General features: G+C 40.3%; 5 protein-coding genes across 10 annotated transcripts; 2 read left to right on the top strand and 3 right to left on the bottom strand.

Moving 5' to 3' along the window:
• Positions 1-36,575: 36,575 nt before the first annotated feature.
• Positions 36,576-111,900, top strand: LOC126284136 (iron-sulfur clusters transporter ABCB7, mitochondrial-like). Of its 5 annotated transcripts, none has more exons than XM_049982848.1 (14): positions 36,576-36,819; positions 39,158-39,340; positions 61,414-61,609; positions 70,187-70,353; positions 76,779-76,880; positions 78,798-78,974; positions 81,127-81,301; positions 90,881-91,038; positions 97,711-97,874; positions 97,982-98,111; positions 98,585-98,728; positions 98,814-98,945; positions 110,617-110,822; positions 111,566-111,900. In XM_049982848.1, the coding sequence occupies exons 1-14, from the start codon at positions 36,637-36,639 to the stop codon at positions 111,600-111,602; spliced, it is 2,154 nt and encodes a 717-aa protein (XP_049838805.1). In that variant the 5' UTR covers positions 36,576-36,636; the 3' UTR covers positions 111,603-111,900. The 5 variants fall into 5 exon arrangements, with proteins under 5 accessions (XP_049838805.1, XP_049838806.1, XP_049838809.1 ...); XM_049982849.1 differs by having other exon boundaries at positions 36,622-38,373; positions 39,168-39,340; XM_049982852.1 differs by lacking the exon at positions 61,414-61,609 and having other exon boundaries at positions 36,729-36,819; positions 39,168-39,340.
• Positions 111,901-124,438: 12,538 nt separating this feature from the next.
• Positions 124,439-274,574, bottom strand: LOC126284133 (vacuolar protein sorting-associated protein 53 homolog). Its single transcript, XM_049982844.1, has 16 exons — positions 274,400-274,574; positions 274,061-274,246; positions 273,749-273,963; positions 258,178-258,298; positions 233,039-233,184; positions 223,758-223,973; positions 205,778-205,943; positions 197,410-197,591; positions 183,431-183,673; positions 178,939-179,100; positions 178,677-178,802; positions 170,570-170,648; positions 152,600-152,748; positions 149,762-149,917; positions 149,498-149,654; positions 124,439-132,568 (listed from the first exon to the last, which is right to left on the bottom strand). The coding sequence occupies exons 1-16, from the start codon at positions 274,490-274,492 to the stop codon at positions 132,377-132,379; spliced, it is 2,589 nt and encodes an 862-aa protein (XP_049838801.1). The 5' UTR covers positions 274,493-274,574; the 3' UTR covers positions 124,439-132,376.
• Positions 274,575-274,657: 83 nt separating this feature from the next.
• Positions 274,658-410,321, top strand: LOC126284134 (conserved oligomeric Golgi complex subunit 5). The gene is made up of 16 exons (XM_049982845.1): positions 274,658-274,859; positions 282,955-283,056; positions 283,186-283,310; positions 328,817-329,024; positions 331,132-331,274; positions 334,034-334,208; positions 345,193-345,305; positions 364,307-364,466; positions 373,005-373,182; positions 380,853-380,993; positions 383,764-383,897; positions 388,966-389,212; positions 392,037-392,168; positions 403,589-403,697; positions 405,767-405,970; positions 409,979-410,321. The coding sequence occupies exons 1-16, from the start codon at positions 274,820-274,822 to the stop codon at positions 410,180-410,182; spliced, it is 2,415 nt and encodes an 804-aa protein (XP_049838802.1). The 5' UTR covers positions 274,658-274,819; the 3' UTR covers positions 410,183-410,321.
• Positions 410,322-410,813: 492 nt separating this feature from the next.
• LOC126284135 (uncharacterized) lies at positions 410,814-459,489 on the bottom strand. Of its 2 annotated transcripts, XM_049982846.1 has the most exons (9): positions 459,283-459,489; positions 459,013-459,164; positions 445,371-445,491; positions 432,255-432,389; positions 422,490-422,615; positions 420,689-420,821; positions 415,727-415,849; positions 411,002-411,230; positions 410,814-410,902 (listed from the first exon to the last, which is right to left on the bottom strand). In XM_049982846.1, the coding sequence occupies exons 1-9, from the start codon at positions 459,423-459,425 to the stop codon at positions 410,835-410,837; spliced, it is 1,230 nt and encodes a 409-aa protein (XP_049838803.1). In that variant the 5' UTR covers positions 459,426-459,489; the 3' UTR covers positions 410,814-410,834. The 2 variants fall into 2 exon arrangements, with proteins under 2 accessions (XP_049838803.1, XP_049838804.1); XM_049982847.1 differs by lacking the exon at positions 415,727-415,849.
• Positions 459,490-467,734: 8,245 nt separating this feature from the next.
• On the bottom strand, positions 467,735-518,928 carry LOC126284132 (periodic tryptophan protein 1 homolog). Its single transcript, XM_049982843.1, has 12 exons — positions 518,889-518,928; positions 517,762-518,114; positions 517,628-517,686; positions 503,147-503,277; positions 502,865-503,047; positions 502,678-502,785; positions 489,708-489,882; positions 485,135-485,293; positions 482,979-483,087; positions 481,379-481,469; positions 478,222-478,455; positions 467,735-468,176 (listed from the first exon to the last, which is right to left on the bottom strand). The coding sequence occupies exons 2-12, from the start codon at positions 517,843-517,845 to the stop codon at positions 467,848-467,850; spliced, it is 1,662 nt and encodes a 553-aa protein (XP_049838800.1). The 5' UTR covers positions 517,846-518,114; positions 518,889-518,928; the 3' UTR covers positions 467,735-467,847.
• Positions 518,929-576,716: the final 57,788 nt, after the last annotated feature.

Genomic DNA, 576,716 nt, shown 5'->3' with positions numbered 1-576,716 from the left:
GGAATGAAATGGTTATAATTAGGACAACACAACACCCAGTCCCTGAGCGGAGAACATCTCCGACCCAGCCGGTAATCGAACCTGGGCCCTTAGGATTGACATTCTGTCGCGCTGATCACTCAGCTACCGGGAACGGCCAATTTCAGAAAAAAGCCATTAAAAGCAAAAATGGGTATGCAAAACAAAGAAAGATATGAACAGTCTCATTGTACGCTATAAAGCACGGCTAGTGATAAAAGGTTTTGCTCAGAAGCAAGGCCTGGACTATGACGAAACGTATGCACCAGTCATAAGATATAACACATTAACGTATTTTTTTGTGTGGCTGCTAAATATGATCTTGACATTGATCACTTAGATGTTGTCACAGCTTTCTTACAAGGCGACTTACAAGAAGAGATTTATGTGAAAGTTCCAGAAGAAGATCCAGTGACAAGGAGAGTGAAATGTACTAGTGAAAACAGAGTGGAAAATGCAGTATATGGTCTGAAGCAAGGTGGTCGCTGCTGGAACTTGAAATTAGATGGTACACTATTGAATCTCAACTTCAAAGGGTCAACAGCAGATCCTTGCGTCTATTAAAAAAAAATCAAGGTTCAGACATTTTAATAGTTGCTGTTTATGTGGATGATTGCTATAGAAGAATGCTGAAGCTTAGATGGATAGATCACATAACTAATGAGGAGGTATTGAATAGAATTGGGGAGAAGAGGAGTTTGGGGCACAACCTGAAGAGAAGAAGGGACCGGTTGGTAGGACATATTCTGAGGCATCAAAGGATCACAAATTTAGCATTGGAGGGCAGCGTGGAGGGTAAAAATCGTAGAGGGAGACCAAGAGATGAATACACTAAGCAGATTCAGAAGGATGTAGGTTGCAGTAGGTACTGGGAGATGAAGAAACTTGCACAGGATAGGGTAGCATGGAGAGCTGCATCAAACCAGTCTCAGGACTGAGGACCACAACAACAACAACATGTGGATGATATGCTCACTTTCAGTAACAATTCACAAGACAGAGATGCTTTTAAAAACAAACTTAGAGAAAACTAAGTTGAAACATCTTGGTGAAGTTACATATTGTTTAGGCATGCGAATTACTAGGAACCGCGTTAGAAGGTTATTTGTGGATGGATCAGACACACTATGTGGAACAAATTCTCAGCAGATTTAATATGAAAGAGTGTAACCCAGTATGTACACTAATGACAGTAATCAGATGATTACGCATGATATGTGTCCGAAAACCGAACAAGAGAAAGAAGTTATGAAAAACATACCCTATCGTGAAGCAATAGATAGTTTAATGTATGTTTAAAAAATTGAAATGATCGTATGGCATTGTTGGGCGAGAGGCCCAATTCGGAGGCGTTCGGCCGCCGTATTGACGCCACATCGGCGACTTAGAAGTGAATGATGATGTAGGACACACAGCACCCAGTCCCCTGCCGGGAATCGAAACCGGGCCCCCTTGGGTGGTAGGCAGTAACGCTACCGCTGCGCTACGTAGGAGGACAACAAATTGTTAGCCGTTTTTGTAATAATCCAAGCTTACCGCACTGGCAAGCACTCAAAATAATCTTCAGATGTCTAAAAGGTGCTAAGGATATGAAACTTTTGTTTTCTAAATCAGAGGACTGCCACATAGCATGTTGCTGTGATGCAGACTGGGCCGGAGATTCTGAAGACAGGAAGTCAACAACTGGATATCTCTTTAAATCTCAAGGAGCAGTGATATCTTGGCAGAGTAAGAAAAAGCCAACAGCGGCCTTATCTACAACTGAGGCAGAATATATGGCTCTGACCTTAGCATGTCAGGAGGCTCTATGGCTTCAAAGGCTACGCAATGAAATATCACCAAGCTCCAAAAAAAGACCCTATCAAACTATTATGTGCCGGCGGGGATGGCCAAGCGGTTCTAGACGCTACAGTCTGGAACCGCGCGACCGCTGTCTCGGGCATGGATGTGTGTGTTGTCGTTAGGTTTAAGTAGTTCTAAGTTCTAGGGGACTCTAGTCCCATAGTGCTCAGAGCCAAACTATTATGTGACAACAAGGCAGGAATTGACCTGTCTAAGACTAGCGGCTATAAGAATGAAACCAAACATATAGATATAAGACACCACTTCATAAGGAAAAAAAATGGAGTCAGTTTAAATTACTGTGGGGCACATACCTTCAGACAAAACTGCAGGTAGATGATAAAATCTCTGACGAAGGCGCGCCATAATCTGCTGCTGCAAGATTTTGGACTGACAAAGTAGTTTTTTGCAGGCATAATTCTAGTGGGTGTGTGGGATTTCAGAATCTATGCCTCCCTGGTGCGTGAATATCTTTTGTGTTGCTATGGGCAACTATGGACTCTGTGATTTGTTTTATTCCGTGTATTGAGCTCTTTATGTGTGTAATTCATGTAGCTTGTTTAATGTATTAATGAATTGTTCCAAACATAAACCGCCTGTAAATTACTCTGCTAAAAAAACGAACAGTCATAAGCAGTATTTCAACTGTTCTTTTTTTCCACTGCAATAATCAGAGTTATAAAACAGCACAGAATACATGAACACTCCTTGTTCTTTCACTACTGCTTACATTGCGCGACTGGCAAACACTTGTCGGTGCCGTTCGACCGTTACGTTTACGGTCTCCTTAGTACACATTTCGGACCTGCACACACAGACAGGCGACTCGAAGTAGACAGGCTGTCTCACGGTTATATTTAGAATATCATGTGTTCGAGACTGTAGAAGGCCGAGTGATTCTAGAATTTACGCGGAAATTTTCGAAGCACTACAGTAAATTTTATGTTTTCAAGTGAAAGATACTGCACCACATGTTATTCATTAACAACAGTTACACAAAATCTCTCAACATACAGCAGCAACAGTCCAAGGGCGTACCCAGGATCTGAATTAGGGGGGAGGGGGGGGGGGGGTGCAGGTCATACTAGTCTCAGGAAACGAGGACTCGTGACAGCATACAGCACTACTTATTAAATAAGACAGTAAACCAGCGAAAGACTGCTTTTAATAAACATTTTAAATACAAGAATGCACTTGTACATTTCGAGAAAACATGCAGCATTTCTTATTAAATAAAACAGTAAACTAGCGAGAAACTGCGAATAAATTCTTGTCGGGGGGGGGGGGGGGATGAGGAGGGGGGAGGGCAGCTAGCCCCCCCCCCTCCTGCCCCTTGCTGGGTACGCCCATGCAACAGTCCCCTCTTCGGTACAGCCAAATGATTCAAATGGCTCTGAACACTATGGGACTTAACTTCTGAGGATACCAGTACCCTAGAACTTAGAACTATTTAAACGTAACTAACCTAAGGACATCACACACATCCATGCCAGAGGCAGGATTCGAACCTGCGACGGTAGCGGTAGCGTGGTTCCAGACTGTAACGCCTAGAACCGTTCGGCCACTCCGGCCGGCAATGAATTTATAACAAGGTGAATTTCTAACCATGCTGTAATCAAACATTTTATGCGAATTTTGTGACTGATAAAAGAACAAAATTGAATAATTGATATAGATGAAATTTCGAGGAGTTTCTTTTTAAAAGATGATGTACCAGTCTATAACTGTGTCACTATACTGTGTACCATGGACAAATATGGTTGTATGGCACATTATGCAGCAAGTTAATGTACACAATCTTGCTAGCTAAATTACTGAATATCCATCCACATGTACATAAAACATGCTGATACAAAACCTGAAACTAGCACTAGGAAACAATGGAACATCATAGAAGATTTTAATATATTGACAGCTCAGGTGATGTGCGCTGAAACTCAGCAGTACCTGCCCTTCAACACACTTGTAAGATTTTCAGATGGTTTTTGATCATCCTGTAGATATAATTATATACAGGTTTATCGAAAAAGATCTTAAAATCTGCAAGAGAGTTGAAGGGTAAGTACTGCTGAGAAATAATTCGATACATTTTGCCATTTATGAGTCAACTACTATTGAATTTAGCCAATGAGTTCACTGTGTGTGCAAATTGAAGTGGCCCACCAGATACAATTAGTGTCACTTGTTTTCATAATATAGGTAGTATCGCACGAGTCTGCTCAGCCTTTGGTCTGACTTGATCATTACTGCCATCCCATGTCCAATTCTTGTATTGCTCTCTATCTGACTTTAGGAAACCAAATAAAGAACAAAACTGGTGACACCATCTCTAGTGAGTCACTTCAGTTTGCGTGCACTGCAGCCTGATAGGCTAATTTCAGCTATAATTAGCTCAAAAACAGAGCAACATTTTGAATTTTCTCTCAACAATTAATTCGTTGCACAGCCTGCACTGCAACAACCTTACAAACTTTCCAAGCTGTTATCAGCATGAGCAAGCACTGTAGAAGAATGTACATTTTTAATAAATGTGGGAACTTCATAGTGGCTCTCCTTCAAATAGTGTTTTCCTGGAGTTGAGATCAAGCAGGCAGTTTGGTCATTTAACAGTAAATGTTGCACTGGACATTTGCGGCTTGGATGCCACGTGCAGCTATTAGGGAAAGGAACATATTGAAGCAGTTACCGGGAACAGAATATTGGTCCCAAAAGTTTCTCACAGTGGTGTACGGACACTGCGTTCGCTCGAAGATGGGGAAAAGCTCGCTAGCTAGACCTATATGTTAGGCATCTTTAGCCACAGCAGGGGCAGGGCCGCAAGAGAAATCTAGGTGGCCTAGCCAATGTGTTTCGACAGCGTCGTAAATGCTCATTGTGAACAGGGATGGCGGCCATAAAAATTCGCGAGTGTCCATGCTCACCATGGACTGAACGCTATTGAGGGAGCTGTCAGGGGGTGTCATCACACTGCCTGCAGAGTTTTTTGTAAGCCACAGGCTTTTAAAACAATTTTAGAAGGAACACAATGTTTATGGAGGCTCTGAAATGGTCTAAGTTTGGACACAAAAGCACTTCTCTTGATCAGACACATTGTAAAGTTCAGGCTGTCTAGATAATGATCTCTGTCATAAATTTTATACTTAATCGATTTGTTAACTATAACAAATACATACAACATACACACAACAAATACATACAACATACACACAACAAATACATAAAAGTATGTAAGTCATATACTGTTGTAGAGCAAATAGGGTCTAAATGTTCATTAGAAGAAGCAAGGCAATTAATGGAAGAGGGCTTACTCACACAATTTAATACAATTGAAATCCCACCCACCTCTCCTTCTGAAATTAGGAAGATAATACACTCTCCCAAGAAAAAAAGCTCACATGGAATTGATGGCATTTCCAGCAGGATAATAAAAGCTTGTTCTCAAGAGATAAGTGGGATTCTTAGCCAGATATGTAATAGCTCTCTGAAGCAGGGTATTTTCCCAGATAGACTGAAGTATGCCATTGTTAAACCGCTGCACAAAAAAGGGGATACATCTTATGTCAACAACTACCGCCCAATCTCTCTTCTGACTGCCTTATCCAAAATTCTTGAAAAAGTAATGTATTGGAGAGTAGCAACACAGCTTTCTAAAAATAAAGTTTTAACAAAATGTCAGTGTGCTTTCAAGAAAGGTTTATCAATGGAAAATGCTATATATACTTTCACTAATGAAATATAACGTGCTCTGAGTAACCGGAAGCCACCCATTGGGATTTTTTGTGTTCTCTCAAAGGCTTTTGATTGTGTAAATCATGGAATACTTCTAGATAAGCTCAAGTAGTGTGGTATGAATGGGACAGAGCTCAAATGGTTTAAATCATACCTAACTGGAAGAGAGAAGAAAGTTGAAATAAGCAGTTCACATACTATGCAACAAACTGGTGATTTCTCAAATTGGAGAACAATCAAGAATAGGGTGCCACAAGATTTGGTCTTGGGTCTTCTGCTGTTCTTAATATATATTAATGACTTGCCACTCTATATTCATGAAGATGCAAAGCTGGTACTTTTTGCCAATGATACAAGTATAGCTATCACACACAACAGACAAGAATTAACGGGTGAAATTGTAAAAGATGTTTTTCAGAAAATCATTAAGTGGTTCTCTGCAAATGGGCTCTCATTAAGCTTTGACAAAACACAGTACATACAGTTCAACACAGTAAATTGAATGACACCATTAATAAATATAGGCTTTGATCAGAAATCGGTAGCTAAGGTAGAATATTCAGTATTTCTAGGTGTATGCATTGATAAGGGGTTGAACTGGAAAAAAACACACTGAAGATCTAATTAAACGTTTGAGTTCAGGCACTTATGCTATTAGTGTCATTGCAGTAAATTAGCCTACCAAGCCTATTTTCATTCTCTGCTTTCGTATGGCATCATATTCAGGGGAAACTCATCTTTGAGTAAAAGAGTGTTCATTGCACAAAAGCGTATAATTAGAATAATTGCTGGAGCTCATCCAAGATCATCCTGCCGACACTTATTTAAAGAGCTAGAGATCTTCACTGTAGCCACACAATATATACACTCCTGGAAATGGAAAAAAGAACACATTGACACCGGTGTGTCAGACCCACCATACTTGCTCCGGACACTGCGGGAGGGCTGTACAAGCTATGATCACACGCACGGCACAGCGGACACACCAGGAACCGCGGTGTTGGCCGTCGAATGGCGCTAGCTGCGCAGCATTTGTGCACCGCCGCCGTCAGTGTCAGCCAGTTTGCCGTGGCATACGGAGCTCCATCGCAGTCTTTAACACTGGTAGCATGCCGCGACAGCGTGGACGTGAACCGTATGTGCAGTTGACGGACTTTGAGCGAGGGCGTATAGTGGGCATGCGGGAGGCCGGGTGGACGTACCGCCGAATTGCTCAACACTTGGGGCGTGAGGTCTCCACAGTACATCGATGTTGTCGCCAGTGGTCGGTGGAAGGTGCACGTGCCCATCGACCTGGGACCGGACCGCAACGACGCACGGATGCACGCCAAGACCGTAGGATCCTACACAGTGCCGTAGGGGACTGCACCGGCACTTCCCAGCAAATTAGGGACACTGTTGCTCCTGGGGTATCGGCGAGGACCATTCGCAACCGTCTCCATGAAGCTGGGCTACGGTCCCGCACACCGTTAGGCCGTCTTCCGCTCACGCCCCAACATCGTGCAGCCCGCCTCCAGTGGTGTCGCGACAGGCGTGAATGGAGGGACGAATGGAGACGTGTCGTCTTCAGCGATGAGAGTCACTTCTGCCTTGGTGCCAATGATGGTCGTATGCGTGTTTGGCGCTGTGCAGGTGAGCGCCACAATCAGGACTGCATACGACCGAGGCACACAGGGCCAACACCCGGCATCATGGTGTGGGCAGTGATCTCCTACACAGGCCGTACATCTCTGGTGATCGTCGAGGGGACACTGAATAGTGTACTGTACATCCAAACCGTCATCGAACCCATCGTTCTACCATTCCTAGACCGGCAAGGGAACTTGCTGTTCCAACAGGACAATGCACGTCCGCATGTATCCCGTGCCACCCAACGTGCTCTAGAAGGTGTACGTCAACTACCCTGGCCAGCAAGATCTCTGGATCTGTCCCCCATTGAGCATGTTTGGAACTGGATGAAGCGTCATCTCATGCGGTCTGCAAGTCCAGCACGAACGCTGGTCCGACTGAGGCGCCAGGTGGAAATGGCATGGCAAGCCATTCCACAGGACTACATCCAGCATCTCTACGATCGTCTCCATGGGAGAATAGCAGCCTGCATTGCTGCGAAAGGTGGATATACACTGTACTAGTACCGATATTGTGCATGCTCTGTAACCTGTGTCTATGTGCCTGTGGTTCTGTCAGTGTGATCATGTGATGTATCTGACCCCAGGAATGTGTCAATAAAGTTTCCCCTTCCTGGGACAATGAATTCACGGTGTTCTTATTTGAATTTCCAGGAGTGTATATATATTCACTTATGAAATTTGTTATTAACAATACAAACAAATTCAAAAGTAATAGCAGTGTACACGGCTACAACACTAGGAGAAAAGATGATCTTCACTACTCAAGGTTAAATCTAACTTTGCCTCAGAAAGGGATAAATTATGCTGCCACAAAAGCCTTTGGTCACTTACCTAATAGCATCAAGGAAATGAAAGGAATTTCTTAATGGCAACTCCTTCTACTCATTAGATGAATTTTTGGATATAGTAAGTGAGTAATTTCCACAACCCCCACAAAAAATTAAAAATATTAAGTGTCATGTAATATTTTATGTAATGTAAAATCTTGTATAGACACCTTTTAATAACCTGACACATTCCACATCATTACGAAATGTCATATTTATGATCTATAGAACAAGTAATAATCTAATCTAATCTCTCAATGTCAGTTTAGTACACAACATCAAGTCGACAAAATGTAAAGTTGTTGGGATACAGAATGCTATTCGATAGAAATTACAATATCAAACATTAAATCTAATAATATCTAACACCTAATATGTTTATAGCTATTACTGAAAGTCTTGAACGATTCAGAATGTCAAGTTTTATAACAGATATTAGAAGGCGATACCCAAGCAGTATAGATTACACCACTGTTCAACATTCACTCATATCAAACGAACAATTGTGAACTGTTTGAACAAACTGATAAAAACTAGAATGTGGACGAGCTTTAATCTTCATAGATCATAGAAATGGATGAATTTTCTTCTAGATATGATTGGACAGTAAACAATAAACATGAAATCAGTTGGTGTTTACAATAATGAACTACTAATTAAGTTAAAAATCATATTAAAATGGTGGATCCACACAAACAGAAGTTTAATGTAGACCACCACATATCTGTCTGCCTGCTCAACTGGGACTCTTAAGTAGGTGATTTAGTATGCATTTCAAAATAAAAAAAACAATTTGAGAAATCATACCTACCAAAAACAGCTGAAAGTTTTTACACTGAAGTATTACAAAAAAAGAATAGACCAGACTTGTTTCTCATAAAGCATGTCATAAGATATACATTGGTGTAGTACAATGTATTGCAGCATTTGCAGTTGGTAAAGCAATGCATGCCAAACTTAAATTGTGTGATAACACAAAATTTCAGATAAGTTATGATCACCACTTATCACCCTCTTAAGAAGAAGAACACTCAAAGATTGTATCAAATCATCAGTGTAAGCAGCTAAAAGTGCTCTGAAGCAGAAAAAAATAAGAAGATGAAGACTGACTAAAGCATCTCAGGATTTACAGTTAGCTAAGACATCACACAGAATTATTCTATTCCTAATTCCTGTGCTGGTAGGACATTCGGCTATTGGATCCTTAGGTAGAGGGGCAGCACCCATCGTCAAACAGTGAAAACCCTCAAGAACGGGTTGATGAAGTGAAAAGACACAATGGGATGATGAAAGCCGTCGTTAACGAAAGAGCTCCTAGCTCTCCTACTTAACAGACCGTTTACAGATACCGACAGCCTTAAATTCGCCAAAAAATTCCTTATTCCAAGATTTCATGAAGTGTTTATACGGGATACGACACTTGAGACCATGTGGAAATCTAAACAATGCGGGACTGCAAAATTCAGATGTTGCAGGAAGACCTGGTATTTGTTGGGTGGAATATGCGTTTAAAAAAAAAGGGAATAACATCTACTATTTTGACATCTTGATATGTCGGGTGTTCTGTCAGATATGTGTCTTCCAAACAATATATTTCGACAACATGAATCATTGAGACTGCTAGTCCAGTGAAAAGGGTGCAGTATTTATACCTATTGCCAACCTCCTCCATGGTTGGTTCTAAGTGTTCTGCCAGCACTCTGTTCCCACAGAAGCGTCCTTAGACATTGCGTCTTCGGTCTGGCGCACCTGGCCACGAGCTGGCGTCTCGTTTTCGGTCCAGTGCACGTCCTTGGTTTGTTCTAACCGTTCCGTCAGTGTCCTGTTCCCAGTAGAACATTCCTGAGATGTTCTATCTTCTGGTGGATGAACCTGGCGCTCCGGTTTCAGTCACAAGCGGCTGACAGCGCTCTAGGGTTCTGTTCTCATACGATACTTCAGGTTCTCTGTCTGGGTTAGTTCCCCATGTCCACTATCTCAGTTCTTCTTTTTCATGAGTTCTGCTGCTGCCACTGTTGCTTTTTTAGTAACTCCAGTGCTGGATCTCAGCCTTTCCTTAGTTGGTACCGATTGTAATGACTCATGAGGTTTCCCACTTCTTTTATTTCTATTGCCTATCTTATAATACTATCCCAGTAGCTTGAGGTCTGTGCCAGAACCCTCATTTCTTCATAGTTCATTTCATGATAGAGTTCAAAACAGTGCTTGGCAGTGGCTAATTTCCTGTCTCATTCGAGTGTACCTCTGATGTTCATTGCATCTGATGTCTGCTATTCTACACTCCTGGAAATTGAAATAAGAACACCGTGAATTCATTGTCCCAGGAAGGGGAAACTTTATTGACACATTCCTGGGGTCAGATACATCACATGATCACACTGACAGAACCACAGGCACATAGACACAGGCAACAGAGCATGCACAATGTCGGCACTAGTACAGTGTATATCCACCTTTCGCAGCAATGCAGGCTGCTATTCTCCCATGGACACGATCGTAGAGATGCTGGATGTAGTCCTGTGGAACGGCTTGCCATGCCATTTCCACCTGGCGCCTCAGTTGGACCAGCGTTCGTTCTGGACGTGCAGACCGCGTGAGACGACGCTTCATCCAGTCCCAAACATGCTCAATGGGGGACAGATCCGGAGATCTTGCTGGCCAGGGTAGTTGACTTACACCTTCTAGAGCACGTTGGGTGGCACGGGATACATGCAGACGTGCATTGTCCTGTTGGAACAGCGAGTTCCCTTGCCGGTCTAGGAATGGTAGAACGATGGGTTCGATGACGGTTTGGATGTACCGTGCACTATTCAGTGTCCGCTCGACGATCACCAGAGGTGTACGGCCAGTGTAGGAAATCGCTTCCCACACCATGATGCCGGGTGTTGGCCCTGTGTGCCTTGGTCATATGCAGTCCTGATTGTGGCTCTCACCTGCACGGCGCCAAACACGCATACGACCATCATTGGCACCAAGGCAGAAGCGACTCTCATCGCTGAAGACGACACGTCTTCATTCGTCCCTTCATTCACGCCTGTCGCGACACCACTGGAGGTGGGCTGCACGATGATGGGGCGTGAGCGGAAGATAGCCTAACGGTGTGCGGGACCGTAGCCCAGCTTCATGGAGACGGTTGCGAATGGTCCTCGCCGATACCCCAGGAGCAACAGTGTCCCTAATTTGCTGGGAAGTGGCGGTGTGGTCCCCTACGGCACTGCGTAGGATCCTACGGTCTTGGCGTGCATCCATGCGTCGCTGCGGTCCGATCCCAGGTCGACGGGCACGTGCACCTTCTGCCGACCACTGGCGACAACATCGATGTACTGTGGAGACCTCACGCCCCACGTGTTGAGCAATTCGGCGGTACGTCCACCCGGCCTCCTGCATGCCCACTATACGCCCTCGCTCAAAGTCCGTCAACTGCACATACGGTTCACGTCCACGCTGTCGCGGCATGCTACCAGTGTTAAAGACTGCGATGGAGCTCCGTATGCCACGGCAAACTGGCTGACACTGACGGCGGCGGTGCACAAATGCTGCGCAGCTAGCGCCATTCGACGGCCAACACCGCGGTTCCTGGTGTGTCCGCTGTGCCGTGCGTGTGATCATAGCTTGTACAGCCCTCCCGCAGTGTCCGGAGCAAGTATGGTGGGTCTGACACACCGGTGTCAATGTGTTCTTTTTTCCATTTCCAGAAGTGTAGTTGCAGAATTAAATTTTCATTCTGCAGCAGAATGTGCGCTGATATAAATCTTCCTGGCATATCAAAACTTGGAGACTGAACTGCCCAAACATGATTCACAACCCGTCTCCACAGGTTGCATGTTTGTACAAGATCTTCTGTGAAATTTGAAGGAAGGAGATGAGGTACTGGCGGAAGTAAAGCTGTGAGGATGTGTCGTAAGTTGTGCTTAGATAGCAGTTGGTAGTGCACTTGCCCATGAAAGGCAAAGGTTCCATGTTCGAGTCTCAGTCCAGAACACAGTTTTAGTGCGCATGATTTCACTGTTATAGTCGTTTGTCCAATGTATAAAATGCCACATTGGCATGCTTTGTTGTACATTCCTGGTTTGAGTAGACCAAGGTCATCTTTCATAGTTCCCAGTAGTCCCCCTATTTTGGTAGGTGGACAGAACACACATTTGATGTTATGTTTCTTGGGAATCCTGCTGATCTTGGCAGAAATGGGTACCACATAGGATAGGTTAGCAATAACCTTGCCTACATCTTGCTCTTCTTCTATACTGTATTGCCGAGTGGCTGGTTGGTAGGTCTACTGAATCTATTTGACAGTGTATCCATTTTTGCAGAAGACAGATCATAGATGCTCTATTTCTGGTTTCCAACTATCTTGCTTTGACAATGTGAATGCTCTGTGCTCATAAGAACTTGATTCTTCTACGCTTGATAATGGGAGCTGGAGCCTACATATATAAATCACTATATGTATGTTTGTGATACTCAAACCATCTGCTCCCCTTTTGACAGGTACATCCAGAAATAGCTGCTGATCATGCTTCTCAAGTTTCATGGTGAACTTAACATTTGGGTGGCGTGAGCTGAAATGTCACAGGAACTCATTAAGTCTCTCCCAAACAGGAGGCCAGATCACAAATGTATCGTCCACATGCCTGAAGAAGCATTTGGGTATGCATCTAGCTGTCTCCAACGCTTCTTCATCAGATTTCCCCATGAAAATACTGGCAACCACTGGAGACAGGCAGTTGCCTGCAATCACTCCTGTGTCTGCTCGTAATAATGTCTCCACTCAGAAAATATGTTTAAGTCAGTCTATGACAGAACAACTACAGAAAGGCATCGTCAGATATCTCGGAAATTAGTTTCAGTGAGTCTTTCATGGTACCTTGGTAAACATGGAGACCACATTAGGTAAATCTGATCAGTATTTCAGATTCCATGGTATGCAGTTACTTGAGACATTGCAAGAAGTCCTCTGAGTCGTAGATGTGTTGAAAATACTTTCCAATGTATGGACACATTAGTTCCTTCAAACATTTAGCTGCTGTACACACTGATGCACCAATATCACTGATAACTGAACATAGTGGCACACCTTCTTTGTGTACTTTCGGCATTCTGTAGAGTCTGGGTGGATCTGGAGCTCTAAATTGGAATCGTTTGATGTTCTTGTCAGACACGCCTCTTGTCATCAAGAGCGCTCTGGTCTTCTTGTCCACTTTGTCCATGGGCCCACATTCCGAAAGTGTTTATGCTGGGTTCATCAGAAGTTGACAAACTCTTTCATCATAACCAGTCTGCTGCATAAATATGAGCAGTTTCCTTTGTCTGCTGGCAAAACCATGACACTGCTGTCTTCCTGGAGCTTTTTGAGTGTTGCTCTCTCGTAACTGTACATCTTCGTTTTGGGTGGTCTCTTCTTGTTGACCACCCTGCAGGTCTCCCAGCTAAGCCAGATGAGGTGGCTGGGCAGTTCTAGGCGCTACAGTCTGGGACCGCGCGACCGCTATGGCCGTAGGTTCGAATCCTGCCTCGGGCATGGATGAGTGTGTAGAATGAAGGCTTTCACGACCGGGTGACATGGCTGTTGATATACTTTCCGGGATGTGAAATCGTGGTCCAAGAACTTTTCTGCTCCTGACGTTTCGTCCAGGACTGCGCTGCACTTCCTCAGAACCGCTGCTCCGTTGAGTCTTGCCGACTCAGAGGTGCTGCTCCGTTGAGTCTTGCCGACTCGGCAAGACTCAACGGAGCAGCGCCTCTGAGGAAGTCCAGCGCAGTCCTGGACGAAACGTCAGGAGCAGAAAAGTTCTTGGACCACGACCTCACATCCCGGAAAGTATATCGACAGTCATGGATGTGTGTGATGTCCTTAGGTTAGTTAGGTTTAAGTCGCTCTAAGTTCTAAGGGATTGATGACCTCAGAAGTTAAGTCCCATAGTGCCATTTGAACCATTTTTTCTCCCAGCTGATGTCACCTGATATCATCTCCCACATGGAAGTGTGTTAGTAGCTTGCTCCGCTGCACTGCCAAAATTTGAACTGAATATATTCCTATGAGTAGTTGCGAAGTTAGGGCCTCTGATGAGTAAATTCAAAGTGATGTCCTCTGCATCATCAGGCGCCGACAGCAATACACAAAACTTATTTAGAGTGCAGGTTGTAGCAACCAGAGCCCCTGCAGTGCAGACAACATGGAACTTCGCAACCCTGGAACTCCATGGCCAGATCGGCAGATGGCATTAACAGCACTCTGACAAAGTCAACAGGTAGTGTACACAGCGACGGTAGAGGTCGTTGGCAAACTACACCTCTTCATGGATCCGTCGTGTCACATGCCAAAAACAGACCAGCACATATCCGTCTGCCTCCTCAACTGGGTCTCTTAAGTGATATACGACGTGCTCATTGAGCCTTAGTATAATTGAACTTGTTGCGTTATTTTGCCCCAATATTTTAAAAAAGTGACAGAACTTGTAAAAATCAAGGTAGCAAATCAGTATTGTTTCTTTTTCATTGAGTAATGGAACAACAGTCGATGTTGATTGAGGTGAGCATTCTTCCTAATGTATCTCATATGCATCTACAAAGAATGCAATGATCTCAAAATAAAATTGGCTCCTGAAATTTTTACCATTTACGAGCAATAGTGATTTTATACCACTAGTCCTTCTGTGGGGCCTGTGTCTGACAGAAACGAGAGCAGCAGATTAACAGATTGGAGACAACGGGCAGATCATATGTAATTTTTGTTTGCTCAAAGTGATCGCAAGTCACTGTTAAATGATCCACAAACTATCTCAGGGACGCAATTTGCACATATCAAAATGAAATCAGTTGCTGAACTCGGATTGCGTCGCATTGCGTCTCTTTACCATGAGCTGCTGAGCTCTCAGTTCCAGCTCTCTTACCTGAAACAGACATTACAAAAATCATAATCATGTACTAGTTAATAATTCTGGGTAGTACATTTCCTTCTGAATGAAGCATAAATATAACCCATTTTTGACATATATGGCAGAGGGAGACTTACATAAAATGCGTCTGCTCAGTTCGATGGAGACAAGAGAAAAGAGTAGAATTTGCTCAGAGTAGCCTCGCTCTGCGCTCTCATTTTGATATAAATATTTGAACATACACTTCCGTAAATGTCTTTCATACACAGTCTGATTTCTCAGACACAGTGGATCTGAATTCACAGTTCATACATGTTTTAATATATTTAATAAAGAACGTGAAACATTTCCTTTTGAAAAGAGCGCACATTAATGAAAAAAAATCACTTTGAATTTTTTTATGTTTAAAAAAACATGACTTTTTCAAGGAATGCTTCATACTGTTGTTCTTCTAGCCGACGTGAAGGAGGTTTCTATCTTTTTCCGACTTATATGCTTCATTACCGTTGGCTCTCAATAATTCTTCAGCGACCTGCGCCATAAGAATTGTAAAGTTTATATTCTTCTTGACTAAAGCTTGGATTTGGATCTTGATTTTAAACCTGAATTGAGATACTTATTTTCCCTTTTTAATCTAAAATTATTGGGGCTTGAAGCCTCAGCTCGTTAAAGAGCACGTGACTAAAAAAAAATCACTGTTTTTAATGTGAAGCTCTGAAGACTTCAAGATTGTGTTCACTAAAGAGTGTGTAACTCTTTCAAGTATCACAGAACTTATTTATTTACTTTGTGATTCTGGAAGTCTAAGTGGCTCCATAATGTATGAACCATCAGTTATTTTGTTCCACTTACTGAAGGACTATCATCCATTTTGTTTCACCTATTGAACATACATCCTATCTTTTGTTTAATTGTGGAGAACATTTTTGTGAAAATTGTGCTACATAAACCTTTACTTCTTCCCTGTACCTGGAATGCTTACAGATAATTTTAAAACTAGGGCACCCACAGCTAAAGTAATTATACATAATTGATTGGCCACTCATACAGTATAACACAGGTGTTTACACACATGTGTTAAAACTTTTAAAACAGAATGAAAAGTCCAATATTCTGCAATAGTTGTAGTTACTGAAGTCGGCTTGTGAATCACACAACAGCTTTTGCAAATTTTAAGTGGCATCTTCTGGTATATATATAGCACTGTGTCATGTGGTATAGACAACTATTACAGAATGTCAAAGAGTATGAGTTGGCGTGACTAGGCAAAGTTCTCAGCCTTCTTCAGTTGGAAAACCCATCATCAATTATGAAAGTCCAGTCTGTGTTAGGATCAAGATGAACTGTCTGTCATTTGGCCGATTAAAATATGTTACTGTGGGCCTATGCCAAGCAATAGACGATGCCCCTTGTAAATGCTACCTAGGAAAACGTTGGGTCCATTGGTCGACATTCTTATGTATGTTTGTCACCAGCATAATACATATATCAAAAAAAGTTTTATATGACCCCAGTTCAGAGAACTTCTGAAGATAGATGTTGACTGTGAATATTTATGACAGACACAGTCCCTTTGACTGTTCGGAGATATCACTATACCCACCCAAGGATGTAAACAACCATGCATGAGCAGCTCCTATTTGATGGAGGGTGTCCGACAGCCAATTAGTTCCAGTCATTCCACCAGGATGGAGGTACACGGCTCGTGTTGTCTGTAGTTCAACCATGCCTAGACAGACGGTCAATACCGCGGTTCGATCGCGTCCGCATTTTTACTTTGTGCCAGGAAGGGATCTCAAGAAGGAAAGTGTCCACACGTCTCGGAGTGAACCAAAGCAATGTTGTTCGGACATGATACAGAGAGACAGGAACTGTCGATGACATGCCTCTCTCAGGCCGGCCACGGGCTACTACTGCAGTGGGTGACCGCTACCTACGGATTATGGATCGGAGGAACCCTGACAGCAACGCCACCATGTTGAATAATGCTTTTCGTGCAGCCACAGGACGTGGTCTTACGACTCAAACTGTGCGCAGTTGGCTGCATGACGCGAAACTTCACTCCTGACGTCCATGGCGAGGTCTATCTTTGCAACCACAACATCATACAGATGGGCCCAACAACATACGGAATGGACCGCTCAGGATTAGCATCACGTTTTCTTCACTGATGAGTGTTGCATATGCCTTCAACCAAATAATTGTTGGAGACCTGTTTGGAGGCAACCTGGTCAGGATGAAAGCCTTAGACACCCAGTCCAGTGAGTGCAGCAAGGTAGAGGTTACCTGCTGTTTTGAGGTGGCATTATGTGGGGTCGACTACGGCGCTGGTGGTCATGGAAGGCGCCATAACGGCTGTACGGTACGTGAATGCCATCCTCCAGCAATCATATCGGCAGCGTATTGGCGAGGCATTCGTCTTCATGGACGACAATTCGCGCCCCCATCGTGGACATCTTGTGAATGACTTCCTTCGGGATAACAACATCGCTCGACTATGATGACCAACATGTTCTCCAGACATGAACCCTATCGAACATGCCTGGGATAGATTGAAAAGGGCTGTTTATGGACGACATGACCCACTAACCACTCTGAGGGATCTACGCCGAATCGACATTGAGGTGTGGGACAATCTGGACCAACAGTGGCTTGATGAAGTTTTGGATAGTATGCTACCAAGAATACAGGCATGCATCAATGCAAGAGGACGTGTTACTGGGTATTGGATGTACCAGTGTGTCCAGCACTCTGGACCACCACCTCTGAAGATCTCGCCGTATGGTGGTACAACATGCAATGTGTGGTTTTCATGAGCAATAAATGGGCGCAAATGATATTTATGTTGATATCTATTCCAATTTTCTGTGCAGATTCCGGAACTATCGGAACGGAGGTGACGCAGAACTTATGTTTATGTGTGCAGTAATCGCAACCAGTGTCAAGTGTGTGCTGTGGCTGCCATCTGTGTATTGAGGCTCTTTAATTGTGACCATCAGAGGGGGTTTTCATCATCAAACTTCTTGCTAGGTATGTTAAACACAGCATGAGAATCCTCCAGCTACTGAGCATTCTTATTCATATGGTCAAACTTTCCGGAATGACACACTGTGGCATTCCTTTGTTGATCTCTGATAGAGAGCAAGAGGCACTGTCTACCCAGACTTATCTTTACCTACAAGGAGGAGGTATGGTTTGAGAGAGAGGGATGACTCACGCCGAAGCGTGCAGAGGAACACAGGCAAGTGTGTCATTGGCTTTATTACATCGAAGGTATACAGCAGGCCTTGCACTAAACTTGGTGATGGAACCATGCAGCATGCGTGGGTCAGCGCCAACGTAAACGTCGGAATCCGCAGTGTCGGCGTCCGGTTGTCCGTCCTTGTGGCTGTAGCGATTCTACTCACACCACGGCCTCCTTGGTGCAGAGCAGTCTGTGGGCACTGAACAAGCTGATGGGTGGACGGCTGGAGCTGCTAAAGCCCACTACAACGACGGCCATTGTCTGCTTCTCTTCGGCGCTCTACATGGGGTCCACGCGTTGTGCTTGAAGTAGAAGTCAGGTGTTTCCCGAACCAAGGGCACAGTTAACGTACACTGTGGCACATAGCTGTCCAATACCCAGTAACACGTCCTCATGCATGCCTGTATTCTTGGTGGCGTACTATCCAAAACTTCATCAAGCCACTGTTGGTCCAGATTATCCCACACCTCAATGGCGATTCGGCGTAGATCCCTCAGAGTGGTTAGTGGGTCATATCGTCCATAAACAGCCCTTTTCAATCTATCCCAGGCATGTTCGATAGGGTTCATGTCTGGAGAACATGTTGGTCATTCTAGTCGAGCGGTGTTGCTACCCTGAAGGAAGTCATTCACGATGGGACGACGGGGGCGCGAATTGTCGTCCATGAGGATGAATTCCTCGCCAATATGGTTGCACTATCGGTCGGAGGATGGCATTCACGTATCGAACAGGCGTTTTTTAACGGCGCCTTCCATCACGAGCAATTGGGTACGTCCCCCCACATCCACATATCCACATAATGCAACCCCAAAACAGCAGAGAACCTCCACCTTATATACAGCGTGTTACAAAAAGGTACGGCCAAACTTTCAGGAAACATTCCTCACACACAAAGAAAGGAAATATGTTATGTGGACATGTGTCCAGAAATGCTTACTGTCCATGTTATAGCTCATTTTATGACTTCTCTTCAAATTACATTAATCATGGAATGGAAATACACAGCAACAGAACGTACCAGCGTGACTTCAAACACTTTGTTACAGGAAGTGTTCAAAACGTCCTCCGTTAGTGAGGATACATACATCCACCCTCTGTCGCATGAAATCCCTGCTGCGCTGATGCAGACCTGAAGAATGGCGTATTGTATCACAGACGTCCACAATAGGAGCACGAAGAGTCTCTACATTTGGTACTGGGGTTGCGTAGACAAGAGCTTTCAAATGCCCCCATATATGAAAGTCAAGAGGGTTGAGGTCAGGAGAGCGTGGAGGCCATGGAATTGGTCCGCCTCTACCAATCCATCAGTCACCGAATCTGTTGTTGAGAAGCGTATGAACACTTTGACTGAAATGTGCAGGAGCTCCATCGTGCATGAACCACATGTGTCGTTCTTGTAAAGGCACATGTTCTAGCGGCACATGTAGAGTATCCCGTTCGGTGACCGATGGATTGGTAGAGGCGGACCAATTCCATGGCCTCCACGCTCTCCTGACTTCAACCCTTTTGACTTTCATTTAAGGGGGCATTTGAAACCTCTTGTCTACGCAACCCCGGTACCAAATGTAGAGACTCTTCGAGCTCGTATTGTGGACGCCTGTGATACAATACGCCATTCTCCAGGGCTGCATCAGCGCATCAGGGATTCCATGCAACGGAGGGTGGATGCATGTGTCCTCGCTAACGGACGACATTTTGAACATTTCCTGTAACAAAGTGTTTGAAGCCACGCTGGTATGTTCTGTTGCTGTGTGTTTCCATTCCATGATTAATGTGATTTGAAGAGATGTAATAAAATGTGCTCTAACATGGAAAGTAAGCGTTTCCGGACACATGTCCACATAACATATTTTCTTTCTTTGTGTGTGAGGAATGTTTCCTGAAATTTTGGCCGTACCTTTTTGTAACACCCTGTATATATATGGGTGAATAATGACTTCCCAACTTAACACCTGTATAGTGTTTTTTGTCAGTTCATCGTAATGCAGACAGGCATTATCATGGAGTAGCATCACTTCACGCAGCCTTCCTGGTCATTGTTCTTGTATCACATCTGCAAGATGTCTCAGTTATGATATATATCAGAACCAATAGCTACACATTGGAGAAGCAATTCACAGTGTTCCACACCATTGCTGTTCCACCAGTTGTATAACATTATCTTTTGTGAACGCATGGTGACACTTGTATAGGGAGTTGCTGCTTTGTTTTGGCTCAACCATTTCTTTGTTTCCTTATGTTAACGTAAAGACACAATTTCTCATCACCAGTAACGGCAGATGACGGATATGGTCAGTGCTTTCCACGAGCCAGTTGACGATGAGCAAGCAGAGATGCACATATATCCACCCACTAACTTCTGTCATTTTGGTTTAGCACAGGCGGTACCATTACACTCGATTTTTAAGCCTTTCCCACTACATGCAAACGTTGCATGTCGGTGGTAAGATGACAGTTCATCACATTTGTCAGTTCTTGAGTACACTGATATGGATCATTGTGGATTAATGTGTCTAAACGAACTTCATCAAACCTCAAAGATATTTGGTGGGTCACTAATGCCAAAAAGATTCTCCTTAAAATGAGAAAACCCTTGCCATGCTCAATCCAATGACAGTATCCCCATATGCAACACAAATATTCTTGCTCCCTCCGCTTCTGCTGTGCCTCTATTGAATTGAAACAGAAGAATACGTTTGAACTGTTCCAATTTCTCCACTTGGCATTGCATTCCTAGCGTCCACAGCTCTGTTCATTATCTCCAAATTAAAAAATTACTATATGTACTCTCAAATGGCAACAATGAACTACAAATAATAAATGATAATCGATAAATAAATCCATAGCAATCGAAATACTAAAACGCAAAGCAAAAACACTACGAACTTATTCTCTCTCTCCCTCTCTCTACATCTACATCGACATCTACATCCGTACTCCGCAAGCCACCTGACGGTGTGTGGCGGAGGGTACCCTGAGTACCTCTATCGGTTCTCCCTTCTATTCCAGTCTCGTATTGTACGTGGAAAGAAGGATTGTCGGTATGCTTCTGTGTGGGCTCTAATCTCTCTGATTTTATCCTCATGGTCTCTTCGCGAGATATACGTAGGAGGGAGCAATATACTACTTGACTCTTCGGTGAAGGTATGTTCTCGAAACTTGAACAAAAGCCCGTACCGAGCTACTGAGCGTCTCTCCTGCAGAGTCTTCCACTGGAGTTTATCTATCATCTCCGTAACGCTTTCGCAATTACTAAATGATCCTGTAACGAAGCGCGCTGCTCTCCGTTGGATCTTCTCTATCTCTTCTATCAACCCTACCTGGTGCGGATCCCACACTGCTGAGCAGTATTCAAGCATTGGGCGAACAAGCGTACTGTAACCTACTTCCTTTGTTTTCGGATTGCATTTCCTTAGGATTCTTCCAATGAATCTCAGTCTGGCATCTGCATTACCGACGATCAACTTTATATGATCATTCCATTTTAAATCACTCCTAATGCGTACTCCCAGATAATTTATGGAATTAACTGCTTCCAGTTGCTGACCTGCTATTTTGTAGCTAAATGATAAGGGACCTATCTTTCTATGTATTCGCATCACATTACTCTTCGCTACATTGAGATTCAATTGCCATTCCGTGCACCATGCGTCAATTCGCTGCAGATCCTCCTGCATTTCAGTACAATTTTCCATTGTTGCAACCTCTTGATACACCACAGCATCATCTGCAAAAAGCCTCAGTGAACTTCCGATGTCATCCACCAGGTCATTTATGTATATTGTGAATAGCAACGGTCCTATGACACTCCCCTGCGGCACACCTGAAATCACTCTTACTTCGGAAGACTTCTCTCCATTGAGAATGACATGCTGCGTTCTGTTATCTAGGAACTCCTCAATCCAATCACACAATTGATCTGATAGTCAGTATGCTCTTACTTTGTTCATTAAACGACTATGGGGAACTGTGTCGAACGCCATGCGGAAGTCAAGAAACACGGCATCTACCTGTGAACCCGTGTCTAAGGCCCTCTGAGTCTCGTGGACGAATAGCGCGAGCTGGGTTTCACACGACCGTCTTTTTCGAAACCCATGTTGATTCTTACAGAGTAGATTTCTAGTCTCCAGAAAAGACATTATACTCGAACATAATACGTGTTCCAAAATTCTACAACTGATCGACGTTAGAGATATAGGTCTATAGTTCTGCACATCTGTTCGACGTCCCTTCTTGAAAACGGGGATGACCTGTGCCCTTTTCCAATCCTTTGGAACGCTTCGCTCTTGTAGAGACCTATGGTACACCGCTGCAAGAAGGGGGGCAAGTTCCTTCGCGTACTCTGTGTAAAATCGAACTGGTATCCCATCAGGACCACCGGCCTTTCCTCTTTTGAGCGATTTTAATTGTTTCTCTATCCCTCTGTCGTCTACTTCGTTATCTACCATTTTGTCAACTGTGCGACAATCTAGAGAAGGAAGCACAGTGCAGTCTTCCTCTGTGAAACAGCTTTGGAAGAAGACATTTAGTATTTCGGCCTTTAGTCTGTCATCCTCTGTTTCAGTACCATTTTGGTCACAGAGTGTCTGGACATTTTGTTTTGATCCACCTATCGCTTTGACATAGGACCAAAATTTCTTAGGATTTTCTGCCAAGTCAGTACATAGAACTTTACTTTCGAATTCATTGAAAGCCTCTCGCATAGCCCTCCTCACACTACATTTCGCTTCGCGTAATTTTTGTTTGTCTGCAAGGCTTTGGCTATGTTTATGTTTGCTGTGAAGTTCCCTTTGCTTCCGCAGCAGTTTTCTAACTCTTACGATCTTGCTTGGCACATACTCATCTAACGCATATTGTACCATGGTTTTGAACTTTGTCCACTGATCCTCAACACTATCTGCACTTGAGACAAAACTTGTGTGTTGAGCCGTCAGGTACTCTGTAATCTGCTTTTTGTCACGTTTGCTAAACAGAAAAATCTTCCTACCTTTTTTAATATTTCTATTTACGGCTGAAATCATCGATGCAGTAACCGCTTTATGATCGCTGATTCCCTGTTCTGCATTAACTGATTCAAATAGTTCGGGTCTGTTTGTCACCAGAAGGTCTAATATGTTATCGCCACGAGTCGGTTTTCTGTTTAACTGCTCAAGGTAGTTTTCAGATAAAGCACTTAAAAATATTTCGCTGGATTCTTTGTCCCTGCCACCCGTTATGAACGTTTGAGTCTCCCAGCCTATATCCGGCAAATTAAAATCTCCACCCAGAACTATAACATGGTGGGGAAATCTACTCGAAATATTTTCCAAATTATTCTTCAGGTGCTGAGCCACAACAGCTGCTGAGCCCGCGGGCCTATAGAGACATCCAATTACCATGTCTGAGCCTGCTTTAACCGTGACCTTCACCCAAATCATTTCACAATTCGAATCTTCGTCAATTTCCTTCGATACTATTGTACTTCTTATCGCTATAAACACGCCTCCCCCATCACTGCCCAGCCTATCTCTGCGGTATACATTCCAATCAGAGTTTAGGATTTCATTACTGTTTACGTCTGGTTTCAGCCAACTTTCTGTTCCTAGTACTATATGGGCGTTGTGACCGTTTATTAATGAGAGCAGTTCTGGGACCTTTCTATAGACGCTCCTGCAGTTTACTATTAGCACATTAATATTGTTATTCCTTGTTGCATTTTGCCTACTCCTGCCCTGCCGCGTCTCAGGAGGCGTCTTGTCGGGCCTAGGGAGGGAATTCTCTAACCTAAAAAAATCCCATGTGCACTCCACACGTATTCCGCTACCCTCGTAGCCGCTTCCGGCGTGTAGTGCACGCCTGACCTATTCAGGGGGACCCTACATTTCTCCACCCGATAGCGGAGGTCGAGAAATTTGCACCCCAGCTCTCCGCAGAATCGTCTGAGCCTCTGGTTTAAGCCTTCCACTCGGCTCCAAACCAGAGGACCGCGATCGGTTCTGGGAACGATACTACAAATAGTTAGCTCTGATTCCACCCCGCGAGCGAGGCTTTCCGCCTTCACCAACTCCGCCAACCGCCTGTACGAACTGAGGATGACCTCTGAACCCAGACGGCAGGAGTCATTGGTGCCGACATGAGCAACAATTTGCAGTCGGGTGCACCCAGTGCTCTCTATCGCCGCCGGTAGGGCCTCCTCCACATCTCGGATGAGACCCCCCGGCAAGCAGACAGAGTGAACACTGGCCTTCTTCCCCGACCTTTCCGCTATTTCCCTAAGGGGCTCCATCACCCGCCTAACGTTGGAGCTCCCAATAACTAATAAACCCCTCCCCCCGTGTGCCTGCTCGGACCTTGCTGAAGGAGCGGCCACATGTCCACTCACAGGCAGAGCGGGCGATGCCACACGGCCAGCCTCCACATTGACCCTCCGCCTCGTGCGCCGCGAACGCCGCTGAACCCGCCACTCCCCTTGGGGAGAGGGTGGCCCAACCGCGCCCGGTACCCGCGATGATGTCTCGACAGCAGGGACAGTGGGTGAAGCATCTAACACCTGGGGTGCACCATGCGACGCACCAGACTCCCCACTGCCGCTACACTCCGAGGCAGCAGCCTGAAGACGGCTGATCGCTGCCATCAACACGCTCAGCTGTTCGCGAAGAGTGGCCAGCTCCTCCTGCGTCCGTACACAGCAGCCACACATCCTATCCATCCTAAGAAATCAATTTACTATAGAGTGTTAATCAACTTTTAACTAGACTGCTAATTCACTAAAGGAGGTTGATTTTTGACTAAACTGTGATTGCTAACCACTTCTTGTAGAAAACAAGGAAAATAGCACTACCTGTCTCTGGACTGTATTCAAAACAAACACTAGCACTACTAGCACTATGGCTGACTAAAGGGACTCTCTGACTGTATTCAAAACAAACACAGAACAGGTCTGCATCCTCCTTGTCTCTGGCGGAACAGTGGATCACATTGTACATTATCAGGTGTGACAGCCCATCGTCTTTTATTACAGCATAGGTTACATGCACATCATGCACTTCTCCACCTACCTGCGCAGAAACGTGCGAGACGGCAATGGTGTATGTCACTGGGGACAGGAACGGCATCAGACAGTGCTTTTGGACGAATCCTTGTTCTATTTGTTTGAAAATGATGGCCACATTTTGGTTCACTGCAGACAGCGGGAGTGGCATCACAGTGACTGCATTCACACAAGGCATACAGTGCCAACTCACGTCCTTATGGTGTGGAGTGCTATTAGGTACACCCACAAATCACACTTGATGCATTTCAAGGACACCATGGCCAATATGAACTACATGAATGACATCCTGCGATCCTTAGCCATATCCTTTCTGCACAACAGCCCAGGTGGCATTTTTCAGCAAGACAATAGGTGACCACTTAATGATGCATGAACACATGCCTTCTTGATGTCACAGGATGTCAGCCTTTTGCCCTGACCCACCATATCACCAGATTTGTCCCCAATCGAAAATGTTTGGGATATGATGAGGCGGCAGGTGCAATGCTGTGACCCAATACCAACCAACACAAATGAACTTTGGAACGAGGTGAATGAAGCATGGATGGCTATACACAGGACGCCATTCGCCTTATATGCATCAATGCCATCATGCATGGAACAAGATATCATGGTCCATGGTGGACTCTGTGCCTACTAGGCAATAGGTCACATGCTGAAACAAGGTGACTGATACGCTAAACATCAGACCACAAACCCTGTGAACTGATTCATCGCCCATCCCATATAGCATTCCTGAGAAGCAAAAAAAATTCACATAAGCATTATATGCCTCTGGAGGCACCATCTGTCCTACTAAGAAGGGCTGCATAACATCGTCCATAAGTGGGGATAGTTGTATATATATATGTCATAGTCATGTGTAACATAAATCGTTAAATCATGCATACATCTACATCTACATACATACTCCGCAATCTACCATACGGTGCGTGGCGGAGGGTACCTCATACCACAACTAGCATCTTCTCTCCCTGTTCCACTACCAAACAGAACGAGGGAAAAACGACCCCCTATATGCTTCTGTACGAGCCCTAATCTCTCTTATCTTTGTGGTCTTTCCGCGAAATGTAAGTTGGCGGCAGTAAAATTGTACTGCAGCCAGCCTCAAATGCCGGTTCTCTAAATTTCCTCAGTAGCGATTCATGAAAAGAACGCCTCCTTTCCTCTAGAGACTCCCACCCGAGTTCCTGAAGCATTTCCATAACACTGGTGTGATGATCAAACCTACCAGTAGCAAATCTAGCAGCCTGCCTCTGAATTGCATTTATGTCCTCCCTCAATCCGACCTGATAGGGATCCCAAACGCTCGAGCAGTACTCAAGAATAGGTCGTATTAGTGTTTTATAAGCGGTCTCCTTTACAGATCAACCGCATCTTCCCAAAATTCTACCAATGAACCGAGGACGACTATCTCCTTACCCACAACTGCCATTACATGCGTGCCCCACTTCATATCGCTCTGCAATGTTACGCCCAAATATTTAATCGATGTGACTGTGTCAAGCGCTACACTACTAATGGAGTATTCAAACATTACAGGATTCTAGAATGAGATTTTCACTCTGCAGCGGAGTGTGCGCTGATATGAAACTTCCTGGCAGATTAAAACTGTGTGCCCGACCGAGACTCGAACTCAGGGCCTTCGCCTTTCGCAGGCAAGTGCTCTACCATCTGAGCTACCGAAGCACGACTCACGCCCGGTACTCACAGCTTTACTTCTGCCAGTATCTCGTCTCCTACCTTCCAAACTTTACAGAAGCTCTCCTGCCAACCATATATCAGCGCACACTCCGCTGCACAGTGAAAATCTCATTCTGGAAACATCCCCCAGGCTGTGGCTAAGCCATGTCTCCGCAGTATCCTTTCTTTCAGGAGTGCTATTCCTGCATGGTTCGCAGGAGAGCTTCTGAAAAGTTTGGAAGGCAGAAGACGAGATGCTGGCAGAAGTAAAGCTGTGAGTACCGGGCGTGAGTTGTGCTCCGGTTGCTCAGATGGTGGAGCACTTGCCCGAGAAAGGCAAAGGTTCCGAGTTCGATTCTCGGTCGGACACATACATATACACACACACACACACACACACACACACACACACACACACACACACACACACATATATATATATATATATATATATATATATATATATATATATATATATGTGCGTAAAGCACACACAGAATTTTCGCTACTTACTTGAAATGTCAGCAGCAGCATTGAGATGAGGGTGTCTACGTCTCCTACAATTTTATCCTCTCCAGAGATTTCACTACTACGAGAACGCTTCACCTTAAAAGTCCAGTGAGCAGTGATGGGGATCCACTTGCGAATCACAGTGTTATATAGTCATCAAGGATGGTGTGGAAGGTGGAGGTCCAGTGCCAACATGCATTCAACGTCAGCAACTGTGCAAATAGGAGCTTGGTCATCAATTAATTCTTACATGTCTGCAATCAGTCAGGACAGTCTTACAGACTTAACTTGGCAGGGTCGTTGAGGGAAGTAATGAATGTTGCTGCCTCCTGTCATGAGTGTGTGCTTAAAGTTCTCAGCTGCAATCACTTTGATTGGGCTCACAACTTGACAGTGCCATTAAGAGAATATAACGAATGCCGCCGCCACTTGGTGTGTGTGTCTGCCTAAAATTCTCAGATACAATGGTGATCTGTAGGCAATCAAATTAGTTTCATAGTTAGCCTAAAATTCTCTGGTACAGTCAGCATGGATGGCCTGACAGATTTAACCTGACAGGGACACTTAGGGCATAAGTAAGGTCATAGTGAGGGCTCAGGAAGAATTGCCAGTGTGCAAGATAGCCGCAGGAGCGTGGTACGAAGGGCTGACAGTGCAGCTAACGGGTGACATGAAAAGGAAAGGGGCGATCATGAACCAGTTTCGGAGGCACGAGTACATGCACAGTGAACGATGTCCTGTGAGCCCACTCACACGAGACACAACCGCTAGCAGCATGCAGGACACAGCGTTTCAATACAGCTATAAATATTTATGATAGAAACAATGTAATTATTTACAAATAACGCCCCTTTCCTTCCTATTACTCCTGGAGGGGCCTCTGTGGTGAAGCTCCACCACATGAAGTTGCTATTCTTTACAATATAATGCTCCTATGACTGTGTCTATAATTGTTAATGAATAAGAACTATTCTGGGTTACAGTTAATTTCACTGGCAAGCACGTATTTAAATACACAAACTGTAACTACACTAAATCTAAAATAATGTTACCAAGAACCACGCCTGGTTGATCAGTAGTAAGGTAATAGAAGAAGTAGTCGGCCTGGAAACCTATTGAAATCTTCTATTTAAGAAACTATTGATCACGCTGGACATCACACGGGATCTTAAAACATGGACCAAATGCGATCCACCATCTCCTGAAACAGAGGGCAGGTCAGCTGGTAAGTTGGCTGCGGCCTTCACAGCTTGGTGTTGTTGTTGTGGTCTTCAGTCCTGAGACTGGTTTGATGCAGCTCTCCATGCTACTCTATCCTGTGCAAGCTTCTTCGTCTCCCAGTCATCTCCCAGTACCTACTGCAACCTACATCCTTCTGAATCTGCTTAGTGTAGTCATCTCTTGGTCTCCCTCTACGATTTTTACCCTCCACTCTGCCCTCCAATACTAAATTGGTGATCCCTTGATGCCTCAGAACATGTCCTACCGACCGATTCCTTCTTCTAGCCAAGTTGTGCCACAAACTTCTCTTCTCCACAATCCTATTCAGCACCTCCTCATTAGTTATGTGATCTACCCATCTAATCTTCAGCATTCTTCTGTAGCACCACATTTTGAAAACTTCTATTCTCTTCTTGTCTAAACTATTTACCGTCCATATTTCACTTCTATACATGGCTACACTCCATACAAATACTTTCAGAAACAACTTCCTGACACTTAAATCTATACTCGATGTTAACAAAATTTCTCTTCTTCAGAAACGCTATCCTTGCCATTGCCAGTCTACATTTTATATCCTCTCTACTTCGATCATCATCAATTATTTTGCTCCCCAAATAGCAAGACTCCTTTACAACTTTAATTGTCTCATTTCCTAATCTAATTCCCTCAGCATCACCCAACTTAATTCGACTACATTCCATAATCCTCGTTTTGCTTTTGTTGATGTTCATCTTATGTCCCTCTTTCAAGACACTGTCCATTCCGTTCAACTGCTCTTCCAAGTCCTTTGCCGTCTCTGACAGAATTACAATGTCATCGGCGAACCTCAAAGTTTTTACTTCGTCTCCATGAATTTTAATACCTACTCCAAATTTTTCTTTTGTTTCCTTTACTGCTTGCTCAATATAGAGATTGAATAACATCGGGGAGAGGCTACAACCCTGTCTCACTCCGTTCCCAACCACTGCTTCCGTTTCATGCCCCTCAAATCTTATAACTGCCATTTGGTTTCTATACAAATTGTAAATAGCCTTTCACTCCCTATATTTTACCCCTGCCACCTTCAGAATTTGAAAGAGAATATTCCAGTCAACATTGTCAAAAGCTTTCTCTAAGTCTACAAATGCTAGAAAAGTAGGTTTGCCTTTCCTTAATCTAGCTTCTAAGATAAGCCGTAGGGTCAGTATTGCCTCACGTATTCCAATATTTCTATGGACTCCAAACTCATCTTCCCCAAGGTCGGCTTGTACTAGTTTTTCCATTTGTCTGTAAAGAATTCGCTTTAGTATTTTGCAGAAAAAGGATTTATTTGATTATTTCTTTTAGATGTATTTTACAAGATCTCCACCTTCCCAAACAACACAGAATGATTTGAATTTCCTGTCGTGATGAGATCCTTCTTCTCCAGCGCAGACTGAGTCATTTCTCGCCAATTTCTAGGTGGGGGAAGGGTGGCTGTGGGATTTACCAGAGGGTGAGGGGCTGGTATCCAAGAGGCCACACTATGGCCACTCGGGTCCTGCGACCACTGTTGGCCACCACACCACCAGCCATTCACGGTATTACCATGCACACATTTGGGAAAGAGGAGCCCTGACCAGAAGTGCTGATCATTGAACAAACTATCAGGTGACAGGAACCATTAGCCAACAGGTAAGGGATTGCAGGAAGCACTAGCTTTCCCCTACTACAAACATCACACATGATGTCCTGCTCTGATTGCAGTGCTACAGATTGATGGTGGGAATAACATATCGCAAAAAGAACCAGCCTAACATGTATGCTGCAAATAGACTCTACAAAACACACATCCACTAACAGGTCTGAGTAAATGCATGGTGCTACAAAAAAATAACTCCCTTACTGCACTTTTCTGGAATCACACAGTGTCCAGAAGCCATGTGCCCAGGCCCGTAGACACTTACATAGCGATCCCACTGTACCCAAGCGATATCGTTGGGAACTACTGACTATGATCACATCATCGCTTTATATTGAGGATCTTGTATGCAGAGACATTTGAGAACACAAGCACGTTCCTCCACATGCTGCCTGTAGCCCATGTGGTCACGAAGGTGGCCAAACACATACTGAACAGTAGTTCATTAGTCACTAACCCAAGGAGCACCTTGATCATCATTACCTGCACAGTCTAGCGATCCCAGAGCAGAAGTCGGTGTTCTTTTGATATATGTCACCTAGAAAACTATCTCTGCTCTCTCTCAAGTGGTTACATAACCATCTCCATACTCTTTCAAGTGGTTACATCCTATTTGTACATGCATGAACCAACCTGTCCAAACCTGTCGACCTAGGTATAACTGAATACTGCAGTCTGATTGATTCCTGCCAAATTAATGGACAGAGGTTGAGTCTATATAAATCCTTCTCCTCCACCCCAGCCTCGTCTTGCTATCGCTTGCCAGTGCCTCATGCTTGTGTGAGTGCACCATCAAGTAGCAGCTGCAATGCCATTGGTGGCAAGCACCGGAGGCAATGGGCATTGCCTGCTAAATTAATATTCAAATCAGGAACTATAACTTTTTCTTCCACAAAGAATCTTGTAGTATTAAATACCTCTATTCTTACTGTTTCGGCATACATCCGCCAAATTGTGGATGAAATGAATGTTGTGATGCATCGGCAGCAGCAGCAGCAACAGCATCATAAGTAGTACATGTATTTTCCTTCATTTACATAATATTCTGGTGTTATTTAGTGGTTAGCCAGTGAGATGTTGCTGTTGTACAATAACTGTTCATTTCGCACTACGAATTTCGTAGTATTAAACACATGTCGTCTTATTGTTTCAGTATATGGCCAACATAAAATTGGTGAACCAGTTGCTGAAAACCAGTAACAGCAGCAGCATCAGCAATGTAAGTGATATATATTCGTGGTACTGTGTGTATGTAGTATGTTGCTGTTTGACAATAACTTCATATTGTATGTAGTATGGTGTATATTCCTTGTTGATGCACAAGATTCCCAGGGAGAAGAAGTGGAACAGGGAGGGTCATGTGTTGGGGATAAGCAGCAGCCACCGCAGTTCTCCTGTAAGTGCATATTCTAAAACAGAAAAATATTTTTTTTCTCATACTTTTTCGCCTGTGTCTATATTTTTATTATTAAAAATTCAATATGTGGTTTTAGATTGTATCAGTGAGATGGGCAGATGGCTATTCCCCAATTCAGGTGATGACGAAATGGCACCATGGGTGGAGGAGATTGAGAGAAACCTTCGTTGTCATGACGAGATGTAGGATGACCTGAGGGAGATGCCAAGGAGTCAGAGTGAAGTAGGTACTACATATTCACTCTGCTTTCTTTGTAGCAACTGGTGATGTCTGGAACTTTGCACTGATTGTATTTGTTATTCTTTCTCTACAGCACCACCATCCATACTATACACCATGGCTCGGGTGCTCGGAGTGGCAAACCTGCTTTGCCTCACTGGCAAGGGCATCACTTGTCAGCATGCGAGAAGCCACCGCTGCGGCCGCTGCCGTGGCCGCCGCCCCCACCACCTTCCACACCAGCTTCACTCTGGCATCCATGGGCCACCCTCTCTCCAGCAAGCGAGTTGGGACAGCAGCAGCAGCCAAGCTGGTCGCACTCGGCTGATACCGCAACATCTCTTGCGCCTCCTCCTCCTCCACCTTCTTCTCCTTGCCGATCTCATGAGGCATGGCACATACATCTCAACATCTCTCCGCAAGCAGCTTCATCATCTAGTTGTAGTAGTATCAGTAATAACGATGATTCTGAGGCTACCAATAGTTCCCTCTCCCATCCTTTTAGCGAAGAACGTCAGATCAGTGATCCCATACTGCAGTTAGACTATTCGGTGATTGAAGACACTTCTGAGGAGCGAATCTCGTTCAGTAGAACCGAGAATCCGGCAGGAGGGTGTTGTTCAGTTTCTAAGAGCATGCCTTCCTGTTATAGAAATGGAGCTCCTGAAGGTTGTTAGTGATCTGTGGTACCCCAACATTAAATCCGATATGATGCTGTGCATTGAACAGTTGCACCCCTCTCCCCCAAAAGTCGCCTCTTGCATTGCAGAGAAGTCTTCATTATCTTTGGGGGGTACAATGGTGTGAGAACATGGATCATATCAATCACTTAGTGATGTCGTGAATCCTTCTTGAGAGCAGCCACTGGCGTAATTTGCCAAGATGGAAGTTAGCTGAATGCTACGCCTGGACATCCATACACATGTCTATGATCTGGTAAATGGAGGGACTAGGTATACAGAGATACCTAAAGATATAGCTAATAAGAAGACATGCGCCAATGTCTAAAATAAATTCGATCAGGCTTGTATTGGTTCATGCTTATCGCTTTCTCAAAATTTGTTGGTGAGCGTAAGATGCGTGTAAACATGCTCTTATTCTCCCATGAGGAAGATAAGGAGAAACACAATAATCATATATTTGGATCAACTGTCAATATATTGTCATATAAAGCAATCTGCTTCAGGTGCCTGAATTATTTTTCCTCGCACAAGTTATTGGTAAGGTATCTAAGAGATTGTGCTTCCAAGGACCTGGTATATGTCATTTTGGAAAACGAACTAATAAAGTGTAAAAATGCTCATCATGGGGAGTGATGCCCTCTTATGGTGTAAGCTGACTTTGAATGCCTCCTCGCTGCTGTTACTCACTGTGAAGGTGACCCTACAGCCTTACATGCTACCTTTACAGAAAAACACACACCATATGCAGTGGTGTAACAAATTTTACCGTCCTATGATTCAAGTCTTAACCGCTAAAAATCTTATGTCGGGAATAATCCTGCAGTCTGACTGCTCACTGAGCTCGAAAAAGTTTCATGGGAGGTTGATAAGCTTCACAGCGACAAAATTCCATACCCAAATCAGAGGAGAATGAAGATTTGTACAATAATGAGATTGACTGTAATTTTTGTGGGCTAACATTAGATAGAAAAGCGGAAACGCCACGTAGGGACCATTATCATCTTATGTGGAAGTTCAGTGTCGCAGCTCACAATACATTGAATTTGAAATACCAATTTCCTTCCATAACTTAACAGGGTATGGTGCTCACTTTGTTCATTGATTTCTCCAAATTCGTTGACGACCATATGGTCCAAGAAATAAATTTGGAATAAATTTTTAAAATTACAATAATAATTCAGTTTCCCACTGGAAATTTTTCTCATATCAATTAGTTCTTAATTGAGACAACTTCAAGTCAGAAATGTTACATACACTTAACAGCTTGCCAGAATTAGGAAAAGCTAAACAGTAAGCGTTAGTGTGAGATATACTGACAATCTTAAATGGTCCATTGTAAATGAATTTTCTATTTTAAAATCTCATTATCAATCTCACTTGATTTGTCGTTCACTTTAACGAGAACGAGGTCGCCAATTGCAAATTTAGCAAACCGCGTTTACGTGTCATAACGCCGTATTCGCGCCTCAGCTTTCTTTTTCATAAGTTCGTGTAAACGTTCTTTCTTCACCTCAATGTTAATACTTACTCGTAGAGGGAAATCAGTTATCTTTTCCATCAAACTCTTAGCCTTGTGGTCTAACAGGATTTACTTCGGGATGAAATCTGTAGTTTCATAATCTTTTGAAATTCGTTTATGTATTTGTCCCATGCCCTGTCATCTGGTGACAATACGTTTAACAAATTGGCCCCAGATCATATATGTATCATTCCTCTGGATTTCCCGTGGGGCAGTAGGTCGATATGTGTGTATGCATCACTTCAACACTATTGTTTTTCATACCTTCATTCCCTAATTTGGAAGTAAACTATGTCCTGTTATCGGACAAAAATGATTTTGGTTTGCCGATATGCACAAAGTAATCGTTTGCATGTTTGTTACAAACCACTTTATCTGTTACGCTTCTTATCGGATATAACTGAATGAACTTCGAAAAGCTACCAGCACTACTAATATGTAGGCGAAATTACCTGAGGTCTTTGACAGGGGGCCATATAGACACTAACTCTAGTACATCGTCAGGTCTTATACTCTGCAATCTCCTTGTCGACTGCCATTTCATCTTCAAATATTGTTATTGTGAGTGTGTTACTCGGTCTAATACTGGCCTGTGCCATTTCTATCATTGTTTGCACTATAACTTATTGTTGTAGTGGTGTGAGTTATTATTATTATGCTGGTGATTACCATTCTTGCCATGGTTATTATTGTTATGATTGTTGCCGTTGGGGTAATTGTTTGCTATTAGCACAGCTTTTAAAATTTTCGCAGCTATTCCGCCAATTATCTTCATCTTCTACCTTTCCCAAGAATGTAGTAATTGTTCTGTAACTACTGCCTGTGTACCTCTTGGAATCATCTGGATTGTAATGAGGAACACTATATTGTTAATTATATAATGAGAATCATCAGTTTGTAAATGTGTTAAAAACTGTTTGTATCTAACTAAAAAATACATGCACACGTATAAATGCATGGTAAACATGCTGAAAGTCCGATAAACAAATATCTAAAAAGGATGCTCTAAGCAAAATTTATTACTTAATATATCATTGAATGTATGCAATTTCCTGATGAATGTGACAACTTCACTTTTCTCTAATTCTGCTCTTCAGAAGAGAGATGCGAACCCTAGACCTGGAACATTTAAAGCATCTCTACAAGATTATATTCAAATGTCTGTGTATGCATTAACTCGGATCAAATTTCGTTCGTCCTCGCCGCATTGTTTCGATCTGCTGTTATCCCGCTGATCAATCGACCTAGAAAAATTTCAGTTCAAGACCCAAATTTACTACCAAGTCTGTGTCGTTCGCCAGATATGGCTGGATGACTGCGTCAAAACTTACAAAATTGATATGTAAAAAATGGTTCAAATGGCTCTGAGCACTATGGGACTTAGTCATCAGTTTCCGAAAACTTAGAACTACTTAAACTTAACTAACCTAAGGACATCACACGCATCAATTCCCGACGCAGGATTCGAACCTGCGACCGTAGCGGTCGCGTGGTTCCAGACTGTAGCGCTTAGAACCGCTCGGTCACCCCTGCCTGCTAATATGTACAAATAATACGTAAGAGAAGAAGTTCTTCTCCCGCCTGTGTGCACAAGATATCTTGCAAAAATAATTGCTAATAAAGTGTCAGACGGAAATAACAGTCTGAGTTGTCAAGACAGTTGCTCCTCAAGCGACGGTAGTTTTATAATATTACTAATTTACTTTACAAGTAACAGGGCGAAAACAATGAGTGTCGAAATTATTTGCGAAAGTATACAGAGATGTGTAAACATTTGTGATGTGCTAATTACTCACATAATGCGACGGGCCACATGTTTGAGAAGAACACTTTCACCACATGAGCGGTTGACATCAACATTGTAATGCCATGAAGATTCTGAACTGTTGACTGTAATGTTGAAACAAGCATTAAGCGGAATAATACGTAACATATGCGAAGCTGTATACGCTGTTATATAGCAATATTCCATGAAGTACAATGCCTTAGTTCTATAATTTATCAGTTGCTACAAATTACGTGTTCTTTTTTTTTAGTCGATTTTGGAACTTCATATACTCTAATCAGTTATAGAAATGGGAAATGAGCTAGGTCCTGCTGTATCCTTTACTTTGGATCTGAGTATCTGGGAATTTCCAGTTCTCTTTATGAAGTCTACCAGCAACTTCTTATACAATTATGTAGTACTGCATTTCTATCACTGTCTGTATTTCTTTCTACAAACTTGAGTATTGGTGCTCATCAGCCATATGTATTTCAGTGTGCGTGCAGAGATGAGAAACAGTAGACTGAACCAAAAGCTGGCTCAGAATTTTTCACGGCCCAAATTTGTGACGATGTTTAGACCGCACGTTACGGCGTGTGTGCGCAAAAACAATACACATGTCTTTTGCGCATACTTTTCGTTGCATATGGGCTGACGTGCTCGTAAACAGCTCGAAAAGTCAAAGAGAACAGGTGGAGTGCGGGAAACTAAGACTTGCATAGTGATCTGTCTTCCTAATTCTAAGAGTTCCTTGGGTATGGCGGCGGCTGTGCTGTTGAGGGTTTATGGTGTTTCTGGGTTCGGATGCTTGAAATTGACGTATCGTCGTCCCCGTGGTGTATGCTGTCGAAATATTTCACATGCCAATCTTTACAAGAAGCCGAAAACTTTGGTGTTTAATGGAACATCATTGCTATATAACCCTCTTACGTCAGCACGAGTAAGTTACTAAGTTAAAGAAGTTGTATATCAATTTTTACGCGTTTCAAACGATGTGCCCGTATAACGTTTTGCTTAATGACAGACTGAAACGACCATTATCCGATTTTGGACTGTCTTGAGGTGTGTCAGTGTGTTTTGAAGTTGTAAGATGGGCCGGACACGCAGAAGCAGACGAAGAAGAAAGATTGCCGGTAGATGCTCAAGAATAGACTATCAGCAAGAGTTGAGGACCCTTGGCAAGTGGCTTAGAAGCCAGGGATGGAACCCAAATTGTAAATTAAGAGTGGCTGATTTCGACATTACAGGAAGAGGACTTATGGCTCTGGCTGATATAAAGAGTGGCGACAAAATTATGAGCATTCCGTGTGACATACTGTTGACAACAAACACAGTGAATTTGTCTGATGTGGGTTGTTTATTTCATGAAACTGATAACATGTTTTACGCGCAAGAGGTCTTAGCGACCTTCGTTCTTTGGGAACGTCATTTGGGGTATCATTCTAAATGGTTCCCATATCTAGATACTTTACCACCAAGTTTTTCAACTCCAGTTTTTTGTGCAGATGATGAAATAAAACTGTTACACAATCACCTATTGGATGCAGTAGTCTCACAAAAACAAGAAGTCAAGGATTCATTTCATAGAATTAGTGATTTAATTTCTATGAGAAAGACATGCACATATTGTGGGAGTAATAAATTTTTTGACAGAATGGAAACCTTTTTTACTATAGAAGCATTTATGTGGGCCTGGTATGTCGTCAACACACGCAGTATATTTTACCCGGTCCCTTTGGCGACATCTCGACCTTCAATTAAAATTAAAGATAAAAATTGTATGGCATTGGCACCATTTTTGGACCTATTTAATCATTCATATGATGCAGTTGTTGATATTGACATGAGCCAGAACAGTTATGATATTATTAGTAGATCATGCTATTCAAAATATTCTCAGGTTTTCATTAATTATGGTCCCCATTCAAACATGAAATTGTTTTTAGAGTATGGTTTTATAATTCCTTGCAATCCACATGACTCTGTTGATTTGACATTAGAAGACCTTGTGGATGCTGTAAAGACAACTAAAGGCATAGAATGCAGTTGCTCTGGAGCAAAATATGATTACCTACTTTCTCACAAATTATTGGAAAACATATTTTTATGCTCTGAAGGATTATCATTTAATGCTAGAGCTGCCATATACATTTTGATTTCACCCGAAGCCAGTAGATTGGGATATAAAAGTGTGTACTCTTCTGAATTCTCAAAAGAGGAAATGTATATGTTGTGCATGACTGGCAAAAAGTTGGTGTCAATGAAACGTGTGGAATACCAAACTATATTTGGCAGGATGATTAGAAAAGAAACCAACCAGTGTACTTCAAGTTTTCAGGTTGCAAAAGACTTAGTTACAGAATACTTGACTGTTTTGGACAAGTGTGAAGTTTCCTTAAGTGAAATGTGCCAAGATTGATATGTGAAATGATTGTTCTAAGACAGCCTTGTTTGCTGCTTTCACACAAATCTGAAATGGAAACACGTGGTTTATGTAAGTAAATGTGCAATGTTGTGGTATTATTTTGGTGAAGGACAGAATATTAAAATTAGGAAATGCTTCCAGTTTCTTAACCGAAGCTCTGTAACAGTGTAATTCCTTGTTTTAATTAATCTGATATTTTAGTTTGTAGTCAAATGCACATTTATTTTGATAGTGATAAAAAGAAGTGAAGAGAGGTTGCAAAGGTGTAAATAATCTTTTGGAGTTATACAGCAGTTAATATAAATAACTATTAGTGAATATGACCATTTCGTATATGTCAAAATTGTTACTTTGTTTAGTAAGCTAATCAGTATGAAAATTTATAACTCTGTTAACAAATCTTCGGTGACTGTTATGTAGTGCAATCCCTTCCTCTTGCATTTTTCATAGTCTATGGGTGAAATATCTACATGCACAAAAATATTCCTGGGATATTTGATTGTCATACAATCTTTCTGAATTTACTTAATAGATTTAGATTCATAACAAAGTGCATTAAAGATGGTGCAAAAGTAGACGTCATCCCATGCTACAGATCAGTTGGTTATATTAACAAGGTTTTCACTACAGCCATGAATGTGGGGGCTGCAGAGTGATGGCTCAATAAGTCTGAGTTCTTTGTATAGTAAAATTTTGTAGGGTGTGTATAAGCAGAATGATGTAATGGAAAGCAAAAGAATAGATTTAAGAAAAAAAAATATTTTAAAGGATAGATTTTGTGCTCTCATCACCTACTTGTGTAATGTTAGGATGTATTTTGCAATTTGTGTATACAGTGGTCGAAGTATTTCAGTGCGTTTCAGCACGGCCGCCAACAACGGGTAAACCATCTCCTGCAGACAAACCACCAGTTCGACAATGTTTCCACCCTGGTACTGCGTCTCTTGCAAGGGAGGGGGAGCAGTTGGTCAAAGGTGGCCGGAAGATCACTGCTGTAGAAATGCTGAGTGCTATGGGAGCGTACATCTGGCCAAAGGTGAGCGTGAGCCATTGTAAATTTAATTAGGTTAATCTGTGTCTATTATTACAGTAGTGGTATCATTTTTCAACATTACAGTAATGTGGTACCTGTTTCATTATATCATTTACATATTTGTATAAAATGTGATGAATTAACAAAATTGTTTATGAAATGTAGATCTGCTCAGTTAGCAGCCTACAAGTTGATATAGTCTGCTGTCTTATAATTCAATTGGCCTATTCCTGTATGATCTTTCATTTCACCCAAGGGGACTGTACATAGTGAACAGAAGCAGTGTAGTATACCACTTTTAATTAATCAGATGGACACATTAGATTCCACTTCACCAGCTTACAACCAGTCGCCTTTCAACCTAAGCTAGACCTTGGGCTATGCTAAAAGTCAGACATAAACCAGAGCATTTGACTAAAGGAAAATTGGTGTTTAAAGTTCCATCGACAGAGATATCGTTGGGGATCGGGCACAAGCTCTGATCTAGGAGAGACGGGAAAGGAACTCTGACATGCACTTTCAAAGGATCTATCCAAACATTTGCCTTAAGTGATTTACGGAAATCTGGAAAACCCTACATATGGATGACTGGATGGGGATTTGAACCACCTTTATCCAGAATGTGATTACAGTGCGCGGCAGGGTCGGGGATTTTCTCTGCCTCGTGATGACTGGGTGTTGTGTGTCTATCATCATCATTTCATCATAATTGACTCGCAAGTCGCCGAAAGGGCGTCAACTAAAAAGGACTTGCAATATGGTGGCCAAAAATAACATATAATCTTTTCATTTCATCTGGCTCAGTCACTGTGTTTGAAGGAACACTCAGCTTCAACTATTGATGTCACATCAAGCTTTGAGATGCTACACAAGCATGATATCAAAATGGCAACCAATAACATTACATGTTTTCATGGCATGAAAATATAATAATCAAATACAGAATCATACAAAATCTTAATAATAAATATCTAAGTTTACAGGACAACCATGGATCAGGATACGCTAAAATCTAAACTGAGAATTGAAAAATCGTGATGATAGTAAAATAAAGCTACCAAAGATACACAATACGTTGGCTCCAAAATGCAAAAGACTTGACATCAGCCGTAAGCCGTAACTGATATTGAAAACATCACTTGTCCTATAAACTGTAAAGGCTGGTACCAATGCAGAGAACCAAAATGTGTAAAAGTAATTACACTTGATATCATTTTAGTGTCAATATAACATACTAGGTAAGCAACTCAGATGTACTAAAATATTGAAAGAAATAACCAACACTAATACCTCGGAGCAGAAAACTTTTATTTAGCTTAGATACTTCAACAAAACAGAAACACAATTTACCACACACAGTTTGCCATCAAAGAAACACTGAAACTATGAAATGAAACCAAATGATAAAGAAAAGCTGTCAAAAATATAAAAATAGCACAATTTAAGAAACCAGAAGAATAAAAAACTAAATAAAAATCACCAGTGCCATACACAAAACCCCCCTTATAATTTCCCAATTAAATTCAGGAAGCCCTGAAGAATACAGAAATCCTGAGAAACATTGTTCCGTCAGCAATACTCATAAATCCAAGTCTGCAGGACAGGATAGCACCTTTTTCTGTTCCCTACAACAGAGTTCACAGCCACAACCATCCCCTAGTAGTGTTCATACATGCCCCAGTTTCATACTCTTTTATTCCAGGTCATGATTCACATGAAGAGGGTTGTAATTCTTCTGTCCAATCCTTTATAAAGAAGCAAATCCATCTAACATTACCGTAGGACCTTGTGCAACATGTTCTCATATAAGAGAAACTAGAACCTACTTAGTGCAATTTTCATCCACAGGACATGCACACCCAAAATAACAGCCCCACCTAGACAAAAAGACCCATATTAACTATCTTTCTCCTGCCCTTTTTCTTATCATAAGGTGATTCATAACTTTCCTCTGTCAACCCATGGGCCTTCCACTCCTCTCTACCTCTACCCCCCCCCCCCCCTTCCTACTATTCGGCCCTCTATATTTAATAAATTTACAACATAACTCCCTAAGAAAATATTTAGCCACAAAAATCAGTTTTGTGCATGTCGTATCTTACAGAGGACTTACAGTAAAAGTAGTTGACATCCCTATAAGAGAGAGAATGAGTCTTGATCTCAACCAGGTACTATGCCAGATTGACTGCCCCAAGCACTCTTTACAACACCTTTGCCTGTAGCAGTTGGATGACCAATGAGACAAAACCTTAATCAAACACATACTAACATAAGAAAAATATATTAAAAACAAAGATTCCAAGACTTACCAAGCGGGAAAACGCCGGCAGACAGGCACAATGAACAAAACACACACACACACACACACACACACACACACACACACACACACACACACACACACACGATTACTAGCTTTCGCAACCGATGGTTGCTTCTTCAGGAAGGAGAGGGAAAGACGAAAGGATGTGGGTTTTAAGGGAGAGGGTAAGGAGTCATTCGAATCCTGGGATTGGAATGACTCCTTACCCTCTCCCTTAAAACCCACATCCTTTCGTCTTTCCCTCTCCTTCCTGAAGAAGCAACCATCGGTTGCGAAAGCTAGTAATTGTGTGTGTGTGTGTGTGTGTGTGTGTGTGTGTGTGTGTGTGTTTGTGTGTGTGTTTTGTGTTTGTGTGTTTTGTTCATTGTGCCTGTCTGCCGGCGCTTTCCCGCTTGGTAAGTCTTGGAATCTTTGTTTATAATATATTTTTCCCATGTGGAAGTTTCTTTCTATTTTATTTACATACTAACATGACATATACGTCTTCTGCATTGTTCTCCAATTACGTGTAACTTTTGTAAAAATTTAATAGTTGACTCCTGATCTTCCATAACGACATACAGCTGTTAAATATTAATGAAGAATGGATTTTGCAAAACTTACATTGCAAGATCAGACACTAGTAAAACAAAATAATGAAACAAGAAATAAAACAAAGCAGCGTGTTATGTATCAATAATACACAAAATGAGACTTGATGCCTTGAAGAATTTAGATACACTGGATAAAAATTTTATTTTTGAAAGGAAAATGTTTGTATATGTATCCTAAAGCTCGTATAAATTGTAATCAGTGTTTTTGCTTGTTACTAAGACAATTGGACACCCTGTTTAATCTCTGACTGCTTAGAAGATGAGACATTCGTTAATGAATGACTTCTATAATGCCACAACTCAAAGCCAACTGATGGTTTTGAATGCCAAGTTGTTTACAGTTACTATACAGAAATTTTTGCTGTCTTTACTCTTTGACATCTTCATATGAGTGTTACTTTTTTCCCTTTGTTGTCTGTTAGAAATGACGAACAGGTGTTTCTGTCACATTATGTTCACTCAATTCAGTGGCATAAAGTGTTTGAATGAGTAATTTCAAACTCTAATTTCCTCATGGTATTGTGTCCCTGAGATCCTTAATCCGTCAAGATGAAATTCTACCATTTAATATTTCCTTTCTTTTGTTATTCCATCATTTTGATCTACAAATAACTTTTGCAGCTTAGCTGTGTGTGCACTAATATCGTCTGCTTCATTGTACTTGACCCGAAAAAGGTTTCAATCATGTTTAAACATTGCATACTGCTATGTACAAATCATACATGTAGTTTTTCACACAGTTCCTCAATTTTTGTATATCATCAAAAATTGAGGAACTCGTTCCCTTTGTGCACTTGTTATGTATTACTGCTTGCTTTTGTACCATCCCCTTGCCAGTCTACATACATTATTTTTTATTAACTTGTCAGTTCCTATGGCCACTCCACATGTTGGCACATACCATTAATAATGTTTTAGAATTCATATGAATGAAGATCCCTAGAGATGTGCCACTTCCATTTTGTTAAGTCATCTGTACCTTCAAGCTTATCAATATCCACTTTATAGTCACTTTTAGTAGCAATGTTCTTATGGAAGGGTCCCATTATTGTAAGACATGTTTCAACAAAAATTTCATCCATCACTGACTGGATTGAGTCCATCTTCTTTTTAAAACTTTTCTTTTTGTGCCATGCACTCATAATAGTTCAGCCAGCAAACAATAAAGAAGGTTGATTAGGGAAAAGAAATGTGTAGTCACAATTTTTTTTTCAGTGGTAGGCAGGAGTGCCAGGAACAACACACTAAAAATCCTGACAAGTGGTGTGTGACCATGTGAGTGAGTGAGTGGGAGGATGACACATACAGTGAACTTTGTTTTTCTTAAAGAATTTGAAAACTGTGATGTTTTTCAAAAAATTTTCCCACTGTGGAACTAAACATTATATATACATTTTAGCTCTGGGACCAATAATTTCTGCAGTGCAGGAGATGGAAAAATTGCAGATTATAAAAAAATGATATTTTAATGGCATAAAATGAATGTATGTTGTTAAATAAAGTGAGATACGAACCAAAGCTGTGTAACTGTGTTGTACTCACTTCGTGCTCAAATAATAAATGGTCATAGTGTTACTGTATTTGTCTCACTATTAATTGTATCAATGGTAGACTGTGCAAATCTCTACCATTAAGACATTGCTAGCACTTGTAAAAGTGGGCTGCACTCAGTGGAACCTGTTACCACACCTCCAACATCTTGCAAGGTGGGTGTGAATATGTCTGATCAAATGGGACTGATTGTGTTCAAGTCTAGAACAATAATTGGCTGCAATACTTTGCTTTGAGGTATGTTGAAGCTTCATAACATCTAGGTGAACTACTTCTATTGCAGAGGGAACAAATTTAATCCTGTGGGCCTCTTCAGAGCTTGAGAGAGCTGAGACAGGAGTGATGCATTTTTAGATTACATTACATTAGTTTTTTGTTCCATAGATCCTCGTGGATGTGGAATGTGTCATTTTTTTCTAAGCTGAAATAACAATACTAATAGTATGAATATATACAATACATGACTTGTTTCTATTAAAAAATTCGTCAATGGAGTAGGAGTTGGCCACTAGTAAGTCTTTCAGGCTCCTTTTAAACTGATCTTTATTAGTAACTAAATTTTGTATGTTTGCTGGCAAATTATCGAAGATGAGTGTTCCTGAGTAGTGAACCCCTTGTTGAACTAGAGTAAGTGCTTTTAAGTCCTTGTGCAGCTCATTTTTGTTACTGGTATTGCATGTATGAACTGAGCTGTTTGTTGGAAAAGAGATATATTACTTTGGACTAATTTCATTAAGGAGTAAATATACGGAGAGGCAGTAGTTAGTATACCCAGGTATTTGAAGAGGTTTTTATAGGACGTCCATGAATTTACTCCACAAATAATACGTATTACACACTTTTGGACTCTTGAAAACTTTTGTTTGACTTGAAGAGTTACCCCAAAATATTATACCATATGACATTATGGAATGAAAGTAGGTAAAGTATGAAAGCTTTTTCATTTTTATGTCGCCTATGTCTGTTAACACTCGAGTTGCAAATACAGATTTGTTAAGGTGTTTCTGCAGTTCTGTGGTGTGCACCTCCCAACTGAATTTATTATCAAGTTGTAATCCCAGGAACTTAAGACTGTCAACGTCTTCTATCTGCTCTTCTTCATACTTTATGCATATGCTGGGTGGAAACCTCTTACAGGTTCGGAATTGCATATAGTGAGTCTTTCTGAAGTTTAATGTCAGTGAGTTGGCTTTAAACCATTTATTAATATCCATGAAAATATCATTAGCAGAGCTTTCTAGAACTACACTCGACATATTATTTATTGCAATACTTGTCATCTGCAAACAAAACAAACTCTGCTTCTGGCAGTGTAACTGATGAGAGATCATTAATGTACACAAGCAATGCCCCTAAGATGGGTCCTTGTGGGACACCACATGTAATTTGTTCCCATTCTGATGACTGATGACTTAATTCACTAGTCCTTTGCAGTGAAACCCTTTGTTTCCTCTTAGCAAGGGATGACTAACCATTTTGCAGCACTGACCATGACACTATAGAATTCTAATTTATTTAAAAGGATGTTGTGGTTCACACAATCAAATGCCTTTGACAAATCACAGAAAATACCTGCTGCTTGTAACTTGTTATTTAATGAATTAACTACATTTTCACTGTAGGTGTAAACGGACTTCTCGATATCAGAACCCTTCAGAAATCCAAACTGTGTTCCTGATAATATGTTGTTTGTGGTTAGATGGTTGAGAAGCTGCCTGTACATTACTTTTTCTAAAATTTTTGAGAATGCTGGCAAAAGTGAAAGAGGTCTGTAGTTTGATGGTATCTCTTTATCGCCTTTCTTGAATAGAGGCTTAACATCTGCATATTTTAGCTAGTCAGGAAATGTCCCAGTTATAATTGACTGGTTACACAACTAACTTAGAATTGTACTTAACTCACAAGAACATGCCTTAATTAACTTTGTTGATATTTCATTGTAACCACTAGAATGCTTTGTTTTTAAAGATTTTGTTACGGAAGTTATTTCTTTAGGTGAAGTGAGTGACATATTCATGTACCTGAAGCTATTTGTAAAGGCTAGTTTGATATTCAAGGGCATTATTTATTGATCCTGACAATTCCACTCTCATCAGTAATGGATATAAAGTACTTATTAAGTAGATTTGCCACACTATGCCCATCGGTTACTAATGTCATCTACCCTTAGTACTATTTGCTCCTGTTCCTTTCTCGTTCTACCAGTCTCCTCTTTCACTATATCCCATATTGTTTTTATTTTGTTCCCTGACATTGCTGTCTTCTTCTCATGGTGCATTTGTTTAGATGTCTGAATTACTTTTTTTAATATTTTACAGTATTCCTTGTATTCAGCTAAATCATCAGTGTTGGAGCTATTCTTGGTCAACAGATACATTTTCCTTTTTGTCTTACAGGAAATCTTTATTCCTTGTGTAATCCATGGTTTTATTATAGACTTCTGTTTAATTTGAGTAACTTTTAAAGGAAAACAGTTTTCAAACATGGTACTGACATTGTTCATGAATGTGTTATATTTTTCATTCGTGTCATGAGCAACTATAAACATCTTTCCAGTTCATATCTTTGAGCAGTTTTCTAAACACTAAATTATTGATTGATTGACTTCTCTCCTATACTCAGATTTAGCAGTCTTGATAATCTGCTTAGAATTTACATCTAAAACAAGGAGCTGTATGTCATGATCTGATAGTCCATTTATTACAGGTTTTATGATATGATTTTGTTGCTTTGATTTGTCTATAAAATGTTATCAATGGCTGTCCTTGAGGATTTAGTGATCCTAGTTGGAAAGTTTACAGTGTGAGTTAGATAGAAAAACAACATTCTCTCTCTTCGTTTAGTTGCTTCCGACTCTTCGTGGCCCCATGAACCAAATCACTCCACTTTTTCCTGTCTTGCACTTTCTCCCGTAGACCTTCAATGTTGGAACACATTGCTTCTGTGATGCCATCGATCCATCTCATCCTCTGATGTCCTCTTCTTCTAGTTCCTTCGATCTTCCCCAGTATTAATGTTTTTTCCAGTGAGGCATGCCTTCGCATTGTGTGTCCAAAGTAGGTCAGCTTTTGTTTTAACATTAGACCTTCCAGGGAGAAATCTGGTTTTATTTGCTCCAATATTGATCTGTTAGTTCTCTTTGCAGTCCATGGAACTCGAAGAAGTTTTCTCCAACACCACAATTCGAAGGAGTCAATTCTTCGCCGTTCAGCCTTTCTAATGGTCCAGGTCTCGCATCCATACATCACAATTGGAAAAACCATAGCCCTCACAATACAGATCATTGTTGCTAGTTTTATATCTCTGGACTTTATAAGCTTGTCAAGGTTTGACATCCCCTGTCTACTGAGCAACAGGCGTCTCTGGATTTCATGGCTGCAGTCGCCATCAGCAGAGATTTGGGAACCGAGATAACTGAATGTGGTCACTATCTCCATGGATTCTCCTGCTATATCCCACGAATTGATAGGTGTAGTTGCCATAATTTTCATTTTCTTCACATTCAGCCTAAGACTAGCCTTTTCACTTGAGTCTTTCACCTTCAGCAAGTGTGTTCTCAATTCTTCTTCACTTTCTGCCTACAGGATCGTATCATCTGCGTACCTGAGGTTGTTTACATTTGTTCCAGCTATTTTAATTCCTGTTTCTCCTTCATCTAGCCTCACATTCCTCATAACATATTCTGCATACAGATTGAATAAGTATGGTGACAGTATTCATCCTTGTCGGACCCCTTTCTGAATCTGTATCCATTTCGTTGTTCCATACATAGTTCTCACCGTGGCTTCTTGGTCAAGGTATAAACTCCGTATCAGATGAGTGAGGTGATCTGGTACACCCATGTTTTTCAGTACGTTCCATAATTTGTTCTGATTGACGCAGTCAAAGGCTTTGGCGTAGTCAATAAAGCAGAGGTACACAACTCTCTGGAATTCTCTTGCTTTTTCCATAATCCACTGAATGTTAGCAATTTGATCTCTAGTTCCTTTTCCTTTCCTAAATCCAGCTTGTTCTTCTGGTAGCTCTCGATCTAGATATTGGCAAAGTCTATTTTGTAAGATTTTCAACATGACCTTGCTAGCATGTGCGATAAGTGCGATTGTTCGGTAGTCTGAGCATTCTTTAGAACTTCTCTTCTTTGGAATGGGGATGAATACTGATCTTTTCCAGTCCTCTGGCCACTGGTGTATGATCCATATTTTTTGACATATTGAGTGCAGCACTTTCACTGCATCGTTTCCAGTGACTTTAAACAATTCTACTGGTATTTCATGATGTCCCCTAGTTTTGTTATCAGCCATATTTTCAAGGGCCCACTGGATTTCGCTCTCCAAAATATCGGGCTCTAGTTCTAAATTAACATTAACATCAGCAGTAGGAGCCCTGTCATTATGCAGTTCTTTCTTGTATAGGTCTTCTACATATTCTGCCCATCTTTCCTTAACATCCTCTGCTTCACTCAGATCTTTCCTGTTTCTATATTTTATCATTTCAATTTTTGCCTGGAATTTTTCTTTAATTTCTCTAATTTTCTTATAAAGATCTCGTCTTCCCCATTCCGTTACTATATTCAACTTCCTTGCACTGTTCATTAAAGAATATATTTTTATCTCTTCTAGCTAATTTCTGAAAATCTTTATTTAATTCGAACATAGCTGATCTATCTCCCTTGATTTTTGCTTTTCCTTGTTCTTCTGCAACTTGCAGTGCCTCAACTGATAGCCATGTAGCCTTCTTGCTGTTCCTTTTCTTGGGAATGTGTTTCTCTGCTGCCTCCTTGACAGTATTAGCTACTGCTGTCCACATCTCGTCCTCCAGCTCTAATACATTAAATCTGTTTTGCACCTCTACAGTGTAGTCGGAGGGTCTAGAGTTAAGGTCGAATCTGCAAGTTGGGATACTTTTTGCTACATTCTTAAGTTTCAGCCGAAATTTTGCAATCAGGAGCTCATGATCTGATCCACAGTCAGTGCCAGGTCTTGTTGTAGCTGACTGAACCGCTCTCTTCCACTTCTGATTACAAATTATGTAATCAATTTGGTTCCGATGTTGTCCATCTGGCGAAGTCCAGGTATATAGGCGATGTTTTGGTAGTTTAACGGTGTATTAGTAATTATGAATGAATTTTCTAGGCAGAATTCTAGGCGTCTCCGCCCTGCTTCATTTGTTGTACCAAGACCATATTTTCCTGTTATACCTTCTACAGCTTAATTTCCCACTTTTGCATCCCCCCCCCCCCCCCCCAACCCCCCTCCCCCCACCCCCGTTCCGGATATCCGATCGGGGAACTTGAAACTCCAGAACATTTTGAGCTGAGCAAAGCCATAGGGTTTTCTTGGGATAGTTCAGTGGTGGTTTCCCGTTGCCTTCCACTGTCCTCCAACTTCTATCTGCTCACCTACTCAGTTTCCCCGCTGGGGTTGGTTACTCAACAACCTTCCACTGAGTTGCTCGGCTTAACAGGGGCACCATGTGTAGGTAGGAAGATTGAGAATTGAGGTGACAGAGGCTGTGAGAACTCTCTTGCTGAGTTCTTGTAATCGCGTATCACCCCCATTTTATGCCAGTCTCGTCGTGTCTGCAGAGAATACCCCCCCCCCCCCTCCCATGTCATTTCCTGGGCCCAAAGACAACATTACTAACTGCAGTAAATGTTTACTGGAAGATTGCATTAGAAAATCTGTATTAAAGTCAGCAGCTATCAAAATTTCTTTGTTTCTTACTGTTAAATAACCCAAAAGAGCTTCTAGATGATTTATGAATAGATTATAATTTTCTGCAGGTGCTCAGTAAATAGTTACTATTATATAGGATCTGTTATGGAACTCTACTTCTGTTGCATATGCTGCTCTAAACAGAATTTATTAATGTCAATGTTCTTGAATTTATGGCAGTTTTTAATAAATGTGGCATCTCCTCCTCCATCCATATCTACTCTGCAGAAGTAGGAAGCTAGCTTAAATCCTGAAATGTCTAACATATCCATTCCAGTGGTCACTTGATGTTCAGAGAGGCAGATTATGTCAATTTGGTTAGAGGAATTCATTTCATTGATACAAATGAATAGTTCATCAACTTTATTTCTGAGTCCTGGAATGTTCTGGTGTAATAAAGATAACTGATACTGCATACTAATGGGATTATAACTACTTTGGCGAAGATGAACTGGCAGTTTCTGATTACTTTCTGTTAAACATTGTTTAAATGGAAGCTGTATGCTAAAATCTGACTCCTGTTCATCTGTTATCTTAAACTGAGTGTGTCTGCCAATCTCTCTTAAAACTCGTTTTCTTTCCACCTTCCCTATCCTGAAAAAGGCATCACTCTGACAGCTGTGACCACTGGTATTTTACCACTTGTGAGAGTGTCCCCCCTAAAGATTTCTGCAATCAACCCGGACAGTTTTCCCTTCCCTTTCCTATTGAGGTGAAGGCCGTGCCGTGCCTAGTGTAGTCCCACAGGAATCAAACCAATATGAGACCCTATATCCGTCCTAAGCAGCCAATCCAACTCCCAAGTTCACCCTCCCTACAGGAGAGTTCAAATGAGGTCGATCGTGGAGTCTCAACACAGACACAAATCCCACACTCGTATGCTTCGTTGCTGATGCTCTCTTCACCGGGTCACTCTCTATGGATATTCAGTCTCTCTGTCACTGCTATTTCCCAGACCACCCACTATAACCACGGCATACTCCTTTGTGAAATCCTTGCATAAAGAACCTACATCCTCTGTTACTTGACCCAGATCTGCACTAGGCTTGAAAAAGTTTGTGACCTGTTACTCTGGACCTATATTTTCTTGCAGTACTTGGCCAACACCTCTACCATTGGAACTACCTAACGACAGAACTTTCTTTCTCTTTACAAATTTCCCTACCTTTTTCAAGTCCATGAAAGCTTGTTGTGCCCTTTCTACAGCTTCAGCTACATGAGGCTCATCAGATTCTGACTGAGGCAACAGGTCAAATCTAGTTTCAAGATTTATGACAAAGCTGCCTGATGCTCTCCTTTGCCTGTTCCCCCTATTACCTGTTGCCACTTCCCACTTTTGTTCACCCTTCTCCCTCTTTAACCTATCCAGAGCCTCCCTTGCCTTATCTAGGTCAGCTTGAAGAGCTGCAATTTTCCCTTCCTGTTACAGTATTTTCTTATCTCTACTGCAGATCCTACAATACCACTGGTGAGCCTCATTTATGTCCCCATTTCCCACACCACTACATTCACCCCAATGAAAGAAACTACAGCACCCATCACCCCATACCCCAAAACTAACAATTCTATGGCATGTCACACACTTCTCACTCATGATATAAACGGAAATCGTATAACTGATTAAAGTACTGACGAAAATGTAAACAGTGATTTAAGTACTGACTAAAACATAAACAAAGGACCCTAGAAACTCTTCAGGCAGATATAAATTTCATACCCCACATGTTGTGAAAAGTACTTGGCTCCTTGTCAGTGGAGACAATGATACTGACATTGTTGAATAAATATTGTTTGCGTGTTTCACTTTGGGCAGGCTCTTCATTGTGGTAGACAGCTGATAGCTTCAGTTGTTGAGCTTTTTGAAATAATAGCCCACATAACAACTGCAAATAAGTGCTCACATAATAAACTGAAAGTAACTCCATTGTATAAACCCAAGCTCAGTGAATTTATTTTGTCTACTCACTCATGGTAGGTAAAATTGCCTTTCTTGGATGAACACTAAAACTATCTTACAGGATAACTAGGGAACAGTTTCACCTCTAGCAGTGTAGAACAGTGTGCAAAGATTTAAGTAGAATTTGTCCATATTTGCATTATTATTGTTAGTAGCTCATTTCTGTATTCCATGATGTAAGTGTTAACACACTTTGTGAAAAATACACCCCGTAAATTTATCTGTGCACTGTTTTCTGACTCGCTTGCTAGCTCTTCAGTTTGCACACCTGTGAAGGAAGGAAGTAGAATGTGCAATAACCTCCCTCCACTGGCTAAAGTCTAGATCAGGGTTGCGGCAGTGTGGCAGTGCTTATCTGCTTCTCATAAGTTGGTAAGGTGCCAATTTCACATAGCCAGTAGCATGATTCTTTGACGTAACCAAAGAAAGGTGAGAACAGAAGCAATATATTTCTAGCTCTGAAATTGAAACCATTGTCTTGTTTGTTGTTTTTTGATGTATGAGTGTGCATCGAGAGCAATATTTTGTGATTATGGCAGCATATACTATAAAGTGGACTGATTTAAGTGATTTAGTTCTGCACAGCAACATCGACGGTTAGGGCACGTCTTGTGGATTAATTGCAGAGAGACGAAAATGTATCAAATTTGGTGGTGAAATGACTCTTAGTCAACAGTTTGTATGGAAGGAATCATCTGGAAGGGCAGCAAAAGCTGCCACTTTAATTGGATCAATGTTTTTAATTCAGTGTTTTTAATAAGAGTTGCATGTTCAGTATATTAATGAACATTGATCTACATACCTTCTCTAAAGATTTAACAAAAAAACTTGATCCATTTACCCAGTGTGCTTGCACACATCGACAACAACACAGAACAGAGAAAGTTCACTGCTTTTTCGAATATGTCATGGGTTGTGACACTGTCCATGGTTTGGAGAGACTGACACAGTTCAAATAACTGTGACTCAAACAAGGAGCAATTCATTTATAGTCCTTGTTTATGGCAGTGTTTCACACTTTCTTACGTATGTATTCCTTCAAAACTCTCATTTGCCTGCTGCTCTCTCATTGGCTGTGTAATGTAAACAGTGGACACGTCTTCTTTTTTTCCCTTACAACAAGAGCTGACAACTTCCATGCATGAAATGCATAAGAATCCCATTGGCCCTGTTGTTGACTTTTACCCCTCCAGCCTGCCACACCAGCAGGATGTAATTTATACCTTAATAGGATTCTGTTGTACTTACATGTTGTACACACATTTAATATTTGTTCTTAGGCCACTTTATTCAACAATAAACATTAATTTTTTTAATTATTACAACACCACGTTTAACAATTTGCCATTTTTCCACCCTTACCAATGGGAAAACTATTAATTCTAGAGAAAAAATGAATATGACCATTTTTGTAAGAAATTTAGTATACTCTAATTTTGTAGAAGGAAACATTTTTGCTAGAAGCCTTAGTTTAAGAATTATATAAGAAAAATATGAAAAAGCTATCTTAAAAGAATCATCCCCTGCCCTTCCACCCACCTACCCCACACTCACACTCAACTAGTCAATATTGTTTGTATGTTTTTCTTGGCACTCAGCAGCCAGAGACTGTGGTCAAGTGTGGGAAAGTTGTGTTTACGTATGTTGTCTATTTGTGAGGAAGCCCACTTCCTGACAGTCTTTTTGTTGTTCCTATCTGCTATATGGTCTGTAGCAACTATCCTAATCATAATATTGTTACATTCCATCCTGGATTTTACAATGTTTGATTTCTCAAGGATTTTCCTTTTATTTCAACACAAAGCTGAGAGAATTATATTTTATTCATAGCAATATCTCATTAAATCGTACCAAGCATTTTGGACTTCAGTACCTCTATCTTAGATACTTTGCAACTTTTCAATTGTTTACCTTGTTCTGTACTGCTTGTGCCTATAGAAAAAAGATATTTTGAAATTCTATCAATAAATTTTGTAAATTCTTTAATATTAATTAGTTTTTGCCCAGTAATTTATAAAAGTTGCCTTTTTATTTTTTCAAGTTTGTCAGAATATATATGCCTGTGCTTGTGTAACAGTAGTAGTTAGCACTATTCCATGCAGTATGCATACTTATTTAGAGCCGTTTTAGGTTTCAGAAGATTCTGCTTTTTGTCTATATTTGTGAACAGATATGTTACAAAAAAAGGGTCAGTGAAGAACAAGCTGTGTTGTTTTTGTAGAAGGTTCTATTTTAAGCCTGCAGTATTTTCGTACATTATTTTATCTCATTTGCTCTAGGTAACTCCTGTGAACTCTGTGAACAACTGACTGAAGTGCCTATATTACAAGTACTCAGTCTAAAATGGAGACACAACCTCAGGCAGTACGTCTTTTAACCCTCTACTGCATGGTGTTCCTATTTGCGAACAAACTGTAAATTTATGTACAATATTAAGAAAACCACTTATATATACATGGTGTTGCTATGTGGTAACGCACAGTGTGTAACTGTATGGACCTAGACTGCAGTTACATCTATCTAGATCCAACCTCTGCGTACCATCGTGAAGTGCAATGCAGTAGGTATGTCCCACTGTACCAGTTATTAGGACCGTTTCCTGTTTCATTCATATATGGGCCACAGGAAAAATGATTGTGTAATGCCTTATCCTTATGATGCCTATGGGAGCAATATGCAAGGGGCTGTAGTATATTCCTAGACGTCATCAATTAAAGTCAATTCTTGAAACATTGTTAGTAGACTTTCTTGGGATAAAACCATCTGTCTAAGTCTGCCAGTTCAGTCCCTCCAGCATCTCAGTGACTCTCTCAGGGGTCAAACAAACTTGTGACCATTAGTGTTGCCACCCTCTGTCTGTCAAATATCCCATGCTAGTATCTCACGTGATTTGTAAGCAATCACTTTTGTAGATTTGTGGAATTTTCCTAAATTCTACCTATAAAAAAGTCTTACCACCTGCTTTACCCACGACTGAACCTATGTGATCATTCAATTTCATGATATACACGTGCTGTGCTGTGGGGCAATCAGTATGGTCAAAAATGAACACACTTCATATGTCGTGATCGCAGTATTGCTGCAGGATGGCCGGTTTCAACAGTCTTATGCTGCCATTCTGATGTAATCGGAAAACAAAAATAATAAGGGGGGCTGGAGGGAGACTAAAATTCATATGATGGATATATGAGGGTTGTCCACAAAGTGAGTTCTGTTTCTAATTCTGTCCGCGGCAGCACTATGATCGCAGTTCTGAGCATGTGCGGCAGTTAATTTGACTCAAGGAGAAGACATATATGCCATTTTCAGATTGCTGCTGTTGACGTGTGCATTGTAGTGCTTCTTTATAATGTCAGCCATAATTGAAAATGCCACCATGTGTGAAATCATATCTATGATTCGTTTTCTAAATGCAAAGAAAGTTAAACCAAAGGAAATTCATCCACAAATCTGTGAGGTTTACAGACAAAATGCTATGAGTGATTCAATGGTTAGAAGATAGGTCAGACTGTTCAGTGAAGGACGTGATAAAGTGCAGATGAAGAATGAAGTGGATGCCCGTCTGTGGTTACTGATGAACTGGTTCACACAAAGAGAAGATTAAGCACAACCATAAGCTTATACTTAGTGTCCTTGCTTTGGTAGTTCCACAAATCTCTTGATCAGCAATTCATGAGATTCATACTGAAAAACTGAAATTTCAAAAACTTTGCTAACATTGGGTACTCAAAATTCTTACTGAACAACACAAAAAACAAACAGGCAGTGCACTTCAGTTTTTGACACGGTACAATGAAGAAGGTGATGGTTTTCTTTCTCAGATAGTCATGGGGGATGAAACTTGGGTATTGTATGACACCCCTGAAACAAAACAGCAATCAGTGGAATGGAGGCACACTTCATCCCCAACAAAGGTTAAGCCTAAACAAATCTTGACACCTCGAAAAGTCATGTGCACCATTTTTTGGGACAGAAAAGGCATTTTGATGATTGGCCTCGTGGTAAGAAATCAAACAATCAATGCACATAGTTACTGCGAGACCCTTAAGAAATTGTGCCATGCTATACAGAACAAGCGCCGAGCATTACTGCCGTAGCAGACACGATAATGGCCTGCTTCACACGGTGAATGTAACCAAACAACTCTTACGGCAATTTCACTGCTACGCGTTTGATCATCCTCAGTCATATAGCCTGGACCTCGCTACTGCTGGACCTCCCTACTAGTGACTTTCATCTCTTCTTACACCTAAAATCTGTCTTTGGTGGTCAACACTTCAACGGTGATGATGAGCTGAAAGAACGTGTTACCATATGATTGAATACGCAGGTGGCAACCTGCTGTGAAGAAGGCATACAAAAACTTGTGCCACACACTGACAAGTGCCTACAAAATTTTGGAAGCTATGTAGGAAAGTAGGTTAACAGTTGTAGATTTCTGTACAATAAATATTTTTTCTGTGTCTGTACACATTTGTTTTATATAACCAAACAGAACTTACTTTGTGGACATAAAGTATGCAGTATTCCGTGTACTTTCTGGAACTTACTATAAAACTGTCATGTCTCATTACATGAAGTCAAAGCATAAAAGGCACTTCCCACATGTACGTGTCTTGATTAAAATCCAATCAGTAAAATGCACACAAGTGGTAAAATCCACACAAATGATAAAACACACACACAGTTAAAATCGTCGTTTTGTCCATGCAAGCTGGTGCTGAACACCATTCTCACAAGTTTGTCACACACTGTCAGTGGAGTGTTAACATGGAGGTGGCAGACCCCCTACAAAGTTATCTATCTCGCTCTCGGATGATCACATTCAGTGGTTACAAGCAATGAATAGCGGTATTTTATTGCAATGTCCTATTTGACTTGAACACAATTGTATTTGCCACTGCTGTCTGCTTTGATGTGGATAATAAAAGTGTAATCTCTAACTTCCTTTTTCAGTTTAGATTTTTTAAATTTCTTCTATTCCGTAAAATTTGAAGTGACTTTTCTGTTTGCTACACTGTGTGTTTTTATTCAGCTTTATTCTTTTGCTGTCATGCAAACTTGGGGATTGGACATGTTATTTAATAAAAATGTCGTGTCACACTCAGAACCGTAGACAAGTGGCAGAGTTTACATTAAAATTTATTCTGTATCTCGTACTGTTATTGTGGGGGATCACAGTACAGCTGAAAGGGTTTTTATTGTCTGTAACAAAATCCACTAAGGAGTAAATTTGGTGAGAAGTGAATGTAAAATTCCAGGGAACTTAACAGTCTTCTATAATATGTACCATTATCCATTTTACTCTGTTGCTCACTTCTACTAAATGAAAACTTTGTTTACTTTAAGTGCTTTGCCGTAGCAGACAAATGCATAAGACAACAAGGACTGAAGATATGCAAAATGAACCAACACATGTGTCTTTAGGTCAACACATAAGAGATGCGTGCTGGTTTTCTCGATTAGTGTGCAAGTTGATTCCATTTTAACTTCTCCAACTAGAGCACAAGAAATTTCTCGCAGTGTTTCATCTAATAAATGAACATTGTTTACTTTTGGTGCAAGCTGGCCAGTTTAACTTAGTAGAAATAGCATTCCATGAGTCTTTGTGAAATTAAAATTACACTATTAGCTGTGAACCTCTTGTAGGTGTGTTCAGTCCTCATCTGAACTTTCTTCTAGGACTGAGTTGGTCCCTTGAACAATAGGCATTGCAGTTTTTGATCAGCTCTTTAGTCATTGAAAGACCATTTATGTTAGTAACAAGAGTGGATCCATTACTGATCATTGGGGCACTTCTCATACCATGTCCCCTCCCCCCCCCTCACACACACACACACACACACACACACACACACACACACACACACACACACACACTGTGGTTAATTTCATGTTTGGGACACAGCATGGTAATGAGACCCGGTGCTTTCTGTTATGAAGGTAAGAGTCCATCCTTGAAGAGGGTTGCCATTAGTGCTATAACATTTTAGTCTGCCATCTAGGATTTTGTGATCTGTACAGTTAAAGCTTTGACAAAATCACACAATATGCAAGTGGATATTTTTTCTTGATATTCACCTCTCCTCTTATCTGGAACATAATGTCATCTTGACACAATATTTTGGCAGTCCCCTTTTTCCGCCATCACACTAACTCACTGGACTTGAAATCAAACCACAGCAGCAGCTCCGTCATACGTCGCCTGTATGTTCACCGCACATGAACAAATGTAACTGTCCTCTAGTGCAAAGATGACAGCACACCAGTGCTGAAAACTCAGAAACGATAAATTGATATCAAACACTGTTGACACCTTTTTATAAACAAAATAGACTTTTTTAATGTCAAACAAAACAGGGTTCCAACTCTTACTTAAAGGATGTCCATTATGTCTGTTTATATATCATTAGATAGCCAGATTTAAAAAGCTTCTTTCACTACACAGTTCCAATAACATGATGCAGGGGAAACCACTTGTGTCTCATCATACAACATTTTATGTTCTTCAGTAAGACAATGTTCCACAACTGCAGATTTTTTCTGGCTGAAATAAATGCGTGTGGTGCTGGTGCTCCAGGTATCGATCATGGACCATACAAATTGTTTGTCCAATATAGGCTTTCCCACAATGGTAGGGGATTTTGTGCTACCAGGCTTCTTCAAACCCAAATCATTCTCCACTGTACCAAACAGCGCTCTGGTCTTAGCTGACAGATAGAATACACTTTTGGTATCAAATCTTTCTAAAATTCTTACTATTTTTGAAGATACAGTTCTCACGAAAGGCAGGAACGCCACCGATTTGCTTGTGTCTTCTGTTGGTTCCTGTGAGGGTCCAGTCTGTAGAGCACGGCAGATCTGACTGTCGTTATAACTATTCTGCTTGAACACTGTTTGTAGATGATCCAGTTCTTGTGTCAAAAACTATCTGCATCTGAGATGGCATAAGCTCTTTTTACAAATATACATAGGACATCTTTGTTTGTACAGTGGATAACAACTTGATGCATAAAGGTATTGGTCTGTATGTGTGGACTTAACGATAAACTGTGTCCTAATGTCCCATCATTCTTCCAGTAGAGAAAGTCTTCCATCCTTTTCAACTTCCATTGAGAACTTAATATTGAGAGGCAGACAATTAAAATGATCTAGGTATTGATCCAGAACATTCCACCTATGCGGCCATACCATTAAGGCATTGTTGACGTATCTCCAAAAACATGTTGGTTTTAAGAACACTGTCTTCAGTGCCGTGTCCTCAAAATCTTCCATAAACAAATTGGCAACTATGGGCAATAATGGACTCCTCGTAGCCACTCAGCCAGTTTGTTGTTAGATAAAAAATAAATTGATGTCCATGCTTGGCAACAAAGCTTAGTTCTTACTTCACCCAATTTTTCGCCAATGAACTGCAGAGTATCTTTGAAGAGGAACTCTGGTAAAAAGTGACACATCAAAACTAATGATCAAATCCTTGGGTCTGAGACACAGATATCAAACAGTGAGTAAAAACCAGAGAACTAGAAGTGCGATGTTCACATATTCTGACATGGGGACTGAGAATGGATGCTAAATATTTGGTCAAGTTGTAAGTAGGAGCACCCAAATTGCGAACAATAGGCTGAAGAGGAACCCCTCGCTTGTGTACCTTAGGCAAGCTGTATAGTCTCAGTGGGACTGCAGCACCAGGTCAAAGCTTTTCAAGGACATTGTCAGACAATGAACTTTTCTTCAAAAAACAATGGTCTTTGTTTCGGTCATCAAAAGGTGTCAACAGTGTGTGATATCGATTTATCGTTCACGATTTTTCACCACTGGTGTGCTATCAGGCTTTTTGTTAGATCTAGGGTAGCTACGTTCGTGAATGCACAGTGGATCTGCAGGCAGTGCATATAGCAGCCCCTGCTGCAGTTTGATTTCAGTTTGCATGAGTTAGTGCAGCTTACTCACCTGAAGATGAAATTTTGTGTCCGGATGATAACATGTTCTGGCTGGAGACCCGAAATGAATATCATCAATTACTATGCCAAGGAAGTTTACAGAGCCATGATATTTTTTCTTGTTTAGCACTGCCAGCATTTTATTTGTGATGTATTGTATCGTATTGTGTTCTCAGAGGAGAATCCTGTAATGGTATCAAGCTGACTGGCAGTTAATAAGTTTTACTTAGTTAAATGAGTCAGTATTTTATTGTAAGCTAGCTCTACAAAGTGTAAGCCAGCCCAAGGGAAGATTAGTGTGGCCTCCATAGAATTATAGGAACATGTGAGACAATACTGGTCCTACAGCTTATCTTAGATTGAAAATAGGCTAACCTGCATTTACAACATTTGTAGATTTAGAGGAAGCTTTTGAGTGTGTTGGCTGGAATACACACTGAAATTATGAGGGTAGCAGGGATAAAATATAGAAAGAAAGAAAGACGTTATTAATTATCTAAACTTGTACAGAAACCAGACAGCATTTATACAAGTCACGTGAAATGAGAAAGTAGTAGTATTTAAGAAGGTATTGAGAGGTAAACTACCCCTCATGTTACTCAAACTATATACACAAGAAGCAATTACAAAACCAAGTAGCCAAAGAAATAAAAACTCTTTTTGTTGAAAACCTTGTAATTCAGTCGGAAATGGCAAAGAATTGGGAAGCTCTGTTGGTCAGAATAAACAGTGTCTTGTAAAATGATTAAGTCAAGTAAAATTACAATAAAAATAAGGATAATATACTGAAGTCACATTACGTTAAATGATGTTCAGGGACTTACTTAGAAAATGAGGTACAAAAAGTTATAATGGTTTTTTGTATATGGGCTTAAAGTAACATTGATTATGAGTTGTTACTTTCTTTGAAATATTTGTTTGGAGAACATGTTTATCTGCAAGTGAAACATGGATTATAGACAGTACAAACCAGGAGGTAATAGAAGGTCTTGAAACATGGTGTTACAGAGAAAGTGGTAGATTTATATATTTATTATCATGTCAGAAGTTCAAAGTATATAATGAACAAAAGGAAACCGATCATTAACATTAGTTCATACATCGGTGGCCCAGAAATTGGCCACATGTAGTGCATTCGGTGTTACCCTCATTGGGTGTCTGGTGGTGCATGTGACTGGAAAGGGACAACACTGTAGTAGATGGTTGTCTGCACAGCACCATATTTCCAAAACTGACTCCCCAGGAAGACACCAATTCTGATGGTTGGTCTTGCATCTAATAGTAACACATTGTAATCTGTCGAGAGGCTGCTGTGTTGTCCACTTCTGAGGGAGCTCTTCCTTCGGAACCATCCATTTCTCCAAATATTGGCATTTCTCCTCCTGCTTTGATGTCTTTGCTTGCTGTGTGTTCCTATAATAGCTTCAGTAGTTGCCAAGGTTAGATGAGTAGATCTGAATACTAATGGGGAGGTACTTACACAAGTTGTGGATAATACAACTTTATGGCCAGACTTGAGTAAAAAAAGGGATAGGTTTTTATAGGACACATCATGTGGCATCAACTTATAGATAATTTGATAATGGAGAGAAGTGTAGGGTGTAAAAATTGTAGAGGGAGTTGGAGACATGAATACAGTAAACTTTTAAGTGGATGTGGGATGTAGTAGCTATTCAGAAATGAAGACAATAACTATGATAGATTAGTGTAGAGAGATGCAGCAAAGATGATGCCAATTGAAGCCTTAAATGGCGATATGTAAGAAGTGTGAAACAATGTGTGACATTGTGTAAGTAGTTTACAGATGTGTGATCAAATGTGTATTCAAGGTTATGAAATTAGTGTTTATTAACTTTTCAAAGGAAGCATTAGATAATTATTTTTCTTACTTTTTATTGTATGTATTCCTAGTTTTAAATTATGTGGTTTATTTTTCTTGTGTACTGTTCCAATAAAAAGTATGTTAGTCTAAATGTAGGTGTCTTCTACCTGTAGGAGGATGCCGCTATTCGCAAGCGAGTGCTTGTAGCATTGGGCCTACTAGCTGGAGCCAAGCTGCTCAATGTATTTGTTCCCTTCACATTCAAGTGGGCTGTGGATGAACTGAATGCCACAGCTGCTGAGCCTGCGCTGAGTCTTGCATCGGCAGAGAGTACCGTCCTCACATATGTCACTGCTCTCCTCATTGGATGTGAGTATCCAAAAGTGGAATCATATTTAATTTTCAAATGTCTTCAATGTGGTTCATTATCGTCCATAATCATCAGCCGAACCAGTCATTTGATATGGCGTATGGGTCGGCACGCAGTGTAGCATCCCAGCGTGTTCTTTCATTTTTGCAAATTCAGTTTCCCATTGTCATTTGTACACAGCCGTCTTTTGTAAGTCTGTCCCATCTGTCCAGTGGTCTTCCTGTCTTATTTTTTTTGCTAAATCAAGCTCCAGTGTAGTGTTTGTTTTGACCATCTGCCATCCTTTCTTAAAGTGGTGTGACCAGCCTGCTACCATTTCCAGCGGCTTACTCTTTCCATCATGTCGCTGACATATTTCTTACATGTCGTGTATCTACTGCTTTCTTTTTACGTTTCTTTGTGTAAACCAAAATTGAGCCTTCTGTTTCTCTTTGAGCTACTATGAGTTTCCGGACAATGAACTTGCTTAATGTCCCTCTCTTACAGGCACATGTTATGACTGCTAGTATACATTGGTCAGAAACTAATGTCTTCATCTCAGCTGACATCTTGGACTTGAAAACTGAAGAGTGTCTTCTGTAAGCCTGCCAGCCAACTTAATATATCAAAATATTTGTGGTTTTAAGTCTCTCTTCATATTTAGAAGTTGACCCAGGCAGATATGTCCTGCGGCCCATTGTAATTTTGTACTTCCAATGCGTATATTTTCTCCGATGTCCATTTATTCATGACGATCTTTGTTCTGTCAAGACATCATTTTTAGATCGACTTCAGAGCAAACCAGCTTATGTTTGCTAATTAATATTTGGAGTTCTTCTGTATTATTCTCAAATAGAACAGTATCAGCAGCAGATCATAGGATGTTTAATCTTTCCCAGAACTTGAATTCACTTCATTTTCCAATGCAGTATAGACATTGTATTTTGTAGGACTACTGGAAATAGTTTTGAAGATGTAGTATCATCTTATTGTACACCCTTTTCTATGTGATATTCATCGGTTCCTTCAGTGACATTCACAAACATTATGGAGGTTTTGTATAGGTTATATAAAATTTTAGTACAACCCTGTTAGACTTCTTTTTCTGTTATAGCCTCAAATATAGGTAGGTCACTTATGTAGTCAAATGCCTTTTCAAAATCTATAAAGGCAAGGCAAAGAGGTAATGGTATTCATTTTTTCTACTAATTTCTTGTTAGATAAGGATGTGGTCAACTACTAAATCCGGTATGAAACCCAGCTTTCTCAGTGAGTTAAGCCCAACCAAGCATAGTGCTCATTCTGATAGTTGTTTACCAGTGCAAAGTTAACACTTAACCATCTTTCTGATTCTGCAGCTCTTGTTTCTTTCTGGACAAGGATTTCACCTTGTGTGCTGTTCAATTTTGCCTTACCCAAAGCACTTTTTGTGCTATCAGTGGGGTTTCATTTATTATTCCACCTGAAAATTACTACAGGATGATAACATCTTATGGATCTTAAATGAATTTCATCATTTGGCCATTAAATTTTATGTTGGGTTATGTATGTATCCCAGCCAAATTTTCAACACTGCATAAACATATATTATGTCATAGGTCGATAATGCAAACAAACTGTGACATGATTCAGGCTGTGCTTTGCATGAGACATGATAGATTATTCTGTTCATATGATCACTTCATGAAAATGATCTTGATCGCATGGCATTATAGAGAATAAACACCACATCTTGTTAACCAAGATATTCAGAGGAAGGAAAATAATAGTCTTTATAATACAGTGTCGACTGAAATTTTATCAAGGTTTGAATCCTAGTCCTTGTCATATGTTTAAGGCATTGTAGCAGTGTATAGTATATTGTTCCAAGTTTCGTCAATGTACAACTGAAATAAGAGGTAGAGAAGCTATCATTGTCACATTTTATTTAGTATTCAGTTGAAGCAGATGAAGTGAATCGGTTTTGTAGGAAGACGGCGGACTCTTTATTTTGGAGGAGCAGAGGTCAAACTTTCATATGCTCATTTTGATTAAGGTATTCTGTCGTTCCCTCAAATGCTTCAGTTAATTTCTGACATTGTTTCTTCAACAAGGCCTCATCTTATTTTCTTCTTCATACTTGTCCAACTGAGTTAATGTTACATTTGTAATGATCTAAATGACAATGAGAATTAAACTCCAACCTTCCTGTCTTCCTTCGAGTTGCTCAGGAAATATATGTGCATTTAATTTTTATAGTTGAAAGTAGATTTGGCTAAGAAGCAGCCCCTTGAATGACGGCATTTGTGGATTCTTCTGTACCTAAAGACTGACCCTTGCCCTAAGAGATAGCTGCTCTAAATGAAAATGTTTGACAATAACTGAATTTTCCTTTGATATTTGGCAGAACATGATATTAAAAAAGGAAAAAGTTCCTATGTCCTGCAAAATTATTCATTTGCCCATTAATCAGCTTTTGACTTCACAGGCCATCTTCAGGTGGCAAATGACTGTCACAAACAAAGATAAACATGTGTGAATTACACAGATATTATTTGTAAAGAAGATACAAAAAGACAGTGTTTTCCTATGTAAACATTACAGTTTTTTTCACATAGAAGTAATCACATTAACTAAAACAGGGTAAACAAAGTTTCTATTCAGAGATACAGTTAACAATGATGTGAAATAAGATGAATTTACAGTTTGAATCTAGTAGTTGTAATGAAAACTTGTTTAAAAAAAATGGTAGATGGAAGTTGAGTCTGGTCATTTAATATTAGGCTGACATTCTGTGTCATGTGTGTGTTGATTTCCAGTAGGGTTATCTTTCTGCTTTTCTTGGCAGTATGTAAACCTTCACTTTCTATATCATATGAATGTTTTTTAGCAGACAGGATATTGTTCCATTGTTGGTAACTGGAAAACCATTTTGTCAAAAGGATGAAATGACCAGGAATGTCACAGCATTGTAAAAGTTTAAATTTTTCAGTGTTTTCCAAAAAGAAAAACACAGGCCAGTCTAGCTAATTCATGGGTCATTCCATGTCATCTCACCTGGGCCTCCCTGCTGCTTGGCCATCACAAATTTCTTTGAAATTCTGTGTGAAAATTTGCACAGATCCTCAATGAACAATAAAGGTTTAACATTTGTTGAAGCAATACTGATAGAAATATAGTCACTTGTTTGACTCATTGTGCGACTTTGCACAGAGCAAGCATGAGTTTTTGATGACTTTGAGCTGTTATAACTTGGGCAATATTTTGTTGAAAATATGAAATTTGGCCATCTTGTACAACGCCATTTGTTCTCTTCAGAATAATAATGAAAAGAATTTTGCAAACCATATTCAGCCTAAAAATTTTGTACAAAATCACCAGAAAAAATTGATGCATGAAAAATTACAGACTTTGGAGTCTTATATTTCAGAGAATAAAGGTATGAAAAATGTGAAACTAGGCATGTAGTAATCTAACCACACAAGGTTCTCAAATATAAAGTTACATTTGTATAACACTTTCCAAAACTGATTGAATGAAGTGAAACTTTGCTGATTTTGTTAAAGGATGAAAAATGCAGTATTTTTAATCTGATTTTGCAACAAACCACAGTGCTATATGAAACTTTCCAAACTGGGCTCATTAGAGTGATCATGATTTTAACTGCCAAAAAATTGTGTATGATTGTCCATAACAGGCTAACAATGCTAGATAATTTGAATCACAATTGGGTGTGAAAATTGCGCCACAAAAAGATGTAAATTTCAGATTCTTATATCTCTGAGAGCAAATGCACACTGAATGTGAAACTTGATACACAACTTGTTGGTAGCACAAGGAATTGAAATACAAACTTTCATGCACCTAATATTTTCCAATTGTCTACAAATTTGTCGAAAATGTGTCGATTTTTGGAAAAAGGTGAAAATAGGGTAAATTTGACACTTCTTTCACAAATACAGTTTCCTGTAAAAGCTTTGAAACTGTTCTAATTCAAATCAGTGTGGTTTTAAGACCCTCTCTGCCGCTCCCCCACTGTCCTGAGCAGAGGGTTTAATTTCCAATGTGGGCTAACAATGCTATGTAGTTGAATCAAACTAGCTGGAAAAATTGGGCTGCAAATAAAGTTTTAACTTTGGATTCTTATATCTCCTTGACCTAACACGTGGTAAACATGAAACTTGGGATACATCAAATTAGTAATGTAAGGTTTTTCTATGTAAAATATCATTCACATCCCACTTCCAAAATTCGGCAAAATCAATTCAAACTTTTTTTTAATTACAAAATAGATAATTCAATTTGCTTTTAAAAAAACTGTTTTCCATAACTGATTTCAAACTAATGGCAAGAGAATGTTTTGAAGCATTCTGAAAATCGTGTTCTATTTTTCAGTGTATGCTGACAGTACCTGAAAGTGATGGACAAATTGGGAGAAATGCACTTGTACCTGTTGCTCCTGTTTTGTTGCAAGTGATTTTTATTTTTAAATTGACAAGAATATCTCACTGTATTGCATTGGTCCTTTGTGACATTGTCACTACCAGTTTGAGAACACGAGTCGGCAGCTCCGTTGCCATAGAGCCATGTCCAGTAGCTGTAAAATACCAGCCATGGGTGTATATCTTCACTCAGATTCTCAAGCCTATAATTTTGTTTCTTAGTTTAGGTACCAAAACATTGTTGTGATACCTGTCTGCTTACAAAGCAGTTTGCTAAGTACATTATCTCTGATTCTCATATCTGTCAGAATATCTTGCATAGGTGGCAAGCAAAAAGTAATATCAAATTTTATTTTAAATTTGTTAACATAGCAACATTCACATATCAGTGGCACAAAATGAGGCACTGTTAAAATTTGTGTCATCAAGGTGAGGCTCCTCTGTCCTCAGGGGGCTCACGGTTCTTTCATGAGTTTGTACGTGACCCACACGGGCACCAAACTATTGCAGCTCATTTTTCCTTCCCAGGCTGCTTTTCCTTCACCATGCCCCTCCCTCCCCATCCTTGCTCCTTCCTGCTGCCTCCTCCTTCCCCTCTCTGTGTTGTGATTTATGATGACCTGGGTTCCCTGTATTCCCTGTGATTCTGTTCCTTTTGCCTGTTATCTCTCCTCCTTTTTGGCATTTTTGTCCCCCATAGGATTTCACCTCCACTTCTAAATTTTCCGTCCTTAGTGTGAGCCATTTGGGGAAGAATTCCCTCCCTAACATCTATGGCGTGGATTCCTCCCCCCCCCCCCTTTTCCTTCCCTGCTGTATTCCCCCTCTTCCCTGCTAGGTCACCAGTAAATGTAGCCAGTCCTTGTGGTGGGTCTGTGATGTACCCATCTGATTGAACCCCATGACAACACAGGGATTACACTACTGATCCATGAGCTGTTGCCTCCCCATGTATGCACATGGCCATTGCTGTGGTTGGGTGGCACTCATGGGGAGAGCTGCTGATTGGTATGTATGATAGGGTGGATGCTCTATGCATGAAGCATGCCATGCTGGAAAAATCTGGCTGTTCTCAAATGGCCATCTCTTTGAATGGTAAAGGATCATCGAATGTTGCTTTGTATGACCTGGCAGCCTTCCCTTCCCTGGCTACACCCTGGGAGGAGGGCTAGGCTTGCCATCTTGAGAAGAAAATGCTTTCCGTGCTACTTCGTCTGTACTAGAATGGACGGGGACACATTCACCACCACAAAGCCATTGTTTTCTGTGTAGAATGTTGAGGACAAGTTTGGTGAAATAGTTTCTCAGTGAGGTGCAGTTGGGCACCCTCTTGATCAAAACAGCTTCAGCTACCCAGTCTGTAGCTCTTCATGCTTTTGATCATCTTGGCAATGGCTCAGTGTTTATTACACCTCACAAGCCTCTGAATGTGGTCTGGGTAGCACTGATTTTTCATAGGGACCTCATCCTGCAAACTGATGAGGAACTCCAGGCTATTCAGGAGTGACATGACATTCATTTTTTTCGACGTATGCCAAAGGACCATAAAGACAACCACACAGATACTGGCAGCACTTCCATTCTGGCTTTTGATGGAGATACCCTCCCAGTGAAGGTGAAGGTTATGCGCTACAGATGTGATGTGAATCCGCATGTCCCACCACCCATGAGGCACTTTTTGTGTTTGCATTTTGGGTATATGCCTTCCCGCTGTATGGTGGACCCTCTGCTGTTTGCTTACTGTGGATACCCACTCCATGAGGGAAGCATCTGTGTTCTGCCACCTGTGGGTGCAAATTGTCATGACCGCCATTCTCCTCACTTATCTGATTGCCCAGCTTACAAGAGAGAAAAGAAGATCCAAGAGAACAAGTCCCTGGATTGCCTATCTTATGCTGAGGCTCACCAGAAATAGATTGACTCCATCCAGTCTCACTTTTTTCAACTTTTACCTCTGATACATTCTCCCCCCCCCCCCCTACCTTGCCCTTACCCCAGCCCCATCTCTTAGGACTGACCTGTTAAGAGTCCTAAGGTCTGTGTTTCCTCTATGGTCTTCCAGCATCTTGTACATTCCATCCTTGGAGAGTTCCAGGGTGCCATGCTGGAAAAATCTGGCTGTTCTCAAATGGCCATCTCTTTGAATGGTAAAGGATCATCGAATGTTGCTTTGTATGACCTGGCAGCCTTCTGATGGTTCTAAGATAATAAATAAGTGGGATGTGCTTTTCACATCTCCTACTGCCTTAGAACACCGTTTATTACTAAGATCATGTCGCAGAGCTGCTGGCCATTAACAGGGTCCTCCATATTGTTACTCAGGCTTCCCTCCAAAGTGTTTTAATATGTACGGACTCGATTAGTAGCCTGCAGGCTATAGACTGATGCTACTGTTGTCACGCTTTGGTCTCCGCTATCCATGACCACCTCTCTGCTCTTAGCCGTGCTGCCTGCTCAGTTGTCTTTCTCTGGGCCTCAAGTCATGTGGGCATCCCAGGGAATGAACTAGCTGATTGTTTGGCTAGAGAAGCAGGTACAGACCCTCCATTCCCTTTCATGGTTCCAGCTCTGCAGATATGCAGATCTACATCAAATTTCTCTTTGCCCAAAAGTTGAATGACATCTGGTGCGCTACTGTCGTCAGTAGTAAACTGTGCACAATCAAGGAGACTACTGCAGTTTGGTACTCTTCCTTCCGCTCCTATCGGAAGGAGTCCATTGTCTTAAGCTGTCTACACATTGATCATACCAGGCTCACCCATTGTTTTCTCTTGCGTCATGAGCCACATCCTTAATGTAGCTGTGGAGCCAGACTGATGGGTCCCATTTATTGGTGGAATGTCACCTTCTTTTGGCCCTTTGTACTAAGTATGGTCTTCCAGATTCCTCGGCTTTAACATTGGCAGACAACTCACAGGTAGTTGAACTGGTCCTCAGTTTCCTCCATGAAAGTGATTTTTATTTTCAGATACGAGGTTTCGCTTTACTCCTGTAGTAGGGACAAGGCGGTTGTGGCCCCAACCGAGAAAACAAAGAGGCCCCAACCACATGACCACTCCCTCCTGCAAAGACTGCTCTTTTATCCCTCTCTTCTTCCAGTTTTTAGATTTATTCTACCCTTGCATGTCTTCTGTTGTGTGTGTTTAAACTTCCAAACTTCCTTGTTTTATACTTTGACCTCTGAGTGGATCCATCCACTTTTAGCATACCCTCTCTCTTCCCCTGTAACATTGGAATTGCAGGACTGATGACTTTGCCTTTTAGTTCCATCACGATGTCGTTTCGAGTCCCTATCTATCCATATTTAGGTTGCCTACGGTCTCCTTGAATTGCTTAAGGAAAATACCAGAATAGTTCCCTTGAAAATGACTCAGCTGATTTCCATTCTCACCCTTCCTTAATTAAAGCTTGTGCATAGTCTCCAATGACTGTTGTTGACTGGATGCTAAATACTAATATTTGTGTAAAACCTAAACCTATGCACTATGATAGAGATTTGAACCCAACATAGAAGTCCAGTGTCTGAAGATTTATGCCAGCCCATTTAATGCAAACACAAATCAATAACGATCAAAGATGCACTGGACCTAGAGGACTTAAAATAGTTCTCAAATACAGCATTGTCCTTCCAGGCCCACTGTTCATTTGGTTAGAGTATATAATGCAATGCGAGTGAGTAAACTTTATACATGTGGTTGCAGTTAATATATGATAATTGAGTGCTGCCTTTCTTGAGCTGTTACTTCTGTTATCCTTCAACTCTACTTTGATTCCCTATGCTTACATTAATTCAGTTTTTATGGAGTTTCAGTCATTAAGAGAAGTAGTTTTTTCCTTTTTGGGAACGGTTTTGATATTTGTATTTTGTTTTCATCACAGGTGGTGTTTGTTGTACCTTTTTCTTCTGTGAGGACTTTTGTATTAGTGTTTTGTTTTCTGCAAGTGAATATTTAATTTTCTTTCACTCTTTAATTTGCTATCGGGAAGTCACTTCAAAACTTAAGTATCATATTTTTTGTTTAATTTCATGGAACTGATTGGAAATTTCAGTATTTGTTATTATGTGTATTAAGCACTTTAGCGTTTTCAGTTTTGTGATTGAACAGTGTCTTTACACTTTTTAAGTGTCAATATAATGTGTAGAAGTAGATTTTGCATATGCAACAATTGTTTCAGATGGTATTGCAAGGGCAGGAGCAGCTGGATTCAGTGAATTGCGTAATGCTGTCTTTGCAAAAGTGGCCCAGCATTCAATACGCAAATTGGCACGCAATGTATTCCTGCATCTACATCGTCTTGACCTTTCATTCCACCTTAGCCGCCAGACAGGTGCATTGTCAAAGGTTAGTGTACATTTTGTGAGCAATATTTTATAAGTTTGCAAGACAAAATGAAGTAAATTAACAGTTGGGTTTCATTTATGCATGGAAAGTGTTTAACAGTTTGTAATTAATATTTCTTGACATTTATTATAATAATCAAATATAATCTTCATGTGTTGGTAGTAGAATTGGTTATACATATTAATTAGTGTCAGTGGATGAAATCTTTTCAGCCACTGTCAAATTCTAATACTGGCACATTGCTTCAGGGGACACACACATCTTGAACACACTGATGCATTGTGGTACCAGTGTGCCTGTTGCCTTGTCCCTTAATTAACTTGTTCTTGTGGCTTTGTTCAAGTCTCGGAGGAGGAATAAATCAAAAGCTACTCATTTTTGTATCCTTAGCTCACAGTTTTTGCAACACTGAAGCAGGCATAAATGATCCAAAAAGGAGAAATAAATTTTTAGAATTATGTACGTGCTGTGAAGTTTCCAACGATGTCTTAATACACATGTAATGCGCATGCATGTGTTCTAATGCATAACTAGTGTGTGAGGAGTAAACAGAAAGCTCTTACACATATAAAGTTTAAATAAGCTGTCCATTTACTTCACCACACAAACCACTTCAACACATTATGCCAAAACTAGATACAAAATGGATATGCGGCAACTATCTGGTAATCCAACCAGGTACTGAATAGTAGGTCAATATCCAGAGGATACTGGATTTTCAGAGAATTACATCAATTTAAAAAAAATCTAGTTTATTAATTCACATGTAAGATACTCTAGACACAAAGATAACCACAATATCATCAAATCAAAACATTGTTTATTATTCATTTTAACAAAAATTAAATTAGTATTCGTACTGAACTGGGGCACATTGCGGTGGATGAACACAGATTTTTTAGCATTAAGAGGTAATAGGTGATTTATGCTTCTCTTCATGAACAACGCCAGCTTCAGAGAAATGCTTTTAGCTATATAAACTGCTGCAAGGTGCTGAAAGACAAATTCTGGCAAACTTTGTTAAATTCAGGTACTGTCACATAAGCTGACTACCGTATGAAGGTGGTTATTGTGATCGATTTGAACAGTCTTCAAATAATTTTTTTTCATTTACCACTTCATTTAAGCAATCCCAAAATGTATTGCGAACTTAGCAAGTCTCAGTTGAGTCAGTCTCGTCTCATCTACTGCTTTTAACAGGTATTGGGATAAAGTACTGCTGGTGGAAGATTCTTGAAAAATTCCAGTAGGATCTTCTGACAAGTTCTTTCAGCTTCAGTGACAACCAAATAGCTTGGATCTAGAAAGTTTGGAATCAAGTAATTTGGATTTGCCTTTAAGACACTGGAACGACTTTACAGCTTTCAATGAGGCTCTTGTGTGTGGTAAATCAGGGATTCTCTATACTACCTCATTGTTATGTAAATATGCCACATGTATACAGGAAAGACTGAAACTTATATTTCTTCAAAGGGCTTCAATAATTTAATGCACTGCTCCATCAGACGCCACTGATAAGACATGTTAGTGACTATACAGTGACATAGCCTGTTTTTGTTCCAACAAGTGCTTTACCGTATAAAAGGTGGAATTCCATCTTGCACTGATACCTTGCACCAACTGCTTTTGTAAATTTAGTTCTTTTGAATTGCCAACATTTTTTTTCTAATCTTGATTGATTGAAGTGGGTTAAGAAATGTCTAAAAGTAGTAACTGTTACTACTAGTGTAGGCTGGACCTTCAGTGACTCAGTTACAACCCTCTGAAGCAAACAAGTGATACATGCAGAAGAATCATACTCAGCCACATAAACACAGTCTACCATGTTCAAGCCACAGTCATCAATGAATAAATGTATGTTGCTTTGGTCCATATCCTAGTGATCTGCAATAGTAATAAAGCCCTATTGCCATATTTTCTCCAGTGCGAGAACCTAGACAACTGTTCATAGCAAGAACTCTGTGTACCAGCCAGAAATCAGGAGACGACCAATGAGCTGTGAAAATCATGATTACATTGTTATGGGAACAAGTCCCTATATCAGAAGCTACAAAACCTACAATAACACCTGAAAAGATTCTTTTAATTTTTTCATAACTTCTGCGGTAGATGTCAGGAACAGTGTTTTGGAAAATGTTGTATGGCTTGGCATTTTATAACGGAATAAAGCCCATTCCAGGAATCTTGTAAATCTGTTCTTTTCTATGATAGATAATGGCTCATCATGTAGTGCAATCATTCCTGGTATTGGGTTATGATCTCTCTTGGTTTTTGTGTTGTGTGCATCCCAAACTAGTTTCTTTCCTTTCAGATGACTGTGAGATAGTTGCTTTCCTGTTGACATTGAAGACGAAACTTGTACTGGGGGTGTCTAAAAGACAGTGCAGGCACACCAGCAGCTGTAGCTTTATCAGTTGCTTGGAATTCATCTAGATGTGTATTTTGAACAATTTTTCATAGCTGAAGTACCTGTCAGACAAATGTTTCATTGGATTTAAGAAAGGTTAGATATTTTCTATTACTTTAAATGGTTTTTTTATATTTCACAAAAATATCTGTGCATCCCAGACAAGTTTATTTAAACCAAGTTTTCAATAAAAAGGAACCTACTAATGATATTTGCCATTTTATCTATAGACGTCGTTAATCAGTGTAATAAACCAGTTCAAAACAAAAGAAAAAGACAAGCTAAGGCTAGGGTTGCCATAATCCAAGGATGAAAATCAAGGTCAAAATACGGTGATCATAAGGATGTGGTTAAAACACCGTTGGTTTGCATTTCAGTTGAATCTTGACCATTACTTTACAGTGGCAATTATTAAGATGTGGTTGAAACCTGGAATCACACAATGTCCTTTCACCTTTCTGCACGTCAGCCAAATCTTCATAATTACCATTATTCAGACAGGAGTTCTGTCAACAAAGAAGTTGTAATTAACAAGGAAAATTAATCCAAGCATTAATGGTGTCTATAAAGGAGTGGTCAATGATGAAGAAAGTTAATTGCTATTGACATTAAATAACTTTTTAATTAAAGCACTGAACGCAAATTATTAACATGTACACAATCATGCTGCTACAATTGATACATACCTTTCGCTTTATGCTTTAAACCAGTCATATTTCCACACTTAATACTTGGAAATGCGTCAATATATTCTTTTCGAAAATGTACTTTTCATTTCAACATTTTAAATTTCAAATTCTGTGCAAATAACACCACCAGAAGTACACTTCGCACTGCTGAATGTTAACTTTACACGACCAAAGAATATTACAGCAGAAACATTGTAAACCAACAGTGGAAAACTGAAACAATCGCAAAGAATAGATTATTGCACTGCTTCCACAGTCTGTTTTGAAAATAGCAGAGTGATTCTGAAGTGACACGGAATGTCAGCACAGGTTTCAACAGCTATTGTTAAGTTTGCAGGAGTTATGAAACACTTGACCAGTCGCCAGTGGCAAAACTTGTGTTAAAAAAAGTTTTTTTACTTCCTAGCCACTTTTTTCGCGCACAGTTTCCTCTTTGTCCAGGACACCCATCTTCGAGCATAAAATCACGGACTGTCGGCAAAATCCGCAACGTATGGCAACCCTAGCTAAGGCTTTGGTGTGTATCTGCTGATTTTTCTTCTCTGCCACAAGAAATTTGAACTTGACACAACAAGCAAATTGCAGGTTTCTTATTTTTATATCTGATAGTGTTTTAGATTCCCAGTTTAACACTGATGTGACAATGTCAGAGGTAATATGGCTGCAAATAGTGGCAGTGGGCCGTTGTCATAAGGGAGCCACTACCAAGATATGCACGTCATGTACTGCCACCCATTGGAGACTATTTTCCACTGAGCCTGTGGTCAAGGCTCATGGCGTGGCAAATTACTTGATGTACTTTGTAGCTGTTTGCGTCACATCATTGTGTTTGTTTCCCAGTCTTGAGTGCTTACATATTTGGAACTCTTGTATTTCTCTGCTGAGTTTGCTCTGTCCCGAACTTGTTAGTGCTACTTTCACTTCATGAACTAAGTCTATTACAGATTTATGGGAATTTGTGTTCGTTTCCCTACATAGTATGATGCACCCACCAGAGAAAGTGGCAATGAACAGTCTACCCATGCCACACAAGTTAGAAAAATTTTCACTGTTTATACAAAAATATTCCTAAGCAGGAATTTTCTTCTTCACAGATGACATTTTTTTTAAATTAATATAGAAATTAAAAATTATTTTCAGTAGTAACCCTAAATGATGATTTGAAATGAACAGTGATCACAATTCGAAAAAAATCAGATAGTAAAGTCAATCAATCAGTGTCATTTACTCACTTTACTTGTAAACAATGGTGCCCAAATTTACCTGAATCTGCCTAGTCATCCATGGGCTCACTCAGACCTAAACATTACATGCATCATGGCAATATTCAGCCAAATATCTAGCTAAAAGGATGGCTGGACAAACAGTACCTGGCCAAACAACTATCCATTTCATCTATAAACAAAGCCCTCAGATCTGTCATAGGAAATACATTTCTTACCTAAAAGTAAATTTTATGGTTAACTACATGTTCCACATGTTGGATTTTTGAGTATGAATTATGACAGATTGCATAGCATGCATCAAAATTACCAATGGTATTTCTGCACACTCCACCTGAATCTCATCCCAAAGTGTGTCCAGATGCTGTTTGCAGTGGTAAACTTCCTCTTTTACATTGCTCATAAGGGAAAAAAAGAGAGATGAGGTCTGGAGAGCATGCAAGAAATTTGATTGGACCCTGCTTTCCATACACCGACGTGTTATTCAAAGATTCACTTAAGAGACAAACCAAACCATACTTACACACTAGGCAGTGTCAGTCTTTTCGGGGACGGGGGGGGGGGGGTCTTTTCGGGGACGGGGGGGGGGGGGGGGTCTTTTCGGGGGGGGGGGGTCTTTTCGGGGACAGGGGGGGGGGGGGGTCTTTTCGGGGAGTCTAGTGCACACAATTGTGCCGACTGACCGTTCCATTGAGTTTGAATTGCACTTCATCTGACCAAACATTGCTGCCCATATATCCTGGTTCATGTGTAATCATTCCCTGACCTTATTCACTGAATTGTAGCTTGGGTCATTGTCACTTAACTGTTTCATCAGCCTTGGAATAAAATAATGCTACCTGCTTCTTTTTGGAATGTATCATAGACTACTAACTTCTACACCTCTTTCATGTGCCTGGAATACTTTTGTGGTGAACACAGAAACAATTCCAGCAGCACATTTGAGGTTTCATCACTTCTGGCCATGCAAAATCACACTGATTGGCCTTTCTGCACATGACACATTGGTCTGTGAACATCCAGTTTTTCTGGGAAATGTGCAAATGTTAACCTTGTAGATGAATCAATTGCATATTAGTGCCTCCACAGTTTCTAAGCTGCAGCAACACTTGCAAACTCTGACAACAATTGGAATCTCTGTGAGGTTTTGTGCAGGTGGTGCTATTGCCTATAGGAAGTTTGCAGGGACTGTTAGTTGATCCTGAATGTTAATAACTGTGCGAAAATAGTGAAATAGAGGAAAGACCATGTAAAACCATTTGTAGGAAAATTCGATTCCAGGCTGAGATTCATTGGAAAAACCTTCAGTAATTATTATTGATCCACAAAAGAAGTGGCTTAAGAGCGGTGCATTTTGTTGGACATTTGGTAAGTGCTAGAGTGCAGCGGAAGTGTTAAACAAAGTCTGGTGGCAGTTTCTACAAGAGAGGCCTTGTGCATAACTAAGTGGTGTAGCATAACTAAGTGGTGTACTGTTGAAATTCTGAGTGCTTATGTTCCAAGAAGTCAGGCAACATATTATGTCTTCTACATGTGTCTTATGTTTTGAGCATGAACAAAAAATCACAGAAACTATAGCTCATATGCAGGCTTAACAACAGTTGTTCTTCCCTCACAGCATTCATGAGTGGAACAGAGAAGGTGGCAGATTATGGTATGAGAAATACCTTCGAACCACTATGACATAGTATGTGAAATGTATTTGTAGACGTAATCTACTTCTGCTCGTATGTGCTGTAACATGTCATCCATCTTAACATTAATCTGCTGCCACTGATTACGGTTGTGAGCTAGATTGATGATCCTGTTGCCATCTGTTGAGGAAACGAAATTGCTGGTATCCAGAAATTTAATCATTTAATTGGGAAAGTCTAAACTAATATTGTATTTGATAACTGATGAATCTATAGAGGACTCTTGAAGGTTTACACCTTTGAAGGTTTACACCTTCTTGTAGAATCATTATAATGAATGCCAAATTCTGATGTGAGGAGTATACAAAGAACTGAGGAGAGCATGTTCTCGTTCCATGTATGCTTATAAATTTAAGACAGGCTTTGCAAGTTGATCTGTGTACTAAAATAATACTTTTAATTTCTGTTACAGACAATAGACAGAGGTAGCCGTGGCATCAATTTTGTTCTCTCTGCCATGGTGTTCAACGTGGTTCCCACAGTATTTGAGCTGGCCCTTGTGAGCACTATACTGGTTAGTACATGCATATATCATTAATTTTATAATTGTTACATATTAGTGAAAATAGAGTTATTTTTAATTTAAATCAGTCATCTGTAATAACTGGCAGTTTCTTGGTTGCATCTAACATTTTTGAATTTATTTGATTCAGTTACCTATCCCTTAATTTGCAGTTGTTGGTACTTTTATTTTAAACAGAACACACACACTGGTATCTGTTTTGTTAGTAGTTAAATGATGCAGTATCAAGGCTATCAGAGAAAATGCCACCATGTATGGAAGATGTAGCAATTGTTAAATTTGAGATGTGGGCTGTGTTGGATACATTTAATGTATCCCTTGTGCATGTGCTTTTTTTAATTTCATGCATGTGATGGACTGATGAATTTTGTATGTAAACTTACACTCTTAAACACAGTTCACTCGGATCCTTTGTGCTATAGGCATCTGGCGAGTGTCTTTACTCCTACTACATGTAGCTTTTCTATCTAGTAGTAGAAGCTGTCATTCCTCATTTATTCGTTTTAGTGCAATCAGTATCTACCCAGCCTTGTTTTAAAAACAACCAGCATGTTTCCACTAGAACAGAGTCTTTTTAGTTAGTAATTCCCATATCTACAGGCCAAAGCAAGTACATTAACATTGTGTACATTAACTTACCACGCAGATCTACCACAGTGTATACAGTTTTGAATCCTTAACAATTTGACTAAATTCTTACGTGTTGTTGGCTTTCTTTCCAGTCTTACACTTTCATTACTATCAGTTGTTGTCATCTTCAGTGTGATGTTGCCTGTGCATAACTACTGCAACCTAAACACGTTGAACTTGCGTATTATATTTTAACTGTGCCCCCCCCCCACACACACACCTCTCTTTTTTCCTCTGTAACCGCATTTACTATTCCTTGTTATCTTAGGACATTTCTGATCGTCTATCTTTTCTTTCAGTCAAGTTGTGCTATAATGCTCCTTACATTCAGTATCCTTTCATCAGTTATCCGATTTACCCATCTAATCCGTATCATTCTTCTGTACATTTTAAGTTCTCTATTTTCTTTGAGTCTATGCTGTCTATTGTCCATGTTTCCCACTCACTCCGAACAAATGCTTTCATAATAGACTTCCCAAAACCTACATTTATATTAGATGTTGACAAATTCGTCTCTCAGAAATACTTTCCTTGTTATTGCCAATGTACATTTTATAACTCTTCTGCTACCATAAATTTTGTACCCAAATAGCACTATTTTTAGCACCTCATTTCCAAATTCAGTTCATCAGTGTCACCAGATTTATCCATCTACACTCCTTAACACTTGTTTATTCTTCTTGGTGTTCATCTTGTAACCTCTTTTGAGGGCATGGTCAATTGTGTTTTCTCCAAGACTTTAAATTTCTCTAACACAATGACAGTGTAGTAGGCAGACTGTGTTTTTATTTTTTCTTCCCATTCCAGATTTTAGTTTAGTATTGTTTATAGCTTTTCCAATGTACAGATTGAATAACATTGAAGATTGACTGCAACTCTGCCACTCCATCTTCTCAACTACTGCTTTCCTTTCATGTATTCATTCTTGCACAGAAACCAGACTACAATTTAATGGTGTAGATAACATTTCACTTCCAGTGTTCTATTACTTCTGAATGGAAGATAATGTATTTCACTCAACATTACCAAAATCTTTTTTTTTCTAAATCTACAAATACTAGAAGTGTATGTTGTCTTTCTTCAACCAGTTTGCTAATATAAGTTGCAGTGTGGTCTGTAATGCCTTGTATGATCTTACATATCTCTGGGACTCGAACTAATCTTTCCGCAGGTCAGCTAACCAGTTCTTCCATTCTACTGTAGCTGATTTGTGTGTAGTGCCAACTATCAGCTTATTACCTTTGGTCAGCAGATAAAAAAATATATTTCTGTTTTCAGGGATCTCGGTATGGTTCCGAATTTGCTGCTGTTTCCTTGGGCTGTGTTGCTACATATGCTGCTTTCACACTTGCAATCACACAGTGGCGTACAAAGTTCCGTGTTCAGATGAACAGGGCAGAAAATGAAGCAGGAAACAAGGCTATTGATTCATTAATTAACTATGAAACTGTTAAGGTAAAGCAATGTGGACTACAACCAAGCTGTTGTTTAACATGAATATAAGCTGCAGTGAAGATCTCTTGAAAGGCCATTTGCTGAAACCAGTGAAACAGTGATCTGATCAGTGGCAGTGGACAGAAATTCACTAAAATAAGACTGTTGGCTCTCATGACCTTTCCTCAAGATGAAAATGGACAAGGAAGTATAATTGCCAGTGGGAAGAATATAAATTGGGAGATCCAAGGTAGGTTGTCGTTCTGTTAAATTCAGATGGGAATAAAACAAACATTGACAATAGCTATGGATAAAAAGCAATGGGAAGGGAGGATACACTTGTCTATCTCGATAGAGAAATGAAGCTGGAGAGGGAGAGAGACAGACAGTGAAAATAAATGGAAATGTAAATGCAATTTTCACATGTGTCGTTGTATGCACCAAGCATACCATATGTGAATGGAATGGGGGAAAAACTAATAACTGGTACAATGGGACGTACCTTCTGCCATGCATCTCAAAGCGATTTACAGTGTGTAGGTAGCTATAGATATAGATAAATTTTAGTGGTTCATTTCTAGTTTTGCTTTTCGGGAATCCAGACAATGCAAAAAAGTGACATTTTACATTACAAGGTGGTGTTACATGGCCCTGTGGACAAAAATAGCACCAATTTCTGCTGCATCTGGGAACTTGTGAGTGAAATAGATGCATAAATCATTTCAAAAAGCTGTTGACCTCATGACCTTCAGCAAATGTCTCTTTATGATTTTTTTTCCTCTAAATATGGAGATGCTTTTTTTGGTTTATTTCACGTATTGTTTTGTCACCATCTTTTGGCCATTAAAAGGCTATTACTATATCTAATGTATGTTGCCTTCCTTCGGTGACTTACCTGAGAAAAAGAAACAGGACCCTAGTTGTGTTTTTAAGGGATTGTTAATAGAATGTACTGCATAATTTACCTAAAAACAATGGGAAATGTACAGTGAAATGATTCGACTAGGTCTTAAGTCTAAAATTACCTAATACCCAGTGAGCATTTTATCACAGAAAAATCTGTTTCTCATTGTTTGTGGGTGCTGCTGCTGCTGCAGATCAGATCACTGTTAAACTTGTCAGAGTACAGCATTCTTATCTCTGCACAGGTGTATTGCTCAAAATATTTATCAGAAGCTTTATGTACTACATTTGTAAGTTGTTTATTTGTGTGAAATTGTTTTAAAGAATTCCAATTTCAAATACTCCTGTGTTAGTGTGCAATTTTCTGGGAATATAAACACAACTATAGTGTTTCTTTGATGATGAAAAGTAATATAAAAATATATGAACAATTGTGTTTGTTATTTATTGTAATTATACCAGTCAAAATGAATGTTCTCATTCGAACACTTTCACAGCAAAATAGACATTTAAATGACTAGTGCTTGTCAGTTTTCCTTTTGATGAACAACTACTGCAAGAATTTATCTTATTCTGTAGAAATTCATAAAATGAAAAAGTAACTATATAGCAGTTGGCTGGTGAAAGCTGGAGGTCATGGTAAATGGAGCAAATGAACAGAATTGACAGAAATAATAATTGGAATTCCACATACTATATTCAGTTGCTACTGTGTGCTGTTGAATTTTAGCTTTAAGAGGGTATTCCATAATTTTTCTTGTCTGTACTTTATCTCTCTATTTTGTTAAATGTTTATAACAGCAAATGAACCCACAATTTGTGTATTATTTGTGTAAGCCCTTCTCCAATAGTTTGTAAGCAGATTTTGTTTTTATTTAATCTTGGTTGCATTCTTGCACTTGTTGCACAACAGGCAAGGTGAATATGTTTTCTGAAACTGTGTCATTATTCCTAAAATTGTGTGTGTGTGTGTGTGTGTGTGTGTGTGTGTGTGTGTGTGTGTGTGTCCACAATCTGGATATTCTACAGCAGTTATACAGAGAACATTCTCGCTCTCTCACTCAGTAACACTAACATAGCATTATTTATGGATACTTTATTTGGATTTACTTCATGTTGCTCAAGTCAGGTAGCAACAAATGAAACAGACTTGTGCCTGATGTTCAGAGTTGTTGTTTAAAGTCTTTTTCATATTGATGCAGTTCACTAGTTTCAACATTTGTGTATGTGACTTTGGACATTACAGTTTGTTGATTTTTACCTCTCGCAGTATTTCAACAATGAGCAGTATGAGGCAGACAGATATGATCGGGTACTGAAAGACTATGAGCAGGCCTCACTGAAGACAAGTACCAGTCTTGCTTTGCTTAATTTTGGCCAAAATGCTATTTTTAGTGGTGCTTTAAGTCTTATAATGGTGATGGCTGCCAAGCAAATTGCTGCAGGTGAGTTTAGTATTGCATGTTGTGGTAATTCTTTAATTATGCCCACTGTCACTTAGAAATGTTGGTTTGTGTACTGAAAGAAATGTTTAAATATTCCCCAGTAACAAAACACATTTAAATGGCTCTAATCAAGTATCTTGTTAGATAATAATTTAGTTTTGTAAAGGAGGTAGGAAATAGCCCTTATTTTAAAGTTTACTGGACAAAATATCACCACTTTTGTAAATAATGGCAGTTAACTGGTACATATGCATGGGTAAGTTGCATAGATCAGTAAGAGTAAGTCAGGTCGACATAGATAGAATCCCGTTTGGACATACCCGTGATCGCATTGTGAATAAAATTGCCCTATTTGTTGGTGTATCAACACTTACCAACAAGCATGTTACAAGGAATGATGATCCTCTGTCATGTAACTTAGTGTAAGGAAAGTGGTTATAAAAACTTCCTAACTACAGGAATCTGAGACAGTTGTCATACCTTGTCTTGACTATAGGTTCCGAACCTGACCGAAATTTCTACCGTCACTAACTGCAGGTCCACTTCACTTAATTTCTGAATGAAATTTTGAACAGAACTGTTTGCAGTGGTAATTTGAGAGTTGGGTACCTCACAAAAGGCCATTGCTTATAAACATTCTTACTGAGCAAGTTTGCTTTTATTCTCCTCCTTCGTGATGAGAATGCTGTGGACATTCCCATCTTCCAAGCTGGCAACAGCTCTGCTCGCAGGGCTGCAAATGTGTGTTCCTGCTTTGAAGCACACTCGGGCACCCTTTAACAGCTTGACTGACACACTAGACCAGAAAGGAGCTATCATGTTTGGAGGTGCACATGATCTTAGTGTGACCTTAGCCCCATAGAAAATGTCTGGGACTATTTGGAGCAGCAAATGAAATGCAGATGTCAACATCACCATAATTTGGTAGCTCTGCAGGATGTGACGGTCAGCGAGTGCCTTTAGATGAAATAGTCTACCTGAAGAACCTGACATATGCTCTTCCTCACTGAACGGAGGCCATTATCAAGGCTAGAGTTGGCAGTAACAGCTTCACTGTGAGTACTGAGGAAGAATAATTTTTTGTCTCATGTATTTGACAGACAGGAGCCTATTTTGTCAATGGCATTGTATATGAAACTCACATAATTTCATTCTTTGTGGTATGGAGAGTGTGAATGTGCCCAAAAATCATATAGACACAAGTAGAACTGCATGTACGAGGAAGTGATGAATATATAATAGAGGGAAACATTCCACATGGGAAAAATATATCTAAAAATAAAGTTGATGTGACTTATAAACAAAAACACTGGCAGGTCTATAGATACACACAAACAAACACAATCATACACAACCAACGGTTGCTTCTTCAGAAAAGAGGGAAGGAGAGGGAAAGACAAAAGGATGTGGGTTTTAAGGGTGAGGGTAAGAAGTCATTTCAATCCCGGGAGCGGAAAGACTTACCTTAAAGGGAAAAAAGAACAGGTATACACGCGCGCACGCGGTAAGTCTTTCCGCTCCCAGGATTGGAATGACTCCTTACCCTCTCCCTTAAAACCCACATCCTTTCATCTTTCCCTCTCCTTCCCTCTTTCCTGACGAAGCAACCGCCGGTTGCAAAAGCTCGAATTTTGTGTGTATGTTTGTGCGTCTATCGACCTGCCAGCACTTTTGTTTGGTAAGTCACATCATCTTTGTTTTTAGATATATTTTTCACACCTGGAATGTTTCCCTTTAATATATATACTGTGCAATGTACTTCATTTTTCAGAATAGAACTTAGTGCTCAATCCAGAATTGTTCATTCATATAAAAATCAGTGAAGGAAAATATGGATGATGCAGGGGACATTCAAACTTCAGATCTGAGGTTATCACAACAGCTTCGTGAGCTACGCATTGTCATACTTCAACATACTGACAGCAATCAATTTTGACCAATTTAAGAGCTTTTTCCCCCTAAGGTAAGTCTTTCCGTTCCCGGGATTGGAATGACTCCTTACCCTCTCCCTTAAAACCCACATCCTTTCGTCTTTCCCTCTCCTTCCATCTTTCCTGAAGAAGCAACCGTTGGTTGCGAAAGCTTGAATTTTTTATTTGTGTATCTATCAACCTGCCTGCGCTTTTGTTTGGTAAGTCACATCAACTTTGTTTTTAGAAGTGATGAATATGTTAGAGCAGGAATTTTACTTCTGACAGACGACCTGAATAGTTTTTAAAGTTCAAATTTTTTTTTATAAAAGGATACAAAAAATATCATTAGAATAATATTGTGTAATGAAATATGAGTAGTAATATGTAGTTTATTATATTATGACTTAATCTGTAGGGCGGGAACAGAATCACTGGTGAAATTCTGTAGTGACTGAGAATAATAATAATAGTGAATGGAGAATAATTCCTGTACTTCATGCACCAAATGGCTGCAATAAATTTATTATTATTATATTATGATTGTGGTGCTGAAAATTCGGTATGAATTTTGTGCAGCCAGTTGTCAGACAGTATCTAAAACTCAGGATTAGGAGGAATTTAAATTACGTCGAAAGTGTCGTCATGCAAGCTACTTAACTAAATAGTTAAATGCTGCTACTGGGTTATAAGTATAATGTATTTTCAGACAGTTCCTTCCTGCCCTTAGTAGAATTGACACTCATGCACTAAACTAAACTGACTGTGTAAAATTACTTCGGATTCAGCTAACTTATAAGGTGATCATAATGAAGTACTATTGGTAATACTCAGATGCCAGAGTGCAGCAATTGAGTCATAAATATGAAAATTCTAGATACAAGGTGATTCTGTGTTGATGTTACAATCATCAAATAATCAAGCAGCAAAGTTCAATATAATCTCTCATTGTGTTGACCCAAGCACACAATTTTTGTCTTATTTTACACATTTCACCACCTGCTATTGCACCTGAAGTAAATAAAGCAGAAGTGAACAGCAAGAATATAGTATAAAGTAAATAACCATTCATCTTGCAGAAATCTTTTTCTAACTTCCTAATACACTTGTTCTTAAATAGTCTTTGTTGCTGATGGTTCCAGCTGAACTTCGATTTACAAACTCACAACACAACACAAGACACAAAAAGAACTTGTGTAGACATTCTCTCTCATGAGAAGATATTCAACCAGCTCATGTCTAACATAAAGTGAGAAATTGATAATCTCAAGTGATTTGAAAGAAAAAAAAAGTACCTTATTAGCTTTTGCTTGCACAAATTAACTGGATATGTAGATTCAAGGATTGAAAAATTCTGTTTGCTACATGGAAGGTAACAGCGTTCACTGTAAAGCTGCGTAACAGGTAGTAATGTACTGTAAATAAGACACAATATTTGCAGATGTAGGCAAACATTTTCTTTCAAAATTATCATTGTAATAAAGTAAATATTAAGCTACCAACGGCAGGTGAACAGCAGCTATATAGTATGGTTGACAAACACCTGCTTTCATAATGAGTTTTCTTCCTAATTTATGTGATTAAATTTAGCTGGCTATTTGCACAAATAGCATTAAATGGTGTACTGATAGTTTATTGTTAATTCACTAAACAGATTAACAAAAAACAAAGAATGTTGAATTCTTAATGTATATCTTGCTTGGTACCAAAACCCTGCAATTTCTCCTTCATGAGGTCTGCAAAAAGTGAATGAATAAACGAATTACTTGGGAATAGATGTAAGGGCCTAGAATTATGATTCCTAAAAATAATGTTAGGCTGCAGAAAAAGTTAATTTTTTATGCAAATATTTGTTCAGCAGTATTTGCTTAGCATGTGGATGTCATCCAGTATTAAGACTGGTGGAAGTATTCTCTAGGTCACATTTGCCAAAACCATTTACCGCGGAAGCCTTAAATTATGATATTCAGTTCACTTCATTAGTTGTCTAATTTACATAACAGCTACAAAGCAGATTTTCTGCGAACATAATGAAGTACTGTTGGTAATACTCAGATGTCAGGGTGCAGCCAGTCAGTCATAAATATGTAACAAAAATTCAAGATACAGGGTGATGGTGGTGGTGATGATGATGATACAAACTCTCAGGAATGATGTAGAAGGGTAAATGCAACCATTAGAGATAAGAAATATTGGTTCATAAATCAGAATTGAAAGCTAAAAGCGAAAATTGTTCTTATACCTCTTGACAGTGGAATAACGTACCGGTACTGTTACTGCTAAAATCTGGACCAAAATAAGAAAAAAAAGTTTAGTCAGATGGGCTCTAAAATGCATGCCTTAAGAGGTACGAGCATTTCATCTTTGCTACTGTGCATCTTATTAGCAAGTGCCCATTACTCATAAGGTGTGCATTATAGAGCCCATAGTTACTACACACATTTTTTCTTTTATGGGTCCATACTACTGCCTTTGAAAGTTGCTCAGCCTACAATTTAAGCAGCAACAGTACCAGTACATATTTTCTTCTGTTAGAAGTAATGAATTTCGTTTCCGGACTAGGATGCCTTACCTCAAATAGATACATGTACCCTTATACATTTATCCTTCTCCATCATCCCAGAAAGTTTTTTAATTGGATGGATAAAAAAAACCTACTTACCAAGTGGCGGCAGAACACACACATAAGTTGGCTGTAATTGGTAAGCTTTCGGATCCAGTGGCTCCTCCTTTGGGCAGGAGGGATGAAGGAAAAGGGGCAGATTATGTGAAAGTCACCCAGAACCATGGGTCAGGGGGGACTTACTGAATGGGATGACAAAGAAAAACTCTAGGAAAGAGAATTTCCTTCTCATCTCATACGGTAAGTCTCCCCCGACGTGCTATTCTGGGTGACTTTCCTGAAACCTATCCCTTTCCCTAGACCTCTCCAGTCCTTTTCCTTCACCCCTCCTCCCCGAAGGAGGAGTCACTGGCTCTGAAAGTTTGCCAATTACAACCATCTTTTATGTGTGTGTTCTGCCGCCTCTTGGTGAGTAGATTAAATAATTTCGTCAGTAACTGATTGTTTTTGTTGTTATATTATCCCTCAGTTTGTATCATCATCAGAATCTCGCTGTACTGTGCCATTAGAGGATAAGTGGAGAGCACTTTTTAAACCATGTGATAAGAGATGTACAGATGCACAGTCATTAATGCAAAAACACAAAAAGTAAAAACAGGCTGCTCTATTAGAAACTTTAAATGAGCATGGCTTCCTGTAACTTACCTGTGTGGCTAGAGGAAGGAACCAATTGTAATTATATACTTATATGGATATGGTATCTGTTCTTTCGGACATGTCTGAAAGAACAGACATCATATCCATATAAGTATATAGGTCTGGCAATACTGGCCATGATCTCCTTCTGTGCGGATGCACACATTCCACGAACTCTTGTAAGACTTGGTAAGAATGTTTTCCATGAGTAATGAGTGTGTTGGGGTGGGACACTACGAATCTAGTCTGTGTGGACGTACAAAGTGAGAATGTGGGTCTTGCGGGAGGTTTGCACGAGATAGTCCCTGCAGTCGCACTATCCTCTGTGCCCTCGGTGGCTCAGAATGATAGTGTGTCTGCCATATATGCAGGAGATCCCGGGTTTAAGTCCTAGTCAGGACACACATTTTGTCCAATTGTAATTCGTCACAGAATAAAAGTCAATTATAGTGATGCATGTTTGTCAGAGCAAGTGTGTAAATGATGCCAGAAGTTAGAAAAAAATGTCAGTAGCTAATGCTCCTGTATGTTTCAGGTGCAATCTCTTATGATTCCTGATGACTGGGTGTTGTGTGCTGTCCTTAGGTTAGTTAGGTTTAAGTAGTTCTAAGTTCTAGGAGACTGATGACCATAGATGTTAAGTCCCATAGTGCTCAGAGCCATCTTATGACTCCATAGAACATTGGTGTCATTGTGACCATTGTGATGTGAGATGGTGTCACAGTAAATGGGATAATGGGAACATCCTCACACTAGCACCTGTTTTATCCTCTAGTTTCACAAAGTTTTCAGCATTGCCCAGAAGTGATAGTGAGACACGGCCCATTCTTTATCACCCATATAGGGCAGTTTCAGATGTATCATCAGGGAAGATTGTACAAACTGTTTTTGAGGATGGAAAAGATGGTGTTGAAGCACAACACGAAGACTACTGCTACCAGTACTTCATATTCAAACTTTATTACACTCTTTGCTCTTAAATTGGTCAAAATTGATTGCTGTCAGTATGTTGAAGTATGACAATGCGTAGCTCACGAAGCTGTTGTGATAATCTCAGATCTGAAGTTTGAATGTCCCCTGCATCATCCATATTTTCCTTCACTGATTTTTATATGAATGAACAATTCTGGATTGAACACTGTTCTATTCTGAAAAATGAAGTACATTGCACAGTGCTAGAGTTGTTGTTGTGTGTGTATATATATAAATTAAAGGGAAACATTCCACAAAGATGATGTAACTTACCAAACAAAAGTGCTACACGCACACACACAGGCGCGCGCGCACGCGAGCGCGCGCGCGCGCGCGCGCGCGCGCGCACACACACACACACACACACACACACACACACACACACACACACACACACACACACAAGCAGACATTTGTAAGGGCAAAGAGTTTGGGCAGAGATGTCAGTCGAGGCGGAACTACAGAGGCCTAGTTGTCGTTGAAAGACAGGTGAGGTATGAGCGGCGGCAACTTGAAATTAGTGGAGGTTGAGGCCAGGCGGATATCGAGAAGAGAGGACATACTGAAGGGCAAGTTCCCATCTCCGGAGTTCTGACAGGCTGGTGTTAGTGGGAAGTATCCAGATAACTCGGACGGTGTAACACTGTGCCAAGATGTGCTGGCCGTGCACCAAAGCATGTTTAGCCACAGGGTGATCCTCATTACCAACAAACACTGTCTGCCTGTGTCCATTCATGCGAATGGACAGTTTGTTGCTGGTCAATCCCACATAGAAAGCTTCACAGTGTAGTCAGGTCAGTTGGTAAATCACGTGGGTGCTTTCACATGTGGCTCTGCCTTTGATCGTGTACACCTTCCGGATTACAGGACTGGAGTAGGTGGTGGTGGGAGGGTGCATGGGGCAGGCTTTACACTGGGGGCAGTTAAAAGGGTAGGAGCCAGAGGGTAGGGAAGGTGGTTTGGGAATTTCATGGGGTGAACTCAGAGGTTACGAAGGTTAGGTGGACGGTGGAAAGACACTCTTGGTGGAGTGGGGAGGATTTCATGAAGGGTGGATCTCATTTCGGGGCAGGATTTTAGGTAGTCGTATCCCTGCTGGAGAGCCACATTCAGTTTGATCCAGTCCCGGTTAGTATCCTGTCAAATGTGGGGTACTTCTGAGGTAGGTTCTGGGTTTGAGGGGATGAGGAAGTGGCTCTGGTTATTTGCTTCTGTACCAAGTCGGGAGGGTAGTTGCGGGATGTGAAAACTGTTGTCAAGTTGTTGGTGTAATGGTTCAGGGATTCAGGACTGGAGCAGATTCGTTTGTCATGAAGGCCTAGGCTGTAGGGAAGGGACCGTTTGATATGGAATGGGTGGCAGCTGTCATAATGGAGGTACTGTTGTTTGTTGGTGGGTTTGATGTGGACGGATGTGTGCAGCTGGCCATTGGACAGATGGAGGTCAACGTCAAGGAAAGTGGCATGGGATTTGGAGTAGGACCAGGTGAATCTGATGGAACCAAAGTAGATGAGGTTGGAGAGGAAATTCTGGAGTTGTTCTTCACTGTGAGTCCAGATCATGAAGATGTCATCAATAAATCTGTACCAAACTTTGGGTTGGCAGGCCTGGGTAACTAAGAAGGCTTCCTCTAAGCGACACATGAATAGGTTGGCATATGAGGAGGCCATCCTGGTACCCATGGCTGTTCCCTTTAATTGTTGGTATGTCTGGCCTTCAAAAGTGAAGAAGTTGTGGGTCAGGATGAAGCTGGCTAAGGTAATGAGGAAAGAGGTTTTAGGTAGGGTGGCAGGTGATCGGCATGAAAGGAAGTGCTCCATTGCAGTGAGGCCCCGGACGTGCAGAATATTTGTGTGTAAGGAAGTGGCATCAATGGTTACAAGGATGGTTTCTGGGGGTAACAGATTGGGTAAGGATTCCAGGCATTCGAGAAAGTGGTTGGTGTCTTTGATGAACGATGGGAGATTGCATGTAATGGGTTGAAGGTGTTGATCTACGTAGGCAGAGATGTTCTGTGGGGGCTTGGTAACCAGCTACAATAGGGTGGCCGGGATGATTGTGTTTGTGAATTTTAGGTAGAAGGTAGGGGTGTGGGGTGTCGGTGGGGTCAGGTGAAAGGTTTTGTAGGGGGCCTAAGGTTCTGAGGATTCCTTGAAGCTCCACCTGGACATCAGGAATGGGATTACAATATCGTCCCCACTCCACCAAGAGTGTCTTTCCACCGTCCACCTAACCTTTGTAACCTCTTAGTTCATCCTTATGAAATTCCCAAACCACCTTCCCTACCCTCTGGCTCCTACCCTTGTAACCGCCCCTGGTGTAAAACCTGTCCCATGCACCCTCCCACCACCACCTACTCCAGTCCTGTAACCTGGAAGGTGTACATGATCAAAGGCAGAGCCACGTGTGAAAGCACCCACGTGAGTTACCAACTGACCTGCCTACACTGTGAAGCTTTCTATGTGGGAATGACCAGCAACAAACTGTCCATTCGCATGAATGGACACAGGCAGACGGTGTTTGTTGGTAATGAGGATCACCCTGTGGCTAAACATGCTTTGGTGCACAGCCAGCACATCTTGGCACAGTGTTACACAGTCCGAGTTATCTGGATACTTCCCACTAACACCAACCTGTCAGAACTCCGGAGATGGGAACTTGCCCTTCAGTATGTCCTCTCTTCTCGATATCCGCCCGGCCTCAACCTCCGCCAATTTCAAGTTGCCGCCACTCATACCTCACCTGTCTTTCAACAACATCTTTGCATCTGTACTTCTGCACTTCCGCCTCGACTGACATCTCTGCCCAAACTCTTTGCCATTACAAATGTCTGTGTGTGTGTGTGTGTGTGGGGGGGGGGGGGGGGGAGGAGGAGGAGGAGGAGGAGGAGGAGGAGGAGGAGGAGAGAGTGTATGTGTCCTTTTTTTCCCCTAAAGTAAGTCTTTCGGCTCCCGGGATTGGAATGACTCCTTACCGTCACCCTTAAAACCTACATCCTTTCGTCTTTCCCTCTCCTTCCCTCTTTCCTGACGAAGCAACCGTTGGTTGCGAAAGCTTGAATTTTGTGTGTATGTTTGTGTGTCTATCGACCTGCCAGCACTTTAGTTTGGTAAGTCACACCATCAGAGGGAAACATTCCACGTGGGAAAAATATATCTAAAAACAAAGATGATGATACTTACCAAACGAAAGCGCTGGCAGGTTGATAGATACACAAACATATACAAACACACTATATATATATTGTCTATGGGAATTTGACATTTTATAGTAGATAGTACCTGTGAATTGAGCATGGGGAGATGTTCAACAAGTGATACTGCTTTGCACACGTTTTGATTTAACTTTCCTACACACCATACTGAACCCCAACTTTTGATCTGCATTGATAAATATTTTCACTTATGTTTATTGCTGCTGTAATTTCTGTTTGTACAGGGCAAATGACTGTTGGTGACCTTGTAGTAGTGAATGGTCTACTCTTTCAGTTGTCTGTGCCATTGGGCTTCTTGGGATCTGTATACCGTGAAGTGCGCCAAGCTCTCATAGACATGCAGACAATGTTCACTCTTATGACAGTTGATTCCAGTATCAAGGTAGGTTGCGTTAATAACTTGTGTACCTCATACAGTAGTGAAAATCAGTATACAGGCAGGGTTCCTACAAAAGTAATTTACAATTCTGAAGCAGGCATGCATTGAATTTATTACGATAGTAGTAGATACATATGAGACGTAAAGAATCATGACAGAATTTCGTAGTTTCCTTCATAACATAACAAAATAAGGCATTTACATTTCCTAGATGGCAATTGGTAGAACACCACTCACTTTCATGTTGTATTATTGCACTATTAGTACTTTGCCCAACCTCTGTTTTTCCTAATTACCTCAAAAATTCTCTCTGGCATTGATTTTGTTAGGGTTTGTAATTCTTGCAGTGAAATTGTCACCATCTTTTCTTGCACTGCACCTTTCGGCTCACTTATGGCCTCAAATTGCCTTCCATTTCAATAAACATGCCTAGCAAGTACTCCTCAAAAGATTTTCCACATGGTTGAAATCCAGTCTACATGGAGGCCAGGACAAGCCATCAATATCCCTATCATCAAACCACTTTTTTGTCCTGCAGAAACTTGCAGATACATTCAAATCCATTCTGTCTCTGACATCTCAGTTTACATATACAGAGTTCATTCTAGTGTTCACCCGAGCAATGGGTGATTTACCTTTATTGAAGAATGTTGCCTAAACCACAACACTTCCACCACCAAAATTTCTGCTCATTTTTACCTGCGGCTCTGTTCTCAGATCATGCTAGTCGTATTGAAATCCATCGGGACCATCCAAATTAAACTTCATCTCAACATTAAAGATCACATTATTCCATTTTCAAGTCCATCTCACATGTTTTTCAGCAAATTCCAATCTAGCTTTTTTGTATGTGCATTAGAGCAGGTTTCTGCAGTCGTTTTTTGAATGCAAGGTGCTTTCATTGGACAACATTTGTTGTACATGTCTGGCAGTTACTGGCAATTGTAAATCAGCAACCAATTGAGAAGAGTAACAGTTTGTAACCATTGCTTTTTTGCTAAAGTAACCCTTTCTGTGCCTCAGAACAGAAAATATGGGCAAAGCAGAAAATTATCTGTCTATATCATGCCCACAATCTAATGAAATTATCAGTGACTGTACTTGAACAAATGCACTGGTTGTCAATTTGATGCTTAGTGTGTCTCATTTCATTGTTTCACCATGATAACTGTTTTCTGCGTGTCATTATCACAAGTAAATAAAACAGAAAGAAACTTCCACATGGGAAAAATATATTAAAAATAAAGATTCCAAGACTTACCAAGCGGGAAAGCGCCGGCAGACAGGCACATGAACAAAACACACAAACACACACACAGAATTACAAGCTTTCGCAACTGGCAGTTGCTTCGTCAGGAAGGAAGGAAGGAGAGGGAAAAATGAAAGGGTGTGGGTTTTAAGGGAGAGGGTAAGGAGTCATTCCAATCCCGGGAGCGGAAAGACTTCCCTTAGGGGAAAAAAAGGACAGGTGTACACTCGCACACACACACACACACACATATCCATCCGCACATACATGTGCGGATGGATATGTGTGTGTGTGTGTGTGTGCGAGTGTACACCTGTCCTTTTTTTCCCCTAAGGGAAGTCTTTCCGCTCCCGGGATTGGAATGACTCCTTACCCTCTCCCTTAAAACCCACACCCTTTCATTTTTCCCTCTCCTTCCTTCCTTCCTGACGAAGCAACTGCCAGTTGCGAAAGCTTGTAATTCTGTGTGTGTGTTTGTGTGTTTTGTTCATGTGCCTGTCTGCCGGCGCTTTCCCGCTTGGTAAGTCTTGGAATCTTTATTTTTAATATATCATTATCACAAGTGTTTTATGTGCACAACACGCACTGTCACTAATGGTGTCTGTTTGCTATATGCAGGAAAGGCACATACTAACACTGCAGAGTGTCAACTGTCTTTATATTGAGTTCCACCATCCACCCCTTGAATCTTACATACGCTGTGTGTAACTATTTCAACCAATAATGTTAATTTTTGTACAAATGTCTATGCCTTTAATCTGATTTCCACTATTGTAGGCTTTTGTTGTTATTGGCATAAGGAGTTGTTTTAATCACCCTAACAAAAAAATTGTTACATAATTAATTTTCAGTTCTATTCATAGTGACTATTGTTTTGTGGGCATTAGGCTCTTGTACAGTGCATATTTCTCTGACTGGTGCGTAGTCCCCAGTGCTGGAGACGTCATCAGAGGCTATAACAACTCAGAAAGCAGTTACAATCACAAGTAAGGTCAACTTGAGGTTGTATTTGTTTTCTGAGTTGTTACAGCCTCTGATGGGGTATCCGTCATTGGAGATGAAACACCATGCAGGGAAAAATGCTGTGTGCTGTCCTGGTACACAATGAAATCCTCGTGCTACAGTACTATAGTACACCACTAGAGTAGCCAAAGCAGAATGGTGCAGCCCACTGAGATAGTGGAGTATTCTGCAGTAATTCATTTTCTGAATTGATAGGCAAACAGGCAGAGCAACTTTTGCTGATCTGGTGGAGTATATCATCATACGGCACAGAGGCCTGCTGGCACACATGCTTCCGGAGAGGTCAGCTAAGTCTGAATGCTAAACAGTAAAGTTACAAACCTTCTTGCTGTGAAGAAATGGAAATTTCAAAAGAAGAGGGGGGGGGGGGGGGGGGGGGAGTGTTTGGAGACCAGCATATAACAAATGAATCGATAGAGGACAAAGTGAAAAATCTGTTATGGATGAGTTTTCACACCACCTTGACATTTCGGTCATGACAAAGCCCACTGCCTGTCACATTCCACAACTGTTTAACAAGCCTGTGGAACTGAGGAAGCAGCAGAAATATTGTAGCTGTATCAGGCCAATCCAGATTACTACTTTAGCCATGTAATCACTGTAGATATCTGAAACCAAGACTAAGAAGTGAAGCAAGAGTGGAAACACGTGGATTCTGCCCCACTGAAAAACATGAAAATAGATCCAGCAGTGTGGATGGTGGTCCTGAGTTTTTGGAACATCTATCATGTGGTGTTAACAGATTGTTCTCATAGGGGCAAATCATCACAGGAGCATACTACCAAAGCCTCTTGATGGAGTTATGGAGGGCTGTTAAAGCATCACGTGAAGGTGTCCAGTGGGATTATTTTGCTCAAAGACAGTTCCCCAACTCACTCTGCATAGGAAATAGTCATACATACTTATCCAATTTTGTCTCCCAGTGACTGCTTCCTCTTCACTTTGATGACTGCTTTCTGCACTCAGATGAAGAAACCATTGGGTGGCCGGCCTTCCACAGGATCTGTGAGGTGATACTCTAGGTGATACAGTTCCTGTTTTATCAAAATGCAGACTTTTACACAAGGTCTCCCTCAAGTTATCTACTGTTACACTGTCACCAAATTTCATGGCAACAGCTTTTTTTTCCATAATTAAAATTTTATTACTAACCTTATACCTCATTAGAGATTTATTTCTCCCTTATTAGCTAATATATGTTGTACTTGATTTTACATCACTGTCAATGAATGGTAAGGAAATTGAATTTTATTTCACATTTGGTTAAGGGGTAAAAAGGTTCAGATTCAGACCAGTGAAGTCCTTTACTGCTAAAAAGTTAGTACTTGACAGAATAACAAGCCACAAGAATAGCTTTGTCATTTGTAGTAGTAATGGATGTGTTTTTTGGGAGTTGCTTGTCACAGCACTTGAATCATTGGAGCAGAGTGCTATAGGTCATCAACAGGACATTTGCCAAATTAGTATAGCTCTTATAAGTTCATTCATCATGATCTTTTCAAGAGGAAGGCTATGGACAAGTTTTGACATGGGGAGTAGGAGAGAGGGAGGGTAGAGGACGACGGCTGATGTGTGTGCAAAGGATAGAAATAGGACTTGGACACTGGCACCAAATGAGTTCATGCTGCACACGATGATGGTGTGGAGGAATGGATTGAGAGGTCATACCAAAACAGAGGAGAGAGAGACTGTGAGGAAGAATCAGTGTGAAGTTCGGCTCCTGGGGCAGGATGGAGATGGTGTACGGGGCTAGTGGAGATTGACTGGGAGGATTATGGGAATAAAGAATGTGTTGCAAGGACAACACCTGCCTGTGAAGTTCAGAGAAGCTGGTACTGGGAGGAAAGAATTAGATGGTGCAGGTTGTGAAGGAGCCATCGAAATTGAGCACATTGCACTCATCAGTTTTCTGCTGGTAAACTTTGTTCTTGTCACAGTTTGGCAGTGGCCATTCATTCAGTCCTTCCTTACTCCCACAAGCTATTGACATGTAATAAATTTTTATTACAATTTACAATCACTGCATCTTGAAAACTTGCTTTCCTTCTAGTTTAATTCTGCTACTGGACTATAGCAAAACCACTTTTTCTCTAAAAACGTGTGGCTTTGCAGTTATGGAATAAAATTTGCACTTAGTTGTCACTCTTGTTGTTTATTTATATATGTGTTCAAATAAATGCTCCATACCTCTCATCCGTTTACAGCAAACAATGTAAGCTATCTTACTCAGACATTTTACCTCAAGCTATGCAAGGTTAAGGTTTTCCAATGAGGAAGATTAGTGATGTTTATTTGCCCTCTACATCATTCCTGGTATTTAGTCATGCTTCGTTAACACATTCCTGTTAGTTTCCATTGTTTTAGTCTTTCTCCATGGGTAGAGCATAATTATCTCAAAACATTGCTAAAATAAATTATTGTAGTATCTCCTCTTAGGAATGTGCATATGATCTATTTCATGGCACTTTTACAGTAAAAACCCTGGTATGCTTCATTTCTGGTCACCTCTTTATATGATGGGTTTTCAGATACCTTATTGTTAAATCTCCCCTGCAGTGAATACATTGCAAATAATTAATTGTGAATTGTACTGATAATGACAGGATACAGACAAAACATGCAAAATACATGAAAAGCTGGATCACTGAAGACAGAAAGTAGTATTAGTAAATACTATATCACATAGTGAGTTACGTATCATCTTCAAAATGCACGAACAAATCTGTTCAAATTGAATTGTGTAAAAAGGTTCAGCTTCAGCAAAATTACAATGTATATTCAGTACACAGTGTGTGATAGCAAATTACTATTTGAGTGTCTCCTTTTCCCTTTGTATTGTATTGTGGGCCTTTTTATTTAAGTGTGTACTAGATATGCAATGGAAGGTTTCTGAAATGCTGTAATGTAGTGGCATCAGCTGTTTAGCGTAGACAATAGAAACACAGTGTAAAGTAGTTTTATAAACCCATTAATAATTTTGTACTGTATCTCCTTGGAGCACAAGATTCTATTTTATCCAAGGTATTTTGAATGAAAGCTTATTGAAACTGTGAAACAGGAGTTTTATACAGAGGTGGAAGTAACCTCTACAAGAAAGTGTAGTTTTGTAACAGCCATCACGAGATGCTGGCCACACATAGCCATAATGAGTGAGGTGAGGTGGAGCATTGGTAACACAGGGGACTGATATATGGGAGGACTGCATCTTGCTGTCTGGCCATCCAGATTTAGAGTTTCTGCGATTTCTCAGAGTTTCATAAGGTTAATGCTGGGACGGTTTATTTGGAAAGGACACAGCTGATTTTCATCCCCAAGCAGAGTATGTGCTCAGTCCTTTAAAACCTTATTGTCAAGAAAATGTTAGACATTAATCCACTGTTTTTGTTATTAATTCACTTTTTATTCTTCAAGTAACCTAGGTGAAATGTTATCCAAGCCAATGGATAGTTTTGTTTTAAGCTTTGAAATAATTTTCAGGACATGTTCTGTAACACCCCACAGGCAAAAGGAAGTCCTCAGTTTAGATGAGTTTACTGCTAAATTTTCCCCTGCTTGACTTACTAAATAGTGAACTGGAAAGGTGAAAGGGTATAAGTCTAATTTCTGCAGTTTTGACTTGAAACTGTGTTCGAAGTACCTGACAGTACTTCGTTTGTGGAAGAAAGAGGGCAGTCCTGCTCCAGACAGTGCTTGATATAGCTAGTGTTAAATGAACATGCACCCTCGTGTTTTTAGCACTGCATAAATCACCTATGGGCAGGTGAAGAACTGGAAAGATTCTTCCACAAATGAAGCAGTCCGTGAGTATTATGAATATTGTTTAAAGCCAAAGCTGCAGAAATTGGCTTATGCTCCTTTACCCTTCAGGAATCATATTTTTCTATAAAAGTCTCACATATTGTATTTGGTTCATATGGCAACATTTCCTTTCCCCTTAGTGCTGTGCTATATTACTGCAGGCTGGCATTCCTTGTATTAATTTACTACAGTTCAGGCTATTTTACTAACATTACTTGATTCACTTATCTAATCAGCATAGTAATGTGCTTTGAGGTTCTTTTAGAGACACACTGTTTCCTACAGTTTTGGTATTTCATTAGGAAGTACTGAATTTTGTTTTGTTTGAATGGAACATCATATCATCCTTTAATTTGATAATTTTTGAGTGTGTTTGATTCTTCTAATTATCTGATTCTCATAGTATTTTTACTACTTGACTTGCGTGATTAGAACTGTGGTTAAATATTTCATAGAAAAGACCCAACTTTTCCTAAGTTTTGTGAGTTTTTTCAGTGAAGAGCAGCATATGTAATTTTGACTGAACATCTATTCACAAGGGAGATATATGATGAGATTACACAGCCAGTTCTGAATTGTATCAGAGTGGTTTCTGTTTTCTACAGACAAAACCTGGGGCTCCAGTGTTGTCACTTACCCCATCAACGGCAACTATTGATTTCAGAGATGTACATTTTTCATATGGACCTGGCAAAAGTGTTCTCAATGGACTCTCATTCTCCATTCCTGCTGGTAGCAAAGTTGCTATTGTTGGTGGTTCTGGTACTGGGTATGTATCCTGTTAGCTCTAATTTACATATATAGTTGAGATCACCTGAATTGTAAAATTTTCTTGGTAGGTATTAAATATTTAATTATTCTTTCTTTTTTTTGCAGAAAGTCCTCTATTGTAAGGTTGCTCTACAGATTCTTTGAGCCACAAAATGGGCAGATTTTGGTGGGAGGACAGGACATCCGTGATGTTGATCTGGACAGTCTGCGAAAGTCCATTGCTATTGTACCACAGGTATACTTCTTACTAATTAATCCCATCAACCAACCCCCCCCCCCCCTCTCCCTCTCCCTCCTGGAATATGGCGTGTGAAACAATCACAAGAGAATGAGTAAAAATAATGGATGTATTTTTAGTGGGAGGCATTAAGTGGCAGATCTGGTCACAAATAAGAATTAGAACATGGTTATTCTTCTTCAGAGTACAGTCCAGCTACAGTGCCAGGACAATCTAGCAGTGTACATGTGTTTGTCTGATTAGTCCATTACCTGAACTACAAAGTTTCATTTTTTCTTTGTGCCTGCCCAACACTTAGTGCCTCTACTACAAGCTCAGTGGCTACCATTGCTAAGTCTGTTATTTAAATTCATAGAGAATCGACACATGTTTTATGCTTAATAGGATTTTGGATCAATATTTGACATAACATATATTAGAATTATAGATGCCACAGAAAAAGAAGTTAATGTGTAAACTATGTTTCATAGGACTCTGTGTTGTTTCATGATACAATCATGTACAATGTTCATTACGGAAACCTCAACAAATCAGATGAAGATGTTTACGCAGCAACAAGATTAGCAGACTTGCACGATTCCATCCAGCAGTGGCCACAGGGCTATTGCACACAGGTACATTTTTCTGTTTTGGCTAGTACTATAACGAGTACCTGGAAGAAATATTTTAATTTGAACTTTTTGTAATTGTTCTCAAAAGGTTGGTGAGAGAGGACTGAAACTGTCAGGTGGTGAAAAACAGCGCGTAGCCATAGCGAGAGCTGTGCTGAAAGGTGCCCCAATACTCGTTTTTGATGAAGCCACATCATCACTTGACTCAATCACTGAACATGTAAGTACACAATAATTTATCTCCACTTTCAATGTCTGGGGAGCAAATAAAATTAGAAGTGCTAAATAAGATGATGCTCTACCACATATCTTTCAATAAAGTTTTGTTGTTATGGCTTATAAAATTTTTATGTAAACCTTGAACAATCTCAGTTCGAAATTTATATCATTCTTTGGAAAAGAACTGTTGAAAGAAAATTACTCTTGCGGTAAAATTTTCAGTAAGCCACAGTGGCTCACAATACTGAAGTTGAGCAACTGCACCTTAGTCAGTTTGTTTATACACTGTGACTGAGAAAAAGAAATGTAGTTGTGTTTATGTGATCAGGATGTAGATGCTGTCATGTTGAAATATGTGAGATGTTTTCATGACTGTAAACTTCTTAATTGTGAGGATTTTGCAAACCTACCTATAGAGAGGTGGCTGTGAATGAGTTAAATCAGAGCTTTTTCTGGTCGAGGGGGAAGGGTTCTTCATATTTTTGTAGGCCGTGAAGAGATGCCGATGCCTTTTTGCAATTGTAGTTATGTGCTCAGCTCAGTTTAGATTCTCATTTATTACTGCTCCTAGACTCATTCCAGATGGAGAGAAATTTGTTTGTTCCATTAAACACAGGAGAGATTCCCAAAGTTTCAGGCTAATGACGAATGAGGACCGATAGTTTTGGATGGGTTTAAAAGAGTATAATTAAACCTAATACCGAATCCTGGGGGATGTGTAGTACTACCTGTTGCACTCCAACTGTGTGTAGCCAGACATGGAGGTGACTCATTGTTGGTGATGTCAGGTACTACTGTACCATTGTACTGAACTTGGAGGAAATTTTAGGTTACTCAGTGTGGTGAGTAAGGTATCAGTAAACAGTGTCAGAGGCTTTGCTAAAATCTAAAAAGGATAGTATGGGTACCTAGCGAAAGGCTATTTACAATTTGTACAGAAACCAGATGGCAGTCATATAAGTCGAGGGGCATGAAAGGGAAGGAGTAGTTGGGAAAGGAGTGAAACAGGGTTGTAGCCTCTCCCCGATGTTATTCAATCTGTATATTGAGCAAGCAGTAAAGGAAACAAAAGATAAATTTGGAGTAGGTATTAAAATTCATGGAGACGAAGTAAAAACTTTGAGGTTCGCCGATGACATTGTAATTCTGTCAGAGACGGCAAAGGACTTGAGCAGTTGAATGGAATGGACAGTGTCTTGAAAGGAGGATATAAGATGAACATCAACAAAAGCAAAACGAGGATAATGGAATGTAGTCAAATTAAATCGGGTGATGCTGAGGGAATTAGATTAGGAAATGAGACACTTCAAGTAGTAAAGGAGTTTCGCTATTTAGGAAGTAAAATAACTGATGATGGTCGAAGTAGAGAGGATATAAAATGTAGACTGGCAATGGCAAGGAAAGCGTTTCTGAAGAAGAGAAATTTGTTAACATCGAATATAGATATATGTATCAGGAAGTCGTTTCTGAAAGTATTTGTTTGGAGTGTAGCCATGTATGGAAGTGAAATATGGACAATAAATAGTTTGGACAAGAAGAGAATAGAAGCTTTCGAAATGTGGTGCAACAGAAGAATACTGAAGACAAGGTGGATAGATCACGTAACTAATGAGGAGGTATTGAATAGGATTGGGGAGAAGAGAAGTTTGTGGCACAACTTGACTAGAAGAAGGGATCGGTTGGTAGGACATGTTTTGAGGCATCAAGGGATCACAAATTTAGCGTTGGAGGGCAGTGTGGAGGGTAAAAATCGTAGAGGGAGACCGAGAGATGAGTACACTAAGCAGATTCAAAAGGATGTAGGTTGCAGTAGGTACTGGGAGATGAAGCAGCTTGCACAGGATAGAGTAGCATGGAGAGCTGCATCAAACCAGTCTCAGGACTGAAGACAACAACAACAACAACAACAACAACAGGTACCTCTTCTTTGTACAGGGCATAGGTTACTTTTATTAAAGATGATGATGTGGTGCAGTGCTTATGGCAGCCTTGTTGTTGTTTATGTACTAGGCATTTATGTAGTTGGTAAGCTGGTTGTGGACTAAATATTCTAAGGTAATGGACAATGCCAGAAGAATAGAAATGGGGTGATAGTTGTAGGATTTTGTGGTAGCATCTGTCTTGCGAAGTGTTTTGACAACTACCAGTTTCCAGACCACAGGGAAAATCTTTGCAGCCAGAGAGTGGTGGAGTATATGTTATGGGCAGCAACAATGTATCTGTAATAAGCCCAGTCATTTAGACTATAATGCCATTGAATCCAGTAAATGGTGTTCATATACCCATGATGAAATCTTCCATATGGTATTGGCAGCAACATGAATAATATTGTAATGTGCATAAGATGTCGGTTTACTTTTTTGCTGGGACAATGGGATCAGTTGCAGCCTTCAACTTGGTGTCGCACAAATTTATTTAAAGAGTACTTGATTGTGTCTGTCATTTAATGCCTGAGGTTAGTGTCTCTCACAGATTAATTGCCTCTTTTCCACTTCTAATTGTAAGCAGTCTGATTTTCAGGGATGGGTTGTCATGTATGTATGCCAGATATTTAGTGTCTGGGATTCATGAGCTGCCTAAGCTCATCTTTTAGCCAATGTGCCTGTTTCCTTCTCATTTTTCTAGTCTTTGAGAGAGCATATTTGTCAAATAAACAAGTATGTCAGTAAATACATAATGTTTGTCATTTATGCCTAGATATGGAATGTAAGTTGTCTCCAAATCTGTCTTTTTCACCCTGAGTACAAGTACATGTACACTGATGCATTTAAAATCTATGTACAGGCTGTTACAAAAAAGTACGGCCAAACTTTCAGGAAACATTCCTCACACACAAATAAAGAAAAGATGTTATATGGACATGTGTCCGGAAACACTTAATTTCCATGTTAGAGCTCATTTTAGTTTAGTCAGTATGTACTGTACTTCCTCGATTCACCACCAGTTGGCCCAATTGAAGGAAGGTAATGTTGACTTTGGTGCTTGTGTTGACATGTGATTCATTCCTCTACAGTACTAGCATCAAGTGGTTTTGCAGTCAGTGCAATGTTTACAAATGCGGAATTGGCAGATGCCCGTTTGATGTATGGATTAGCACGGGGCAATAGCCGTGGTGCGGTACGTTTGTATCTAGACAGATTTCCAGAACGAAGGTGTACCGACAGGAAGACATTCGAAGCAATTGATCGGCGTCTTATGGACCACTGAACATTCCAGCCTATGACTCGCGACTGGGGAAGACCTAGAATGACGAGGACACCTGCAATGGACGAAATTCTTCGTGCAGTTGACGATAACCCTAATGTCAGCGTCAGAAGTTGCTGCTGTACAAGGTAACATTGACCACGTCGCTGTATGGGGGAGAGCTACGGGAGAACCAGTTGTTTCCGTACCATGTACAGCATGTGCAGGCACTGTCAGCAGCTGATTGGCCTCCACGGGTACACTTCTGCGAATGGTTCATCCAACGATGTGTCAATCTTCATTTCAGTGCAAATGTTCGCTTTAAGGATGAGGCTTCATTCCAACGTGATCAAATTGTAAATTTTCACAATCAACATGTGTGATGTGTGGGCTGACGAGAGCACGTTATCATGATTTTATACGGGATACTCCACATGTGGTTCATGCACGATGGAGCTCCTGCACATTTCAGTCAAAGTGTTCATATGCTTCTCAACAACAGATTCGGTGACCGATGGATTGGTAGAGGCGGACCAATTCCATGGCCTCCACGCTCTCCTGACCTCAACCCTCTTATGATTAATTCTTGAAATAAGACTAATGGCAGCTCAGGAAATAGAAATTGCCTTTGTTTACTTTAAAAAAATCACATTTGATGCGGGAGACAGGTGACAACTTTTTGAGATGGGCAGAGAGAGAGAGAGAGAGAGAGAGAGAGAGAAAGAGAGAGAGATACGTAAAATGTAAGGACAAGAGAGTAGTGCTGAGACTGTATACAGAGGTGGTGACTTCGATAAAATGTAGAGAAAATCAAGAAGTTACTATGAGCTAAAAAGTGTTTCTGTTAGAGCACAAAAAAAGGCAAATATGGTCCTCTTTAAGAGACTCTGACAGAAAAATGGGGAACTAGCTGCCTCAGTCCTCTTTCCGCCTTCCTCACCAAAAACACATTCACACTATTTTTAGCTCGGAACATTGCAAATTTTGTTACCCAGTCTTCCTTTGCAGCAAAGCCTTCATAGTCAACATCTCCCTCTCACTGCCTTTGTCTGTGTGTCTTTCTCTCCCACTGTCTCCTGTCTGTCTCTCCTAGTATCAGTGTCCTCATCCCTCTCTCTTGCTCTTGTGTACCACAGTCTCTTCCTCTGACTCTTTCTCTCTCTGCCCCACTGTTTCAGTTCCATTGCCGCTGTCTTTCACTTCAGTCTCCATTGTCTCCTCTCCACATGTCTTTGGGGATGGTTTGCTCAGGGTTTTGACATCTATACCCGGAAACTTTAACTTGTGGTTATAGGGGGTGAGAATAAGTGGCATATTTTTTTTGTGCTGAAGTTCACTGCTTCGAGGGGGGGTAGGGGCTCCAAAGACCCTCTTCCCCCAAGCTCTTGTATAGTCCACACTCTACTCCTCTCTCTCTCTCTCATAACTATCTCCACTTTATTTGCTCTCATTACCATTATCTTCATCCATATCTCTCTATCTCTATCCCTCCCCCTCCCTCCCTCTCCTCCCCCCCACCCCCCTCCAAGAGGCACTGCCTCTGTCTTCACCGTCACTGTCTCCCTTTCAGCAAAAAAGAAGTGTGAATATGTTGAGGACATGTGGCATCAGGATAAAGTTGCATTATACCAATTACACTATAAAGTACAGGAATCATACCACACAATATCCACCAGTACATCAACGCAATACAGCTACTGAAATCTGTAACTATTGATACACGTTCAATTACCCGAAAGTTCCTAAATGCAATGTAACATATACCGTACAGTTAAAAGGAAGTCACACTTGATCAAGGTCCGCATCACTTTCCATTTTTAACCAGGAAATTATTATTATTATTATTATTATTATTATTATTATTATTATTATTATTATTATTATTATTATTATTATTATTAATGTTACTGGCAATAATTTACATGCTTGTATGTGTGCTTGCCTCCTCAGTGAACAAAGGAAATAGGAAATGCCACTAGATCCTATTCCAAGGAAGTGATACTCCGGATTTACACCTCATCACGGCAAGAATGAGACAAATAAGTAGAGACGTACAAGAAGACAGCCAAAGCAAACATAGAAAAAATGTACTGAAGAAATAAATCACTGCTGTTTCGATGTAGAGCTCTTAACAACGTATTTAAACATAAAAGTAATATTCTGTTTGAACCTGGAAAAAAATAAACAAAAAAGATAGGTGGAAAGAATACATTGAACTACATGCTTGAAATGCTAGAGAGGATTCAGATTACATAAGCCCAATGGAAAAAGTGGAAAATATTAATAGGACCGCCAGTTATGAGGTTAGAATTCAACAGTGCTTTAAACAGCTTGGACAATTAAAGTGATGGGAACATGTAACATTCCCGCTGATGGAGATTTGATGAGAGAACAGCTGTAAAAATGTGTGTGTGTGTGTTTGTTTTATTAGCATGGAATACCTCAGAAAGCAAGTGCCAGTGATAGTTTAAATTATAGAATCTTGGCATTACGAAGCCATGCTTCAAAAATTGTACTCAGCATAAGGAAAATTGTAATGCTGAAGCTAACCAACATGTAGAAGAAACCAATTCAGATTTTAAAAAGGGAAAAGGAAACAGCAAACCTATAATAGCACTAAAAATGATATTAGCTTAGCAAGCTACCAAGATGAACAGGAAAATGCATGCCAGGTTCATTGAGCTAGAGAGCTTTGATAAAGAGGACTTGAAAATACTGTTTAGAAAACAGTAAAACTGGAATTAAATGGAGAGATAAAGAGATTGATTCTCAATATATTTAAGAACCAAACTACAGAAATAGATGTTTATGGCACTACGAAAGAGCCTAGGATGAGAAGAGACATCTGACGAGGGGATCTCTCTCTCTCCCTCTCTCTCTCCCCCTCCCCTTCCCCCCCCCTTATCCTTTATTTATACAAACAATGAAAAGCAGCACCTAAGAGGTCAGAATTAATGGCAAACAAATAAATTTACTGGTGATATAATGGTCGACATGGACTGAAAGTTAAAATACCTTGCATACCACAAACTAAAAATAAAGACAAACAAAACTAAAATACTGGTGACAGATAAATCAAACAAGTGAGGGCAAACATTAAGATAGGAAATACACCCCTGTGCAGTGTTGGGGATTAGGATAGACCAGTAGTTATTCCTCGCCTGTCGTAAGAGGTGACTAAAACGAATTTTATACCTTGTGAAGCTTTTTAAGTTGATGACTCACCTACTATTAGGACACCCACCAGTTTTAGCTCATTTCACAGCCTTTCCCTCATTTGCTTTACTTATGGTTCTCTTTTAGTGTTTGACCTCACTTTCCTTAATTTCTCATAAGAGTGGGCCATTTGGGGAAGGATACCTTACATGGTATACAATCCATTCACCTTTAAGACCTTCTGCACCTGCTGTTGGAGTGGACATTTGTTCACACCAAAAATCCAGGGTGATAGCCATTTCATTACCTGGGGAATCATAATGTACCCTCATAGACGTAGCCGCCTGACAATGTGGGGAATGCAGTGCTGATGTCTGAGCTATAACACCCCTGCGTATATGTGGGAGTAGGTGTCTGTCCAATGTGGGGTACCTTGACTCATAATGGTTACTATGGCCAGGTAGACATTTCCATGGCGGGGTGGTCTTTATGGGAAGAGCCTCTAATGTGGTTGAGTAGCACCAGGGCAGTTCACCTGTACTGGTCCTGGCATGGCCATCTCAGCAGACAGAAAGTAAGATTTTAATGCAGAGGCTTAGAGCTCCATGGCATTTCCATTTTGGTCAAGAGAGGGATGAGAGTTGACGTAAGAGAGCTGGAGATGAACAGTTCGTGGTGTTCTTCAGAACTGACCAAGAATCTTCCGCAGCAACAATGAAGCCACTGTTTTTCATTGAAAAGACAGGATAGGTCTGTAAATGTGCTGCAATAGAGAAAATGAGAAATGGATCTTAGTTAAGCATTCAAAGTTTTGATCAACAAACCACAGGGACTTCAGGACTGTGACAAACTTGAAGATGTACCAGTTAGCTTCTCTCCTCATAACAAGTTCAACAGGATTCAAGGCGTCATCTTCCATTAGGACCTAAAACTGCAAAGAGGTGCGGAACTGCATGCTAACCTAGAGTGGTGTGGAGTACATTTTGTTCATTGCATTCAGAGAGAATCTAAGGATAGTAGGGTGGACACTCAAGCTTTCATCCTATCCTTCAATGGAAATGTTTTACCTGAGAAATTGTAGGTAGTGCTGTATAGGTAAGATGACAGACTTTATTTTCATAGTCTTATGAGATAATTATACATCAGAGGTTTGGACATGTCATTCCGTTGTGCTGAAGATGCCACTTGTTGGGTGTCTGTAAGGACAATCCATGAGTGCAGTCCTGCCCAGAATTTCGCCCCCTCTTATTCACTGATGTGTACTGTTTTTAAAAGGGAGAAGAAAATCCAGGAATATACATCATGACTTCCTGTTTTATGCTAAAAAAAGTTTAATCTACTTTCTCCAATTGATATGACACCAAACTTAGACTTTTCAAAATTTGTTAAAATCCTCACTTAGTGCGATTAACATGATCTCAAACAGCAACTTCTGGCCTTAACTGCATGTCAGTGCTTCTTTTTCAGGGATATCGGTTCCTTTGACACCCAAATCCAACAGCACCTGTGTTAACCAACCCATCAATGCCGCCTCCTCCAACATCATCAGAGAAGAGGACATTTGGCAAGATGTCACTCTGACATTTTCAATGAGCAAGTGTCACTAACCTATTACCTAATTACCCCTAGACATATTTCAGTACCCCCAGACAGGTCGAAACCATGGTCACAAGCTGGTGGAACTAGTGGAACAGTTGCCTCCACTCTTCCTCCTACTGGGGGATTTCAGTGCACACAGTTCACTGTGGGGCAATGAAGCCACATTTGGCAGGAGTCAAATAATAGAACAGTTAATTTCCACACTGGGCATCTGCCTACTTAACATTAGAGTTGAAATGCATTTTAGTACAGCCCATGGATCATACTCAGCAGTAGATCTCATGATCTGCAGCTCAAGCATCTCACCCTCGATCTGGCGATATGTCCATGTTGACCTCTGTGATAGCGACTACTTTCTTATTACTCTCTCAAACCACCAAGCAATGAAATGTGCATCATGTTGGTCACTTTGGAAAGGTAGTGTTGGTAACAGTTTGTATCATCTATGAGAGGCCATACCCTGTCGGCTCAAGCTTTGACTGAACTCTGCTACCCACTGTCTACAGTAGTGTAGTTACTGGCATCCCCCTCAACGGTGAGATCTATAAGGATCCCGCAGTCACTACTGAATGTTTTGCCAAAGTGTTTGCATGCAGTAACTACTGACCAGGAAATGCCTTGCAGAGTTGGAACTACTTGTCCTGTGTACAAGGCCTTGAATCATACAATATTGTTTAGTGAATGGGAGTTTGGCAGCACCTTAGTGAAATGTGCCAACACAGTCCCAGGACCCAAAAAAAAAAAATAAAATAAAAAATAAATCCATACTCAGACTCTTAAACACCTTAGCAGCAATAGCATAAAACATGTCCTCAAGTTTGCGGGGAAGGAGAGTTTCTCTTCGAATGGTGTATGGTATTATTATTCCTATTCTGAAACCAGGAAAAGACACTCAAAATTTGTCTAATCATTGACCACTGTCTCTAATGAACATGGTGTAAATTGAAACTTCCTGGCAGATTAAAACTGTGTGCCCGACCGAGACTCGAACTCGGGACCTTTGCCTTTCGCGGGCAAGTGCTCTACCAACTGAGCTACCGAAGCACGACTCACGTCCGGTACTCACAGCTTTACTTCTGCCAGTATCCGTCTCCTACCTTCCAAACTTAAATTATTTGAAAGAATGGTCAGCAGACTACTGTGTTGGTGCCTGGGAGCTAGTGGACATTATCAGTCTCAAAGTGGCTTTCAGGTACTCATGTCCACTACAGACCAACCGATTCATCTGAAATTCTGCAGTATGCAATGCTTATGTGCAACGCCAACACTTGATAACATTGTTTTTTGATCTGCAAAATGTCTATGACATCACCTGGTGTCTTCATGTTGTCTGCTCTGCATGAGTAGGGCTTCTGGGGTTGCTTACCTTTTTTTATCCAAAATTTCCTTTCCTTCAGACTCAGTTCTGTATAGGTTGTACTACCCTCAACAGCCAATACATACAGGAAACTGGGATCATTCAGGACAAGTTTTGAGCGTAATCCTAGTCACCATCACCATCACCATCAGTGGTATTGTGACTGCAGTGGAATCCATTGTCTTACTGTCACTGTATGTGGACAATCTTTGCCTGTATTACAGCTCTACATCGTTGCACACCACAGATCATGTGCAGGAGGCCGTACAGGAAGTACATAACTGGGCCTTGAATTATGGATATGTTTCCTCTCATGAAACCTCATGCCTTGCACTTCTGTAGACTCAGGACTGTGCACCCACATCCAGAACTTAAAACTTGGCAACCAGTTACTAGAAGTTCTGAAACTATCAGATTTTTAGGCCTTATTTGAAAATAAGTTAAAGTACTTACCACGTATATGCCAGTTTAAGATAAATTGTACGAGGAAACTTAACATCGTCAGATGTCTTAGCAGCTCTCCTGGGGTGCAGACAGCACGGTTTTTATGCGACTCTATATAACTCAGTAGTGAGCTTGGAAGACACTGTCCACAACAGTGTTGTGCATTTGGCAACTGGAGCTTTCAGTACAAGCCCTCTAGTGGGTATCCCACCACTGAGGGTCAGATGACAGCAACACTTGGCAAACTAGATGGTGACAATCTGTCAGATGCCTACCCATTGTGTTATTTGACCCTGTTTCATAACCAACCATTCACACTGTTTACAAATCAGACAAACATGGGTGGACCAGCTGGAGAACAATTGGAAGGTCTTTCTGGGACCTCCAGTTGCCTCAACTTGTCTATGTTCCAAGAGTTCTGTCTCAGCACCACCCTGGGACGTGTACACAGTCCAGTGATTCAGATGGATTAGTTTTGTGGCACTAAGAAAAATGCTGATGTCTGTTTCTTTCGGTTTTCTGTGACTGCCCAAATTCGATAGGTCTCTAAAAGGACAGATAGTCAGTAACAGGGTTGGTTATAGTTTCATCAATGTAAGGGGCATGAGAAGTATTCTCTGCTGAGTATGGTGTTGGGTCACCATGTAATGGGCTTTGCAGTAGATGAAAACTCTTTTCACAAAGATCTTCTTGGTTTGTAGAGTGTCCATGAGCTGCTTACGGGGCAAATCACTGTGGTACCCCACAAATGTTTTGGTTGCTGACATCAAAGACTTATTAGTTAACCTTCACAGCACAGGAATATCACAGTAACATCCATCTGGACACTAACCACCTGGTATTCCAGGAAATGAACTCACCGCCAAATTAGCAGCTGCAGGAGATAAATTTGGACTCGGAGTACTGGGAACAGACCCGATTGCAACTGTTACATCAGAGACCAATCACGAGGGACTATCAGGTGTGACATACTTTTCTCCGCACCTCTCAGAAAAATGCCATCAAAGTAAGTCGATTGCTTATCAGCCACTCCAGATTAATCCACAAGTTTCATTTGGATCAAGAGGACTCCCCTCAATGTAACTGTGGTAGTCTGCTCATGGTAGCCCATCTCCTCGCAGTGTGTGCCCTACTGAATGACCTGAGAAGAGTTTCAACCTGTCACCTCGCTATCACAGATACTTGCAGACAGTGGGATAGCATCTCACAAAGAGTCGTGCGCTTCCTGAAGGAAAGTGGAATAAAATGTAATGTATTTCAACATTCAGTGGAGAGGACAAATGTGGGGGAGCAACTCTCACTGACCTCAAATTGCTCGACCCCCCCCCCCCCCCCCCCTCCTCCGCCTACATTGTCGTGAATTTAAAAATTTTTCTGTACATTTTTATTTATCTAACTGTTTGAAGATTACAGAGCTAATTAGCTTATTTTCCCCACCCTGTTTTGATCTTTCTTGGGGTATCCTCTGATGACCAGTATCACTTTTAGCTGCCTAGATTTCATATTTCTTCTAACCATGTGACTTAAATTTACTGTTATGTGTAGGTTTTCAACCACGACAACATGTACGCAAACCAAAGAGCTTTTAGTTCTCCTTTTCTCGTTGCATACAACTTTAATGAAATTCCAGTGTAGTGAGGGACTGATAACCAAGATGTTTAATCCTTTTAAACCATTGTATTTGTTGTCTAATCCCACTCCCTCCCAAACCAGCCAGAAAGGAAACAAGACTTTGAATATAAATTCTGTGGTTACATGTACCATGGCAATAAAGTAAGGTGGTACAAAGTTTGTGTAAAAAGAGAGGGAAATTGAGGCCTGTTGTAGATATTGTGTAAATATATTATTTTTATATTTCATATGACCCATGATTTCTCCAGTAACATTGATAACATGTCTGTAACACAATAATGTAATTGCCAATATGTTTCAGAACATCCTCGATGCCTTAAAACGTGCTACCAGTGGTCGCACATCAATCTGCATTGCACACAGACTCTCTACAGTCATGGACGCAGATGAAATCCTAGTTTTAAGTGGAGGCCGTGTTGTGGAACGTGGCACACACGCCCAGCTTCTGTCGAGGGCAGATTCACATTATGCTCGCATGTGGGCTGTGCAACAAGACAATGGACTGGGGTACGCAATCCAAAACAATACTTATCCTGTCAGGTTTCCACTACAGTGCTACCTGAAAGCTTTTGCAGATAGTAATCTTAGATTTCAGATCCTACAAATCTAAGTCAGCATATTTACAACATAACACTACAGGACAGAAAACCAGCCAGTTATGAATTACTTTTCTTTTCCTACAATCTTGTGACTGGTCTGATGTGAACTGCTACAAAGTCCTCTTCTGTGCCAATCTCATCATCTCAAATTAGCACTTGCATGTAATGTTCTCAAGTATTTGTTGGATATGTTCCAATATCTGTCTTGCCTTACAATTTTCACCCTCTACATTGCCCTCAAGTACCATCGAAGTTAATCCTTGATATCTTAACACACGTCCTCATTCTGTCCCTTTTCCTTGCCAGTGTTTTTTCTTATTGGTCCATCCAATTTTCAATGGTGTTATGTAGAACCACATTTAAAACACTTTGATCCTCTTCTCTTCCAAAAACCCACAGTCCATAATTCACTTTCATACAATGCTGTGTTCCCAAGTATACATTCTTTGAAAGTTCTTCCTCAAATTGGGGCCGATGTTTGATATTAGTAGACTTTGTCCTCTGTGGCTGTGCTAGTAGGCTTTTGATGTCTTCTTTGCTTTGTCTATAATATGTTGTTTTGCTTCCAAGGTAGCACTTTTCCTTCACTTAGTTTACTTCGTTATCCTCAGTTTGAAAGAGAAATATAATGAACATTCTTTTCTTTTGCAGGACGGAGTTGCGGGCAAAAATAGCATCCAAAAACTAGAAGTGAAGTTTTGAAACTAATGTGCCAACCCAACCCAATGCAATTTACAGGTGTGTGTGTGTGTGTGTGTGTGTGTGTGTGTGTGTGTGTGTGTGTGTGTGTGAGAATCAAGTCTGTATGAAATGAGTATAATTTTCGATCAATTAAGATTTAGTGACACAGTGGTGGTCTGCGGAGATACCTTCTAGCTGTATCTGAGCAATGTTCTATTTTGTAACTATTTCTTGTATAAATTATTGTGTTGTCAGATATGGTTAATTTAGAGGTGTGAATGACAGAAATATACAGGTACATGAAATTTTTCAAGTATTAGTCATTAACCAGTCTTCAGCAGAGGAAAATGTGAAGAGTGCAGTGAAAGTGGAGATACCTTCTAGCTGTAGCTGAGCAATGTTCTATACATGAGAAACTGGGAATTAGAAATTTAAGTCCAAAAGCTTGAGACTTAGTGTTTCAAATGGTCATGAATTGATTTCTGTCTTGTCAGTCAGTAACTGCTTATGTATGATACTTTCATACCAAAGTTCATTATTGTTTGTAGTCATTATTAACACTCACTACACCATCCTGTGTGTATGATAAGTCTTCTGCCTGGAGTAATATGAAAAGAACTCGCAACATTATTTACAGAATGTCTGTGGAAGAATTATACCGAACTGAAACCACAAGAAAGGCAAGATAAAATAATAGATAGGTCTATCAGCTTATTTCCGTAATGTACAGGATCATCAATAAAGTCAACTCCAACTGCATAGAAAAACACTGGATTTTAACCAACCAAAGGAGCACAGTACACTTATCACAATGGAAAGTTATGAAGAAAATTATAGAATGGAGCAGTGAGTATGAATTTATAGATTTTGAGAAGGCAATTCACTCCATTTCATCAGAAACTGTGCTAATAACATTCTATTACACATAAGTTTGTAGACTTAATAATATATACATCAATGCAGCAAGTTCCATATTGCCAAGACTTTTCTCAGCAGTTTTCAGAACTTCAAAGGAATACATGTTTATAAAACATTTCTGAACCACTTACATATTGCCAATAGCATTTACCTTTAGTCCAGATAAACTTAAATAATGAATGGAATAATATAATGGAGCACATTTCAGAGTAGGGATGAAAATAAGTATCAGTACTGCTAAAACATGAAGGGGCAGGCTTTTAAGATTTTAAAAGTTATGGTGAGTCAGAAACTGGCGCACACACATTGGTTTACGGTAAGTGTTTAAAGAAACAGTGTTATGAAAAAATTGAAAAGTCTTGCCAAGGTTTATGTTGGATGAATTTTAGGGTTTCGGAAAAGGCCTATCTTAGCAGCAATGCCTTGAATCACATTAACTTTTGGCAATCTGTCATCTTCAGAAAACCCTGTACATTTGGTTTACAAAATTTTGTCATGGTTGTGCTTCTGTCAGTATCAAATTTCACAAAGATTGACAAAGGAGGGGGCTGGTGAGATGATGCTGTAGGTAATACAACTGAAGAGCTTCAGCACACGAAATGCCACAATGACAGTAGTACATTCGATTTTTCATGAACTGTTTTTCATTGTGACATGGCCAGCGGTCATCCAGCACATCAATTTATTATTTGTCTGCTTAACACTGAATTTATTTTATCATTGCTCATAATTATCTGATGTATTGTGTCTCCTTTTATTTCACATAAAAACTGCATGGACAACAATATTATTCACACCAGAATCTGCTGAATACTTCCAATACAATATTGTCAAAACTGGTTCAGAATCTGGCAAAATTAAAATTATGTGTATTTTAAAGACAAATATTTTGAGAAACAAAATGATGTGAGTAAACAACTTTTTTTTTTGAAATCTTCAAAGTCAGCCCTTGTGATGTATAATTAACACAGCAAAAGGAAAACAGCATGCATTAATGATGAAATCAAAAACCGAGTTGAAGTTACGCATTTAGCTTAGCTGAAGATGTGGCCAGATGGACAGGAGAGTAAAAATGGTCTGTAGTGCTTTTGGTATATTGAATAGTTCTCAAAAAGTCTCTGAAATTATGCAATCAGTGTGTGGTACCATTTTTGAGACTTGGGTGCAAAGAGAGAGAGAGAGAGAGAGAGAGAGAGAGAGAGAGAGAGAGAGAGAGAGAGAGAACTTTTCAATGTGAGAACTATTCATACAGAGTGAGTGAGAGATGCATATTGAGAATTAATAGGGGAGAGAGATTAAAAAGACATAATTATGCCGAATGAGAGACAAATGGATATGGCAGAATGTAAATACTTGACACATAAAGGAGGCTACATGCCAAATAGCAGACATGTTTTCAACAACAGGTGGACCAAAAGAGAAAGAAAGCTCGCTAGACTGCTCATGAATAGAGAGCGCTCAGCTGGGCTACGGTAGTGTGGATGGAGGAGAACAGTGAGTATGAAGAGGGGTTGAGGGTGGGTAGCAATTTGCTGGCTACAGGCGGGGCGGTATATTCGAGGGAGGGAGGTCGGAATGGATTTCCCAGTTGAAAATACACTTTTCTGGATGAAAACTCAGTTCTTTCTGTGTTAAGTGACAAGAACTTCCCAGCACTTTCGGAAATGAAACCCAGGCAAAAGGCAATAAGTTCCATAAAGATATTTGGTGAGCGGCAACATCTACACTGCATATTTTCGAATTACAAAAGTATAGACACAAATTTCATCAAGTACAGCATGGTAGTTTCAGAAGCACTGGAATCTAGTTTGTGACGTGCTTTTGTCAGTCAATTATAGCTCATGTCACGTGATCTCACCAGCCAATGACAGCAGATACTCGGAGCATAGGACACGTAATGTAGTGAGCCTATAGCATCATTGTTAAGGAGTGTGAAAACACAAATAAGAAAAGATAATGGTTTAAATTAATGTGTGCATCTAGCTACGAGGAAAGTTGAGCTTTCATATATAAAACTGATCATCAAAATGTTTTTGCTGTTTTCTGCCCAAAAGTGTGTTAGGCAGGATCCTAAGAGCATAACTTACATTGCAGCAGCTGAATAGTTCTGATGACCACGATTATGAATTTCATTGTTGTGCAATGAACATTTTGTTAAGTTACCTGGCTGAGTACTTGTTCCGTCAAGCACTTAATTTTCCACATAAAAGCCAATTACTTGTCAAATTTCTCAAAAACTCACTTTGCACTTTCTTTTGGAAGATAATTATACTTTTTGCCATCATTATTGCATACATTGTAATCTATGAAACAACTAAAATAAATGACAAACTAACCTTGGTCTTTATTAGTGTGTGTTATCCTTTAAGACATATTAAACACAAATGTGCCTGAAAACATTTAAGTAATGGCATAAATGAGTGGTCTTTTGGGCCTGAAGTTTTTCTAAGTGCCTGGTCGTCCGTGTTAAGTTTTGAAAGAGAGTCTAACGCTCCATCATTTGAGAGATTCGTCACACATAACATAATTCATCTTACGTAAAAGGAAATTTACTTTGAAAGTAATGCACACACCATTGATTATTTTCAAAATATCAATACGTGTCTACCTCTCACCAATAAAACTTCAAACATTGAAGATCGTCCATACTCTCAACAAAACCCTGCCAGAACCTCTTCAAGAAGTCTGAATTTTAATAAAGCTTGCAAATCTCACACATAAGTAATATTTATGATGCATCTCGTAACAACAGAGTCAACTGACTGTTCCAACTTCCAACTCGAAGTTTATTTCACAGTTGATAGCCAATTAAAAACTTTGTCCTTCCACATTCAACATTGAACTCATTTTCCATATATATCAAAAGCGCTGGCAGATCGATACACACACAAAATTCTAGCTTTCGCAATCAGTGGTTGCTTCTTCAGGAAAGAAGCAACCGTTGGTTGCGAAAGCTAGAATTTTGTGTGTGTATCGACCTGCCAGCGCTTTTGTTTGGTAAGTCCCATCATCTTTGTTTTTAGATATATTTTTCCCACGCGGAATGTTTCCCTGTATTATATATATATATACATAACATAAATCATATTTTAATAACGGTCAGCATGATGTTTCAACGGTTCTTCCGGCCGTCGACTACGACGCAATGGTGGTTAGCTCTCGTCATCTGCCGCGACTGGAGTCCCCACTGGATCATCTTGCTGCCACGCTCAACATGAAAGAAAAGAAACAAAATCTTTTTAAATAACAAGTCTCCACTTAACATACTACAAATAAATAAATATATATACAAACATTTCTTACCTGGCATCCCTCAAGCGGTAAAGAAATGCGATGTTTCCTGATTAGACTTTTGAAATACCACAACCTGAACCAGACACTGGTTTTAGGAATTTGAGAGGCTAGGGAGCTATCACATGGTCCATAAAAGTATAGTGTAGGAGAGTGTCATGCGGGTACGCACAGATGTGCTGCCTATTTGTTAATATATCTCCCCTTCAAATGAGAAGTAATTGTGGTTTTGCAGTCTGAACAACATTGGGAGAGGTAATGAGAGATAGCACCAAGGTCATGGGCATGGGAGTGTCGGCGGCGTGCAGGCAGGTGGCATCAAGAGCAATAAGTAGTGATCCAAGAGGCTAGGGGGTGGGGACAGTGTAGTCAGTGAAGGAAGTGGTTAGTACATGTGATGCTAGAGGCTAGGTTTTGGACAATTGGTTGAAGGTGTTGGTTAACCAGAGCAAAAATTCTTTTGGTAGGAGTACAAATATTAGTGGAAATTGGATATCTAGGATTGTTAGGTTTGTTGATTTTTGGGGAGCATGTAGAAGGTGTGTGTATGGGGAAGATGATGGACCCCCGGAGAGACATTCAGGAATGGGTGTAAAAATTTTGGTAGAGTTTGGATGTCACATTGGACACCTGTGAGGACATTTGTGTTGGGGTCACGATGGCAGAGCTTTTAGGTGGTGGAGTGGGACAATTGGTAGAAGCCTGCTGTCCGGTAGTCTCTGCGATTCATCAAGACATGGCACCTTTGGCTACAGGAAGAACGATTAGTTAAAGATCTGTTTTTGAAGTTGTGGATGGTGGCCCTTTCTTTTGCTCTGAGAAGTTAATGTTCGTAGGAACGAATATGTGGAAGGATAGTGAGGCCACGTTAGATGTAAGAAATCCTAGAAATCCTCAGAATGTGAGCAGTGGGTGATTAGTTGGGAGAAGGGGAGGATCACTGTTGGACGGTGGTATGAACTGGGAGAGGTAGTGTTCAATGTTGGGATTAGATTTGCATTGGTTGGAGGAGTTGTTAATAAAGAAGTGTTCCTATTGCATAGATCAGGAGAAGGAAAGTACATCTTCATTAGGTCCAAAATGGTTCAACCTGGGTGTAGGGCTAAAAGTGAAGCCTTTATGAGATTGAGAGCTTTTCTGTAAGGGGTAACGACAGTGTTTTGGATTTATTTTGGTCTGGGTTTCTCGAAATGTTTGAGGGGGAGGGGGGAGGGGGGGGGGGCGCGGCAGTTTCGAAGGCTGTGTGAAATTGAGAAGGTGAGCTAGGCTAGGTCTTGGTGTTATGAAGGATTAAAGAGGGATTCACTGTCTACATCTACATGACTACTCTGCAATTCACATTTAAATGCTTGGCAGAGGGTTCATCGAACCACAATCATACTATCTCTCTACTATTCCACTCCCGAACAGCGAGCGGGAAAAACGAACACCTAAACCTTTCTGTTCGAGCTCTGATTTCTCTTATTTTATTTTGATGATAATTCCTACCTATGTAGGTTGGGCTCAACAAAATATTTTCGCATTCGGAAGAGAAAGTTGGTGACTGAAATTTCGTAAAAAGCTCTCGCCGCGACGAAATACATCTATGCTGTAATGACTTCCATCCCAACTCGTGTATCATATCTGCCACACTCTCTCCCTTATAACGTGATAATATAAAACGAGCTGCCCTTTTTTGCACCCTTTCGATGTCCTCCGTCAATCCCACCTGGTAAGGATCCCACACCGCGCACCAATATTCTAACAGAGGACGAACGAGTGTAGTGTAAGCTGTCTCTTTAGTGGACTTGTTGCATCTTCTAATTGTCCTGCCAATGAAACGCAACCTTTGGCTCGCCTTCCTGACAATATTATCTATGTGGTCCTTCCAACTGAAGTTGTTCGTAATCTTAACACCCAGGTACTTAGTTGAATTGACAGCCTTGAGAATTGTACTATTTATCGAGTAATCGAATTCCAACGGATTTCTTTTGGAACTCATGTGGATCATCTCACACTTTTCGTTATTTAGCGTCAACTGCCACCTGACACACCATACAGCAATCTTTTCTAAATCGCTTTGCAACTGATACTGGTCTTCGGATGATCTTACTAGACGGTAAATTACAGCATCATCTGCGAACAGTCTAAGAGAACTGCTCAGATTGTCACCCAGGTCATTTATATAGATCAGGAACAGTAGAGGTCCCAGGACGCTTCCCTGGGGAACACCTGATATCACTTCAGTTTTACTCGATGATTTGCCGTCTGTTACTACGAACTGCGACCTTCCTGACAGGAAATCACGAATCCAGTCGCACAACTGAGACGATACCCCATAGCACCGCAGCTTGATTAGAAGTCGCTTATGAGGAACGGTGTCAAAAGCTTTCCGGAAATCTAGAAATACGGAATCAACTTGAGATCCCCTGTCGATAGCGGCCATTACTTCGTGCGAATAAAGAGCTAGCTGCGTTGCACAAGAGCGATGTTTTCTGAAGCCATGCTGATTACGTGTCAATAGATCGTTCCCTTCGAGGTGATTCATAATGTTTGAATACAGTATATGCTCCAAAGCCCTACTGCAAACCGACGTCAATGATATAGGTCTGTAGTTAAATGGATTACTCCTACTACCCTTCTTGAACACTGGTGCGACCTGCGCAATTTTCCAATCTGTAGGTACAGATCTATCGGTGAGCGAGCGGTTGTATATGAGTGCTAAGTAGGGAGCTATAGTATCAGCGTAATCTGAAAGGAACCTAATCGGTATACAATCTGGACCTGAAGACTTGCCCGTATCAAGCGATTTGAGTTGCTTCGCAACCCCTAAGGTATCTACTTCTAAGAAACTCATGCTAGCAGATGTTAGTGTTTCAAATTCTGGAATATTCCATTCGTCTTCCCTGGTGAAGAAATTTCGGAAAACTGCGTTCAATAACTCCGCTTTAGCGGCACAGTCGTCGATAACAGTACCATCGGCACTGCACAGCGAAGGTATTGACTGCGTCTTGCCGCTTGTGTACTTTACATACAACCAGAATTTCTTCGGATTTTCTACCAAATTTCGAGACAATGTTTCATTGTGGAACCTATTAAAGGCATCTCGCATCGAAGTACGTGCCAAATTTCGCGCGTCTGTAAATTTTAGCCCATCTTCGGGATTTCGCGTTCTTCTGAACTTCGCATGCTTTTTCCGTTGCCTCTGCAACAGCGTTCGGACCTTTTTTTGTGTACCACGGGGGATCCGTTCCATCTCTTACCAATTTATGAGGTATGAATATCTCAATTGCTGTTGCTACTATATCTTTGAATTTGAGCCACATTTTGTCTACATTCGCATAGTCACTTCGGAAGGAATGGAAATTGTCTTTTAGGAAGGCTTCTAGTGGCACTTTATCCGCTTTTTTAAATAAAATTTTTTTGCGTTTGTTTATGATGGATTTGGAAGAAATGGTATTGAGCCTAGCTACAATGACCTTGTGATCACTAATCCCTGTATCAGTCATGATGCTCTCTATCTGCTCTGGATTGTTTGTGGCTAAGAGGTCAAGTGTGTTTTTGCACTGTGGGCAGGATGATATCTGATGGGTAGTGGTGCTCCAAGGTGGGAATAGGGTGTCAACACATTGGGTAGTTTATGGAGATGGTGTCTGGAGGAGGTGTTGGAGAGATAGTGTATGTAGTTAGGACTGCACAATAAATTAATCTTATGAAGAGAGCAGAGGTGGTTCTGGGATACCTGTGCCATGGAGTGCCAGGTTTGTGAGGAATAGGGATTAGTGGAATTTAGATGGTCATTCTGAAAGGATGGTCAGGATTCAGAAAAGGGAATTTTTATCGTTAGGCCATTGGGGCTGATTCCTGGTTTAGGCACTAATTAAGGAACACAACATGGGACTGGGAATGGGATGCTTTTCCAAACTGATCCAAATAGATGGAGCAGGGATTGGGATGGTGCTAGGAAAATGTGAAATGGTGGTGCAATAAATGGCCAATGGAAAGCATTAGGTGGTTGTAATGAGAACTGGATAATAAAGCTTGAGTTTGGGAGGATAATTATGTCATCGGAGAATATTTCATTGCACATCAGTTATTGTTAAGTGCAGGATAGAAAAACAAAAGAAGTAAAATTCAGACAGGAGCACTATGAAAGGAGAGGTAGGTGGATTTGGGAATGAAATGTGGTGGTTCATTACTAGAATTGTGTTCAGCAGAAAGGACAACCATCCACGAACTCAAAACAGAACTCGACCTAATCATCCCCCTGCAAACAAAGGCACCACCACTAACTGCCAAGCTCCTCCACCTGAAAGCTCTATCATATTGATCCATCCCAGAAGTCCAACATAACCTCCAGTCCCTAGTGAAATCCACTGGCCCACTCCACCACCTCTCCCATGAGTCCATCTCCCTCCTCATCCTAACAACACACCACAAACCTACTTTCTACATACTCCCCAAATCCATAAACCCTGGACACCTCATTGTAACTGGTTATTGTGCCCCTACTGAAATTTCTCTTCTGGTTGACTGACACGTCCAACCAGTGGTTCAAAATCTAGCCTCTCACATAAAAAATGTTAACCACTTCCTTCACTGACACACTACCACCTCCATAACTTTGCCTCCTGGATCCCTACTAGTCACTGCTGATGCCATATCCTCACACGCCAATATCCTTAGGCCCATGGCCTTGCCACTATGAAACACTATATCTCCCACAGCCCTTCAGACACCAAACCTATCACCACATCCCTCATACACCTTACTAACTTCATCTCACATACAAATACTTCTCCTTTAAGAGGAAAGTATATTAACAAATACGCAGCTCAACTATGGCCACTGCATAGCACCCTCTTACAGTAACCTTTTTATGGACCATCTGGAGGACATCTTCATTGCCTCCCAAAGCCCTAAATCCCTTGGCTGGTTCAGTTTCGCTGATTATATCTTCAAGAACTAGACTTGAGACCAAGGCACATTGTCCTCATTCCTCCACAACCTCAACAGCTGCTCTCCCATATGCTTCATCTCGTCGTCCTCAAGTGAACATGCTACCTTCCTGGACATTTCTCTCCATCTCAGATGGCTCCATCTACATCTCTGTCCATATCATGGAAAAATTAACCATCAACACTGCATTTAGACAGCTGCCACCTTTTCCACAAAAACTGCCCACATACAGCCTAGCCACCTGTGGACAGCATATATGCAATGACTAGAACTCCCTAGCACAGTATGGATAGTCTGACAAGAGTCTTTATGGATACACTACCCCCATCCCAATACCCAGACCGCAAACTGATTTCCCACGCCATATCCTTACAGAGTCCTAATCCTCCTCCTGTCCCAAAGAATCGGTTACAAAGGAGCCATATTGCCCAATATCACAATGAACCAGGGCTTTGACTATCTATTGTCATGCTCAGAAATGAGAGATGTCCTTCCAAAGTGGTGTTTGGTATTGCCCACTCAACCTGTACATCATCCTGGTCCATCCATATGCCACTCCCCCTCCAAACTCGTCACAGGCTTACCCTATCCCATGAGGCAGTGTCCTGTTAAAACAGAAAGTCAACTCTGTTGCAATCACTGCAGAGCATTTTATGTTTGTATGGCAACTGACCAGCTGTTACCAAACTGAGGGCAAGAACAAAGTTGACTGTTCCCACATCCTACTGGCCTCAGTTAACACAGTGTTGCAATACCCTCTACCTGACAGTTTCCTCCTCCTTTGCCCAATCATCCCCTTCCATTCCACATTTCCACTTTACTTCTATCATGCGATGCACTTCTTTGGTTTTGTATCCATGTATCACACGCCCAGCCCGAGTGCCTGCATCCTGCAGTGCTAGCTGGCAAACTGCTGTCCCCCTCCAAGCCACTAGCTACCTACCCCCAACCCCTCTTCTCCCCTTCATCTACCCCACCCAAAAAAAACCACATACAATCTTGGTTCCCTTCCCCAAAATTCAACTCTCTCTCTCTCTCTCTCTCTCTCTCTCTCTCTCCCCCCCCCCCCCCCCCCCCACTGTGTGTGTGTGTGTGTGTGTGTGTGTGTGTGTGTGTGTGTGTGTGTGTGTGTGTCTCGAAGGATTTATTCCAAAAGGCAGAAAGTCTTCTTTCTCTTTTGTGTGCCTGTTGATGACAAAAGGCTGCTTTTGTTGAGTGGTCTCCTTTACTCCTAAAGAATTTATGCAGAAGGACAAGACATGCACCTGAAAATCTCAGATTTTCTTAAACCAATTCTAGTTGTATGTGACAGCAAGTTTTATATAAACTGTACCAAAGGCAAATTCACTCAAGAAAACTAATACAATGGAATCTCACTTCATGAGCACCTCCCATAACTCACAATTCACACAACGTGCAGAACAAATTGCAAGAAAAAGACTCACTTAATGAGAGATATTTTGCATAACATGTGACAATGATTTAGTGTGATGTCACCAGCCATTTGCGCATGGCAGGAGAAACATTCAACAATATGAACAATGTCTTTAGAACATACTACAGTCTGGGTTTAGTACTCTTTCTGCTACCATCTTAGTGCAGCTTGTGGTGACAGATTTTTGTGAACTTGTATTCAGAGTGCTTTTTTTCCCTTTTTTGTGCAAATTTTAATAACTTTTGTAGAAATGTCCCTGAAGATAAAGCCTCAAGAAGACAACTGTAAGAGAAAGAAAATGAACTTACAAAGGAAATGTAAAATAAATGAAAAACATGAACGTTTTGTGAACATTGCTGATTTAGCATGCACATACAACCAGTCTACATAAGCTATTCGGACTACCCTCAAGAGCAAGGACAAGATTAAGGAGATATATTCTTCAAAGGGAGTGACATGAGTATCTAAAGAACAGTTTTGTATTCTGGATGATGTCGAAAGGCTACTCATTTCATGGATAAATGAAAAGCAATTGCAAGGTGACACTTAACAAGAACATCATTTGTGAGAAGCTGAGAATGATTTTTGTCGACTTTGTTAGGATGATGCCAGGATCATCAACAGCTGAACAAGTGTTTTAAGGGAAGCCATAGGTGGTTTGAGAAGTTTAAGAGAAAAATCGGCATGCGAGGCAAAGCAGCCAACTCCGACAAAGGCAGTAGAGAACTTCATCAGTGGCTTCAAGATTCTCGTAGATTCTGAGCGGTATCTGTCACAACAGGTTTATAATAGTGACGAGATGAGTCTACTCTGGAAAAAGATGCCTATGTGTAACTTTATAACAGCAGAGGGGAATGCATTGCCCAGTTACAAGCAAATAAAAACCATCTCACACTGTTATTCTGTGCCAATGCAAGTGGCAATTTGAAAATTAAACCACTGCTTGTTTACCATTCAGAAACTCCACAAGCCTTCAAGAAGTGTAAAGTCCAGAACAGCAGGTTAAATGTGATATGGAGGTCCAACCACAAGGCTTGGGTGACACGTGATCTTTTTCATGATGGGATCAATAAAGTGTTTGGTCTCCTTTGGTGAAAAAATATTTGCTTGAGATGAGTCCATGTCTTGCTTGTTGTGGACAACTCCTGCCCATTCTCCAGGCCTAAAAGACCACCACCTTGAGGAATTTCAATTAAGCGAGATCCAATTTTTGTGTCTAACACCACTCCAGTCTATGGACCAGCAGATTAATTACGACTTTGACAAACTCAACTCAAAGCGATACTCGAAGAGCGGCTTTAGTGTAGACTGAAAATACCAAGATCATTCTAAGAGTTTTTGAAATATCACTTCAACACTATTACCTGCGTTAAGATGATGGAAAAGATGTGGGAAGAGAACTCAGTTCTGCTTGGAAGATGCTTTGGCGGGAGTGTGTTGTTAAATGTGACTGAGGCATTTGAGTCAGTACCTGTGGAGCCTGTAGTCAACGAGATTGTGTCTTTGGCCAAGAGTTTGGGACTAGAAGTGGATATCAATGAGGCTGTGAAACATCACAGCCAATAAATGACCCACCAAAGAGCTTATGGAGTTGCAGTGTGTTTCACAGCAGGAAACTGTGGAGATGAGTTCTTCAGAGGACAGGATGGTAACAGCAAAGCAGCAATCTTCTGGTGCAATAAGAGAAATTCTGAAAGCTTGGAAAATGGTTGCATTGTGCATTGAAAAGCATCACCAGTGGCTACACATGCTACAAATTTAGTTGACAGTAATGCTGTGTTACATTTCCATCAAGTGTTAAAGTGTCGGCAGAAACAAATGACTATATACACAGCTTCCTAGTAAAAATGAATTAGTTATGCATCTTAAATAATACTGTATGTATAATTTTCTTCGGATAAAAGGCACGAATAAGATAACACTTTTAGTACTTTTCCTACATGAAATAATTACCATATTGTACATTAACTTATATACGATAAATTGTTTTGCTTAATGAGTGTTTCGCACTACGAGTAAGATTCTGGAACAAATTATGCTTGCTGTGTGAGGTTCCGTTGTATTAATATGGGATGGAATTGCTGGCCTCCTTAACTTCAGAAGGCGAAAAGTGTAAGTTGCTGATTTAAGAGTGGACCCACAGTACCTCCTTTGGGAACAGAGGGCACTGAAAATGGAGTTGAGCTCTGTATCCTTAAGTATGTTAAAAATCTGGCTTCTGTTAGAAGATATTGTTCATACATAATATTGAAAAATTAGAAAAAGATCTAACATGTCTGCATTTTTGTAGTGTTGCTTTTTACATAGATAGTAAACATAGTATTAAACAAATAGTACACAACAAATGCATTGTGCAGCATATATACAGGGATACTAGTGTTACACTTCTCATAATTCATTAGTAATAGGAATGCTATATTCACAGACAGTAACAGAAAACACACACAGGTAAACTTATTTCCCTGAAAATGGTTCTTGTGACTACAAAATATTATTAAAGATATTTGCTTAATCCACAACTTCACCCCAATTTGTAACAGTATGTTGGAATGAATTTCAAAAATCAGCTTATAGTCTGTAAAGTAGCACCTACAATTTAACAAGGACCTTTTTCACAATTGAATGTAATTTGCTGAATAGAGAGGAGTTATTTAGAAGACTGTCATGAGGCACGGTATAGGAAAAGAGTTACCACTGCCAAGACAGAGTTCCACGAAACTGTCATTTAGTTGCATATTCTTTTCCAATATACTCATTGAATCACTATATGCAAGTACCAATGAATTAATGTCCTATGTGTGTTTATATGATTTTCAGTCTGCACAACGAATATGATGCAGGGCTTTTATCTGGCCATTGTGACTGAAATTAAATTTCGTATTGTTTCTGTAACCAGTCTTTAAAGTATATGGCTCCTTGAATCACAATTTATACCCTCCCACCCCTCCCAAAAAATCTTGATTTCTAACTCACACCGTTCCCAATGTCTATTCTACAAAAAAAGTCATGATACTATATACTGGACATGGACAAAAATATGGAAATTCTATAACAAATGCATGCTTGAACATAAATGCAGATGCTAGCCAAGCCTGCAGATTGCACTGCTGTATTTGACCACAAAAAGCATCTGTGCAATGTCCTCAATATGTTGCAAGTGCCATTCAGGGTCAGAACAGTGCTGCATGCAGTTATGATTAGTGTTGGAGCTCAGAGCATTCACATGTGAGCAAATTATTGTTGCTGGCATGGTGGCTCCTCCATAAAGAAGTAGCTGAAGTGATTGGTGTTTCAAGAGCAACTGATTTAAGATTTATACCAGATGCAGGGAAAGCAGAAAATCATTATCCAGTATGTAATTACTTGGACAAAAGTGTACGTTGAGTGTGACAGAGGGTCTTGAAGAGGATAGTGATGAAAAATAAGATGACATCTGCAAAAGACACTGTTGAACAGAATGTCGCACTCAAGAACCCAATCAGCACCAAAAGAACATGAAGGGAGCTCCATAAGCAGGGAGTGCTGGAGTTTCAAAACGATTCATCAGTGCTGTGAGAGCCCACAACAGCAAAATGTGGTACCAAACCTGTAAAACCTGGACTATCAAGTAATGGACAAATGTTGGTTGGATGAGTCTTGTTTAGCACTGTTTCCCAACTTTTGGCCAATTTTACGTCCCAATAGTGAAACATGGAGGTTCAGTGATGATCTGGGCAGCCGTAGCATAGTATTCTATGGGGCCCAAGGTTACTGTGCAAAGTTGCATTACTGCCAAGGATTATGTGACCATTCTGACTTACCAAGTCCATCCCATGGTACAGTGTTTCACAATAAATGGTGACACCTGTTTGCACAGCTTGCAATGTCCAGGACTGATTTTTTGAGCATAAGGATGAGGATGAATTGTCGCATCTTCCCTCACCACCACAATTACTTAGGTGTTGTGGTATACATTGGAGAGAGAAGGGTATATAGTGCTGTCTTCCTCCAATTTTTGCTGAACTTGGCTTATTTTGCAGGAAAAATGGTACAGGTACCCTTGAAAACTATACAGGACAAGTATTTATCTATTCCAAGGCAACTGGAAGTTGTTGTTTTGAATGCCAATGGTTTTCCTACGATGTATTAGTTACTGTACTGAGTTGTGTTTTGGTGTCTCCATATTTTTGATCACACGTGTAAGTAGTTTCATGTTACCATCTCCCCTTTGTTTTCCTTCCACCTCAATACATAAAGTGTGGCCTCAAAAATCGGTTCATATTCGAGAGAACGAGGCTCAAATTTGCATCTGGCGATTCTGATTTAAGTTTTCAGAGGTTACCCTAAATCACATAAGGCAAATGCCAAGGTGGTTTCTTTGAAAGGGCATGGTTAATTTCCTTCCTCATCCTTCCTTAATCTGTGCTTGCGCACCATTTCTAATGAACTTGTTGATAGGAAATTGAACACTTAAATTTCCTCCTTTGTTTCAAAATCTGTGATTAGCTCTTTCCTACATCTTACCATCCTTCAAACAATGCCCTCTTCTTTCCCCCTCCCTCCATTGTAACCCCTCCTCCCCACACACACAAAAGCACCATCACCACCTCCTTCACCGTATAGTTATTCATGTGCTACAGATGATGAGCACACTTCAACACTTTAACTTTCAAATCAATCCATCAGTTCACTTTTGAAATTTTTAGCATCCTTTCATATCTCTAAAATACTCTCTTCCAGAACAGTTCTTTTATTTTGGTTGACATAACTGAAGCGTGTGCATTAGATTTAAGGTTTTTCCAATGTTAACAAAATCACATGCCTATACATGAGACTACAAATGACAATTATGTTAGTTGAGTTTAGTACTGGCATCAGTTCAATTGTATATTTTGTTTCTAACTGTTGTCTACCCTATGTAAATGTAGGCAACATCAGAGATAAAAAAATAATGAAATACAGAATCCATTTTATAGTTATAAATCCAGTGATTGATAACATAAGTATGAAGCTTAAAATGTTAATATTACATTTGAAACACAGTACTGAATAAAAAGTGCTATTTAAATTCTTTAAATTAGTCTGCCTTTTCCAGATTTATAGTTCAATGTATTTTACTTTAAAATATAAATAATAAACCTTTAACAAGGTAAATGAAGATGGTAGCAGATACAAAAGCGAAACATTAAAATGAATGTCTGTGTGAAAGATTTTTTTATTATTTAATCGGTAGATTATTGTACCAGCATCTCAAAAAAATTAAATCTTTCTGATTAGTGACATGAATCTCTCTTCATAAAATCCTGTTGGTCATCAAATTAGATAAGCCATATTAGTATAGAAATTCATCAAATTAATTCTTATTAATACTGTATGGTACTTCAGATGACAAGGAATTTACCCTGAAACATCTTAGACATATCGTGAATGAAATGGGAACAGGAACGAAAGGCATGAAAAGTAATACTGAAGAAACATAGTCAATTAGAGTTGTAATTGTGTATGCATCAATGTGTAACACAACAGTGTTAATCTGTTATTTGGGGGGGGGGGGGGGGGGGGGGGAGGCAGGCAAAATAATGTAACAATACACAATATTCCTTACTGATCCCTCTTGTTTGTACTGCTAACAACAGGGAAGGACTGATATTTCTGTGGTACTAAGGCTTCTGGAAGAAAGGTTCATAACTGTGTTGCGGGTCTGTTTAGGTCTTCCAGAACCTCAACAACTTCTCCCCCATTTGCTTCACCTGGTCCTACTCAACCCAACAAGCCACCTTCCAAGATGTTGACCCCCCACCTCAGAGATGGCGATATCAGTACCTCCATCCACATCAAACCTACTAATCACTAGCAATACCTCCACTTCGACAGCCACCCATTCCATACCAAGAAGTCCCTTCCGTACAGCCTAGCCACCCATGGTCATCACATCTGCAGTGACAAGCAGTCCCTCTCAAAATATATCGAGGGCCTCACTGAAGCCTTCACTGATAATTATTCTCCCATGCCTTCTCTTTACAGTCTCCCACCACCTCCCAAAGTCTGGCTAAAGAGGAGCATTCCCCTCGTAACTCAGTACCATCTGGGACTGGAGCAACTGGATTACCTCTTGTCATGCCCTGAAATAAGAAATGTCCAGCCCCTTATCCTTCCCATCCCTCCTACCGTGGTATTCTGCCGTCCACTGAACCTACACAATATACTCATCCATCCTTACACAACCCCTGCTCCCAATCCCTTACCTCATGGCTCATACCACTTTAACAGACCGATGCAAGACCTATCCCATACATCCTCCTACCACCACCTACTCCAGTCTGGTCACTAACATCACCTATCCCATCAAAGGCAGGGCTATCTGTAAAGCAGTCATGTGCATTACAAGCTTACAAGCTAAGGTGCTACCACTGTGCTGCATTCTATGGAGGCATGACAACCAACAAGCTGTCTGTCTGCATGAATGGCCACCGACAAACTGTGGCCAAAAAACAAGTGGACCACTGTTGCTGAACACGCTGCCAAACATGATATCCCTCATCTCAAGGACTGCTTCACAGCCTGTGCCATATGGATCCTTCCCACCAACACCAGCTCTTCAGAATTGCGCAGGTGGGAACTTGCCCAGCAATACATCCTATGTTCCTGTAACCCTCCTGGCCTCAACCTTCGTTAGTCACTGTCCTCACCCATCCAGCCCCCTCCCTGTTCCCATTCCAGCCCTACACAGCTGTCATTTCACCGCCACACCCAGTCTTTTAATTTCTTTTTATTTCTCTCCTTTCCGCTACTTACCCCCTCCCCCCTCTCTGTCTAAACTGCAACACTTCACTGTCCGTCACTCCCATATACTATCCCTCCCCTTCCCCGCCCCAGCCTCCTCCTTACCCTCACCCAGTTGCCACTCCCATCATACACTGGTGCTACTGCTTGCAGTATGGTTTCATATCTCTGAGACTGCAGACGTGTGTGTGTGTGTGTGTGTGTGTGTGTGTATGTGTGTGTGTGTACTGCTACAAATGCCTTAATGGCCGAAAGCTACAATTGTGTGAATCTTTTTGTTGTGCCTATCGCGACTCAACTCCGCTGTATGGTGAGTAGCGACTTTCCAAATAAAAAATAAGACTTTTAATTAAATGCATTGCTCACATTAAAAGCATGAGCACAAAACTTATGAAACCTAATGCTACAAAGAAAGTTCTGTATTAAAATATCAAGCTATTCTCAGTTTTCCCACTTCTCTGTAAGTTTTATTGTTTCACACCTTTCTATGTGGGGATTTACAATATAGTTTGTTAGTTTTAGTTTCCTATTATTCATAAATATAAATAATACAACGTTCATAATGACTTTAGGGTTGGTATCTACAAAGGAAGTAATGGGGTGAGATTCCTGCTGGAGGCATAGCAAGCATTCAACCAGCCTCATGAGCTTTGTGACTGCTGCAACCCTCCAAAGTTGCCAAAACTTCATCCCCACACTTACAACACTTCTAACCTGCACTATGCTTAAAGTTCAGGCAACTTCTTGTTCTATGAGATCACTTGCGCACTGTGAATTTGTTTTCATTCTATTTGTTGCAACTATGTGTTATCTGATGCTGAGCAATGTCGAAAGCAGTTTTGTCAGATGTGTATATAAAAGTGTGCTATCATGCCTTTTACGGTGGATACCAGACAAGATAAACAGTTCATGCATTACGTTTCTGTCTAGAGCTTCAATATTTCTGGTGGCCTCATTAATAAGGTAATAACAAGATCTGCAGCAGCTTAAAACATAAACAATACTACGAAATATTCAAGAAAGAAGAGGAAGCCCAAAATTCATTGAAAACTGACACTCCAGGGGAAAAAAGTTGAATGGAGAAGTGAATTACCACCAGATTTTGCTATGTGTTGTCATGACCACATTATTATTGTGGAAAGGTACACACAAAACTCGGCAAATTATTGATTATCCTTATGGAAGTAGACATTTTTCAAGATAGTTGCACATCTTTATTCACTATTTTACACAATCTGGGCTTTCATTACGGACTTACTGTGACCAAAGGAGAGAGAAAAGATTTATGAATATCAACAAAAAGGTGTGGCTTAATGAAGTGGGGTCAGTTTTGGCAACATACTTCTCATAATGAAAGTATTTGGCACTTGCTTAGCTATTAAGGCATGAGTGGAAAATTATGTGTCACATTTAACGCAATCAAATTGCGCAACAGGTCAGATGTCTGCATTCCAGTTAGGACCTGATACAGACACGATTTCTTCTAAAAATTTTGTTGGCGTAATATTTTCATCTAAATTTAAAGTGAATAACTTCGCACTGTCAACAGAAAATGCATTTTTGTTGTTGCTAAAAGTAAAATGAAGACAGTGCAACTTTTCCAAAACATACTGATGCCAGTGCCATCTTTGTACATTTGATAATTTGCAAGAGTTTGAGCATGATTCTGAAACATAACACCTGTTTCATATGGTATTTGACAACTATCTTCTGCACCTACATATGCTCCTCCTGAAGTGTTGATCTTATAGTAATTTTGGACATAATGTAAACATCTTTTGAGGAAATAGTCTTCTTAGAATTTCTCAAGCTAGAGCCAAATTCACTACGGAGTATACAGGACTGAGTAAATCTGGCAACAGTACTCTCAACCTAATGCACCCTTACATTGGTAAAAGTCTCATTGTGTTGTGTTGTGCTATGATGAGAAGGGTGTCTGGACACTCTCACAATTTGAGCGTGAAAAGTATCATCAAAAAATAAATTCCTTAAGTTATAGCAAATTACAATGCTTAAACAGGCACTGTTGAAAGGGAGATATGCTCCAAAGTTCATTTAAATTGTGAGGAAATAATGTCATTGGTGGTAAGAAACACCCCCCCCCCCCTTTTTCCCTCAATTACATATGGATGTATGTGTCAATTCCCTCAGGCCATACCACAAAATCAACACAAAGATACTTTTTGCAATATCACATTTAGTTTCACATGGTGCTGAAAATATATCTTTGTGAACAGACCATGGCTTTAAAAATTACTGCACACAGACATATTACTGATTTTCATTACAATAACAATATTCATTCAACATAGTTTGTGTAGCATTTCAAATCATTAAAATAAGTAGATGGGAAAATAGTGAAACAGGTAAGAAGGCATCTGCGAGATGGAGAGACCAGGGATCAGAGTGGCCGCTGCAGTGAACTAAACATAAAGGATGGACCCTGTTTCACACAGCCACAGGCATACAGCACTGTTACTAACTGCATAATGAGGATTTAAGAATTAATACAATGCAATCAGTGTCCAGACGTGTCTTTTATAGCTCAGGTGTGGACTACTTGAATCATTGTACATTCATTCATTCATTTTTTGAGATCCTACTTAAACTAATGCTAATCTATGATAAATGCTTCAATTTTTTGGAGAAATAAATGGCAACACAGATGAGACCGTATGTGATTTTGGAGAAAACATGTTTTTGTAATACCAGTAGTAAATAATTTTGTATGTCACGATATGCTGTACTTCCAAAATTACCCATCTACCTATATTTTATTTACAATTTAAAACTAAATTAAAAGGTGCCAGAAGGCAACACAGCTCTCAGATCTGATGTAAATGTATAAACTGCATAACAGTAAAAAAATCACTATCTAGCAATAAAACATTTGAAAGCATACAGTGTATTTGTATGTTAGCTTTCAATCAATGAAATTTATTCAAACATTTTTTTAAAGCCCATGTAAAAATGATTGGGACTGATACAGGGATCTCCCCCCCTCCCCTCCCCTCCTCCCTCCCTCACCAAAAGAGCTCACTGCTTTATGCATTGTAGCTGAATAAATAACCACTATCATCTTAAGAGAAAAGAAGATAAATAAATAAATAAACAAATAAAAAAACACACACACACACAAAACTAGGGGGAGATGCCCTGGCACAAATAGCATAATGGATAATGGGAAGCACACACACTATGGCCTATTCACATTTAAGTGATTACTATTTGACTCTAGCACCAACTGTACTTTAGTACTGCACAATTTGTAGTTTATTCTACTTACTTAACAAAGGGAAAAAGTACTGACTATGATTTTATTTCAAAAGAACTACAGCTCCTCTTTTTGCACCAAATGCTCCTGATACTGCTATCCATATGTTACTGTTTAAGACTATTAGCACATGCCATAGCTGAGTCAGGCACTTCGGCTGAGTTCACAGTCTTTTCTTGATAAGTTTTTCAAGCTTCTTGATGCGACTCGACTCATGGTCTGGGCTGCCAAGACCCAGAGGTGGCAGTGGAGAACCCGGTGGACCAAGCATGGGACTACCTCCCAGTGGAGGAGGTGGTGGCAGTTTTTGGCGGAACAATTCCACCAGCTGACTCTGCTCTGCCCGTCGCAGACCCTAAAAAAGAGAAATTCAAGTAGCCAATTTGAAGCTGGGTGAATGTCAAATGGCTGGCATAGTTCATTTCACTAAGAACAATATGGAGAACATCTCAGCTGGAGAAAGGTGGAAGAAATACACAATGATATCCTTGGTAAGAGGCAGTAAATGCAAATGGAAAGTCTGAATTGCAAGGATGAGTTAATCGGCAATGCAGTTACTTAAACAAACTGCTACTCATAAAATAGCTTAATTAACTGATTATAATGGAAATAATTTTTTATGAGACTCTATGGCAAGTTCTGCATCTCATTTTTGTTAGGAAAGTTTTGGTCTCAATAATCTTGCAATGATGTTCTGGTGTACAGGATCTTTTTTACACATTTATGCATTTAAAATTTTGTAATAATAACACTGCATTTCATTTTCTGTAGTGTCATTTTCCAGTCACTGTGCAAAACACTGATTTTTCTGCAACTTTACATCTACATCCAGACTCAACAAGTTATGTTACGATGTGTGTGAGTTAGTTAGGTGTTCCATTGATCAAACTCACAGTAACCGTTACGACGTGGAATGAGTGCATAAGAAATACACAAATGAATGAAGTTTTTTTTAAGTTTAAAATTTTTGTTACCTACCCCAAGCCCTTAAATGGCACAAAATACATCTATTATACCTATCGATTTATTTATTCTGATTCAAGAATTCATCTATGGTACAGAAGGCGTTGTCAGTGAGATATGATTTCAATTTAATTTTAAAACTGTTACTGCTGTCTGTCAGACATTTTATTTCATCTGGTAATTTATCAAAAAGTTTTACAGCATCATGTTTTACCCCTTTCTGTACCAAAGACTGGTTCATGTTGTTGAGAACAAATTTCATTACTGAGTAAATGTACTGTGAGGCTGTTGTAAGAATTTCTAACCTTTTAAGGCAGTTGGACGTTGAATGGGCTGACTTGCAGCAGGAGAGGCACCACAGGACATTTTAATTTCCACCGTATATACTTTTACAAATAAATTCATAAAACTTTTGCAGCATGACCAGGAAGGATTCAGAATTCACACTCATGGCAGTGGAAGTTTGAAAACATAACAAAGTAATTTTTTTTACATGTGAAATTTCCTCATTTTTTTTCACTTACTAATGGCAGCATTTGTTGCTGTAGGTATACTTTTCTTCATGAGTAAGAGAGATGCTTCGATGAATTTTGCACAGCCTACAAACCATACTTACAGGTGTATGAAACTCTAGAATGTTCCATATCTATTAAAAACTGTGGTAAAAATTGAGGTAATTAACTATAAAATTTGCGTTTTTTGTAAACATGAAGTTTAAAATATACAGCTCATTCATTTTTTCATAAATTAAATAAATTCTAGAGTTTCATACACATGTAAGTATGGTATGTATGCTGTGCAAAATTCATCGAAGAATCTCTCTAACTTATGAAGAAAAGTGTACCTATAGCAACAAATGCAGTCATTAGTGAGTGAAAAAATGATGAAATTTCACACGTAAAAAAAAAATTACTTTGTTATGTTTTCGAACTTCCACTGCAATGAGCGTGAAATCTGAATCCTTCCTAGAGATGCTGACGAAGTTTTATGACTTTATTTGTAAAAGTATATACACTGGAAATTAAAATATCCTGTGATGCCTCTCCTGCTCCAAGTCAGCCCGTTTGACGTCCTACCCCCCTTAAAGAGATGCCTACAAGATGCACGACTATGAGACCCACACATTGTTCTCACCATTTTCTTCTGAGGAGTGAATACTTTTTGCCTAAGTGTTGAGTTACCCTAAAATATCATTCCGTATGACATCAGAGAGTGAAAGTATCTTAGTATGCTATTTTCTATATCCTCAAAATTAGCAATTATTCTGATTGCAAAAGTTTCTGAACCTAGTCGCTTTAGGAGATCTGTACTCCTTGCAGAAGAAAATTGGCTGTACTGTGTTTTTTCAAAGTTCAGAGCAAGCCCATTCGCAGAAAACCAATCAATAACTTTTCCAAAGATATTTGTATCATTTCCTATTGGAGTTTCCTTTACTAGATTAATAATGATGCTTGTATCATCAGCAAACAGTGTCAGTTTAGCTTCTTGTTTCAGATAGGAAGGGAGGTCATTCACATATATCAAGCACAGAAGGAGACCCATGATTGAACCTTGTGGAACATCTAATGTAATTCCCTCCCCTGTAGATGAAATGTCAATTAAAGACACTTTTTGCTAGCTGTTCTGTAGACGTGACTTAAACCACTCATATGCTGTTCCATTTATACCATAGAATTGTAATTTCTGTAACATAAGGTCATGGTTCACACAACCAAATGCTTTGGACAAGTCACAGAAAATTCCTATTGGTGACATTTTACTATTTAAAGACTCTGTTATGTGGACAGTGAAGTGGTATATTGTTGTCTCAGTGGAACAGCATTTTTGAAATCCAAACTGTGATTTAATAAATATCCCATTACTCTTGAGATGGCTAACCACTCTAGTACATTATTTTCTCAAAGGTTTTTGAAACTGTTGTAAGCAAGGATACTGGCTGATAATTATTGACATATGTGGTGTCCCCCGTTTTGTAGAGAACCCTGACAATGGCATATTTTAACCTGTATGGGAAAATACCTTGAGTTTGTAATGCATTACATATGTGACTCAGAACATCAGCTGTAATTGCTCCACATTGTTTTAATATCTTATTGGAGATGTCATCTACTCCAACAGAACATTTATTTTTCAAAGATTTAATAATTTTACTTATGTCACAAGAGGTTTTTATGTGAAACTTAATCTGACAACATTTTTTTCAAAACAGACTCTTCCATGTACTGCCTAGCTTTTTCTTTTGAACTGTTCTCACCAATTTTTTCTCCTACACTTAAGAAATGGTTGTTAAATACATCAGCTACTTGATACTGTTGGCTAGAATGTTATCGTTCTACTTAATACACTCCTGGAAATGGAAAAAAGAACACATTGACACCGGTATGTCAGACCCACCATACTTGCTCCGGACACTGCGAGAGGGCTGTACAAGCAATGATCACATGCACGGCACAGCGGACACACCAGGAACCGCGGTGTTGGCCGTCGAATGGCGCTAGCTGCGCAGCATTTGTGCACCGCCGCCGTCAGTGTCAGCCAGTTTGCCGTGGCATACGGAGCTCCATCGCAGTCTTTAACACTGGTAGCATGCTGCGACAGCGTGGACGTGAACCGTATGTGCAGTTGACGGACTTTGAGCGAGGGCGTATAGTGGGCATGCGGGAGGCCGGGTGGACGTACCGCCGAATCGCTCAACACGTGGGGCGTGAGGTCTCCACAGTACATCGATGTTGTCGCCAGTGGTCGGCGGAAGGTGCACGTGCCCGTCGACCTGGGACCGGACCGCAGCGACGCACGGATGCACGCCAAGACCGCAGGATCCTACGCAGTGCCGTAGGGGACCGCACCGCCACTTCCCAGCAAATTAGGGATACTGTTGCTCCTGGGGTATCGGAGAGGACCATTCGCAACCGTCTCCATGAAGCTGGGCTACGGTCCCGCACACCGTTAGGCCGTCTTCCGCTCACGCCCCAACATCGTGCAGCCCGCCTCCAGTGGTGTCACGACAGGCGTGAATGGAGGGACGAATGGAGACGTGTCGTCTTCAGCGATGAGAGTGGCTTCTGCCTTGGTTCCAATGATGGTCGTATGGGTGTTTGGCGCCGTGCAGGTGAGCGCCACAATCAGGACTGCATACGACCGAGGCACACAGGGCCAACACCCGGCATCATGGTGTGGGGAGCGATCTCCTACACTGGCCGTACACCTCTGGTGATCGTCGAGGGGACACTGAACAGTGCACGGTACATCCAAACCGCCATCGAACCCATCGTTCTACCATTCCTAGATCGGCAAGGGAACTTGCTGTTCCAACAGGACAATGCATGTCCGCATGTATCCCGTGCCACCCAACGTGCTCTAGAAGGTGTAAGTCAACTACCCTGGCCAGCAAGATCTCCAGATCTGTCCCCCATTGAGCATGTTTGGGACTGGATGAAGCGTCGTCTCACGCGGTCTGCACGTCCAGCACGAACGCTGGTCCAACTGAGGCGCCAGGTGGAAATGGCATGGCAAGCCGTTCCACAGGACTACATCCAGCATCTCTACGATCGTCTCCATGGGAGAATAGCAGCCTGCATTGCTGCGAAAGGTGGATATACACTGTACTAGTGCCGACATTGTGCATGCTCTGTTGCCTGTGTCTATGTGCCTGTGGTTCTGTCAGTGTGATCATGTGATGTATCTGACCCCAGGAATGTGTCAATAAAGTTTCCCCTTCCTGGGAAAATGAATTCACGGTGTTCTTATTTCAATTTCCAGGAGTGTAGTAATACTACCTACCCCAGTGGTTACTTTTCCTATCTCCCTTCTAACAAAATTCCATACTGATTTTATTTTATCGCCCGAGTTGTTAACTTCATCTCGTCTTTACTAATTCTTGCTGCCTCACGCAATTTTCTTTTCCTTTCTGAAGACACTTTAATAACTGTAGTGATCCAAGGTTTTTTTTGAAAACTGTTTGGTGTTACATTTAGTCTTTTTTTTTTGGGCAACAGTGTTCAAAAAGGGATATAAATTTATCAAGAAATATGTTGCATTAATTATTGGCATTTGGCTCATTATATACAGCTCCTCAATTAACATGTCTTAAACTTTCTCTGAAATGCTCTACAGACACCGGGTTGACCAGCCTTACACTTTTACTTAATGGTTTCTGTACTGTACACCCTGCTTATCTTTGTAAGTTAATCAGTTGTGCATCATGGTCTGATAATCCATTTATCACAGGGAAATCATGTGTTAGCTTTACATCCTCTTGTTGCACAAATACATTATCTATTAGAGTGCTACTGTCTTGAGCTATACGTATAGCGAAATTAATCACTGATTCTAAGTCATGTGACATTAATAACACTTCACTTTTCCTATCAGAATTGCTTAGAAAGTTTACAATGAAATCATCACCGATTAATAACTTCTTTTTGTCTGACAGACAGCATAATAGGGAGTCAATAGCTCCTAATCTCCTAATGGGAACCTGTACACTGTTTCTAATATCAACACTACATTATCTAGTTGTAATTCTCATGCACAAACTTCAGAGTGCTGATCAACACAAAATTTGCTTATGTCTACTGTTTTGTACTTATACCCTTGTTTTGTGTAAATGGCAACTCCTCCTTTATGCATGCTAGATCTGCAAGTGTAAGATGCTAAATTGTACCCATTTATACTGACACTTTCCATCCCCACAGTTAAATGGTGATCAGACAGACAAAGTATATCAATCTCATTCTTATTTTTGAGATAATTTAAACACAGTATCAGCTCATCTACTTTATTTTTTATTCCCCTGATACTTTGATAAAGTAAATTGATACTACCCTTAGCTTTATCCCTAGTTCCTGTAGATGAAGCTTCTTTTATTATATTTTTCTTGATTATTGTCTTTCTGGACTTTGGCTTTAACCTAAAAAATTTGTCTGCCTGGTCCTGTTAACTACAGGTATCATCCCTGGTGAGACTGTGGCCCCCCTGCTAACAGAGAAGCTAACATATCTTTCCCCTTATTATTTAGGTGCAGGCCATGTGTAGTGTATCCCCACCTACCAATAGCATCAACTAGAACAACACTCATGTGAGATTTTGCTGGTGTCTGGGGGCATCCTGTTCAGCTCAGTGTTAACATGCCTTACAGCAGTGTTTACCCAGGGCTGATCATGGCACTGAAATACCTCCACAAAACCAACATTTGTGTGATCAGTTTCTGCTCCTATTTTGTCCAGGTCACTCCTAATACTATATCTTGGATTCATGGTCAGGCTGTTTCCTGCTCCCCCAACTATAATTACCTGATCTTCCTTCTCAAAGTCGCTGTACAGCTGTCACCTAGCTAAGGCTAGCAATTGGTTTCACAAAATTTGTGACCTGGTACCCTTCAACTAATTTCTCTTGAAGCTGCTGGCCTACACCCCTCCCATGACTGCTACCTAGAAGCAGAATTCTTTTTTTCCTATTATGGTTTGATCCCGACCTGTCTTTTTTTTTTTAAAGCTACTATTCTGCTTCAACCTACATTCAGCTACATCTGGATGAGGCCCTTACTCCGCTACTTTGGATAGCAGGCCAAACTGATTTATTAACAGAATTTTTAAAGTTTTTTCAACAATTTCCCTTTTTTACCCTTTGCTTGCTACCTTTCACCAGCACCCCATCTCTTTTTCCTTCCTTGGCCTACATAATTCCAAATTCGCGTCTTCTTATTCAACTTTAAGGGCACAAATCTTTGCCTCCTGTTCGGCAATTTTTTTTTTTTGTCCTTTCTAGATAACCTACATTGCCATAGGAGAGCCTCATTATCTACCCCCGTTTCCTTGCCGCTACATTCTCCCCAATGAAACTATAACCTACAGTCTTCACAGAACATGCCCTCCATCAAATTTCTATGGCAACCACCACATTTGTCACACATGGTTTGATAGAAAAATTTACACAAAAGCAGAGAATAACTTGGCACAAGATCACTGAAGTTTCGTAGTCTGTACTAATGTAAACAAACTTTTAAACTTACTTTCAAAATTTCTAATTAACTACCTAAAGTCCGTATGACAGATACGAATTAATTTAACTTTGTACCACTAGTCTGGTCAAAAAAATAAAGATGTACACTTGCCCAAAATTTATGCCTAAAAATGTAAACAAAACTAACGACTATCGGCCTTTACGAAATACTTTCTTTTCAATCTAAATACGCTCAGAAAAGTGAAACCTTCAATAGACTGTGTAGTGAAGAAGTAAATGCACTAGTCTAAAATGTAATATTAACTAAATTAGCACTCATTTTAATATTAATCACTTAACTTAGTGAGAGCTTTGTGGATGCGTGTGTGCCAGAGATATTAGCACTACTGCATATGTAGAGGGTTTCATAATCATTTGCCCCAACAACAAGCTTCTGTATGTGCTCACAATTATCTGTTTCTACCATCAGGGACATTTTGTGAATTATCATTATCATCATCATCATCATCATCATCCATTGGACATACACTGCTGGAAAATGCTATGTCCAGAACTCTACCAGCATTTTGATCTTCCCAAGTTAGATGTCTTCAAGTGCCTCCTGCTTGTTTTTCAATGTCATCTGTACAATTACCATCAAGTTGTTGTGTTGGTTCTCTCTTATAGTCTAAGATATCAACTTAAATTGATCTTCCCTCATTGAGTCTGTTAATAAAATGTGTATTTTATACAGTACAGTGTGTAAATAAATGTGCTACGATTGCCATCCCATATTTCTGCGCAGATATTATTAATTAAAATTATTTAATTAAATTAATAGTGAATGTTATACAGTTTCTTCAAAAATTTAGCATCACTCAAGAGTAAACATTGCAAATAAAATATCAAAGTATAGTTGCATACATTTTCCCAGATAACATGAAAGGTTGCCATGTGTAAACAGGTAAGTATGTATTAGGAAATTACCCTCATGAAGTTCCTTACAAATTACAAATATATATGTGTGTGTGTGTGTGTGTGTGTGTGTGTGTGTGTGTGTGTGAACTAGGACAGTTCTACGTATATACATAAGTATCTAAAAACTAGGATGATTCTACATCGAGTATACATGAGAAGGAGGCGTGAGCAAAGAAAAAGAACACAAACAAGAGTGGAACTGATTGTGATAGTCATTTAAGAAAAGTCAGTATAATAAATACTCTGATAAAGTGAGGAGCTGTAGGATAGTGGGACTTCAACAGCCAATGTAAGCATATTATATACTGTATAGTGTATACAGACATGGTATCTACTGGAAGTATAGAAGTTGATAAGTAGAGGAGAACTGTACAGATTAGGTGAAGTATTAAGAAGTATATGCGAAGTGCAGAGAAGATTTGTAACTTTACCAGAAAATACTTAATTATAGTATGCATAGCAACGTATAAAGGAATAATGAACCATGAGACCTACTCAGAAAGGATGACGAGGGGGCGTACGTGGCATTTGTTACGTATATAGGGTAGGTGTACCTACAGGGAGATAGGACGACCTGTGGCCCAAGAAACAGGAACGTTCTATAAAGGGACGCACCTAGCAAAATGGAAAGAGGAAGTGCTCTCATATGGTCAACCCATAGGCAAGGTATAGGTACTGATCCTAGGGGAAAGGGACAATATCGTGACAGAAGTCACAAAATTTTCTATGGATTATTCTGGAAAGTTTGCATTCTATGTACCACAAGCATTTATATTTTTTATGTAAGTTTACGAGTGTCGAAAGGAACACTTTCATGTTCCCCAGAGTTCTTCCGAACTGCAACTGACAATGAAACTAGAACATACTAAAGAAAAAGTAGTACAGAGGATAGAAACAGAAAATAGAATACACAAGTGTCATGTACACCTGCAGTTTATGATTAGAAATATGGAAAGAGTGTTGTTGTGAGTGATGCTATGTACGTAATGATTATGTATAAAATATATCGTGTACGATCTGAAGGGGGGGGGGGGGGAGGGGGAGGGAATGTTTAGTGTTTCGAGAATTCCTGCACAAATTCTAAAATCACTCAGCCTTTCACTATCTCGAACACACGATATTTTAGGCGTGACTGGGAGAAAGGAACCCCATCTACTGTGCGTCACGTGTCTGCGTGTGCAGGTTTGAAGTTTGTTGTAGAAGACGGTAGACACAGCGGTCGAAGCACCGACAAGTACTTGTCGGTCGCGCCATGGAAGTCGTAACGAAAGGGCATGGCAGAACCAAGGAACTTCTGTGGTAATCTGTGCTATTGTTTATCTATGACTATTGTTAGTGATGAAAGAACAATTGAGTGGAAAACGATTTTTAGTAACTTTTAACCTGAACTTGCCAGAGGCAAGACAGGTGTATGATTTCTGTATAATAGAGTTATGGTTAGCAAGCCAACTTTGTTGTAAATGTAACGGTGTTTCTAAGATTTGGATATGCAAGGAGACTTACTTAACAGTATTTATTCATGTGGAGAGTGAGATTAGTAAAATGTTGATGTTTAAATATATGTCATTAAGTGAAGCAAAAGAAAGTGTGTATGTTACTTATTTTTTAAGTAGACAGAGTCTTGATAAATTCCTTTTCCCAGCAATATACTGCGAAGAAGAAGAGAAAGTGAGTTTGCAGCAGCAAGCTAACCAGCTAGGAAAGTCGGTTGACCATTTCAAGTAAGTCGTATCATTAAAAAAGTGGGAGTTTACACACATACTTCACCACTTTAAGTCGTTCAAGATGTTAGACTGTGGCATGCTTATCCAGATGAGTCCTGTAGCTGTCAGGATAGACTTTACTTAAAATTGTAATAAACTATCTTAACTATTGGGGTTACTATTAGGATGCCAAATTTACAAAAAGGGCAACATCACTTTCCAAACACCACTTTTATAAGGTTACTATCTTCTCAATGATTTACTCACTTTTCATAGTTACACTCGTTTTGGTCACATTTAATTTGTGTATACTATCCATACACTGAGCACACCATCGTCCCACTTTTATATGGTATCTGAACATTTAAGTAGCAGACTGTAGAGTTGGACCAAATAGTTATTTCAGAGTATCAGTTATCACGGTTACAGTTATATTTTTTATACCAGTTACTTTTAATAAATATTTATAACTGTCAGTTATTTTTACTATCAAATTTCCCAGACAGGAGTACTGTTAACTCTTGAGTGTCCACGAAATGTGTGCTGCTAGATTTCCCTCAGCTCATGTACATACAAACTCAGACTTTTTTCTCCAATAAATATCTTTTGGGTTAGGAATTTCACTTTTGTCACTTAATCTCTAGGCTTTTTTGAAGAACAGTATCTTAAAGTAGTCGACTGACAGTGTCCAGGGAACAGTTCATTTTGAAACTTTTTTTTGTTAACTAACATTTTTTTTTATTTTTTGTGGTCCTACAGTTGAATCCGTAAAGCATACATTAAATTATTTAACTTTTTTTTTGTGGGGGGGGGGGGGGGGGGGTTGGTAGTTGTGCAAGCTGATTATGGTGTGTGGCACCAAGCTGAGAGCTACTGCATTCAGATTAAAGGCAGCTGCATGAATGGCATCATCTGGAAGACTTTAAGGGCAATAACAATCCAGTTATTTGTATACTCAGTGGAACTCCCTGGTAACCAGTGGTTGTTTCTGCAGAAGTAATCAAATGTTCATTCAACTCTAATATCTATCCACCCTGCATATCATTGTCTGCTAATACCTGCTGGAGTCCAGGACACAGTTACCAGCTTCCAGGTTACCTGCAGTGGTAGCCCGTGACTTCCTCATGGTCACTCTATGTCGTTAGATAGCATGGAAGTGTGGTACACACTCTGATAAAAATATGGCACGCAGTCTCGCAGTTATTAGCAGAGTATCTACTGGGTGGTTCGTCCTTCTGCTGGTCAGATCTCAGATAATATGAAAGGACAGAATGCTCTTTAGTAAACAGATGGCATCACACACTATTGGCAGTTATTAAAATAATTGGTAGTAACATATGAGTGGTTATTACAGTAGCTGCTACTTCTGAATAACGGCCTATCTCTATCAGTAAAGTTATTTTTGGCCACCTCTAGCACACTGACACTTGTAATCTAATTTGATGTGTTGTTGCTGTTGCTGTTGGAGCTCATCATTGTTGCCAGCACTGACACGAGCAGTCAGTGTGTGTTGGAACCCACGTTAAGTGTTAGACAGTGCCAGAACACAATGTATTCGCTTTATGCAGAAGGTGGTAATGCTTCTTTTTTTAAATGAAGAACTGGCCAAAAGTACTATATTTTCATAAAAGTGTACTGTTTTCATTAACAAATGATAAGTGTTATTGCCCACCATTTTTATGTACCTGCAAAAATGAATTATCATGAAGGTACTCACAACTGTATCACTGAGTAACTAAGTAACATTACTAAAATGAAATGTGCTTCTTGCGTGTAAATGTGTAGATAGACAATATGATGCCAGTAATTTTAAACTCTCTTGCAGTACTAAGTTGCAAAATATTCAGAACTTACTCATACAATAATCAATAATGAAGAATTAGTTCTGGCAACACATAAGTGATTAACCACTGTCAAATAGTTAGTTCACTGAAAGAATTTCAGAGCACACTTTGAGTATTTTTGACTTTGTGGGAAGTTATTAGGAACTCACCTTGCTACCTTTGTAGTTAACACTTTCATATATAGTCTGTTGAGGTGCAGACAGTGAGCTGTTGCAGCCCATGTACTGTGAAAAGGTGAGTGAGTGATGTAAGATGTGCTTCCTCTGTTTGAACATTAGTGAATGTACATATGTACCATACACGTTTCCTTTAATAATGTGTCACGTACAGATGTGGGCAATGTGGCCAAATAAACTACACAAATATGCCATACTAAAGAGAGGCACTTAGTAGCACCCTTTTTCTTTCCATTTTTCTGAGGAGGAGTGCATGAAACAGAGCAAGAGGACATTGGACACTGCACCGAAAGTTTCATGAAGGACAATGTGAAGCAGAATTCACCACGTTCATTTACTGGTACCAAGATGATAAATTAGACTAGTATTTTATGATTCATCAAACATACCTGTAAAGATGTTTTAATGTTTCACATAATAACAACTAAAATTGCTCCACAGTACCACTGCCATAATAATTTAAAATCATAAAACATCGCAGATAAAACTAATACCATGGCGGAAAATCTTGTGTTACTGTTTGCAGTCACACAAGTAGTTCCAAACTTTATGCTTATTACAGTTATGCTGCTTCCAGTGATTTGTTGTCCATAGTGTAATACAACAGCAATGTGTGTTTCCTCTATTTACTCACAATTTTGCTGTTGTAGTCTTCAGTCCAAAGACTGGTTTGATGTAACTCTCCATACAGGTCTATTTTTATGCAAGCCTTTTCATCTCTGGATATTAAACCTTGATTCTCTCTCTCTCTCTCTCTCTTTCTCTCTCTCTCTCTCTCTCTCTCTCTCTCTCTCTATCTATCTATTTATCTATCTATCTTGCCCCCCAAACTACCATCAATTACCAAATTAACAATTCCTTCTTTAGCGAATGATGCAGTTGTTTCATTATTCCATATGAATGCAAGAACATAATGTTGTTGAACATTATTTCAGTGCATCATAAGTAAACAGTTGCCCTTTTATGAATCATTTTCTGTGTATGTGAAATTTATTGGACAATATGAGCAAATCTTCCCAATTAAAGTGTATTAATTTTATGAACTCATAGTTTATGGTCACAGATTTACAGTTTTGGAACAAATCTCAGGTGGGAGCATTTTTTTCACTGATTTCTGATAGATTTTGATGGACTATGTGAAACTGCAGAGGACAGTCCTCACTTGCTCAGAGCAGTTGTCTTTATAGATCCTCTAAAACTGAAGAATTCTAGGGGGGAGACAGTAATAGTGAAGAAGACCATCTCTTGTCAGAAATAATCATAGTAAAAGGTACAATAACTACAGTGGGATGCACAGCAAAAATAATCACTACTTGAAATTTCCTCAATGACATTTAAGATTAAGCAGCTGATATAGAGCTATCAGTAAAAATAATAATTTGAAAGAAACTGATAGTGCTTCTGCTGAACCCTCTGATCTGGTACGTAAAACAAATTAAGACAAAAGAATTGTTTGCACAAGAAGTAATATATTATTGGCACGATGGCTAACTAAGGAAGAGACTTAGCTTTAATTTATGAAAAATCTAGGTTAGTGTTGAATTATTTTAATTTGTCTTTGATGATGACCTTCTGTCCATGACTGCTTCTTATGCAAACCAGTACACTTCAAAAATTAAGAATGCAATAGTAGATGTTATTGCAAATGAACTGAAAGTATTTTTCACAATTTTATTCATATCTTGATTATTGTCCATTTCCTAAAACGAAGAGTTACTACTGTCAGAATGAGTCTATTTCTTATGTTATAGTATAGAACAGGTTTCCGCTAATTTTGAGAAACTTACATATTTCAAAAAATAATATAGATCTATGTAATAAATTCCACATATTCTAGCCTCTGTAGCAATTACTGAATGACAGATGAAAGAATTGTTGCTATGCGGACATAAATTTGTCAGTGCCTGAGTCAATGGAATTATATTTTGGAGTACATGGAGCAAAACACTATGTACATGGTAACCCAATTAGATTCAGTTATACGGTCTGCCGCATTTGCTTATGTCATCTGTTTAGTGCAATCTGTTGCATATTAGGGAGCAAGAACTAGTAATAGAAATCAGGCCTTTGTGTTGGATGGTCTGTATATATAATTTAAATGCTATGTTTTTATTTGTGCCGCCCCCCCCCCCCCCCCCCCAATGGATTTGCTTATTCCCAAAATGAACACTCAAAATAAAATGTTTTTCACTGTCTACAACATTTTTTTTGCTTGCAAAGGCAAAGGAAATCTATAAAAGATTACTTTCTTAAAAGAAAACAATGTTCCAAACTAGGTTAAACAAATCTGGATGAGTATCTGTTGGCAACAAACTGACATGGAGCAACATAATGAAAACAATAGTTCACTGCAAACACTACCATGTAATTTTTAATGGGGAAGATACCAACTCCATCAACCCAATGGAAACACATGACTCCCATTTGTAAATGCCTAATAAAAATGTATCATGCAGAATGTGGAACAAATAGTACGATAATATAATACACAATTTTCAATGCAATTCACTGCAGTAAACATTACTTGTGGAAGACAAAGTACTCTGCAGAGAACAAAAGTAACTTCTTATAATTTACATGAATTATTAGGAGCATCATTTGTGTAGGTTTCCATCTGCCAAGGAGAACTGACAGTGTTCTAGTTGTGTCATTGACACCTGAAGGCAATGGCTTTAACCAATGAATATGATCAGATGTTTGAACATTCAGAAACAGTAAAGAGTACTTTTAAATCTCCCTTGATTATCCTATACATTATATACTTTCCATTTTTTCCCATTAAAAGCGAAAAACAAATTGCGAATAAATCAAGGGTGCACTGAGGAATAAAAATAGCTAATACTTTTCAGTGGCGTAGTGTGAGGGGAGACTTTGAGACTTAAGTCTCCCCTGTATTCGTTGTTAAAAAAGATGCAATAGTAATTCAAAACAAAAATGAAAACAACTTTCTACTAAGAGCACTAAATGTGCGAAGACATCAGTTTTGTAGCCCGCGCCGTCGCACCCTGAGTATTGGTGTGTCTGCTTGCTTGAGACTCAACTGCTCTCAGTCTCTGCCTCCCTTCTCTTACTTGGCTATGTGGGCCTGCGTCCCCTCCACTTCCCCTCTTCCACGAAGGCCGGTGCACTGCACTTGCTAGCAGGTATCGAGACTACTCTCTGCCGCTTCTATGCTGGCTTTTAACATGGAAGTGAACAGTCGCGTGGTTTGTGTTCATAGTCATTCTTGTCTGGTTTTAGTGCATATTTTCGTTGTGTCGCACATGAGTGAGCCAGCAACTGAACACCTATAGAATTTTTATTAAGAACTCCTTTTTCTACATTAACGAACGAATTGAAGGACAAACAACCTACTCCTATACGCTGTGTAGTTTTAAGTGAAGCCAAACAGAAATGCACTTTTCAGACGGCCTGGTACGAAAAGTATGCTAGGCTGACTGCGAATGTAGTTAATAACAGATTATATTGTTATATATGTCTTCTGTTTGAAGGTGAAAAGGTATGATGCAATGAGGGCATTTGTACAATAAAGAACTTTGACAGGAAAGCACAAAAGCATCAGACATCAAAGCGTCACCTGCCGAACAAAGAAAAGTTTAAGTTATTGGGCAAATCTGAATTGAGCACGCCCTTTCTGAAACCGCCGTATGACAGCAATATAATACAACAAACAAGTTGCATCCAGCAGGAGAATATTAGCTCGTCTTATTCACGCAACTGTATTTCTTTGTAAACAAGAACTAGCCTTTCGCGGCCATCGAGAAGACGAATCCTCCAGCAACAAAAGTAACTATCTGGAATTGTTGGATTTACTAGCTCAAGGAGAGCAGTTACTCCGAGACCATCTGTCATATTCATGCAGTACTAGAAGAACGGAATGTGGAAGGAAAAGTGGTTGGTCAAATATATGAAGGCGCTTCAGTAATGGCGATCAGAGAAAGAGGACTACAACAATTGGTGAAGCAGTTCTGTCCCTATGCTCTGTTTATTCATTGTTACGCACACCAACTGAAATTGGTACTGTTACATGCCTCCAAAATCATACTACAAGTATGCATGTTAGTAAGTGAACTTACTGCATTCCATTCATTTTTTAGCAAATCATCAAAACGAACTCTATTGCTGACTGAGAAAGGATTTAAACTGCCACATGCAAGTAACACTCGCTGGTACTTTCGTTCCAGGGCAGTATCAAAAACATCTAGTCATTTCTCAGGGCTATATAGTGTTTTTAATTATATATTTCACGATACAGACTTTCAGTGGGATCCAGAATCTTTGAGCTGTGCTGTGGGAATGAAACAGCAGGTGGACGATCCTACGTTGTCTACTTCCTTTGCTTCTACCGAGGGTGCGTCGTTTATGTTGATGACCTCTTTAATGTTCTTCAGTCAAAATATGCCAGTATAACTGCTTGCCACGACGAAATAAGAAATGTTTTGAGAATCTTACAACAGTTAAGAACGGAAACATTTGTTGATGAATGCATTAAATGCAGCTTGTGTTTGAATGGCAACTTATCATTCTGTGACAGTCAAAAAACATCTCTCAGGGCATTAACTTACAACATATTGGGTTTGCAAATTGTTCAGATGGAAAGAAGGTTTCAAGACTTTCCCCAAATTCAGTTTGTTGAACCTTTGAACAAAAAGTATTTCCTTAACTATAAAAAAGAATTCCCAAAGTTGAAACTACTTCAATTATTAGAACAGTACCCTATTTCCAAAAAAGAACAACTTGAAAATGATCTGTGTAACATAAACGGTGATGAGAAAAAACACTTATCTCCAAAAATCCTCTTAAAGTACATTGTCAACAATGATTTAGACTCCCTTTATGAAGAAACAACGCAGTTCCTACGTTTGGTTTTGACCCTACCCGCAACTACAGCAAGCAGTGAACGAAGCACGAGTGCTCTTGAACAAGTGAAGAATTATTTAAGGAATTCAATGTCCAACATCCAGCTGTCATGTTTGAGCACGTTAGTAACAGAAAAGACACTACTTGGAGAGGTATACAGTGATCAGATCTTTGTAGACCGAGTTATAGACTTATTCGTGGAAAGAAAAGACAGACGCATTGCACTTTTGTAAAAGAAAATATAAGTGCTTCTTTTCTTGCTGCTGCAGTTCTACAAATTTGTCATTGTTTCTTGAACAAGTTAGTTATTATTATTATTATTATTATTATTATTGGTGGTGGTGGTGGTGGTGGTGGTGATGGTGGTGGTGGTGGTGGTGGTAGTAGTAGTAGTAGTAGTAGTAGTAGTAGTACCTGTTGTTGTTTTATTTGATGCATTTTGTTTCATTTGTTTAAATTATTGTTTATTATACTATTTTGTATACCTATAATAACTACAGAGTCTCCCCAAGCTTTACAACCACACTACGCCACTGATACTTTTTTCTCATTTGGTAAGAAGGATAAATGTCTGTTCATTAAAGGAAAAATTCCAGCAATTGCCTTAAGTGAGTAACAGGGATCATGACAACATTCAATCAGTTTGGGAGAATCTGATTTTGAATCTTGCCTTTCATGTGTGTGTTGTTTTAGTTCGATTTACATAGAGAGACTAATAACTGTCAAACTGTTCAAGTTTATATTCTTGAAATTACATTAAAATTGAATGAATATATACATTTTAAATAAACCTCAACAAAGATACATATATTTTGAGTACCTTCATATCGAGGATCTTTTGTAGCTCTGAAATATCTGCACCCTGAAGAAGCTTGATGCACTGATCTACAAAAGCTGCTGCTGGTTCACTAGGTGCCATCACAACCTTGAGTATCATTTCTGCTTTTGTCATTCCCTTAATAACTATCTTGGCATAACTGAAAAATATTGAAACTGATTTTAGTGACTTTCTGAAAAGAAAATACTAAAGAACCTGACTTCACATTTGGTCACAACAGATAGCTACTGACTGATCTCTACTCACCTAGCTGGGGCTTTTCGATTTACTTGGGAACCTATGGAGGGCAAATCCAGCAACACTGTCTTCAGCATGTGAGTGTCTAGTAGCAATTGCTCAGCACCAACAGTGCTTATGGGTTTGCATTTAAATATATGATGTATTAGTTTTGGAATGAAGGAACTGAAATAACAAAAAGAGACCTGTAAGTGATGCTGTGAATATTTCAGTCACATAAAAAATGTAGTTTTATGCATATCTACGAAGTACAAAATACAGGACAAGCAATCACTTGTGGGTCATGAAAGGTGGATATAAAAATTACACTCGCTTCTGCATTATGTAATCATTCTTTGAAGTATAAGTACACTCTAATTTAACCAGACATTTCAGTCCATGATGACACTGAACCTTAAAGTTACTGGCAGACGCAAAAATGAATTAAAGAACGCCAAAGGAAATGTGGACATGACACAGAATTCAAATTTATATACAATCAAATATACATAGGATAACTTTTCCCCTTTCTTAAATTAAGTATATATCAGTATGTGCAACTAAATACATTCTAATATGTGTTCATAACATAGACGTTTTTCATTCACTGACTTTGTTTCAAAACTTCACAAGACCCTATTTCCAATATTTCAGACTCCAGTGTCTATTAGCATGATTTTATTCTCATTAACTATGATTATGAGAAATAACTTCATTATTGCACATTATATTGAAAGATAGGAGGACAACTTGGCTAGTGTGATATAGAGGGTCACATAACTCCACCCCTCGAGACACTGAAAAAAGGTTTTTGATTAAATTGAAGTACTGAGAATGATGAACTGAACACTTTAAAAACTTGATTAATCAATCAGCTTTTAGTATTAGCATCTGCCCTCTACATATATCTGACAATAGATTTTTATGTATACACATTACACAGAGCCCTAAATTGGCAAATACCTATACAAATACAGAAGTGTCATCCCTCATTTAATCTGCATCATCCAGCAAATGAACCTCACAAATTTCTGGAAACAAAATGTGTTCTCCATATCTCAGATTTTCACCCGATATTCATGATCAGGAACAACCCCCCCCCCCCCCCTCCTCCCCTGCGCAATGCCCTTTCAATTCCTCTATAGTTTGCAATGGACAACAAACATATTTTATGTGAAGTATACAATGTACATTATCTCATCCTGCATCTCCTGTAGTCCTATTATTACTGAGGTCCGTAACATCTGATGGGGCTCAGTTGGTAAGTGCCAGATTACAGATCTAAAGGTTTGGGGTTCTCTACACACTTAGTCCTACTTTTTTGTGGATATGGGGGGTAGGCGTGTCAGTTACTACTTCTTTCAAATCTGGCATTGACATGTTCATGTGGAAAATGACAAGCTGCTCCATGGTTGGAGTCTACATTAAACTGTAGGCCACCATACACAGGTTGAAAGGTCGTAGGTAGGCAAAAGCATATTACCACCAACAGGATCATGCCTAGAAATACAAAACAGTATTGAAACAAACATTTGAGAACAGTACAGCTCTATTTAAATTAAATGAACTGTCCATAAGGTACTTCTTATTTTTTCATTAGAATGATCTCACCAAACTGTAGTAGACAAACTAATCTACCTGGGGACCTACCATTGGAAATTGCAGTTTTCCATTATGAAACCTAATGTGTAAAATCATGTCTTAATCACAGGAGACAGTGAATCCTATTATGTGACAATAGCACATAATAACTCTGCAAATGGGAAACAGCAACAAAATTTATATACTTTTTGTCATATGTTTCATTTTGTCACTTTATTTTTGCAGCTGCTGAGTTGATACAGTTTTTCGCCATCCCTTATGACTGTGGCTTACCAACAATTCATAGGCTCATGTTACTGAGGAACTTTAACAGAGAAAATCACAGCAGGGCAGGATGAATGAAATGCTACCACTTTTGCAGTCTCTCTCTCTCTCTCTCTCTCTCTCTCTCTCTCTCTCTCTGTGTGTACGTACATGTGTGTGTGTGTGTGTGTATGTGTGTGTGTGTGTGTGTGTGTGTGTGTGTGTGTGTGTGACTAGAGACAGAAGAACATATGTTATTGATTTCACTTTAAATGACTAATAATCACTATATTCTGCTCTAACTCTAAACACAAGAACATGTGCTATTTTACTTGTATATTTTGGACTACACTGCCTTTCATCAATTTTTATTTTGTTTATTCTATCCTGATTTTGTATCAGTAATAAATTATTTAATAATTTGGATGTACTGAATCAATATTTTTATTACAAAACCTGGATTAAGAAGAATTTCTTTTGATGGAAAAGGCCTATGAATTTTCCAAACTCGTTAACATTTACAGACATAAGTGTGTACACATTATGTACCTTCATCTTCTGTTGCCACTTTTTCTTTGCATTCTGTACTAATCTTCAGTTTTCATTTTCATTCTTTGAATTAAATAAGTATCTTCCTAACTAAATAATCTAACAATAAAGATCAACTTCTCATCATGTAATATAGAGGCAGCTTCCCTGCTACAAATATGAGATAGATCTTTTTTCCTTCGTATGAGGAAAAAAGAAATATGGAGAGAATGAAAAGTGTTAATTTATGGAAGGGCTAGTGAGTAACTTGGATACTTAGGTAATCTTTCACCTACCTCTATTTGCTTCAAGTTGACTATTCTGTCCCATTTAAATATACATGTTCCAAATGATATACACACAGAAATATAGAATGACAGATTTGCCCAAATCATTAGTGTGATATGGAAATCATTTATGTAACTAATCAGTTAACTACATAAATAACTATGAGCATTAGTCCAGTCATATCAATAAAATTATGGAAATACTCACTTAGCAAATTTGATACAGAACTGAGTGAAGTATTTTCGAGATGAGACAAGATTGTCTCTGATTACTGGAACTGTCTGCCTCAAATGAGAAGTGATGGCAGAAACATAGCCACTCTGGTCACCCACTGTGTCTATGTTCTGCCACGATATCTGCCAACAAGCAAGGAGAGTAAGTATCAAGTACTGATAGCATATCAATAAAAAAAATCATAAATTTCCAGACAATAGCACTTCACAGATACAAAATGTGTTTTAAACTTATATGAACATTAACCATGCTAATGATCTTCACTTATGTCATAGGGATTGCTTTTCAATATTTGAGCTTAACCCTTTAGTGGTTGCTAGGCCACGCATCCTGCCTGCCTGGCCAGCTAACAGGGGCAAATGTACTGTGCCTGGAAGGCAGATGCCTGACTCAGCTGATGCACTGTAAGCTGATCACACATCCCAGCACACACAGAGACACTTTCCAATAAAACTTTTTTCAAAATCAGAATCACACTGTACAGTCACAATGGTTGCAGCTGATGATATCCACAAAAGAGAGCTTCAAAACTAATCCAAGCTTTCCATTATACATTTATTCTGAGCTGATAAAAAATTATTTTAGGAAAATGATAAGAACTTTTCATTTGTGACTGGTTAATTCTGTAACCTGAGATTTTCACTACCAATATATGTGGTTACAACCCATCAAAATTTCAATAACACTGGACAAATACTTCCCAAGATACAGTTTCAAAGTGACCAGTTCCTAGCAAAGACACCCAAGATTTCTACATCTTCTGTCCCCTGTTGCAGCTAGTGTTGCTGAGAAACTGCACATATATAGTTGTATTGTTCGCCTTTTGAACATCTGATACATCAGTTCTGTAGAACAACTCATGCCCTTTCAGATTATACATGTTTGTGTCATGTGCACTTTGCAGATTAGGAAATCACATTTCATATGTTTGCCAGTGCATGCCATTTGCTGTTCACAACCTGATCTAATAATATATTTTAGCCTTCTGTAATTATGTGAATGTATTTTAATTCACTTGACAGCTCCCGGTCACAGAAATTCATTTCGTTTTCATTTGATGTGAGAGCAATAAACAAAGAGAGAACAGCAAAATTACTAATAGTAAGCATGGGTCACGTGGAGACTACCCACCCCCCCACTACAACTCAAACTGCTCTTTGTATCAGCCCCTGATCTACGATATTTCCGAAGCGGGCAACACTAGATAGCGGCGCCCTTCTCTCCCTCGAGTGTTTGAGGTAGGACACCAAAAATTTTAAAAATCGACTTTTCAAAAATATGTTCATTTTGTAGCACACTTCTTTCTGAAGAGTCTGATACATAAAACATATGTGTTCGAGAAAATGTAAGTCATGTTATTTGGTCATAGGTGTGCCAAAGTGCAGTGCCACGCCTCTTCACACGGCACTCTTGTATTGCACGTCTCTGTATTTCGCTCTGTGGAATTCAAATCTGTAATGTTTTGTAATGGATGCCATCACACTATATTCAGGAGAGTGTAAATTAAAATGTCCTGTGGAGCCTCTCCTGATCCTTGTCGGCCAGTTTGACATCCTGACCCTCTTAAAAAAATAAACTCACACTTAATACTGGATGGGATTATTTGTAACCGGGAGAACAAGAACACTTCAGAAAATTTGCGCTCTTTATCGACTATTAGCTAATAACTTGCTGTGCGACATAAAATTAAATACACAATACATAAAACCAGAAAAGACAAGAGACAAGGAAGACAGTACACATTTCTTCAATCCTTAAGACCTAGCATTTTTTCCTCTCTAATCTTGCTACAGCTTTACATCGTGGATTCTGGGAAAGAATCCATTATCTCATCAAAGTTCGTCAAACGTTATGCTACATGAAAACTCAAAATGTCGTTATCTAATACTGAAAAAACTGTTGATACAAATAGTAACCAAGACTGGTGTGATTTCTCAATCAGATTACGTGTATTTTGTCACTGTCTACTAGACAAAATGAAATAGGCCTGCCTAATATTGCAGCAATTGTAATACACACCAAACAAATGAGACTGTTTTGGCACAAATGGTCATTTTTATAACACAACAGGATATAATTCATGAAGTACCAATATCAAATGCCTTTCACATTTCATTCATAAGCTCTAGCTTGTGAAGCATGAGATTGAAAAGTAATAGTACTAAATTTTTATATAAATTTGGAATCATCATATTCTTCCATAATTTGTGTGATGTCGTCGTTTCTTCTCCTTCCTTTTTCTAACAAACAATCCTGTCATCACTAATTCTGTAAATATTCCTGCCAGTGTCAAAACTTATTCTCCATTTAACTTCACTAACTCTGACATAATCATTGGTTTAGTTATACCATGTTTATTCTCTGGTTAGGTGTTATTACATGTTCATACAATGCGTTTTCTGCACTGCTCCCAGAATAGAACTTGAGTGGCTGCCTGCAGGGGACTGTACCACTGGCCCTTACTAGTGTAGCAGCTGGCCAAAAATTTTCTTTCAACATTTAATTTTCTTGGATACATCGAGAAGATAATACATAATCTTTCTTACCTGTTATACCTGCTAGTCATTTATTTTCACTCTGGTAGTCTGAACCTGGATTTTGCTAGCAATTATAACAATGCAGATCATTCACAAACCCAGTCAACCACATTAAGAAGACTGGCGTTCACCCGTTCGACTTTATTCCACTCAGCTCACATAGGCTCATCCCCTTTCGTCTGCAGGAAAAGTTTATTTCTAGATGTGATGGGGATTCCCCTGGCAGAGACATCATGTACACTATGCACACATTCAAAAATCAACTTATTCATTCAGACGTCAATTTAGAATCTGTTCAAAAACCAACAGGTACGCATTTCAAAATCATATGAATAATTGATATACCAACATGCTCTGGATGATAGGTGCTTTGTGAAACAAGGTCTTTTTCCTCAAGAATATGAATTTGCCCCCACCCCTCCCCCCTCTCCAAATTGACGACCGTGGCAGATAGCTCGATTTGCTCCTCGCCCCCTAGATCTGGGCCTGTTGCGCATATGTGAATCTGGCAACTTAGGCACACCAGTAAAATGTTTCCAGGTAGCATATGGCTGCTTGCTGCTATTGCTTATACAGCTAACTGCCACGCTTCCGCAGCCGAAAGCGGTAGAAGGTACTACTCATACGTGACTCAACTGCGCATGCGCATGAGCTTGCTCGCAACTGCTCAAACGAATCTAATGTAAGCAGTTGTAAGGTCACACTAATTGGAGGCAATTTGTTGTTATGATGCATTGCAGAGTCTTCCTAAAGCCTTTGACACATTTTGCTGTTAGCAGACGCTTGTACGAGCACTGTGTTTTGTTGTATATGACACATTTCCTTTACAACTTAAGTCTTATTTTCATTTTTTTCCCTCTCGTTCATGTTTTATTGTTGCAGTATTATTCTGCAGTAGCAAGATGCAGTAATATATTTTGTCACAGTATTGGCTTTTACAAAAATTTAACTGAACCTACAATAATGAAAAATTCCTGGAATTCCAAAAAAATTCACAGGTTTTTCTCAGTTTTCTCCCAGATGAAAAAATTCCCGGGTTTTTCTTGGATCTCCCAGTTGTCCTGGGTCGTATACGCCCTGTGATAGGAACAGATGAGAGTCATGTCTTCTTAATGACAACTGATTTCAAACCTGACAGGAATGCTGTTAGCGAATGCAGGCACATCTCAACCAGTTCCTGCAAAGCACTGCAGAGGAAACTGCACACTATGGACTTCTGGAGTGACCCTGAGAATGCCCACTCGTCAGAGAAGCACATGAAGCTGCATATCCTCAGTGGGCTACACAGTACAGAAACTTGACCGTAACTCACTAGAGCAGGAAAGGCCAAAAATTCGGCTTGTGAGTCACGCCATGCCTTGTGAGTCGTGGCCCGGCTCATGAGCCATAGCAGTCCACCTACCTACAAACTTCCCCCACCATGCCATGTTGTCCAAGCTGGAGAAGGGGAAGAGGGGGCAACTGCAAATGTGCCGCATTTACATGGCAATGATGTTGTACTGCATATGGCCTGGATTCATATTTCATATTTCTTAACAACATAGCCCAGAAACAAAACAAAATTTCAATATCGTTTAATAATTTTTGGTGTGCTGAAGACATGATATAATTTTTATATGGTACAGGCTGTTGGCGTACAGACAGATGCACACAATTTCATAGATTTTCACAATCAGGTTTCCATTGCTGGTTTAAAGAGCAGGGAAGGTGGAAGGGTCAAACTGCTTGGTCATCGGCCCACCATGTAGTTATTACTTATTCAGTTCCATTTTATAATCGAGAAAAGGTCTTTCATGCACAGATGAGATGATCAAAATATTGTAGCACTTTTGCAACTTTATTTTGGAGACAGAAACTCTACATGAGAAAAACACTTTAAATATCCTGAACAGTTTTAATGTAAAAGGATATGTTTGCCTTTACAAATGGGAATCACACTGCAGATCAAACAGTAACATCCGGATATGCACAAGGTCACTTTCAAGTGAAATGGTCACCAATCCTTAAAACAGTTCAGAATCGTATGCAAAATTGGCAGTGTCCTCAAAACACTTAGAAAACTATCCATGTAATTCTTTCAAGGCCACAATGATTTCTTCAAATCCTCAGTTTTCTTCGATGCCAGTGAGCTTAGGGAACTGTTCTGTAGTTGTCAGAACTTGTCCTTCTACAATGTGATTCTCTTTTTAAATGTATCCCCACCAAATCAGGAATACGTTGTTTCTCACCTTGCTATGTCTCACTGAGGGCAGTGTGCCGTGAAGTCCACTTAAAAATGCGAGGTCCCTAATCCATTATGGAAATTCTAATTTTTTGTTCCTGTACTTCTTTTTCATTCATAAATTCAATAACAGCAGGTTTTAAATCCAAACAATCATTCCAGGCAGGCCCATTGACTTAACAAATGTCCTTGGCAGTAATATATAAAGTTTCCATACTTCGTTCAATGGCAGTGGAATAATTGATGCAACTTCAGGAATTGTACCACCAATTTCTTCATGTGCTCTGCACCTGAAAATTTAACACAACGTGCTTCTTGATGTACACAACATTGAATCCAGTCTGTCAGTCATTGTAATCTGCACTTTATTGTTAACTATATCTTTAATCTTTTCTGCTTGGTATTGTAATGTCATTCCATAGCAATCTGCAGTACCTGTCAATTATGTGACTACATAATAGATATTAAGAATTCTCATCCCTCTTTCAACCACTCCTAACCATTTTTAAAGGCATGTGACAACAGACCACTAGAAAGCCTCGTTCTGTGCAAATAGCCACTGGACCATAAGGTGGTGGAGGTTGAATTTACAGTGACTACTTCAACATTATCAGTGACCAAGTGTTACCCTTTCTTCTAGAGCTTCAAAGTGCATATGCTGTAGAGACTACCATCTTAAAATATAACAACAGCCACATTTACAGGGCTAGAAACATAGATTCCTTATTTGATGAACATTCAGGCACCCTACTGCACCTCAAATGACCTGATAAATTACCACACCTTAACTCCACAGAAAATGGCTGGGACATGGGGAACAGCAGGTAAAATGTACCAGTCAACAACCTGAAATTTGGTAGCTCTGTGGCATCTGTTCCTCAATGAGCGACTTCAGTTGAATATAGCATATCTGAGGAAACTTGTCAATTCTCTTTCTTGTCGAGTTGAGGACATTATCAAGTTTGGTGGCAGCATTATATGGTATTAGTGTGATGTCTGCTAGGAGTACCTAAATTTTTGTTTTGTGTGCTTGAACCCTGAATGCTAGCACACACATCAGTGACTCAAAACTGAATGTCCCTATCTTTTGCAGCCTACTTGGTGTACCCATGGTGTGATGATCAGACTCTGAGTATTGCTGACTAAACAGCAGTTATATACTTTTTTTTTAAAATGAGATAAGGGAGGTAGTATGAATCTCACTTTACATTAATTTTTTTTTTTAGTTGAAGTGAGCTGTACTTGTCTCACTTTTGTGATTTATGAATCATGTTCTAAGTGCATTCAGTTGTTATTCAGCCGTTATTGCGCCACGTCACTGTGCATTCCTCTTATTTCTGTAAAGCTTCATCCATATGAAAAACATCAAGTGTCAGAGACCAAATACGTTTTTAAAATATCTCTCACAGCCTGGCAACAAGTTCTGGAAATATGATAAGGAATTTGACGTGAATAAGAGAGTAAATGTGTGTTAATGTAATACTAAGACAATTTTTGTTTCCTTTTTCATATGAAATACAGTTTTGTAAAACTCAAAAAGAGTCTGATATAGCCTCATCACAAATTTACTCCCTTATGAAGTTCATTGCCAACAATCAATCACAGGATGAAATCAACAGTAACACTCATAAGGGTAATACTGCAAGGGGTAAGACTTATACTATCCTTCACTCGGCCTTAGTGTGGCACAGGAAAAGACAGGTATTCAGCCATAAAAATCTTTGCATAATTATCGAGCAATTTGAAGAATTTCATAGATCATAAAATTAAATTCAGACACAAACTGAAATCTTATTATGTAAATCTTACTCATTCAACAACATCAAAATTATGATGCATACAACATAAAAATCATTAATATAGGCAGGTATGAAGCAAGCTACAAGGAAGGATCTTTCATTTTTACCAGTAACTTATAGATGGCAGCACGAGTACTCCATCTATGTTGCAAGAAGTGTTTGCTATAATTTGACAAAGAAAATATTACACACTTTTTAATTTACCACTTCAAAAAATAAAATAGCACACACATTCCTTTCAGGTTAGAGACATAATTGGTTTGAGAAATATCATGTATGTTATTAAGAGAGAACTGTAACCTGTGTCAATTATATACAACAATTTTGAGTAACATCATCTCTAAATGCCAACCCTCTTTTAGCTGATATTGCCATACATGGACACATAATGTATAACAAAGTCTCTGAAGTGTACCAATTGTTGCTGCACACTACACCTAATAAAGGCATATTATCATAATGTATACAGTGAAATTTTACAGACAAAAATTAGCTATTCCATTGAAATAAGTTAGAAAAGTGTGAGACCTGTGTTAAAATCACAAATTGTCAACACTTTACCAATCGATATTTTAAGTGGTAAGGTGACGACAGTTGGTGATATTAACACAGACTGGATATTCATCATTGATGATGGTTTTTATCAATTGAGGAGGCCTTGAAATTTTGCCTAGCAATGCCAACTGTTACTCTGCAGCATTCTGTAACAACTGACTATACCATATGACATAGCACTTATATATAGCAGAAGATGCAACTTAAAATTTGTGCAACCAATTGTGTGGGTCTCTAATCAATTTAAAATAAATACAGCAACAGTGGACTACTGGACTTTTTTTTATATCGCAATAGTTTTAACACCTGTATTTACTGTACAATCTGTAATCAATGCAATAGTTTTAACACCTGTATGTACCGTACAAACTGTCAATCAACTATGTATAACTATTCTAGCTGTGGCTGCCTCAGTTTTAAAATTATGTGTAGAATTAGATGGACTGAACAGAAAGTCATGTAACTTATAAAGCACTTGTATGTACCCCACATCCTGTCAGCTACCTGGGTAACAGCTTATGATGAAAGTCATGTAATTTATAAAGAACTTGCATGTACCCCACATCCTGTCAGCTACCTGGGTAACAGACTCTGTTGAGTAAGGCACCGTTAATCCGTTTAGGAGGACCCTACACTTCTCAACCCTATGGCGTAAGCCTAGGAAGTCATAGCTTAACTAATAAAATAACTCTCAAAGTTTCTGGTTCAAGCTCTCCACTTGGCTAAGAACCAGAGTGCCATGATCAGTTCTACGGACAATGCTGTAGAGTGTGAGGTTCACTGAAATTCCACTGGCAGGGCTGGTCTTCTCAAACTTCTCTGATTCAAGTATGACCAAGGAGCCTAGACAACAGCAATCGTTTGTTCGAATGTGTGCCACATTCTGCAGCTGGTGGCACCCTGTTTTTCAACAGCTGCCAGGACAGCCTCTTCAACATTTTGTGTGAGACCTTCAGCCACATACTCTGAGTGCACAATGCGATACTCTCCATCTCTTGCTGCTATTTCCCTAAGGCATACCATTATTTGCTATATATCTGAACTCCCAATTATTAACAAACCCATGCCCTTTTTATGTTTGCCTCCTCTTGCAATGAGACAAGTGCATTTCCCAACAAGTAAAGTATCTCATGCCATTTCAGTTTCAGTTTTAATGGAAGACAAAGCCTCAAAGTTTTTGGTTAGGGGAATGGGTGTATTACCCTGAGTTCTCCCTGGTCCTTGCCTCCCCTGTGCAGTGCCTATATACCTACTGCTGATACGCCAGTCATGTCAAGTGGATGAGTGGCAACAGAACCTGTACATTCTGTAGAGGTGGCAGTATCTACTGAAGAGGCTAGTATTGAGTCACCTTTGGTACATGTCTTTTTGTAGTGCTCCCAACACATCCACTTGCAGCCGCTTCCAATAGGTTGATAGCAGTCAGAGCAATTTCCAACTGCTTAACAGCAGCAACTATCTTCCCTGTGACCAAGAACAGCATTCACAGTGGAACTATGTTGTGAATTGCACGTGGTGAGTGCATTCTTTTTTCCCAGAAAAGTATACAAATGTTTAAAAGGAAACTTGCTGATTCTCTTCTGTATCCACTGCCCTACAAATAACTTTTTTAAGGATTTTTTTGTTACTTCTTGGCAGCATAATTCCATATTTAAGGTCGAATAATAAGTACACAGTTTTTGTTCTACTAGTTTTTGTTTATTTTGAACTAGTTTTCGGCTTATTAGGCCATCTTCACAAAGCAACTGACTGGCCTTTGAAAGAGATGCTGGTTCTTAAGTAACCAAACATTATAGACAACGATAAAATCACTCCATAGCGTGTTGTGCATCGAAATTGTTTCTTAATATTGAAATTACACTTTACATAATGGACGATGTGAAGTACAATAAAAAATTAAACTTAACAATGTTACAAGTTAAATTTAGTTTTTTTCCTTTTCTTTTTTCATGAGATGCTGTTGAACTGAGTACTTTTCATTTACGTTGTGCAACACTTTTATTTCTTTTCCTTTTCTTTTTTTCCCTTTTTTTACATTGTAAACTAAACCCTAGGGTATGGACAGTATATAACACAATAATTAGAATACACAATCTTACATTATTACAAGATATATTGTTATGATGCCTTAACTGAGCATTGACAACTTATATTGAGAAAGAAACATGTTTTACATTGTAAAAAACATATTTATTCAGTGGACGGTATTGAACATAGTGCCTGGTTGAAATATGCAGTATTATAGTGTTACAAGTTATAGTGTTTAAGTTTGTGGGGTAAGGTCTAGGAAAGTGTGGTATGTTTTAATTTTGTGTAGCAGTACATATCATTGCGGCTGTTTGTGGCTATGTGGCTGGTTGGTAGCGTCTGGTGAAGTTGACCAGCTGGGAATTTTGAGTTAAATGTCTGTTTACCTCAAGTGCTTCTAATAGGCTTATTTTCCTTCCTTGTGACTACATGTAATACTTCTGCGTGGATTTGATATTCGTGTCCTTCCTCCAGCACATGTTTGGCAAGGGTGAAGTCTGACTTGTGTAATCTTCAGCTGCATTTGTGTTCAGTCAGCCTTATTGTTATGGCCCTGCCTGTCAGTGTACAATTTGTTGCAGTCATTGCAAGTGATTTTGTAAACATTATTGTAACTTAATAAATCTGTAGTGCCTCTTACATAAATTGATGTTTTGCAATTGTAGGATGTGAGCATTTTGCCTAATTCGTCAGATAGCTTTCCTAAATATGAGAAAGTACACCAGTTAGTTTTAGATATAAATGTTGCTGGGGGGGGGGGGGGGGGGCAGCATGCATATAGGGTAACTTTCTCCTTCTTTTTTTGTGTAAAACGTTGTCATTTAATTCAGGGGCAAAGCCATTGATGATGCAATATATTTAATTGTGTCTAATTCTGTTTGAAAACTCTGTTTTGACTTTGGTATGGATGTAAGACGACGCGTCACAGAATGCAACATAGCATGTTTGTGTGATATTGGGTGTTGTGAAAATGTGGGTATTACAGTGTCTGTTGTGGTGGGTTTTCTGTAAATTTTGAAACTATGTATATTTGTAGTGATATCTATGTTGATGTCTAAGTAATTAATGGGTTTTTCACCATTCTCCATGGTCAACTGTATGACTTTGTGTTGTGAGTTTAGATATTCAATAAATGTGTGGACTTCCTAAATTGCACAAGGAAGGCCATCTTTTATGACCTCTTGTGCCAACCTACACCACACCAAACTCCAAATTACTAAGAATCACATTCCTGTATCAAAACCAACATAAAATTTCAATATAAGTACAGAACTGTAAATTCAATAGACATCATTATCAAAATTAAAGACCACCTTATTCCACTCTACATGCTGCACAAAATTCACAAACCCAAAAATCCTTGACACCCTACTGTGGCTGATTATTGTGCCCCCACTGAAAGAACTTTGGCCCTCACTGATCAACACCTCCAACCAATCGCTTGTAATCTAGCCTATCACATCAAAAAGACACCAACTTCCTTCACCGACTCACCACCATCCGCACCCCTTTACCTCCTGGATCCTTACTCAACACTGTCGATGCCACCTCCCTATACATCAACATCCCTCAGTGCCCATGGTTTTACTGTTATTGAACATTACCTTTCTCAATGTACTTCAGACTCCAAACCCACAACTTCATTCTTCGTACAACTTACTAACTTCATCCTACAATTTCATCTCCTTTGAAGGGAAGGTATACAAACTAATTCACAGTATAGCCATGGGTACCCGCATGGCACCCTCCAATGGCAACCTTTTTATGGGGCATCTAGAGGAGACCTTCCTAGCCTCCCAAAACGCCAGACCCCTAGTATGGTTCAGTTTGATTGATGATATCTTCATGATCTAGACTCAGGGCCAAGGCATCCTATCCTTTCTCCTTCATAACCTCAACACCTTCTCTCCCATCCACTTCACATGGTCCTCCTCAATCCTGCATACCACCTTCCTAGATGTTGACCTCTCTCTCTGATGACATCATCCGCACCTCTGTCCACATTAAACCCACCAACAGTAGCTGCATTTTGACAGCTGTCATCCCTTTCACATCAAAAAATCCCTGCCATACAGCCTGGCCGCCCACAGACAGCGTATCTGCAGTGACTAGAACTCCCTTGCTCAGTATGCTGAGGATCTCAGCAAGGCCTTCACAGACAGGCATTACCCCCCCCCCCCCCCCCCCCCCGACCTATTCCTGTGTCATTTCCCCTGTCACCCCCAAACCTCCCACCACACCCAAGAACTAGCCACAAAGGAGTGTCCCCTTCATCACTATCATCTTGGTCTGGAACAACTGAGCCACATCCTTCACCAGGGCTTTGATTACCAATCATCATGCCCTGAAATGGGGATAACCTATCCGAGATACTTCCCACACCTCCTAAAGTGGTATTCTATCACCCACCCAATCTTCACAACATCCTAGCCCATTCCTATGCCACTCCCAATCCCAACCCCTTGCCATAAGGATCATATCCCTGTGGAAGACCCAGGTGCAAAACCAACCCACCCACCCAGAACTTCTTATTCCATCCTGTCACAGGTTTATCCTGTGCCACCTGTAAAAGCAGGCTTACAATGCATTCTCTGATCCCATAATTATCCTGGTCTCAACCTACAGGAACATACTCCCCAACATTTTCCATCCCATCTGCTCCCCAACCTCATTTCACACCCCGTTTCCTTTTCGCCCTCTGCCAACGCATCCACCCATCTTTCCCAGCTCCTCTCCTTCCTTGCTTCTTTTTACCCCACCTCCCTGTCCAACAACCTACTGACACTGCGCCTGTTGGTGTTCTACTCCCTGCACACTCCATCAGACAGTGTTTGTCTCTTATCACCACCCGTACACTACTATCTCTTCCCTGCATCCTCCAGATTGCTCCTTGCATCCCACGTAATAGCTGCATTCTGACCCGAGATGCTGGAGTTGGCAGTCATGTGTGCATGAAGTGTGGTTGCTCGTGTGTATGAATGGTGTGTGTCTCTTTTGCTGATGAAGGCAGTAGCCAAAAGCTTTATGTTAATTAACTGTCTTTTAATTCTGCATGTCTGCAACATAACGTGTCTTCTTTACGAAAAGTATCAATCTTTGGTCACCTATACTGTTCATATTCTGGTGAAAGAATGCCTTGATATATTGAGAGAAATACTATACAGTGCAGGAGTCAATTCTATACAAGTAGAAGACATAAAACTGGCCACCCAGACGACAACAAAATTGTTTTTAACCCTATAGATGGCTTGGCAATGGGGTCTCACCTCAATCCTCTTTTAGCAAATATCTTCATGGACCACTTCAAAAAACAGTTTCTCTTAGTAAGCCTCTCAGCGGTAATATCAAATATTGGTGTAGATGATGTACTTTGTCAGTGGATTGGAACTAAAAGACAACAGAACATATTCTGGGAATACCTAAACTCACAACACAAAAACATATATTTCACCTTGGACATTCCTGAAAAATCCATTAACTGCGTAGACCTCAACATAGATATCATATAGTATATATACACACAGTGTCAAAATTTACAGAAAACCCATTACAGCAGACACTGTAATACCCAGATGTTCACAATGCCCAATATCACACAAACATGCTATGTTCCATTCCGTGACAAGTTGGCCTACATCCATACCAAAGTCAAAACAGAAATATGAAACAGAATTAGATGCCATTACCGTATTTACTCGAATCTAAGCCACACTTTTTTTCCGGTTTTTGTAATCCAAAGAACTGTCTGCAGCTTAGAATCGAGTGCAAAGTAAGCGGAAGTTCTGAAAAATGTTGGTAGGTGGTAGGTGCCACCAGGACTAACTTCAGCCGCGAATATATGTAGCGCTACACAGGCATGCTTTGCAGGCACAAAGATAAATACTGGCGCCAAAACCAACAAAGTAAATACAAATTCCATACTGTTCATCTTCGAATGTAGCAGCATTTCAATGTACTACAAAAATTCGACTGGCAGGACTGTTTGGGATGTTTATTAATATGGCCAACTCTTCGTTATGAATTTTTTCCTACCTGTGCGAAGAGATGGTTGCTAATAGGAATTTTTATGAATTGTGAATCACATGCAGTATTCTCTTCACCATAAGAATAATACGAATATAAACATTTTCCCATGAATTCTTTCGTGTTTGCTGCTATCTCATTTAAATCCCGTCTGCCTAATAAACTACGAAACTAGTGTGAGAAAACAGCAAACGCAAAAGAATATACATATCATGTCATGTTTATAATGTAGAAAAGAGGCATCTCCAAAGATTTTCAAACGGAGAAAAATTTTAGCTAAACTCTCATTCAGAACACCTTCTATCATACGCTGTCTATTATGTGGTTCTTGTTGATCATTATCAAAGAAAGCATCAGTCTCTTGCCATTGTTTCACTAATGAGACAATTCCTCTCATTTTTTTATTGTAAGCGGAAGTAGCGCACACAAAAGTAAGCCATGCCGCAAGCGGCGACAGGCCATAAACACTCATTATCAGAATGCGACAAACAATGCATGACACAGTACAGTAATGCAGTGTCAGCTTATAGTGACGTAAACACCTATAACAAAGAGAACGGCACTTATCAGATCAAAGAAAAATAAGTAATCGATTCAAACCTGACGAAACACGTCAAAAAGGAAGGGTACCCGTATAAATACGGATGGAGCGCCTGACGCATAGCAATGGCTACCTGGTAAAGCTTAACTGCTAAGCTTATGACTTGAACAAAACTACTGTAGCTGTAACGTCATTCATTTGACCTAAATTGTGTCTCATATTACTATGGACCAACTTTGTTTTGATTTGGAGGTGGGGCCTAAAACTTTTCTCTCCCCTTGAATTTCGAGTCTCAAATTTCAGGTGTGGCTTAGAATTGGGAAATTATTTTTTCCTTGATTTCGAGTGTCATTTTTCAGGTGCGGCTTAGATTAAAGTGCCTCTTAGATTTGAGTAAATACGGTAAATGTATTGCATCATCAATGGCTGTACCATTGAATTAAATGACAACGTTTTACACAAAAAAGAAGAAAAATGTTACCCTATGAGTATGCCCCTCTTCCCCCCCCCCCCCCCCCTCCCCCCACCAACAGCAAAATTTATATCTAAAACCAACTGGTGTACTTTCTCATATTTAGGAAAGCTATAAGCTATCTGACAAATTAGCCAAAACGCTCACATCAAATTAGCCAAAACGCTCACATCATTTTATGTCAGAGGCACTACAGCCCATATCCTATTCAGCAGCAAGGACAGAACAGATTTATTAAGTTACAATAATGTTTACAAAATCACTTGCAATGACTGCAAAAAATTGTACGCTGACAGGCAGGGCCATAACAATAAGGCTGACTGAACACAAATGCAGCTGAAGATTACACAAGTCAGACTCCACCTTTGCCAAACATGTGCTGAAGGGACACAAATATCAAATCCACGCGGAAGTATTACATGTAGTCACAAGGAAGGAAAATAAGCCTATTAGAAGCACTTGAGGTAAACAGACATTTAACTCAAAATTCCCAGCTGGTCAACTTCACCAGATGCTACCAACCAGCCACATAGCCACAAACCGCCGCAATGATATGTACTGCTACACAAAATTAAAACATACCACACTTTCCTAGACCTTACCCCACAAACTTAAACACTATAATACTATAATACTGCATATTTCAACCAGGCACTATGTTCAATACTGTCCACTGGATAAATATGTTTTTTAGAATGTAAAACATGTTTGTTTCTCAATATAAGTTGCTAATGCTCAGTTAAGGCATCATAACAATATATCTTGTAATAATGTAAGATTATGTATTCTAATTATTGTGTTATATACTCTCCATTCCATAGGGTTTTGTTTACAATTTAAAAAAAAGAAAAAAGAAAAAGTTGCACAACGTAAATGAAAAGTACTCAGTTCAACAGTATCTTTAAAAGAAATCAATTTAACCTGCGATATTGTTTAGTTTAAATATTTATTGAGAGCTAGCAAGGTGGTGAAGTGGTTAGCACAATGGACTCTCATTTGGGAGGACAATGGTTCTATACCGCTTCCGGCCATCCTGATTTAGGTTTTCCATGGTTTCCCTATATCACTCCGGGCAAATCCTTGGATGGTTCCTTTGAAAGGGCACCACTGACTTCCTTTCCCATCCTTCCCTAATCCGATGAGACCGATGACCTCACTGTTTGGTCTCTTCCCCCAACCCAACCCAACCCCAACCCTTATTTATTGTACTTCACATCGTCAATTATGTAAAGTGTATTTTAAATATTAAGAAACAAGTTTGATGCACATCACTCTATGCAAGTGACAGTATCTTGGTCTATAATGTTCGGTTGCCTAAGAACTAGCATCCCTTCCAGACACTTAGTCAGTTGTTTCCTGAAGAACTAGTTCGAAAAAAACAAATTTCAGTAGAACAAAACCAGTGTACTTGTTATTCAACCTTAAATCTACAAATAACAGTTTAGATTATACAGGGTGAAAAGCATTTAAACTGACAAACTCTGGGAGGTTGTAGGGGACATCAAAACAAATATTTTTCCCTAATGTTATTTTTCCCTATGAGGAGTATTTAAACCGGTAGAGGAAGATTTCTCTGGCAGCAAATTAATTAAACCAACAAACACTTTTCCATTTTTTTTACGACCAAGGGACAACACATTAACACAGCCCAATTTCAATTACAGTAGATTTTCAAAAATTCCTCCATTGTCACGTAAACAAAGGTTACACCGTCGGATCATGTTCCGTCTGACACGGGCTAAAACCCCGGGAGTATCCTGAATTGTTACTGCTCCTGCTACTATCTGGGCAACCAGATCCTCTTCTGATGCAACACAGGTTGCGTAAACAAGGTTGCGCATCTCTCACCACACAAAAAAGTCCAGAGCGGACATATCTGGGGATCGAGCCTGCCATGGTACAGGACCACGTTACAGGGAACCGTTGGTCCAGGAATAGACGCACACGACGACTGAGATGTGCCGGCGACCCGTCATGTTGGAACCACATTCATTGTCGTGTAGCGAGCGGGACGTCTTGCAGCAAGTCTGTCAACGAATTGGCAAGAAAATTGTAATAGCGCCTGCCAGTTAATGGGCTAGGTAGCAGAAATGGCCCAATTAAACAGTCCCCAACAACACCCACCCAAACATTAACGAAGCTAACAAAGAACCGCACCTGATGAGCGCTAGTAACTGTGGCATGTGGGTTATCCTCACTCCAAACTTGCGAATTGCGCATGTTGAAGACGCCATCACGCCCGAACGTTGCTTCATCGCTAAACAACACAGAGGATGTAAATAGCGGATGCATTCCACACTGTTCCAGGTACCACTGCGAAAATTGTGCTCTGGGTGGATAATCAACTGGTTCCAGGTTGTGGACATGCTGCAAGTGAAATGGACATAACAACTGTTCTCGAATGACTGTTCTTACATTCATCTGATTCGTCCCCATGTTACGTGAAATTGCACGAGTGCTGATTGAAGGATCCCGCTCCACATGCTGCAAGACAGCTTCCTCAAATTGCAGAATTCTTACCATGCAACGGCATCCCTGTCCAGATCATCTGCTAAATGCCCCGGTCTCATGCAGACATTGATACACAGCAGCAAAAGTCGTATGATGCGGGATACGGCAATTAGGATATTGTTGTTGATAAACCCGCTGTGCCGCTCGTCCGTTGTTGTGCGCTACGTAGTATGCACCAACCATATCAGTGTACTCACTCCAGGTGCATCGCTACATTAGTAAACATAAACAATGAACTACTACACTGGTGGACAGCAATTGCCTTCAACTGAAGAGTGTAATATGCCCTCTAACAACTGAATATTGTAATACGACCTCTAACAAATGAATACGGCCTCCACCAGTTTAAATAATCCTCACAGGAAAAAATGACATTAGGGAAAAATATTTGTTTTGATGTCCCCTACAACCTCCCAGAGTTTGTTGGTTTAAATACTTTTCACCCTGTATTATAACAACTAGATCTACCTTAGGAACCCCTCAACAATTTAAAATAATTATTCAATAGGCTTATGCAGTAAAGGACTAAAAATTACTCTTTACAATAGAATCACAGGTGAAGCATTCAGAGGATTGGGATACGAGACTGTGCAAGTATGATGTCTTAGATTTAGATTTTGTTCAATTTAGTAGAGGTTCTGTTGATATTCTGTAAAGCAAATAATTTAAGGATAGACCAAACAATGGGAACTCCTGGTAGGAATATCAACACTGTAGGAAAATACATTGCTACTTACCATAAAAGAAGACACATTAAGTTTCAGACAGACACAATTAAAAGACACACGATGTTTTCTGCCACAGCTTCCGTAAGTCAAAGAGAGACACGTACACCATTCATACACAGAAGTCAGCACACCTTATGCACTCATGACCACCAACTCCAGCATCTTGGGCCCGAATGGCCCAGATGCTGATGAAGGGTGTGGCCGAAAGCTTTTTATAAGTGTCGTTTAATTGTGGCTCTCTACAACTTAACATGTCTTCTTTACGGTAAGCAGCAATCTGTCTTTTCCTACATTGTTGATTTAAGGATAAGTAATAACAGACACTTAGCCCAAATTTCTTTGCTGTTCAGCCTCTTCTTTATCCTCCTATAACTAATGGGTAGGCTGGTCTTCAGTTGTATAAAGGAAAGTACCATCGGTGACAATGCCTAGTTCAGACCAGCTTTGAGTTGGTGACTGTTGTACTTAGTATTTATTACTAGCTATTGTATTACTATATTAATTACTATCTATTGTATTTCAAAATACCTTGCTCATGGCAGTCAGTGCTGGTTCACAAGCAGATTCCAAGTCCTGTACCAGGAGTTGGATGCAGTTGGAGATCACACTGTAAAAAAAAAAGAGGATGAAAATGCTTCTTTCAACAGTTTCTTGATTCAAAGTGTCTGGTGCACGAACTATAACAACAAGTTATGAATGTTAATGTAATGTGAAAGTTTGTAAAATGCATGTTCTCAATCATTTTCTTTTTGCAAAATATGAATTTTGAAAAAGTGAGGAAGTGCAATGAAAATTTACAGAATATATGATACAGTTAAATGTTTACTGGCTATATTTCAGTGATTTCTGCTGAGTAAGGAGGGGGAATTGGCAGGTTTGGTAGTGATTGAGAGGTGGACTTTGATAACTTGGAATGAATGGCATAAATGACATACTGTTACAATAATGTGGAAAGGACAGATTGCTAGTCACCATATAGAGGAGATGTTGAGTCGCAAACAGGTACAAAACAAAAAGAGTGCCAACATCCAAGCTTTCAGGCAAAAGGTCTTCTTCTAAATGCACACACATTGATGCAAGCATGACACATATGACAACAAAATTTATATCGAGTGAAAAACTATCTATAAAATATTTAATTTCCAAGAATTTTTACACCGATTCCACATTTATACTCGCCTACTAAATAAATTTTATATGCTAGATAACTAACTTGTAGCAGCCTGTGTCCTCATGCTTCTCTGAGTTCACATGTTGCATTGAGACATGACGTATCTGCAGGCACCCTAGTGTGCTGAAAAGTAATGCCACCAAATTTTTAATTCTTTTTGTGCCGTCTAAAGCATTGACTGCACATTGACTAATACAGTGCCACGAAGCGGTATCGAGAAGCTGCTGATCTGCACAATAATGGAAAGAATGGGTAGTGCCATACTTCCAGGAAGATGGAATTCAGCACTACCTGTCAATGCTGATTTAACGAGCTGCCCATCACTGGTCAGCCCCAGTTCAGTCAGTCTTCAAGAGTATCAGTACTGAGTAATAGGAAGATGTTACATTCTGGGAAGATGTTACATTCTGCGAATAGTAATAGTAGCTACTTGCAAGTAGGAGGCACAAGAGCCACTTCATAAAGAGAAGTTATGTTTATTTTTTTTTTACGAAACAAAGTTTTGCAATCATTTGAAAGTTTAATGTACGTATCATTACGGATTCCTGCAACTGGCCATCACAACTTTTATTCTTCCTTGTTTGTGGCAGTGCCGACTCCCACAGTAGCCGACACAGCACCTGGCGATGAGGAATCCAGAACCAATGCTGCCTTCCCTCTACACTGCTCCCTCACAGCTTGCCACTAATATTTCTCTCTTTTCTTTCTGAGGCACATTGTTACTACTTTTCTTTCTTTTGCCTTGCTTCTACTTATAATTTGCTGCGGCATTCCTCTCATTAAAATGGCCTCTAACCTGCCTCCTACACCACCTGCACTTACGCTTCCGGCTGCTGCTGGCTTTGATCTGATGCAATTTATTCAGTTTCAGAACCGCCAAACATTGCTGTAGATGACAGCTGTACAGCAGCTTATTAATGCACAAGCCACTTCCGTACTGACTCTGCCACAACAGCCAGCCACATCCAAGGCACTGCCTCTGTGCATTCCACCAGTCCGAGCTTTTGATGAACAGCAAGAGGAATGGAACAAGTACTACACTCAGTTCAACCCTCATTGTGCTGCACATCAAGTGCAAGGTCCTGTAAACTTTCTTGTCAATGGTTGGCACAGGAGTTTACTGCCTACTTTTGAAGATTTAGTTTCTGCTCTTACTAAGTGTTACGAGGACCAGGTACAAGTTGCTACAGCTCATTACAAGTTTTTTAATTGCGGTAAAAACCAAGACAGACATACCATCAATGGGTCACAGAACTTCAGGGTTTGACATGAGAGAGCCGTTTTCAGTGCAGCTGTGGATAGTACTATAGTGATGCTATGATTCGTAATGCAATAATGTACAATGTGCCAGACAGTAGGATTTGTGAACAAATTCTCAAACATTCTGAGCCTCTTTGAAACAATTGTTGCAAATTATTGAACACCAGGACTCATGTGATAGTGCCATGGAAAACTTTTAGGTAGCTCCCATTTGTGGTGTAACAGAAAGTGACAAACAAGTATGGCCTCATGACAGACCGCCACACACGAATAGGACACCATGCCCTGGAGGAGTAAACTAGTATCACTGTGGAAGTGTAAGCTGTGAAATTATATCCTCGCTGCTTTTCCACACATAAACGACAAATTTACCCTTCGCTTAGTGGAAAGTCAGGTCATGTACAGTCTGTGTGCTTCCAAGAGAAAAAGAACTCTACCCGCCCCTGCTCTCAGAAGCCTGGTGCTCCACTCAGTGATTGTAATTTTTTCTGAACTGGCTGCCGGTACTAGTAAAGACCATGTTCAGGATGTGCCTTCACCTTGCTCAAGTGCTGTGCAATGACATTCAAACAAACTACTTGTGAACTTAGTTGCAGCTGGACACTGTGTGTGATTAGACACCGGCACCTCAATTACATTGCCTACTCACACCAATTATGAAAAATTGGGCTCACCACTGGCGACAAAATCTAGCATGCCATTTACTGCATATAATGGTCAGGACAGTCCAGTGCTTTGTGCATGTAATTTGCCTGCCACTTTACAGTCTCACAGAAGAACAGTGACATTTACAATTGTGCGTCCAACAGACTGCAAATATTTTTGGGTTACATTCGCTTGATCTGTTTGGTCTTCAAATTCAGGACAAGTACTTTGTGTTTGTGCTTTCAAACCAAAAGACAAGTGTTACTCAATTGATTGAGGAGTTTCCTGATTTATTTTCTGAAGGATTTGGCAGAGGAAATAATTTTGTGGGGCATGTTACAATGAAGGACAATGTGCAACCTATGAGTTTTCAGGCGCGTCCCATCCCTCTTGTACTTAGAGACAACGTTGCAAGTGAATTTAAATGGGAAGACAATGGTGTTATTGTTCCTATCCAGGCTAGTCAATTGGCTTCTCCCTTGGTAATCTTACCAAAGCTTCTGGAAGACTTCGTCTTTGTATTGGCTTCAAATCCACTGTGAATCCACAACAATGACTGATACTTATCTGTTCCCTCGCCCTGGGATGTTAATGGATAGGCTTCGTGCACGCCACTATTTTTCAAAAATGGGCTTAACTTATGTGATGTGTATTTGCAAATTCCGCTAGATGAGGAGTCTCACAAAGTATTTGTGGTCAACACACATTTAGCATTGTTCAAATTTTTGCATTTACCCTTTGGCAGCACTTCTGTGCTTGCCATATTCCAATGCTACCTAGAACAGCTTACTGCTAAAGTTCCATTCTCTTCAAGTTACTTGGATGATATTGTGGTGTCAGAACATACACTGGAGCAAATGTCAATAACCTTTGTACATTTTTCAAGTGTTTTCAGCTGCAGGTTTGAAGTATCGCCTGGACAAATGTGCCTTTCTTCAGTCTGCAATTCAGTACTTAGGCCATGTTCTTAATAGCCAAGGTGTTCATCCTCTTCAATCACATTTGCTGGCCATCTCAGACCTCCCTGCCCCACAGAACATGGCAGAATTACAGGCAGTTCTCAAGAAGATGACATATTATATACAGTTTACACCCAATACAGCCCAGATCGCAGCTCCATTGCATCATTTGTGCTGGAAGAATGTGCCTTTTGTCTGGGCCAGAGAGTGTCAGGACGCAATCCAAAAATTTAAAAATGCCTTATTAAGTGAATGAGTGACAGATGCTGTGTTCATTTTGATCCTGCTAAGCCTGAAGTTTTGGCAGTCGACACTTTTTCGCACAGAATCAAAGCTGAGCTCTTGCACAAATTTAGTTCACAGGACAGGCCAACTGCTTTTGCTTCCAAGTAATTGGCCAAAACTCAATGTAACTACTCACAAATTAAGAAGGAAGCACTCACTATTATCAATTGCATGACAAAGTTTCACCATTATCTGTTTGGTCAAAAGCGACAGACCATAAGCCACTTTAGTCTTTGTTCCATCCAATCAAACTCGTTCCGCTGCACACAGCTCCGAAGCAGCAATGGTGGGCTTTGTTATTGTCACAGTATCAGTCGAAATATTGTATGAGCCCACATCGAAGCATGCAAATGCTGATGCCCTTCCTTGCCTTCCTGTTGGTCCTGATTCTGAATTTAATGCTACTGCTGCATCTTATTGTCCGATCGATGAACAAGACACTGAACTTTTACATAATTTTCCACTAAACTATAGGAAAACTGCACAGGTTGTAGAAGCAGACCCTGACTTGAACCTTTTGTTGCACTACACCCGTACTGCTCGACTTCATTCAGTGAAAAACATTCAGAATTCTTTTGTGCAACGATATTCTGTTCATTGGCATAGCCTCTCCACCTAACATGGTGTGATTTTAATGCAAACTGACTCTGGACAATCGTGTGTGCTTATTCCCAAAGTGTTGCAGAAAGATCTGTTTTGATTGCATGTCAGCACTGTACTTGTCTGGGCATGGACGCCCACACTGAGTACATAACGTCACAAACGTTTTCACGTGGCGAAAGTCTCAATTGCTGTGGCAATCAGTGCATACTGACTTTGCTGGTCCTTTTTGGAACATTCGTTAGCTTACTGTTGTGGACTCTTTTTAAACATCTGATTTGCGGTGCCCATGAACGTGACTGCGTCACACTGTACCATTCAGGTTCTGTCATATAGTTTTTGTTTGGAAGTCTTGCCGATGTGTTGGTTAAAGAAGATGGACCACAGTGTATGGCTAATGTCTTTGAAGAGTTTGAACAGCTAATGGTAACACTCACCTTACCAGTGCTCCACTTCATCCTCAGTCAAAAGGAGAAGCTAAATAGTATGTGCACACATTCAAGCAACAAGTGACCGAATTACATACCTCCCAACCACAAGAGCAAGTGCTGCTCCACCTCATTGCTGTCAGAGCTTCTATATGGCTGGTGCCATCACACGCTGCTCCAGTTAGTGTACTCACTCCAGTACATGGCGCCTGCCATGCTTCACAAGAATCACTTTGTGCCCAATGATTGTCTTCTTTTCAGAGTTTGTGGTTGTACCAGGCACAGGAAGAGAGGAACGATTCTTTGAAATTTGCGTACTTGCATACATTTAATCCAAAGTTATGCTGTGTTGCTGCGCAGCCACCATAACCAGATTTGTGCTTCTCAACTGCAAGATTCTACCACAGATTTTCTGTATCCAGTTTCGCATCTTACAGGGATCTTGCAGTCAGTGAGGCCGCCCCTGGGTGCCTGTTGGCACCGCCTGTGGAACCGATGGAGCTGGACTCATAGCCTTCACCGCTACAGCAGTTCAACTTCCCAGCGCTTGTCCCAGCATCCACCGTAGACCGTGTGTTGTTGTGTCATCATCATCGTCACTGTAGTTGTCATCGCTGCCCTCTCCATCACTGCTCAGGAAGAGGATGATGTTCTTCTCAAAGCGCAAGATGGATGTTTTATGCACGACCAGAGGTACAGTGTTCGTCCGAGTTGGGACTCCCGGCTCCTTATGCCACCCAGCTTCCTTCCCCCCCCCCCCCCCCCCCCCACCTTCCCCCCATTGACATAAGATGGTTCCCTACACTGAAGCGATCGATGCAGCATTTTGGAGGGGAGGAATGTGCAGTCCTAAAGCATTGACTGCACACCGCGCAACGCAGTGCCACGAAGTGCCAACAAGAAAGTGCTGCTCAATGCACCAATGGAAAGAGCAGGCAGCATCACACCTCCAGGAAGACCGAACTCAGCATCCCATGTCAATGCTGATTTAATGAGCTGTCCATTGTTGTTTGACCACAGTGCAGTTGCAGTCTTCAAGAGCATCAGTACAGTAGTGAGTAATAGGAAGATGTTACCTAGCCTGCATTCTGCAAGTAGTAATATTAGCTAAACTACTTGCAAGTAGGAGGCACAGGAGCCACTTCATCAAGTTATGTTTATTTTCTTTTTCGAAATAAAGTACTGTATCATTTGAAAGTTTGATGTACAGATCATTTTGGATTCCTGCAACCGGCCATTGCAATTTCTCTTCTTCCTTCTGTATGTCGGTGCTGACTCCCACAGTAACTGACACAACACTTTTATAAATATCAACTGAGGTATTACATGTCAAGCGTATTACTCGGTTGACTTTATGTAGGTCTGCTGATGCATGTTGCAATTGCCTGCTGCTAGAGGGCTATGAATTTTAGCATGTAACTCCACCAGTGTCTAAGAAACAGAGTGCTGTAACTGAGTTTATAACTACAGAAAACATGCCTCCAAATCAAATCCATAGAAGAATGAAAACTGTGAGTGATGGTACTTTTATCAACATCAGTAATGTTTGGCATTGGGTTGTTCATGCTTGTAATGAAGAGAAGACCACAAATGGCAATCAGCGAGACTAATCGGAATCAGGTTGATGAATTCATCAGAGAAAATTGTCAGATAACACAGACACAGCTCTTGGGTAAGTGTGGCATTTTACGAGAGCGTGTGCAGGCCATCACTGCAGAATTCCAGAACAGAAATATGTATGCATGGTGGATGTCCAATCCTGTATGAGACAGAGGAGATGGGACATCTGTAAACAATTTATTCTGCATTTTTGGTGTGAGGGTGATAGTTTCCTTAACAAGATTGTGACAGATGATGAAAGTTGGGTTCTTGATTTTCAACCCAAAAATGAAGGAGCATCAATAGAGTTCCACCCCAATAGATCACTGATGTCAAATATGTTCAAGACCATGCCATCAGCAGGCAAAGTCATGCTCACAGTGTTCTGAGATGTTCGATGTGTGGTGTATTTGGAATTCATGTCTACAGGCACCACGGTAAATTCTGCAAGGTACTGCAAGACCTTCAGAAAACTCAAAGCACGAATTCTAAGAGTTAGTTTACACATGGAGAACCCTTTCCTTCAGCAGGACAATGTCAGACCACACAAAAGCACTGTGAAATATGCAACAATCTGACATCTTAAGTTCACTATCATCGATCATCCCCCATACAGTCTTGAATAAGCTCTATCCGATTTTCATCTGTTTCCAAAGGTTAAATAACATCTTTGAGGTCTTCTCTTTAATAGTGATGAGACGGTGCAGGCAGAGGTGAGGTTGTGACTTTGTCAACAAAGTCAGAAATTCTACAGAGATGGCATCAACAAACTGGGTTCTCGCTGGGAGAAATGTGTTCATTGCCTGAGTGATTACATTGAGAAATAAATATGTAGAAACGGAGAATCAAGTTGTAGAATGTTAGTAAAGTTCATTTTATTTAAAAATCTTTATGAATTTTTACATAAAACATTTGGAGGCATAGATTTTTTTTCAAAATTTTGACCTGTAAGAGAATATTATGAAAAGTATAGTTGCTACTCACCATATAGCAGAGATGCTGAGTTGCAGATAGGCACAACAAAAAGACTGACATAAAACAAACTTTCGGCCAACAAGGCCTTTGTCAAAAACAGATTACAGACACATGTACGTACTCACACACACATAACTGTCATATGTGTAAGAGTTGCATTTGCATGAGTGTGTATGTGTGTCTGTCATCTATTTTAGACACAGGCCTTGTTGGCTGAAAGTTTATTTTGTGGCAGTCTTTTTGTTGTGCCTATCTGCCACTCAGCATCTCCACTATATGGTGAACAGCAACTATCCTTTTCATAATATTGTTACATTACATCCTGGGTTTTCCATTGTTTGACCTGTAAGAGACATGCATGAATGAGAATAGAGTTACTTAACTTTTTTCTGTGATGACCATGTAATTTAATTTATTGTTTTAAGACTTGAACAGGCATGGAAGTGTTTCTGCCAGCAAGAACAATGCATGGAGTGTGAGGCTCTGCTATGTCTGCAAGCAGGTTCATGGCAGTCAATGTGTTAACTGAATTTCAATATTGTGCAACAGCTTCCATTGTAAATATGACAATTCTGGAAATAGTGCAAGTTCATTTGGATGTATCACAACTGAAAAACAAACTAGGGACAAACCACTTTTCTTATGATTCTGGTGAGCAGATGATTATACTCGCTACTAAATGAGACATAATGCAGTGATCTGTTCTTCCTTACTTGTGGAATACATCCTGTTCCTGGGACAGGTTAATCTTCTCAGCCAATCCAGGGTCAACTTTTTCTTTGAGCTTCTCTTCTAATTGCTGAGTTGTCTCCAGGCAATATTCTGCTGTTGTAAGTATACTAAAAGGAAATTAAATTTTTGAAATGAAGTGTACACCATAGCTTTTACCAGAGCACTAGAAACGTAATATGTTCATATAAATGACTTGCAGACTCGCACCAATAAAAATATTAATCTACTTGTGAACACACAAACCTGCAGACCCTTGCCTGTTCCTCCGGGGTGTATCTCGTTACTTCTCCTTCTTTCAGAAGGCTTTGGAAGTTTTGAATAAGTCCTGCAGTAGACAGCCCAGCTGATGATAGGTCTCTCAGGTCCCTCGTCAAGTTTGACATTCCTGATGATGGAGCAGCTAGCCTAAATGACAGACAAATTTTCTGATGACACATTCATGGGTTAAAAGACAATTAAGTTGAAACTTCTAGGCAAATTAGAACTGAGTGCCAGACTGAGATTCAACCCTGGAACCTTTGTCTTAAATCGGTAATTGCTCTACCGTCTAATTATTCGTGCATGACTCATGACCCACCATCACAGATTTACTTCCACCAGTACCTATAATGCAGAATGAAAATACATCCTAGTGATAAAGTTAATGATGATACTACATGTTCCTTGTTTTCCTCTCAATGCAAAACCACAAAAGATTGTTCTCTGAAAAAGAGAAGAAATAAGCAAAACCAACTGTTGTTACAACCACTGCAGTAGCAGAGGGCTAAAAAATTTGTTATTAAGGCTACAAGATCAATAGAATTGCAATCACAGGGAAAAAAGAGCTGGCCCTCAATTAATTCCAACCACATAATAAATAACTTCATTAAAAGAAGCGACTTCAATACACTTTGTAATCACATTTAAAAACATAGAAATTTAGTAAAGTAATGAAGCAAAGGACTATATAATTACAACTGATGCATGGGTATACATTGTATGACAAAAATACAGTTCATAAACAGCACTACAATGCTAAATATGATATAGTAGGCACACTAGCTACTTGTGTATGATACATCACCTGCAGTTGCAAGTGGAAAATGTTTAGATCTTTATTACAAAGCCGTTAACTTAAATCCTACACTACAGTAACATCAACTGAAAACTGTGTATAATACTTCTGAATCATTGCTGTGGTAATGAGTGCTGTATAATTTAATGAACCAACTGTGATTATAAATATAAGACTCTGGTAATAATGTTTTGTTACATGTAAATTGCAATTTGCTCCATGTCAGAATATGTCAATTTTTGTTAACTCTTCAGATGTGTTTACAAGATGAGTAAATCAGTATCTCCTAAATACGAGAGTGGTCATTAAATCAAATTACAAAAGATACCTGGTGATAGTGAGTGAAGGACCAGTTGTATTAAGCATTTAGTCTTCATAATCAGGCTCAGTGGCTAAGTGTTTAAGTGCCTGACTGCCAAACCAAAGCTTTGTGGCTTGATCACCAGCCAGCGTCAAGATTTTTTTCTGTCGCTTATTGCTTACTTTATATCTGGCAATGATTTACAAATGTGAAAACTGCCAAGTTGCATCACAGTTTGAAGCCATGGAAAACAGTGAATCCCGATGGAACTGATTTAGTATGTCAATACTAATGTCAGAGAAAGGCAATGGCATAGCATCTCCATTATTACCATGCCTGTAAGAGCACAGTGATGTTCAAAAGAATTTCTAAGTTGAGGAAAGCTTTATTTTTTTAATCAAGACATGTCAAATGCAAAATAAAACATGAGAGCACACTGACTGGCTCTCAGCAGCTAAGTCAGACTTCTGTAGAGCTAACAAAAAGTATCATACACAAGTAGCTAGTGTGTAAAAATGAAATCTTCTGATAACAATAGAGGAAATCTTCAAAAACTTGGGATTGACAAATCTGACGTGGCAAGCGTCTGAAATGTAATCTCCTGATGATGACGATGGAATAAGCTGTCAAAACTTTGAGACTGACAAATATGACATGGAAAACTCTGTGAAGCATTTATACATTAATTACAACTATACTGAACACAGAGATGTGTGATGTTTGCAACTTTAATGTTATAGCATTAAATATGTTATACCAGACAATTCCTGTAAATTGAAATGATTGTTTGATGTGGAGTGGTTTCAATACCTTCAAGCAATTATCAAACATGATTGTTTCTGATTACAGCTGGTAAATAGTACTTACCATAAGACAGAGGCCAGACAAAAACCACAAAAGTAACATATTTCTTATGTTCAAAAAACCACAGTTGACTGATGGCAGGACCACACAAATGTAAGAAATATGTTATATGAATGCGTGAAGTCTGCTCTTTTGAACATGACTGAAAGAACAGACAGCGTGCGTGATAGGCAGCTGCAATACATAAACATAAATTGGGAGGGGAAGAGAGGAGAAAGGAAAGGAGAAACTAACAATATCCTATGAATTTGTACGGAAACAGCAGTGGTGAGTGAAAATGCATCCCGGACCGGGACCCGAACCCGGAGTCTCCTGCTTACTAGACAGTTGCGTTAGCCACTGCACCACCTAGACACATTATTTAGTGCAAAGGCGTGGACTATTTTGCCACACTCCCCGGCTGATTAACACTCCTGGCTAGGGCTACCTGTCTGCAGTTCCCGTCTATGTCCTCTATGCTCGATAATTTTACACTGGAGGATGTAGATTCATTGCCAATTACATGTCTTCAGGTCCTAAGTATAAAAAAAATCGAAGAGGGCCAACCACTGACGACACCTTGTTAGTAGGTTTACTTTTAACATGAATGCTTGAAGATCTGACACAGTTGCAACTCTTTGGTTGAGCTCTGAATATGTCCGTGTTTAGTCCTACATATTTACTATGTAACTACTTTACCAATGTGTGCACACTGCTCAAGTGTTGCACAGCATGTAGTGGGCACATGAAATTTATATTACATAGATATCTAGCCCTGTAACTGTTCCCTTGTGAACTGAATAAAATATAGGTGAAAGGAGACGGAATAAATACACTCCTGGAAATGGAAAAAAGAACACATTGACACCGGTGTGTCAGACCCACCATACTTGCTCCGGACACTGCGAGAGGGCTGTACAAGCAATGATCACACGCACAGCACAGCGGACACACCAGGAACCACGGTGTTGGCCGTCGAATGGCACTAGCAGCGCAGAATTTGTGCACCGCCGCCGTCAGTGTCAGCCAGTTTGCCGTGGCATACGGAGCTCCATCGTAGTCTTTAACGCTGATAGCATGCCGCGACAGCGTGGACGTGAACCGTATGTGCAGTTGACGGACTTTGAGCGAGGGTGTATAGTGGGCATGCGGGAGGCCGGGTGGACGTACCGCCGAATTGCTCAACACGTTGGGCGTGAGGTCTCCACAGTACATCGATGTTGTCGCCAGTGGTCGGCGGAAGGTGCACGTGCCCGTCGACCTGGGACCGGACCGCAGCGACGCACGGATGCACGCCAAGACCGTAGGATCCTACGCAGTGCCATAGGGGACCACACCGCCACTTCCCAGCAAATTAGGGACACTGTTGCTCCTGGGGTATCGGCGAGGACCATTCGCAACCGTCTCCATGAAGCTGGGCTACGGTCCCACACACCGTTAGGCCGTCTTCCGCTCACACCCCAACATCGTGCAGCCCACCTCCAGTGGTGTCGCGACAGGCGTGAATGGAGGGACGAATGGAGACGTGTCGTCTTCAGCGATGAGAGTCACTTCTGCCTTGGTGCCAATGATGGTCGTATGCGTGTTTGGCGCCATGCAGGTGAGCGCCACAATCAGGACTGCATACGACCGAGGCACACAGGGCCAACACCCAGCATCATGGTGTGGGGAGCGATCTCCTACACTGGCTGTACACCTCTGGTGATCGTCGAGGGGACACTGAACAGTGCACGGTACATCCAAACCGTCATCGAACCCATCGTTCTACCATTCCTAGACCGGCAAGGGAACTTGCTCTTCCAACAGGACAATGCACGTCCGCATGTATCCCGTGCCACCCAACGTGCTCTAGAAGGTGTAAGTTAACTAACCTGGCCAGCAAGATCTCCGGATCTGTCCCCCATTGAGCATGTTTGGGATTGGATGAAGCGTCGTCTCACGCGGTCTGCACGTCCAGCACGAACGCTGGTCCAACTGAGGCGCCAGGTGGAAATGGCGTGGCAAGCCGTTCCACAGGACTACATCCAGCATCTCTACGATCGTCTCCATGGGAGAATAGCAGCCTGCATTGCTGCGAAAGGTGGATATACACTGTACTAGTGCCGACATTGTGCATGCTCTGTTGCCTGTGTCTATGTGCCTGTGGTTCTGTCAGTGTGATCATGTGATGTATCTGACCCCAGGAATGTGTCAATAAAGTTTCCCCTTCCTGGGACAATGAATTCACGGTGTTCTTATTTCAATTTCCAGGAGTGTATTATTTGTTTCACATGAATATATGGATAATATTTGAGAAAAGTACATTTTAAAATATGAATCACATAAAAGAATTAGATAATGGTTTTCAGGTTTTTTAATGCAATACCATTTCTGTCATAAAAATTATGTGATGTGACCAAAAAAGAAAATGAAAAATAACTAATTTATATTAGAGCCCAGTAAAAATTTTATAATGAGCTAGTATATATGATATGTGCAATTCAGCCAATGCAGACAAACTCATGAAAAGTTGCACACACAGAGTTATAAATACATACTTTGGAAGGTTGTTCTGTAACAGCTTTACTGCATATTCTCGTAGATACTTCTGAAAAGTGGCTGTGAGTCCTAACATGGCCTCTCCAGTACTGAGTTGTGTGCACTGTACCATGCACTTTTTGTAGAAGACAAACAAATCAGCACATGATGACATCACAGCATTTCCAGTGCCATCATTTATCCCATCAGACTGTTGCTCCTTTGTTTCTTGAATGAACCTCTCGATAAGTTCAGCCAAATTCCTGTGATATCAAGTTGGACAAACCATTATATATCACCTTATTTAATGTATTCAATAAATTAAATTTTAGAAATAATTCAAAAGCCAAGATCGCTTAAATACTACTACACTGATTTTATATTAGCTGGTCTGTCTCATGTATCGTTATATCGAAATGGTTTATAAATGTTAATCTACATTCAGATCTGATGGTGGTGTGTTGAAACTGGTTAACCAGTAAACAGTATTTAAATGATCTTGACTTTTGAATTATTTCTACAACAGTGTGATTGGCCCACTATGCACTCTGTGTTCACTGGAAAATTAAATTTTTATGCTGAATGAAATGTCCTCTCAGTCAAAAATTATCAAACCTATTGCTTTTTAGAAGCTGCACACACACATATAAGACTGCTCTTGAATATAGAATCAAACAATAGTGTGAATAGAATGAACAGTCCATTCGGTGACAAATATTATGTAATAATACTAATGCTAGAATAAGCAATAAGTGAGACTAATGATTTGCGGAACAGAAAATCAGGTAAATGTACAGCATAAAAATAAGATAATAGGAGTATTTGGAAAGCTAAACAACACATTGTTGAATTGGTAAAGGCAAAACACTGGATGAATCAAAAATGACTTTACAACTTTTAAATGATATAGAAAATTATTGAGATAACTTACAGAATCGGTAGAGGTGTCACTCTGTATAACTTCAAGTTTCACGTAAAAGTGTCAAGTGTAATTTTGGTTCAATGTGACTACTAATCTTGATGTGACAAATATCTCAGTGGTAATCAATTTCTTCCTACACTTGTTTTCAGAAAATTGTGCGGAACTTGTGCAACAACAGCATAGATATGATTTTTGAAGCCAGCTAAACTGTTTGTTAAGGTAGGAATATACACTAGGTCTTTAATGAAATCCCAGAGAAATAAATCCATTGGTGTCAAGTCTGAGGAGCAAGGTGGCCACGTGACTGGCCCTTCATGGCCAATCCACCAATCTGGTGTAAACACCTATGCAGTACTCGCCAGTCTTTTATGGAATGCCTGTCTCGCAGGACGCAAGTCACATTGTTTTTTTTTTTTTTTGGACTGTGGGTAAAGCACTCCCTAATGTTTTTGACGTAATTGTCAACACATTGATGACATGGTGATTTATCATTTTGCAGTGAACAACAAACTATCTCAACAAAGGTACCAAGAGTGAATTGTAGGCCTGCTTAGAGGTTCTTTAGTGTATTCAATGCAAAATGTATACTCAAAAGTTGTTGCAGAATTCTTTTTATGAAACCATAACAACAGCAAGCATGCTCCTCACCAGTGAAAGTAGCCATGTGGTCCTGGTGGGGTAACAGAGTACTGCCACAAAAAGTAATGGGGGATCTCTGTCAAGTTTTTTTGAATAATGAGGAAATGACATTCAATGACGAACATCTAGGTCATTTTGTGATTACAAAAATCTAAGAGATTGTCAGAGAATGGGAACTGTAAGAAGAAAGGAATGGTTTTTCTTTGAAAAATTATTAGGAAAAATTTGAAAAGCAGTATTTCATATCCAAATTACAGCCATAACTGCACATTTTGTACGAGCCGATTACTAAAACTGAGAGCCTTCCCCATGAACCATGGACCTTGCCGTTGGTGGGGAGGCTTGCGTACCTCAGCGATACAGATGGCCGTACCGTAGGTGCAACCAAAACGGAGGGGTACCCGTTGAGAGGCCAGACAAACGTGTGGTTCCTGAAGAGGAGCAGCAACCTTTTCAGTAGTTGCAGGGGCAACAGTCTGGATGATTGACTGACCTGGCCTTGCAACATTAAGCAAAACGGCCTTGCTGTGCTGGTACTGCAAACAGCTGAAAGCAAGGGGAAACTACGGTCGTAATTTTTTCGCGAGGGCATGCAGCTTTACTGTATGGATAAATGATGATGGAGTCCTCTTGGGTAAAATATTCTGGAGGTAAAATAGTCCCCCACTCGGATCTCTGGGAGGGGACTACTCAAGAGGACGTTGTTATCAGGAAAAAGAAAACTGGCATTCTACGGATCGGAGCATGGAACGTCAGATCCCTTAACCAGGCAGATAGATTAGAAAATTTAAAAAGGGAAATGGATAGGTTAAAGTTAGATATAGTGGGATATGGGTTAAAGTTAGATATAGCAGGAGGAACAAGACTTTTGGTCAGGTGAATACAGAGTTATAAACACAAAATCAAATAGGGGTAATGCAGGAGTAGGTTTAATAATGAATAACAAAAAAATAGGAGTGCGGGTAAGCTACTACAAACAGCATAGTGAATGCATTATAGTGGCCAAGATAGACACGAAGCCCACGCCTACTACAGTAGTACAAGTTTATATGCCAACTAGCTCTGCAGATGATGAAGAAATTGAAGAAATGTATGATGAGATAAAAGAAATTATTCAGGTAGTGAAGGGAGACGAAAATTTAATAGTCATGGGTGACTGGAATTCGAGAGTAGGAAAAGGGAGAGAAGGAAACATAGTAGGTGAATATGGATTGGGGCTAAGAAATGAAAGAGGAAGCCGCCTGGTAGAGTTTTGCACAGAGCACAACTTAATCATCGCTAACACTTGGTTCAAGAATCATGAAAGAAGGTTGTATACATGGAAGAATCCGGGAGATACTAGAAGGTAACAGATAGATTATATAATGGTAAGACAGATATTTAGGAACCAGGTTTTAAATTGTAAGACATTTCCAGGGGCAGATGTGGACTCTGACCACAATCTATTGGTTAAGAACTGTAGATTAAAACTGAAAAAACTGCAAAAAGGTGGGAATTTAAGGAGATGGGACCTAGATAAACTGAAAGAGCCAGAGGTTGTACAGAGTTTCAGGGAGAGCATAAGGGAACAATTGACAGGAATGGGGGAAAGAAGTACAGTAGAAGAAGAATGGGTAGCTCTGAAGGATGAAGTAGTGAAGGCAGCAGAGGATCAAGTAGGTAAAAAGAAGAGGGCTAGTAGAACTCCTTGGGTAACAGAAGAAATGCTGAACTTAATTGATGAAAGGAGAAAATATAAAAATGCAGTAAATGAAGCAGGCAAAAAGGAATACAAATGTCTCAAAAATGAGATCGACAGGAAGTGCAAAATGGCTAAGCAGAGATGGCTAGAGGACAAATGTAAGGGTGTAGAGGCTTATCTCACTAGGGGTAAGATAGATACTGCCTACAGTAAAATTAAAGAGACCTTTGGAGAAAAAAGAACAACTTATATGAGTATCAAGAGCTCAGATGGAAACCCAGTTCTAAGCAAAGAAGGGAAATCAGAAAGGTGGAAGGACTATATAGAGGGTCTATACAAGGGGGATGTGCTTGAGGACAATATTATGGAAAAGGAAGAGGATGTAGATAAGGATGAAATGGGGGATACGATACTGCGTGAAGAGTTTGACAGAGCACTGAAAGACCTAAGTCGAAACAAGGCCCCGAGAGTAGACAACATTCCATTAGAACTACTGACGGCCTTGGGAGAGCCAGTCCTGACAAAACACTACCATCTGGTGAGTAAGATGTATGAGACAGGCGAAATACCCTCAGACTGCAAGAAGAATATAATAATTCCAATCGCAAAGAAAGCTGGTGTTGACAGATGTGAAAATTACCGAACAATCAGTTTAATTAAGTCACAGCTGCAAAATACAAATGCGAATTCTTTACAGACGAATGGAAAAGCTGGTAGAAGCCGACCTCGGGGAAGATCAGTTTGGAGCCCATAGAAATGTTGGAACATATGGGGCAATACTGACCTTACGACTTACGTTTCTAGCATTTGTAGACTTAGAGAAAGCTTTTGACAATGTTGACTCGAATACTCTCTTTCAAATTCTGAAGGTGGCAGGGGTAAAATACAGGGAGTGAACGGCTATTTACAATTTGTACAGAAACGAGAAGGCAGTTATAAGAGTCAAGGGACATGAAAGGGAAGCAGTAGTTGGGAAGGGAGTGAGACAGGGTTGTAGCCTCTCCCCGATGTTATTCAATCTGTATATTGAGCAAGCAGTAAAGGAAACAAAAGAAAAAAATACTCGGAGTAAGTATTAAAATCCATGGGGAAGAAATAAAAACTTTGAGGTTCGCCGATGACATTGTAATTCTGTGAGAGACAGAAAAGGACTTGGAAGAGCAGTTGAACGGAATGGACAGTGTCTTGAAAGGAGGTACAAGATGAACATCAACAAAAGCAAAACGAGGATAATGGAAAGTGGTCGAATTAAGTCAGGTGATGCAGAGGGAATTAGATTAGGAAATGAGACACTTAAAGTAGCAAAAGAGTTTTGCTATTTGGGGAGCAAAATAACTGATGATGGTCGAAGTAGAGAGGATATAAAATGTAGACTGGCCATGGCAAGGAAAGCGTTTCTGAATAAGAGAAATTTGTTAACATCGAGTATAGATTTAAGTGTGAGGAAGTCGTTTCTGAAAGTATTTATATGGCGTGTAGCCATGTATGGAAGTGAAACATGGATGATAAATAGTTTGGACAAGAAGAGAGTAGAAGCTTTCGAAATGTGGTGCTACAGAAGAATGCTGAAGATTAGATGGGTAGATCACATAACTCATGATGAAGTATTGAATAGAATTGGGGAGAAGAGGAGTATGTGGCACAACTTGACAAAAAGAAGGGACCGGTTATTAGGACATATTCTGAGGCATCAAGGGATCACAAATTTAGCATTGGAGGCCAGCGTGGAGGATAAAAATCATAGAGGGAGATCAAGAGATGAATACACTAAGCAGATTCAGAAGGATGTGGGTTGCAGTAAGTACTGGGAGATGAAGCAGCTTGCACAGGATAATGTAGCATGGAGCACTGCATCAAACCAGTCTCAGGACTTAAGACCACAACAACAACAAAACTGAGAGAACCCAAGAGTAGTTACAGTGAAGAAAAGCTGAGATGGAATAAATGAACGAAAATTTAGGCCAAGTGGGTGGCGAGAACCAAGGACATGTTGTAGCACTAGTTCCTGCGTGCAGAGTTCTGAGACACTGATGTCTGGGGGAAGAATCCAGATGGTATGTGTGGTGAAACAGGTGCCGAGGTCATGAATGTCATGTTGTAGAGCGTGATCTGCAACAGGATGTTGCAAGTTGCCAGTATATACCCTCTGCCTACGCCCAATCATCCTAATTGATAATTTGGTGGTAGTCATACCAATGTATAAGGCTGAACGGAGTTTACATAATAGGTGGTATACGACGTGTCATTTTGCAAGTGGCTCTCCCTTTTATAGTATATGTTGCCACTTAGAGGGCTATTATAGGTGGTGGTAGGAGAGCGCATAGCGCAAGTCTTGCAGCGGGGACGATCACAGGGGTAGGAGCCATAGGATAAGGAGATGTTTGCAGAAGGATCACAAGGTCTGATAAAAATATTGCAGAGATTGGGAGGGCGACGAAAAGCTATTCTAGGTGCAGTGGGCAAAAGTTTAGACAGAATGGATCTCATTTCAGGCATGATTTTAGGAAATAAATGCCCTGTCAAAGCAGCCGATTAACACATTCCAGACCAGGATAATACTGACTCATCAATGGTGTGCTCTGAAGCTGTTTTGTGGAGGGATCAGCAGTACTAGGATTGGATGTGATGGCCAGGGAAATCTGCTTTTTAACAAGACTGGTGGCATAATTACATGCAGTGAAGGCTGAAGTGAGAATGGTGGTGTATTGCTGTAAAGAGTCTGCATCCAGACAAATAAGTTTGCCTAGGATGCCAGGGCTGTATGGGAGGGAAAGTCTGACATGGAAAGGACGTCAACTGTCAAAATGTAAGTACTGGTATTTGTTGGTAGGTTTAGTGTGGACAGAAGTGTGTATCTGCCCTTCAGTGAGGACAAGATCAACATAAAGGAAAATGGCATGGGATTCAGAATAGGACCATGTGAAATTTAATTGGGAGAAGGTATTCAGAGATGCCTGGAATTTTAGCAGGTCAGCCTTAACATGAGTCCATATGGTAAAGATGTCATCAATGTATCTAAACCAAACCAGGGGCTGAAGACTTATGGATCCCAGGAAAGCTCCCCCAAGTGATCCATGAAAAGGTTGGCATAGGAAGGAGCCATCCTGGTTCCCATAGCCATACCCTTAATCTGTTTTTGTGTCTGCCCCTCAAAGGTGGAGAAGTTGTTGGTATATATAAAGTTGATCAAGGTGAGTAGGAAGGATGTCATAGGCTTGGAATCAAGAAGGTGCTGACTGAGGAAATGTTCACCACCAGACAGACCATGTACGTGCAAGATGTTGGTATAGAGGGAGGTGGCATCAGTGGTGACATGGAAGGTGTGTAGAGGGAGTGGGTCGGTCATGGATTTCAGATTATGTAGGAAGTGGTTGATATCTTTAATGTAGGAAGGGAGTCTTTGTACTATAGGTTGCAGGTGTTGATAAAATAAGACAGATATACATTCAGTGGGTGCTTTGAAGCCAGCAACTATAGGACAGCCTGAATGATTTGGTTTGTGGATCTTGGGAAGAAGGTAAAAGGTGGGCGTGTGTGGTTTGGGTGGGGTGAGAAGTTCTATGGATTGAGGTGTTAGTCCTTGAGAGGGGCCTGAGGTTTTAAGGAGGGGCTGCAGGTCAGTTTGAATCACAAGGATGGGATCTTGATGGCAGATGCTGCACACAGAGGCATGAGACAACTGTCATGGACCTTCATTAACAAACTCCTTTCGATCAAGTACAACAAAGGTAGATCCTTTGTCTGCTGGGAGGATAATGATGGGGTCATCAGCTTTTAGGGAACATAGAGTCTGCAGTTCTGCTGGAGACTGGTTAGGGTCATGTTGTGGGGGCCTGAGGAAGAGTTGTGAATCAATGCTGTATGTGAGGAATTCTTGAAAGGCTTGTAAGGGATGATTTTGAGGTAGCAGTGGAGGACCAAGTTGGGATTTCAGGTTTGCTGCTGGAAAGGTTTTGGGGTTGCGTTGCAAAGTGATATTTCCATTGAATATTACGCATGAAGCAAAGGAGGTCCTTCACCAAAGCAGCATGATCAAATGCAGGTTTAGAGTTGAAAGTGAGGCCCTTAGGTAATTCAGGAGGGGAGAGTGCTTTAGAAGAGAGGTTAAGGACACTGTACTGTTGTAATTGGTTCTTGGGATTATGGGTTACTCTTGGTCTGGGCGGCAGTGGTGAGATAGCTTTTTCTTCTTCACCTCAAAAAGCTATCCCACCTTCTTGTAAATTACCTGAACAGTGGTATTTTCCTTCCTGTCTCTCTGCAGCTCCCTAAAGAGCCACATCATTAACCACCACTCCTCTCCTACAAACTAAGCTTGGCATCCCACAGTCTTCACTACTGCCTCCCAGACAAAGAATAATCCATCATCCCGAGAACCAGTCACAACCTCATCTAAAGCACTCTACCCTCCTGAATTATCTGTATTATCCAAGGGCTTCACATTGAGCTCTAAACCAGCATTTGATCATGCTGATTTGGTGAAAGACCTCCTTTCCTTCATACGTAATATCCATTGGAAATATCACTTTGCAACCCAACCCCAAGAACTTTCCAACAACAAGCCTGACACTGAGCCCTGCCTTGAACAGCTCAGCCCACGATCGCAACTTGGCCCACAAGCGCTAGCTCAATATCATTCCTTATTAGCCTTCCAAGAATTCCTCACATCCAGAATTGCTTCACAAGCCTTCCTCAGGTCCCTACAACATGATACTAGCTTGTCTCTGCCGAACTCTAGGCTCTATGTTCCCTAAAAGCTGATGACTCCATCATTATCTTCCCAGCAGACAAAGGATCTACCACTGTAGTACTTGCCTCACAAGGTCTAACACCTCAATCCATAAGACTTCTCACCTCACCTTCTTCTAAGATCCACAAACCCAATTATCCAGGCCATCCTTGAAGACTCAGTACTATCATGGTCTGAAATGTGTTAATCAGCTGCTTTGACAGGGTCATGACTTCCTAGAATCATGCCTGAAATGAGACCCATTCTGTGTGAAATTTTGCCCACCACACCTAGAATAGCTTTCTGCCGCCCACCCAATCTCCACAATATTTTTTTCAGACTTTATGCTCCTTCTGCAAACATCTCCCTACCCCTGTGATCGTCCCCACTGCAAGCCTTGCCCTATGCACCCTCCTACCACCACCTATAATAGCCCTGTAACTGGCAAAACATATACTATCAATGGGACAGCCACCTGCGAAACGACACATCATACACCAGCTATTATGTAAACACTATTCACCCTTCTACATTGGCATGACTACCACCTATTTATCAATTAGGATGAATGGGCTTAGGCAGAGCGTATATACTGGCAACTTGCAATATTCTGTTGCAGAGGATGCTCTACAACATTAAATTTGTGACCTCAGCACCTGTTTCACCACACACACCATCTGGATTCTTCCCCCAGATACCAGTGTCTCAGAACTCTGCAGACAGGAACTAGCACTACAACACGTCCTTGTTTCTTGCCACCCACTTGGCCTAAATTTTCATTAATTTATTCTGTCTCAGCTTTTCTTCACTGTAACTACTCCTTGCTTCTCTCAGTTTTAGTTTTCTATATCTTTCCCATCTATATTTTACCACCCCCTCCCATTTCTGTTATGTACAATGCACATAGCTTTTCACTCTTATTAACTCATGCATGATGATTTAGTTTTCATATCTGTCGTGCATATTACACTGTCTTCCACCTTTAAACGTTCAGGTTTTCATATCTCGTCCAGTGTAGTCCTCTCATCCCGTACGATACGTCTCCCCTGACCCGTGGTTCTGTATGACTTTCCTGAAAAATCTACCACTTTTCCTAGACCTCTCCAGTCCTTTTCTTTCACCCTTCTTCCTTCCCCCTCAACCCTTCTGCCTGAAGAAAGTGCCACTGGCTCCAAAAGCTTGCCAATCACAACAGGCTTCTATGTGTGTGTTCTGCTGCTGCTTGGTGAGTAGATTTTTTAACTATCCAAGTAAATGACTATAAACTTTTTTGCATAGTTCTAATACTACTCTCACATTGCTGGCTGTAATGAGATGATGCTGTTGTCTTCAGTGATGACTGTAGAGTGGGCTGAAAGGCACGCCACTAAATCTACATGGCTACTCTGCAGTTCACACTTAAGTGCCTGGCAGAGCGTTCAATAAACCATTTTTATACTACTTCTCTACCATTCCACTCTCGAATGGCGGGTGGAAAAAAGGAACACCTAAATCTTTCTGTTTGAGCTTTGATTTCTCTTATTTTATTATGATGATCATTGCTCCCTACGTAGGTAGGTGTCAACAAAATATTTTCACATTTGGGAGAGAAAGTTGGGAATTGAAATTTTGTAAATAGATCTCACTGCAAAGAAAACCGCCTTTGTTTCAGTGACTGCCACCCCAACTTGCATATCATATCAGTGACTCTCTCACCCCTATTGCACAATAACACAAAACGAGCTGCCATTCTTTGCAGTTTTTTTATGTCCTCTGCACACACTGGTGAAAATAAGAATTCTGCAGCAGTGACATGTCTAATCTGAAAGTACTCAGCTTAAGATCCCCCACTATCTGTAAAATTTTGTCACTGAAGGTTTGGGGCACCCTGCAGCTGAGGAACAAGCTGGCACGCCATGTGGCATCAAGGAACGAAAGACTCTTAAATTTTGTGACTAAATGAAACTAAAGTTTCTCATCTACTCCAGAACTGATGCAATTACTTTACAACGTACTCCGCAACAAATCTGCAGCAATTCAAGGAATGAAGTGACCCTACTTTACTTCTAGAGAATGAATGAAGTAATCTTTGCTATCAATGACTTTTCTGTGCAACATCGATGATGGTCAGTAGGAAGCATAAGATATAAGCTAACAAAAATTTAACATTTCAAATAACTATGCTGAAAATGATTCTCTTAGGAAAGTTCTTGATTTTGCCAATGATAAATTATTGCTCCTTCTCGCAGAAACAACACCTGAGATGCAGTGCAACTGTATCACAGCATGGAAGTTGCACTGCAACCTCTCATGCAGAGCAGTATTGTTTGGCTGGAAGGTAGGCAGGCAGTTGCATTTCTAATGGAATCATTATCGAAGGGACATTAATGCCTAATCATCCTTCCTGTTTTTGGCAGTTAGTGGCTGATGCCAATAAAGTATTAAAGTATTGGCCAATTTGAAAAGGAAATGAAAGGCAGAGTTAATATCCACTGAGATCAAAAACATTAATAATACAATATTAGTTCAGGTGGATGAAGCAGGAAAATCAAAGTGGCCTTGTTAAGGGAAATGTATTATCATCCACATTAAGTGGTTTTACAATAATCAATGAACACTTATTTAAAATGATCCTGCAGGTATCTAATTAGCATCTTGGACGGACAGTAACTGACTAATGTGGAAGTAATTTCAGGTTTACCGCAGAGAAGTGTGCTGAGACTTTTTGCAACTGATGCTGTTATCTACACAGGGACATCATGAAGTAAATTATACATGTTGTCCCAAGCTAAGATCATTCTGCACCAGGAGTGCCACTGTCAGAAGAAAGTACATATTTTGGGTTTCCTACAGAATACAGTTTTGCTGTCATACGGATAACACGTACATCACGATGTACAATTGATATGGTGTGGCTCCTGGAAATGTGCTCCAAAATGAAGTTCATGGGACAGTGTGATTCTTGGAGGCATAAAATCTTAGTTGTACATAGATTCAGTGTGAAATTCTGGTGGTGTACAGACCAAAACAATGTCATGTCTAACCATTGATCAAGACTGCAAAAATGTGTGCAATGGTGTCAGGAAATCCAAATCTTGCAATCATGCAAATTCCAACTTTTCAACAAGCTGAAAGAGCATTTGTGGGGAAAGAGATTTTCCAACAATGAGGAAATGGCTTTATGTCCAAGAAGCAGATTTTTCTTGCCCACGTATTGAATGACTGGTAGAAAGCTCCAACCACTGTTTACAGAGAGGTGGTGATTATGCTTAAAACTACTGTCATGTACCTGTGTCACTTTGATGTGTAGAATAGAATTCAATAAAAGTTACTTGACCTGTTGTAAGAGTGGGCAACTTACTTTTCAAAGTCCCCTCATATAATAGAGAACTATCTGAAAAAGCTGCACAAATATTAGTTAGATCTTGGATTGGCAGCTTGCATTAAATGTTCATAAATGTAAAATTATGTTCTTCCCAAATTAAAAAGGCTGCGTATCCTATGACTAAAATAACACTGAGCCACAAATAGAATCAGTCAGCTCATACTCTGAGGTTATGAGATAAAATGATCATCTACACTTGAGTGTAGGATAAGCAGGTGACAGACATCAGTTCATTGGTAGGGCACTGGGGAAAACTGAATCAGTCTATGAAGGAGACTCCTTACAAAATACTATTAAGGATACATACTGGGCTTCAAGAATGAAAATCATGTGCAGAATCTAGGAATATATTACTACCTAGTATATCTAAAAACAAAGATGATGTGAGTTACCAAATGAAAGGGCTGGCAGGTTGATAGACACACAAACAAACACAAACATACACACAAAATTCAAGCTTTAGCAACCAACGGTTGCTTATCAGGAAAGAGGGAAAGATGAAAGGATGTGGGTTTTAAGGAACAGGGTAAGGAGTCATTCCAATCCAGGGAGCGGAAAGACTTACCTTAGGGGGAAAAAAGGGCAGGTATACATTTGCTCATACACACACACGCACACACACACACACACACACACACACACACACATATCCATCCGCACATACACAGTCACAAGCAGACATTTGTAAACGCAAAGACCTGGGCAGAGATGTCAGTCGAGGCGGAAGTACAGAGGCAAAGGTGTTGTTGAAAGACAGGTGAGGTATGAGCGGCGGCAACTTGAAATTAGCGGAGGTTGAGGCCTGGCGGATAACGAAAAGAGAGGATATGCTGAAGGGCAAGTTCCCATCTCCGGAGTTCTGACAGGTTGGTGTTAGTGGGAAATATCCAGATAACCCGGATGATGTAACACTGTGTCAAGATGTGCTGGTCGTGCACCAAGGCATGTTTAGCCACAGGGTGATCTTCATTACCAACAAACACTGTCTGCCTGTGTCCATTCATGCGAATGGACAGTTTGATGCTGGTCATTCCTACATAGAAAGCTTCACAGTGTAGGCAGGTCAGTTGGTAAATCATGTGGGTGCTTTCATACGTGGCTCTGCCTTTGATCGTGTACACCTTCTGGTAGGACTGGAGTAGGTGGTGGTGGGAGGGTGCATGGGGGTGGGGGTGGGGGTGGGCGGTTATAAGGGCAGGAGCCAGAGGGTAGGGAAGGTGGTTTGGGGATTTCATACGGTTGAACTAAGAGGTTACGGAGGTTAAGTGGACGGCGGAATGACATTCTTGGTGGAGTGGGGAGGATTTCAAGAAGGATGGATCTCATTTCAGGGTAGGATTTGAGGAAGTCGTAGCCCTGCTGGAGACCTACACTCAGAGTCTGATCCAGTCCCGGAATGTATCCTGTAACAAGTGGGGCACTTTTGTGGTTCTTCTGTGGGAGGTTCTGGGTTTGAGGGGATGAGGACGTGGCTCTGGTTATTTGCTTCTGTACCAGTCAGGAGAGTAGTTGCGGGGTGCAAAAGCTGTTTTTCAGGTTGTTGGTGTAATGGTTCAGGGATTCAGGACTGGAGCAGATTCGTTTGCCACGAAGACCTAGGCTGTAGGGAAGGGACCGTTTGATATGGAATGGGTGGGAGCTGTCATAATGGAGGTACTGTTGCTTGTTGGTGGGTTTGATGTGGACGGATGTGTGAAGCTGGCCATTGGACAGATGGAGGTCAACGTCAAGGAAAGTGGCATGGGATTTGGAGTAGGACCTGATTCTGATGGAACCAAAGGAGCTGAGGTTGGAGAGGAAATCCTGGAGTTCTTCTTCACTGTGAGTCCAGATCATGAAGATGTCATCAATAAATCTGTACCAAACTTTGGGTTGGCAGGCTTGAGTAACCAAGAAGGCTTCCTTTTGCAGTTCCAGGAGTTGTTCAACACATATAAAAATACTTCAATGACTTAGCAACATAAGTTACCTGAGTTTATGGCTTGGAGACCCATGGGAGGACAGAAGTTGATCAGTTCTAATATGAGCTAGTAATTGGCATCTCAGTGCCCTAAAGTATAATTTCATGGTTGTGTACTTGCTAGCTGAAGTTGTCTTCACAAGTAACTAAAACTAGAGTAAACACGTAGTTTCATTCATAATATATTGTAACAGGTAGTAAAATACAAGTCAAACAGGAAGCTTTCCAAACAACAAACGTACACAGAATATTAACCCAAATTTTCTGCACCAACTTTGTGAAGATGGACTTAATTTACGTGTGACCATGATGGCCCTTCTCCACAATATTAACAAAACAACACAGTGCTGCTTCAACAATCAATCTTGTAACTGTGCGCAAAAACTGTATGGTGAAATTATTCTGCAGAAAGGAATAAGCAAAGGGGGCCAAACTTTCAATGATGCTTCAATGGATCAAAGCAGTAAGAGTGAGATCCCCTAACCTATTGTTGAACTGTGCGAGTGCTTTTATCAATCTGTTCATATTGTGTGACAATGTTCATTCCCACAGAACTCAGATGGTGTAAAATATTTAATATGTTGAGAGTATCATTCAAATGGTAAGCAAAAAATTGGTGAATGCAACTTAAGCATACATTTTTGTTTGTATCTCATCGTGTAAAAGTATACTGGACAATAAATGATAAAGTACCAGTGACATACCTGTCTATACTTTCAATATAAATGTACAGATATGGTTCAAAACAGCGTCCAATGATGCCCTGGAAAGGTGAAAGTTTTGGCTTAACTGGTGCACTGTCTCTGGATTTTGTGTCTTCTGTCTCTTCCTCAAACGGGTTACCTGGAGCAGAAGGTTCATCAAATGGGTTTGTTGAAGGAGCTGCCTGGAATGAAAAAAGAAATAGATGCAATTTCATAAAACCACAGCAAGGATTGGTGTTTTTTTGTTATATTTTTGTATGTAATGCACATTTTTGTATGCTCATTAACAATTTCCTAGCAAATATGTATAAAATTACAAGAGTATAATGTGAATAAAAGGTTGTTTATAGCATTCTTTTATGTTATGTCTGTCTATGATTCAATGATTTCTCTATGTGATTACTGCAATCAATCTTTTCCATATTACTGTTATTCCATTCTGGTGTTTCCATGGTTCATTTTAAACAAAAGAAATGAACAATAACAATGGCAACCAACAAAATGATAAACAGTTTAAGAATGACTGAAAATGGAATATCTCGCTAGTATGTTGAAGCAGAATGTAGTATTAATGATGAACAAAACAGGTACAGAATATTAAAATGTACAACTTTTGCACTTATGAATGAGGTTCAATTTGCTATAACAGACATTCAGCTGAATATAATATGTTTGATTTCAGTGGCTGCTTCAAAAACCTGGCCATATGGATCTGCCCCCCCCCCCCCCCCCCAGCTTTTCTGAACTGTGCATATGGGAGCATCCGTAGAACACATTCTCCAGTCCCAAAATTATACCAGCCTTTACCTACAGTAACCTACTGTCCTCAAACAATCCACCAAATAGTTTTCATCCCCTCTGTCCTTTCACTTCCTCTCTTTTTCACATCCCCATCCCATCATTTTGTGCCGCCTTCTGTCAATGCTCTCGCCATCCTTTCCCCTTCTCTGCTCCTCTCCTTTTCCACTGCCCACATTTTTCCACCCGCACCTCACCTCCAAACGTTATGTCAGGCAGTCTCATCAGGTCGCCATCTAGACCCCGCAGAACCTGCTAAACAGTACTCTTCTCCCCCCCACACCCTGCTATTCCTTTTCCTTCCCCAATCCACTCCACATTGTTATTGATGTGACAGTTGCATTCCAGTTGGAGTCGCTGGTGGTAGCAGTCACGTGTGCATGATGTGTGCTTGCTTATATGAATGTGTGTGTGTTTTCTTTGCTGAAGTAGGTCTTGGCCGAAAATTATTAATATGTACGGTCTTTTTGTTGCGACTGCCTGCAACTCGAGGGGTCATTTTTACAGTTTGTAGCAATCTATCCATTTCCTAATGTTGTTGATATTCCAACATGGAATTTCTATTGTTTGGAACACAAATATACAGTTTAAAACAAAGCTGCAGAATACACTCAGCACCACAGAAGAGGAGGTAGTTTCAAAGGTCACATATAAGATAAATGGCACTTACACTTTTGGAATAAACAGTCATCTGTTGAATGATGAGGGGGAATAAGATGGAAAGGGAACGTCATCCAAGATTTTTTGTGTGGGTCAGGGGAGTGTGCACTTAGAACAAACTGTTGCAGTGAGAACAATCAATGAACAAATCCTATATCGTTTCATAATATATATATGTGGTGTCTGTCATTTCGGAATTGTCTGAAAGAACAGACACCATTTTGATCCAGCACCCACTACAAATTAAACAACTCTCACTCACAGCTTGCTCTTCTTGACTCACCAGATATCAGTAGGATATTGTAGTGGTGATCAAGTCTCCTTATACTTAACTTTAGTCAAAAAACACCACAAAGAGAAGAGGTACGAAGAAGTTGCTATTCTACTCACATGACCAAAAACGTCATGACCACCATCACCAGGAGATTGTCTGCTGTCTGGTGGTACGCACTACAGGCACGTGACATGATAAGGAAAGTACATACGAAGTGTGATGGAAAAGTAACGGGAAGCTCCTTCCATGATTCTGTTTTATCTCATCAATGGTGGCAAAAGGACATCCTTTAATCATACTCTTCTGCCTCCGGAATAGAAAGAAGTTGCACACAGCCATGTCCAGCAAATATGGTGGCTGAGGTAACACAATGGTTCCATTTTTTTGCCAAAAAATCACAAACAAATATTGAGGTGTGGCTACGAGCATTATTGTGATGCAATTTCCATGAGTAGTTTTGCCAAAATTCTGGTCTTTTTCTTAGGACTGCAAGATGCAAACGGCATATAACTTCCAGGTAGAGTATTACTTATTGACCGAATGACCTAAGGCAGGAACTCTAGATGCACTATCCCATCATTATTGAAGAAACGAGTGAGAAGACTCTCCACTTGATCAAATTTGCTGAATTTTTTTCAGTCTTGGCTCTTCAGGCAGTTTTCATCATGATGATTCGGCTCTGGTTTCGACGCCACACCTGTATACCCATGCACTGACACCCATTCTAACCTTTTTTAGAAGTTCTGGATCACTGTCGACTTCATTCAGTAATTCTCGTGTGACGGCTACACGACATCATTTTTGGTCGAAATACAACAATTTCAGAATAAGCTTTGCTGCTACATGTTGACATGGCAAAAACATCCAAAAAAATCGATTGTCATGAGCAACACGATGTTGGCATCATCAATGACATCTTCAATGGGGATTCAGCGATTTTCTACAACAGTTTTCTTTACTTCTTCCACATCGTCATCAGGGCATCCTGGGCGGCTTCATCTTTAATGTCTTCTCGACCCTCTTTGAAACATTTATACTGCTTGTGAACTCTTGTCTTACTCATAGTAGCTTCGCCACATAGCTTCGCCACAGGCCACAGTCAACATTTCAAATGCGGTACTGGAATTTATTCCATTTTTCAAGCAAAATTTAATGCGAATTCTTTCATCCATCTTTTTTGAAAGAAAAAATTCACCGAGTACTTGAAAACAGGTATAGCCTCTTTGACTGTCACAGAAGTTAAATATTCAAAACAACTGACAATGTAAACTTATGTATCAACAAGATAAATAAAATTGAAAATCAGTTAGAAAAAACCACAAAATTTAAAAAAACATAATTATTACGTTTTGAGCACACCTCGTAAACGAGTTCACACCTTGTAAATGAAGCAGAGACATTTGGAGATCCATTCTAGCAATGATACAGGCCGCAAATAGAGAGCTCCATTGACAAAGGGCACATTGTTATGGGCTGGCATTTGGGAATATTCATCTTGGAAATGGTGAAGCTGTCAGTTGTTCACATGCTATTGTCATGAGCTTCTATAGAGAGTTGGCAAGGTGTTGGACATCCACACCTTATCACAGAACATGTAGTTCGGACACTTGCTGTCTCTGTAAAGCAGGACAGAGATTGAACCCTGGATAAATGGAAATACGTCATCTGTTTGGATTAGTCAGATTTCTCTTAACATCAGTTTGACTGTCATGTCTAGATTTCCGTTATCCACGTTAATGTCTGCTCGAAACATGCACCACACCGTGGACATCAGGTTTTCTGTGGGACCTCTGGTAATTGTAGGCATTGTAGGCATCATGACAGCTATGGACTATGCGAGCACTATTGCACACCATCTGAATGCCTTCATGCTTGATGTCTTCCCTGACAGGGATGAAATTTTAGCAAGCTAACTTTCCATATAATGACAAAGTACTGCTTGATGAGCATGATAGTCAAATAAAAATATCATGGCCACCAGATTTGCCAGATCTGAACTGGATGGACTAAATCTGATACATCCCTGGGTGTCATCTCCACACCCACAACTCACCCGCCTGTAGTTTATGTGAGTTGTGTGATCTGTGCATAGACATCTAGTGCCACAAATTTACAGAAATTTAACAAGGACTTGTCAAATCAATGCAAGCAGATTCACTACTGTATACACTCCAAAGGTCAGCCAACATGCAACTAAGCAGATGGTCATAATGTTTTGGCTCATCAGCGTATGTAAACATTAATTTCTTTGAGTGTATTAAATAGATGTTGTCCAAATGGAAACAAAATACAACTCATTATTTGATCTTTTAAGTATGGTACCTGATCAGATATGATTAGGGCAATGTGATCTGCGAGCCACTAGCACAAAGATTGCTGAAAAGTTAGTTTGTGCCACCATGGTTCTGTATAAGAGAGTTCTTACAACTTTGTCAGCATAGTCTTTCATTGAGTTGTTACTGTGCGGATTTACATGGAAATTTCATAATGAATAAGGTAATAAAGGTTAGCCTCGGCCAAAGTGTGCACACTTACATATGCAACTCACGGACTTCTGTCACAGCCACTCAACTATCAAGCTATTATGGAAAGCACAATCTGTAAAAAACATGACAACAAAAACAGTTTCTCACCCATTAGTAGTGAAACAAGAAACTGCAACAGGCTCTAGCTGCATTCAACTCTTGCCCCATTGCAAGCTAGACAGGCTCGGGAGTAGGGGAAGGGGGTTACAGAGGAGAAGAATGTTTTGTGTCATGGGTAATTCTATTCACTGACTATCAGCTTGTTCATCCCTCCTGGTGATATTGGGGGTGAGGGAGTTCTACATTGAGTATATATTTTATTTATCCACCATATTTTCCTTCATTTCATAATCTGTCTGAACTCTGGAATTAGTGAATACTTGTTTTACAGCCTACACAAAGCTTCATTTTCCAAGATAATCCTGCAACAATAAAAATAAATAGTTCTACCTATTTTGGGGTGTTGCTTGGCCTTGGACCTACTTGGGGAAGTCTTTGCAGAAAAACTACTCAATATCTTTCTGTCCAGTTTGTACTCTCTGACTGGAGTTATCAGAAAAGGCTTCCGAATACTATACTCACCTTCAAATTGTCTTTTTGTATGATACTGGATAACCAACATTGGTCAGGTTATTAACACATGAACAGTCTCCCCTTTGCCAACTACAATGATTCTTTTTGCACTGTTAAACACAAGTTAAAATTTACAATACAACTCAAATAATATATTTCATGTCATCACCTTACTCACAGTTTTATTAAAAGTACTTATGTTAGTAATGATCCAAATACATGTAGGTTTGGCACAAGCTATTTGACTGTGTATTGTTCAGTTTGTTCTATAGGAATATAAATTCGCTAACAGGAAAGCTGCCAGATTTCTTATGGCTAACATAAGTGAACAGGGCAATATATAAATGATACTAAACTTGCAAGAAATTTAAAAAGGGTAGAATACATATATATTTAAAAACCCAGAGTGAAAGTATGTGCATAGCCCGAGCATCTCATCTGAACAGCTGTGGTACATTAGCATAAAAAGGGCTGCAGAGGAAAACTGACTGCTGTGAAACAACAACTGCTGGTTGTTTAAAACTTTTATCCAAGATCACTACATCATGTCTCCTCTAAAGTGAAATTTAAATGAAATTACAAAGGTTTGAAAAGAGGTGAATGGCCTAATTATGTGACTTATAATAGTGTGAAAATGCAGTTGGTATGATGCACCATGTGACATCAGAACAGGATGACATGGGACAGCTTTCTCAGAGCAGTAAAGGACCACAGAACTTTGTCAAATGCTGGAAAATGACAACATGTGTTTCAGTGTCTTTCCCCACAGTCCGCAAGTGTTTCTTGTAATACTGAAGGAGCATATTCCTTTACAAAAAATATTTTTGATGCTTCACCAAAAAATGTCTCTGGTTTCAATGGATTTCTCAATGTAGATGAGGCTGTGTGAACTGGCAACAACTCTTTTTCCAGTGAGTTTGGATTATAGTAGTACTCGTGAAATACTGTAGTACTAGCTCCATGTGTGTATTACCTCTGTCAATAGAGTAGAGTGTTATACCTATGGCAACACAGGACAGATGCCTAGCATGATACACACAGCAACTTGGCACTTTGAGAATCTCTCATGATGCAAAGATACTCCTGTGAACACAATCCAATTCTGTTCAGTTTAATGCTATGGCCTTTTATCACTTCATACAATGGTCTCACTAAATACTAGTTTGGGGGTGTAATACTGTTTTATTTATATATATTTTTAATTCTGTATTTTTATCAATGTAACTGTTAGGCAGAACAAATTTTATTCATATGTGATGATTCCTTGATGGAGCTGCAAATTTTCACAACTGTGGTATATGATAGCAAAGTGCTCTACACTCCAAATGTACCACTTGAAATACCTTTATTATGCTAAGTACCCAGTTTCACAAATCATTTCCCAGCTTGGGATGGAGTGTGGGGAAGGTGGTTTCACCCTATTTATGGACTATTCATTGTACGTAATATATGATAAGCATGAAGTTTACTAAATGGCTCTGTTTCATATCACGGCCATTTTCTTCTTCCACATTCAACATTTCCTTAGTCAAAGTTGTACCTGCAATATTTATCCATTAAATGGATGACATTGAAGAACAATTTAATAATAATTTATAGTTTAGGCATGTACACAGTTACTAAGAATAATAATCAGCAGTGAGACCCAAGATCTTGCATTACAGAATTTTCATTTGCAGTTTGCACAATTTGGATTTAAATATAAGCTGTACACTTATGAAAAAGTTGACAATATTGGAAAAATTTAAAATCAAGAAGCATTCAGTATGGAATGCCAGCATAGTTCTAAATGGACTAGCGTAGACCCTTCATCATTACGTTCCACCAGTGACTCTCATTGTATCCTAATGATCAAGCGATGATGCACCAACCAGTGTGTCAATGGTCAGCCCAAGGGTTGGTGGACTGGTCAAGTATTAGCCTAACAGTTTGGTATTGCAGACATGGATATAACTCTTGTCACTAACAAGTCATGGTAGACTGACGGGCTATTAGCAAACAGGCAACATCTAAATTTCTTGTTACAGATCACATTTACTGCTGCCTGTCTATGATTCAGACATCTCTTCTGGATTGTCATTTGAACAGCTTAGCCACTCCTGCCTGACAAACCTCTTCGGAGTTTTTAAGTTTGCCTAATGTGACAATATTTATCCTTTTAAAATTTCAAGCTGGTCAACAGAAGGTGCAGCATACTGCAATAGTATTGGTTCTCCATAGACTGTATTTGAACAATAAAGTATAATTTACCTATCTACATCATCATCTATAGATATATAAGGGAACTACACAACTATATAGCCGTAGGATCAGCTTCACTTTCTAAAATGTGGTAACTTGACTTGATTAAAACCTTCTATCAGTAATTATTAATTAATAGTTAATACCTAAATTTGTCCTATGCCTGTTTTAATAGTCGTGATAACAGTCAGTTGGTAACTGACAATGGAATAGGAAGCTGAAAAGCAACTCATACGCAAAGTGTTACAGAACACATGAAAAGTGTTTTCCATTTGTAATTATCTCCACATTCGGCCATGTGCCAATGTGAAACTCAAGTAACAAGAAATAATTACTATTGGTTTGATCACTTCTGTTACTTCAACAGCTGGAAGAATACTTACATTATAAAGTTTACAGTATACCCAACAACATTTGTCTACCTTTAGATGACTTCTGTCTTTTGCAACTGTGTTATCAGGCATATACTGTGTCTCAACTGCACACAATTGTAAATTAAAGTAAACTGTGCATAGTTATTTAGTATCTGCTTCATTCATTGCAATATTCTTAGTATGGTTAACAATGTTAATGATGGAGTTTTCTCTCTCTCTTTGCCTCTGGTAAGCACTTCTTGTAAAACTTTCCTACTAACGTTGTTTTCTACTATAGTCAGCATCATTTCACTTAATCATTTTGCTTTCTCTTTTGTAACAATCTTCTCATATGGTTCACACAGTCTCACTGTACATTTTCTAGATATATTTTTCCGTTGATTCCAACATTTGCTCCATCATTTCACTATACATAAGTACTTCTTTCCCTATCCTGACATCACTTATCAGGCTAGAAATCTTTTTAATTACTCATATATGGTTACCATTACTATATATAAAAACTGCTCTTGGGTTTTGGTTATCCATACTCAGACAAATTACCTCTCATGATCTGATCAGGTAATTCATTAGCTCTTGGTGCCTCTGCTTCAATATGTTGGGATGAAACAATACTTACAAAATACACGCACATAAAAGTCAGAAAACTTGCAGCAGATCAAACCTACTGATTTGAAAGAAAATCCAACCTGTTTCAACGTTTTCAGACAGCACATACAAACACACCAGGGTTCACAAGTTTCTAATACAGGAAGTAAAAATAGGAATTGCAAGGCACTTCTAGACAGCTATCACAGTGTACTGGTGAAGCTTTACACCATCTCTGTATCACATCACAACAGGCTGATTAACGGACATCTTAGTCTACAATAATAAAAATAAAAAAAAGAAGGAGAAAATGAGGGAATGGGGGTGTTACAAACCTCCGACAATCTTCTCTCAGTTGGCCTATCAGTCTCCTCTAATGTGATACCAGTAAACCTTCTTGCAAGAAGACTTTCAAAATTTGCTGTTTTTTGTATTACAAATAAAAGCAGCTTCACATCAATTTCTGTTTTGCGTTTATGCATCAACTTTGAAAGCTCATCTCTGTAACAAAGGGGGGAAAACATTACTTGCACTTTCTTTTAATAATTTTCAATTCTAAATACACAAAAGGAAGTAGTAGTAAAATGGTCAGTTGTCATACATTTATGTTAACAATCTGGACGAATTTTTGCTCTGAAGTGAAGTGTGCACTGACCTGAAACTTCTTGGAAGATTAAAACTGTGTGCCTAGCCAGCAGAGGGGCATCTGCCTTTTGTGGCCAAGTACTCAACTCACAGAGCTGTCCAAACACAGCACACAACCTGCCCCCACAGCTTTCTTTTTACCTACACCTCATCTCCTATCTTTCAAAGTTCACAGAAGTTCTCCTGCATACCTCGCAGGACTTGTATTCCTGGAAGAAAGGATAATGCGGAGACATGGCTTAACCACAGAGTGGGAGGTTGTTTCCAGGATTAATTTTCACTCTGTAGAGGAGTAGGCACTGATTTTGAACTTCATGGGAGATTAAAACTGTGTGCCAGACTGGGACTTGAACTTGGGACCTTTACCATTTGTGGACGAGTGCTCACTGACTGAGCTGCCGAAGCATGACTCATGACCCACCCTCGCATCTTTAGCTCCGCCAGTACCTCATATCCTAGTTTTGAAACTTCACAGAAGTTCTCTTGCATACCTTGTAGGACTAGTACTCCTGTAAGAGAGGATACTGTGAAGACAGCTTAGCTACAGCATATGGGATGTTTCCAGAACTGATTTTCACTGTGCAGCAGAGTGTACACTGATTTATAAATATTCTTTCTACCACGAGTACTAGTACCATAATGTATGTAGGCATTGGTGGAAGTATAGTTGTGAGAGCAGGTCATGAGCTGTGCTTGGACAGCCCAGTTGATTGAGCAGTTGCCCACAAAATGCAAAGATCTCAGGTTCGAATATCCAGTATGGCACATAGTTTTAATCTCCCAGGAAGTTTCAATTAACACACACTAGCTGCAGAGTGAAAGTTCCTTCTGGAAACAATCCTCCAGGCTGTGGTTAATCCACACCTCTGCCATGTCGCTTCTTCAAGAAACACTAGTCCTGCAAAATATGCAGGAGAACTACTGTATAGTTTGGGAGGTAAAAATGAGATAACGGTGGATGTAAAACTGTGACAGTGGGTTGTGTGTCATGATAGGATAGCTCAAGCAACTAAGTACTTTCCAGGAAGGGCAAAGTTCCCACATTTGAGTCCTAGTCCGGCACGCAGTTATCATCTGCCCAGGACTTTCATATTAATAATCATTATTAAATAATTTATGTTAGAGACTGTGGAAGTATATATAATGAAAAGGAAAAGGGAAATGTGGATGTGATTTTCCCAGGAAAATATATCAACAGATGCCTCTAAGATAGCAGTGCATGTACCAACCTTTGCAAGTTCTGTTGAGGCATTTTGGGCTATTAAGGGCAAAAAAAGCCAGAATAACCAAAGGAAACAAAGAACAGCTGAATTTCAAAAAATGTCAGACACCAAGAAGAAAAGTGATTCTGCTACGTGACAACAATGGCCATCGCAATGCTTCCAAGCAGACCTTGAAACAGACATGACAACATGTGATCTTGTGGCAACTGGAGCTTGTTTGTTTGAACTAAGGAACATGCTCGAATCTATTGGTGTGAAGTCACTAAATGGTCGTGATGTTTTAGTTCTAATAGGAAAAACCAGACAGAAAAGGCATCCTGTGAACTAAAATTGTGTTTAAGTACACTTACACAAACAAATGTAATATTTTTCAACATACTGCATCTTCATGGTCTCATACAATAACCTCAAGTAAGTCAAAAAGAAGAAAAGTGCTTGTATTTATCAACAATCTGCAAATGCTTCAAAAATGTCAATATTACAAATATCATTGGATAAGAATAACACACACACACACACACACACACACACACACACACACACACACAAAGAAGGGTCTTGGCAAGAATTATTTGTGCAACGCTATTTCAGCTCGCATGAAGGAAGAAATAAGCAAGTTGAGGCCGGTCAGGAAAGTCAGTGTACTCAGGCTTTCATACAGAGTGTATTGGCACTTTTTTTGTAAATAGACAATTAGAAAAGTTCAGGAAAATGCAGGTTGTTAATGATAGAAACTGCTTTATAATTGTACCCATTAAACTATTAAATAAACAATTAGCACTCATATTGTGTGTACACAAAGTAGAACTGGTACCAAAAATGGTGATTATGCTATTATCTACATAAGTAAAAATGGAAATGTTCATTTGTTAAAAATCTTTTATATGTGAAAGTTTGTCATCGACTCCTTTCAAATTTTGACAAAAAGTTGCATTGAATACGAGCATGCTTTTATATACCTACTGGAGTGCCATATCTATCCAAACAAAAATCAATTGCCACATCTACGAAAGATCATCACCTGAGAACGTCTTGACCGATTTGGTGGATTTTTCTTTCGTTGTGTTCTTTATCGTCAGGACAAGGTTTGTATGAAAGAAAATTCTTGGAAAATCCACCAGAAAAGTTGAAAATTAAATCAGTTATGAAACATCATCACTTGAGAATGGCTCAACTGATTTGGTTGACCTCTTATTATTATTACCATTATTATTATTACTATTACTATTATTATTATTATTATTTCTTTGCGTTCTCTGACGTTATGTCTGGTTAAAAATGGAAAGTGATGTGGATCTTGATCAAGTGTGACTTCCTTTTAACTGTACGGTATATGTACATTGCATTTACGAACTTTCGGGTAGTTGAACATGTATCAATAATTACAGATTTCTGTAGTTGTATATATATGTTTGGATGTAGCTGCATTGTGTTGGTGTACTGGTGGATATTGTGTGGTATGACTCCTGTAGTTGATAGTGTGATTGGTATAATGTCAACTTTATCCTGATGCCATATGTCCTTGACTTCCTCAGCCAGTTGGATGTATTTTTCAATTTTTCCTCCTGTTTTCTTCTGTATATTTGTTGTATTGGGTACAGATATTTCGATTAGTTGTGTTGATTTCTTCTTTTTATTGATGAGTATGTCAGGTTTGTTATGTGGTGGTGTTTTATCTGTTATAATGGTTCTGTTCCAGTATATATTGCCTTTTCTTAGCCATGTGTTGGATGCGTCTTGATCGATGTGTGGCTGTGTTAGATGATAAGGGTGCTTGCCATGCAGTGTTTTCTTTTTCCAATTTACTTTCTTTGTATCTGTTGATGTTATGTGATCTAAAGGGTTGTAGAAAAATGGTTCAAATGGCTCTGAGCACTATGGGACTCAACTGCTGTGGTCATCAGTCCCCTAGAACTTAGAACTACTTAAACCTAACTAACCTAAGGACATCACAAACATCCATGCCCAAGGCAGGATTCAAACCTGCGACCGTAGCAGTCGCACGGTTCCGGACTGCGCGCCTAGAACCGCAAGACCACCGCGGCCGGCTAAAGGGTTGTAGAAGTGGTTATGAAATTGCAATAGTGTAGCCGATGTATTTATACGAGTGATTGCTTTGTGTATTTTGCTAGTTTCTGCTCGTTCTATAAATAATTTTCTTAAATTATCTACGTGTCCATAATGTAGGTTTTTTATGTCGATAAATCCCCTTCCTGCTTCCTTTCTGATTCTGTTGCTGAATGTATGTGATGTATTCTATATTTGTGGCATTGTGATCGTGTAAGTGTATTGAGTGCTTCTAGGTCTGTGTTACTCCATTTCACTACTCCAAATGAGTAGGTCAATATTGGTATAGCATAACTATTTATAGCTTTTGTCTTGTTTCTTACTGTCAATTCTGTTTTCAGTATTTTTGTTAGTCTTTGTCTATATTTTTCTTTTAGTTCTTCTTTAATATTTGAATTATCTATTCCTATTTTTTGTCTGTATTCTAGATATTTATAGGCATCTGTTTTTTCCATCACTTCTATGCAGTTGGTGTGGTTATCCAATATGTAATCTTCTTGTATAGTGTGTTTTCCCTTGACTATGCTATTTTTCTTACATTTGTCTGTTCCAAAAGCCATATTTATATCATTGCTGAATACTTCTGTTATCTTTAGTAATTGCTTGAGTTGTTGATGCTAGTAGCTTTAGATCATCCATGTACAGCAAATGTGTGATTTTGTGTTGGTATGTTCCAGTAATATTATATCCATAATTTGTATTATTTAGCATGTTGGACAGTGGGTTCAGAGCAAGGCAGAACCAGACAGGACTTAATGAGTCTCCTTGGTATATTCTACACTTAATCTGTATTGGCTGTGACGTGATATTATTTGAATTTGTTTGGATATTAAGTGTGGCTTTCCAATTTTTCATTACTATGTTTTAGAGCTGAATCAATGTAGGATCCACTTTGTATATAGTAACCATGAAAGGGGTACACTCTCAAAAGCTTTTTGGTAATTAATGTATGTGTAGTGTAGCGACCTTTGTCTTGTTTTAGCTTGATATGTCACCTCTGCATCTATTATCAGTTGCTCTTGACATCCTAGTGCTCCTTTGCAGCACCCTTTTTGTTCTTCATTTATAATTTTGTTCTATGTTGTATGTGTCATTAATTTTTGTGCAATGACTGAAGTTAATATTTTGTATATTGTTGGTAGGCATGTTATGGGGCGATATTTTGCTGTGTCTGCTTGATCTTTAGGTTTGAGATAAGTTATTCCTTGTGTAAGTGTATCAGGGACTGTGTATGGGTCTGCAATGTAACTGTTAAATGAGTGTGTATGTATGGATGGATATGCGTGTGCGTGTGTGTGTGTGTGTGTGTGTGTGTGTGTGTGTGTGTGTTTGCGCGAGTATATACCTATCCTTTTTTCCCCCTAAGGTAAGTCTTTCTGCTTCCGGGATTGGAATGACTCCTTACCCTCTCCCTTAAAACCCACATCCTTTCATCTTTCCTTTTCCTTCCCTCTTTCCTGACGAAACAGCCGCCGGTTGCGAAAGCTCAAATTCTGTGTGTGTGTTTGTGTGTTTTATTCATTGTGCCTATCTACCGGCACTTTCCCGCTTGGTAAGTCTTGGAATCTTTGTTTTTAGTATGTTAAATAATTTAGTTAGATGTGAATGTGTTGAAGTGAACTTCTTCAGCAAGAAATTTGCTATTTTATATTTTCGAGGGGCTTTCCAATTGTGCGTACAATTAATTGCTCGAGTGACTTCCCGTTGCAAAATTATCACTTCAGGCATTTGTGATATCATCTTGTATGTGTCTATTTCTGTTTGTATCCACCATGCATATCTGTTATGTTGTACCGAGTTTGACCATATGTTGCTCCAGAAGTGTGTTATCTATTGTCTGGTAAAATTTCTTTTGGTTTGTGTTGAATGTTTGGTTTTGTTTCCTTCTATTTTCACTTTTTTTGTATCTTCTAAGTCATTTGGCCAATGCTAGTAATTTCTGCTTCTTTTAATCTAATTGCTCTATTGCTTCTTGTTGTGAGATTTTACCTAACCTTTTTCGTTTTTTGTCTGATATTTCATTCCTTATAAATTGTGTTAGCTGTCCGATGTCTCTTCTCAGTTTTTCTATTCTGATATGTAGCCTGTGTTACCATGCAGGTTTTGTGGGTTTGTTCTGTGTGTTGGCTGGTTCTGATCTCTGCCTAGTGTGTCTATTTAACGTAGTGAGTGCTCCTATACAAACCAGTAGTTGTAACTCTTCCATAGTTGTATTTTCATTTATTTTGTTGTGTATGACTGTGTTGATAGTTGTTATTGTTGTTTCAACTTGTGGGTTATTTGGTGGTCTATGCAAGAATGGTCTAATGTCTGTATTTGTGTCTTTGTATTCTATGTATGTCCGCTGAAATTTTTCTTCTATATCTGTGTGTCACTTCGTGTTCTATTTGTGCTTGTTCTGGTGGCTGTCTTAAGATTTCGTTTTCCTCTGATTGTTTAATTGATGCATGTTGTTCTTTGTTTGTTTGCTCTGGGATGTTTGAGTCCATTACTGTATTATCTTCTTCTTCTGATTGCACATTATTTTGTTCCAGTATTTGTTGTACTTGTTATTTGATGTTTTCTAATTCTGGCTGGGGTATCCTGTTATTTTTGATTATTACATGGATCTGATCAGCTAGTCGTTGTTCTGTTAAAAATTTTAATAAATGTTGTGTATACTTGTGATCTGTATCCAGTTGTGTTGGTTCCTAAGTTTGGTAATAACAGAGCATGAGGTGTTGGTTAACTTCATCTGACCATCTGACCATCTCATCCTCTGTCTTTGTTTTCCTTCTAGAGTGGTTCCAGAAAGCATATCCTGCAAAACACCTCTATTTGGATTTTAATTATTTTCCGTGTGGCTAGCAGTGTCTTCACTATTGTGGACGGGCATAGGGTTCAAGCGTCGTCCCCGACCATGACAGCGCTTGTACAAGGCTTCATTAGTTCTGTCCTGAACCAACTAACCACACTGAAAGGGGGTTAGCCCTATTAGTGGTTTGTTCTTTTTGTCGCCTTTAACGCTGGCAGAACATACCGGAGGCCTATTCTTTTCCTGGGCCTCCACGGAAAAGTTGAAAATTAAATCAGTTATGAAAGATCATCACTTGGGAATGGCTCAACTGATTTGGTTGACCTCTTATTATTATTATCATTATTATTGATACTATTATTATTAGTAGTATTCTTTTGTGTATATGACTATGAAAATTAAAAAAAAAAATGCATTCAGTCTGACAGATCAACTGCCAGTTGTTTTCATAACAAAAACAATCAGTGTGACAGTTGTACATGGAAATGTTGTTACAGAAAATCTCAAAAAGTTCTTGACTGAATTATTACAAATTTTTATATCACACTCTAATGGATGTTTGGATGGACATAGGAATAGGGGGAAACATTCCACATGGCAAAAATATATCTAAAAACAAATATGATGTCACTTAGCAAACAAAAGCGCTGGCAGGTCGATAGACACACAAACGAACACAAAAATACACACAAAATTCGAGCTTTCGCAGGAAAGAGGGAAGGAGAGGGAAAGATGAAAGGATGTGGGTTTTAAGGGAGAGGGTAAGGAATCATTCCAATCCTGGGAGAGGAGAGACTTACCTTAGGGGGGAAAAAGGATAGGTATACACTCGCAAACACACACATATCCATCCGCACATACACAGACACAAGCAGACATTTGTAAAGGCAAAGAGTTTGGGCAGAGATGTCAGTCGAGGCGGAAGTACAGAGGCAAAGAAGTTGTTGAAAGACAGGTGAGGTATGAGCGGCGGCAACTTGAAATTAGCGGAGGTTGAGGCCTGGCGGATATCGAGAAGAGAGGACATACTGAAGGGCAAGTTCCCATCTCCGGAGTTCTGACAGGTTGGTGTTAGTGGGAAGTATCTAGATAACTCGGACGGTGTAACACTGTGCCAAGATGTGCTGGCTGTGCACCAAGGCATCTTTAGCCACAGGGTGATCTTCATTACCAACAAACACTGTCTGCCTGTGTCCGTTCATGCGAATGGACAGTTTGTTGCTGGTCATTCCCACATAGAAAGCTTCACAGTGTAGGCAGGTCAGTTGGTAACTCACCTGGGTGCTTTCACATGTGGCTCTGCCTTTGATCGTGTACACCTTCCGGGTTACAGGACTGGAGTATGTGGTGGTGGGGGAGTGCATGGGACAGGTTTTACACCGGGGGCGGTTACAAGGGTAGGAGCCAGAGGGTAGGGAAGGTGGTTTGGGAATTTCATGGGGTGAACTCAGAGGTTACGAAGGTTAGGTGGACGGTGGAAAGACACTCTTGGTGGAGTGGGGAGGATTTCATGAAGGATGGATCTCATTTCAGAGCAGGATTTGAGGAAGTCGTATCCCTGCTGGAGAGCCACATTCAGAGTCTGATCCAGTCCCGGGAAGTATCCTGTCACAAGTGGGGCACTTTTGTGGTTCTTCTGTGGGAGGTTCTGAGTTTGAGGGGATGAGGAAGTGGCTCTGGCTATTTGCTTCTGTAGCAGGTCGGGAGGGTAGTTGCGGGACATGAAATATGTCTGCTTGTGTCTGTGTATGGATGGATGGATGTGTGTGTGTGTGTGTGTGTGTGTGTGTGTGTGTGTGTGTGTGTGTGTGCGCGCCTGTGCCTGCGCGAGTATATACCTATCCTTTTTTCCCCTTAAAGTAAGTCTTTCCGCTCCCGGGATTGGAATGACTCCTTACCCTCTCCCTTAAAACCCACATACTTTCATCTTTCCTTTTCCTTCCCTTTTTCCTGACGGAGCAGCCGCCGGTTGCGAAAGCTCGAAATTTTGTGTGTCTTTGTTTGTGTGTTATTTTATTGTGCCTGTCTATCGGCGCTTTCCCGCTTGGTAAGTCTTGTAATCTTTGTTTTTAATATATTTTTCCCATGTGGAAGTTTCTTTCTATTTTATATATTAAAAACAAAGATTCCAAGACTTACCAAGCGGGAAAGCGCCGGGAGACAGGCACAATGAACAAAACACACACACAGAATTACTAGCTTTCGCAACCGATGGTTGCTTCTTCAGGAAGGAGAGGGAAAGACGAAAGGATGTGGGTTTTAAGGGAGAGGGTAAGGAGTCATTCCAATCCAATATGTCTGCTTGTGTCTGTACCTAGTTTTTAATATATATGCGGAAGTTTCTTTTGAAGGTCACAACAGTTTAATGAAGTACCTGCTGAAGCAAGAGACCTGGGAAAATATTTATCATGAGGTGGACATTGACAGGAAAACAAAAATATTAATTGCTATTCAATACCATTGTTGTAACACTGCCTTTCTTCTCATAAGGCACATACAAAATCCTTTGAGAAGCAATGATTACAAAGGATGGCTCATCCAGGGTATAATCACCTTCAGTCCAATCAAAAAAACAACTTTATATAGTTGTTAAACAGACATGTGACATGAATCTTCAAGTATACTTTAAAAAAGAATATAAAGAATCCACAAAAAAGACAAACCAGAAGCAATGCTTTTTGGGAAGTTGTCTATGATGACATTGCAATCAATGTAATGAAGACATCCAGCTAAATGGCAGCAATCATTGTATCAGCAAAATAATACAAAAATTTATTATCAGACAGGTCGATTTTCCTGACTCTACAGACTGAAAAAGAAGTATTAAAAATTACAAGTGCAACAAAATCATCTTACTCGTGTGGAGTTTGGTAGTACCCTACATTATTTATTACAGGATTTTTCTGTGGAAATTATCATACCCCTACGTAAACATCCCCCCTCCCCCCAATAAGCACTCACTATTTAGCTTTCAAGGGGGAGGGAGGAGGGGGGAGGGGGGGTGGGCAGCTTGGAGAGGGTTAGAAAGGAAAGTCCTGTCACTCAAGACCTCAGCATGAAAGGGACTTGCCTCCTTTGAGGCTGAGGGTAGACAAAACCATATTTCTTGATAAAATGGAATAACTCGCCAAACACCTGTTTGGATTTTGTAAAAACAGGGTTTCTAATGGTGCACTTTTTCAGTTTCAGTGACCACATTCTTAAATCCATCAGTGAAATTGATTTTTCCTCTGAGCCTTTTGGTGACCCAAGTGAAGCTTTTGATCTCATTAATTACACACTGTTGCTTCTGAAGCTAGAACCATGAGGTATCATAGATGTAACAGACGGTCTCAGTCATGTATTAATATTTGAAAGCAAAGAGTTAAAACCAAAATCTCATATCCAGACATCAAAAAATTGACTGAGCCCTGACAGTAGTGAAATTTCACAAGGCTCAGCACTGGGACCTCTCCTATTCCTGCTTTCCATCAATGACCTTCTATTAAACATGCCAAATACTTCTACTCCATTGTTTACAGAGGACACACATTTTCTCTTCTACTCTGAATCAGCTCTGCCATTGATGTACAACACTAATGAGAGAACCAAAAGGCTGCTGTTCTGGCTGTACAAGTATCAGTTGTTGCTAAACACAAGCAATACAGCACATATACTCTCATATCCACACAGAAACCATTCTACACTCTAGAAACACCTTGAAATTAATGACAATGAAACTGAACAAGTAACAAATATAACACTTTTGGGTGTGTTGAGTAACTGTACACTTCAGTGGGAGTACCATACAGAGTACCGCTAAAAAGATGGGTTGTCTCTCCTCTGCATTCAGTATTGTGGGGCTCTTGTGTGATATAAACACTCTTTTTCCCTTGTGTAAAAAAGACTGATAAAAATAATGAAGTGAGAGCCACATGATCAAATTCTAAAGGCAAAAATTCGTGTGGTGAGCCAAAGATTGAGCTGGAGTCATGATGGGTTGAGAAATATGGGCAGGCTAATCTTCAACAAATTACCCCAACAATTAGGAATAAAACTATTATTCTTACAAATACTGTAATGAAATGTATTTTTTCTTCTGTTGATGATTACTTGAAGGTAAATATGTGTGAACTGTATGAGCTTCTCATCTTCTCCACATAATCTAACACTTAAGAAAGATGTGTTCTGAAAATACTATGTGCAAACTGGTCAATTATGCACATAATTTCTTTTTTATTTTTGTATCTTGCTCTAAGCATAAATATCCAAGTTGTTCTATATCATCTATATCTGTACATTATAACATTCACAGGGGATAATTAGCCAGTTAATTAAAGGGAGACCTACCATTTAACATTAACTTAACCATAGTGGAACTCATCATTTTTTCACGTATACAAATAACAGCACGAGTCGAAAGAACCAATAAATTTCAGAAAAATTCCTAAGACCAACCGAAGATTGAAACTGTTTGTATTTGTTGTGGTGTCACCGCCAGACACCACACTTGCTGGTTGGTAGCCTTTAAATCGGCCGCAGTCTGGTAGTATACGTTGGACCCACGTGTCGCCACTATCAGTGATTGCAGACCGAGCGCCGCCACACGGCAGGTCTAGAGAGACTTCCTAGCACTTGCCCCAGTTGTACAGTCGACTTTGCTAGCGATGGTTCACTGCCTACTTACATTCTTAAATGCCGATATGATAGTTTAGCATAGACTTCAGCTACATCATTTGCTATGACATAGCAAGGTGCCATTATCAGTTACTATTGATATTGTGAACTATATACCGTCAAGAGTGATGTTCCTCGTTAATGGATTAAAGTTAAGTATTCCACCAGCTACGTCCATTGTTTCTAAATTCTTATTTCCTTGTCCTGTTCCAAACCTCACACCAGCCTGCGTGAGCTAAATCGCGTGCCTTTCGGCCTCTTCTAGTAACTCGGTGTTGGCTCTCCTGCCAACCACAGCATTGGCGACGAGGCAAAACTGCATTTTTATCGATATTGCCCTGATTTCCTTGTGTAATGGCTTCGCCACAATCTCCAGATGTACTGTCTGAATTTTATCACTTACAGAATCAGCAGACGCAGGCCTTACTGGATGCCCTTGAACAGTTTTCCAGGGTCAAAAGGCGATGCAAAACGATGCGGCAGCAGCCGCTTCACCGCTAACGCAGTCACAACACGCTGTTGCACCAACTTTTCGACCTTTTGTGCTGCACTGGAAAGCTGGACGGAGTGGTCACGCCAATTTGGATTCCATCTCACCGCCTACGGAATTCAAGGTAATGAGCGGCAGCCATTTTTGTTGTCTTCGGTCGGCGTACAAAAGTACCGTGTGATAGTCAAATTATTTCCCCGACGTGAGGTAGCAACTCTGTCCTACGAAGAAATTTTGTCTGCATTAGATGCATATTTCAAAGAATCAGTCAATGTAGTTGCCAAACGGTATACTTTCTTTCGTACAAAACATACAGCAGGTCAGACTAATCGGGAGTGGGTTGCAACCTTGCAAGGCCTTACTAGGGATTGTGCTTTTGAGTGTCAATGTGGACTCCCTTATTCGGATACTACGGTACGTGATGCAATTGCACAGAATGTTTCTGATGTTCGTATAAGGGAACAGATTTTGAAACTAGTCAATCCTTCCCTTCAACAAGTGATGGACATTTTGGTTCGGCAGGACACAATTGACTTTGCTCAGGAATCCTTTGAAACTTCGCCAGCCGTGTGTCAGGTTAACCGTCCTGCCGGGCGAGCTGCAAGGAGCAGTAAACAGCCCTTGCACCTGGCCGCGCCGCTGCTGCCAGGCTCTCAGCTACGTGTGCCGTGTCGGCAAGCTAATGCAGTGATCAAATCATGCCCATAGTGTGCTACTAAACATTCGCGTGAGAATTGCCCATCACACTAAACTATTTGCTTTTATTGTCATAAAAAAGGACATGTTCAGAGTGTTTGCCAGAAAAAGCTCAGATTGGAAGCTCAAAACCGTTCCAGGCCCTTTGCTTCACGCCGGAATCGGAATCGAACCAAGGATACTCAGGCTCGTGAAACTTCGCCCATGGAAATTCATATAGTTCATTCCACTTCGCGCAGTGCCACTCTCTCTAACAGTGACTGTGTTCATCCCAAAAATAGTGTGCGTCGACATCGCCGGAACTCCCGTCAGGTCGCAAGTGATTATGTACCAGTGTCAGTTCACGTTGCACGAGACAGTCACTCTTGTCGTCAGCAGGACAATAAACTTTTTGTAGATTTGGACATTAACGGCAAAGTGATACCATTCCAGCTCAATACCGGAGCTGCAGTTTCACTGATCAATCAAGACACTTACAAACTGCTGGGCACACCTCCGTTGGGTGCTGCAAATGTTAAGTTAACTAGCTATTCAGTTCAAGAGATCCCTGTGTTAGGACAGTGCAGCCTTCTTGCAACATACAAAGGACAAACAAAACTTGTTTCATTTTACGTCCTTCGTTCTTCTTCTGCAGTGAACTTGTTTGGTTTCAATTTATTTCAGTTGTTTAACTTGCCTATAGTAAATCGGGTCCTGTCAGTGAACCAGACGGTGCCTTCAGACATTGTTTCTCGTCTATGTGAAGAATTTGCAGACATTTTTGCACCGGGCCTCGGTTGCACTAAGAACTATAAAGCACATTTGGAACTGAAAGTAAACAAGCAACCGAAATTTTTCAGAGCGCGCAATGTTCCCCACGCATTGCATGAGGAGGTCACAAAAACATTACACGATTTGGAATCACAAGGTGTAATTGAACGTGTGCAGGCTTCTCTCTGGGCATCACCCTTAGTAATTTTACGAATACCTTCCGGCAAATTGGGACTTTGCGTGGACTTCAAGGCAACAATGAATCGACAACTAGTGATTGCAACTTTTCCTTTACCCCGCCTGGAAGATCTTTCTGACAAACTGTGCCCGGGTAAATATTTTTCGAAGTTGGACCTAGCAGATGCGTACTTGCAAATACCGGTGGACAAAGAATCCAGGTGCGTTAACACACATCTTGGGTTGTATCAATTCAAACGACTGCCATTCGAGTGTGCATCCGCCCCTGCATTGTTTCAGCAATATCTACAAACTGTTTGTGCAGCGGTCCCTACTGCAACAAATTATCTGGACGATATTGTGATCCCCGGAAAGACGGAAGAAGAACATTTGGCCAATCTCGGAACATTATTTCAGGTCTTGCGACAAAATGGTGTTCGCTTGCGGAAGGACAAATGTGCGTTTTTTGCTCGTGACTTGCCCTACTTGGGACATGTACTCAATGCCCAAGGCATACATCCCAGTCCAACGCACCTCCATGCCATACAAGACTTGCCGTCGCCACAGAATTTGAAGCAGCTACAGAGTGTGCTGGGAAAAATAAATTACTACCACCGCTATGTGCCCATGCCTCTTCCATTTCAGCTCTGCTTCATCGGTTACGCCGTAAGGGTGTTCTGTTAGTCTGGACGACGGAATGCGAACGTGCCTTTCGCCAGTTGAAATCGGCGTTGCTTTCCAATACTGCCTTACGCCATTTGATCCCCAGAAGCCCCTCTTGTTGATGGTGGATGCATCGGATTTCGGGACTGGTGCTGTGCTTCCACACAAAGATGGATCACACTGTCGCCCTACTGCCTTTGCGTCCAAATTGCTCTCGTCTGCTCAAAGAAATTATTCACACATCGAGAAAGAAGCATTGGCTCTCGTATTTGGTGTTACGAAGTTTCATGAGTTCTTGTATGGTCGTCACTTTACCATAATCATAATGTGTGTTGACATCACTTCTTCATCCGACCAAGCCTGTACCTCCACGTACAGTGCAGAAATTCATTCGCTGGTATATTTTCCTCTCGCAGTACCGCTACGATATCTTGTATCGATCCACTGCTAAGCACGGAAATGCCGATGCGTTGTCCCGCTTGCCTGTTGCTGAGGATCGGGCATTCGATTCCTCTGAACTTGCTTGCATGTTCATTGATGCGGACACCGATGACGTGGTCGAATCAGTTCCGATTGATTTTCGTCGTGTAGCTACAGCCACAGCTGCCAACACTGTGCTAGCTCCCGTTCTGTGTTTTGTTGCTACGCAATGACCCTTGTCAAAGTCACGGATCGGGGACTCGCTGGTTAGCCGATTTTTTGCTCACAAGGAGAGACTTTTTTGTATGACGTGGTGTTTTGCTGTTGCGTTCTGATAATGATCAGTCCAGGGTCGTGGTACCACATTCATTACAGTCCTCTGTCTTACAGCTTCTTCACCAAGGACACTGGGGTATAGTGAGAACGAAACAACTTGCTCGTCAGCACTGTACTTGGTTCGGAATTGATGCCGCGAATACGAATATGTGCTCTTCTTGCATGGTGTGTGCCGAACAACAATCAGCACCACCGCAGAAATTCTTTGCATGGCCAAAAGCCACTTCCCCTTGGCAACGCTTACACATCGATTTTGCTGGTCCTTTCTGGAATACACGATGGTTGGTTGTGGTAGATTCAGTCAGTAATTTTCCTTTTGTTGTCCGGATGTCATCCACGACGTCATCTGCCACCATCCTATCGTTATCTGCTATCTTTTGCATTGAAAGTCTTCCACAGACTATTGTTTCTGACAATGGTCCACAATTCATGTCCGCAGAATTTCAGTCATTCTGCAAGGCCAATGGTATTCAACATCTAAAATCCGTGCCGTTTTCGCCACAGTCCAACGGTGCCGCTGAACGATTGGTCAGGACTTTCAAGTCACAGATGTTGAAGTTGAAAGAGTCGCATTCTCGGGAGGACGCGTTATTGCTCTTTTTGTCCTCGTATCGCTCTCAGCCCCGAGATGGTCGCTCGCCGGCTTGATGACTTTGCTACATCTGCCGCATCAGGTTCCTGTGCAGCGGCAGAAACCTGCTTTTGCTCCAGGCGACGTTGTCTACTATCGCCACTATCGAGGTTCACGGCGTTGGCTCAAAGGGCGCATTCTTCGCTGCCTCGGCAGTGCTATGTCTCTGGTTTTGGGGGCCTCTGGTGAGGTGCGTCGGCATCTCAATCAGCTGCGCCTCTGTCGTCACATGGGATCTGCCGCTCGCCGTCTGCTTTCAGCGATGGTGCCGTCCGATCAGCGGCCCGGGGACCCAGCCATTGGCTCGCCTCAGCCCCAGGTGTTACCACCGCTGCCTTCCATTTTGCCCCATGGCGACGCGTCGCCACCACCGCCGCTGCCGCCTGTTCTCCCGCCAGCGATGCCCGCAGTGGACACGTAGCTGCAACCACCGGGAGCCTCCCTGGGTCACGTGCCGCCGCTCGCTTCCCGTGACCAGTTGACCTCCAATATGGAACTCTTGCCCGCTCCGGACCATTTGTCGTCTTCGCCCGTCGGGTGCCCCGGTCCGATGGAGGTTGACCCTTCGGCCTCTCCCGTCTCTCTACGGGCGCATACACCACATGTTGGCGTGCACCCTCGAGCAGGTTTTCAGGCGTTTCCTAGCCCCCCACGGTCCGAATGGCAGGGTGCGGATGGCACAGCCTCGCCAGTTGTTAGGCTCCCCACCTCGTCGCATATGTCAACATGGGGGCTTCCCCAAGGCGGGCGGAAGCCTTATGCCACAACCCTACGCCGATTTGCGGGGGAGGAATGTGGTGTCACAGCCAGACACCACACTTGCTGGGTGGTAGCCTTTAAATCGGCCGCGGGTAGTATACGTCGGACCCGCGTGTCGCCACTATCAGTGGTTGTAGACCGAGCGCCACCACACGGCAGGTCTAGAGAGACTTCCTAGCACTCGCCCCAGTTGTACAGCTGACTTTGCTAGCGATGGTTCACTGCCTACTTACATTCTCAATTGCCGAGAAGATAGTTTAGCAAAACCTTCAGCTACGTCATTTGCTACGACCTAGCAAGATGCCATTATCAGTTACTATTGATATTGTGAACTATGTACCGTCAAGAGCGACGTTCCTCATTAATGGATTAAAGTTAAGTATTCCACCAGCTACGTCCGTTGTTTCTAAATTCTAATTTCCTTGTCCTGTTCCAGACCTCACGCCAGCCTGCGTGAGCTAAATCGCATGCCTTTCCGCCTCCTCTAGTAACACGGTGTTGGCTCTCCTGCCAACCACAACATTTGTAGTCTGACACTTAGCCACCAAGCCACTCACCAAGGCAGAATATGCTTGCTTCACTAAACACAACTTGCTGCCATTCATTCTCAAGTTGCATCTTCATCACTGGAAGTAGCTTGCAACGGCACGAAGTAGAGGTGCTGAGATGTGAGAGGACACTGGGAAAGCTACACCTTTGCACATATCCAATTTCCAGAAAAAAAGATGCTGATTGGCCCAACAGATATCCTTGTGAAACATTGGTCCTACTCTGTGTTGCTGTCATTGTGCAATCACCAATGGCTGCACATACGGTGCAGTAGTGCAGAAGTGAAATTGTAAGCCATCGTCATCCAGAACTAAGATGACAAGTACGTGTACTTTCGTTGAACATTCCCTACTGATATTTCTCAGCAAAAAATCTTTGTCTGTCACAATGTGTTCATTCAACTGAATGTTATAACATTTCATAGCTTAATTCTCTTGTATAACATCAGATGCTCTGTAACAAAACTGAATCTCAACCTTTCAACAACAATGTTTTTTATAAGTAAGGGAAAAGAAGAAGAGCAGAGTTTAAAATTCAGTGAATGATGGTGTCTTAAGAAACATACCAGAAGCTTGGCTAAGATAAGAATGGGAAGGGGAACTGGTTGGTTCCTTCTCAAAGGAACCATCCCAGTTTACATCTCAATCAATTTATGGAAGCCAAGGAAAATCCTACTATGGCTGAGGATTTGGATAATGTGCCTCCAAGACTGCGGAAAATTCCATATGGAACAGAAACACCGCTTTGGGAGAGCTGAAGGGTTGGGAGAGGCAAATGAAATATTGGGATCAAAACTCTTACTCTCACTTTAGAGCAAAATATTCTTAGCCCTTCCCTTCTACCCATTACCCCTAACCCTTTTACTACCTCTGTTTGCAGCTGTGAGATCTTTCTCCACACACATATTTATCCTCCCATGCTGTTGCCTCCCTCTCCAGCCTTTATTTATTTCTTTGCTACCCCCACACCACAGTTCTCTCTCTCTCTCTCTCTCTCTCTCTCTCTCTCTCTCTCTCTCTGTGTGTGTGTGTGTGTGTGTGTGTGTGTGTGTGTGTGTGTGTGTGTGTGTAAGTTTTCATGTGAACCAGGATACAAACATATAACACATGCAAGAAGCTCCTTTATACAGTAATTTGCTGCACATAAAACTTTACTTTTCTTAATGTTCATAACTTTTTAGACACTGAGCCATGCAAGAGTTCAGTGAGTGAAAATACATGAAACCATCTGCCATTAGTCTTTTATAAATATCTGCTACTTTTCTTTTCTAAAATATCTACTATTTTGGTTTTCCAAAATATCTGCTATTTTTCTTCCCAATATTTCTACTGTTTTCTTATCCACAATATTGCATTCGTCAAGAAACACCAAAGAAAAGATATAAAAAACAAATAATGTTTTTAAACTATGGAAATCTCTGGTATTAATGATGAAATAATGACATTTTGACTATATTTACCTGGTAATATTGCAGAATTCTACTGTGATGCGCTCTGATACTTCCCATTCTGGAGGAAACATTGATCCAAACTTGTCTTCAAAATCGAGTAAATGTCTCTTTAGCCACGCATACCGTCTGTCTATTTTGTCTAACCAAGCAGTATCTTGGTTTTCCTGAAAGAGATGACAATACTCGGCCAGTTGCAAACCAATGAACCATTTCAAGAGGTCTCGCCTGAAAATAAATAGATTTTTATAAACCATCCATGCAGAAAATTATGATAAAAGTTTATGCTACTGACATAGTGAAACAGGACTTCACTGTGGTATATGCAAGCTTTTATATATTTCTAGTTCACAACTGCAGTTTGTTACCACACACATTTATACACTTAGCAGTGCACAAACACTCCTCTAGAAGGTACCTGGTAAGAAAGTTATCAGCAAAATCTCAGACGACACTGAAGCTAAAAGGGTTGCCTTTTATAACGATAAAATGGTGGCGCGACTATGCCAGAATTGCTAATGTGAGGGAAAAAAATTATACCAATTCCTATGATGGAAAGGGAGTTGAAAAATAATGAGACATGTGAACAGAAATTATGAATATGAATGTAGGTAAATAAAACTGGAAGTCTATTTTGTCTAACCAAGCAGTATCTTGGTTTTCCTGAAAGAGATGACAATACTCGGCCAGTTGCAAACCAATGAACCATTTCAAGAGGTCTCGCCTGAAAATAAATAGATTTTTATAAACCATCCATGCAGAAAATTATGATAAAAGTTTATGCTACTGACATAGTGAAACAGGACTTCACTGTGGTATATGCAAGCTTTTATATATTTCTAGTTCACAACTGCAGTTTGTTACCACACACATTTATACACTTAGCAGTGCACAAACACTCCTCTAGAAGGTACCTGGTAAGAAAGTTATCAGCAAAATCTCAGACGACACTGAAGCTAAAAGGGTTGCCTTTTATAACGATAAAATGGTGGCGCGACTATGCCAGAATTGCTAATGTGAGGGAAAAAAATTATACCAATTCCTATGATGGAAAGGGAGTTGAAAAATAATGAGACATGTGAACAGAAATTATGAATATGAATGTAGGTAAATGAAACTGGAAGTCTATTTTGTCTAACCAAGCAGTATCTTGGTTTTCCTGAAAGAGATGACAATACTCGGCCAGTTGCAAACCAATGAACCATTTCAAGAGGTCTCGCCTGAAAATAAATAGATTTTTATAAACCATCCATGCAGAAAATTATGATAAAAGTTTATGCTACTGACATAGTGAAACAGGACTTCACTGTGGTATATGCAAGCTTTTATATATTTCTAGTTCACAACTGCAGTTTGTTACCACACACATTTATACACTTAGCAGTGCACAAACACTCCTCTAGAAGGTACCTGGTAAGAAAGTTATCAGCAAAATCTCAGACGACACTGAAGCTAAAAGGGTTGCCTTTTATAACGATAAAATGGTGGCGCGACTATGCCAGAATTGCTAATGTGAGGGAAAAAAATTATACCAATTCCTATGATGGAAAGGGAGTTGAAAAATAATGAGACATGTGAACAGAAATTATGAATATGAATGTAGGTAAATGAAACTGGAAGTCTCTGTAGTACAGACACAGTAAAAATTGGGTTACAAGAGTAAGTAAATAAATAAGTCGGAAACATTAGTTTATCTTAAATCATTTTTAAGTTATGTAGTCATATTTTACCAGCAGACTGCAGCAAATGTATGCTTCTCAAAAAGTCTGGGAGGTATTGCATGGTAGGCAGTGCAAGATGAGAGTGCATGGCTAGAGTAGTATGTTTCTTGTGAGCAAAGGACTGTCAGCAGAGAAAGTACATTGTGAAATGTGTTCTGTGTATGGTGACAATTATTTGTGTTCAGCTGGGTCCAGGAGTTCAACAAGGGAAGGCGAAACATCAGAGATCAAGAGCAACCTGGTCATCTTGCGGTGGTGGCACCTGAAACCACATTGCACCATGTCAATCAGATCATTTGTAATGCCCGGTATGTGATCATTGAAGACATAGCATGTAATGGAGGTTGTTGACACTCAACCACTTACAACATCATGCACGAGCAATTTGAAGTTTCATAAAGTCTGAGCACACTGGATGTCTCACATGTTGTCAGAGAAACACCAAATGAACAGAATGGATCTGTCTTTGAAGCATCTCATTTGGTACTCTGAGGACAGAGAGGACCTCATGGCATCAGCTGTGACAGGGTTCACCAATTTCAACTGGTAACCAAATGATCATCTATGGGAAGGTAACATCCCAAGTCCCCAACAACAAAAAGGTCCAAGACCATTCCATCAGCCTACAAATTTATGCTCGCAATGTTTGGGACATGCAAGTGGTTATAGTGATAAAATTCCAGCCTTATGGTGAGACCATGAATGTCACATTTCACAGAGCTTTTAAAAATGATTCATCATTTTCAAAGTTTTGTATTCTCCAAAGTATCAGATCTACAAATATGATTGATGCATGAATAGAACTGTAAGCTCACAGAGATCACGTTGTGCATCCCACTACAACTGGTACCTTCAAATTCGTATCACAATGCAGCAAGCAGTTGAGAACAGACATTTTGCCTCCAAGGTGATATTCAGTGAAGAAGCAACCTCCCATTTAAGACTTTCTTCAAACCTTCTGATTATCTGGAAAGGTTAATCAGCACAATGTGAATGTGTGGGACAATGAAAATCCTCATGAAGTTGTACATGAATGAGATTTGTTGAAGATTCATGTTTCTCACCATATAGCGGAGATGATGAGTCGTGATGCACACGACAAAAAGATTGTCACAAATAAACTTTCGACCAGCAAGGCCTTTGTTGAAAATAGATGATAGACACACACACACACACACACACACACACACACACACACACACACACACACACACACACACACTCTGCGAGAAGCAGTACACTGCAAGACGGAAGTGGCGACTCGGTGGGGCTGGAGGAGGCTGGGGTGGGGCAGGGGAGAGATAGTAGGGTAGGGGTGGGGGACAGTGAAGTGCTGCCGGGGAACGCACAGGGACAAGGTGGAAGGAGGGTAGGGCAGCTATGTGCAGTCGTGAGGTTAGATGGAGGGTAGGGGAGAAGAGTGGAGGGGGGAGGTAGCGAATAAAGAGAAGAAAAAAGACTGGGTGTGATGGTGGAATGAGAGCTTTGTAGTGCTGGAATGGGAACAGGGAAGGGGATGGATGGGCGAGGACAATGACTAACAAAAGCTGAGGCCAGGAGGCTTATGGGAACGTAGGATTTATTTAATATTGTTACATTCCATCCTGGATTTTCCATTATTTGAAGATTAATGTTTCCTAGGTACAGCCCGCGACAAAGTTGTATGGGCTGCTTTTCTCCTGTGAGATGACTGTGATGGGTACCTCCTATCTTGATATGTTTCAGTTGTGGCTGCTTCCTAAACTGACTACTGGTTCCAAGAATTTCATTTTCCTACAAGGCTGATGGTGCTCGGTGCATAAAGGACAAGCTTCTGCATCACTGCACTGGATGTGGTGGCGAAGATGACTTGGGTTCCTAGGTCACCGGAGCTAAAGCCCTTTGACTTGCTTTGTGGGTACATTAAAGGCTGTGTTTATGTGCTCTCACTGCCAACAACACTGGAACAGCTCAGAGAGTGCATCAGTGCTGCTGTGGTGACCACTAACAGGATGTTGTTACATAAGGTGTGGAATGAACTTGACTACCACTTGAGTGTGTGTGTGTAACCAGAGGGACTCTCATAAAACATTTGTAGAGTGCAAAATGTAAAGTTTTGTGTTTACAGTTTTATTTGTATATCAATGCAAGCTTTTTTTTAAAAAAAAAAAAAAAACAAAAGGTGCACCATAAAGGATTTACCTAAATTGTTCAGAAAGTCCTGGTGATTGGGTGCAATCCAAGTTGGGATTAACCACTGAAGACAATTCTACTCCAATCAATGAGACTCCAGGCCGAAGACATGCCATGAGATGCCCCAGGCAGTGGTGGGATACCAACCTGACTACTGCCCACCATACAGCCCTACAACCAGGAGTGATGCTTTGGGGCATCATTTCTTTTCATAGCAGAACCCCTTTGGTTGTCATAAACAGTGCATTTCCTTAAAGCACAGCCATATGTTGATTATGCCTTGTTTTGTTGTCCTTCATGGCAAGCCATCCTGGACTTACATTTCAAGAAGATAATGCCTGCCCACATAAGGTGAGAGCTTCTACTGCTTGTCTTTGTGCTTGCCAAATCCTACCTTGGCCAGCAAGGCTGCTGAATCTCTGCCTAATTGACAAATTTTGAAGTATAATGGGCAGAGTCCTCCTACCAGCAACTGGACATAATTTGGCACAATATCCCTCAGAAGGACATCCAACAACTCTTTTAATCAATGCCAAACTGAATAACTGCTTGCATAAGTGCCAGAGGTAGGGCTGACATGTAACTTACTTGTTCGCATTGTGAGTCTGTTTTTTCTTTTTGTCTTAGGAGTGTATTTGTACATGTAATACTTCATAAAATATAGAGCTCTGAAAATGAATGGCTTATTTATAGTAGCCACATACTGCACAACTCTGTGGGAACTCCAACAGGCTATTCGCTGCAAATGACCTCGCCTCCAGACAGAGGGCCTGATTCTTCTGGATGACAACATCCATCCTCCCACTGCAAGACGAATGCATGAGCTGTTACATGCATTTTGTTGGGAACACTTGGAACATCCACACTACAGTCCTAACTTAACCGTCGATGAGTTTCTCCTGTATGAGTCCCTAAAATTTCATTTGAGTGGTTGACATTTTGAAAACGATGATATCATAGCTGATGAGGTTACACATTGGGTGTGACAGCAACTGAAGGACTTCTTTGCTACCAGCTATCAATGGCTTGTAAAGATATGGGATAAGTGAATGTAAAGGATGAATATATAGAAAAATAAAATAAACGTTATGTTGATTGTTACTGGCTCTACCCCATTTTACTTATTTACTGACATACCGTGCTACATACTAAAAAAAATCAAAAGGGTAAACTCATAACAAGCTGACTAAATAAATAAATAAATTTATCCAAAGAATAAGACACGCAATGGAAAATCCAGGATGGAATGTAACAATATTATGAAAAGGATAGTTGCAACTCACCATGCAGCAGATGTGCTGAGTTGCAGATAGGCACAGCAAAAAGACTGTCCGAAAGTGAGCTTTCGGCCATCAATGCCTTTATCAAAAATAAACAAAAGACACACACACTCACGCTAACACAACTCACACGCACATGACCACATTCTCTGGCTACTGAGGCCAGGCTGCAAGCAGCGGCACATGATGGGAGATGGAACTGGATGGTGAGGGTAAGAAGGAGGTTGGGACAGCGAGGGGGTCTCCTCTCAGCTCCAGCCTCCTCCTTACCCCCACCACCCAGTTCCCTCTCCCATCACGCATTGTAATGTCAAATATGAAATAGTTCTACCATGAAGTGATGGAAGAATCCATCAACATGAAACGACTTGCATTAAATCTTGATTTTTGTTCTTGCCATTCTCTGGCTGCCAGAATTCCAACCATGATTGGCCCCATCTACATGTTTATCTTGCTCTTTGTAACAATATTATAGAAAAGAATAGTCATTACTCACCATACAGCAAAGATGCTGAATAGTAGTTGTGCCTATCTGCTACTCAGCAGATCTGAGAAACACAGTAACATTCCCAATTTAGTAACCGCTAAAGGTATGTTATTCATTCAGAATACCGATGACGTAAATATACTGAATGTGTCCTTCATTTCTGGTGTCTAACAATCAGTGCGCAGTATGCTCTTACTCACAACATAGTGAGACTGAAGAAGCTGACCCCCGTACACCATAGCAAACACATTCCTTTTTTTTAACAGTGGAAGATGAAAGTGTGGTTTCAGTCCACATTTTATACTTTTCTGTGAAACAGCATCTCATCAATATATGAAATCTATTTGCAAAGGTATTGTAAGGACTCAACAGAGACCCATAATGTGCCAGTGTTTCCTGCTTTTAGACCGCAAAATTTTCCGTCCAGGAAAAAGTAGAACTCAAAAATGGCTAATTGGGAATAATCTAAACTTCACATTACTACAAGCGATGTGTTAATAACCTGTTTTACAACAAACCATTGCCACCAAATAAAGAGTGCTGCCATCTGTGGGTAATGACAACAGATAAAGATGGCAAAAACAGATACTGCAACAAGAGGCCAAAAAGTCTGAAAGTAATTAAGGCATATTATCAATGACCCACAAAATGTACCACCACACTGTACCAACCACCTAATCAAATTACTTGCTGGTCACTCATAAGAAGAAAATCTTAAAATCAGTGGAAGAAAAAACAAAACTTCATAATGGAGAATAACAGACAAACTTACGTGTTTTCAAGGCCATTTACTATGGAAGAAATGAATAAGGAAAATAATAAATGCAAGAATGGAAAGGCAGTAGGTCAGGATGATACTTGCAACAATAAATAAAACATTTTGGGCCTCTGACCAGAGAATGGTGGCTTAAATTTATGTAACATCATCATTTACTCCTGGAAAGTGTCACAAACATGTGGGAAATATAGAGTTATAGCCATCCTTAAATCAGGGAAACATTCAAGTGATCCTAAAAATTGCATAATCTTCTCTCTTCCGTGTCAGCTATTTGAATATCCAGAGGGAATAAACCAGACAGGAAGACAAAGCTCACTGAACTACTAGTGATTCCCGGACAAGCTCCTTTTCCGAAAGGGACCTAACTGATGCATATAATACTCTTAGTCGTCATTTCATTGTAATCACAGTGTACAAGATTATGAAGGATTCAATGCCAACCAAGAAGTAATATACAAAAGTTTTCTGTTGACTGTCACTAACAGTATAGCCAATGAGGAGGAACAAAGAGAGGAAAGAAAAGAAATGTGCTATCTAAACGCAGTGTTCAGTTTCCCATCCATATAAAACCACACACAAAGAGCCAACTTTTACCAGATAACATCATTTAATGACAAATCGATAAACTTGAAAAACACTTGAGGCTATAGACAGAAAACAGTCTGAAACATTGATAAAACTTTGTCCATAATACAAAGCACCCCAGTTAAGGCTTGATCATTTAAAAACAGAAGACTGCATCTCCTACGTACAGAAAATGCAGGAAACAAGGAATCTGCAATTGACACCAGACAGCATTCTTTTGAATCACTGTATAACATCAAAATACTTTGTAGTACCTCTAGATAGAGCACAAAAACACTATGTGAAAACCAAGTGTAAATTGTCTGCAAGGAAATGCAGCAGCTACTCCAACATACTATAATTTACACATTCAATTACACTACTATGTCACCTATTTTGATTTTTTTATAAGCTATGCTGTTATACAAATTACATGTGTGTGCTTAATTATGCCAGTTTTAACATTAGTAAATAAATAAAGAACTTTCATAATCATAATTTATATCTATCTTATAATACACTTCAAATGAGTGCTACCTCTACCACCTCCAGTTCTACTAAATCATTTAATGTATAACTACATATCTGTAAAAACGTCTACTTTTCATTTATACATTGCCTGACAAAAAAAAAAGAAAAAAAAAAGAAGCACCTAGAAGATATGGTTGGACATCATTGTAACTTCATATATGTACACACCATTGGCAGGTATGTAAATGAATAGAGTTGTGATTATCTGTCACTGATAGAATGAGCAACAGAGTGCATTAACATTGTTTGTGTTTAGTGTTGTTACAAGAACTGGTAGAGTTAATAAGGGGGTGAACAGCATCAGATGTTGAGCAATCCCTGCGAAGGACATGGAGATGCAGCATATTTGTTAGAGGCAGCGTTATCAGCATCTGACACGAGTTTGAAAGGGACCTCACTGTGGGTTCCCATTCAGCTGGATGGTCAAACTGTGTAATATCCAAATATGTGGAGCACATGGATGCAACAGCAGCCTGATGTTGAACTGCATGGGAACATGAGTGCAGGCATCTCGCCGTTAGTGCTCCAATCAACCTCATCTGACAACCACAAGAGGGGATCGTTGTATAATGCACCACACACATTGTAACTCCTTGACATGTGTACCTACCATTCTAAAAAAAAGTAATGGACTCCCTGCAACATTCTGTGTAATCCCGCACTGCTGGTTGGAGACTAGCAGTAATAAGACTAGGGAATTCTGTCCCATAAATAGGCTGCCATTAACACCACAACACAAACGGCTGCATTTGGAACAGTGCAGTGACAGGAATGAGTAGATTGCTGAGGAATGACATCACATTGTGTTCAGTGATGAATCGTGATTCTGCACAACCCCAGATGACCTCAGTCAGCAAGCATGGCAGCAACACTGGGCGAGGTCCCAGTCTTCAAATACATAGGATACGATACATTGCAGGATGAATTCCACCTGCACATTTCAGAAAAGCTGATGCTGGCAGGAAGGATTCAGATGGTGCAGGCTTAGAAGCAGTCACTAAGATGAAGTGCAACATGATGGGCAGCATTTGCAGTAACTGGGTGGTCCAACTGTCTCTTGGCTATTCACAAGGACAGACAGTTTATTTGTTGTCATGCATAGCACGGTGTTTACAGCTTAGTTTGTAGATCATGTGGCTACTTTCAAATGTGATCTACAAACCAAGCTGCAACCACTGTGTTGTTTTCTACTTGGGCATTGCAACTAACAAGCTGTCTGTCCACATGAATGGCCACCGACAAACTATGGCCAAGAGACAGCTGGAACACCTGGTTGCTGAATATGCTTCCCAACATGATGTGCTTCACTTCTTAGACTGCTTCATAGCCTGTGCCATCTGGATCCTTTCCACCAACACCACATTTTCTAAGCTGCACAGGTGGGAACTCTCTCAGCAGTATATTCTACATTCCCATAGCCCCTTGGCCTCGGCCTTTGCTTACCTATCTCCTTCCCTGCACCAATTCCAATACTACACAGGCGTCTATTCCGTCAATGCACCCTCCAGCCTCTTTCTCCACTTCTCTACTTTTCCACTCCCCTCACCCACCTGAATCCTCCCAACAGCCCTACCCTGTCCCCACCATACCCTTCAACGTTATTCATCAAGAGACGGCAGTTGTATCAAAGCAAGATAACTCTTCACACAACATAACAGCAAACTTTATAAAAATAAACACATCAAAATGTCATGAAGTTTAAAAAAGAGAAAAAATGAGCATTTTTGACAATTAATATACCATACACAGCTGTTACTTACTTCACTTTTGGATCCAGAACAGACACAACTCGACAAGCTTCTGCTAGTTGCTTAGTAGGTGCAAAATGTTTGGCATTAGGACCAGAAAAAGCATCACGGAAATCTGCTGTTATTTGTGTTGCTAATTCCAAATGTATTTTGTTAACCTAGTAAGAAAAATAAAAATAAAAAATACAATAAATTAAAAATTAGAAAATACTTCACAATTTTAAAGCATTGTTTTCCTTTATTAAGAACAAGTACCAAAGTAAGAGGAAAGCAACATTATGTCAGCCTATTCAAGAGGAGTGTTTGGTTCTTCTAGTCAGCCTTTTAGAATTTCAGTCTTCAATCGGTGTCCAAATTAGTAACTGAGATATCATATCAAATACACACAGTAATATTTTTGTACATACACAAGAAATGGTTAGCAAAAAACTAGAAAATTTCTGCATTTTAAAAATATACCACATTTTGTCCACCTCATCAAATGATATGACATAAAATATGTAAACTCTAAAATTGAGTTAAAGAATATTAAAATAACTAAATACTATTTCCAAAAGGGAAAAATATCAGAAAGGCAGGGACAGAATGTGTGTGTGTGTGTGTGTGTGTGTGTGTGTGTGTGTGTGTGTGTGTGGAGGGGGGCGCATGCACGCACGAGCCCATGTGTGGATGCTCATGTGTGTGTGTACAAAGTAAAGCATATGTTAATTAACACTGCAAAGAGTGACTTTTCCCTACTACTGACAGGTAATTTCTTCTCATCCTTGGTAATTTTAAGATTTCATATTTGTAGTGGCCCATGGAGATTACTTGAAATGCTATTTGACCATGATATCATTGCTCTCAGGGAAGACATTGTTATAACTTCAAGTTGAAGAAATATATTTCAAGGACGACACAAATCATGTAAGTCACAGATCAAGTAAACAAAGTAAGACGTGTGTACACTTTATCAGTCAAATCAGAACTGAGTCCGAGTCTAGAGGCCGCTGGCTGGCTGGCTGGCTGGCCGTTTAGGTGGCGCTGCTGCTGCATGGCTGGCAGACAGCGCCGCATGTAGAGTACGTGTGTAACTGCGCAGCAGCACTTTGAAAGATAGGCGAGTCACAACACTTTTCTCCCTTTGAAGTTTTTGCACATGTCTTGATGGAGGTGGCCTGTAGATTGCTAACGTCCGTAGGTGTTGTTTGACTGGCCGTAAAGTCTCGAGGAGGAGGCTTCCCGTACGGACGGAAGTGTCCCTGATGATAATGGGTCAAAATGGCAGGAGATGTGGTGGTCGCATCTGCTGGGGCCTCGTGGACCAATCTGCCAGTTGCGGCAAGTCCGGTTGTTATAACAGGAGACATTGGCGATGTGTCCGCGTCCATAGGGGGAGGAGGCAAGTAGAGTTGTTCCCAGTTCTTGTGCTGGCATGGAGATGATGGTGAGAGGACTGAGTTGTGAGTAATGAGGGATTCCAGGATCACGAGCGTCAGGTAGAGCCAAAGGTCGTGTAGCGGCATCTGGAACAGGCGTTGCTGGCACACGAGGCCAAAGCTGGTCCGAATGACGCACTGCAACACCCATGTCCATCTGAATTTCATACAGACATCGGCCACGGTGTCATAAGATGCGGCCAGGACTCCATTTTAGCCACCTTCCATATCCCCGTACCCATACAAGGTCGCCGGGGGTGAACCGGCCAAGCGAAGGCATCTGCGGCAGTGAGGTGGAAGGCTGCAGAAGATGAAGTAGTGAGCGGGGCTGTTGGACATATAAGAGCTCAGCCGGGCTGTGGTCGCCCATGGGGGCGAAACAGTAAGAAGGCAGAAACTGGAGAAGCGCATCACCAGCAGCAGAAGAATTCAGGAGTGTCCTCATCTGAACCTTAAATGTGCGGACCAGACGTTCAGCCTCACCGTTTGACTGTGGATGGAACGGACGGGCCATGACGTGCATGACGCCGTGACGAGCACAAAAATCCGCATAATCGGAAGAGGCAAATTGTGGACCATTATCAGTAACAAGAGTAGAGGGAAGGCGTTCCAAAGAGAAAATGCGAGCTACAGCATTTGTGGTTGCTGCGGTGGTAGGTGACGTGCAACGGACAATGAAAGGAAAGTTAGAATAGGTGTCAATAATGAGAAGCCAATAAAGTACCTCAAAAAAGGTACCTCAAAGTCAGCATGAATACGCTTCCAGGGCTTCTCAAGCGAAGGCCACAGTGACAAAGATGACCTCGGGGTGGCGGCCTGTGATGCACAAGGGCTGCAGGCAGTGACCATGTGTGTGATTTCAGAGTCGATGCCGGGCCAGTACACATGACGGCACGCCAGAGATTTTGTGCAAGAGACACCCAGTGCCCTTGGTGAAGGAGGCGCAAAACCAAAGCACGCAAAGACGCAGGTAACACAACTCGTGGCGAAGCATTTTCGGTGGAAAGGAGGATAACACCATCCCTAGCCGTGAGGCGGTATCGGAAAGCGCAGTAGTTCTGCAATGGATCAGACGTCTTAGCGGATGGACGATCTGGCCAACCCTTCTGAATACAGCGTGAAACCCGGGAAAGGGTAGGATCAGAACCCGCAGCAGCCGCCAGCCAGTCCCCGTGATGGGGAACCTGTCCACAACCTGCTGCTCGGGAACATCCAGGTGGAAACACAACAGTTCGTCCCTATCGAATGCCAGATCAGGACCCATGGGAAGGCATGACTGTGCATCAGCATTCGCATGTTGAGCCGTCAGCCAGAAATTAATCTCACAATTGAAACGAGACAAGTAAAGAGCCCAATGCTGGAGACGGTGTGCAGCCTTGTCGGGAGGTGATGTTGATGGATGAAACAAGGAAACAAGTGGTTTGCGATCTGTAACAAGATGAAATTTGGATCCATAGAGAAAACACCAAACTAATGAAGAACATAAATAATGGGCAAAGCTTCTTTTTCAATTTGAGCATACTTTCGTTGTGCATCCGTGAGTGTATTGGAGGCATAAGCAATGAGTTGTTCAGAACCATCAGAAAAATGGTGCGCAAGGACTGCATCAACCCCGTATTGAGAGGCGTCCATGGCAAGAACAAGATGTTGGCCAGATTGATAAGTAGCCAGGCACGGGACCAGTTTCAGCATTGTCTTCAATTTCTGGAAAGCCGCATTGCATGACGCGGACCAGTGAAGAGGCACGTTTTTATGCAACAGGCAATGCAACGGCTGAGCCACCAAAGCAGCAGATGGTAAAAACCTGTAGTAGTATGCTATTTTCCCCAAGAAGGCCTGCAGTTTCTAAGCAGATGTAGGGCGAGGAAGGGCATCAATCGCAGCGACAGTTTGCTGAAGCGGACGAATACCATCCCGAGAGAGTTGGAGCCCCAAGTATGTGATAGATGCCTGAAAAAATTGTGATTTCTGAAGATTACACTTAAGACCAGCAGTCTGTAAGACATGAAAAAGTGTGCGGAGATTCTGAAGATGTTCTTCAGTGGTGGAGCCAGTGACAACAATGTCATCAATGTAATTGATACACCCACGGACAGGGCGTAATAATTGTTCTAAGAATCGCTGAAAGAGAGCAGGGGCGCTGGCAACCCCGAATGGCAATTGTTGGTATTGATAGAGGCCGAAAGTAGTGTTAAGGACCAGAAACTGCCGGGAAGCAGTGTCGAGAGGAAGTTGATGATAAGCTTCTGACAGGTCAAGTTTAGAAAAATACTGGCCTCCAGCAAGTTTAATGAACATTTCTTCAGGTTGAGGCATAGGGTAAGTGTCGATAAGGCATTGAGCATTTACAGTGGCCTTGAAATCGCCACAGAGGCGAATATCACCATTTGGCTTAGCAATGACAACAACAGGAGAGGACCAGTCACTGAAGCAGTGAGACGATCCAGTTCCCGTTTGATCTGATCACGAAGGGCCACAGGAATGGGCCGAGCCCGAAAAAACTTAGGCCGAGCAGTGGGTTTGAGAGTGATATGAGCTTCAAAGTCGTTTGCACGGCCTAACCCAGGAGAAAAAAGGGACGAAAATGTCGTCGATAAGAAATCCAATTGAGCATAAGGAATAGCATCAGAGACGACACTGACAGAGTCATCTATGGAGAACCCAAAAACGCGACAGGCATCGAAACCAAAATGATTATCCGCGTTATTATGGTTGACCACAAATATGGGAACAGTGCGAACGAAAGCTCTGTAAGATACCTCAGCATCAAATTGTCCCAAGAGAGAAATCTTCTGTTTATTGTAAGTCCGTAATTGCCTAGTGACAGGTGACAGGATTGGAGAACCCAACTGAAGATACGTCTGAGAATTGATGATAGTGGCAGCAGAACCAGTATCCACCTGCATGCAAACATCTCGACCAAGTATTTGGACAGTGAGGAATAACTTCGCTGAAAGGGAAGAAGTACAATTGACAGACAACACAGAATCAGAATCAGCGTTATCTTCATGAACATCATGAATGGGGCGGATTTGCAAATGGATGACCCATGACCCTTTTTTTGCCTTTGTGACACACGGCCCAACATTGTGGACAATCCTCTCGTGAACGTTTCGTAAAACACCGCGGACATGAAGGAAGTTGCCGTGCATTTTGCTACAGTTTCTTAGAGGTTTGTTTGCAGTTAGGCCGAGGCTGTGCTTGGGAGCATACTGCGGCCACGTCAGCCGGCGGGGACACGCCGCACGCTTCGTCTACAGCGCACAGAGGTTGTATATCCCCGACGTCACCCATGCCTCTATTTGTGCTCCAGCGGTGCGAGAAATTTAAGAAGTAATAAGGCCTGCACATGTTGTAAGCAATACAGATAGTGGCAGTTATCCTGAATAATGTTCCACACAGTTGTCTGGCTTACCCAACGCTAGTGGGCCATGTGTCTAGTGCTGCTATTGTCAAAGATGACCATCAAACATCTTTAACCTCCACCTTGAAATTGATGTTCCTCCCCTGAAACACATTTAGAACTACACGTCCTTATGACCTTTTTTGCTCCATATTGTCTGAGGAATTATTCCCTGCAGTTATCAACAATTAGAAAAATCATCGTGCATACTTCCATTACCGCATCGCATGCTCGCAACACCACCTGGAAGCGTGCAACCATGTGATGGGCAGTGTATATACAGTGTATATTACAGGCTATCAGTGATATTTTCAAACTAGAAATATATTTTTATCTGTGCTCTATATCTGCTCAGCAAAATATCCTTTCATGGACAACAGTTGAAGCACTTCATCAAAATGCACTTTACAATATCATCATCATCATCATCATCATTTAAGACTGACTATGCCTTGCAGTGTTCAGTCTGGAGCATAGTCCCCTTATAAAATTCCTCCATGATCCCCTATTCAGTGCTAACATTGGTGCCTCTTCTGATGTTAAACCTATTACTTCAAAATCATTCTTAACCGAATCCAGGTACCTTCTCCTTGGTCAGCCCCGACTCCTCCTACCCTCTAATGCTGAACCCGTGAGTCTCTTGGGCAACCTTGCTTCTCCCATGCGTGTAACATGACCCCACCATCTTAGCCTGTTCGCCCTGACTGCTACATCTATAGAGTTCATTCCCAGTTTTTCTTTGATTTCCTCATTGTGGACACCCTCCTGCGATTGTTCCCATCTACCAGTACCTGCAATCATCCCAGCTACTTTCATATCCGTATCCTCAACCTTGTTGATAAGGTAACCTGAATCCACCCAGCTTTCACTCCCATACAACAAAATTGGTCGAAAGATTGAACGGTGCACAGATAACTTAGTCTTGGTACTGACTTCCTTCTTGCAGAAGAGAGTAGATCGTAGCTGAGTGCTCACTGCATTAGGTTTGCTACACCTCACTTCCATTTCTTTCACTATGTTGCCATCCTGTGAGAATGTGCATCCTAAATACTTGAAACTTTGTTCCTCCTATTCGGCACTCAATCTGTTTATATTTCTTTCCCACTGAAATTACTTTCATTTTGGAGATGCTAATCTTCATACCACAGTCCTTACATTTCTGATCTAGCTCTGAAATATTACTTTGCAAACTTTCAATCGAATCTGCCATCACAACTAAGTCATCCGCTTATGCAAGACTGCTTATTTTGTGTTCAAATGTCTTGATCTCACCCAGCCAGTCTATTGTTTTCAACATATGATCCATAAATAATATGAACAACAGTGGAGACAGGTTGCAGCCTTGTCTTACCCCCGAAACTACTCTGAACCATGAACTCAATTTACCGTCAACTCTAACTGCTGCCTGACTGTCCATGTAAAGACCTTTAATTGCTTGCAAAAGTTTGCCTCCTATTCCATAATCTCGTAGAACAGACAATAACTTTCTCCTAGGAACCCAGTCATATGCCTTTTCTAGATCTATAAAGCATAGATCCAGTTCCCTGTTCCACTCATAACACTTCATTATTTGCCGTAAGCTAAAGATCTGGTCCTGACAACCTCTAAGAGGCCTAAACCCACACTGATTTTCATCCAATTGGTCCTCAACTAATATCCGCACTTTCCTTTCAACAAAACCTGAGAAGATTTTACCCACAATGCTGATTAAAGAGAGACCTCTGTAGTTGTTACAATCTTTTCTGTTTCCATGTTTAAAGATTGGTGTGATTACTGCTTTTGTCCAGTCTGATGGAACCTGTTCCGACTCCCAGGCCATTTGCAATTATCCTGTGTAGCCATTTAAGACCTGAAATTCCACTGTATTTGATGAGTTCCGACTTAATTTCATCCACTCCAGCTGCTTTATTGCACTGCAATCTATTGACCATTTTCTCCACTTCTTCAAATGTGATGCTATTTCCATCATCATTCCTATCCCATTCTACCTCGAAATCTGAAACATTACTTAACGTATTTTCACCTACATCGAGCAACTCTTCAAAATATTCCCTCCATCTGCCCAAGGCATCCACAGGATTCACCAGCAGTTTTCCTGATCTGTCCAAAATACTTGTCATTTCCTTCTTACCTCCCTTTCAAAGACTGCCAATTACACTCCAGAATAGTATTCCCACAGCTTGACCCATAGTCTCCAACCTGTTTCCAAAGTCTTCCCAAGATTTCTTCTTGGATGCTGCAATTATCTGTTTGGCTTTGTTTCTTTCTTCAACATAACTTTCTCTGTCTACCAGAGTTCTAGTATGTAGCCATTTTTTATACGCCTTCTTTTTCCTTTTACAGACTCCCTTGACTGTGTCATTCCACCAAGCTGTTTGCTTCATCCTACTTTTACACACTACTGTTCCAAGACATTCTTTAGCCACTTCTAGTACTGTGTGCCTGTACCTTGTCCAATCCTCTTCCAATGACTGTAATTGACTACATTCAACTAACTGGTACCTTTCTGAGATTGCTGTTATGTACTTGTGCCTGATTTCCTTATCCTGAAGTTTCTTCACTCTTATCCTCCTACATATGGACCTGATGTCCTGCACTTTCGGCCTCACAATCCCAATTTCACTGCAGATTAAATAATGATCAGTGTCATCGAAGAATCCCCTGAATACACGTGTGTCCCTCACAGCCTTCCTGAATTCCTGATCTGTTATTATATAGTCAATGACAGATCTGGTCCCCCTGCCTTCCCAAGTTAACCGGTGAATGTTCTTATGTTTAAAAAAGGAGTTTGTGATTACTAAGCCCATACTGGCACAGAAATCCAAGAGTTGTTTCCCGTTCCTGTTGGCCTCCATATCCTCTCCAAATTTACCCATAACCTTTTCATACCCTTCTGTTCGATTTCCAATCCTGGCGTTAAAATCACCCATGAGCAGAACACTGTCCTTGTCCTTTACTCTAACAACTACATCACTGAGTGCCTCATAAAAACTATTCATCTTATCTTGATCTGTCCCTTCACAATGGGAATATACTGACACAATCCTAATTTTCTTGCTAGACACTGTCAAATCTATCCACATCAGTCATTAGTTTACATACCTTATTGCAACTACGCTAGGTTCCATTTCTTGTCTGATGTAAAGCCCTACACCCCACTGTGCTATTCCTGCTTTGGCTCCTGACAGGTAGACCTTGTATTCTCCCACTTCCTCTTCTTTCTCACCCCTTACCCGAATGTCACTAACAGCTGAAACGTCCAGCCCCATCTTACTTGCAGCCTCTGTCAGCTCTACCTTCTTCCCAGAGTAGCCCCCATTGATATTAATCGCTCCCCATCTCATTACCGTTTGTTTGCCAAGTCGTATCTTAGGAGTCCCTGGTTTGTCAGTTAGAGGTGGGACTCCGTCACCTCCTAAGGTCCAAGGCATTTTGCTTTGATTGTTGCCAGCACTCCTAAGGTCCGAGGCATTTTGCTCTGATTGTTGCCAGCATCATATTTAAAGTACCAGGGAAGCCGGTTGCTAGCCTTACTTGCCCCGAGTCCCATTGAGTTTTACCCTTAACGGTTGAGGGACTAACCGGTGGATTTGGTAGTCTTTGCCATATGAGCACAAAGGTGACCACGACTCAGAATATGTCCGAGATGCCCAGCCTTATTCCAAAGTAACTGGTATCCTGACTGTCGGGACCACTTACTTGGCCACTCATACGTTGCCCGTGGTTCATGAACTAGGACATGACTACAGGAACCCACACCATGAACCACAGCCCTTATAATAATGTTATAAAAATAAAACAAATATCTTAATTGGTTGGCACAGTCAACAAAATTGTGTAGTGTTGTATTTTTATATCTGAAACAGCCAAAATCCTCATGAGGATTGAAGCAAATAAATTCTGAATGTTGGTTAATGGAACTTTTCAATATTTCTTACTAAGAAGCTATTTCAATTTCTTACCCGTTAATGCCTTTCTCCAACTCAGAATGGGCCAATAATATTTAACCTAATGATTTCATCTCCATGCTCATCAGATCAAATTGATCATTTACATCAATATGAGCGAAGATAATGCCATTTTTAGAAGCTGTAGTTCCCAGCAGAGAACAGTTCCTGTACTTTTCAATTAAAAGATTTCATAAAGTAATTTGACTGACTCTATGGAGAATCATAACTTTTCCTTTTAATGAAACCATATGACTCATCGGAAAATATGACATAATGCTCAAACCATTTCCAAATGTCCATCAAGCTTCGCAGTTGGAAGAAGAGTTTGGACTGCATTTTTCCCATGGCTTGTCCATATCTAGACATTTTCTCCATAGTGGTGCAGAACTGGACCAAACCACCATTGATATGTTCTCCAGATTCTGTTCTCTTAAAGTGCAGAAATCTCTTCTCTCTTTCTTATGGTTGACGAGAATTTTGGGAAGTATATCCACCATGAATGCTTTGTTTACATAGACCTTTGTTACAAAGTTTTTGTTCACAATGTAGATTAACATTTAGTGCAGCAGTCTGTTCTTGAGTTAACAATCATCTGTAATGCTCTCCTGTGTTTGCCTGTCTCCCATCTATCTGCAAGCTTACAAATCCTCTCACTACTGCATTTACCACAACAAGTATCCCAATAACTCTACCTACTGCGGTGACATGGACTACAACAGCTCCATACATGTACAACATAAATATAAAACACATTTATACTTTATAAAATACAATAAAACCTATTCTAACTTAATCTATTACAGCAGTCTGTTAATAATTGCTGATGTCTGCCCTTTGTTTGTCAGAAGTTGGGCAGCTTTAACTGATACTGGAAATTCGAAATCATTGTAGTCCTATTTTATGGCAATATCTGTTGTCACACTGGCAACATTGGAGGAGACATTTCTGTTAAGTTGTGAGTGTGACAAGACATTACTAAATACCCTCTGAAAACTCTACAGAACAGCCTGTTTAGAAGCCTACTCATGATGGAAATACTACAGTAGATCATCAAATGGCAACATATAAGACCTGCCCCCTTTGAAGATGATCGCACTGACATGGGTATCCGACACATCTACATCTACATTTACATGAGACTGTTGTAGAGACAAGAAGTACCAAAGTACAAAGGGCAACTAAAACCAGCAGAAGTATTTACATGCTTAGTAAACTAGATAAAGAGACGTGGTGTCATATCTCAGGGAGGAACTTGAAACATTTAGCTATACACATGATCATGTAAACTTTCTCCATCCAGCAGATGTTGGAAGACCCAATGGTACCGACTGACCGCCGTGTCATCCTCAGCTCACAGGGGTCACTGGATGCGGATATGGAGGGGCATGTGGTCAGCACATCGCTCTCTCGGCCAAATGTCAGTTTATGAGACCGGAGCCACTACTTGCCAATCAAGTAACTCCTCCGTTTGCCTCACAAGGGCGAGTGCACTCCGCTTGCCAACAGCGCTCAGCAGACCAGATGGTCACCCATCCAAGTGCTAGCCCCGCACAAAAGTGCTTAACTTCGGTGATCTGACGGGAACCAGTGTTACCATTGCAGTAAGGCCGTTGGCAATGATCATGTAAGAAGGGTGGCAAACAAAAACCGAAATTCTGAACTCTGTTTTCAAACAGTCCTTTACAAAGAAAGATACAGAAATATAGCACAAGTTCAATTCTCACAAAAAGCAAAGCTAAGTGATGTTGATAATAGTGTCAGTGACACTCAGAAAGAGCTGAATTCACTCGATAGAACCCTTCCATTCTCAGTTAGCTCCCATTTGAACCATAATATACTGAATATCTTTTTTTCCTATTCTTTGGAAAAAATGGTGTAGCAGAAGTGGTGCACAACATTATCATCTACTTTAATTGGTGCCATCTGTTATAGAATCTTAGACCAAGACTAAGACATAATGAGGTACATAAGACTGCAGGTATCTTCTAGGTTGTTAGGCCACACGTTTCTTCTTTGTGCTCTGTTTTAAGCCCTCCAGATCATGAAGATCCTACAGAAAGGTCAAAATGTAGATCAACTAGAAGAAACAAGATGCAGTCTAACAACCTGAAAGATTTTAGCACAATGAGGTTTGAATACTGAACTTGTGAAGATAAGTAGCAAATTCTATAATAACTGTCACTTAAGTTAATATTACACTGTAAGGAAGTTAATTAGAGTATATTTCATATTATCTATTTATGGTTTCATTTATTTTAGAGTATCTAAGAAAAAAAAGGACCTATAGGCCGGTTTCCACATTTAGATGTAGGTTTACGTACAAACTTAAGACATTTGTGTAAGTATTAAGTGAAGAATTTAGGTTGTTTTCATTCCACATACATTTAGTAGTGCCATATGTACTTGGGGAATTAAAGGTTTTAAATTCTATCTTTTATTTCCTTTCACAACACGTAAAGTTCAGATTGAGCATACACGATCTTGGGCCTAATTTTTCGGGTATACAAGTTTTAAGTTTTAACGTTAGTTTAAGTGCATCATGTTACTATATTAACAGTACACATGTATATTACTGTTCCACATAATTAGTGACTCTTGAGAGCTTTTATTGCCTAGATAAATTTTGTAAAAATATTGTAAACAACAATGAGTGAAAAGTGTGAGCTACTGTGGAAAAGTTAGTTCTGGGGTTCTATGCAACTGCTGAGACAGATGGTCACATTGAGGGGAACATAAAGGCATGGGAATTGTGGAAGTAAACAGATCTCTTCCATGGTATTGCAGAGTATGTTCAAGGGATAGGAAAACAGCTGAACAGGAAGGGAAGATTAGAGCCCTTGAGGCTGAATTGGATAGTGCTAGGGAAGAACTGATTAGGTTAACTGGGGAGAAGGATGAACACCGGTGGGAAGTGGTAGCAAGGAATAGGGGCCACAGAAATAGAGCAGTTTCTGACAGTTTCATCATTGGAACAGAGAATAGATTTGCCTTGCTACCTCAATTAACTAAGAAAGAGGCCCAGGTAGAGGTAAGTGTAGTCACCACTCAATAGAGATTCATCAGGAAACTAAGCATTTGAAGAAAATCAGAAAGTAGGAGGAAAGTTCTGCTGTTAGGTAGTAGCCATGGAAGAGGTGTGGGCCAGATCTCGCAGGAAACAATTAGGTGACAGGTACAAGGTCACAAGTTTTTTCAAGTCTAGTGTATGTCTTAGCCAAGTGATAGAGGATGTAGGATCATTGTGCAAGAATTTTACAAAGCAGGATCACGTTATGGTAATGGGTGGAGCAGGAAACAGTATTGGTAGAGATCAGGTTCACAATATTGAATGTGATATGGTAAAAATAGCAATTGCAGCGAACCATACAATTGTTGGCTTGGTTCCTGTTTTCATGCACTACAATTTCCCCCAAACTGAACAGCTCTGTGAGGAGAGTAAATATGGAGCTACGTCAGCTGCTTCAGGCAACTACTTTGTTAGGCATAGGTTTGGTTCCTGTATTGATAGGTGGGACTTCACAAGACATAGCATCCATCTCAGCAGGAAAAGGAAGGGTAAATTGGTTGGAATGATAGCAAAATCTTTGGAGGAAGGTGGGGGAAGGGGGGGGAGGTATGTGCGTACTGAAACTCACGGGAGTACTCTTTTTTTAGGCTAAGATCAGTGTACAGTGATTCAACATTGAATCAAATTAAGCATAATGAGAAGCTCAAAAAGGTAGGTACTAGAGATGTTAAAATATCACAAGATTGTCATAAAAGTACAATGAAAAATAATTTTAGTATGTCACAAGATTCTCATGGAAGCACAGTGAAAAAAAAAGTTTGTATATTGCATAAGAATATCAGGAGATTAAAAAACAAATTAGATGAGCTTCTTGTTTGTTTAGAAGATTTAGAAACCGAGGGTGGAATAGATGTATTATGCCTGTCTGACAATCATATAGTCACAGATACAGAAAAGTTAAATGGTAGGCAGATATAAGCTTTCAGCACATGTAAGTAGAGATACTATGGAGAGAGAAAGAGTTGCTACATATGTTAAAATCTGCAACTGTGGGGAAAATTTAGAAACTAGAGCAACATATAGAAGCATGTACTTATGAGCTTAAACCAAATAATAGTACTTTTATAATTGTTGCTGTGTACAGGTCCCCCTCAGAAAATTTTCAGCTATTTTTTAAAAGCTTGGATTCTTTGTTCTACAATCTGTCAGGCACAGGGAAGAAAATTATTGTTTGTGAGGATTTCAATGTAGATTTTCTGAAAGAGCCAGATAGAAAGTTTGACCTGGAAGTATTACTTGGTTCCTTCAATATGACATCAGTTATTGATTTTCCTACATGGGTGGTACAGGAAAGCAGCACACTGGTAGATAATGTTTATATAGACCAAGATAAATTTAATAAAATAAATTTTTTTTCTGTTAAGAATGGTCTGTCTGATCATGTCGCACAGCTAGTTACAGTATATGACATAGCTCCATGCAGTAATGCAGAATGCAAAATATTTGTAATAAACCATCTAAAAAGCCATGACTTACTGAAGGGATAAAAATATCTTGCAAACAGAAAAGGGAAATGTATCTTACAGCTAGAAGGAGTAATGATCCAGAAACAGTGAAACATTACAAAAACTGTTTTAATAAAAGTTAAACAAAGAAGAAGGGACAAGGGAATGAGAACTTCGGAAATTTCATCCATTTTTGGTCTGGAGTTGTAAAACCTGAACAAGCGAAAGCAGGTGTTTCCATTCTAATTAACAAAGCTTGGAGCACTTACATCAAAGACTATGCATTTGTTTGAGAAAGAATTGTCACTATTACCATCAAGTTATATGGCATTGAAACAGTTATAATAGGGGTTTATGCACCAAATGACGATGTGGCACAGCAAACCAAAGACCATTTCTACCAGAAATTAGACCATCTACTCAACCAAGTCAAAAAGCACCAAGAAGTAAGATTAGCGGGAAATTTTAATGTGATGTTTGGCTCACAAGTAAATGATGCAGTAGTAGGAAGATATGGAGGAAATGCCATTAATAGTTCTGGAGAAAATCTTGTAAATTCTGAAACCAATATGACTCAAAAATTCTGAACATGCACTATTCACATAAAGATATCCACAGAAAATGGCTCTGAGCACTATGGGGCTTATATCCACAGATATACATAGGAGAAACCATCATTACAGCAGAAATCAATAATTGATTACAGCATTGCCAAGCAATGGCCAGAAATGGTAGTTCAAGATTGTTGAGTCATGCGGGGAGCCAACTGTGGGCTTGATCACTACTTAGTTTTAGCAAAGTTGACATACCCATTTAGGAAAAAAAACGTCAACAGCTGGACAAGTGGCTGACCACAGAAATCATGAGAAATTAGAGCAGGCAAGGTATAAGCTCTTTCTCCTGAAGCAGTTCAGTATCAATGATTTATTTCAACGTAGATCAGAAAATGAACTAAAAGCAATTCCAGAAGATGACAATGTTGAAGCGTAATATGAAAATATTAAAAAAGCACTTACAAAAATTTCTCTAGGGGTACTAGGGACTGAGATTAAGAATCTAGGTAAACAGGATCCTCCATGTATGTCTGATGACCCGAAGATGTTGATTAGGGAAAAGAAAAATCTCTACAAAAATTGTTATCAACTAAATCACTACAGAACAAGCAAAACTACCAGACAACAAATTACAAATTAAGAAACAGAATTAAATTAGAAAAGATCAAGATGTGGGAAGAGCAATGTATTGAAATTCATAGTCTAATAGGTGGATCAGAAACAACAGAAGTGTGGAGGAAAATTACCAGTACGAAGAAAACACAAGTAAACAAAGCAGTGGACAACCTAATTCTCTTAAAGGAATGGAAAAAGTAATACGTGGACCTTTTAACTGAAGATGGGCCACATTACATGCAAGGGAATGAAGAGAAGATGGAAGTAACTGGCCGAAATGTAAATATTACAATAGAGGAAGTGAATTGTGCAAAAATTAAAATGAAGAATGGCCGGTCACCTGGTCAAGGAAACATTCCTGTTGAATAATTGAAGGCTGGAGGAAGATATCTGAAGAAATGAATAACCTGCCTGATGAACAACTGTTGTAAAGGGATTGAAATTCCCTCAGAATGGAAAAAGTCATATATGGTTTCTATTTTAAAGAAAGGGAATAGAAAAAACACAAACTGCTATGGAGGCATTAGTGTCAACTGTACAATGAGCCACTCATTTGGCAAGATAATGTTTGAAAAAATTAGACAACATGTTGCCCTCCATATTGGGGAATACCAGAGTGGGTTTAGGCAGAACAGATCATGTACAGATAACTTATTTATTTTACGGCAGCTAATGGAGAAATTTATGGCAGTAGGGAAGGAGCTACACATTGTCTTTGTAGATTTAGCAAAAGCTTATGATACAGTCCCTGAATCTAAGCTGTGGGAAGCTATGAAAGATACAGGTACGGATGATCACCATTTGCAAATTATTACCCAAAATGTACAGAGATAATGTGGTACAGATTAAATGAGGTCCAAAGTTATCAGAACCTATTAATGTCACTAAATGTTTACGACAAGGTTGCAGTATGTCAGCCATCTTGTTCAATTTATACGTAGAACTGGCTCTCTGAAATTGGGAGAATAGGAATGGGAATCACTGTCAATGATGTACAGATACTTTAATTAAGTTTTGCTGATGATCAAGCTATTATAGCACAAGATGATGATGACCTTGAGTTCATGATATGATGATTATATCAGTAATACAACAGATGGGGACTACAAATGAGTCTAACAAAAACACATCATCTGGTGGTGAATAGTGAAGCTATATTTGATGTGCACATCAATGACAAAGCAGTTATGAGACAGGTAGAGAAATTTAAATATCTCGGGGCACATATTGATGAAAACGAATTGGGCCATACAAAAGAAAATGTTGAATACAGCAAAGAAAAAAAGTGTTAGAATGTATGAATTCTTTTTGGTGGAATAAGAATATTTACAACAGCAATAAGAAAAGAGTGGGTAAGATAATGGGAATCAGAACTATAGATCTTAAACGTGGATCTCAAAAGAAGACTAACAGCTGTGGATATGGATTATTTGCATAGGAGTGACAGAATATCAAGACTCAAAAGAAAAACTAATGATGAATTAAGAGCTAGAATGAAGGCAAATGATACAGTGATAGAATTGAAAGAAAATCATTAAAATGGTATGGACATATGATGAGAATGCCAGATCATCAGTGGCCAAAGAAGGTTTATGTATGGAAACCACCCGGCAGACATAAAAGCGGGAGACCACGGCGTTCTTGGACAGACCACATAAATGGTATTACGGAACATCGCAGCATCGACAAGGAAGATGCACTGGATAGAGAAGCTTGGCGGAGGATAACAGGAATACAATAATATGTCATTATTAACTAATCTCTTTATTGATTAGTCTTGTAATAATAATAATAATAATAATAATTTTTAAGTGTTTTAGAGAAAAAAGGATACAGCTGTTCATTAGAAAATGCAAAGTACTATATGGAAGAGGCAACACTTGTGCAGTTTGACAAAACTGAAATTCAACCCACCCTCTCCTACTGACCCAGCACACATAAGCGCAGAAGACCACATCGTTCTTGGACAGACCACATAAATGTAGTAATGGAACATCGCAGCATCAACAAGGAAGATGCACTGGATAAAGAAGCTTGGCAGAGGATAACAGGAATACAACAATATGTTGTTATTAATTAATCTTTGTATTGATTAGTCCTGTAATAATAATAATAATTTTTAAGTACTGTAGAGAAAACAGGATTCAGCTATTCATTAGAAAATGCAATGTACTATATGGAAGAGGCAAGACCTACACAAGTTAACAAAACTGAAATTAAACCCACCTCCCCTACTGAAATTAGGAAAATAATAAACTCACTCAAAAATAAAAGCTCATTTGGAGTTAATGGCATTTCCAACAGAATGCTAAAAGCTTGTTCCCAACAGATATGTAGGATTCTCAGCCATATATGTTGTAGCTTACTGAAACAGGGCATTCTTCCAGATAGACAAATATGCTATTGCTAAATTATTGCATAAAAAGTGGGATAGGTCTGATGCCAACAACTACTGCCCAATCTCACTTCTGATAACTGTATCCAAAATTCTCGAAAAAGTAATGTTTTCAAGAGTAACATCATATATTTGTAAAAATGAAGTACTAACAAAATGTCAGTTTGGTTTTCAGAAAGGCTTTTTGACAGAAATGCTGTATATCCTTTTACTGTTCAAATATTAAATGCTTTGAAGAACTGAACATTGCCCATTGGATACTTTGCGATTCCTCAAAGGCTTTTGTCTGTGTGAATTATGAAATTCTTCTAGGTAAGCTTAAGTATTGTAGTATGAGAGGGACAATTCACAAATGGTTTAATTCATATTTAAGTGGAAGAATGCAGAAGGTTTAAATTAACAGTACAGATAGTCTGCAAAAATCAGCAGACATTACTATGAGGAACTCGGGATATTCGCAATACCTTTGCAATACATATAATCACTTATGAAATTCGTTATTAATAACACACCCCAATTCAAAAATAATAGCAAAGTGCACAGCTGCAGCACTAGAAGAAAGGATATTCTTCACTATTCTGTGTCAAATCTGACTGGCACAGAAAGAAGTGAATTATGCTGACACAAAAATCTTTGGTCATTTGCTAAATAGCATTAAAGGTCTGACAGATAGCCAACCAACATTTAAAAACAAATTACAATAATTTCTGAATGACAACTCCTTCTACTCAATAGAAGAATTTTTATGTATAAAGTAGTAACTTTAAAAAAAATTAATTAACTATATTGTATAAAGAAAACTTATGTTAAATGTTCCACATCATTACGAAATCTCATATTCATCATCTATGGAACAAGTATTAATATAACTTAGGGGACATGGTCGTGAAAATGACAAAAAAAATTTCTTGGTCTAGAAAAGAGCATTTAATGCTGATTTCAAAAATCTATATGCTGGGCATTATCATCTTCCATTCGTTCTAAAATTGAGGTCGAACGTAATATAGCACAGGGGCCACACCCATCTGTCAGTTTGAAGAATGTCAGAATACGTGATGCATTACTTTGTTCTTCTGATTTTTCCAACGTTAGTTACAGATTGTTAACACAGGTGTCTCCTAGAAGGCACTGACTCTCAGAACCAAAGTACAGGCATATCTAAAAGGCTATGGTTTGAATGTAAACAAAGATCTGAGAATATTTGATTTCGGAATTTCATGCGTGTGTGGTTTTGCAGTTATTGTGTTGTTTTGTTTCTGTGTGTGTGTTCCCTGTGCTACAAATGCTGAGACTAAAGGAATTTAGCCCCAAACGAAAGTTTCATGGCAACCAGTTCCAAACGCAAGAGAATAATACACATCAGTTGCTTCAAAAGTCACCTGCAGAAACTGTGTCTACAGGCAGTGCTTCTAAATGTAAACTTTCACTTTCTAAATGTAATAAGAGCAAGCCTAGTAGTATTGCGAGCACCAATAATGACAGATATGTTATTGTGAACCTAAATATGATGTCAAGACTTTCAAAGAGTACTGTGAAATGTAAGTACTGCATTTGTGAAGATAGTATTGATGTTTCTGAGGACATTTGACCAAGGAAGTCTTTCAAGTCAGTTAGCGATTGGCTGTAACTCGTGTAAGATGCACAATGATTCTATGACATCGCCAGTAACTGATAGTTGACATTACGGTGTAAATATTCAGCTGGCTTATGCAATGTGATGTATTGGAAGGGGAAGGAGAGCTGCCCAGACTTTTTGTGCAGTGACGGATTTGCCTCCACCTCCACTAAGGCTTGACAGATACAATAAATTAATACATAATGCTTTATGTGGTGTAAGTGCACATTCAATGAAAATAGCAGTAGAGAAGCAGTAGCCTTGTCTGAGAATACAGACACTGTAGCGGCATTTGATGGATCTTGGCAGAAGAGAGGTCATACTTCTCTGAATGAGGTTGTAACTGCCACATTTACTGAAACCGGTAAGATACTATGTTATGAATGTCTAACAAAGCACTGCCAGGATTGTTCAAGTAAATTTCTTGACACCCGTGTTTGTGTAAATAACTTTGATGGCCCAAGTGGAAACATGGAAATGAAAGGAGCTCTAAACATTTTTTAGATCAGAGGTCAGTTATGGTGTGAGGTATGTAGGCTACCTTGCGAACGGGGATTGTAAAGGACACACTACTGTTGTTAATAACAGACCATATGGGGACACTCTAATAGAAAAGTTTGAATGTTTTGGGCAGGTACAAAAAAGAACAGGAGCTCAGCTGAGAAAATTATGTGAAAACTTCAGTGGAAAAAAACTGTCAGACGGTAAACACATAGGTGGTCCAGGTCATCTTACTAAAAGTGAAATTGATTCTTTGACTCAATATTATGGATTAGCAATAAGGAGAAATGTAATACGTTTGGAGAACATGAGACAAGCTGTTTGGGCAACATAGTTTCAGAGTGTCAACAGATGAAACCCCACAACATTGTTTGTGTTCAAAAAGGGAAGATTCATGGTGCAAGTCCTGGTTATCACTTGCTGTAATGGAGACAATTAGGTCTATCTGGTAAACAAAAATCTACTTAGGAAATGTATGCATGGTCTCTCTCAGAATGCAAATGAAAGCTTCAACAGCTGTATATGGGAGAGGATACCTAAATCTGTATTTGTTGGGCTGAAGATTGGTGTAATGGATGCAATAACAACATTCAATGATGGTGCAATTTCAAGAATCAATGTTACGAAGAAATTGAACATCGAGACGGGAAGGAATATGGCTTCAGCTCTAACTGCTATTGATAAGCGGAAGGTAACCGAAGCAGAGACAGCTGCAGAAGCTGCTGCCAAGGAGTCAAGGATAAAGAAAAGAATGAAGAAAAAGAGTATGGAGGATAAGGAAACAGGAGGACAACTGGAGTATGCTGCAGGAATGTTCTAAGTAAGCATAGTGACAACTTAATAAATCTGTAAACCTTCTTTTGCGATTTACTAAAAACTTGAATATTCATCGCTCAGGTACAAGTTTCTCCTAAATGACTGAAGTTAAACTCACAAAAATTGGTACAGATATTTAGAATGACCTCTTCTGCCTCCCTTGCCTACTATTTCCTGAAAAATTTTTAACATGATGATGATGTCAGTGATATTTGAGCTAAATTTTTAAACATTTTTGTTGTAGTAAAATAAATTACTTATCTTTTTCACAGATCAGCACCAGGGAAGGAAATGAGAGGCATAAAACACTTATGTGAATGTTGCCTGTACTCTGACTGTTTTTCCAAGCTGTGCAGTCAGTGGCTCCACAGTGAAATAGTGTTCCGTTTTTTATGCTATTATAAATATTGTTGTCAGCACCAAAATATAAAAAACTGGTCATAATGACATGCGCAGAGGCCCTCCTCTGTATGGACATCGCACGGACAGTGGCTGTGGTATTGGGAGATGATGGCGGAAATCCATTTTGGGCGATGACCACACCAATATGCCCAGACAGCCATCCGTACTGGAAACGGGACGACAACTGCACAAGTTGGTGTCTCTGGCCACAGCGCAGGAGATGTAGGAGCATCCGGAATTGATGCCAGTAGAGTAGTTTGGCGGGGTTGTTGCTGCCAAATGGTGTGAAGCGGTAGGAAAACAGATATTGATCCAAGGCGACATCGGACAGGGGCCGAGACATGTTGAACCAGTGGAAATACGTCCCATTATGCAGCAAGGCATGTAACAGTTGTGCAATTGACGACACCCCTGGCACAAACTGATGATAATAAACTATCTTACCAAAAAACATGGAATTTCTTGAGCAATGTAGGATGTAGAAAAGCCACAACAGCAGAGACATTGTGAAGGAGGGGTTTGATACCACCACTAAAGACCTTGAACCCAAGATAAACCACAGAAGGCTGAAAGAAGCAGCACTGTTCCAAACTTCATTTTAACCCGGTGGCCTGTAACACTGAAAAGAGTGCACTTAAGTTGTTGAGATGTTCAGCAGTGGAGGAGCCAGAGACCACAATATCACCAAGATAGTTGGTACAGCCAGGCCACTGAAAAATTGCTGGGGGGCTGGCCATGAAAAATGGTAGCCACGAGTATTCATAGAAGCCAAAAGGTGTATTAACGACCAGAAGCTGCTGAGAGTCAGCATCAACAGGAAGGTGCAAATATGCACCCGAGAGGTCGATCTTGGAAAAGTACTGACCACTACTAAGCTTAGCTACAAGTTCATCACGTCATTGCAAAGGACACATGTCAATGATAGACTGAGCATTAACAGAGACGAGACTCTGAAATCACTGGAAAGGTGTAACCACCCTGATGGCTTCTTGACAATAACTAATGGGGTTGCTCATTCGCTGGAAATGATCTGTTGAACAACCCCAGTGACCATGAGGCGATTGAGCTCTGTCTCGACTTGGTCACAGAGTGCCATCAGCACCGGGCGAGCCTGAAAGAAACACGATCTGACCAACGGTTTCACGGTGATATGAGCTTTGAAATTATTGGCACAAGCCAAGCCTGCAGAAAACACAGAGAAAAATTCAGAGCATAAAGGAGAGAATTGTGTATAAGGCACTAGATCAGAGACGAGACTAACTTCACTGGACATAGCAAACCCATAAAAGTTAAAGGCATCCAAACCAAACAAATTTTAATTGTGTGCATTGTTCACCAACAGAAAAGTGAGCAGATGAACCACAGATTTATGTGTGACTGGGACTGAGAAACTACCTAATATTGGAATGTTTTGTCTATTGTAGGTGACTAATGTACGTGACACTGGCGCTAAAGGCAGAGAACCTAAGTCCATGCATATTTGCAAGTTGAATAATGACACAGCAGCTTCTGTGTCAACTTACATGTGCAAAACTGTTTATAAACCTTGACTTTCATAATAAGTTTATTGGGTGCAACAGAGATTGCTGATACACAAATGACGTCCATATCAGTATCTGCAATAGGCTGTTGAAATTTTGCATTACAAACAGGAGCAACGTGGCCCATTTTGTTGCAATGGCGGCAAATGGCCCAACACTTAGAACAATCCGACCACGTTGTTGTCTATGCTGTGCTGCTAAAGTGGCCATGGCTACCACATTGAGTTGGGCTGATCACCTTTATATTTTACTTGTGTGTGGACCACTGCCACTATATCATTCCCCTGTGAACCACTAGACTAATGGTGGGGGGAAGCGGGCTGAATTTCTGCAACCTCACATTATTCAATCTGAGTATCCACAACCATTGATGATGATGACGACTGGTTTGTGGGGTGCTCAGCAATGTGGTTATCAGCGTCTGTGCAAATTCCCAATCTTTTCACAGTCCAGTTTCACCCTTTTCCCGAATGATGATGAAATGATAAGAACAACACCAACATCTAGTCCCCGTGCAGAGAAAATCCCTGAACTGGCTGGGAATCAAACCCAGGATCCCATGATCCAGAGGCAGCAACCCTAGGCACCAGACCACAAGCTGTCGGCACAGCTCTCAAAACCTCAAACGATTGTGTAATAGTCAGAAAATCCAAGAGAGAGGGGTTTTCACATCGAAGGTCCCGCTCACAAAATCAGGAGTCAGCCGAATGTTTGCATAATTAACCATTTGGTCGGCATACAGCTCCTTATGTACATCAATGACAAAGTGACGACAGCTTAAACAGTGAAGCTCAGCTGCCAAGTCTTATCGGAATGTTCCAGTTTCTTGCGACAGCACAGAAATCCACTCAAGTGGCAATGATGTGTGTCTGTTTACAGTAGTAGTTCAAAAGCAGGTCACACATAGTATCAAAAGAGAGTGAAGACAGATCCTGCAGGAGGGGCAGTTAGCAAAGGTGATAACCAACAAAAAAAAGAAAGCACAGCGTAAGGTAACATTAGTCAATCCCAAACCCATGAAAATGATTGTGAAGCATTTTTAAAAATTTCAAAGAACTTATAGTTAGTAAATTCATTCACGCTGTCTCAGATGTATTTCACTGACTTTTGTCCAAATGGATGCAGATTTTGGTGCCTGAACTGAAGAAAGTAATTTCAGGAAATGATGCAATTTTTGATGAAACAAAATTCAGTTTTGGCAGAACAACTAGTGACCAGTGGCATGACAGGACTGACAAATAAAAGGCAAATAAAAACAAGAAAGAAGGCGGAAATTCTAAGTGAACTGGTCAAGACACTGGACAACACAAGAAGGAACGTTGGATGCCTACACAATTTGACACTCATGCAGTAATGGCCTTGCATGCTGAATTGTTTGTCAATGATGTTCCTGAGTGCTATAATGATATACAATGGAGACATAATGAATGGAGAGAAGCTATCAACGAAGAAATTAAGTATCTAGAATTTAATTAGACAGGGGAGCTGCATGAGTCTTGTCCAGAGAAGAAACAAATTGATAGAAAATGAGTCTTCAAATTAAATGGAAACAAGATTTGAAAATTGAAAGATATACAGTAAGGCTTGTAATTAAAGGATGTGCTCTGACGTAGGGTTATGATTATGATGAAATGTACTGTCCTGTTGCATATTTGGTTATGCTGAGAACATTGGTGTCAATCATCATTGAAGAGGCTCTATATACATGCCAAATGGATGTCAAAAATGCCTTTCTACATGGGGAAATAGATTATGTCTACATTAAGATCCCTCAAGCTACCACATGCAGAAAGAATCAAATCTTCAAATTAAAAAAGGCCTTGTATGGACTGAAGCAGACTCCTCATATGCGGAATACAACATTTGATGGTATTGTCAAAAGTATTGGTCTTAGACAGTCAAATGTTGACAGAGGTTTGTATATGGGCAGTTCAGAAAGTAGTAGATCCTATCTTCTATTATACATAGACAACAATGTACCAGCAACTGCTGCAAGCAACTCTGATATCAACAGGATTAAAAGCCTTTGGAAAAGTTATGTTTTATGTGACATATGGGAGGACCCATTTCTTGTCTTTGATTTCAGAAGGTCAGATGACAGAATGATTTTGAGTCAGCCTATATAGAGGTGGAAACTAATGAAATGCTTTGACATGAACAATTGTAACCAATGCAGCCCAAACTGACAATGGAAAGCAAACCAGAGATAAGCATAATGATCAAGATTTCATACTAATTTAATTATTTGTATAAAAGATCTACTCACCAAGCAGTGGCAGAACACACACATAAAAAAAGGTTATAATTAGTCAAGCTTTTGGAGCCAGTGGCTCCTTCTTCAGGCAGAAGGGTCAAAGGGGAAGGAAGAGGGGTGAAGCAAAAAGGAGTGGAGATGTCTAGGAAAATGGGTAGAGTTCGGGAAAGCCATCCAGAACTGCGGGTCAGGGGAGACTTAATGGACAGGATCGGCAATTCTAAACCATTTTATCAATTAATAAGTTGTTTGATATATACTATGCTTACAACATGAAAGGGCCTGAGTGTAGTAATATATTATTTTGGCACATCCCAAAACAAACATATGGAATCCTTGGCAATTCTAAACCATTTTATCAATTAATAGGTTGTTTGATATATACTATGCTTACAAAACAAAAGGACTTGAGTGTAGCAATATATTATTTTGGCACATCCCAAAACAAACCAATGGAATGCCATTGGAAGGAACTTAAAAGATATATGAAAGGAAAATTGGATCTTGGTTTGTGCTATGGAAGATGAGGAGCACAGATGGCTTTCTGCTACACAGATGCAGACTTTGGCAGTAGAGAAGACAGAAGTCTACATCATGATTCTTTTTGCAAGTGTGTAGAAATACTGGATATAGCTGAATTGAGGGGGAGTGTTGAAGGTTCAGTTCAGATCTTGCAAATTAATTATTTTACCTTTTTGATGGCAACTCTGAGCTATTATATTTTATTCTGTTACCAGTATGTGGTTGACAAGTGATAGTTTCTTGTGCTTATTCAGAAGCCAAATAAATCATTATTATTACAAGACTTATAATTTGTGTGCCTGAGGAATGCCCACAGCTGCCTAAATTTATCACAGATAAAACATCTGCTTATAATGTTTAATATAGTTTTACATCTTCCCTTATCAATGTCTGCTATTCATTACAATAACAGGTTTTAGCAAATAAATTGCTATACTATACTACAAGACAAGTACTCAACTCCAAAATTATATTAGCTGTTCATCAAAATGTACCAGCTACTCTTTCAGCTATAATTTAATTTTATATTGAGAGCAACCTGTCATCGTATAAATCACGCAAAACAATGGAGTAATTTGTTTCAAGTTCGTGAAAATCTTGGTCCAAATATATCATGGCCACCTTCAAATCTGTCTTGTGAAAGTCAAACTCACCTGCTCTGCTAGTTGTTTGATCTGGGGAATGTCCATATAATTGTGGAAATGTTTCATTACTTCCATTATTGCTTGTAATGGAAGCTCAATTTCTCCATACTGCCTCTTTTTAATGAGTGCCCTACAACATGATGAAAAAGTGTATGTATGAAGGTTAGTTATTTAAATCAGATAATCACAAAAAATGGAATCCATTTATTGGACATGTGATACAAAATATTATAAATGAGCAAAACTTAAACCACATAATTCCTTACACTGCATTTGAAAGGTAATTTCCTGGCAAATATGAACATGAAAAATTTTAAACAATACCATGGACACTTCTTGAGAGAGTAAAGACAAATAATAGGTAAAAATGAAACAGATAAGTTTTACCACTGGAATTGTGAGTGAATCAATCAGCATCATCAGTTTCAGACCATGTACTTATATATATTGGAAGGAAAAATTGTAAAGTATTTATAAGAGATCTTTGCCTTTCAGACAATTACTGTAAAATAATAAAGCTAAAGTCAGGCTTGACAAAACATGCAAAAGTGCAGGAATACAAAAGAGTCTTCTTGGGATGTGAGATACATAATTTTTCTAGAGAAATTGCAAATAAAACCTGAGATGCCGTGTATGCGGAAGATGCTAAGATAACTAAATTCTGCGCAGTGTTTAAATTTATCTTTGGGACACATTTCAAAAAGTAGCAATTTCTACAGCAGCAGGTAAGAAAAATAGGTGGATAACTATCGGTATCTGAAATGCCTCCCAGACACTTAAATTTCTCAGTTCTTTACCAAAGCACTGCACTAACCGACAGTTCACAGATTACTATCACAAGTTAAAAAAAAAACACAACACGCAGACTATGTTACTGCTTGCTCAAAAAATTCATTCAATGAAAAAATAATATGTAACACAGAAACTGAATGCAAAGTAGTGTGGGATGTTATAAAACAAGAAACCAGGAAAAGGCCGATGTAAGTATCACATCAAACAAGACAGTACAACAATTAAAAATCAGAAGTCAGAAGCATAAATGAGGTTCCTGTCTGTTCTGAAGGTACGTACATATACCATATAAGCCCCATTAACTGATGTAAGAAATGTCCTTTAGTTCATGTATTTTTCTAGAGTGGCTAAAGTATGCACAATTTGATAGAATATTTATATAGGCCTATCGGTTTTGGGCTTCCTGCCAATGTAGCACAACAAACCATACTGTGAAAGATGCATCTTGACAAAATCTTCAAGGCACGATCACTGAAACTGCATATTTTTGTAATGCACATGTATAAACATGTTATCCACAAAATATGGTCTGTTAGCTTCAGAGACACTGAATTTAAGATAGCAGCTACTCAATTTGCTGCTTTCAGTCAATCACAACAGGCACAGGATGCACAATATAGTTATCCAATAACAGTGAGCACAGCAGACTTGAACTAGTCAGCCAATTATAGCAAGACTATATCGTTGTGCACGAACACAACACACACATGCGCATGCACACACAAATTAATATACAACATAATATAAGCACATTTATGCCTTTACATAAACTTTAGGCTGTTACAAGTATAGGCTCTTTTTTTGGGGTGAAAGAGCACAGCTTTGTGAGAAATATTTGGCTGTTTTATTTTGAATGTGTCACGGCTTTCATATAGTAATTTCCAAGGGTATGGTTAGTCTTGGATGAAACAACAGAAATTAAACTGCTAGGAGTGAAGCAGTGACATTTACATTTTTCATTGTCACAAATATTTGTCTGTTTGTTTGCTCTTCTTCGAATAGGTCGTGATTTCCAGGTGTGAGGGTAGGCTGCTCACAGCTTGAATTGCCACAAAAAAACTGACTGTGGTGACAGATTGACCTCTAAGTAACCTGAGTTCTAGGTTACACTGAAAAATAACAGTTTGCTTGTGAGTTGGTGAAGCCAACAAAATGAAAGCCAAAAAAAAAAAAGTAGTTGTGGTGACAACTGATCCCTAGCATAGATGGAAGTCTAGGCTAGGTTAGAAGGTAACAGTTTGGTTGGGAGTTGGTAAAGACAATGAATGTGGGGAAAAGAAATAGTGGTAGCAACAGACTGATCTGTAGCACAGCTTGAGGTCTAAGTTAGGTTGATAGGTAAGTGTTTGGCTCTGATTTGTCAAATCTAATAAATGTGAAAGAAAAAAAAACTGGTTGTGACGGCAGACTAACCTGTAGCTTAACCTGAGGTGTAGGTTAGGTTAGAAGCTGACAATTTGTTTGTAAGTTGGGTCATTCAATGTCAATTCAACCAATTTCAGAAAATGACCCAGTTGATAGTCTCAGATTTGGCTAAATTTAGCACACCAATGCTACTAAGTGTGCAAAACTTATGTACAAAATTTTAAGTTCCCCTGCCAGTTAGTTCCAGACTTATGGCTTGTGAAAGAATGTGGCATTACCTGGAAATTGCAACCCACATCTGGCAATCTATCTTCAGACCCAAATTCAGGTCTTAATAACTTTGGAACTATTCCACACAGTCCAGTGAAATTTTTACAACCCAGCAACACCCAATTAAAGAACACACTCCATGAATCAAAACACCAACAACATATTTCTGAGCGAAAATAAAAAATTCCAAAATGTGATTAAAAATGTAATACGTTTAAAAGTATGCCGAATATAATTCACTCAAAAAGGGTACATTTTTTGTGGTAAGCTTAATGTGGCCTAAACACACACAGAACTCATCATGCTCATACCAGTCACAAAAACCGAGTTACATGCACACGAAAATACAAAAATTTGAAAAATTACCTGAAAAACATGGATTTTCTAAGTATGGTAGCACAAAAGGGACAAGTGATATCCAAGCCAAATTTCAAACACTGCATAAGTAGACCATAATATAACACGTGGCAAAATTTCACCTTGCTATTGCGAGGCATTTGTGTACAATAAAAGTTGACAGAGATGTATTTGGTTACGTTTCTTTTAACACGATTTAGCAAGTAATAGTGATGATGCAGACAGCTTGTTTCAGATAAAGCTGCGGCAATTGTTGGGAACCATTAGGCAACAGAAAGTTAAACAATGGTAATTTTCAGGGACAGAATGAGTCATTGTTAGGCAGGAACAACAAAGGAAATAAGCAACAATTACACGTTACTAATGTTTTTAAAATTCTAGTTCAGACAGGTCAGTACTGTTGTGGAAAGTCAGTATGAAGGCAGAAGAGTGTACTAGTGGTGCTTTTGTTCAAACAAGTTGCAGTATTGGTGGAGCACAAGCATCTGAATGTCATAAAACAACATATGGAACAAAATGTGGCATTCACTTTGTACTGTATGATCTGGATGAATCTGACCAAGATTTGTTGTTATGGAGATCCGGGATACACCCTGTGGGCACAAAAAGTACAGTTCCAGGAAACTTTAGTGTTTGTTATCATCATATGAAAGTGTTTCTGGATAAGTATTCTTTCCTACAAAGAAGTTGTTTTGATCCATTTCGGATTCATAAGAAAACAGTGAAGTGTAGCCTCAGAGAAATTGATATAAAATGAGTATTGAAAGTAAATCAGTGCATGGGACTTAATGTGAAATCAGGACAAAAGTTATGTTCCAGGTGTGTTGCACTGCTAAAAAATGAAGAATATTCTGATAATTTACATAACAGTGATGAAGAGTATCAGCCACCTGCAACCACAGTGGATGAGCAATTAAATACTTGAGTGACTGCTCCTGGTTTGTCTCCCATGAAGACACACAAAGTTGGGAAAAGAGACAGGCCCAGCTATGGTAGAAGAAAACAACAAGAAGCTCAAATGGAATTAAAACACAAAATAGCTGACACACCAATGGTGGAATAGGAAGAACTATCTGCTGCAAAGGAACAGAAATCATGCCAGAAATGCTCTGATTTGGACAAAATTGTGCATGATTTGAAAGAAAAATGTGCCATATCCACACGCCAGAAAAAATTAGCTGTTCTTACCCTTGCACCTTCCAGCTGGTCTATTGACTACACTGCAAAGGAATTCAATGTTTGTACATATATGGTAAAGCAAGCGAGGAAAATAAAAGCAACCCAAGGAGTGCTTCCACAACTTCAGCAGGCTCAGGGTAAGCAACTGAGATCAGAAATACAGGTACTAGAGTTGGAGTTTATGAAAATAATGACTACAGCCGAATAATGCCTGGAAAAAAAGATATGTAACGATGAAAATGGGAAATGCACATGTACAGATGTAAAAAAGACTGTTGCTCTGCAACATATCAGAACTATATGTAGAATTCAAGGAAAAGTATCCCAATACCAAAATAGGTTGATCATCTTTTTTCAATCTTCGGCCAAAATGGGTTGTGCCTGTAAGTGGAAGGGGCACACACAATGTTTGTGTATGTGAGACCCATCAAAATGCTAAGCTGATGTTTGCTGCTATAAAGGATTCTGGTATGGATTACAAAGGTGCAATGAAGCTGCTAGTGTGTGACATCAGTTCCTACCAATGCTTGATACACAGGTGTGAAAAGTGTCCTGGTAAGGTAAATCTTGCAGAACACATGAATAACAAACTGTACGGTGAACTCCTGATGGATGATGATGAACTTCTTTCTTATAAACAATGGATCACATGGATTGCACAAGTCTTGAAACAAAGCAAAGTACAGTGGAAGATATTGTTGAAATGTGTTGTCAAAAAAAACAGACAAACTGACTACACACAGCTTCACCGCAACAGCACAATCGGTTTACCTCCAGTCTTTTAAGGATTATTTGAAACAATATGAAATTATAGTAATACTAGACTTTTCTGAAAATTATGCATTTATAGTTCAAGATGCCATCAAAGGATATCATTGGGACAACAGTCAACCAACTCTCCAGCCATTTGCGATTTAATATGCAGGTGAATCAGGTGATGTGTCTGTCATGAACGTGTGCGTTTTTAGTGACTGTTTAATTCATGATTCCATTGGAGTTCATGCCCACATTCGCACTGTCATACTGCCTCACATGCATTTTGCAAAATACTTCAGTGATGGGGCAGCTAGTCAGTACAAAAACAGTAAAAATCTCAAAAATTTATGCATGCATTACCATGATTTTCAGATTCACACAGAATGGAATTTTTTTGCAACAAGTCATGGTAAAAATGTATGTGATGGTATTGGTGCTACCATTAAGTGCATGGTATCATGAGCTAGACTGCAGCACCCTACAGAAGGTCACATTCTAACACCTCTTCAATTATTTACCTGGGTACAGAAAAATATCTCTGGCATACAATCATTCTATGTTTCGAAAGATGAGGTGAAATAAGTCGGAGAGTTCCTAAAAAGCAGACTACAACACGTTAAAACTGTTGCAGGCACAAGGAGCCATCATCACTTCTCTCCAGTGGACTCTGACAATGTGCAGATGAGCAGCCTGTCCGGTTATAATTATAGGTTCATGCACAGCATGTGTCTTCACAGTGTGTCTGACTCAGGATTCAGAAGCAAAAGCAGCAACATACAACCACGTTGCTATGTTATTGCTGTTTATGGTGACAAATGGTACTTAGGATGTGTTGCAGAGTGCTGTGAGCAGAAGGTGATGTATTTGTGAACTTCATGGCCCCAGCAAGATCATTTCATTTGGCAGAAGGTGGTGAATTCCTTTTGAACATATTCTTATGACAATTCCAGTTCCTACCACAGTGTCAGGAAGACAGTACAATTAGCCAGTCAATGTAGAGTACAGTAGCTGAAGTGTGGGAGAACTTCTGTTAGAAGCACAATCGACTGGTTTTTAGCAGTTAAGGTGCAGTAAACATTAATGATAGGTTGTGTTAATCTGTCTATATGTTGTTGCTTAGTGATTAAACAGTTGTGGGAGAGGATAAGAAGAGGCAGAACAGTTTATGATATGTTTTTACAAAATTGTGTTGTGGAACAATGGCCACATCACCAAATACATCTGTCAACTTCCATTGTACACAAATGTCTTGCAATAACATGCTGAAATTTTGAGATATATATCATTATGGTCTACTTATGTAGAGTGTGAAATTTGGCTTGGATACCACTTGTCCCTTTTGTGCTACCACACTTCGAAAATCCATGTTTTTCAGGTAATTTTTCAAATTTTTTTATTTCCGTGTGCATGTAATTGTTTTTGTGACTGGTATGGGCATGATGAGTTCTGTGTTTGCACATTAAGCTTACCACAAAAAAATGTACCCTTTTTGAGTGAATTATATTTGGCATAGAGGGCACCTACAATATGTAGCCTTTAACGTATTACATTTTTTTAATCACATTTTGGAATTTATTATTTTCCCCTCAGAAATATGTTGTTGGTGTTTTGATTCATGGAATTTGTTCTCTAAGTGGATGTTACTGGGTTGTAAAAATTTAACTGGATTGTGTGGAATAGTTCCAAAGTTGTTAAGACCTGAAGTTGAGTCTGAAGATAAATTGCCAGATGTGGGTTGCAATTTCCGGGTCACGCCACCTTTCACAAGTCACAATTCTGGAACTAATTGGCAGGGGAAACTAATACTTTGTAAACGAGTGTTCCACACATGGTAGAATTAGCATACTGAATTTCAGTCAAATCTGAGGCTATGAGCTGGAGCCCCTGGTTGAACTGACATGGAATGACCCAGTTGGCGAAGCCTACAAATGTGAAAGCAAAAAATCTGACTGTAAAGACAGACCCATTTGTAGCTTGTGACACTACAGTGAAATGTATAATCTTGCTTGTCACAAATAACTGGCTATTTTCCCGAATACATCACAGTTTCCATGGGCATAGATAGCCAGGAAACTAAGAGCACATCTTTAGTTGATGGAGCCAACTATTTGTCATAAACTAAGATAAGTTATAAATTTACTGTTTCATGAAACTGTCCGTTTTGAAGCAGATTTATAGCTGGTTGTGGCTGGTTCATAGCACAACCCTTGTGGTCCTCTGCAAGAGTCAAATGTGACATTAATGTTCAACTAGTGTCAATACTGTATAACATAGAGTGTCACAGACACCTGCTGGGTGAAGTTGTATTTTATTGATTAACCAAACCTGACTTATGGTTGTGGCTGATGGAGCACAACATACTACCATGAGCAAATGACTGCTCCAGATGTCATGCACTGCATAAGTTTTTGCTGAATGAGGATTCTTTCCATTAATGGTGCTGACAGAAGGTGCAGAAAGATAATTGCATAGCCAACGTGTAATGGACATTCAAGTGGAGTGTTCAGATTGGTACTTGGTTCAGTCATTTGCAAAAGTCCGTCTGAAAAATCTCAGAATTCTGCACCATGTCGATCTCCATATATTATCCAAAGACACTGAGATTTGTCACAAATTTTACCATGTCTATGGTTTTGATACCTGACTGGTCTTGCTTCTGTCTTGAAATGTGCATTGAGTGGGCGATAAACAATTCACAACAGTTAAGCGGACCAGGAGTTGTAGCAGAAATAGACTAGGCGAAATTTGAGTGAAAGAATACCTACGTGGCACAGGCTGTAAAAGCCATGGAAATGGATGTTCAGTTGAACTGAGAAAGGGCCAAAAAAATGCTTGCTTGAGACAGTTGCAGTTCGGATCATGGAAGTGTTTGTAAGAATAATCAAAGAAAAGATCCTCCCTGTGTCAACAATCATTAGCAACTGCTTCAGTTCATTCAGCACAGCACCCTAGGTACTGAAGGTTTTCAACAGCTTAGAGTGAACCACAATCTCAACTACATAGATCTGAAAGATCATTCTGTTCACACACAGAATGTAATGGGATATCAGAGGTGGCATTCCATGATATGGCAGAAAGAATGCACATTTTGTGGGTTACCTAGCTGAGTATATGTTCTGTCGAGTATACTGCTCAAAAGAAATATTACAAGACTTTTTCACTGAATCACTTAAACTTTATCTGCCTAGCAGAACTGTGATGCAATAATTGTTTCAAAGAATGCTGCAAGCAGGACCAGCAAATACAATTCCGGGCCTTTTGGGGAAACCAGTGCTTTCGCTTTCTTCAACATTAATCGTACATTACAGCATCGGTTTTCTTGGCACTGTACACTTTGATATTAGTTTGGGGCATCTACTTTATTCCTGTTTTATGGTTAATAGTTTTTGTTGTTTGAGTGTTTGTGCATTGTAATTATGATGATGTAAGTGGCTGATTTCATCATATGTAATGTGCTCTGAGTCTGTGTTATGACTGACTGGTGAGATGATGTGTCTAACACAAGCACATCACACAGCACAATCTCATTTCCCTTATTTTCGAAGCTATCATGGATTTGCAGTTTCATTGATACAGTGCATAAAAAATCTATCTCAGGTAAAATTCCAGGATGAAATAATGACAACATTATGAAAAGAATAGATTTCTGAAGAAGAGATGTTGAGTTGCAGACAGGCCAGACTCTTCCCAACCCCCAGTGTCATGGGACACATTCCTGCTAGAGACCAAGACGCAAGAGCAGTTTCATACATTCTTCCACTATCACCAACTCGAGTTCGGTCACAGGCATTTACTATCCCATCAAAGGTGGGGCTACCTGTGAATGCAGTCATATGATCTACAAACCAACCTGCAACAACTGTGCTGCTTTCTACTTGGGCATGACAACCAACAAGCTGTTTGTCTGCACGAATGGCCACCAACAAACTGTGGCCATTAGACGCTGGATCAACTTGTTCATTGAACATGCTACCCTACACAACATGCTCCATTTCAACAACTGCTTTGCAGTCTGTGCCATTTGGGTCCTTCCTATGAACACGAGCTTTTCTGAATAGCACACGTGGAACTCTCCCTGCAATATATCCTTTGTTCCCATGACCCCTTGGTCTCAACATTCACTAGTCCTTGCCCTTCATCTACCTATCCCCTTCCCTGCTCCCACTCCAGCACTACACAGCCTCATATTCCACCAATGCATCCACTGATCTTTTTCCTGTCCTCTACTTTCTTCTTTTTCCACTCCCCACCCTCTTTCAAATCTCTCAACTGCGCCTAGCAGTGCTACCTTGTCCCCACCACATCCCTGCATGCTCCCACAAGCAGCACTACGTCTTTCCCCACCACTATCCTGCTCGCTCTCTTTCTCCCCCTCCCTAATTCAGCCTTCTTACCCCCACCATGCATGGACTACTTCTCCCAAACGAAGCAGTTGTTGTTCAGAGTCTGGCCTAAATAACAAGAGACAGTGGTCACGTGTGTGTGTGTGTGTGTGTGAGGGAAAGGGGGGTGGGGTGTTGTGCTTCTGTGAATGTGTATGTGTTTTCTGCTTTAGAAGGCCTTGTGTCCAAAAACTTTCATGTATAGCAGTCTTTTTTTGTGCTTGTCTGCGACTCAACGTCTCCTCTATATTGTGAGTACAGATGAATGAGTTACACAAAAAATACATTCTTTTTAATGAAGCGCAGTTTGCTTTCTGAAGCAGGAGAAGTGAAATATCGGCCATTACAGAACACGTGAAACACTGTGAAGTGCATGGCAGAGGGTATAGGGTATGTCCCACCAGCTATTAGGCTTTTTTTCTGTTCCATTCATATATGGAGTGTGAGAAAAATGATTGTTTAAATGCCTAATGTGCAGGCTGTAATTAATCTAACATTATCCTCATGATTCCCGTAGGAGTGATATGTAGTATATTCCTAGTTATTATTTAAAGGCAGTTCTTGAAACTTTATGAGTAGACTTTCTTGGGACAGTTTCTGTCAAGAGTCTGCCAGTTCAGTTTTTTCAGCATCTCGGTGACACTCCCCCGTAGGTCAAACACACCTGTGACCAACTGCCCTTCTCTGTACAAATTCAATATCCCCTCCTAGTCCTATCTGGTACTCGTCCTACACACATGAACAGTATTCTAGGATGGTTTGCACAAGTGATTTGTAACAAACCTCCTTTGCTGGTTCATTATATTTTCCTAGTATGCTACCAATAATCCAAAGTCTGCTATCCTGCTTTATTCATGGCTGAGTCTATGTGATAATTACACTCAATCTCCCTTTTAAGTGTTATACCTATGTATTTGTATGAGTTTACAGATTCCAATTGTGACTCAGTTACTGACAATGATGACTGTGATACATGCATATACTGGGATTTGTTCAAGTTTTTGACTCTGTTAGCCATAAAATAATACTAACTAAGCCTGAGGCGGTAGGTGTAAAAGGAACAGTGAACAAATGGATTCAACCTTATTTGGAAAACAGGGTGCAAAAAGTAGAGTTATTTCACATGTCTGCTGATGATTCATTTTTTAGTAAAACAATTGTCAGAAAATAAATATATACACACACAAGAGTTCTCAGGGTAGTATATACTGATCCGATTTCGTTCCTAATTTATACGAATGATTTTCCAGATAGTACGAGATGTGGAGAAAAAGTTCCCTTATAGATAACAACAACATCATAGTCACTGATAAAATATCATAACCCCTGTTGCAGAAAGCAAATGAAATCTTCAAGGATGTTTCTGATCGAGTTATATGTAATAAATTAACAATTAACACAAATAAAAAACAGTATACATTTCAGCATAAAGAGGAGAAGTTACTGTGTCTCATTAAACATAGAAGCTCAATCTACAGATTGTGCAACAAACACAAAGTTTTTTAGGGATGAACATGGACAGCCAGCTAACACGGAATGTGCACACAAACATACTGGCAAAAAAGAATGTCATCTGCATGTTGTACTCTTAGTGTTTTAGCAGCAATTTGTACAGCCTTTGTCTTGTGGTGACTTACTATACCCATGGGCACTCAGTTCTTAGTTATGGGATTCTTTCCTGATGATCAAAGGCACACAATATGGGCACTATTTTTAAACTACAAAACATAACTAAGTGTTTCACTAAGTGTCATTTCAGGAGAGCTCAGAGTACCATGTCAGTAGGAGTTCAATTTGTCCATTATACACTTGAAAAAATAAATGAAAAGAACCAAGAGTATTACTGGAGCTCTCAAAAGCCTATGATAGAGTACATAATAACATGCTCTTATCGAAATTTCAATGACTGTTGTCACCAGAAAACTCATACAATTGCTGGAAACATATTTAAAATGTAGACAATAGTGTACAGATATTATATATGATAATTGAAAAATACTGGAGAGGAGACAACCAAGAATGAGAAATATAAATCTGTGCATTCCTCAGGGCTCCACTCTAGGACTATTCCTTTTTATACGTCATGTAAATGATATCAGTTTCTCTAGATAATGAGTATTTGATACTATGTACACCTGTGACACATATGGTGTTGTTGTGCAGACAGTGAGTGTAGCTGAACTGAAGCGCTTCAAAACTTTATTGGCAAGGCTAAAGCTCACTTTAGAAAAGAGAACTTAAAATCAAACATAGAAAAAAATATATATTCACTTTAAATTGAGTGGTCCAAATAGCAAAAACATTGTGACATGAAATTCTGTCAAAAACCAGTTCAGAATATAAATTTTTGGGTTAATATACAGATAACCTCACAGTAGCAGCAGGTTGACTATCACTATATCTTAATTCTGAAACCCCAAGAACTGAATATTTGGGATTAGTATATCCTTTCTTCTCTTGTAGAATTATTCAGGAATACACATTTTCAATAACTTGTCAGCAGCCATAAAAAGTTTTACTAATAAAATTCAGTGTAAGGGAAGCCCAAAGACTGTGTATAGCCATTCTTTATATTGAAGAATCTATTCACAGATATGTCTAAATTACAAAAAATTGTGTTTTGTAATAGTCTGATTAAAAGTAAATTTTATACACTAGTGAACTGTTGTTCCAATGAGAGATGAGTTACATGTGTTGTGTACACAGTCCTTTCTTTAGTGTCTGCTGTTACAGTTTTTATCCTGAAATGTGGACTGTTGTGTGGATGACAGACTGCTATGACTTATTCTCATTTTATGAAGGGCCCTTTATTAATTTTCTACTTTAGCTTTATCTTGGCATTGCTATTGTTGAAGTATACAGTCAGTTTGGTGTCTTTTATGTAGAGGTCGTTATTATGGGATCCGTCAAAATAACGGACATCTTTATTTTGATACAGTCCGATTGGAAGTAAATTGTACATAAGAGTGAATTTTTGTTCCCATGAGAGATGAATTACATGTGTTTACATCCTTTCTTTAGATTCAGCATTTACAGCACACTGGCATCTTTATGACCTATAGTCTAGTTATTTCTACATTAAGTGGGTAGGAGGCAGTTTGAATGTGAGTTGGTGAAAGCCAACAATATGAAAGCAGAGAAACTAGTTGTGGTGAGACAGATCTGTAGCAAAGCCCAACGCCTGGGTTAGGGTGGAAGGCAATAGTTTGGTTGTGAGTTGGCAAAGGTAACAAATGTGAAAGCAGAAAAACTAACTGCTTTGACACACTGACCTATAGCATAGACTGAGGCATAGATTAGATTGCAAGGCAACAGTTTGGTTGTGAATTGGTAAAACCAAAGAATGTGAAAGCAGAAAAATTGGTTGTGGTGACAGACTAATCTGTAGCATAGCCCGAGGCCAAGATTAGATTGGAAGACATGGTTATGATCTGACGAAGCCAATGAATGTGGAAGCAGAAATACTGGTTGTGGTGACGGACTGGCCAGCAGTGAAGCCCATGACCTAGGTTATGTTGGAAGGAAACAGTTTGGTTGAGACTTGGTGAAGGCTACGAATGTGAAGGCAGACAAACTGGTTATGGTGTCGGGCTGACCTGTAGCATAGCCCTGGGTCTGTGTAAGAATGATGTGTCTCAACCTCTAACAGTACTAGTAGTGATAAATGGGCACTAATGTGAGGCCCATTAATATCTTTCTTATGTGCTGCATAGATTCTTCTGAGCAGATGACACTGAAAGGGAATGGGGCTGTATTATTGGGGTTATATCGCCCAACATAGAAAAAATTTTATTGCAATATGTATACTTTCACAGATAATACCTTTTAATCTTCTGACTTGAGTTTGTTTGTCTCTAATCATCTTAGAAGACAACTATAGATGTTAAAGCTGCATTTGGGGTTTCTGTAAGTAGCAAACAACAAATACCGGATCAGATGACTTCATACTCTTTCAAGCGGAGAGTTCGATTTGACTCTGTTATGTTTTCAGCGATGACCTCTGAAACAGTCCGCTACGCGGACCTTGTCCTTATGGGTCACAAAGGTAATATAGTTAAACGGTGTATGTCGCACTGTTTTATAGACAGTTTTATAAAGTGTCCAAAATGTGTTGGGGAAGATGAGCCTTATTTCTCATACAAAAAGTCCACAGGAGTGCAGTGGAGCTGCAAAAAGACTGATCCCAGAGTTAGTTACACAAGTGTTTGAAGGGAAGCAAGTTAAGTATTGCAAAAATTCTACAACTAAGTAGTCTCTCAGTCAAAAGATACAGAAACTTTTTTATTGCTGATGAGTTGCGGTTTCCAAGAACACAGTAGTAAGTTGAAAAGCTTCTGCAGAGAAGTATGCAAGGAAATGTGTCCCAAAGAAGGCGAGAAACTTGGTGGCAAAGGATTGATGGAGGAGATCAACAAAAATCAGGAAGCTGGATTTCCAGAGCAATCCAAAGAGGAAACTGTGTGTGTTTTCCCAGAGATGCAAAGGAGGTGCTGCATAGTATAATCAAAGCGCACATCCTTCAAGGAATGACAGTTATTTCTGACTGTTTTAGATCATAATAAAGCTGGATTGATCAAGGTTTCAATTACTTTATAGTTAAGCATGAAGTGACATTTAAGGATCCTGAAACAAATACATACACAAACTGCATCAAAGGCACCCTTCACAGGACCAGACTGTGCAAAAAACTTTTCATAGTTATTTGTTCGAATATGTGTGGCATGAAAGGTATTCTCAAAAATGGGATTTATTTATGCATTTCATGAAGACTGCAGCAACAGTGTACAAGCCCTAGTGTGATGTGATTGTTTCAATAACATCCTGGTAATATTTTTTCATGTTTTATGGAATTCATTAGTTGTTGCTATATTATTATATTCTTGGGGATGTGATACCTCTATGTAACTAAATAAAAGACTATTTGTTTTTGTTGCTTCCTTGTATTTTCAAAGCATCATTAGTGGCCTGTATTACCTGGTGTTTCTTAAATACAAAGCAGTGAAAACCTTGTACCATAAAACAAGGTCTTATTTTGTTGCATAGACAGATGACATCTGTAACAATATAATGATAATAACACATGTTAAATCATTTATTACATGCTTGCATGTGTCAATGTTTTTCGGCAAAACTTGAGTTCCATTGCACTAAGATATGCATTATCCTAATGGATATTATGTTAAAATGCAATATGTGTTTTGCCCACAATGGAAACCAAAACACTGTTCTTACTGACTAGGCAAATCAGCTGTTCTGAAATTTTACATTTCTGCCATCGCTCGCAATAGGCATTGTCAATATGTGCTTTAATGTAACAGCACCAAAGTTTTACTGAAACAAGTATAGTAATCGTAGCACAGTGTAAAATATTTGTAACTGTAAAAAATTATCAATGACACACACATGTGTCATGAGCACATAATATTATAATAACTAACAGTTCAGATATATTCCATGTGGACTTACGTTTACCAAGGGGGATGGGGGGACGGGGGGGGGGGGGGGGGGGGGAGAGGGGAAACAAAAACAGCACTATATATCAGAGTATAAAACAGCATAATAAACTGCCAAAAGTAATGAAATTGGTAAAACATTCTTCGTAAATAATGCACACTACACAATTAATGATTATTTAGAGGACTCGGATTAGTGGGTAGTGAAGAAAGGGGATAAATAAAACACCCCTTCACATTTCACAATGTGGTCATGGTTAACTGCTTTCACAAGAAAACCATGTGTGTAGCATGGCAGTAATGTTTTGTCCTCCTACTGAGTTCAAATCTCACTCATTGTGGGAGGGACAGTGACTTGGTTTTTCAGGTGGACTGACGAGCATAGCTGAATATGTGTAGGCATGGAATCTGCTTTCTGAATGTGTCGGAGTTGGTGCAAAGGACACAGCAGCATCTTTACAGTCCAGGAGTCACCAATAGGTGTCCTTAGTGTGTTCCACAATGAAGAATGGAACTGAGTCTCACATCTTGAGTCCTTAGAACAAACCGTGTGTAAATCAAGGAGTACCCAATGAAGAATGGAACTGAGTCTCATATCTTGAGTCCTTAGAACAAACCGTGTGTAAATCAAGGAGTACCATACAATAGGGACCAACTAAGTGGAGCAATATAGCTGTTAAGGCACTGACCTCTTGTTTAGAAGGATGTAGTTGTTCTGCCCCATCATCCTGATTTATATTTTCCATGGTTTTCCTAATTTACTAAGCTACATGCTTAATCAAGGCCATGGTGGATCATATGTCCTATCCTTGTACACCACCTCTCCTATCCTCATAAATGTGTTATGTATTCTGCGGGCTATGTATAGATTCATATTGTATTACCTTCACATTTCCTATATCACTGAGGGGTAGTCTATGGATGAATAAATATAATAATAAAAATAGTTACAACATGCGCAAGTGGTGGCAAAAAAGGAAAGGAACATGTCGTTCAGCCTCTAGAGTTTTAATTCGGGTCACTCACTGCAGACTGTCGACACCACCAACCAGCATATGCAGATGATTCAGTGTAGTGATGGCTGCAGTAAGATTCCTTTTAGCACAGTCCAATTGTTTTATATCTCGCGTTATTTCTTTCACCATTTCTTCAGATTGTTCAGCCTTCGTTTTTATATCTTTTATGTGGACGAATAGTTGCCGAATAACACGCTGTGCTTCTTCCAAAGCTGCACGTCCATCCTAAAACAATAAAGCTGGTTGACATCGTCCCACAAATTACAATTGGCACTACAGCAAAATCCGGCAAAGACTTGGAGAGCATATTTTTCTCACACACCTGGCCAACATTTGTTTGACCCCTAACGACTGATCGGATTTCATCATCAATTGATCTGATTTTGTACTGCATATTGCCAATAACATCGTCGATGTTTGACAGTGACTGTTCCGTTGGGAACAGTGTATTGATATAGTCAACAGCATTGAAATCTGGCTTATCTAGTGGGTCACTGCTTGGTAGTACCTGTGACAATAGCAATTTTATTTGTCATCAGTGAATAATGATCATAAACATACTTAATTTCATATTAATAATCAGCAAATATTTAATATTACACCAACAACACGTTTGTGTGCATAGAATATGCAAACTCTAGATTGTAGTTGTTTTGCCTACTTGTTCAATGGCACGCTGAACTTCTGGTGGAAAATTAATTAAGACTTCGGAAATTTCTTCATCCTGGATATCTTCCTCTTCGACATTTGCCATCGTCAAACCCAGTTAATCGTACACATAATACTTTGTTTACAACAATCACTCTTCCACGCCTCCACTCCACAACATTCCTGTCAGTTTCGCCAACATAACTAGTGCAGCTGTCAACTGTTGTAACAAAAGACAACCGTATCACACGCTTTTGGCACGTCGCAACAGTAGTTTGTTTATGGTTTTTCGCCAGTGCTAGGTGGAGTATTGTTATAGTCACGCTAGAAGTAGAGTGTTCTGCAGAATCACAGAATAGCGACTCAGTGATTTGTGCTATTCTTTTTCCCTGTAGTCACCTAATGAAAAACTGTTAAACACTAAAAAGCGACTATGCCGGAGCAAGACGTATTAAAATCTATTGAACAGGACGGTGAGTACGAGGTCGTCTCGACAAACAGCATATAGATATATTAAAACACTGTCAGAAGGAAATAATACACAGCAATGTTAAATAGGCTTTCCTGGCCAGTGTCATGAGGATTAAAATACGTGTGTGTGTTTTACCACGCCGCTGTATAAATACTTTAATTATAAACTGTAAAACCACAGTTTCGAACATACTTATTATAAAGAACCTCCTCAGGGCAAAACTGCTTTTGGTGTAGGAAGGCCGTTGTAATGGGATCGAAACGTTGGGTCTACAGTTTATAATTATAGTATTTTACGCACTGACGTGGTACAACACTCAGAAGAATTTTAATGAATATATCAGTCTTCTGATGAACATGTAACGTGAGCTGATAGTTACATTAACGTCTAGACTCAGAAACACCATGATATTGCTGACGTCCACAGGAGTTTATTGCTCTGTAGTATCAACTATTTTATCGTTGCAGTTACGCCAAGATTGACACGTACAGTATGTAAAGATTGCATCTTTAATGTGGTAAATATTTGACATATTTGTTATAGCCACTTACGAAATGTTAAATACAAATTATCATCTAACACATATCAGTAAGTGGGCGCCATTGAGCTATGTGTAGCGTTTATGATATAGTTTGTAATTGTTTATGAGACTTTCCACATCATAATGCTTATTGTGTGGTCTGTACAACAAGTTACATTGTGATCTTCAGTCTAAGTGCACAAATCTGCAAGCTAGTCTGGCCTGTGCAAGTCTCTCCAACTCTTCATGTTTACTGCAGGCTACATCCGTTTGAACCTGCATACTGAATTTGGGCCTCGGTCTTCCTTACAGTTTTTACGCCGTAAACGTACTTCCATCACCAAATAATGAATTTCTTGATACCTCAGGATGTGTCCTTTCTACTCCTCCCTTCTCTTAATCAAGTTATGCCACAAAATGCATTTTTTCCGATTTAGTTCAGTACTTCCTTGTTAGGTATTAAGTCAAATCTTCATAATTCTTCTGTGGCACCATATTTCAGAAGTTTGTATTCCCTTCTTGTCTGAACAGTTTAGCCTGCTGTCCATGTTTCACTTCCTTACAAGGCTACACTGAAGTAAATTACTAAATTTGTATTTGAAGCTGGCCAGTTTATACTTCTTCAGTCTACTCTAGGGTTCTTGTTTCCACTTGGGGTTTTCAATCTCCCATCTGAGATGTGAGATTTTAATGGAATGTTCAGAACAACAGCTAAAGGGATTTGATTCAGCAGCTCTGTGTGAGAGTTATTGGTTATAGTAGATTAAAACAGATGAATTGTATGTCCAGCTTATGTGTCCAGTCACCACCATGTAGGGGTATTACAGATGAAGATGAAGAGATACTGAATCAGATCAGGGAGAAACAAGTGTAATGACACAATTTGACTAAATAAAAAAAGAAGAAAAAATATAGCGTTTTGGTTCAAATACTGATGCCTGAGGCATCAAGGAAGAGCCAGTTTGGTAATGTGGAGTTTAGTGGATAAAAATTGTGGAAGAAGGCAAAAAGTACACATCAGAGTTGTAGATACTTGCACAGAATAAACTGTCATGGAGAACTGCATCAAACCAGACTTCGGGCAGAAGACACCACCACCAACGATAACAACCACAACGGTGGTTAAATATTGTTAGCAGTGTCATCCATTAGTCATTTCTTGAGTTTCATATTCGTGCCGTATTCTGGGCATCATCTGTGAGCAGGTACTGTATGGTGTTGTTTGCTAACCCTTTTAATATATTATTCTTAACAGGACGAAATCTTCAGGTCTAAAAATAATTTTGTGAGTACTCAAAAGGAGTGTATACAAGTTACTTCGGTATATACAAATAATCCAGTGGATAATATTGGTAGCTCCTTGCAGTGGATAATATTGGTAGCTCCTTGGTGCTATCTGCAGTATATTAGGAGTCATACTCCTAGGAAATTGTTTTGAAATGCAGAAAGAACCATGGGGGATCAATGCTTTATTCAAAGACTGGAATCATCATCAGTGTTCTGCCTAAAGTCAGATTTTCACATTGTAAGTCTCCAGGCGGTCCGATCTTCTGCCATCCTCTTCAGGTATGCATAATTTCCTCTTCCCTTTATGTCATCTATCATCTTGTATCTCCTTCTTCCTCTCAGACTTCTCCTACAAACCAATCCTTCCAAAGTATCTACTAGCAAGCACTCCCTTCTCAATGAATTTCCCAACAGTTCTTTTTCGTTTCTCTTACAACCTTCTGCAGACATCTTCTCTCACCAACCCTTTCCAATACCTTTTCATTACCCACTCTTTCTTTCCAGCTTATTCTCTCCATTCTCATCCACATCTCAAATGCTTCTAACCTTTTTTCATCCTCTCGTCTCAGTGTCCATGTTTCTGTCCCATATAGTGCCACACTCCAGACAAAACATTTGCCAAGCCTTTTCCTTAGTCCTTAATTTGCCTTATAAGTGTCTCCTCCTCTTTCTGTTGAATGCCTCCTTCACTATGGCAATTCGAGTTTTCACCTCCTGGTGACATCTCAAGTCTTCAGTTATTGTGTTTCCGAGATATTTAAATTCACTTACTTGGCTAATGGTAGACTGTCCTATTTTAATATTGGACAGTCTGCGTCTTGTACTGATGACGATACTCTTTGTTTTTGCTGTGTTTATTTGCATCCCCCTCCCCCCCCATAACCATGGACCTTGTCGTTGGTTGGGAGGCTTGCATGCCTCAGCGATACAGATAGCTGTACCGTAGGTGCAGCCACAACGGAGGGGTATCTGTAGAGAGGCCAGACAAACATGTGGTTCCTGAAGAGAGGCAGCAGCCTTTTCAGTAGTTGCAGGGGCAACAGTCTGGATGATTGACTGATCTGGCCTTGTAACATCAGCCAAAACGGCCTTGCTGTGATGGTACTGCAAACGGCTGAAAGCAAGGGGAAACTACGGCCGTAATTTTTCTTGAGGGCATGCAGCTTTACTGTATGATTAAATGATGATGGCGTCTTCTTGGGTAAAATATTCCGGAGGTAAAATAGTCCCCCATTCGGATCTCCGGGCGGGGACTACTCAAGAGGACGTCGTTATCAGGAGAAAGAATACTGGCGTTCTGCGGATCGGAGCGTGGAATATGAGATCCCTTAATCGGGCAGGTAAGTTAGAAAATTTAAAAAGGGAAATGGATAGGTTGAAGTTATATATTGTGGGAATTAGTGAAGTTCGGTGGCAGCAGGAACAAGACTTTTGGTCAGGTGAATACAGGGTTATAAACACAAAATCAAATAGGAGTAGGTTTAATAATGAATAGGAAAATAGGAATTCGGGTAAGCTACTACAAACTGCATAGTGAACGCGTTATTGTGGCCAAGATAGATACGAAGCCCACACCTACTACAGTAGTACATTTTATATGCCAACTAGCTCTGCAGATGACAAAGAAATTGAAGAAATGTATGATGAAATAAAACAAATTATTCAGATAGTGAAGGGAGACGGAAATTTAATAGTCATGGGTGACTGGAATTCGAGTGTAGGAAAAGGGAGAGAAGGGAATGTAGTAGGTGAATATGGATTGGGGCTAAGAAATGAAAGAGGAAGTCACCTGGTAGAATTTTGCACAGAGCACAACTTAATCATAGCTAACACTTGGTTTCAGAATCATGAAAGGAGGTTGTATACATGGAAGAACCCTGGAGATACTAAAAGGTATCAGATAGATTATATAATGGTAAGACAGAGATTTAGGAACCAGGTTTTAAATTGTAAGACATTTCCAGGGGCAGATGTGGACTCTGACCACAATCTATTTGTTATGAACTGTAGATTAAAACTGAATAAACTGCAAAAAGGTGGGAATTTAAGGAGATGGGACCTAGATAAACTGAAAGAGCCAGAGGTTGTACAGAGTTTCAGGGAGAGCATAAGGGAACAATTGACAGGAATGGGGGAAAGAAGTACAGTAGAAGAAGAATGGGTAGCTCTGAAGAATGAAGTAGTGAAGGCAGCAGAGGATCGAGTAGGTAAAAAGATGAGGGCTAGTAGAACTCCTTGGGTAACAGAAGAAATATTGAATTTAATTGATGAAAGGAGAAAATATAAAAATGCAGTAAATGAAACAGACAAAAAGGAATACAAACGTCTAAAAAATGAGATCGACAGGAAGTGCAAAATGGCTAAGCAGGGATGGCCAGAGGACAAATGTAAGGATGTAGGGGTAAGATAGATACTGCCTACAGGAAAATTAAAGTGACCTTTGGAGAAAAGAGGACAACTTGTATGAATATCAAGTGCTCAGATGGAAACCCAGTTCTAAGCAAAGAAGGGAAGGCAGAAAGGTGGAAGGAGTATATAGAGGGTCTATACAAGGGTGATGTACTTGAGGACAATATTATGGAAATGGAAGAGGATGTAGATGAAGATGAAATGGGAGATACGATACTGCGTGAAGAGTATGACAGAGCACTGAAAGACCTGAGTCGAAACAAGGCCCCCGGAGTAGACAACATTCCATTGGAACTACTGACGGTCTTGGGAGAGCCAGTCCTGACAAAACTGTACCATCTGGTGAGCAAGATGTATGAAACAGGTGAAATACCCTCAGACTTCAAGAACAATATAATAATTCCAATCCCAAAGAAAGCAGGTGTTGACAGATGTGAAAATTACCGAACAATCAGTTTAATAAGCCACAGCTGCAAAATACTAATACGAATTCTTTACAGACGAATGGAAAAAGTAGTAGAAGCCGACCTCGGGGAAGATCAGTTCGGATTCCGTAGAAATACTGGAACACGTGAGGCAATACTGACCTTACGACTTATCTTTGAAGAAAGATTAAGGAAAGGCAAACCTACGTTTCTAGCATTTGTAGACTTAGAGAAAGCTTTTGACAATGTTGACTGGAATACTCTCTTTCAAATTCTAAAGGTGGCAGTGATAAAATACAGGGAGCGAAAGGCTATTTACAATTTGTACAGAAACCAGATGGCAGTTATAAGAGTCGAGGGACATGAAAGGGAAGCAGTGGTTGGGAAGGGAGTAAGACAGGGTTGCAGCCTCTCCCCGATGTTATTCAATCTGTATATTGAGCAAGCAGTAAAAGAAACAAAAGAAAAATTCAGAGTAGGTATTAAAATCCATGGAGAAGAAATAAAAACTTTGAGGTTCGCCGATGACATTGTAATTCTTTCAGAGACAGCAAATGACTTGGAAGAGCAGTTGAACGGAATGGACAATGTCTTGAAAGGAGGATATAAGAGGAACATCAACAAAAGCAAAACGAGGATAATGGAATGTAGTCGAATTAAGTCGGGTGATGCTGAGGGAATTAGATTAGGAAATGAGACACTTAAAGTAGTAAACTAGTTTTGCTATTTGGGGAGCAAAATAACTGATGATGGTCGATGTAGAGAGGATATAAAATGTAGACTGGCAATGGCAAGCAAAGTGTTTCTGAAGAAGAAAAATTTGTTAACATTGTGTATAGATTTAAGTGTCAGGAAGTCATTTCTGAAAGTATTTGTATGGAGTGTAGCCATGTATGGAAGTGAAGCATGGACGATAAATAGTTTGGACAAAAAGAGAATAGAAGCTTTCAAAATGCGGTGCTACAGAAGAATGCTGAAGATTAGATGGGTAGATCACATAACTAATGAGGAAGTATTGAATGGGGTTGGGGAGAAGAGAAGTTTGTGGCACAACTTGGCAAGAAGAAGGGATTGGTTGGTAGGACATTTTCTGAGGCATCAAGGGATCACCAATTTAGTATTGGAGGGCAGTGTAGAGGGTAAAAATCGTAGAGGGAGACCAAGAGATGACTACACTAAGCAGATTCAGAAGGATGTAGGTTGCAGTAGGTACTGGGAGATGATGGAGCTTGCACAGGATAGAGTATCATGGAGAGCTGCATCAAACCAATCTCAGGACTGAAGACAACAACAACAACAACAACAACATTTGCATCCCATATTCAACACAATCTTCATTCAGATCTTTGACCATGTTATTCACTGTCCTCTCACTGTCTGCCACTAATACCATGTCATCAACAAATCTTATACATTCTATTCTCTTTCCACCAATACATATTCCACTTTTCCCATCTAATCTTTTCGCAATAATCTCTTCAAGGTATACGTTAAACAACAGTGGGGAAAGGCAACAACCTTGTCTAACACCTCGCCCAATGCTGCTTCCTTCTGACATTTCATTTCCAGTCCTCATCCTTACTTTCTGGTGTAAATATAGATTTCTCTATCCTTTTCCATATATCTTTCCCCTACAGTTCTTAGCAGGCCAATACCATCTCTTGTTCCATTTCCTCTTCTAAAATCGAACTTCTCCTCTGCAATCCCTCTATCCAGCTTGACACATAACCTTCTATTCAACACTCTCAACAAGACTTTAGCTGCATGAGAAATTGAACTGATGGTCCGGTGCTCTTCACATTTTTTAGTTTTTTTCTCTATTGGTATCATAACTATTGCAGCGAAGTCCTCAGGCCATTCCCCTTTATCGTATATCTCATTACAGAGGTAGATTTTTTTTTTTTTTTTCTTGCCTTGTTTCCCAGACTCTTCAACAGTTCTGCTGGCAAATCATCTATTCCACATGCCTTCCTATTCTTCATCTCCTTCAGCGTCTTTTCTACTTCTGCTTCCAAGATGGTAAATCCCTTTCCATCTTCCGGCACATATTGGTCCTCTTCAACCATAATTTCGCTTTGCATTTCATCCCCCTTATACAGACATTCAATATATTCTTGCCATCTGTTCAAAACCTGCTTGGTTCTTCTGCTAGAGTACCATCCGCTCTTTCTATTTCCATGTTATTTCTCTTTCTTTTACGTTCGAACACTATCTCACTAGCCAGTCTATACATCATTTCATACTTTCCCTCTCTCAAAGACTGGCAGTTGGCGCTAAATACAAATGAATGTTACATATTGTGCATAAATGTGTAGGAATATCAATTACTATTCGATTACACTTGCCTCCATACTAAACTGTAGATGTGCTCTGTGCTCTTTCCATTGTTGCTTATATAACTGCAGTATATTTCATTGACTTGAGTCATTAGTGATGGCCAGATGAATAACCAGTTAATCAATTACAAATCAAATCTAAACATATAGCACATTGGGGGATAGACATTGGACTGTGGTGCATCATGCTGTATTCATGATACATGTAGGTGTCAAGAGGGCACAGTGTTCTGAAATATCTACATAATTATAATTATTGTAATTAAAATAGGATGTACCTTAAACAGCATATGAGATCTGTAATATTGTATGAGATGCTACGTGGTGAGAACAAATTCCTTCAGCTTTTGACACATTGTTTGTTAATCTAGCTCAGTGCATATGCGTGCTATTAATTGTCATGTGGGGTATGGATAATACTTGTAAATGCCTACAGATGTAATAATGTTGATTTTGATCATATAATTACCCACTAGGTGGAAACATCTGGAATTGTTGTGTGACTGAATTACAAGTTGTACGTGATTTCAGTTGTTTCATCATCAGCCATTTTTCATGCCTCCGTATCTGCCAGTTTTCCTTGACAAGGATGTTACAAGCCTCTACTGGCCACTCTCCTTCACACCTGTGCTTAGGAAGTCTAAGTGTGGTCTTTTGGGTATTGTGTAATGGCTGAAAAACTACCTGGAGTAGGCCTATATCCGGTGGGTGATGGCCACAGCTCATTGTTTACTATTTCGGCTTTTGATAGTCAAGCAGTGGGCGTTACCTTAGAGTTTACCTCTTTACTGAAATCAAAAGATGGTACAATTTCTGCTCTTCTTGTATACGAGGAATTGCTGAAGCGGATAAATAAGAATCATGCTATTCAGCAGAATTTGATGTTCGAACTTCCTAGTCCCTGTCTGTCTGGCGAACTTCATATCCACATGTTGACTAGTAAATAAATATTTTTAAGATCTTGTTGGTAATGTATATGTTAACAGTTGGATGTACTAAAACCATTGTCTAATGCCAGTGAAGTGTAAATTACCTGTGTTACATTCTTAATATTTATCTGGGCATTGTATAGTTTTATGAAAATATGTAGTGTTCATTAATTTCCCCTCTCCTTTGCAGAATTCTACAAGCAGTTTATTAATAAGAAAAAGACTGGTGATGAATTGTCTGCCGCAAAACAGGGTATGGTTGTTGCAGACCAGCTTAAAAAATTAACAGAAGGTATTTTTTATTGTTTTTCTCCCCACCATATGTGTTATCATCATGGTACTTAATAAAAACAGAACATAGCTGTTGTCTTAGTCACACAATGTAACTTGTCAATTTGTTCCCTGTTTTCTCACATTAAAGGAATAGCCCTACTGGACAAAGAATTGCAGCAGCAAGTTCTAGGGAATTTAGAAGAACTACTTTCACAAGCAAATTGGGTGGAGAAACTAGAAGATGTCCTGACAACAATGTTTCCACATGTGCAGGTATGTAGATTAGACATTTGGGGGCACCACCCTGTCGTATTGAAAGCAGTTCTCATTTTGTGACAGATGACTCATGTGTTATTTGAACATTGGGGTATCAAGTAAAATTTGTGACTGGGTTAAGGACTTTATGGCAGGGAAGATGCAGCATGTTGTCTTGGATAATGTGTCATCCTAGATATAGAAGTAACTTCGGGAGTGCCCCAGGGAAGTGTATTGGGACCCTTGCTATTTATGTTGTGTACTAATGATCTTACGGAAAATATTAACAGTAACCTGACACTTTCTGCAGATGATGCAGCTGTCTGTAATGAACTAACAGCTGAAAGAAGCTGCACAAATATTCAGGCCGATCTTGATAAGATTTCAAGATAGGCAACTTTCTTTAAATGTTCAGAAGTGTAAAACTGTGGATAATAGCATTCAGTCATTTTGGAATCGGCCAACTCGTACAAATACATGGGTGTAACACTTTGTGGCAGTATGAAATGGAATGATTACATAGGCTCAGTCGTGAGTAAAGCAGGTAGTAGACTTCGGTGGACTGGGAAAGTTCAATCAGTTTACAAAAGATATTGCTTAAGACTCACTCATGTGACTGGTTCTAGAATTTTGATCAAGTGTGTTGGACCTGTACCAAATAGGCTTTACAGGGGGTATTGAACTTACACATAGAAGGGCAGCAGAATGGTCACAGGTTCGTTTGATCCATGGGAGAGTGCCACAGAGATGCTGAAGGAACTGAACTGGAAGACTCGTGAAGATAGATGTAAACTATCCTGAGAAAGTCTATTAACAAAATTTCACGAACCGGCTATAAATGACGACTCTATAAATATAGTACAATCCCCTATGTATTGTTCACATAGGGATTGGGAGCATAAGATTAGAATAATAATAGCACTCACAGAGGCATACAAACAGTCATTCTTTCCACGCTCCATATGTAAATGGAATGGTAAGAAACCCCTTACTAGTGGCCAACTCCTTCTACTCCATTGACAATTTTTTTAATAGAAACAAATGATTTATTGTATATATTCATACTATTAGTATTGTTATTTCAGCTTAAAAGAAAAAAAAGAAAAAATTGACATGTTCCACATCCACGAGGATCTCCTCAGCACGGATCTATGGAATGAAAAACTAATCTAATCAAGGTCTTATATAATCTGTGAAGTTCAAATTTATGTCATCTATGCCATTCTCCATCTTCATCCGAAACTCCATAGATTTTGCATAACATTTTTCATTCATAACAGCCTATTAACTCTTCACACTTTTGTGTCTGTGTCCAAGTTTCTGAGCCACATGTTACACTGGACATATTAAAGTTTTGTACAATTAACACTTTGTTCTTCTAGACTTAATTTGTGAGGACAGTCCATAATAGTAATTATTAGCCAGGTGGATGCACCGCTTTATTTCCATACTTATATCAATCTGTGATGTTACGGTGTTCCCAGATAGACAAATTGACTAACAGATTCTATTTGCAGCTGGTCAGTTTCTAACATTGTATGTTGTTCTGCTCGTATTATTTGTTTGTATTTGGTTTTATTAAAATTCACTTCCAGTCTCATTCCTGTTGCTGCTGCCGCCAGTGCCCTATATGATTTTTAGCAACTAGTTCTGTTCCACATCATCCATGTAGCCCAGAACCTGCAGCATTCTATTGTATACTGTATCTCTTGTGTTGATTTGAGCTGTTCGTATTACCTTGTCTAGAGCTATGTTAAAAAGCATGTGTGAGAGGGCATCCCCTTGCTTCAGTCCACAATTACATAGTTTAAAAACTTTGCATTAAAATCCTTGTATCCGTACTTTAAGACACCACTTTTCCATAGACAAATTTATGAGATGTATTAACTGTTGTGGTACGTACAGTTCATTCATGGCTTTAATAAGTTTATTTCTTTTTATGGTGTCATATAATGCTTTAAAATCAGCAAATGTATGATGTGTTTATATAGTGTATTCCCTTGGTCCCCCAATCTTCAGTATCTGCCTAAGGGTGGGTATTTGGTCACTAGTTCATTTGCCAGAAATAAAAGCCTGCCTAATATCTGCTGTCAACAAGACCTTTGTCCAAAAATAGGCAAAACACACACACACACACACACACACACACACACACACACGCGGATTTGGTAGGTGCAAGATTGAGCAGAATGAAGGCATCGGAAGAAATTTCAAGCTAAGCTTCTAGATAATTTGGTCTGTTATGTTAGTAAAATGGGATGTTGTAGTATTGCTGCATAGGACAAATATATTTGATTCAGGCTTCTCAGTTACTTATTAGTAACTGTGGGTCCATGGTCTCAAGTAATTAGCATAAAAATCACCAGTGATGGTTACATTTCTAGGCAATAGCTCTCAGAAAAAAATACATGTGTCCTATAGTAAAGCTGCCCTTTAACTGAAGATTGGTTTGGACCCCACAGTGCTTTTCCAGGCATGGTTCTATTAAGGATAATATGCACTTGTCTTCATCTGATAGTTGAAATGACTTATGCTGCCAGCTATAGATGGTCCTACAGCTTTATGTGGACCATAAATCATGGGGCAACCTGACATTTCTCACTTTAACAAGTCATTGCCAGAGGTGAAAGAAATGCTGAGAGACAGGAATTGAGCCCCAGATCTTTGACTACCTGTTTTTCATCACAAGATTAATACTGTCATCAAATTATATCATGTAGTACCTTAGATAATTAATTGGAAAAAATTACATTAATCTTTTTGCACTTGTGAGATACTAGGATGGGGAATGAGTCAAAAATATAAATATAAATAACATTGAACATTTAGCAGAAGATATAAGGAAAAGTGCAGCTAATTCACAGAAACATAAAACAACAGATATCAGATAGGCATAGTACATGGATTAGCAACTGTTTTATGACAATACATTCAAAAAATCAAAATATTTGTATAGAAACAGGCTATGTGTCTCTGTTAAATGATCATACAGCGAATAAAAAGTTTGGTCAAGTATACATATATTTATTTGTAATTAATGCGCTATTATTTCTTAGACCTTTGCTGATATTTGGCAGTGAATTAAGTATTTTAATACTGGAATATTTTCACTTTTCTATGCCTCTTCAAGATTTTTGAATTCACGGTGTAGGTCAGCCTCCTTCTCATATTATGATTGTGGTACATATCATTGGTTTCATGATGCAGAGAGTTGTCAACCATACAGCTCATAGTGGATAATATTGATAAGTGGTGGTAAGCATTCTAGGTTGCTTAAAAAGATTGTAACAAGAAACGGCTTATGGAAATCAGGATGTAATTCAGATAACTGTAGAAAGAGAATTTTCTTTGATGTGGATGAATTTCCCCTGAAGATAATTCCGTAGCATATAATAGAGTAAGTACCCAAAGTAAGTAGACTTTATGACACTGATGTCTCCAACATGAAATGTTGTCCTAATGGCAAAAGTGGCCGAGGGCAACCTTTTTATGGAGAACGCAGACGTAAGTTCCAACATTTTTATGGTCTGCAGGTCACACTGTCCACAGGTAAACATGCCATCTTTGTGATGGCCTAATAATCTGGAACAGTATAATCTTTGAATTTACTGATCGTTCTGTACAGTAGATATCACCTGTCGAATTTTATATAATTAGTTTTCCTCAGGTTTACTGAATTTGCCATGACCCAAGCTAAGATTTCCAAGAGACGTTTGTTGGCAGTAGTCTTGAGAACAGTTGAATGTTGTTTATCACAATACTTTTATCATTAACAAACATAGTGAACTGTCATTATAATATTGTTAAGGCTAGCACCTACAATTCAACTACCCTTCATACAACAATGTAATGTTAGTGGCTGCTTTTCTCATCTGCTCACTACACAGAGTTGGTGATTGCAGAAAAACAAACTGATGTACAGATAAATGTGTGATATTGTTTTCTTTTCGGTCTCCAGCAGCTTCCTGGGCGTGCGGGCCTCACCACACGGGGCACTGTCAGTGTGCAACTACATTATTGTTGCCAGTCACAAGACTCCAAGTGCTGGTCCTTGTATCCTTCTGCGTTCATGCTATATAGAGTGTCTCTCAGCCAGTCTATGCCAGTTGCGCTTTGGGAGTTACTCAGTGGTCAAGTGCCAACTGCTCATTGTCTCAGTATTGAGTTCAGTTTGCTGAGTGTAGCAGCTTCTCATTGGAAGTCTTTATGTGGTCATGTGTCTACCATCCACATACCACTGATTGCGGTCATCTACAATCATGCCAAGTACATTCCAGTGCAGTCATGGACTCTTAAGCCTGTGCCAGGCTGTGCACCTGAAGGCTACAGCTATGTTTGTTCATTGCGCATCAAGTTATGACAAAGAGACTGTTTTTATGTTTGACTTAATAAAGTTCATTGTTCAGGCTACTTGAGTTCATATCCAGTAGTGTATCATTCCAACATGGACACAAACACAAAATACATGTTTTAAACAATATATATTAGAAACAGTAGCGGACCAAGGACAGATCCCTACATCTACATCTACATTTATACTCTGCAATCCACCTAACGGTGTGTGGCAGAGGGCACCCTACGTGCCATTGTCATTACCTCCCTTTCCTGTTCCAGTCGCATATGGTTCACGGGAAGAACAACTGCCGGAAAGCCTCGATGCGCGCTCGAGTCTCTCTAATTTTACAGTCGTGATCTCCTTGGGAGGTATAAGTAGGGGGAAGCAATATATTCGATACCTCATCCAGCAACGCACACTCTCGAAACCTGGACAGCAAGCTACACCGCAATGCAGAGTGCCTCTCTTGCAGAGTCTGCCACTTGAGTTTGCTAAACATCTCCGTAACGCTATCACGCTTACCAAATAACCCTTGGATGAAACATGCCGCTCTTTTCTGGGTCTTTTTCATCTCCTCCGTCAACTCGACCTGGCACGAATCACACAGTGATGAGCAATACTCAAAAATAGGTCAAATGAGTATTTTGTAAGCCACCTCCTTTGTTGATGGACTACTTTTTCTAAGGACTCTCCCAATGAATCTCAACATGGCACCTGCCTTACCAACAATTAATTTTATATGATCATTCCACTTCAAAACGTTCCGCACACATATTACCAGATATTTTACAGAAGTAACTGCTACCAGTGTTTGTTCCGCTATTACATAATCATACAATAAAGGATCATTCTTTCTATGTATTCGCAATACATTACATTTGTCTATGTTAAGGGTCAGTTGCCACTCCCTGCACCAAGTGCCTATCCGCTGCAGATCTCCCTGCATTTCGCTACAATTTTCTAATGCTGCAACTTCTCTGTATACTACAGTATCATCCGCGACAAGCCGCATGGAACTACCGACACTAACTACTATGTCATTTATATATATTGTGAAAAGCAATGGTCCAATAACATTCCCCTGTGGCACGCCAGAGGTTACTTTAACATCTGTAGATGTCTCTCCATTGAGAACAACATGCTGTGATCTGTTTGCTAAAAACTCTTCAATCCAGCCACACAGCTGGTCTGATATTCAGTAGGCTCTTTGTTTATCAGGCGACAGTGCGGAGCTGTATCAAACACTTTCCGGAAGTCAAGGAAAATGGCATCTACCTGGGAGCCTGTATCTAATATTTTCTGGGTTTCATGAACAAATAAAGCGAGTTGGGTCTCACACAATCACTGTTTCCAGAATCCATGTTGATTCCTACAGAGTAGATTCTGGGTTTACAGAAATGACATGATACCGAAGCAAAAAATGTGTTCTAAAATTCTACAACAGATCGCTGTCAGAAATATAGTTTTGCACATCTGCTCGATGACCCTTCTTGAAGACTGGGACTACCTGTTCTCTTTTCCAATCATTTGGAACCTTCTGTTCCTCTAGAGACTTGCAGTACACGGCTGTTAGAAGGGGGGCAATTTCTTTCGTGTACTCTGTGTAGAATCGAATTGGTATCCCGTCAGGTCCAGTGGACTTTCCTCTGTTGAGTGATTTCAGTTGCTTTTCTATTCCTTTGACACTTATTTCAATGTCAGCCATTTTTTCATTTGTGTGAGAATTTAGAGAAGGAACTGCAGTGCGGTCTTCCTCTGTGAAACAGCTTTGGAAAAAGGTGTTTAGTATTTCAGTTTTATGCGTGTTGTCCTCTGTTTCAGTGCCATCATCATATCAGACTTTCTGGATATGCTGTTTCAAGCCACTTACTGATCTAAGTCCCTAAGGGACCCTATGGGATGCCATGTTCCAGTCACACTCTACCCCCTCCCCAGCACCCCCAATCTGCTTTGCTCCTCATATACACAACTACCTTCAACGTCCTGTTTAGGAAGTAGTATTTCAATCTGTTTCTCATTCTCACTGCCCCTCTGATGTCAAAGTGGTACACTTTCCAGTCATCCATTCCAGTGCCCTGTAGTCAGTCAGTTCCATGTCGGGACTGGTATGCTACTTCTCCAATTTTCCTAGACAATCATACATGTGTGAGAGACATCAAATAAATAAAGAAACAAAATTATGTAGAAATGAAAAAGTTTTTAGGAGAAGTTTTATGACTTTTTGGTTGGCATAACTGAGATGTGGTGAACTGAGAACAACCGAGAGAGAAAAATTGTTTTGTTTATAACCTAAATATTGAATTCAATAATGGCATATTCACTTGAGGTTTCCACATTAGTTGAACAGCATTCACATCTATTTTTTGCACTTTGAAAGTGAAGAAAAAGGACTAAAATCTTTTCTTGAATGTTTTTACAGAATGGTGAAAGTTGTGTGAACTTCAGAAATTTTTGTGAGTGAGTAGAACAGTTCCAAAACGGTTGAAACCTCAGTGACTGATGAGCAGTGTCCTGGCTTGCTGGTTGAAGTGTCAACTTCTTTCCTTGAAACCTGCTTTTGCAGTGTTATTTTGGAACATCAATGTATTATAGTTTAACATACAGCTCAAACACTTACTATCAGACAGTTATTGTAAGTGTTGGCAGTGTTCATAATGTTATCAGTAACAAACTAAAGTTCAGCAAAACAATTGAAAGGTGTGTCCCGAAAGAGTGAATGTAACAACTCAAAGAAACCAGACTCAAAGTGTCTACAGACTTGAGAGAACATATGAAAGGGAAGGTGACTTTTGTATCCAAAAGTGATTCAGATTACCCATTTAGCACAGATGTGGACATGTCAGAGGTACTAAGGCTGTGAGCAGTGACTGCGGGCGACCATCATAAGGGGAGACACAGCTGAGATATGTGCATCACATTGCACCACCCAGTGGTGACTGCCACTGAGCCTGCGGGCCAGGCATGCGGTGCAGCTTATTGCTTGCTGTTTTTTTGTAGCTGTTTGTGTGGTACCATTGCACAGCTGAGTTGACTCAGTTTGTTTTGTGGTCTCGAGTGGTTACTGATTTGGAACCTTTTGTATTTCTACATCAAATTTGCTATGTCCCATACTTGTAAGTAGTTTTGTTCACTTCATGAACTTAGTTGATTGTGGACTTACAGGACATGTACAAGGTGCATTCAAGTTCTAAGCCCTCCGATTTTTTTTCTTCGGACTGGAAAGAGATAGAAACATGCGCATTTTTTTAAAATGAGGCCGCATTCATTGTCAATACATCCCAGAGATGGGAGCACCGTATGGCAGATGGAATTTTACCGCCGGCGTCGAGAATGAGAACTGTTTTAAAAACTTAAAATGGCGATGTTTTCCTTACTTGAACAGCGTGCAATCATTCGTTTTCTGAATTTGCGTGGTGTGAAACCAATTGAAATTCATCGACAGTTGAAGGAGACATGTGGTGATGGAGTTATGGATGTGTCGAAAGTGCGTTCGTGGGTGCGACAGTTTAATGAAGGCAGAACATCGTGTGACAACAAACCGAAACAAACTCGGGCTCGCACAAGCCGGTCTGACTACATGATCGAGAAAGTGAAGAGAATTGTTTTGGGGGATCGCCGAATGACTGTTGAACAGGTCGCCTCCAGAGTTGGCATTTCTGTGGGTTCTGTGCACACAATCCTGCATGACGACCTGAAAATGCGAAAAGTGTCATCCAGGTGGGTGCCACGAATGCTGACGGACGACCACATGGCTGCCCGTGTGGCATGTTGCCGAGCAATATTGACGCGCAACAACAGCATGAATGGGACTTTCTTTTCGTTGGTTGTGACAATGGATGAGACGTGGATGCCATTTTTCAATCCAGAAACAAAGCGCCAGTCAACTCATTGGAAGCACACAGATACACCGCCATCAAAAAAATTTCGGGTAACCGCCAGTGCTGAAAAAATGATGGTGTCCATGTTCTAGGACAGTGAGGGCGTAATCCTTACCCATTGCATTTCAAAGGGCACTACGGTAACAGGTGCATCCTACGAAAATGTTTTGAAGAATAAATTCCTTCCTGCACTGCAACAAAAACGTCTAGGAAGGGCTGCACATGTGCTGTTTCACCAAGACAACGCACCCGCACGTCGAGCTAACTATACACAACAGGTTCTTCGTGATAACAACTTTGAAGTGATTCCTCATACTCCCTACTCACCTGACCTGGCTCCTAGTGACTTTTGGCTTTTTCCAACAATGAAAGACACTCTCCGTGGCCGCACATTCACCAGCCGTGCTGCTATTGCCTCAGCGATTTTCCAGTGGTAAAAACAGACTCCGAAATAAGTCTTCGCCGCTGCCATGGAATCATGGCGTCAGCGTTGTGAAAAATGTGTACGCCTGCAGGGCGATTACGTCGAGAAGTAACGCCAGTTACATCGATTTCGGGTGAGTAGTTAATTAGAAAAAAAATCGGAGGCCTTAGAACTTGAATGCACCTCGTAGTTATTTCCCTGTGATTTGGTGAACCCAGTGGTGTAAGTGATGATAAACAGCCTACCTATGCCACACAGGATAAAAAACTGCCAACGAGGAACTTTCTCTCTGTGCCATTTCATTAAGTTAACCATGGATCCTGAGTTTATCAAGTTATGGCAGTAGCAGTTGCAACTCCAAAAGCAGCAGCAATAGTAGGAGTATCAGCAGGAACAGCACACATTGCTGTTACAGTTTCTCCAAAATCAACACAGGCAGCAGCTGCTGTTTCAATGCATCCCTACTTACCATTCACTTTTTTCTATGAGGAAGGAGAGAGTTGAGAGGTCTGTTTGAGGCATTTCGAACTACAGTCCAAGGGAACAACAAATTGATTATCCTGATCTCCGTTGTGCACTACTGTTGAGTGCCATTGTGCACTATTACTGTTGTCTAGTAGTAAACTGTATGAAGTGGTGCAAAAATTGTACTAACTCTTGGTCCCCAGTAGTTTGAAGTTTTCTGAAGTTTGCAGTTTATTGACTGACTGTCATGGACTGTGCGGCTGGTCCCGGAGGTGGTTTGAGTCCTCCCTCGGGCATGAGTGTGTGTGTTTGTCCTTAGGATAATTTAGATTAAGTAGTGTGTAAGCTTAGGGACTGATGACCTTAGCAGTTAAGTCACATAAGATTTCACACACACTTGGACATTTTTTGGGCTGACTAACTACTACAGTCACCAAACGCATGTCATTGCAGCTAGGCTCAAGTTTAATTGGTGTGTTAAGCAAAGTAAACAATCCTATGCAACATAAACTGCTGATATACAAAGCTTAGTTTGTACGTGTGATTTTGCCTTTCAAAAGTGGGACACCTCTTCTGCAGATTTCTTAATTTAGAATGTTATCATCCACCTGGCTCCAGATCATGAGGTTAGTGCAAAGGCTTTAGAAACATCGGATCCTACTTTGAATTGCTAAGGTGTATGAAATGACTCCTGCAACATCAGCTCTGTTTGACAATTCTTCAGGTTTTGATGTCATTATAGTATTAGTTGTAATATTCTTGAATCAACTGGTGACTCCTAGTAGAGATCATCATCTCACTTACCGAGCTCTTGTGCATCCATTCATCCAGCACCACAGGATTCAGTATTTAGTGCATCCCCTCCCTCCGTGCTGGTGGACACACAAAGGTGAAAGTGGCAGTTCCTGAAGAATTTTCCTCCTATCGTTGTATGAGAACCCCAGCACCAGCATAAGTTGTGCCGTCAAATCATGTCCAGACCACAGCCTTCATCACCACTAGCATCACTGTCCATACAGTTACTTCATGAGTTTTGATTGCCACAAGATAGGATATCTCACGAGCATCTGCCTCAGCCGGTGGGCATCAGCTTCAGCCATTAGCATGGTGCACACCACCCTGCCACTTCCAGGGACAACAGTAGATGGGATGCAGTGTATGATGCCACACTCCCTAATTAACGGGGATACTGGCACATTGCCTCACTGTGGCTGTGTACAGCACTGCGCAAAGTGGTGACAGACAATGGCCAGTCAAAGCCACGGTGGGATCAAATCATTGTGCAAGTTAAACTGACCTTACATGCAGTTACTTCTTGAACAATGACTTGTAACATTTTTGTTCTCAATGCTTTCACACTTTTCGTTTTCCACAGTGAAGATCAGGTGAATCTAATTTTTTGTGTGACTCTATTCACAGAACTGGTTTCATTGCGAGCAAATATTCAAACAGTTGTTTGAACCCACCTTAGGTTGTATTATGAATTTTCGGGCACACATCTCTTTTGAAGCATTAGGCATTGCCTAAGTTCTGTAGAACTCGTCGGAAACAAGTTAAGGCAGAACTAGACAGATTACAGAATCAGGGTGCTATCTCCCTCGTCTTGTGTAGCCAGTGGGCTACACCTATTGTTATGTACAAACCCTAATGAGTCACTTAGGATCTGTGATGATTTTAGTTGAGCCATTAATGCCCAGGCAAATGTTGATTTGTACCCAATTCCTAGGCAAGGGGAATTGTTAACTTTGCTGACGCGTATTTTCAGTTACCTGTTGATGAGACCACGAAGCAGTTTCTTGTGATTAATAAGCCATTTGGTATGTACTGATGCAACAGATTACTATTTGGGATCGCTAGTGCCCTGCAGTTTTGCAAAGTTATCTAGAACAGCTCATCCAGGGCACCCCTAATTGTCTCAATGATCCAGATGATTTTTAGTTATGGGGCTGTGTGGGAGAAGCACTTGCACAATTTACAACTGCTGTTGGAGCAGCTGCAAGTCAATGGCCTGCGTTGTTGTCTCACCAACTGTAGGTTATTCCAGCCGAGAGTCAAGTATTTGGGCCACATATTAAGTAAAAACAGGCTTATACTCACACAAGACCATATGACAACTATTATTAATTTAGTGGTGCCTAAGAATCTTAAAGAATTTCAATCTCTTCTGGGCAAAGTCAATTGTGATGCCTAATTCAGTTCCAACACAGCTCGTATTTTCCCCATTTGAGTAACCAGTTACGTATAAAGGATGTTCCGTTTGTGGGGTCAGAGACATGCCAACAGGCCTTTGTGCAACTTAAAAAGTGTCATAGGGCAGTTCCTTGTTTGGTGACATTCCAGCCGGTCGAATGGCTAATGCTGGCCACAGATATGTCTGTCTGTGGTGTTGGTGCTATCGCATCTCACAAATTTGCCGAAGGCATGGAACAACCTATTGCATTTGTATTTACGACGTTGAACTCTGCACAGGAAAATTATTGGCAATCATTTAAGGTGTCCGGAAGTTCCATGTCTACCTCTATGGTACCAAGTTTCATCTGATTTCAGACCACAAGCCCCTGCTGTCATTGTTTGAACCCCACGAAAATGTCTGCGGCAATGGGCATTGTGTCTTAGTAACTACATTTGTGACATCCATTACAGAACTACCATGCAGCTCTCCAATGTTGATGCCCTGTATTGTTTGCCGTGTGGCCCCGATACCAGTTTTGACAGTCATGAAACAGTGTGCTCTGCCCTGGATGTGAAGCAGTGGGCACACTCTTGAGAAATTTCCTATTGTGACAGCCAATGTAGCAGCTGAGATAAGCTAGGACCTGCTCCATTACAGAGTGTTGTCCATGGTGCAGCAGGGTTGTCATGAGCATTGGCTAAGATGCAGACCCAGAGTGGTGCAATTACTTTTCCCACAGGAAAGACTTAATGTTACAGATGAAGTCATTGTGTTAGCCATGGATGATGCAGAATGTCGGGACATTGTTTCTCCTGCATTCTACCCCCACATATTGCAAATCCTCCTCAGTGCCCATTGAGGAATGTGCCAAATGAAAGCAATGATGCGGTGTTATGTGTATTGGCTGGGCATAGACATCACCATTGAATGTACCAACCACAGCTGCTATGTCTGTGCGCACAACCAGTCAAACCTAGCACAGCATTTTAATTCAATGTCCCAACCTGACTACCCATGGAAAAGAGAACACACACATTTCGCCAGGCTTTCCAGGGAGCAGCGTAGTTGTAGGCTGTTGATGCCCTTTTGCATTTTCTGTATCTAGTGCAGATGTCTACATCATCCTCCAGTGCTGTGGTCTGGGCCTTGTCTAATATCTGTGCTGTAGAAAGGGCCACAGTTACATTAGTTTTGGATAACGAATTTCGGAATTTTTATAGATGTAATGGTATAAAGCACCCAACCACTCTCCGTTTCACCCGGCATCCAATTCAGAAGCTGAGTGGTTGGTCAGGACGTTAAAGCCCAGACATAAAAAAAAAACAAAAATATCTTGATGTTGGCCAACTCAAGGGATGCACTCACCAACTTCCTGGCCACATACCAGTCCACACCTGTCAATGGACATAGCCTGAGTGAGATTTTGCGTGGTTGTCAACTTCTTGCATCCAGTGGCACAGGCTCCACACCATCACACCGTACTGTATTATCATTCAGGCTATAGTGAGACGGTTCGCACATTTGGCCAGAATCCCAGATGAACTTAGGGTGTCAGTTCAAATGGTTCAAATGGCTCTGAGCACTATGGGACTTAACAGCTGTGGTCATCAGTCCCCTAGAACTTAGAACTACTTAAACCTAACTAACCTAAGGACACACACACGTCCATGCCCGAGGCAGGATTCGAACCTGTGACCGTAGCAGTCGCACGGTTCCGGACTGCGCGCCTAGAACCGCTAGACCACCACGGCTGGCTAGGGTGTCAGTATTGGCATTCGGGGATAACATATGTTCATGGTAGCGGTTGGCCAGAAACAGCTGGTCTATCACCACAAACAACTCTGCCCACATTTCGGCATGCGGCATGAGTCATCCCAAAACAAAACCAGTCTCTGGGCCTCTTCTTTCCCCCTCCATCCTCCACCCCAGTGCAAGGTGTTGATGGAAGTAAATACTGACAGTGATGGTAGCCTATGGAGGTGGATCTCCTCCCTCCCATCGCACTGTGCACCGCTCCTGTGCCTTGACTGATTGTGGGACCATGCATGTTCTTGGGCTGAGGTGCTGATGGAAGATGACCTGTTGGCACCACGCCTGTTGCATGTGACAGCCCCTCCCCTGCAGGTCAACCCAAGTTGTGCCCCAGAGGTCATTATTTTGTCCAGATCGATGCATATGCTGCCACCTCCCACTCTGCCACTCTTGCCTTTGGTGGGGATTTGCCTAGCATGGAAGTAAAAATAGGAGTTATAAGACTGCGAACAGTGGCTGTGGACCGCCATCTTAAGGTGTACCACCACTGAAATATGCGCACCACATGGCACTATCCAATGGTGACTGTTTGCTGCTGAGCCTGTGTCCTGGGCTTGGGGTGCGGCTGATTTCTTGCTGTACTTTGTACCTGTTCATATTGCACAGCCAAGGTGACTCAGTTTGTTTTTCAGTCTCAAGCAGTTACTGGTTTGGAATGTTGTATTTCTACACTGACTTTGCTACATCCTGGACTTGCTAGAGCTGTATTCACTCTGTGAAATCAATCTGTTCTAGATTTATAGGCATGTGCGTTTGTTTCCTGCTGGTTTGTTGTATCCAACGGAACAACAGTCTACCTACACCACACAGGATAGAAAAGTGACCCATTTTTAATGTGTGATGAGGCTTTGGTTCACCATTTTGAAGCATGGGATGGAAGCACACCAGGTCACGTGTCTGAAAGAAATTCAGAATACAAGCATCGGTGCAAAAATTCATCTTGACTATCTTCTGGGATGTCCAAGGAATTGTCTTTTGTGATAATTTGGAAGATTAGTGTACGATAAACAGTGCCTTCTACTCAGACATGCTGATGAATGACGTAAAGCTAGCAGTGAGAGAAGAGTGTGATATTGCTCCATGATAATGCTTGCCCTCACGCTGGCCAGCTGACTCAAGAAACCATTCCAAATGGGTTGGTAGATACTACCTCACCCTCCCTACAGTCCACATTTGGCTTCCTTGGATTTTCATGTGTCCACTCATGGTGGCACTATGTGGAAAAAATATTAGTAACAAAGAAGATGCCAAAGAATTTGTGAGAAAGTGGCTCAAACAATAGAAAGACTTTTTTGCATCAGGTATAGAAAACAAGTTATTTTTGGGTCATTTGTATTAATATTGATGGGGATTATGCCGAGAAGTAGTAAAAGTCTCATTTTGTACAAATGCACAGTATTTTTGTAATATCATTTAGTCCCTCTAATTATTGAATGTCTCACATATATAAGCGACTATTATGATGGTTTCACCATTCCCAAAGGCATTTTTTGAAAGCTGTTTCCATTACCCCTTGGAGAGGAATCCATGTATCTATCCTGCATGTGTCTAGTGTCTGTTACGTGATCAGATGTGAGATTGTTTTTCAAAGTGTTTACACACCATGTTACTGAGGCAGATCCTGAGAACCAGACCAGTATTTACCACGTACAAGCTGGCCAGCACACACGTTCTCATTGTTAGTCAACAAGGTGGGTTAAATCTGGGACCGGTGTGCCCTCCTGTATCTTGTATGTTGTCACTTCTACATGTTCAGCACTGGACGGGTAGTGGCAAGTTGTGTTGAGAAATATTTTGCGGTCCACTCAGTTGAAAGCTTTAGAAAGAACACAAAACATACCAACAGGCTTAAGTGTTTTGCTAAAAATGCAGCTTCATTTTTGAACATACGAAACTGACTTTCACTGTTGATATCAGTGTTTTTGAGATTCTTAACAATTCTAGAATTCAATACTTTCTTGTGGACTTTTTTGATGTGGTCAAGAGAGGGATGGGACAATAGTCCATGACATCTATTTATAAGGAGCATGCCATCAACTGCATGACAGTATTACTAGTTCAGGGTTACTTACTTGGTAGTTCATGGGCTTTTAACCACTTAATACTGCTGGAGCTTTGAGAAAATTTTATTGAATCATATATTTGCAACTCTCTGGATTTGTGTTATGTGCAGTATGTTTCCATTGTTCCAGTGTAGCTTATTTATTTATCAGGTTCTATAGGACCTTGCGAGCCAAACATGCATGCTCATGAATGAGTCAAATGCATACAGAATGTTGATTAGAAAATTTACATATAAAATAATTAAAGAGTAATAAAATTTGAAACAATTGTGAGACAGCATATGAATAAACAACACATTACAGAGGATGCCTTTGAACAACTGAGAGAAACTCTTGAACAGAATAGAGGGAGCGCAGCAGAAGGATCTTTGAACTGGGATATTGGTACTTGGGGTTCATCTCAAAATCTTTTTAGTTCTGCTGGAAGTATATTGAAAATAAAACCTGCTGAATAGTGCACATCTTTCTCTATAGTACTTAAGAAAGTGTCGTTCAAGTGTATACCATTCTTTCATCTAGTGTTCATTGTATTAATATTGCATTTTCTTCTGAATCAGACAATATTGTCAACAACAAATCCCATGTTGGAGTATGTATAGAATATTGGGATGGCAGAACTGGAATTAGGAGATAACCTGAATAACAACATACATGAAATTTGCAAACTGACACCACAGATCAGTCTAACGAACCTTTTGTGGGCAAAGAATATTCTTGATGAATGTGAGATATTTTCATTATATAGGCAAAGAAACTATGCTGTCCTTTGCAGAGGAAACTCAAACCCAGTTTTACCCCGTTATCAAGGAATAATTATCTGAAAACAACCACCATAGTGCCGAGAGAAGAAAAACAAACAGGACCATCTTCTTGTTAGTAATTCACACCACTCAACAGACAAAAACAGTTATGAACACAATACATGTTGAGAGAAAGATAATGTATACACTGTCTTAGTTATCTCAATGTTCAGTACTTTGATCATTTATATTGAACTAAATAATTGGGAGCACAAGCATCTATTTTCTCAGCATTGACCATTTTGATTTTTGGATCTTCTTGCCAGACTTAATAGACATGAAAGAAAACTATACAAATGAATTTTCTGGAGGGTAAGTACAATTTCATAGGACAGTTGACTGGCTTCAAATAATTGTATGTATCATGTCGTTAATAGAATTCCACCAGTTTTCAGTATGTTTTCTGGTCCCAAAGAGTTGCTACATTAGATTTATGTCTACAGCATATTGATGTTTTTCCATGGTAAGATATGTTTCATCATGGAAGTGGGAGATAATGTGGGATTACTGGTTGATTAAGCTTTGGTCCAGAGTATGTATCACAAGTCTGTACCTTCAGGCAGCTAGCGTTCATCATTCACCTCAGCACTATGGATTACTGAGAGTTCTCTTATACAGCAGTTATGAATAAAGAAGAAACAGATGGCATGAAACAATTGACCATTTTGCCCTAAGTCTGTAGTATTTTATCCGAGATTGGCCAAGTTCTTTAGAAAGTATGGCATTACGTGTGGCTTTTGTCCATTCATGTATTTTGTATGAGTCCCACGTGGATACAAAATACTGATGTTGTCACTATTGCTTTCACTTTTTCTCAGACAGAAACATTTTCCACGTCCACACAACTGATAATTTATTATAATAGTGTAAATTCCAGAAATGAAGCAATAGACTAATAATGAGTACTGGCAACCATTCACCTCGAGATAAATGTTGAGTGTCATGTGGACACACTTAAAGCTCATAAAATCATACTAGGGTTTATTCCTGTAGGTGCAGTATATACCATCCATCATTCATAACCAGTGTAGCTGTTAAGAAAATTGCCGTGACAAACAAAGAAACTCTCTCAGCAGACATGGTATCTCTGGTACATGACTCTCGGCGCCCCTCCTGATTCACTGGTTCACAGCAGCTTCCAATTGCTCAGTAGAAGTCAGGACGATTTCCAGCTGTTGATGAACAGCAACTAACCTATGAACAGCACACACAGTGGAGGTGTGTTACACCTGGTGCAGTGCTTACTGAACAGTAAACAGATAACTTTAAACTACGCCTGCTGATGGTCATTTAATTTGTGGGTCTAATGCACTACATACATTACCAGTAACGTTTAGAACTAAGCTAATTAAGAGTCAAATGGGATCTCTACTGCGAAAACAGAAAGACTTTGTAAAAAATTTACTGTCTCTTTGAAACGTTTTTCAGCTTATGATCGCTGACAAATTTGACAATAGCCTTAATTTATAACAGTTGCAGAGAATATATGCTGCTGTTAAAAGAGAAAGCTAATCTGACATAATATGTTAGTTATTTAAAGTAAGTCTGGGTCACAAACACTCCTTTACTATGAAACTGGTTATGCGTAATATTCACAATTTTAATGAAAAAATATATTTGCGGGTGTCATAAATTTTCAAAAATATACCTTTTTTTACATAAATGTGTAATGGAATTGGGGAACAATTGGTTTTGAACAAGGATACTGTGGCCAGAACTTTCCAGTTGCTGATACGGTACAAGGGACTTTTTTTTCCAATGGTCCCTCCCAAATGTTTAGGGGGGGGGACCACACACCACAGTATTCACGATACAATCAGTGAGAGATTATGTGAAAATGAACAGTACTGTAGAATATTAGAATCTAGATTTTTGAATCGGCTCTCTCTGGCACATGCAGTCTCACACAGAGGAAAATACATAAGGTGATGTATATATGTAAATAAATGTGTGACCTGGATGGATCTCGTGACAAAATCTAACTGATGTGCTGAAAATGAATACTGCAATTTCAGTTTATCTGAGTCACAATTGTGAAGCAATAAAAAACCTTGTCTTCTGTTTGCAGCAACTAACAATGTCAGTTGTTAATGGTCCACGTTGAAGATAGTGTCCTTTATTAGAATAAAGATAATCCATATGTGAAAGTGTCTCTTGAGTTATGGAAACAGTAAACCATTAATAAAAATTGGGAATTGTGGTCCCATCAGTGATCTAGTGGATTCAGTATAAAGGTGCTTCACCATCAAAACTTATGTGAACAATGCCTTCAACTCTCACAGATTTAAAGGATATTTTTAAGAGAACATCACAAGCTAAAGCTCTGTTCTCGACCGTAACTATAAAGCTGCCTTGCCAGTGGCATTGTTCAGATGGACTATACGGGGGTGGGGGGGGGGGGGGGTTCAGCACACCTTCTCATTGCTGTTTCCAGCTTCCTAGACCTTGGAGTCGCTACTTATCACTCGAGTGGCTTCACAAGGCTGTCAATCTTTCTCAGTCTTCCCACCAAGAAAATATTCCTGGCAGTACCAGAAATTGAATTCAGGTCCTCGGCATGGCAGCGGGACACAGTGGCCACTCAGCTACAGAGGTGCATATTAACACCATAAGATGGTATGCAAAAGTATCTTTATTGTGACAGTTAGATTCAAAGTGTACTGATCATCATCTAGTTGATCAAGAACGTTACAGTAATATTTGCTTATGAGTGTAACCTTGTGTCATTCAGGATATAACTGCAAATCACCACAAAAATATGGAAGTAATCTAGTAAATTATCTAGAAGTAATTTGTATAATTATTATATGAGCAGTAGTTGAATTTGTTGTTAGTATGCGAGGTGTGATCAAAAACTACTCACATTTTCATTATGTGCTTATGCTGCTTCAGCGATTCTATTTTTATCTCGTCAGTGGTGGCAAAACAACATCCTTCATGGTTCTCTTCAGCCTCAGAAATAGAAAAAAGTTTCAGGGGGCCGTGTCCAGCTAATATGGTGGCATAGGTATCCTAACACCCCCCCCTCCCCCTCCCTCCCTCCCACAAGAAGTTATGAACAAGCATTGAAGTGTGAGCAGAATGATTATTGTGATGCAATTTCCACAAGTGGTTTTGCCACAATTGTGCTCGTTTTCTTTGGACTGCTTCACACAAATGGTGCATAACTTCCAGTAGTGTTCCTTATTGACTATAAGGCAGGGACTCATGATGCACTATCCCATTGTAATAAAAGAAAAAAAGTGCAAAGAATCTTCACATGTGATCAAACTTGTCAATTTTTTTTTTGTTAGGCAGTTTCCATTGGGACGAGTGGGCCTTGGTGTTGATGTCACAGCCATATACCTGTGTCACCTGATATACGTTCTTTAGCAGTTCTGTATCATTGTCGACTTCAGTTGGCAATTTCTGAATGATGCTTATGTGATGTTGTTTTTTATCGGAATTCAACCGTTTTGGAATAAACTTTGCTGCTACAAGTTTCATGCCCAAAGCATCCAAAAAAATTGTTGGGCATGTGCCAAAGAATATGCCAACATCATCAGCAACCTCCTTGATAGTGATTCGGCGATTTTCCAGAACCATTTTCTTTTCCCCCTTCCACATTGTCATCAGTAATTGATGTGCAAGGACAACCGGGGTGATCGTTACCTATTGTGACCTTCTTTAGAAGTTCGAAATCATTGTTGACTTCATTCATCAATTCCTGAGCGATCCCCATGCTATGTCATTTTTGTTGAAATTCAACAATTTTGGAACAGACTTAGCTGCTACACATTTCATGTCCAAAACATGTGAAAAAATTGTTCGACATGAGCCAAAAGATATCCCAACATGATCAGCTACCTCTCTGATTTCCCATAACCATTTTCTGTACTTCTTCCATATTTTCATCAGTAATTGATGTGCAGGGGTGTCAAAGGTGGTCATAGTCTTCAACTTCTTCTCGACCCTCTTTGAATGTTTGTACCAGTTGTAAACTCTTGTGTTACTCATAGTAGTTTCACCAAAAGCCACATCAGTATTTCGAATTCAGTGCTGCACTTTATTCTATTCTTATAGCTAAATTGAATGCAAATCTTTGAATCATCTTTTTCAAAAGTAAAAATTTGCCAAACACTCAAAAACACAAATAACCTTTTTGACTGTCAACAGTAAAATAAAACAGCTGAAAATGTAGCATACAGCAGGAACCTGTGTACCAACAAGATGAAACAAATTTTTGAAAATCAAATGTATAAAGCCCGTGAAATTGAAAAATTCCCATTACTTTTTGATCACACCTTGTACATTGCAAAAGTAGCCTGAAGTGACTGCTTCTGCCAGTCAGTGTGTTACTTGAATCACTCCACATCCCCAATGGTTCTCCTTTGTTATGGAATTTATGGAACACGATATATTGGGTGCATCATACCATAGATCCTGCTCCACACTACCATCTTCTCTGAATTATTGGGTGGGATTTGCCCTACACTCTCCTTTGACCTGCAGTCCTCCTGGCCTCAATCTCCCACAACTATATGTATCTCTGCCCCCAAGACCTCCACTTCACTCCTTTAATGTACACCCACCATGTGTCCTCTGCAGTATCGCTCTTTCCGCTGTGTTACCTTTTCGTGACCTATCCACTATACTTTGTCATGTGTTGTCTTCTACCTGAACTATGACAAACTCACCAATGGCACATTCTTATCCCATTCCCTTGCTGTCTCTGCCACCCAGCTATCAATTCCCCATTTTCCTTCTGCCTCCTTTTTTGCACTACCCACAGCACTTGACACACGTCCTCACCCTAGTGTGGCTGCAGGGCCTTTACAGTGTAGCCCGCAGCTATAGTGTTGCGCTCTCTCTCTCTCTCTCTCTCTCTCTCTCTCTCTCTCTCTCTCTCTGTGTGTGTGTGTGTTTGTGTGTGTGTGTGTGTGAGTGTGTGTGTTGTGTTGTGTTGTGTTGTATAGAAATTTTTTTGGTGTATAAAATATTTCATCATCTTTTGGGGATTCATCCAGACAGTAATATTTCTTCTTCTGATATTTCAGCTGATAACAATACAGCCACTTTCAAGGTGATTTAGTGACTGAATTAAAATTACGTGATGGATAGATATACTGTGATTTTAATTCAGTCACCTACTTGCCTTGGAGATTATCAACCAAAATTTCGGAAGAAGAAATATTGCTGTCAGTGATGCAGGCCTGAAAGATGATGGAACATATAAGTTTTTTTATGTGGTTGTCAACTGCTCAACTGTACTGTGAGTAACTACCCCTACTCCTTTTTGATTATTTATTTACATAGTTTACACTCACACAGAAGCTCTTTAACCAGATCATATAAATTACAGTCTACAGTGTAGTTATAAATGCTTTATTGCCTCTGTCATCTGTTGCCACAAGTTTTTCCATTTTTTCTATTAATTTTTCATTCATTCTCAGCTAGCTACCCTTTCTTCATCAGTATTGATGTATTACAAAATTGTTAAGGCTATTGTGGCCACATGTTGAAAAATTGCTTGTTGGCTTCTGTATTGGGTTTCTCGGCCAATGTTTGTTTGATTATTTGTCTGACGTTTCGCCAGCACAAATGACTGGTATTGTCAAGGCTTCACACTTCATCCACCACCAGCAGTGGAAGGTGAGGCTTTGATAATGCTGGTCACTAGTGTTGGCGTAATGTTAGAAAAATAATCAAACAAAAATTGGCCAAGGAACTCAAGAAGGGGCCAACAGGCAATTTGTTAATGGTGTACTGTTTTTATGTGAATGTTTTAACTGGAAGTCTCATGTTTCTGCTCCATCTCTTCTCTGTCTTCAATTTGGTGCAGTATTATATGTAACTTTTTTTTTATAACGTCAAGTTAAACACATATATTTCAAAACGACACAACACATGTAAGTCGCAGAGCAAGTTGAGCAAGCAAAACATGTGAACTCAGTAGCATTCAAATTAGCACTGAGTCCAAGTCTAGCGGCCGCTGGCTGGCTGGCCGCTTAGGTGTTGCGGCTGCTGCATGGCTGGCAGACAGCACCGCATGTAGAGGACGCGCATAATTGCACGGCGGTACTTTGAATGATTGGCGAGTCACAACACTTTTCCCCTCTTTGAAATTTATGCACTGGTCTTGATGGAGGTGGCCTGTAGATTGCTAACATCCATAGGCGTTGTTTGACTGGCCGTATAAAGTCTCGAGGAGGAAGCTTCTGGTACAGATTGAAGTGTCCCCGATGATAACGGGTCGAGATGACCGAAGACGTAGGGGCCGAATCTGCTGGGGCCCCGTGCACCCAATCTGCCCGTTGCGGAAAATTCTGGTTGATATAACAGGAGACATGGGCAATGTGTCGGTGTCCGTAGGAGAAGGAGGCGGGTAGAATTGCTCTGACAGATGATGGTCATCCGGTTCCTGCATGGTCACGTCTCCTGGCGGCGTCCGTTCTTGTACTGGCACCGAGATGACGGGGAGAGAGCTGCGTTGTGAGTAATGAGAGGTGCCAAGATCCCGAGCATCAGGTAGAGCCGAAGGTGGTGTAACGGCATTCGGAACAGGCGTTGCCAGCACACGAGACCGAAGCTGGTCCGAATGACGCACTGTAACACCTGTGTCCGTCTGGATTTCATACAGGCGTCAGCCATGGTATCATAAGATGCAGAGTCAGGGGTTTCCTCATCTGAGCCTTAATTGTACGGACCAGTCGTTCAGCCTCACCGTCTGATTATGGATTGAACGGAGGGGCCGTGACATGCATGACGTCGTGACGAGCACAGAAATCCGCAAATTCGGAAAAGGCAAATTGCAGACCATTAGCAGTAACAAGAGTAGAGGGAAGGCCTCCCAAAGAAAAAATGCGGGTGAGAGCACTTGAGGTTGCCGCGGTGGTAGGCGACGTGCAACGGACAATGAAAGGGAAGTTAGAGTATGCGTCAATTATGATGCGCTCCCAGGGCATCTCAGGCAAAGGCCACGGTGACAAAGACGACTTCCGGGCGGCAGCCTGTGACGCACAAGGGACGCAGGCAGCGACCATGTGTGGTATTTCAGAGTCGATGCCAGACCAATACATATGACGGTGTGCCAGAGATTTTGTACAAGAGACACCCCAGTGCCCTTGGTGAAGGAGGCGCAAGAGCGAATCACGCAAAGAAGCAGGTACCACAACACGCGGCAAAGCATTGTCGGTGGAAAGAAGGATAACACCATCCCCAGCCGTGAGGTGGTAGCGCAAAGAGTAGTAGTTCCGCAACAGATCAGAAATCTTAGCAGATGGACGATCTGGCCAACCCTTCTGAATAGAGCGTAAAACCCGGGAGAGGGTAGGATCAGAACCCATAGCAGCCGCCAGCCAGTCCCCAGTGATGGGGAATCCGTCCACAACCCACTGCTTGGCAACATCCAGGTGGAAACACAAAAGTTAGTCCCTATCGAATGCCAGATCAGGACCCATGGGAAGGCAGGACAGTGCATCAGCATTCGCATGTTGAGCCGTCAGCCGGAAATTAATCTCATAATTGAAACGAGACAAGTAAAGAGCCCAATGCTGGAGGCGGTGTGCAGCCTTGTTGGTAAGTGGCATTGATGGATGAAACAAGGAAACAATTGGTTTGTGATCTGTAACAAGATGAAATTTGGATCCATAGAGAAAGACACCAAGCTTATGAAGAGCATAAATAATGAGCAAAGATTCTTTTTCAATTTGAGAATACTTTCATTGTGCATCCGTGAGTGTATTGGAGGCATAACCAATGAGTTGTTGAGAACCATCAGAATAACGGTGCGCAAGGACTGCACCAACCCCGTATTGAGAGGCGTCCGTGGCAAGAACAAGATGTTGGCCAGATCGATAAGTAGCCAGGCACGGGGCCTGTTTCAGCATTGTCTTCAGTTTCTGGAAAGCCGCATCGCATGATGTGGACCAGTGGAAAGGCACGTTTTTATGCAACAGGCAATGCAACGGCTGAGCCACCGAAGCAGCAGATGGTACAAACTTGTGATAGTATGCTATTTTCCCCAAGAAGGCCTGTAGTTCCTTAACAGATGTAGTGCGAGAAAGGGCTTCGATCACAGCGACAGTTTACTGAAGTGGACGAATACCATCCCGAGAGAGTTGAAACCCCAAGTACGTGATAGAGACCTGAAAAAATTGTGATTTCTGAGAGGCGTGTTAAGGACCAGAAACTGCCGGGAAGCAGCGTCGAGAGGAAGTTGATGATAAGCTTCTGACAGGTCAATTTTAGAAAAATACTGGCCACCCGTAAGTTCAGTGAACGATCTTCAGGTCTAGGCATAGGGTAAGTGTCCATGAGGCATTGCGGATTTACACTGGCTTTAAAATTGCCACAGAGACGAATATCACCATTGGGCTTAGCAACGACAACAACAGGAGAGGACCGCTCCTATTTTACTCAATCACGAAGGGCCACAGAAATGGGCCGGTCCCGAAAAAACTTATGCCGAGCAGTGGGTTTGAGCATGATATGAGCTTCAAAGTCATTAGCACGGCCTAACCCAGGAGAAAAAAAGGGACGAAAATGTCGTCGACAAGGAATCCTATCGAGCATACAGAATAGCATCAGAGACTATATTGACAGAGTTATCTATGGAGATCCCAAAAACATGAAAGGCATCGAAACCAAAAAGATTTTCTGGTCGACCACAAATATGGGAACAGTGTGAACGACGGATTTGTAAGATACCTTAGCATTAAATTGTCCCAAAAGAGAAATCTTCTGTTTATTGTATGTCCGTAATTGCCGAGTGATAGGTGATAGGAGTGGAGAACCCAACTGAAGATATGTCAGAGAATTAATGATAGTGGCAGCAGAACCAGTATCCACCTGCAAGCGAACATCCCGACCAAGGATTGGGACTGTGAGGAATAACTTTCCTGAAAGGTAAGAAGTGCAATTGACAGACAACACAGAAGCAGAATCAGCGTCACGGTCATGAACATCATGTATGCGGTCGGATTTGCAAGCGGAAGACACATGACCCTTCTTTTTGCAATTGTGACACACGGCCCAATGTTGGGGACAATCCTCGCGTGAATGTTTCGTAAAACACTGCGGACATGAAGGAAGTTGCCGGGGGTTTTGCTGCAGTTTCTGAGAGGGTTATTTACGATTAGGTTGAGGCTGCACGTGGGAGCGTACTGCAGCCATGTCGGCCGGCGGGGACACACCGCACGCGTCGTCAACAGCGCACAGAGGTTGTATGTCCCCAACGTCACCCCACGTCTCTATTAGCACTCCAGTGGGGCGATAATTTTCAAAAGACTGTGCGATGGATAGGACTTAATATAGAGTCGGATTTGCCAACTGAAGGGTACGTTGCCTCACTTCTTTGTTGGGCGCTGAACAGATAATAGTATCCCGTACCATGGAATCCGTGTAGGATTTTTTGTGAACGTCAGTTACAAATTGACACTTTCAACTGAGGCCATGAAGCTCAGCAGCCCAAGTGCGATAGGATTGATTCAGTTGTTTTTGACAACAATAAAAGGCAACTCGAGAGGCTACCACATGTGTTTGTTTATGAAAATATACGGACAGAAGGGAGCACATTTCAGGAGAGGACAAAGACGCAGGATCTTTCAAAGGAGCCAATTGCGACAACAGCCGATACATTTGAAGTGAAATCCATGAAAGAATCGGAGACCTTACATGTTAGTTTGTCCGTGACATGAAATGCCAAGAAGTGCTGTCGAAGACGTTTTTCGTAATCAGACCAGTCTTCTGCCGTCTCGTCATAAGGAGAAAAGGAGGTATAGACAATGACGAGAAACGGCCCGCATTTGATGCCGCGATGAAATTGCAAATCGCCGATGTGAGAAGCGTTTGCTGTTCAATGAGACCTTGCAATAGTTGCTCTAAGGTAGCCATGGAAACCTGTGGAAAAGGAAAACTCCGGATCCTCGCCAATTGTGATAATGTCAAGTTAAACACACACATTTCAAAACGACACAACACATGTAAGTCGCAGAGCAAGTTGACCAAGCAAAACATGTGAACTCGGTAACATTCAAATTAGCACTGAGTCCAAGTCTAGCAGCCGCTCGCTGGCTGGCCGCTTAGGGGGTGCGGCTGCTGCATTGTTGGCAGACAGCGCCGCATGTAGAGGCTGCGCGTAATTGCACGACAGCACTTTGAATGATCGGTGAGTCACAACACTTTCCTAAATCATCTTTAACTTTTGGAAACATTACTTCTTGGTTGTACTTTCCTGTAGACATGGTAAAGGCATCAATGGCAGTGAAGGCAAAGAAAGAATCTTTTGTAATGGTGAAGGTGGCAGAAGAAGCATTCCTTTCCTCGTTGGACCAAACACAGATATGACAAGTAGTGTCTGTACCCCAAACATGTGGCTATAACAAGCATATAATTTATAATAAATAAGCAGAAAGTCATGAGATAATACAACATTAATGTTCCCTCATGTGGATCACTGCCATGACAATACTTTTAAATGGTATATTTACAAAAGAAAGAAAAGAAATTAAGAAAAGAACAGAATTTGAACATAGAATGTACTTGCTTTATTGCAGAGAGGCAAGTTGAAAAATGCCAAACAAGTGATAAGAAAGGGCAACCTGGATATACTTAACATGCACTAGGGAGAGGGGGAGGAACCATTGAGACTGAAAGCAGCGAATATAGGCTATACACCCCGTGAGAGGAAAAGCATGGAGTAGAGTGGAAATATTGTTAGGACAGAAACTAAAAATTCGGGTAAAAAAGGTAGAATATATAGACAGTAGTCTGATGATAATAAGGCGATAGTGAAAAACAGAGGATGTTGGATTGTACAGCTATACATGTTAACCAGCCAACATAAGATGAGGAGACAAAAAATTATTATAGAAAGAAGAAATAGAAATATCTGTGTTATTGTTTTGACATTGGGAATGTTGTGGTGGATGAAGGAAACAAAGAAGATATAGTACAAAAATTTGGACTAGACACAAGGAATGGTAGATTTGAAAGGTTAATTAATTATTGTAAATAAAGCTTCTTAGTTCTTGGGCAACACTATTTGAGAACCACAAAATGAGGTGGTAACCTGGATTTCTAGTTTGAATGGAAAGAGATATCAATTGGACTGAATATTTTTACAAAAAGATAAACGAACTGCCTGAAGAATGCTTAAATACACCCAGGAGCCGACATAAATATTCTACCACAACCTGGTGGTAGGGGAAACACAAATACAGTTGTAGAAAGTATGGAGAGAAACAGCCAAAGAGAAATTAAATATAGAGAGTCTGAACAAGACAAGTGTTGAATTTACATTTGAAAACTCGTTTATAGAAAAACTGGGAAAGGGTAGTGAGGGGAACAGTATAAATCGGGAATGGATAATATCAGGGGCAGTCTCGTGGCAGCCACAAAAGAAGTTGTAGGAAACAGAAAGTACAAAAAAATCAGGAAAGGACAGGTAATTTGAAACAAGTTGAAAAAGACAGAATAGTGGAGAAAATGAAAGAATGTGGAGAATAGAGAAGGAAAAATGATGAGTAGCAAATTGAATAATGAATTAAGAAGAGAAACAGAACATGCAAGAGAAAAATGCTGAAGAGAAATGCGAGGAAATAGAGAAAATGAAGAAAGAGGGAAAGTATAGAAATATACTGCTTACCTAGAGAGAGAGTTTCTGAAAGCAGGAAAAGAAAGATTAATTTGTAAATTGAAAGAAAGAATGGCATGATAACCAAAGACACACAAGCAATGTTAATAGTTGGTGAGAATATAATGAGTATGTTGTTTTAATTGAGAAGTGAGAACAAAATTAGGTTGGGAAGCATTTTAGATGTGGGTGTGGAGGAGGATGGAAAGGACTAGTTGGCCATAGAGAGTGATTAGTGAAGAGGTGCTGGACAGAATACAGGAGAAAAGAAGACTATTGGAAATTGTAAGAAAAACGGGGAAAATTGGCATGGGCATCTATTGTAACAGAACTACTTGAATAGTGAATGCCTTAGAAGAATTAGTGTATGGAGAAGATGAAGGATGGTAGATGTCATTAAAGCAAGTAGAATCCATGTGGACATGAAGAGTGTGTAGAAGACAAAAGGATATAGTGAGCAACTGGCTTCATGCAGAATACACAATAAAAATAGCAGTTTAATAATTGTTTCATGAGTCTGGTTTCTGATACTCATGGTGTGTGGAAGAAGAAGAAGACATTTTTATTATTTTATTTTATTTGTTTATTGACCGTGCTGAGGCTGGCTGGCTTGGTTGCCTCAAACACACAGCCATACTGTAGGTGCAGCCACAACAGAAGGGGCTCTATGAAGAGACCAGGCTAATTTGTTGATCTGTTGTTCCTAAAGTGGGGCAGCAGCTGTTACAGTAATTGTGAGGTCACAAATGTAGACGATTGGGCAATCTGGCTTCTAGAATTAACTAAACAGCCTTACTGTAGTGGTAGTGTGAATGACTGAAAGCAAGGTCAAACTACAGCCACCTTTTTTCCTGAGGACACATACCTCTGCTGTATGACTTCATGATGAGGACTTCCTGTTAGGTAAAATAATTGAGGTAAAATAGTCCCCCATTCAGATCTCTGGGTGGGGATAACTCAAGGGGATGTTGTCATCAGGAAAAACAAGATTGGCATTCTACATGTCAGGATGTGGAATGTTCGATCACTTAATTGAGTAGATACGTTACAGAATTTATAAATGAAAATGAATAGCTTGAAGTGAGATATGATGTGAATCACTGATGTGCAGTGGCAGGAAGAACAGGATATCTGGGCAGGTAGGTGTGGTATATAAATACAAAATCAAATAGAGGTAATGCAGGACTAGATCTCATAATGAATAAGAAAGTATCATTGTGGTTAAACTACTACAAACAGCTTGGTGAACAAATTAGCATAGCCAGGGTAGTCATGGAGCCAACACCCACCACAACAGTACCAGGTTTTATGCCTACTAACTCCACAGTATCATGGAGTCCCAGGTTCGATTCCTGGTTGGGTTGGGGAGTGTCTCTGCTCGGGGTCTGGGTATTTTTATTGTCCTTGTCATTTCATCATCATCATCATCATCATCATTTATGACAGTGGCTAGATTGGATTGTGAAAATTTGGACCGTGTAAAAATTGAGACTTTGTATGGGTGCTGATGACCATGCAGTTGAGCCTCCTACAAACCAATCATCATCATTCAGATATAGTTATGGGAGATGAAAATTGATTTAATGTGGAGGACTGGAATTTGATAGTAGGAAAACTAAAGGGAAGGAAAAGTAATAATAAAATATGGAAGTGGAAGCCACCTGTTAGAATTTTGCACATAACACATTTTGATCATTGCTAGCAGTTTGTTTCAGAATCATGAGAAAAGGCTGTGTACCCAGAAGAGACCTGGAGACACTGTAAAGTCTCAGATTGCTTGTATTATGGTAAGGAATGGATTTTGAAAGTAGTCTTTACACTGGAAGACATTTCCAGGGACAGATATGAACTCTGGCCATAGGTTTTTGATTATGAACTGCAGATTAAAACTGAAGAGATTGCAGAAAAAATTAAGGAGATGGGGCCCTGATAAATTGAAAGAACCAGAGAGGTTGTTGAGAGATTCTAAGTGAGCATTAGGCAATGATTGACTAAGACAAGAGAAAGGAATGCGAGAAAAGTGGTTAGCATTCATCTACATCTACATGACTACTCTGCAATTCACATTTAAGTGCTTGGCAGAGGGTTCATCGAACCACAATCATACTATCTCTCTACTATTCCATTCCCGAACAGCGAGCGGGAAAAACGAACACCTAAACCTTTCTGTTCGAGCTGTGATTTCTCTTATTTTATTTTGATGATCATTCCTACCTATGTAGGTTGGGCTCAACAAAATATTTTCGCATTCGGAAGAGAAAGTTGGTGACTGAAATTTCGTAAAAAGGTCTCGCCGCGACGAGAAACGTCTATGCTGTAATGACTTCCATCCCAACTTGTGTATCTTATCTGCCACACTCTCTCCCCTATAACACGATAATACAAAACGAGTTGCCCTTTTTTGCACTCTTTCGATGTCCTCCGTCAATCCCACCTGGTAAGGATCCCACACCGCGCAGCAATATTCTAACATAGGACGAACGAGTGTAGTGTAAGCTGTCTCTTTAGTGGACTTGTTGCATCTTCTAAGTGTCCTGCCAATGAAACGCAACCTTTGGCTCGCCTTCCCGACAATATTATCTATGTGGTCCTTCCAACTGAAGTTGTTCGTAATTTTAACACCCAGGTACTTAGTTGAATTGACAGCCTTGAGAATTGTACTATTTATTGAGTAATCGAATTCCAACGGATTTCTTTTGGAACTCATGTGGATCATCTCACACTTTTCGTTATTTAGCGTCAACTGCCACCTGACACACCATACAGCAATCTTTTCTAAATCGCTTTGCAGCTGATACTGGTCTTCGGATGACCTTACTAGACGGTAAATTACAGCATCATCTGCGAACAGTCTAAGAGAACTGCTCAGATTGTCACCCAGGTCATTTATATAGATCAGGAACAGTAGAGGTCCCAGGACGCTTCCCTGGGGAACACCTGATATCACTTCAGTTTTACTCGATGATTTGCCGTCTATTACTACGAACTGCGACCTTCCTGACAGGAAATCACGAATCCAGTCGCACAACTGAGATGATACCCCATAGCTCCGCAGCGTGATTAGAAGTCGCTTGTGAGGAACGGTGTCAAAAGCTTTCCGGAAATCTAGAAATACGGAATCAACTTGAGATCCCCTGTCGATAGCGGCCATGGATGGATGAAAAAGTGAAGACAGCAGAGGATCATATAGGTAAAAAGAAAGGGCATAGTAGAAATTCTTGAATTACACAGGAGATACTGAATTTAACTGATGAGAGGAAAAATATAAGACTGAAACTGGCAATAGAGAATGTATGTGTCTAAAAAATGAAACTGACAGAAAGTGCAAAATGGCTAAGCAGAAATGGCTATAAGACATATGCAAGACACTAGAAGCACGCATAACAAGGGGGAAGATAGATGCAATCTATAGGAAAATTAGAAAGACCTTTGACAAAAAGGGCAGCAGCTCTGTGAATGTTAGGAGCTCAGATAAAAGCATGTACTAAGCATAGAAAGCAAAGCTGAAAGATAGAAGCAATAATAGAAGGGCTATACAAGAGAAATGAATTTGAAGATTGTACTATGGGAAAGGAAGAGGGAGTAAATGAAGATGGCATAGGAGATATGGGACTGTGAGAAGAACTGAAAGATCTAAGTCAGAATAAGACCCCTGGAGTAGATGATAACTCCTCAGAACTAGAGACGTCCTTAGGAGAGCCAGGACATAGTTATTCTACCTGCTGCGCAAGATAGGCAAAATACCTTCAGATTTGAAAAATAATGTAATAATTTCAAAGAAAGCAGGTGTTGACAAATGTGAATGCTACCAAAATACCCATTTAATAAATCATGCTTAACAAATACTGACACAAATTATTTACAGAAAAATGCAAAAACTGGTAGAAGCCAGCCTCAGGGAAGATCAGTTAAGTTTCTGGAGAAAGGTAGGAACATATGAGGCAATACTGACCCTGTGACTTCTCTTAGAAGATAGGATAAAGAAAGGCAAACCTACTGTTGTAACAAGAACAAACATGATGTATGTGGAACATAGCACTTTATAGAGCACAGGGTGTATATGACCCGGGAATTTTTTAGAATTCCGGGACTTTTTTTGTTTCTTGTTGTAGTTTTCAGTTAAATTTTTATAAATTTGAATGGTAAGAAATAATACTCTAACAAAGGATATTACTGCGTCCCGCTACTGCGGAATAATACTACACCAATAAAACATAAACGAGAGAAAAAAGCTAAAATAAAACAGGTAAGTTGCAAAGGAAATGCGCCATGTACACAACACAGTAGCAAAATGTGTTGGGGTGTTTGGGAAGACTATGCAATGCTTCATAACAACAAATTGCCTCCGATGCGCATGACATCACAACTGTTTGCATTAAGCCTAGTTCACATGATGACATTGGGTTGTTCCCTTCGTTACATGGAATGAGTTGCATGCAAATGGTTTCATATTTGACTGTAGACACGGCATAACCAGTATATACTTCAGTTTCTTGGGTTCCTGAGTCATGCCAAAATGAAAATTTTGGCAACTGCACATCGTACGAGTTGTGTTGAAGTTAAAGCTTGTTGCGTGGAATTGCTGCATAAGAAAAAAATAAGAAACGTGTTTTGATTTGTGACTGGATGAAAACAGACAACAGCTTGATTGCTCAGCATCCTTGCTGAAATAATTTGTAATTGAAGACCCAAGAAGTTCTTTTAATTATCTCAGAATGTCACCAGAACTCTTAGCGTTTCTTCTAAATAGAGTTAGTTATGCAATAAGGAATAAAGATATTGTAATGCATGAAGCACTGTCACCAGAACTGAAGTTACATATCACATTGCATGCGTTACAATCGAAAACACTTGGTGTGGCGTAAGATGTGGTTTCAGTTGATGATGATGCTTTCTCATTAACACCAATAATTATTAACATTAACAGTAATAATTATTAACATTTACAGCAGTAATTATTCGAAACAGGCCTCTTGAAGCTAGATCTGTACACTGGCAATATTTCAAAATTCAAACATGTCAATGTGGAGCACTGCTTGCAACATTTTAAATAGATGAATATTGAATAAAGAATGTAGCTTCTTGACTTGCGTAGCCTTCCCTCCTGTTAACAAGTGGGCCAACTCAAATGATGGGATTTTAGTCTTGTAGACAACAGCATTTCTACAGCTAGAATTACATTTGCTTGTATTTTTCTTAATCCAGATGTATATGTGCTCCTAATTCAATAAATTTTACCCTGCAGCTCAGATATTGTCAAACTATGTATGTTCTGATCCCACAAGACGGTCTCAGGAGCAGCAATATGTTGCTTATTTTTGCAATCAGCATCACTGAAAATCCACAAACACCTATACAAAGCATATACATCCAAAAAGCGAACATTATTCTCCATTCCCCACTACATATTTCAGTTTATCTACATTCTACGAACACACACAATCCCAAAATCCATGCAACTAGTGTCGCCAAAGTTGGAACATGCCGAAACTGTTTAGTTTCACAGGCGAGTTGTGCAAACGTGCAGCGCCCATGCGCAGTGGCCGGTAGCGCAGTTGCCTGCAACCTAGTGTCACCGTGTAAACTAGGCTTTAGATTCGTGTGAGCAGTTGCGAGTGGGTCCATGCGCATGCGCAGTTGATTTGTGCATGTACCTTCTCCCGCTTCTGGCTACAAAAGTGTAGCTGTTAGATGTATAAGCAAGTAGCAAGATGCTAGCCGGGAAAATTTTAACTGGTGTGTGCCAGGTGCCATATTCACTGGGAACAAACCAGGGTATCTGCCCCAGGCAGCAATTTCAGTCGAGCATTAATTGCCTTGCAGAACAATGAAATTTTTTTTGTTAGTTTGCTAGAGAAATGTGGCTTTATTAATCTTTTCCGCTGAGGCAGTCAGTTTATTTGAAACGAAGTGTTTAATTCAACACTGTTCGCTAGTTCCAACTGTCGCTGCATTTCAATGGAGCATGTTTTCATCTTTTAGCAGGTATGGCATTATGCCATAATAAAGAACCAAAAATGAGCTAATACTGTACTGGTACTCCAAGAAAATTTACAGCCGAATCTGGACATACAAATGTGCACTCTAAGCCGAATTATGGATTTTAGTTCGGTTCACGAAATCCCTCTGATTTTCTTTTATTACATAATGTAAGATATTTTAATGTTTTACACGTACAAAAATATGGGCTTCCTGCATCATCGTAGCTGTGCAAGCACGGTGACGCCTATTATCTGGCACTCTCTGGCAACTGCTGAAACAAACCTCTTTCTAACAGGTCGTGGGAAAATATTGCGAATGATTGATTGAAAAGCATTACTTTCAAAGTAAATTTCCTTTCACGCAAGATGAACTAAGTGTGAGAATGTGCTATAAATTTCTTAAATCACAGAGCATTTGACTCTCATTTAAAAATCAACCGTTTGAGGACAACAATTTAGAAAAAATTTCGAGCCCAGAAGAGCAGACATTTATGTCGGTATTAAAAATTTCACTGGCACATTTGTGTGATGTATCTTAATGTGTAACACGCGCAAAGTAGATCAACATTATACATGAAAGTTTAGCTTCTCTTGCAGCTTATTAATCGTCGAGACCAATATCGTATGTGAAAGCTCCGCTTTTCTTGTAGTAACACTACATATATTAATTTATACCATTAACTTTTCCTATTTGTGTGTACGAGCTGCTTAACAGTGATAATGCTATAGGCTGACTCCATCACGTGTCCTAAGCTCTGAATATCCACTGTATCGGCTAGTGAGATCATGTGACGTGAGCTATGACTGGTTTATAAAAGCGCATCACCCAACCTCGATTTCAATGCTTCGGAAATTAACATGCGGTGTTTGGTGGAATTCGAAATTATACTTTCGTAATACGAAAATATGCAGCATACATGGTCTTTTTTTCCTGAGTTTCGCTTTCTAAAGGGTTGAAAACTTCTACACCGGTGTATAAAACGATAACCATTCAAAGGATTAATAAGTTTTACAGTTCCGAGTAAAACTACACTGTCACTTAACGTGGAAAAAGTGTATTTTCACCTGGTAGAAAGTGTGTTTTTAACCTGTAAATCTGGATTTTTTCATTCTCCGCGTACACACCCTGGTACCCTGGAGCAACACACAAAATATAGGGCATGTGTAGCACTGAACACATTAACTGACAACGGTGACTAGGGGCAGAAGTGATGAGGAGCTAGGTTATCACACCATCCCCCCACTCGTGAGAGGATGGTGGGCAGGACCAGGGATGGTGTCTCCATAGCGACGTCCTCTTCGAGGTCAGCAGTTGGTGCTGGAGGCGTTGGAGAAAACGGCCTCATGGGACTCAGTATCAGAGATGACCACAGCGGCTGCATCAGGTGCAGTTGGGGCTGTACCAGTGATGGCAGTGGAGGAGTGGCTGCAGAAGCAGGAACCCCAGACAGTGATCTGCTGGGCAACACCCTCCTCCCGCCCTCTTCCCCCCACCCTCTCCGTTGGGAACCAGATCATCTGTGAAACAGGAACAGGGTGGTGGGCCCTCTGGAACAAGCCTTGGGCAGCCACCGCATATAAGACTGATTATTCAATATATACTACTCCTGCCCAGTTGAAATCCTTTGTGATATGCTCCAAGTAATTTGTGAAGATTTTCTTGAATTCTTGTGGGAATAATTTTGGAGGTAATTTTATATGTCGCATCTAGAAGGAATATTCCCAATAATTATTCAGCTTTAACATATTGGATATTTGTGCCATAGATTGTTCATCACTTTGTCTGTTACTCAGATATTATTACTTCAGAATCCCAGATGTCAATAACAAGTTCGTGTAGGCTTTGCAGGATTTGATAATGGACATATTTAACTGTTCACTGGTTCCACAGTATCAGTGATTTATAAAGGAGGGAAGTAACTTTACTATACAAAATGTATAATGCAGAGCTGCAGCAAGTCAAGTCGGTAATAATAATTACATACCAAATATTTTGTGTCAAAATTCCATGAAAATTGAACAAACAGTTTTTACCAAATGCTGCCGCCCACCAGTAGTGGGCTGCCTAGTAGTGGGCAGTAGGTACCAAGGGACCGGGTTGATATCACTACTTTAAAGGACAAGTTGAATAAAATCTGCCACCAGCCACAGTTTCCACATTCATTGTTAGAGTTCACTATTTAACACAGAAGGCAAATTACATTATGTTGACTAGAGAGACATAAAAGAAAACACGGGAAGTAACATAGTGACAGTAGTTGAATATACTAAAAGTGCTGCTAGGTATTTTTCCTTGCCTGGAGGACTGGAACAGGATGCACTAAACCTCAAAGAGGCCAGTTGAGGAGCCACTTGATTGAGAAGTAGCAGCTCCAGGTCATGAAAACTGACGACGACAGGGAGAGCTGTGTGCTGGCCCCACACCCCTCCGTACTGCATCCAGTGAGATCATTGGCAGCGGATGTCACGGCGGTCGGTTGGTACTGAAGGGTCCGACAGGGCCTATGGATGGAGTCTACATTTACATTTATTTACATGTAGGTGAAGTACCCAAAAGGTAATTGATATTCCTTTGGACCTTTCCATCTGAATAATTTTTTTAATTCTTCTATTAGTAGTATGGCTTTTTTTAAATTTATTGTTATTTATTTATGTAATTACTATTAACTGTTGCATGCTGTTTTCTCATTTCCGTTTTTCATCTTAGGTGTAGGAGGAATATATTTCGAGTGTTACTTTTTAAACATTTTGTAGTAGTCTCTTGTTTTATACTGATTGAATACCTTGTCTATCATTTTGAACATTTTTTTACTTTTATAACTGCTTCTAAATCTTCTAATTTATTCAGCTACTTGTCCTCTAGTATTATTTTTTCTCAGGATTGTTTAGAGTTTCTTAGTTGTTCATTCAACCATGCTTCGTGCCTTGTTCTTTTTTTTCAGCAGGCATGTTTATTCCTCCTTTTAACAGTAGCAATTTCTTTGGCTCTGGCTTTCAGATTATTAATTATCATCTTCAGTTTATCACCTGAATGTGTTTTAGATATTTTTGTTTATACTTTATTGCTCTTTAAATAAGTGATATGATAATTCTTCCTCTTTGGAAATATTTTGTTTCCTTTTTAGTGTAAATGTGATTTTTATTATTGAAATGTAAGTCAATATCTACCCCGTAGAGGACTGTGGTGTTATGTCATTCTATGTAGTAATTTTTATCTCTGCTTTTGTGATCAGCTTAGCTCTACTTCAGTTTTATGTTGATATTTTCAGGTAATTAGTTAAATATAGTATGCACTAAAATCTGATAATATCTAGGATTAGTCCACTATCTACACCAGGTTGATATAATCTTTGACTATTAATATATGAGTTGGTCATTTTCCTACAAATGTGCAATATTGCCTTTTTTTCTATATATCCATTGAATTCTTCAAACAAGATTTTAATATGCGCTGCAGGGATATTGAATATCATTTGATCAAACTTTTTTCAATTTTTTTCTGCTTTTGTGTTTTCATAATTTTTTGCCATCTGATATTTATAGAAGTGTATGTATTGCTCTCTACATCAAGTATTAAGGTTACTCATCCTCATAGAGTTCAAGAAGTCCTTATTGAACATGTTGTGTTGTTATCTACTAGAAACCCCTGTCTGAATGAGGGACAGTCTTCATGTTATTTTTCCTGAAGGTTCTTTGTAAATATGATACATCACAGAGTCCATTAAACCCTAATCTGAGCTCCAAAGTTCTTGAAGAGGTGCAATTAAGATCTTTTCTTGATGCATTACAGCAGTTAAATCCTTCAACTTGCTTAGTTTCATTAGGAAGTAGTGTTTCATTTTGCAAGTACAGACATATTACAGACCAGTATCCCTAACATTAGTTTGGTGAAGAGTTATTGAACAAGTTCTTAGTTCAAGTAAAATATATTTCCTCAAGACAGAAATGCCTTTGTGCACAAATCAGTACGTATTTAGAAAGTGTCACTCGTGTAAAATTCAGCTTGCCCTTTTCTCCCATGATAATCCTGTGAACCTTGGATGAAGGGCATCATGCATAATCCATATTCATAAAGTTCCAAAAGCGTTTCACACAGTGTCTTGCTGGAGACTTTTAACAAAGGTGTGAGCACATGCAGTAGGCTCCCAGATAGGTGAGTGGTTCGAAGACTTCTTACATAGTAGAACCCAGTATATTGCCCTTGCAGACGAACGGTATTGTCAGGTGTGCTTCAGGGTGATGTGATAGGACCGTTATTATTCTCTACATTTATAAGTGATCTGATGGGGCAGGGTGAGCAGCAATCTGCGGCTGTTTGCTGATGATGCTGTGATGTACGGGAAGGCTTTATTATTGAGTGACTGTAGGATGATACAAGATGATTGAAACAATTAGGACAGTTGATATCTTTGAAAATGTTGGTAATCCGATGTATCGATATTTAAAAAAATATCATTATCAACCCTTGATAAATTGAAAAAAGTATTGCTATATCAACAAAACAAATATCAATGTTCCAGCCTATAAAAATATCAGCTGCACATTGTAAATATACTGCCGGTTTTAGATCTGTATATTTAAGTATTGATTTATTATTAGATATTCTGTACATCAGCAGGTTAGCTGCCTGCTTATCCCCCTTCTACATCTTATATACATCTACATGATTACTCTGCTATTCACAATAAAATGCCTGTCAGAGGGCTCAATGAACCACTTCTCTCTACCATTCCACTCTCGAACGGCATGCGGGAAAACAAGCATTTAAACTTTTCTGTGCAAGCCCTGATTTCTCTTGGAATTAATTTGACATCCCCTGTTCATAGCACTCATTACTTCATGAGTATAAAGAGCTAGTTGTGTTTCACAAGAACGATATTTTCTGAATATGTGCTGACTATGTGTCAATAAATCATTTTCTTTGAGGTACTTCATAATGTTTGAATACAGTATCTGTTCTAAAACCCTGCTGCCAATCACGATTTTATCGTAATGATCATTTCTCCCTATATAGGTGGGTGCCAACAGAATGTTTTCGCAATTAGAGGAGAAAACTGGTGATTGAAATTTCATGAGAAGGTCCCTTCGCAACGAAAAACGCCTTTGTTTTAATTATTGCCACTACAATTCACGTATCATATCTGTGGCACTATCTTCCCTATTTAACGATAACACAAAACCAGCTGCCCTTCTTTGTACCTTTTTAATGTCATCCGTCAGACCCACCTGATGAAGATCCCACACTGCACAGCAGTACTCCAGAATAGGGCAGACAAGCTTGATGTAAGCTGTCACTTTAGTAGATCTGTTGCACCTTCTAAGTGTTGTGCCAATGAATCGCAGTCTTTTGTTTGCTCTACCCACAACATTAACTATGTGCTTGTTCCAATTTACGTTATTTGTAATTGTAATCCCTAAGTATTTAGTTGAATTTACAGCCTTCAGATTTGTGTGACTTATCACGTAACTGAAATGTAGCGGATTTCTTTTATTACTCATTTGTATAACTTCACACTTTTCTTTATTCAGCATCAGTTGCCACTTTTCACGTCATGCCACTTTTCACGTCATACAGATATCTTATTTAAATCATTTTGCAATTTGTTTTGGTCATCTGATGACTCTACAAGACTGTAAATGACAGCATCATCTGCAAGCAGTATAAGACAGCTACTCAGATTGTCTCCTGTGTTGTTAATATAGATCAGGAACAATAGAGGGCCTATAACACTATCTTGGGGAAAACTGGATATTACTTCTGTTTTACTCAGTGACTTTCCATCTATGACTATGAACTGTGACCTTTCTGACAGGAAATCACAAATACAGTCACACAACTGAGGTGATATTTCATAGGCACGAAATTTGGTTATAAATCACTTGTGGTACTGTCGTCAGTGACTTCATCGTTGTTATCATTCAGTGAAGGTATTGATTGTGTCTTGCTATTGGTGTGCATTATGTATGACCAGAATCTCTTTGGGTTTTCTGCCAGATTTCAAGACAGAGTTTCGTTGTGGAAATTATTAAAAGCATCTCGCATTGAAGTATGCGCTATATTTCGAGCTTCTGCAAAACTTTGCCAATCTTGGGAATTTTGCATTCTTTTAAATTTGGCATGCTTTTTTTGTTGCTTCTGCAACAGCAATCTGACACATTTTGAGTACCATGGGGGATCAGTACCATCACATATTAATTTAAGTGGTATATATCTTTCAATTGCCGTCAATACTATCTCTTTGAAATCATTCCACAGCTTTTCTGTGCTTACATGATCAGATTGGAAGGAGTGAAGACTGTCTCTTAAAAAGGCGTTAACTTTGCATTTCTTTTTGATGGTTGTAGGGGTTACAGTATTCAGCCTAGCAGCAACTGCCTTGTGGTTGGTAATCCCTGTATTTGTCACGATACTCACAATTTGTCCAGGATTATTTGTTGCTAAGGGGTCAAGTATGCTTTCCCAAACATTTACACTTCGAGTGGGCTCGTGAACTAATTGTTAAAAATAATTTTCTGAGAAAGCATTCAGTACAGTTTCGGATGACGTTTTGTGCATGCCGCCAGATTGAAACATATATTTTTTCCTACTCACCACCAACTATAACTGTATGAGTGGGATACCTATTTGAAATAAGACTCGAGTTTTCTTTAAGCAACTACACCCGCTGAGTCATGTGGCCAATAAAACAATCCAGTTACTAGTTTAGTCCGATTGTCAAGTATAACCTGTTCCCATACTATTTTGCAGGAACTATCTACTTCAATTTCCCTACAAGGCAAACTACTTCTGACAGCAATAAATACTCCACCACCAATTGTATTTAATCTATCCTTTCTGAACACTTTTAAGTCGTTTGAAAAAATTTCAGCTAACCTTATTTCCGACTTTAGCCAGCTTTCTGTACCTATAACTGTGTGAGCTTCAGTGCTTTCTATTAGGGATTGGAGCTCTAGTTCTTTCCCAACACAGCTACAATTTACAGCTACAATACTGATCATTTCTACAACTACCTTACTGTGTTCTACCTGCCCCCTTTTAGACGGACGCCCTTTCTGTAGTTTCCTGATACCTTCTATCCTAAAAAAAAAACTGCCCAGTCCCTTCCACACAGCCCCCATTACCCATGTAGCTGCTTCCTGTGTGTAGTGGACTCCTGACCTATTAAGTGGAACCCGGAAACCCACCACTCGATGGCACAAGTCAAGGAATCTGCAGCCTACATGGTCACAGAATCGCCTGAACCTCTGATTCAGACCCTCCACTCTGCTCTGCACCAAAGTATCACAGTCGGTTCTATCGATGATGCTGCAGGTGGTGAGCTCTGTCTTAGGATCGCAAACAAGACTGGCAGTCTTTACCATTTCCACTAGCTGCCCGAAACCAGACAGAATCTCCTCCAATCCAAAGTGACACATGTCATTGGTACCGACATGAGCCACCACCTGCAGCTGGCTGCACCCTGTACTCTTCATGGCATCCAGAAGCACTCTTTCCACACACCCTTAGAGCAAGGAAAGTAAAATGATGCATGTTCGCACTTGGCAATAACCACTTTACTAACAATGACAACTGCGTGTAAGTGGCACAATAAAAGTTGTTTGATGGGTCCATTCATTTGGTTTCATCACGTAGCGGATTTATCTGGAACACTTCATGCTGACTTTCTTGTTTTTCATTTTTGCAAATGCCAGTGACCTAGCAGCTGTAGTGTCAAAATTGCATGGTGAAGTTAAAGGTTGCAGTTTCTGATGGTAGTGCCCAGTGATGATTACGTCAGCATATCCCCTCACATCTCCACTTACTGCAAAAACCGATCTTGTCATTTAGATCATGATCATCTTTTTCAGCAGCTGTTTTTGAAGAATGTCGACATGAAGAAATAACTCACTGGTTTGCTATTCTTCACACCAGTATTAGCAGTGTACTGCTTAAGACAATCATGTTAATTAAATATCTAGGCATAATGTTGTGAAGCAGCATGAAATAGAATGAGTGTATAAGGACTGTAGTAGGAAAGGTGAATGGTCAATTTCAGTTTATTGGGAGAATTTTAAGAGATTGTGTGTCATCAGTAAAGGAAACCATATGTGGAACACCAGTGCGACTCATTCTTGGGTACTCCGTAAATGTTTATGATCCCCATTAGGTTGGATTAACGAAAGATGTCAAAGCAATTCAGAGGCAGGCTGCTAGATTTATTACCGATAGGTTTAATCAACATGCAAATATTACAGAGGTGCTTTTGGGAATTCAAAGGGGAATCCCTAAAGGGAGGTGATTTTCTTTTTGAGGATACTGTTAAAAAAGTTTAGAGAATTGACATTTGAAGGTGACTGCAGAATGATTCTACTGCTAGCAACACACATTTCACATAAGGAGCAGAAAGATAACATAAGAGAAATTAAGTCTTGTATGAAGCCATATGGACAGTTTTTCCTACACTTTATTTGTGAGTGGAACAGGAAAAGAAATGACTCGCAGTGGTACAAGGAACCCTCCACCCCACACCATACAGTTGCTTGCGGAATATGTATGTAGATACAGATGTAGAAGTATGAAAGTTTTCCTGATGTGTTGAATGTAGCTTATTTCTTAATCTGCTGTGTCTGTATATTCTCTGTTGGGCTAACCAGACATCCTGACTATCCACCTGATGTATTCCAGATTATGTTTTCACTTGAAATTGTGATCCACGTTGGTGGATTTATTTGTTTGACATCTTGTTTAGTTAATTGTATAATGTTTTGATTGAAGCATTTATAACTGAGGCCAAGGCATACAATTCCAGATATGATCTGGTAATATGTGTATGTGGTCTGTGAGAACTGTTTTGTTTTGTGTAAGTTCACAGACAAGCCAGTGCCAATTCCCATATTTGCCACCTAGTACATACCACATGACATTATTACATCTCCCCTGCTACAGTACCGAGCGAGGTGGCGCAGTGATTAGCAAACTGGACTCGCATTCGGGAGGACAACGGTTCAAACCCACATCCAGTCATCCTGATTTAGGTTTTTGGTGGTTTCCCTAAATTGCTTCAGGCAACTGTCGGAATGGTGCCTTCAAAATGACGTGGCCATCTTTTTTCCCCATCCTTTCTAATCCAATGGGACCGATGACCTTACTGTTTGGCCCCCTCCCGCAAATCAACCAACCAGCCTACCACAGTAGTGCAACAGGTTTCATTATTTGACTTAAATTTAAAATCAAGACAACTGTTATTTTTATGTACAGATATGAACAGAGAACAGAGTGGCTGTTTGTACTTTAAGAGCACATTTTGACTTGCATATTGGCTTAAGAAAATGCAGCACTGCTCAATTTGTCATATTATTCTTTATACGATTCTCGAAAATGTGTCTCAAGAACTGAGAAAGAGAAATTTCCAGCATTAGTGACTTATATAGCAATGGCCTATTTAATGATGAGACATACTTTGGCTTGGCAACTCTCAAACAAGAAGCATAATTCGTATTTGCCAGACAGCTGTAAAATAAGACAGAGATGCCATTCTGATGTAAAATGTTCAGCATGTGGATGAAACATTAAGAAATTTATGGAATTTTGTGCTGATGATCAGCTTATGTAGATAGAGTTACACCGAACCATAGTCAGTAGAATATTAAAGATCGTGCATGGTTAAATATCGAAATTGGTATGTTCACGATGAACTAGAGGTGAGCACACCATTTAAAGTATCCCATTGAGAACAGAAACTTTTAGTATAATGGGTCCTCTGGAATTATTTCAGGAAAAATTAACTTCTTGGGTCTTCATGTTTAGTGCTTCTGCTTTCAAGCTAATCATATAAATATCTTTGAAGAAATGATGAGAGATGATCAATGATCACCAGATGAAAGATTCCAGGAGATAATGGTGTTGTTTCAAACGAAATTTATGAAAACTGAGGGCAAAGTAATACAAAATGAACTTGCAAAATTGTTAACATAGTGTGCAGTGAGGAAGAATGGAGACACGCAAGTCATAATGAGCTAAACATCTATATGTCTTGTCTCTTTGTTGTACAAGATATTCACTGAAATTGTCATTGAAATCATAAAAAGAGCATTGGTTTTAAATTGGATGAAGATACAAACTGGTTTTGGAAGTGGATGTAGCACAAAGACCATATGCAGCTCATGAACTAAGTTCTAGGACAGGCCAGTGATTATAAATTACTGCCTCTTTCTGGTGTTGATAGATTGTCAGACTGCTTTATATGCAGGTTCAACAAAATCTGGCTTTAGGAAACAATGCATTGATTCAGTCTTGATTCACTGAAGAATATTGACATCATTACTTTTTGTCAATATAGTGAGGAGTTCTGAATTAAATGAGAAAGCAGCCAGAGAGATTCAGTATCACCAAAACTGTTTTCAACACTCTTGTAACCAAGACAGACATATCAATGTATCAGTCGTATAATTGTTGTATGTCCAATGAGTTTGTAAAGCACATTGTGGAAAGATACATTCGCCATTGTCAGGTCACATTGCAAAACACATGCAGCAGATTTAAGGATGGCCATAGGCTTCACTTGTGACAACCAGCTGATATTTACAGCAACCTCTCCAGTCTACCTATTGACAACAACCATGCACATCCTGGTTTTCACCTGGACTGTTGTCTGCCTAATGCGGTACTGTCTTCACTCACCATTCAGCTAACAGTCGAGTTTTCAGTGAACAAACTGACTGCATATGGGTGCACTGAGATTATGTATTCCAGTGCTTTCCAATTGAACTTGCAAACAGTGTTGTCCTGCACTTAATGTGTGATTTATTCAACAATATTTGCAGAATACTGTGTTGGCCTGGAGGTATCCACTTCCAATTTTGTTTTTTGTTTTATGTATTTCCAGGAGAGTGAGCAACTGTTTCTTTCTGTGATTTATTTGTAAATAATTTGTACTTCATAAACTCTTTGTTATTGAAGAAGCAGACTCACAACAAACATTGCTAGGAGAAGCTTGCAAATACTCAATGTTGTAAAACAAAGAAAGAATCCATGTTAGTAAAGCATGAGAACAGATGATAATATTTTGTGTTTAGGCCAGGTGAGGATGATAACAGGATGGACAGGAAAAGAAACAGACATTTAAAAATGGCCTAGAGTGCATTTCAGAAAGTAAATAGGGTTTTAAAACTAAGCTTTCAACATGTACGAAAAGAAAAGTTTTTACTTATGGTAGTGAGTCATTTACTCTTGATGTAAAACCCAATGAAAACTGAAGGTTGTTCAGTAGGCAATGGAGAGATGCACACTGAGAGTTACTAGGAGAAGCTGGAGAACAAACAAATAGATCCGCGAACAGCCAGGGGTGGAAGACGTATTTTGACTGTAGTGAAAGTGAAATGGAAGTGGCCATGACATGGAGCAAGCAAATAATGATGGTTAGACGAAAGAAGTTCTTTGCTGTTTATACTGATGACTCACTCTTGCAGATAATAACTGATACTTAAAATTTATTCTTAATCTTTGCTATTTATTGTGTAATGAGTTTTAAATGTAGTCACAATCATGCAATATGGCATTACTTTAGTTTACTACATTGTAGCTGTAGAAAACAATATGTATGTGGACTGCACGATGAATGCTGCAGTAGTGACACCAAAATTATTTAGGGCTTCAGCAATAAAAATTGTATAATATTAGAACAAATAAGCCCCCGATCACAAATATTAAGTAAAAATTGACCAGGTTTTGACACTACTATGAGCGTCGTCTTCAGAATTAAACTAACTGTTCTAAAACATATTAGGTATATAATACATTAATAAAATTAAAGTTTGTACTGACTGGAAAGAGATGCAGTACTTACAAGTCACATTTAAAAAAAAATCTAAGCCGGAAAGGCGACATCATTCTAATATAATTCTGACACGGTCACTGAACCTTAGCAGCTATGTTCAAAGTTTTAAAAATTAGATAGTTTTACCTGGGGTTTGTTATATATATTTTTTTTTGCCTACAGGGAGTTCTGTCATCTGTGGAACGTCTTCGGACACAGGTGCAGGAGCCTTACGAGCGCCTGGAACGACAGACCCGAGTTCTGGCACGCCTGCATGCCACTTCTGACACACTGCGTCATGCAGCAAGAACGCAACATCTTGCCCGAAAGCTTGAAGCCCAGGTTCAGGCTGGGGATATAAGCAAGGCTGCTCATTCCCTTAATGAAATTGGTAAGTTGTCTTACCATAAGTGATGCAGCGAGGTTTGTTGTCTTTGTTGGATGGCAGATAATGATTGTGGGAAAATGAGAATATCAGTAGAACTGCAAATAGAAGCAGCTTTGTATTAGGTTGGTACATAAGTTCGTAGAATTTTTGTTTTACATGTTGATATTTCAGTTGATACGGGTTTATTTATTATTGTCATTTTTAATTTGTGATTCATTGTTGCTATTTTAGTTTATGTATTGTAATTTTGGCATTCGGAGCTAGTAAGTGGAGCAGTGAATGTTAGTGAAAGGAGTGCCAAGTGGAGAAAATCGGAACATTTCTGACATTTTCTTCTGCTCAAGTTCAATAGAGGGATGACAGAAGCAAAGGCAGCCAAATTGTGTATCTGGTGGAACAGTGATGGTGGGGTGTACCATGAATTGCTTCCCGAAGTAGTAAACATCACTGTTGGCATTTATTGTCCACACCTGAGACATCTTACATATGAAATCGAAGAATGACAACCAGGAAGATTGTGTGAAGTGATGCTACTCCACGATCATGGCCACCCACATTTTGCTAGACTGCGTTGGGAAGTCATTCCACATTTACACTGTGTACTGAACAACCTTCAAGGAACTTCCTTTCCAGATGAAAGTGAGCTCCAAACATGGCTCGACAAGTTCTTCGCTCAAAACCACATGATTTGCTTCTTCGCTCAGAACCACATGATTTACACAGTCGTGAAATTGAAAAGTTAACTCAGCATTGGCAGACAGTTTTAAATAGTGAAGGAGAACATATTATTGATGAGTGTAGTCTCTGTAATGTATATCTGTTGTGTTCAGTAAACTTATGGGAAAATATTACAGATTCATGCATCGACCCAATACAAAAACTTTTAAGCTATTGTAACAGATAATAACGAACAGTAAGTGGTTGCTGTCAGGTTTTAAGCATTAAACCGAAAAATTGTATCAGTATTATCTGCTCCTAATAAGCTTTCTTTTTCTCTGCTGTAGACATTAATTTTGCTCATGCTATGAAGCAGTCATATAGCAATTTTCTTCAAATGTCAATATGGAAAGTTCTTGCAGAATGCAAATAATCTAGAAGTAAAAATCACAAGTCACCAAATAATAGAAATAGTAAGTCATTGACAGGAACATAAAAATAGTTTGATAGCTTTATGGGGAAACCATTTTTGAGGAGGTAGAATTTGTATGCTGCAATGAGTTAAGGATTTCTTCACACAGACAAGTATACTTCTTTTGATTTTCATGTTTTCTCATTATCCTCTCACCCAAAAGGAAGGCAAAAAAGCACATAGAATGTGACAGTTATAAGTAGAACAGAGTAATTGAAAAGGCAAGAATAAAATGCATAGAAACTTAAAAGACTGTCTTTTGGGGCAGTGTTGTTGATAGTAAATCACACACTTACAAGCTGAGGTAAAAACTCATTTTTTGCTATCAATGTTTGCTTCATTTAAAATCACAAGAAAGGAAAAGATGAGCAGTAGATAGTGAAGCTAAGACATAAACAGAAAAAAGGGCTTTTAACACACACGTTCAGAAAATTGTTCACTACAGACCTCTCAGGAAGAGAACTTTCCACATTAAATCAAAAATAACGAAGGAAAGCAACAAATTATGTGTTTTTAGTGACATTACTTAAATATTTATTTACATAAAACATTACAAAGATATGTTTTTTATGTGAAAGAGAATTTGTATGATTGAAGTGTGCTGTTTTGGAATTACTGTCTCAGTCACAGTTTTTATGTATAAGAAAAAAATATATATTTATCTAAATAAAAATCTATTCCCTACTGATAAATAAATAAACACATACTCTTGCTTGTACTATTACAAAGCAAAACAGTTGTTGCTTCCAACTAGTAATTTGAAGCCAGAAAAAGAAAAATGCAGATTTGTGATTTAAATAAACTTTTGGATATGTGTTCATGGCATGTAAGCCACAGAGTATGGTATGTATTTACACCTTTGATTTTCAATTTTTGAAGAGGCAGTACCTATTTATCCTGTTGTTACCTTTACTTTAAATTTTGGATGCATTGCAGAGTAGTAGGCTTGTCACATCATGAAATTACTTTTTTGGTTTTCAGCTCAGTTGGCAGAAGATGTTGATCTTACAGGCCTTGAAATGCTAGAAGCAGACCAGCGAGCAATACAGAACCATCGTGGTCAGGTTGAACAGAAAGGGCAGGCTTTACTGGCCCAGGGTCTTTCTACAAACAACAATGGCCAAGTGAGTATTTTGACAGTTCTGTGGTTGGTACATTAATATCTGTTACTGGATATTTATTGCAGTTTACTTTTCAATTGTGATCTCACTTGTCAGATAGTTAAAGTTGTTTCTGGTAACCACAAATGAAGGTAAAATCATGAGGACTGTACTTACGGCCTGAGGCAATTGGGTGATTTCATGACAAGTGGTCTATTTTTAGAGATGTTCTTCATTTGACTAGCGCAGAGATTGTACAAGTTTTAGGTTCAAGTATGCTAAATGATCAAAAGGGTGTATGCAAATTTATTGCTGACACATTTTAATACTTTCTAAATAGAAGCCTCATAAGTGGCTTCAATTTTAAAAAAATGATTGACACTAGAAATAACTATGGATACTGGCTGTGTAAGGTTAAGGCAAGATAGATAACTGGAGACTTAAAGGTTATGAGTGAGGTACGGGTGAGGGATGGTGCTGGAGGGAGATAAAAATAGGTGAGCAGTTCAATGAGTTGAAGAGAAAGGAGAAAGTAGAAGGTTTGACTGTATTGACCTTAATGTTTGAGGGTGGTGATGGTAATCTCTAATGGTCATAGTTTTTACTATGATTGTAGTAGTGTGGTGTTGGTGATAGCAGCAATAGTGGAGAATCATGGTACAGAATTGTGCACTGATGTTGCTTAAATACACCATCTCTTCTCACCTCCAGTCTGAGTATATTTGTCTGCTTTTTGCTACACTTAGGAATAGTCTTATTTTTTGTCAGTTTCCATTCTTCAATACCATTTTCTATTGATACATCTTCATCATCTACTGCTTTTCCGTCCATATGCACTAGTTTACCTATTCGCAGATTCAACAGTTGAAAAATCATCCTATATATTGTTTTACTGCTGTTCAGTAACTTTCAAAAGTATGCACATTTACAGTCGTTTTTTCCATTGCACATCACAAAGTAACAATGTGTTGCCATAGAGCAGTTACCTACATTTGATACAGTTGTGGGATTCAGTTTGCGTTTTGGAGGAAACACGAAAAACACTTCAGATAGTAAAGTAGGATTGTTTGACTGCTCAAAGAGCTCTCCTGTACAACACGTAGCAGCACCCTAATATGGGACTGTAACCTCCCTCCCCTGCATGTCTTCTCGTGTTTCATTGCAGTAGTTTAGTTTATGGCGATCAACTTTGGTAAGGGATTGTTTGTGTTGTAGCAGCATATGACTGTGTTGCATGAAATTAAAAAAACTGTCTCTTTACTTGATGAACATCAAAGTTCCTCAAATTTAAGTGGAAAAAATTGCTTTCAAAGGATAACAGTACATATTATTTTTACTTTGTTTATTGAATTCATAATGTTATAATATCGTATCAGTATCGATAATAGATAATTCTGACACTCTTTTTCCACTGCAGATTCTTCTTTATCACTCACTACATATTTCATTCAATTTTGTGGTTTTCACATGCAGGCTGAATTGTAATATGTGAGTTGTCTTTTTTAGTTTCTAGTGTTGAAGATGGCAGTTGTTCAAAAGAAACTTCCACATGGGAAAAATATATTAAAAACAAAGATTCCAAGACTTACCAAGCGGGAAACGCCGGCAGACATGCACAATGAACAAAACACACACACACAGAATTACTAGCTTTCGCAACCGATGGTTGCTTCTTCAGGAAAGAGGGAAGGAGAGGGAAAGACGAAAGGATGTAGGTTTTGAGGGAGAGGGTAAGGAGTCATTCCAATCCCGGGAGCGGAAAGACTTCCCTTAGGGGGAAAAAAGGACAGGTGTACACTCGCGCGCACACACACATCCATCCGCACATACACAGACAAGCAGAAAACCTGTCCTATGCACCCTCCCACCACCACCTACTCCAGTCCTGTAACCCGGAAGGTGTACACGATCAAAGGGAGAGCCACGTGTGAAAGCACCCACGTGACTTACCAACTGACCTGCCTGCACTGTGACACTTTCTATGTGGGAATGACCAGCAACAAGCTGTCCATTCGCATGAATGGACACAGGCAGACAGTGTTTGTTGGTAATGATGATCACCCTGTGTTAATGAGGATCACCCTGTGGCTAAACATGCCTTGGTGCACGGCCAGCACATCTTGGCACAGTGTTACACCATCCGAGTTATCTGGATACTTACCACCAACACCAACCTATCCGAACTCCGGAGATGGGAACTCACCCTTCAGTATATCCTCTCTTCTCGATATCCGCCAGGCCTCAACCTCCGCTAATTTCAAGTTGCCGCCGCTCATACCTCACCTGTCTTTCAACAACTTCTTTGCCTCTGTACTTCCGCCTCGACTGACATCTCTGCCCTTACTCTTTGCCTTTAAATATGTCTGCTTGTGTCTGTGTATGTGCGGATGGATGTGTGTGTGTTTGTGCGCGAGTGTACACCTGTCCTTTTTTCCCCCTAAGGGAAGTCTTTCCGCTCCCGGGATTGGAATGACTCCTTACCCTCTCCCTCAAAACCCACATCCTTTCATCTTTCCCTCTCCTTCCCTCTTTCCTGAAGAAGCAACCATCGGTTGCGAAAGCTAGTAATTCTCTGTGTGTGTGTTTGTGTGTTTTGTTCATTGTGCCTGTCTGCCGGCGCTTTCCCGCTTGCTAAGTTTGGAATCTTTGTTTTTAATTATGTCTGCAGTTCTTGGTGTTCTGATTCTATTGCTTTATAGCAAATAAATACCAGTGGCAGCATTAATGTTAACTATGTTGAATCACTACAATTATTTAAATATATAATGTGTGTTTTGTCACAGGTATGTACAGCTATTCAGGTTTTCCACAGTCTCGGAAACTTACCAGCTGTAGTTGAAGACGTTCTTACAGCTGCACAAGGTCGTGTAGCAGCTGCAATTGACAGAGCTCTGGATGTACAAGCCTTGAGCCAAAGCTCCATGGCTGACATCAGTACACCAGCAGGACGAACAAGGGGTGAGCAATACTTTTGGCAAAAACAAATGACATTTATCAACTAGATAAGAAGTTAAGCCTTATGACTACACTTGATATAAATATTTCTTGATGTGATTTTGTTGTGTCATGCTTTTAAAAATATATCAGTGAGTTTTAAAAGGTGTCCACTGTTAATATGCTTTATTCCTCTCTTTTTATTTCTTATCCACACAGCTGTATTTATTGTTATGAGACACCAAAGTCCTAATTTGTATCAACCAGTGCTGGGAAGAGACAAGGAAAAACTCATCTCATAGAATACAAATAATCATATTGTTTTTTGTACCATTCCTTCCGTCTTACATGCGTACAAACAAGAACACTCGAAGGACCATTTCACATTTCTTACTTGTATTAAATTTTGTTGCACTGCCATTTATTGACATAGGAAGATAAGAAATATAATTTTGTCTTTGTAGCTCAGTGTCTGAGTCTATGCATGAAATATTTTTCCTCATTTATGACTCACCTTGTATATACAATGCATTTCACCAAAATCTGGACAACTTTAGTTGTCCCTTTGAACAGCATTTACTAGAAAAAGATTAACTATTACAAAACATTCTTCTAACTGCTATGTATAGAACGTCTGGAGAGCACATGCATGACGTAATGCCTGTTGGTCAGTGTTGGCGAATGATGTTAATAGTAAGATTGTTGGAGTCTCTTTCAGCTACAGTTCATATGTAGTGATCCAGTATATTTAAAATAGGACGATTGGGAGGACAAAATTCTGTAGATTAAAACATATCAAAATCATATTCATGCTTGATTTCTAGTGTTGGCTTGTGCCGAGTCTTGCTGAAAAACATATGAAGTCCCAGACATCACTGTTTCCATCCACAGGTTTTATTACACTCAAAGTAACATCCAGAAAAAGTTTCTTTGTTAAATGTGGAGGTAGGACATGACCGTATCTGGACAGAACAGTTAGTGTATCAAGGCTGGTGGAGCCATCTTGCACTTGGCTACCACAGGGTCCGAGTCTTTGCAGCATCTTTTCCCTTCCATTCAGCATGTGTATCCTCCTGCTATTCCTTTACTCCTCCCTTGGGAGAATTTCTGGGGTGTTTCTGGGTATCTGTTCTGCATTTTCAGTAGCTGACATAAGAACAGTCTCACCAACATTTTTCAATCTGTTTTTGCTTTCTTTGTTCACCTTCTCCTATCTTCCCTCCACTTCAGGGTTTGAGGATCTTTTCTTCTTTCTCCATGTGCACTCCGCAAGGCCCATCCACATATCTAACGTGTAACAGGTGACTGAATAATGGGTAATTCCCAAACCAGGGTCAACAGGTAGGGTTCACATGTGCCCCCCACGTGTAGGCCTGGCCCAGGGAGGGGTGATTACCTGAGCTGCTACCTTCCATATGCCAATTTGTCCCTTTGTCAGGTGTTTGAGATCTGTGACCTGAGGTGTGAACAATCACCTAAGGCGAGTGAGACACCCCTCTGAGGGGTGGGGGGGGGGCAGTTGGAAGGAGCACACCATTGGAAACGTTGGTAATCATGGGGGATTTTCTCACAATGAGCCAGTCGATTAATGTTGCAGTCCACGTCTGCAAAATGTAAACGAAATGAAGCTCCCAATTCAAAGACCCTACCAGCTGCACCACGATTCCTCATGGTTTCGCATACTGAAGATGGTCAGTGCTTTACAACAATAAATCAATTTCTTATTCAGAAAGGTGTTGATGCAATTGCCAGCCCTGTGAAATCCTGCTCTCGTTTATGCAATAGCACTTTCCTTTTGGAGACTGCTGCTGACTCTCAAGCTCAACGACTGCTTGCCATTTTGCTTCTCCATGGCTGTCCTGTGGCCATACAACTCTGAATTCTTCCTGTGGTGTTATTTACACTAGGCTGCTCAATAGTCTGACCAAGACAGAAATCCAAATATATGTCTCTGATCAAGGTGTCATTGCTGTCCATCGGGTGGTGAAAAAGGTAGATGTATCCTTAGTGCCCACACACACACACTTTTTTCCTCACCTTTGATAGAGTGGTGCTACTGCCCAAGATCAAAGCAGGCTATGAAGACATAACAGTCCAGCCATACATTCTGAACCCCAAGCGCTGCTACCAGTGTCATCGTTTCAGCTACTGTCGAATGTTTTGTCGACAGCTGGCCAAATGTGTAACCTGTGGTATGGATGGGCACAAGGGCCATTGTCCACCTCATTCTCCCCACTGTACCAACTGCATTGGTGACCATCCTGCCACCTCTCGAGATTGCCCTGTGTATCTCGGTGAGTCGGCTGTCCAGGAGAACTGGGTAAAGAAAAAAGTGCCTTACCAGGTCACTCACAAGTTATTGGCTAGTCACAAACCCATTTTCTACCATCTGGCACTTACAGTACTATTCTTGCTACATCTCACTCCATGAAAGGCATGGCTATGCAGACATGCGACCTGAAATTCAGCACTGGGGTTGTGAAATCACCCATTGTCATGGTAACATCACCGTCAACTTGTCCAACTGTGCAACAAGCCACCAAACATCTGTTTCCCGGGGTGAATTCGCCTGCTACACAACCGCCAGGAAGGAGAGGAGAGAAGAAATACTCTTGCAAAGACTTCCTACATCCCTTCAGCCAGCAAACATCTCAATCTTCCTCTGCCAGCTGGAAAGGCTCCAAAAAGTCAAACAAAGGCAAATGGTCTTCTCCTTCACCGACTCGGAGATCCTCTTTGACATTGTTGCCACGTGACACCCACACCCGACCATTTTTGTGCACTGGAATCCACAGATTGACAGAGGGAGAATGCCGACACCCCTATAGATCTCGTGGAGTAGGATCCTCCAGCCTCTGCACCCTGTAGCAATGTCTTTTTGAAGACTGGCACTTGGCAGCCAACGAGGTGACACCCCTTTTTTTCCCTCCTCCCCTTTCCTCCTCATGACTTTTTCAATTGAACATTCATGGCCTTGTATCAACCAAAGAGGATTTACGGCTGCTCTTAGGATCGCAGTGTCCACTTGTTTTCTGCTTCCAGGAAACAAAATTGATCCTCACAACCACTTTGAGTTCTCTCATATCTTCCCAGTCTGTTCTGACCTCTCCCCCAAGAATTGTTTTCTATCTCTTGGAGTAGTCATGCTGTTCATATGGGGAATGACATTCATTGTCAACCCATCTCCTTGATTACCCAACTTCAAGCCGTTGCATTTTGCCTTTACCTTCCTCTTTTGACCTTTTTCCTTTGTACTTCTTACATCTCTCTGTCATTTGATGTCACTAGGGTGGACTTCCTCCAGCTTATTGGGCAACTACCTCACTCCTTTTAGCTGATCGGTGACTTTAATGCGCACCATCTCGTTTGGGGTTCTTCCAGAACCTGCCCGAGAGGTGCCCTCTTGGCTGACCTCAATCACCTTAACCTCCTCTGCCTTAATACACGAGCACCCACGTTCCTTTCAGACTTCTCATTTGGACCTATCCTTCTGCACTGCCCAGCTTGCCCATTGTCTCGTGTGGTCTGTTCTCTCTGACACATACCAGAGCAACCATTTCCTGTGTGCTATCCGTTTGCAGACTCCTACCCCACGTATGTGTACACCCAAATGGCAGCTTACTAAGACCTACTGGAGGCTGTACTCCTCCCTGACGACCTTCGATGAACAACATTTCCCCAGTTGTGATGACCAGGAGGAATATCTCACAAACCCCTGCTGCCGCTGGATAAGCAGCTGCCAGCAGCAAGTCATGTACTCTTAGCTCACTTATTTGTTACATAGTTTAATTCTTAATTTCTTTGCGTGTTTTTAGGTACTTGCATTGTTTAATTCATAAATTTTGGGTGTATTATAGTATTTGAGAGTTGTAGCATCTCATTTTAGTACCTGAATAGTGTAAATCGCGTAGTCTCCTTCTGCCACCGAGCAGTGTGTCAGCAGTGTGCAAGTAGCAGCATTACTGCATTTACTAGGCAGTCTTGTATTTTAATAACTGTTTAAATTTTGTGTCGAATTGTTTGTGCTCTCTGTAGATTAGTTCAGACGTTCTTTGCACAACAGTATTTAGCATGGATAGGGACTGCGACTGCTGTGTTCGGATGCGGGCTGAGTTGACATCCCTTCACTCCCAGCTTCAGGCAGTGTTTGCTTCGGTTACACAGCTTGAGGCTGTTACCAATGGGCATCCTTGTGGGGGTCCAGATGGGGGTTTGTTAGGGATGGCCAGCTCGTCCCACGCATCCCCCGATCGGACTACGTCTTTGGCTGCCCAGGATACTGCGCACATTGAGGCTGACCCCTCACCCGTGGTAGAGTGGGAGGTCGTCTCGAGGTGTGGCAGGGGGCGAAAGACATTCCGGAGAGCTAAACGGAAGGCCTCTCCAGTTTGTCTGACGAACCGGTTTCAGGCTCTGTCTCCGGCTGATACTGATATTTGGCCAGACATGGCTGCTTGTCCTGTCCTAGCGGTTGCCCCTCAGTCTGCAAGATCTGGGCACTCACAGAGGGTGAGCTTACTGGTAGTTGGGAGCTCTGTCAGGCGCGTAATGGGGCCCCTTAGGGATATGGCTGTAAGGGAGGGGAAGAAAACCATGTGCATACCAGGGGGAGTCATTCCAGATGTGGAAAGGGTCCTTCCGGATGCCACGAAGGGTACAGGGTGCACCCATCTGCAGATGATCACTCATGTCGGCACCAATGATGTGTGTCGCTATGGATCAGAGGAAATCCTCTCTGGCTTCCGGCGGCTATCTGATTTGGTGAAGGCTGCCAGTCTCGCTAACGGGATGAAAGCGGAGCTCACCATCTGCAGCATCGCCGACAGGACTGACTGTGGACCTTTGGTACAGAGCCGAGTGGAGGGTCTGAATCAGAGGCTGAGACGCTTCTGCGACCGCGTGGACTGCAGATTCCTCGACTTGTGCCATACGGTGGTGGGGTTTCGGGTTCCGCTGAATAGGTCAGGGGTCCACTACACACAACAGGCAGCTACACGGGTAGCAGGGGTTGTGTGGCGTGCACTGGGCGGTTTTTTAGATTAGACGGCCTCGGGCAAGTACAGAAAGGGCAACAACTTCAAAGGGTGCGGGGCAAAGTCAGGACATGCGGGGACGAAGCAGCAATCGGTATTGTAATTGTAAACTGTCGAAGCTGTGTTGGTAAAGTACCGGAACTTCATGTGCTGATAGAAAGCACCGAAGCTGAAATCGTTATAGGTACAGAAAGCTGGCTGAAGCCAGGGATAAATTCTGCCGAAATTTTTACAAAGGCACAGAAGGTGTTTAGAAAGGATAAATTGCATGCAACCAGTGATGGTGTGTTTGTCGCTGTTAGTAGTAGTTTATCCTTTAGTGAAGTAGAAGTGGATAGTTCCTGTGAATTATTATGGGTGGAGGTTACACTCAACAACCGAGCTAGGTTAATAATTGGCTTCTTTTACCGACCTCCCTGCTTAGCAGCATTAGTGGCAGAACAACTGAGAGAAAATCTGGAATACATCTCGCATAAGTTTTCTCAGCATGTTATAGTCTTAGGTGGAGATTTCAATTTACCAGATATAGACTGGGACACTCAGATATTTAGGGCGAGTGGTAGGGACAGAGCATCGAGTGACATTATACTGAGTGAATTATCCGAAAATTACCTCGAGCAATTAAACAGAGAACCGACTCATGGAGATAACATCTTGGACCTACTGATAACAAACAGACCCGAACTTTTTGACTCTGTATGAGCAGAACAGGGAATCAGTGATCATAAGGCCGTTGCAGCATCCGTGATTATAGAAGTAAATAGGAATATAAAAAAAGGGGAGGAAAGTTTATCTGTTTAGCAAGAGTAATAGAAGGCAGATTTCAAACTACCTAACAGATCAAAACAAAAATTTCTGTTCCGACACTGACAATGTTGAGTGTTTATGGAAAAAGTTCAAGGCAATCGTAAAACGCATTTTAGACAGGTACGTGCCGAGTAAAACTGTGAGGGACGGGAAAAACCCACTGTGGTTCACCAACAAAGTTAGGAAACTACTGCAAAAGCAAAGAGAGCTTCACTGCAAGTTTAAATGCAGCCAAAACCTCTCAGACGAGCAGAAGTTAAACGATATCAAACTTAGCGTAAGGAGGGCTATGCGCGAAGCGTTCAGTGAATTCGAAAGTAAAATTATATGTTCCAACTTGACAGAAAATCCTAAGAAGTTCTGGTCTTATGTTAAATCAGTAAGTGGCTCGAAACAGCATATCCAGACACTCTGGGATGATGATGGCATTGGAACAGAGAATGACACGTGTAAAACTGGAATACTAAACACCTTTTTCCAAAGCTGTTTCACAGAGGAAGACCGCATTACAGTTCCTTCTCTAAATCCTCGCACAAACCAAAAAATGGCTGACATCGAAATAAGTGTCCAAGGAACAGAAAAGCAACTGAAATCACTCAACAGAGGAAAGTCCACTGGACCTGACGGCATACCAGTTCGATTCTACGCGAAAGAACTTGGCCCCCCTTCTAACAGCTGTGTACCACAAGTCTCTAGAGGAACAGAAGGTTCCAAATGATTGAAAAGAGCACAGGTAGTCCCAGTCTTCAAGAATGGTCATCAAGCAGATGCGCAAAACTATAGACCTATATCTCTGACATCAATCTGTTGTAGAATTTTAGAACATGTTTTTTGATTGGGTATCATGTCATTTCTGAAAACCCAGAATCTACTCTGTAGGAATCAACATGGACTCTGGAAACAGTGATTGTGTGAGACCCAATTTGCTTTATTTGTTCATGAGACCCAGAAAATATTAGATACAGGCTCCCAGGTAGATGCCATTTTCCTTGACTTCGAGAAGACGTTCGACACAGTTCCGCACTGTCACCTGATAAACAAAGTAAGAGCCTCCGGAATATCAGACCAGCTGCGTGGCTGGATTGAAGAGTTTTTAGCGAACAGAACACAGCATGTTGGTTTCAATGGAGAGATGTCAAAGTAATCTCTGGCGTGCCACAGGGGATTGTTACGGGACCATTGCTTTTCAGAATATATATAAATGACCTAGTAGATAGTGTCGGAAGTTCCATGCAGCTTTTCGCGGATGATGCTGTAGTATACAGAGAAGTTGCAGCACTAGAAAATTGCAGCGAAATGCAGGAAGATCTGCAGCGTATAGGCACTTGGTGCAGGGAGTGGCAACTGATCCTTAACATAAACAAATGTAATGTATTGCGAATACATAGGAAGAAGGATCCTTTATTGTATGATTATATGATAGCGGAACAACCGCTGGTAGCAGTTACTTCTGTAAAATATCTGGGAGTATGCATGCGGAATGATTTGAAGTGGAATGATCATATAAAATTAATTGTTGGTAAGGTGGGTGCCAGGTTGAGATTCATTGGGAGAGTCCTTAGAAAATGTAGTCCATCAACAAAGGAGGTGGCTTACAAAACACTCGCTCGACCTATACTTGAGTATTCCTCATCAGTGTGGAATCCGTACCAGGTCGGGTTGACAGAGGAGATAGAGAAGATCCAAAGAAGAGCGGCACATTTCGTCACAGGGTTATTTGGTAAGCGTGATAGCGTTACGGAGATATTTAGCAAACTCAAGTGGCAGACACTGGAAGAGAGGTGCTCTGCATCGCGGTGTAGCTTGCTGTCCAGGTTTCAAGAGGGTGTGTTTCTGGATGAGGTATTGAATATATTGCTTCCCCCTACTTATACCTCCCGAGGAGATCACAAATGTAAAATTAGAGAGATTTGAGCGTGCACGGAGGCATTCCGGCAGTCGTTCTTCCCACGAACCATACGCGACTGGAACAGGAAAGGGAGGTAATGACAGTGGCAGGTAAAGTGCCCTCCGCCACACACCGTTGGGTGGCTTACGGAGTATAAATGTAGATGTAGATGAACATTACACTTACCATCACAGAATGTTCCATTCCTCACACTTCCTGTTTACCACGGCATGTCCCAGTCCCATGGTGGACTGAGGCATGCCATGTCGCAGTTCGTGTGCAGAGACGTGCTCTCTGCGTTTTTAACCATCATCCTACGATGGCAAACTGCATTCATTATAAACAGTTGCGTGGAGAGCATTGTCGCATTCTTTGGGACAGTAAAAAAGCTAGCTGGATTTCATTCCCTCGTTTTTTTTTAACTGTTCCACCCCCTTTTCTGTCATGTGTCTCAAACTTCGATGTCTCTCTCGGACCAAGATCCATTTCCCAATTTCTGGCCTGAGAGTTGCAGATGACTTCATAGTGGCCCCTATTGCTATCTCCATCACTTTGGGCCTTCATTTTTCAGAGATTTCGAGCTCGTCCCACTATCACTCAGCCTTGCTCAGGTGATACCTGTCTCTTCTAAGACTCATGAGTGCTATAGTGCCGCTTTTACTATGAGGGAGCTAGATCATGCTCTCACTTCATCCCAGTCCTCCGCCCCAGGGCCAGACAATGTTCACATTCAGATGTTGCTGCATCTTTCTCTTGTGGGCAAGCACTTTGTGCTTCATACATATAACCGCACCTGGGCAGAGGGCACGTTTCCCAGGTGCTGGTGTGAAGCCACTGTCATACCCATACCTCAGTAAGGGCAAACACCTTCCTTCTAGCTAATGTCTCATTTCTCTCACCAGTTGTGTTTGCGAGGTGATGGAATGTATGATTCATCCGCAGTTGGTATGGTGGCCCAAGTCTTGCAGTTTTCTAACCACTGCACAGTGTGGATTTCGAGATTGCTGTTCTGCAGTTGACCATCTCGTCATTTCATCCACCCATGTCATGAATGGTTTTCTGTGGAAATCCCAGACTGTAGCCATGTTTTTCAATTTGGAGGAAGCATATGATGCCTGCCAGAGGACTGTTATCCCCCTGTACTCTCTACACATGCGGTTTCCATTGCTGCATGCCCTGTTTCCTTCAAGAATTTGTAAAAGACAGAGTTTTCATCAAGGTATGTGTGGGTTCTGCCTTGTCAGACACCTTTATCCAGGAAAACGATCTGCCTCAGGGTTCTGTCCTGAGCACCATCCTCTTTGCTGTCACCATTAACACTATAATGGCCTGTCTTCCGCTGGGCATCTCTGACTCCCTCTTCATTGATGATTTTGCCATCTATTGCAGTTCTCCATGGCCTCTACAGTGATGTCTTGATCGTCCTCAGTCATAGAGCATTGACAGTGGATTTTGTTTTTCCAATGACAAAACTCTTCAATGAATTTGTGGCGGTCCAATTGGTTTCTTCCATCGTCTTTACATATTGGGCCTGTTGCTCTTCCGTACATTGAAACTACAAAATTCCTGGGGCTCACACTCGATAGGAAACCTTCTTGGTATTCCCACATGTGTTATTTAGGAGCCCATTCTATGCAGTTCCTCAGTGTCCTACATGTCCTCAGTGGTACTTTCTGTGGAGTAGATCGCACCACCTTCCTCCGTTTGTACCGGTCCCTTGACTGTTTGAAACTAGACTATGGGTGTTTCGTTTATGCATTTGCATGTTTCTCCCTCTTAGGCCTTTTCAATACTATCCACCATTGTGGCATCCGTTTGGCCACTTTTGCACTGGCACAGTTGAGAGTCTGTATACAGAAGCTGCCGAACTACCACTGTCCTACCGCTGTGACTTTCTCCTTAGCAGATATGCATGCCACTTGTCTGCCATGCATGGCCACCCATCCTTTGCCTCCTCCTTTGATAACTCCTTTGATTGCCAGTATGGGATGCATCCCCCTTCTCTATTACCACCTTGAGTTTACTTTCAGCTCTTGCTCAGACAGGTTAACTTCACACGACCTCCAACTTTCCTGGTGGGTGTGAACCTTGGCTTCGTGTGGTGGCCCGTGTTCACATTGGCCTTCATTCACTTCCTAAGGACGCTACTACAGCCTCACTCTATTGCCTTCAGTTTCACAACCTTCGCACGGAACTTCACGATAGAAACTTTGTGTACACAGATGGCTCATGGACTGACCGGAGTGTCGGATGTGCCTTCATCATTGGTGCCGAGATTTTTTGGTATCGGTTTTTGGAACACTGCTCAGTATTTACAGCAGAGCTCTTTGCCCTGCATCAGGCCACACAGTACATCCAGCGACACAGGCTTTTCTATTGCGACATCTGCTCAGACTCTCTAAGTGCCCTTCAAAGTGTCTGTGTGCTGTACACCATCCATCTCTTAGTCCAACAGGTCTAGGGAAGCTGTCACTTGCTCGCTCCTTATAGAGCCACTGTGGTATTTACGTCTGCCAGGAAACGAGGCTGCCGACACTGCTGCCAAGGCTGCAGTCCTCATACCTCATCCCGCTAGTTCTTATGTTCTCTCCGATGATCTCTGTGTTGTCATCTATCAGCAGGTGGTGTCACTTTGGCATCACCACTGGTCCTCCCTTCATGGGAACCATCTCCGAGTTATTGAGCCTCTCCCAGCAGGTTGGATTACCCCCTCTCGCCACAGGATCATTTTAGCAAGGTTGCATATTGGGCACTGTCTTTTTAGCCATCGCCATTTGTTAAGTGGTGCTGCCTCACTACTTTGTGCTCATTGCGCTCAACCTTTGATGGTCTGCTATTTCCTGACGGAATGCCCCTTTTTTAACAACTTACATTCTCATTTGTGTTTGTCATGTGTGTTATCGGCCGTTTTAGTAAATGATGTGCAGGCTATTGACTGCATTTTACTTTTTTCCATATAGAAATATGGCAAAGACCATTTACTTTTTAGTTCAGGACCTCAGTTTCTCTACGGTGTTTTATATAGAACTTTCTCCATGTCCCTGTTTTAGCTGTCTGCTCTTCCACCGGTTGGGACTAATGTGTAGTTGCCTCTAACTCCCCTCCTTGCCTTCTTGTTGTACAGTTTTGACATGGACGCAACTAACTCCAAATGAAAGAAATTCTGGTTTCATTTTCAGTGAAGTCTCCGACACACTAATTATAATTATGTAAATGTATTTTTATTTTGCTGTTCTTTTAATACCATTATCAAAAAATAAATCCACATTTATCTTTGCAGCTGGTCCTGGACGTGCTGCAATGCCATCTCCAGGAAATACTTCTGCATTCCGCACCCGCTTGTGGTCTTCGCTTGAGCAGCTTTTTGAGTCTGTATACTCTGAGTGTGCGAAGGTAGAAATACTTCTTGTATTATAATTGTTCATGTTTAAACATTTGCATCTGAAACTCTCAGTTGGATGTAACACAAAAACCTCCTGGCTTCAATCTCTGCTAGCCTCCTTCCAGGCCTGCCCCCATGCCTCCCTCTGCTTACTATCATTTTATACTTGCACTTCCCTCTCCACACTCTTCTTTTTGCTCTGTTGTATCTCCGTCTCCCAAACCTCTCCTCAGCCTCACCACATCACATATAACTGCCTCCAGTAGGGTGTTCTCCTTGCCACCACATTCGTACCCCGTATTCTTCCTGCTTCTGCTTTCAGCTTTCAGCCTTCAGCCTCCCCACCCTCAACTGCTCTTCCCCCCTGCCCCTCTCTTCCCCCCTCTCTACCTCCTTTCTCCTCTCACACAACCCCTCACCTTGTTGAGTGCAGTAGAAGGACAGCATAGTCAGCTGGGACAGTGTAACACAGCTGGTTTGTGTGTGTTTTCTTTTAATGAGCTTAGAAAGAAGACATTGTCCAAATAGCAACATATTCAATCTAGTTTATGTGGCTTTTGAATGCTCAGTGTCTCAATGATATGGTGAGTCCATTACCTTTTCTCTTTCCATTATTTGCATCCCAACTAGGACTTTCTGTATCATATCAAATAAAGGATAAGTAAGCCAAGTGCAATACTGAAAATATTGTTATGCATCGGGGTGATGTCTTTCTTCATAACTAACTAGTATAAAATTACACACACACAGTAGAGATCAGAAATGAGCTCCGTATACTCCCTTCAAACTCACCAACAAGTTCTACGATGTCGTTACCGAACTCGCTATCTTCCTATGCTCAGAGACTCAAATCGTATCTGCCACTGTCCACTCATCACTTCTGTCTGTTGTCGAGCATAAGTGTAGTCAACTCGTTCTGAAAGGAGGGCGAGTACACTAGTTTGCACATAAAACTGCAGACTCACGGCATTCCTGCTATATATGCAACTTTTCTGAAAGAAGTTTCTTGCACTGACTGTAAATTACTATTCATTTATGTCACATGATCATGCTTTTGGCTTTGTAGTCATTTATAAGTGCAAACAGAAATGCTGCAAAATGCTCAATGGGCCTAAACGACCTAAGCAACCATTAGGCATGACAATTATTATATGACAGTATAATAACTGACCAGTTAGCAGTGAATAGTTCTGTTTGCACATAGATTTACATATAGATTTACATGAGTGTATTTTTATGAATCACACACACACACACACACACACACACACACACACACACACACACAGTGGGGGGGGGGGGGGGGAGAGAGAGAGATAGAGAGAGAGAGAGAGAGAGAGAGAGAGTCCGAAAAAACAATGACAACAGTTAATATGTTGTACAGGAAGACAGATTAACTAGTTTTCCTCGAAGAACCCATATCTAAAAATGCACGGCTTGGAAGCTGGAGAGCATGGAAGTCTGAGGAGTGGGTGTTCCACCTTACTGCAATAAACCCAACACAAGTAGCACATTGTCTGGGTGTGTGTTCCACCTTACCTCAACAAACTCAACATGAGTAGCACATTTCGTGTGTGTGTGTTCCACCTTACCTCAATAAACCCAGCATGGGTAGCACATTGTGCTGTCTGCATTACAAACAGGCTTCAAACTGTGAACCTCCTACATCAACGCATATCGTGTAAAGGCAGTGTTGAGTCTCATGCACATGAGACAATATGTGCAGTTGTCTTTGAAGTATTTCATTCGCTCCATGGAATCAAGCAGTAAGGTCCTCTGCTGACTTTATAAATGTGCCATATGCCATACTCTTCCTATTATCCCACAGAAAATAGTGGAGACGTATCGGATCTGATGACTTTACTGACCATGGGATTGGTCTACATCTACCAGTATATCAGCTGGGATATGCGACATTGAGGTGATTCCGCACGTTGACGCCAAAGTGTGCTTGAGATCCATTATGTTAGAGGCCGCATGTCCACCCGAACATTTAGTGGCACTACATCCAATAGGGTAGGCAAAACAGGCAAAACAATTGTGATAAATGTGAGGTAGATTAGTGTGGTTCATCTGTTTGGCAGTAGATACAACCCAATGATACGGTCACCATTTATCCTGGCCCAGATGGTAATATCTCCACAATATGCTTCTCAGATTCTATGCTCCTTCTGCACCCATATCTCTACCCTATGGCTCGTACCCCTGTGACCGTCCCTCTGCAAGACTTTACCTATGCACACTCCTATCATTAGCTATACTATTCCTACCTATACTAGCTGGCAAAACACATACTATCAAAGGGATAACCACCTGTGAAATGATTCATGTCATATACCAGCTGTAATGTAAACACTGTTCGGACATATACATCAGCATGACTACTACCCAGTTATCAGTTAAGATGAATGGGCATGGGCATAGGGTGTATACAAATAACACACAATATCCTGTTGCAGAGCATGCTCTACAACATGACAGGCGTGACCTCAGTGCCTATTTTACTACAAGTGCCATCTGGATTCTTCCCCTAGACACCGGTTTCTCAGAACTCCATTTTAGTTTTCTACATCTTGTATTTTCTAACCTGCTTATTTTTTCTGCCCCCCTCCCACTTCTGTTACACACAGTGTACTTACATAACAATGAAAATAATCAATTTTTGACAAAATAATTTAATTGAATAGATAAAAAATCTACTCGCCAAGGTGCGGTAGAACACAGTCATAAAAGCAGATTGTAATTAGGCAAGCTTTCGGAGCCAGTGGCTTCTTCTTCAGACTGCAAGGTCAAAGGGAAAGGAAGAGGAGTAAAGGAAAAAGGCTGGAGAGGTCTAGGAAAAGGGGTAGATTTCTGGAAAGTCACCCACAACTGTAGGTCAGGGAAGACGTACCACACGTCCATCAGTAAGGATGAATGAGCGTAGGCAGAGGGTGTATACTGCCAACACACAATATCCTATTGAAGAGCATGCTCTACAACATGACAACTGTAACCTCAGTGCCTGATTCACCACATGCACCATCTAGATTCTTATCCCAGACACCAGTTTCTCAGAACACCGCCGCATATGGGAACTAGGGCTACAACATGTCGTGGGTTCTCACGACCCACCTGGCCTTAATTTACTTGAATTTCTTCTGTCTTGGCATATCTTCACAGTAACTACTCTTTTCTTCACTTAATTTTAGTTTATCTTTCATTGTCTTACTCGCTCCCACCTGTGTTATGTACGATGCACTTAGCTTTTCAATCTTATTAACTTATGCGTGATGTTTAAGCAGTAACCTCCGTCTCGCATATTACCCTGTCTTCCACCTTTAAGGCCTCAAGTTCTCAAGTCTTGTCTTATGCTGTCTCCAACAATCAGTCTTTCCTTCCCATCCCATGCGGTAAGTCTCCCCTGACCCACAGTTCTGGGTGACTTTCCCCAAATCTACCCCTTTTTGTAGACCTCTCCTTCCTTTTCCTTCACCCCTCTTCCTTTCCCTTCAACCCTTCTGCCAGAAGAATGAGTCACTGACTCTGAAAGCTTGCATAAGTTAAACTTTTGTGTGTGTGTGTGTGTGTGTGTGTGTGTGTGTGTGTGTGTGTGTGTGTGTGCGAGCGCGAGCGCGCGCGCGCGCGAGAAAATTTTACAGAAACAAATGATAAGCTACATATCTCACTGTAAGAGAATACAGAAATTGCTCACTTTTTGGTCAAAGCCATACAACGGCGATGTTGCTCTGTGGCCAATTTTTGTTTGATGCTGCCCATATGTTTTCTCATAGTAGAGGTGGAATAAATGACAATACAAACATTTTGTTTGTATATGACGAAATTTGTATGTTTTTCATCTGAAATGTGGACTTTAGCATGAAACTTATTCCAGATATCACCCCTCCTCTAACATAACACAGCTGCAATTTGTACACTACATTCATTAATTTTCGTTGTACGTCCTCCATAGTCTCATAAACCATAGCATTGCTAAAGGCCATTTGATGTCAACAGTCGGTCATTTTGCTTTTTCAGTTCTACTTTACAGCAGTGAGTTCATGTGCTCATTATCTCTACTAGCAGTGAGTCACGACTATTGTTACATACCTGCATGGTTCAGTAAGAGAGAATAAGTCAACAAGTATGTAGTGACCATAGTACCACAGTTCTCAGAAGCTTCATACTCACAGAGCTACAGTGGAAACAAAGGAAGCCATTAGCATTGATGTAAAAGCGGCACCTTGATTTGTAAAGGATGCAACCCACAACATTAAACTCGTTGTTGTTGTTGTTGTTGCTTTTGTTGTTGTTGTTGTTGTTGTTGTTGTTGTGGTCTTCAGTCCAGAGACTGGTTTGATGTAGCTCTCCATGATACTCTATCCTGTACAAGCTTCTTCATCTCCCAGTTTTTGATAAAACACAGTATATACAGTTCCGTACAGTAAATGGCACAACTCCAGTAATAAATATAGAATTTGAACAGAGGTCTGTAGCTAGGGTGGAATTTGCAAAATTTTTGGGTGTGTCCATTGATGAGAGGTTAAACTGGAAGCAACACATTGATGGTCTGCTGAAACGTCTGAGTTCAGCTACGTATGCTATTACGGTTATTGCAAATTTTGGTGATAAGAATCTCAGTAAATTAGCTTACTATGCCTACTTTCATTCACTGCTTTCGTATGGCATCATATTCTGGGGTAATTCATCGTTGAGTAGAAAAGTATTCATTGCACAAAAACATGTAATCAGAATAATTGCTGGAGCCCACCCACGGTCATCCTGCAGACATCTATTTAAGGATCTAGGGATCCTCACAGTAACCTCACAGTATATATATTCCCTTATGAAATTTGTTGATAATAATCCAACCCAATTCAAAAGTAATAGCAGTGTGCATACCTATAACACCAGGAGAAAGGATGATCTTCACTATGCAGGGTTAAATCTGACTTTGGCACAGAAAGGGGTAAATTATGCTGCCACAAAGGTCTTTGGGCACCTACCAAACAGCATCAAAAGCCTGACAGATAGCCAACTAACATTTAAAAATAAATTAAAAGAATTTCTAGATGACAACTCCTACTCATTGGCTGAATTTTTAGATATAAACTAAGTTAAAAAAAAAAAAAAAACTTAATCATTAGTGTCATGCAATATTTTGTGTAATGTAATTTCTTGTACAGACATCTTTTATTAACCTGACACGTTCCACATCATTACGAAGTGTCGTATTCATGATCTATGGAACAAGTATTAATCTAATCTAATCTAATCTAAGTACATACTGCAACCTACAGCCTTCTGAATCTGCTTAGTGTATTCATCTCTTGGTCTCCCTCTACGATTTTTAACCTCCACTCTGCCCTCCAATGCTAAATTTGTGATCCCATGATGCCTCAGAACATGTCCTACCAACCGGTCCCTTCTTCTCGTCAAATGGTGCCACAAACTCCTCTTCTGCCCAGTTCTATTCAATACCTCCTCATTAGTTATGTGATCTACCCATCTAATCTTCAGCATTCTTCTGTAGCACCACATTTCGAAAGCTTCTATTCTCTTCTTGTCCAAACTATTTATCGTCCATGTTTCGATTCTATACATGGCTACACGCCATATAAATACTTTCAGAAACGACTTCCTGACACTTAAATCTATACTCGATGTTAACAAATTTCTCTTATTCAGAAACTCTTTCCTTGCCATTGCCAGTCTACATTTTATATCCTCTATACTTCAACCATCATCAGTTATTTTGCTCCCCAAATAGCAAAACTCCTTTACTATTTTAAGTGTCTCATTTCCTAATCTAATTCTCTCAGCATCACCCGACTTAATTCGACTACATTCCATTACTCTCGTTTTGCTTTTGTTGATGTTCATCTTATATCCTCCTTTCAAGACACTGTCCATTCCATTCAACTGCTCTTCCAAGTCCTTTGCTGTCCCGGAAAGAATTACAATGTCATCGGCGAACCTCAAAGTTTTTATTTCTTCCCCATGTATTTTAATACCTACTCCGAATTTTTCTTTTGTTTCCTTTACTGTTTGTTCAATATACAGATTGAATAACATTGGGGAGAGGTTGCAACCCTGTCTCACTCCTTTCCCAACCACTACTTCCCTTTCATGTCCCTCGACTCTTATAACTGCCATCTGGTTTCTGTACAAATTGTAAATAACCTTTCGCTCCCTGTATTTTGCCCCTGCCACCTTTAGGATTTGAAAGAGAGTATTTCAGTCAACATTGGCAAAAGCTTTCTCTAAGTCTACAAATGCTAGAAATGTAGGTTTACCTTTCTTTAATCTTTCTTCAAAGATAAGTCGTAAGGTCAGTATTGCCTCACTTGTTCCAACATTTCTACGGAATCCAAACTGATCCTCCCCGAGGTCTGCATCTACCAGTTTTTCCATTCGTCTGTAAAGAATTCGCGTTAGTATTTTGCAGCCGTGGCTTATTAAACTGATAGTTCGGTAATTTTCACATCTGTCAGCACCTGCTTTCTTTGGGATTGGAATTATTATATTCTTCTTGAAGTCTGAGGGTATTTCGCCTGTCTCATACATCTTGCTCACCAGCTGGTAGAGTTTTGTCATGACTGGCTCTCCCAAGGCCGTCAGTAGTTCTAATGGAATGTTGTCTACTCCGGGGGCCTTGTTTCGACTCAGGTCTTTCAGTGCTCTGTCAAACTCTTCACGCAGTATCATATCTCCCATTTCGTCTTCATCTACATCCTCTTCTATTTCCATAATATTGTCCTCAAGTACATCGCCCTTGTATAAACCTTCTATATACTCCTTCCACCTTTCTGCCTTCCCTTCTTTGCTTAGAACTGGGCTGCCATCTGAGCTCTTGATATTCATACACGTGGTTCTCTTCTCTCCAAAGGTCTCTTTAATTTTCCTGTAGGCAGTATCTATCTTACCCCTAGTGAGATAAGCTTCTACATCCTTACATTTGTCCTCTAGCCATGCCTGCTTAGCCATTTTGCACTTCCTGTCGATCTCATTTTTGAGACGTTTGTATTCCTTTTCGCCTGCTTCATTTGCTGCATTTTTATATCTTCTCCTTTCATCAATTAAATTCTATATTTCTTCTGTTAGACTCGTACTAGTTTCATTTCTGATTACTAAAACGTGCGTGCGCGCGCGCGCACACACACACACACACACACACACACACACACACACACACACACACACACACACAGTTACATTGAATTGTTGATACAAAGGATATATTGTAAGAATAATTTGTGTGTTTATAGTCAGAGAAGCTGGTATTTTAGGGTGGAAGAATCTAGAATAGCTATTTCCATAGAGCATGTTGTGCTCAATAATGAATCCTGTCACTCAATGGCGGGTGAATACTTTAACCCTAGGATGCCCAAGCCTTTTTTACTAACTTGGATGCCTAAGGGGGCATTCGGCGAACCCACAGGTATTAAATAAGTTTACTGTCGAAAAATTACAACTTTCAAAATGGTTTATGTATTTTAACTAAGGCATTGGTTTATAAATGTTGTTAATTGTTATAATTGGGTGAATAAAAAATTGACATATTACAATACAAAATACAGATGTGTTCATAAACAATAGACTACTCTGAGTCCTCATCTTCAAGGCAAGAGATACACTTCTGAATGTGTGTTACACACATGTTTATGACACTGTCCACAATACTGTTTTGGTTTACTTAGATTGTTGTACTTCTGCTTCTTCGTTTTAGCTTTTCTTATACAAATATGGCACCGACCTCTCCCTGCAGGAGTCTGACGTGCTTCTGTTGTCTTTTCTTTGATTTTTCTTTTGTGGAATAGTCTCCATTGATTGAACAATTTGGTTAGATAACCCTCTTGCATTGGCACTTCTTTCTTCTACCTGCAATTTCACTAGTTGCATCCCAGCTTGCAGAAGATAAAGTTTCCGTTTGTTGTGTTTCTTTTCATTCCATCTTGGATGTTGTGCGAATTTGGTGGTTGCATTGATAGCACAAATGTTGATGAGAGAGTAAAATACAGATAGAGGCCATCTCTTTGTTCCCCTCTTTCAGGTGTACATACGCGCCATTTGATCAGTGGTATCAATTCCACCGTTAGTGGAATTATAATATGCATTTATCTCAGTTTTATTCTTCTCTCCTCCAACAGTGCCTTTATCTTGGTGCATTGTTGACAACATCAGTAAGTTTTTACTTGGTTTCGTTTTCACTGTGTAGGACACCAAAGTTACTGGAGGCCTACGTGTTGGGAACTGCACTAACTCACTGCAAGTTTAAAAGATAAATGACAGCTGACTGACATCAACAATCACTTCCACTGAAAGTAAACCGATTGTTGTGAATATAAAGAATACCAACTAACAAGAAACTAACTTGCATTATTGTAGAGATTATAAAAAAGAAATCCTACTAAGGGAAATTTTCTATAGCATGGAAGCGTAAGGGGGAGGGGGGGTTTGTTGGACCCATAATAAGTTTATTTGTTTTTTCTTTCAAAGCAGGAGTTTTCTATAAAATATATTGACACTAACGTGTCATAAAGTAACCAACAAACAATAACTCAAAGGGAATATGTAGTATGAAAGTTACTTGGGCAAAAGCAGGGGACATAAAAAATTTGTGGGTTCAACAAACCCCCCCCCCCCCCCCCTCCTTAGGCGTCCTAGGGTTAATGGTCACTGTGCCCATGTGAGAGGCTGTGAAGAAGTTATACAGCAAAGCTGGTGAATAATATGACTGCTGTCACAAGTGTCCCTGCTTCTGATATGATAGGATATGCTAGTGGTGGGATGGGAATACAATGTGCTGGGTAGATACATAGAACAGATCTTCCATTTGTTCCATGATGTGGTGTTATGTTGTTCCAGTCCAAGGTGTTTTTGAGTAATACGGAGAGAGGTACTTAAAGTAGTAAAGGAGTTTTGCTATTTAGGAAGTAAAATAACTGATGATGGTCAAAGTAGAGAGGATATAAAATGTAGACTGGCAGTGGCAAGGAAAGCGTTTCTGAAGAAGAAAAATTTGTTAACATTGTGTATAGATTTAAGTGTCAGGAAGTCATTTCTGAAAGTATTTGTACGCAGTATAGCCATGTATGGAAGCGAAACATGGACGATAAATAGTTTGGACAAGAAGAGAATAGAAGCTTTTGAAATGTGGTGCTACAGAAGAATGCTGAAGATAAGGTGGATAGATCACGTAACTAATGAGGAGGTATTGAATAGTATTGGGGAGAAGAGATGTTTGTGGCACAACTTGACTAGAAGAAGTGATCGGTTGGTAGGACATGTTTTGAGGCATCAAGGGATCACAAATTTAGCATTGGAGGGCAGCGTGGAGGGTAAAAATCGTAGAGGGAGATGAAGAGATGAGTACACTAAGCAGATTCAGAAGGATGTAGGTTGCAGTAGGTACTGAGAGATGAAAAAGCTTGCACATGATAGAGTAGCATGGAGAGCTGCATCAAACCAGTCTCAGGACTGAAGACAACAACAACACGGATAGAGGTACTGCATACTGGCAAAGGGATTGCAACATCAGTATGGATACACCATCTTCTTGAGTGTGGAAGGGATAGAAGCTATTGAAGTGGAAGTACAGCCAAGGTTGGAGGGTTTTATATCGAGCCATCAGAGAGGTTTAGCTCAGCATCTAAGAAGATTGCAAGGTGAACTGAAAAGGTTAGGATGAAAGAGAATAGAAGGTGTTAAGACTGTGGAGAAATGAGGATAGAGCATCTTAGCCTCAAGTTCACATCATGAAGGTATAGTCATTGAATTTGACCTCCTCTTGGAATTTATGGTTTCTCATTGTGTTGAAGTTCTCCTCTAGATTGGTCATAAAGAGTTTAGGAAAAGGAGCGTACCTTGTGGGTGCCTATGGCCATACCACGTATTTCCCCTTCAACGGTACGTAGTTTTGGGTAAGAAATTAATTGCTCATATCTTTAAAGAATGAGAAAGTATTTGATGTCAGTAAGACATTGGAGAAAGCAGTGCTCGATGGTAGCAAGGCCACGGACATGGAGGATGTTAGTGTAAAGAGAGGTGATGTCAACAATGATAAGCAGATATCCAGGTGCTAATGGGGTGGAAATGATGGAGAAGAAAGAAGTGGTCTGTGTCTTTGATGTAGGAAGTTAGGCTATGAGCAGTGCCTTGAACATGTTGGTCAAGTAGAACCAAGATTCCAAGTGCAAGAACACTGTAGCCAGCTACTATGGGGTGTGATTCGGTTCATCAATTTTGGGAAGTCTATAGAATGTGGGTATACAGTGGATAGTTTGATTGGGGGGGAAGATGGATTTGGGGAGAGGTTCAGGAATGGGTCTAGAGATTTGAGTGGGTATTTGAAGTTATGCTAGATTTCTGGTGTGGGATCACTATGTCACTTTTTAAACACATAATCATCATAATCAAGACTTACAGATGGAGAGGCAGACAGTTTCTCGTAGGTCGCCATTGTTTATCATCACAAGAGGGGTGGTTATTTTATCTCCAGAGAGGATGGTCAAATCAGCATCTGTTTTAAGATTTTGGATGACTGCTGAGGGCCGCAGTTGCACAGTGGTGTGAAGTGTCAGAGGCGATATTCAGTGTTAGCTTTTGGTTTGTTTTGGTCAGAGATGTTGGTGACAGAAAGTGTTTCCACTGTAGGTACTGAGTGAAGAAGAGTAGAAGCTGTGACTACTCGAGCACGGTTGATTGTGGGTGTGGCATTGAAAGTGAGATCTTTTAAAAGGACTGTAACTTCAATGTGATTAAGGTTCTTGTTGGGTAAGTCAGCAACACTACTCCGGGTTTATTTGAACTGTTTTATTGTGATATGTTGGCAGGAAGTTTTAGGAAATGTAGCAGATTTATTTATTTATTTATTTATCTATTCTTGTCCAAGACATCATACAATAGGAACAATATCATTATTAAATAAAATTAAAATGTTCTGTTCTAAAGCTAACCTAATTTCTTCACATACAGATACACAGTGTAAATGATGAAGCAATTTTAACCTCCGTAGACTATCAGCTTTAAAAGCACCAAGCATATAAATTACATTACTATTATCAAATGTCTGCAATATAATGCCACAAGTACAGTAAATAGGTAGGACGTATTAGTGGACAACATTACAATTTTATGTTACAATTGCTGTTTAAATTACTTACAGGATATTGGTGATGTGTGTGTCACATTTAACAATGTTTGTTGCATGTTATGTGGGGACAGGCACGTTTCGACCCATAATCATCTTGAATGTTACAGATATAGTCGTGCACGTACCCAACAGCTTACAACAGCTTACACAGCACGCCATGTAGGCACAAACCTCCCTGACAGGTAGCTTACTGGCCCTTGCACATTCATTTAGCAGCATACCGTGTACTTTTCCACTATCATACATACACATAACCATTACAAATCACAGGGAACTCCTTACATCTGGGACAGCTATACCCATAAGTTGATAGAACTGGTTTACAGGGATAGTGCAAAGACATCTTGTAATAACATGTCCTATCTCATTCACTGCCACTCCTACTTGTTTTACATGAGTAGAGTTTCCTCGAGCTGCTTACTCTGGAATGGGAAGACACTCAGGCAAAGCAGATGTGGGTTGCACTCCACATCCATTTTGTCAGCTTTCATATTATGTTGTTCTGGATGCCTATTTTCTACATCTACATACATACTCCAACAAGCCATCATATGGTGCTTGGTGGATGGTACCCTATACCATTACTAGTCACTTCCTTTCCTATTTACACAGCATTCTGTATAGGTGAGCTTGACTATAAGATATTTTGTGTTAGTGCAGTGTGAGTGCTGATATCCGTTCCATGTTACATTAAGTTCTTTCTTTTTCTTTCTGCTGCACAGATGGATAGCACAGTTTTTTTTTTTTTTTTTTTTTTTTTTTTTTTTTTTTTTTTTTTTTTTTTTTTTTTTCAGGGTTGGGGTTTAGATGATTATTACTGCAAGAACATCTAAGTTTTTGAGTGCTGCCACTAGTTTCTTTTCCATCCCTTTGAAAGTTTTGTCCTGAAAGGTGACAACTGTATCATATGTGTAGATAAAGGAATGAGTGTCTGGTTTAATAGTCTGGTCATTGGTTTATGCATTAAACAGCAGTAGTGTGAGAACACTTCCTTGGAGAAGGCCATTTACATGACTCATTTTTATTTGTAGGGGAACAAAGAATCATCCATTTTGTAATACGCATAGGAAAAATTGTGCCAGTCTATACTCATTTACTGTATTGTATACTTTTGTTATCAGCTTCTTATGATTGTATCTTAGGTTGCTTTGAGATCAGTGAAAACCATCTTCTGTATGTTGTAAGAGGGTCAGGATTTGGTCACAGCATGACTTGCGGTGGGAAAAACCTGCTTGTTCTCTACTAATAACTTGATCTTCATAGACTGAAATGTGGCTAAGGTTCCTTCTTTGTAATATTTTAAGAAGTTGACATAGAGAAGTAGGCTTGAAGGTTGTTGAATCTCTTCTGTTATTCCCAAGCTTTGGTAATGCAACAATCTTTACCCCGCTGCAGATCTTACAGATTTAATTTTAAGAAGACATGGAAGAAGTCAGCAGGGGCCCTGGACACCTACGAGATGATTAAAAGGGAGACACTGAGGGTAGGATAAGTCTTGGTGGGTGGTGGTATTCTGATGTGTGAGTAGAAAGACAACAGGTTGGATAACTGTTGTTGATATTACTCATATTTGGTCTGGAGAGCAAGGACTTCAGTTTGGAAGATAGGATGTAGGTAACTGTGTTCGCATGATATGAGTGAGTTATGAAGGAAACAGAGTTAGTTTAGAGATGTCTAGAAATCTGCTTTTGTAATACTCAGTTTGACAGATAGGGATTGGTAGATTTTTATGGTTAGTCCATTTGGGGAGGAGGGGGCGGGGGGGGGGGGGGGGGGGGAGAATTCAGTGAGTTGGTAGCATTCCAGGAACATCATGAAGGGGATTGAGTTATAGCTAGGAATACTGACACATTTTAAATAAGAATGTGGGGATGAAGATGTGGTCAGTTTGTAATGAGATGTAGCTGTAAGAAGCGACACGGAATGTAAATGACTTCATGGAGTGATCATTGTGGTAGACACTGTAGGAGGACACTGAAGAAAAAATATAAGATATGACTGTAAAAATGTCCGTGGGAAACTATTTTAATTATTATTAAATTGTTATACAAGCTCATTTAGTAGACTTAATTTAGTGAACTGTGCACTGTGGTGTGAGCAATTGAAATTGCTATTTTTTGAGCCTCATTCATAGCTTGCTAGGTGTGGTACTACAATACATGGAGGCTCTTATGGCAGAGCATGGCAACTTTATGAAAAAATTGCATGGTAAATTGAGTTGTTTCTCTGTGACACTTTAGTCGACATTTACAAGGATCATTTTATAAATAATGCACATGATTGTGAGACAAACAGTTTCATTGCATAATAGTAGTGTTTTAGTTGCAGTTGAAGGCTTATGGAAGAAAAAGATAACAGTGCTTTGTCTCCTCTGAAGTGTACTAGCTTTTAAGTAACATTGTCTTGAAGTGAGACCTGCATGAGTCTGTGGGGCTCATAAGTCAGACATTATCACTGAATCTTTATATGGCAAAACTCATCCAAGTTCTGCTGTGCTTCTGAATACGCTCACAATGAGTTAACAGTATGCCATGGTACAGTAACACAGTGGTCATTCGGGTTATGTGAGCATAAACAGTGGTTTACAACCAGGAACCTTTGACACATTAATAAATAACAGTAAATTACTTAATTATTTCAATCCATCCTGGATTTACACATTAATAAATGGATGAAATGTAAAAACTATGACGGGATGCTATTGTAAAAGATCATTCTGGAACTTGTGACAAAGTTTCTGATACCATGTGGACTCCACAAATATCAGTATTCTGCTTCTACATCTACTTTATACTCTGCAAAGTACTGAGAGGTGCATGACAAAGTGTACTCCCCATTGTACCATTTAATAGGGTTTCTTCCAGTTCCACTCACGTATGGAGCATGGAAAGAATGATTGTTTGATTGCCTCTTTGCATTCAGTAATTATTGTAATCTTATCTTAACAGTTATTATGTGAGTGATACATAGGGGTTTATAGCATATTGCTAAAGTAATCATTCAAAGCTGGTTCTTGAAACTTTGTTAATAGACCTTCTCGGGATAGTTTATGTCTATCTTCAGGAGTCTTCCATTTCTGTGCCCTCAGTTTCTCTGTGACACTCTCCCATGGATTAAACAAACCTGTGACCATTCATGTTGCCCTTCTCTGTATATGTTCAACATCCTTGTTACAATTACTAACAAAGAGATAGAGGGGCTGGCCAGTACTTACCTCAGCTCAGTACAGCCGATAGAAACACAAAAAACAACTGAAAATTTAAGTTCCTAGCTTTCGGAATAAATGTTCCTTCATCAGGGAGGAGAGAGGGGAAAGAAAGGGAAGAAGGGAAAGTGGATTTAGTTACTCACAACCCAGGTTATGAAGCAACAGGGAAAGGAAAACAGGGAAGGTAGCAAGGATGGAGGCATGGTTGTCAGAGGGAAGCCAAAGATATTCTACTGCAGGTACTGTGCCAGCTTCAAACCAAATAGGATGCATACAGAAGTAAAGAGGTGTATAGTATAAAGATGTAGGATGGAAAGATGCATGAATGGCTAAAGAGGAAAGGGAAAGAGGAGAGGACTGAAAAGTAAATGGGAGTGAGGTTGTTTAACGTAGGTTCAGTCCAGGGGGATGGCGGGATGAAAGGATGTGCTGGAGTGCAAGTTCCCATCTCCGCAGTTCAGAGGGACTGGTGTTGGGTGGGAGAAGCCAAATGGCACATACAGTGTAGCAGGTTCCTAGGTCCCTAGAATTATGCTGGAGGGCATGCTCCGCTACTGGGTATTGGACATCTCCTAGGCGGACAGTTCGTCTGTGTCCGTTCATGCGCTCAGCCAGTTTAGTTGTTGTCATACCGATGTAAAAGGCTGTGCAGTGCAGGCATGTCAGCTGATAAATGACATGTGTAGTCTCACACGTGGCCCTGCCTTGAATTGTGTATGTTTTCCTAGTAGCGGGGCTGGAGTAGGTGGTTGTGGGGAGATGCATGGGGCAGGTTTTGCAGCGGGGTCGGTTACAGGGGTAGGAACCGCTGGGTAGGGAAGGTAGTCTGGGAATATTGCAGGGTTTAACAAGGATGTTATGGAGGTTAGGGGGACGACGAAAGGCAACTCTGGGTGGTGTGGGGAGAATTTTGTCAAGGGATGATCTCATTTCAGGGGTTGACTTGAGAAAGTCATATCCCTGGCGGAGTAATTTACTGATGTATTCGAGGCCAGGATAATATTGGGTGACAAGGGGGATGCTTCTGTGTGGTCTGAGGGTAGGAATATTGTTGTTGGACGGGGAGGAATGTATTGCTTGGGAGATCTGTTTGTGGACAAGGTCTGCAGGATAGTTGCGGGAGAGGAAAGCACTGGTCAGGTTATTGGTGTAATTGTTGAGGGATTCGTCACTGGAGCAGATACGTTTGCCACGAATACCTAGGCTGTAGGGAAGGGAGCGTTTGATGTGGAATGGATGGCAGCTATCAAAGTGAAGGTACTAACCACCCTCATACGTCTCAACCTACTATCAATAACCCGGTGTCGAAGTTGCATCAACGAACCCTCACCTTGTAAGACTTTTGCCACCAAACTACTAAGCCAGCCTTTCGTCACTGGGTACAAGGCGGCTAACACAAGGGAATTGGAAACATGCAAGGCATCAGCATCACAGTAGTCCACAAGAAGTTGTTTATAACTAATTCAGTACTCCCTTGTAACAACCCATGGAGAGGTTGGGGTAACTTAGAGAACTGATTCGACAACTACAACTGTGCATCCACTACAGGTTGCGTTTTGTGCGTGCTACTATCTGACCCTGCAGTTCGAGTACTCTGTCCAAGAAGATCACCTCCACTGCCCAAAGGTAATACAAGGGCGTGTGAATGCAATGCCTGCTATTTGTCTTTGAGGTGAGCAAATGACTTAAGGATGGGCGGAGCCACGCCTACTGTGGCTAAATCGATAAGGCAAGAGTTGTAATGGGCTAGGTGGGCCTGAATGTGATACAACTGTTTAGGAGTAGGTGGACCAAGCTCAAAAAGGGAAATAGTTGCTGCTAATTCAGCCAGGGAAGTAGATAGACGATAAAGAAACTCACTCCGATCGGTGAGAACGTCCTAGGACAACACTGGAGTGTCAGCCATGGCATGAAGTCAGGTCAATAAATTGGCTACGCTGCCCTCGTTTGACAGGTTGCGTATACGTAACTTTTGCACTAGATGATCCCAACCCAAATATGCGATGCCGGGGTAGATTCGACTGACCATGGCCACCAGGAAGTGCTGAAAGCAGTCCGCAGTACTAACAAAAGCCAAGTCAGAAAAGAGACAAAAGAAACAATATAAGGTGAAGTGTAGAAACTACAAAGAGACGAAAGCCGTCAGCGGAAAGTGTGCTCTACTAGCTTTGGTGTGGTGCTTGCACACTCTAACCTTGTATACCAGTAACACAACCAGTTTGTAGTTGCAAAACTCCTTTATTGATTACACATACACATGAATTCATCAGCAGTAAATAATCAGTTAACAACATTTGCATATCGAGGCCCTCTCCACAATTAGTATTTACAATATTAACCGTCACACTTGTGACAGTGGCCCCTTTATGTGCCAGTAACAGGGACAAATTCAGAGTGTATGATCCCTTTGATATAAAAAAAAAAAAAAAAAACAGATCAGCACTGTTTTCACATTCGATTTAACTTGTCGAGCTTTTTTTTGGTCGAGGTGAGCCAGGTGACTTCCATTGTGATGACTGTTGTTTACTTTCTGGATCATACGTATAGCACCATGACTCATCACCTGTAATGATTTTGTTGAAAAAATGTGGATCATCTTTGAACGCGTCCTTCATTTCGAGACAGGTTTGAACGCGACAATCCCTTTGATCTCCGGTAAGAAGCTTCAGCATGAATTTTGCTGCCACTCTTCGCATCCCCAAATCAATGGTTAAGATGCGCTGAATTGAGCTCCAGGACAACCCGGACAAGTTCTCAAGTTGGTCGATTGTCCTGCGTCTACCTTCACTGATGAGATCACGGTAATTGTCGATGTTGTCTTCGCTTCGAGCAATTGAAGGTCGACCGGAACGGGGCTGATCTTCAACCACCATTGCTCCCTTTTCAAACCAAGAAAACCATTCATACACTTGCATTTTACTAAGAGCATGGTCTTTGTAGGCTGTCTGAATCATCGCAACAGTTTCTGCTGCGTTCTTGCCGAGCAAGAAACAAAACTTCACTGCCGCACGTTGTTCGTAAAAACTAGCCATTTCCTCTTGTCACATCTGCACTGTATGCACACTCAAAGATCTGCCAAAGAAACCACACTTCTCACTGTTGGGTGACGCCGCGTGGCGAATGACTCAGCAACGACTCTGGCAGCGCAACCTGCTACTACAAGTACACAATGTGCAGCATTACAATTCCGCTTACTTTTGGATCCCCCCTCGTATATATAGAAAAGCAATACCTTAATATAAACATATTAACCAACGAACAGAATTAAGGAGCTGAGTTTCCATTGATTAAAAAAAAATCTAGATACTATGTGAAAAGATGTGTCAGTCTACACCCAATGACTTAAGTTCCACCTTACAAAATAATCTGTCTTTGCTGAATGGCTGACACCACATAAATCAAACTTGCAGTACCTAATGTGACAATCAACCTTCAGATAGGTTTTTGTAATTGCAATAGAAAACTAATGGCACTTCAATAGGTCGATAATGCAATAAGCATGGCCCCTATGGCCACAGACCAATATACACACGGCCTCTGTCCGACCATCAAACACAATGTGACCTTTATTTATCATGGCCTCTTGCCTTCCATACACACAAGAAATTATTAAGAAACAACTACTACCACTAATTCGTAAAACCAGAAAATTCTAAATCTATAACTAAATTAAGAAATGACGTTCAAGGGAACCAGCTACCTTCAGCATGCCACTAAGCACCAAATGCAACCTTACAAATGCGAGGTGCTATTTCTAGCCACTTTAGTAACATAATTTAATGGCCATTCCAGAACATAACTTGCCTCACCACCACTGCAGTGAATGTTTTGCTGGCCACTAGCATGAGCAACTGCAACAGTCTTCAGTCCTTAAGTACACTATAATATAAGAGGAGGAACCCACCATAAAAGCTTGGCGATTAATTTTTTTTTTTTTTTTTTTTTTTTTTTTTTTTTTTTTTTTTTTTTTTTTTTTCATGTAGAATTCACACACCATCCAACCACATAGCTCTCGAGATATTAGCAAATCTTGGTTGCCACTGGCCAGCCGTGTCAATACAACTTTAATACTTTCCGGCAGCGTCCCATGCTTCTTCGTTGCTCCACTCAACAGGTCCCCATGGCATACGACCGTGCCACATGACATGGTGTCACCAACTCCCCACAATGACAATATCGAAAGCCATGTCACGTCACAGACTGACTCGGCTCATGTGTGGACCCACTCTCCTCGACTTGCGCATGTGCACCACCATAAATAGCCTGCCTCAAAGATGCAAAGATAATGAGGCACAGGGACAATGATCAAAGATGTAAGTAAGAAGAATCGATATCGCCTGGCGCCAGAAACCCACCGGCTCAGTTGGTGCATCAGAAATAATACTATAGGGTAGCTGCAAGTTTTTGGTTGGAAAGTACTACTTCATACTGCCTATATTTTGGATTAGAATCCGTCATACTTTGTGTGGGGATGTCATGCTTCTTTGGAAGATATTCCTGCCACTGTTATTATAAACCACTTGGCATATAAACAGAGATGTTGTCTTTGATAGAAAACAAAGTTGGACACTTGTAATACCAACAATTCTTTTCATGTAAAAAAAATATGATGATGACTGAGCTTGCATTCGTAAAACAACAGATTATTTACGTACTGCTTAATATTTCAGATGATGCTTCTCCAGCGAGTTCTGTCTCGCAGGACACGAGACACATTGCCCAGTCCATCATACCTGGAGCTGTTGCCCACAAACAAGAGGAACTTAGCCAGTTACTTCTGGAACAATGTCACTGAAACTCTTGCAAAAAAGTTGAATCAAGCTGCTGAAGGTATGGTGAAGTTTCAGGTTTTGTTACAGGTAGTAGAAAGGTTCAAAAATACTAGTCATATTCATTTCATGAATTGAAATTCTTCTCTCTGTTGCAACATAGTTTTTATTTAAGTCCTAGATGCATTTTACCTTAGCTTCCCTCTGACAACCATGCCTCCATTATTGCTATCCTCCCTGTTTTCCTTTCCCTGTTGCTTCATAACCTGGGTTGTGAGTAACTAAATCCACTTTCCCTTCTTCTCTTTCTTTCCCCTCTCTCCTCCCTGATGAAGGAACATTTATTTCGAACGCTAGGAACATAAATTTTCGGTTGTTTTTTGTGTATCTATCGGCTGTACTGAGCTGAGGTAAGTACTGGCCAGCCCCTTTATCTCTTTGTTAATACATTCACCTAACACATTTACGTTTACAAAAATATAACAGACAACCAGAAAGTATTTGATATTAGAGCAATCATATTAATACCGGGTCGCAATGACCCGAATGTTACATAAGTAACTGTTAGGTTTATAACCAGATAACTTAAGATATTTTTAAACTTTTTAAAATAAGTACAGCCCTTTCATTTTTCATACAAAATCACCAGATTACATATGTTATATTGATATTTAGATAATAAGAAATGAAATTTATAACCATTTCGAGTTATATAAACAAGAACAGAATAGCAAGGTTAATTACACGACAAGGAATCACTACAGGAAATTGCTCTCATACCTCCTTCATGAATAATTTTTGGGTCCTTGTTCATATAAACTTTGTGTAATATTTTGATGTTAATAATAAATTGCCAAATTTTCTTGCAAATGTTTTTATACACTCTATATACTTGCTGGGGAAAATAGCCGCATCAATCACCAACCAAAAAGTAATTGTGAATCAACCTGAAATTTGATACTGATTATGTGGTATAAAAAGAATAGATTTACCTAATTCTTACATCCATCTGTTCAGTTCCAAGGTAATACAAAAAAAAACAGTAAAATTACTGGAAGCATGTAAACAATTTTAGTGTTTACAGTGATCCAAATGTTAATGCTCAAATTTCATTTGAACTCAATAATGCTAATCCGTAACAGTTTAATGTGGGCCTTACACTTTGTTTTCCTTTTCCTGGCATGGTAATAGATCTCTCATTTAATATGTCTTATTTCCTTTTTAATTTGCACTCACTACAAGATATAGTGAAACATTTTGGTCTCAGAGGAGACCTTATGAAACACTGCTGCCCCAGTTCCTCCTCTCAGCCCAAGTAAACTTCTGTCACTGCTATCTTACTCAAATATTTGATTATTGGAGTGTAAAATGCTCACAATAACAGTGAACAGCAAGGATAGTTGCACACTGAAGTGCAGTATGTTGTCTAAGTAAACTCTAGGCATAGCCAATGGAGTTCAAATCAGTGGGTTATACTGTCAGCAGATTCAAGTGTTACCCTGTTGTTCTAACTTTTTATTAATCAATCAAGTTTTTAAAAATGATATTGTTACCTGTAAAAATAAAGGTAATTGTCAGCATTACCTCAGAAAGTTAGTGGAAACTGGTACACATATCTTATAGTCATTTACTTCATATGGTGTGGATGACCATATGTCCACTAGTGCTGATTTCCTAGCCACACCATCAGTCTGCCATGATGATATAATGTAATTAATGTACGTCGATTTGTTGTTTCCCTTTCCTTCCTCTAATCAGATGTAAACATTTTAATTGTTGGGATCTTCACTGAATTTTTGCTTATTACAGAACAAAACATGGCTTTGTCTAGCCTTCCTTACCCCAAGGTGCTAATTAGTGTGTTGTTGTGTGTTAGGGTGTCATGCTGTTAACAGTACATTCATAATGTCTTATCTTTACAGAGAGCTTAGTTCAAAGGGATGAATCCAGAGATTTTGGGTTGATATTCTGCTTCTGGTTACTATTTCCAATGCTCACTACAATTTTGTTATATTCTGCTACCTATTTCAGTGAGATTTAAGAATTGGATATATCTTCCATTATTTGGTAGCTAACATTATATTTTATAATCCGAATCATTGTATGCTCTCTCAGCCACTCGTGAGAGTGTGATGTCTAACCAATTTAAATATTCCCTGGCTATAAGATTACATCCATGTGTTGTGTGTGAACTTTGAAACTAATAAAATTACATTTTCAGTCGTTGTTTTTAAAAGTTAAGGAAGTTTTTCTTTTCAATTTCAAATAACCACATTAATTTCCTTCAATATAAGCAGATGTTCCCTGCCTTTAGTGAATATTGACTTTCACTTCTATTTAATCACCAATATTGGCCCTGCAACTGAACTTCAACATATGTATTAGACTTCTACAAAGGACTGCACTTGATATTTTGGCAGATTGAGTACATATAGAATTGTTTTGTTGTAGTGCGTATTTATTTATGTAATTATGAGAAATGACACACCATATGGATGAACACTAGTTTATGAACAAGTCTGCCAAGTGTTGTTGGACTATGACTGCAGCATTCTTACAAAGTCTAAAATTCTTTATCTTACAATTCCACATTTTTATTCACAGTATAAAACTGTTCTTTGAAGCCTTTCTGGTCATGGATTTGCAGCTGCTCAAACTGTTCTACATTGCCCAATTTTCAGTGTACTTGTTACTCCTCCTATTGATTTGGCACCATCACACCTCCAACATCCAGGAGCTTCTGAAACACAGGAAGTACCATCCTTCTACAAAGCTAACAACATTTCTTGAATGATTTCTTTCTTCATCAGTACATAACTATTAATATATCATGTCAATACACACTCTCTTATACTCATCTATGATTGAAATTCCTCAAAATGCAACTTGTCCCATTAAGCATCACCACCTTCTAAATGACTTACGGTGTATCTTACATGTTTCTGGTCACACCAGTGATCATTTAAAGTGCCATTGTAGATGTTTCCCTCTGGCTTGTTCAATTATTCTTGTTTCTTTCCATTTCATGTACGCTCTCAGCCATAGTGGCCACCTGATCCTCTACAGCCACTACCTGACTGCCTGCTTCCTTAATATATTCATCCCAAATTTAACTTAAATAAAGAAAAAAAGGCAAAATAATCCTCATTTCTTCCATTCAGTTGGTTTTCTGTCTGTTTCACATAAAACTTAGCTTGTCTATCTGCTTACTCATTTTGTCTAATCCATCTTGTAAGTGCTCCAAAAAATTTCTTGAATCTTTTACATCATTTGATTCTGCAAACACCTCCTACTGCCACGATTAGAGCTGTTTGAACTGTCACTACTACTACAGAAACTGACATCCCACAACTATTTATACATTTTTCTTGCTTCAAAAACCCCATTGTTCACACTTTACTACTTTTGGTTCACTGTCACAATAAGGTAACCAAACACATTAAAAAAAATGATGCTCCACATTTATGGTATTGACAGTGACTAGGTTAAATGAACTGTAGGTTGTGTTGTTGTTGTTGTTGTTGTTGTTGTTGTTGTTGTTGTTGTTGTTGTTGTTGTTGTCTTCAGTCCTGAGACTGGTTTAATGCAGCTCTCCATGCTACTCTATCCTGTGCAAGCTTCTTCATCTCCCAGTACCTACTGCATCCTACATCCTTCTGAATCTGCTTAGTGTATTCATCCCTTGGTCTCCCTCTACGATTTTTACCCTCCACACTGCCCTCAAATGCTAAATTTGTGATCCCTTGATGCCTCAAAACATGTCCTACCAACCGATCCCTTCTTCTAGTCAAGTTGTGCCACAAACTTCTCTTCTCCCCAATCCTATTCAATACCTCCTCATTAATTACGTGATCTATCCACCTTATCTTCAGCATTCTTCTGTAGCACCACATTTCGAAAACTTCTATTCTCTTTTTGTCCAAACTAGTTATCGTACATGTTTCACTTCCATACATGGCTACACTCCAAACAAATACTTTCAGAAACGACTCCCTGATACATAAATCTATATTCGATGTTAACAAATTTCTCTTCTTCAGAAATGCTTTCCTTGCCATTGCCAGTCTACATTTTATATCCTCTCTACTTTGACCATCATCAGTTATTTTACTTCCTAAATAGCAAAACTCCTTTACTACTTTAAGTGTCTCATTTCCTAATCTAATTCCCTCAGCAGCACCCGACTTAATTCGACTACATTCCATTATCCTCCTTTTGCTTTTGTTGATGTTCATCTTATATCCTCCTTTCAAGACACTGTCCATTCCGTTCAACTGCTCTTCCAAGTCCTTTGCCGTCTTTGACAGAATTACAATGTCATCGGCGAACCTCGAAGTTTTTACTGCTTCTCCATGAATTTTAATACCTTCTCCGAATTTTTCTTTTGTTTTCTTTACTGCTTGCTCAATATACAGATTGAATAACATCGGGGAGAGGTTACAACCCTGTCTCACTCCTTTCCCAACCACTGCTTCCCTTTCATGCCCCTCGACTCTTATGACTGCCATCTGGTTTCTGTACAAATTGTAAATAGCCTTTGCTCCCTGTATTTTACCCCTGCCACCTTCAGAATTTGAAAGAGAGTATTCCAGTCAACATTGTCAAAAGCTTTCTCTGAGTCTACAAATGCTAGAAATTAGGTTTGCCTTTTCTTAATCTTTCTTCTAAGATAAGTCGTAAGGACAGTATTGCCTCACGTGTTCCAACATTTCTACGGAATCCAAACTGATCCTCCCCGAGGTCCGCATCTACCTGTTTTTCCATTCGTCTGTAAAGAATTCGCGTTAGTATTTTGCAGCTGTGACTTATTAAACTGATAGTTCGGTAATTTTCACATCTGTCAGTGCCTGATTTCTTTGGGATTGGAATTATTATATTCTTCTTGAAGTCTGAGAGTATTTCGCCTGTCTAATACATCTTGCTCACCAGCTGGTAGAGTTTTGTCATGACTGGCTCTCCCAAGGCCGTCAGTAGTTCTAATGGAATATTGTCTACTCCTGAGTTGAAACAAGGCCCCCTGTAGATTGGTGCACCATAAATTCATGTAGTCTGCAGGAACTGTGTGTTGTGACTGTGACTGTGTTTGTGTGGACAGCCAGTTAGCTCCTTCACCACTCTAAGGTGATGTGCTCATTGCTACTTGCTGGTCCTTTGTAACAGTGTGTGGATGACTCGCCTTGTGGTCTGCTGATAGAGCTGTGGTATTTTCAGTTGGACTCATGAGAGCATTGTGCCATTACCTGCCAAGAAATATTTGGAGAAGTCTCAATTTTCCATAGACTGGTACAGGTTCTCTGCTGCTGCTGCTGCTCCTTATCAGAATCCTTGTGTGCTGTTTCTTGTTGGAAGTGATCCCTGTCTCAACTCATTTCTTCTTTAAGCTCCTGCTGGTCTTCCTTCCATTACTTTAATGGAGTCTGCATTTTTCAAAAAACTGTTTTTCGTACTGTTCTTGGCCCAAATCTTCTTTCAATATTGATTATTTCACTTCAATGTAATGGTTGTTAAGCAGTCTTTTTATTAGTTGGTAAGTTCCCCAACAGCTTAAATCTTCTGCGGTCGTGTCATTTAAAAGTTCCAGATATAAAAATTCCCCGTAACATTCCTTACTTTCTTCTAGTTTTATCTGTGTATTGTGACCCTATCAAAGATTACACTCTACATTTTTGGAGATCAAGTATGTATGGAATCATTTGTTATTGCAAAGAATATACTCTGCTTCCCCGTAACATTCCTTTATTTCTTGTAGTTTTATCTGTGTATTGTGCCCCTACCAAAGATTACACTCTACATTTTTGGAGATCAAGTATGTATGGAACCATTTGTTATTGCAAAGAATATACTGTGCTCATGCAGTATAGATTTCTGTCTCCATTTATGAGAAGTAACACACCATATAGGTGAACACTAGCGTATTGACAAATCAGTCTAAAGTGTACTTAGAGACTGACAGCCGCATTGTGACAAAATTGTGTTACAATTCCAATTTTGTTGTTGTTGATAGAATAGAAAGTTATAAGGCAATGTTCTTAGTTGGTTTATTGAGGAGTTTCTGGACACAGATTTGCAGTTGCACAAAATCGTGATGCATTGCATGATGCTCAGGATTGTTCTTACATGCCCAGTTGGTTGCATTGTGTTTCTGATGCCTACGAACATCCGTGAAATACATACATTGCTACAGCATAATCCTCCTCTTACAAAGCTAACATCATATCCTTATCAGTTCCATTCTTCTTCAGTACATATAAATTAATACATCACTTAAAGCCACACTGATTATACACAACTACAGTGCTGTTGTTGTCAGTCCTTGTAACTTATACACTATCCAGACAACTGGCTGAAAATGACATACAAGTTCATGGTGCCCTCCATCGGTAATGCTGGGGAATGGCAGCCCATTCTTCACAGAGTGCTGCACAGAGGAGAGGTATCGATGAGGCCTGACACGAAGTCGGCGTTCCAAAACATGCCAAAGGTGTTCTATAAGATTCAGGAGAGGACTCTGTGCAGGTCAGTCCATTACAGGGACGTTATTGTCAAGTAATCACTCCGTCAAAGGCCTTGCACTATGAACAGGTGCTCGATTGTGTTGAAAGATGCAATCGCTATCCCTGAATTACTCTTCAACAGTGGGAAGCAAGAAGGTGCTTAAACATCAATGTAGGCTGTGCTGTGATAGTGCCACACAAAACAACAAGGGGTGCAAGCCCCTTCCATGAAAAATACGACCACACCATAACACCACCGCCTCCGAATTTTACTGTTTGCAGTATGCACGCTGCCAGATGATGTTCACCGGACATTCACCATACCCACATCCTGCCATCGGATCACTGCATTGTGTACTGCGATTCATCACTCCGCACAACGTTTGTCCACCATTCAATCATCCAATGTTTACACTCCTGACACCAAGCGAGGTATCGTTTGGCATTTACCAGCGTGATGTGTGGCTTATGAGCAGCAGCTTTACCATGAAATCCAAGTTTTCTCATCTCCCACTTAACTGTCATAGTACTTGCAGTGGATCCTGATGCAGTTTGGAATTCCTGTGTGATTGTCTGGAAAGATGTCTGTTTGTTGCACATTACGGCCATCTTCAACTGTTGGCTGTCTCTGTCAGTCAACAGACAAGATCGCACTGTACACTTTTGTGGTGTATGTGACCCTTCACATTTCCACTTGACTATCACATCAGGCACAGTGGACCAATGGATGTTTAGGAGTGTGGAAATCTCGTGTACAGACGTATGACACAAGTGACACCCAATCACCTGACCACATTTGAAGTCCGTGAGTTCCCCAGAGTGCCCCATTCTGCTCTCTCACGATGTCTAATGACTACTGAGGTTGCTGATATGAAGTACCTGGTAGTAGGGGCAGCACAGTGCACATAATATGAAAAACTAGTTTTTGGGGGTATCTGGATACATTTGATCACATAGTGTAGTTCATGATTTTGCACCGCTCCAAAATTGAGCAGTCAGTTGTTAAACTACACTATTGGACTTGGCTGGCATGAAATGTCATACATATTATTTATTCACATTACTCAGACTTTGTACCATTTTTACTTATATCAAAATGTGCATTACCATTAAACACTGGCAACTTGTGGAGCACAAGTACTTGAGAAATTTACCATTTTAAGTCAAGTTTATTTGGCACAATTAGATGAACAGAATGATATATATATATATATATATATATATATATATATATAGTTAGTTCCTGTGGTAGTGTTATGTAGTTATACTTCAGATAATCCTAGACATACATTGCCATCACTTAGGTTATATCAGCAAAAAATAACCAATAACAGAGTTGTTTTGACCAGTGAACTTGTAGATTCACTAATTGTAGCTGTTATTTTCTTCCAAGTTTTGTCATCTTACGTGGAACTTATTTAATTTCATATAAGTTGTAGAAGGTAGTACTAATCTATACACTATGCAGCTTTGATAGATGAATATAAATATATAACTTTTAAATAAAATAGAAAGAAACTTCCACATGGGAAAAATATACCAAAAATAAAGATTCCAAGACCCACCAAGCGGGAAAGCGCCGGCAGACAGGCACAACGAACAAAACACACAAACACACACACAGAACCTCGAGCCCCCGCAACCTGCGGCCGCCCTGTCTGGAAAGAGTGAAGGAAAAGGAAAGACGAAAGGATGCGGGCTCTAAGGGAGAGGGCAAGGAGTCACCCCAATCCCGGGAGCGGAAAGACTTACCTTAGGGGGAAAAAAGGATAGGTATACACTCGCGCGCGCGCACACACACACACACACACACACACACACACAAGCAGACATGACTCCTTGGCCTCTCCCTTAGAGCCCGCATCCTTTCGTCTTTCCTTTTCTTTCCCTCTTTCCTGACGGGGCGGCCGCCGGTTGCGGGGGCTCGAGGTTCTGTGTGTGTGTTTGTGTGTTTTGTTAGTTGTGCCTGTCTGCCGGCGCTTTCCCGCTTGGTGGGTCTTGGAATCTTTGTTTTTGGTATATATAACTTTTAAAATTGAATACAATTCTATTAAAACTGTCTTACTTCATACATAATATGTCAGTGTTTGTTTATGCTTTTGTAGGTTCTTCATTTCTAAAACAGGCTCTTGAAGGTGAATACCCCAAGTTTCTTCGACTGTACCTAGATCTGTGCAAGCGACTGCAAACAAATAAAATGAGTGTTATGGACCAGGCTGAGCCTACAATGATCAGTGAGGTGCCCTCCAAAGCCACAAAATCGACAGTGAGCTTTCCTGTCAAGTAAGTGTCACAACAACAGTGTAGAGCACATGTTATATAAATAAAACTTTTATACACTTTTGCATAATATTCTTACCATAAATACCTTCGTTACAAAGTAAGTTCCACATGTGTTGCAATTTGCTCAGAATATAATATATGTGTTGTTAAGTCTGTGTCCACAGGTCACTGTGATATTGTGAGGTGGTGGTTAACACAAAATTTGGTATTCTCAGATTTGATAGTGTAGCCACTTTTTCAAATAGCAAGTGAGATGGCACAGTAGTTAAGTCAAGGTGATTAAAATTCCCATACAGCCATCCAGATTTAAGTCTTCTATTGTTTCCATAGATAACTTGAGGCAAATGCGAGGATGGTTTCATTGAAAAGTGCACAGCTGACTTTCTTATCGATCTCACTGTAAACCGATCTTCTGTTTGATTGAGATCAACTTATCGTCTTAGGAACATTAAACTCCTAATCTATGCCCCATCCTTTTCCTTCAGGTTGTGACAGACTGTCATCTGTATAAAACTGCCATTAATACATTCCTGACAAAAATAATGAAGCATCTGGAAGACGTGGTCAGATGTCAAAGTAGATCTGTACATGTAGACACCATTGCAGTGAGTATATAAATTATTAGAGTTATAATTCTGTGTGACAGCTAGAATGGCCACTAGACTGCATTTAGTGTTGTAGTATTGTTCATCTTTCGTGTTGTTACAGGCCTGGCAGGGTACATAAAAGGTATGAACAGTGCCAGATATAGAGTGATCTCTCCAAAGGACACATAGATGCCGCATACTTGTGTGAGACAGGATTATCAGCAGTTGACAGAGTTTAAAAGAGCCCTCATTGTGGGTATCCATTTGGCCAGGTGGTTGAACTGTGCAATATCCAGATTTGTGGGGCATTTGGATGTGACATTGGATTGATGTTGGACTGCATGGGAATTTGAGAGCAGTGTTAAGGGATAAATGTGTTGGTGGGACTGGGAGTGGTTCTATCTCGAAGATAGGATGGAGGACTATGGCAGCAGAAGGTGGTCATGATGAGAATATGATAATGTCTGTATTAATTTATACAACTTGGACTCCACAATGTAACTGGTCCATTTTGGCTGTGGACAGGCAAGACAATGAACACAACCCAGCTAGTATAATGCATACGGGCTGGTCCAGGTGGGTTTAAATGCTGCTTTTGCTCAGTGAATTGACAGGAGTTGTGGCAATGGTGTATCACACTGAATTATCTGGATTTAAGCCAGTGAACAGCTGTATTGGCAGTGGGTCAAACTGCAGTTCTTCCTGGTGACCAGCCTGGTTTCATCACACAGAGGGCTGTGATGCGAAAGCTGTAGAAGTCCACCAAGCTCAAAGATTGCAGACAGGCCCCTGACTGCCTCCAATGTGTGGCCTAATTACAATCCTGGCACTCCATCATTAGCTTCAAGTCCGAGCTAATGTCCTCCCTTTACAGAAGGGCACACTTGTCATTAGTGTTCCAATCAACCATGTCTGATCACCAGAAGGGAAGACTACCTTTGTACCTAAAGCTTTTCGTAACGCCCTTCTGTGTTTGGCATCTGAAAACAAGTAAAGGAATCCTTACAATGTTCTGTGTCATCCTGCACCATTGATTGGAGACAAACAGTAGTAAGACTAGAGAATTCCGTCCCATACGTAGGCTGCCATTAACACCACAACACAAATTGCTGTATTTGGAGTGGGGCTGTGACAGGGAAGGATAGACTTCTGATGAATGGTATCGCATTGTGTTCAGTGGAGGACCATGATCCTGCACTACTCTAGATCAGGATTGTTGGCAAATATTGTGGCAACGTGGGGAGAGGTCCCATTCTTGAAATATTTTGCACAGTAGTGTTACTGGCATCATGGTATGGAGAACCTTTGGGTATGATTTCAGGTGACTTGGCAGGTGGTGATTGAGGGAACCATATTAGCACAACTGTATATCACAGACATTCTATGTTCTCATGTGTCATCTTATGCAACTGTATCATGGAGCTACTTTTCATTAGCACAATGCTTGTCCACATCTAACATGTGGGGTCTTGCCCACATCCCCTGAGTGCAAATTTGTGCATCAGTCCGGTGATTTGATCCGTTGTGCTGCCATTCATGAACAGCATTTTAGGGCATATTTTCCAACAGGATAATGGTCGCCCACATACCACTGTTGTAACCCATCATGCTCTACAGAATATCGACATGTTGGCTTGGCCTGCTCGATCACCAGATCTGTCTCCAGTTGAGCACATACGGGACATAATCAGACGACAATTACAGCATCATCCACAAACAGCATTAACCATCCCTGTATTGACTGAACAAGTGCAACAGGCATGGAACTCCATTCCACAAACTGACACCCAGCACCTGTGTAACAGAGTTTGTGCATGTTTGCACACTTCTATGCAACATTCTGGTGATTACACCAGATATTAAGTATCAGCATTTCACATTTGCAGTGGCTTGTCCCTCGCTTACATTAACCTGTGATCTTGCAATGTTAATCACTAGACAAATGTATTCCCAGAATTGCATTACTCTACTTTAATTATTTTTTGATGTTGCAACTTTTTCCCATCATATATACACGACACTAAATAAAGTACCTTACGAGATTGTCTTACATGAATGAAACTTTTCATTGTGATATTTTTAATGTCATTCACACACTTTTACCATATTACCTTATTGTAATGAATAGTTGCATAGCTGTGTTGTGCTTTCTCATAGCAGCTGATGCTAGTTGCTCCAAAAAGTGGTCATTCTGTAGTATTCATGGAATTTTTTGTGTTGAGAGACATAACAGGAGACCACAGCTGAACTATGATATTTGTAGCATTGTACGGATGCATCAAGTACTTCCTTTTCTTTTTCAGTTTTTTGAAGTTTAAATAACAATAAACCACAATGACATCATCTTCAGAAGAGCTCATGATTGTGATTGAAACATAAACAGAAATGTGATTAATGCTGTCTTGTTGCTTGTCATATGATGAGTCACATTGCATATTGCATCGAAGCACATATCGTACCATCTTATTGGGAATGTGAGTGTCACACTGATAAATGTCACATTGTGTGCTACCTACTATCCACTGTGCCGTATTGCATGTGGTATTGTGTCAACACATAAAACATCTTTGTCATTATGTGGGGAAATATGGACACCACATTCATAATTCCACAATTTCAAGTATCTTCTCAGTAAAATTTCGCTCCAAGAGAAGGATATTATAGTATTGATGTGGTTTGTCGCTTCACCTAAGTCGCACTTAAAAAATTATTGTAATTATTTGATTAGAAGTACAATGCAGGCTTTACATAGCTCTGTTCATATGTCCTCCCATCAACTTACCTTCTCTTCTATGGGACCAGATGGAGTGGTTATGGACAGCTTGTTGACATGAGTATTTGTAAAATTTGATATAGAACATTTTTAAGTGAGAGCTCTAGAATTTGCTAAACATAAATCAACATGTTTTTATTAGTACACTGATACCCCATTTGTAGACTGGTCACATGTATTGGGCAAAATTTATGAATTCCTACATCATCTTAAAAATTCATAATGGTAACAAAACAAGATGAACATTTACTTTTTCTTACCATTTTGGTTATGAGTAGAGCCGATGTATCCCTGGAACACAATGTGTACCAGAAGACCACCCATACTGGTCTCTGTCTGCATGCCACAAGCTGTCATCACCCAGCACAGAGAAGGGCTGTGCTCAGGATATTGGTCCACAGGGATCTTATGCTGGTTGATGTAGAAGCCTCACTGAAGAACCAAGACACTTGACCCAAGTTTTAGAAAAGAACAGGAACACATACAGGATGTATATGCCCTGGGACTGCCGGAAAATGTGGGAAAAACCAGGAAATTTTTTCATTTGGGAGAAAACTGGGAAAAATCTGCATTTTTTTTTAGAATTCCCAGAAATTTTCATTGTCCTACTTTTGAGTTATAATTTTTGTAATTTTGACTTGTAACAACTGACACTCTAACAAAGAATTTTACTCTAGCCAGCTACTGTACAATAATACTGTGGAAATAAAACATAAAGGAGAGAGAGATATACCTATTTAAAACTTACAACAAAACACAGTGCACACATAAGTGTTCGCCTCCAGCAAAATGTGTCAAAGGCTTCAGAACGAAGACTATGCAATACTTCATAACAACTGCTTTCAATGAGTGTGATGTCACAAAAGTTTACATTTCTACCAGGTCACAGGAAAATATTGGAAATGATGGTTTGAGAAACATTATTTTCAAAGTAAATTTCCTTTTATGCAATATGAATTATGTTATGTGTGAAAATGTGTGATGAATTTCTTAAACCACAGTGTGATTGACTCTCATTTAAAAATCAAGACTCTGAAGACCAGCCACTTAGAAGAATTTTGGAACCAGAAAACAAAAAATTTTACTGGCACATTCGTGTTTGATATATCTTAAAGGATAACACTGGCCATAAAAAAAAATAATTAAAAAGGCTTAGTATTTCTTGTAGCTATCCTACATGTATATTAATTTAAACCATAAACTTTTCCTTTTTAACAGTGATGTAACTATTGGCTGACTACATCAGGTATCTTATGTTCTGAATACCTACTTTCATTTGTTGGCGAGATAACGTGATGTAAGCTGAGACTGTCTGACAAAAGCACATCACAATCTGGATTTAAGTGCTTCAGAAACTAACATGCTGTATTTGGTGGAATTTATATTTATACTTCTGTAATATGAAAATATGCAGCGTACATATTGCTGCACATCAAAGATCTTCCCAAAATGCATTATTTTTTTGCTATGTTTCATTTCCTAAAGTGCTGGGAAATTGTGTATAAAACCTTTACCATTCAAGAAATTGAGAAAAAAGTTTTACAGTTTGCAGGGTATTTTCACCCAGGAAAAAAGTCTTTTTATCCAGGAAAAATTCAGGATTCTTTTTTTTTTTTCCTTGTCCACGTGTACACCCTATCATAACAAGAGGGTGAGAATGCTCTGCAACACAATTTAACACTGCCTGAGAAGAGAAATCAACATTAGTGTTCATCATTTCTGTAAAGTTTGGCAGAATATTTTGATAATATTGTTTCCAGTGTGTATCAGTTCCCACAACAAAATTAAAATGTGTACTGTGTTGCGTAAAAGATAATTTAGGGATCCGAAAACAGTGTGTATACTATTTTAACATGCAAATGGAGCATGTCACTTGTTGGACAAATTATAGGATCTGTTAAACACAAAGAAGTAAAGAATGAGGATGCTAGACACAAATAAAGGCCCAAGTAGATTAGCTGTCACCAAATACTGACTCACCATTGACCATGAAATGAAATATGCAGACTCCAGCATTTTGGAGCAGGTGACAAGTTTTTCGGACAGTATGATAAAGAAGGCAATCAAAATCAGAGCAGCAAATAATTAAGTTAACAGAGAAATAGGTTGTAACTTAAGAAATGTAGGCACTGGCAAATGAGTTTGCTTAAACCACAACAGAAAATACCTCAGTACTCTTCCTCCTTCCCCATATATCTGTGCTTGTTAAGAAGTCTTTCAGTAAAAGTTGTTGTCTTATGGCATATTCCTTTTGCATAATTTTTGTACATTCTGATGTAGCCCTTATGTTGATTTTTAATTTCTATTACTGAGTTCATGCTCAACAAAACCTGGAAACAATTCCTGCGGGTAATGCAGTATTTACCTTTCACAGTTCGAATGTTGTCCAAACAGCGGGCAACAAAATCTGCCAGTATGGGGTGCGTCCCTCTTCTCTGATACCACTTGGAGTTCGCTTTTGGCTCTTGCTCCTGCAGCTTAACTTCATGCTATCTGCAACTTTCCTGGTGAGTGTGAACCCTTCACCACCTTGGCTTCATGCGGCATCCCGTGTTCACCTTGACCTTCATTCAGTTCCTAAGGACACTACTCCAGCCTCACTTTATCGCCTTCAGTTTCACGACCTTCGCATGGAACTTCGTGATAGTACTTTTGTGTACATTGATGGTTTTCGGACTGACCTCGGCATCAGGACTGCCTTCATCATTGGTGCTGATGTTTTTTGGTATCAGCTTCCGGAACACTGCTCAGTATTTACAGCAGAGCTCTTTGCCCTGTATCAGGCCACAGAGTAGGTCCGGTGACAGAGATTTTTCAATTGTGTCCTTTGCCCAGACTCTCTCAGCACACTTTGTAGCCTGTGTGCGCTGTACATGACCCATCCCATAGTGCAATGGGTCCAAGAAAATTGTCACTTGCTCACTCTTGATGGAAACACCATGCTGTTTATGTGGGTTCCTGGTCATGTCAGTTTGCCAGGAAATGAGGCTGCTCACGCTACTGCCAAGACTGCAGTCCCTCAGCTTTCTAGTTCTTATCTTCCCTCTGATGATCTGTGCATTGCCGTCTGTCAGGAGGTGGTGTCACGTTGGCATCATCCCTGGTCCTCCCTTCATGGGAATAAGCTCCAGGTTATTAAGCCTCTCCCAGTGGCTTGAACAACCTCCTCTCAGTTTTCCCACCAAGAGGAGGTCATTTTAACTAGGTTGCATGTTGGAGCACTGCCTTTTTAGACATCACCATTTGTAAGTGATGCTCCCCCACCACTTTGTACTCATTGTGCTCAGCCTTCTATGGTCTGCCATTTCCTGATGGAATGCCCTTTTTTTCAACCACTTACATTCTCATTTATGTTTGTCATCTGAGTTATCGGCCGTTTCAGCGAATGACACACAGGCTATTGACTGCGTTTTACTTTTTATCCATTCTAGCAATATGTAACTTTTAGTTTCAGACCTTTGTTTCTATATGGTGTATTTTATAGACCTTTCTCTATGTCCTTGTTTTAGCTGTCTTCTCTTATCTCAATTTGGATTGATGTGTAGTCATTTTTTGTCTTCATGTTCTATAGTTTTGACATGGGCGTGTATGACCGTAGTTGTTTTTGCTCTATAAAACAAAACAAAACAAACAAAATCTGTTCTCAACACATGATTAAGACAACTAGAGAAGTTGTAGCGATATCATGTAAAGATAAGACAAGAAGTCACCTGTAATATTGTTGTTGTTATTACTATTACTATTTGTATTAATGGATTCTTCTGTCTCTTCCCAGTATAACAGTTTCAAATTTAGGGGTGAAAGACAAACAAATTGTTCCACTAATATTTTTTTATTACTAATCAGTTTTAGGCACATTAACTGGTTTGTTTTCTTTTCACCCTTAAAACAATATTAATTATCATTATTATAGTATTATTATAGTATACACTCTGCTTAGAGTTGAAGAACATGGGGTATATTTGTAAAAGGAGAACTGCTATTAATTTGTGGTGCTGGTGTTTCTATAGTTATTGCTTTTTCTTATCATTTTATCTCACAAAATAAGGCTAGCATTTTGAAGCTTTTTGCTTACTTTATACTCAGATGATATGTGTGGTGTGTCAACTTTCATCATTTTCTTTTCAGTTAATTATGTGTTGTATATGTCTAGCTATTTCTCCCTCTTCTGTATATTCTCTTATACATTTTATGGCCTGTAGTGTTGATCCTCATATTATGGAAACAAAAATATGTTAATGAATTTGTCCTTGGTTTTGTGGCATTCTCAAAAAACTTTTAAAGATGACCTTTTGTTCCTTTTTTTGCAGTCGCCTGGTAGTAGTATCATTTGAAAATGCATACTTATCAAGATCAGTGTCTCGACTTCTTGATCCTGTAAATCTTATGTTTTCTGGTGATGCTGTTCCACCTCCTGAAGAAGTTGATTCTCTCATCAGAACAATCACAAGGTATAATTGTACAGTATTTACATTTCAGTGCAGAATAGTGTGTGTGACATGTTCTCATTTATGTATTAAAAACAAAGGAATCAGTATAAAAGTAACATACATGAATTTCATTTCTGTGATACTAATTATTCATTCAGTAACCCATTTGGGGGGGGGGGGAGGGAAGGAACTAGGCTACATTGAGAGCTACTCGATTGGGGGAAGGGAGGATGAGATGACAATACAGTGTGAAAGGTGCTAAGTTGCTTTGTTGCAGTCATATTTTAAATGCCAAAGAAGGATCAAAAGACAAAGTTGTAACCACCTTAGTGAACAGTGGTCAAAAGCAAGATTGGAATACTGAAAATTTTCTGCAATGCTGAGGTAGGGAAGCTTATGGAAGAGAGAACAAGCAACAAGAAAAACAATAAAAGAGAAATAAAAGCACTAAGGAAAGGAGGGAGCATGAAAAACTGTGATGATAAGGAGGGATGGTATACAATGAGCTACCTGTGTAAACAGTAATTGTTGATGTAAATTTTTCAAAAGTGGGCAGCAAGACAAAGAGTGCTGAAGAATAACTGCAATCTATGTTTCAGAAACATTCTGTGTGGGTATAGTTATATTCTTCAAACCACTGTAAAATATATCACATGGAAGGGATGCCTGTTTTTAAAGTTTGGGAGAAGCCCCCTGTCTATGTCATGAAATTTTAGAGTATTTTTGTAATAGCCTCATGTGTGTTTCTTATGTTGATAAGTGAAAGTAGTAAAGATAACAACTTTCAATATAGTTGTGTCAGCAGTAGACAAAATAACAATAGGAGGACAAATCCTCCTTTGTAGCTAACAAAATGCATCTACACCTGCATGGCTACATTGTCCCAGGATACCAGCTTGACGAGGCTAAGGGATTGTGTCAACTGTAGAAGGCAAGGGGAGGAAGGAGGCAGGGAGCAGGTGGGAGGGTTTTTCACATCTGATAGGGTGAGTCACGAGGTGCACAGGATAGGTATGTGTTACTGATGAGCTCGTTTTGGCCACAGGAAGAGAAAGTTGTGCATAGCACACAGTAGTGTGGAGGAGTGGTTTGGAAGAGAGGTAGACCAGAAGAAGAGGGAGCAGGAGCAAAGAAGTTAGGGCCATGGTCAGTTCGCATCTACATAATTCAGAGACATAGGTGTTGGGGACAAAGGATCCACATGGCATAAGTTGTGAAGCAGCCACTTGAGTCAAGCATATGTGCTCAGCAGCTTTATGTGCCACTGGACGGTCACAGGACAACTCTGCTTTTGGTCACAGTATGGCTGCGGCCTTTCACTTAGGTGAACAGCTGGTTGATAGTCATGCCTACTTAAAATGCTGTGCAGAAGTTACAACAGAGTTGGTATAAGATGTGACTGTTTTCACAAGTGGCCCTGCTGCTGGTTGAAGAGGATATGCCTGTGATGGGACTAGAATAGGAGGTGCTGGTTGAGTGCGTAGGAAAAGTCTTGCACTTGGGTTTTCCACAGGATTATGATCCATGTGTGGAAAAGGATAGGGAGTAGTTGTGACGTAGGGATGGACAAAGACGTTTCATGGATAGGGTGGTTAGTGGAATACCAATTTGTGTAGGGTGTAGGGTGCTTCTCACATCTTTGGATATGTATGTGAAATCTGTTTGTAGAATAGGTTTTTCTTTGGGGGGGGGGGGGGGGGGGGGGCAGCATGGTGGCTACTACAGGCTCTGTGAAGCCCTTAATAAAACCTTCACCATTCTGGACAAGGGATTGCTCGTAGCTGCCACAGATGGCCCAGAAAATGAGACAGACATTTTCGTGTGGAATAGATTTGAGTTACTGAAATGCAGGTACTGTTTATGGGAAGAGATGTATGGGACATAGAAGGGATGGAGGTCAACATCCAGTAAGTTGCCACACTGAAGTAAGGAAGACAAGAAAAAGCAGTTTGGTGAGAATATGGTGAGACTGTGGAGGAATGAGAATATACTGTTGTGGCCCTGAGTCCAGGTCATGAAGATGCCTTCAGTAATCCTGGACCGCACAAGCGGTTTGGGATTTTGGATGATTTAGAAGGTTATCTCTGTATGGCCCATGAAACAGGTTGGCATAGGTGGGTGCCGTGCAGGCGCCGCATATTTGTTCATATATCTTCTGCTGAAAGAAGCAGTAGTCTTGTGTGCAGAAGTTATTAGATGTATAAGGAGTGGGTGGTGGATTTAGAGTTGAAAGGACATTGAGAGAGTTAGTGCTCAATAGTGGTAACACGATTGGTGTGGGTGACATTGGTGTGTAAGCAGGTGGCATCAACAGAGATGCATAGGAATCCTAGGGCTAATGGGGGTGGTAGTTGTTCTATGTCTGTGAAGAAAGTGATTTGTTTCCTATGTAGTCTGACCAATAGCAGACAGCACACCTGCAATGACGAGCAATCCCTTGTCCATTATGCTGAAGTTCTTGCTAAAGCTTTCACAGACTGACGTTACCTGCCCCCCTCTCCAGCCTAGTCGCCAAACTGATCTCGCATGCCATATCCACATGTGGCACTAATCCTCTGACCTACCAAAAGTCACAATTATTATTCTGGGTCAATCACAAGTTCTGATATGTTGTAAAATAATAATATCTTGACACAGGTTAACTGTGTTATCAAAAGGAGATACAGATGCAAATTAATACTTCTGAAAATAACTTCTTCCGATCAATGAATGTCTTAGTGACAGTATCACAGTTTTACATTAATTGTATCAGGTTTTATCCTCAAAGTTTTCATTTCATGTTCGTCTCCAGTGAATTGAGTGTGTCATTGGTGGATGAGACCCTTAGCCGTACAGTGGCTCGTAATATCGGAAAGGCGGTGCGTCTTTTCTGTCTCAAGTGTGAACAACTGACAGTAACTGATGGTGAAGCTACTCAAGTCATAGGTGAGTATAAATACCCAAAAAAACTCTCAAACTGACAAAAGGCATGAATAGAATAGTACAAATAAAGTGTGAAATAAATTTGTTGCTCCATTATCTGTTACTTTACACTTCAGGTAATAATTGCTGTTATTTTTTAAGCACACAAGCTCTGATTTGTACTTTGTTTCATCACACTTAAGTATTATATGTTGAGTTGGACAAATGCTTTCTTAAACCTTAACATTGATATTTTTCTGTGATTTATCTCTTTTCTTTCAATTATTACACCATGAGTACATTTCTGCCAGGGGTTTGTTAACAGACATTAAAAGTATATACTTATATGGATATATTCTCTGTTCTTCTGGACATGTCCAAAAGAAGAAAAACCATTGATGACCTGCAGCTGTCTAGAACGAAATTAAAATTATATTAATACCTTCAGCTGCTAACTGGCATTGATATACAGGGTGATTCAAAAAGAATACCACAACTTTAGGAATTTAAAACTCTGCAACGACAAAAGGCAGAGCTAAGCACTATCTGTCGGTGAATTAAAAGAGCTATAAAGTTTCATTTAGTTGTACATTTGTTCGCTTGAGGCGCTGTTGACTAGGCGTCAGCATCAGTTGATGCTAAGATGGCGACCGCTCAACAGAAAGCTTTTTGTGTTATTGAGTACGGCAGAAGTGAATCGACGACAGTTGTTCAGTGTGCATTTCGAACGAAGTATGGTGTTAAACCTCCTGATAGGTGGTGTATTAAACGTTGGTACAAACAGTTTACAGAGAATGGGTGTTTGTGCAAAGGGAAAAGTTCTGGACGGTCGAGAACGAGTGATGAAAATGTAGCACGCATCCAGTATCTGGAGATGTTAGAGAATTGGCTGTTCCCTCAGCTCAAACAAGAAGTACAACAATTCATATTTCAGCAGGATGGAGCGCCACCGCATTGGCACTTATCTGTCTGTAACTACCTGAACGTCAACTACCCGAGGCGATGGATCGGCCGCCAAGCAGCCTGTGACAGAGCACTTCATCACTGGCCTCTAAGAAGCCCTGATCTTACCCCCTGTGATTTTTTCTTATGGGAGTATGTTAAGGATATGGTGTTTCGGCCACCTCTCCCAGCCACCATTGATGATTTGAAACGAGAAATAACAGCAGATATCCAAACTGTTACGCCTGATATGCTACAGAGAGTGAGGAACAAGTTGGAGTATCGGGTTGATATTGCTCAAGTGTCTGGAGGGGGCCATATTGAACATCTCTGAACTTGTTTTTGAGTGAAAAAAAAAAACCTTTTTAAATACTCTTTGTAATGATGTATAACAGAAGGTTGTATTATGTTTCTTTCATTAAATACACATTTTTAAAGTTGTGGTATTCTTTTTGAATCACCCTGTATATCAACGGGGACAGGTGAAAATGTGTGCCCCAACCGGGACTTGAACCCGGGATCTCCTGCTTACAGTGCAGATGCTCTATCCACCTGTGCCACCGAGGGCACAGAGGATAGCACAAATGCAGGGACTATCTCGCACACGCCTCCCGCGAGACCCACATTCTCACCTTGTATGTCCATGTCCATAAGTATATACTTCTGGCAACACTGGCCAGACCTTCTTCTGTGCGGATGCACACATATTCCCCGAACTCTTACAGGAATTGGCAAGAATGTCTTCCACGAGTAATGAGTGTGTTGGGGTGGGACACTACGAATGTAGCGTGTGGACATACAAGATGAGAATGTGGGTCTCGCATGAGGCGTGCGCGAGATAGTCCCTGCAGTTGCACTATTCTCTGTGCCCTCAGTGCCTCAGATGGATAGAACGTCTGCCATGTAAGCAGGAGATCCTGGGTTCGAGTCCCGGTCGCGGCACACATTTTCCCCTGTCCCTGTTGGTATATATCATCGCCCGTTAGCAGCTGAAGGTTCTAATTCTGTTTAAAAGTATATATCTTGACTGTGGCTATTGCAAAGGTCTGGGCTATGGCTGCTGAAAATTTGCCAGCTGCAAATGAACGGTATATGTGATGTTAATAATCCTTAGTCAGTGGTTTCCATGCTTGCAGCTAGTCTACTATTGGTAATTTGCAAAGCTGTTTGGTGAAGGGATACAATGTTTTATTTAAGCTACTTTAGCGTAGAAATCATTTGTTTAAAATTAACAAACTGATCAGGAATAATTAACAATAGAATTTTCTTACATTCAGAACATGATTATGTAAATTCAACTATCAATGTGGTAAACTTGGAAACAGAATCCTTGATTACAGTTTCTCTCTTTGAGTTTTCAGCAGTCATGTTACAAGAAATTTACAGTTGATCATTTCTTTGTCATCTCAGGAAACTTATAGACAATAAATGCATTGTGCATTGAAATATTCATTAGCTCTTTACACCTTTTTACTTCCATGAGAAAAGGTTGTAGTTTCTCATTATTCCATCCAACTCGACATCCTTACAAAGACCTGAATGATGTACCTGCACAGATATCCTTACTTTTAGCTGATAATCACTTGTTCTCAACAAATGATAGAAAACAGCATTCCCTTTGAGGCAACCTAAAGCTCAGATTCTCACGTCACATGAGTCCACATGTGGGTTACCTGCTTGTAGTAGTTAATTCTTGCAAATGCTGTTGTGCTTTTATTATTACCATGTGCTGGGAAATCATTACAATAATTTGATTAATATGTACAAGAAAATTAAACAAGTTTCCACAGTACTCCCATTCTGTGAGAAACACTAAACTGTGTGTAGCATAAATATAGGTGATTAGAATAATTCTTAACAGTGGAAAAAGTGTGTTGAAAATCATGGATTTATCTTGATATAGTAACTAGTAAATGAGACATTCTGGATAGTACAAAATAGTAGATGTGGGACAGGACACTGTAAAAGGAAGGAAAAAAGTTTAAAACAGTTTCCTGTTCAAGCTGGTGCATTTGAAACACTTGTCATCTATTGTATCGTACTCAAAGAATAGAAGTTTCAGTAACACTGAACTTTTACCAGTAGTATATAGTTACCAGCTTATTTAATGGAAATGTGAGAGACAGTGGTAAAAGAGTAGGGCATTATCGGTTAATGGAAAAATAATGTAAAGTTATAATTTAAATGCTACTATATGTATATCCACAGGCATGTACATTTATATTTTCTTAAAATTCTGATAATTATAGTCAGTAATACTTCTCTGTAGAACTAATTGTGCTCAAAACATGTAGTCTGTTTGAAATATAATCAAGAAATTCCACACAACTGAAGTAGTTTTTAATATTATATTTCACAAAAACAATACCTTCGACAGAATCAATAGATAAACTGCCCACTGTGTTCTTATTAGTCAAAATACTCGTTCAACATTAGTGTTGTGCTCAGGAATATCAAAAAAATACTGAACTACTTTCAGCAGTTCAGAATGGCAATCCTCATACTTGCCACTGCTAAAATATCTAGCCCACTTATTATTGTAGGTCAATTTCCCAAGTTTAGATCTATGCTGCTGCAAAAACCAATTATTCATTTCTATTTTCCCAGTTACCAGTTAGCTTTCTGATGACCACTACTAGTGTCTGAAAATGTAGGACTTTGACACTTTTCATAATATCATCTCCCAGATGGTTAAAATGTAGGGCATCTCCATGAGTTTCCGTATGTCTGATAACCCTAAAATGTAAGAAGAGAGGGTTTACACAATGGTTATGTGTGAGATAGCCAGGAAATTTATTTTGAGAGACTTACAAGGAGAGCTGCTGCTGCTGGTGCTGCTGCTGATGATGATGATTATGATCATGATGTAGATATCTCATTTCCTACAGAAAGCTGAATCTGAATTTAAGTTTGCATACATAAGTAATTTAATTTAAATAAGCAATTAAAAGTTTTATGATTGTATTTATCATGACGGTTTTTCAATATTTATTTATTTCATGAAAATGAGTTGTCAATGTACAAGGCTATCATCGGGCAATGTCTGATTATCATTGTTGCAGACAATGCTAGTGTGCTTTTGTCTCTGAAAACTGTCTGTATTGTCTGGTGATGGCCCAGTGACTTAAGAAATAATTATAAAAGTTTCAGAACATCTATGTAACAATATAAGAGAAGGAAAGTTGCTACTCACCATATAGTGGAGATGTTGAGTCATGAAAGGCACAACAAAAAGATTCACACAATTATAGCTTTCGGCCGTTGAGGCCTTTGTTAGCAAGAGGCGCGCGCGCGCGCGCGCACACACACACACACACACACCACACACACACACACACACACACACACACACACACTCTCTCTCTCTCTCTCTCTCTCTCTCTCTCTCTCTCACACACACACACACACACACACACACACACACACACACACACACTGTTAGAACATCTATGGTATGAGTAGTCATTCACAAACATTAAATTTTTCTGCCAAGCAGTGATGGAACACACGATCAACAGAATTAATATCCCACTAGAAGAATTTCTGTGCTTGGTCATATAGATCACTCCCTCCTTGAAAAAGAAAATAATTCCGACAGCAAGAAAGGGTAAACCAAGAATTAATGACGTTTTGGGATGAGTGCAGTAACTTGTTGACTCCTCAAACCAATCTTGCAGCACTACGATGTTACCCAATTTATGCTGTTTTGTCAAATAAACCAATCCCTCCTCATGGTGAATGAAAAGATATTTGTGAATTGATACTGCATACACTGTAAATTGTTGACTCCTTGAATCAGTCTTGCTGTATTATCAATGCTTTGTGGTACGTCCTCGTGCTATGTTAACACCAAGTAAAGAGGGTCTGTCAGTTTTTACTTTGTAAAACAGTGCTTGCTTTAAGTGACAGTATCCTGTTGGTGCTGTTGTGTCAAATGAGTCAACTCTTCTTCTCAGTGAATGATATGAAATTATACTGCATAAACTGCTATAGTTGCTATCACTGGTGAGTGGCATGTGTCAGTACATAACTTCGACCAGCAAGTGTATCAAGAGATACTAATATTATCCGATTATAGTATGGATAGTCTGTAAAACTATACCACTAGTTATTTTCATATTTCAACACAGTCTTTTATCGTACATAATAGGACCATGCACACCGGGACAGCAGACAAATGTAAAGATAGTGAACTTGTTGTCTTGCCTCTCGAGTCAAGTGCTACGTGTTACCACCAACATGCGCGCAAGCTTACCATCAGACTCTGCAGCTGCTGTTGCAGAAGCAGTTGGACATGCTGACACGCTGGCACAGTCAATTCTTTCACCTCTGTTTGAGTCAATAACAGATGCTATAGAAGCTATTTTATTGACCATGCACAATGAGGACTTCTCCATGTAAGTATCATTGATATGCATGTTACTTTTTGTTTAGTTAGCTATATTATGTTTGCATGAATTTTGTTTACTGTTTGTTACAACTTTAAATACTAGTGTTATGTATAAATTTTTAAGCACATAGCTTACCACAAAAGTAAAGGGATAAAGCTGTTCAATCCATACACATTTACATTACTGTAATCCTGCTACAGGTGAGAGAAGAATTACTTTATTATATCAACCACAAATACAACATGAGATATAAAAAGAATTTTGTGCTACCCACACACAGTTAAAATTGTATACAGAAACTCCACAATATATTGGGATAACAATGTATCATAAATTAAAGGGCAAAACATATTTAAAATGAAACCACAGATTCTAAAAGGAAGAAAGTTTCTGTTAGTGAAATGCTACTATTTGATAGAAGAATTGTGGATGAAACGATAATTTGAGAAAGGGGTAACTTAATATTATTTTTTAATATAAAGTTTTATTATTATTAGAATGCTATTATTATCATCAATTGTTCTGTGTTTATGTTAAAATTTTGATATTTCTTTCGAGCTTGAATGAAATAATTTAGATTACGTGTGCTATTAGACTAATAAATACAATTCAGAATGAATGTTAACTGCTGCTACAATGTCAGTGCTATTTAAAAACTTTTGAATAAATTAAAATTGTGTACCAAACTGAGACTTAAACCCAGAACTTTGCTTTTCATAGGCGCTTTTTTTTACTGAGCTCGCACTGTTACAGTTTTTTTTTTGTATCTTTTGTCTCATTTCCAAATTTCATAGGACATTTTGTGTGTGCTTTGATAGACTGATAATCCAGCAAGGGATACTAGGATGTATACGCCCTGGGAAATCCAGGAAAAATCCCAGAAGTTTTTCATCTGGGAGAAAATGGGGAGAAAACGGGATTTATTTAGAATTCCAGGGATTTTTCATGTTTTATTTTTCGGTTAAATTTTTGTGATTTTGAATGGCAAGAACTGATATCCTAAAAAATAATTTTTGTACCCCACTATTGCATAATAATACTGTAACAATGAAATATAAATGAGAGAAGTAAATAAAGAAATAAAACTTAAGTTCCAAGGGAAATGTGCCATTTACAATGACAAGACACAGTGCACACACAAGCATATGCCAAAAGCAAAGCGTGACAATAGCTTTAGGATGTAGACTGTGAAATACTTCATAATAACAAGCTGCTTCCGATGAGTGCAATGTCACAACTGTTTCCATTAGGTTCATTTGAGCAGTTGCCAGCTGGCTCATGCACATGCATAGGTTAGTCGCGTATTTGCAGGACTTTCTTCCACTTCTGGCTACTTGAAGTGTGGCTGTTAGCTGTACTAGCACAATCAGCAAGCAGGCAGATGCTACCCAAAAAAAAATTTGGGGAGAGGGGAGTGGTGTCAACGTGTCCCTTTTTACGTTTAGTGATTTTGCTGTTTCCTCTTCATGTACAGCTCTCACATCAAATGAAAATAAAATGTCTTTCTTTGACTGGGAGCTATGAGGTAAACTAAAATGCACACATAATTATGGAGGGTTAAAATATGTTATTAGTTTCAGTTTTCTGATTTTATTTTATTTCCATGTTTTTGGTAGTAGCTGTGAAGTTATCTGTGTCGATTTGCTAAAGAAATTGGACATTTATTAATCTTTTCCGCAGAGGCAGTCAATTTATTTGAAATGAAGTGTTTTTTGTTCCACACTGTTGGCTAGTTTCAATTGTCCACTGAAGTTAACACTTTGAGGACCATCCAATAACAAGAATTTCGAGTCCAGAAGACTAGACATTATTTAAAATTTTACTGCCACCATTGTGTGATGTATGTTAAAGTATGACATGTGCAAAATGAGATCAATATTATAAGTGAACACTTTTCTCTTCTTTAGTGTATTAATATTCAAAACCAATATTAAATGTGAAAGCTATGTATATTAATTTAAACAATGAACTTTTTGTATTAGTGTGTTCACCCTACTTAACAGTGATGTTGCGATTGGCTGACTACATCACATGTCCTATGCTCTGAATATCTGCTGCAATCGGCTGGTGGGATCACGTGACATGAGCAATGATTGGCTTGCAAAAGCAAATCACAATCTCTGTTTCAATGATTTGGAAACTAACATGCTGTGTTTCTGTGTTTGGTGGAACTCGACTGGCGTTCGTTTTCTGAAGTGCCGGAAAATTCTACACTGGTGTATAAAACCTAAACCATTGAAAGTATTGACAAGTTTTACAGTTCCCAGGGAAATTATAATATCACTTAACATGGATAAGTGTATGTTCACCCGGTAAAAAGTGTGGGAAAAATCTGGGAAATTTTTTTTTCCTGTTTGCTTATACATCCTGGATACAAAGGAGCTTCTGTGAAGTTTGGTAAGTAGGAGAAAGATAATGACAAAATTGAATCTGTGAGGAGAAGTCATGAATCGTGCGCGGATAGCTCAGTCAAGAAAAGCTTTGCTTTTGAAAGGCACACTTCCAGGTTGGTCCACCACAGAGGTTTAATCTGTCAGGATGTTTCGTGAGAACATTTCTGAAGTACTGATTTCCAACATATTTTTAAAACTTACTTTTGGCCAATTTTTGAATGACTGCTGTAGAAGAATGGTTGGCAGCGCAGACTTCGACTAAGCATGGATAGATGTGTATTGGACTACCGTGCACTTTGGTATGGGAATGGTGCATTTTCCAGATAGTCCTTGTACTTATAGACAACTATAAACATTTAATATGTTATGTACAATATCTGATTCAAAAACAGAACTCTACTTTTATGATTATAAGGATAACATTTTGTTTTTAACAGTGAAACTGGACCACCAAGCAAGAAAAGTGAAGCAAATTGCTCACTTTATATGAAAGAGCTTCAGGGTTTTATATCTAGAGCTGTTTCGACATATCTGACACCATTCCAAAATCAAGAACTCGTTGCAAAGTGGTAAGTGTTTGTAACTGATAGTTATAGATAAGAAGTTCTTTCACAACTTTGAGAATGCAAACTGGCAAACATGTTTGAATATATGAGTAACTGTGTGATAATTAAAACGTAGTTCCATCACTGACTCCAAATTTATTTATTAAAACACATTGATTCTGTAGTATATGATACCTGTTGCCTCATGGCCTCTTAAAGCAGAATAGACCACACCCATGATGTAGCGATGCATTTGTCTACCACAGTGGCTGCAGTCACTAGCCTGCTATAGCTTAAAAACGAGACCCTTTTTTACGAATAAAGGTCTGCCGATTATCTGTAGTTTGATTTTGTCAGGTTCTTACGTCTGACATTTATTTCTGAGTGAATATTCACTCATTGTCTTTCATCATGACCTGATGAAGCAGACGCACCTGCTTATTGTGAGGACCAACTTCACTAGTGGTCCATACTGAAAGTCCCCCTCAGGTTTTTGGTTTTCATTGCACTTACGCTACTTGGGGAAAGAGAGAGAGAGAGAGAGAGAGAGAGAGAGAGAGAGAGAGAGAGAGAGAGAGAGAGAGAGAGAGAGAGAGAAGGACCCAGAAAACAACGTCGGATGTCATTGTCACTTCATACACACCTCAGTGGGTATGTGAATGATTGGAGTTGCAGTTCTCTGTGACAGGTAGAATGGCCACTAGAGTGCATTAACTATATTATCAAACCTATTGGGGTTTAGAAGACATATGAACAGCATAACATATTGGGGATCTCTGTGAAAGACACAGGGAAGTTGGAAACAGTGTTACCAGCATATGACTGAGTTTGCAAGAGTCCCCATTATGGCTCTCAATTCAGCCAGCTTGTCGAATTGTGCAGTATCCGAATTTTTGGAGCCTTTAGATATGCCAGTGGCCTGATGTTGGGCAACATGTGGGTGTGAGGGCAGGTATACTCATAGCCAAGGTTACAGTCACTCATATCTGATCACCACAATGTAGGAGCACTTTGCTGTACACCAAGCACACCAAAAAATCCTTCACATCAACACCTGCCATCCAAGAACAGGTGCTAGACACTCTGCAACATTCAGCGTCATCCTACATCATTGTTCAGAGACCAGCAGCAGCCATACTAGGGAATTACTGTCTCATGGATATACTGCTGTTTACACCACAATACATACAGCTACGTTTGGAGTGGTGTCATGACAGGAAAGCATGGACTTGTGATGAATGTGTTCAGCGATGAATCATTTCTCTGCACTACTCTGGACAATAATTGTCAGTATGGTGGTGACCTAGTGAGAGGTTCTAATCTTCCTTTGTTTTGGAGAACTGTGGTGGTGATACTCCTAGCATCATAGTGTGGGGAGCCACCAGGTATGACTTCAGGTCATGGCTGGCAGTGACTAGGGAAACAAGAACAGTACAGTGGTGCATTACACACATCCTGCATCCTCATGTGTTGCCTCTCATGTGACGGTATCATAGTGGCATTTTTTAAAAGGACACTGCTCGCCCACACATGGGACATATGTCTACGAGCTATTTATTTGATGTTGAGGTACTCCCAGGGCCAGCAAAATCCCAGTTCTGTGCCTGAGAAAACTTGTTTAAGACCAGATCAGCTATCAAATCTGCCCCAGTGCCAGTATCCAATATATCAAGAATTATGATGCCCTTCCCAATCGAGTCAGTGCATGCATTGGGGCAGGAGGGTGTGCAGATAAGTGGGCATATCCTCTCAGTCTGCAAAGTTTCATTTGATTTCCTCCTATTCAAGGTGCTTCACTTTTTGTCAGGCAGTGTATATTGTTAACAAAGAGAAGTGCAAAGACATTGGCAGTGTTTTCTTCATTCTGTTTGGTAATGATATATTTGTGCAATGATAAGCACAAGTTTTAGGAATTACATTTGGCGCAATAATAATTCTTTTGAAGACTAGAGATCCCATCCTAAAGAAATAAAAATCATAAAAAAGTCTCCATTTGAAACAACCAAATAAAAGTATTCAGAGGAGCAGAGATACCAAACACAAAAGTATCAATGAGAGAAACGTAGACTCCCATCACACAACTTCACTGTCAATTTCCACAGCAGTCATACCACATCTACTTAACAAATTTTTCAGTTTGTTAGTGTGCTGTCATAACTTACTGTACTCTGTTGTGTTGTTATACAGCTTCAGAATGACCTGTTCAGTGACCTCCTGTGGCTCAGTACAGCTCCAATTTTCTGTCCATGCAAATGGGCTCAAATTAGAATCCAGTGTACAACTCACTCACTCATCACATTGATCCTTCACATTCCCTCTAACATTGTAATTGGAAACAACCTGCTGTAGTACAAAAGAACTACAGAATGCAAAATATTGTTGAAAACTGTATGCACAAGAAAAAATAAAACTGGAAGTCATACAATGGAATGCTCAGTTCAATTATTAGCCTGGTATTTGATACACAAAATGTTGGAAGTGTAATATATCCAAATATCCAGTTCTTACTCAAACCGTGCACAAAGAAATCTATTATAACACAAGTGGTTTGAAGTAAATACAATGTATTTATTAAAATAGCCAGAACTATACACGTGATAACAATGTTTCTTCAATATCACAACTGTAAAAATTGCCTATTCTTCATTACAACAAAAAATTTTTAATCTGTATATCCAACACAAGTACACTGGTGTGCAAAACTTGAGGATGAAAGTAACTTTCACATAATGTTTCACTGCCAAGAAACATAGTGTGATGAAATTTGGACTGTGCATGGAAAGAACTGCTACAGTATACTACAGAAGGTATCTTAAAGAAGCACAATGAGGTGAACAGAAATAACACTGTTATTCAACGACAATAATTACACTGAGGTCATCATGATGTATAAGGGTTCCTGTGACATTACAAAAGGTGGGACATGGTTCCAAATAGGGTATGTGATCATCACGATCTGCAGTGCATGCTTTGTAATGTGCCCCCATGCTGGCCACAGTGTTGGTAAGGTGTTCTTTGGTAGGGTGTTACATTTCTTAACCAGTGTGGTTGACAGCTCCTGGTTGGTCATTGCTGGATGTGGATATGTTGCATTACATCTGCCCAACACATCTCACACATGCTTGATGGGATTTAAGTTGGGGGAACAGGCAGAACAGTCCATCCTTTCATTCCAAGAGCTGCTCCACTTATACTGCAGTCATGTGTTGTCACCCAAAAAAAAAAATAAGTCGAGGCCAAATGCAGCCCTGAAAAGACAGACACAGGGGAGGAGTACAGTGTCACAATAATGTTGACTTATGAATGGAGCCACTTAGATTTGGAGGTCAGTACACCCAAGCAACATTATGCTCCCCACTCTATAACAACAGGACCACCAAAACTATCATGTTGATGTTGTATCTGGATGCATTATGTATTCCCACCTCTCCCCACACAAGGGTGCATCCAGTATCACTGCTCATACTGAATCTGCTCTCATCTGGGAAGAGCGTGTGTCCCCACTCGTCATTGGTCCAGTCCCTGTGCTCTTGGCAGCATCACAAATGGTGCCACAGATGTGCATGTGTTGACAGAACAAAATGTACTAGTCATCGGGGAAAGAGAACAACCCCTACAGGCATTGTGCCACAGTGGAGTCAGAGACTACGTGCCTTGGAATTGTATTAAATGACATGGGTCCCTTCTTGCCTGTTGGATAATGCAGTGGTCATACATTTTAGTTGACCATGGTCAACCATCTCCTCTCCTTCAGGCAACAGTACTTGTGGTTCGCAATGCTCCCAATGCCTGTGACAAAACTACTTGCTGTTTGACATACACTGTCTTCCCAGTCCTCCAAGTGTTGCACGGACAGTCTCAGGTGGTCCTATAGTCATGCTGTCATCATACCATGTGATATCCAAGTGTGAAATGAAGTCGGAAATACCACAAACAGTACAAAAATCAGCAAATGTATTATAAGAAATTTCTGTGAAACCATAGATTTTTAACTTGCATCAACATGCACTTTGATTGCTTCTAAATTCAGTCTGTCATATTTTTCAAATTCCAGTCCCACACATTCTCTCCCCCACGTAAGTTGTGCCCCCCCCCCCCTCTTTTCTGGCGTTACTTTTCCCTGTGTTTTCTTCTTGCCCTCACTCACATTCACTTCTAAATTTGTCTTCCTAATTTGTTGACCCAAGACAGTTTGTTGATTAAACGTAGTTCTCCTTATACTGCATTTTTATAATATGCTTAAACCAAAATAGGAAACTCAATACCATGAACACATTGAACTTCATTGGTTTGAAGCAAATAAAACGTGATAACATAGTGACTTTTCTGCCATGGATTCATTAAGGTTGTTTGGTAAAATAAAGTACATTTTCTTATAGAGTTTGATATTACTGTTGTGGTGTAGAAGAAAAAGACTTTGCAGAAAGGCTGTTTCTTTTTCAAGAAACTATTCTGTAAATCTTCAAGCAAAAAACTGCCACTCCTTTTCTGTGATAAATTGCTAATACCTTCTGTTCGGATATCAGTATTGTGAAATTTGAAATTGGGCATTTAAAGCAGATTTTATTTGGAATTTCAAAATGAATCAAATTACTAGATTCAATTTTGGTAAAATAAACAATATTTTCAAATAAATATGGACACACTCTTAAAATCTGCCTTTCTTTATGTAGATTCAACTTGAATCACCATTTTTCAAATATTTTCTGCACATACAAACTCTGTTCTCCATTACAGCAGAACATTGTCTGACCTTCAATTAACCGACTCCTTGGATTATCTGATCATGTGTTTGACTACATGTCTGTGCTCTGCACCGAATAGCATACCAGAATTATCAGTTGATTTTATTCCTGTTACAACAGGTTTGTCATGAGTCATGCTTCTCGCACATGTTCAGTTGATAGACCCATTAGACTGTTTGCTTTGCTGTACTCATGAAATTTGTCAACTACTGTACTGCCAGACTGCTTTGCTGTGCTCATGAAATTTCAGTCACTATCATAAAAGAAAAAGCTTTTCTGTAGCTCCAAAAGCTGGGGGGGGGTTTGAAAAGTTAAATTCCAAGCAAGTGAAGGTTGGCTTCACTGGTGGTAAACAAGCTGCTGTTTCAGGTGAAAAGCTTTCTGCTGCTGATGATTATGCAGGTATGAAGTTTGTTGAAAAATACAATAGAAATGAGAGTAGCAGAAAATGAACTGGTTGCTAATCATTGATACAACATTGATGAGATGGGGCTAAATTATAAAAGGCTCACCCAAAAATTGAAACAGTCACAGCACAAAACCAGCGAAGGGCAGCAACATGTAGCAATGCAAGTGATGATCATAAATTTTTTTATCGGAAAATCCAAGAAACCAACCACCTTTCAAAACACAAACATGTCAGCACTTTCTGTTTATCACAAAGCTCAAAAGAAGTGCTTGTATGAATGGTATTTTGTTTAAAGAATGGGTTTTTGAGGCATTTGTTCTGCCGTTCAAACATACTTGAAATTGAAAAACTAAACTTCTACCTCATGCAGTTGTATTGCTAAAAATGCCCCTCTGTGTATGAGCTTCAACAGGGGACATAAGAGCTACTTTTTTGGCCTCCTCCCTCTGTCTCCCCCCATGACTTCAATAATCCAAGGAAAGGACCAAGATGTTATTGAGCAGTTAAAGTGTAGGAAGTAACACACCAGTGATTTGTAGGAGAAAACAGAATTTGTAACCTTTTTGAAGCAGTGAAAAGTCTCAACATAAAAGAGCCAATTTACAAGGTTGCTCAAAGTTGGGAAGAACTTAAGGAAACCCCAGTACAAAAAAATACAGTGAGAGGTTTGTACTAGCCTAACCAAGAGCAAAAACATCCAGAAACTTATGAGTCAGACAGTACAAATTTAGTCACAGACTAGTAGCTCTTCACAGTGATATCCAGTCTGCTGATGTAGAGGAATGGCTAGCAGGAGGTGATGTTACTGCTGTTACCGGTACAGAACTGGAAGATAAAATCAGAGTATCGATCTTTTTTTGCAACAGTGTTGCGCTGAGCAAAATGAGGTAGATGGTGAAGAAAAGGAAGAAGACGAGAAGATCAGCCACTCCGCAGCAAAATTGTGTTTAGTCCGCCCTCAGATATTTTGAACACCAACCAACCGCTACACTTATGGGCAGTGCTACAGCATTTGGGGCAAAGGCATAGCGTTATGCAGTTCCTAAGTAGATGTTTATGAAATTAAAAGAACTCTTCTTTAAAAAGATTTTCAGTGTCTAAAATTTTCTGTTTTCTTTCTCTTTGTTACAAAAGTATTTGTTTGCCTAATTTTGATTTATGATATCATTTTGAGCTCTGTAATTAAGTTGTTTCATTCTCCTCCAGTTATGTGACTCTTTTAGTGTTCTGTCCACCGCCTAGCCCCAAAAGTGACGGTTAATCGAGATTTGACTGTTGTTAGAATTAATGCAACAGCAACATTAACTGTATGCTTTGACAGTCAGACAAATATTAAGCTTTCTCTTTTCAGTTGTTTTAAAATTATTCTTTCAATTACTTTTTTTAATTCTGTAAATATTACGGGTATTGAAATGTGTCTGCAGTTTTATTGGGATTGCTTTTTAGGCTAAGACATTGTAATGACCAGCACAGTGAAGATACACATCAGGTGGAAAAGACAGTGCCTCACTGTATCATTCAACACAAAACAAAGGAAGAATTACATTTGTGTTAATATATTGAAATATAAGTAGTGTAAGTACAGTGCGGTATTTATATGTTGTAACTCAGGTGGAAAAGACGGCAATGTTACCAACAGAATTTTTAACAATACAAAGAGCAATGAGACATGGAAATCAACTTGAATCCTCTAATAATACAACATATTATGTAATTCTTGCTGTATGTGATTTTCGTTTTTATTTTTATGTAACTGTCTTACAGATGTGAATGAGAAACATGATTTTCTTCACTCTTTAATACTAAATGTGTCAAAATACATCCCCATTCTCTTTGAGCACATAGAGTTTGGTCCTTTAGTATAGACGAGTAAACCCACAGCCCTTTAGAAACTCAAACAGCTTCAAACTTCTGATTAATTTACAAATGAGTCAGCATTTTAAATATTTAGTGTTAAATATGTAAGTGAAAAGAACTTTAAAAAGGTTTGAAATTTAAAGTTTGTAGGAAGTTGCTAAGCGATCCCATTATCAAACACTGGATGTGTATAGTCTTGGTAATTTGTGTTTCATTTTAAGCAAAAAGCAGTTTTTCATGCATATCAATGTTTGTGACATAGAATGATACAATTTTTCAGATACATTTTAGTAATATATGTGGATACTGTATGCAAAATGTGTCATGAACAGAATAAGTAGGAAATAAGTAATACATTAAAATGTTACACTTGATTGTGAAGTTTTCTTGCAAGAACAACGAAAGTTTTTCCTTTAATAATTTTGTGGAGGTTATTAGTGAGAAAAAAGTTTTGTAAAGGCTTGCAGTTACGTCTAAAGTTTGTTGCAAGTTACTGTTGTTGTTGTTGTTGTTGTTGTTGTTGTGGTCTTCAGTCCTGAGACTGGTTTGGTGCTGCTCTCCATGCTACTCTATCCTGTGCAAGCTGCTTCGTCTCCCAGTCATCTCCCAGTACCTACTGCAACCTACATCCTTCTGAATCTGCTTAGTGTAGTCATCTCTTGGTCTCCCTCTACGATTTTTACGCTCCACTCTGCCCTCCAATACTAAATTGGTGATCCCTTGATGCCTCAGAACATGTCCTACCAACCGATCCCTTCTTCTGGTCAAGTTGTGCCACAAACTTCTCTTTTCCCCAATCCTATTCAATACTTCCTCATTAGTTATGTGATCTACCCATCTAATCTTCAACATTCTTCTGTAGCACCACATTTCAAAAGCTTCTATTCTCTTCTTGTCCAAACTATTTATCGTAATGGTTTCACTTCCATACATGGCTTCCCTCCATACAAATACTTTCAGAAATGACTTCTTCACACTTAAATATATGTTTGATCTTAATAAATTTCTCCTCTTCAAAAACACTTTCCTTGCCATTGCCAGTCTACATTTTATATCCTCTCTACTTCGACCATCGTCAGTTATTTTTCTCCCCAAATAGCAAAACTCCTTTACTACTTTAAGTGTCTCATTTCCTAATCTAATTCCCTCAGCATCACCCGGCTTAATTAGACTACATTCCATTATCCTCGTTTTGCTTTTGTTGATGTTCATCTTATATCCTCCTTTCAAGACACTATCCATTCCATCAACTGCTCTTCCAAGTCCTTTGCTGTTACTGACAGAATCACGATGTCATCGGCGAACCTCAATGTTTTTATTTCTTCTCCATGTATTTTAATACCTACTCCGAATTTTTCTTTTGTTTCCTTCACTGCTTGTTCAATATACAGATTGAATAACATCGGGGAGAGGCTACAACCCTGTCTCACTCCCTTCCCAACCACTGCTTCCCTTTCATGTCCCTTGACTCTTATAACTGCCATCTGGTTTCTGTACAAATTGTAAATAGCCTTTCGCTCCCTGTATTTTACCCCTGCCACCTTCAGAATTTAAAAGAGAGTATTCCAGTCAACATTGTCAAAAGCTTTCTCTAAGTCTACAAATGCTAGAAATGTAGGTTTGCCCTTCCTTAATCTAGCTTCTGAGATAAGTCATAGGGTCAGTATTGCCTCACGTGTTCCAACGTTTCTACGGAATCCAAACTGATCTTCCCCGAGGTCGGCTTCTACTAGTTTTTCCATTCGTCTGTAAAGAATTCGCGTTAGTATTTTGCAGCTGCGACTTATTAAACTGATAGTTCGGTAATTTTCACATCTGTCAACACCTGCTTTCTTTGGGATTGGCATTATTATATTCTTCTTGAAGTCTGAGGGTATTTCGCCTGTCTCATACATCTTGCTCACCAGATGGTAGAGTTTTGTCACGACTGGCTCTCCCAAGGCCATCAGTAGTTCCAATGGAATGTTGTCTACTCCGGGGGCCGTGTTTTGACTCAGGTCTTTCAGTGCTCTGTCAAACTCTTCACGCAATATTGTATCTCCCATTTCATCTTCATCCACATCCTCTTCCGTTTCCATAATATTGTCCTCAAGTACATCGCCCTTGTATAAACCTTCTATATACTCCTTCCACCTTACTGCCTTCCCTTCTTTGCTTAGAACTGGATTGCCATCTGAGCTCTTGATATTCATACACGTGGTTCTCTTCTCTCCAAAGGTCTCTTTAATTTTCCTGTAGGCAGTATCTATCTTACCCCTAGTGAGATAAGCCTCTACATCCTTACATTTGTCCTCTAGCCATCCCTGCTTAGCCATTTTGCACTTCCTGTCGATCTCATTTTTGAGATGTCTGTACTCCTTTTTGCCTGCTTCATTTACTGCATTTTTATATTTTCTCCTTTCATCAATTAAATTCAATATTTCTTCTGTTACCGAAGGATTTCTACTAGCCCTCGTCTTTCTACCTACTTGATCCTCTGCTGCCTTCACTACTTCATCCGTCAAAGCTACCCATTCTTCTTCTACTGTATTTCTTTCCACCATTCCTGTCAATTGCTCCCTTATGCTCTCCTTGAAACTCTGTACAACCTCTGGTTATTTTTGTTTATCCACGTCCCATCTTCTTAAATTCCCACCTTTTTGCAGTTTCTTCAGTTTTAATCTACAGGTCATAACCAATAGATTGTGTTCATAGTCCACATCTGCCCCTGGAAATGTTTTACAATTTAAAACCTGGTTCCTAAATCTCTGTCTTACCATTATATAATCTATCTGAAACCTGTCAGTATCTCCAGGCTTCTTCCATGTATACAGCCTTCTTTTATGATTCTTGAACCAAGTGTTAGCTATGATTAAGTTGTGCTCTGTGCAAAATTGTACCAGGCGGCTTCCTCTTTCATTTCTTTGCCCCAGCCCATATTCACTTACTACGTTTCCTTCTCTCCCTTTTCCTACTACCGAATTCCAGTCACCCATGACTATTAACTTTTCGTCACCCTTCACTATCTGAATAATTTATTTTATTTTATCATACATTTCTTCAATTTCTTCATCATCTGCAGAGCTAGTTGGCATATAAACTTGTACTACTGTAGTAGATGTGGGCTTCATATCTATCTTGGCCACAATAATGCGTTCACTATGCTTTTTGTAGTAGCTTACCCGCATTCCGATTTTCCTATTCATTATTAAACCTACTCCTGCATTACCCCTATTTGATTTTGTGTTTATAACTCTGTAGTCACCCGACCAGAAGTATTGTTCCTCCTGCCACCGAACTTCACTAATTCCCACTATATCTAACTTTAACCTATCCATTTCCCTTTCTAAATTTTCTAACCTACCTGCCCGATTAAGGGATCTGACATTCCACACTCTGATCCGTAGAACGCCAGTTTTCTTTCTCCTGATAACGACATCCTCTTGAGTAGTCCCCGTCCGGAGATCTGAATGGGGGACTATTTTACCTCCGGAATATTTTACCCAAGCGGACACCATCATCATTTATCCATACAGTAAAGCTGCATGCCCTCGGGAAAATATTACGGCCATAGTTTCCCCTTGCTTTCAGCCGTTCGCAGTACCAGCACAGCAAGGCCGTTTTGGTTAATGTTGGAAGGCCAGGTCAGTCAATCATCTAGACTGTTGCCCCTGCAACTACTGAAAAGGCTGCTGCCCCTCTTCAGGAACCACACGTTTTGTCTGGCCTCTCAACAGATCAACAGATAGCCCTGCGTTGTGGTTGCACCTACGGTAGTGCCATCTGTATCGCTGAAGCACGCAAGCCTCCCCACCAATGGCAATGTCCATGGTTCATGGGGGGAGGGTGCAAGTTACGAAGTACCCTTATTCTCAAATAGTGGTGAATCAATATAGTGTGGATATTTGTGCCCCACGAGCCATGCTGCCTCAGGACATATACCCAGTTTTTAACTACATAATTGGTTTTGTTCTGTTAAAGGTTTAACATAACATTGTACCTGTGAATGAGTAAATTAAAACAGCATTTTAAATTTGGCCAATAATTATGTGAAATACTGAAAAATCAAACTAAGCCAAGCCTCCTGCATTGGGGATTGTGAACCATGTACCATAAACTGGGATAACCATTTAGTAATATAGAAGTCAAAAGTGGAATGGTTGTGTGCATTCAGCCTTAGGCTTGAAGTTCATAAGTGAGTCAAAAATATTTCAGGAAAATACGGGAATCTTTTCATTAATACAGCTCTGCATTACATTAGAAATGGCATGGAGCCTTGTGTAGTTCTATATTATACTAGTTAATTTTCAAAGTATATTGTTTAGTTTTTGAGCTGCACTAAGCAATACAGCATGGTTTCAAAACATGTAAGAACTGTTGTTTTATTTTATATATATGACACAAATAAGACTTAGTAGCTGATAGTGACTCTTTGATGCATTATAATATTTCAGTGCACTACCTGTAGCTGGTCGATCTTTGGAATTGTTTTGTCGGCATGCGTGCTTTGTTCGACCTCTGGGAAAAGGTGGTCGCCGAAGACTGGCTGCAGATTTTGTGCAGGTAACACACTCAGCAAATTTACAATTTTGTTTTTGTATCACTGCCAGGCACGAATGTACAAAATTGTTTGGCTTACACAGTTTTATTGTTTAGCTGTGTTCTGTTCCTCTTCTCTGTGACGGATAGGCGTAGTATAAAAGAAGGTGGAAGAAGTGGAATAAATGGTTCGTGCATGCCCAACTTACCTGCCATGTTTTCTAATGACAAGGAGTATTTTACAGAAACAGATTATATGCATATCCACTGTGATGGAAAAACATATTGCGCACATCATAAAGTGAAGACAGTAGCAGACCATAAGTTTGTTAAACTATGATGACAGACACAAAAGTTCTTAAACTGTGATGATCCTGAAGATTGTATGTTCCCTTCTGACAGATGAGCTGTCTTTTCTCTAACTCATTGTTCTGCTTATAAATTTGTACAGTATGTGTTAGGGTATTATGAATCTCTGTTATCTGTTGGAAAGGACGTTCCTTCATGTCATCAATGAAATAAGCTTCAACCTAGTCCTTGCAACAAGATATTAATGAATTTTTTGAGGAGTATTCACAGGATCAGGGTTAAGAAGGGAGAGAGAAACCCATGTTGTTTTTGTGGAAGTGGTGTTGGTTAAAGAACAAAGCACAACTTCGTATAATCGTACATCTCAAAATCCGCAGAGTGTACATTTTGTATGAGATTTGTGCATATTATTATTTTGCTCATAGGCAGATTACATTCAGATACATCCATATTCTCTCTGTATTCACATTTTTAATAGTTTTTGACATTGGCTGATAACACTAGAAAAACATCACAAATTGATGATACAATACTACTGGAGGCTCTTACAACCCAATTATCTGGCATTTTTAGGTGCAAGGAACATAGCAGCAAACAGCAAAATAATTTTGAGATGTTGCATAATATAATACAAATGCCCATGATAATTCTGTTTTAACATTGAATTGTCTTGTGCTGGTGTGTACATTTGCAAGCATTTCCTTGAAGATGATGCACTGTCAAAAAGATGGTAAACACAATAAATAGATGGAAAGGATAGATCGCCTCTCACCATAAAGATGACATGTTAAGTTGTATACAGGCACAACAAAAAGAACAAAGCTTTCTTCAGAAAAGAAAGAAAAACACACACACATACACACAGTCCTTTTGCAATGCCTGTCGCAACTCAGTGTCTCATCTCCTCTTTATGGTCAATAGCAATTTAGCCTTTTCATAATTGTTAATATTCTGACCTGGACTTTCCGTTGTTCAATAAAGACATGAAATGATTTTAAAAGCAAAGTTAAAATAAGAATGAACATAAACAAAAGGAAAGGAAGAGTCATCAGATAAGTGAACGTGGCTGAAAGAGTGAAATATAGGGAGGAGCAAGATCTGTTCCCCATCTGATAATTAAGGTTAAGTTTTCCAGAGTTTTCCTTAAATCAGTAGTAGTAACAAATCCAAAAACGTATATTTTGAAAAACATGCAGCATAATTCCTTTCATTATCATTGTCCTGTGAGAGATTACGCTCTGTCTCTAATAACCTTCTTATCAATGAGACATTACACCATTATTTTGATTGTACTCCATGTGAATCAGTCTATATAACTTCCATTTTAATTATTGTATACCTGTTTTAATTATTGTTAATTTCATGCATTTGCACTGACTATTACAGTTGAGTAAAAGAATAAAAATATTCAATTTGTAGTAACTCCAATTCACTAAAAAATAATTGTGATTCAGTTTTTTTTTCCGGTGACAGTTTGGCACAATGCATTTCAGCAGCACACTGCCATCTTCTGCTGCCCACTTTATGGGCATCTGAAGGTTGCATTTTGCTGCCAAACTGTTGCTAGAAATAAAAAAGTGACTGAAGGAGAAAATACCTGAGTTTTGTAAATTTTGTGAAACAGTCACAGACTTCAACCAAGTTTATTGTAGTATGGACAAGTTTAAATAGAACAATGGTGAAGTACATTTTTTCCTGTAAATATTGTCAATTATTTTTTTGTGGTAACACATCAGTTATCCCGTTTTCACCCTTTTGTTAATAAATTGTGTTCGTCGTTCTAGGTTGAGACAGCAGTAGCGCCTCTCTGCCGGCCTCTTTCAGATGTTGGAAAACCCTACAAACTACTCCGAGCCCTTAGGACATTGTTGATGCTGCCACCTGAAGAATATGCAGTGAGTCCTGCATTGGGGCAGTCTGTTCCTTACAGCATGGCTCTGCTTGCTCTGTTCGCACATGGACCCCCTGAGCTGGCATCACCCCATCAGGTATGACAAGAGAAACTGTTGAACTATCTTGGATATGAAGTTCAAAAATACATCTAATATGTATGTTATGTGCTAACGGAAGATGGCAGTTATTTTTTGTTTATTATTAAGGTGTCTGAAATGAACTGTCGTCTTGTCAGTTGTAAGGGTTGTAAAATCAGGAGTATGGAAAACAGTTGCTGACAACATGTGACAGACACGTAGGAAGCTGAATGGAAAGGCAGAGAGAGCCAGAAATGTGTTACACATTTATAAATGCCTGTAAATGAGATGGCTGTTTCAAATTGTGCCACATCTGTTTAATAATTCTGAGTAGTTGGTGAATATGGATTGGGGCTAAGAAATGAAAGAGGAAGCCGCCTGGTAGAATTTTGCACAGAGCACAACTTAATAGTAGCTAATACTTGGTTTAAGAATCATGAAAGAAAGTTGTATACATGGAAGAACCATGGAGATACTAAAAGGTATCAGATAGATTATATAATGGTAAGACAGAGATTTAGGAACCAGGTTTTAAATTGTAAGACATTTCCAGGGGCAGATGTGGACTCTGACCACAATCTATTGGTTATGACCTGTAGATTAAACCTGAAGAAACTGCAAAAAGGAGGGAACTTAAGGAGATGGGACCTGGATAAACTGAAAGAACCTGAGGTTGTACAGAGTTTCAGGGAGAGCATAAGGGAGCAATTGACAGGAATGGGAGAAACAAATACAGTAGAAGAAGAATGGGTAGCTTTGAGGGATGAAGTAGTGAAGGCAGCAGATAATCAAGTAGGTAAAAATACAAGTTCTAGTAGAAATCCTTGGGTCACAGAAGAAATATTGAATTTAATTGATTGAAGGAGAAAATATAAAAATGCAGTAAATGAAGCAGGCAAAAAGGAATACAAACGTCTCAAAAATGAGATCGAGAGGAAGTGCAAAATGGCTAAGCAGGGATGGCTAGAGGACAAATGTAAGGATGTAGAGGCTTATCTCACTAGGGGTAAGATAGAAACTGCCTACAGGAAAATTAAAGAGACCTTTGGAGAGAAGAGAACCACGTGTATGAATATCAAGAGCTCAGATGGCAATCCAGTTCTAAGCAAAGAAGGGAAGGCAGTAAGGTGGAAGGAGTGTATAGAAGGTTTATACAAGTGCGATGTACTTGAGGACAATATTATGGAAACGGAAGAGGATGTGGATGAAGATGAAATGGGAGATACAATATTGCGTGAAGAGTTTGACAGAGCACTCAAAGACCTGAGTCGAAACAAGGCCCCCAGAGTAGACAACATTCCATTGGAACTACTGACGGCCTTGGGAGAACCAGTCCCATCAAAACTCTACCATCTGGTGAAAAAGATGTATGAAACAGACGAAATACCCGCAGACTTCAAGAAGAATATAATAATTCCAATCCCAAAGAAAGCAGGTGTTGACAGATGTGAAAATTACCGAACTATCAGTTTAATAAGCCACAGCTGCAAAATACTAACACGAATTCTTTACAGACGAATGGAAAAACTAGTAGAAGCCGACCTCGGGGAAGATCAGTTTGGATTCCGTAGAAACGTTGGAACACGTGAGGCAATACTGACCCTATGACTTATCTCAGAAGCTAGATTAAGGAAGGGCAAACCTACATTTCTAGCATTTGTAGACTTAGAGAAAGCTTTTGACAATGTTGACTGGAATACTCTCTTTTAAATTCTAAAGGTGGCAGGGGTAAAATACAGGGAGCGAAAGGCTATTTACAATTTGTACAGAAACCAGATGGCAGTTATAAGAGTCAAGGGACATGAAAGGGAAGCAGTGGTTGGGAAGGGAGTGAGACAGGGTTGTAGCCTCTCCCCGATGTTATTCAATCTGTATATTGAACAAGCAGTGAAGGAAACAAAAGAAAAATTCGGAGTAGGTATTAAAATACATGGAGAAGAAATAAAAACATTGAGGTTCGCCGATGACATCGTGATTCTGTCAGTAACAGCAAAGGACTTGGAAGAGCAGTTGATGGAATGGATAGTGTCTTGAAAGGAGGATATAAGATGAACATCAACAAAAGCAAAACGAGGATAATGGAATGTAGTCTAATTAAGCCGGGTGATGCTGAGGGAATTAGATTAGGAAATGAGACACTTAAAGTAGTAAAGGAGTTTTGCTATTTGGGGAGCAAAATAGCTGATGATGGTCAAAGTAGAGATAATATAAAATGTAGACTGGCAATGGCAAGGAAAGCGTTTCTGAAGAAGAGAAATTTGTTAACATCGAGTATAGATTTAAGTGTCAGGAAGTCATTTCTGAAAGTATTTGTATGGAGTGTAGCCATGTATGGAAGTGAAACATGGACAATAAATAGTTTGGCCAAGAAGAGAATAGAAACTTTCGAAATGTGGTGCTACAGAAGAATGCTGAAGATTAGATGGGTAGATCACATAACTAATGAGGAAGTAATGAAAAGCATTGGGGAGAAGAGAAGTTTGTGGCACAACTTGACCAGAAGAAGGGATCGGTTGGTAGGACATGTTCTGAGGCACCAAGGGATCACCAATTTAGTATTGGAGGGCAGAGTGGAGGGTAAAAATCGTAGAGGGAGACCAAGAGATGACTACACTAAGCAGATTCAGAAGGATGTAGGTTGCAGTAGGTACTGGGAGATGACTGGGAGACGAAGAAGCTTGCACAGGATAGAGTAGCATGGAGAGCTGCATCAAACCAGTCTCAGGACTGAAGACCACAACAACAACACAATTCTGAGTGAGGAACTGCAATACCTGTACATTCAAACATTTAAGACCGTAGCATAGCTGCATTTGCTACATTGGAAGAATTGAGGTATCTATAATTCATTATTTTATATAAAGTCAAGTTGGTGTGTCACTACCTTTTAGAATGCCTGCACACTATTCAACTCAGGGTAATTGTCATTGGGCCATGCTAAAGTTGAGTCATGCACAATCACATTTGAACACTGTGGGTGATAATATCAATCACATTCAAACTTACTAGCAAATTCTTGATTCAGAATTTTAAGAACCACTCTGTATTCTTCCCTTTATACATCTAAAACTGTAGGTATCACAATTAGGAGGGAAGCTACCTTGACATACCTTTGTTTAGTGATCTAACAAAATTTGGAAATTGATTGAAATACCTTAATCTTTCACAGACTGGATGAGAAGAAAATAACACATGATTTTGTTTCTGCTAGCATGTGGTTGAGATTTTCTTTTGGTAAATAGTGCTATAATGATATGCACCATTTCCTTCATAGATAAGAGTGTTTAGGTTCTCATTAATTCTATGTTTCTTCCATTTTGTGATGTGGCGATAAGGTAGTAAAATATATTGATGTTTTGTGAGTGCTGCTCAGTATAGTGAAGAGAAAGAACTGAACATTCTAACTTGGATAATAACAACAGAGACACTTTTAACACCTGAGGTTACTGAATTTCAGTTGGACATCATACTTGTCTGAAGTACTCACAATAAGATGCCTAGTATTCATTATATATGTAGTAATGGTATAAGCAAGTGAAGCTTATGTGTGTTTCCTCTGGTGAGTGGATAAAATACACCCTGCACAATACTGATGTGAGGAACATGTAAGCAAAAAAAAATTTTTGTAAATTTATTTATTTATTGTGTATACTCAAATTCCTATTAAGGCAGCTCTGTGGTTCAGGCAGGGATGAGAAAGTGTCTGGCATTTCTATTGTTTGATCATGTTGAGTGTATTGTGCATCCTTTGACTGTACAGGCTAATGGATGTTGTGTGTTGACGACAAATGTTACTAGTATTTTGAAGGATGTCCCCTATAACTTTTCTTTTGATTCTCTACCTCGTGATGACTGGGTGTTGTGTGATGTCCTTAGGTTAGTTAGGTTTAAGTAGTTCTAAGTTCTAGGGGACTGATGACCATAGATGTTAAGTCCCATAGTGCTCAGAGCCATTTTTTTTTTTCTTTTGCAGTTGCTTAATAAAACTTAATTGTCTAGCATTTCTTTACTGCCTTATTGTTTCAGACTGCCAATTGGTCTCCCAGCTATTTCTCGCAGTGGTTTGATTTCCACACATCTGAGTGTGAACGGCTGGAACTGATGGGTGGCGCACTACAACGATATGAACAAATGGTACGACAGCGTGGACAGACTCAGTTCCACAGCATATTCCCCATTATGACATCAATATTAGAAGCAGGACTGAAACACTGCACAGAGCAGGCATGAATGTCATGTGTCAATGATGTTATGTATTTGTAGACTTAATAATGAGATTGTGATATATGCAGTTCAGTTAACAGTTGTAAAATATATTGTTGCACACAACCAATAAATCCATACTGTGATAGAATGAAAGCCAGTGAAATGATGTAACTAATTGCTCGAAAACCCTTCACAACACCAAGTTTGCTTTCAGGCACCTCAGAGGGATGCTAGAACATATCTATTCTAAAGACTTCTAGAAACTTTATGGAAGTTTAAAGTACCTGAGCTTAATAGTGTGTATGCCATGTGCACGTATGTATGCCATGCACAAAAAGGGTCCCACAGTAGTGTTCCGTAACACACACTTCCTGTCAGTGACTGATAAGCTGATTCTGAAAAATTGTAATTAATTGACTGCAAGCTTCCATCTCCGTGAACTCTGGATGTGATCGAATCTGCTGTATATAACACTGGATCTACTACCAGTTGTGAACAATTTAAAACATTTTTATTTTTCTTTTTTTTTTAAAAATATATATATTTATTTGAGAGTTATTATATGGCATCAATGAAATGTAATTTGTACAAAAATGTAAAGGACTGTAACAAGAGTGGCATCATCATTAACAAAGGGCTCACATTGTCAAATACTGAAGCAACTCTCTTGACTAATTCATAGTTTGCAATATTGTGTATCTGGTACTACCATATCACGTTGAATATCACCAAGTTTGGCACACCCTGCAAGAAAACATAAATTGCATAATCAAATAAAATGCAAGACAATTTTATTTACCAATTACAAAACTTCACCCTGTTGCAGGAGAGTCACTAACATACCTGAAAGTGCCATTGCATGATCAAATTCACACTTAAGGATATCCAAAACTTCCTTAACTCCTCCTTGTCCTGAAGCGGCCAAACCCCATATTGCAGGCCGCCCAATAAAAACCATTTTTGCTCCAAGGGCTAATGCTTTGAATACATCAATTCCTTCTCGAACTCCTCCATCGAGGTAAATTTCACACCGATCATTTATAGCATGCACAATCTCTGGTAAAACTTCTATCTGTAAAGAATTACAGATTAATTTCCTTCAGAATTATTTTGCACTCAGTATTTCCACAGGTTTTTCCACATATTTTATAAATTTCGTATAAAGATAAAGAAGCATGCATATTTTGAAACCACAACCTTTATTCTGTTTATATTACAAACGTTTGAAGGCTGAGACGGAACGAGAGAATGCAAGACAGTGTATCAGAATCACTCTACAACTATATAATCTCTGGTTTTTATGTTGTGCGAATATAAAATAAGAAGCAATGAAAAACTGAGGATATAAGAGCAGCACATACAGTTGGATAGTTACCACCTTTATGATCTGGCCTCGGTATGTGGTGCGCATCTCCATTCCCTGTGACTCCACAAGAACTTCTATTCAAAGTAAACTCACCTTTCACCAGCCAAAAAACATCAACTTCTAGCAGTTGCCATGTGCTACATACTGAAAATCTCTCCCATAGACATTGCATCTTCAGAGACAAGCAGTTCTTCTTTCCATATGCCAAGGTATTCACAGGCAAAAACTACTCTCACACCTGCTGACCATCCACTTCCTCCACTACTGGAACATTTAAACCAAATCCTCTGATATGACTGAGTGCCTCTCATTGTGCTGTGCAATGGATAGGAAAATATTCCTAAGTGGTGAAGTCAATGACAGTATGCTGCTTGTAATGTACATCACCTACAGACGCCATTTTTAAACTGTCGTGCAGCTACGCTGTCTGTCGAAAGTGACAGGAACTTGGCACGCTCACTCAGGATACTTCAAATAATACATACGTAATGTTTTACATTTTTAGAATTGTTTTCGGCTGAGAAAAAAAATGTGGTGCATTACTTACTGGGCAACCCTCGTTTGCGTTTGTGTGACCAGAAGCCAGTTATGCACCAGGACGAATGGCTGCTGCTGATCAACATTCAGGGACCAGCTTTACTAATCAATTGCAGAGCATGCTGCTCAGCATTATGTTTTTGGCTTTAGTAACTATTTAGTTTCCAGAAAGGACCACATTTTCCACCTGGACTGTTATTCACCACATTTGTGGTTTTTTCGCTTACAATGCCATTTTCAAATTATAGCTCACCTTGAAGAACATCAGTGCATCATTCCTTTAAATAGGGCATTTTCCTTGTGTCATCCGTGTTTAAATATTTCATGCATATAATAAGACAGGAGTCTTTGTCATTTATATAAACAAATATAGTACTGTGTGTAGTAACTGCCATAGAATACGTGACATCTATGCTCATAATTCACACCGCACATACACCAGGTGTGACATTTGAAAGCTCTATACACAATGCAAATTATGTGCACAAATGGCATGGATTATTATATAAAATGCTATGTTCTATTATATAAATGATGAAGGCTCCTGTTTCATTATACGCATGGAGTAGTTAAACATGGATGACACAAGGATAGTGTCATCTTAACAGGGATGATGCATTTATGCACTTCATAGTGAACTATCTCTTGATAATGGCATTATAAGTTGACAATGCGATTGTGATGAATAAATACATTGAATACCAATCCAGACAGAAAATGACGTCCTTTCTAAAATATTGGAAGACCGCAGACACAAATAAACAGCAAATAATATCTTCCCTTCCCCTTCCCATAGCAGCTTTACTGAATGGCACAGGTGAGAACAACCCCTGTCATATATTGTTTGTTCCTGCAACCCCACTGCTTTCAGTCTTCACTATCAGCTACCATGTGCTTTCAGGTCCTTACATATTTTCAGACATTTTATTTGTTTAATAATGTACTGTTTGCAAGGTATTTACACCAAACAGTAAAAGAACAAACATTTTTTAAAAAATATGTTAGTTTCTGCTCCCATCCAAGCTGTACAGGTTCTGGTACATTTCTTTTCCCCTTAGCTCAGCTATTTCTTCCTTTATTTACCCTTCCACTCATTACGTATCCTTCTCTCTGCTTCGCTGTGAAGTTGGTATGCATTCCCCTGTGTGCACCAACATGTTCCACAGTTCTGTGATTTTTTCTAGCCACATCCCTTTCTGTTCCCCCTTCCTGCCCTCTCCTGTGCCTACACCGCTTGCTCAAGGTGAAATTGCAATATGTCATCATTAGATTGCACCATCAGGAAGTTTATATGGGTATATAGGACTGTTGTGCCACTGAAAAATATCCTGGGCAAATGTAAAATTTTTGAAGTCTCCCTTGACCAGTGCAGAGCCAAGACAAACCACAGTAGGCTCGTGCACAATGTCTGTGGCAGATGTCAAGGGAACAGGATTGCCCATACTGCAAATGGTGTGACACATAATCGAGGCCACTGCTACACTTCGCTCGAGTGAGGTGTGTGAATTGCCAATGCAGCAGTACGACATCACTGTGAAGGGAACATATCATTATGTCAAGCAAGCACAGTGGAATAACAACACACAAATCATATGCAAGAGTATCTTTCAGCCCACTGACACCGCAGAAAGTAACAAACTGAAAGCCTGAAATGAAATGAAAGGTTAGAACACAGTGGTGAGGTAAAAAATGCTGTCAGGTCCAGAAAACTAGGCCACCTTCATTCATTCTCACTAAGGGATATCATCTTTACTCCCAAAAGACAGCTACAAATACTCAGGCCCTTGAGCCCTTCCTTTATTCAGTTGCAGTGAGTCAGTTCCAAGGTAGAACCTGTGATATGCAGACTACCGTTCACCAGATGACTTCTACCTTTGAGCCAGCAGCCAGTCCGGCCACTGTGAGCTGCTGATGTGGAGACTTGGAGTCTTCTACTACCTGCTCACTGAGGAGAGGCTACAAACTGATAACCACTGGCACACTGTCAAAATGTCACAGTTGTGGTGAAGTGTGCTACCTGTTCCTGCCCCCTCCCCCCCACCCCCATCCCCCGACTTGCATCTGTGAGCAGTCACCAGTCTCCATGGTCTGTGGTGAAAGGCTATGACTTAACTCTGCACAGCCACCACTGTCCTGTGCAGAGCTGCTGTGAGCTTATGCTGGAACATCATCTTCGATGTCCACAAATGTGCCCTAGTAAACAGTGCTATTGAGCTGTTTGGTGTTATGATGGGATGAGTAAAACCTGCCACTTGCCACCTGGCCTTGTGCAGCACCACTTTTGCTGTGTTAACATCCGTACCATGCAGATACCCTCAAGCCTACTCAGGTGAACGGTTCAGCACGTTCCAATACTGAGTGCTGCTTCTGCTGTCATCACCACTGCCACAGAGGAGATGATTCAAATTGTAAAATCAAAATTATAATTGTGTTAACTGCTAATGCTGTCTCATTAGCGCCACTGGGTGCCTGACAGGCCTTCACAACCGCACTCCACATTTAGTTATCCCGCACCCGTCACATGCCACTGACGCCTACAGTTCAAAAGCACAGTTGGTACTCTTCATTTTTGATATGTTTGACTGTTTCCCACTGATTTGTCTATTCTATGCCTAGTGATCTCTCCACATACAGATCAGAGATATTTGTTTGCAGCTTTTCTACTTTTTACATTTCAGTGCTGTCGTATTTCATAGCACACTTTACAAAAACTTTCATGTGGTTCTTATACAACAGTCTACATCTACATGCCTATAGGGCATGGCAGAGGATACCACATACCATTACTAGTCATTTCCTTTCCTATTCCACTTACAAGTGGAATAAGAAAAAAATGACTGTCTCTGTACCTTCATACATGCCCTAATTTCGCTTATCTTTACGTGAAATGTACACTGGCAGCAGGAGAATAATCCCACAGTCAGCAGCAAATGCCTGTCCTCTAAATATTTTCGACTGTGTTTTGTGAAAAGAACGTTGTCTCCTCTCTAGGGATTCCTATTTCAGGTAATGAAGCGTCTCCATTGCATGTTGATCAAAATTACCACTAACAAATCTAGCAGCACACCTCTGAATTGCTTGGATGTCTTTCTTTAACTTGAAATGGTTATCTGTACAAGACAGTGTATGATATTCTCCTTATTATCCAACATGCTGTCCTCACAGGAAAAGAATTTGAGAGTAGGAATGTAGGTAAATTTTCGCTTTGTGTGACTGCTGTCTGCACCATCCCATGGAACTAAAAAGCCCATAGCATTGTTATCAAACTCGAGCCCCAAATAAGCTACTTCAAATTTATGAACCGTGAATGTGTTAAAATTAGAGAAATTTCAGATAATAATGAGATTTTATTTTCAAAACCCAAATAAAAGAAAACAATATGAATTTTATTATCAAAGGAGATTGCACAAGTCCCTAGCAAATTATTGTAGTTTATTTCTGTAACACACACAACCCAGCTGAACCGGACTAATAGATACACAGTGCATGTAGAAAGTGTATCTAGATATTATCAGCATCATTAAATCACCCTTATTGTTTTGAAAAACATTAAGAACACACTAATTAATTACAAGCGTGGCAACCGAATGAGAGGCAACTGTTATGTCAGGTAGAAGGCACAGCTGTCACCATGGCAAATGTCATATTACTGTTAGTTGACACACCTCATTCTGGTCGTCCACATGACTGTCAAGAGAAGAGCAGGATGCCCGAAATGTACAGAGCCAGAGGGTGCCGTGAGCCACCATACACCTATGCACCGGTGCCCCAAGCGTGCATATCTGTAACTACAGACTGGTTCAAGTCGATCTATTACACCATCCATCTGGGATATACCTGGCACACATGTGCAGTACACAGTAATAACACAGGAAACACAAACAAAACTGTCTGATTTCTTGACAAGTCGTTCGTTTTACCATGCATAACACAAGGGAGACTGTGTGATATACTGGAATGTCATTCATTCAAATTATTTCTGTGAGCATAAGTTTACTATTTCGTAAGAAATTGTTTTTTATCATTATTTATTAAGTAATTGTTATTCTCATATATAGGTTATCACTGTTCTGAATTACACACTCAACAGTTAGTTTTATATTACAATGTTGGGTTACACAGGTATATGTATATCTAAATTTACATTTATACAGCGTTTTGCACATGGAGGACCCTCTTGTTTTTGAAGTTATCATCCTGGCAGTGACAATAAATCTTCGGATTAGGGCAGAACAAAGATGAAAATGAAAAGCCAGACGTTGTTGGGTCTGGCCCTGACTGAAAAGAAGGAATGAAGGCAGGGGAATATATTCACTTCTTATGAAAGTACTGAGGCCCCAAGATCTGCAAGAATTTTGGAACTTTGTGAGAACCGACATGGCCTGTTTCAAGAAGCTGTTGTCTGTGATATAAGATGGAATTAGCAAGTGTAACACAGTCATGAGAGAGGCTAGCTGACCTCCTTGAAATTAAGAATTAAACATATGTTTTGTGATCATACCAGCTTAGATCACTGATAAAATATCAGTACATGCCCTGTTATGTTGCAGGCTGGTTGTAATGTTACATTTCCTGGCGACTGAAGAATCTTTTAAGAGTCTGGCTTTTAGCCACAGACTCACGCAGCCTACCATTTCAGAAGTTGGTGTGACTGTATGTACTGCAATTTGCAACTCTTTCAAGGACCAGTATATTAAGGTGCACGTGTGTTATTTTTCCATGTCTGAAATATATATGTGCCAGTCAGAGTTTCGCAGTGCTCATCCGTCGCATTGGGCAAAACTGCACGGACTCTTTCGCCTTCTTTGCCAGTTTCTCTTTCCTGGCATGCTGAAATAAAGCAAGAGAGACAATCAAATCAAACGAACTTTCATAAACTAAGGCATTACGATATACATCGCAAATCGCCGAATGTTATATTCATATTACTCGGAAGTACATGATTGCCGACGTACCTTATTATGATACAATAGGTCATACATACACTTTTCCTTACTGTATGTTTAAATTAAAACACTTAATGCTTCTTTTCTTCATTTCATTTCTTTGATGAAGAAATCAATAAAAAAAATGCTTTCACAAACAACTAGTATAAAAGAAAGTCCACTGGCCACAAAAAAAATCTGCATTCATAAAAACCTACTTACTTAAAAAATGCAGAAATCCCCAATACAAAAATCTGAAATAATAAGCAAATAACAAACAGAAAGCACTGTGGTACCCCCTTCTAGGCATGCATGAGCTATTGCTGCCTAGTGCGCATGCGTGGATTGACGATAGTTTATAACTGCTCTATTCTAGCATGTGGATAATGTGTCTGCTTATTTTCACAGTTTCAACCATTCTACTGCCAGAAGGCTGCCGTGCTAGACCAGTACCGTTCGCAGCGGATCGTCGTGTAATGTCCCTTTTAGATCTTATCCAGAACCATGTATCACTCCATCTCTGCAGCCATGCGGGCACTGAGCTCTTTGCATACCACCAAGTCAAGAGTGTATAGTGAGTACACACCAGCTGCCACAGGCTACATCATGTTGATGACTGGTCATCATAAACTGTAATAGATTATAGCATTGGATAGAGGAACCACAGTCCAAACCATCATTTGCCATTTCAGTGCTGTTCAACACAAAATCCCAGAAAGATGCTGCTCTGTGTCTTTCATCTGAGAAAACAGGAAGCAAGGAAGAAGGTAAATATTATCTGCAAAGGACAACAATTATGCCGCTATGATATTCCAGAATACCTGGGAGTGATTGTAGTCTCATATTCCACGATCATTGCAAGAAACAAAGCTAAAAGTATCTGGCCAGAACATCATCATCTGTAAACTTACTGGCACTGCCTGGGGCTCACCTACATATGTGCTCTGTACATCTGTACTGGCAATATTTTTCTTTGCAGCAGAATATGCAGCACCAGTTTGGCAAAATTCCATGCATGCCAAGCAGGTGGGCATGGCACCGAATGAGACTGGATGCTTTGTGACTCCTGTCAGTAAAACTTATCAAAGTATGGGTATTTTGCCGCCTGACACCTGCAGAAGAGCAGTCGCAGAAATGGGGGGGGGGGGGGGCGGAGAATTAGGAAATTTATCCCAGACATCCTCTGTTTGGATACAAACCACAAAAAGCTGGGTTGAGATTAAGTAGAAGCTTCATACGCACAAAATCAGCAATTTACAGCACCTGGAACTTGCCAAATGCAGCTATGAGGAAATTCATTAATCGAAAGGGGTGGGAAAACACAAAGAGAAGTCTGCTGTGGGCTTTCATCTGCTGTATGTGACTCGGAAAGCACTAAACTGATTGACTGCAGGAATGTCCTAATGGAAGGCGAACATCAGGAAGTGGAGGGCTTCATGAGCGAAGTTGAATGCTATGAGTGTGGTGACCATCCTTACCTCTAGAATGACATTCTCACTCTGCAGCGGAGTGTGCGCTGATATGAAACTTCCTGGCAGATTAAAACTGTGTGCCCGACCGAGACTCGAACTCGGGACCTTTGCCTTTCGCGGGCAAGTGCTCTACCATCTGAGCTACCGAAGCACGACTCACGCCCGGTACTCTCAGCATTACTTCTGCCAGTATCTCGTCTCCTACCTTCCAAACTTTACAGAAGTTCTCCTGTGCAGGAGAACTTCTGTAAAGTTTGGAAGGTAGGAGATGAGATACTGGCAGAAGTAATGCTGAGAGTACCGGGCGTGAGTCGTGCTTCGGTAGCTCAGGTGGTAGAGCACTTGCCCGCGAAAGGCAAAGGTCCCGAGTTCGAGTCTCGGTCGGGCACACAGTTTTAATCTGCCAGGAAGTTTCATATCAGCGCACACTCTGCTGCAGAATGGGAATCTCATTCTGGAAACATCCCTCAAGCTGTGGCTAAGCCATGTCTCCGCAGTATCCATTCTTTCAGGAGTGCTAGTTCTGCAAGGTTCGCAGGAGAACTTCTGTAAAGTTTGGAAGGTAGGAGATGAGATACTGGCAGAAGTAATGCTGTGAGTACCAGGCGTGAGACGTGCTTCGGTAGCTCAGATGGTAGAGGACTTGCCCGCGAAAGGCAAAGGTCCCGAGTTCGAGTCTCGGTCGAGCACACAGTTTTAATCTGCCGGGAAGTTTCATCCTTACCTCTGCTTACCACATGAAGAGATTAGCATGGACACAAGAACACCATCACTGGAGCTCAAAATACGGGAAAAAAAGCTGTAGGATAAATGTAAATTGAAAACCATTTGAGGTAATGCATCTCACTTGCCAATAGTTCACCATTCAGACAGGTACTAGAAATATTCTCAATGGGAGATGTATAAATGGGATGAAATTGGACCTCATTACATGTGCCATCATCTATGGCAGGCTGTTTCAATGCTGCTGTATAGGGCAAGGGTACCTGCCTTCCCCCATCTAATTATGCTCTTAGACAGGAGTAGTTAGTGTGCTTCCTGCTAGACAGCTGTATTGTATGCAGGCTGTGCATGTGCACCCATGGGCTCTTTAGTTGGTCAGTGGAATACAATTTCACTGCACACCAGTGCCCATGTAAGCTGAAAGAGCCTAGCCTATAGTATTCTACAGGAGACCTGTACCTTCAGCAAGATAGTGCATCATACCATCATTCTCAAATGGTACATGTGGCCTCATAGCCAGCTGAAACTGCACAGGGGGCAATATTTTGTGTACAGAGGTTGGCGCTAGAGGGCTTCTGCTGTTCTTTGACAGCAACCGGTGCTGCCTATCCATGGGTCGCATGTGTGCCACGCCCTCTGAGGTGAGGCACCACAGGCACTAATGATCACATGGGTAAGAGACCACCCAACTGCAGTTCTAGCCGAGTTCTTGCCCATTTGTCGAGTAACTCCAGTTAGCAGCAGTTGAAGATTGTCATAGTGCAGTCACAACTTTCTCTATGAAAGTAGTACATTAGAATTGACTTTAAGACTTATGTGTATAGTGTCTCACTAGTCCTGGCTTTTCCAAGGACTTGTATGTGATTTCAAAAAGGACACTCAGTACCAAAGTTTAGCATAATACAATATTTCTCTCGGTGATTGTGTTCCCTCATTCTTTTGATTTCTGCCTCAAAACCCACACACCATACATACGGGACACTGTACTTTCGGTGACATGACTTACTTGGTCACTTCAGTATCCAAATAGTTTGGGGAATGATCCACAAACATGCAGGCGTTTGAACCCAAATTCAACCAATTGCACTTAGTTTCAGGCGGTGCTTGACTGTCAGAAGTGAAGTCTTTGCTGTGACAAGTAATTGTACTCATGAGTGCAAAAGGGTATGCTACATGTTACTGGCTAGGTAAGTATAACTCAGATGCTCATGAGTATAGAGTGACACTGAAAATAGCAGCACATTTTAATTTACAAAAATGTTATTTGATATTACAGCTGATATATCTCAAGAACACATTCAGTTTTTAAGAGGTGCTATTGTCAGTAGAGAGCATCTCCAATGACATATAAAACTGTATGAGAATTTGTCGCAGACAGGCTTTAAAAGAAGTAACTTGAGTGTGTTTAAGGACTTATGAAAACGTTCACATTGCGAAATGCACTCAAATATGTGGAGTAAACAGAAATATGACTAATTTGTTAGACATAAGTACTTGAAAGACTCACAGGTGCTGGAGTACAGTCTAGTTGACGAGCTCCATGGTTGGAAACCTGTATTGCATCAACACCACTGTCAACAGCCATAACTGCATCCTCTGCTGTTAAAATTCCTTTCACTACAATGGGCAATGATGTGATGCTGGAAATCCAAACAAGTAGTAATCAGGCTAGTAAATGTCATTCACACATGAAGCTAGTAGTTTTATGCAATTACAGGGCCTAGAAAAAGGTATGGGGAGTTCATAGAGTTGGTAGTGCCAGTGGCTACAAGCAATGGAAGGTATGAGAAGAGAATGAATGACTATGTTGATGATACTGTTTTGATTATACAGTTGCTGTAGGATGCTATGCATCAACCATTTGTTATGGAAATACCCGCAACAACAGATGAACCATGAGAATACATTTTCGGGTTTTATGATAGTGCACTGCGTGTCATCATGGGCACACTCCCAGCCATAACACAGTAGTGTGTAGAACTATTTTCACACATATGCATACACAATAAAAGGCATGTCAACTCTATAAATTGTGTGTATACCACATGAAAATGGGAGAGTGCACGTCATATTTGCCCAACAATCAAATACACTAATTGCCCCTGGTGAACTAAAAGAAAATTCAATTACAAAACTTAAAGATTGCATCCATATAAAGTGCTAATTGTGCAATATTTTGTGATGACCATCTAACTAAATAATTATTGTCGAGACCTTGCGGGTAGTGATCTGATGCAGCTGATGGTTTGTGAAGCACACTTTCACCTGTTTAGTCATATCATCAAGTAAAATGTTCAGTACTGGTGAAGCACAGCATTAATTCACTACACAACAAATGTATGTTTGTGTGGTGTGGAATGTGTTAAATGAGAATCTTTGGTGTATGTGTTTTGAGGACCACATAATAAGTTGCCACACATGATGAAGCAATAAACAAATATTATGGAAAGAATTAGACAGAATCACGTTGAAATGAACTGATGACTGAAAAGAAGATATTTGTCCTTCATCTACATTACATATAGTAATGAGAAAAAGCTATACACTAAAATGCCTTGGTGCTGGAATTCATAAGTGGTTTCAAAGTTCCTTTTGGTGAAACCTAATAACAAATGTTAACAACATCAATCTGAAAGTGCATATAGACCAAGGTTTTCATGTGCTAAATTTTATTTTAATTAAGACACATATAAAAAATATATCAAATTTTATCTATGATTTGAAGAGACAAAAACTTTTGTGTCTGCCCAGCAGCACTGCAGACCATTTAAAATGTGCAATTACATGAGTATCTCCCATTGCTGGATGTCCCACAATTTTGATAAAGGTTAGAGTTTAATATAAGTTGAACAGACATAATCACATGCTTGAAAATTTAGATGGTGCTATATTACAGAAACTGCTTTTCTTACAAACTTCTATAACAAATGCAGAATGCCATCTTTAACTTGAAGTCTACTTTGAGTGCATGATGTTTTGTACTGCTAATGGCAATGTCAGATTGAACAGAAAGTATCCAAATTTTACGGGAATGCATTGGTATGAGCCAAAGATAAACAGTAAAATAAAATCACTCCACCTTATTACAGTGCGAGGCCAGAACTAAGCTCTGTCTGTGATAAATTTTGGATCGATTCTAAAATAGTTGCTAAATTTCTTTCTGAAAGAGATGTGGTTACAAAAAAAGTGTGAGAATGTTTATTCAAAACAGCTAGTTCCTAAATTTAATTGATTAACAGTGATCTTTTAACTAAACACCTTACAATTTATTCCCAAAGAAGAACAAACAGAGTTGCAAAATAACTTGCCTTTTCAGCCACTTAACATCATTCCAAGTTAATGATGCATCAAACATGTTTTTGACATATTCATTAATCCCTGAGCCACCAGATGACTGAACACTGTCAGCAAACACTCCTTTAAAGTTAGCCAACCTGAAATTGAGAAACAATTGTGTGAAGAGGTTTTGTTCTGCAATTTTGCAGAATTAAACACATTTCACTGAATTGAAGTAGTAGCATAATTATATTTGATAATATCAATATTTAGCAGCATATTGTCTATATCGTTATTTGAGTCAAAATAAAATGAATGTTATATTAAAAACAAAGGTTCCAAGACTTACCAAGCGTGAAAGCGCCGGCAGACAGGCACAATGAACAAAACACACAAACACACACACAGAATTACTAGCTTTCGCAACCGATAGTTGCTTCTTCAGGAAGGAGAGGGAAAGACGAAAGGATGTGGGTTTTAAGGGAGAGGGTAAGGAGTCATTCCAATCCCGGGAGCGGAAAGACTTCCCTTAGGGGAAAAAAAGACAGGTGTAAACTCACACACACACACACACACACACACACACACACACACACACACATATCCATCCGTACATGTGTATGTACGGATGGATATGTGTGTGTGTTTGTGTGTGTGTGTGTGTGTGTGTGTGTGTGTGTGTGTGTGCGCGCGAGTGTACACCTGTCGTCCTTTTTTCCCCTAAGGGAAGTCTTTCCGCTCCCGGGATTGGAATGACTCCTTACCCTCTCCCTTAAAACCCACATCCTTTCGTCTTTCCCTCTCCTTCCTGAAGAAGCAACCATCGGTTGCGAAAGCTAGCAATTCTGTGTGTGTGTTTGTGTGTTTTGTTCATTGTGCCTGTCTGCCGGCACTTTCACGCTTGGTAAGTCTTGGAACCTTTGTTTTTAATATATTTTTCCCATGTGGAAGTTTCTTTCTATTTTATTTACATCATCATAAAATGAATGTTACATTGACAATTTTATGAACTGAAAAAAAACATTACAAATGCATTGTAGCTTTCTATAGCAAAGACAGAAAAAGATGAAAGGCAGATTAACACATGGGAATGGAAGTGGCGTGTGGCTAGGGCCTCACATTGGTAGACCGTTCGTCTGGTGCCAGTCTTTTGAGTTGACGCCACTTCAGCGTCTTGTGTGTCTATGGGGATGAAATAACAATGATAAGGACAACACAACACCCAGTCCCTGAGTGGAGAAAATCTCCGGCCGAGCCAGGAACTGAACCCGTCACACTGACCACTCAGCTACCAGGGGTGGACAGATTAACACATTAATGGCAGTAAGAACTTATTTTGGTTTCTGCTGATAACAGATTTTTCTCAACCTATGTCAGGGTTGCTACAGTGTAATAATACCGTAGTATACTTGTCACCTTGCCCTTAAGTTTCTCTGTCCTGTGCTCTTAACAGTTTTCCTAGTTAATTTAGTCCTCTTTGATTTAAGACCACTAGCTAGACTTCTGCATAATTACAGGAAGAAAAGTATTATGGATGGATGGCAAGAAAGATTAAGCTGTTCAGTGCAACCAGAAACATTTGAGAATAAGGAGGGCTGGAAAAATGGGCAATACTGCAAAGCATTGTGGTCCCAGAAGAAGGACAAGTTAGACAAACAAGACAGCAACTGCAAATTACTGTTCAAGGGACATTAAACCTCAGTCTTCTTGCAACTGCAAATTTCTTTTTTGCAAAATCAGATTAAACAATATTAAGTCAACTTGTAAACTACTGTATCTAGAAATAATATGACAAGAGTGGCATGAATTGCATGTCCAAGTATCACCAGATAGCGCCAGTGTTTTATTCCTGGAAGTATATATTATACTGTTGATGATAGGAATGATGTGGAAGAAATGAGAGGTATAAACTGCAAATAATTGTAGCACAATGCTTCATATACATGGAAAAACAAGTCATACTAATGAATGTCAGATGAGGTACAACTGATTGAGGTAAAGAAGACAGTGCTGAAGAAGGTTTAGTGTTCTAATCCTGTACTTTTAATTCTCTTACAAAATCGGAAAAAATATTATAAGAAGCTAGAATCATTATTTCATTCTGCCACTGACACACAGTGATTGTTTTTCGGTATGGCATCCATGTCACACTTCTTGTGTGCAGTCCATAACCACTTGATCTTAGATGTTAGTAGAATTATGTAATAATTTTTTTCTCAGTCACCATGCTTGGTGTTTGCCAACAGTGTTACATCATTCTTCACTGGACTTTGTCACCTCATGCATGGGTGGGTGCTAAAAAGTCTTCCAAGCAACTTGAATGGTGTAAACGACTGAACGTTAAACCTTCTGTATTCACACTTTCTCTTGCAAAAACAGTGTCATGTACAAAGAGAGTTGCAGATTTTCTTTTTTAAACTGATGTTGCTTGGATAAAATCAAGAGAAGAAATTTATTTACAGAAACCAATTTGATATTTGCCATGGTTTCTATTCCAGTCATGATCTGTTCTCTTTTTCTGCTTGTCTTCTAGACACCTTAAATCCATAATACCAAGAAACAAATGGCCCTATACAGCAGCTAGAAACACACACCAATCCTGCCTTGCAGATGTGATAGGTTCACGTTCTCCCAGCTGCACATACTGTAACAATGTCTCTCACAGTGGGATGTCCTGACACATACTTCCTAATGAACATCACAAACATCTTTCTTTGTCAAGGAAGCCTTGAAACGTAATATGTCATTTCATAAAAATGCCACATCACACTTCACTATCCATCCATCATGTTCTGTAGATACCATCGAGGAGGATAATCTTTAGGGATGTGGAATGATCAAGGTCAACATTAAAATAAGATGATCAAATTTTAGAACCTCAATTTGTATACTGTGTTGACAATAAAGTGTCACTGTACTAGTTTATGTTATTATGATTATGCCATCTAAATTTAATAAGTAAACTGGAAATAAAGCTGCTACCAAGAAAAAGCTTCTGTCACCTCAGCCATACTAAATAGTTGTTTATTATGTTTTGCTGATAGCATAATATTTACTTGAGTGTACTGATGTCTTCCAAAGGAAGTAGTTAGCTACATATGTAAATACTAAGTTCTGTTTAAAATACACAAATACTCATCATGTAGCTACCAGAACTTTTCAGTCTAGATATTCAAATAATCTGTAAAAAAGTGTGGCTAATGAAATATTTTTTTAATTTTCTTTTGAGCAGGTAGGATTCATAGTTCCTTGCTTTGTGTTAGATGGGAGCTTGTCAAATACCTATGTGCCAAAGTTCATATCTCCATTCTGCACCCTAGATAAGAATGCAAGTCTTCATGAAAATTATTTTTGCCTTTTGTTTACATCACAGTTCAGTTCAAAACTGATTTTTATTGTTAGTAACAAAACTGATTGTCTGATGTGTGTGTAAGAATTCCAATATCCAGAAGTATCATTATCTTCCTTACAGACTTACTGCTTGCTTCTGCAGAATAAACATTAAATTTAGTGTAGGCCCACTACCCCAGAAAATAATTCCGTAACACAGCAAGGAATAGAAGTGTGCAAAATAAGCCACCACCCTTGTCCCTAGCTCAACACAGTGAGAGATGCTTCTACATGCGAAAAATGCTGAACTGAGAGTCTGTGGGTTTTAGGCTTTTTCCAGCTGGAACATAAGGATGTTTCCTGTGGTTTAATTTAATGCACAGCCGTTAATGTTTACTTCCAGTGCTGCTATTGCTTGTTTGAAACCTGCGTGATATGAGTCTTTGTTGAGATTTGAACTGTTAGTTGAACCACTTGAAGGCCTGTCCAGTTATCATCAGAAATGTGTCTGAGCTCCTGGGTAGTATGCTTGTGTCATCAGCAAATAGTGCAGGTTTTGAACTGTACTTTAAACTCTTTGGAAGTTTATTTATGTAGGTCAAGAACATGAGTGGGCCTAGTACTGATTCTTGTGGGGCTCCACGTGTCATGTTCCTTGTTTCTGTTCAATTTTGCCATTATTTGTTTCAGTGGGAAACAATGCTCAAAAGTCTGTAGAAATATGTGGAAGAAAGAGTTAAAAGTTTTTTCCATCAACCTTATTTGCCCCATAATTTCTGTCTAAACACTGCAATACAGCAGGTCTCTTCTGTTATCTGTGCCTAACTGGTCAGTATATTTTACTGTTAACATTTGACAACCATAGTCAAACAAACCATTGACAGCTGGTGTCACATCTAAATCACTGTAACTTCTTGGATCTAAAAAGAACTTGTCAGTTGATGTTGTACTATGTCCTTCAATCCATACCGAGACTTCAGTGTGGCAAATAATCCAAAGAAGCTGGACATCAATAACTTTAGGTGCCTTTGATCAGTACTTTCTGACAGAAGTCAGCCTTAAGGTCTCAACAAACTATAATTCTACAATCAGCTTGTGCTTTATCACATTCCTGTACATAAGAAAAAAATTCCATCTTCTGCAACCAAATATTTTATTTGTGTTTATCAAACATGTTTCACCAGATCATTCTAGGCATATTCTGGGGTCTACAATATCGTTTAATTGTACATATTTTGATATGAGATCTGTAGTGATTCTTGGAAGGTCATTTAAATTATCTACATCTACATCTACATTTATACTCTGCAAGCCACCCAACGGTGTGTGGCGGAGGGCACTTTATGTGCCACTGTCATTACCTCCCTTTCAGAACGACTGTCTGAAAGCCTTCGTGTGCGCTCTAATCTCTCTAATTTTACATTCGTCATCTCCTCAGGAGGTATAAGTAGGGGGAAGCAATATATTCGATACCTCATACAGAAACGCACCCTCTCGAAACCTGGCGAGCAAGCTACACCGCGATGCAGAGCGCCTCTTTTGCAGAGTCTGCCACTTGAGTTTGTTAAACATCTCTGTAACGCTATCACGGTTACCAAACAACCCTGTGACGAAACGCGCCATTCTTCTTTGGATCTTCTCTATCTCCTCTGTCAACCCGACCTGGTACGGATCTCACACTGATGAGGAATACTTAACTATAGGTCGAGCAAGTGTTTTGTAAGCTACCTCCTTTGTTGATGGACTACATTTTCTAAGGACTCTCCCAATGAATCTCAACCTGGTACCCACCTTACCAACAATTAATTTTATATGATCATTCCACTTCAAATCGTTCCGCACGCATACTCTTAGATATTTTACAGAAGTAACTGCTACCAGTGTTTGTTCTGCTATCATATAATCATACAATAAAGGATCCTTCTTTCTATGTATTCGCAATACATTACATTTGTCTATGTTAAGGGTCAGTTGCCACTCCCTGCACTAAGTGCCAATCCGCTGCAGATCTTCCTGCAGTTCGCTACAATTTTCTAATGCTGCAACTTCTCTGCATACTACAGCATCATCAGCGAAAAGCCGCATGGAACTTCCGACACTATCTACTAGGTCATTTATATATATTGTGAAAAGCAATGGTCCCATAACACTCCCCGGTGGCACGCCAGATGTTACTTTAACGTCTGTAGATGTCTCTCCATTGATAACCACATGCTGTGTTCTGTTTGCTAAAAACTCTTCAATCCAGCCACACAACTGGTCTGATATTCCGTAGGCTCTTATTTTGTTTATCAGGCGACAGTGTGGAACTGTATCGAACGCCTTCCGGAAGTCAAGAAAATTGGCATCTACCTGGGAGCCTGTATCTAATATTTTCTGGGTCTCATGAACAAATAAAATGAGTTGGGTCTCACATGATCGCTGTTTCCAGAGTCCATGTTGATTCCTACAGAGTAGATTCTGGGTTTCCAAAAACGACATGATACTTGAGCAAAAAACATGTTCTAAAATTCTACAACAGATTGACGTCAGAGATATAGGTCTATAGTTTTGCGCATCTGCTCAACGATCCTTCTTGAAGACTGGGACTATCTGCGCTCTTTTCCAATCTTTGGAACCGTCAGTTCCTCTAGAGACTTGTGGTACACGGCTGTTAGAAGGGGGGCAAGTTCTTTCGCGTACTCTGTGTAGAAATGAATTGGTATCCCGTCAGTCCAGTGGACTTTCCTCTGTTGCGTGATTCCAGTTGCTTTTCTATTCCTTGGACACTTATTTTGATGTCAGCCATTTTTTCGTTTGAGCGAGGATTTATAGAAGGAACTGCAGTGCCGTCTTCCTCTGTGAAACAGCTTTGGAAAAAGGTGTTTCGTATTTCAGCATACGCGTGTCATCCTTTGTTTCAATGCCATTGTCATCCCGGAGTGTCTGGATGTGCTGATTTCACGTAAGACCAGAACTTCCTAGGATTTTCTGTCAAGTCGGTACATAGAATTTTACTTTCGAATTCACATTGTTTAGCTCCTGTTTGTCTGAGAGGTTTTGGCTGCGTTTAAACTTGGAGTGAAGCTCTCTTTGCTTTCGCAGTAGTTTCCTAACTTTGTTGTTGTACCACAGTGGGTTTTTCCCGTCCCTCACAATTTTACTCGGCACATATCTGTCTAAAACGCATTTTACGATTGCCTTGAACTTTTTCCATAAACACTCAACATTGTCAGTGTCGAAACAGAAATTTTCGTTTTGATCTGTTAGGTAGTCTGAAATCTGCCTTCTATTACTCTTGCTAAACATATAAACCTTCCTCCCTTTTTTTTTTATTCCTATTAACTTCCATATTCCGGGATGCTGCAACGGCCTTATGATCACTGATTCCCTGTTCTGCACATACAGAGTCAAAAAGTTCGGGTCTGTTTGTTATCAATAGGTCCAAGATGTTATCTCCATGAGTCTTTTCTCTGTTTAATTGCTCAAATTATTTTTCGGATAGTGCACTCAGTATAATGTCATTCGATGCTCTGTCCCTACCACCCGTCCTAAACATCTGAGTGTCCCAGTCTATATCTGGTAAATTGAAATCTCCACCTAAGACTACAACATGCTGAGAAAATTTATGTGAAATGTATTCCAAATTTTCTCTCAGTTGTTCTGCCACTAATGCTGCAGAGTCGGGAGGTCGGTGAAAGGAGCCAATTATTAACCTAGCTCGGTTGTTGAGTGTAACCTCCTCCCATAATAATTCACAGGAACTATCCACTTCTACTTCACTAAAGGATAAACTACTACTAACAGTGACGAACACTCCACCACCGGTTGCATGCAATCTATTCTTTCTAAACACCATCTGTACCTTTGTAAAAATTTCGGCAGAATTCATCTCTGGCTTTAGCCAGCTTTCTGTACCTATATTGATTTCAGCTTCGGTGCTTTCTATCAGTACTTGAAGTTCCGGTACTTTACCAATGCAGCTTCGACAGTTTACAATTACAATACCGATTACTGCTTGGTCCCCGCATGTCCTGACTTTGCCCCGCACCCTTTGAGGTTGTTGCCCTTTCTGTACTTGCCCAAGGCCATCTAACCTAAAAAACCGCCCAGCCCACGCCACACAACCCCTGCTACCCGTGTAGCCGCTTGTTGCATGTAGTGGACTCCTGACCTATCCAGCGGAACCTGAAACCCCACCACCCTATGGCGCAAGTCAAGGAATCTGCAGCCCACACGGTCGCAGAACCGTCTGAGCCTCTGATTCAGACCCTCCACTCGGCTCTGTATCAAAAGTCCGCAGTCAGTCCTGTCAACGATGCTGCAAATAGTGAGCTCTGCTTTCATCCCACTAGTGAGACTGGCAGTCTTCACCAAATCAGATAGCCGCCGGAAGCCAGAGAGGATTTCCTTCGATCCATAGCGACACACATCATTGGTGCCGGCATGAGCGACCACTTGTAGATGAGTGCACCCTGTACCCTTCATGGCATCCGGAAGGATCCTTTCCACATCTGGAATGACTCCCTGCGGTATGCACACGGAGTGCATATTGGTTTTCTTCCCCTCTCTTGCTGCCATATCCCTAAGGGGCCCCATTACGCGCCTGACGTTGGAGCTCCCAACTACCAGTAAGCCCACCCTCTGCGACTGCCCGGATCTTGCAGACTGAGGGGTAACCTCCGGAACAGGACAAGCAGCCATGTCTGGCCGAAGATCAGTATCAGCCTGAGACAGAGCCTGAAACCGGTTCATCAGACAAACTGGAAACGCCTTCTGTTCAGCCCTCTGGAATGTCTTTCGCCCCCTGCCACACCTCGAGACGACCTCCCACTCTACCACAGGTGAGGGATCAGCCTCAATGGGGGCAGTATCCCGGGCAACCACAGTCGTAGTCCGATCGGGGGATGCAGGGGACGAGCTTGCCGTCCCCGACAAACCCCCAGCCGGACCCCCACAGTGATGCCCATTGGCAACAGCCTCAAGCTGTGTGACCGAAGCCAACACTGCCTGAAGCTGGGAGCGAAGGGATGCATCCGAACACAGCAGCTGCAGTCCGTATCCATGCTAAAAACTGTTGTGCAAAGAACGTCTGAACTAATCTACAGAGAGCACAAACAAATCGACACAAAATTTAAAATGTTATTAAAATACAAGATTGCCTAGTAAATGCAGTAATGCTGCTACTTGCGCACTGCTGACACACTGCTCGGCGGTGGAAGGAGACTATGCGATTTTACACTATACAGGTACTAAAATGCGATCCTACAACTCTCAAATACTATAATATGCCCGAAATTTATGAATTAAACAATGCAAGTATCAAAAACACGCAAAGAAATTAAGAATTAAACTATGTAACAAATGAGTGAGCTAGGAGTATACGACTTGCTGCTGCAGCTGCTTATCCAACGGTGGCAGGGAGCACACTTTATCTTAGTATTTACTGTGTGGAGTTGCTAGCCCCCAATAGGGCACCTCCTCAGGTGGTGGATTGAGGATCTCTAATTGGATGTAGTGGGTACTGAGGAAATAAAATAATCGAGATGGAGCAAAACACCCCATGGGCAAGTCAAAAGCTGTGGAGAAGACAATGTCTCTAGGGGAGGATGGGCATCTAAACTTTACGCCACTTGTCTTCCTGGTTAAGAGCTGTGCAGGGATTACCTCCCCACTAATGCAAAAGATAGATGGGTCAACACAGTGTACAGAATCCTCAGAATCATAGCTGTCTCAACTGGAAGCAGACACAATGAGAGACACTGGACTTCTCATTTAGAGCCTGGAAGGTAAACAGCCTGCACATGCAAGGAAGTTCGCAAAATATGACCAAAGAGTTAGAGAAATATGGGCAGAAAGTAGCAGCTCTTCACAAGATTAAAAGGAAGGGTACAGGCTTAAAAAAGATTAGCAATGGGAACATCCTGTATGGGGACTGTGGTGGCTTCCACGTATTAGTTGCTAGTATGTATGTACATGACTGAATAACAAAAGCAGTGAAAGAGTTCAAATTCATTAACAACATATTCTCCCACATTACAATCACTTTCCACCTGCAAAATAATTTTTTTTCCTTGCTTTTGAAAGGATACAGTTGGACTTTTTTCTTTACAAAATAAATAATTGCTATGATTGTTTTGAAGAATTATTTTCTGTGTTAAAAAATGGACTTGTTAAAATGGGCAACTGAGTAGGAGAAGTTAGAAAACATCATGTCAGCACCACTTATATGGTATATCAAACTAGCATTAGCTCTCAATTGGCAGATGCTGATCTGAATGGATGTTGACATGATGTTGCACATTATGTTCTTGACACGAGTGGCAGCATGCAATGTGAGTACCATAGCATAATAATGTATCATTTGAAAATGGATACCGAGTGAAAATTGCATTAGTGTCCAGAATAAAATAAAAGGAAAGATAAATGGTGATAGTGTTATCATTTAGAAAATTTCATTCAATTGTTATGATACACTCTGTACTTACATCAGGTGAGGAGGAAGAGAGAATTTATTACGAATGTCTGCATCACGTATTCCAAACATGGGCGCATCAACAGTCAGAACAAGTGCTTTGAAGCCAGCTTTTTCAGCTCTTCTAACAAGATCCTCCGTTACTGCCCTGAAATACAGAGTAATATTTCCCCAAGAATGTGATGTGAATGACAAAAAGAGAAAAAACAAAAGTGCCTGAATTATGTCAGAGAAGTATAGTTTCTTTACTTATTAAATTAAAAATCTTAATATAGTTATGTGAAACATGAGAAATGTATAAGACAAATCTTCTGCTGAAACTGCTACCAAAACTCCAGCTATTTATCCCATATCTAAGAATAGTCATTATAATTTAATACTGATAGAACTAATGTCAAGATAAATAATCAAAAAATTGATTATTTTACTCTTTATTGAATCACCAGCAAAATAAATATAGTGAAACTGAATCAAACAAAATTATAAGGATCAAGAGATACACATTATACATTATAAAAAGATAACAAGGAGGTGTTCACAAGAATCTTTGCTATTGCTATTCTCCGTTTCTTTTCTACATACAACCTGTTTCTCATTTTGGATGATTTATCCTTCTATTTTCAAAAATTATTTCCATTTACCAAAGTGTCAATGAATCAGATATCATCTTTCAATACAATTCATACTAAGTTTTAGCTTTTAATATGTATGACTAACTACACATATTTTCTCATTTATATTCTTTAAAAAATGGAAAGGCTAAGGTTTAACGTTATCAGCATTAAACTTGGCATACTAGCTCAAATGCACACAGCTAGTGGAGAAAATTAAACATGGTTCTGCAAAATGGATGTTTTGACTTTTACTATATGCCAAAATCAGGATTGTCATTCTGGGATTTGAAATCAGTTCCAGTATATATTTTACCAGGTAGTGGATACTACCAGTTATCCATTAAATCTCGAATTCATCAATTTTCTAAAAACTTGAAAAAAATTATTTGTTACATGTTTTTACTTCTTATCATATGATTTTCTTATGATAAAGCTTTTCATAAATTGTAAATAATTTTTTTCTGAAAAAAAAAAACACTTACTGAAACATATCTGAGTAGAAGACAGAAATCTATTATAACTTTTAGGCCACCCCGCACACATTTCATTATTATAAACTTGACTGAGGAAGAAACACGGTGAGGATACATAAGCACAAAATGAATTTAAGATTTTGTTTCCTAGTCAAGCACTCTATACAGCTCGACAGTCAGCGAGTTTTCAGTAATTATATTCGAGTATCTTTAGTATTTTAGCAAATTGGTGCAATGATTACAGCATATTTAATACGCAGCATGAAATTTTCAGAGATTGTTCCTTTTGTCTTACAAAAGACAATACATAATATAGATTTAAAAAATCTGCTGTCCAAACGGCAGCAGCAGAACAAACACATATAAAGGTAGGAAATTTCCAAGGTTTGAAGGAGAAGGAATAGGTATGGAGATAAAGGACTGGAGAGGTTTAGGAAGTGGGGAGGGTTTGAAAAAGTTGCCCACAATCCTGAGTTAGGGGAAGCTTACTGGATGGGATGAGAAGGAAGATGGATTGTTGGGGACTGCACCAAATGAGATTTGAAAAGCTGAGAGCATAGAGGTGGAAAATAGGATAATAAACAACATGGAGATTACAGATTAAACTAACAAGAGTTAATAGGAGCAGAAAGCTATGTACATTATATATGAAAGAGATTGTGGGGAGGTGGTGGGGAGAATAGACATGCCAGTAAACAGAAGATATAGAAAACTAAAAGGGACTGAAGAAAGGAACAGCTACTGAGAAGAAATGTTTTTCCACTTGTGACTCTATGTTTATTAGACTATCTAATAGAACGATATGGAATATATTGCAAATATATTCTCATCTTAATTATTAAAAAAATTAGAATCAATTAGTTAACTAATGAATACTGCAGAGCCTATAGGACAAAGAAAAGAATAAACCAGTGATAAATCAAGGCACTTTTAAAAACTGTGATTGAATTTTTTAATAATATTATTTTTAGTGTTCTTGATATGTGGCTTTTTGTTGTTTTACAGTTGCAGTGCCAGAGAATATTTCTGTTTTTTACTGGAGAATATGTCTGGTGTTTCTGTGTATCTAGTATCTTTTAAATCTCTGTGGTCTTGCTGATGTTCACATTAGTTATTACAGTTGCCATACATGAAGGCATGTATCTCAAAATAAAATTACTGGAACAAACACATAATAAGAACAGCACAAAAAAAACATGAACCAAAGAGTTATAGAAAAGATGGAGAAATGCAAGCAGCTTAGGGACATGTTGCTAATGTATTTGACATTAAGGTGCATCATTTAAAGTAGGTTAGTTATTTGCATGCTCCATGATCATAGTTGTGACCTGTCTGAGTGATATGGAATGAGTCACTTTTACTGAGTCTGACCAAAGCGGACAGAGATTGTGGTCATTTATATGCTTGTGTGAATGCTGTGTTTGCTACTTTGGAAGAAGGCTGTTAACTACAAAATTCATTAAGGAGTATATGTACTGTGATGCTATTTTCAGTGTGCTACACATAAATCCTTTTTTATATAGTGTGTTCTCTTGCCGACACTTGGTGATAGATTTTTTATCTGTCCAATTATATTCAACTGTTAATGGAGCTGTCTATAAGAGCTTCTAAAATGGATACCACATATTATCCTTCTTACACAACTTCTGTGCAACAATCATGTTTTTACTCAATGAGTTAGCTCGGAATATGATGCCCTAAGATGTTAATCAATGTAAATATGAAAAGTAAGTCAACTTTTTGATATTTTTGTCTCCAGTATCTGATACTGTCTGTGATGTAAATGTTACAGAACATAAACATTTAAGATTTGTAATGTATGACTTCCAGCTCAGGTTATAACCAACATAAATACCTAAAAATTTACAGTATTCTATTTCATTTACTGATTTCTCCTCGCACATTATTTCTAATGGTGTGGTCAGATCTTGTGCAATAGAGAATTTCATCTATCATGTTTTATCTAAATTCAGTGACAGTCCATTTCCAGCAAAGGCAAATAGGCATGATATTGGCATGTTACGAAGGAAAACAGTAACATTGTGAAACATTAATGTTGTCAGTCTTTCAACTGCATTGTTGCCGTTGTCCATTTACTTCTACCCTGTGCCCATTGTCTACCAATAATCTGTGGCTACACACTTCTGCCTTCATCAACTCCTCCAGTTTCACCTCTTTCATATTCTATCTAATGCCAGGTTAGCTATTCCTGGACAACAGCCATGCTAAGGTGGGTATATTGGTTTCTGTCAGATCACTGGAGTTAAATGCCATTGCTCACGACCAGTACTTGAATGAGTGACTGTCCAGGTATGTCACGTAATATTGACAATTTTCCCCATGCCTTTAGGGCAGAGGAGGGTTGGTGGCATAAAGTCCCTGATCATCAGTCTCTGGGACAATGTCCTACATTAAATTCAAAACCTCTCTGCAATGTTTCACGAAGTGAGGATATGTGACGCTCTTAATGGTGATCCACCCATTGGATGGGAAAATTAAACTAAGAGGGCCTCTTGGTATTCTTTGAGAGGAGTAGGCTATGTGCTGGCACCAGCTTTCACCATCTCCATTCTCTCATCATCCCAGACATAAACATGGCACTACATTACAAACACTCATTCTTTACAGTCACTTACACTTAACAGGTACACTTATACATTCAACTCTCATCTCTTGCGAAGAAAAGGTGCCTATGGGCATGAAGGATAGGGAAAATCTTTCCCATTAACTGACTGAAACTGCCATTTGGATTTACATTACTTAACTACTACTGGATGCCTTACCACATGTCCAACTAATACAGCTCTGTGTTTTTTACTCTTATTTGTCCATTTAGTTTACAATATTCATCTTGAATGGAACATTTCAAATGAGCTGACTATGTCCACAACTGTTTGATGCCTGAATTCAATTTACTGAATTTTCATTCAAATAAATGAGGTTAAAATCTGTGCCTGACCATTTCGAAAAACACTTAGGACAAATGCTGTGCTGGTTCCTTTGAAAATGTCCTGGCTAGTTTCCTTCTCAGTGCAAGTTTGTGTGTCTCTAATAGCTAACTTCAATGGCATGTTAAATCCTAATCTTCCTCGGCATCAATACTGGCATTATTCATTATTTTTCAAATATATACAACGTCGTCAAAATTTCTGTTCATTCCAAAGAGACCAGGTATTTAACTAAAAGTGTGTCAGACATCCCAGTATTACTCTCCTGGCATTCAATCTATGGGAAAGGCATTCCTCTTAGCTCTGATATGCTGACGGCTAATTTTTATTTTTTATGAAGTGTGGTCCAAGGTTGTTGTCACTCACATTCTATTTCATATGTAGAATTATGAGAGCATGCTGAAAACTCTTAAAGCTTTTTAAATAAAACAAATGTTATCAACATTGTTTATCTTTAGTCTTCATGTCTACATATTTGCAACTCTCTGGTGCTCGAGAGCTCTGAATGGTAGCATGTAAAATTGTGGTGTGTAATGTACAGGTAACTGTGTTGGTGTGTGAGAAACAATGTGCTGTAATTGTGTTTCAAAGAGAGTTCATTCTTACAAGGAGCACCTTCTCCTTCAGCATAACAGTTCCAGACCACACAAATGCTGTGTCACCTGCAACATAGTTCCGCTGTCATCGATCATCTTCACACAGTTTCAACTTGGCGTCATGCAATTTTTGGTGTTTCCAAAACATAAAGAACACCTTTGAGGACTTCACTTCGATGGCAGTGAAGCAATGCCAGCAGTTGTGAGGTTGTGGTTCCGTCAACAAAGTCAAATATTCTATAGTGATGGTATCAACAACCTGGTCTCTCATTGTATCCATAAATTGATGAGGACAGTCATCATACTTTTCTACATAGTGTCATGCATGTACTCTTGTAATCAGTGGCCCCTGGGCACAAGTGTGGCCATGAAAACTGGGTCCTACCTTTTCTCCTTTTCTTACAGAATGTTCTGTCACTGACCTTTTTAACCAGCCCACAACAAAACCCCTTTCAGTGACTGGCAGAGATATTTTACACAGTATATGTTAAGACTTCAATGGTCCTTAACAGTTAATTTCTAAGGGCCTCTAGAGTGATGATTGGCTTTAGAGCTTACCTGACTTCTTCTTTTTTTTCTTCAGAATAACTTCACTAACACTGGATAATTTTTGTGAAATCTTCATGACAGAATGCTTGAAACCGTGGACCTGCACAATCATACCCTGTTCAAATTGATGCAGTTGTCATCACTGGCTCATTCCAACAGGAAACAAATCTGTGACACTGAACATAATGCCTACACTTACTTTGCCTCAGTGATATCACACAGAGCATATTCACTAGAGTACCTGAAGTCTTTTGGCAACATGTTTTATCTTGCCAGTGAAGTGACACAGAAATTAATACAGTAGATGGTTATTTGGGTGATATGTCATTTAAAATGGCATCCTTTCAGTGTGACTTAGGTTTCTGCTGCTTGCTTAGAATAATTTCAAGTGAATAATGAACAGTTGCTTTAACATAGCTCCTGCTACACTGTCTTTATGACCCCGATATTCATATGATATTCACCCCTGATAAAAATTTACATTTCTTATAGCTGCCCAGACAGCTGAGTTCATTCCATTTTCTGCTTCTGGGACACAGGGAGGCACAAAAAGCCCATGTTGAATGTGCCTCGCTGATTGGGGACTGGTTTGCCGGTCAGCCTGGATATTATTTTTAGGCAATTTTCCACATCTAATTTCTAATAACTCTGAGCCCCAGTCTAATAACCATGTAGGCAATTAATCAAACACAACATAAGTTTTTTAATGATGTTTCTGTCTGAAGTAACAGACATATAGATGTGTGCAATTCAATTTGGGAACAAATGTTGTAGACAGGCAGCACCTATGTTGTTTGCTGCAATATACAATAGTTAAAAATTGTACTCATCTTGAAATTCTTGTTGTGTATAGTGACTGAACCTGTCATCCTGCAATAATGTGGGATACGTTCTCTGCAGAGGCCATGGATTTGGCGAGTATCAGAATGAAATATCTTCCCCGATAGTGATGATTTTGTAATGCATTAATGAAAGAATTATGTTAATAATGAGGCTTTGTGCACTTTCAAAATAATAAGATGGGATAAAGTAGTGATATTCTTGAAAGAAACACCGTTTGAACTTCACACTTCAAAGTCAAAACAATTCTTGAATTTAACACTTTCAAACGTCATATAATTTTCAGTTAATACATTTTTGATAGCCACAGTGGAGACAAGTTCCTGACTTGACTCCCCACGTCCATCATCCATGAATCCTTCACACAGTCTCTCCCCCAATTAACTGTCCATAAATTGCAGAGTTAACAAAGATGTTACATTTCGGCAGTACAAAGAGTTTCATAGAAGTCAGTGCAACAGACTGTGATAAACTTTATGCAATAAATGTTATTCAAATCACAAATAAATTTTGTTCAGCATAGATGATTAGGTTAATTTCAAATACAATTTGTATAATAGATTTTTAGTAATTTGTGCATTGCCAAAGATAAGTTTATCTGCTGGTAAGTACCAAAGGAAAAAAAAACTAATTTCATAGGACAATTAACATTTTCAGATACATAGTGAAAATGTAAAGAAAAACATTTTCAAAATATAATGAAAAAAATATGATGTATGAAATTTCAATTGATAGTTGCCAAATGTCATAATAGTCCTAAAAATTCCCGTAATGAAAATAAGTTTTGCAATTACCAACAATGTTATTAGGACATGCATGGTACTGAATGGTTCATTTGACACAGCTGTATCAACATCTACTATTGAATAGATATCACACAGGTACAGTTTCATTTCAACCTACCCTCAAATGCACACTGAACAAACATTTTGTAACACAATGTCACATACGACCCTGATGCAGACAGAAGGAGTGGAGTCCACACAGAATACCATGGCCAATATGTGTGCAGTCAACAGGGCACACTTGAGGAGACCATTAGTGGTGGGGGTGATGGACAGCCACTGTATGAGAAATGCTGAGCACTGGAAGGGAAGTGCTGTTCTAAACTGAAGCCTACACCCACATTTTTTGAAAGTATTAAGTGGAGCACCTCCACACCCACACGTGCATGGTGCTCATTCAAAAAGATCTATCATCTTTGCTTTGGTTAGTATCTAAAAAGAATTTTGCTGAAAATGCAGTGATATGTTTTCACTTGGCTTGTTAACCATTTGCAACTTTCAGAGAAGCATAATGAGTGGCAAATTTTGAGTAAAACCTGCACATTTCTCTTGTTGCCATGTTCAAATTTGCTTCTTTTGCCAAAACACAGCAGAGTTTACACAATGTGACCTCACTATGCCTCACTAACCTGTTGTGCACACACATTTGTGAGAGAATTTTGAAATGGTGATTTGTTAAGTTCATTAAGTGAAAAACTCAGGAAAAGTAAGATCAGTACCTTATGAAAAAGCACATCCTTGGTACAAAATAAACAATTAGTGTCTTCACTTTAAACCTGTAGCATTTCCCTCTTCACCAGCTATCAGTGGTCACTAAAAATTTCATTTCTTCACTGAAAAAGTCTGTAGTTAGTGGAATAACACGGTAGATAATGAAGTTTTGCATAATGAACATATTGCAAAATCTCTGCTCTTTGTGTGCTATCATTAGGCAAAATCTGATTTTGATATCTCAAACCATTTATGAAAGATGAGGAATGTTGTGAATATCTCACTCTGGCTTTTTTGCTTGTGTGGCACAATTGCAAATGAGTGTGCTACATCAGATCAATTTTCTCGAGACTGGTGACAGAGAGAGACCTCCAGCATCATACTATGTAATATGCATCAAATGCAAAGTCATAGTGACTCCTACTTTTCACTGCAAATTTTTTCGAATTTCGTATGGTGTGTTACTTCGATGTAAATATCATAATAATTATGACCATATGATGGGCACATGAACCTGACATACAAAGCTACAGATAATGCAACCTGATTTTTTTAACAAATAGTTTCTGTAAAATTGTTTGAGAAAGATTGCAGGGCATGTCGATTATGTAATCATTGAATGGCCGAAAGGTGGCAAACATTGTCAGCCTCCCCTTTTGAACAAACAAATGAACTCGCCAGCGCTTTGGATGAAAATTTGTCACTGCACATTGGTCACCGTATCCTGTGTGGACTCTACATGGATACTTCCCCAAAGAGAAGCTGGTAGTAACTTTAGAAAATGCATTGGGAAGTGGTGACCTCACAATAATAATAGCCTATATGTGAGCATGTTTCCTTCTCCATGAAATAGGAGAAGTCCCATTCCAGTCCTGACCCAGCAATAGCTGGATGAAAGACAGAACAAAGAAGGGGAAAATTTGCATTTCTTCTGTATGGCCTTTTTTAAAATTTTTGAAAATATATTGTAACTGGATGGATGGAAAACCTACCCATCAAGCGGCAGCAGGAGAACACACACACACACACACACACACACACACACACACAAGGGTTAAGCAGAAGGTTTGAACGGGAAGGAAGAGGTATGAAGGAAAAAGACTGGTGGGTTTTAAGAAATGGGGAGAATTTGAAAAAGTCACCCAGTACCCTGGGTCATTGGAGACTTATTGGACAGCATGAAAAGAAAAGACCGATTGTTGGGGAATGCACCAGATGAGATTTGCAAGGCTGAGAGCTTAGGAGTGGAAAATGGGGTAAACATTGTGCAAGAATTAATAAGAGCAGAAAGCCAAGTGCATTGTGTGTGTGAGGGGGGGGGGGGGGGAGTCAGAAAATAAATGATATAGAAAACTATAAATGAGTGAAGAAAGGAATGGATACCAAGAAGAAGCGCTGAGGTCAAAGAAATTAACACAAATTAAGGCTAGGCGGGTGCAAGAACCAAGGACATGTTGTAATGCCAGTTCCCACCTCTAGAATTCTGAGAAGCTAATGTTTTGGGGAAAGAACCCAGAGGGCATGTGTGGTGAAACATGAGGTCATGACCCTCATGGTGTAGAGTATGCTCTGCAACAGGATATTGTTTAATACCCATTTACACCCTCTGTCTATGCCCCTCCATCTTGCTTGATAACTTTGTGATAGCTATACCAGTGTAAACAGCCAAACGTGTTTCCATAACAGCCAATACACAACATGTCTCTAGAATGAATAAATCAGCTACTTTGACAAGGCTATGATTTCCTAAAATCATATCCTGAAATGGGTGAATGGGTACTACTGCCTGACATTTTGCCCACCACTCCTAGAATAGCTTTTCATCATGCCACCAATCTCTGCTATATCCTGGTCAAAACCTGTGCTCCTTCTGCACCCATTTCCCAGCTCTATGGCTCTTACCCCTGTGACTGTCCCCACTGTAAGACTTGCCCTATGCACCCTCCTATCACCACCTATACCTGGCCCTGTATCTGGCAAAACATACACTGTCAATGGGAGAACCACCTGTGAATGACACATCTTGCAACAGCTGTTACACGAACACTGGTCAGCATTTTACTTGTTATGACTACCACAAAGTTATCAGTCAGGATGGAGGGGCATAGATAGAAGCTGTACATTGGTAACAACCAATATCCTGTTACAGAGCATGCTGTACAACATAACAATCTTGACCTCAGTGCCTATGTCACCACATGTGCCATCCAGATTCTTCCCCAGATACTAGCTTCTCATATTTCCACAGTTGCGAACTGGCATTACAACATATGCTTGGTACTTGCCACCCACTTGACCCTGATTTACTTTAACTTCTCCAGTTGCAGCATTTCTTCTCAGTAAATATTCCTTTCATTGCCCCCCCTTTTTAGTTTCCTATATCTTTTATTTTGTGAGCTGTCTATTTTTCCCTTCCCCCACCCTTTCTTCATTCCTCTACCTTTCCCTTTAAGCCTTCTGACAGGAGAAGCCACTGGCTCTGAAAGCTTGCAAATTCACTTAACCCTTGTAAGTGTATGTTCTGCTGCAACCAGTTGGTGGGTAGATTTTTTAAACTATTCAGTTACATTATGTATTGTCTTCTTCTTATCTCTGAAAATTTTATTCAGTTTATTAATTGTTTTGTAATAACTGCACTGTACCAGCAATGAGTATAATTTTTTTTTATAGTGCAACCATTTTGACACTTTATATGACATACTCCTGCTGCTCTCATGTTTTGGCCTTTATAACATTTCTCTAGATTAATCTTTCTCCCCAGACTGCAATGTGTCATCTCAGCTGCTAATGTCCATCCTCATAGCTCTGATCTGTCTCAATAAGCAGGCCCTAAACACAAATACAAAAATGTAAGAAATGCACTGCTCACTGTTACGATTTATAAGCAGAGAATGGCAGTAGCATTTTTAGTGTCCTGGCCATGAACATCGAATATGGGAAAATATGGTGTGAAAATTCACACGGAGTATTAGATAATCACATTTTTCATTTACACATTATGGGGGCACCTGATAGTCTAGTGTGTGCCTGGAAATGATTTTCTGACATTGCAATGTACTGTAACACATATGGGAAATCTCAATCAATAACTAAGATTAATGTTTCGTAGCTGGGTTTCACAGTGACTTAAATTTTGTAAATATCATCATGGTCGGCTTTTGACTCTAAAATTATTTATTTGTAAAACACAATATTGCTATTTCAAGCATGTGGCCATTATCAAGTGGAAGTAATTCCACTTAAACATATGCGAAAATGTAAAATTCACGTGACATGCCATGACATGACATGACACGACACAGAAACGGGTTTCATCACATTGAGTTCCTGATAACAACTATTTGTTTGTACTGAACTCTTTGAACTGCATTTTAAGTATGTTGCTCATATTCTGCTTGATTATTCCTCATATTCATAATATTGTACAAAGTAAATGATTCAATATTTGTTTTTGTTTCATATAAAACTGAAGCTGGTTTTGTTGCATGGTATTTTGCAGACTCACATATATTTGTTCCTGCTTACGAATCCATGCGTGAACAGCTCAGCTTAAATGCACTGTAAGTATATTGCTAATCATATACTTGTTCTGTGACAAGATGAAATGAAGCTGAATACCTATTCTGTCATAAACTCTGAATACCTATTCCATCATAAACTGCTAACACGGAGTTCTTATTAAATGTAACACAATATGGGAAATGAATTCAGACAAAAATCAAGTAGAATACAAGCAATTACTTAGATCACACATGGATTAATAAACAGCAATGAATACAAGATGTCCCAGAAATGTTGCAACAAATTTTAGAGTAGGTGGGACACATCATAAAGAATAACAGCTCATTGTTACAAACATTGGCGGTAAGTGGTAGCAAAGTTTGAGGATTAGAAAGGAAACAAGAAAATGGTTCATTTGAAACGTTTGTTGGACATAATGAGCACACATGGTGTACAACATGAATACAGCTCTAATGTTACAATAGATGCTTATAGTTTGCACCATCAGATGCCACACATACCTAGCACCTACAGAGCATTAATTGCTGGACACTCAAACACACTGTGAGTTTCTTTGTTTGTAACAGCTGCACAGATGATTCTTGTGACAAGATCCATTTCAAGCTCCACACCATCACAGTACATGAGAAATTTCATGGCTCCCCGCAGAAAAAAAAATCAAGGCTCGCTATATTTGGTGAGTATGGGGGCCAGGACCTGGTCTACCATGTCCAATCCATCACTGAGGGAATGATCTATTCAAATGCCTAAGAACACCCAGTCTAAAATGAGCAAGTGCCCCACTATGTTGCACTCATATTTGCTGAAACATCTTTCAAGCAGTCACTAACTGTGAAGTGATTGTGTCACATCGTGTCGCACACCATAAGGGTTTCCTGGTGCCCACAGAATCTGATTGTGGTGACTGAATATTCCATCTCTAATGAATGCGATCTCATCTATGTACAATGCATAAGCTAGGAAATGCACATCTTGACCACTTTGTTGCAGAAACCACTGTGCAAAATGTACGTGTGCAAGATGGGCATTGAGCGAAATAATTACATCCTTTGGAGATGAGAGGCACGTAAGGACATTCTGGATCTAATGCAAGACTTTTTCAAACCAAAGCAATGGCACATATGCTGGTGCCTGGATTTGTCTCCACAGCATCTAGCACACTTTATTCCCTAACGACCAGACATGCTGATTGTGGCCCATCTTCACAAGCATTCCAACTTCTTAATGCCCTGAGCCCACATAAATTTTGATGCGGATGTGCAAACAAACTGTGGTGTGGTTGATGTCTGTCTGGGAAGAGTACTGGATAAATGTGTCCAATGGCACTCAGCTGTCCCATACATTAAGTGCATGTCTGTGAGCTCACTGTTCATATATTACTCCAGGCTCCTCGTATGCTGGCTAGGGCTCAAATGTAGAAATCCTCATGTTCTCTCCCCCCCCCCCCCCCCCCCCAGTTCTCTCATTTACATCAACACCTAGTGATGTTTGTGGGCATAGGTTGCTACAAAATTCTCAATCCTTACAATATGCTCCACCTACCTTGAAGTTTATTGCAACATTTCTGGGACACCCTGTATGTGTGAGTCCATGTAACATCATGCAATAAAAGCAGCTTCATTTTGTGTGAAATGAAAACAAATATTGAATAATTTATCCCATTCAAACACATAACAAGTAGTAATTAGAAACACCATGTGATAAAATCAGCTTTGGTTTACTATCAAAGTGTAACATGTATGGAAGATTTTATATCACCCAATAAAAAAAATGATATGAGGAAGGATTGATAAACTTACAGCCCTCCAAGTGGCCCATCAGTGAAACAAGTTCACATTACTCGAAGTCATTATGTGAGTTTAATCCCCCTGGCTCTGAGTTTCCTACTTTACAGCTGAAGTTAATCACGTCATTGTGTTAGATACGTTTTTGGGGAATAACTATCAAATTACATAATACACTCTATGCAAAATGATCTGCATATACAGCCAGTGTTAGTTTGCCTTTGGTACTCGTCAATATTTCACTTCATATTCTCAATTATAATATATATTGTATGGTATTAGAAAGTACTGTATATCAAAGTCTGACCTGTCCTTATAGATATAGAGTTGAAACCATTTGATAGTAGATGGTGCTGCTTCTGCTACTTCCTCTATACTACTCGTTGAAAGTGTACTCAGTGTAAATATTGTGCCCATCATACCAGCAGCTGAAATTTTGAGAGAATCACACTGATTTCACTATCAGCATACAGCTTAAAAGTAGAGATTGACAAGTCAAAGAAGTATATGGCAAGAGGGTCTTTAATTAAAAATTGATCTGTTGTTGAGTCTTTAAAATTATAACTTAAGAAGGCAGTCAAAAGAAAGTGCAACATGAAAACTGCATATACACTACTGGCCATTAAAATTGCTACACCAAGAAGAAATGCAAATGATAACGGGTATTCATTGGACAAATATATTATACTATAATTGACATGTGATAACATTTTCACGCGATTTGGGTGCATAGATCCTGAGAAATCAGTAACCAGAACAACCACCTCTGGTCATAATAATGGCTTTGATACGCCTGAGCATTGAGTCAAACAGCGCTTGGATGGTGTGTACAGGTACAGCTGCCCATGCAGCTTCAACACGATACCACAGTTCATGAAAAGTAGTGACTGGCGTATTGTGACAAGCCAGTTGCTCGGTCACCACTGATCAAGCATTTTCAGTTGGTGAGAGATCTGGAGAATGTGCTGGCCAGGGCAGCAGTCGAACATTTTCTGTATCCAGAAAGGCCCGTACAGGAACTGCAACATGTGGTTGTACATTATCCTGTTGAAAGGAAGGATTTCTCAGGGATTGAATGAAGGGTAGAGCCACGGGCATAACACATCTGAAATGTAATGTTCACTGTTCAAAGTGTCATCAGTGCGAACAAGAGGTGACCGAGATGTGTTAATGGCAGCCCATACCATCAAGCCGGGTGATACGCCATTTGTCGTTGAGTACACCATTGCAGGCGCTCCTGTCTGTGATGCAGCATCAAGGATAACTGCAGCCATGGTCTCCGAGCTGATAGTCCTTGCCACTGCAAACGACATTGAACTGTTCATGCAGATGGTTGTTTGTCTTGCAAATGTCCCCATCTGATGACTCAGGGATTGAGATGAGGCTGTATGATCTGTTACAGCCATGCGGATACGATGCCTGTCATCTCGACTGCTAGTGATACGAGGTTGTTGGGATCCAGCATGGCATTCCATATTACCCTCCTGAACCTACCGATTCCATATTCTGCTAACAGTCATTGGATCTCAACCAACGCAAACAGCAATGTCACGATATGATAAACCAGTCGCAACAGGCTACAATCTGACCTTTATCAAAGTCGGAAACGTGATGGTACGCATTTCTCCTCCTTACACAAGACATTACAACAATGTTTCACCAGGTCAACTGCTGTTTGTGTATGAGAAATCAGTTGGAAACTTTCCTCATTTCAGCACATTATAGGTGTCACCACCAGCGCCAACCTTGTGTGAACGCTCTGAAAAGCTAATCATTTGCACATCACAGCATCTTCTTCCTGTCGCTTAAATTTCACGTCTGTAGCATGTCATCTTCATGGTGTAGCAGTTTTAATGGCCAGTAGTGTAACATGTTACAGATAGTCATAACAACAAAAAGATGTTAACCACTGACTAATTTATCAAATGGAGAAGTAATAAAATTAACATAGGCTAGACATACTAAGGGTAACACAGTGCCTCTCTTGTGAACAAAATTCAATAAAAGAATTAAATTGTTAATAATAATGTAGAGAGCAAAAACGAAGTATGAAATAATAAAGTTTTTGAGAAAATGGAAAAAAGAGCTATTGAATATCTTTTTAGACATATAAGAAAAATATAACTGATTATCAAGCAGATCATAAACATGTGATCTTTTTTTGGGAGGGGGGGGGGGGAGGAGTGGAATGACAGGACGGGGGAGGGGGGGGGGGGAGGAGTGGAATGACAGGACTTTAAGTAATTTAATAAAGCTCAAAACTACTACAATAGTCATTAATTCAGTATGTCCTTTATAGGTTTTTGACACATTATGCAGATGACATTATCATGTAATGTACAGTATTTCTTTTGACAAAAAGTAGTTTACCCTTACTTCTTTCATTATAATGCATAAAAAAGAATGTTTCCTTCACTTCACGAGTCAAATCCTTCTAATTCTGTGTTGAAAACAGGAATATGACAAAGAAAAATTTTTATCAGCACTAATTTCTGTGACTTAAAATAGGTGGACATATTTCAACAGATTAAGAGTAAATTATATATTCAGATTACATATGTCAATAACATTTAAAGCCTGTTTAAAATTTTTTGTAAATCACAGTTACATTCTAAGAGTTCTAAATTGATTGTAAAATACCTGCCGGTTGGTTGGGTCTGAATGGAATCATATGGTGACTTTAAGAGATTGCTGTCTTTTGGCTTGCCTCTTGCAAATTCCAGAGCATCTCTACACATAGACCAGCAATAATCTGCAACCACTGTTTCATTCAAAAGGCCCTGATATATTTGTTCAGTTACAGAAATACCCTAATGGAATTTTTCTCCGTGTTCATCACTGATAACTCCACAATTAGGAGAGAAAAAGTATGTGATTGGAAAAAAGGAATTTTATGGGGCATATTGCATTCAAGTTGATGACATTTTTGCAGAAGTACTGTCACGAACTGACTGTAGTTTTCATCTCATTGTGGACACCCTCCTGCCATTGTTCCCATCTACTAGTACCTCCAATCATCCTAGCTACTTTCATATCCGTAACCTCAACCTTGTTGATAAGGTAACCTGAATCCACCCAGCTTTCACTCCCATACAACAAAGTTGGTCGAAAGATTGGACGGTGCACAGATAACTTAGTCTTGGTACTGATTTCCTTCTTGCAGAAGAGAGCAGATCGTAGCTGAGCGCTCACTGCATTAGCTTTGCTACACCTCGCTTCCAGTTCTTTCACTATGTTGCCATCCTGTGAGAATATGCATCCTAAGTACTTGAAGCCGTCCGCCTGTTCTAACTTTGTTCTTCCTATTTGGCACTCAATCCATTTATATTTCTTTCCCACTGATATTACTTTCGTTTTGGAGATGCTGATCTTCATACCATAGTCCTTACATTTCTGATCTAGCTCTGAAATATTACTTTGCAAACTTTCAATCGAATCTGCCATCACAACTAAGTCATCCGCATATGTGAGACTGCTTATTTTGTGTTCACATATTTTAATCTCACCCAGCCAGTCTATTGTTTTCAACATATGATCCATAAATAATATGAACAACAGTGGCGACAGGTTGCAGCCTTGTCTTACCCCTGAAACTACTCTGAACCATGAACTCAATTTACCATCAACTCTAACTGCTGCCTGACTATCCATGTAAAGACCTTTAATTGCTTGCAAAAGTTTGCCTCCTATTCTATAATCTCGTAGAACAGACAATAACTTCCTCCTAGGAACCCGGTCATATGCCTTTTCTAGATCTATAAAGCATAGATTCAATTCCCTGTTCCACTCATAACACTTCTCCATTATTTGCCGTAAGCTAAAGATCTGGTCCTGACAACCTCTAAGAGGCCTAAACCCACGCTGATTTTCATCCAATTGGTCCTCAACTAATACTCGCACTTTCCATTCAACAATACCTGAGAAGATTTTACCCACAACGCTGATTAAAGAGATACCTCTGTAGTTGTTACAATCTTTTCTGTTTCCATGTTTAAAGATTGGTGTGATTACTGCTTTTGTCCAGTCTGATGGAACCTGTCCCGACTCCCAGGCCATTGCAGTTATCCTGTGTAGCCATTTAAGACCTGACATTCCACTGTATTTGATGAGTTCCGACTTAATTTCATCCACCCCAGCTGCTTTATTGCACTGCAATCTATTGACCATTTTTTCCACTTCCTCAAATGTGATCCTATTTCCATCATCATTCCTATCCCATTCTACCTCGAAATCTGAAACATTACTTATCGTATTTTCACTTACATTGAGCAACTCTTCAAAGTATTTCCTCTATTTGCCCAAGACATTCACAGGATTCACCAGCAGTTTTCCTGACCTGTCCAAAATACTTGTCATTTCCTTCTTACCTCCCTTTCGAAGACTGCGAATTACACTCCAGAATTGTTTTCCAGCAGCTTGACCCATAGTCTCCAACCTGTTTCCAAAGTCTTCCCAAGATTTCTTCTTGGATGCTGCAATTATCTGTTTGGCTTTGTTTCTTTCTTCGACATAACTTTCTCTGTCTACCAGATTTCTAGTATGTAGCCATTTTTTATACGCCTTCTTTTTCCTTTTACAGACTCCCTTGACTGTGTCATTCCACCAAGCTGTTTGCTTGTTTCTGCTTTTACACACTACTGTTCCAAGACATTCTTTAGCCACTTCTAGTACTGTGTCCCTGTACCTTGTCCATTCCTTTTCCAGTGACTGTAATTGACTACATTCAACTAACTGGTACTTTTCTGAGATCGCTGTTATGTACTTGTGCCTGATTTCCTTATCCTGAAGTTTCTCCACTCTTATCCTGCTACATATGGACCTGACCACCTGCACTTTCGGCCTCACAATCCCAACTTCACTGCAGATTAAATAATGATCAGTGTCATCAAAGAATCCCCTGAATACACGTGTGTCCCTCACAGCCTTCCTGAATTCCTGATCTGTTATTATATAGTCAATGACAGATCTCGTTCCCCTGCCTTCCCAAGTATACCGGTGAATATTCTTATGTTTAAAAAAGGAGTTTGTGATTACTAAGCCCATACTGGCACAGAAATCCAAGAGCTGTTTCCCGTTCCTGTTGGCCTTCATATCCTCTCCAAATTTACCCATAACTTTTTCATACCCTTCTGTTCGATTTCCAATCCTGGTGTTAAAATCTTGTCCTTTACTCTAACAACTACATCACTGAGTGCCTCATAAAAACTATCCATCTTATCTTGATCTGCCCCTTCACAATGCGAATATACTGACACAATCCTAATTATCTTGTTAGCCACTGTCAAATCTATCCACATCAGTCGTTTGTTTACATACCTTATTGCAACTACGTTGGGTTCCATTTCTTTCCTGATGTAAAGCCCTACACCCCATTGTGCTATTCTGCTTTGACTCCTGACAGGTAGACCTTGTATTCTCCCACTTCCTCTTCTTTCTCACCCCCTTACCCAAATGTCACTAACAGCTGAAACGTCCAGCCCCATCTTACTTGCAGCCTCTGCCAGCTCTACCTTCTTCCCAGAGTAGCCCCCATTGATATTAATAGCTCCTCATCTCATTACCATTTGTTTGGCAAGTCATACCTTAGGAGTCCCTGGTTTGTCAGTTAGAGGTGGGACTCCATCACCTCCAAAGGTCCGAGGCATTTTGCTCTGATTGTTGCCAGCATCATATTTAAAGTACCAGGGGAGCAGGTTGCTAGCCTTACTTGCCCTGAGTCCCATTGGGTATTACCCCTAGCTGTTAAGGTACTAACCGGTGGATTTGGTAGTCTTTGCCGTATGAGCACAAAGGTGACCACGACTCATAATATGTCCGAGATGCCCTGCCTTATTCCAAAGTAACTGGTATCCCGATTGTCGGGACCACTTATTTGGCCACTCATACGTTGCCCGTGGTTCATGAACTAGGACATGACTACAGGAACCCACACCATGAACCACCTTCTGTCCTCCTCAGTTTACACTTTTTACAAGATTTTCATCAAACTCAGCTATGTACAACAGAGTAGTAGGAGGACATGTTTTGGGCCCACAAGAAGCTTGGCAATAATTTTTTTCTCACTTGAGTTAAGATTTTTTGCAGGCAGCCTGTGAGAATATAATTCGATTTCCTATATCTAGTGTTCTACATACATAAGAAGCATTCCATTTTTAAGAGTACAGGAATGACTTTTAGATCATCACAGGTTTTGCACTTGTGTTCAGCATATCTGATTGATTTGAGGACTGCCATGTTGGCATGTCTTCTTCGGGTGTGCTGCAGACCAATGGAAAAGAAGGAAGAAGGCTGCAATTGTTAAGTAACACAGCTTACAAATTAAGTTTTGGGGAGAGTATGAATAACCTCCAATCAGCTAATTTTAGATTCAAATGAAAATATTTCGTTAAAAAAAGGGGGGAGGGGGAGGGAAGCTGTTCCCATGATGATGTCTGCACTGTGAGATCCTAACATTACTCTGGAGAAGATTCCATCGATGTAGTCTTTACCCTAGAAGTTCTGCTTTCTTGTTCGACAGATCGAGGTCTCAAACCTTGCCTGACTCCATATGTGCAGTTTATCATCGTTTTCATCAAAACCAAACTCATGGATGTGGAAAACTTGTTGGGTTTTTGTTCTTCCACACTGTCTTCATTTTCTACTTACAGCTAATAGCTTTGGAGTGGGGTAGGAACTGGTACATTATCTGAATGTGGAATAGCTAGTAAAGCAGATGGAAGATTAGGGTATTGAACTCTTCCTCTCTCTTCATTAACAACCTTGCCTTTATAAGTACAGTCAAGCAGAAATAGTAGTTATCTGTATAGTTTGTACACTCCCACCAAACCATAGGCACAGCAACAGCTATAGATACCTTTCTTTTTTTTATTTTTCAGCCGTTCTCATAGCATAACTGAACAAGGATTGCAACATAAAATATATCCGGAGCCATGACATATCCTAGTCCCCTATCTTCACACTAAAATAAAACTGATAAGCAGTGTTTATGAGACAAAATGTCATTTCACCTCAAATGTGATAAAAAATTATTCACTGAATTCACACATTCTTGTGGCAGTTTGACTTAACAAATTTTACAATTCAAAATCATTTGAAAATCAAAAATGCTGTCTTCTGCTGCCAGTGTGTGTGAGTGTGAGTGCACCAAGTGTAATGTCACTGCACATGCCTACTTAAATCAACCATCAATTGTGTCAGCATGGGCTAGCCACTGGAGATCACATGTAGGAAAAATGCTCACAGCACAGTTTCTGCCACACCGTCTACCAGTGATCGTGTCTACATACACATGGAGCAGTGCTGACTCACAATCACTATGTTCATTTCGTTTGTACTGCTAACTTCAGTTGTTCTGTGTATCGCTTATGTTGCATCTTCTGTATGATTCCTTTGTCTTGTTACGTGTAGAGTCGCGAGGGGCTCATTTCCATTATTGTTCAGAGGTGTATAAATAAAGTCATATTTGTGTTACTTTGATTGGTTTCATGTATTCCTTGGTTACTACCTAGTTAGTAATGGGTTTGAACCATTTCCATGTGTGCAGTCTCTTTAAATGTTTAAATGTGGTTTCATCAGGTTTAGTCATTGTGAATGTCATGCGACCAGCCCTGGTTGAACAGCTTACTTTGGCAGTGATGGAAAAAGACAGACAGCACTTTTTGACTTTCGATATGACAGACCCGAATTTGTGCAAAGTCTTATTCCTCTCATGGATTCCACCTAAGGTGTATCAATTACTGTGTCAGCTTGTCCTTTTATAAGAACCAGTAGCTCATATGTAGTTTATCGTCAAACTAGCATTGCAAATGAATGTATGCCATAGCAGCATGAGTTGAATTCTACTTATGCACAAGAAACCAAACCAGTCATACAAGGCCTGGGCAGCCAGACTTTGCGATCTTAGCCATAAGTGTCAATTCATTATTGACGGTCATAATTAACCTTATGCACACTCTGTGGTGTGTGATACCATTATCTGTTTAGCTCCAGACATGGAACTGCGCCAGAAGGCTTTACTCTGTAAAAACCCCACATTTGCAAATAGCAAAATCTTTTGAAGTTTCTTGGTCAGCAGATGATCAAATTGAAGCATGGGGAAATGTGACAGTAGTGTCACAAGATGTGCCCACTAGGATGACAGGCACCTTGCACAAGGAAGCGGCAGTGGCAGTGTTAAACTTGCAGGTCCAGCACCGAGAGACGAAGGCTGGCCCACAGCTATGACTGCCACTGCTTCAGCTTCAACATTCTCTTTTCCCATCTAGTTCTTTCTGTTTTGTCCAGCATGAACAATAGGCATGCCCAAAACTTTGGGCACATTGCCTCTGTATGTCATTCGCTGAAGGTTGCTCTGGATATGGATGTAAACTGTGTGACTCCGGTGCTTGTGACTTTCCCCAAGTTGTTCAACGAGTTAAGTGTTTTTTGCCAAGTGATCCAGCTACGACTTGCACAGGTGCTGCAGTGGTGTTAATTAATTTCCAAACCTATGAGAGTTTTGGCTAGCCACATTGACACCAGTTATGTGGAAGCTAGTCAGTTATAACAAACAGCACACTGCGCTGTTTGAATAATTTATGGCATCTGCCTCTTACAAGTCAGGGGTTCATTCCATGACATTTTTGGTGGTTGCTAATGCCAGTGTTGAGAACTTGTTCAGAATAGACACACTTAAGGAATTTGAATTTTCTATCACCAATGCAGTTCTCCTTCTGTCCAATCATATACCATATTCTCAATTGGAAATGCTGTGTGAGGAGTTTTTGAACTTGTTTTTTGAAGGTATAGGGTGAGCTACAAATTTTTCTGCTCATATTTTTTTAAAACCCATGGCTCGGCCTCATTTTCATTGAATTGTTATTCCTGTCACCCTGAAAGATCAAGTGAAACCAGAATTGGACGGATCTCAATCTCTAAGAGTAAGGCAACCTGCAATGGCCACTGAACAGTCATCTCTGCTGGTTGCAGTTCAGAAGGTGTCGGGGAAACTTCACCTCTGTGGTGATTTTAATACCACCGTCAACAAGCAGTCAGTTATGGATATGTAGTATCCTCTCCTACACCAGGAGGAACTGTTGGTGAATATATTGGGTGGCCAGCACTTTCCTAAAATTGATTTGTCTGAAGTGTGTTAGCAAGGTTCCTGTGAATGAAGAGTTTAGGTGAGTTCTGGTTTTGAATACTTCCTTTAGTCTCTATCAATACTTGCACCTTCCTTTTAATGTGGCTAGTGCCCCTGTCATTTCCCAATGATTTTAGAGCAACTGACTATGCCTTTCCCAGGTTGCATTAATTATCTGGATGATTTTGTTATCACAAACTTCTCCAAGGCTGATCACTTAAAAAACATGCTCACTTTATTTTCTGTCTTATGACGCGAAGGCTTACAGTGTAATATTGCAAAATCTCAGTCTTTTTCAACCTTCTGTTTATTTGGGGTTCAAGTTATCATAGGATGGAGGTCGACCTCTGTCAGACCACATCTCTGCTGTTACATTTATGCCTCACTCCCTGTCCATGAAGGAGCTACAGGTCTAAAATAGTATACTACCATAACTTCCTGCTGGGGGTGGCCACATTGGCCCACCAGTTGCACGCATTGTTGTGTTTGCTGGGGGCCTGAATTGCAAACATGCTTTTCTGATGTTGAAATCCAAACTACTTTTGGTCCATTTTTTAGCTACATTTTTTTCCAGACCAGCAAATAGTTTAGGCGACTGATGCCTCACAGTACAGCCTCCGTACTGTCCTAGCATGTCGCTATGCCAATGGCTCTGAATGACCTGTTGTTTTCACCTCTAAATCTTTCACTCTGACCTAGAAATGTTACTCTCAGGTGGAAAAAGAGGTCTTGTCATAGTCTGTGCTTTCCAGAAATTTCAGGATCTTCTTCTTATTTTTGGGTCCAAGTTTCATCTTATTACAGACCATAAATTCTTGGGTTCCTTGTTAAACCCTGACACTTCCTTGCCTGACAAGGCAGCACACCAACTACAGTCCTGGGTGCTGTTCTTGTCTTGGTACAGTTACGAAATCCATTTTCGACCTATGACTAAACATGCCAATGCAGGCGCCTTGTCCCATCTCCCTGTGGGTCCTGCTCTCCACTTTGATAATGAAGAATTGCTTTCTTGCCATCATAATACTGAAATGCAGGCAACGGTCAAGGGCTTCCCAATTAAGAACTTGCACATACCAGCTGCTGTTGCTGCTGACTCGGTTCTCAGTCAAGTTTTTCAATTAGTTCAACAAGGCTTGCCAGATAATAAATAGCCACGTCAGCCTTTGCACCCTGTCCACAAAACTATCTTTTCTTATGATATCACCTCTCTGTTTTTGACAGTGTTTTGATTTTGCTTTTGTCCCCTGAGTGTGTCTGTCCCACTCCACGCCAGCCATGCAAATGCAACCATGAAGATTCCGCAGGTCCCTTCTTGAATTCCTATTGGATCTTGGTTGTGGATGCATTTTCCCAATGTCATTATATTCTCTGGTCAGCATTGACACCGGCTGAGGTCACAATTCATATGCTTTTTCCTATTGAGTGATTGCCTTGTACCTTAGTTTCCAGTAATGGGGCCCAATTCATTTCTCACACCCTTCAATTGTTTTGTTCCCATCACAGCATTCGTTATGGTATGGATCCGCCATTCAACCTTCGCTCAAATGGTGAAGCATGACAACTAGTGTGTACGTTCAAGTCCTAAATGGAAAAGTTTATTGTGGATTCTTCGCTGGACGGCGTCCTCCTCTGTTTTCTAAGCACCTATCGCTTCACGTCTATGGGGGAATTGAGCCTGTCTGAGCTACTTCATGGCCTGCAGTCACCTTTTGTGGCCTGTTCTGTACCTTCTGTGGTTGGGATCAGCAGTGTTTGGTCGCTGGCCCAAGTGGATACTGGCCACTGTTTTTCTCTGCTGGGGACATCACCTTTGTGATGCCTATATGGCTGACGAGCTGGTGGTGTGCCACTTTGATTAGTTACAGCCCCACTCAGTGACGCGGAAGCTACAAATTTGCAGGTGCGGCCCCTGTTGCCATAGCTCACTTCGCCAACCTCTGCTTTGAGCCCATCGCCTCCTGCTGTAGAGGTGCCCACATTCCATTGGCTGCCTCCTCCATGTGCGGTGCCCTGGTGTTCCAGACGCAGGGCACTGGTCTGTCTCTATTCTAGGGTCTGTTGCCGTAGCCTGCTGTTCCAGTTGGGCCACACCCACTGGTGCCCTTGCCATCATTGCGTCAACAATGGTCGCCAGTGTGTCCAGCTGTCTCCTCCACAATGGGACCTGCTTGCATCGCACAGGTGGCAATGGCACCCTCCTCCTCAGTGCTGTCATTGGGCGCCGCACACCCACCACCCTTGGGCCTGCACACCCACCACCCTTGAGCCTGCCTGGCACATCGTCCCACCCCTCCATTGCTATCATTTCTGCCACCACTGCAGATCTGATGGTTGTCTCTCTAATCAGGCTGCTGATGTCTCTTCCGTCGCCTGGGTGCCGTCTTCACCTGAGAGAGAGGTGTGCTGTATCCTGCTACTAGTTCGTGTGAGTGCACTGAGTACAGTGTTGCCGTGTTTGTGGACTTAATAAAACACCAACTGTATCAGCGCGGGCTGGCCACTAGAGGCTGCCTGTAAGAAGCGCACACATGGCACAGTCTCTGCCACGCTGTCTACCAATGACTCGTGCCTATGTACATGCAGCACAGCACTGACTCACACTCATTATATTCTTTTAGTCTGTACCACTCACACCAGTAGTTGTGTGTATCACTTATGTTGCACCCTCTATATGATTCTTCTGTCTTTTGAGTGGAGTGATGAGAGGCTCATTTCCATTGTTGTTCAGAGGTTTATGAATAAGTCATAATTGTGTTACTTGGATTGGTTTCATGTGTTCCTTGGTTACTAAAAGACATTATGCATTAATTACACCACAAACATGATGAAAGTCAGTCACAGCAACAGTAATAATGTTTACAACCTACAAATAACTGGAAATTATTGTGTTTCATCATTTAACAGTGACAACTCCAAAAGAAAATTATGCCCAGTCTAAAAATGTACATTGGGAAAGAAAGGCACTTTATTTTTCCTCCAGAGCAAGATCTAATCAGTCATTTTAAGATGATTCTTGAATTCAGCAGGTGGTAATATATAAGATGAAGCTATTATTGAATCCAAAAGGTTTTCATTGTTGGGCAGTGTTCCTTTAATGTTACAAGGCTCCCTTTTTTCAAATAGTTAATATTTGTGTGGTCATACATTTCACAGTGTGGTTATAACTAAACTTTTGCTGATTGAGAGAGGTCCCATGAAAAACGAGTTATTGTACGACAGTGAAATTCTGCGGAATTTGTTAGAATATGCAGCAGAGAAATGATTAATTAACCATTGAAAGAAACACATTTTCATTTCCACGTGAGGGGGTTCAAATTTGGTGATCTTAGGGGTTATACAGTTTGGAATAATGACTCTGTTTGCTCCTGGGAGATGCTGACAGCCGGTTGCATGACAAATTGTTGAAGAAGTTACTATCGTCACAACTGAGAATATTGGATGCAATGCGCAATCTTTGAGCCACTGCATGAGCTGTGCCATAACAGCTATCTGTACAAACTTCACATTATTCACCACCTTTTGCCACGTGATGTATACTTTTGAGTAGATGTTCCTCTGAAGTTGATGACACTTGGCCTTGGAACATTTTGTGGAGTGATAAATCACACTTTCGCTCACAGGGGCAGTGAACACTCGACTATTGCATTCGGGGATTGTCACCACGAACAGCCGTTTATAAACTTTCCCTGCATAGAACTGCATGTGTGTGATGCAGCTTCATGGTATGGTCATGATTGGTCCAGTTTCTTTGATGAACTCTGACTTCAAGGACCAAGGACAGGCAGCATCAATGAAATAAGTTACAGTGATCTGCTTCGTCAACATGTGATTCTGCAGTACAGGAGAGAGGTGCTTTGGACTAATCTGTTTTGATACATGATGGAGGTAACTTGGTTTATCCATAACACGTTGGTATAAAACTGAATCATGGGTCGATCATTGCAAACTGCATAACCACCAAGACCACCAGATTTGAACCCTCTAACATAGAAATTAAATTGTGTGTCTTTTTATGGTTTATTCATTTTTTCTCTTCCCTATGTCCTAAAAATGTTTCCACAAAGTTTCATTGTCCTACGAGCATTTGTTTTTCACACAGGCTCTCTCAGGTAGCACAATTTTAATTATAACCATTCTGTAAAATCCCAACACTTCCCTTCATTCTGATGACATCTTTTCTGTTAATTATTTTCTGTATCAAAGGTCTTGCGGGTTGTTTACATTTAAAATATACATACGGTACTGCTTAAATTCATTATTGCAGTTTTTTTCACTCATTTTATGCTGAATATCTGTACCTATAACTAAAAAAAAAAAAACGTTTTTGCTGTCATCTTTCATGACAGTTAACCTGTTTTCAGCAGTTCTCAAAGAAAACTGTTTTATTATATACTAAGGAGTCAACACAATAATTATTCTTTCTCTGTACACACTGACACACCCTTGTCTCTTGAACACTGTCGCTCCACATGAAACCAACTACTGAATTAAATAGGACTCACATGCAAAACAATATGACATTCAAACTATTGCCATAAAAACATTATGCATGTTCTTTGTTTTCACTGCTCTTTTATTCCTTTTTTCTTTCTCTTTTAAAATAAGATTTTATGAAAAACTACAGTTCCTAATTTCTACTGTTGACTTAGAACAGTTAGAAATTTAAAAATACTTATTACAGTGACTGGAACACTATGAATTCAAACAGCTTATGCCAATATCACAACAGACAATGAAATAGTACAAGTTTGACAGTCATTGGTAAATAGATTATATTTTGTCTCCCTGCTTAATATGTACAATACAAATAAGTTGAAAACAGACTTGCCTCTTGCTGTGGCACATTCTCCATCCTGATGAGCCATACGCTGCATTGCTGTTGGTGCTATTCCAAATGGCACTGACACACAGTTACCCAACACTGTGGTGGACATATCCCGCTTTGATACATTTCTCATCATCCTCGGGCGAATACGCAGTCTAATATTCAGTTTTTTGCATTACATTGCGTATATCTTACAAATGACAATGAAATCCAATTTAATATTTAAATTACAATAAATTAATAGTGTTAAAGAAAGTGTGTATGAAAACTCACACTTTGAAGGCATTCCTGTTAAGTTTCAAAGTATGTTCTCTTCCAGCACCACTTGCATAATAATCCAAAGCATTTCTTGGAAGTACAGTGGAAGCATGTTTCTCATAGTCATCAAGACACACAAATTTATGATTTTCTGGCATGGCTGCTATTGCTTACTGACCACCTAAAACGTGTACATGCAACTGTTCAGGCAGTTCTCGATTTGTTTTGACGGTCCAAGTGACAAGATTAGTGGGGTCAGTATACAAGAGATAATCCTACCACTGATAGGATAACCCCATAAGTGTTGCATAATATTGACGTCCAATAGCTCAATGTCACTGTTATGACTTGCTCCACACACACTGCCTTAGCTTAGGTGACATCCCTAAATATAGCCACATGGCATTTAGAGATTTTTTAATTCTGGAACTAGCGTAGGACTTGATCACTATACTTGTAGCTAATATCAGTGATAAAAATTCTATGGTATTTTTTATTACTCTCAGTACAAACAATGAAAATTTGACAAAGAAATTTCATAGCATACTTTCAGGTAACATACACACTTTGGTGATGCACAAGAACATAATTCTTTTGAATACTACCTATATTTGTAATTGAAAATATACAAATGATATTTTTACTTTCTGTCATTGACCACATATTGCTGATCATTGTTCATTGGCAATTTTGACAGTATTCAACATAAGAATAGATGATGCACAACAAGATCCAGTCTACTTTCCTTGAACATATTTGCACTGTTTGTTTACTTTCTGTGACAACTGTAGCACAAGCTGATACAGTATTTATTTTCTTAATTTTTTTTTTAAGTTTTTCTTTTTCATATGCACTGTTTCAGTATTCGTTACTTACTGTAGTATACTTTTCATATGTGTATAGCAACATTTAAAGAGTAAAAATAACTGTTACCTTTTTGAAAATGATATCATTAATGGCTGTGAAGTAGAAAACAGTGGTACCTACCTGCTTTCACTTGCTTATACCTAACATTGGGATTGCCAATGTGGCCTCTTCCTTTCTGTAACATCTGACTATCATTCTTGGGTAGCCTCTTCTTTCATGATGGCAAAAATTAACTCTCTAACAAACCAAAGGTATTAAGACAATCGTACCAAGATATGAAACACTGAATGTAGCATTTAACTACCATGATCAGCTCAAGTGGACAAATACTGCCTAAGTACAAAGACCATTCACAAGCCTGTATTTGATGCCTGAAATTACTAAGATTCAAACACAAACGTCACTAGAAGAAGCATTATTATCACTGGACATGAGAGTAACTCAACTTAGACTAAACCACGCTACAGCAGAACAAACATACTCACACCTTGAAGACTGCAGAAAGGGTGCCTCAAAAACACAACCTCCTCTGGAAACAGACACTTATTGTTTTGTGTGCAGGGAAAGAACTTTTCTTATCTTCCCCGATACACTTAAAAAACACACACCCATGCATCCATATTGCACAGACATTCATTCAGAGCCTGGCAATGAAAAAGGCTGCTGATCTCAAAAGAAGTAAAAAAGTACTGTTCCACTCCATTCTGTTCCCAAGTGGTGATACAAACTCAATTAGATAGCAAAAGCAAGAAAGCTGCAGCATTAGCAATTCAGGAAATCATAAATTATGGAACGGGGCACAAATTTTTTAAATGTGGTGATGTGGATCATTTTTTTCCCTTCAGGATACCTGCCTATAAGTAGACAACAGTAATGTGAAACTACTCACTGAATCTTCCACAAGGATGTGACATGGAAATTGTATCATCTCTTGTAACTTTATGTGTACAAACGCTTTGCAATTGAGGGTACACGAGGGCAAGTTGCAAACTGCTCCAGTGTATGTGTGTTCAGATCAGTGTGTACATTCACTGTAACTGACAGGTTAAGCCACTACTATCAGTTGTACCACAGCTGGTGATAACTTAGCACCTGGTGATGTAGCAGTGGAAAAGAGAAACAATGATTTGTGATGCAACATTTTTCCTTGGATCAACACTTTAAGCAATATCTCCAGTACACGTAAAAGACTGCTCATTTTCTCCTACCACATTCAAATGGATCAAGATGTTTCCGAAGAATTATTTTTAGCCTTGAAGGTGTTCGCCACATAAGCTGACTTCCATCACCCACCGAAAAGAATACTGATGCCGGAAAGAAACAATGGAAGTCACTGTACACGTTGTATTTACCAACACACAGATGAATGTTTTGGTCTTTGATACCCACAGTTTATACCATTCTGAGATAAAAGATTCAAGTTAGGGAATTATGTCAATATCACAGTACATGGTAAAGGAAGACAACTGCCCCATGGTGACTAGAAGTTAAATTAAAAAAAATGAAACTTACACATTTCCCTACAGCAAACTTAATTTAAATACAATATTACTGGCAAATCAACATTCTAACTTATACTACAAAGTTGTGCACATTTTGTTTGATGTTAAGTGTCAATATGCTATTTAGTGTTGGCTTGGTTCACGCACTAGTGTTGTATATGTGGAAAATCAATAGTTATTCACTTGACTAATTTTCAATTAGTTACAATATCTCAACACATTTCATAAACTGTGTACATATAAATAAATGTTATTGTGATGTTACACAATTGTTTCTGTAGTAAAAGTCACCTTCAGATTGTCATTGTCAGCACTGAAAGTTTATTACTGCTCCAAATTATTATATTTTCATTTTATTAACAAATAAAAGTAATTGTGTACATTTTACCACTATTATTTTGTACCAAATTGTGTTAATGGAAAGTGTATGCAAATCTTCTGTTGCCACACATGCAGTTAAACAAATACAAAATCACTGCTCTTCTAATTATTGTTCAGGTCGTGAACAGGTATTGATCAACTACTCTAACACTCAGTTAATTACTACTTAATTATGTTATTAGAGTTTCGTTGTGGAATATTCAAGTTTGTGCTACCTACTTTCATCATCGTTTGTGACTGCACTGTTTTAAGATCATTAACCAAAATTCAAATAAGCAGATAATAGAGGAAGTGGAATAAGTTGTTTGTTAGGGTAATTTGTGCACTTCGCACCCTAACCAGGAATTTTTATTCAGAAGCAATGGGTTATCAAAATTTGCTCTTTCTATTAGGCGCACGGGACCACAGTCAAAATGTACCTTACATGATGCCTACAAAAAAATGGTTATTTATGTTCAAGTTCCAGTCCAGTAACATGGCTACAAATACTTTCTCAACATGAATGGGGGGGGGGGGGGGGGGAGAATTACACCATGCAGTTGACATTATGCTTTTACATCTGTGCTATTGTTCACTATGTCATTGGTGCCCATTCCATTACAACGTAAGGCAATACTTTTATTAGGCACCCTGTCTACTATAACCTTGTGATGGCCAAATTCCACATAAGCATTTTCCAGCTGCTACCCTATTCCCATTTCATAAACTTATCTTTTATGATGCTATCCCAGAAACTGCTTGCTCATATGACAGATACTACTAACTATAATTTCATGTCCATTTTCTTGTTTTTATTAGACTACAGCTGCTTTTAAGGGATAGTATAAGCGCAAAAACTTCTCATGTTCCTTTCAGTGCTACTCTACAATTTGCACTGTTTACCTTGTGTCAATGTTTGCAGTCACATGGTAATATTCAGAGCATATAGTCATTCACAAACCTTCACATGGGTAGTTTTATTTTAATGAAGGCCTGACTGAATAATATGTTTGGGAGACTACTCGCATCCCTATCCATGAGCTACACAATAATATTGATGCAAATAATTTCTACTCTGGCTAATCAGACATTTTAAGAGCTAGGCACAGTTAGTAGAATACATTTCATCAGTTGTGTTGTCACTGGTCCTCGCTGTGTTATATAGAGCTTGTTCTGAAAAAGGGTGGAGGAATATTAAGGACCCAGCAACAAGTTCATTGGAAACAGGGCAAACACTTAGATAGTACAAGGATGAGGAAGGAAGGACTATTTCCTTTTCAAAGGAATCAATGCAGCATTTCCTAAATGACAAGGGTCGTAAAAAAAAAAATTTAAAAATCTGTTACAATGGAATACAACACTTATTTATTTTTAACATAATCCCCTTAAGTTCTATGCACTTATGCAAGCACTGGACAAGCTTCTGAATTCCACATGCAAAGAATTCTCGGGGGGGAGGGGGGGGGGGGGAGGTGTGCAGTGATGTAAGCTGGGCAAATGCCCAAAGCATTTTGAAATGCCCAAAATCTGAGCATTTATAACAATAGTACTTTTTTTTAAGATTTTACTGCTAGAATGTATAATTTACCCATGATGGGATAATGCCCCCAATATTACACGTTAGTAAATGTTTACATTTAAACTTATGTATGTCATAAGTGTATGACTGCTGGCAGTGAGTATTGCTCCAAACACAAATCAGGTTGATATCCTTGCCTGTGAGGATTGCAGTGAGCAGCACAGCGAGCAGTGACGGTGCAAGTTAAATGTGCCTCTAAGAATCAGTCTCTTTGTTTCTTCATTGCCGGGTCATACAGGCTATGTGCGAACAGCGAGCTGGCAGCATTAACACACCACAAGACTGGATTCCAAGTCCCATTGCCTTAACCACTAAGCCACACACTTCACACTGTGCATCTTGCTCCAAACTTCCTTTAGCATGAAAAATGCAAAGAAATAACACTGAGAATACTTAAGAACTTCAACAGTGCAATCAAATTCAGATAACTGGGTGTACATCAGGTGTTTGGTCCTTTTATGTACAAGTATGGAAGTAATGTAATTATATGTTAAGATGCAAAATATTTAATTTGGAGAGAACTGCCGACACTAGAAAATCGCAAAATGGCTTGCCACAAGGTGGGGTATGAATTTACATTACAAATTAAATAACAGTTCATAATGAATTTAAGATATAAAGTAAAATATGATTGATAACATTTGAACAAAATATGATAGTGGAAAATCAAAAGCATGACAGACACCTGGGTTGCCACAAGGTCTGGAAATCTGGGAATTTCAAATGTGTCAGGGAAATTTGGAAAAAACACAGGAAAAATCTCGTTTTTGTCTCAGTAGACAAAATGGTTTGTTTATTGAAATGTTAGGTATTGTCGCTGGCTAGGCACAGCAGACTACTTGTGCTGCTTCCCTACTCCATCATTCCTACTTCTCTTCTTCCATTCCCCTCAGCTTGCAGTCAGTGCTGCCACCACTTCTTGTCACTAGCCTAGCAGCTGCCGACGGGAGGCACAAGTGGTTTGTTTGGATCTGATTCTTAGAGAGTGTAGACGCAGTAGCTGGAGACGGCGGTCAAGTGTGCACGAGTTGTCTGAGTGATTGTGTGAATGTGTGTGTGCTATCTTTTCTGACAAAGGCTAGGGCCGAAAATTTAGTTGAGAGAGTGTAATTTGTCTTTACTACATGACTATCTGTGGCTCAGCGATCATCTTCAGGATGAGTTCCTACCTATCCTCATTAGTATTGATTCTCAGAGTATTTGCACAAGTTATCTATTGCATGGATCGATCACTGTGGTCCAATTTCATCAACATGGTGTCTGTGACATGTGAATAGCTGGCCACAGAAGTGAACTTCCATGAAGGGCCAAAACCACAGGCCATTTTTGTGTTTATCTCTAACAGACTGGGCCTGCCGATCTGAAGCCCACTGTTTCCAACTAATGTGCAGGCCCTGCCTGTCAGATCTAGTCTCACCAATCTACCAGCAGGCCAGGTGTGTGACATAATTCGGCAGATTTTTGTGGTTTATCCATGGACCCATGAGTGTTGTGCTCCTTGGCAGGCCAGTGACCACAGGTAATGGATTTCAGAAACTGTGACTGTCTCACTGCAAGTACAGTGCAGCATTTTATGGACATTTTATTTATTCTACTACATTTTGGCACTCCGAAAGTAGTTTATGTATTAGAAAGTATGGATGATGAGAAGAAGAAAATTGTGGTAGTCATTGGCAGTTTGTACGCTATGCACTCGTGTATTTCTCGAAAGAAAAACCACGCAATACCTGTAAAATAATAGACATAATACAGTGGGTAATAATAGACAACAATGAACATAGCAGAACCAACATTTTATTGGCAGTCACCTACAGAGGTTTACACGTTTCCCTGCCTTACACATTTCTTTCAAGAGGCCTTCTTTTTCTGAGGTTATTTCTGATTCAGTGAAGGTATTTTAAACCTATCTTGCAACTCCTACGAAATGTGTATTTTTGCCACCACATATGTTTTGTTTTATTGAAATAAAATAATATCAGTGGTCTTAATGAAACACACATACCATTTGACTTACTCTCTCTGTCTAAAAACAGTTTATTACAAAAGATGTTGCTGTTAGTACTTGAGATTTTTGCTCACACATTGAGAAATACAGAAGTTCTTACTTTTTTTTGTCAACTTATGTCTTTTCTAACCATTGAGATCTCAAAATTTTTCAGGGAAAAATGGTAAAACTTGTCTGGATATCACGGAATTTCACTTGGGGAAACTTGTGGCAATGGTGAACACACTTGTGTTTGAAAACATTTATGGAATTTCTTCATCGGGAAAAAGTGAATGACGGGAAACATTAGAAAGTAATTTTAGAAATACATACAGGGTGTTTCAAAATTGACCGGTATATTTGAAACGGCAATAAAAACTAAACGAGCAGCGATAGAAATACACCGTTTGTTGCAATATGCTTGGGACAACAGTACATTTTCAGGCGGACAAACTTTCGAAATTACAGTAGTTACAATTTTCAACAACAGATGGCGCTGCAAGTGATGTGAAAGATATAGAAGACAACGCAGTCTGTGGGTGCGCCATTCTGTACGTCGTCTTTCTGCTGTAAGCGTGTGCTGTTCACAATGTGCAAGTGTGCTGTGGACAACATGGTTTATTCCTTAGAACAGAGGATTTTTCTGGTGTTGGAATTCCACCGCCTAGAACACAGTGTTGTTGCAACAAGACGAAGTTTTCAACAGAGGTTTAATGTAACCAAAGGACCGAAAAGCAATACAATAAAGGATCTATCTGAAAAATTTCAACGGACTGGGAACGTGACTGATGAATGTGCTGGAAAGGTAGGGCGACCGCAGCTAGTGCAGCAGGTGATCCAACAGCGGCCTCGGGTTTCCGTTCGCCGTGTTGCAGCTGCGGTCCAAATGAAGCCAACGTCCACGTATCGTCTCATGCACCAGAGTTTACACCTCTATCCATACAAAATTCAAACGCAGCAACCCCTCAGCGCCGCTACCATTGCTGCACGAGAGACATTCGCTTAACGATATAGTGCACAGGATTGATGACGGCGATATGCATGTGGGCAGCATTTGGTTTACTGACGAAGCTTATTTTTACCTGGACAGCTTCGTCAATAAACAGAACTGGCGCATATGGGGAACCAAAAAGCCCCATGTTGCAGTCCCATCGTCCCTGCATCCTCAAAAAGTACTGGTCTGGGCCGCCATTTCTTCCAAAGGAATCATTGGCCCAGTTTTCAGATCCGAAACGATTACTGCATCACGCTATCTGGACATTCTTCATGAATTTGTGGCGGTACAAACTGCCTTAGACGACACTGCGAACACCTCGTGGTTTATGCAAGATGGTGCCCGGCCACATCGCACGGCCGACGTCTTTAATTTCCTGAATGAATATTTCGATGATCGTGTGATTGCTTTGGGCTATCCGAAACATACAGGAGGCGGCGTGGATTGGCCTCCCTATTTGCCAGACATGAACCCCTGTGACTTCTTTCTGTGGGGACACTTGAAAGACCAGGTGTACCGCCAGAATCCAGAAACAATTGAACAGCTGAAGCAGTACATCTCATCTGCATGTGAAGCCATTCCGCCAGACACATTGTCAAAGGTTTCGTGTAATTTCATTCAGAGACTACGCCATATTATTGCTACGCATGGTGGATATGTGGAAAATATCGTACTATAGAGTTTCCCAGACTGCAGCGCCATCTGTTGTTGACAATTGTAACTACAGTAATTTCAAAAGTTTGTCTGCCTGAAAATGTACTGTTGTCCCAAGCATATTGCAACAAACGGTGTATTTCTATCGCTGCTCGTTTAGTTTGTATTGCCGTTTCAAATATACCGGTCAGTTTTGGAACACCCTGTATCAGGAGCACTGCTCCACAAGACACATGATGCAGAAAACGAAACTATAACAACAATGAGCAGATAGTTGAGATATGAATTACTAGCTTTTGTGAAAGAATATAAGACTATTTTAATAAAACATAATGGCATTTGCACAGCTTATCTGAAATATATAATAAATACTACCACAACACAATTTGGTAGGTGATATTATAGTAGACAGAGGAACCAACAGTAGCATCTCTTGAAGTTAAAACCTTAAAGTATCTTGAAGTCTCAAGGATGAATAGTTATTAAGTTTTGAAGGGTGTATTAATGTATGAATAACTTACAGTACATTAATTTTAACAAAGTTATTTATTAATAAATTACAAGCACGACTGTAGCTTTAGGGGCTACAATATAACATGACAATGTACAAAACAAGCATACAGGTAACTGCCTACAGCTGCTATCTTTTTCTTTTCTTAGATTTCAAACCCTTTTTCTTGGCACTTCCAGGCTTATAACTCGTTGAAGGTTTCTCATATGTTTTGGTGTTATCTAGAGAAAGAGCAGCTAATGCAGTTACTGGTGTCTCCGAGACATCCATAGTTTCTTCAGTTTCACTTCTGGAAAACATACTTTTGGACGCCTTATTTGACACAGATGAGAATAATGTTCCTGAAGATGATTTCTTTCCAACTGAGCCTTCTTCAGTTTTAGTTTTGGCCTCAGTACTGTCAGATTCCTTTTCTGGAACAGCTTGCAGCAAAGGTCTTGAAGAAAATCTCTTTTCCACTGAAACACACAAATGAGACCAACTGATATATAATGCTGCATATGATTAATATGCACCAAATCATTACTTAAGCCTATTCGTGCAAATAACAAAAACCTTGTAGTATTATGTTAATACTTTAAAATATAGGTGCATGTTTCATTACAAACTTACACACATTCTTTGTGTATCTCATTCATAGCACAGGGGTAACACTTCTTCAGTAAACATTTCACCAATGCCTAAGTCATGTGGAATACTACCGAAAGAGTAACTGTACAAACAGACATCAGTAACAAAAGTGGTTGGTTCAATGGTCTATACCTGTCTCGATGTATCTGCTTTACTAAGCACTCTCTACGACAATTAGAGGATATAGTACACAGGGTGACCAGGAGAAATGGTCATTATTCAGGAATATGACAGGAATGCCCATTTGGAGCAGAAAAGTCATGGGCTCTAAAATGCACTCCTTATGAGTTTGAGCACAGTGAAACATTTTTGTACTGGACAAGTCCTCATAGCTCTCAAGAATAGCATTTTATAGCCCATGTGTACCACACCTTTTTTATTTTGGGTGGTCATTCCTGTCATAGCCCTGAAATATTGACCATTCCTCATGAGACACACTGTATAATAATACTATTGGCAACTGTGAATTTTTACAGGTATTCCACACAGCCTTTAATGACTTCAGGTTGGAATTTTCTTTCCTTCGAGGGAGATGGGAACAGTAATTGGCTGTAAAGGCATTAATTGACATAGTCTTAAGACAAATCAATGTAATTGGAAAAACAATGGTGAATACAAAATCAGTTCAGCCTACAGGAGGTAACTGCTACCCTGCTACTCTGTTATATAATACAGTTATTTGACCTCCATATATCTTATGTATTTCTACTGAAGCAGGTCCCATAATGACTCCCATTATATTTTTAACATACTGCAAGTGTGGATATTTTATCTGACAGTGGAGGATGGCCCAACCCCAACCACAAGGGTGGTTGCCAATGATACAATGGTAATTACAAGACCCCTTACTACACGAAGCGGCGGGTTTATGCAAAAATAATGCTCTGGGTATGTGATGTTACAGAAATTGCTTTCAGTTTCAGTTACCTAATATTTTCTGTTGCTGTCTATTTCTTTCTTAGGTCCCTGTTTTCTTTATTTCGTACCTGCCATCACATTGAGCCCTAATTCCGTTTTAAAAGCTTACTCTTGACCCCCCCCCCCCCCCCCCCAAAAAAAAACCTCCAATTCTGATTTTCTGAGGGGCTGATCGAATTTGTTATTTTATGTCCTCATTTCTTCTGCTTCTTGTCTAACAACGTTTACACTACACTCCTACATCCATTTATTTCAACTTATTGTCAGCTGTGCTTGCCATTGCTTGTAAAACTAAGAAACCAAATTTTGTTACATTGCTATACCAGTTTATATCCTGTCCAATCTCCCACATGCCCCAAATACCTGAACAAATTTATTGGCAAATACTTCAATTCTCTTTTCCTTTCTACCTTCTCAGATAAGACACTTACACTTCAATCTATTCATCTTTGTGTGTAACAACTGATTCTACAATCTTTTGCTATTTAACTGGAATAAAATGGGGGAGAACATAACTGGAGAAAGAACTTACCTAGAGCTCCCCCTCCCCTTCCACATTATACCAGCAACATAAAAACAGACATACTTTTCCCTCATTTACCACACACAAAGAGACCCACATGACAACAGTATTTATGTAATTTTGTAATTTTTTATATTTATGATAAGTGAAATTCAAAACCCAAATATCCATCGGTCGAAGCAGTTCGGTGCAACTCTAAAAGAGTCCCGAGAAAACTGAAGTTTTTTCAAGCATCCTTAATACACAAACTACAGCTTAATGTACCGTATTTACTCGAATTTCCGGTTTTTGTAATCCAAAAAACCACCTGCGGCTTAGAATCGAGTGCAAAGTAAGCGGAAGTTCTGAAAAAATGTTGGTAGGTGCCGCCACAACGAACTTCTGCTGTCGAATATATGTAGCGCTACACAGGCATGCTTTGCAGACACAAAGATAAATACTGACGCCAAAATTTCTGCACCAGTGGAAAAAAAAGTGGGAGACGAGCTTTTTTTCTCCGCCTCATGTTTCAACCACTGCATTTTCATACATTATCCAACAAAATAAATACAAATTCCGTATTGTTCATCTTTGAATGTAGCAGCATTTCAATGTACTACGAAAATCCACTGGGAAGACTGTCTGAGATGTTAGTCAATCTGGCCAACTCTACGTTCTGAATTTTTTCCTGCCTGTGAGAATAGGTGGTTGCTAATAGGAACTTTTCTGAATTGTGAATCACATACAGTATTCTCTTCACTATAAGAATAATATGAATATAAACATTTTGCCATGTATGGTTTCGTGTTTGCTGCTATCTCATTTAAATCCTGTCTGCCTCATAAACTACGAAACTAGAGTGAGCAGTGAGACAACAGCAAACATGGAAGAATATACATATCATGTCATGTTTATAATCGTATTATTCTTATGCCTAATAGTGATACAGTCAGAAATGAAGCACGGAAATTGACTAGATTTCTAAATCTAAGATGACTAATTTCTGTGCAGAATGTAATGTACTAAAGAGGCGCCTGCAAAGATTTTCAAACGGAGAAAAATTTTCGTTCAGAACATCCTCTATCACACGCAGTCTATTATTTGGTTCTTGTTGATCATTATCAAAGAAAGCAGCAGTGTAAGTAACATCAAATAGCAGTCTCTTGCCATTGTTTCGCCAATGAGACGATTCATCTCTCTCTCTCTCTCTCTCTCTCCTCTCTCTCTCTCTCTCTCTCTCTCAATTGTAAGCAGCGGCAGCGCGCACTAAAGCAAGCCATGCCGCGATCGGCGACAGGTCGTAAACATTCATCATCAGAATGCGACAATGGATGACACAGTACAATAAGGCATTTTCAGCTTAGATGGACGTAAACACCTATAACAAACAGAACGGCACTTATCAGATCAAAGAAAAACAAGCAATGAATTCAAACGAGACGAAGCACGTGAAGAAGGAAGGGTACACGTATAAATACGGACGGAGTGCCTGACGCGTAGCAATGGCTGGCTACCTGGTAAAGCTTAACTGCTAAGCTTACGACTCAAACCATAATACTGTAGCTGTATCGTCATTCATTCGACCTAAATTGTGTCTCATATTATAATGGACCAACTTTGTTTTGATTTGGAGGAGCGGCCATAAATTTCTCTCTCCCCTTGAATTTCGAGCCTCAAATTACAGGTGCGGCTTAGATTCGGGAAAATTTTTTTCCATGATTTTGAGTCTCATTTTTCAGGTGCGACTTACGATTCGAGTAAATACGGTAATGGTAACCAGTTCAGTCTTCCAACGAGTCTTATGGCCCTGCGGTAAAATGCTCGCCTGCCATGTTGACACTTTGTGTTGGATTTCAGTCAAATGCACATTTTTAAACAAAGATGCATGTTCTGTGAGTGTTGCAGTGAAGTATGGGGATCACTGGATCACATCTCATTTTGTCACTATTTTTCTTGTCTTTTTTCTATTTAGCTTGAATACCTACACCATTTCAATATAAAATTCATCAGATAAATGCTAATTAATACATACATAATAGCCATTTTTATGAAAAATGGCTACTGTCCAAATCCATGTACACTTTTATTTGACAAGGAGAGCACATGTCTTCTTATTTTTAATTATATACTGCACTCAAAAATGTGGTTTCATTGCAAATATTAATTCTTAATTAACTGTAGTCTATAAAATACTGTTAATAAAGATTGTTTGAATAAAAAACATAATGAATAATGTTTTCATCTTTATATATTTTAAGCTTCATGGAAATGCTCACAGAACACGTTTCTTTGTTTAAAAATATGTATCAGTCGTGAATTGAACTCCATGCACACATCGCTGGTATACATTCTACTTTGCAGTCGCTAGTGGGTTGCGAGACCAATTCAGGTGGGTCGCAAGACGATTTTTAAAATACCTAGGTTAAATATCTTACTGACTGAAAACATGTAATCTTATTTCAAGAGGAAAAGTTTTATAATCTGAACAGTTATATACAGAATCATTCTAAGCGATAAACTATTGCAGCTTCATAAGTGCTCTGGGAGAACAGCGCAGGCACAGGACTCATTGGTAATTGCGATAATGCAACACTGCTTTCCCTTCCACTTGCAACAATGTGACTCATGACTGTGAGTGCTTGCTTTGTTTGTTGGTATAGGGTGTGCATGCATGTTTATTGTGGCTACTTGTTTCATTTTATTTCACTATGGATGTGTGGATTAAAACGGGATCGAGCTGTAAAAGACAGACTTCAAGTAATTGCGACAAACCTTCCACACCCCCTACCAGTGCATCATGTAATACACCTAAAGGTGCCTGTGTTAGTGGACTGAACTTCTTCCAGAACAAGGCAAAGTTTTGCTTTCATAAATACAATGGTGGTTATTTGAAATATGGGTTTGTGTTTTCTTGCACAGATCAAGAGACGCTTCCTCAGTATGTTGTGAGCTTCGAAGTACTTACTACTGAGAGTATGAAACACTCAAAACTCAAAAGGCATTTATCAAAGAAACATCCAGAATACGTAAGTAAGTCAATCAATTTTTTCCAAAACAAAAAATGAGAATTTTTAAAATCAAAATCAGTGATGACAAAATCGACTTCTGGGGAACAAAATAAGCAAGTTACAATTGCTTCATATCGACTGTCATTATTGATAGCCAAAATGGGGCAGCTCACATCGTAGGAGAAGATATTTTAGCAGTGGCCAAAATGATATCCGATGCTTTATTTAGCGAAATGCTCAAGACTAACTGACGAAATACCCCTATCAAACACAACGGTAAAGAGAAGGATCAATGAAATGTCAGAATTTGTAAAACAGTCCATGATCACAGTTTTCAAGCAAAGTGACTACTTTTCACTTAAGATTGATGAAAGCACAGATATAACTGACGAGTCTATTCTTTTAGCTTTTGTTACATTTGAATTTAATGGGAGTATAGAAGAAGAAATGCTCTTTTGTAAATGTTTCTCAATGACAACAATAGGGGAAGAATTTTTTAAAATGTCTTGATGGCAAAAAATGAAAGAGTGGACAAAATGTGTTGCACTGATGACTGATGGTGCCCATACTATGTCACGTTTACTCAGATTTTATTGTAAAAGTTAGGGCACTTGCCCCTTCTGTTCAGTGGACTCACTGTAGCCTGCACGGAGAGGCTCTTGTATGTAAAGGTCTGTCTGAAAGCCTAAAGAAAAACATTAATCTAGACCTCAAAATTCAAGATTGTTTGCCATACTGTATGATGAGGTTTGCAATGAACACAAAACACTTCTCCTTCACTGTGAAGTACGCTGGTTATCAGGAGGGAATGTGCTATCAAGATAATTTGAGCTTCGAGATTATCTGAGAATCTTCCTGTTGGAGCACAAAAGTGATGCAAAATCTGTGACCAGTTTCTTGGACATGTTAAATGAGGAAAACTGGCTAATACGTCTTGCATATTTGGGTGACATATTCAGTGCTCTTAATAGCCTCAATTTATCGCTGCAAGAGAAGGATGCCCACAAGTTCTATGTCTAAGATAAAATAGAACCAACTAGTAAAAAACCTTGAAAGATGGGCCAGTAAAGTGAAAAAGAGCTGTTTTGATGCAGTCCCACACCTCAATGATTTCTTAGAAATATACGGAATGAAAATTAACGAGGAAACAGCAGCTGTCAAGAAGGAAGCTGGCCTATAGTTTCAGGTACTTATTCTCAAATAATTTTACTAGAAATCGCCTTAGATTTGAAGTATTCCTTACTAAACTTGTTTATAATTTTCCTGTTTTTCACCCAATACAGAAAAGTAGAATTAAGTTCAACCACCTCCATTTTCAAAATGACAGATAAGTCACTCCCACATAGCAAACAGAAAAGAATCCGCTGATAGTTGTTTGCTTATTCAAGAGTGTTACTTAACCCTTTCAGGACGTGAGGCCTGTATACATGGCCCAATGTGGCAGTCGCTAAGGGATGCGAGGCCCGTATACATGGCCCGATTGTCACGTTACACACCCAGCGCTGTATCTAGGGACTGACTTGGAGTATCGACATGGGACGGGGCACATTCTGTTGGGAAAAATGTGAACTAGACACAGAGTGCAGGTGATCGGCGCGTGTTCAACCCCTTGCCTCCCAGTCTTCCCCTCAGTGCTCTCCTAATTGGTCGCACTGTTGCTAGGGAACTCGCGTGACACCTGCAGTCGTGTGTATGTTTGCACTTCAGTGATTTATTGTCTTCCGAATGGAGTGATGATTTTGTGTTAGCAGCTACATAATTATAGCTCATTTATCTAATAATGACACTGACAGTTTGCTGAATGACAGTAATGAAGAGTGGAATATAGATGAAGATGATGGTGAGAGTGAGTGGTCAGGAAGTATTGATGATGATGAAAAAGATGAAGAAGAGGAAGATGAAAAGGGAAATGAAGAAGAAAATGTGGAAAACGTCATCGAGGAGAATGAAGAGGACGTTGGTGATCTGAATGACGGCGGTGGCACGAATAGTGGTGGTCATTGGGGCGGTGGTGTATGGACAGATATTACAGGAAAAGGGGAGCTTCCTAATAACATTGATTTGGTGTCACAAAGAGGAAAAAATTTCTGAAGCAGTGACAAATTGTAGGAGTTTCCTAGATTTCTTCCAACTATATTTTTTTTCTGATGAACGTTTGAATGACACTGTGGCCGAGACAAACCGATACGCCCGTGATAAGATTGAAAAAATGAGCCCCCTGAAACCCTGTTTGCAGTGGAAAGGCTGGCATGATGGACTTTGATGGAAATAAAACCTTTTTTTTGGGTATCATTCTCAACATGGCAATGAATGAAAAAAGTGCCAAAAGCCTACTTTTCTACTGATTGGACAACAAAACAGGACTTTTTTCCAGAAGTAATTTTCCGTGACCAATTTTTACAACTGGGCTTTTCACATTTGTCCTCTGGCTCCTCGGGGCTCATCAAAATTAGCCCAAAAAGTGAAGAAGGTTGCCGATTTCATTGACAGCAAGTGTCGAGAGCACTTTTCTCCAGGAAAAAAATTGCAGTGGATGAGTCTACCGTCTGTTTCAAGGGAAGAATTGCGTTCAAGTGCTATAATCCTCAGAAATCGATGAAGTGGGGCCTACGAGTCTATGTCCAGGCCGATTCCGAAACAGGATACATTTCAATGTTTGAGCCCTACTATGGGTCTCCTACGAAGGAGTCCTTGGTACACTCTGAACTTCCCTTTATGTCCCGAATCATCATCCATTTGTTTGTTTGACTACAGCAAGATTGCCTGGCTCAGGGGAGGCAAATGTACACCGATATATTATACAAGCTTACAGTTGGCAGAGGAACTGAAGAAAGAAAAAACTCATCTAACTGGGACAATAGCAAACCGAAAAGGTTTACCAGTCGACATAATTAGCTTATTTCACTAAATATTTTGCAAAACAGGACTGTACAAAATTTACCATTTTTTTATTTGCAGGTAAAGGGGAAAAAGCTGTCAAAAATAAAAACGGGCGATGTGAAGGCGTTAGAGAACGCAGTGGCAGGTATTCTAGAGTGGAAAGACAAAAGGCCAGTTATTGTGGAATCTACTCATCACAAAGATACTATGCAAGAAATCACCCGGAAAAAGTGGGAAGGCAGTGAAGAGGTGATCCAGAAGCCATCAATGATTTGTGACTACACGGCAAATATGGAAGCCATAGACAGAGCCAATCGCTATTGCGCGTCATACCATTTTGCCAGAAAATCCCTCAAATGGTGGAGGAAAATTTTCTTCTTGTTATTCGAGGAACGAGATTCACTTTTCTAATAGGCCTTGGCCTACTTAGTAAATTTTTATTTTGACAAAAGGGGAATTGTTCTGGCTAATTTCAGGTGGGGATCGTCAATGCTTACTTGCCATGTGTCATCATAGCAAAGAAAAGAGGAAAGGCACCAAAGAGTTATTTGCAGTTTCAAAAGAGTCTCATTAAGGAGCCTGTGGGCGGTGTCAGGGCTCAACCAAACCCATCGAGGAAGAGGCCATGCTCTGAGCCTGGTGACACAGGATGGGTGACCTGTATCATGCTATCGCAAGAACGGACACGGGGAAAACAGGGTGACTGTGTCATTAGCAGTGATCGCTCCAAGTCAGGAGGGCGAAAATGCTCCCCCGTTTGTTGCGAAACTTGTCCATCCAACCCTTCTCTTCATGTTACTGAGTGCTTCAACAGGTATTACAAAGCAGCAAAATACTGAAAGAACTTAAATATGGTTGGCTATCGAAAAATTGATATGCTAAAGTTGTAAAATTTGTTTTAAGCAAATTTTATGAAATTTTGTACTTTAATGACATAGATCAAATTTGTCATCCCTCCAAATGGATTTTTTTATTTTTCTTCCCACAGACATCCCATAAGAGATAAAATTGTATTTCATGTCGTTTTAAAGCTAAAATTTTAAAGAATAAGATACAGCTAATTTTAATATGTCTAATTCAATGCAACAACAGTAAAAAAATAAAAAAATAAAAAAAAATAAAAAATAAAAAAAAAATTATTTTTGCTATTTTAACACCACCGCCAAGTCAAAAAGTGCCCGATACGGAATAATGAAAATTGTATGCCAGTAAAGAGCGTGTTTTAAGCTTCATTAAAAAAAAAAAATCACACCGATAAGTCAAACACTGTAGATTTTATAAGTGACAAAAAAACCTAAGGTATATGGAACCTGCACAGCACCGCCAAATTGCTCTGCCTTGGGGAGATGTGCTCCGTCCCGAAAGAGTTAATATTGTTTTTTTGTTGTAGGCATTTCTGATGAACTACTATGGATAAGAAATGCGTCTGAAGAGGACAACCTTAGAAAGTTGAAACTTTCAGCACCTGTGGAAGATTTCCTGATAGAACTATCGTGTGATTCTTCTTTGAAAACTTTATTTCAAGAATTAAGCCTAATCCTATTTTGGATCAAATTAAAGGGAGAGTATTGAGTGCTTGCAAATGTTGCTTTGAAAGAACTAATGGAATTCACAACTACTTACTTATGTAAACGATTTTTTGATCAAATGTAGAAACAAACTTCGCACGGCAAACGATTTACGACTAAAACTAACAAGCTTCAATCCAGATATAGAAAGTGGCATTAACACCAAGACTAACCAATACCACAAATCTCATTAAGTTCTCCGTTTAATCTGCATGAAATAAAATTCTGATGGCCCACAATATTTTTTTTCCTTTAATTATGTTCCCTTCACCATTTTCAAAATTATTGCTCAGCAAAGCTTTTTTTTTTTTTTTTTTTTTTTTTTTTACAATACTGAATTCAGATTCATATTATATATCATTTTTATATTATAGTTAACTACTGTATAGTGACTGTAGTGACAGAGCACACATATGTATATACTGAGTCATGAAAATGTTTCCAGAAAAATAGTGGGTCGTGATACTAAAAAGTTTGGGAACCACTGCTCTAAGGTATTAAAGATGATCAGAAAACTTCAGTCAATTTTCTCAAGAACTTTTGAGAGGTGCAGTGGTCTGCTTTGTAGGACGGATATTTGGGTTCTGAACTTCACACCCACACCCACACCCACACACACACTCTCTCTCTCTCTCTCTCTCTCTCTCACACACACACACACACACACACACACACACACACACTCACTCTCTCTCTCTCACACTCACTCTCTCTCTCTCACACTCACTCTCTCTCTCTCTCACTCTCTCTCACTCTCCTTAACTCTCTCTCACTCAGTAATTCAATTGGCTTATCAGATAAAAGTGTGCAAAAATTTGGAGAGTAGCTGAAAATAGAACAGCTGTAATTACACTTACAAATGTTTAAAGAATATTGTTTAAGGCAATGGCAATTTAACTTGTCTTTCCTGACCCAAAACAACTTTTGATATATTAACACTACTTACATCCACTGTATTCCACTACACTGACAGTACTGAGAAACAGTGCACACTTACCAGTAGAATATTGCATGAGATCAAGAACACGGAAATTACAATCACTCTTTTCTCCGCCAACACAGAAAAGAAATGGGGCATCAGGACAAGCATCGAGACACTGGATAGCCCCCATATTGTATGTTTTCTCAGCGACATGTACAGGCGTGTCTTCTGAAATGTCCCACACACACACTTTCTTGTCACTGCCTGCTGTAACAAGGAGGCCAGGGCAGGAACAGCTCAGAGACAGTCCTGTAATAAAACATGCAAGAAAAACCCAATGAAATGGCACAAAAGTGTACAAATAAATAAATAAATAAATAATATAATGATTTGATATAAGACATAAATCTAGCAATTTCAAATAAAATAGAAATTTGCCTGGAAAAGCTAACGATGAACAGACCTATTACACTGGTTTTTACATTAGATATGGAACAAACGAAACATACAAGGTGTGATCAAAATGTGATGGTAATTTTTGTTTTACTTAAAGAATCTTTATTTATTCATTAACATCAACTTTGTCCCCTTCAAAGTAAGCTTCCTCAGATATAATACACTTCACCAGTGCTTTTTACAATCTTGGAAGCACTTCTGGAACTCACTTTTTGTTAAGGTGTTCATCTCTTTCAGTGATTCAGGTTTTATCTCATCAATGGTGGCAAAATGACATCCTTTGATGTTCTCTTCAGCATTGGGAACAGAAAAAAGTTGCAGGGGACTGTGTCTGACAAATAGGGTGACTAGGGCAACATAATTGATTTGTTTTTGTCAAAAATCCATGAGCAAGTATTAAGATGTGAGGTGAAGGATTATTGTGATGCAATTTCCATGAGTGGTTTTGTCACAATTCTGGTTGTTTTCCACAAATGGCACATAACTTCCAGGTAGTATTACTTATCAGCCATATGATCATAAGGCAGGACCCAATATGCACTATCCCATTGTAATCAAAGAAATCGGTTAGAAAAATCTTCACATGCAACTGAACTTGTCGAATTATTTTCGGTCTTGGCATTTCAGACAGTTTCTGCTGACAAAATTGGGCCTTTGTTTTGACACCATACCCATATGCTTGTCATAACCTCCTTTAGAAGTTATGGATTGTTGTCAACTTCATTAAGCAATTATTGGGCAATGTGTGTGTGCAACATCATTTTTGGTCAAATTCAAAAATTTTGGAAAAAACTTTGCTGCTACATGTTTCATGCCCAAAACACCTGAACAAATTTCTTGGCACGAGCCAAAGGTTTTGCCGACATCATCAGCAACACCTCTGATGACAACTTTCCAGAACAATTTTCTTTACTACTTCCACATCATCAGGAATTTATGTGCTAGGGCTTCCAGGCCAGTAGTCATCTTCTTTGTCTTCTTGACCCTTTTTGAAACATTTATACCACTCGTAAACTCATGTCTTCCTCCTAGTAGATTCAACAAAAGCCACAATCAACATTTGGAATGCAATGCTGAACTTTATTCAATTTTTCAAACACATTTTTTGCTCAATTTTCAACAATAAACTAAATATTCAACACAACTGTAAACGTGAACGTACATCAGGAACATCTGTACCAACAAGATATAATACAAAAATAAATAAATCACACAATGTAAAATGCAGGATGGACTGCAACAATATGATGACAACGAAAGTTGCCATTAACCATCTAGTGGGGATGCTGAGTTACAGATAGGCACAACTACAAGATTGTCACACATAGAGCTTTCGGTCCGTAAGGCATTTATCAAACACACACACACACACACACACACACACACACACACACACACACACACACAAGACTGCATTCTCAGGCAACCATAGCTACACTGCGAGCAGCAGCACCAGTGCATGATGGGAGTGGCGGCTGGGTGGGGGTAAGGAGACCTAGATGCAAGACCTGTCACATACATCCTACCACCACCACCACCACCACCACCACCACCACCACCACCTACCCAGACTGGTCACAAACATCACCTATCCCATTAAAGGCAGGGCCACCTGTGAAACCAGTCATGTGATCTACAAGCAACATTGCAACCACTGTGCTGCATTCTGTGTGTGCATGAAACCAACAAGCTGTCTGTCCACATGAATGGCCACCGAAAAAATGTGGCCAAGAAAGAAATTGATCACCCTGTTGCTGAGCACACAGCGAAACACGGCATCCTTCATTTCAATGACTGCTTCACAGCATGTGTCACACGAATCCTTCCCACCAACACCAGCTTTCCTGAACTGTGCAGGTGGAAACTTGCCCTGCAATATATCCTATGTACCTGTAAGCCAACTGGCCTCAACCTTCGTTAGTCATTGTCCTCACCCATCCAGCCTCCATGTTCCCATTCCAGCATTGTACAGGCCCCATTCCAGCATCACACCCAGTCTCTTCACTTCTCTCCCTTTCTGATACACCCCCCCCCCCCCACCTCCCCCCTGCCCTCTGTATAGCCTCCCGACTACTCATAGCTGCCCTACCCTCTCTCTGCCTCATCCCTGCATGCCGCCTGGGAGCACTGCCCACCACCCCTACCTGCTATCCCTACCCCAGCCTCCTTATCCTCACCCAGTTGTCACTTCCATCATGGAAAGGTGCTGCTGCTTGCAGTGTGGCTACAGTTGCCTGAGACTGCAGTCGTGTGAGTGAGTTGCACTGTGACGACAGTCTCTGTGTTTTGACTATCTGTGAGTCAGCATCTCCGCTAAATGGTGAGTGGCAACTTTCCTTCTTCATAATATTGATAAATAAATAAATGAAAATCATGTGCATAAAACCCACAGTATTAAATAATTTCTGTTACTTTTGTAACACCTCGTACGTACAAAAACAAACATAGTTCTCATGTTGTCGCCAGTACTGCATAAGCACCAGACTCTTCTTTTAAAGGTAGTTTAACATTTCATTGAACATGTCAGTAATGATGAAATGCACCCCCCCCCCCCCCTTTTCAATTTAGATGCTCTGGCAGAATAAAGAGTACTTAGAACTACAGTAATTTAATTCTGTCCCAGCATTATTTATTGATTTCTTGTTATTCAACATGCGAAGAAAGTTGTCTTCTTTATATAATCAAATACAAAGCAAGTTTTCTCTGGAGTCAACTGATACTAATCAACAATTAAAGTTACAGGAATAGTTTACGGCACAGCAGCACTAGCAATTACCTGCAACTTCTCCATGGTGTGCAGCCAGTTGCCAAATCGTTTTCTCATTGCGACAGTCAACACAATATACTGTTCCACTTTCAGTTCCTGCCTGTACAATAACATTTAGTTATCAAAACTACATTCATATCGTTCTTTAATACAGAAAATACCAAAAGTATGAAAGAAAGTTAATTATGGACGTTAGCAAAAGTAACAGGCCACCAAAGTAGAAATAATATGAACAACAATTAAGTGGATAGCCCATCATCACTTGTATTTCAGGTAAAAGGGAAAAGCAGGGAGTGGGAGATTTGGTTTTATGCACATGGGGGTAGGGTGGTTGTGGTGGTGGTCTGCTGTATAGAAATTTGGGGACAAAATAAAAGAAAAGCAGTCTGGGGAAATGGGCAACTCTGCAGCTGGGCAGTCAAGTTAAACCTTGCCATAGTTTCACAACAGTAATCCATGATTATGCAATTCTTATGTTGCAGCTGAGTTGCAAACAGCATGGTAGATAGCCTCACCTCTGATGAGATTAAAAGATGATGCTCACTGCAATTGAGTTGGGGTGTGGGTACATCGGACTGTCAGGCACCTTTAGGTCCTTTACAAGGGTATGGCTTATGACACAAAATGGTGTTGTGAGCAATGATTATCATGCAATTTGGGTGGGTAGTAAAATATCATAGTTGAGGGTCTAGAAAGATGGAGGGAAGGAGTTCCCTTCTTTGTACTCAGGCATGGTAAATGAAGTGTTAATAGAGGACATAGCAGAGCAGTCTGAAATGGCCTCTTGTATTATAAAGACTCCCTGTTTATTTGTGATGTGAAAGATGTAGGGTATAAATGATGTTTTGCGCATCAGACAGAGCAGAAATATCATGCCAGAAAATTTTGGTAAGAAGTTCAATATACTTGGACAGAGGTTTACATGGACCTTTATGACACTTTGAAGCTGACATCAAAACTGGCCTTCTGGACAGGGTAAACTGATTTGTGCAAAGGTTCTAAGATTCTCATAGAATGTCTTCTATATAGATTCAAATAATAAAAATGCCATTAATGAATCTGAAACATATGAGCAGTTTAAGACTGTATAGGTAGGATTCTTTCTAGGGGTCAAAACAGGTGCTTACATAAGAGTGTCATACAGTACCCACAGCCACATTGAAATTATTTGAGCAATAACTTTACATGAGGATAGATTCCACCACATTTATAAAGAAGGAGGTAGGAAGTTAAAGCTCAGTGATGCCAGGAGAGGCAACGTTTGACATGAGAAGGCCACAGGTTCAGGGGATAATGGTGTATACAGAGCTGGCATACACAGTTACTTGCATAAAGGTAGAGTTAGAAGACTGGCTGTGGTCTGGATTTGGCTCAGAGATGTGTGTCTAAGGGAAGGACTTGAAAGTATGAAGTAACTTAACATTAGTGATGGCAATTTTTATGTATTCTGAGATGAAAAGGAGAAACAAGGTGTTACATGAAATCTGTTTATAAAATGACTTATGAAGTGAGTGAAATATTTCAAGATTTACATGTCTTCACTCTTTTGCATCTAATTTGCAATGAGGACTGTTTTCCTCACTTTGCATACAATTAGTACAAGACTTACCAGAAACTGAAATGGGTTGAAGTGGTTCCATATTACTCTCTCAACTTCTCCTTCAAGTTCCCAAGCTTTGAAACAATCGTCAATTCGACAGTCATAAACTCTTGCCAGTCTAAAGAAAAGAAAAGCAACACAATACGATGAACATCTGTAATCACTGGTAAAATATAGTAAACTGGATTTATATATGCTTAATTATGTCACAAAGATCACTATGTCCAATAATTTTTTTGCACTTTGTTTACTGTTAAAAAATAACAAGATTGTTGCAATAGAATCATCTGATGCATTGACCATAGGAAGGGTAGTCAAAGGTTTAAAGAAATGAAGAAAGGACAGAAGGAAGATTAGGTTTAACATCCCGTCGGCATCAAGGTCATTAGAGCTGGCAAGATTTTTATCTTCACCTAAAAAATTTTATGTACCTAATTTTGTTTGTTTGCAAGTACAGGTCCGCACTCCTGGTACAAATTTAAATCTCCACATCACAGTATCATAGCAGCCCATTAGAGAAGACAAAACAAAATAGCAAAGTCCACTAACCAAATGGGGCAAGAAAGGTGTTGTGGAAGAGAGAGAACATGGTTTGGAGGCAAGAGTGATGTGGGAGGATAGAGACCAGAGAGGAGAGCAGGGAATGAGGATTGTGAGTGTGAATGCAAGCACAAGAGAGTGGTTCATGCTTAGCACGAGACGTTTCAAAAACTTTTTCTCATTGTCAAGTGTAAATATTTAAATAAGTATTTTGTGTGGTGTTTGCATATGTGCTGTTTGTGTCTCTTGCACTGCAGTTGTCTTTTTGAGATTATCAGGTACTGAACCTTGTCAATTAAGTAGAAAGCCACACATAAGCAAACTATCAATCACACTGTTTTGTGATGTTTCATAAGCAAATACATGCATAAATATTGCATGGATACTTTTTTATCTCAAAACACGTCTTGCTAAGCATGAAAAAATACGTAACTGGTTCTGTGCTGAAAACAAAAGAAGTCTGAGCAATGCAAAGTCGGCAAAGGTGTCAACTAGCGCTACATGTGGCCAAAGGACGAAGCACGCTAAATACAGATCGCAAAAGACATGAAACTACACACATGCAGTAGTATGGAAATGGTTGCGATTGATCATGACATTATTAATCACACGAACTTAGCTAATCCCATCACCCATCATGCCAAGTGGAGCTTGGCAGAGGCAGAAGGTATGGGCATGAATTGAGCCAACATTTAACAATTTACCGACACAGATCCGCTGAGCGGAGCACCCTGGTGTCAAGAAATTTAACCGTGTAATGTTTATAAACACTACCTGACGGCCAATGCCATATCAGCATCATTTTATGTCAATTTGATCAGTTTTTTCTGCACAAACATTTTTTTCCATAAAGCGTAAATCGCATGAAAATTATAAATATGTTAAAGCAAAATCAGGTATAAATGACCATTTGGCATAAGAAATTTGACGGGAGTGATAAAAAATGTGAACGATGGGAAAACGTTACTTCCGGGAAAATAAAAGCGGGATTTACTGTACTTTCAACACCATGATCATTAGAGATGGAGAACAAGCAACCATGCCCTTTTCATTGAAACCATCCCTGGGTAACAAGCACCCATGCCCTTTTCAAATAAACTATTTCAGCATTTGCTTTACTGATTTGGGGAAACCACAGAAAGCTTGAATCTGTACCGTTGTCTGGGAATTTGAAACACTATCTTCTCAAAAGCATGATCAGTATCTCACTGCTACATCACCTTGTTCAGTTTCATTACAACTCTGACAATCAACAACATTAGAATTTTCTATCACATTCCTTAATTATCCTCTTCCATTTCTCTATGAAAACTTACTTTACTGTCAATACTGAATACTCTACATGAAATAAGAGCAACGGGATTATACAGTCCGCTATGTTGTGCATATGTTTTCATGATTATTAATAGTTTGTAGCAAGCACATTTCTATAAAGCCTCCATCACGTATTTCTTATTCATCTAAAAAAACTGATCTATATGTAACATGATGGAACAGTTGCATTGGTAAGAACGAAAGACAGAGAGAGAGAGAGAGAGAGAGAGAGAGAGAGAGAGAGAGAGAGAGAGAGAGAGATCATATATTTTTTTTTGTTCCTGGTGTGACATTTGTATCATCACACTTACTTATCGCAACATCCAGTAAGAAGCAGCTGAGACTCAAAAGGATGCCATTTCACACTTGTTACCTTCTCACCAAACTGAGTAAGTGTCGTAGCTGCCTTGCCATTGTCCAGATCCCACAACAGTACAGTCTGATCAACTGAGCCACTTGCTAAAATGTGCCTGTAATCATACAAGGTTTGAATTGGAACATACCATAAGTTTAACTAATTAATGGAAAATCTCATATAAAGATGTGAAACAATTACTAACAAAGAGATAGAGGGGCTGGCCAGTACTTACCTCAGCTCAGTACAGCCGAGATAGAAACACACCCACACCCACCAGTTACCCACTATGTACCCTAATCCTATACCACATTATTTACATTCATTCCGGAAACATGCATTTACCGTAGCCAAACTGCAATCCCACATACTTTTCCTCCGTTCCTGCTTAACCTTTGGAGTTACCCCTAAACGACTTACCTTAAAAGTTCCCATCTCTGGGTGCAATTCCTCCTTCCACCAATCTCTCCTGGACTTCCAGAACCTTCAATCCTTAGCCCTTACCCAACTTGTCCTGAACCTCTACACTACTTCATGTAACCACCACTCCCAACAGCTCCTATCTCTCTTCAAAGTCCTCCACCTCTCAAACCCTTGCTTGGAGAACACACTCAGGAACATCATCCTAGAAGCCAGCCGCAAACTTGAGTCCCATGCCACACACCACCTGAAAAAACTATCCACAGTGCTAGTGCAACACCTAAGAAGTGGGGTCCCTCTCCCTATCCCTCACAAACACCAACCACAACAGAACCGTCAACAAATCCCCCTCATAGCCAACAAACCTAGCCTAGCCACCCTACTCAATCTCCCCATCCCAGCACATACCCCATACAGACCAAATCTCAACTATAAACACAGTCAAATGCCACATATCACCAACTCCAATTCAGTTCTAAACCTCTCATCCAGATCCCTCTCTCCTGAAGAGACATCTGTTCCATCAAAAGGCTTAACCTTTAGCCCCACACCTAAATTCAACCACACTGCCCTGGTTAAAGATCTCCTCTCTTTCACCCGGAACCTCAACTGGAAATATCACTTCACCACCCAAACACAGCCCCCAAATACTAGACCCAGTGTTGAACCTTGTTTAGAACAGTTCCGACCGCCTTCTCAAAGGGATCCTCCTCCCCTCCCCCAAAACCATCCCTTGCAGACGTTTCAGGAATTCCTCACATCCAGTGTTGCCTCCCAGTCCTTCTTGAAGAACATTCCGACAACCCCCAACATCACCCCAGCTGAATCCCGTGCCATTAAGCAGCTGAAAACAGACCGCTCTATTGTAATCCTTCCAGTGGATAAAGGCTCCACAACTGTGGTACTTGACTGTGTGGAGTATGTGGCAGAAGGACTGCGTCAACTCTCCGACACCTCAACCTACAAAGCTGTTACCCAGGATCCCATTCCCTCCATTCAGACTGAGCTGCAGAAAATCCTAAAAATCCAAGGTCCCTCACAAGGCCTCACAATGGCTTCCATAGACTTACTCACTCCACCTGAGCCACGTACCCCTACCTTCTACCTATTACCCAAAATCCACAAAGAGAACCATCCTGGCCGTCCCATTGTAGCAGGCTTCAAAGCCCCAACGGAACGTATCTCAGCTCTGGTAGACCAACACCTCCAACCTATCACCTGCAGACTCCCATCCTACATCAAGGACACAAACCACTTCCTAGAACGCCTCAAATCCATTCCCACTCCTCTCCCACCAGAAACCTTTCTTGTCACCATAGATGCTACATCCCTTTACACAAACATCCCACACACCCATGGTCTCTCTGCCCTTGAGCACTACCTATTCCAACGCCCACCTGAAGATCTTCCAAAAACCTCGTTCCTTATCACACTTACCAACTTCATCCTCACCCATAATTACTTCACTTTTGAAGGCCAGACCTACAAACAAATCAGGGGAACTGCCATGGGAACCAGGATGGCTCCATCCTATGCCAACCTCTTCATGGGCCGCATGGAGGAGGCTTTCCTGAAGACCAAACAGCTGCTTCCCCTGGCCTGGTATAGGTTTATAGATGACATCTTTGTGGTCTGGACTCATGGTGAAGAAACACTCGTTAATTTTCTCCATAACCTCAACTCCTTTTCGAATCTGAATTTCACCTGGTCCTTCTCCAAAACCAAAGCCACCTTCCTGGATGTTGACCTTCATCTTGTTGAAGCTCACATCCACACCTCTGTCCATATCAAACCCACCAACAAACAACAGTACCTTCACTTTGATAGCTGCCACCCATTCCACATCAAACACTCCCTTCCCTACAGCCTAGGTATTCGTGGCAAACGTATCTGCTCCACTGACGAATCCCTTAACAATTACACCAATAACCTGACCAGTGCTTTCCTCTCCCGCAACTATCCTGCAGACCTTGTCCACAAACAGATCTCCCGAGCAATACATTCCTCCCCGTCCAACAACAATATTCCTACCCTCAGACCACACAGAAGCATCCCCCTTGTCACCCAATATTATCCTGGCCTCGAATACATCAATAAATTACTCCGCCAGGGATATGACTTTCTCAAGTCAACCCCTGAAATGAGATCATCCCTTGACAAAATTCTCCCCACACCACCCAGAGTTGCCTTTCGTCGTCCCCCTAACCTCCGTAACATCCTTCTTAAACCCTGCAATATTCCCAGACTACCTTCTCTACCCAGCGGTTCCTACCCCTGTAACCGACCCCGCTGCAAAACCTGCCCCATGCATCCCCCCCACAACCACCTACTCCAGCCCCGCTACTAGGAAAACATACACAATTCAAGGCAGGGCCACGTGTGAGACTACACATGTCATTTATCAGCTGACATGCCTGCACTGCACAGCCTTTTACATCGGTATGACAACAACTAAACTGGCTGAGCGCATGAACGGACACAGACGAACTGTCCGCCTAGGAGATGTCCAATACCCAGTTGCGGAGCATGCCCTCCAGCATAATTCTAGGGACCTAGGAACCTGCTACACTGTATGTGCCATTTGGCTTCTCCCACCCAACACCAGTCCCTCTGAACTGCGGAGATGGGAACTTGCACTCCAGCACATCCTTTCATCCCGCCATCCCCCTGGACTAAACCTACGTTAAACAACCTCACTCCCATTTACTTTTCAGTCTTCTCCTCTTTCCCTTTCCTCTTTAGCCATTCATGCATCTTTCCATCCTACATCTTTATACTATACACCTCTTTACTTCTGTATGCATCCTCTTTGGTTTGAAGCTGGCACAGTACCTGCAGTAGAATATCTTTGGCTTCCCTCTGACAACCATGCCTCCATCCTTGCTACCTTCCCTGTTTTCCTTTCCCTGTTGCTTCATAACCTGGGTTGTGAGTAACTAAATCCACTTTCCCTTCTTCCCTTTCTTTCCCCTCTCTCCTCCCTGATGAAGGAACATTTATTCCGAAAGCTACGAGCTTAAATTTTCGGTTGTTTTTTTGTGTTTCTATCGGCTGTACTGAGCTGAGGTAAGTACTGGCCAGCCCCTCTATCTCTTTGTTAGTAATTATACCATAAGTTTACACTAACATGAAAAAAAATAGCACAATGAAGTATTCCTATAATGATATAACTTGTTGAATAAGGACTGTATATTAATTATAAATGTATAACAAGTAACTGCACACTGACTGCCTAGCCTTATGAGCAAAGTTGCAGTTTTTTGTTGCTTGCTTGAAACTTAACATTATGTTGGAGTATAATATGAATACTGTCTATTAGTACATTATATTTAGCACAGTATATTTAATAAAAAAAAGTAACACATTGTGGCAGCAAGAACAACATTTATGTTATGATGTAAAATTCCATCTGATGTCACACAAATATAAACTTCCTTGTGTTGTCTTCCCAAAGGCACTCATCCACATGTTAATACTCAGCAAACTACAGAGAAATGTCTATATCGTAATGGTATTCAACTGAACGTTTACTTTCTACCATACAACACTACTTGGTGTGCCTTGTGTAAAGCCTGCACTCCAGATACAACATTTGTTTTCCTCCATCCTCTGCCCTTACAATCTGCTTACTTTCAATTCTGCCCCTAGATTCTAGACTACTTCATAAATCACTAACCAAGCACGTTATTGCGTAATATTAATAGAACCTTCCCCAGTATGGCATGATTTAATCTCAGAATAACAGAAGAACTGTTTTCAGTGTAATTCTGTTCCTGGTCAGTGAGTGCAACATATAATACAATTCTTGGAAATGTAGCAATCTCTCATTACGTTATGGTCATTCCGTATCTACTCTCATTGCCCAATCCCTTCTTCTCCCTAAAATTCTTCCACATCAAAATGTTCACTTTTTATCTCTTCAGTTTGTCTCATCACCTCACAACATACCTGTGAGCTACAAGTAGCATCAATTTTCATACCATTATGTAAGTGAGCAAGTGAGTGCATGCGTGAGAACATGCGTGCACACATACTTTTTGATAATAGGGGTACTTCAAGAAATTTGCATAGTATCACTAAAAAATTTAAAAAATCAGATGCAGTCTTACGGAAGGTGTGTATTCCATGTTATGTCAAGTACTGCATCTCTATGACCGTGTCGCTTAATGCCTTTCTTCTTCTTAGCTTTATTGCCCAATCTAAATGCTGGCTCCAGGCTATCAATAATATCAAGGTCCCAAACATCAATTATGGGAGACATGCTGCCAACAGCACACAAGTTACCTGTGAAAGCAAGCAAGAAATCAATTAAGTGTCTGCAACCCACTGAAAAATAATGTGGTAAATTAGACTGCAAACCACATACAGATATACAAAACCCAAAAGCCTGTCAGTACAGCCCCACAAGCCAGTCAGTACAGCAGTAGGATTTGGGACATAGCTAATAATAGTGAGCAACTAAAGAGAATGACTCCTTAAATACAACCTAGGGTCTTCTTTGAGCAGCTCCAAGCAAAACAGGTATGAAAAAGGCAGCAGAAGGGAGCCTGAAAAATCCTTCTGAACCCAGTGTGAAGAGAATTCATGGAACTGGTAACTAAAGTTAGGGAATTAGAATATGCACATTACATTTTAAATTAATGCGTCAGGTAAATGTATGCCTCAGAACTCAAAAGAGAAAGATGAAACCAGGGAAAAATTAATCAACCAATGTGAAAATTCCTCAAAATTAACATATAAGTTTTCTGGATATGGCAAAAATTAATTTTACTGAATGAAATCGAAGTTTCAGCCATGGTTGCAGTTACTCTACTATAGAGCTACTGGAGTGTGCCCCACACCACAATGCTGTTTAGCCCACTCTGGCTGCAGGTGCACAACTGGAACAGTGTTTCACAGACACACTTTATCACTCTGCACTACTTAGTAAAGTTGCACTCCACAGCTTAGCTGGCAGTTCAGAGTTCATGGTGGTTGTTCAACAAGTTCATCACCCCACAGTGAACCTAGTTGCAGTAAAGGAATCCAATGCAAGTCTGAATGAATCTTCTGCTGAGAACAGCACCAGCAACATTGAGCATCACACCAAGGTGAAGACTCTTCAACAGTTACAACATGAGAGACACTGAATTGTACATTTGGACTATGGACTGTTCAGGACTTTTATGATACATCAAACCTGGAGTTAAGGCACGCCTGATGTGAAGTGGGAGTAGTGCCCCACTAATCTGATATCAGCAGAATCTTCGACGAAGTAGATAGCTAGTTAAAAGTTCCGTAGATTACTCAATGATTTTTTATCAAAATGTGGAATGAGTCATTTTACAGGTATACATGATAGATGATTAGTGGTAACACTAATGACGACTACTCAAGTTGCTACGCTTAAAAAAATATATTTTACAGACTACCAATTTTTAAACAGAAATTCACCCACAAATAGAAGAAGTTGTCCGGGAGAAATGATTTTAGATTTATATTTTATGCTATTGTGCAAGCAATCACAAATTTTTGTAGCATACTGAATGCCTTTCTGAACCACTGGCCATTCTAATGATAATAAAGGACAGTTTTTCCTTGAGTGTTGTAGGAATAGAATGGACACACACACACACACACACACACACACACACACACACACACACGCGCGCGCGCCTACCTGCATATCTAACAACCTTGATGGCACATTAAAATCTACCCTTCCTTCCTTTGTCCTCTCTCAAGGGTTAGTTCAAATCTCAGTCTGGTCATACTGCTTTATATACAGTGCATCCTTTCTAGAACATATGAAGCTAGGAAGTTCTTTCAAAGTGACCTCAGTTGACTTCCTCTTCAATGATAGTCCAACTGAGGTTGCACTGTGCACTACTGTCAGATTCACGTATGATGGCAGTTCGCGCAGGTCAAGGCATGGATGGGGAAAGCAGTGGTGGCAGTATCAGGAAGAAAGCTCATGGTTTAACGCCCTGTCAATGTTGAGGTCATTAGCGATGGAGTAACAGCTTATATGTCATCCTCCCAAATGCGAGCCCAGTGTTGTCACTTCCAAGTGACAGTTGCAGTATAGGCGTAGAGGGGCTTTGCAACTGAAGAAAAAATGCATCTAGTAAATTACACCTCTCACTCCCTTATGTAGAACTTGTCTTTAACAGAGTGACATGGCTGGCCAATGAATGATTTCCAAGACACGAGATCTTACATATTCTTGATCTACTTAAAAAGAGGCCATCTTTTACAAAACTCAGCACTGTTTGAAATTGTGCTGAAGGGTGGGAGACAAATTTTGGTCAGTGTTTTTGAAGAACCCCCACCCCCTGAAGGACACATTACCATCTAAAGCAAGAAAATCACCCTGAGACAAAAATTTTGTTCAGTGGTTTTCGAAGAACCCCGACTCCTTGAAGGGCACATCACCATCTAAAGCAAGAATGGTTCAAATGGCTCTGAGTACTATGGGACTTAACATCTGAGGTCATCATTCCCCTAGAGCTTAGAACTGCTTAAACCTAACTAACCTAACTACATCACACACATCCATGCCCGTGGCAGACAAACGCCTAGAACTGCTCGGCAACACTGGCTGGCTCTAAAGCAAGAAAATCACCCTGAGTTGAGTTCTATATATTCTCTGACTGCTCATGAATCTCAATGTGTACCAATCGAAAAGCATGGGTAATCTGCTTCTCAAAGTACTTGTTCTGAAGAACAGATGGCTGAGATCTTCTGATAAGCTCTCAGAATCTGAAATATCTCATTCTCTATAAACGAATGTTGGTAATATACTGCTATGTTGGAATTGGCGTCAGTTCACTGAAACAGGCCAATGTGTGTTGGTTTACAAAACATACAATCAACCCCACAGCCATCTTATTTTCTATGAATCATGACATTCATAAAAGAGACTCCATTTTCTCCACTTCCAAACTGGAAAAAATGCTGGGATGGAGAGCGAGGATGTTCCAAAACTAACTGAAGTGTTGCGACCCCGTGCAGCCGTACTGCAAAGGCATTATCTATACATCTTCAAAAAGTTGTGTTTCAGAACAACTGATTGATGCGCTTTATTCTTTAAGTCTTTTACAAAAAGGTTAGCTATGATGGGAGACAGAGGACTACTCACAACACTGTCAGTTTGAAATATTGGTTGTTGAATAACAAGTAGTGAGGGTTTTCTGCCTTATGCTGTTAGTCTGTTTTTCAAGATCAGAAGGTTCAAGAAACACAGAATAAAATGTTTCTTGTGTCCTTGGGCATGACTGCAAGTGATCCCGGGTTCTGTAAAAGATGCCCTCGGAGCAAGAAAACCAAAAATATACAAGATTCCATTTCATTGTAAGAAATTATACATTGGCCACACGTGTTGTACTGTCAAAAAGAGGTGCAATGAACATTGGGTTCATATGAGACCAGGTCAGCCAGGAAAATCTGCTACTGTTGACCACAGTCTAGACATGAGACATAGCATGAGTTATGGAGTAACCAACATCATCTCGTCTGTATCCATCTACTGGGGTTCTGTTATTAAAGAAGCCGTTGAAATGTGTCTGCAAACAACTTAATCTACAGACAGAAGATTTCTGCTTACCAATTGTGGGAACAGGGACTGGTGGCACAAAGGAATCTTTGGCCACACAGGAGTGAATTCAGTTGACTCACATGAGTGAATGGTGTTAGAAGCCAGAACAGCTCAGGTCAGCTAGGCACCAAAAGCTCATCTGCTCACAAATGTTGGAGTCTGTGGCTTGCAGTTGTGCTTTCCAGTGCAGTGCATGTGGAGTCCACAGCAGGAGTCTCTACATTTTAACATTCCTAGTGATGATCTATAAGGTCCCAAAGCACTGACACAAGGTTTTGAGAAAAATAGATGTTTGTGGAAATCAAATTTGTAGCAGCTAGCAGGAGAGAGGTGCCCCACTAACCCCTCAGGCAGTCAATGAGGTCAGAACGTCTTACAGGGATGAACAGAAACAATCTTCGCAGGCAAAATGTAACACGAGATGCCACTTTGGCTTTGTCTGATAGCATCAGAGGTAGCGTGTCAGGAAGATTAAGATTCCGCCTCAAAGCAGCCAAATTAGGGCAGTCTATGAATAAGTGGGCCACCATCAGGTGGGCCCCACATCCGCAGTGAGGGGGGATTCTCATGTTGGAGAATGTGGCCGTGGGTCAGCCGAGTGTGGCCAATGCAGAGTCAGCAGAGAATGGTGGGTTACCTGTGAGAAGCACAGGGAAGGCTGCTGTGTGGTCGTGGTCTCCTTTATTGTCCCCAGTTTGTTTGGGGAGATCAGGGCAGACCATTCTTAGTTCCCCAGCAATCTATGGAATATAAACGACTGAAGGTCCAGTTCTGGGACCCCCATGTCCAGAATCAGCATCCTGGTAGCCAGCTTGGCCAGCTGGTCAGCTCTTTCATTGCCTGAAATCCCAACATGACCATAGATCCAAACGAAAATGACTGGTCACCCAGCTAAAACACAAGATCCCATATAGAAGTAATCAGTGGGTGAGGTAAGTAGCACTGGTCTGTAGCATGAAGACTGCAAAGGGAGTAACAAAACATTAGGATACTCTTGACAATGCAGGAACGAACATAGCTAAGGACTAGTTTAATGGACATCAATTCAGTGGTGAAGAAACTGCAGCCGTTTGTCAGAGAGTGAAGTTCACTACACCATGCATGTGTGCATGCAAAACCTGTTCGTCCATTAACTGTTGAGTCATCGGTGAATACCACTTCCGAACCAAGATGCATCTCAAGGACAGCCAAGTACAGGCAGCAAAAAATTTTATGTCAATGGAATCTTTTGGACCAAACAATACTTAAGACAAATCCGAAGCCAGGGCACAAGCGATCGAGGCAGATGTGATGTTTTCCTGACCACATGTGACAGTGGAGGAAACTGCAGTTCCGAACAGAGACAATGGAGGCATGCAGCAATTGTAAACACAGTTCTGGGTTACTGTTGTGGGTGCTGGAGCTCTCTTCCAGGGAAAAGGACACTGTAGTTGAGATATTCAGGGAAGCTACGAATCTGCATAGCAGCTGTTGTTGGCACCTGATAGGTAATGGACAGACTCCAGCCTCGCCTAGTAGACTGTTCACAGAGCTAGATTGGAAGACTCCTGTCACAAGTTCGACCCCACAATGGGGTCGAGTATCCACAATGATGAGAGACGTGCTGAACCATAGCAAGACTCCCATAATCAAGATGGGACAAAATCACAACTTTGTAGAGCAACAAAATGGTAGAGCAATCTGCACCCCAGTTAATGTTACTGAGGCAGTGAAGCGTATTGAGGAGTCACCTGCATTTTTGCTTACACTGGCAAAGGTGGGTAAGCCATGTCAGCCGGGAATCAAAGATCAGTTCCAAACAGCAGTGTACCTCAGCTACAAGAAGTAATTACCTAGACAATCAAAGTTCTGGGTATGTGTGGGTATTCTGATGGCAACATAAGTGGCTGAAAAGTGAAAGCTGTGGTTGCGATCCCATGACTGCACCTTTCGTATGGTGCCCCTTAGGCAACACTCAGCAAAACCCATACTAGATGAACAATAATAAAAGCGAAAAATCATTGGCATATATGGAGGTCGATACCAAAGGCCCCACAGCCACTGCTAGACTACTGAAGGTCACCAGAAGGAGGACGCTCAGTACAAAGCCCTGCAGGGCCTTGTTCTCTTGTATATGGGAAGTACTGAGTGAAGCAGCCACTCAAATCTGGAACGTATGGTGTGACAGGAAATTCTTGACAAAAATTGGGAGTGGGCCCTGGAGACCCCACTCATGTAATGTAGTACGGACGTGGTGATACCATGTCATGTCATAAGCCTTCTGTGCATTCAAAAGGACAGCTGACGACATGCAAAGGCCGTCCAGATGGTGAACTCTAAGTAAATCAAATTATCAGCAGCGGAATGGCTTTTGCAAAAACTGCACTGAGATGCAGCCAAATAACCCTGAGGCTCAAGGAGTCAATGCAACCATATGCTTACTATGTGTGACTGGGTGATAACTGTTCCTACCCGGTTTCAGAATTGGATCTATTGCACTTCATCACTAGTGAGAAGCGAACTCACTCTCCTTCCAGTTCCAATTAAAGAGAGCAATGACGCGATGCTGACAATCCACTGAGATACATTTTTTCAGCATTTGATTGTGGATGCAGTCTAACCCGGGCCCTGTATCAGGGCAATGGAGAGTTCCTGATCACTGAAAGGAGCATTACATGACTCCAGGTGGCAGGTAGTAAAAGATAAGCACATCTGTTCCACCTGCTCTCAGACGCACATGTGCGAGTATAATACCCAGCAAAATGTTCGGCAACAGCATCTGGATCAGCATAACTGGCACCATCCAAGGAAATACTTGGTACGCCCACCGGGGACTGGAAGCCATAGAGGTGTCTAATCTTTCCCCATGCCTTTGATGGAGAGGTAAGTGATAAAATGGTGGAAACATATCGTTTCTAGGATTCTTGCTTTCGTTGTTTTATGAGGTTGTGGATGTAGACATGGAGCCGTTTAAAGGCAATGAGGTGCTCCAGTGAAGGGGGCTGCTTATGGCATTGGAGAGCCCGCCTATGATCTCTAATGGCTGCAGTCATCTCTGGTATCCACCAAGGTACCATCTTCCAAGATGGGTATCCAAAGGAAGACGGGACGGCTTGGTTGGTTGCTGGAAGAATGGCTCCCATTGTATGCTGCACAACTGCATCAATACTGCTTTGCAGTGGGGTACTAAGGACGACAGCAGAGGGGAATCATCCCAGTCAGCATTACACAGAATCCGTCAAGGCGGGCGTTTAGGGGAGCAAAGCTGAGAGATGCACATGTTTTCCCATTGCTCTGATACTCCTGCCTGCAGGAATTGTGATAGTCTGCTGCTCGCAAACATTCCTTGTGTCCCTCACAAAATCTGTGTGAACTCTAGCGAACTCCACTCTATTGGTCCGCAGCTCATGGTCTCACGGTTGCGTTCTCACTTTCCGAGCATGGGGTCCCGGGTTCGATTCCCGGCAGGGTCAGGGATCTTCACCTGCCTCGAGATGACTGGGTGTTTGTGTTGTCATCATTTCATCATCATACATTAAAGTGGTGAGATTGGACTGAGCATAGATTGGGAAATTGTACGGGCACTGATAACCATGCAGTTGAGCATCCCAAAAACCAAACACCCCCACCACCACTTTTAAGCATTTACCCTGCTTTTTGTAATGCCATCCAAGAAACATGGTTTCCAGCAACTTGAACTCCTGCCCTCGGTTGCGAACAAAGACAAAAATACCACAGATCTGCAGCCGAGCCTGAAGAAAAAATTGTTGAAATTCATCGATTTGTCGTAAATGTAAGGACAAGAGAAAAGTCTGAACTTTCACAAAGTGAAAACATGGAAGAGACACTGTTAACTTTTGGCGTGCCTTGTAACAACTGTGGGTTCCCAAGGCACAAAAAGCATTATTGTTAATACTTCAGGACAAGAAAACACTCATTACTCAATCATTTTATACTGCTGTGTTGATGGGACAAAACTGCTGCCACAAGACACTTCCTAATGAACAACTGTCAAAAGGAGCACCTGTTCATGTACACAACAGTGGCTGGATGGAAGGATAGAGGAGAAATGAGATCATTGGTAGATAAAATCCAGTCTACACGACTTGGTGGTCTACTGAAGAAGCCTGCTCTGTCAGTATGGCATCAGTTTCGTTCTCACAGAAAGAAGACGTTAAAAAATAGATTGAATGAACTGAGGACTCAGATAACTGTAATTCCACGAGGGCTAACTAGTTTACTTCAACCATTAGATGAGTGCATCACCAAACCATTTAAGGGACTTATAGAGGAAGAGTGAACAGATGCATGAAATCTACAGATTTTAAAACTTCAGGCTCAGAAAGGAGAAAGAGTCCTATTTTCTCAAGTTTGTGAGGGGTCAAAGCTTCACAGGGCTCTAAAAACAGAAACAGTGGTTAAGAAGTTTGGAATCAATAATGCACTGGTTGGCGCAGAGGATAATTTATTATTTGAGGATTCAGATTCTGAGATGACTGCTTCAGCTATTTCTACCGTCAGCACTGAGAATGAATTTTGCAGATTTGGAGAGGAAAATTAAAAGGTAAGTGCTTTCCCCTACTTATATCACCTACATATATATGAACATTGTGTCATAATTGTTTTGTAATAAAATTATTCTTTGGAATAGGTGTTGTCAATGAGAGACCTGTCCAGTTTGTTCTCAAATTTTCCTTTGCAGTCTGCCAGACATTTTACATCACTGCGTAAATGATCAAAAAATTTGGTTTCAGCATCCCTTTTTGTACTAACAGCAACTTTAATGTTGAGTAATGAATGTTATTTTTTCTTCCAGTATTTTAATTATGTACATCATTGTACATATTGAACTTCATGACAGAAGCAGTAGTGAAAATGCCCAACTTTTTAAAAAGACATCTACCAGACGGGGGTGAGCACCACATATTATTCTTAGAGCATGTTTTTAGCAATGAATGCTTTCTTTCATAAAGTTGAGTTATCCCAGAACATTATTCCAAATGACATTACTGAATGAAAATATGCAAAATATATCAACTTACTGATTTCTCTATCCCCAAGATTTCCAATGATTTTAAGTGCAAATGTGGCTGAATTAAGATGTCTCAGGAGTTCCAGAATGTGCCTTTTCCAGTTTCAATTCTCATCAGTACGAGCACATAAGAATTTTGACATTTTCAACCTATTTATCAGTTCCTCACCACGTGTCACACTTATCATTGGTGTAGTACCTCTAGACGTGTAGAACTAAATATGCTGTCTCTCTAAAATTTAGGGTGAGACCATTCACAGAAAACTGGTCAATGATACTTTTAAGAACATTGTTTAATATTTCTCCTGTTTCTGTAAGTATGCTTGGATTGATTACAATTCTAGTGTCACATGGAAAAAAGCTAATCCAGCTTCTTGTGCATTAGATGGAAAATTGTTTATGTATATATGATATAATATTTGCCCTAAGACTGAGCCTTGTGGAAACCAATGTCTCTAATGTTAGAAGAATATCCCCTACTCACACTGGTTGAATTATTAAGTAAAACTTTCTGCCTTTTGGTGAGATATGACAGTATTTATTGGTTGGCTATATCATTAACTCCTTAGAAGTTTAAGGAGATTATTGTGATTTGTACAGCCAAATGCCTTACTTAGGTCATAGAAAATACCAACTGGTGCAATTTCCCTATTTAGTACTTTCAAAATCTGGTGAGTAAATGGGTAAATAGCATTCTCAGTTGAGTGACTCTTCTGGCATTCAAACTGTCATTCACTGAGGATATTGTTGTTCAGATGGGATACTATTCTAGAATGTATTACTTTCTCCAACATTTTGGAAAATATAAACATAGGCTTCTGTGGCCATTGTCACAGTCAATAAAATTATTCTGGATTTGAGACCGCATTGTCAACTACTTGGCATTTTGGCGACTATTGCAAGACACCTTGCAGTTAGCAATATGCCCTGAGGAAGGCATCTTGCTATAGTCGCCGAGATGTCAGAATCTTATAGTTGACAATGCAGCCTTAAACGCAGAAGAATTTTACTGATTTTGGAAAATCTCAATAATGAAACATGTCAGTAGTTACTGACAGCTCTCCCATCACTTTTTAATAACTTTTCTTAGTAGCTCTGACCATTTTGTAGTGTGCAACTAGGAGTATCAATACTATAAGGCACCATCTTATTTATCCTGAAGTCTTCTTCACATAGGAAGGCGACCCAATTTTCAGCTGTAGTAATGGCTCTCGGCCAGTAAAATTCACTCTCTTTCTAGCAGCTTTTTTCCCCCTTCTTGCAACAATATAGCTGTGAATGTGTATCTATAAATGTTTTAGTATGATTAAAAGAAAAGTCAGGTAACAGCAGTAAAAGTGAAGTGTTTCACAAGTAGGTGAGTAGGATTATTTACCACATTTATAATTTTCTCAAATGTGAATTTGAAAGTGGAATTCCTACAGTTGACATTTGAAAATAAGAATGGACTGCAGAAGCATGTGTGGCCACCAAGAGAACTGTAAAAGTGTCAGACGTGTAGAAACCGTAGGAAAACTTGGTTTTGTGTCACCTGGAAAGCATCGAAATCGCAAGAAACCTCTAATGGATGGTTCTGACAAAGATGTTTTAAAGTACTTCGAGTAAATATACCCAACGTCACAAACACTTGTTAGAATTATGCATGAGAAAATTGGCTTCAAAGGTAGTACATCAATGTAAAGAATTTTAAGAGATATTAGTTTTGAGTATGATAAGAAGAGTTTTTAGTTGAAAGAAGTGGCACATGTGCAGCATGAACCACATCCCTTATAAAGATGCACGATACAAGAGAAGAAGTTAAACTGTGTAGTACTTTGATGAAACATGGATAAATCAGAATTATCCCAGTAATATCTGCTAGAAAATGAGTGATGGTACTGGCTGTTTCAAGTTCCCATAGTAATGTTCTTGTTAAATTATTCTGCATGGTGGCTCTTCAGATTTTTTTCCCTAGAGAAAACTTGTACTTAGGTGTAAGAAAACTAGCTGTGGATACCATTCAGAAACAAATGTTATCAGTTTCATGAAGTGATTCACTAAACAATTCTTGCCCTGTCTTGCTTCTAAGTCTGTCACTGTATTGTACCATGCCAGTTATCATTCAGCTGTTACAGAGAAAACAACCAGGTACAAACACCAGGAAAGCAGATGATGTGCCCTGGCTTAAAAATAAAAATATTCTGCACAATTTAAACCAGACTCGTGCCGAACTCCTGCAGCTCATTAATTTATACAAGTCAAGCGACAAATGTACAAACTTGATTTTCTTGCATATGAGAGTGGTAACACAGTTTTGTGGTTACCCAGTTATCACAGTCAGTATAATACCCTGGAATTAATTTTGGCACAGGTTGGAGGCTATGTGGGAAAATATCTACATCTACATCCATACTCTGCAAACCACCTGACAGTATCAAGACACAGCACTGAATAGCTTGTGCATGAAGCAACAGACAACAGACAATTCCCCCTCCCCTGCCCTCCAGCGTGGGCACAATCTGTGCAGTATGTAGAAAAGCTTCAGGAAGAAGACTTTGAAAGGGAGGTAAAGATCGATATAAGCCTTGACCCTATCATCATAAATTTACAATCAGATGGTTGGGACAGAAACTCTGATAGCAGTAACAATGGTATTACAATGCAAACTTTAGAACAAAGTAAAGTAATGAAATTTCTTAGTTTTAAAGACTCATAGTTTAAAAATGTGTCTAATAATGTATCAGTTGTGTACTTAGCATATGAGAACTTCTCAGCCTCTACTGATTAGGAATTTTTATCCTATGAAGTTTGCAGAAGAAGTTAAGCTCTTCCCAGTGTGTTGTATGTTCTAATAATTCACAATAATGTGGCTGCATAAATTCATCCAAAACTCCAATATTACAATAGGTAAACCACTGTCATTTTCAAGACACAATTTGAAAAATGCGTTAAAATGACGGGGAGGGTTATCTGTCAAGATATTGGTGGTTTCCAATGTTATCGGACAGCATTCCCTCAAGTTATTCGCAGAAGAGGTTCATTGTTTCCTTGTTCAATGGATTATAAATACGGTCTGTCACTGTAATGTTTAACGAGTTACTTTACTCTCAATGTCCATTTATAGCAAAAATGTGGCAATTTATTGACTATTTTTATGATAGTCTTTTCTACCAGTAATTAGTTTTTATGCAGTGATTACACTAAACTATAGTCAAACTAACCCATGCACATGCATTATACACATTTTTAAAAATTATATGGTGTAGACGCAGTTGTAAAGCAAATGTAATGACTTCGGTTAAGTTAATTTTGTTATGTACTACATTTTTAGAATTATTGCAAGCAGTTTCAATGACCTTATCATTAGGCAAATGTTATATTGAGAAAAACTATACTCGACATCTTCACAAAGCTGCGTCAGCTGTTCTTGTCTTCCGATATCATCGGAACTAAAGCTGTGTACTCAATGTTTTCAAGATGTGAGGTAAAATTTCTCTCAAGATGACAGATCAAAATTTGTTTTAAAATTTATTGTGCCCCTTATAGATCTGAATGTATAATACAATGTACCATACACAAATGAACCTGACTGTTGCCCGCAGCAACACAGTTCGGCAACATGGACTTTGTTTACCTGCTCTGTGCCGCCCCATGTGCGCACACCTCATCCCCTCCAAGCTCTGCTACTGCCTCTACGCACGGAAGTGCTTCCCTACATGTTGTAAGCTATAATTGTGCATCATTATCAGAGTGTGCATTTGTTACTGGATTTACAGTTATTTTCTTGCTTTGAGCTTCATCCGAGAAAACATTATCATGCAGTGAACTCACAGTGTTGTAGAAATAATTCAAAAGCCAAGATCACTTTAATACTGTTTACTGGATAACTGGTTTCAACACACTAAAGGTGCCATCATCGGATCTGAATGTAGATTGTAAATGTTAATCGACGTTCAGATCCGACGATGGCACCTTTAGTGTGTTGAAACCAGTTATCCAGTAAACAGTATTTAAGCAGTCTTGGCTTTTGAATTATTTCTAAAACATTATCAATTAGGGTCCTACCATCTTTATCCACCCGTGTTGGAAAGTTGACTATCGAGATCAAACTGTACAATCCAAATATGGTTTACAGATCATGTTTCCTAACAGAAGCCTTTAGAAAATCTACACTGAAATTACAACAGACTATTAACTGCTTGCTGTTGTCCGACATAGTGTAGCAATGAATTCAAGTTTCCCAGTGGGCATCTACATACAGTTACAATTAAAAGTATACTACTTTCAGCACTTCTATGTGCTTATCACTACAAAATCTACTTGTCTAAAATTTTCTAAACTAGTGTTTTTGTCTTAACATATATACCAGCTCATCCTTCCCCATATTAGTTCTACATGAGTAAGATGCTAGAGTGAAGTGGACATATGCTACCACACATCTTTCTTTCTGTGTTATTTGCAAAACAAATATATTACACAACACATTACAATCAAACTAAGCCTATAAATTTACCTGGTTTTTGTTCTCCAGGATCATAGCTCAGCCACTCAAGACACAGAGGAAAAACAGGCAGAATCAGATCGTGGTGAACATATAATGAATCTTCCACCTCGTTGTGCACTGTGAAAATGGATATTCCTAAATTTTCAAGCAAACTTCTTCATAACCTAAGAATAAAATTGTTGAGCTTATTTCCTACCATATATTTCCAGTACACTAGCATCTCCTGAAACATGTCCAACAACTACTAAATTGTCATCAGGTTTTATTATGTCGTCATCTTTTTCACTGTCATCTGAATCATCCAATGTGACATATGGGTCTTTCCCTGTTGTATCATGAACAACAAGACTGCCAATTCCAAATAGATTACCTACATCATCTGAGAATGATAAATACAAATACACAAATTAGCATCTGAATAAACATGTAATATACAAAAATCATATACATTTAATCTAATAACTGGTACGCTACCAACCTCCTTCTTTATCATAATTCTTAAGATTGTATTCATCATCTTCATCAGTGTTCAAAGTTTCTTCTGCTTCATGTTCATTTACTTCTGGTTCACTGTCATCTGAATCACTATTCATATCTTGTGTGTCTTCTCTTGGAAAAGCATAACATTGTGTTACAGAGTTATATATGTAATTCATCTAATTGCAAGCACAGTCCAGAAGTTACCTTACATTAAACAAGAAAAGAATTTTCCAGTATCATTAATTATTTTATTTTTTCAAAACATTGCAAAAATACAGACTTTCACATTTTGTCTCAGCACCCACAAAGGGGTATACCACAACCTGGCAGAAACACTGAGTGACTGAAACTTGTCATATTATGTTGAACATACACAAAGATGGGCAGCATGAATGGTCACAGATTTATATGGCCCACAGGAGCATGTCAGAAATGCAGTAAAACCAGAACTGTAGGGACTGCGAGGACAAGATAATAATTCAACTACACTGCATTTAAGCAGTTCTTCCAATGCAAATGGAATGAGAAGGAATCCCAATATGTGCTACAGTCAGAAGTAATCTCTGCAAGGTACTTCACAGTTGTTCGCAGAGTTTAGAAGTACATGTTTCTTCTGGTCACTGGCATATGACTTACTGGCTCAACTCTGGTAGGAGGTTTAAAATATAACAGCACATTGTTCAGCTGTGCACATTTTATTACTGTACCAGCAAGAAAGCAACACTTCAGCTTATTTTGCATCAGATAAAGCTCATCTGTTATGTTCTCCATCATTTTAGCTGCTGACTACAAATATTAAAGAGTTTTAAGGGCACTATTTCTGACCATCTCACCTCATCTGAAATGGATGAAGGGAAGGAAGATTTGAGTTAACATCCCACCGACAACAAGGTCATTAGAGATGGAGGATACACTCAAATTGCATTAGGATGGGAAAGGAAATTGGCTGTGCCCTTTTCAAAGGAACAATCCCGGCAATCGCCAGACACTAATTTGAACCATCGTCCTCCCGAATATTAGCCCAGCTTGCAAACCATTGTGCTACCTCATTCAGTCACACCTCATCTGATCCAGTGCCTTCATTATCCTATAAGACTTGGTATTGTATGCAATAACAGGCTGCCAGGCTGAGTTTGGAAATGTTATCTGAGAACCATGGGCCATGTCGTTCGTGTGGAGGCTTGTGCACCTCAGTGATACAGATAGCCGTACCATTGCTGCATCTGCAATGGAGGGATATTTGCCGAGAGACTAGACAAATGTGGTTCCTGAAGAGGGGCACCAGCCTTCTCAGTAGCTGCAGTGGCGACAGTCTGGATGATTGACTGATCTGGCCTTGTAACATCAACCAAAACAGCTTTGCTGGGCTGGTACTGCAAACAGCTGAAAGCAAGGGCAAACTACAGCCGTACTTTTTCCGTGAGAGCATGCCGTTCTTCTGTACGATTAAATAATGATGGTAACCCTCTTGGGTAAAATATTCCTCCATTCAGATATCTGGGCGGGGACTACTCAGAAAGATGTGATCATCATAGGAATGTAAACTGGGGTTCAACGGATTGGAGCATGAAATATCAGATCGCTTAATTGGGCAGGTAGGTTGGAAAGTTTAAAAAGGGAAATTGATGTTAATCCTTTGAGTGTTGTAGACATGAAATCCCACCACACTCCATCTTTCCCTGGGACTGCGGACATCATTAGCCACTGCAAAGGTAGTTCTCATGGGCGCTGCAGACGGCATTTGCTGTCGGGGACTGGCTGGTACCAGAGTCCTAATGACGGCTTTTACCGTTGGTCTGTTCCATTACCTGTGGTCCTGCTGATGTCTATAGCCGTTCAGCAGTATTTGTCGCATTTCACAGTTGCTTCTAGCTCATGTGATCATCTGCATTCTGCTTCTGTGGTGTCGTTTAGCTTTCAGCAGTATTTCTGTCTGATTTCACAGTTGCAGTTCAACATTTGTGCTAGCTGGTTCATGCAATCATCTGCATACTGCTTCTGTGGTGTTTTTTACCTTTCTGCCTTTTCATCAGGATTTTTAGAGTGCTATCACTTTTGAGTTCCACAAACAAATGGCATGTCAGTGTGGTAAAAATGATGAAGAGATACTGGAGATACTCACAAGGGGTGACAGTGACAGTGAGTGTGGCATTTTCAGTGACTGTAGTGATGGTGATGATTCTTCAGAAGAAACTCTTAGCAATATGCGTCCACGTACTTAAACTAGTACAGCTCAGCAGGATAGTAGTTCTTCAGATTGTAAAAGGACATGCCTTAGTTACAAATTGTACTGGCAAAAGTGTGATTTCAGTTCATCACTGCATGCATTTAATGACTCATTTTCAGGACATAATTACCAACTAACATCTGATTCAAGCATACTATCCTTTTTCATGCTATTTCAGTCAGAAAATCTGAGGAAATTTGTAGCACTTGAAATGAACCAATTTTACACTTTCACCATGGCAAATACACTCCTGGAAATTGAAATAAGAACACTGTGAATTCATTGTCCCAGGAAGGGGAAACTTTATTGACACATTCCTGGGGTCAGATACATCACATGATCACACTGACAGAACCACAGGCACATAGACACAGGCAACAGAGCATGCACAATGTCGGCACTAGTACAGTGTATATCCACCTTTCGCAGCAATGCAGGCTGCTATTCTCCCATGGAGACGATCGCAGAGATGCTGGATGTAGTCCTGTGGAACGGCTTGCCATGCCATTTCCACCTGGCGCCTCAGTTGGACCAGCGTTCGTGCTGGACGTGCAGACCGCGTGAGACGACGCTTCATCCAGTCCCAAACATGCTCAATGGGGGACAGATCCGGAGATCTTGCTGGCCAGGTTAGTTGACTTACACCTTCTAGAGCACGTTGGGTGGCACGGGTACATGCGGACGTGCATTGTCCTGTTGGAACAGCAAGTTCCCTTGCCGGTCTAGGAATGGTAGAACGATGGGTTAGATGACGGTTTGGATGTACCGTGCACTATTCAGTGTCCCCTCGACGATCACCAGAGGTGTACGGCCAGTGTAGGAGATCGCTCCCCACACCATGATGCCGGGTGTTGGCCCTGTGTGCCTCGGTTGTATGCAGTCCTGATTGTAGCGCTCACCTGCACGGCGCCAAACATGCATACGACCATCATTGGCACCAAGGCAGAAGCGACTCTCATCGCTGAAGACGACACGTCTCTATTCGTCCCTCCATTCACCCCTGTCGCGACACCACTGGAGGCGGGCTGCACGATGTTGGGGCATGAGCGGAAGACGGCCTAACGGTGTGCGGGACTGTAGCCCAGCTTCATGGAGACGGTTGTGAATGGTCCTAGCCAATACCCCAGGAGCAACAGTGTCCCTAATCTGCTGGGAAGTGGCGGTGCGGTCCCCTACGGCACTGCGTAGGATCCTACGGTCTTGGCGTGCATCCGTGCGTCGCTGCGGTCCGGTCCCAGGTCGACGAGCACGTGCACCTTCCGCCGACCACTGGCGACTACATAGATGTACTGTGGAGACCTCACGCCCCACGTGTTGAGCAATTCGGTGGTACGTCCACCCGGCCTCCCGCATGCCCACTATACGCCCTCGCTCAAAGTCCGTCAACAGCGCATACGGTTCACGTCCACGCTGTCGCGGCATGCTACCAGTGTTAAAGACTGCGATGGAGCTCCGTATGCCACGGCAAACTGGCTGACACTGACGGCGGCGGTGCACAAATGCTGCGCATCTACCGCCATTCGACGGCCAACACCGCGGTTCCTGGTGTGTCCGCTGTGCCGTGCGTGTGATCATTGCTTGTACAGCCCTCTCGCAGTGTCCGGAGCAAGTATGGTGGGTCTGACACACCGGTGTCAATGTGTTCTTTTTTCCATTTCCAGGAGTGTATGTCAGAATCAGTTCATGGTCGACTGTCCACCTGGCAAGATACTGGTTTTGAGGAACTGTTTTGCTTCATTGGTATTTGGCTTCTCGTGGTCTGTATTAAGAAGTTGAGAATAATGGGCTACTTGTCCTTAGATGTACTTCTGAGCACTCCAATTTTCGGCGAAGTTATATCCCATGATCGTTTTACTTTAATTTTGAGAATTTTGCATTTTAGTGACAACTCTGCCTGTCATACGACAGTTTGTTTAAAATTGATAAAGTTGGTATGGCATTCTACAGTGCATTTAATCCATACAAAAAGCTCTGTATCAATGAAAGCCTATTATTGTTCAAAGGTCGCTTATCTTTTAAACAATTCATACCTCCAAAACAAAGTAGATACGTCTTGCATTTCATTGGATACACAGGCACAACAACAGACATTGTAGTCCATAATTTGGGGAAATCTGGCAATATAGTGGCAACACTACTGAAACCATCCTGTGACAATTGGTATGCAGTCCAGACTTGTTCCTCTGACTTCACAGCCATAGAACAGCAGTATGTGGTACTGTATGTATCAATAGGCACAATTTGCCGAAGCTACATAAGAAATTGAAATAAGGAGAAGTTGAATTTATGCCAACTGACACAATGTCTGTCATCAAGTGGTGTTACATGAGAGGAGTGTTGATGTTTACTACCTGTAACACTACAGAAATGCACAACACTGGAAAGACAAACAAGAAGACTGGTGAGGAAGTACTGAAGCTGCAATGTGTTGTCGACTACAATGCAAGTTGGGCATAGTAGATCACTCTGACGTGCTTAATGAATCTGCGCTTAAATCTGTTAAATGGAAAAAAACAGGTTTTTTTTCATGTTGTGGTCCTTTATATTTTGAATTCTCACTCTGTTCACAGCTCAGTGACAGGGAGAATAATATAATTAGCAGATTTTCATTTATATCTGGTGCGAGAACATATGGAAAAAGTTGTTACAGAACAGAGAAGAGATAGGAAAGGAAGATGCTCTGATGATGAGAATCCTCTGTGCTTTATGGAAGGCTCTTTTCAAATGTCATTCTAAGTGACCATTCCAAGAAATGTGGATTACAGCGTAGATGCACAGTTTGCTTGAAACAGAATGGGCACTGATAAACAAAATATGAATGCAAAACATGCAACGTACCCTTGTGTGTTGTACCACACGAAGATCAACTTTTAGCCAAGTTGCTACATCTAGAAGATGGAATTAAGCCCTTACTTCTAAAAAATATTTAAAAAAGAAAAATGAAAAATAAGCACAAAAATTTAAAAAAATATTTTTAACTTTGTCATTGCCAGTCCAAAGCCCAGATGAGAAAAAAGGATGGGAAGAAGGGGGCAGACACCATAAATAAATAAATAAAAAAACAAGAGTTATCTGAGCATCAAGGGCCTCTCCAGATGAATTACTGTGTTCCCAAACACGTTATGTATGATCATGTGAAACACATAGCCATTGCTGAAAAGAACACACTGGATATTCAAATCCAAGACTGTGATGAACAAAATAAGAATTATTTATATCAATCTTTTGAATCATAAATAACAAAAACCTTGAGAATCCCATAGAAAAAAGCTTTCAGTATATCCAGAATTTTCTAGGCAACTTTCCCAAACTGTTCTTGTTGCAAGTCCTGCCTTAACAATTATGAACGCAAGAAAAAAAGAATAACCCAAATCGGTTAAGCCATTTTTGAGTTTTAGGGAGACTAGCACACAGCAGTTCATTTTTATGTACAGAGATGTTATAAAATGTTAACTTCATTAGGCGATGGCCAGTTGGACAAACCCACCCGTTTCTCAGGCACAAAAAGTCATGAGGAATTAAAGTTGGCATTTAATTAGGTAGTGTAGAAACTGTAATATCTCCTTATCGAATTCTTAAACAAAAATTATACATTAGTCTTTATTTCTACTGTATAGCAACAATTATTCACCATATAAACATTGGTGTTTTTGTTCTGAAGTTTCTCTGGGAATAATTTATTGTGTTAGTGACCTCAAAAACTTGTGATTAGCTTTGAAAGTGTGTCTTGGTACCAAAATGCCACCCTCGAGAGTTGTTTGCAGCCAAATTATTGCGTTAGTACAGATGAACATCAACGTTTGATCGTTCCGGATTCTCCAGGGTTTATATCTTAAGTTGCATACAAAAAGCTGATAATTAAATATCAGTGTATCAAAGAAAACTCAGATGTATATAGCGACTTTATGGTGATTCGCAAGGACTAATCGCAAATGAAAGAAAGCCTTTGATGAGGAGTTACATGTTAGCACCATAAGCAGTTTCACAGCGTACTTGTGTGTCGAGCAATGCATCTCTAGATTCAAAGCTATGGAATAAGTATATGGATACACTGTGTTTATTTGTAACATCTGTGATCACACTCAGACTGCCAAACTTTTGCGACCCCCCCTGACTCTAGAAAAACTCAGCACATGTGAGGTCGGCCGAGCGAAAAGCTCAGGCACAGACTGCAGTCCACAGAGACAAGCTTTTAGCACAGGTAAATGGATCATGTGACCTCAAGGGTGCACTTGACACAGCCAGCCAGATGTGCTGCTGTAGCAGCCAGAGGGTTAAAGTTGGATATAGTGGGAATTAATGAAGTTGGGTGGCAGGAGGAACAGTACTTCTGGTCAGGTTAATACAGGGTTATAAACACAAGATCAAACAGGGGTAATGAGGGAGTAGGTTTAATAATGAATTAAATAGGAACACAGATAAGCTACTATAAACAGCATAGTGAACACACTATTGTAGCGAAGGTAGATACAAGGTCCACACTCACCACAATAGTACAAGTTTATATATCAAGTAGCCCTGCAGATGACGATGAGATTGAAGAAATGTATGCTCAGATAAAATAAATTATTCATATAGTTTACGTAGACAAAAATTTAATAGTCATGGAGGAATGGAACTTGATAGTAGGAAAAGGAATAGAAGGAAAAATTGTAGGAGGGTACGAACTAAGGGGAAAGGAATGAAAGAGGAAGCAGCCTGATAAAATATTCCACAGAGCATAATTTAATCATTGCTAACACTTGGTTTAAGAATCATGAAAGAAGGTTACATATGTGGAAGTGACCTGCAGACACCGGCAGGTTTCAGATTGATTATATAATGGTAAGGCACATTTCAGACCCAGGGGCAGACATGGATTCTAACCACAATTTATGGGTAATGACTTGTACATTGAAACTAAAGAGACTGCAAAACAACAGGAAATTAAGGAGATGGGACCTGGTTAGAGTGAAAGAATCATAGGTTGTCAATAATTTCAGACAGGCATTAGGGAATGATTGTCAAGTACAGGTGCAAGGAATACAGTCAAAGAAGAATGGGTAGCTTTGAGAGATGCAATAGCATAGGATCAAGTAGGTAGAAAGACAAGGGCTAATAGAAATCCTTGGGCAACACAAGAGATTGAATTTAATTGATGAAAAGAGAAAATATAAAAATGCAGTAAATAAAGCAGGTGAAAGAGAATACAAATGTCTAAAAAATGAAATTGATCGAAAATGCAAAATGCCTAAGCAGGGGTAAGTAGAGGACAAATGTAAGGACTTAGAAGCATTATCATTATGGGAAAATTAGAGAGACCTTTTGAGAAAAAGGAGCCACCTGAATGAATATGAAGAGCTCACATGGAAAACCGGTCCTAAGCAAAGAAGGGAAAGCAGAAAGGTGGTACACGGAGCATGCAGAAAAAAAAAAAGAGGTAGGAATTAAAGTCCAAGAAGAAAAAAAAAAAAACTTTAAGGTTTGCCGATGACATTGTAATTCTGTTGGAGACAGTGAAGTACTTTGAAGAGCAGCTGAGTGGAATGGACAGTGTCTTTAAAAGAGGACATAACATTAACATCAACAAAACAAAAATAATGGAATGTAGTTGAATTAAATCAGGTGATGCTTAGGGAATTAAATTAGGAAATGACGCACAAAGCAATACATGTGTTTTGCTAATTGGCACCAAAATAACATGATAGCTGAACCAGAGGGGATGTAAAATGTAGATCAGCAATGACAAGAAAATCATTTCTGAAGAGGGGAGGTTTGTTAACACCGAGTATAGATTTAAGTGTCAGGAAGTCTTTTTATGGTGTGTAGACGTGTATGGAAGTGAAACATGGACGATAAACAGTTTAGACACAAAGAGAATAGAAGTTCTTGAAAATTGGTACTGCAGAATAATGTTGAAGATTAGAAGCGTAGATCATGTAATGACGAGGTACTGAATAGAACTAGCGAGACAAGAAATTAGTGGCACAACCTGATCATGAGAAGGGATCAGCTGACAGGACATTCTGAGACATTAAAGAATTACAAATTTTGTACTGGAGGGAAGTGGGGGGGGGGGGGGGGGGGTGTAAAAATCACAGAGGAAGACCAAGAGACGAATACAATAAGAAGAGTCACCAAGATATAGGTTGCATAGTTATTCAGAGATGTAGAGCCTTGCACAGGATAGAGCAGAATGGAGAGCTGCATCAAACCAATCTTCGGACTGAAAACAACAACAACAACATCTTAGAAAACAATTTAATGATGAAAGAATCTTCCTACTCTGACTTCCATAAATACACTATATAATTGACCTCATCTAGAATAATATGAAAGAAACATATAAACGCCATTTGGAGAGTTCGACAATGGATGGGTGATCACCAGTACAATATGGAGGCCATGACGTATGCTATATATTTCATAAGCTTGTTGCATCATGGAAAGTTGCTAATAGACTTAAACAGAGCTTTTGAAAAATGTAAAAGATTTGCTTGGTCAGCTCCCTATTCTATATCGAAAAACCATTTTAATTTTAACAATGTAGGAAAAGACAGATTGCTACTTACTGTAAAGACGACACATTAAATTGTAGACAGACAGGCCTGTTGGTATTTTAGTCCCTGCTCGCTCCATCATACAGCAACTGTCTTTTCACCCATACACTGCTATCTCCCCCCCCCCCCCCCCCCCCCCCCCCGCGCCACTCCAGATTGTTGCTTGCATCCCACGTGGTTGCATTCTAAGCCGAGATGCTGCAGCTGGCAGTCGTGTGCATGACTGCATGAGGCATGTTTGCTTGTCTCTCTCTCTCTCTCTCTCTCTCTCTCTCTCTCTCTCTCTCTCTCTCTCTCTCTCTCACACACACACACACACACACACACACACACACGAAGCCTGTGACTGAAAGCTTTATGTAAGTGTCTTAAAGTGTCTTCTTTACAACACGTAGCAATCTGTCTTTTCCTAAGTTGTTGTTATTCCTACATGGAGTTCCCATTATACACTCCTGGAAATGGAAAAAAGAACACATTGACACCGGTGTGTCAGACCCACCATACTTGCTCCGGACACTGCGAGAGGGCTGTACAAGCAATGATCACACGCACGGCACAGCGGACACACCAGGAACCGCGGTGTTGGCCGTCGAACGGCGCGAGCTGCACAGCATTTGTGCACCGCCGCCGTCAGTGTCAGCCAGTTTGCCGTGGCATACGGAGCTCCATCGCAGTCTTTAACACTGGTAGCATGCCGCGACAGCGTGGACGTGAACCATATGTGCAGTTGACGGACTTTGAGCGAGGGCGTATAGTGGGCATGCGGGAGGCCGGGTGGACGTACCGCCGAATTGCTCAACATGTGGGGCGTGAGGTCTCCACCGTACACCTATGTAGTCACCAGTGGTCGGTGGAAGGTGCACGTGCCCGTCGACCTGGGACCGGACCGCAGCGACGCACGGATGCACGCCAAGACCGTAGGATCCTACGCAGTGCCGTAGGGGACCGCACCGCCACTTCCCAGCAAATTAGGGACAATGTTACTCCTGGGGTATCGGCGAGGACCATTCGCAATCATCCCCATGAAGCTAGGCTACGGTCCCGCACACTGTTAGGCCGTCTTCCGCTCACGCCCCAACATCGTGCAGCCAGCCTCCAGTGGTGTCGCGACAGGCGTGAGTGGAGGGACGAATGGAGACGTGTCGTCTTCAGCGATTAGAGTCGCTTCTGCCTTGGTGCCAATGATGGTCGTATGCGTGTTTGGCACCGTGCAGGTGAGCGCCACAATCAGGACTGCATACGACCGAGGCACACAGGGCCAAAACCCGGCATCATGGTGTGGGGAGCGATCTCCTACACGGGCCGTACACCTCTGGTGATCGTCGAGGGGACATTGAATAGTGCACGGTACATCCAAACCGTCATCGAACCCATCGTTCTACCATTCCTAGACCGGCAAGGGAACTTGCTGTTCCAACAGGACAATGCACGTCCGCATGTATCCCGTGCCACCCAACGTGCTCTAGAAGGTGTAAGTCAACTACCCTGGCCAGCAAGATCTCCGGATCTGTCCCCCATTGAGCATGTTTGGGACTGGATGAAGCGTCGTCTCACGCGGTCTGCACGTCCAGCACGAACGCTGGTCCAACTGAGGCGCCAGGTGGAAATGGCATGGCAAGCCGTTCCACAGGACTACATCCAGCATCTCTGCGATCGTCTCCATGGGAGAATAGCAGCCTGCATTGCTGCGAAAGGTGGATATACACTGTACTAGTGCCGACATTGTGCATGCTCTGTTGCCTGTGTCTATGTGCCTGTGGTTCTGTCAGTGTTATCATGTGATATATCTGAGCCCAGGAATGTGTCAATAAAGTTTCCCCTTTCCTGGGACAATGAATTCACGGTGTTCTTATTTCAATTTCCAGGAGTGTAATTTTATAATATTTGTGTTTCAACAGACTACGCATTCTGGTTCTTCCAGTGTGGCAACCATGTTAACTTTCGAATGGAAATTAGGTCCACAAACATCACTAAATAAAGCTGAGAAGTGAACATCATCCGAGGTGGTTTTAGATTAGGACTGCTGAGATTTTTAAAAACATTAGGAATCTGATATACTGTTATTTTAGAAAGGCATAATCTGTATCACCTCAGTCAGGGGGTTTTCCTTCATAGTCCGAGATATTACTGAATTTAGCAAATGTTAAAATTCAGGAGTAAGCAAGATACATGTAATTCTTTTTCTAAAAAAAAACCTGCCCTGAGGCCTTTACAAATGTCTGCTTGTGTGCACACACACACACACACACACACACACACACACACACACACACACACACACACACACACACACACACACGAGTGTATACCTGTCCTTTTTTCCCCCCCTAAGGTAAGTCTTTCCGGTCCCGGGACTGGAATGACTCCTTACCCTGTCCCTTAAAACCCACATTCTTTCGTCTTTCCCTCTCCTTCCCTCTTTTCTGAAGAAGCAACCGTTGGTTGCGAAAGCTTGAATTTTGTGTGTATGTTTGTGTATCTATCGACCTGCCAGTGCTTTTGTTTGGTAAGTCACATCAACTTTGTTTTTACATATAATATAAACAACTATTTATATTTTATGTATGAAATGTACGTCCCAAAGATGGTTTTGTAAAAATAGATAAAAATATGATGATAATTTCTTGTTACATGTTAGAAGTACATCTTTCTTTCTTTCTTTTTTAAGTGCGAGGATACAGAACAAGTTATGTTGATTTGTATTGTGAAGTTAAATGACTGAAAACAAATGTAATTTCCCACAGAGTCCACCAGTTTTCAAATAATTCCTGTAGAAACAACCCAATCATTCTTTAGATGGTACACAAAAGTTAAACTAAAGAAAGGAAATGGGCAACGATCCCCAACTAACAACAAAGAAGAGCTAAAAAGATAAGTATTATTTAAAAAAAACTGGTTATTTAAATTAGAGCATCACTATTTCTCGCTGCAGTGTCACACTCTCACGGTGGCAAATACTGTGAAAATGTGACCAGCCACCCAAACTAATAACTTACTTGAAGAATTAATAAATCAACTTTGAGCAACAAGACGGCGGTGACAGACTACAAAACCATGACTGTACTCATGTGTGCACCTCTTCATCCAAAGCTAGTAAGTGGCTACTTATGTCTTTTTTCCAGGGCTCCAAAAATATGGAAATCATATGGGGAAAGATTGGGACTGTATTGAGGATGTGTATGGGCTTCCCAACGAACCTTCTGCAGGATAGTCGAAACAACCATGGCAACATGAGTGGGCTTACAGTACACGTCTGCAAGACTTTAGTTGTACTCATAAACAATTATAATGTTCCACCACCATGCTCTTTTAGGATATAAGGAACGAAATAAATGTCGGTGAAGCAACATTTAATTCATTTGGGCAACAAAGCATAAGAACATTTGGGTCGACAGAAGCGGTCCGATCCCACCCGTTGGCTTTGACCTGCGACGTAAAGCTGTTGTGATGTGTGACGTCACTACAGCACGGAGTTCAGTTTGTGAGAGTGGCATGTTTGTAGGTGTCATTTTGATGTGATCGGTGGTTTTCTCTGGTGGTGTGTTTGTGTGTTGTGTGTGAGGTGATGTTTTTGGTTTAGTTTGTGTGTGTGGTGTGTTTATAGGTGGCATATTGTTGTGGTCAGTGGTCCTCTCTGGTGGTGTGTTTATGGGAAGCGTGTTATGTTGCATTTGGGGTTCACTTGCTTGGTAGCATTGCACATGTGTGGTATCGTTGGTTTTGTTATGTCGACGTTATTGTAGGTTTTTTTTTTTCCCAGTTCATCATGTGTGAATTTTGGTAAATTGCTTTGTTTATGTCTTTGGTAGGTATGGATATGACTGACAAGGTAAACAGTTTTTGGTTGTTGGAGATGATGGGGGACAGTGTGTTGTCTCTAATAAAATTTCTTCAGCTATTTGGCCTGTTGGCTTAAGTCGTGAAATGTTCAGTGTGCCATGAAGAAATGAGGCTTACTTAAGTTCCGGAGTCTCTGATTAGGGACGGCTGTATGTGGAGATGTCGTAAGGATAAAAGGTCACGGGAAGTGTTAGATTCGAATTTTGATTTTCTAGGTGTTTTCTGTGGTAGGATTAAGTGTGATGGTGGTGAAATTTGAGATTTATAGTGTGGTTGGTTGGTTGTTTCTTTTGACCTATATAGGTCAAGAGAAGTGATCGATTCCAGTGGATTTAGTGTGTAGTGGAATTTGGGAAGGTTGTGGGGGTCTTGTTATTTTAGTGTTTTTGTTGTTTGGTGTAGTGTTGTGTTTATATTTAGTTTGTCCCCACCCAAAAAACCCCAATTTCCCACGCATGTTTGATTAGATTTTTGGGGATGGCGTGCGTATTGGTTTTTCGATGTATTTTCGTGTTTGTTGCCATGTGTACGTAACAATGTCATAGGCGCCATATTGGACTCATAGTGGATGGTCGTTTCCGCCGTATTTTTGATGTCATAGGTCAAAGCAGACGGGTGGAATTGGATGCTTCCGTATTTCCAAACATTTATTGGAACAGTTACATCTGAAACATTCAGTAACAAGTCAAAGTCACTATCTATAGAACCTGCTACCTGCTTAATAGGAGGCACCTTTGATTCTGATGCCACAGCAAGGACTTGTGAGACAGCTACTCATTTAACAACATAAGATGATAAAACCTTGTCACATTTGTCCATGGGGATACTGTCAACTTATCAAAGAAACCCAGCTGTTACCATCTCCTCCACTAGCTTACACATGTGACTTCTACTTACTAAAAGATATCATAAGGTTGGACCACTGTCCAATCTCTTTAACAGAGAACATGCTTACAATACCAGAGAGAGTAACAGGAAGGACAAGACTTTGAGGAGATTATATCTTCACAATTGATTAACCCTCAAGACATTTTATAGGGTCTCAGGTTGAAAAACCACCACCTATTGAATTAGCATCTTCTTTTATTCTAATCTCCAGACATAACAATGATACTCCCCTTTTCCAAAGACACATTTATCATACACACAGTGGACACAAAACAATTACCCTAATTTATCAAGTTGCATGGATTCAACAAGATCTTGATTGCATCCATTAAGTGTAGCATCTACAGTCACCATAACAGCAATATGGAGAGAATAAAATTCAGCATACAAACATAATGCAACAGGTGGGCAAGCTATAGCAGTATGGAACTTCAGTGAACTTTGTTTGGATTTCATTATACCATGTTCTTCACCAATATTAGTAACTGGATCTCATCACTAAAGATGAAACACACGACAGGAATTTTCTTACCCGTCCCTCACGAGGTTGTGGTTTACAGAATCGATGTGAGGCAGATGATACATTATGTCAATGGTAAGGCTGAAAGTTCACAACGGAAACATCCCACTTGCCGATGTGACTTAGATTCAGATAACGTATCTGAATCTTGTGATGTCGGTGGTGCTAAGACCAGCAAGTGATTTTATACAAGACACTAAACAAACAAAATCACCGGTTATATCCGCACAAACGCATACACAAATCTTCTGTGGGTGTGCATGTACATATTTTAAGCTATTTCATTGTATTACGATGGCAATTCATGTATTTCTGTAAAACAATCCCTAGATGAATACACATATACATTTCCATCACCTTCGTACAGGGCACAGTGGCAGTGTACGAAGTACTCGTGCACTTTTAAGGGGCATATCCGAGATATTACAAAAAATGTGACATGCTTTTGCATTAATTGATTCTTACTTGATTTCACATCCTGCTTGCTCAATAATCTCCTTCATTTCCTCATCTGTTAGTGTTACCTGCAAAAAAAATATTGCCTGTTTCACGAAAAACTTTCACTTATATGAGGATTTGATACCAGCAAACAATCATACTTTGTGCGGATTTTCCGCTGCAACGCCTTTCTTCACCCATCTCACACATGGAATGAAATTCAGACGTTCAGTACCTTCCTCCATAGTTTAAAACGTGATTACTTTTTACCGTAAATAACTTTTATTTACATTGACCACATGGCACTGATCTCTTTGCCCTCTCCAAGATAAACTACATCCTTCATTTCTAAATTCTAATAATCAAAGATGTTCAAATATTCTAATCTCCCATGTCAATAGTAACGCAGTGGGACCGGCACACGTTCAACATTTATTGACAATTCTAGTTTGTCAAAGTGGTCACACTTTCAATATATTGAAGCGACCTACAGAACCAATAACACTGACAAAACCTGTAAATTGACAACGCGATTTTACAAGGTTAAGGTGTATAACACCCATACTTTATTACTATTACTTTATAGAAAGCTTATGCTGCAGTTGCATTAGCTTAGCTTTGCAAGCAATGGAAAACAACGAAGAAGATGAAATGAGACAAGAATGGTTTAAAAAAAGGAGTGACAGGTTATTGACTGAAGTCTGAACCACGGACCCGAACAATTTCATAAATTATTTTCCGATGAGCCCTGCATCGTACCGGTACGTCGTGTTACTAGCGCTGATAAGACATAAAACAGAGACGCAGCCGACAAGAAATCACGAGTAACTCAGAGCTTTTTAGCGACAGGCAGGTAATTGTAATGCTCGTAGTTTAGTTCAGTAATATCAGCTAGCACAATTTCTGTGGAAACCTTTGAAGTAAGCAAGCCCGACAGGGACCTCTTCAATTACTTAAAACGGTTTTTTTAGGCTTCGTGGTAATTTGGTGAAACTGACGTATATTTCGCAGATCTCTTACCAGTCTTTGCAGATATATGACGTATTTTTCTAAACAGGAGTGTTTTTGCAAAAGTGCTATGTAATGAACATGTCTACGTTTTGAAACTAACGATGTGCCGTAATCATCGTTATTGGGAATCCTCTGTTAACCATCCTAAAGCAGTATATACAACGGTTGTCCTTGCACAGATCTATTAAAATACTGTCGTATTAAAAGATTCCTTAAAAACGGAACCCAAGGCATGATATATACAACAACATATTGGAAAAAAACGGTGCACACTAACGCTGAATGGCTGGTTCCTGAAGCTCTGTCAACAACTGAATGGTGAATATTGTCATTTGTCAAAGAGTCATACTTGACTTCACACTTTCAGTTGTTGTTGTGTCCAGAGACAGGTCTGATGCAGCTCTCCATGCTACTGTATCCTGTGCAAGTTTCTTCATTTCCAAGTAACCCTACATCCTTCTGAATCTGCTTAGTGTATTCATCTCTCGGTCTCCCTCTGAAATTTTTACCCTCCATGCTGCCCTCCAATATTAAACTGGTGATCGCCTGATGCCTCAGAACATGTCCTACCAACCGGTCCCTTCTTCTAGACAAGTTGTGCCACAAATTCTTCGTCTCCCCAATTCTATTGAGTACCTTCTCGTTAGTTACATGATGTTCATCCCAGTAGCTGGAAGGTCATGCCAAGGGACCCGGGTCTGATTCCCGACTGGGTCGGAAATTTTCTTCGCTCAGGGACTGGGTGTTGTGTTATTCTAATCATCATCATCTCACCCTCATCGACACGCAAGTTGCCAAATTGGCTGCAACTCGAAAGTCATGCACAAGGCGAACGGTCTACCCAATGGGAGGCTCTAGCCAGACGACATTTCATTTCAGTTACATGATCTACGCATCTAATCTTCAACATTTTCCTGTAGCACCACATTTCATATGCTTCTATTCTCTTCTTGTCTAAACTATTTATCATTCACGTTTCACATCCATACATGGCTACACTCCATCCAAATACTTTGAGAAAAGACTTCCTGACACTTAAATCTATACTTGATGTTAACAAATTTCTCTTCTTCAAAAACGCTTTCCTTGGCATTGCCAGTGTACATTTTACATCTTCTCTACTTCGACCATAATCAGTTATTTTGCTCCCCAAATACTAAAAGTCATCTACTACCCTATGTGTCTCATTGCCTAATCTAATTCCCTCAGCTTCATCTGATTTAGTTAGACTACATTCCATTATTCTCATTTTGCTTTTGTTTCATCTTACAACCTCTTTTCAAGACACTGCCCATTCCGCTCAACTGATCTTACAGGACCTTTGCTACATCTGACAGAATTATATTGTCATTGGCAAACCTCAAAGTTTGGATTTTAATTTCTTCTCCAAATTTTTCTTTTCTTTCCTTTAGTGCTTTCTCAATGCACAACCCTGTCTGACTCACTTCCCAACCACTGCTTCCCTTTCATCCTCAACTCTTATGACTGCCATCTGGTTTTTGTACAAATTGTAAATAGACTTTCGCTCCCTGCCACTTTCAGAATTTGAAAGAGAGCATTCACGTCAACATTGTCAAAAGCTTTCTCTAGGTCTGCCTTTCCTTAATCTAACTTCTAAGATAAGTTGTAGAGTCAGTATTGCCTCATATGTTCCAACATTTCTACGGAATCTAAACTGATCTTCTCCCAGGTAGGCTTCTACCAGTTTTTCCATTCATCTGTAAAGAATTTGTGTCAGTATTTTGCAACCATTACTTACTAAACTGATAGTTCGGTAATTTTCACACTTGTCAACACCTGCTTTCTTTGGGATTGAAATTATTATATTCTTCTTGTAGTCTGAGGGTATTTCGCCTGTCTCATACATCATGCTCACCAGACAGTAGAGTTTTTTCAGGGCTAGTTCTCCCAAGGCTATCAGTAGTTCTAACAGAATGTTGTCTACTCCTGGGGCCTTGTTTCGAGTTAGATCTTTCAGTGTTCTGTCAAATTCTTCATGCAGTATCATATCCCCAATTCATCTTCACCCACATCCTCTTCCATTTACATAATATTGTCCTCAAGCACATCACCATTGTACAGCCTCTCTATAAACTCCTTCCACCTTTCTGCTTTCCCTTCTTTGCCTAGAACTGGGTTTCCATCTGAGCTCTTGATATTCATACAAATAGTTCTCTTTTCTCCAAAGGTCTTCTTAATTTTCCTGTCGGCAGTGTCTATCTTACCCATAGTGAAATATGCCTCTACATCCTTGAATTTGTCCTTTAGCCATCCCTGATTAGCCATTTTTCACTTCCTGTCGATCTCATTTTTGAGACATTTGTATTCCTTTTTGTCTGCTTGATTTACTGCAATTTTATATTTTCTCCTTTCATCAATTAAATTGAATATCTCTTCTGTTACCCAAGGATTTGTATCAGCCCTTGTCTTTCTACATACTTGCTCTTCTGCTACTTTCACTATTTCATCTCTCAAAGCCATCCATTCTTCTTCTACTGTATTTATTTCCCCCATTCTTGTCAATCGTTCCCTAATGCTCTCCCTGAAGCTCTTTACAACCTCTGGTTCTTTCAATTTATCCAGGTCCCATCTCCTAAAATATGCCACCTTTTTGCAGTTTCTTCCGTTTTAATCTACAATTCATAACCAATATACTGTGGTCAGAATCCACATCTGCCCTTGGAAATGTCTTACAATTTAAAACCTTGTTCCTAAATCTCTGTCTTACCATTATTTAATCTATCTGAACTCTTCCAGTGTCGCCAGGCCTCTTCCACATATACAACCTTCTTTCATGATTCTTAAAGCAAGTGTTAGCTATGATTAAGTTGTGCTCTGTGCAAAATTCTACCAGACAGTTTCCTCTTTCATTCCTCACCCCCATTCCATATTCACCTACTATGTTTCCTTCTCTTCCTTTTCCTACTACCGAATTCCAGTCCCCCATGACTATTAAATTTTAGTATCCCTTCACACTCTGAATAATTCCTTTTATCTTGTTTTACATTTCTTTAACATGTTCAGCGTTTGCAGAGCTAGTTGTCATATAAACTTGTACTACTGTGGCATGTGTGGGCTTCATGTCTATCTTGGCTACAATAAAGCGTTCACTATGGTGTTCATAGTAGCTTACCTGTGCTCCTATTTTTTATTCATTATTAAACCTACTCCTGCATTACTCCTATTTGATTTTGTATTTATAACCCTGTATTCGCCTGACCAGAAGTCTTGTTCCTCCCGCCACCGAACTTCACTAATTCCCACTATATCCAACTTTAACCTACCCATTTTCCTTTTTAAATTTTCTAACCTACCTACCTGATTAAGGGATCTGATATTCCATGCTCCCACCCATATAACGCCAGTTTTGAGTCTCCAGATAAAGATGTCCTCCTCAGTAGTCCCCACCCAGAGATTCAAAGGAGGGACTATTTTACCTATGGGATATTTTACCCAGCAGGACGCCATCATCATTTAAACATACAGTGAACTGCATGCTCTTGGAAAAAATTATGGCTGTACTTTCCCCTTGCTTTTGGCCTTTTGCAGTACCAGCACAGCAAGGCCTTTTTGGTTAACGTTACAAGGCCATATCAGTCAATCACCCAGACTGTTGCTACTGCACGTTTGTCTGCACTCACAACAGATACCCCTTCATTGTGGTTGCACTTATATTACGTCTATCTGTATTGCTGAAGCATGCAAGCCTCCCTACCAATGGCAAAGTCCATCATCCTGGGGGGCCACACTTTCAGTATGTATATATTCTACCAGTATCGCTCATAAAAATTTCTAATACTGACAATAAATGAAATGCGCTCCCAAATGGTCTATGTATTGACAGTTTGACAATATTATTGAACTTTTTTTTTGAGTGCCCCTTAAAACGAAGAGTAGCTACCAAGTAGGTTACAGTTATTACTATTTGACAGCTGGAGTGACACTAGCGCTCCAAGTAGTGAGAAAGCATACAGTAAGATGTGTCGTAAGGATAATGTATGGTTCATTTATTTTTCTACTTAGTCAACGAAATAATTGTTAAAGTTTTGCATTCCAGGCATTACTGAAGTACCACAGGGCATGATTTACCATAAAATAAATGTAAAATACAGCAGATCTTCAGATTCAATGACATAAGCTATAAGTTATTCATGAAGAAACACTACTTTTGCTTCAAAAGCAAATAAGTTGAAGATTTTTGCCATTTGTGGTTCAGATGTAGCAACAGATGTGGAATGCGTTTCTTCCATGTTGAGAAACAGTTTTATTGGTTTTTGACGTTTTACAATGACACCTGTACTGTTTTCCTTTCAGCTACTGGTGTGATGGTTTATTGGCACATTAAATAAAGTAGGCATTGCATACCATACAGATTTTCCAAGTTCCACATTCACCAATTCGCCTGGAAATTTGAAATTTGTGGTAAGTTCCCATGGGACCAAACTGCTGAGGTCATCCGTCCCTAGACTTACACGCTACTTAATCTAACTTAAAGTAACTCACGATAAGGACAAGACATCCACCCCTGCCTGAGGGAGGTCTTGAACCTCCAATGTGAACAACGGCGCAAACCGTAGCAAGGCGCCTCAGACTGCATAGCTACCGCATGCGGCAACTTGCCTGGAAACTTCGCATTGTTGGGCAGATATATAACATCTTTCTGCAGAGGAACAGACCCTCTGGTGTTTACTGGCAGTGTTTTGTTATTAAAGAAAAATAACATTCTTCAGAAAGTATCTCTATGTTACAAGACAATCGTAAATAAACTGGCCTGTAAGCTACCATTTGATATTCCCAGGATCCTTAGGAAACTTAAGAATAATAAAAGTAGTGTCATTTATTAGTGTAGATTTTTATGGCACTCAATACGCTCCCTGCTGTAAAAAACTGTGGTACAAATCAAATAAATTTTATTATCATTCGCACACATCCCCATAAGGAAAACTCTCCATGGCACCTCTTTCAGATTTAGTGGTAAGATGACACAGTGGACAACTCGTCAAAAACTGTACACAAACAAGCATGAACATGTACTAAACTGTATAAAAGAAGTAAAATCGAAACAGTGAAAGATCCAAGTGCACGATATGCAATATGGAACACAGTTGATTAGTCATGTAGTCATGGTTATGTGGTCTGGTGTTGGACTGCAAAGGGAAAGGTCCATGTTCAAATAAATCTCCCTCACACCCAGACATTTTTTTCACAAAATTATGAACTGTCCATCAGGTCACTGATGTGTTTGTTTGCTGTATTTAAATTTGTGTCTGTGTCATGGTGTAACGTCCATTTACAATAGCGAGATATGAGGAAGGGATACATATCTGCTATTTGTTCTACTCAAATATCACATTTTATGACTTTTGCGTTGCGTTTTGGAAGTTTTGAATTCCCGTGTTGTAACATAGCTCACACTCGTTTATTTGTTATTTTCATTTCTGTGCGAGGTCTATGTAGCATCTCGCCTGCTCTCACTACTCATAATATTTATTTGTGACGGTAATATATTCTTACTGCATGAGTCATAGTCTATAACCAATGTATAGTATAACAGTTTCCAAGACTACAAAAGGAGAACAGACATATCAATGAACAGATGGAAAGTTCACAATTTTGTGAACAAAAAATGGGGCATGAGGGAGATTTGAACAAGGATCTTCTGGTTTTCAGTCCACCACCATAACCACACAACCAGAACGCTGTGATCTGTGCAATTCGCTCAGTGTTGAACATCTTTAGCTTGGACTGTTTACTTCTTTTGTCGCAGTTTAGCACACATTCTTCCCGTTTTCACGCTCGATCTGCATTCAGTTTTTGATGGGCTGTGCTCTGGGCCATTTTGACAATAATTCTGAGGCGGGGGGATATTGAGTTTCTCTTGTCAGGAGTGTCTCTTGCTGACCGTTTGCCTCGCTGCTGTCGCAGATTGTTATGTTAGACTGAGATAAAAATCCATTTGACAATCGCTTGTGAACGTCACATTGATGCAGATGGAGAATAGCTCATAAACTGGAAATTTACATGTATTATATGTGCTTTTGTCTGTAAGTTCGAGGTTTTAGCAAAATTGCTCGAACCTGTTGATACAGATCACATCTGTGTAGACAGATTGTGCAGCCTGGAGATAGCCGCAAACCTGGCTCACAAAACATGTTGGAGTCGACTGTTTGTTCAGTCTAGTTTGTCTCGCCTTTGCATACATACTGAATTCTGAAACGGCTGATACCAGTCAAGGCCGATTTACACTTAATGGAACAGAATGGAACGCCATGTCACAACAACATACAATGCATTTCAAATAGTGTCATTCACATTAGACCACTAGAGCACCGCAAGAGTACCACACGCTGCCTATCACTCACTTAATACCCATTGCTGAAGCACACACTCTACAGTTTCGTCACGAGGTGCTCACTCAATGAGTTTGGGGCAACAGCCGCATAGCCCTGCCACGCCGATAAGGTGACAAGGACTCCAAACAGCTTCGTCACGAGGCAGTCGCACTAATGGGCGCAGCAAGCATTGGAATGCTTTTAGAATTAAGATTTCTCTGGTGCTGTCGATTTTCCACGCATTCTATGGAGAAAGTGAATGCTGTATTTCTGAGATTCATGAGTGTGATTATGTATAACAAAACGTAAAATGTAATTGAATATTGACTGTTATTGAAGGACTTTGCTTTAGCTGTGGATCTATAAATTTGTGTGAAATAAATTGATGAAATAATCTCGCATTTAGTCTACAGCTAAAACTGCATAGATGTATTAATGCTATCTTTGTTCGTCCAGGTAGAATAGTTTTCCAGAGATTTTGATTTTTTATTTCTTTTCTCCATTCATTAAAGATTTTATCTAGGATGAGATTGAAGATGATTGGCGTCTGCCCATCTCCTGGGAGAACATCTGTTTTAATTTCAAAGGTTTTTGATATTTTACACATAAATTTTACTTTGGGCATTGTGTCCATGAGTGTTTGAGGTTTATTGTCTTTGGACCTTCTAGGATATCAGTCAATGAAGTTATGTCTTCTTGAAGACAACGAAAAGTGTAAATAATTGAGCTGCTTCTCGTTGCCTTGTTATTTCAGTATTGTTTGAAGTTGAAAGCGTGTTCTTTGCATGAGAACCCTAACTTATAATGTATGTCTGTCCTGTCACCTTTCTTGTGGAGTGTGTTGACGAGTGTGTACTTTTGGCCTTCTGGCAATTTTTCTGTGTGCCAAATATCAGTGCTGACAGGTGTGTTTGTCTCTACATGCTTCAATAATTGTGAATTATGACATCTTCCCCAAATAGCCTGTTGTTTTTGAGCCTAAGAATGTGTTTGTAGATTTCATCTTTGGTAGGTGGTTGAGATTATGGGCATGGGTGTTCGTGTGTAGTCTGCCTGCGTCTCCCTGAGAAATCTTGATGGTGGCCCTGTATGGTTGCATAACTTACAGAAGTATCAAAATCGCCCATACAGTTGCGATTTGTCAGACCAAGTTTAGCACTCTTCTTTCAGAAGAAAGATTCTGTGATGGGAACGAAATCTTTCGCGACGGCACTTATATGTAAAACACTCTCGGTTTTCTTGCCTCGTCAATTCAGGATAAAATCTCAGTCTTTCGTCGAATAACTCCATCGTCATTCTCAGGAGCAACTGACTGTCTTCTCTGCTGCTGTGGTAGCCTTTTTTATAGCAGTCAGTAGCTCCTGACAATGATGATGGAGGTAATCATCAAAAGCTTGAGATTTTATCCCGAATTGACGCCGCAAGAAAACCGAGAGTGTTTTACATATAAGATTCTGTGATCTGTCCATTGATCCCACTGAAAATCTTTTAAAAGGTACACATACTGCATTCCATTAAGATATTTTCAATAATTTAGTATTATTCTCTCATGCATCTGCTCTTTGTTTGTCTGATTAATGTTGCCACTTGCTTTACAATCTCGAAAAAGCGTTGTTTGCTCTCAGGTGCTTTTTTTACTGTTATTTTTCTGGTAGATCCTCTTTTCTTCTTACTGAGTGTCTTTACGTACTTGGTACCACCAAGATAACTTAGAGCTCTTCTGGGGGGTAGCTTTTCGGCTTTCTGTGTAATCTTGGTTGGGAAATGTCCCCAGGTGACTGCCTTTTATTTCTCCCATTTCTCTTTATATTAGTATTTTGGATACTTTTTGCATAAATTTTCTTGTGATATCTAATATTGCAGTATACTCTTTTGGGATATATTTAACTTACAGTGAGGGAAAATAGTGATACCAGCTGATGTTCACATCACCATGGATTTGAACATTCTAAATTTTTCCTGAAAATGGTATGTGATAGCAATGTGATGGATTTGATACTCATGTGGCAATCGTATTGGTTCCTCCAAGTCTTTTGTTTTTGAAAACTTTTCACTGTGGGTTCAATTTGATTATCAAATTCTTTTGTTGATGCAACACAATGTATCTGGCCCTATCCCTGTTGGTGAAATTATGTATTGGGAAATTGATGAGAGTTTTTATGTATACTTTATTTTGGCAAAATTGTGTGATGACATCATCTAGTAAGTTTATTATATCAGTAATTCATTATACATCATCTAAAATAAATGCGTAGTAGCTCCATGAACAGTATAATACCGTTTTCCTTTTAATTTTTGTATAATGTTTATACTAGTAATGATTTAGTTTCTATAATGATAAATTTAATTAGTTGTGTGCAATATTTTGTAGGAAGATAGTTCAATTATATACTTTTTCAATTATAAAAATAGCAAACCCATATAGAAAAAAGCAGAAATATAGACTTTTGGGATGGGGATGGGGACAGATGTCTCAGTTTGGACAGTTTTGCTGAAGGTGCAGCATTACTCTGGTTTGGCTTTGCACAACAATATCCTCTTTACATATTCTATTTAATGTGTTACAATGGCAGATCTTCATGTATCAAATAAACATCCTGATGAGATGTTGAAAAACAGAGACGTTTAGAAAACTAATTTAAAAGCAACAAAAAATACATCTATTAATAAATGACAAATTGGAGCAATAGATGTGATTAGATGTCAAATTAATCCATTATTCATAAAGTTTTTTTCAGATGAGCAATAAATGTTTTTATTCATGTGGATGAATAATATTTCGAATAAATATTTTTATTTGCTATTCACGAAAACGAAAAATGATTTTTATTCTGTATTTGTTGTTCACCATTTGAATAAATGTTGATCAACTCTGGGAGTAAGCGAAATGTGTCCATGCATCTGCACGTTGCATATTTGCAGCCTATGTGCAAGTGAGTGCAAGCTCGTGATATCCACATGGTTGGGGACAAGTGCATGGCATCCATATGACCACAGCCAAGCGCTCACTCACTTGTCTGACTAGGTGAGGAAGATTCTTTGGCAACTTCCGCCATCGTGTATTTGCCTGCACACTGCAAGCGTATACAGACCATATGGATAGGCAATGTGCTAATTCACATAGGTCATCAATGACATGAAATGGAACGGGATGTCACTTTCAAAGTTTCCTGGAAAGAAAGAGTCGACGTAGACATTTGTGAGGGGAACTATTATATCTCTTTGGAGAAAATTGTGTCGACCTCTGCTCTGACAGGGAGTTAATCTATGTAGATTGGAACTTAAATAGTGGTAAAACTGCTGTGGATACACTATGCAATGGAATCTATTAATGTCACTGATAGCACACGTTGTTGACATACCTATCTTACCTCCAAGCAAATGGACTCGACCATTCAAGTCAATGGCGTGTGCACAGTCGAGGAAAACACTGTTACTTGTGAGCAAGCCGTCTAACATAACAGCGTCACTATGTTTTCGAAACAGGAACAACGGAGTTGGATCAAGATTGAATGTGTCAGAGGTCGCATAGCATGACAGTGTCATCAAGGTCTTCGAGAGGCGTGTGGGGAATCAGCATCGCCGTACAGAACAGTGGCACATTGGGTAAATGCCTTCAACAAAGGTCAGAAAACTGTGCCAGACATGGATTAGACAGGTCATCCTAGCCTCTCTGAAGAAGAAGTGCATGCAGACCGTCAGTGCACAGTATTACTGTACGTTTTTGGAGCATCACCTGCAACCAGCTTTACGAAAGAAGTGGAGACATTTTCTGTGCAACCCACCCATCATTTTGCACGACAATGTGCAAGCTGTGGCTGCTCTGTTCGATCGATGAGATTGGGAAGTACTGTACCATCCAGCATACTCGCCAGACTTAAGTCCTTGTGACTTTGATTTGATCCCAAAGATGATGGAACCACTTCGTGGCATTTGCTTCAACAAGTTCCCTTTTAAATATTGTCTGATATGTTTCTATGTATATATTTTGGCTAGCACAGAAACATCGATGTGTTATTCCACTTGTTAACAATTTCAATACAGAGCTGATAAAGAACATCCATTATGAAGTTTGGTTTGGTCATGAATAAATGTTATTATTGTTAGTTCCCTAAATGAATGACATTGTGTTGAAGTTGTATCTAATCTGAACCTCCATCATTTGCCTGTGATGAGAACTGATGTTCCATTTAATTGATATGTAGTTTGCCTCAGTCTTCAGTGCTGTCAACTTCATTGTTAAATTTATTGAAATAGTAGGAGTCACACTTGCTTGTGGACAGTTGAGAGTAAGATATGCAACGACCAGGATAAGGAACCAGCTGCTTATGTAATTCAGTAATAGGGAAGAAAAGAGCAGCTGAGTCTATGGTAAACAGGGAAACAGCAAAGAGTCGTTCAAGACTGTTTACCACAATAAGTTAAACAAAGTAATGCAATCTATTGCAGCTGGCATCGAGGAGAGCCGAATTTAAAGTCATGCGTCTGGTGCTTTGACCTCATGTACTTTCTGATCCATCAGAAAATACCGAGATCGAGCAGGAACTCGATTGTGGACGCAATTAGGGAGCCAACGTCAGAGGGGAAAAAGAGTTATAAGTGTCTTCAATAGGCGTCGTTTTCACCCAGTAACTTGCAAAATAAATTACAATGTCGAAATTGCCTTCACTTACTGCGCCAACATTTTAACCATTTAGAAGGTTCTCTCTGCCTTTGTCACTTTGACTGCATTTTTTTATTGCAAGTCTCATTGCGAACACAGGCCATGTAATAATATCTTACATTATGCGTTACTGTGCTGATGTGAAATGTCCTTTGCGAGAGAGTAAACACTTCTTGCTGAAATTTCTTTCCTGGCAGGTAGCGAGCCAGCAGTAGGTTAAAATTGTGTCATGTGGGCACATGACAGTTTTGATGATTTACTGTGCGCTCAGACATTTGCGCTGATATCTATGTAAAGAGATAGTCAATGTGGAGTGTCGCTAATTTATGTTTATGGTAGTTATTTGACTATAATGCGAAGTCTAGCGCACTGTATGGTTGAATAGGAAAATATGTGATTGGAGATAATATTTTGTTCCAAAGGTAAGGTTAGTCTAAAAACACCAAACTTTTGCTAGCTGAGTTTTCGAGATCAAGTAAGTAAATTATGGACTGAGTGTGAGTTACCTTAGTAATCATTTGATGAGACAATGTGTGTTAAAGTTTGAAATATGCAGCTGTAACAATCATTTATAAAAGTGGAGATAAGCATTTTTGTGTTCTCATTCTTTTGTTCTTATTTGAGAAGGTAGCTTACAACAGCATCTTGAACCACCATGTTGAGAACTGCCTTTTAACAACAGCACAGTTTCACTTCACCACCAAAATTTTGCTAGCACAGTTTTTGAGATCAAGACAGTGAATGAGCATGAGTTACCTTTGTAATCACTTGATGAGTCAAGGAGTTTTTCAGAAATTCTGAAATACCTTTGTAATCACTAAATGAGCCAAGGTGATTTTTAGAAATTCTGAAATATGGAGATAAAGTCAGTGAATATGTGTGAGTCACCTTTGTAATCACCTAATAAGGCAAGGTGTTTTTCAGAAATTCTGAAATGTGCAGCAGTAAAACCCTTCAATAAAACAGGAGATGAGCAAGGGACCTTTAATTGTAGATCCATATCCCTCTGTTTTGTGTTCTCGTTGTTTTTTTTTCATTTGAGAAAATAATTTACAACAGAAACTTTAACCATCTCTTTGAGAGTAATCTTCTAACAACAGCTCAGTTTAGCTTATGCAAAGGCTTCTCTACTACGAAAGCAATACAGTCGGTCAATGCAATTTTAGTAACGTGGAGTCATTGAGGTCTTGACAGCAGAAGGTATCAACCCAAACGAGATTCATCAGAGAATGAGAGCATTTCATGGTGATTGTGTTGATGTGAGTACTGTGTGTCGTTGGGCGAGTAAGTTTAAAGATGTTGAGATGGAAACATCTGACCTGCTTGATAGCTGGCTGGTGTGGCCGTGCGGTTCTAGGCGCTTCAGTCGGGAACCGCGTGACCGCTACAGTCACAGGTTCGAATCCTGCCTCGGGCATGGGTGTGTGATGTCCTTAGGTTAGTTAGGTTTAAATAGTTCTCAGTTCTAGGGGACTGATGACCTCAGATCTTAAGTCCCATAGTGCTCAGAGCCATTTGAACCATTTGACCTGCGTGACAAACAAAGAGATGGTCGGCCTGTGACAGCAACCACCGAGTTTCACAAGCAAAATGTTGACAGATTGATTTAGGACGATCGTCGTATCATTCAGAGAGAAATTGCAAGCGCAATCGGCATTTCACAGAATTGTGTGGGTCATATTATTGCTTTGCTTGGCTATCAGATCTGTGCCCAATGGGTACCCTAGATGCTGACTCCTGAAATGAAACTGCACAGACTTGAAATTTGCCAGGAATTCCTCTCACGTTTCGAGAATGAAGGTGATGCCTTTCTCCATTCAATTGAGACAGGATACGAAACATGGGTACACCATTACGACCCAAAGACGAAACGTCAGTCTGTGGAATATCGACACAAAGACTCTCTCCAGAAAAAGAAATTCAAGAGGCAGCCCTCAGCAGGAAAAATCATGGCCACAGTGATCTGGGACACAGATGGTGTTATCCATGTTGGTTTCCTTGATCGGGGAACAACAATAAATTCAGAACATTACATAACAGTGCTGCAAACTCTGAAACCACACACTTCTGAGACTGAATCTCACATTCTCCATACAGTCCAGATCTAGCACCGTCTGACTTCCATGTGTTCCTGATAATGAAAGACGATCTGCGGGGATATCGTTATGTTCCTGATGAAGACATTGAGAGCACTGTGAGACTGTGGTTGTGGAAACAGAGTGACGACTTCTTCTGTGACGCCTTCAGAAAACTTGTTGGCAGAATGTATCCAATTGGTGGGTGATTATGTGAAAAAGTGAACATTGGTAATTAAAGATCACATTCTAAGGATTATTACTGCGTTTGATTTATTAAAATATTCCCATCCAAACCCAATTAATGAAGCTGGAGGCACTACTTTTCATTCACCCCCACCCCCCATATCACACTAATACAAATCTAGTAGAACCAAACAATAAAATTACAATGTTGCTGTTTTGTGTGATTTTTAACAGCAGAACACAAAAGAACTAATAGGGCTGAAATCAGATAAGATTCAAAGAGGGGGGAAACATTAAATATAGTGTGCTACCAGGTTCATTACTTGGACTGCCTGTTCTTTGTCCACATAAATGGTATATTCAGAACATTGGAAGATTCTTCAAAAAATATAATTTTTGCTGGCAACATGAGTATGTTAATAAAGCCACCAATAGCACACACAGCCAGGATACAAGAGGGACATGCTTACAACTAATTCACAGCCAATAGCCCTTTGTGTGATGTTCCTGGACAGCCAGAAGGATAAGAAACTGTGGTCTCACCAGCATATGGATACATTAAAGAAAGAACTCAATTCTGCCTGCTTTATACTTCGAATTGCTTCTCATTGTGTTGACCTGCATACAGGATTGCTAGCTCAGTATCGTTCTATGGCATAAATTTCTTGAACTATATAGTTAATAATGTTGAACAAATATTTATTCCACAGAAGTGTGCAACTGTGTAAAGTTGATAACTGAACATTTTGCAGAAACCTCTTCAGGGATCTAGGGGTTCTTGTACTTACATGTCAATATGTATACAACTTGTGTGTTTGTAGTGAATAACAAGAGTAAATTTAGGATGACATCTGTAATTGACAATGACATAAAAGAAATTTTCCTATAGACAATGTATCCTTTACAGAGTTCACAGAGTTTCATACTGAGGTGATAAAGTCTGTAACAGGCAACTGGTGGACATCTGCAAGAAATTGAGAAATCATCAAATATTCTAAAACAAAGTGAAAGAATACTTCATTTTATGGAAATATCTCGATATCAAGGATCTGCTGAAAAACAGTCTTCATATTTTTTATTCTGTTCTCAATATTTGTTGAGGATTACATGTCATGTATATTACTCAGTCAACTTTCCTGCTTCACTGAAAAGAGCTGCAACCCTCTGACACTAGAGGGCTCTGAACTATAGTATATAACTGATGTGTGAGAAGCACTATGCTGTAAACAAAATTTCTGAGAAGCACGAAGTCGAAGAGTTCATCCATACTTGGAGCACCCTATCATCATGACAATTCCATGCAAATATCTGCAACAATCCGATGTCTCAGTTTCACTGTCACTGATCAGCCTCCATATAGTGTTGACTTGGCCCCATCCAATTTTTATCTACTTCCAGAACTTTGAGATTAGTATTGAGGACTTCACTTTGAGATCATGATGAAACAATGCAAGCTGAGCTGAAGTTGTGGCTGTGTTAATAAAGTGAATCATTCTACAGTGGCAGTAGCAACAACCTGATCTCTCATAGAGAGAAATGTTTTCATCGCCAGTATGTTGAGAAATAAATATGTAGACATGAACAATTAATATGTAGAAGTCAATAAAATTTGTTTTATTTAAAAAGATTTAAGATTTTTCACATAAAAAATGGAGACATAGCTTTTCAGTACACCCTTGTAGGAAAATATATTCTAATTCTTATAGTATATAGATTTTGACCTTACTGGTAAATAGAAAACTGATCTGTGTAAAGCAATATGAATGTTTTTTAGTGTACTGGACAAAGATTTATGTCCCCAGACTATATTGGCCAAATTATTAAGAAGTCAGCAGCAAAACATGTCGGTAGTTATTGATGTCTCTCATATTACATTTCTGAGTGTTGCATTACATATTTCAAATAAGAACTTAGCAATTTTCTGTCAAAATGTGCAAACATTGACCAATAATGCATATTTTTTGTGGCTGGTGTCTCGTGTCTTACTACAGGACACATCCTCAAAGGCACTGGACATGTAGGTGGTTGATTCTACTACATTAAAAAGCGAGTCAGTGTACTCTGTACTTGCTCAGCTTACTGAACTATCTATTCATAACTGAGCAAGGTGGAGTTGTGACTATTGCAGAAGATTGCAGAGTTGCTCTAATGTATGAGATGAAGCTAATGCAGAAAAAGTGTGGAAGTCTGCACTATTCTATCTTTTCCTTTTAGAACGCTCTTACGTTGATCCTGGACGGAAAATAAACACAGTACATCCATTTTCTTGAAGTAATTTTATTTTTGCAGATGTTCAATTTTCTTGGATTGATGACAGGTGTAAAAAACCAATCTTCTGACTGGATACTTGTTCAAACATTTCCAGTTGGTACTTCACTGTAGAAAATCTGAGGTTAATGGTTATATTGCTTGCCAATCGTTACTATATGAAATGAACAATATACTTTCAAGGGGCATGCCAGGTGTTATTTCTAATTTTGACAATGACTTCTCATCCAAGAAAAAACTCTGCATCCTCTATACGAAGACATCCTCAATCAGTTACACATTTTGTTTGATATCCCATATGATCATACTTTTGTTAATAACCTTTGGTATGGTATTAAGTCAAATTTGCTTTCAAAGTCAAGAAATTTTGCATTCTCCTTGAGCAGCATCCTCCATGAACAGCAAGGATCTCAATACACTTCTGAGGGGGATGCAGTTATTTCTGCTTTTGTCAATGACTTTCCATTCAAGATAAAATGATGCATTCTCGATACCAAGAAAACTTCAGTCAGCCAAAGTGTTATCTGACACACTTTTGATAGTAACCATTGGTCTGGTAATATATCAAATATGCTTTTGAAGTCAAGAAATTTTGCATCTTCCTGACTGACTTGGTCAATGGCTTTCAGTATGTCATGTGAGAAAATCACAAGTTTCAAAATACGTGTTGGTTGGTATGGAGGTGGTCATTGTGTCTGAGAGACTCCATTACTCAATGTAAGTTCTAAGATTCTTCAACAGATGGATGCCAGTGAGACAGGTTAATAGTATTGTGGATCACTTCATCCTGCTTGGTCATGAATCTCTGTCATGAGCACATATGCTTGACAATTCACAATGACTGTTATTGGCTTCTGTCATCATCACCACATGTGTTATAAAAAGATAGAAATTTAGTTGCAGTGCTTGCTATAGATCACTTTTAGAATGTGCAAAACAGTCATTTGATTGGCAAAGAATGCACTCAGAACTGTTAATTTCTAATGGTTAGTGAAAATGAATATGCTGCAATCTCTGTACATCGTGAGTCTTTCCTCATTGTGGACCTGTAACTGATTATAACTGAACATTCTTACGGATGTCGCACTATCTCCTTAAAGTAAGAAGTAATTATTTCAAGAAAAATTAAAATAATAATTGCAGTAATCCCTGCAGTATCGTGCCCTACCGATACTACGTCATGACACTCCACATCTAGAAGTTAGCAGTAACCCATGCGAATGCACCGCCAATCTGTGGCAGCCTCCAAGTGACACTGCCCTCAGTCTGTGTGTCGGGCACTGTAGTGGAGCTGACGAAAGTGTGCTGCACCAGAGTCTAGCCTGTCCGTAGTTCAGTTCCGCATGGGTAGTCAAAGTGCTGTCATTCAGCCTCTGTTGCTATTGTGGATATCGAACTGGGCTGCCTCAAAGGACTTGCACTAAATATTCCTCTGGACTAACTGTCATCCAGGTTAAGAAAAAGAAATTTACTAAACGTTTCGAGTTCCTCTTATTATAGCGTACTCTGTCTTTGCATCCACCACTCCTCATCATCCACTACTGGGATGACGAGGAAAGCTACATTTGAATGCTGCTAGATCCCAATTCTCTCCATATCAGTGGCTGGTGACCATACTAATTGTGTCTCTTTCTTGCACAATTGTGGCCCTTAGCCATGCTTGGCCTGCAGCTGACAGTGTCTTTCTGCTTTTTAGAGGCTGCCCTTCTGTGTGATTCTAACCCCTACTTTCTTGTAGTAGTTGATGCATCCTCTTATGGTATTGGTGGTGCTCTTATACAGTTGGACCATTGGATACGCCATTTGCTGTTGTATCCTCAATACAGCATAATGCAGTTATTCACAGACTGAGAAGGAAGTACTTGCTCTCATATTTGGGGTGACAAAATTCTGCCAATGCTTACTGTGGCCAGTCCCTCTATGCACAGCACAAACGTTGAGCGTTGGTCTCTGCTGCCTTCCAGTTTTCAATATGAAATTGTTTACAAGCCAACAGCAAAGCATACGAATGTGGACACTCTTCCTTGCCTATCAGTCAGCACTGATTCGGCGTTTGATACCTCAGAGGACTCTTACTTTCACGTTGATGTCCAGGGCAATGAAATGCTCGATGGTTTTCCTATCAGCCACTAACATATTGTCAGGCAACATCTGTAAAACCCATTCATAAGATTCTGTTGCAGTACCTACTCACTGGTTGGCCACATTCAAGTTAAACAGATTAGCAATCCAGTTGTATGTCATTGTTTTGCATTTTGACATAGCTAATCAAGTTCATGTTGTTATCCTCCTACATACATACGATGATCGTTCCATGTTGTTGTGCCATGTTTGCTTCAGAAGGAAATTGTTAGCCTTCTCCATCAAGGCCACCGGGGCATTTTATGCATTAAGCAGCATGCCCAACAGCATTTATACTCAAATGGAATAACTGAGTCCATAATGTCCGGATATACAGAACACTAGGTTGCTCTGACACAAAATTTTTTTGATTGGTCCATGCCTGGCACCTATAGTCGTTGTTTGCATATTGACGTTGTAGGACCCTACTCGAATTCCCATCAACTTGTTGTAGTAGACGGCTTTAGCAAGTTTCCATTAGTCGTGCCCATGCACTCCACCAAAACGGCTAGCACTATCTGTACTCTGACATCATTTTTGCATCGAAAGTTTACCTGAAGAATTTCTGCAGTTTCGCGACGCCAACAGTAACAAGCGCGTAGCGACTGCATCGCCTCACCCTCATTGTAATGGTGAAGCAGGACACTTCGTTAGATCTTTCAAGGAACAGATGAGCAAGTTATGCACTTTCCCTATGTGGGAGCAAGCCTTAGTGCTCTTCCTCTCATCTTACCGTTCCCAGCCACACAACAGCAAATCGCCAGTGGAGGTTTTTCGTGGTCGCTGACACAGTACATTGCTGCAACTGCTGGATCGTCCGCAATAGTCAGTCTAGCCTCGCAGTGCTCCACAATATGCATGATATAGACTTCTTCAGAGACTTTGGCAGACACAGATGCTGGGAACAAAGCGTTATCACCAGCATTTTGAACCACTCTTTCTATATTGTACAGAGTCCCTCCGAGTTGCAGAATTGACATCAAAACCAACTTTGTTCGCTTGGGCTGCATGATCCTGCCACGCGTTTTTCTTTTGCAGGTTCAGTGGCCAGGAGGACCCTGCAGCATCAACCCAGTCGCCTTCACCTCCATCGTGTCCTGCACCTTTGCCGCCAGACAGGAAGCCAATGGGCATTGATGCGACACTGTCACCAGCACCACACCGCCAGTTGCCCAGTATTGGAGGTGAGCCACCTTCTATGTGTCACCTTCTAGTGGGTCATCATGGACCCTGAAGTTGCTGTTTCACATCTACCATTAGCAGATGCTCCACCTCTAGACGTGGAGGCGCCTCCTATGGCTGGCTTTTCAGCCAATGATTCCAGCTATTCACAAGGTAAATGTCGGGGTGTAGGCAGGAGCTCGTTATCAGCTGAATTTACGGCTCTTGCCCCCTAAGTGGCACCTGTGCCTACACCTACATCCCACTGCTGTTTCCAGCAGCACCAGTACACGTTAACGGTGAGGTATTTTGGAAGGGAGGAATGTAGTATTGTGCGCTGTTAGTATCATGCCATGCCAGTGCACGTCTATAAGTTGGCAGAAACCCATGTGGCTGCACGGCTCCGAGACACACTGTCCTCAGTCCGTGTGGCCAGACAAAAACTACACCAGAGTCTAGTCTGTCTGTCAGTGCAATTATACCTTTGTAATCGAAGCGTTGTCATTCAGCCTCTATTGGTACTGCGGATATTGAACCAGGCTATCTCAGAGGACTTGCATTGGATAATCCTCTGGACGTAATTCAAGTTAATTAAAAGAATTTTGTCAAACACTGCATGCGCATCTCATTATTTCACTCTCTGTCTTAGAACCCTGCAGGTGACCAAACAATTCACGGATTTTGTGTGTGAATCATGTAAACACTGTTCTGTATTTTCGTGCTTTAAGTACCTGTGTATTTTGTTTTAGACAACAGAAACGAGGAACCTACCCTCGTCCACACAGATGCATGTAAGAAGCAATGTAAAACCATATCATACCTGTCTGGTTCACGAAAAAAGGTTTTTACCTGCTTCTTGTTTAGAAAGTTAACCAACTGTACCCTTCATTGCACCAGCATGTCAATATCATTTATAGACGCATCAAAGCAATAATTTCCTGCCCTAATCGTGATTTAAATTCATTTAGACACAGAAAGCAAATTATGCAGCCACAACAAAATTGTTTCACATCGTCAGTGAATGGCTAAATGGCTCTGAGCACTATGGGACTCAACTACTGTGGTCATTAGTCCCCTAAAACTTAGAACTACTTAAACCTAACTAACCTAAGGACATCACACACATCCATGCCCGAGGCAGGATTCGAACCTGCGACCGTAGCAGTAACACGGTTCCGGACTGCGCGCCTAGAACCGCGAGACCACCGCGGCCGGCGTCAGTGAATGAACCTGGGATTCTACAGGCACTGAAAACGTTTACGTATACGCACAACTCGTGCGACTCATGTCACCCAACTTGCGAGTGGAAACACCCTACTGCTACTACCTACAGTCAGCTGGCATGACGAACACAAAACTGAAATTTTCAAAGAAATCACAGAAACCCCTAAATGAGATAAGTGGTTGAGGATTTAAATTCTGCTTCTCTCAATGTGATTCCCGTGTCTTAACTATTGTGCCATCATACTCGGTAACTTGTATAAAGAAAGATAGCGTGTTAATAAGGTAAGACGTGAGGCCAATAACGACAGAAGTCGAAGTGAGAAGGCATTCCCGGAAATTGTGAATTTCGTTCAATACAATGTATCAGAGATTGACAGTAATATTGCACTCTTCTATGCACACTGATGGGAAAAAACATAATGACCATCTGCTTGATAGTGTGTTGCTCCATCTTTGGAATGTGGTATAGATTCAACCAGCCCTTAGTGCATAAGAATCAGCTAAATTTTTCAAGAACTCTTCGACAGAATACGTGTGACTCGTGAGGGAACTCTTCAGTTTCGATTTGAAAGCGCATGGATTACTGCCAAGAGTTTTGAATTGTGATGGTAGCTTATCGAAAATGGATGCAGCAGGATACTGAGTGCCTTTCTGAACTAGAGTCGAGGAAATGCGATCCAAATACAGAGTGGATTTCTGCCTAGTATAACTGAGTGAAAGCAGCTGATTCCTAGCAATAAACTGATATAGTTAACTAGTTAACAAATAATTATATCCTTCGAGAAGGTGAAAAGTTACCCTACAATATAATAAAATAAGTCACAAGCGAATGAAAATAAGGAACATACACTACTTTTCATGTCGAACTATCTCTTATTTCAGATACCGCTCGAATAGTAGTAATGGCAGAATCAAGTCTTTGAACAATATCCTGAATATGGGGACCCGTGTGAAAAGTGATACGACATCAAGGCTGACCATGATATTTGTTTCTCGTAGGGCCAGATCCTTAACGCGACGAATGAAGTCCGTTGAGTTCCAAATATGGTGTTTGGAGTTTCCCACATACGGTCTGAGGAGGATTGCCAGGTGTTGTGCGAGAGGGTACGTGGGCACACCTATGTTGCTGACAAAGGCACGCATCCCTTCCTTATGCGTCTTAGGGAGGTGGTATATTCTCGGAGCTACTGCGGAGCGCTGTCGAAGTCTCTTGATATCTTTCTCATCAACTGCGCTATTTTTCAGTAGGGTGGCAATGCTTAGTTGTATCCTGTTGGACGGGTTGGTCTTGATCTTACAGTATGCCGAGTCGTCAAGTAGTTGGAACATCTCCTGTTCATAGTCCTGTATGTTCAGAATGTCTATGGTGTTTCCCTTGTCGGCGAGCAGGACGAGGTCTCTTTGTCTTCTCGGAGGGCCCGAAGTGCTCTGCGAGAAACAGACGTCATGGACACCTTTGACGTCGTGTAACTTTTCACACTTCTCCCGCTAGAAGATTCGATCCATCTTATCAGCGAGAAATTTGGTCCTGAGTTGACACAACTTTTCAGGCACATACTTACATCCGCCTTCTTCGCCTTCAACGGCCAATACTACGAGCAGACTGAAAGTGTGGCTATGGGAAGCCCTTTCTCACCAGTGGTAGTCAAATTATTTATGGAGAGTTTCGGAGAGGAGGCACTACAAGCGTTCGAGAGGAAACCTGTGTGTTTTTTCCGATACGTGGACGATACGTTTGTCATCTGGCCCCATTGACCTGATCATCTATAGATGTTTTTAGAACATTTAAATTCCGTCCATGACAACATACTGTTTACCATGGAAATCGAGAAACAAGGGAAATTACCCTTTCTTGATGCACCTGTAGAGCGGAGATCAAATGGCACACTGGGTCATAGCGTGTACCGCAAGCCTACACATACTAACTTATATTTACATGCCTCGAGTTGCCACCATCCTGCACAGTTCAACGAGATGCTCAACACTCTGGTTCACAGGGTACACTCGATATCGGACGAACAAAATCTGCACGAAGAACTCAAACACTTAGGAATTGTGTTGCGCAAGAACGGCTGCAGCGATCGACAGATTCAGACCGCCCTCAGACGATGGAAACACAGCAGAAAGCCAGATAAAGAACAGTCTAAAGTCGAGGAACCAGGCCATACCTTTCTACCGTATGCAGGCAACGCGACATCAAAAATTGGGAGACTGCTAAAACAACACAAAACTGACACAGTCTTCCGACCACCGTCCAAGATACGCGCCTTACTGGTGACAGTGAAAGACGGATTTGGCCTCAAGAAAGCGGGCGTATATAGTATTCCATGTTGTTGCGGCAACTCCTACATCGCTCAAACAATTCGAACAGTTAAAGACCGCTGCAAAGAACACCAACGCCACCCGTGCCTAGGCCAGCCCAACAAATCGGCACTGGCACAACACTGCTTGGAAACTGGACACAATGCGTAATATGAAGAGACCAAAATTCTGGCCCCTTCCAGCTTCTACTGGGACAGTATCTTCAAGGAGGCCATAGAAATTCGTGTAACAGATAAACCGAGAAACAGGTTTTCAACTCAGCAAGGCATGGAAACCATTACTTAGCTCTATCAAGGAGTCACGCCTCAAGCGAACACAAGATCCTTCCACGACGGTTGCCAGGGACACTCTACGGGATTCTGCATCTTCCACTAACCGATGCGACGCTGGGGACAGCGCGGACCTGGCTCGGCGACCTCAAGCGAATTGTCGGCGGCTGAAATAAAAGCATCGGTGCAAGGAATCGAAGCCCGACTGACGGACATAAATAACACCGACAATGAAGAGACATGGACCTCCCCAGATGGCTCTCCCCTCCAGGCGGTCAAAACAGACCTAACTGCCCAGGGATTTGTTGTGAGAACCATTGAGCAGATGGGCAAAAATGGGGCAGAGAGTAAGTATTCCAGGTCACTCTGCCAGGCATGCCCCAGAACAGGTATGAGATCGAGGTTGTTCTGGCAGTTCCTGTCACCACGGAGCCGTTCCGCCACAAGAACAAGGTGGTGCATTGCTTCAGACGTCAGGGACTGGATCATATAGCCGCCCATTGCCAGACGCCTGTGCGCTGCAGAAAATGTGCCGAACCCCATGACACCAGGACTTGCACAATGAAACACATGGACCCCCAGACAAGGTGCGCGCTGTGTGGGAAAAACCACACAGCAGGGTACCAAAGCTATGAGGTTCACATCAAACACAGACGGAAGGTACAGGGTGCGAAGGTCGCCCCCCCCCCCCCCCCCCCACACGAAACAAGACACCACCACGCCGTCAAAGCACACATAGAGACATAATAGGACAACACACACAGACAAAACTTGGGTAAAACCAAGACCCGACACACCAAGGGCAACATACGCGGAAGTGGTTTCTCCACCAAAAAGCCACGTAAACGTCGAGAAATCGACGCAAGCCCAGTCACCACAACACCAGGCACACACGCCAGAACAACACTGGTAAAAACACAACAACGACCAGGCCCACCAACACAGAGGAAGTTGTAGGGACCCCACACTCAGTTCACCCCCTCTGATCAGTTGTTAGGCATTATGGTCCAGACCATGAAACTCGTCATGGAAATGACGAAGGAATTCAGGGAGGCCCAGAAGCAGAACACTCAGATCCTCGTTGCCCTTCAGACAGCAGTCCAGCAGTCGCTCCCCTCTGCGACTTCCTCAGTAGTTTCAAAACCGCATCATGGATAGATGACCAAATTTGCAAGGCCTGAAAATGTGCGTCTTTAACGCTGACGGCATTGTTAATCGTGGTCGAGTTCAGAGAAATCATGAAGACGCTCTCTATCGATATATGTATGATGGGGGAAACGCACCTACAACCGGGAATAAAAGCGACAGTACCCAATTACATTAGCTACCGTAAAGACAGGAGAACCCAAGGCAGAGGAGTGGCGATATACATAAAAGAAGGGATCCTCCACCACCAGGTATGCTTACCAGCTACCAATAAAATCGAAGCAGTGGCAGTGGAAGTAACTACTTCCACCGGACCCCTAACAATTGTTGTAATCTACCGACTCTCACAAGACCAAATGAGGGAGACGTAGCTGCTCTAGCTGATAATGAGGACAACACAACACGCAGTCCCTGAGCGGAGAAAATCTCCTGCCCCAGCTGGGAATCGAACCTGTGCCTCTTGGGGTGGCATTCCGCTGCTCTGATCACTGAGCTAACGGGAGTGGACACACAGACCAGGGAAAGACCGCAGCACTACAGGCCAATTAGCCTCCTGCCAACTCTCAGCAAGATCTATGAGCGCCACCTGAATTTCCAATTCGGATTCCAACAGAAGCACTCTACGCCCCAACAGATCATGAGACTGGTGGAAGCAGCCACAGAGGGCTTTAACCACAGAGGCTACCGTAGGATAGCGCTACTTCATGTAGACAAAGCCTTCGACTCAGTATGACGCAAAGGGCTATTATATAAGTTATACACACAGATGTTCCCCTGGAGCATAGTCACATTAATCCAAAGCTATCTCACGAACAGAACTTTCTCAGTCAAGGTAGAAACAGTCACCTCCACCAAAAGGCGTATTCGCGCTGGGGTGCCACAGGGATCGGTCCTGGGGGCCGTCTTGTACAGTCTGTGCACTGCAGATGCCCTCACAGCCCCCCTGGTGCACGTCGCACAGTATACTGCCGACACAGCCTTTTACACTCGCAATGCGAGTAAGGACCTGGTATTTCGTAAGCTACAAAGAGTCTTAGATGACACAGAAACTTGGGCCCATCGCTGGCACATCGCCATCAACCGTGAAAAGGCACAGACAATGCTGATCACCCAGTGGTTCAGGAGATGCAGGCCCCCCTCAACTCCCCCCTCCCCCCTTTTACCTAACCCTAAATCGATCCCAACTCCCCTGGCGCAGATTCGCCAAGCATCTCGGCATAATCTTAAACTCAAGACTAACGTGAAAGCCACACATAGTCTAGGTCGGTAGGAAGGTCTGTGCCAGAATGTCCATCCTATAGCCAGTTCTCAACACAATCAGCTCCCTCTCCTCCTCGATAGAGGTGAATGTATACCAATCACTCATACGTCCAATAACGGAATATGCGCTTCCTGCCTAGGGGTATGCTGCGAAGCAGCACCTGGACAAGCTCCAGAGGCTGCAGAACCGCGCCACTGCTGAAATCCGCCGCCTCAAAGCCTCAAAGAAGGATGCCAAGATCTGGCAATAGGTTGTTATGAGAACTCTTCCAGATCTGGAAATAACCTCATTCACTCCCTAGGCCGATATGACATGTCCCGCGATAAGCACTAACTCCCTACGACGATCTTCGATGACTAAAATCTCCAATCCTTAATCCTTAAAATATCCAATATTTTGCCTACCTAGGCGAGTACAAGACACAACCAGAACACCATCACAAAACACAGACAGCCAAAACTATCCAAGATAATCACACACACAAGCATACAATGTGGAGTAAAAGCCAACAGACTCCTCCATCCACTTCCCCAAGGAGGGAAAAGTAAAGTGTGAGGGATAGGCGGACAGACCATTCCATCAGAACCACCTGATGAGGGTGGAAAGATTATTCGCCGCAATGTCGTGGGACTTCAACGAACGCATTCGGCTGTACACTCGAGAACCCTGGAAAAAAACACATATGCCGCGAAAGCCCCCGATCACATATCAACTGATATTGAGATGGAAAAAATAACAAGATACAGTGCCAACACGAATCCGAGAAGTGCAGCAGATTATGAACACTCATTTTGACGAAGTACGTGACTGTGGCGAAGAGGTAGAAGAACTACCGGACAGCAGAGGGATCGGTGACACTATTAACAGTGCATGGATACTCAATACACATCATGTGGACTGGCTGCTATTAGCCAGCCGGTGTGGCCGAGAGGTTCTAGGTGCTTCAGTCTGGAACCGCGCGACCGCTACGGTCGCAGGTTCGAATCCTGCCTCGGGCATGGATGTGTGTGATGTCCTTAGGTTTAAGTAGTTCTAGGTGGCTGATGACCTCAGAGGTTAAGTCGCATAGTGCTCAGAGCGATTTGAACCATTTTTCAGCTGCTATTGTATTTGCCGTGTTTGCAGTTAAAATTATTGGATATAAGGTTCGCCTGTTATGCAGAACACTGTTTTCTCATGTTATCCAAAAAGAGAGTTTTGCATAACAGGTGGACTTTATATCCAATAATATGGATAATCAATGCATACGCTTCATCAGGAAACACCAACCGGTGACGCAAGGCGGATCTTTTAAAAAGTGAAACAATTCCAGTTTTTGGAAGGAACGAAGACCATATAATATTACTAGGTGACTTCAATTGTACGCTAAGCCCAAAGAGGCAGACTTCTAAGATAAACAAATCTGCAGAACTGAAACGTTCCTGCATAATTCAAGAAATGCGTCTACGTTGACTAGTACGTTGAGAAATGTCAAAAAATTAATTTCTTACATTTTTGTCTTAAAAAATTCTGTGTAGTTTTCTGACTAAGAAAAAGTTTACTTCAAGGAAACCGTACCAAAGAAATACCCAAATTAGAGAAATTTAAAAATGTCTGCACACATGACGACATTCCCATGTCGTGGAGACAGCTCTGTTAAAAACGCAATTTAGTTCTCTCTTGTATGTTGTTGATGACTTATTAGTCTCTGACGTATTAGTGGCACAAAATTATTAGAGAAGTAATTACATGGTTGGACTCAAAACCGAAATGAGAGTTTGAACAACTGTACATGGCAAACATGTTCTGATAGAATTACGTACTTTGAATATAGGTGTGCTTGATAGTCTACTATGTTTCAGTGATGGTGCATTGGCAACGTTTAAGGTTATGGAAGTGATAGGACTGCCTGTTGGCCTAAATATGCAAACAACTGCAATCGCCGTTGACCGCAGGAGACACTTCGAAAAAGAAAAATTAGTGTTGGATGCCATCGAAGGACCAGGAATAAGAAGTAATCTGAAAGAGAAAAGAAAGGCAGAACAACATTAGAAACAAGATGAATATGGACCTGGGATGCATTGGTCTTACGCAAGGTAGATAGAGAAAAAGTTTTAATTTCCAGGAAGTTTACTTTTTTGATGTACTGGTACACATTGGTAACATTGGAGGGCTGAAATTTTGTATACTGTTGTAAAATATACTTAACTACAAGGTACACTATTCTTATGGGCTAAATTTGAAAATTTGAGAACGTTTTAAAGAAAAACTACGAGTTAGTTACTGAAAATTTTTATGATCATTATTAAAAAAGCTTTTGACCCGTAATTTTTTACAGCAAGGTATTTTTAAAAGTCTACTAAAACTGACAATTTTTTCCAGATTTCCCCTTGTGCTCACGAACCAGTCCCGTTAGCAGATACGTGAGAACATATACACGGAACAAAGCTGGTTTCACGCACGTCGCGAGTCACGCCGCCGGTCGGCTAGACAGAATTTATGCTTCGGAACATTTAACACGGTGACTGCGACGGGGACGCGTCGCTAGCGAACGCAACAGAGGTGCACGCTGACGCCGTGTGCCCGCCGGCGTCCGCTCCCTCTCCTCTGCTTATTGTTACTGCAGTATACAAGGTGAGGCAGCTAAGGCAGGCCGCTCTACACGCATCCCGAATGAATAAATGTATCGATCTGCGGATTCCGCCAAGTTCTGCCGACAACATGACGAATTTCTTGATGCTCACAACTAATTTTTATCGTTGTAGTCGCCACCTTAGAACACCGACTTAGTTTTTTGTTTTCTAATCGAACGCTGTACTTCTTTCTGTGGCATTTAAAAGAAGCTTCTAAGGGATCTTCAACGACATAATATGTGCGGGACTTGATCAGATAGTAGCAAGACAGTACAGGAGATAGGGTTCCACAAACGTCTGACCCATTATACTTGTGCTTACCTGTGCGCTGGTGATGATGATGGTTGGTATATGGGGCGCTCAACTGCACGGTCCTCAGCGCCCGTACAAAATCCCAAATGTTACAGAGTCCAATTTTTTCACAGTCCAATCCAGCTACTGTCACAAATGATGATGGTGATGAAATGATGAGGTCAACACAAACACGCAGTCCCAGGGCAGTGAAAATCCCCAGTCTAGCCGGGAATCGAACCCGGGACCCCATGATCCAGAGCCACCAACGCTAGCTACTAGGCCGCGAGCTGTGGACTACCTGTGCGCTGGAAGCCCATTAGTCTGTGTTCTGCTGCTATAGAAATCAGATGACTCGATCGTAAAGCTATTGAGACATTTACAATGCACGCGACAGTCGAAAAAGTTCATATCTTTCGTGGCGATTTGCTATAAACTTAGAGCAGCGGTGCGGTTGTATGCTGAACAGTGTTCAGATCACATCAAGCACTCACAATCAGTCTTCATAAACATTAGAAAAATGATGTTCTAGTAACAGGACGTGTGAAGAGTAAAATACATGAAGGAAAAGGAGGAGAAACTGATGAAAGAAATGACACTAACATTTTAGCAGCGCTAACACACAATGCGAATGTTGCTAAGAGGTCTCTTGGAAGTATGAGAGGGATCATCAAAACGAGTGTTCTGCGTACACTACATTACATGGCATTTCACCAGCTTCACATTTCGGTGCATCTACAGCTTTATGGCAATGACTTCCAAACACGGTTACAGTTTTCCAAATGTTATTGAGCCGTGCGCTGCTCCTGTTCATACCGTTTATTGCTTGCCATCTCGTTTCTTATTCAATTTACTGGCGTCACTAAGTTGCTGGTTTGTCTGCCTCGTGAGTGGCAGCAGCAGCAGCGCTTATAGAAACGAGTACTGTGGTACTATCTTTGGAGCGACAGCTAGTATTTCCCGGTCGCGTTGTGTGGAGTAGGGAGTTGCGAATGGTCATCAGTTCGGTTGGGGCGCAGCGGTGAGCAGGTCCGTGGGCAAGCCAGGACCGCTGGCGGCGTGCTGCTAATGCCGGATTGAGGAGGGCAAGCTGCGAGAGCGAAGACTTCGTTGCACACCGAACCCTGGACGTTTAAGTTGAGCAAAGAGTTATCTGCTAATGAAACCTCGACTATTCTGAGATCTCGCCTTTGGTCGGCAGATTGATGCCCGCAGGGCTGCTGAGCCTGGTGGCATGAGTGAAGTGTTTCGAGGCGGTGAAATATTGCAGCCGTCTTTCTCTATGTGTTATTCATATTTGCGCCGGCTGCGGTGGTCTCGCGGTTCTAGGCGCGCAGTCCGGAACCGTGCTACTGCTACTGTCGCAGGTTCCAATCCTGCCTCGGACATGGATGTGCGTGATGTCCTTAGGTTAGTTAGGTTTAAGTACTTCTAAGTTCTAGGGGACTAATGACCACAGCAGTTGAGTCCCATAGTGCTCAGAGCCATTTGAACCATTTTTTAAATTCATATTTGAATTCAGTATTATTCTTATTAGTGCAGTGCAACCAGTGTTATTTTTTGCCTCGTGGCCGCTAACGCCCCAGTTACCTGCCCCGATGGTTAGCATAATTTTCCGACAGTGTACCTTTCCTCGTCGTGTTGATGCTGTCCGACATGGAGTGTAGTTCGACAACAAAAAAAAGGTTCAAATGACTCTGAGCACTATGGGACTTAACTTCTGAGGTCATCAGTCCCCTAGAACTAAGAATTACTTAAACCTAACTAAACTAAGGACATCACACACATCCATGCCCAAGGCAGGATTCGAACCTGCGACCGTAGCGGCCACGCGGTTCCAGACTGTAGCGCCAAGAACCGCTCGGCCACCTTGGCCGGCAATAGTTCCACAGCCTCTTGTACTGTGCATACATTTTGGGAGATCCATCTTAGTTCTAGTGTTTCTTTCGGCCTTGATGTTTTCTGAAGATGTACTGCTGTCTGTCTCCTCGCCCTTGCCTAAAATTATTCCATCGTTGTACCGATGATCGGGCGTTAGGCGCGTCGGTTAGTCGGTCGGTCGGCGCTTAAGCTGCTCCTAGTTTGAGTTGCCACCCTGTTACGTGAGTACAACTCTCGGCTGCGTGTCTCATCTAACCTGTTTGAGTTACCTTTCCAGGCCGACCCTTGGAACCCTTACTGAGAACCGCTTGTCCTGATTCCTTAGATTGTGATGTTTGTTTAAAGGATATTTGTAATTTTTTAATTAAGTTACAGTTTGTTTTAAAACGAAGTGCTGTTTGGAAATGTTGTTTTGACTTCCAATTCAGGCATTCAGCCGTTCGTGATTTGAAGTTGTGTGTGGCCTTCAGCCGAGCAACAGTTTCACTTCTCTCATAGTAAGGCCTTCAACCGCGTTCAATAAGTTTTTTAAAGCAAACTTGTCTTAAAAGCAAAGTATTTGTTGAAATGTGTGCTATTTGGTATTGTTCTTCTGACTTCTAATTCAGGCCTTCAGCCTATGGTATTTGAAATTGTGTGTGGCCTTCAGCCGAGCAATAATTTCACTTCTTTCATTGTAAGGCCTTCAGCTGTGTTACAGTAAGTTTTTTTTTAAAGCACACTAGTTTTGAAAGTAAAGTATTTGTTGAAATGTGTGCTATTTGGAATTGTTCTTCTGACTTCAAATTCTGGTTTCAGCTGTTTGTTGTTTGCGGTATTGTTGGTGGCCTTCGCCCACAAAATTGTGGAATTTTTTCCACTGTGATAAGGCCTTCAGCCTTCATACAGTCAATTGTGTTTTTTAAGAGATTGTTTTAAATTTTAATTTCTTTAAATAAAGTTTACGTATTTGTTGTGCAACCGAGAGTAACTGATCACGGCCCCATCCACAATCGGAACTTTATCCTGCCCCATCCTGAGAATCCAGCTCGCAGTTATGTACGAAATTAGCAGAGTGATGCCGCTTATCCATGCAAAATTTTATTTAAGGAAGAAGCACTGTTTGCAAATCGAGGGCAAGTCATATGCACTAATCGTTAGTTGAAAATCCTCGTTGACTCAAAGAAATGGATAAAAGCAACACTCTTGGCCTATCAACGGTTTGTGTGTGGTTTCAGAGACCTGCATCACTGGTCCCGTTTTACTGATGGGAATCTAAATACACGTAAGTGTCTCGAGTTTTTAAGACACGCTGCTAATGTCTCTCCTATACTGCATATGTAGTGACAGACCCTCTTATGAGGATATTTCCAGAGTATTGTAAAGGTCATTCAGGAAACGCAAAATAGGCTGCACACTTACCAAACTTAACACTAGCATACTTTTATGTGCGGCGAAAATAAAAAGACGTCTATTAGGACACTCCGACGACTGTGGAGGACATGAAATGCCGTGTAACACAGGCCTGTGCTGCCATAACTCCAGATGTAATTCAACGTACAGTATTGTTTCTCCAGAATCACTTTATAGCGTATAGCAACGCACAAGGCAAACATCTGGAGCACTTGATTCGACAGCCGTGATAGTAAACAGACGTGTGATGTCGTACGCTATCGATAACACGCCAGGGTAGTTCACGTCGATAGGTTGGCAACGACTGATGTGACTGCCCTGCTAATCCGAAGCCGGCTCCGAGACACACCCTCCACTACGTGCAGTATTATTTCTCCAGAATCACTTTATAGCGTATAGCAACGCTCAAGGCAAACATTTTGAGCACTTGATCTGACTGCCCTGCCACTCCGAAGACGGCTGCAAGACACAGCCTCCACAGCACTCTGTGCTAGCTCCTCGACAGAGCCAACTTAAGAATACGCCGCACCTACGCCATCCCACTCAGTTCGTGGACTTCTATCGGTCAATCTCAAGCTTTACTAGTTAGCGTCTGTTGTTATGTATACGACAAATCTACCTGTCTCACAGAACTACTGTACTGCCACTGGATTTGCTTTACTCAAGTTAAGTAAACCACTTACTTAGATATTACATGTGCTTCCCATAATTTTTGCTTTTTGTCTCAGCTCCCATTTATTTCTCGGCATCCGCCTCTACGCCGACGCAACAACACCAATAATACGTTGACTTAGTGCTTTCTTATATTTGGAACATATGGCAGACCTTTGTGGAACCTCCTCTCCTGACCGTTGGACACTGCTTTCCAGCGCTGTTACCAAGATACTGTTTAATCAAGTCCCATTCATGTAATGTTGTTGAACACCTTTCGGAAGTACTGAAAAATGTTTAGAGTTCCCATAGGAAAAAAAGTCAGTGTCGTAATTATGCGGCTGTAAACGATGGAAATTACTTGCGAACGTCATGAAATTCGCCATATTGTACTCCATACCTTGTCGAAAACACCATTCTACACGTAGATATATTTGGGGTGGCTCGTCTCAGCAACCTCACGCTATGTAGTGCAGTATTGTGCTTTCAATTTTATATCATGATTGAGTTGACGCCGGTGTACAGGTAATCAGGTACAATGTTTTGAACTTGTTTTTTTGCAACTTTACACACCATCAAAAGGTATACTGCACTCAACAGAGTGGAGTGTGTAGCCGCCGTCGGGCACACTGCGTCACCCTTGGACCTCTACTCTTTCCGCCGGCGGCCTCCGGGCAGTCGAAGTGTTAACAGACCCTAGTTCCACTCTCCCAAGTTTGGCCGAAAATTTTCTCTGATCATGCCGCATATATACCTACTGTTAACATGAGCAAGAAAGGAAAATATAAAAGGTACGCGGAAGCTCAACAACACTCCCAAGATTCAGCATGTAGGCGTGGCTTTAACGAAATATGTAGGGAACGCGAAAGGAAATCCCCATAATACAGCTCGGTAACACAATGGTAACTAAAACATACCAAAGCAAAAATAACTAAAACGTTTGAAACTTACGCAAGGGAAAAGAGGTCACGGCAAAAGAAAACAACCGAATTTTATTTTACTTGTCTCAGAGACTTATACAAATTTGACTCATCGGCAATAGTTACGTATAGATAAGACAATCAAATTAAAACTTTTAAAACTCAAGGGACAACAGTTCGGAGACTGTAAAATCCAGAGAGACTATAAAATAAGATCCATAGTGCAAGAAGAACCATCCATATTCCACGTTGTCCATAAAAATGAGAGAGAGAAAAGGAAAAGAATAACACATCTGAAGGTAAGTGATGGCACCACACTCTTACAGCAAAACGAAATAAAACGTGCAGTGAGGAACTGAAGCACACCGGCGAAGGAATACAGTGAGAACTACTACATAACCTGCAACGGAAATTAAGCACAGCTGAAGTCGAAACCCTCATGAAGGAAATCGATAAAGAGGAAGTGGAATATGCTATATCACGAAGTCAAAAATATAAATCCGCAGCCTCAGTGTGGAATTTTACCATGTATCTGAACAATAAATAAAGTCTACGTAATTACGTACACACATCAACAAAGGTAGCAGGTGTGTTGCTACTGCGACTGTCCCTGTCCCTGTACCTGTCGGAGACCATCGCTGACGTTTGTAAACGTACACACAGTTACCATGAGCGCTATTCGCGGGTACGGCGCCGCACTCGAATGGATTGCACCATTTTTGTTGAAAGTAAAGAGGTAGGACGCATCAGAGATGTCTGAGAAACAATAGAATGCAAGTCCATCATGACACATAGGAAAATCGCGACCAATTATCAGGTCGGCGTCATCACGTTACGCACAGAACGCTTGTCCATTGCCCGATGTGTGAAACACAGTTAAAGTGATTCTAACATTCTGCGTGGTGTCTGTTTGGTCTATATCGTGTCGCCGGCCGCGGTGGTCTAGCTGTTCTAGGCGCTCAGTCCGGAACCGCGAGACTGCTACGGTCGCAGGTTCGAATCCTGCCTCGGGCATGGCCGTGTGTGATGTCCTTAGGTTAGTTAGGTTTAAGTAGTTTTAAGTTCTAGGGGACTGATGACCACAGCAGTTGAGTCCCATAGTGCTCAGAGCCAATATATCGTGTCTCCCTACCACTTTCGCGCAACGACGCTCTGAGCGTGTTTTTTAGGGATTTGACTAGTTTGAACCTGGGACCGGTTGCTGGTAAGGAGACGCCAGAATTCAGAAGAGTTCAGTGAGACTAGGGATTATATAACCAAATACAATGATTTCAGCGTCAGCTCCACTGCACTCCCTGTAAAAGAATCTTAATACTAATTTAGTGGAAGGGGTTCAAGGCTTTCCTATTTTTAGTTAGCTGGTAAAATAAAGTCGAAAAAGCGGTTAAGTTTACCATTGGAACTTTTATTTTACTCACAAAACATTGTTTATAAACTGCACTATTGATAAAAGGAAATGTTTTAATACAGGATGGTAAAAACCAACTGCGTTCAACAAAAATGTGAACGAATATTCCCTGAATGGGTTTCCAAGTTCTACAATGGATCGAAGGATGACCTATGCCATATCACATCTATAATCTAGGTTTAAAGTAAGTTTCACAAAAGAGAAAACTATCAACATGGTCTAGAGTGACCCTCAATTATCTTTAATTACTTGTCTAACTTGTCGTAAATTATAGTGGCTGATGTGGCTTCTCAATAACTATATAACAGAAAAATCATCGCGTGTCAGATTTTTACTTCAAGTGGCAAATGTGAACACTATGAGCTTTAAATGACGATCGACACTGGTATTACGCAAAAAAGGGGGTGTAACAGATGAGACTTCTGCAGTTCTGAGTGAAGCTTTATGCGCTGTTATGCGCAACGCGTGCATTCATTACCTTGTCGGTGTTCGTCAGGGGGCGGCGGGCAGTACAGCTCCACTCACCTCGCCGTCTCGGAAGCAACTGTCTCCTAACTTCTCTTTACTACACTTTACCGAAGTTGGTTTAAAAAAATATCTGGCTGTGTTTTCATCTGACCAATCAGGGTCTCAATGTTAACCTTAAGTTCCGCCTACAAAAATTCTGTCTATCCAATGAGAAACGTTATACTTTTCGTGGTGGGGCAATGTTTTTAAAGTTAGCAACGTAACAGAGACGCGAAAAAGTCTCACGCTAAAACTTGCAGCTGGTGTGGTTCTTTTGGTGTTATCGTAATATCTATACTGTTCTTCTGGAGGGCTCTAGCTTTTAACATGGGCTGGGGGGTGGTCCTAGCGGTTATCTGGCATCGTTGGTGTACATTCCTTATCGCAGGGCCTTCCAACTTAACACGGTTCTTCTCTCGGCTTCTGTACACGTTTCTCCCCTTGGAACTGCGACTGTCTCACGGTGGGAAGGTATGACATGCATTTAGGCATTCTTGTGTTAGTCTGTGGTATTCCATTTGCTCAGCCGGCCGCGGTGGTATGGCGGTTCTAGACGCTCAGCCCGGAACCGCGCGACTGCTACGATCGCAGGTTCGAATCCTGCCTCGGGCATGTGTGTTTGTGATGTCCTTAGGTTAGTTAGATTTAAGTAGTTCTAAGTTTTAGGGGACTGATGACCACAGATGTTAAGTCCCATAGTGCTCAGAGCCATTTGAACCATTTTTATTCCATTTGCTCACTCGTTACTCGTATTAATTTGGTTAATTTAATGTCACGATTTATTCGGAGCTATGTGACATACTACAGGATTTGCTTATCATGTCAGGGTTTTCATGGAAGGTGTTGGATTTGCCTGACACCTTACATGATGTGGTGCAGGTATAGAACCGGCTCCACTTGACAGAGAATATTTAACGCCGCACAGGTCGTCCACATTCGGCAAGTTCACATGATGATCTATATCTACGACTTTTGAGAGAGAGGAACCATCGGCTGAGTGCTGCAGATCTGCATCTAGCGTTCGAAGAGGCTACTGGAGATCATGTATTCCATCAAACTATTAGAGATTATTGCAAGATGCGGATCTCCACTCTCGACGAATATAGTGATCACCACGTTGCACGCCACAAAGCATGGGCTCCGTTACAGATAGGCAAGAAATCGTTGAGAATGGACGCCTCAGAAGTGGCGTTGTGTGTTGTTCACGGACTAAACTCGGATCGTTTGTACCCTGATAGTCTCAAATAACTATTGGAGACAACCCAGTAATGTTGTATGCCTCCATCATTGTGTCACACATGGGCAACATGGTGGTGGTTGGTTGAAGTGATGTTCTGGGGTGGCATTTTATGGGGTCAGCGTACACCTCTCGTGGTTGCTGGGAGCGGTTTCACTGCACTATGCTACTGTGTCAATATTCTGCAACCAATGGTGGAGTCAAAATTACGGTGACAATTTCATCTTGGTCGATGATAACCCGCTTGCTCACGGTGCTGTTGTCGTGAACACGTTCCTTCAGCATGCTAGGACCACCAGAATGGGATGGATTGCCTCTTCCCCAGACATGAGCCCAGTCGAATACGCGTGAGATCGACTGAAGCACGCTGCTTTTGGACTTCGGCAACGACCACGAATTCCGCAGGTTCACCACTGGAGTGTGGTGCAGTTTGTACCAGGGCTGGCGTGATGATCTCATCGATGGTATGCCAAGACGGATTCAAGCCTAAATCCACGGAAGGGGGCATTCCACTGGGTATTGGCGTTGCTCAGGAATGCTGTGAAAAATTCCCCTTTGTAAACAGATGATTTTGTCGCTACACTTTTTTATTTTTTTATTTGGTGATCTGGATGCATTGAAAGTGACTATATACGCATTACTCAGAGCCAAAGTTTGTCTTCTGTGCCATGATTTTCGAAATAAAGGGTTGATGCATAACTTTTGTTGGTGTGTTTATGTGTAACGAATTACTACCATTGCATTTTAATGTTCCTAAAGAGCCCGTGAAACGAATCGTTGTATTAACCCTGTAAACATCCATGAAGCTGACTAACTGCTCAGTTTCGACCAATTACATTACTGAACAATGACCATAAAATAGTTTAGTTATCAGTCATAATCGATGCATTTTTCTAACCGGTACATGCCATAAGTAGAAGTACTGTCCTTGGCAGATTTCTATCATGAATGTGTCGGTTAGAAAAATGCACCGATGATGACTGATATCAGTCGAAATCGATTTGCAACAAGATAAATAAGTTATATATCCGCGACTGGTTGCTACATTCTTTATAATTTTATATTCCACGGTCGCTGCACAGAAAGGGAACCTTATGGAGCCCAGCATTCATTCAGGACCAAAGCTGAACAAGAAGAAGTCTCGAATTATGAACATAGGGCCCCGCATTTCTAAGCATCACAACGGCTGGCTGACGACACTCTCTAAAATGAAATGTTTTGGCACTGAATATACGATAGAAGCAACGTAAGGCACACGATCGCTATTAACTATAAGAATATTCTTACGAATATGCATGCATGCAACAGAAACATAACACTAACATCATGGAATAGCGATATGCACATATACAGATAGCAGTAGTATCGCTTACACAAGGTATAAAAGGACAGAGCGTTGGCGGAACTGTTATTTGTGCTCAGGTGATTCATGTAAAAATATTTCAAACATGATTATGGCCTCACGTTTGGAATTAGCCGACTTTGAACACGTAATAGTAGTTGTAGACAGACGCAAGGGACATTCCATTTTGGAACTCGTTAGGGTGAAACGTCCTCTTAGAAAAATTGTACAAGACTGTGCTTAAACTGACTCACAATATTTTTTGCGCAACGCAATCTGAGTTCCAAAAATCCCTACGAAAGAATGGACCTGACTAGCATTAACCTATACGTTTCACAAATCACTTACCTCACAAAAATCTTCGTTACTCAAGCTACTGAAATACAGCGAGCGCCACTACTGCCAGCTAAATAAAAGATTCAAACTACTGAAGGCACTAACTACTGATAGGCATAGTTAGCAAATGAAAGATTTTAATACAGAACAAGCAATGTATTTACCTTAATAGTCATTATATATATATATCAGTTCGTGACACCAATTCTTACAAATTTCAAAACTCCGCCATCTCTCTCCCCACGTCCACCACTGCTGGCGGCTCACCTCCAACTGTGCAACGCTACGCGCTGTTAGCATCCAGCTGCCGCTGCTCAACACTACAATGGCAGACAACAATGCAAACTAAACACAGACTGCGCACAGCACAGCCAGTGATTTTTCATACCGAGCGCTAAGCGGCGTTACCAATAAGAAAACCTAAACAGCCTACTTACATAGCCCCCATGCTCCCCACAAAAAAATTTTACAAATTGGTTTGTGCAGTGGCCAATAATGATTTGATAAAATTTTTCATGATTACTATAACAAAGATATCAAATGCACACACTTATTGATACAATGTTGGTCAGAAGCTAAAATTCTCTTACAGTCCATAAAGACAGTCCTGATCGTTCATCATAGTAAAATTGCAGTGTTTTTTTCAAAGTCTGAGCAATAAAAGAAATTGCACTTGGAAGTAGTGGATTTCTAAGCAGTCTTGAAGAAGTAGTGTTGTCCTTCCAACGAAAGACAGTGCTGACTCTTGACATGCAGACAGGTAATGGGCCACAGCAGAGTCAGTCAACGTTGAAGACTATCAGTAGGTAGGTCGTCACAGAGCAGACCCACTGTAGTCCTGGTAGAGATTACTATTGGTGGGCCACCAGCGGTGCAGACCCACTGCAGTCCTTGTAGAAATAATGGTATTGGTGGGTCATCAAAGGTGTAGACCCACTGTAGTCCTTGTAGAGATGGCCAGCAGCCATCTGTTTGACTGTGCAGGCGCACAATCACCATTGAAGAGTCTTGTGGATAATATAGCAAGTCCATAACCATCACTTGTGCACTCACAAAAATTATTTTTGAAATGTCATTAGAACCAGCAATGCTGTTATCCAGTCCCTTACTGAATTATTAACACACGCGCAAACACTATCAGTCCCTACTTCTCACATATTGTCCATATTCTATGACCAACAGAAACGTGTGCAGTGAAATGTAATTTACAAGTTACTTAATTTGATGAACTGGTGTCAATTACAATTTTATAACATAAGAATGCAATAACAAAGGTACAAAATACATCTTTAAAGAACATAACACTACAGATAACATTTGCAGTAGTACAGGCTTTACAAAAGAATCGAAATAGCAAATACATAAGTGTTACAAAAATTACGACATAAGTACATACATAAAAGATCAGAATAACTTTTGAAACATCAACTTCACACATGAGCATTAGAACAAAATAGAATAAATAATGTGTAAACATCTTTACGAAGTAAATAACATGTTATTAATGCAAATTATATTTGAGGATAACAGTATTCCTCATTATAGTGAATGTAGCTGAATATTAGAAAATTCTACAACATAAGTCTTATCAGATGAACATATAAAGACAGGAAGAACATAAATACACATGGGTACACAAACACATAGTGGGATAACACAAGGAAAGGACAGGGTTTGTTTTACTGCAGTATTTTGCAAACAAAACTTTCTTTACTTCTCGGAGATCTCCCTTCGTTCTTCATTATTTCCAAAAAGTCCTATCTATACCTGATTTCTGTACTTTTTTCGTATAACTTCTCAATGCATTTCTTCCAATCCATCGCAAATCATTCTCTTATATAGGCTACCCCCTCTTAAGCTAACTTAAATCTACTGAGCTCAGATGCTTAACTAAGGGACGAGGCAATGCAGCAGCACAAAACAATTTACACAAACAGCAATGATAAAAAAATGGAAATTGGCAAAGAAAAGGCAGCAATATTACAACTAATATAAGGCAATGCGCAGCAAACAAGAAAAATAAATCAGTAATAAAATTGGCTTAACCTAGTAATACAAAGTGACATTCAGTAGCACTATGAATGGCAAACAGCTGCAGCAAATGCTATAACTTATACCTAAACATGACAAAGCTCAAGCAGAAAAAATAGTACACTAATGACAAAAACGCAGATAAGGGAAATGTATATTCACATCTTAATGTCTATGTAATTAAAATGGTGCACCACTACTTATTCAATGAAATAAATTACCAAGTATTTGAAAAGAAAATTATGTATGCAGTTCCTGTGATGGGCAATGTCTTTTTGTGCTCCCTCATTTTTTTGGAAGTATATCACGAAGTTATTCTTTACTGGGTCTGTAGGCATAAAATATTTATATTAGTACATCTATAAAATTTTACTTTAACCAATGCTGCAGGGCAGCTAGAAACTATATATTAAACAAAATGAGTAAATAAATGCATAAAGCAAGCCACATGGCATTTCTCTCAACTAGCAGGACAATAGCCATGAAATGTTTCTCGTCGTTTCATTAGGCATTTTAGTAAATATCATAAATTGAGAGCTCCACAGTGTAATCATATGTTTTCAAGTTTGGGCGTGTAGTATTTGCGATGCTTTCTACAAAGGAATCTCAAAAGCGAGGATAATGGCCTCTTTTTTTTTTCTCCACCTGTGCCTCTGACAGGCACACACTAATAGCTTTCTTTTGTCAGGTGGTTGTCGCGCAGCTGGGTGCCCACGACGCATTACATGCAGGTGGTCACTTAACTGTCTCATCGAAATATTTACGACACCAGTTTCCGCTACAGTGGCAGTCTCATATAAAAAAAAATTCACAGGTCAAGAATTTGCGTTACAAATCTGTAGAAATAAAATCATTTAAATATAATTGTGTCCAAAAAATTTTCGCCAGCATAGTGATACATTCACGCATATACACTAATTTCATAACTCTTAAAGTACGATTCTCGGTTTCCAACATCCTTTTTCACAAATCAGAGTCCCTAACCACTACTCTTTATTCCTTACCTTATTCGTCGACACTTCTTCAATATTTCATCATAACAGATACATAGCATAGTCAAATAATTCATATAGCATCAGCTTATTGACCATAAACATACCACAACAGCATAATACACATAGCCATCGTAATAATATCATAACATCTCAGTCAATTCTCAAAAACGTTGTAGCTTCCTCCAATAATTTAAAAACCTAAAAAAAATTCTCTGCTCATGTCAAGTGTCATCTGCCTCAAATGTACTTTAAAAATCATGATCCCATACCAAATACATCATTCAAACCTTTCATAGTATCACAATGGTTCTGAAAAAATATGAACATTTCACAAAGTACAGACAAAATAGAATTTCATAAGTGTGAAGTTATCCAACTGCGTAACTGCTTAAACATATTTCACTGACGTAGTAAAAAGATGTTTGTTTCTCTGTCAAATAATCAGATAGCTGTGTAATTCTGTATTAGAGAAATATGGTACCGATGTGTAAAGTTGTATAAACAAATACCATATTAGCTAGGGCTCCTTGTGCTTGCCAAACACATGGTACACAAAGTAAGCGTGTACCCCCCTGAGGATTAATGTAATTATACCCTCAGGTGTTACAGATTACAGCAATGGAATGAAATGTATCACGAAAAACTTTCTTTGTAATTCAAAAATCATGAAAAATAAATGGTTTAAGTACAAAATTAATCACTCAAATGCGTGTCCTGTAGCGCTAAATCTGCGTCTTGCTATAAGATAATTCTGTGGAACTGTCGTAGTTATCGTCCTCTGTGAGCAAAGTTCTGCTGAAGTCAATGTACTTACCTCGTAATAAACGAAGTGAATTGCTTTGCGTATAAATATCTTAGTTATTACGCTTATTGCCGTGATGAAGAAAGTACTGTGCTGTAACGTATTGCTGTGCTATGGAAAAGGCTGTCTAATTGTAGCTATACCACAAAAGTTACCACTAAAACGTGTTTTACTTTCCAGAATAATTCAGAAAAACTGTGCAGATATAAAACAGATACACCGCAAAAGCACAATGTAAATTGTGTCACACATTAGTAGCGTCGTGATATAATCGTGTAGCTATCAAAGAAACCAAATGCTAAGACATCTTTAATCTCACAGAAAGTACTTCAAATAAAGAATGTCTTTTCAACTGAACCAAAATGTTGCATTAAAACCTCATTAACAGTATATGTTCTAAGTATGTAAGCCTTATAGTCGTTACGTAATCGTGCAACTAACAAGCAAGAATGTACAAATAACAACACTGTGTCGTCTGTTCACTATAACAATGCATTCTTAATTTCTGTTTAAAAATTTTCCCTAGGTTCTAGACTGTATAGTTAACTTCAAAACATTGTTGCATGTTAACAGTTTCTCAGTGTGACAAAGCATACTAGAAATGTGAAGTGAAATGTTTTATGGCAAAGACAAAGTTAAAAAGCAGATTACATTTCAATAAACGGTTTTACATGTGAAATGTTGTGTAAACCTTTACTCATCCTAGTACGCAGACTGTCAACTGAAAAGCAATTATCATGTGATTACGTCGGTAAGGAACACTGGAATTTTGCTCAAGGTTAGCTTATGTTATTTTTCTCTGAGCCAGCCGGCGGACGTGGCTGCCTGCGGTGCGAGTCATTGTCTGTCTCTTTGTTGGCGCGCGCCGTTATTGGGATTAGGAGACCTAACATCTACAAATTCACCTTGACGAGAAGGCCCTGTCCTGTAGGAATCCCGCCAGTTCTGATGCAATTCAGGTCTGTCATTTTGTCGGTAGTTTCTGTAATTTCTTGTTTGTCGGTCATGTGGTGGAGAATTTCTCCCTGAATCGTAACTGCGCGCTGGACCGTTGCGTCTTAAGTTATTCCGTCTCCCTTGATAATAATTATTTTGGTTTCAATATTGTCTGTTTCTCTGATTGTCTCTGTGATAGTCATTACCGCGGAGAGGAGATCTTTCCCTGTAATAATTACTACTCTGCCAACGGTTGTCATACGGGTGGTGTCCGTTTTGGTCACGATTTGCGTTGTACGAATAGCCTTGTCGTGTATTATTTCTGTCATCGCGGAATTGTGACAGGTGTGACCTGTAATTGTTGTGCTCCTGTTTTCGCGTTCCGCGATTGTCAGTGTCAATTTCCAGTTCTTGTAACAGTCCCTGAAAAGCTTCAATGTCGTCTTTGCAACGCCCTGCCAAAATAATATTCCTTAAATGTTCAGGCAATTTCTTTATGCAAATGCGGATGAGTTCTGAAGGGCTATATGGGTTTGAAAGATATTGGTTCTTATGCAACATATCTTCAAAATATTTGACAAGACTGGAAAATTCAGATTGTTCAAAGTGTTTCGTCATCATTATGCTATGTTTTACTCGGTCTTGTGTAGCTTGAGACCAATATGCTGAGAGGAAAGCATGATAAAATTCTCCTTCACTGTGACAATCGTGAATGATCGATCGCATTCTTACAGCTGGTTCATTCTCCAAGTAGCCACACATAAATTCTAATCTGTGTTCTAATGACCAGTTGGGAGGAAAACAATGAGAGAATTGATGAAGCCACGCTTGTGGATGAATGTCGTTGCCAGAATTCTTAAATGTTTTGAATTTACGTGTAGTAATGAACAGCTTATAGTCAAAATCATCATGTCGGCGAGTCGCATGTCGGTCATTGTTACGTCGTTTCGGCGGTTCCATCTCAAAATTCGGTGTACCTTGCCAACTTCTTTCATAATTTCCTAAGTGCCCTGTGTTATTATTTTGTGGCTGTTCCGTATTTCTATGGCCCTCTTCCCGTATTGGAGCGCGAGTGTCCTCTGAAATACGTATTTGTTGTATTACCTGTGTCAGCTGATCTTGTACTTCCCGGATTTCTCTTTGGTGTTGCGTACTAATTTGATTCAGACTTTGTTTGAATTTCCTAATTTGTTCGCACTCTTCTGTGTCATTAAAGACTACCGGTTTTGTGTCATTCAGATTATCATCTACCTTCGTAGATAAATTAGTGAACTGATCCGAAAGTTCGGCTACTTTCTCCGATAGTGAACACATTTCCTCAGTGTGTTTTTCTGAACCAAGTTTCAGAGTGTCCATTTGTTTTGAAATCGAATCTACTGTGTCCTTTAAGTTTTCCTGAGTTCTTGCAAGTTGCGTAAACGAATCGGTGGATGCAACTGAGTCCATTTTAGTTTGCTAGGTGTCGTGATTTTCACGAACAACAGTTTGCAATTCTTTTATGGCTGCTTCGTGATTCTGTAATGCGTTTTCATGCCGCGAAAAAATAGGTTGAAAATGCTCACAAATTTGTGTTTTTACGTCATTACAGATTTTTTGACATTTCGATTCAATGTTATGTAACTCAGTAGTTAAGTCTTCACTTGTTTGTTCAAGTGTGGTGTCTAACTTCCGAAGATTATGTTCCATTGCGTCCAACTGTTGCTGCGTTTGTCTCTGATTTTGTTCCATTGTGTCTAACTTTTGAAGATTATGTTCCATTGTGTCCAACTGTTGCTGTGTTTGTCTCTGATTTTGTTCCATTGGGTCTAACTTTTGAAGATTTTGTTCCATTGTGTCTAACTTTTGAAGCTTTTGTCCCATTTGTTGCATTAACTGTAATAACAGTGCACTGGTGTCTGAAACATGTTCCTCAGTGCCATTCGGCAATGCATTTGAACCGGCAATATTCGCAGTTTGAAAAACAGAAAATGTGTCTTGACTTATTTGAGAAAACGGTGAGGACGCAAAACCTGAATCTACAGTATTTGCAAGATTGTGTCCTGTCATTTCGGAATCCTGAGGCGAGCTGTTGCCGACCGATCGATCGATAATGCTTCCCTGTTCACTAATTGTTTCACTGCCTACACCATTATTTGCAACTCGCTCCATTTTCCTATGCGCTATTACCAAATTATTACTTTGAACATTAGTGAATTCATTACATGGTGACGTTAACACACTGCTTTCGTCTTCACTGTCATTTCTCAGTTTACTTTGGAGCCTAGTGTTACGTTTTCACACGCCACTATTGTCACAATTTTTCATACAACACAGAAAAACACAATTTGAAGAACAAAAATAAGAGAACACATTAACATAGCACTGAAAATAATATCTAGTTAATTGCAAGCGCAGCTGCGAAATACTTGGTGCAACTCTACATGCATGCCACAACTGTTGTACTGTACAACAATGAAAGACTACAACTACAAAGGAAATTCTCTCTATGATTACGCACTAGCAATAAAAAAATCTACATTAATTACACAAACTACAAGAAAAAATCAGAAGATTCCAGTGAGGTATCCTCGGCTAAGGGTCGACATATGAAACGTCCCCATAGAAAAATTATACAAGACTGTGCTTAAACTGACTCACAATATTTTTAGCGCAACGCAATCTGACTTCCAAAAATCCCTACGAAAGAATGGACCTGACTAGCATTAACCTATACGTTTCACAAATCACTTACCTCACAAAAATCTTCGTTACTCAAGCTACTGCAATACAGCGAGCGCCACTACTGCCAGCTAAATAAAAGATTCAAACTACTGAAGGCACTAACTACTGATAGGCATAGTTAGCAAATGAAAGATTTTAATACAGAACAAACAATGTATTTACCTTAATAGTCATTATATATATACACTCCTGGAAATTGAAATAAGAACACCGTGAATTCATTGTCCCAGGAAGGGGAAACTTTATTGACACATTCCTGGGGTCAGATACATCACATGATCACACTGACAGAACCACAGGCACATAGACACAGGCAACAGAGCATGCACAATGTCGGCACTAGTACAGTGTATATCCACCTTTCGCAGCAATGCAGGCTTCTATTCTCCCATGGAGACGATCGTAGAGATGATGGATGTAGTCCTGTGGTACGGCTTGCCATGCCATTTCCACCTGGCGCCTCAGTTGGACCAGCGTTCTTGCTGGACGTCCAGACCGCGTGAGACGACGCTTCATCCAGTCCCAAACATGCTCCAATGGGGACATATCCGGACATCTAGCTGGCCAGGGTAGTTGACTTACACCTTCTAGAGCACGTTGGGTGGCACGGGATACATGCGGACGTGCATTGTCCTGTTGGAACAGCAAGTTCCCTTGCCGGTAGAGGAATGGTAGAACGATGGGTTCGATGACGGTTTGGATGTACCGTGCACTATTCAATGTCCCCTCGACGATCACCAGAGGTGTACGGCCAGTGTAGGAGATCGCTCCCCACACCATGATGCCGGGTGTTGGCCCTGTGTGCCTCGGTCGTATGCAGTCCTGATTGTGGCGCTCACCTGCACGGCGCCAAACACGCATACGACCATCATTGGCACCAAGGCAGAAGCGACTCTCATCGCTGAAGACGACACGTCTTCATTCGTCCCTCCATTCACACCTGTCGCGACACCACTGGAGGAGGGCTGCGCGATGTTGGGGCGTGAGCGGAAGACGGCCTAACGGTGTGCGGGACCGTAGCCCAGCTTCATGGAGACGGTTGCGAATGGTCCTCGCCGATACCCCAGGAGCAACAGTGTCCCTAATTTGCTGGGAAGTGGCGGTGCGGTCCCCTACGGCACTGTGTAGGATCCTACGGTCTTGGCGTGCATCTGTGCATCGCTGCGGTCCGGTCCCAGGTCGACGGGCACGTGCACCTTCCGCCGACCACTGGCGACAACATCGATGTACTGTGGAGACCTCACGCCCCACGTGTTGAGCATTTCGGCGGTACGTCCACCCGGCCTCCCGCATGCCCACTATACGCCCTCGCTCAAAGTCCGTCAACTGCACATACGGTTCACGTCCACGCTGTCGCGGCATGCTACCAGTGTTAAAGACTGCGATGGAGCTCTGTATGCCACGGCAAACTGGCTGACACTGACGGCGGCGGTGCACAAATGCTGCGCAGCTAGCGCCATTCGACGGCCAACACCGCGGTTCCTGGTGTGTCCGCTGTGCCGTGCATGTGATCATTGCTTGTACAGCCCTCTCGCAGTGTCCGGAGCAAGTATGGTGGGTCTGACACACCGGTGTCAATGTGTTCTTTTTTCCATTTCCAGTAGTGTATATATATATATATATATATATATATATATATATATATCAGTTCGTGACACCAATTCTTACAAATTTCAAAACTCCGCCATCTCTCTCCCTACGTCCACCACTGCTGGCGGCTCACCTCCAACTGTGCAACGCTACGCGCTGTTAGCATCCAGCTGCCGCTGCTCAACACTACAATGGCAGACAACAATGCAAACTAAACACAGACTGCGCACAGCACAGCCAGTGATTTTTCATACCGAGCGCTAAGCGGCGTTACCAATAAGAAAACCTAAACAGCCTACTTACAAGGGATTCCGACATCCACAGTCCCAAGAGTGTGCCGAAAATACCAAATTGCAAACATTACCTCTCACCACAGACAACGCAGTGGCCGGCGGCATTCACTTAACGACAGAGAGCTGTGGCGTTTGCTTAGAGTTGTCAGTGCTAACAGATAAGCATCACCGCGAGAAATAACTGCAGAAATCAATGTGGGACATACGACGAAGGTATCTGTTAGGACAGTGTGGCGAAATTTGGCGTTAATGGGCTAACAGCACATCGCCTGCAGTATCTCTCCTGAGCTCGTGACAGTACAGGTTGGCCCTCAGACGACTGGTAAACCGCGGCCTGGTGAGATGAGTCTCAATTCAGTTGGTAAGAGCTGATGATAGGGTTCGACTGTGGCGCAGACCCCACGAGGCCGTTGACTCAAGTTGTCAACAAGGTGCTGTGCAACCTGGTAGTGGCTCCATAACGGTGTGGGTTGTGTTTACATGGAACGGACTGGCTCCTCTGTTCCAACCGAACAGATCATTCATTGGAAATGGTCACGTTCGGCTACTTGGAGACTATTTTCAGCCATTCATATGCTTTATGTTCCCAAACAACAATGTCATGTCACCGGGTCACAATTGTTCGTGACTGGTTTGAGAACATTGTGGACAACTCTAGCGAATCCAGGTCGCCCGATACGAATTTCGTTGTACATTTATGGGACCTGATCGAGAGGTCAATTCGTGCACAATATACGGCACCGGCAATACTTTTGCCATTACTGACTGCTATAGAGGCAGCAAGGCTTAGCATTTATGCAGGGGAGTTCCAACGACTTGGTGAGTCTGTGCCAAGTCGAGTTACTGCACTACACCGGGCAAAACGAAGTCCGACACGATATTAGTAGGTATCCCATGACTTTCCTCACTTCATTGCAATGGTTAGTAGTGCACGTCGATAATACACACATCAAAAAAAGTTCTGCATCACTCCGATTCCCAGAATCCTTGAAGATGGACGTTGAATGTGGATATTGTATCACAGACACAGGCCGTTTGACTGTTCAGAGAAGTCACCAAACCCGCCGAAAGATGTAAACAACCATTAATAAGCAGCGCCTATTAGACGGAGGGAATCCGGTGTGGCCGTGCGGTTCTAGGCGCTACAGTTTGGAACTGCGAGACCGCTACGGTCGCAGGTTCGAATCCTGCCTCGGGCATGGATGTGTATGATGTCCTTAGGTTAGTTAGGTTTAATTAGTTCTAAGTTCTAGGGGACTGATTAAGTTAAGTCGCATAGTGCTCAGAGGCAGTCATATACCTGCATCTTCTACTCGAAGGTGTTGAATGCAGTGGTCACAATAAGGATAGAACGTTGAGATGAGACATGAGTGCTGGTCACTGCATCACTGCACTAGGGTGGCGCAGTTTAATGAAAACACGATTAAACACAATTTATGAGCTCTATGTTGAGCAGATTAGCATATGTCTAAAATGCTGATGAGTGTCGCATATGCCTTCAAACAGACAATTGTCGGAGACGTGTTTGGAGGCAACCCGGTCAGACTGAACGCCTTAGAGTGCAGCAGGGTGGAGGTTCCCTTCTGTGTTGGGATGGCATTATGTGGGGCCGACGTACGCCACTGGTGGTCATGGAAGGCGTCGTAACGGCTGTACGATACGTGAATGCTATCTTTCGACCGATAGTGCAACCATGTCAGCAGCATATTGGGGAGGCATTCGTCTTCACGGACGACAATTCGCGTCCACATTGTGCACATCTTGTGAATGACTTCCTTCAGGATAACGACATCGCTTGACTACAGAGGCCAGCATGTTCTCTAGAAATGAACCCTATCGAACATGCCTCGGATAGATTGAAAAGGGCTGTTTATGGACGACGTAACCCACAAACCACTCTGAGGGATCATCGCCGTTGAGGAGTGGAATAATCTGGACCAACAGCGCCTCGATGAACTTGTGGAGCCGGCCGCGGTGATCGAGTGGTTCTAGGCACTTCAGTCCGGAACCGCGCGACTGCTACGGTCGCAGGTTCGAATCCTGCCTCGGGCAAGGATGTGTGTGATGTCCTTGGGTTAGTTAGGTTTAAGTAGTTCTAAGTTCTAGGGGACTGATGACCTCAGATGTTAAGTCCCACAGTGCTCAGAACCATTTGAACTTGTGGATAGTACGCCACGACGAATAGATGCGTGCATCAATACAAGAGGACGTGCTACTGGCTATTAGAGGCGCCGGTGTGTACAGCAATGTGGACCACCACCCCCTGAAGATCTCACTGTATGGTGGTACAACATGCAATGTGTGGTTTTCATGATCAATAAAAAGGGCGGAAATGATGTTTACGTTGACCTCTATTCCAATTTTCTGTACAGGTTCTGGAACTCTCGGAACAGAGGTGATGCAAAACTTTTTTTGATGTGTGTACTTAGGGCAAGCAGTCAAGCGTATTTTACCTCGCTGTGCTTGTGCACGCTGGCAGACTACGTTGTTACGTAAGGAGCCGGGCGGCAGTGCCCGCGAGGAAATGCACCAGAATGAGGGCGCCGGTCGAGGCTAGCGGGATGCGGCGGGGCCACGGGCTGGCGGGAAGGACGGGGGCAACGCCTCTCTCTCTCACCGCCCGGCCGCCCACCTTCCAGCTCACATACTTACGGGCGTTGAATAAACATTCGGGGGCACCGGGAGAAATGCACACTTCAATAAAAATGCAGATGCTAGCAAAGCCTGTATGTTGTGAAACTTCCTGGCAGATTAAACTGTGTGCCGGATCGAGACTCGAACTCGGGACCTTTGCCTTTCCCGGGCAATTGCTCTACCGACTGAGCTACCCAAGCACGACTCACGCCCCCTCGTCACAGCTTTACTTCCGCCGGTACCCATTCTCCTACTTTCCAGTCTTTACAGAAGCTCTCCTGCGAACCTTGCACGACTATATACAACCGCTCGCTCACCGATAGATCTGTACCTACAGATCGGAAAATTGCGCAGGTCCCACCAGTGCTTAAGAAGGGTAGTAGGAGTAATCCATCGAACTACAGACCTATATCATTGACGTCCGTTTCGCAGTAGGGTTTTGGAGCATATACTCTATTCAAACATTATGAATCACCTCGAAGGGAACGATCTATTGATACGTAATCAGCATGGTTTCAGAAAACATCGTTCTTTTGCAATGCAGCTAGCTCTTTATTCACACGAAGTAATGACCGCTATCGACAGGGGATCTCAAGTTGGTTCCGTATTTCTAGATTTCCGCAAAGCTTTTGACACCGTTCCTCACAAGCGACTTCTAATCAAGCTGCGGAGCTATGGTGTATCGTCTCAGTTGTGCGACTGGATTCGTGCTATCCTGTCAGGAAGGTCGCAGTTCGTAGTAACAGACGGCAAATCATCGAGTCGTATCAGGTGTTCCCCAGGGAAGCATCCTTGGACCTCTGCTGTTCCTGATCTACATAAATGACCTGGGTGACAACCTGAGCAGTTCTCTTAGGTTGTTCGCAGATGATGCTGTAATTTATCGTCTAGTAAGGTCATCCGAAGACCAATATCAGTTGCAAAGTGATTTAGAAAAGATTGCTGTGTGGTGTGGCAGGTGGCAGTTGACGCTAAATAACGAAAAGTGTGAGGTGATCCACATGAGTTCCAAAAGAAATCCGTTGGAAATCGATTACTCGATAAATAGTACAATTCTCAAGGCTGTCAATTCAACTATGTACCTGGGTGTTAAAATGACGAACAAAATCTGTTGGAAAGACCACATAGACAATATTGTGGGGAAGGCGAGCCAAAGGTTGCGTTTCATTGGCAGGACACTTAGAAGATGCAACAAGAGACAGCTTACACTACACTCGTTCGTCCTCTGTTAGAATATTGCTGCGCGATGTGGGATCCTTACCAGGTGGGATTGTCGGAGGACATCGAAAGGGTACAAAAAAGGGCAGCTCGTTTTGTATTATCACGTAATAGGAGAGAGAGTGTGGCAGATATGATACGCGAGTTGGGATGGAATTCATTAAAGCAAAGACGTTTTTCGTCACGGCGAGATGTATTTACTAAATTTCAGTCACCAACTTTCTCTTCCGAATGCGAAAATATTTTATTGAGTCCAACCTACATAGCTACGAATGATCATCAAAATAAAATGAGAGAAATAAGAGCTCGAACAGAAAGGTTTAGGTGTTCGTTTTTTGCCGCGCGCTGTTCGGGAGTGGAATGGTAGAGAGATAGTATGATTGTGGTTCGATGAAGCACTTAAATGTGAATTGCAGAGTAATCATGTAGATATAGATGTAGACTAGCACTCGTGGAAGAGAGGCTATTGCGGAGACATGGCTTAGCCACAGCCTGGGGGATGTTTCCAGAATGAGATTTTCACTTTCCAGCGGAGTGTGCGCTGATCTGAAACTTCCTGGCAGATTAAAAGTGTTTGCCGGACCGAGACTCGAACTTGTGAGATTGGGTGGTTCAGTTGGTAGAGCAATTGCCCGTGAAGGGCAAAGCTCGCAAGTTCGAGTCTCGGTCCGGCACACAGTTTTAATCTGATAGGAAGTTTCATATCAGTGCACACTCCGCTGCAGAGTGAAAATCTCATCCTGTATGTTGTGTTTGACCACGAACGGCGTCTGTGTAATGCCCTCAGTATGTTGCTAGCATTAGTGGTGCTCAGAACAGTGTTCTGTGTAGTTCTGACTGCATTATGCCGGAGCTAAGTGAATTCGAACGTAGGTAAATTGTTAATGCCCGTTAGATCGGTGCTTCCGCAGCCAAGGCAGACGAAGTGTTTGGTGTTCCAAGACGCATCGAATCAAAAATTTAAATCTCAAACAGGGACAGCAGAAAAATACCATCCACCAGGTAACAATGCGGACGAAAATGAGTGTTGTGTGATCGTGACGGATGATTATCGAAGAGAACTGTGACGAAAAATAAGAGGATGACAGCTGCAAAAGTCGTTCACAACGGAATGTCACAGTTTCAGCAGCAATACAACACGAAGGGTGCTCCGTAAGCTTGGAATTGCAGGCAGAGGTGGAATCGCAAAACCACTCATCAGTGATGGATATGCCTGTAACCATGGAAACATGGTGGCGAAACCACCAAAACTTAGGCAATGGAGCAATGGAAGAAATTCGTTTGGTCGGATGAGTCTTGATTCACACTTGTGATCGAGCTTACATCCCGCGAGCGAAACATGACGTGGTTCTCGGTAATGATTTGCGCGGCCACATCGTGCTGTTCAGTGGACCCCTTGGCTACTCTGCATGGTTGCAATACTGCTGTGGCTTGGTTGTCTGAGCATTTTGACAGATTAGAGCCACCCTGTGGTGCAATGTTTGTTCCCTAATGGTACTGCTGTGTTCCCAGGCTGCCCACAGGCCCTGTTCAGGCAGGTTTTATGAGGACGAGGGTGAACTGTCGCCTCACTCCTTGCCACCACAGTCGCCAGATCTCAGTATTATTGAGCCTTAGTGGCCTACTTTGAAGAGAAGTATGCGTGTTCGCTGTCCACTGGACCGCGAATTTACTTTCAAAATCTTTTCTTAAAGAATTTACTTTATTTACTAGCGATTCATCAAAAACATTAACACATTTAATCATACTATTTGCCACTCTTACGGTGGAAGGGTGGCAACTATATAAAAACTGAGTATTTAAATAAAACCCATGAAATTCGGACTTACATAAACTGTACAACATGCTCTGCATGACACATATACCGGCTCGCAAGATGATAGGCAAGATAAAAACATATTTCAGGAATTAGATCTTTATACCTTAATTCTATAAATTCGTTAACACTGAATCCGACAAACGTGACAGAGGTAGCTATTAACGCATGGCAGATTGACAGGGGGATTACTGAACAACCCGAACCGCAGATTGCTCTAACCTTCCCCAACAACACAAGGGAAAAACGGACCACCCAATTCACAAAAAAAAAAAAAAAAAAAATGATTCAAATGGCTCTGAGCACTATGGGATCATCAGTCCCCTAGAACTTAGAACTACTTAAACCTAACTAACCTAAGGACATCACACCACATCCATGCCCGAGGCATGATTCGAACCTGAGACCTTAACAGTCGCGCGGTTCCTGACTGAAACGCCTAGAACCGCTCGGCCACCACGGCCGGCTCCCAATTCACAAATATCCACCTTCCCGCGGGTGGGCAAACGGAGAAGAATCGTGGGACGACCCAAAACAAAGCGGCTGGTTACCTCGCCAAGAAAACAAGTAGAATTTAACAAGTAAATGAAACAACATATCTCCAATCACTTATAATAAACTGCGATTTCTGGCGAATATCTGGCGCAGCACCGCCAACGCTCTCCCGAACCAGCCGCTGCCAGCCGCTTCTACGGACGCAGGAAGGCGCGCAGATCTCCTGTTTCACGGCGTCGCAGGTCGCCCCGGCCAGCCCGATGTCGTCGTTTCACTCCTGTTGCTCTCGTGTCAACCGCGAAGCCACTACCCCTTTCTATACGGCGCGGCCCACTGGACTCACGTGGCAACATCACATGCGCCGATGCTCAAGGTGGCAAGTCATCTCGTGACTCAGTGCGCGACCGACCAACCGACCGATCCAACCGCCAATGACCTTGCCCGAGCAACACGGGCACACTGGCGGCCTAACGCGCAGACTTAGATGCAGGAACTCAGCCCCGAGCGGACGACCAATAGCTGAGTTCTGTTACAGGTGGAGTGGCAAGACTCATTTTCTGGCTTAAAGTTTGATCCAAACAACAGACATACTCGCACTCCGACGACAGACAGACACTAACTGCAGCACAAATGCGATCGAGAGACAGACCAGCAACTGGTGACGCGAGACTGACCTAGCCTCACCCCGACTGACCAACTGCCGAGCTGATAGCGCCCCATAAATGCACGTGAACAGGCAACCTTTCCGCTTTCCCACCAGAGGGAGACACCGAAGCTGCGATTGCCACAGCGGCGCCACCGCCAGAAACGCGCTGCGGCGCGCTCTTCAAAACAGCAATTTTTTTACCACGGCTCATCCACCTCCATCATCATTTCCTGAACTTGTCGCTGTTTTGCAGGAATAATAGTATAAGACTCCCATGAAAACCATATAGAACCTGTATTTATCCACTCTGGGACCACTGGGAGCAGCTCTGAATGACAACGGTTTATCTGCACCGTATTAGGCCTGGTGATATGTTGTGTTTTTGGTGTCTCCATATATTTGCCCATTTTTTTTTCGTCAGTTTACTGACTGGTTTGATGCGGCCCGCCACGAATTCCTTTCCTGTGCTAACCTCTTCATCTCAGAGTAGCACTTGCAACCTACGTCCTCAATTATTTGCTTGACGTATTCCAATCTCTGTCTTCCTCTACGGTTTTTGCCCTCTACAGCTCCCTCTAGTACCATGGAAGTCATTCTCTCTTGTCTTAACAGATGTCCTGTCATCCTGTCCCTTCTCCTTACCAGTATTTTCCACATATTCCTTTCCTCTCCGATTCTGCGTAGAACCTCCTCATTCTTTACCTTATCAGTCAACCTAATTTTCAACATTCGTCTATAGCACCACATCTCAAATGCTTCGATTCTCTTCTGTTCTGGTTTTCCCACAGTCCATGTTTCAATAGTATACAATGCTGTACTCCAGACGTACATCCTCAGAAATTTCTTCCTGAAATTAAGGCCGGTATTTGATATTAGTAGACTTCTCTTGGCCAGAAATGCCTTTTTTTGCCATAGCGAGTCTGCTTTTGATGTCCTCCTTGCTCCGTCCGTCATTGGTTATTTTACTGCCTAGGTAGCAGAATTCCTTAACTTCATTGACTTCGTGACCATCAATCCTGATGTTAAGTTTCTCGCTGTTCTCATTTCTACTATTTCTCATTACCTTCGTCTTTCTCCGATTTACTCTCAAACCATACTGTGTACTCATTAGACTGTTCATTCCGTTCAGCAGATCATTTAATTCTTCTTCACTTTCACTCAGGATAGCAATGTCATCAGCGAATCGTATCATTGATATCCTTTCATCTTGTATTTTAGTTCCACTCCTAAACCTTTCTTTTATTTCCATAATTGCTTCCTCGATGTACAGATTGAAGAGTAGGGGCGAAAGGCTACACCCTTCTTAATACGAGCACTTCGTTCTTGATCGTCCACTCTTATTATTCCCTCTTGGTTGTTGTACATATTGTATATGACCCGTCTCTCCCTATAGCTTATCCCTACTTTTTTCAGAATCTCGAACAGCTTGCACCATTTTATATTGTCGAACGCTTTTTCCAGGTCGACAAATCCTATGAACGTGTCTTAATTTTTCTTTAGCCTTGCTTCCATTATTAGCCGTAACGTCAGAATTGCCTCTCTCGTGCCTTTACTTTTCCTAAAGCCAAACTGATCGTCACCTAGCGCATTCTCAATTTTCTTTTCCATTCTTCTGTGTATTATTCTTGTAAGCAGCTTCGATGCATGAGCTGTTAAGCTGATTGTGCGATAATTCTCGCACTTGTCAGCTCTTGCCGTCTTGGGAATTGTGTGGATGATGCTTTTCCGAAAGTCAGATGGTATGTCGCCAGACTCATATATTCTACACACCAACGTGAATAGTCGTTTTGTTGCCACTTCCCCTAATGATTTTAGAAATTCTGATGGAATGTTATCTATCCCTTCTGTCTTATTTGACCGTAAGTCCTCCAAAGCTCTTTTAAATTCCGATTCTTATACTGGATCCCCATACCTTGTATTTATTTTTCGCGATCTGGTCCAGCGTCCGCCCGCAGCTGCAAGGCTCCACTTCCATTGGATTCTGTTTCCAGCTTTCTGCCACTAATCTCCTCGCCGATCGACAGACAGTTCTCAGGGATTTCATCTCTTCACTTTCATTCAGTCTAGATTACTAGTAGTCTTCTTCCGCAGGGAATAAAACCCACGAATTTCAAAGGTCATCGCCGGCCGTTGTGGCCGAGCGGTTCTAGGCGCTTTAGTCCTGAACCGCGCTGCTAATACGGTCACAGGTTCGAATCCTGCCTCGGGCATGGCTGTGTGGGATGTCCTTAGGTTAGTTAGGTTTAAGTAGTTCTAAGTCTAGGGGAATGATGACTTCAGATGTTAAGTCCGGTAGTGCTTAGAGGCATCTGAACCATTTTTTCAAAGGTCGTCGATGTTTGTACATCCGAACGACATGGTATGCCCATACAAGTCGTTGTCATTGTGGCTTGAAAATAGGGGTCTAATATTCAAAGTGCCTGGCTATTGTTCTAAACTATTTGTGCGCCTAAAGGAGCATCTGACTGTCTGCAGTACAAATCACAGTGGTACAAAGCTTTTCCTTCGTAAAAAGTTTATCAGTGACATGGATCATCTTGTACTGCCTGTAAATCATCAAATTAACCATCACGCTTCAACATTACCATTCAAATACTCACACAAAATAAAAGTCCTATCTTGAAATAAATCTCAATGTATAAACCCAGAATTTTTTTATTGATTATATAAATTCCGCTTACAGACACTGCGCCGCGGAATTCCATAGCTATCTTTTAAATATTTCGTTCAGCGTCAACAGCAGGTTCCAACAAATAATGTTGCCTGGCGCAATAAATATAATTACGTCTGTTTCATACGTATATAAATCAAGAACAGGCATTTTACAGAGTTTAATTCAAACCTTCAGAAAACAACGATGGCCTCAGGACGCTTCTCCTCTTTGACCCATAGTCGAGCTGTCATAGGGTTAGAGAAGGTAAATATAAAGATTACTCTCTAGCATATTACTCGTGTAGAAATAACATGCCAAAATCAGGAGCTGGTACATATGTAGCTAGAATGTAAGTTCAGAAACACTGAAACAAATAGATTTTTTTAGAGATCAGCACATAGGAGTGTTTATTTGTGAATTATTATTGAAAAATATTTCACTTTTAATCGTTAAATATATACACATCCCCACTTGTGAATTCTGAACTATTTGTGAGGCACATGGATTTCTTACTATGCTGTCTCTCAGGAAGCAAGAGGCTGTTGTGACGATTTAATTCTAGATTTGCTAAAGGATTCCAACAGGAAAAACCTATCTGGAAACCTTATTTTTCTCCTAGATTTTGACAGTAGTAATTAACTCTCCAATATAGCTGGATAGAGACAGTAAGACTCTTAACTGATGACTTTTTTGACGAAGTTCAAATCAAGAAAATAACTGATCCATTGAATATTGAGGGTGCAACCGCTTAAATGTTTCCTCTCCTAAAATTTCGGCCGTATAGCTTTCGGCCAGTTCACTCTGTCGCCCTCTCTGATGGTCGAAAAGTATAAGGGAGATATACACTCCTGGAAATTGAAATAAGAACACCGTGAATTCATTGTCCCAGGAAGGGGAAACTTTATTGACACATTCCTGGGGTCAGATACATCACATGATCACACTGACAGAACCACACGCACATAGACACAGGCAACAGAGCATGCACAATGTCAGCACTAGTACAGTGTATATCCACCTTTCGCAGCAATGCAGGCTGCTATTCTCCCATGGAGACGATCGTAGAGATGCTGGATGTAGTCCTGTGGAACGGCTTGCCATGCCATTTCCACCTGGCACCTCAGTTGGACCAGCGTTCGTGCTGGACGTGCAGACCACGTGAGACGACTCTTCATCCAGTCCCAAACATGCTCAATGGGAGACAGATCCGGAGATCTTGCTGGCCAGGGTAGTTGACTTACACCTTCTAGAGCACGTTGGGTGGCACGGGATACATGCGGACGAGCATTGTCCTGTTGGAACAGCAACTTCCCTTGCCGGTCTAGGAATGGTAGAACGATGGGTTCGATGACGGTTTGGATGTACCGTGCACTATTCAGTGTCCCCTCGACGATCACCAGAGGTGTACGGCCAGTGTAGGAGATCGCTCCCCACACCATGATGCCGGGTGTTGGCCCTGTGTGCCTCGGTCGTATGCAGTCCTGATTGTGGCGCTCACGTGCACGGCGCCAAACACGCATACGACCATCATTGGCACCAAGGCAGAAGCGACTCTCATCGCTGAAGACGACATGTCTCCATTCGTCCCTCCATTCACGCCTGTCGCGACACCACTGGAGGCGGGCTGCGCGATGTTGGGGCGTGAGCGGAAGACGGCCTAACAGTGTGCG

The sequence above is a fragment of the Schistocerca gregaria genome, chromosome 8 (genome assembly GCF_023897955.1).
Source record: "Schistocerca gregaria isolate iqSchGreg1 chromosome 8, iqSchGreg1.2, whole genome shotgun sequence".
In the NCBI taxonomy this organism is placed as follows: Eukaryota; Metazoa; Arthropoda; class Insecta; order Orthoptera; family Acrididae; genus Schistocerca; species Schistocerca gregaria.
This window is presented reverse-complemented; position numbering and strand designations above follow the sequence as displayed.

Excerpts from the sequence above, each read along its gene's own strand:
- LOC126284135 (XM_049982846.1), bottom strand. The coding sequence starts at position 459,425 with ATGCCAGAAAATCATAAATTTGTGTGTCTTGATGACTATGAGAAACAT. Across the intron at positions 420,822-422,489 it reads GATGTTAAGTGGCTGAAAAG|CATCACATCATTGCCCATTG; the intron begins GCAAGTTATTTT and ends TTGGATTTCCAG. Across the intron at positions 411,231-415,726 it reads ATGTGGACGACCAGAATGAG|ATAGAAGTTTTACCAGAGAT; the intron begins GTGTGTCAACTA and ends AATTCTTTACAG.
- LOC126284136 (XM_049982848.1), top strand. The coding sequence starts at position 36,637 with ATGGCGGCGGCTGTGCTGTTGAGGGTTTATGGTGTTTCTGGGTTCGGA. Across the intron at positions 61,610-70,186 it reads CACTGCTCTCCTCATTGGAT|ATGGTATTGCAAGGGCAGGA; the intron begins GTGAGTATCCAA and ends CAATTGTTTCAG. Across the intron at positions 97,875-97,981 it reads GTTGGTGGTTCTGGTACTGG|AAAGTCCTCTATTGTAAGGT; the intron begins GTATGTATCCTG and ends TTTTTTTTGCAG.
- LOC126284132 (XM_049982843.1), bottom strand. The coding sequence starts at position 517,845 with ATGGAGGAAGGTACTGAACGTCTGAATTTCATTCCATGTGTGAGATGG. Across the intron at positions 483,088-485,134 it reads CTTACTGGATGTTGCGATAA|ACTGGCAAGAGTTTATGACT; the intron begins GTAAGTGTGATG and ends TCTTTTCTTTAG. Across the intron at positions 481,470-482,978 it reads TCAACCCATTTCAGTTTCTG|GCAGGAACTGAAAGTGGAAC; the intron begins GTAAGTCTTGTA and ends GTTATTGTACAG.
- LOC126284134 (XM_049982845.1), top strand. The coding sequence starts at position 274,820 with ATGCCGGAGCAAGACGTATTAAAATCTATTGAACAGGACG. Across the intron at positions 380,994-383,763 it reads CTCATCAGAACAATCACAAG|TGAATTGAGTGTGTCATTGG; the intron begins GTATAATTGTAC and ends GTTCGTCTCCAG. Across the intron at positions 383,898-388,965 it reads TGAAGCTACTCAAGTCATAG|GACCATGCACACCGGGACAG; the intron begins GTGAGTATAAAT and ends CGTACATAATAG.
- LOC126284133 (XM_049982844.1), bottom strand. The coding sequence starts at position 274,492 with ATGGCAAATGTCGAAGAGGAAGATATCCAGGATGAAGAAATTTCCGAA. Across the intron at positions 205,944-223,757 it reads GAATTCTGCAATATTACCAG|AGATGAGCTTTCAAAGTTGA; the intron begins GTAAATATAGTC and ends CCTTTGTTACAG. Across the intron at positions 183,674-197,409 it reads TATATTGAAAGTATAGACAG|GAATTTGGCTGAACTTATCG; the intron begins GTATGTCACTGG and ends TTGATATCACAG.